The 576,716-nt window shown below is 43.0% G+C and overlaps 4 protein-coding genes, 3 long non-coding RNA genes and 2 pseudogenes across 15 annotated transcripts; 7 read left to right on the top strand and 2 right to left on the bottom strand.

The window, feature by feature from the left end:
* Positions 1-17,833: 17,833 nt before the first annotated feature.
* On the bottom strand, positions 17,834-55,356 carry TMEM192 (transmembrane protein 192). Of its 2 annotated transcripts, XR_011995001.1 has the most exons (7): positions 55,221-55,337; positions 48,520-48,666; positions 42,381-42,645; positions 36,922-37,056; positions 29,297-29,399; positions 26,762-28,970; positions 17,834-18,843 (listed from the first exon to the last, which is right to left on the bottom strand). XR_011995001.1 is itself a non-coding variant. In XM_026008091.2 (6 exons), the coding sequence occupies exons 1-6, from the start codon at positions 55,245-55,247 to the stop codon at positions 28,835-28,837; spliced, it is 813 nt and encodes a 270-aa protein (XP_025863876.1). In that variant the 5' UTR covers positions 55,248-55,356; the 3' UTR covers positions 26,625-28,834. The 2 variants fall into 2 exon arrangements, 1 of the variants encoding a protein (XP_025863876.1); XM_026008091.2 differs by lacking the exon at positions 17,834-18,843 and having other exon boundaries at positions 26,625-28,970; positions 55,221-55,356.
* Positions 55,357-102,165: 46,809 nt separating this feature from the next.
* On the top strand, positions 102,166-102,289 carry LOC112926964 (small nucleolar RNA SNORA70; annotated as a pseudogene).
* A 2,176-nt stretch (positions 102,290-104,465) lies between these two features.
* On the top strand, positions 104,466-109,379 carry LOC112912877 (protein S100-A6 pseudogene; annotated as a pseudogene).
* Positions 109,380-131,166: 21,787 nt separating this feature from the next.
* KLHL2 (kelch like family member 2) lies at positions 131,167-230,229 on the top strand. The gene is made up of 15 exons (XM_072724990.1): positions 131,167-131,411; positions 145,239-145,364; positions 157,020-157,126; positions 165,219-165,340; positions 187,708-187,870; positions 206,386-206,495; positions 210,777-210,893; positions 212,330-212,479; positions 217,541-217,658; positions 221,681-221,878; positions 222,498-222,599; positions 224,075-224,203; positions 224,819-224,959; positions 227,826-227,969; positions 229,100-230,229. Exons 1-15 carry the CDS (start codon positions 131,386-131,388, stop codon positions 229,126-229,128), a joined length of 1,782 nt encoding a protein of 593 aa, XP_072581091.1. The 5' UTR covers positions 131,167-131,385; the 3' UTR covers positions 229,129-230,229.
* Positions 217,049-222,142, bottom strand: LOC140594258 (uncharacterized). The gene is made up of 2 exons (XR_011995002.1): positions 218,230-222,142; positions 217,049-218,031 (listed from the first exon to the last, which is right to left on the bottom strand). It is a non-coding gene; the product is annotated as an uncharacterized lncRNA (long non-coding RNA).
* Positions 230,230-235,263: 5,034 nt separating the features above from the next.
* MSMO1 (methylsterol monooxygenase 1) lies at positions 235,264-249,024 on the top strand. Of its 5 annotated transcripts, none has more exons than XM_072724992.1 (6): positions 235,264-235,392; positions 240,138-240,423; positions 243,880-244,028; positions 245,266-245,392; positions 246,310-246,464; positions 248,004-249,024. In XM_072724992.1, the coding sequence occupies exons 2-6, from the start codon at positions 240,169-240,171 to the stop codon at positions 248,197-248,199; spliced, it is 882 nt and encodes a 293-aa protein (XP_072581093.1). In that variant the 5' UTR covers positions 235,264-235,392; positions 240,138-240,168; the 3' UTR covers positions 248,200-249,024. The 5 variants fall into 5 exon arrangements, with proteins under 5 accessions (XP_072581093.1, XP_072581097.1, XP_072581096.1 ...); XM_072724995.1 differs by lacking the exon at positions 235,264-235,392 and adding an exon at positions 235,943-236,041; XM_072724993.1 differs by lacking the exon at positions 235,264-235,392 and adding an exon at positions 235,958-238,084.
* Positions 249,025-250,549: 1,525 nt separating this feature from the next.
* Positions 250,550-264,198, top strand: LOC140594259 (uncharacterized). Its single transcript, XR_011995003.1, has 3 exons — positions 250,550-250,923; positions 259,572-259,783; positions 263,568-264,198. It is a non-coding gene; the product is annotated as an uncharacterized lncRNA (long non-coding RNA).
* A 2,247-nt stretch (positions 264,199-266,445) lies between these two features.
* On the top strand, positions 266,446-368,470 carry CPE (carboxypeptidase E). Its single transcript, XM_072724997.1, has 9 exons — positions 266,446-266,852; positions 341,835-342,031; positions 343,904-344,071; positions 352,583-352,700; positions 353,753-353,935; positions 359,542-359,681; positions 365,378-365,477; positions 365,942-366,060; positions 367,654-368,470. Exons 1-9 carry the CDS (start codon positions 266,546-266,548, stop codon positions 367,750-367,752), a joined length of 1,431 nt encoding a protein of 476 aa, XP_072581098.1. The 5' UTR covers positions 266,446-266,545; the 3' UTR covers positions 367,753-368,470.
* A 41,228-nt stretch (positions 368,471-409,698) lies between these two features.
* LOC112926936 (uncharacterized) lies at positions 409,699-462,919 on the top strand. Of its 4 annotated transcripts, XR_011995005.1 has the most exons (5): positions 409,699-409,856; positions 439,975-440,144; positions 456,121-456,297; positions 457,451-457,581; positions 461,368-462,919. It is a non-coding gene; the product is annotated as an uncharacterized lncRNA (long non-coding RNA). The 4 variants fall into 4 exon arrangements; XR_011995006.1 differs by lacking the exon at positions 456,121-456,297 and having other exon boundaries at positions 439,975-440,172; XR_011995004.1 differs by lacking the exon at positions 456,121-456,297.
* Positions 462,920-576,716: the final 113,797 nt, after the last annotated feature.

Consider the following 576,716-nt stretch of genomic DNA (forward strand, 5'->3'; position numbering starts at 1 on the left):
CTCTGAGTGCAGTTTTTGGAACAGAGTATCCATGCCAGTAATTTCTTTTTCTTCTTTTTCTTTCTTTCTTTCTTTCTTTCTTTCTTTCTTTCTTTCTTTCTTTCTTTCTTTCTTCTTTCTTTCTTTCTTCTTTCTTTCTTTCATTCTTTCTTTCTTTCTCTTTCTTTCTTTCTTTCTTTCTTTCTTTCTTTCTTTCTTTCTTTCTTCTTTCTTTCTTTCTTTCTTTCTTCTTTCTTCTTTCTTTCAAGACTTTATTTATTTACTCACGAGAGATGCAGAGAGAGAAGCAGAGACACAGGCAGAGGGAGAAGCAGGCTCCCTGCAGGGAGCTGGATGTGGGACTCGATCCCAGGACCCCAGGATCACGACCTGAGCCAACGGCAGATGCTGCTGAACCACTAAGCCACCCAGGTACCCGGTGCTGATAGTTTCTGTATTTCTCACCATACAGAAAAAAAATGTCTGGATATACATATTTCAGAACATGATTATTTCTGGATAATGGAATTATTGTTTCATTCTGTATGTCTGTGTTTAGGTATTTTTAAACCATTGTAGCAATAATAATGTTCCAAATAATTTCTTTTTATTTATGAAGCTCCTTACATATATCCTTATTTTTCCCATGCTTACTTAATTTTTTAACTATAAGAAATTTCAAATATATACATAAGCAAAGAAAATGGGATAATAAAATCCCATAAATCCCTCATTCTCAATAGTCACCCACATGTGGCCAATCTTATTTTATCTGCCGACTCTCGTCCCACCTCTCCCCTCTTCACTTAGATTATTTTAAAATAATATATCATTTGAAGACATGATATCACTTCATCTGAATGAACTTTAATATCTATCTCTAAAAGATGAAGAGTCCTGGGGTGCCTGGCTGGCTCAGTCAATGGACAGTACAACTCTTGATCTCAGGACTGTAGGTTTGACCCTCACGTAGGGTGTAGAGATTACTGTAAAACATTTTTTTTAAGAAGAGGATTTTTTTGAAGATTTTATTTATTTATTCATGAGAAACACAGAGAGAGGCAGAGACACAGGCAGAGGGAGAAGCAGGCTAGGGAGCCCGATGTGGGACTCCAACCCAGAACCCCGGGATCAAGCCCCGAGCTGAAGACAGACGCTCAACCACTGAGCCACCCAGGCATCCCAAGGAATCTTTTTTAAAAATAATAATGCCACATTCACCCTTTAAAAAGTTTATTTATTTATTTTTAAAGTAATTTCTATGCCCAAGATGGGGCTTAAACTCATGACCCCAAAATCAAGAGTCACATGCTCTATGGACTGAGCCAGCCAGGCACTTCCACTCTTAAAAAATTAACTGTAATTCTAAGATCAGCAAATATCCCTCTATGTTCAGATTTCCCATGGTGTCTCATAGGTTTTAATTTTTACAGTTGGTTTGTTCAATACAGGGTCCAAACAAGATCTATTCATTGATGTATTCTTTACTTAATACTCATAAGTAATTCTAGGGAGAACTGTGATCAAATATAGATGCCTATTTTCATAAGACAGATAAGAAGAACAAGATTGAAGGAGGTTGTAAGAAACTTTTCCATACCTTATGTATTAATATTTCACAAGACATGATTGGAATCATATAGAATCAGAAAAAATTAGCTACCTGTAATGAAACATGGTTTAGGGGATGTTGAACCCAGAGGACTGTAAGTCCCTGGAGGGGGTAGGACTGTGACCTCAAAAGATGACCAAATAGACTCTATATTCTTCGATGCTCATCACTTGCCATTTCTCTCCACTTATTTGTTTCTCCTCCAGAAAATATTAAATATTGAACATGTCATACTTTATTAGAATCCCCACATTTATTATATTGTATCTTTATTAGAGTTCATAGAATTGAAGACATTCAAGTTGTTTCTTAAAATCGGAAGCTTCGCCTTATCTCTGATCATTTTCCTCTATCTACAGGTTGGGCCAAAAACTAAATGGAATTAGCCAACAGGTTAATAATCCAACAGGATGGGGCAGTATTGGGATACAATTACCTTCCATCAGAGGTGCCAATTAATCCCACAAATCTACTTTTTTTTTTAAGATTTTATTTATTGATTGATTTGACAGAGAGAGAGAGCACAAGCAGGGGGAGCAGCAGAGGGAGAAGGAGAAGCAGGCTCCCCACTGAGTGATGACATGGGGCTCCATCTCAGGACCTCAGGATCATGACCTGAGCCAAAGGCAGATATTTAACCAACTGAGCCACTCAGGTGCACCCCCCACCCCAAATCTATCTTTACATTTTGTTTTTCTGCTCTAGGCTAATTATCATTCAGGATTATAATCCACATTTCTCTTTTATATCTCTCTAGGTTCCCCCTTCCCCTCTTCTACTGAAATTGCTCCCACCAATCCATGAGTGACCTGGCTTCCCAGTCCACTGAATACTTTCTCAGGGCCTTTGGTGTCTTGATCCCCCAGACACAGGACAATGCTGACTGTTTCTCCATCTGCTTGGCAAACAGCTCTTCCTCTGCCGGCCTTTAGAACTTGTTTCCTAAGATTCTGCTCCTGGCTGGTGGTCTCCACTTTTCTTCCTTCACGGGACCCACAGAAAGCCCAAATCCCCAAAGTCACATCCCCTGTGACCACACTGCAGTTCTGAAAGAATGTGGGGATATAAGGTAATAGTCAGGTTGGGGCAGGAGCACCCTGGTGTTCCCCAGGGGCATGTACAAAATTTAGAGATATATTCCCAAGGGAGGACAACAGGAATTGCTGATGGGTTGGGTGGGAATAAAGGAATGAGAGAAATCAGATGCCTGCTAGGTGTCTGCCTCTGCTATTAGGAGAACAGAAGTTCCCTAGATTTGAGATGGAGAGTCCTGGTGGGGGCAGGTTCTGGGCAGTGATGGTTGGAGAGAAATCAAGATTTCTATTTTGAGCCCATGAATCTGGAGATGCAAGTGAGAAATCCAAGTGAATGATTCCATTGGACGGTTGCATTCGGAAAATGCTGGTCTAGAAAGACACCAGCTGGAGGAAAATTTTGAGCCCTTAGCATAAAGGAGTCTTAGATAGTGCTAAGAAAAATTAAAGAGAAAGAAGATCCTACAGAGAATTCCTAAAAGTAATACAAATTAACAAATTCTCTCTTTTTTTTAAGGATTTATTTATTTAAGAGAGAGAGAGCAGAGTGGAGGGACAGAGGGAAACAACCTCAAGCAGACTACCCATTGAGCATGGAGCTTGATCTCATGACCCTGAGATCATGACCTGAGCCAAAATCAAGAGTTGGCCACTTCATCAATTGAGCTACCCAGGGGCCCCAAATTAACAAATTCTCAAATTCACTAGTAATCAGAGAAAAGAGCATTAAATTGAGATATATTTTCCCCATTAGATTAACAAAAGTTAAAATGACCCTTAATAACCAGTTGACAAGGATAGTGAGGGGAATGATGTACTATTGGAGTAACAGATACGTCTGTTAATAGATACAGACTTTGTCTTTACACTTTAAAAACAACTGAGGCATAGTAAGAGGATGAAATAAACTTGCTTTTTTTTAAATGGCATATTTCAATTTTATAAGTAAGAGTTGTTCAAATATATCATTTTGTGTGCATATAGTGTTGCTACAGAGAGAATTCATTTTTTTCTTTTTGAGAAACTGGATTTATTAATATTTTAAAATATTTTATTTATTTATTTGAGAGAGAACACGCATGCATGGGTGGGGGAGCGGCACAAGCACAGGTGCAGGTGGAGGGCAGAGGGAGAAACGCACTCCTGCTCTGAGGGAGTTCCAGGTGGGAGGAACTGTCCTCAGTCAGACCATATGATCATCATTTTATGCAAGACCACACGTTTGTTTTTTAAAAATATCCCCTCTCATTGATTCCCACTCCTGTTCTCTCTTCCTCCATTGAGCACCTACTTGAAGGTGATTCATTTGTCTTTAAGACTGGACATATTCTTGTAGATATAAAGTATTGCTTTGTGTGCCTAAGTCTGTATAATTTAGCCTTAATTTACCGCTATGTTCATTTGATCTGTATACACTGTATATGAACTCATTTAAATCATGTTGGGCTTTGCTTTTTAGTTCTGGTATTCACTTAAAAACAGCATTGGTATTTGCTTTTACAGTGCCACTCATGAATGGTATTAATACTGTATTCTTGCCTGCAATCTTTCACTGTTCACCAATAATAATAGTTTTTTTAAACTGATTTATTTTTTATCAGGTTAGCTGAAGAATATCATATACGTAGAGTATTATTTCCTACAGGGTTCCATTATACATTATACCAGATTCACATGAATACAAAAAAATGTTTTCAGCTGTAAAACCTTTTTATCCTTAGTAAAATCTTTTTTAAAAATTGCTATAAAAATTTGAAACTATACAAAGAGAATAAGAAACGAACCTCCATCCAACCATCCCCAAAGTTATTATCTTTTTCTTTTTAAGATTTTATTTATTTATTCATGAGACACACACACACACACACAGAGGCAGAGGCCCAGGCAGAGGAAGAAGCAGGCTCCATGCAGGGAGTCCGATACGGGACTCATCTCGGGTCTCCAGGATCAGGCCCTGGGGTGAAAGTGGCACTAAACCACTGAGCCACCCAGGCTGCCCCCAAAGTTATTATCAATGTTATAAGAATCATGTCAGAATCATGTTTTATTTATTTATATATAACTATATAAAAATATATAGTTTTATATTAAATAAAATAAGTAATTTAATTATTTTGTATCTTGTCTATATATTTATGTTATATATATATATATATATATATATATATATATATATATCAGATAAAAAGGACTTAGATTATTTCTCAGTAATTTTCTCATAAAATCAGTTTGTGTGGGCAGCCTAGGTGGCTCAGCGGTTTAGCACCGCCGCCTTCAGCCCAGGGTGTGATCCTGGAGACCAGGGATCAAGCCCCGGGCTCCCTGCATGGAGCCTGACTCTCCCTCTGCCTGGGTCTCTGCCTCTCTGTCTGTGTGTCTCTCATGAATAAATAAATAAAATATTAAAAAAAAATCAGTGTGTACCTGTGAACAGTGCTTGTTTCATATTGGCACCCTCAATGGTTGTTGTTTTGTTTGTTTTTAAGATTTTATTTATTTACTCATGAGAGACACACAGAGACAGGCAGAGACAGAGGCAGAGGGAGAAGCAGGCTCCCCGCAGGGCCCCGGGATCACACCCTGAGCCACGCAGGTGCCCTCAGTGTTAATCTTCTGTAAGGAGGATCCTTTTCAATGGGTAACCCAACTGGCAGGCTCTGGGTTGAAATCTCTTTTATTCTTTCTCAACCTCTCCTGGTTTGCTCAACTAAAAAATGCAAATAATAGAAACTGCCCTGGGTGCCTGGCTCATGATTCATGACTCTTGATCTTGGGGTTGAGTTCAAGCCCCACATTGGGGGAAGACCTTTTAAAAAAAATTTATTTAAATTCAATTAATTAACATATAGTGAATGATTCGTTTCAGAGGTAGAGTTCAGTGATTTATCAGTTGTACATAACACCCAGTGCTCACTACATCATGTGCCCTCCCTAATGCCCATCACCCAGTTACCTCTCCCCACCCACCTCCTCTCCAGCAACCCTCAGTTTTCCTATAATTAAGAGTCTCTTAGGATTTGTCTTCCTCTCTGATTTTGTCTTATTTATTTTTCTCTTCCTTCCCTTATGATCCTCTGTTTTGTTTCTTAAATTCCACATATGAATGAGATCATATAATTGACTTTCTCTGGTTGACTTATTTTGCCTAGCATAATACCTTCTAGTTCCATTCACGTCATTGCAAATGGCAAAATTTCATTTCCTGATGGCTGAATAGTATTCCATTATACATACGTGTGTACACGTGTGCGTGTGTGTATGTACATATGTATACATAGACACATACCACGTCTTCTTTATCTGTTCATCTGTCCCTGCACATCTGGGCTCTCTCCATGGTTTGGCTATTGTGGACATTGCTGCTATAGACATTGCGGGGCAGGTGCCCCTTCAAATCACGATGTTTGTATCCTTTGAGGTAAATACCTAGTAGTGCAATAGCTGGGTTGTATGGCAGCTCTATTTTTTAACTCTTTGAGGAACCTCCACACTGTTTTCCCGAGTGGCTGTACCAGTTCACATTCCCACCAATGGTGTAAGAGGGCTCCCTTTCCTCTATATCCTCATCAATATTTGTTTTTTCCTGACTGGTGTGAGGTGGTATTTTAGCCCTTCTGACTGGTGTGAGGTGGGAATCTCTTTTTTTTTTTTTTTTAAGATTTATTTATTTATTTATTCATGATAGACATAGAGAGAAAGAGAGAGAGAGAGGCAGAGACACAGGAGGAGGGAGAAGCAGGCTCCATGCAGGGAGCCCGACGTGGGTCTCAATCCCAGGACTCCAGGATTGTGCCGTGGGCCAAAGGCAGGTGCTAAACCGCTGAGCCACCCAGGGATCCCAGTGAGGTGGTATCTCATTGTGGTTTTGGTTTGTATTTCCCTGATGCCAGTGATGTTGAGCATTTTTCATATGTGTGTTGGTTCTTTATATGAAGAAGACCTTACTTTTAAAAATGAATGAATAGAGGGGGCACCTGGGTGGCTAGTCAGTTAAGGGTCTGGCTTTGGCTCAGGTCACAAGGATCCTGGAGTCGCTGGATGGAACTCCTCATTGAGCTCCCTGCTCAGCAGGGAGTCTGCTTTTCCCTCTGCCCCACCCCCTCCTGTTCTCTCTCTCTTGTTCACTGTCTCAGAAATAAATAAATAAATAGGATGAGTGGGGTGCTTGGGTGGTTCGGTTAAGCCTGGGACTCTTTTGCTCAGGTCATATCTCAGGGTTCTGCAATGGAGCCCTGTGGCTCTCTGGTTCCAGCAGGAGCAGGGAGTCTGCATGAGAGATCCCCTCTCCCTCTGCCCCTCCCCTCCCCTCTCTAAATAAATACAGACAAACAGACAGACAGACATAAATACATAAAAATGAATGAATGAACGAATGAATGAAACTGCCCCACATGGTTATTATGAGGAAGATTCTATGGCTCTTAGGCCAAAGACAGTTGAGTGCTCACTCTAATTACAGGACCCCCCCCACCCTTCCCTTCCACCCTTCCCTGGCCCATGCCCCTCCCACTATAGGAGGGACCCTGTGTGCTGGGTGGAGGCCTGTCAGCTGCTCCCTCCTCTATCTGTGCGGCTTTCGCTGTGTGAGCCTCTCTGCGCTGCTAAAGGAGCCCTAGCAGAGGCTGCTCTTCAGGTAAGCCCCGGGATGGGGGATGGGGGGTGCAGATTCGAGAGGCTGGGGTGGTGAGGCCCGTGGCCCCCTGAGTTCAGTACTCAGGGCCCTGGAGAGAGCCGGCCTGCAGAGCCCACCTCATCAGGACCTACAAGCTGGGCTTTGGCTCATTTCACAACACGTCTCTCGTGTCATGGTTCCCTGGCCCTCAAACAACCTTGCTCACGGTCACCTGAAATGTTTGCTACAGATACCTAGGTCCCACCGGCCCTAAAGGGGAATTAATATCTGTGTGATGAAGCCCCCAGAGGGTGGGTCTGACATTGACGTGGAATCTCCTCAGAGGATGTCTCAGTGAGAAGTGGTTTGTGGTGGGGAGAGGGGAGGGCAGAGAGCCAGGGGCCCCTGTACCCCTGACTCTCAGGCCCTGCATGGCCTTGGGCTTCCTTAATTTAACCAATCAGCTTTCTTACAGAGGGCAGATTAAGTCTCAGAGAGGTTAAGTAGTTTACCCAAGGTCCCAGAGCTTGTAAGGGAGCACCAGGGATCTAATTCAACAAATATTTAATGAGTTCCTGACCTGGTTGCTTAAGGATCAATTAGGAAAAATAAGGATACTGTCTTGATGGTTAGTGTGGAAAACAGCTTGATCTCAAAGAAAACCACAACAGTGATTCGGGTTCACAGAGGGGAGTGTCTGGTGTCTGATCCTGAGCCTTGAACTAGGATACTGAGGCCAGAGGGGATGTGTGAGATCAGAGGGAAGAAGAGGAACTAAGGAAGGAGACTGATGGGTGGGCCAGAGCTTGCCCGACTCCAGGTGGGCAGTATGCCAACGTGCTGGGGCCAAAGTTCATCATTCTGGAGCAAGTGAAGGAAGAACTGGGACTGAGGCCAGCTTGGGGGAGGTGGGGCGGTAGATAAAGGGTCAGACCTCGAGGGGTCCTGTGGGCCCAGTGAAGGATTTGGGGCAACTGAGCACTTTGCAAATCCTGCATCTGTGTAAACAGAGGCAGGAATGGCCGGCCCTGGTCGACTCAGGCTCCAGGTCATGTGGTCATCCTGAAGCGCCCACGGGTCTGAAACTCAAACAGCTGTAAAACAAGTTTGTGATAAATTTGGTGCAAAAGGTATTTGGCAAAACTTCACCGGGCAGGAAGTTGTTTATAAGCCATAAAGGATAAGCCATAAAGGATAGTTTTAATTATCTTACTTGGTTTGGAAACCTCGGCGTTCTCCATAAACATCACTGTGTTTGATGAGGAAGTGTTTTCTCCGACTCTTCTGGGGATGTTGACCCAGTACGTGATGTATGTACCATATTCTTTTTCTAGAATACAAAATTCTGAGTATACTAGTCCAGTGGTCGGGGAGCGGGGAAGAGAGAATTCCTGGGACTAGAGTGGTGAGAGTGAGAAGTTACCTTTTTCATTCTACAATGTATTGTTTGCATCTTTCTCGTCCCTACGTTGAGTACTGACGAGCACATCTTTTTAAAGAAAGAAAGTACATCTTTCTTTAAAATCTGCTTGTTATTCTCTTATAAAGAATGTGCATAACGCATATGTGACATCGTCGATTCAACCTGTACTGAGATTTCTAATGTTTCTACTTGAAGTTCAAACCAAAGCTGAAGAGAATAGCTTTGTATATATTTGAATATTTGTTCAAATTATATGTGTGTGGGGCAGCCCCAGTGGCTCAGTGGTTTAGTGCCACCTTCGGCCCAGGGTGTGATCCTGGAGATCCGGGATCAAGTCCCAAGTCATGCTCCCAGCATGGAGCCCGCTTCTCCCTCTGCCTGTCTCTCTCTCTCTGTGTCTCTAATAAATAAATAAATAATCTAAAAAAAAAAATGTGTGTTTTAAGAAAGACTCAAATGAGTAAATTTTATTTTAAAATTTATTTATTTATTTATTTATTTATTTATTTATTTATTAATGAAACACCACAAGCCAGGGCGAGGGGCAGAGGAAGGCAGGGGTGAGGGGGGGCGGGGTGGGGAATCTCAAGTGACTGTGCTGCGTGCAGGGCCCGATGAGGCACCCTGAGATCGTGACCTGAGCCAAAACCAAGAGTCGATGCTCAACAGACTGAGCCTCCCAGGTGCCCCTCAGATGAATACATTTTAATGACCTACTCCAGTCTAACAGAAAAGAGCTCTCAGGCGCTGTACAAAGTGAAAGGGTTATAGGCAGAAGGGAGCGGGAACCAGGAAATTCTACCGGCCAACAAGTGGGTTGGTCATCACAAGCTTACTTTCCTTTAGGGGGTAGCGAGGGACCCTCAGGTAGATTAACTGGGTGATTCCTGATGGACAGACTCCATTCCTGAAGCCAGAACTAGTTAAGTCTTGGTGACTGGGCCTTACACCATTTGGAGCCTATTTTCTCATTTTTCTTTTATTTTTTTATTTTATTTTTATTTTTTTCTATTTTCTCATTTTTAACATGTGACTTTGGAATTAGGATAGGTGGCATTAATAAGGGAAAGTTTAAAAAAATTTTGATATTTCAGCATTGCTAAAAATAAAGTATTTCTACTTCACTTGTCTACAGTATTGGAATCTCTACCTCCTAAAGCCAAAATGGTATTTTTCAAAAATCTTACCAATAAAGTAAGCACTTAAAGGGGGGAGAACTTATTTTTCAATTTATAATTCTTTAAATGATTAAGTTTCTGTGTTTCCATTAACTGCCATTTGTATGCTTCTTTTTCTCCACTGGGAGTTCAGGTTTTTTAACTTATTTTGTAGGTAATCTTTGTTTAGAGGTAGTATATTGAAAATATTTTTCTGCGTTTGTTGTTGTTTAAATTTGCATGTCCTGATGTTACTGACTGACGGGATCCCACTGGGATCCCACTGCTCGACAAGCTAAAGAGGAGCCATCCATTGGGAATTTGCCATCCCAAAATAAGCTCTTCCGCAGCCTAAGGATTATTTCAAGCTAATTATTTGTGAAAGGCAGCAAATGCAGGAGAATCTTTGATAATAGAAATGGAAGTTGTCCTTTTGTGAGGGAAATTTACAGTCCTCAGAGAAATATGCATTTGTTAGGGTTTCTTGCTGTCTGTACCCCGAAGAAGGGCATGGCTAAATTTCTAGAAACCCTGATCTTTGAAGAAGGCCAGGACACAAATCTGCACAACAACCCAGCCTTTGTTTCCTGTGCTTTCCCTGCTAAACCTCCCCACCCCACCCCCACCATCTTTCTTTTGTCTTCAGCTGCAGGAGATGGTATTTAAGGTGGTGGTTTGCGCCCCAACCCGTGGGGGAGTCCCTCAGTTTCCCTGAGTCCTATCTCCTTGTAGACAGATGTACACATACCGTAAACATATTTGTTTTTCTCTGTTAATGCTTTTTTATTATAGGGGAGTCTCAGCCAAGAACTAGGAGGACGGAGGGAAAATTTCCTCCCCTATCTATACCTTAGGACCCAGGATGAAAAAAGCAGACCGGATTGGGTGTATGTGAACTCTGAGCCATCAGGAACACCATGGTTCAAGCTTCAAAGTTGAGGTTTCCTTACGTTCTGTGGTAGACAAAGGTCTACATGGATGTTATAGTCCTTATTTACCTGACGCTAAGAATTTGGGATTGGAGGGGAGGAAAAATGTTCCTTCTGTCCTTTTAGGCTCAGTGACTAGTCTAAGAATTAAATTGAGGTGGAATAACAGGGAAAAGATCTGGTTCCATATTTGTGCCCCGGAGTGTCACAGAGATAGACTCAAGGGCCACCAGCCGACTGCGACTTCCACAGCACCCCCACCTCAAAAGGGCAGGAGCCCGGGGCTTCCCCGCTGGGAGAGGCAGGTCCTGGGAAGGTGAGTGGGAAAAACCTGGCCAACAAGGTCGCCCTGTTGGGCGGAGAAGCCTTGTGAGGGGGACACGTTCCCTCTGCTGGTAGCTCTCCCGGCCCCACTATGCCGTGAGCGCGATGGGGCTCGTGGAGGCCCTTAGGACGGGGAGGCCTAAAAGTCAGGCTTTTCCTGACTGCCGAGTCTCCACTGCCTTCATCTCACAGGAAGTCACGTACCAGTGGCATATTTTTGGGTGGCATGTGGCTTTTTTTTTTTTTTTTTTTTTTAAGATTCTATTTATTCCTGAGAGACACAGGCCGAGGGAGAAGCGCAGCGCGGGCCTCGATCCCGGGACCCCGGAGTCACGCCCTGAGACCCCCAGCGTCCCTCCCCGGGGGCAGGCTCCGAGTCCCTCCGAGTGGCGGGGCTGGTGACCAGGCCGTGGGCCCGGCGGGGTGGTGCAGGCGGCGCCGTGGGTGGGCGGCAGGGCGGGCCGGCCGCTGAGGGCCTGGGGTCAGATGGGCCGCAGGGGGCGGCTCGCGGGCGGGCGGCTCTGCGCTGGGGGTAGCGCTGCCCTCCAACGTGCTGGACGGAGCTTGGCCGGCCCGGCGCTCGGCTCCCACGGGCTGGAGACGGTCCCGCCGCTGCCGACCGGCGCCTTCTCCACGGAGGCGGGTCCCTGGCAGGTACTGTCAGGCCTGGGGCTGCGGGGACTGCATGCCCGCGGCTCCGTGAGGCCTGAGGAGGCACTAGGAGGCCTGAGGAGGCACCGTGAGGCCTGAGGAGGCTCCGTGAGGCCCGAGGCTCCGTGAGGCCCGAGGCTCCATGAGGCCTGAGGAGGCTCCGTGAGGCCTGAGGAGGCTCCGTGAGGCCCGAGGCTCCGTGAGGCCCGAGGCTCCATGAGGCCTGAGGAGGCTCCGTGAGGCCTGAGGCACCGTGAGGCCTGAGGAGGCACTGGGAGGCCTGAGGAGGCACCGTGAGGCCTGAGGAGGCACTGGGAGGCCTGAGGAGGCACCGTGAGGCCTGAGGAGGCTCCGTGAGGCCCGAGGCTCCATGAGGCCTGAGGAGGCTCCGTGAGGCCCGCGGCTCCGGGAGGCCCGAGGTACCGCCGGGCCCTGTTGTGCCCAAGATCATGAATCCCAGAAACCACCGAGGAGCCGACACCGATGCAAGCGCACGAGGGTTTATTCCGAAGCTCGAGCCGGGGTCCAAGTGCACCGACACGGCGGGGCAGGGACTTGGGCCCCGAGACTCCGAGGCGCAGCAGCTTCAGAGCGGCCAGCGGCCCCTGGACCGTAACACACGCAGGAGGCTGCCGCCCTGTGGGTCCGCCCACCTTACCCTGTGGCATCCACGTGGGCTGGCCTGTGGCTGAGCCGATTTCCGATGAGGGTGGGCCCCGGCTTGGCTAGGGCGGGCCGTGCCCGAAGCCGGGCGGCACCAAGTGGAGTCCGTCCTGCTCCGCTCGTCCAGGGGGAGGGGACTTTGTCGAATTTCCTGGGTCCCACAGCCCGACGCGCCGTGAGGCCCGGCCCGCGGCTCCGGGAGGCCCGCGGCTGTGGGCGGCCTGTCCTCCCCGGGGGGCGCTCCTGAGGAGGGGCCCGGGGCCGGGTCACCGCCCGGCGGCACAGCTCCCGCCGGAGTCCTGGGCGGCCTGGCGGCGGCTTCCCCGCGGTGTCCGCCCGCGGCCGGGAGGGTGACGGCGGCGGGGTGGGGGCCCGGGCGCTCCCCCTCCGGCTGCTCCGCGCGCCCGGGCACCGGGGCGGCCGCCTCCCGGCACAGGCGGGGACTCCGGCCTCGGCGTCCGCCCGCACCGCCCCGGGCCGCGCGCGCACCCTCACCCGCACCCTCGCGCGCACCCTCACCCGCACCCTTGCGCGCACCCTCACCCGCACCCTCACCCGCACCCTCGCGCGCACCCTCACCCGCACCCTCGCGCGCCTCCTGGGCCTCATTCCCACGTCGCGGCGAACGAAGACCCCCGGGCCGTCCTCAAGCTGTTGGTTGGCTTTTGCTTTCGTTTATTTTTAATTTTTTAAATATTTTATTTATTTATTCACGAGACACACACAGCGAGGGAGGCAGAGACCCAGGCCCCACGCGGGAGCCGCCGCGGACTCGAGCCCGGGCCCGGGGCCACGCCCTGGGCCGAAGGCGGCGCCGTTGGCTCGTTTTAGGCGCTGAGCGCAGGCGTGTCCCCGAGCAGTTCCCAGGCGGGCTCTGTGCTGGCGTCACACGCTTCACCGCAATATGGAATAAAAGACGCTTCCCCTCCTGCCCGTTACCTGGTTTGAGGTACATGAATCACGAACCTACCTTTTGCCCTGCAGAAAGGGCCCATGGGCCCCCCTTGGCCGAATACTGACAGGCCCATCAGGTGACCCACCTCAAAAGACCCATAAGCTGGGGACCCCTGGGTGGCTCGGCGGTTTGGCGCCTGCCTTTGGCCCAGGGCGCGATCCTGGGGTCCCGGGATCGAATCCCACGTCGGGCTCCCGGTGCATGGAGCCTGCTTCTCCCTCTGCCTGTGTCTCTGCCTCTGCCTCTCTCTCTCTCTCTCTCTCTCTCTCTCTGTGACTATCATAAATTAAAAAAAAAAAAAAAAAAAAAAAAAGAACCTGAAGCACTGGGGGTAGATAAGAAAACTTAGAGAAGAATATAGAGTGAAAAATCACAAAATTCATAGGGCTGGCTGAGAAGCTGCCAGAACACTGAGGAGCAGGGACTAGCTAGGAAGGAGGATGGAGACTATTTTTCCTCCCCTACAAGTGTGGAGGGGTCCGGAAATGCAAAATTGAGAACCACTGTCTTAAAGCTTAGAAGGAAAGAGAATGGAGTACAGACCACAAGAGGAATATTTGGTCTTTGACCTAGACAGGTGATTCCTTAACTTAAAAAGAAGGTAAAGAGGATGCATGGTGTGGTGTCTAGCGGTTGCCTCTCCATCCATCGATTGGGTGGTGGGAGGTGAAAGTTCAACAGAGGCAGAATGAAGGAGAGAGAACTTTCTTAAATACACCACAGGGGAGCGGTGAGCAGGACCCCAGAGGAGAGGCCGAATGCAACAAGCCAGTGGGTGGGGGCTGTATGTAAAGGGGAGGATGAGGAAGCATGGCGACCCAGGGAATCTTCCAGTTTTTGGTGACTGCCCAAACAGTAAGTAAGCCCATTGTAAGTAAGCCCATTGCTCAGTTAGGCTTATGGATTTTTTTTTTTTTTAAGATTGATTGATTTATGATAGACAGTGAGAGAGAGAGAGAGAGAGAGAGGCAGAGACACAGGAGGAGGGAGAAGCAGGCTCCCTTGCAGGGAGCCCGACGTGGGACTCGGTCCCGGGACTCCAGGATTGGGCCCTGGGCCAAAGGCAGGCGCTAAACCGCTGAGCCACCCAGAAATCCCCAGCTTATGGATCTTTTGAGGTGGGTCATCTGATGGGCCTGTCAGTATTCGGCCAAGGGGGGACCCATGGGCCCTTTCTGCATGCCACCCCTCAAGCCTATTTGCCCACAAGTGGCCTCTACAGATGGGATGAGATTTGGGGCTTCTAAACTTGTGAGAGGTTGAGGGATTTCCTATCTGATAGACTATATTTTAAACTACATAGTTACATTTTTATCTACATATTCACTACAATGTTTTTCTTGATATAATTACTGTAAGACATTTAAAATTTTATGGGTTCTGCGTTTCAAGTCATGGTTAGTCATGGATGTGCCAAGATTATAAAAATGGTAGTCAATTAAAAAAAATTTATGTATTTTTTTGAGAGAGAGCACGAGCAGTGTTGGGGCAGAGGGAGGAGAGGGAGAAGCAGACTTCTGCTGAGCAGGGAGCCAGACTCCCAGGACCCTGAGAGATCATGACCTGAGCTGAAAGCAGCCACTTAACAGACTGAGCCACCCAGGTGCCCCTCTGATATTTTCTTAACATTTTTATATTAAGGTTAAGGTTATATGTCAACCTGATTGGACATGGGGTGCCCAGATTAAACGTTTCTGGGTGTGACTGTGAGGGTGTTTCTAGGGGAGATTAGCATTTGAATCAGTGGATACAAGAGGATTGCCCTCCCTTATGTGGGTGGCCTTCATCCCACCTGTTGAGGGCTTGAATAGAATAAAAAAGGCAGAGGACAAAGGAATTCACTTTTTTTTTTTTTTCCTGCCTACTTGAACTATATCTCTCATTTACCTTTGGATTCACCACTGGCTTTCTTAGATTTCTGTTTGTAAACAGCTGATCACCAGACATCTCAGCTGCCATGATCACCAGCCAGTTCCTCATAATATGTGTGCCTTCTGTATTTATATATAGGTATCTCTTTTCTCTCTCTATAGATAATATATATTGATAATATATACTGTTCTGTTTTTAAAAGTATAAAGTATATTAGTCAGGGATCTTCAGAGGGACAAAGATAGATATCTTCTGTTCCCTAATAGATCTATAATATGTTAGATCTAAAGTAGATCTAAAGTAGAACACTATCATAAATATAAGCTCCTTAAGAAAATTCAAATATTATAGGAATATATAATTTAGAAGATGAAAGACTGGGGCGCCTGGGTGGCTCAGCGGTTGAGCCTCTGCCTTTGGCTGAGGTCATGACCCCGGGGTCGAGTCTCACGGCGGGCTCCCTGCATGGAGCCTGCCTCTCCCTCTGCCTGTGTCTCTGCCTTTCTTTCTCTCTGCATCTCTCATTAATAAATAAAATTTTAAAAAGAAAAAAAAAAGACTAAGTCCACAAAAGAACCCCTGTAATCATCTAACAGAATTGGCATGTATCCTCCACTGTTTTTATTATATAAAAGTTACACATGTGTATACTTCAAAGCCAAAAAGTTCTACACAACTTATAAAAAACTGCATTCTCTAGCCTTCTTGACTCCTCTCTTCTCACAGATAACTACTTCCAGCTCTTCAGAGCATCTTTTGGTATTTATCTCCATATTTCTTAATAACATTCTTCTATTACTACTTGTTTTCTCAGGTTTACCCACTGTCTACCAACCTCTACCTCTCCATCCCAACGACACAAGTGCCGTCTTTTTTCTCCAAACCTCCCATTTAGTTTTACTTTGTTTTTTGTTAACTGAATATTCAGTTTAAGTTATGAGAGTGAATGTTCTGGTGACTTTTTTTTTCTCTGATCGCTTTTCCTTTTCTACTCACGTTACTTTTTCTCAAGTTAATCTTCCTCCCTTGAGCTTAGTGTTCTCTGTATTATTTATTACTACTTGTTAGTGTACATTCAAACTGATTCTCTGTGTCTCTCAAACACCAAGGAGGACATGAATTTTTTGCCCTGAACACAGGCAAGTATGGTCTTGCCATTTACTGAAATGGGGAAGATGGGTGGAGCAGGCTTGGGGTAGGGAAGATCAGGAGTTCAGTTCTGAACATATTAATTTTGAACTGTCTGTAAGCTATCCAAGTGTCAGCCATACAATTGGACCAGCAGTTCTGGGAGTTGAGGAGAAAGTCTGGCAATATAGTATTGGGGAATTATGTAGGCAATGATGCTGGATGGAATCAGAAAGGTGTGCAAACAGATGAGAAGAGGGCCCAGGACTGAACCCCAAGGCTCTCTGAACCTTCAAAATTAAGGAAGTTAGAAACTGGGTTTCAACCAGAATGCCAGCCATAGCTTATCTCTCCAGATTTCAATTAAAAACCTGGAAAAAATACAAATGCAATTATCTGAGTCCTCCAAAAAGTAAATACTGGCAGACAGGCTGGGTGGGGAAGTTATACCTGAAGAGCGACTGGTAAGGTGGTAGTGACTTTCCTGGGACTTTTCCCTTTTTATCTCCCAGCGGTAATGTGAGTGAGATAATGAATCAAAGACAGTAGAAACTCGGGGAGCAGTGCATCTTGTGAGAGGACCAAGAAAAAGACCCCAGAGAATGTGATTTCTTTTTCTTTTTCCTTCTCTCCCAGTTCTGCCCAGAAGCCAGACCTAACTCTAATTGGAGATCTGCACTCCCAGGCAGTGGGAACCAGGAAAAGGTACCATTCCTTGCAAGGCGTGGTGGAGGATCTCCCTGTTATTTTCTCCCTTGCTGCTTTGTCCATAGTGTAGGCCCATTTGTTCAGAATGGCACAATTACACAGGAGGTTAAATTTGCTAGAAAACCCCAGCTATCTGGCCACAGGTAATTGGAAAAGGGAGTCAGAGTGGGGAGGAAAGGAGACAACTGGAGAAGGAAATTCCCTTTCTGTGACTATTTCCAGCCTCACCCTACAGAGCTGAGCATAAGGGAACAACCCAAAGAAGCAAAGCAAATGCTTTGAGAAATGGGACTATGGCGTAAACCCCTACGAAGTCCCAGAGGACTCCTGAGTGGCTCACACAAGGGGCAGATAAATATAAAAAGAACTCTTAAAAACCAGCACTAAAAAAGCAGGCAACCTGGTAAAAAAGGGATAAATTATTAGAACAGGCATTTTATCAAATAACACAAACTGATGGCAAATAAGCACATGAAAAGATGCTCAAGATCGTATGTTCGCCACTGGTTACATGAAAATAAAGAACACAATAAGTTACTACTATACACCTAGTAAGAAGAGCTAAAATTTTTCAAAAGTGATAATTCAAGGACTGGCAGAGAAACTGGAATTTTTATTGTACTGCTGGTAGGAATGCAAAATGGTCCATTTATTTTGGAAAATAATTTGGCAATTTCTTATAAAGCTAAAGGTATACCTACTATATCACTCAGCAATCTCTCCCACAGGTATTTACCCAAATGAAATGAAAACATCAGTTAAATGAAGTTCACACAAAAACGTTAATGCAAATGTTTCCAGCAGATTTATTCATAGGGAGCTTCAAACGGGGAGCAACCCAAACACAACAGATAAACTGTGGTATGCCCTGGGAACACCACTTGGCAAGAAAAAGGAACGAACTACTGATAATCATAACATACATGGGTCCCAGATGCATTACACTAAGTGAAAGCAGACGGACCTAAGGGCCACGCACTCTGTGGTTCCATTTACACGACATTCTGGAAAAGACAAGACTAGGCAGATGACAAACAGGTCAGTCTTCGTCAGTGGTTATTAATCAGGGAAGGGTTTAATTCCAAAGGGACCATAGAATTTGATATTTTGGGGGCAAGCGCTGATGAAGTTATTTATCTTGATTATTGTAATGCCTTCCTATTGCTGCTGTAACAAATCACTCACACATTTGTGGCTAGCACCCCCCACCTTCCCCTCATCTCAGCCTCCCCTGTCAACCTATTACTCTTGTGGTATTGGTCATACAACTCTCGCTGCACTTTTTTCAAAAGTCACAGAGCTTCACACCAACAGTGAATTTGGCTGTATATAAATGCTAAAACTGGGTCTAGAAAACGGGAAACCAGCAGAGGAGACTGAGAAGCAATTACCAGGAAGGTGAGAAGGAGCCAAACGTTCGTGGTGCCCTGGAAGCCAGGTAAAGAAAGTGCGTTAGGGAGGGCATGACTCGGATGTGACTGTCGAGATCCAGGATGGGGAGGGGTGCGTACTGAGCAACACGGAAGCCTCCAGTCAACTACCTGACAGCAGGAGTTTCTGGGGAGCAGTGGAAGCAAAAGCCAGAGAGGTGTGTGGGTTCAAGAGAGAACTGAAGAAATAAAGACAGTTAACAAAGACCAGTGCCACTCAAGTAGCCAGTCCTTGAACCATTACCGGAGAGTTACTGGTCCTGTAGGAGATCAGGAAAACACGCGGGGTTTAAGCTAACAACCTGGACGCCTGGGGGGCTCAGGGGTTGAGCATCTGCCTTCTGCTCAGGGGGTGACCCCGGGGTCCTGGGGTGGAGCCTCATGTCCCTCCAGCTCTCTGCTCAGTGCAGAGTCTGCTTCTGTCCCTCTGCTCCACGCCCCCCGCCCAAGTTCAATCTCTCGCAAATAAATACAATCTTTTAAAAAAAGCAAATGAAGTAAACTTTCCCTCGTGTAACTTTTCACATATGAATATTTTTGTAGGAAAGATGATCGGGGTCAAAATTATTGGGTCAAGTTACCACTAAGAATGCTTTTCCCCGTATTTGCCCATTATTGGTATATCCATTTGTGCACACTCCTGCCCTGCCAAGATTGGATATAAACAATCTCTATTCTTGTTACTCTGGCTTGCAAATATACCGTTTATTTTTTAAATTTAAATTAACATTAATGTATTATCAGTTTCAGAGGTGGAGGTCAGTGATTCATGAGTCTTATATAACACCCAGGGCTCGTTACATCACACGCCCTCCTTAATGCCCATCACCCAGTTACCCCATCCCCCACCGGCTCCCCTCCAGTGACCCTCAGTCTGTTTCCTCTGGTTAAGAGTCTCTTACGGTGGTTTGTCTCCTATTTCCCTGATCGGTGGACTGTTTTTTCACATGTTTTTTGGGCACTATGCTTCATCTGTGAGCTGCGTGTTCTTTGCTTTGCCTTTTAAAATCTTAAATGTAGGGGCACCTGGGTGGCTCAGTTCAGTCAAGCGACCTATCCTTGGTTTTGGTTCAGGTCCTAATCTCAGGGTCATTAGATCAAGCCCCCCCCCCCTCATCGAGGCCCCCCACTTTGGGCTCTACACTCAGTGTGGAGTCTGCTTGTCCCTCTCCCTCTGCTCCTTCCCCCATTCTCAAATAAATAAATAATTTAAAAATCTTAAATATAATATTTGTTTTAAAAATATTTTTTTATTTATTCATGAGAGACACAGAGAGAGACAGAGGCAGAGACACAGGCAGAGGGAGAGGCAAGCTCCATGCAGGGAGCCTGATGAGGGACTCGATCCCGGATCCTGGGATCACACCCTGGGCTGAAGGCAGATGCTCAACTGCCGAGCCACCCAGGCGCTCCTAAATGTAATACCTGAATAGGTATAAAAGCCAAGTTTCAAAATTCAAAAGGTAAAAAGGTATTGTACAATGAAATCTCGCTCCCACTCATCTCCTAGTTGCCCAGTTTCACCCACCACAGGTTGGCAGAGGTGGACTGTGAGTTCCAACTCTAATAAGTCACATGGCTGGTCTTGCAGGCAACCAGCTCCTCTCTTTAGGGGATTTCCAAAAGTCACCTCAATAACAAACTCAAGTATCACTGAAAGGGGCTTGTTATGAACAAGACACTCCTTTCACTTTTGCAGCTCTCCAACTATTCATAAACCCACTGAAAGACCAACAGAAGATGTTCCTAGTGCTCTTAGGAAATTTCAAGGCTTTTAGAAGCTCTATGCCAAATAAATACTTCCTTTTATAAATCACAAATCGCAGACAATGACGTTAATTGTAAATATTTTTTTTTTAAATTTTTTTTATTTATTTATGATAGTCACAGAGAGAGAGAGAGAGGCAGAGACATAGGCAGAGGGAGAAGCAGGCTCCATGCACCGGGAGCCTGATGTGGGATTCGATCCTGGGTCTCCAAGATCGCGCCCTGGGCCAAAGGCAAGCGCCAAACCACTGCGCCACCCAGGGATCCCTGTAAATATTTTTTAACCCAGTTTTCTATTTGTCTTTTAACTTTTGGTATATGCATCTCATAACCATTTTTGCCAAGGGGAAATTTAAATTTTTATGTAGTCAAATATATCAGGTTTTTCCTTTGTGGCTTCTGCACCAGTCTTAGAAAAAGTTACTTCATTCTGAAATGATTTTAAAAACCTCTCCCCCCCCCAAAAAAAAATTAATAAAATAAATAAAAACCTCTCCCATTATTTATAGAACCTTTATAGTTTTATTTTAAACAGTGAAATCTTTGAATCAGCTAGAATTTATTAGATATGAATTTTAAGGTGGAGATATAATAATCTGTTAACCTAAAGAAAGAGGTAAACTGAAGCAAGCTCAAATTATCAGAAATTGAGTGTCTCTGGGAATAGCAGAGGAGTTGCAATTCAGGAAATGCATGCTCTAGGGGATCCCTGGGTGGCTCAGTGGTTTAGCACCTGCCTTTGACCTAGGGCGTGATCCTGGAGTCCCAGGATCGAGTCCCACATCGGGCTCCCCGCATGGAGCCTGCTTTCTCTCCCTGCCTGTGTCTCTGCCTCTCTCTGTCTCTCATGAATAAATAAATAAATAAAAATCTTATTAAAAAAAAAAAAAGGAAATGCATGCTCTAGCAAGCTACAGGTGAATTTGTTAAGGATTTGGGGCGGGCTGTATTCATGGGCAAGGAGTAGGGGTGTGCGTCCAGCTGGAGTTCAAACTAAGTTCATTGGCATAAGGATGGGGAGAGATTCTTGGTGGATGTTCATTGGTCAGGAGCTAAGTCTATCCTCTGTAAATCAGGCATTTATGGAAAACCAGTCTCAGTTCTTAAGTTCCATGCTTCTAAAAGGCACGTGAGGTTCTCTGTTTCATGTCTTCCAGTTTCATTTTAGATGGAAATCCTTCCACAAACCCGTTTTTTCCCTTATTGGTTTTCCTAGTTGTTTCAACACTATTTACTGAATGAGCTAACTTTTTGGTGGTGATTATAGTGTCACCTTTATATCCTAAACTCCCATCTACACTTTGGTCTATTTCTACATTTCTTTTTTTGACACAGTGATTATTTGCAGACAGTATCTCACTGTTTTAATTATACTGTTATAATATCTCTGATATCTTAGCACTAGTCCTCATACATAGCTTAACAAGGGAGAACTGCCATGTTTACAATGTCAAGTCTCTGAGGATGTGTCAAGCCTTTTTTTTTTTTTTTTTAAAGATTTTATTTATGAGAGAGAGAGAGAGACAGAGAGAGAGACAGCATAAGTGGCAGTGGGGGGTGGGGGTGGGGGGGTGGGGGGGAGAGGGAGAAGCAGGCTCCCTGCTGAATGTGGAGCTGAAAGTGGGGGGGCTCGACAAGGAGGGTGGATCGATAGGGTAGGGAGGAGGCTTAATTTCACAACCTTGAGATCACAACCTGACCTGAAGGGGATGCTTAACCAACTGAGCCACCCAGGTGTGCCCATATCATGCCTTTTCATGTCTTATATCTTTTAGTTATGTTTTCAAGTTTTCTTCAAAAAAAAAAAATCTGGATATTTAATCTTTTTTTTTTGTGGTTATTATTATAAATGGGGCCTTTTTTTGAATTACATCTCCTAGTTAGTAGTTGCTTATAAAAAGCAATAGACTTTTACATATTAATTTTGCTGCCAGCCACCTTATTGAATTATTTTATTTCTGTATATTTTGTAATAGCTTTCCCAATAGGTCCTTTGGAGTTTTCTGTATCTTCAATCATACCATCTGCAAATAATGGTAATTTTATCACTTCCTTTTCAAATTTTATAGTTCTATGTATTCTTTTTCTTACATACATATTTTGTTAGAACCTCCAGAATAAGAAGTGTGGATGTTCTTGTCTTATTTCTGATGTTACTCCACACGTCTATTTCCTGCTTTGTTTTCTGTTGCATTCTTTTCAAATGAAAATCTTATGTAGGATAATTATTTTATCTTTTATTTTAAATCTTTGCTATATCTGAAATTGATAGGATGACATTCTAGTCAGGAGAGAGAAACAAAGTGAATGGGTAAATTATGTAATATTTTAGGTGGTAAGTACACTGGGAAACAACTCAAACAGGGTGCAGGGGAAGAAAAAATTTCCCTCTTCCCTTCTGGATTCCTTGGTTGGTCTAATAATAAAATAGACCTAAGACATATTGACAAGAGAAAAACTAATTTAATTTCATACATACAAGAGCTGCATTAAAAGGGTGACTCAAAGAAGTGACCAAAGCAGGAAGCCTTTAAACCTTTTAGACAAAGAAGCAATACATTTATAAAAAAATTGACAAGACAAAGGGGTTTGAGCTTGGGGGTAGTGAATAGGTAAAGAAGTAAAAAGGTTTGTTTATATAGTCTATAGCCCTAAATCCCATCTCTGGTCATACGGATGTCTTCTAACCTCCTAGTATAGGGAGGACACCTTTCACGTGGGAGATTTATAATCTCCTTTCAGAGGGACAGAGAAGGGTCAGAGTGTTCTTGCATTTGCTGTTTGTTTCTCAAGAATCTTTATTTCAAAATATTCAATAAGTCAAAGTGGCATACTTTGGGGTAAAAGAGTATAAACCCCTATAAGGGTAAGGGGCTAGAAAGTGCTGAGTGTGGGAAAGGCTGTAATTTTAAATAGTGGGCCAGAGCAGGCCTCACTGAGAAAGTAACACTAACAAAAGACTTGAAGGATGAAGGGTATATGGGAATTAATCATTCCAAGTAGACAGAACAGTAACTGCGAGGGTTTGAGGTGGGGATGGACTTCACAATAGAAAAACCACAATATAACTGAAACAGAGTACATAAAGGAAGAGTAGGAAGAGATGAGTTAAGGGTGGGAGGAGGAGCAGATTTTCTACAGCCCTGGAAGTCACCGTCAGGCTTTGGTTTTACTGAGATAGGGAACCATTAAACCATTAGAGTAACATGATCTGATGGATATTTTATTTTATTTTTATTTTTATTTTTTTTTAATTTTTTTTATTTATTTATGATAGTCACAGAGAGAGAGAGAGGCAGAGACACAGGCGGAGGGAGAAGCAGGCTCCATGCACCGGGAGCCCGACATGGGATTCGATCCCGGGTCTCCAGGATCGCGCCCTGGGCCAAAGGCAGGCGCCAAACCGCTGCGCCACCCAGGGATCCCTCTGATGGATATTTTAGAAGAATCTCTTTGCTACTGTATTAAATACAGATGTTTTGGGAGTGTGGGGGGAGGGGATTGTGGCGATTAGAAGCTAAAACACCACTTAAGAGACTATTACAAAAATCCATGTAAAGATGATGGATTCTGGATCTGTTTTAAAGGAAAAGCCAGCAGGATTTGCTGAGAGACTGTGGGATGTGAGGGGTAGAGGAACCATCACTGTAGAGACAGAGAAGGCTGTGAAGGACATCCCAGCTTTGGATATGTTATGTTTGTGAGATGTCTTGGACATTAATTAGAGCTCTAGATGAGGCAGCTAGGTATATGAGTCTAGAGTTCAAGAAGGTACACATTTGGGAGTTGCCAGCTTGTAGACTGTACTAAAGCCACAAGATTACCAAGAGAGTGAGTACTGATGGAGAAGAAAGAGACCCAGGGATTGAGCTGTGGTGTACAATAAGAAAAGGAACCTGCAAAGGACACAGAACAAGGAGCCAATGAGTTCGGAAAACAAGTACGAGTTTGCTGTGTCTTGAAAGCCAAAATGAAGAAGATGAATCCTGGAAGAGTGCTCAGCTGAGTCTACTAGCACCTGCTGACAGGCTTAAGAAGAGGAGACCTATGCATCCATTCCTAGCTCAAGCCACAGAGAAGGGTGTTTTTGGTAACCTTGAGAACAGTTTCAGTGTAGTAATAGGGTGAAAAGTGAGACTGGATTAAAAATGCAGAGAGAATTAGAGACAGCCTTCCTTGGTTTACAAATGAAACTATTTTCCTTTGGAAACCTAGGGCGTGTTTAGAGATTTTTGTGATTTGTGATTGTCATTTATTTAATGTCTGTTTCCTTAAAAATGTAAGACCTATGAAACCATCTCTGATCAAGTTGTGAAGTCCCTAAAGTAAGTCTTTTCTGTAAAAAGGATGGGGAAAGAACATAAAGTTCATTTCATTTGCCATTTGGTTTTCTGGATGGTGCAGTACACAGAAGTTAAATTTTCTCCGTAAGTCATATTAATGTAAGAATGCTCCATGAGGTCTAATTTACAGAATAATCAAACTTATCAAACCCAATGGTCAGTTTCCTTGTCTGTGTTCACTTTGATCTTCTTCCCTCTACTCCCACCTCCCACACTATCATTAGAATGTAGACTCCACAAGAACAGGAACCCTCTCTGTCTTATTGATTCCTGAACTCCCAGGACCTAGAATACGCTCTGGCACATGGTCAGTTCTCAATGAAATGCTAAGTGTTCAATGAAATGAAACACATGGTATGGAGACATTTTTAGCTGTAACAGCTGGGGGTGCGCAGGGGCATCCAAGAGCCAGAAATACCAATTAAACTTCCTAAAATTCACAGGACAGCTCCTCACAGCAAAGATAATCCAACCTGAAATGTCCATAGTGCCGAGGTTGGGGAATGCTGCCTTAGAGGAAAAAGAAGTTGCTTGATTCATTTATGACTTGGGTTTGAGTCCCTGGAAGAAGAGCAGGGCCTGCAGCAGAAGCCTGGGTATATTAAAATTCACTCACGACACTGCTGGCTCTCACACAAGAATGCATCAGGCGTGGTTTTTAGAGATTCAGTTCTGTGAACTCAAAGCAATGAAAGATTTCCAAGAAACATAAACTGAGGACTATCCTTATATCGAAAGGATATAAGAATATTTAAGAAAAAGAATATCCCAGTAGAATAATAAGAAAAAGGCCTGATCTATACATATCACAAAAGACAGATAAAAGGCCAAGGAATATGGAGGAAAATGCTCAACTTCATTAATATTTAAGGAAATGCAGTGTGCAACAATGATGTATTTTTTAATCTATCAGATGGGCTAGACTTGAACAGACTGATAACAGCCACAACGGGTGAGAGTAGGGGGACGATAAGCACTGTTGGTACAAGTCCTTGGTAGCAGGATTTCAAATTATTTTTCTCCTTATGTTTTTCAATATTGCTCTATTTAAAAAGTGAGCTTTTAGCTTATAAGTCACGATGCTATTGTCATCTGAAACAAAATCCCCAAATTATAGAAATATATGTATTCCACGTATATACATATATACTCTTTTTAAAAAAAGGATTTTATTTATCTATTAGAGAGAGAGATAGGGCAGGGGCAGAGGGAGAAGCAGGCTCCCCACTGAGCAGGGAGCTGGCTGCGGGGCTCCATCCTAGGACCGCGGGATCATGACCTGAGCTGAAGGCAGATGATTAGCCGACTGAGCCCCCCAGGCGCCCCCCACACACATACTCTCAAAAAAATGTAGCTATACCTCCTAGTTCAGGGCCAAATCTTTCTGCCACCGAGCCTTCCTCCACATTGTACTATAATCTGATCCTCTTGAAAATAACACTGACCCTGTCACTTCCTTGCTTGGCACTCGCCGGTGGACCATGTTCCAGGGCAGGCCCCTCAGCGAGACCGAATGGGGCCCCTCCCCGACCGGATGGTCTTCTGTCCCCATGTCCTCCCTCACACTTTGGGTTCAAACTTTACTACCCAGTGCTGCTCATGGCCTTTGTCCCTGCCTTCTTTACTCCTTAGTCTGCCTGGAACCCCTGCAGCCCCTTCCTGGGGGGGGCACCCTGACCCAGAGTGCCTAAGGCCCCGGGCTTCCAGCCCTTATTTCACCCGGAGCTTAGCCATCCTAGTGCTCTTCCTCCTTCCACACCAGGGTCTCCTTAGTTTTCGTACCTGCTGTGCTTGCTCACCGAGAGCCTGGTGAATAGAACGCTTGACATTTAAAGGGCTTTGCTCATGACCCGGTCTTCCTAGTTCTGATACTTTGTTTCACTTTTCTTACTGTTTGATATGTGCATTATTGACTTTGGGAAAGTCTGTGGTCATACAGACATGGTACATCAGAATCTGAGTATCCTAACTTTATAAACTCTTTCTGTAAACCAAAGTTCATCCTATAAACCTTAGAAATTGACTATAGATCCTGAGTTTATTTTTTAAAAGATTTTATTTATTCATGAGAGACACAGAGAGAGAGGGAGAGAGACAGGCAGAGGGAGAAGCAGGCTCCCCGCAGGGAGCCCGATGCAGGACCCCATCCAGGACCCCGGGGTCATGCCCTGAGCCCAAGGCAGATGTTCAACCACTGAGCCCCCCAAGTGTCCCTCAACTGAATTTAAAACTAAGTAAGAATCATCTACCACTGGTGTTTTCCTTTTGAAAAGGAACATAGCTGAAGGCTATTTGGAGGACTGGGCCCTCAGAGGCTGGTCCCCCTCCCCTGTCCTTGGAGGCTGTGTTCTGCTCCCTACGGTCACCGGGGAGCTGAGGTCACCGGGGAGCTGAGGAAAGGTAGTTGGGAGAGCGATGTGCCCTGGGGGCTCTGGACCGCACAGGTGACGGAACCCAGTGCAGGCCTCTATAGAGATCTGCCCGCCCGCAGCCACCCCACACAGGCCCTGGCTCGAGGTTCCCGTGTGTATTAGGCCTGCGGCCTACAGGCCTGGGGAGTCTGGCCCTTTCTCGGGTCTGCCCCAGCCCTCCAGGTACAGGGGCCAGTTTGAGATGACACCCAGGAAGCTCCTGCGGAGGCCGCAGATGCAGTTTATAGCCTCTTCCACAACACAGAGATAGATTTCCAGAGAAGGCAATAGTTTTGAGATAATACTTAGTAAAAAGGAAGGTGAGGGGAGAAAAAAAAAAAAAAGAAGGGAGGGAGGATAAGTCAGGAAACTTGAATACAATCTGAATTTTAAAAATACAATTTTGCGTTTAGTTGTGAGTGTCGTCATTTTGGGGCCTCAAGGGGATTGTCTGCGGAGGACGCGCCATTACTTTTACCTTAGAAGACAACTTGTAGAAGGTCCCAGCAATGGCTAGATCTGAAGGTAACTGGTGTTCACCCTCCTAAGGACCCGGATGGGACCGAATGACTGCATCCCCTGAGAAATACCTGTGTATACCTAGGGTTTTCAGATGATATCTTGATTATTCAGTTAATGACCCACATACATAATCAAAAATGTCCCCTCCCCTCCTATGAAGCTTCCTAGGGCAGTAACAGAGGTGCTAACACAAATGGATAAAGGGGCAGACTGGGAAAACTGAGGAAATGATGCCCTTTACTTACAAAAATGCTTCATTCCACCTGGAGAATTAGATATAATTAATATCTCTATGTAAGTTTATATGACAATTTATTTTCATAATTTGAAAGTATACTCCGGGGGCGGGTGGCTGGCTCGGCTAGAAGGGCACGTGACTCTTGATCCCTGGGTCAAGTTTGAGCCCTACATTGGGCATAGAGATTACTTAAATAAATAAAACTTAAAGAAGTATAATTTTTCCTCTTTAGACCCGCTTAGAGCCACTGAACCTACCTTTCTTGATCTAATCAAGGGATAGTCAATACTGAAGCACATGGCAACTCCTTGAAGAAGGATTAAAATAAAGGGAAAGTTCTCAGGTTTTCTCTCGGGTATTTCTGTTGCCAATGGAAGGTGCTGCTGATAGAACGAGCAGCATTGGTCAGTCTGACCCTGGTCCGAGCGATCTTGATTCTTTTATTTGTGGAGAATGAAAAGCTGTAGGAGTTTGCATAGTAAATCACCTAGTGAGACGGGCCCTACGGGGAGGAAATTCTTCATAAAAGCTACAGGGCCAAGCTGTAATCCCACAGCACACAAGCAGGTCGGGTACGTGGTGAGGCTCCGCAGGGCAAAGAAAACATTAATTAACCACAAAAAATAATGACTCCTCCCATCAGTTTAAGAGTGGAAAGAACTTATTTGATCAAACCCTTGTTTAAAACAGATGATCCCGTCAGTCTCCTCCATATCAGCAGCCAAGTCATTCCAGGGTTCTACAGCCTGCAGATGCAGCGCTGTGCGAGACCAGGCTTAATCATACCTCTGATCCTCGGATGAGCCAGACGGCAAAGGACTTCAAAATGTGCAAAAAGAGACGTCCTCCGGGAGCATCGGAGCATCCAGGCTCTGTGAAGCACCTTTCAGGTGACCCACGAGTCCCACCTGCTCAACAGCCCCACAGGGAGAACACAATTCAGGTTTCAAATAAGAACCGTCAGTGGCATCCAGTGGCATCCAGTGGCATCCAGCCCAAACTGCCACCCGCTGGGCCGGCTTGTCAGGTGGTCAGTGGGCCCCACTCCCTCTGCAGCCGCTGGCCTGGCCAGGCCCTCACGCTCTACTGGGCGGAGAGTCCCCGGAGGAAGTGAATGTCAGCAACCGCTTACTCAGCAGGGCGTTGTGTCGCTTCAGGTGCGCGATGACGTCTCCCTGCTTTTCGACGATGTCTTCCAGGCTTGAGCCGGTCCTGCACAGAATCAACACGGTGACGGGTGGCACCTGCTAACCAGTGCTCAGTAGTCTCCGCAAAGGGGTCCCTCCCAGCTTGCAGAGCACGGTGCTGTATTTGGGACCTTTTCCTTGACGTCATAAGCTAAGGGAAATACTCCAAACTGAGATCCTTTCATTAGACTTTATCACAGCTGAATGGGAGTAAGCAGGTCAAACTGAATTCGAAAGGCACATCTGCGCAACTATAAACTAGCAGTGGAATGTTTTCTAGATTTCCGGGGGCGGGGTGGGGAGCCCTACAATTCTTTTTTTCTAGTCTTTCATTCCCCACTCAAAGCTTACCTGAATCCAGTCTCCGAGGTGATATTGCTGGGGTAAGCATAGATTTTTTCCTCTTCAAGTACATCCGGCTGTGGTTTGGCTTTATTAAATTTTCGAATTTTCACTAAAATAATAAAGTCATCATTGTCAGGTTATCTAATCACGAAAAACATTTTTTGCTTCCGTTTATTCAAATTACATTAATTGGCCATGCTTTTCAAGTAAGTTAATATGGACAAAAATGCTTCATAAGGTGAATACACAGGTTTGTTTATGGATGTACTCAAACCTCTGAAAGTCCATGTGCCAGGCCTGTACTAAACACTGGGAATACGGACAGTATCATTATTGTTAATAATAATAACAGCTATGATTTTTTTTTTTTTTTTTTTTTTTTTGGTGAATTTAAAACACAGAAGGCACAGGTGAACTATTGTGCATAGTTTGCCTCATTCAGTTCTCAGAACTACCCCCTGAAGTGGATGCCCTTGTCGCTCCGGCTTTATAAAATACAATGAAGCCCAGGAAAGGAAAGGTAAGTAAGTAGCCACATTTCTTTCTCTTTTCTTTTCTTTTCTTTTCTTTTTCTTTTCTTTTCTTTTCTTTCTTTTCTCTTTTCTTTTCTTTCCTTTTCTTTCTTTTCTTTCTTTCTTTCTTTCTTTCTCTTTCTTTTCTTTCTTTTTCTTTCTTTCTTTCTTTCTTTCTTTCTTTCTTTCTTTCTTTCTTTCTTTCTTTCTTCTCTCTCTCTCTCTCTCTCTCTTTCTTTGTAAGATTTTATTTACTCATCCATGAGAGACACAGGCAGAGGGAGAAACAGGCTCCCTGCAAGGAGCCCAATATGGAACTCGACCCCGGACCCCAGGGTCATGCCCTGAGCCGAAGGCAGATGCAGCTGCTGCATCTGGGACACCCAGGCGTCCCAGTAGCCAAGATTCTAATCCAGGAATCAGGACTTTGAAGCCTCCAATGTTGACACTACGCTATAAAAAGAGCGACTAGTCCAGGATAAAATACAGATGATACGTCTACAATTCAAGACAGTATGAAAAGAACCAAAATCAAAGCTTGCACAAGGAGCTGCGATATCTTGGAAAGCAGCCCCTTAACTCAGCAGGAGTGGGAAGGGAGGGCAGGTCATGGAGGAGGAGGATGGTAGGGCTTGAGTCCAGCCTTGAGGGAAACGTGAGAACTAACTGCACAGACTAGGGAGGTAGAGAGGAAGGATGCTTTTAGTGTGAGAAGAGCCTGAGCAAATACTTAGGACCTCGAGAAGGTGTGTGTGTGTGTAGGGTGGAAAGGTAGGCAGGGAAGACCTGAGGGGCTGGTGCCAGGCCGAAGCACTGAGATTATGTCCCGAGAGTAAATGGGAGTCACTGAAAGGAGCTCACCACCCCTCACCACCAAGGGCAGAGATGAGTAGGGCCAGCTCATGGAGAGCCTTTTGTTTCAGATTTTTCCTCCCTAGACATTTAGAAAACTCTGAACGGGTAAGTTGTTCACGATCAGAGTTACCTATGAATCCAATTACACTGGGAAGAGAAGGAATGCAGACTAAGAAGATGAAGGGAGGCGAGTAGTGTGCCTACTGGACTCATCCCCGCGGGATGTGATGAGCGTGGCCGTGGCAGGGACAGAGGAGAGGAGATGGATGGGGAGGCAGGCCAACTGATGGGACATGTAGGGTGGAAGGAAGAGCCCGGGACGACAAAAAGGTCTCTGAGTTAGCAAGAGGTGGGGCTGGCACAGCTGGCTGAGACGGGGAGGATGGACAGGATGGTGGAACGTTTGGAAGAAGAGAAAGGTGTTCCAGTCACTTCTGTCTTGCTGTGGCCTGGAACACTTGGAAAGTATCACTTAGCAGGTGAACATAAAGCTTAGGGTGGCTCTGCTCACCTGGGGGCTGCCCACGAGGGTGCAGATGGTCATTTTTAGTAGCAAAATGAGAAAGGACGAGGGGACACAGGAACCCACCGGTAATAAAGAGGTGGGGAACCATCTGCTAAAAGGGAATGAAGGGGGATCTCTGGGTGGCTCTGCGGTTTAGTGCCTGCCTTTGGCCCAGGGTGCAATCCTGGAGTCCCGGGATCGAGTCCCACGTCGGGCTCCTGGCATGGAGCCTGCTTCTCCCTCCTCCTATTTCTCTGCCTCTATGTCTATCATAAATAAAAAAATCTTAAAAAATAAATAAATAAAAGGGAATGAAAATCAGTCTCCACAGTGGCAGGGCCCTAATGGGGCTTTTTCTCCAGGAAAGCGCCGTTAGGGCCCCGCGCCGGGAAGCTGACGACCCACAGAGGACCGCAGTGCGGCCATTCAGAGGCCACCGACCAGCTGGGCGGTTTGTGGGGATACATGATGCAATGGACCGAACCGCGCTCCCCCAAAGTGACACGTGCCAGCCCTCGCCCCCAGTGTGACTGACTGGGACCAGGGCCTTTAGTGAGGTAACTAGTGTCACAAGAAGCAACAAGGGTGGGGCCCTGCTGTGATGGGAGGGGCCAGGATGCGCTTGCACAGGCGAAGGTCCCGGGAGGATACAGCCAGAGGGATACAGCTCCGGAGGAGAGGCCTCGGGACCCTGGACGGTGCCCGACCGGCAGGTGCGCCCACAGACCGCGCGTCGGGATAGCCGTCCACGGCCCGGGCCCTGCCCCGCCTGGGTGAGGACTCTGGCACCTGCCGGGACGAGCCGTCTCCGGAGAGGAGGCTCCACGGGGACAGGAGGCCAGGGCTGCGGCGGCGGCTGCAGTGTCCACTGTCCATGCAGCACGAGTGAGCGAGCGTGTGCCACGCGGGGGCCGGGGGGCCGGGCCGATCCCTGCTGCACAGGTGTTCAAAGCTCCACATGCCGTTCTTCCCTTTTGCACACCAGCTTTCCGGGTGACACGTGCCCCGCATTCGTCCACGTAAAGCGCGAGTGCCGTGGTTCAGCGTAGGATCGGGTTGTGCAACCACCTCCAGCCACTTTCAGAGCATCTTCTTCACTCCAGGAAGCGAGCCGGCACCCACTGGCCGTCCTTCCCCATCTGCCCCCTGCGCCCCGGCTCCAGGCAACCCCCGTCTTACTTCCTGTCCCCACGCTGCCCGTTCTGGGGGTTTCATATCCAAGGCCTCGCACCACACAGTCCTCGTGAGGGCTGCTCGCCCGCAGCGCCCGTCTCCAAGGGCCATGCGTGTTGGGCACACAGCAGCACGTCACTCCGGGTACCTGCTCCTTTCGAGGACCGGATAACATTGTACCGTATGGACCCAGCACGTTGTGCTGATCTAGCCCTAATACCTCCTAACACTAGACCGTTTCCACTTTGGGCCATTATGGACACTTCTTTGAACAACTGTATGGTTTTGTGGAGATGCGGACATTTCCGGTGTCTTGGGTTTATCCGCAGGAATGCGATGGCTGAGTCACGTGATACGCACCTTGTGTGGCACGGCCAGGCTCACCTACGATTCTAATGTGCACGCTCAGCTGACTCCTAGGCTCAAGAAGTTTAAGAAGAGGTTAAAAGTGAGAAATTTGGGAGATTTGCGGAGGGTCCGTTAGGAAGGACTGGGAAGAAGCAGGCCGTACGATGCCGTATGATACCAAGAGACGTGGTGTGCACCCTGCCGAGATGCCCTTGCCTTCTGGGTACGGCAGGGACGTTGGAGACGAGGAGCTCCTCGTGGCTTCCCGTGGCCCAGACACAACACTTGAGGTGCTACGGCTCCGGGGTTAGGGGAGATGGACGGAGGCCTGGGGCTCCCTCCAACGGGTCAGGGAGGGCACGGAGGGAAGGCGGCTATGGGGCCCCGGGGGGCAGGCAGGAAACCGGGAAAGCCCGAGGCCCAGAGCAAGAGGGGTACGAGGCCCAGAGCAAGAGGGGTACGTTTCCAGGAGGTCAGTTGTGTCAGATGCCATCTGGGGAAGATGAAGGCCGAGAATCGACCGGCTCGTGGCGGCCGCCGGGGAATGGGAGCTTTCCTGTTCACATCCTAGCTGGCTCTCTCAAATGGCCTCTTCGCATCAGAATTCCTGAACAAAGGAAGGAGCCTGGAACACGCGTAAGCTTCTTGAAGTGGGGGACAGGGAAGACAGCTCTACGGTATTCAGGTGCAAGCCAGGGGACAGAGATCAGAGACGCATCACAGTCTGACAAAATAAAAAGGTCTCTGTGGCCTTTAAAATAGGTTGGATTGAACACATTCAGCGTTTTCTCGATCAAAAGTCAGGCAACATCACCAATTCAAACCACTCTTTCCATCGTAAGCCAAGGAAAGCAGGCATGCTGGGACGTCATGACACGGAAAAGGGCAGGTGCGCTGGTCACCGCTTCCATTCTAGCCCGAATCTCTCACAGCTTCAGAGCAGTTGTACCGGCTGCTGGAAGGCTGATAACTGGGTGGCGTTAATTAAATCATCTTTTATTTACTTTTTTTTTTTTTGAGATTTTACTTATCCATTTCAGAGGGTGGGGAGAGGGAGAGCGAGTTGGAGGAGGGGCAGAGGGAAAAGTGCTCCCCCCCATGAGCAGCGAGCCCGTGGGCTAGACCCAGGGTCCTGGGATCATGGCCTAGCCGTCGGCAGACACCCAACTGACTGAGCCACCCAGGCATCCCTTTGGCTTACTTTTAAATGAACAGAGCTAATCGAATTTAGTAGGTCAAAACTGTTTCAAGTTTTATTTTCCTAGTTTTCCCCTGTAGAGGTAGTAAAGCAAATTAGTGCCCAAGGAGAAGGGTCCATCTTGTTTTCTAGAGGTTAACTACTTAAAATGCAAATACGCTAGTCAAGGTCAGGTTATAATTAGTATATCAAAGAGTCATGTCCTGAAGAATCACTTTCAATGTTATCAAAACTCATTATCTTTTCAAATCATTTCAGTATGGAGAAACAAGAAGAGTCCATACATCGGGGCCCAAGCTTATATTTTCTACGACATTGAACAAAAGCAACGTTTGTCTCTAGAAGCTACTCCCTAAATCTCTCCTGTCAAAACCTGCAATACATTTAAAGGAACATTATAGAATTTAAAAAGTTAAGCCTACTCTTAAGGATGTGGAGGTAAAACAGTCATACTTCGATCTTCCAAAGAAATTCAATATTTGTGGCAACCCTAAATTTATTAATTATATTATAAACCCTTCCTATGTAAACCATCCATGTATTTTGAAAGTCGGAATTAGCAATTATCAGGTTTTCTTACAGTAGGGAAACATTCACTTAAGATTTAATGGTGTTTTTATTCAGATATAAATTTTAATATTAATGAAATATGTTACTAAGTCTTTGCGTATAGAATAAAGCAATTTTTAAAAAAAACTTTATTTCTTTGACACACACAGAGAGAGAGAACAAGCATAAGTAGGGGGAGCAGCAAACAGATGGAGAAGCAGGCTCTCCACTGAGCAGGGAGCACGATGGGGGTTTGATCTCAGACCCTGGGATCTTGCCCTGAGCCCAAGGCAGATTCTTAACTGACTGAGCCACCCAGGTGCCCCAATTTCCCCTTACTCACATGGTCTTTGGAATGTTCCTAAGTCCGGCTGCGTCATAGAGCATTCGATAGGTACTACAGAAAATACCTCACTACCAGAAGGCTTGCACCCTTTCTAATAAATAAAAGTAGGGGATCCCTGGGTGGCTCAGCGGTTTAGCGCCTGCCTTTGGCCCAGGGCGCTATCCTGGAATCTCGGGATTGAGTCCCATCTTGGGCTCCCGGCATGGAGCCTGCTTCTCCCTCTGCCTGTGTCTCTGCCTCTCTCTCTCTCTCCATGTCTATCATAAATAAAAGTAGTAGAGCTACCGTAAAATAACATGGTAAGTGAATGCTATATTCAGAGCTAAACTATCTCTTCATTTACAGCATTTGACCGAAGTGTTGTAGAATGGAACTGACCTCAATCAACAAAGTAATTTAAAATTCGTTTGTCACATGGTAGCAAGCTATTTCTTATATGCAGAAAAATTAACCTTTAAAACTAAAGTCTTGGGCAGCCCAGGTGGCTCAGCGGTTTAGCACCGCCTTCGGCCCAGGACGTGATCCTGGAGACCCAGGATCGAGGTCCACGTCGGGCTCCCTGCATGGAGCCTGCTTCTCCCTCTGCCTGTGTCTCTGCCTCTCTCTCTCTCTCTCTGTGTCTCTCATGAATAAATAAATAAAATCTTAAAAATAAATAAATCTTAAAAAAAAAACCCAAAGTCTCATTCTTTTCTAGGAAGTTTAGTGGGTGATATACATTTTTTTTTAAGTGAGGTGCAGAATGCAATCTTCTCCATAATTTGGCTCATTGTTAGGTAATAACTACAGAAAAGTTTATAAAGGTCAATCAATAATGTGACATTCACATTTATAAACTAGTTACCCCATTCATATTCTAAATGCTCTTCTATAGGCCTCAGGAGATGCACCAAAAAAAAAAAAAAAATCAGTAAAATGAAACATGAGTTGAGATCCACAGGACTTTGTCTTTCATAACTAGAGAAATGACTTTCTTTTTTTATTTTATTTTCTTTATTATTATTTTTTTAATGACTCTCTTTCAAAATGCATAGAGGAGATATTTTATTGTCACAAAATAACTGTTATGCAGCAGCAAAAAATAAGCTAGTATTTTGGACAGATTGACTATATGCCAATATTGCAGCAGGAATGAAATCTAGATTTTTCTAGATTGAATTCTTGAATTCTTTTGAATTCTTTGAATTCTTGAATTCTTTTCTGTCAAAAGTATCCCTCCATCTATTTTTCATGTTTATATATCTAAAGCTTACTTTATTTTTTTTTTTAAAGATTATTTATCTTAGAGAATGTGTGCAGGGGGAAGGGCAGAGGAAGAGAAAGAATCTTCAAGCCCACTCCCTGCTGAGCTGAGCATGGACCCCGATAGGGCTCATCCAGGACCCTGAGATCAGAACCTGAGCTGAAATGAAAAGCTGGCCACTTAACCAACTGAGCCACTCAGGCGCCCCGGTAAAGCTTACTAGAATCTTACCACTGGGGTGCCTGGGTGGCTCAGGTGATGACCCCAGGGCCCTGGGATAGGCCCACACCAGGCTCTGGGCTCAGCAGGGGGTCTGCTTCTCCCTCTGCCCCTCCCATTCTCTCTCTCAAATAAATAAATAAACCTTAAAAAAATTTTTATGGGGCAGCCCGGGTGGCTCAGCGGCTTAGCACTGCCTTCAGCCCAGGGAGTGATCCTGGAAACCCGGGATTGAGTCCCATGTCAGGCTCCCTGTATGGAGCCTGCTTCTCCCTCTGCCTGGGTCTCTGCCCCTCCAGCCCCCTCTGTGTCTCTCGTGAATTAAAAAAAAAAAAAAAAATCTTAAAAAAAAAAATTTATCACTGAGAGTTCTGAGACAGAGACAGAGAGAGACAAACAGACCGGCCCTCAGACAGCCCTAAATTTAGAAAATAAGTTCCTAAATGGTTTGTCTTAGAGCAAGTCTGGGCTAAATGCAGTTTGCATGCATCTTTATTTACTTAATCTGTATTTCGTCATTTCGAATTTAAGTGCCAGGCTTACATCTCAGTTGCCTTTGATAAACCAAACGTTTGTGGATCTTTTTTTTGTTGTGTTTATTTTTCGGATACAAGGTGTCACTTGACAAAAATTTGTTGACACAAATTCAGAAACAGGACTCACTGGTATTTTGTGATTCTCACCTGTGTAGATGAGCAGACAGGTCAGGGAACAGAGCAGTTCCAGGGCCAGGATGGCCAGGACGAGGTAAAGATACAGCCGGGCGGGCGCGGGGAAGGAGTGCTGCACGCTCAGCACCAGGAGGAGAGCCGTGCTGCCTGCGGACGAGAGAGAGGCGAGGTCAGCAGCGGCCGGCAGGTGCACCCCCCGCCCCTCCCCCCCCCCCACCCAGCGGAGCCCATGGCAGGTGCACGCCCCCACCCGCCCCCTGGCAGAACCCAGGCAGGTGCACGCCCCCCCCCCCCCCCCCCCGCGGAGCCCGCGGCAGGTGCATGCCCCCCCTACGTGAGCCCGCGGCAGGTGCACACTCCCCCACGTGAGCCTTCAGCAGGTGCACGCCCCCCCCCCACGTGAGCCCGCGGCAGGTGCACGCCCCCCCCACGTGAGCCCACGGCAAGTGCACGCTCCCCCCCCCCCCCCCCCGCAGAGCCCGCAGCAGGTGCACGCTCCCCCCCCATGAGCCCGTGGCAGGTGCATGCCCCCCCCACGTGAGCCCACGGCAAGTGCACGCTCCCCCACGTGAGCCTGCGGCAGGTGCACGCCCCCCCCCCCACGTGAGCCCGCGGCAGGTGCACGCTCCCCCCACCCCCCGCGGAGCCCGCGGCAGGTGCACGCCCCCCCCCCCACGTGAGCCCGCGGCAGGTGCATGCCCCCCCCCACGTGAGCCCGCGGCAGGTGCACGCCCCCCCCCCACGTGAGCCTGCGGCAGGTGCATGCCCCCCCCCACGTGAGCCCACGGCAAGTGCACGCTCCCCCACGTGAGCCTGCGGCAGGTGCACGCCCCCCACCACGTGAGCCCAAGGCAGGTGCACGCTCCCCCCACCCCCCGCGGAGCCCGCGGCAGGTGCACGCCCCCCCCCCCCACGTGAGCCCGCGGCAGGTGCACGCCCCCCCCCCACGTGAGCCCACGGCAGGTGCACACTCCCCCCCCCCCAGAGCCCGCAGCAGGTGCACGACCCCCCCACGTGCCGAGCCCCCCCCAGCGCAATCGGCCAAGGCCGCTCCTTGAGGACGAAGCCCACACGGCCCGCAGTTGACGACGCCCCACGAGACAATCACATAAGACGCCGGATTTTCTTAAAGAAATGATTATTGTTACTATTTTCTGCTTTATAAAATAATTGACGGCCTGGCGGGCAGGGCGCGGCGGGCGCTGGGGGGCAGGGACCGCGGCCCCGGCGCACGGACAGTGTCGGGTGCGGTGTCCCTGGGAACCCCGGTCCCCCCCTTGCCCCCCCCCCGGCACCCTGGGCCCGCCTGCGCCCAACCTCGGGTCCGCAGGGCGGCGTCACCGGGCGACACCGGGCGGCCTGGCTCGGGTCTGCCCCGCGGGCTCCCGCCCCCCCCCGCCCCCGCCCCCGAGGGCCCCGCGGCTTCCGAGGACCCCTGGCCTCCATCCCCGGACTTGGGGGCAGCGGCGCAGGAGGAAAGGAAGGGCCCGAGCGGGGCGGCTGGTGGGGCTGTGGCTGCGAGGGCCCGGGGAACTGCCTGGAGGAGGCGGGTCCACGACGGGCCAACAGTGAACTGGGTCACAGCTGCGAGGGCCCCGGGGGACTGCCTGCAGGAGGTGGGTCCACAACGGGCCAACAGTGAACTGGGTCACAGCTGCGAAGGCCCGGGGAACTGCCTGGAGGAGGCGGCGTCCACGACCGGCCAACAGTGAACTGGGTCACAGCTGCGAGGGCCCCGGGGGACTGCCTGGAGGAGGCGGGTCCACAACGGGCCAACAGTGAACTGGGTCACAGCTGCAAGGGCCCCGGGGGACTGCCTGGAGGAGGCGGGTCCACGACGGGCCAACAGTGAACTGGGTCACAGCTGCGAGGGCCCGGGGGACTGCCTGGGGGAGGCGGGTCCACAACGGGCCAACAGTGAACTGGGTCACAGCTGCGAGGGCCCGGGGGACTGCCTGGGGGAGGCGGGTCCACAACGGGCCAACAGTGAACTGGGTCACAGCTGCAAGGGCCCGGGGGACTGCCTGGAGGAGGCGGGTCCACGACAGGCCAACAGTGAACTGGGTCACAGCTGCGAGGGCCCGAGGGACTGCCTGGAGGAGGCGGGTCCACGACAGGCCAACAGTGAACTGGGTCACAGCTGCGAGGGCCCGGGGAACTGCCTGGAGGAGGCGGGTCCACGACGGGCCAACAGTGAACTGGGTCACAGCTGCGAGGGCCCCGGGGACTGCCTGGGGGAGGCGGCGTCCACGACGGGCCAACAGTGAACTGGGTCACAGCTGCGAGGGCCCGAGGGACTGCCTGGGGGAGGCGGCGTCCACGATGGGCCAACAGTGAACTGGGTCACAGCTGCGAGGGCCCGAGGGACTGCCTGGGGGAGGCGGCGTCCACGACGGTCCAACAGTGAACTGGGTCACAGCTGCAAGGGCCTGGGGGACTGCCTGGAGGAGGCAGGTCCATGACGGGCCAACAGTGAACTGGGTCACAGCTGCGAGGGCCCGGGGGACTGCCTGGAGGAGGCGGCGTCCACGAAGGGCCAACAGTGAACTGGGTCACAGCTGCGAGGGCCTGGGGGACTGCCTGGAACCGGGCCATGGCTGCAAGGGCCCGGGGGGCCGCCTGGAGGAGGCGGCGTCCACGACAGCCCCACGGCAGAACCGGGCCACAGCCAGCTGCTGGCGGCCACCACGGGTGTGGACACAGCGCGACCCCCCCACAGCGGGTGGGCATCAGGACGGGGCTGGTCACCCCGGGACACCGCCCCAGGCTGCAGCCATGACGGTGCCAGGTGCCCGGGCCCCGCGACTCTCAGATGCGAGGCCCAGACCCCGGGCAAGTGGAAGCTCAGGGCGCATGGCCCCAGGTCCCTGATTCCCCGGATCCTGGTCTGAGCGACATGAACGTGATGCCATCTGGGGCTGAAGCCAGGGTCCAGTTGCTCGGTGACACGAGGGGTCCCGGCAGCTAGACCTCGGGCGTCGGGGATCCCAGCTCCAGGGCGGCCCGACAACCAGCTTACACCCAGCTTCCCCGCTCACAAGGCATCACAAGGCATCGAGGCCTTTAAGGTAAAAAGGCGTTTCTGCTGTGCCCTTTGTGGGAGGAAAGGTTCCAGCGGCACCTGCTGGCCGCCGCCTAGTCGAGCTCCCGGGGCCGGGAAGGGGAGCCAGGCCCCAAGATGCTCCCTCCTCTGCTGCAGCCGGCCCGCGGCCCCCACTGACAGCGCCCGGCCTCGAGAGCCTGCCCCGAGCAGATGTATTAACAGCGCACAGAGGAAAAATAAACCTTAAATTCCGTAGAGCCGTTTTTCTCGGGGGCGGGGTGGGGAATTAATTTTGATTTCCAATCTGGTTTCAAAACGTCTAAGTGTTTATTCTGGACTCAAACCAAAAAAGAGGGTCTTTTAAAAAGGTAGAGATTTCTAGCACCACGGCAAAAATACCCGAAGAAGCTCAATGTAATTCCATCCAGCCTGTAAAATGTCTGCGACAACAGGGACACCTTGGGGGGCTCGGTCAGTTATATGTCTGCCTGCCGCGGGCTCAGCTCAGGATCCCGGGGTCCTGGGTCGCAGCCCTGCGTGCGGCCCCCTGCTCAGCAGGGGACTCTGCTTCTCCCCCTCCCCGCGCCCCTGCTCGAGCTCTTTCTCACTGTCTCTCAAATGAATAAATAAAATCTTCAAAAGTAAACATTAAGGAAACGTTTGCAAAGATAAACAAAAGAGGCACAAATGCAGCTAAGTCCTGTATGGACTTTCTGATCTCGCCTTCATAAAGTTTTTCAAGTTTTCCATTTTGCATAATGCACCTTATTTTCTAACAGGCTCTGTCACTGCAAGAAAAATACTGCACCTCATGAAAGTGAAGCAAAGCCGTCCTCTTACCCTACAAGTACCAAAGAGCAGCAGCTCTGCAGCTTCTCGAGATGAAGCAGGCTGCTCCCGTGGAAAGGGCACGGAGTCTGCGTTAGACACGGAGATCCGCGTGATGTGGGGACCAAAACGGAAGAAAAATGATTAAATTTCCTTACTACTTACAGCCCATTGACAAGTCCTTGACACAGGCAGAGTGACCTCCCTCTAGGGACGCAGCTGCCTCGATGTTAACACTTTGCTGGCGGCGATGGGTAGTCTTAGCCCGACGCCCAGGGGCCTGTAAGCGACTTTAACAGGAAGGTTCCTTAGGAGACTCCCTTAGGCTCCGGCCTCCAAGACAGATGCTAGCAACCGTCCCCCAAGCACGTGGCCTGCCGATATGCATCTGAGGGTCTCATGACTGAGTTTTTACTAAACAGCAATAAATGACCTTTCTTCCTTTAAAAAAAAAATTACTTATTTATTCATGAGAGACCCAGAGAGAGAGGCAGAGACACAGGCAGAGGGAGAAGCAGGCTCCATGCAGGGAGCCCGATGCGGGACTCGATCCCAGGATCCCGGGGTCACGCCCTGAGCTGAAGGCAGAGGCTCAACCGCTGAGCCAGCCAGGAGTCCAATAAATGACCTTTCCTAACAATAGCCAGCCCCCTCAGGATCCTGGGAACCCCACTTTCAAGATTCCTCAGAGACTTCCGCTCTCCCTAACCCCTCCAACGCAAACGTACATAATGCCCATGGGTCCTGTCCCCCGCTGCTTTAATAAAACCACCTTTTTGCACCAAAGATGTCTCAAGAATTCTTTCTCAGCCATCCACTTTGAACCCTAATGTCTTTCCTACATCACACGGACCCCGTGTTCATAATGATGGGGGGCAGGTGGCAGACAATGCTACCCCAAAATATGCTTTTTCTGCAAAAGGATTATTTTAAGCTGATTATTTTAAGCAGGTGAAGCTCTGAAAGCCGAGTAGAAGTGAAAAGATCTCTTTTGTAAGAGACACTGACAGGGGAAAACTACATTTTGTAAGCATGTCCCCCTCTCTGTACCGGGGAGAGAAGGAGGACTTTAAATTTCTAGAAACTATTACCGACTGAGAATGCAGTAAATCTGCACAACAATCTTACCCTTGTGGACAGCGCTTTTCCTGGCAACCTCGCAAAACTCCTCCAACCTCCCCACCCGAGGTGGTGTTTAAGGTGGTGACTTGGCCCATTTTGGAGAGTTGCTTAGTCTTCTTGGTTCTCTCCCACGCACACAGGAGGTGCGCAGGCTAGTAAACTCCTGGTCGTTTTCCTCTTGTGATACTGTCTTTTATTACAGTGTCTTTTATTATCAGCCAAAAATCTACCTAGAAGGATAGAGGGACATTCTTTTCCCTCCCCTCCCCTATGATCACAAGCACAGATGTCAATGGAAAATTAAGACTAAATATATTTATTAAAAAAGCTTCAAGACATTAAGGTGATCCGAATTTTAGTGGCCACAACACACATCATTCTCACAAAACTGAGAGCGTATATTTGATTATAAAGTCAACCGTCACGTTTGCTTTCTGCTGGAATTTCTGCCGCGCAAGCAAGCCACAGACAGACTCACCGGTGGAGTGGATCAGCAGCGCGAGTCCTTTCAGGTGCCTGGTCGACAGGTAGATCATGGTGTAGCCCCGGTTTCTCACTTTGTTGTGGTGATACTGGATGTAGCGCTCAAGAAGGAAATGCAGAATCCACAAGATAACCTTCCCAAGGATTATGACTGTCTGAACTTTCAGTGGGTTGGTATAGTTTCCTGGGCACTTGTCCTCAATTGGATTAGGGTAAGAACAAAGTATACCTGTTAAAAATGCTAAAATGACAAATACAACCTGTGGAAAGGAAAGCAGTCGGATTAAAATTCAGTAATTGGAATTAAGAAATGATTATCACCATCCCAGCACATACTCCTATCTATGACTTTTGCTATCCTATTTTTATAAATGAATTTTATTTATTTTTTAAAAAAAGATTTTATTTATTCATGAGAGACTCAGAGAGAGAGAGAGAGAGAGAGGCAGAGACACAGGCAGAGGGAGAAGCAGGCTCCATGCAGGGAACCTGATGTGGGACTCGATCCCAGGTCTCCAGGATTACGCCCTGGGCCAAAGGCAGCGCTAAACCGCTGAGCCACCCGGGCTGCCCTATAAATGAATTTTAAAACAACTTCTTCTTAAAACCAATTTACAAACGTTTTAAACAAAATTTGGAGAAAAATTTGCAGAAATTTTGGAAACAAATCATAAATAAGAAAAGCTTCCCCTGGGCAGCCCCAGTGGCGCAGCGGTTTAGCGCCACCTTCAGCCCAGGGCATGATCCTAGAGACCTGGGATCGAGTACTGCATCGGGTTCCCTGCATGGAGCCTGCTTCTCCCTCTGCCTGTGTCTCTGCCTCTCTCTCTCTGTTTCTCATGAATAAATAAAATCTTTAAAAAAAGAAAAGCTACCCCCAAACCCATCAAACAGTTCATGTTGCACAATTTCTTTCCCACTTCTCTTTTATTGAAAAGAGTAAAAACAGTTAATTTAGTGCGTCAAAGGTAATTAAAATCAGGGTTTAAAAAGCTTTACTTCTAGTTTCGGTTTTAAGAGAACAAAAATAGCTATCCAATTAGTCTGACAAAAATCTGAGATCGGTGTCAAAATAGAGGCAAATGGACTTTCTCATATATTGCTGACTGGTCTGGGAATAGATGTGGAAAAAGAATTTGGAAGCAGCTTGACACAATACTCCTGTCCTAAGGACTCGACCCATCAGAAGTAAAACCATCAGGACAGAAGGTTCTATGGCTACAAATATTTACTGCAATATTCTCTGTATTTGCAAAAACCTTCAAAGTGCCCAAGGATGCATGTTCATCCACAGCAGGATGCTTCATAAATTAAGATACATCTACTCCTATAGCAGAATGTTTTTCAGCTATGAAAGAATTGACTAGTTTCCCTGTATTAATTTGGATGGATGTCTGTATGTTGAGATTAAAAAAAAAAAGCTGTCGAGTAGTAGTTCAAGGTGTGGTGCACAGACCAGCACAATCGGCATCACAGGGGACTCGTCAAAAATGCAAATTCTCAGATCCCACCCCAACCAGCAGAATCAAAATCTCTGGGAGCATCCACCAAACAATCTAGTTTAACAAGCCTGCCAGGGAATCTGTCACATGCTCAGGTTTGGGAAACCCCACTGCAGAGTAATAAATACTGTATTATCCACCTGGGGATGGGTGGAAGAAATGGGAGAAATCCTTACATATGTGCTAATCTGTGTGTATTTTAAGTAGTCTCCATGCCCAGCGCAGAGCCCCATCAACACGAGGCTGAACACAGGACCCTGAGATCAAGACCTGAGCTGCGATCAAGAGTTGGTCACTTAACCAACGGAGCCACCCAGGCAGCCCGTCTTTTGGTATATATTTGTATGATTTTAAAAAAAAAAGCAGTAAGATACATTCATTCATTAACTCAGGGAGAAAGGCTACAGTAGCGAAAAGGGAAGATAGGATTTTATCTTTGTTTGCTTTGGTAATGTTTCACTTGTTACAGTAAGGAAGTTTTTTGGGGCAGTTTCCATAATTTGGCAGTTACAGATAACGCTTCTATAAATATTGGGGTGCTTGTATCCCTTTGAATTAGTGTTTTGGTATTCTTTGGGTAAATCCCCAGCAGTGCAACTGCTGGGTCATAGGGCAGCTCTATTTTTAACTTCTTGAGGAACCTCCAGTTTTCTGGAGCAGCTGCACCAGTTCCCATTCCCACTAACGTTGTAAGAGGGTTCCCTTTCTCCGCATCCTCTCCAACACCTGCTGTTTTCTTGTGTTGATTTTAGCCAATCTGACAGGTGTGAGGTGGTATCTCATTGTGGTTTTGATCTGCATATCCCTGACGGATCAGTGATGTTGAGCATCTTTTCACCTGCCTGTTGGCCGGCCGTGTGTGTGTCTTCTTGGGAGAAATATCTGTTTGTGTCCTCTGCCCATTTCTTGATTGGATTATTTGTTTTTTGGGTGTTTGAGATGTACAAGTTCTTTATATATTTTGTATACTAACCCTTAATTGGGTATGTCACATTTACAAACATCTTCTTCCATCCCATAGGTTGTCTTTTAGTTTCCTTTGCTGTGCAGAAGGTTTTTTTTTTTTAAGATTTTATTTATTTATTCATGAGAGACACAGAGAGAGAGGCAGAAACACAGGCAGAGGGAAAAGCAGGCTCCCTGCAGGGAGCCCGATGTGGGACTCGAACCCAAGATCCTGGATCACACCCTGAGCTGAAGGCAGATGCTCAACCACTGAGCCACCCAGGCGTCCCCAGAAGCTTTTTATTTTGATGTAGTCTCAATATATGTATGTTTTTGCTTTTATGTTTCTGGCCTCAGGAGACATATCTAGAAAAGTGTTGCTATGGTCGATGTCAGAGAAATGGTCTGTGCTCTTTTCTAGGAGGTCTATTGTTTCTGGGCTCACATTTAGGTCTTTAATCCATTTTGAGTCTATTTTTGTGTATGGTGTAAGAAAGTGGTCCAGTTTCATTCTTTTGCGCAGAGCTGACCAGTTTTCCCAACATCATGTGTTGAAGAGACTGTCTTTTCCCCATTGGATATTCTTTCCTGTTTTGTCAAAGATTAATTGATCATATAATTCACTTCTTGGCTCTCTATTCCATTCCACTGATCTATGTGTCTATTTTTGTGCCAGTACCATACTGTTTTGGTCACTACAGCTTTGTAATAGAACTTGAAGTCTGGAGTTGTGATGCCTCCAACTTTGTTTTTCCTTTTCAAGGCTGCTCTGGCTCTTTGGGGGTCTTTTGTGGCTCCATACAAATTTTAGGATTGTTTGTTCTAGCTCTGTGAAAAATGCTGTTGGTGTTCTGATAGGGATTGCATCAAATATGTAGATTGTTTGGGGTAGTACAGACATTTTAACAATATTTGTTCTTCCAATCCATGAGCATGGAATGTCTCTCCATTTCTCTAAGTCATTTTCAATTTCTCATCAGTGTTTTATAGTTTTCAGAGTATAAGTTTTTCATCCCTTTGGTTAGGTTTATTTCTGGGTATCTTATGGTTTGTGGTGCAATTGTAAAGGGGATAGATTCCTTGATTTCTCTTTCTGCTGCTCCACTATTGGTGTATAGAAATGCAACAGATTTCTGCACACTGATTTTGTATCCTGTGACGACTGAATTCATTTATCACTTTTAGCAGTTTTCTGGTGGAGTCTTTCAGGTTTTCTATATATAGTATCATGTCGTGTGCAAATAATAAAAGTTTGACTTCTTCCTTGCCAATCTGGATGCCTCTTCTTTCTTTTTGTTGTCTGACAGCTGAGGCTAAGACTTCATTAGTATTAGCTAGTATTACATTAAATAGAAGTGGTGAGAGTGGACATCCCTGTCTTGTTTTTGACTGTAAAGAAGCTTAGTTTTTTTCCCCATTTAGGATGTTAGCTGTGGGTTTTTCATAGATGGACTCTACTATATTGAGGTATGTTCCTTCTAAACTGATTTTGTTGAGGATTTTTATCATGAATGGATGTTGTACTTTGTCCAATGTTTTTTTCTGTATCTATTGAAATGATTATGTGGTTCTCATCCTTTTAAAAAAATTAATGTGATGTATCATGATTTGCAAATATTGGACCATCCTTGCAACCCAGGAATAAATCCCTCAATTGTGGTGAATTATATAATGTATCGTTGGATTTGGTTTGCTAGTATTTTTTTGAGGATTTTTGCATCTACGTTCATCAGAGGTATTGGCCTGTAGCTCTCTTTTTTGGTGGTGTCTTTATCTGCTTTTGGTGTCTGGGTAATGCTGGTATTTTTCTTGTTTTTTTTTTTTTAACACAAGATTTTCTTAGTCCTAAAATTAGGGAAATTAATCCCATAGTATCATAGACAGTTTAATATAAAAAGGTTTTTCAAAGTGATATGTGTGTATGTTTGTGTGTGTGTATGTTCGGGGAATATATATACAAAGAGCGTGTTGCACAAGTTAAAGAGTATGTTATAAAAAAAAGGAAGAAGAAAAACAGGCCACAATCCAGGGACCAGGAGGCCACATCTGCACGTGGTGGCACCAGGAAGGAAGTGCTTCAGTTGCTAATCTGGGGATCAGGAAGCCATAGCAGAAGCACACCACACTTAATAGATCTGCACAGGGAAGAAGGATGCACCTCTCTCCTCGGGGTATTCAGCTCTGAGTACAAGTCTACACAGTGTGCGTCACTGGACCAGCATCTGAACAAGTCAATGAACCACATTCATTCTCCTCATAAACACTTGGGATTGCTAAGAATTTGCCCTCTTGATTTTTCACATTGTAGCAAAGAACACATCCTCTAGTGCTTCAGATCTCAACAACCAAAATGGAGATAATTAACAGACTAGATGCAGAGCCATCAATAAGCCTACAAGACCATTTGCACATACAGGGTTTTTTGTTTGTTTTACTCTCTAGGGGTTTCTTTTTGTGTCTATGTGATTACCTACTAGTTACGTACTAGTTGCAATACATGTGTTTTTAAAAATCCCCAGATATTTGGGGCACCAGGGTGGCTTACTCGGGCATCCGACTCTTGATTTCAGCTCAGGTCATGGTCTCAGGGTTGTGGGGTCAAGCCCCGTTTTGGGCTACATGCTGAGCATGGAGTCTGCTTAGGAGTCTCTCTTTCCCTCTCTCGCTGCCTGCCTCCCCACCATTCATGCTCTCTTCCCAAGGAAAAAAACAAAAACAAAAACCTCAGACATTTGTAATTTTATCATTGCTTAAAATATGGGGCAACACTACTTATTGTTCTGCTGCAACCTGATATCCCTGCTTAACATTATTTCCTAAGTGTAGATAAATTGATAAATTTCTGTGTCAACATAGATTTATCTACATCTTTTTTTAATAACTGAAAAAGTAATATATGCATATGGTTAAAAAAAAAACCTTCAAATAGTACAAAATGAAAATACTAAAATATATCAGGTGCCTTCTACAAGGCTCTCAGTCCTCCACCTCAGTAGCAACTAGTGTTAAAAGGATCTTGCGGGGGATCCCTGGGTGACTCAGCGGTTTCGCGCCTGCCTTTGGCCCAGGGCGCGATCCTGGAGTCCCAGGATGGAGTCCTGCGTCGGGCTCCTGGCATGGAGCCTGCTTCTCCCTCTCCTCTGCCTGTGTCTCTGCCTCTCTCTCTCTCTATGTCTATCATAAATAAATAAAAATAAGTTAAAAAAAAAAAAAGGATCTTGCGAATGGTTCTAGAAATTTTCTGTTTATATATGGAATATACGTGCACACCAGCCCTCTCAATTATCTTTTAAAACGTGCAAATAGGAACGCTCTGTGCACACTGCCGTAAATCTGTGTTTGTAGACACTCAACAATGTAAGTGTGAAGGCTAGTCTAATTAACATATACACGTCCACCCTGTTTCTTTTTCAAATGTTGCAGAGCGCTCCTTCATAAGGATGGGTCATACAAAGTGTCCTCTGAATGGTGATAGTTGCAATATCTTGATATTACAGACAACATGATTAAAATATTCTTACACATATGGAAATATATCTATAAATTCTTTGAAGTAGAAAGATAAGTAAAAAAGGATGCACACTTTAAATGTTGCAGATGTAGCCAAGCTGCCCTCTGAAGAGCGTATATACATATATATTTAAGAACATCACCTCTGTATGGATTACTTCATCCCAGTCAACTTACATGTATTAATAAGAGAAGATTTGCTATGATGACCGTAGGAAGAGGATGGAATCTGGGTCTAAAATGAGCATGTAATGAAAGATGTGGGAGATGGTGGGTGTCCAGAAGGGGGTCATCTTCAATACTCTGGGTGAGATCCAAGGAACCCTGAGGTACAGAAAAACAGAAGCAAAATATAATCACCACTTTCTAGATTATGTTTCCAAGACAAATCTACTAAACTATAAAGCTTTAAAAACCATTACACAAGTTAGAGGCAAGAAAAATATGCTCCCTATTTAAAGCCCAATTTAAAAATATCATAAACTTGTAGATAACTACTAAATGTAAATTGGTAAAAACAAGTATTCCAATGGGTAGAGGAAATCTTACTTCAATATCTTCAAATGAGCTAATACGTCACGAGATCAAACAAACCATTTTTCTTTAAGTCCTGAAAACTTAGATGTTGATTTATCCAACAGTACTTACATTATTGATGAAACAATTACCTGTGGTTGCAATTCTTAAACTACATCTTTATGTTCCACAAAATTTTGAAAAGTTGGTGGAGGCTTTATTGGACTTTCAGTTATGATAGAAATATTTTATTTATTTTAGTTTTAGAAAAGATTTTATTTGGTTATTTAATGGAGAAAGAGAGAGAGAAAGAGAGTCACATGAGCGGGCGGAGTGGCAGGCAGAGGGGTTGGGAGAAGCAGGTTCCTCCTGGAGGAGGGAGCCCAACATGGGGCTAATCCCAGGATCTTGGGATCATGACCTGAGCCGAAGGCAGACGCCTCACGGACTGAGCCACCCAGGCGCCCTAGAGAAATACCTTAGAGAAGGAAACAGATCGCCCTCCTAGATCCTTGGGAGCCTTCAGTTTATAGATAGCAGATTCTCAATGAAAACAACTAGCTGCAAAGTCACGGAGGTAGCTGATGGGTTGAGCTGCAACCCAAAAATTCAGTTTGTCTCATTTAAAGGTAATGTCCAGGCAAGAATAGTACTAACAGGTCTCTGGTGCATATAACAATCTCTTAATCTCAGAGCCTTGCTGAAAACTATTATATATAAGGTACCATAAGATAAAAAAAATAATATAAAACCGAATCCTTGTCCAAAAGATTACATTTTCATTGGGGAGGCTACGGATAAAGGCATACAGGATGAAATAATGTACGTGAGCTAATTGGACTGAAATAAGGTGGAAATAGAGATTTCATCGGAAGAAGGGAAGCCTGAGAAGAGCATGTGCAAACAGAGGATACGGCTCCTTGGAAAGGGTAGAATGAGACACACGTTCTGTGGTTGGCTTCTGGACACCACAGTTCAAAGATGAAAATAATCATCTGGAGCCTGGGGCACCTGGGTGGCCCAGTCCGTTAAGCGGCTGCCTTGGGCTCAGGTCATGACCCCGGGGTCCTGAGATCGAGTCCCGCATCGGGCTCCCTGCTCAGGGGAGAGTCTGCTCCTCCCTCTGCCTCTGCCCCTCCTCTGGCTCATGCGCTTGCTCTCACTCTCTCTCTCTCAAATAAATAAAATCTTAAAAAAAATAATCCGGATCCTAACTCAGGGCTGAGGCGGGCGTCTCCATGTCCAAACTCAGGCATCTAACGCTGCAATTTATTTTTCATTCCGTGGCTACACAGCTTCCTGCTTGGTCTGCCCCACCTGCGGCACGATTCGGATTATTTGTGCTCTTTTCAAGAGGCCTCCGCCTCCAGCTCCTGCTCAGCCAGCAGGCGCCCTGCGTGCACCGGGCTCCCTCGGCTGACATCTGGGCCTCCTCCCCGCGCCCCGGGCCACCTCACAGCGCCCTGGGTGGCGGGGAGCTCCTGGGTGGCCGCACTCGGGTCCTCCCGCACTCGCGCTCACTCCCCCCACGCTGTCCCGGCCGGCTGCCTGCCCACCTGCCGCCCCGGCCGACGCCACCAGACCCACAGCCCCGGCCTGTCCTCGTCACCCCCCAACGGCGAGGGGGGCTGGCACCCAGGGAGCATCTGAGGAGAGACTGTTTCAAACCCATCTGCGCCACGTTCCTGACCCAGTTAGGAACCCAGTTAGGGTCGCGGTGGGAGGGTTCTGCAGGAGGGGTTCTGGGGAGCCTGGGGGTACCAGGGCCCGGGCAGGAAGTGCATGCTTAAGGCACGCTCCCAAGGGCTCTAACTGCTCCCAGGGCTCTAACCGCCAGGCCCTACCGCTTCTCCTCTCCTCGCGCTGAGCCCGGTCCCTTCACCTCTCTCTGCGGGTCTCCCCCCTCGGAAAACAGAGCTCTAAGGGCACCTGCACCCCCACTTTGGCAGGGAGAGGACAGGAGACGGTGTGCCCGGCGATAAGGCCTCTGCGGGCTGCACAGCCCCCGTCCCATGGCCCCCGCCCAGGCCAGGCCCGCATCCCCCTGGCCTTGCCCCCCCCCCCCCCAGCCTCCAGACCCGAGCCAGCTCTAGCTGCATTCACGTCTCCTAAAACCAACATTCACGTCTCTCTCCCCCAAACCGGAGTCCCTCCCGGTCACCCTCAGACCCGAGGGGGACTGCCAGTCTGGCTCTCACAGCCCTTCCCAGCTCCTGCCGGGACCCCCTCCCACCCCCACCCCCCATCTCCCCCCCTGGGTTCCCAGGCCCCCCAGGCCCCCGAGGGCCGGGCCTGCCTTCCTTGGCCCCCGTCAGTCCGTCTTAGCAAAACCCCCGCTTCTCCCCGCGTCCCCGCGCTTCCTACTGCCCGTTTCGCCCAGCAGGTGCCTTTCCCGTCCCCAGGGTGCACTGGGCCTCCTCGGATCTGCCGCACGGGTTTTGCCCTTCTGAACAGGTGGAAGGGTCCTAAGAGCGTGTTAACGCTCCTGCTTGCTGCTTCTAGCACGTTCTTTCCCAATCAGTTTCAACGGACCTCCAGGTCAGACTTCCCTGCCTTTTGCAACGCTTGACGACTTTTTCCAACTGGACTGGAACAGAGTCGACGCTGGGGATCCTGGCAGGCTCAGCGGTCAGGCGCTGCCTGCGGCCCAGGGCGCCAGGGGCACGCGGGGCTCCCCGACTGGTCTGGGGGCGCCGCTTTGTGTCCCTCTCAGTGGTCGAGCTTTCCCTCCCCTGGAGCGCAGCTCAGTGACTGGGAAACACGTTCTCGGTCTTGCTTTTACGATTTGTGATGAGGCGAGGCCTTTGCCAGGGCTCCGCCCGCGAGGGAGCCCCGCGTGAGCCCCCGATGCCCCGAGTGCTCGGGCTTTCGGTCTGACCGAGGCCTCGCCCGACGCCGGCCCTGGGTGGGCACCAAGCGCCACTCTCCCCAGTCATCCCGGGCGGCTCCTTTCCAGGCCACAGGGGCATCCTCACGGGCACGTACCAAGCAGGCCTCTGCGGGCCCCCTGGGGGGGACTCTACGCATTTCAGTTCCCCCCTGTGCACCTCTCTCCTACCACCACGTGAACTCTGGCTGCCTCAGTGTCCCCAGACTGTCGGCCCCATCTCCACAGCTCAGAGAGCCAGCCAACCCCTGCCGGGCCTGCACTCTCCCACGGTGGCCAGCTGGGGCCCTCCTCCCGGACAGCACTGTCCCTCACTGCCTGACGCTCACCATCTCGAAAAGTGTTGTTTCACATACCACATAGTTTTTTTGGTCATTTCAGGCAGAAGGATGAATCCAATCCCCGCTACCGTGTGGCGCCTAGGAACAGAAGTCCCTGCTGCACGCCTGCACACGCTCACACACTTACACCACCAACTACAAGGCATTAAAGTTGTTGGAAGAGTGCGCTTCACCAGGGCAGAGGCTCTGTACTGCACATTCTCCGTACCTTTAGCACCCACCACGGTAGGTGCTCAATACGTGTGTGCGGCCAACGAGAGGCTGCCCAACTTCTCCTCGAACCCTTGGGGCCTGAGAACTTACACACAGCTAGCCTGGAGACTAACGGTTAGACTAGCGTCCACGTATCTCCCACTGCCCTCCCTTTCACGCACCTCCTCCCCTAGCATAAATGAGCTTTCTGGAGCACCCCACAAATATCGTCTCTTATTTTTTCAGAATCCAGCTCATCTTTCAAGACTTCTCCATAAAACCTGTCCTGCTGGGGCGCCTCAGTGACTCAGCTGGTTAAGCGTCTGACTCTTGGTTTCCACTCAGGTCATGATCTCAAGGTCGAGATCAAGCCCCACGCTGGGCTCCGTGTGAGTGCTGGGCCTGCTTAAGATTCTCCTCTCCCTCAAAACCAAAACCAAAACCAACCTGTCCTGCCAATTGTTTCCTTTCCACTATAAAACTGTTATAAAATGTACTGCTCATAATAATAATTTGGAGTGTTTCTTACGCTGTCTTGTATTACGTCCTTTTTAACGTATGTAGCTTTTGTCTCACCGGCCTACACCGAGGAGGTTGGAGACTATGATATAGTTTCTTCTCTATGTCACTTATTAGATGTTCAGTAAACACCCTGTATTTGGTGGCTATACCCAACACTCTGTGGATTCTACAGGAAATGTTGTAACCTGACCAAAAACACCTCATCACTCTCAGACGGCAACCCACCATCTCCATGTGGAAGGTAAAGCGAAGACAATTCCTGAAACCAAATAATGTCTTCACTTACACTATTAATAACTACATCTTGAGCTGTACAAAATATCTGTTTTGCCCACGTGGATCTCTTTCCTCTTCTTTTGTGACCATAACTCGATTTCCTCGGGGGATCCACTGTCTACCTCTGCATTAAGTCTCAGTGGGAACATCCTTCAGTACTATTCACCCTCCTCGGCCCAGGTGGAGCTTCTGGCTCCTGGTGGAACCTAAGAGCGCTGGGCCATCCGTTGTTTCTGTGAGCAACGTATCAAAGGGAGAGCACGGTGGGGCAGGTTCATTCCATGGCAGATTCTGAAGGAGTCTTAGATCCCACAGCCACCCCTGTTTGGAGTCAGCACTGTTCATTCCCCCCTGGATCATTTCAAAGAAATTCCTTTCTTCTTTAAAGTGGCCAGAGTTGGTTTCACAGCTTGCAAACAAACAATGAACCTTAACTGAAAAGCCTTTGCCTCTGTTAACTCTTTTAAGGGTCTAGGCCTACCGCACACACCATAGTTTTAGCTTTTTACTGAATGGTAGGAATCATATCCACAAAGTTCCCAAAACAGGCAACCTGCTCGGATCTGAAGTGATTTAGGTGTGTAACCGTTTGGTGAAACAGATTTCTAGGATTGTACTCATCCTACAGCTAAAAGCTACAGATCCAAGGACCTGGGGTAACTTAGCATCAACCAAGAACCATCTACTGCACACATTTTTCTAAGGGTCTCTCATTTTCCTCAGATTTTCTCCCATACATTGTCAGCTTATGAATCCCACCCTTAAAAATTCAGAAACAATGATTTTTTTTCTTTAAATATAGATGAATGTCAAATGTACTTTCGTGTTTCACAGTTAGTTTTCCATCTTCTCAACTGAAAAGAAAAATTCAGTTTTAGTTTTATCATTAAAAATTGTTTGGGGCAGCCCGGGGGGGTGGCTCAGCGGTTTAGTGCCGCCTGCAGCCCAGGGCGTGATCCTGGAGACCCGGGATGGAGTCCCACGTCGTCGGGCTCCCTGGGTGGAGCCTGCTTCTCCCTCTGCCTGTGTTTCTGTGCCTCTCTCTCTCTCTGTGTCTCATGAAAGGATAAATAGAATCTTTTAAAAACAAAAATAAAAAAATAAAATATTGTTTTGATTCCTAGTTAAGAGACTTTTTTAAAAAGATTTATCTATTTAAGAGAGAGAGCACGTGCCCCTGCAGGGGGAGAGTAGGAGCAGGGGCAAAGGAAGGCTCCCCGCTGAGCAGGGAGCCCCATGGGGGTCTTGACCCCCAAGACCCTGGGATCATGACCTGAGCTAAGGCAGGAGCCAAACCCACGGGGCCACCCAGGCGCCCCTGGTTAAGATACTTGAACTGTGGTCGCTATTTACATGAGGGTCTAAGCTCTTATAGGGCTGCAGCTGTTAGGTGTCCTGCTGACACCCCTAAATCAGTGACAGGATCACAGTAATATTCCTATTAATGTATTAACCCGAATCAGTGCCTTAAGGTAATGTCAACTTTGCGTTTCTCAAGGGCAACAGTTTTATTACCTTACCTGTCAATGAGGCAACCAGTTAATGCCGGGTACAATGCCATGTTTCGTCTAAAAATGTCTTAATATACTTGGGCCAAGATTTCGCTCCGTACTATGCAGACTGTACACCGGGCCTCGGTTTTGTCAGCGCCCCGGCTGGACCCACCAGGTGGGGCGACTTAACACTGCACTCACGCCTGTCGCGCTGGCGTTCAAGTCACCGCCCTGTGGCCTCCAGCGCGGGTTTCTGGGCGGGGGGGGGGGAGGCGCAGGCCGGGACGCGCGCCGGAGGCCCCGCAGGACCCCCCCACCCCGCAGCGCCCCGGAGGGCGGAGGGCGGAGGGCCGGGCCCGCAGCGTGGGGCTCCCAGTTCCGGGCCGAAGGCGCGCGGCCCCGCGCTGGGCGCCCCGGGGACCCACGTCCGCGCACCCCCGCCCCGGGCACCACCGGCCTCCGCCCGGGAGCTGCGCGCCCCGTGCACCACCGGCCTCCCGGGCGACCCGTCGCAGGACCCCGCGCCCCGGGCCCGCCCTGCGTGGGAAGCGCCGCCTCCAAGCGCGGCTTCGCCCGCAGTCCCCGCCCCGCGCACCCAGCCGGGGAAGAAAGGGGGCCCGGGCCAGCCTCCCTCCACTTCCGCGCACTCACGTCCTCCATCCTGCCCCGCGCAGCCATTCCCGAAGCCCGCGGCCCAAGCCGGGCCCGGCCTGGCCTCTCCACCTGCGTGCGCGCCCTCCGCGGGGCACAGCGCCACCTCCCGGGCCTCCGCGCCTCGCTGCGGACACGCCCCGCCTGCTCCGGCCCGGGCCCCGCCCCCAGCCCCGCCCCGCCCTGCTCCCCAGCCCCGCCCCTTGCCCCCTCGCCCCGCCTCCAGCCCCGCCCCCAGCCCCGCCCCTTGCCCCTTGCCCCTCGCCCCGCTTCCAGCCCCGCCCCCAATCCAGTCCCGAGCCCCCCAGCCCCGCCCCCAGTCCAGTCCCGAGCCCCCCTCCAGCCCCGCCCCGAGCCCCCCGCCCCCACCCCGCCTCCAGCCCCGCCCCCAGCCCCGCCCCCAGTCCATTCCCGAGCCCCCAGCCCCGCCCCCAGTCCAGTCCCGAGCCCTCCCAGCCCCCAGTCCAGCCCCGAGCCCCAGCCCCACCCCCTCCCCGCCAGCCCCGCCCCTCCCCGCCAGCCCCGCCCCTCTCCCCGCCCCGAGCCCCGCCCCCAGCCCCCGATTGGCCGAGATGCAGGGGGCGTGTCCCGCCTTGAAACCCCCGCGGGGGCCGCGGCCGGGCCGACCTCAGGCTCCCGGGGCTCCCGCAGTCCCCGCCCCGCTCCCGGCCGAGGCTCGCGCGGGAAGGGTCGCGCCCCGAATCCGAGAGGTTAGCTCTTCTCGCCGCCACTTGCTTCTCTTTAAAACATTAACTCCTTCCGTCTTCCTTAGCTCCTGCCCGCGGGCACGGCTCCCCGCCGAGGGAGAACCCGCTGCGGAATACGCCGCTGCCCTCGCAGCTCACCCTGGATCGCACCAACGCGACACGAGGCCGTTCCGAGGTTTTAGGGCTTTTGTTTCTTTTTTAAAGGAATAAGTTAAAGCGGGGCACCCGAGTGGCTCAGTGCGTTAGCGCTGCCCTCGGCCCGGGGCCTCCTCCTCTCTCCGTCTCTTAGGAATAAATAAATCTTAAAAATAAACAAAACACCAGAATAAGTAAATAAAACAACTTTTCCGAAAATCTATTTTAATTGTAAAAATGTAAAGAAAGTAAAAAATGTTTTGCTAATATCACTTCCCCGATGTAACCCCACTAGGGAGGCTACACACACTTGCACACTTTCTAGAGCTTATCTGTGCATTGTGTATGGAGTCATCCTGTTTATGCCACTGGTGAAATAAAATTATTCAAATATCAGCCAACGGAAAAAAAAAATCAGCCAACGGAAAGATGATATAAGACTACACCTGATTTTTTTTTTTAAATTTTTATTTATTTATGATAGTCACAGAGAGAGAGAGAGAGGCAGAGACATAGGGAGAGGGAGAAGCAGGCTCCATGCACTGGGAGCCCGATGTGGGATTCGATCCCGGGTCTCCAGGATCGCGCCCTGGGCCAAAGGCAGGCGCCAAACCGCTGAGCCACCCAGGGATCCCTACACCTGATCTTTAAAATCTCAGGAAATTATAAGGTTTCCTGAGAGTCTATGAACTATTTTATTTATTTTATTTTATTTTATTTTATTTTATTTTATTTTATTTTATTTATTTTATTTTAATTTTATTTTTTTTATTCATGAGAGACACAGAGAGAGGCAGAGACACAGGCAGAGGGAGAAGCAGGCTCCATCCTGGGAGCCCTGGGATCATGCCCTGGGCCTAAGGCGGATGCTCAACTGCTGAGCCCCCCCAGGTGTCCCTAATTATTTTTCGAGAGCCTTCTTTTGGCATTCATTTTCCTTTCGTGTTTTGTTTTGAGAATTTTTAAACCTAGGGAGATGAAAGACTAGTACAGTGAACATCCATGTGTCTCCCACATGGATTCATCAGTTGTTCCTATTATGCTGCAGTTGCTGTCTGTGCATCTGCACGTGCACGCAAGTGTTCACACACTTTTTTTTTAAGTGAGCCATTTGAAAGTAAGTACAGGACGTGATGAAACTTCATTTCAAATACTTCATTGACTGAAAATAAGGACATTTTTCTATTTAACACAGTATCATTATCACAACTAAGAAAGCCAATAGTTCTGTGTTTTCTAATAACCAATCCAGGGCAAAAATTTTTCAAAATTTCCCACTTTACCACTTTAATTTTTTAATCTTTTTGTTAAAGCTTTTATTTATTTATTCATGATAGAGTCAGAGACGCAGGCAGAGGGAGAAGCAGGCTCCCTGTGGGGAGCCTGATGCAGGACTAGGTCCCAGCACCCTGGGATCATGCCCTGAGCCGGAGGCAGATGCTCAACTGCTGAGCCACCCAGGCATCCCTAACTTTTCAATCTTTTGTAAAGACTTATTTATTTTAGAGAATGCATGAGTACAGTAGGAGGAGGGGCAGAAAGAGAGGGAGAGAGAGAGAGAGAGAATCTCAAGGAGATTCCCCTCGCCTCCCCTCCTGTGGCTCAAAATTAGGAGGCCAAGATCACATCTTCCCCTGAAACCAAGAATGGGAAGCTCAACCAACTGAGCCACCCAGGTGCTCCTCAAAATATCTTTTTCAGTGGTTTTTTTCTTCATCATCCAAAATCCAATCAAGGATCACGCATTGAATTTAGTTATTATGTCAGGAGGTGTACTCTCATAAGCACATTATGCTGTTTAAGTAAGACCAAGGCTCTGGAATTAGTCATGAAGGTTTGAATTCTGCGTCTTACTATGGGTATGATCTTGGGCACGTTAGCTAAATTCTCTAGGAGTCAGTTTCCTCACCTGTAAAAATAGAAATGTTACTAGATCCAATTTTGGAGAAATTTTTTATTAAATGAAATAATGTATGTAATGTTCTTGGCAGTGTTGTCTCTAAGCACTCAAAATGTTAGTTGCTTTTTTTTCTAAGTCAGGTTTATGGAAGTATTATTAGCATATATGGTCACTGTTTTAGTAATACATTAAAATGTTACAGTATTCAAATAGTTCAGTAAGTCTTTTTTTCTGGAGGTTGAAAGTTTTCAAAATAAAAACACTTGGGGGGAAAAAAGATGATGGTGCACTTGGTAGGCTAAGAGTCTTTAGGGTAGGAATGATCTGTGATTACCCTGTATAAACCAGAAGGGAGCAATGGTGTTAGGAAATAGAATTCTGAATTTTGCAAGATTTTATAGGAGCAGGTTGGTGGAGGAGTGAGGTTCTCAGGCTGGGAGCTGTGCTGCAGTAGGAGGCTGTGACTTCCAGGGATTAGAAAGAGTGGGAGAAAAGGATGCTCTGTGGAAAGGCAAGGGTGAATATTTAGAAGGAAGAAGAAGATTTATATTTAACCGTTTTCTTTAGGCCTAGCCATGTAAGCATAGTTATATTTACTATGTCCAGGTCAAAAATTAGAAGCAAAGAAAAATATGTACTTGCTACTAAAAGTCATTGATATTCATAGTCAGGGACTATAAACAGAAATGATGGGTTAGGTGCAGGAATACAGTTCTTTGGAACTCTCTCCAAAAATTCTGAAAGGAATTTTTATAGTTCTCAGGCACAGATGATATGTATAAGGAATCGAAACTTCATCATCATCAGGAAAGATTATTAAAATCTTATGTCCATATAATGTTCTAGTGTTGATTAAAGCAACTTAAACAAGCAAAACCCTATAAAGAAATTATATTTATAAAGGTATGTGAGATTTCCATTGTTCCATGATTGAAACATTTTTAGTGAAAATTCTTGCATTTGTTTACCTTGAGGAATAAGAATACTGCTTTACTGCCAAACAGTTCACCTTTAGATTTGGGTCTGAAGCTCCATCTTTCCTATAAGTTGTCACCATTAACATTCTTTTGAGCACAGTGCTTAGTGTCATCACAGATATTCAAGTATTAATAATAACTCATTTTTTAAACATCGATATAAAATGTATCCTTAGTTCACTTTATAATGTTACTAATACAACTTCTGTTATTCATCCTCCATAGTGTCATGTAAACAATAGTTTCTTATTAATATTTATTATTGATTTTGAAGTAGGATCTCATTAGCTACAAATACTGATTTTAACCTGGCTTATTAATCAAATTTTAGATAGAGTCAATCCTCGCTAGACTTTTCTACAATTCTCTTAAGTTTCCCTGTGCCTGTCAGGAATGCCCTTATTCCAAACCCTGGCTTTGGGTAATGCTTTGTAGCTAAGTCTCTCTTAGATACCCAGAGAGATGCTGCTGACAATTTCCCTTTCAATGAACACACAGAAAAGTAAGTCAACAGTTATTTTAGTGTATCAAATTATTTTTGGCTTATATACTTCTAGAAATCTTTTTCTAGAAAGACATTTAAGGATATTGTGAGCAATCGGAAATATTCTGCAGTTTCCATTTATTTTTTCCATAAATATTTGGGCCTTTGAAAGCACCAGGTCCCACAAATAGAATCCAATTGTAACCAAACACTGCAAATTTGGATGAAAAAAGTGTATTAGAGGTCCTCAAAACCTATGAAATTTCAGACTTGTTATCCAGCACCTCCTCCCGTATTATTGGTTTGTATTCTCCTAAAGTTCTTGTGCTGACATTTAAAAACACATTTGTTTCTGAAGGCAGAAAAATTTATTTTAGTTTCACTGACTAATTCGGGAGTGGGAGAACAAATTTGCTAAAACTTCCAAAAATAATTTATCTCCGGATAGATATCAAATATATGAAGGTTTAGACCAAAAAAAAAAAAAATTTGTTTTCTTTTAAAGTTCTAGGAAAACAGGGGCACCCAGGTGGCTAGTCAGTTAAGCATCTGCCTTTGGCTCAGGTCGTGATCCCGGGATCTTGGGATCAAGCCCCACGTGGGGCTCCGTGCTCAGCGGAGAGTCTGCTTCTCCCCCTCCCTCTGCCCTTCTCTCCCACATGCACTCTTTTGATCTTTCAAATGAATGAATAAATAAATAAATAAATAAATAAATAAATAAATAAATAAAATCTTTTTTAAAAATAAGGTTCTAGAAAAACATTTATAGAAATTTAGGATGAAAATGAATTTTGTAACCTTCTTGAAAATCAAGGCTACTACTTAGTAATTCTAGAGCTAATCTCATTTGATCTCTGGTCCCTTCTGATTCTACTCTAATGCTAGGTGCCAGGCTCTATAATCCAGCCAAATGCATTTTCAGTGTTTTCATAGGAGGATTTCCTTATTTCAAAATAATCAGAAGATGGAGCATTAAGCTTTTGGTATTGATGTCTCATTTAATTATGTTCTAGACATGTAAGAAGTAAAATTTTTGTTTTAAAATACAATTCATAATTCTGCATGCTGAAGTTTGAAGCACATTTGAAAATGTCCCCCAATAGCTTATAAAATAATTATATTGATTTTCCAATATTTAGAAAACCTTATAACTTCCAAGTCTCTGAGTTGTTTGAACCAAGGTGAAATAAGCTAGGAGATGCAACGATTTGTTGTTTACATCACTTTTGTTAATGTAGGACATGGATTTATTCTTTAAAGTAAATGAAAATTAAGTTACTTAGAATGTTAAAAAGGAGACAAAACAAAAGACAAAAACAAATAATATGTAAATTTGTACATGGGTGTATGTATGCCCTGCCTTTCTTTAAAAAGGATCCTAGGTGCGGTGTTTATGTGGGCGTGACAATTTACAAAATCCTACAAAAATTTTCAAATTTACATTTGAAAACAACATACTATTTTCATCCTTATAACAGTCCTCAGAACGGAGTTGTGTAATATTATTACTTGCATTTTACAGTTGAGAAAATTGGTAAAAGAATTTAAATGACTTGCCCAGGGTCACTTGTTAATAGTAGAGAAAATTGGAGTTTGATTGTATGTTCCATATTCATTTATTCGTTCAATCAATAAACACTTACTAAAGTCCTCCAATATGAGACATTGGAGGCCCCATAGGAAACTAAAAAAATCAATAGGTCCTATGTTTCCTTTGTCTGTTCCTTGCTTCCTGGCTGGTCTTTGTAAATGCTGATCTCTGATTTGCCTAGACTCTTGTCTTTAGAATGAGCCTCTGCATGGACTGAGTAAACTACACTCACAAACTCCCATCGGGCCTTAGCTTTCTCCTAATCATGCTCTATTACTATGTTCTGGGGTCCAGCATCAGCCCCATTCTCTGGTATCTCCTGTCAACACTTTCCCATTTTCATCTTTCTATTCTTAGAGCCAATAGTTGAAAAGGATTCTTGGACATTCTGATGTGTGTTTGAAGTGGAGCAGGAGTAAAAACAAACTTTTGGAGAATGAGGAAATAATTTCATTATAGATGAAGTGGCAACTGAATTGAGTTTCACAGAGAAAAATAGGAAAGGAGGGATACTTGGGCTAAAGGGCATAAGTAAAGAACCCAGATTAGAAGCTATAATCCTGCACACTGAGCTGAGCGGGAGCTCCCTAATTTAGCTTTTATTCAGTTCTGAAAGATAAGTAGTCTTCACTCTTTCAGGAGACTTACTCTCAGTGTCTGTCTTTGCCTGTATAACCCTTCGTGGGAGTAAAAAAGTCCTTCTCCTTTTTCAACTTGAACTTTACATTTCTTTTCTTTTTTTTTTAATTTTAAGATTTTATTTATTTGGGAGAGAGAGAGAGAGAGAGAGAGACCACAGCCGGGGATGGGAGGCAGAGAGAGAGCGAGAAGCAGACTCCGCAATGAGCAAGGAGCCTGACTTGGTGCTCAAGCCCAGGACCCTGGGATCATGACCTGAGCCTAAGGCAGACACTTAACTGACTGAGCCACATAGGCGCCCCAAACTTTATACTTCTTTTATAAGTACTCCCCAGTTGATGGATTATTTAGTGAATGATATTGGAGAAGGCAGCTAGCCATTTGGAAGAAAATAAAGCTGGATAACCCCCATATTTCTTAAGCCAAAATAAATTCCTAATAGTTCAAAGCTTTAAGCATAAAATAAATTAACAAAAGTTCTAGAGAAAAACACATTGTAACATAGTCTAAGAGAAAAGAAAGACTTTTCATGCATGACCCCAAATCCAGAAGCACTAAAGGGAAGAGTGCAATAAATTTGACTACATAAAAAGTTTTAAACTTCTGCACGGGAAAGAAGAAGACAACTTAATATATAAATGCTAAAAGCCAAGTAATTGGAAACAGCCCAAATATTTATTGCTTGTGGAATAGTTAAGTAAATTATGTATCCATACTTAGAATATTATCCAACAATTTTTAAAATGAGATAGATCTATATATGTTGGCCAAAAGAGGCTCTAGAAATGTGTCATAAAGGTAGGTTGCAAAATAATAGTCATGCCATCTTTATTTTTTAATGAAAAAAGTATACACATATAATGCAAAAAAATAAATATTTTGATATGCAAATACATGCTATGAAAGCGTATAGACATAGAGAAATTAGGCAAGAAAAAGAAATAAAAGGCATTTAAACTGGAAAAAAATTAAAACTATATTCATAGAAGACATGATGTTATATCTTGAAAACTTTAAAGAATCCACAAAAATAGTATTAGAATTAATAAGCAAATTCACCAAACTTTCAGGATACAGAATCAACTCAAAAAATGAGTTGCATTTCTATACACTAGCAACAAACACTACAAAAATAAGAAGTCAAGAAAATAAATCCATTTATAATAACATCAGAAAGAATAAGCACTTAACAATAAATTCAACAAAGGAGGTCCAAGACTTGTACGCTGAAAACTAAGAAATATTACTAAAAAAATTAAAGACCTAAATAAATGGAAAGACATTCTGTGTTTGTGGATTACAAGAATTAATATTGTTAAGATCACAATACTGTCCAGGGTGGTATATGGATTCAATGTAATCGCTAGGAAAGTCTTAACAATATTTTTTCAGAAATGGAATCCTTTTTAAAAATCACATGGAATTTCAAGGGACCCAGCATAACCAAAATAATATTGAAAAAGAGGAGAAATTGGAAGACTAATACTTCCTGATTTCAAAATGTCCTACAGAGCTCTAGTAATCAAAACAGTCTGGTACAGGCATAAAGTTAGATACCTAGACCAGTGGAGTAGAACCGATATCCTATAAATAAACCCATATATATGTGGTCAATTGATTTTAAACAAGGATGCCCAGATCATTCACGGAGAAAATGGTCTCTTCAATACAGTGTGCTGGAAAAACTGATTATCCACACCATATACAAAAATTACACAAAATGGATTAAAGGTATAAATTTAAGACCTAAAAGTCTAAAACTTTTAAAATATAAAGGCAATTTTGCATGACCTCAGTTGGATTTAGCAATTTTTAAAAAAAAATTACACCAAAATTAAAATAATTGGACTCTATTGAAATTAAAAACTTCTGTGTATTGAAAAATACTATCAAGAAAGTGAAAAGACCATCCACAGGATAAGAAAATATTTGGGAATCATATATCTGAGAAGGGTTTAATATCCAAAATATAGAAAGAACTCTTACAACTCAAAAACAGTAACAACAAAAGTACCACCAATAATAATAACAAAGACCAAACTACCCAAGTAAAAAATGAGCAAAGAGCTTGAAGAGGCCTTTTTCCAAGTAAGATATCTAAATGGCCAATAAGTACATGAAAAGAATCTCAACTCTTTGGTTATTAGGGAAATGCAAATCAAACTACAGTGAAATAATCCTTCATACCTACTAGAATGTGACTATACTTAGAAAAATGGAAGATATCAAACGTCGGCAATGATGCAGAAAAATTGGAACTCTTGGACATTGCTGGTGGGAATTAAGTGATGCAGCCAAAACAGTTTGGCAGTTCTTCAAATGCTAACCATAAAGTTACCATAAAAGAATGTCACTCCTGGGATGCCTGGGTGGCTCAGAGGTTGAGTGTCTACCTTTGGCTCAGGGTGTGATCCCAGGATCCGGGATCGAGTCAGGCATTGGGCTCCCTGCATGGGGCCTGCTTCTCCCTCTGCCTGTGTCTCTGCCTCTCTCTCTCTCTCTCTCTCTCGTGTCTGTCATGAATAAATAAATTAAAAAACAAAACAAAAAAAGAATGTCAGTCCTAGGTGTAAAGCCAAAAAAATTGAAAGCAGGCACTCCCACAGGTACTTGTACATCAATGTGCATTACAGCATCGTTCACAATAGCCAGAAGGTGGGAATAACCTGAGTGTCCATCAACAGATGAATGGATAAACAAAAATGAAGTATTATACACACAATGAAATATTATCTAGCCATAAAGAGGAATGAAGTTCTGATACTTGTTACAATGTGGGTGAACCTTGAAGAGATTATGCTAAGTGAAATAAGTGAGATCCCAAAGGACAAATATTATATGATTCCACTTCTATGAAATATGCAGAAGAAGCAGAAGGTAGATTAGAGGTTACCAGGAGCTGGGGAAAGGAGGGAATGGGAATTGTTCTGTAATGGGTAAAGATTTCTGTTTGGGGTGATGAAAATTTTTGGAAATAGTGGTGATGGCGCCATAACATTATAAATGTAATTAATGCCACTGAATTGTACACTTGAAAATGGTTAACATGGCATATGGTATCTTATAAATATTTTACCACAACAAAAGTAATAGTTTTTTAAAAGCCTAGAAGATACACACAAAATTACTTACTGTATGATTACGAATCAGTGCATGATCCTAACTGTAACTCACATGATAAAGAGCTAATTTTTTGTCATACAAAAAGCACTTCAAGTTTATGTCAAACAAAAAGGTTTAAAAAAATGACAAATGATTATTAGAACAAGGCGTGCACAGAAATGAAAATGCAAACAGCGGGCAGCCCAGGTGGCCCAGCGGTTGAGCGCCACCTTCAGCCCAGGGCGTGATCCTGGAGACCCGGGATAGAGTCCCACCTCGGGCTCCCTGCATGGAGCCTACCTCTCCCTCTGCCTGTGTCTCTGCCTCTCTCTCTGTCTCTCATGAATAAATAAATAAAATCTTTAAAAAAAATGCAAACAGCAAAAGTATGTCCAACTCCACTCATAATTTTAAAAATGCATATTAAAACAACAGAAAACAAAAATGCCACCTTATTTATCAGATCGACAATGATGAAAAGTATTGGTGACAATGTGGGAAACATTTGCACACTGTTGTTAGAAACTGTGAATTACTGAAACATTTTGAGGACAATTTGGCCAAGTCTGTTGAACTAACCAAATCAACACTTACCCAAGTTCTAAATATTTATCCAAGTTTAAATATTTATCTTAGAAATGATTAAAACTAAAATAAACATTTATCCGTTGACTGTAATTAAACTTTTCCTGCAGTCACACTAGAAAAAGTAAGAAAGATATTTGTTTATGGACATTTGTTGCAAAATTATTTCTGAAATATTCTCTATTAAAAACTGACAATCTAGAGATCCATCAATAGAGGACTAAATAAAACACTGTGCTGATGAAACTTGACATCAAAAAGCATAGGCATAGATCCGTGTGCATTCATAAATATATACTGCAGAATGATATACTAGGTAAAAAAGATTCGATTTGCAATTATATACACATATTTCCACTGGAGGCAAAATAGCTATTCATATATTTGCTTTTGTATACTAATGAAAACGTTCCTTAAGAATATACAAGAATCATTCGTGGTTACCTTTATTGAGGAGGACGGAGGTTGTAGAGAAATGTTTTTTCCACTTTAAATTTGTCTGTGCTCTGAAACGTTTACTCCATACAACCTTTTAAAAACTTAATTTTTAAATCTTTAATTAAACAGGTCATTCATGACTACACATGAGCATCTTTGTGTGTGTATTTCTCCAGATGTTTTTCTGTATACTCTTACAGCATATATTTGCTTATTAAAACATTTGTTTTTTGGGGCGCCTGGGTGGCTTAGTTGGTTAAGCATCTGACTCTTGATCTCACCTCAAGTCTTAATCTCAGGGTTATGAATTCAAGCCTGGTGTTGGACTCCATGCTGGGCGTGGAGCCTACTTAAAACAAAACAACAACAATAATGAGACCGCATACACACTCACACAAAACACATTTGGTTTTTCTAGTCCACAAACATTTTTCCATGAATAAAATAGTATTTTGACTATTTTTTCCCTACATTGTAGAACAGGGTTGTTGTGACTGTCTTTATAACATATACAGATCTATTTCATTTTTTAGAATCACTGAAGTGTTTTCATTATAAAAACCATAGTCTATTAACCAGTCCTTAAATGGTGGATATTTAGTTTGCTTTTAGTTATTTGTTATTTCAAACAATGCTGTAAATGAACATTCTTCTACTTCTTTTTTTAAGTATACCCGTGCCTCTTGGTACATACGTAGAAATATTTTTCTAAAACCGGTATGATATTTTTACAATTAAAAATAGCTTAGAAAAGGACCATGCTTCAGAAAATTAGTAGAAAAAAATTCTTTTAGGCAAAAATATCCAGGAATAGAAACAGAATTTATATTCAAAAGATGAAGGTGTATCTTTATGTGTCATTGGAAAGTAGCCAAGAGAAATAAAATGGGAGAAAAATGACTTACAAACCCCCTGCATAGGCTGTATGTAACAGTGTTGGTTTTTAAATTTTATATATATATTTAATATTTTAATTTATTAATTTTAATTTATTTTATATTTTAATTATATATATTTAATTATATATTATATATATTTATATATATAATATATATATTTAATTTTATATATATATTTTAAGATTGATTTATTTGAGAGAGCGTGCAGGGCATGTCAGTGGGGGGAGGGGCAGGGGCAGAGAATCTGACGGCAGACTCCCTGCTGAGCACAGGGACCCAGTGAAGGGGCTGGGCCTGGGTCTCGGGACCCATGAGATCATGACCTGAGCTGAAGCCAAAACTCAGAGAGCCGAACTGACTGAGCCACCCAGGCACACCTTGAATTATAGGGAATTGGAACAGAAGAAATAAAGGATATAAAAGGGGAAGGGAAGGGGAGGGGAGGGGAGGGGAGGGGAGGGGAGGGGAGGGGAGGGGAGGGGAGGGGAGGGAAGGGAAGGGAAGGGAAGGGAAGGGAAGAAGGAAGAAGGAAGAAGAAAGAGAAAGAAAGAAAGAAAGAAAGAAAGAAAGAAAGAAAGAAAGAAAGAAAGAGAAAGAAAGAAAGAAAGAAGCGAACAGAAATGTGGGGAGGAGCGCCCCAGGACTGCAGGCCAGGGGAGGCTGAGTCCGGGTCTGGCCCCACAGGGGAGGCTGCTCCCTCCAGGTTGCACCTGCTCCTCAGACATAACGCCCATCCACTCATCACAGTCCCTAGACGCGGGGACACGGCGCTCCCTCTTCTTTCCCTAATGCGACCTTTCTCCAGCCACTTGAAAATAATAACTCTGAATTTTTATTTTATTTTATTTTATTTTATTTTATTTTATTTTATTTTTAAGATTTTATTTATCCATGAGAGACGCAGAGCCACAGGCGGAGGGACAGGCAGGTTCCTGCTGAGCAGGACCCCGGGGTCACGGCCTGAGCAAAGGGAGACGCTCAACCGCTGGGCCCCCCAGGTAACCCTAACCCTGAATTTTTTAAAAGAAAAAAATCATTTTCCTTCTTTTCACATTTTTAATGGACCTCTATCCTTTAGTGAGTGAGAAATGGAGCAGGGTCAGCCGGGTCTTCAGAGCTTAGGGGGCTCAGGAAAGCCCCCCCTTTCTCCTGCTCGCGCACACCGGGTCGGGGCTGACTCTTGGCGGGACTGATAACAGGCACGGGGGGGGGGGGGGGGGGGGGGGTAAGACTAAGATGTGCAGGGGTGCAGGGAGGGGGAGGCACGGGCTGCAGGGAGGGGCCCAGCCGGGGGTCCCCCGCGCTCTGCACTGCTCAGGCGAACATCTGGGCGCCCGCGTGGGCGAAGCACGCAGAGGGCTGTTGCCCCCCCCCCCCCCCCCCCGGCAGGCCCAGCAGGATGCGCCCCAACACGGCTCGGACATCGCGGGCCAGGCTCCGGGGGGCGCCCGGCCGGGGCGGGGCGCGGGGTGCGACCTCGGCCCCTCGGCCCCGGGCAGTCACCAGCGCGGTGCAACCTTAACCCCTCGGGCCTGGTCCGAACCTCTTAAATGGCCCGCTGGGGGGTGGGGGTGGGGGAGGGGGTGGGGAGGTGGGGGAGAAGGCGGTGGGAGAGGGGGATGGGAGGGGTGAGAGAGGGGAATGGGGGAGGGGCATAGGGTAATGGGGGGTGGTGAGGGTGGGGGAAGGGGGTAGTGAGTGGGGGAGGGGGTGGGACAGAGGGGGGATGGGAGAAGGCAGGGGGAGAAGCGGTGGGGAGGGGCGGCGGCGGCGGGGCCTTGGGCGGGGCGGGTCCCCTGCGGCCTCCAGGACCGGGGATCTCACGCCCCGAGGTGCCGGGGTCGGGCGCACGGGAACCCCTGAGATGCCCCCCGGGGTGCGCACCCAGCCCAGCACCGCAGCAAGCAGTGCTTCAGCCACGCCCTGAGTCCGTCCCGCCGCGTTAGGGCGGGTGAGGCCCTGTGACCTTGGCGGGAGCCCAGACGCACCGAGGTCGCGGGGGTGGGGGGGCGGCCGCGGTCACCGCCCCCACCCTTGGGGTCAGAGGTGCGGCTCCCAGAAGGAAGACGGCGCCCCCGGGGTCTCCCCGGCCTCTGGCCTCCCGGGGTCCGCAGGGCCCCACCTCGGGGCAGGTGCCCACCCCGCGGCGGGTGCCCACGGAGCCCCCTGGAGGCCGAGGATGCGCGGGAGCGAGGGCGTCGGGCTGAGCCGCCTTCCCGGCCCCTTCCGCGCTGCCTCCTCCTGCAGGAGCACCAACAAGCCCGCGTCTTGCGTCGTGCATTTCCGCTTAGCTTCGTGGCTGGGGCCGAGCAGGACGTGGGTGCCCGGCCCTCCGCCCCGCACCCATCACGCAGGTCCTCCCCGACCAGCTTAGCGCCGCGGCCGGGCCGCCTCTGCGCCGCCAACCCCAGCGGTGTCCGCGCGGTGCCCGCCGAGCGCCCCACGCTGCTCGGGGCTGCTCGGGGCTCGAGGCGGCTCGGGGCTGTTCGGGACTGCTCGGGGCTCGAAGCTGCTCTGGGCTCGGGGCTGCTCTGGGCTGTTCGGGGCTGCTCGGGACTCCTCGGGGCTGCTCTGGGCTGCTCGGGGCTGCTCTGGGCTGTTCGGGGCTGCTCGGGACTCCTCGGGGCTGCTCTGGGCTGCTCGGGGCTGCTCGGGGCTGTTCGGGGCTGCTCGGGGCTCTGGGCTGCTCTGGGCTGCTCGGGGCTGTTCGGGGCTGCTAGGGGCTCCTCGGGACTGCTCGGGGCTGTTCGGGGCTGTTCGGGGCTGCTCGGGTCTCCTCGGGGCTGCTCGGGGCTGTTCGGGACTCCTCGGGGCGGCTCGGGGCTGCTCGGGACCGCTCGGGGCTGCTCGGGGCTGCTCGGGTCTCCTCGGGGCTGCTCGGGGCTCCTCGGGTCTCCTCGGGGCTGCTCGGGGCTCCTCGGGGCGGCTCGGGGCTGCTCGGGACCGCTCGGGGCTGCTCGGATCTCCTCGGGGCTGCTCGGGGCTCCTCGGGGCTCCTCGGGGCTCGGGGCTCCTCGCGTCTCCTCGGGGCTCCTCGGGGCTCCTCGAGGCGGCTCGGGGCTCGGGGCTCCTCGGGGCTCCTCGGGGCTCCTCGGGGCTGCTCGGGGCTGCTCGGGGGCTCGGGTCTCCTCGGGGCGGCTCGGGGCGGCTCCCCAGAAACTCCCGAACCGCCTGGCTCCGCCGCGGCCGGACGACGGCGCGGCTCTCCCCGCCTGCGCTTAGGGGCGCGGTGCTCCCGCAGGCCGCGGGGCGGCGCTGGCCCGTGGGTAACGCGCTCCTCCGCCTGGTCGGGACGGCGCCGGGGCCGGGATGGAGCCCGGCTTGGGGCCTCCGGCTCGCTCTCTTTCTGGCGAATGAATGAATAAATCTGAGCAAATAAAATCTCATATAAAAAAAGAAGGAAAGCGGAGAAAGGAGAGACACGTCTGTTAAATGTCCCCTGCAGAAGAGGCTGTACGTGGCTGTTCTGCAAATGTGTCCTTAAACCTAAGTGCCCGCACTTCACGGGAAGGGAAACCGAGGCCCAGGTGGGCGGGGCCTCGCCCAAGTCGCGCGGCTGCACCGGGGTGTGCAGGGTCTGCGGCGTCCTGGGGGGGAGGGGGGGTACCCCGAAGACACGGAGGCAGGGCGGGCCGGGGCCCGCGCCCGAGGATGCTCACGCAGCGATGTCGCAGCAGCCGCCCCGGGGGGGGGGGGGCGGGGAGCCTCGGGGTCCAGGGGCAGGTGATGCGCGGGGAGGCTGGGGTCCGCGTCGGCCGTGGGACATCCCTCAGCCACTGGAACGACGAGCACCCACCGTGAGCTTCCACGTGGAGGGACCTGGAGGGATGGTGCTGAGTGAAGTAGGTCAGGGGGGGAAGGACACACATTAGGTGGCCTCATCATTTGGGGAATATAAATAATAGTGACAGGGAATAAAGGGGAAAGGAGAGAAAATGGGTGGGAAATATCAGAAAGGGAGACAGACCATGAGAGACTCCAACTCTGGGAAACCAACTAGGGGTGATGGAAAGGGAGGAGGGCAGGGGTGGGGGGGACTGGGTGATGGGCCCTGAGGGGGGCCCTTGACGGGATGAGCCCTGGGGGTTACGTGTATGTTGCAAATTGAACACCAATAAAAAAAGTATATGCAGCATCAAAGTCTTGGTTTTCAGGATAAACACGCTACCCAGACACCCACAGCGACACCAAAGGGAAGGCAGGTGTTTCCAAGGAGAGACAAGGTTTTCAGTTTCCTGAAATTATTTTAAAATTGCCATTTTAGGAAGTAATAATAAGGTTGCTGTGTTGTCTAGAAATCAATGTCGCACACTGATTCCTTTTTTTTTTTTTTTAAGACCATTTTCTTCACTGCTGCCTTTATCTAAATCTTAGATGGTTGAGGATTTTTTTTTTTTTTTTGGTTGAGGATTTTAAACTGAATGCAAAGCAATATGAAATGGGTTCACTGTGGGGCGCTTGGGTGGCTCAGTTGGTTGGGCTTCCAACGCTTGCTTTCAGCTCAGGTCATGATCTCAGGGTGGTGAGGCTGAGCCCTGCTGGGGCTCTGGGGTCAGCATGGAACCTGCTGGAGATTCTCTCTGCCCCCCACAGTCCACACTCGCGTGTGATTGCTCTCTCTCTCTCGAATAAATTTATAAATAAAATCTTTAAAGAGATCCGTTTCATTGCAGATTTTGAGTTCCCATTCATCCTTGTAATTTTGCAGCAGCTATTATGTTCAAATGGACTCTGTAAATTTTAGGAATCCTCATTTTTTTTTTTTTTTTGCTTGAGAGAAAGATTTGAAAACTTTTAAATACTAACACAGCCGCATACTAAAGATAGAAGAATCATTTTATTTGATTCTCTGCTTTGGGTTGCCTTAGCCCATCAAGAGAAAGTTAAGGAGGGAAGGAAGTTGCTTCCTAGCAATAGAATCTGTTGGAATATTTATCTCCACCTCCCTCCACACAGAGGCACATTTCCATGCTACTCCTGGGTACGTCAAGGACTTGAAGGTATCTTTCTTTTCTTTTATTTATGATAGTCACAGAGAGAGAGAGAGGCAGAGACACAGGCAGAGGGAGAAGCAGGCTCCATGCACCGGGAGCCCGACATGGGATTCGATCCCGGGTCTCCAGGATCGTGCTCTGGGCCAAAGGCAGGCGCCAAACCGCTGCGCCACCCAGGGATCCCAACTTGAAGGTATCCGATGACTGCTGCAGGAACCCTAGCGCTTGTGGTGGCTTTTCCAAGTACACACCCCCATTAGCTAAATAACAGCGATGAAGTCACTCAAAAGCAAAATTGCTTGGAATATGGGCATTGTAAATACTCTCTTTTGCTTCAGCTGTTTATAAACAACTTTCAAGGTTTCCTGCCTTCTGTTTCCGAAAGGGGAAGAAGAGGGAAGTGATTTTCCAGTATTTGAAACTTGGTGTTTAGATTTAGATGTTGGTTTAATCTCATGTTTCTGTAGTGTCTCTGGTCTCGAAAAGAAGGTTTAGCTCATTACTCCAGCTCATCTCCAACTCCTCTAATAGGATTGGAGAAAATGGGATGATTTGTTTTCATGAAACAAACATTTCTGAGCTTTTGTGTTTGCAAGGCATGTTGCTAGATCCTACACAAGGAAGTGTATTAATCCGCTGACAAAGTATAGACTGGGTGGTTTAAGCAATAGAAACACTGTCTCACAGTTCTGGAGAAATCCATGGTGTTGGCAGAGTTGATACCTCTGAGGCCTTTCTTCTTGGTGTAGACGGCTTAGATGGCTCTCTTCTCCCCGGTCCTCACACGATCTTCCTTCTGTGCACATATGTCTCTGTGTCCAAATTTCCTCATCTTATAAGGATCCCAGTTATACTGGATTAATTACCTTTTTCTTTTGTTTTGTTTTTTAAAGAACGTATCTTTAAATACAACTACATTCCGAGGTATTGAGAATTAGGACTTCAGCATATGTATTTTGGGGGGCACAGTCCATCACGGGAAGAGCGTGAGAAAGAAAAGTACTCACAGAATTTCCAATCTTGTGAGATGCAAAGAAATAAACAGGAGATGATGATTCAGGGTGATACATACTATGACGGTGGTTTGGAAGGGAGGCTTCTAGTGGAAAGTGATATCCAAACTAACACTCGAGGATGAGTAAGGGCTGGCCAGGCAAAGGGTAGTCAGGGGATGGTGGTGGTAGAGGGGGAGGTTGTGAAGGAGAATGGGAGGATGTGGGGGGAAGGAGAATATTCTAGGCCGAGGGAACAGCCCACAAATGGCTCAGAACGAAGGGAAAGAATAAGCAGCTTCAAGAACTAAAAGCAGTCGTGTGGCTGGAGACAAATAAGAAAAGCTCCAGGGTTACGTATTTGGTATATGTAGGCACGATGCCAAGGAGTCTGCACACTTTACCTCGGTTTATTCTCACGACAGCTTTGTGAAGGAGATGCCCCTTCTGTTCTGATGTTACAGATAAGAAAGTAAAGCACACAGAGGTCACGTAAAGTGCTCAGGGTCACACCTCCGAGGGATAGAACAGCCAATTCGTCTAACCTCGGAGAGAGCACGTTGGATTTCCAGCGCCGGGGTGAGTGAGGTTGTGTCATGGGAAAAGCAGCAGCGGGAAAATGAGTGAAGGGAGAAGATTTGAGGGGAAGTTGAAGAGAACTAGAGAGAAAAAAAGGAGCTTAGAGCAGTAGGTGCCACATCAGTAAGGACCTTGTCACCTTACTAGGAGTTGAGATTTTATTCTACAGGTGTTGGGGACCCCTTGAGGGATTTAAAACAAGTGAATAAACTTCATAATAGAAAGATCATTCTGGATTCTCTGTGATAAACAGCTTTCGTATATGTGTGTCTGGGGGACTGGGATGCGCGTGCGGCCTGCAGGAAGCCTGACGGTATATTCAGGGACGTCAGATACGAGTCTGGCAGAAATGCACACAGGATCATTGGTGGTTGATCTACTTGGAGCTGGAGCGCTATCGGTTGGAGAGGAGTGGGAGCAGGTAAAAGGGAGGCAAAAGGATACTCAGGCGTCTGACTGGGGTCGCTGAAGGTATTGGTCGCGAAGAGAGAGGTCACAAGAAGAGAGATGGTTTTGGGGAGAGTTGGGATGACTTTATCCCCATGAGATGTGGGATAAGCAAGCAGGAATGTTGAGTAGGTAATTGGATGCATATTTCTGAAGCCAAGGGAGAGAGATCTGGGCCAAAGATTTAGGTTCAGGAGGTGTCAGCATATAGGTGGTAATTAAAGGCCCTGAAAAGGATGAGATGACAAGATAGAATGTTTAGAGTGAAAAAGAAGAGAGCGCAAGATAAGACCTTAGGGATGACAACACTTCAAAAATGGGCGTGTAATAAATGGAGCAGCAAGGAGCTGTGCTGTCGAGGTAAAGGTAGCTGAGTCCAGGTGAGAGTGTTTCAAGGAGGTAAGCAATGTTCCCACGTTGCTCACTGCTGATGAGAGTTAACTCAAAGAACCAAGCCACATCCATTATATTTAGCAACAAAAGGGTGTGAGCGATCCTGGCAAGAGCAATGCGACGCAGCTGTGTGAGTGAAGCCGCATCATCGACATCTACGGTATGAAATAACCACAGGACGGAGAACTGGAAACAGGTGACTGGGACAACTGGTTTAAGAAGCTGGACTGTGAGGGGTAACAGAGAGATAGGGTACTAGGTTAAAGACGAGTTCTGGGTTATTTTAAGAGGAAGATGTGGAGATCATCTACATACCGATGGAAAGAATCAAGGGGGGGGGGGTGAGGATACAGGAAACAGAGGAACACATGATAGAGAAGGGTCCTTGAGGCAAAGAGCGTGGGGAGAAGCAAGCTCTAACTTGGTGGTAGAAAGATGCCTGAGAGACTACGGTGGACGATTACACTGGTGGCCTCAGTGGGCCCTGCGGTTCTTGCGTAATCCTTTCCCACACGGACTCTTAGCTTAGATATGTGACTTGTTTGGGCCAATTGTACATTAACAAGTGTGATGCAAACAGAGGCTCTGTAAATATTTGTATATTGGGGCTTGTGCTCTTGGAATGCTTCCATTTGAAACATTAAGCCACAACATAAAGAGGCCCAACTATCTTGCTCGGAGGAAAGCAAAAAGAGAGCCATCTGATCAGCCCCCAAGCTGTTCCAGCCATTCCATCTGAGGTGTCAGGCATGTGAGTGGAGCTATTTTGGATTTTCAGCCCCATTCAAGCCTCCAGATGGCTGCATCCAACACTGCATGGAGAAGAACCACCCAGTTAAGTCCAGCCCAAGTTGCAGAATTGTGAGCAAATAATTGTTTTATTTTAAGCCACCGAATTTTGGGTTGATGCAACAGATAACTGAAATGGAGATCTATATGGGGAATTATGCTTCTAATCTGGCATAGCCAACTAACAGATCGAACTTCCTGCAGACAACAATTATAAACTACAGAAAAAATAGAAAAACAACTACCTGTAACAAGTGGACAAGAGCAGCAGGTTTTAGCGTGAGTTGAAACCTGAAGGAAGAGACTATGACAGCATGAGTTTCCTATTTATTTGCAGCTTTTCCCTGAGTTCAGGCCACAGTCATTTGAGGGCACATGGCAGCTGAAACACCAGTGGAAAGCTAGCGTATTTCTGATATGAAGAACAAGTTTGGGGCAAATAGGGGGCACAGAGAACGTGAGGAAGAATCTCGGAAAGGCAAGAGCCAGAGGAGGGAGCCCAAAATTTTGTGCATAAATTTTGCCCAAGATAACCAGGCTGACTCCCAAACTATGCCTGGTGTCAGACTGCAAGGGGGGCAGCTAACGATGAAAGAACAGAGGTGAGACTTGAGCTGCCAGCTGCCACAGGGGAGACAAAATCTGCAGTTTGAGTCAACCAAATTCATTACCTGCTAAAACAAAACTGGCAACACTGTTAAGAGAAATATAATAAAATCCAGAGTCTCTATAACATCTGTAATCTCCAGGACACAATCTAAAATTACTTGACATACAAAGAACCAGAAAAATGTCAGTCACTCTCAAGGGAAAGGCAAACAGTAGAGGTCATCTATGAGATGACTCAGGTGTTGGAATTAAAAGGACTTTAAAGCAGCCGCTACCTAGATCTGCGTGGGAGTTGCAAGGTTGAAGAAGGAAATTGGGGAGAAAGAGGGACAAATGGCCTGGACAGGCAAGCTCTTCCCTTGCTCTGCTAGGCTCACAGAAAACATCTGATTGTTCTTTCACTCTGGGTAGGGTAAGTATCTTGGCAAGGGCAGGTGTACTTTCTTGAAAAGGCCTCTATTAATAGAAAAGTTCCTGCTTCAAGGAAAAGGAAAATGGATGAAATTTGAATGGCAATTGTGCTTTGGGAGGAGAAATCTAGAGCAGCAGCATGATAAGGATCCGAAGAACCAAACTGCAGCCTAATTTAAAACCATCAATTGATTGTATAATCTTAGGCAGATCATTTCGCCTTTTCTGAGCCTCAGATTTTGTCACCTGCAAAATGGGGATATTAATAACACTTGCTCCAAAAGATTGTTGTGCAGATCAATTAGATAAATACAGCGTATGTTTAAGTGTATTTTGTAAAGTATTGTGTTTAGTTATGTTAGTTAAACGCAGCACCCCAAAATCAGTGCAAGATATAATAAGGGTTTTTATTCGGAAGAACGTTTGGGAATAACGATCAATAACATAAAAATAAAATGACAAAAATAAAACATAAAATAAATAAAAATAAAATGATAAGGGGTGTCTGGGTGGCTCAGCCAGTTATGCATCCGACTCTTGGTGTCGGCCCAGGTCATGACCTCAGGGGGGCATGAGATGGAGGCCTGCATCAGGCTCTGCATTCAGCACAGAGTAGTCTTCCTGAGAATCTTCCCCCCTCTGCTCCTCCCCTTGTTCGTGCTCTCTCTTTTTCTCTCTCTCAAATGAACAAATAAAATCTTTAAAATAAATAAAATAAAATAACTGTTTTTGGCAATGTTTTCTGATGGAGCGTTTTAGAGACTGTTCTTTTCTTTCCAGCTATAAATCCAATTACAGAAATAAAATTTAGGTATGGAGAAACACAGTTAACTTTAAGTGTATTTTATAAAGGAAATTCAGGTCTTAAAGTCTAAGACATCTCCTGTACACTGTATTTTTTCACACATTCTGATATGATGCTGTGATTTTAATGTTTTCTTGTATTTCCTGATAAAATTTCAGCTTGTGAACACATTACCTACCTGTCCCTCTTCATCCATATTTAAAAATCATTCAAAAGGAAGCAAAGGGAAGTGAATTTATCTTAAGCACAATTTTACCAACTACCCGCTTAATCTAAGAACATTCAATCCAAGAGATTTCTTTTGCAAAGTGGTAAAATGTCAATACTCACTGACATTTCTATATGTGTGTCTGCTGCTCAAACACTGAGACTATTATAGGAGTGACTATAAAGTATTATAAACACCCACTTCTGTGGTACGACCCAGGCAGCACTTACACGCCCTTTTTATTCACCTCAGATTGGAGTAGTATGAATGTCTGAAATTTTGCCACCAGAAAATGGCATAACACTTTGTCCCTTATTGAAATGAAGCTCTTTCTAAAAGGAGAATGTGTAAAATTTCCATCTTAATTTGTAGCTTGATATGAGTGAGATCTTTGCCTGAGAACATGGTGGGAGGAGGAAGAAAAAAAACAAAGGTACTTCTCTTCTGCAGCACAGACCCGTGTATTTAAAAGCCTATTAAATACTGTCAGTTGAATGTCTAAAGGGCACCTCACACTTAAAATATCCAAAAAAGGAATTCTTAATTTTCTATCCTTCTCCATGGATTTCTCCATGTTATTGAATAGGAAGACTCTTTTCAATCAGTTTTTAAGGCCAATAAACTTGGAGATAGATAGCCCATGATTAAGCCATGAGCAAATCCTATGGCTTTATATTTAAAATATATTTAAAAATCTATTTCCCATTATCTTCTCTACCCCTCCCTTATCTAGACCATAATTACTTCTCACCTGGACTATTTCAATGGCTTTCTAATTACTTTCTCTGTTTCGATCCTTGTCCTCATCCCAATCTATTTTCTACATATCCAGCCAGAGTGATCTCTGAAAAACAAAAATAAAATCATGACACTCCTCTGCTCGAATGCTCACATGGCTTGCCATCTCACTCTGAATGAAGCCAGAAGTCCTTACCGCTGCTTTTAGGTACTTCAGTCGAGGAGGTTCTAGATTTACACCCACAAATTTCGTACAGAATCATGACAGTCCTAGGGGATTTGGGCAAGGCATTTAAGGTCACATACCACAGAATTGACATATGAGACAAAACCCAGAACCTCCAAATTTTAACATTAGAAGGAGAATTTCTAGGGAAAGGGTAGATAGAACTAACCAAACCCGCTTGCCTTCTTTAATTTGACTTTAATTTCGGAATCTCCCTGCAACTTATTTTACTCCTCTCACCACCAGGCTGGTACCTTCATTTCCCATTTTTTAAAAAATGTATTTTAAGATTAAAATAAGTAATAAGTAATTTAATAAGTAATTAGAAATTCTAACTAAGAATACTTAGTTAACATAAGTGTTCTATTAGTTTTGGGTGGACAGTATAGTGCTGCAGCACTTCCGTACAACACCCACTGCTCATCCCAGGGCACTCCTCAATCCCCGTCACCTATTTCACCCATCTCCCCCCCCCCCGCCCCCCACTTTCTGGTAACCATCAGTTTGTTCATCTATAGTTTCTTGGTTGGACTCTCTCCTTTTTTCTCCCTCTGCTTGTTTTGTTTTTAAAATTCCACATATGAGTGAAATCATATGATATTTGTCTTTCTCTGAGTTATTTTGCTTAGCGCTCCACTCTAGCTCCATTGATGTCATTGCAAATGGCAAGATTTCATTCTTTTCATGGCTGAATAACACTCATATATATATATATACACACACACAATAATATATATATGCATACACACCTCTTCTTTATCCATTTGTCTATCAATGAACACTTGGGCTGTTTCCATAATTTGGCTATTGTAAGTAATGCTGCTGTAAACATCAGGGTGCATGTATCCCTTTAAATTAGTGGTTTTGTATTTTTTTGGATAAATGCCCAGTAATGCGATTGCTGGGTCATAGGGTAGCTCTATTTTTAACTTTTTGGGGAACCTCCACACTGTTTTCCACAGTGGTTGCAGCAGTTTGCATCCCCACCAACAGTGCAACAGGGTTCCTTTAACTCCACATCCTTGCCAACACCCGTCGTTTCTTGTGTTGTTGATTTTAGCCATTTAGCCATTCTGATTTTCGCCATTCTGTGGTGATATCTCATTGCAGTTTTGATCTGCATGCATGTCCCTGGTGATCAGTGATTTTGAGTATCTTTTCATTTGTCTGTTGGCTAGCTGGATTTTTTTCCTTTGGAGAAATGTCTGTTCATGTCTTCTGCCCATTTTTTACTTGCATTATTTGGGGGGTTTTTTGGTGTTAAGTGTATAAGTTCTCTATATATTTTGGATACTAGCCCTTTATCTGATATGTCATTTGCAAATATTTTCTCCCACTTTGCAGGTTGCCTTTTAGTTTTGTTGATTGTTTCCTTCACTGTGCAGAAGCTTTTTATTATGATGTAGCCCTACTAGTTTATTTTTGCTTTTGTTTCCCTTGCCTCAGGAGACCTGTCAAGAAAAATGTTGCTACGGCCAATGTCAAAGACATTGTGCTCTCTTCTAGGATTTTTATGGTTTCAGATCTCACATTTAGATCTTTAATCCATTTGAGTTTATTTTTGCATATGGTACAAGAAAGCGGTCTAGTTTCATCCATTGCGTGTTGCTGTCCAGTTTTCCCAGCTCTGTTTATTTAATAGACTTTTTCCCATTGGATATTCTTTCCTACTTTGTTGAAGATTAGTTGGCCATATAATTATGGGTTTATTTCTGGGTTTTCTGTTCTGTTGCATTGATCTTTGTGTCTATTTTTGTGCCAGTACCACGCTGTTCTGACTACTACAGCTTTGTAATGTAACTTGAAGTCTGGAATTATGATGCCTCCAACTTTGCTCTTCTTTTTAAAAATAGCTTTGGCTATTCGGGGTCTTTTGTGGTTCCGTCTAAATTGTGGGATCATTTGTTCCAGTTCTGTGAAAAATGTTCTTTGTATTTTGGTAGGGATCGCCTTAAATCTGTAGGTTGCCTCGGGTAGTATAGACATTTTAACAATATTTATTCTTCTGATCCTTGAGCATGGATTGTGTTTCTATTTCTTTGTGTCATCTTCGATTTCTTTCATCAGTGTTTTATAGTTTTCAGAGTAGGTTTTTGACCTCTTTGATTAAGTTTATTCCTATGTATCTTATTATTTTGGGTACAACTGTAAATAGGATTGTTTTCTTAATTTCTCTGTTTGTTGCTTCATGATTTGTGTATAGAAATGCAACAGATTTCTGCACTTTAGGTCTGTATTCTGCAACTTTATTGAATTCATTTGATGGGTTCCAGCAGTCTTTCGGTGGAGTCTTTAGGATTTTTTCTAAAGACTATCATGTCATCTGCAAATAGTGAAAGTTTTGCTTCTTCTCTACCAATCTGGATGCCTGTTTTTGTTGTTGTCTAATTGCTGTGGTGAGGACTTCCAGTGCCATGTAGAATAAAAGTAGTGAGAGTGGACATCATTGTCTTGTTCCTGACTTTAGAGGGAAAACTCTCAGCTTTTCCTTGTTTCCTAATTTTGTAAGTGGAGATGATAATACTGACTATCTGATAGGGTTGTGGTAAACTTATAGTGAGTTAGTATATGTAAAATACTTAGAACAAATCCTGGTTCATAGTCAGTACTCAGTGAAGTTTAGCTCTTACTACTGGAACAGTTCTATCTTAGTACCTAACCGTACATAACCACTGTGTTCATTGGTCTTCTCTCAAGCAGTTGCTAATTCCACTTACTTATCCATGGCTCATAGGCATTTGTTTACACGGACAAAGATAAAGTCTAGGTCACATTTATCCCAAAATATTTTGATGAGAAAGTAACATTACCTAAACTCTCCATGTACGTATTGGGTTAAAAGTCATTACTTAATCCTCTACCTGTAAGTTCACTCTAGTTTTGGATGGGAACATTGATACAATTTTAATTATTTTTCTTAAAGATTAGTTAATACTATTTCTAAAGAATTCATTTTCGTGGTGTTTTCGGAAGAGTCTTTGTTTGGAATAGAAACAGACTTGGTGAAAACTTAGTACTTGGCTGCCTGTGGATCTCCGGCTTAGCCATCACACCTCACTGAGGACACGCCATCCTGTCATTTGGTGATATGGCGAGAATTTAGAAAGTTCATGTACCACTTGCAGAACAAAGAGAAATGTAAGCCGTGTGATCAGCAGTTAGCAAGCAAAGAACAAGTGTGTTGTCAGAGAGATAAAAAGGCCATTTTGTTCTAAGGACCATTAATAATTTAGTTTTGTTCTAAGATTTGTCTTCGCGATTTCCATGGAAAGCTCAGGATTCTAGAAGGATGATAATAGGCTGGATCCACTCTGGGGCAATTATAAGGGAGATCAAGTCTGGGTTCTTTCTTACCCCCCTGAGGACTTCTGTTCTTTTTGACACTCCTCTGTCTTCTTTCTTTTCCCTACTCCAGTCTGACCCCCTACTGTTCTATCTAGACCCCAAACTCTTACACTACCGTCTGGCTGTCCAGGACCTCTCATGATATATCGTGCATTCTCTGACCACTGCCCACTTTCTCCCCACTATGCCTTCCCCCATCAACTGTCCACATTGAAAGGCACCTATACTTTCCCATCGTATTTTCTTTCTTCACATCCTTGTAAGCAATTGCTGCTCACCAGCTAAGCTAACTAAAAGAGTGAAAGGCCAATAGTGGTTTTTATACAACCTTGAAGTTTTTATTTGCTATTAATGGGAGTTTCCAGGCATGGCAATGCTTTAAGTAAAGGACCAATTTTTCCAGTAAAAGAGTTAAAGAGACATTCTGGGATGGCAGATTCTTGGTGACAGATTTCCTTTTTCTGTGTTATATCATCAATACATTTAATTTTATTACATCATGATCTAATTTAAATATGTATTACTCACTATGGATGGATTTTTGTTGGTGTCTTTTGGTTTTGGTTTTATTAATTTTTATTTGATTTAATTTACATGCCATGAAATTCACCATTTAAAATATACAATTCTGTGATTTCTTACCAGGTTGTACAACCATCACCACTATCTGAGTTCAGACTGTTTTCATTCATTATCACAAAAGGGGAAATATTTTTGAATAGGAAAATCTTTCAATAGCATGCCTCAAAACATGCCTATTTTACTATGTAAGACTGTGCCTAGAAAAATAAGTGATTGGAACACCCTTTAGAAGATTTAGAATTGGGGATCCCTGGGTGGCGCAGCGGTTTAGCGCCTGCCTTTGGCCCAGGGCGCGATCCTGGAGACCCGGGATCGAATCCCACGTCGGGCTCCCGGTGCATGGAGCCTGCTTCTCCCTCTGCCTATGTCTCTGCCTCTCTCTCTATCCCTCTCTCTCTCTCTCTCTCTCTCTCTCTGTGTGTGTGTGTGTGTGACTATCATAAATAAATAAAAATTAAAAAAAAAAAAGAAGATTTAGAATTGAGTAAGAGGACTATTTAAGGCAATGACAAAATAATGTCTTCCTACAATTGGGTGGATAACACTAATTGAATTGATCACATTTACAATTGAATTGATTACATTCACGAGAACATGACAATGCATGGTTTGCAAGTATTTTGCTCTGCTAGAGACAAGAAAGCAGAAGGCATCGAGGCTGTAGGGGAGAAGATGGATCCTTTCCTTATCAGTTTAAAATAACCAGCATTTGTTTACTTACAGGTAGGGTCACAGGAAAAGGGATTTGGGTGATTGTATTGTTTAGAATTCTCTTGTCGCAGTAGTGGAAACCAACCCTAGCCAGAGCTAAAAAGGTAGATAAACAGAGACTGATTTTGAGAGAATTTATTATAAAGATACAGCCAGAGACTCATGCCAGAGGACTGGAACTAGAACCTGCAGCAGCATAATGAACCAAGGAAGTATTTTGTACTATTTCTCATCTACTACCTTTTTTCTACTTGCTGACCAACTTTCTCTGTTTCCTAAGGCACAAGGCAAAAAACCTACCTGCCGACATGTCCAGGATTTTTATTGGCCTACAGCTCCAACCCCTGGTGAGGAAATTTTCCAGTTTCCAAGGGTTGAGGCTGGCGTCCTTTCTGACAGTTGTCCACAGCAGAATCAACCTGTTGGGGGTCATTTAGATAAACTTCAGGGGTAAGAAGAGGAAGAATGAGTTCCCAGAATCAGAGAAATGTAGGCAATCAGATTTCACTGTAGTGATCTTGGTGGTCTCTTCCATCAAACTGAATGATGGCTCAGTGGTTGAGTGTCTGCCTTCAGCCCAGGTCCTGGTCCTAGGGTCCTGGGATCAAGTCCCACGACGGGCTCCCTGCATGGAGCCTGCTTCTCCCTCTGCCTGTGTCTCTGCCTCTCTGTCTCTGTGTCTCTCATGAATAAATAAATAAAATCTTAAAAAAAAAAAGTCTTGCAGTTCACCACCCTTACCATCACCAGCCATGAGAAAAGAAATGCACCCACTGCCTTGTTTGACAGTTAATTCCAGTCACACTTCCATTGTCCAGTGTCTTACGTCGAACTTGAAGAGAATGGTGGAGCTTAATTATACAGGACAGAAAGATATACCTCAGGGGGTCTACCCAACCTGCCCTTCAATGCACCGCAGCGAAGTCTGACGGGGAACTAGCGCCGAGAAGATAACACAGGCTCTGTTACTGACATAGTCTCAGATATCCTCTAGAGTTTTCCATCCCCTCCTTTAAATAATGAAGAGCTATTGGGATTTGAAGCCAAATGTTTCTGTTTCCAGCTATAAGGCTGCAGAAAACAGAACAAAGCTCTTTGTAAACTGTGCAAAAAAGCATTATTCCTGACGTTCTAGTAATGGTACTTAAAAATAGGCTCTGGTGGTTGTTATACTTTGCCTTAAGAAGGGTTTTAAGAAGGATTCTATGAAAAACAAATGGCCAATAAAAATTTATGAGTGCAACCTTTTGTTAATAAAACAATAAAGGAAAAATAAAGCAAAAATCATTGGTCAGTAAGTTGGCAATAAATCTAGGAAAACAGTCATTGCTCATTATTGATGCACATGTGTTGATATGGGCGCTGTCAGGTTCCACGGATGGGGGAAAATTGACAAACTTTTAGAGGTAAATTTGGCTCTCTGGATCAATGTTTGGGTTTTTTTTTTTTAAGTTTTTTTTAAAAAGGAATTTATCTCCACACACACACACAAATATGTACAAGCATGTTCATTATGAAATTGTTTCAATAACAAAGATCAAAAAGAAAGAAAAAAATTAAAATGTCAAGTAGGAGAGGATTCAGTGGTAAGTAAATTAAGACTTAGTAACACAACAGGGTACCGTGTAACTGTTCTAGATGATGCAAAGATGGGGAACCTGGGTGGCTCAGTGGTTGAGCACCTGCCTTTGGCTCAGGGCCTGATCCCGGGGTTCTGGGATCGAGTCCCGCATCGGGATCCCCGGGAGGAGCCTGCGTCTCCCTCTGCTTATGTCCCTGTGTCTGCCATGAATAAATAAATACAATCTTTAAAAAAATAAATAAATAATGCAAAGATATTCATTTTGCTCCAGGACTTATATACAGAAAATGGAAAACTCGCAAATGTTCAATAGTAAACAAGTTGATAAATGAAGTGTGGTATGCCCATAAGATGAAATATGGAGAAAAGCTAGGAAATGATGTTAAGTGAAAAAAATAAGATTCAGTCTGTTACCCCAAATGCACATATATATATATATATATATGCATCTCTCTCTCTCTCTATATATATATATATAGAGAGAGAGAGAACAAAACTAAGGAATTGCTCTATCATTTTAATAGTAGTTATCTCCCACGCATCGAATTATATAACTTTTTAAACTCACTTTTAATACTTTCTGGATTTCCTATGTAGATCCTTTTGTATATAGATCATATGTATTGGCTTAATAATAAATAATAAAATAATAAATACATTAAAAATGGAAGTGCTATTCCATTGGCTCTAAGCGTAGGGCACTGCCCGTGATAGCACCACTGATGGTATCTTTTAGAAACTATCAAAGATGATCTCCCAGCCCTCTCTCCTGAGTGAAAGCTGAGCTCTGAGGTCTCTTCATTCCTGCTTCCCTTACTCGTTCCCCTGAGAACCACAGAGACTTGGTGTCCAGATGGAATCCAGCTTTGTACCGCCACACCTGGTTTCTACCCTGTGCTTCATGTTCGTATAATATTGGCAATGTATTAAGTACTTACAGAATGTCAGGCACTTGCTTTCACAGGCATTAACTCACATACCTTTTTTTAGAGATTTATTTATTCATTTGAGAGAGTGAGAGTGGGCGTGCAACCAAGGGGAGGAGCAGAGGCAGAGAAGCGCAAGTAGACTCCCTGCTAAGCAGGGAGCTTGGCGTGGGGCTTGGTCTCATGACCCTGAGATCACCACCTGAGCCAAAATCATGAGTTGGATGCCTCGCTAACTGAGCCCCCCAGGTGCCCCATCTCATGCACTTTTTGCAATAACACTATGGGATGGCTGGGATGGCTATTTCTAAAGGAGAAATTAGAGCTCCAAAGGGTCGAGTGATTTCCCTAAGGTCCTATAATGAGAGGGTGATAGGACCAGATTTAGAATCCACATCTGCTTGTGCCACTCTCGACCACCTGGCCTGTCCCTGCCACTTGACCTCGGCTCGCACGTCTTGCAGACCCTGCACCCTCACCTCCCTGCCCCCCACTTCAGCCTTATATTTAGCCACAACCTAACTGGAGTTGCCAATCTTGTGCTTGATCAGCAATTACCAGTTCTCTTTTGAGGCCAAACTACCTGCAGTTTTCCTCTGCTCCTGCTTTTCATTTACTCCAGCTCATTGTCCACGTCACTGCCACCACACCTGAGCAGCCAGCTGATAGATTCTTACTCCTTCTGGTTCTTTCTGTTAACCTTTTGGGGACCACCATGCTCATCTATCTTTCCTACCCCTTACTTTCCTTTGTTTCTTCTTAAAGGATTTTTTTTTTTTGCACCTAACATGATGCTGTGCATATATAATACATGTCCCTTCAATGCTTTTTTGATTAGGGAGCCTGGGTGGCTCAGTGGGTTCAGCTTCAAACTCTTGGTTTCAGCTCAGGTCCTGAGCTCAGGGTTGTGAAATCAAGCCCCACGTCAGTCTCTGTGCTTAGTGCAGAGTCTACTTAACACTCTCTCCGTCTCCGTCTTCCCCTCTCCCCAGTGCTCTTTCTTTCTCGAATATAAATACATAAATAAATAAATAAATAAATAAATAAATAAATAAAATCTTTAAAAAAATTACTTCTTCAATTAAATTCAATCTTGTTTGCCTAACGATCGTCATTCCATTATTTTGCTGTGTCATGGAGTTGTTCTTTCCCTTTACTAACCACCATCTCTTTTTAGCAATATACTCTGTCTTCACATCTTCACTAAAATTTTCCTTTCTCACAGTTTCTGGGTACCTCAGGTGGTTAGACTCTTGATTTCAGCTCAGGGCATGTTTTCAGCCCCTCATTGGGCTCTGAGTTCAGCAAGCAACCTGCTTGAGACTCTCTCTCTCCCTCGCCTTTTGCCCCTTGCCCCACCCTCTCTCTCTAAAATAAATAAATAAAGATTTTTAAAAATTACCCTTTTTTTAAAAAAAAGATTTTATTTATTTATCCATGGGAGATACAGAGAGAGAGAGATAGAGAGAGGCAGAGACACAGGCAAAGGGAGAAGCAGGCTCCATGCAGGGAGCCCGACATGGGACTCGATCCCAGGTCTCCAGGATCAGGCCCTGGGCCGAAGGTGGCACTAGACTGCTGAGCTATCTGGGCTGCCCAAAACTACCGTTTCTTATCACCTATGGTTTCCTGATTATCAAATAAAAAGGTTTATTTATTTATTTATTTATTTATTTATTTATTTGTATGTTCTTGTCCTTTTTGATCATTTTGCTACATTTAACAGCACTTCTATCTTTCTGCTCTACCTTGGCCTACGATCGGAGATACTATTATTTTCACCTTTCTTCTCCTCTTTCTCCTTTATAAACATTTCCCCTGTTCTTTCGTGACGGGCTCTCTCTTAAACACGGGCTTTGGCTTTGCTGCCTTTTATAGTCACATTTAGAATAATGTAGTTCCAACACCCTGCCATTCTCCAACCATCTTTTCGTAGCCGTATGAGTGCGTTTAAGCCTAGAATTGCCTCCATTCAATAAGAAGTCAGCAAAAGCAAGGAGGATGCGTGCTGGAAAACCGAAGCTTACCAGGCATGGTCCACGAGGCTGTATTTGCAAACTTGCAGATCTTATTGGGTGGATTAGTGATTCCTCTTTCCTCTTCCTACGTTGGCTGATGCTCTGCTTTGCTGAGACCTTTGCTATCTCCTTGATTTCTCCCGCCTGGCTGGAGTTCCCCTTCCGGCTGCTCCTGGGTAGACCTCCCCAGTGTTTTTCACGCAAGGGCAATTCTCAATTCTCCTCATTGTCATGATCACCAACTAAAGAAATGGCTTTCAGACATAAAGTTCTAGCAGTCGCTTCTTACTTGTCTCCAGGTTTATACCACCGACTCCTCATAAGAAGTTCCACTTGATCATTGACACCTGAAGTCTTACGTAGCAGCAGCTGGCTGGGTCACCTTTAGCCGCCCCCCAGCATTTCGGCGGTTAGGGGCCCTGCTACCAGTCTGGCACACTTGATAGGAGCTGTGGGCTGGTAGCTTCTGATTCCTTCTTCACCCGCGGTCCGACTGGTTCTTTCCAGGGTCTTGAGAACCTTCCAGTGCTTGCTACTTCTGATGTTCACCATCTTTTCCGTCCAGCCCCACTCCCCTTCATCCCAATACGCTCATTTTCCATTTCTGCTGATGCTGAATTCTTCAAATAGCCTCCCTTCAGCACAGTTTTCATCATGCCGTTTCCCTTTCCAGAGCTCTGCAGTGGCATTTGGTGGGCCCGATCACCGCAGATACAAAACCCTGCAGCCAAACCGAGACTGCTCATTCACTTCCTCTTCTACGAGCTTCCCCAAGCTTATTTCATGTTCTTTCTTGTTTCGGTTCTGCTCCATCCTAAACCATCTACTTGCCTTCGCTCGTACTACCACGCAAATATTGATTTTAGGAAAGATCAAGCCCATGCATGATCTCTGCCCGAGTGATCCTGGTGGGCAACCCTGGAGTCGGCTGTCACAGATCCGTGTCCCGGCTGTGCCATTCGCTAAGGTGATCTTGGTTGGAGCTACCCCCGTTAAGCGCATAAGATAAGATCAACAGTACCAGTGTTAGATTAGTTGTGAGAACCCCCCACCCCCACCCAAAGTAATGCATGTGAGAAAGTGTTTTTTAAACTGCTAGGCAATGTGCAAGAATAAGGAGAGCTGGGGGACATGGGCACCGAAGTACCCAGAGAGCTGCTGGGGGCTCCCCTTTGATGTGATCTGACTTCCACTGGAGAAGCATATATCAATCAATTTTCTAATCTAAAAATTAAAAAGCAAACTCTTGAATAAAAACATCTGACTTGCAGATGTCACTCTGCTTGGTCCCTGCCTTTTACTTGAGAATCTGTTCTTTGCTCAGCATCTTGGTTCATCATGACAAGTAAATCTTGGCTTCTTAAGCGTTGGCAAGCAAAACTCTCGTCTCTGAGGATATTTAAATCTTTCTTGGCTCATGATCATTTCCTCTTGGGTGTTGAAACGAAATGATGCCTTCCAGCCTTTCTGAAATAGAGCTGTAAGAGAGACTCGTGATGCTCTCATTTTGACAAAATGGTCTTCATAAATCACAGATGTAATGGGCTGTGGTCATACTTAAGAGCTCTTCAAGACCTCTCGAATCTCCGGCTTTAGGTTTAGAGTCTAACTATTTGGCTTGTTTTTCTACCTCTTTTTTTTCTTTCTTAGTATCAATTAACTGAGGATACTTCCCTGATTTTTTTTTTCCTCTGTTATTTTCCCAGTGCTTGCATTTTTTCCTGGTAGTTTTGACAGACCATCTGTCAAAATTTTGCTGGTTTCACAGCAGTTTCATGCTGTTTCTCTCTCTCTCTCTTTTTTTTAAATTGCACAAATAATACACAAATAAATTCTCATTGCAAATGGTTTGAACAATACATAAGTTTATAGAGTAACATATTCAGGTTCCTATTCACCTCAATCCCATTCCTCATTCCCTCCCTAGAGGTAACCACCACTGTTATATTTTGATGGATATCTGTATTAGTCATGGTTCTCCAGAGAAACAGAACTGATAGGATAGATGTAGATATAGATATAAGAGATTTATTATAGGAATTGGTTCACACGGTTAGGGAGGCCAAGATGTCCCACAATCTGCCATCTGCAAGCTGGAGAACCAAAAAGCTGGTGGTATAATTCAGTCCAAGTCCAAAGGCCTAAGAACGGGGAGTGAGGACCAATGGCATAATTGCCAGTCTGAGTCCAGAACCCCAAGAACCAGGACCACTGATGTCTGAGGGCAGGAGAAGATGAATGTCTCAGCCTAAGCAGAGAGGCCAAATTTACCCTTCCTCTACCTGTGTGTTGTATTCACATCCTTTCTGAGTTGGATGATGCCCGCCTGCCCTGGTGAGGGTGATCTGCTTCACTCAGCCTACTGAGTAAATGCTCATCGCCTCCAGAGACACCCTCACAGGCACACCCAGAAATAATGTTTTCCCAGCTCTCTGGGCATGCCTTAGCCCCATCCAGCTGACGCACAAAATTCACCATGACAGTATCCTTCCTTTGTCTTTCTATACATGTATATACATCATGGACATACATGTTATGTAAAAATGTACAGAACGTATATCATGGAATACATACTATTTAAAAGATATTTTTAAAGTATTTTTTACATAATGCATCTATGATGCACTTTTTAAAAATTTAATAATCTTAAAGAAATTTTCATATCAGTACACGGGTATTTACCTCATTCTTCTAATAGTTGCACAGTGGTCTATATGTGAATAGGCCATTATTCCCTTGTCACTCATCGGCTTTTGAGTATTGTACAATGCAGAAAACTGTCACAATAAAAATCCCTGAACCTACATGCATTTAAGCATACATATCTGTAGAATAAATTCCTAGAAGCAGAAGTGGGAGATTGATATATTAGAATGTAAACTTGATTGTCATCAGAGATTTTTTTTAAATACATATTTTGTTCAATACCGAACGCTGAGAGTCTAAATTACAGTGTAGCATATAGTAAACACTACAAAAACACCTGTTGAATTGAGTTGAAATAGAATCTGCATTCTTAATATAATGAGAGTCATTGTATTAAGAAATTAGGGAGAAAATCATTGTTACCTTCACAAATGGTGAAAAAGCATTCATAAAATGTAACACACATTTCTGATTTCAAGGCAAGTAGTAAAACAAAACCTTAATATAGTGGGAATAAGAGAAAACTTCTTAGTTTGATAAAAAGAATATATCAGAAAGCCATAACCAATACCATATTTCATGACAAAATAGAAGTATTCTTTTTAAGGTCAGAAACCAAAGTGGAGGGGCACCCGGGTGGCTCAGTTGGTTAATGGTTTGCCTTCAGCTCAGGTCACGATCCTGGAGTCCTGGGATCAAACCCCAGCGCAGGCTCCTTGCTCAGAGGGGAGCATACTTGCCCCTCCTGCTCCTTCTCTCTGGCTCACTCTTTCAAATAAAATAAATAAAATCTTTTAAAAAAGTGAACCAAAGTGGGCCCTGGTAAGCACTTGCACCATTCCACATTGTATTAGATAGTCCAGACAATTCAATAATGCACGAAGTTAGGTGGGATTATTAGAAAGGAAGAGATAAACCTGTTATTTTCCAGAAAGATGATTGTCTCCCTGGACAATTCAAAAGAGAAATCTCTTTTGAGATCTAAGACATCTAAGACATCTCTAATGATCTTTTCCTCTACTTGATTCCCAGCAACCACTTTCCATGGTCACAACCAAGACATCCATCTCAAGAACTATGTCCACTTCGGAAGCTTTGCTTTCAGACACTCATTCTTCAAACACTACTTACTATTTTTTCAGCTCAGTTGCTCAAGTAACCTCCACCCTTCACCCTTTTATAGGCTCCCAGTCACAGCCTCAAGTCTCTCTCATCCCACCTCTCTCCTTGCTGGTCTAGAGTCCACGGCCTTGCATTTTACTAGCTCACTTGTAGACAGTCTTACCCACTTGCCGCTCTCCCCACCCTCGGCATTCACCTGCGGTGGGGAGAGAGAGTGTCGGAATAATTCTGATTGGGTTTTCTTTTGCCACCTTGGGCATTTTTGGACCACACAATCCGGGTAAACACTTACACTTTAAACTCATGTTCACAGACCTCATAGACACTTGGTTCTGCCTATCAGTCCCTCTGTGTTCCCTACTGGCCATGTTTCCACTCCTTGAGATGATTCGGTTGTATCTCCTACTCTGTGTTCAAACTTTCTGCATTCCTTCCTGGTTATTCATTCTTTTTTTTTTTTTTAAGGTTTTATTTATTCACTTGAGAGAGAGAGAGAGAGAGACAGACAGACAGACAGAGCGAGCATAAGCAGGGCAGGCAGACAGAGAGAGGGAGGAGCAGACTCCTGGCTGAGCTGGGAGCCCGATGTGGGGCTCAATCCCTGCACCCTGGGATGGTGACCTGAGCTGAAGGCAGATGCTCAGCCATCTGAGCCATCCAGGCGCCCCACCTGGGTACTCATTCTTGAGACGATGCTCTCCCTGGCACTTCATTGTGAAAATAAATTCATTGAGAAAATAGAAACCGTCAGATTTCAAGCTTTTCATCTTTATGACACCTAAACTACAAACCTGCCTATTTAGACTCACATTTTTTTTTTCTTCCATCTGGTTCCAATGGAGTAAAACTCTCTCCCTCTATCATACAAAAAAAAAAAAAAAAAAAAAAAAAAAAAGATTGACATGTGTGGTACAATAAAACTGAGGAAGTTGATACTTCTTAGTTGTGAGATTATCTATGCTTCTAATTGAAATGGAAACTATCCTTTCCTTTCCTTTTCTTTTTCTTTAAAAAATATTTAGTGTAATAGGGTTACTTGAATTATTTATTTCTGTGGCGATTAGATAATTCTCATTGACTGCAGTATTGAGTATAGGCATGGAAAGTTTTAATCCTTTGTGAACTTGGATATATCGCAATAACATTTTTTTAAAAAAAAAGATGTATTATTTATTTATTTGAGAGAGAGAGCAAGCAGGGGGAGGGTTAGAGGGAGGGAAACTAAGTAGATTCCCCACTGAGTGCAGAGTCTAGGGGGGCAGCTGGATCCCACAAACCTGACATCATGACCTGAGCTGCAATCAAGGGTTGGACACTCAGCTGACCGAGGCACCCAGGTGCCTTGCAGTAAAACTTTTCATAGTTATAACTTAATGGGTTAAAAGAATCCTTGTCCTACAGGTCTCTGTAGATGGGCCAAGTGTCTGGGAATTGCATGTAATGTTATTGGGAGACTATCTAGATGTAATTTGACTATGGAAACATGATATAATTCAATTGGGCTTTGTCTTTTACAGATTCGTTTTTATGGAATATAGCAGAATCAGCAAGAAATAAAACAGAAGTTATTCAAAATAAACCCTAGGGACGCCTGAGGGGCTCAGCGGTTGAGCATCTGCCTTCGGCCCAGGGCGTCACCCTGGGTCCTGGGATGGAGACCCACATCGGGTTCCCTGCATGGAGCCTGCTCCTCCCTCTGCCTGGGTCTCTGCCTCTCTCTCTGTGTGTCTCATGAATAAATAAATCTCTAAAAAATAAATAAATAAACTTTCTAGGAAGAGAATTTTGTATTCCATTTAACGTAATTTTCCAATGATTCTAGCTATAATTTAGTTTTGTTTTCAGATTATCTTTTGCCTGGTTTGGATCTCTGGGGTTGAACAACACTGAGATAACAGTTATGTGTCCAAGGACTTCTGAAATTGGAGTTCGGCTCTAAGACAGCCTTAAAATACAGGAATATACAAACGAACAAACAATGGTATGAGCATAGGAAAAAAAAAAAGGAAAATTCAATTCAAAAGGAGAAGGTTAGAAAAGCATTACCAAAGAACAAACTTGGACAACTAATAACTTGCCCATTGGATATTATTATCTTCAATGAAGTGTCCACTGATTCAGCTAATCAGACTGGGTCAGATTTGTGGTTGTGTGCCTGAGGGAGGATGGGATTTCTTGATCTATTGAAGAGAGTTGGGGTTTCTGGTGATACTGAGAAGGGGCAGAGAGAACTCTTGCATACATTGGAGGCAATTCCAGATACCTGGGTTGAGAATCCAGAAAAGAAATGAGAATTCAAAGAATTTGACATTTTATGGGACAACACAATAATTAAGACACAGAGTTCAGTGTGACAAGCTACACTATGGCGTGTTGAGGTTAATGTAAAACAGAAAAACTTCATTAACTGAAGTGGAAAAATAAGCTCTCCTAACAGGCAATACAGAAGGGACTTAATTTAACTAGAGATAAATTGAAAACATTAACACGAATCCATTGTTCTTTTTAAGGGATCATTGCTGTTATTTTAGAGAGTGTCTCCTCTGATGTCATCCTACCTCCTTGCAACAGTCGTGTAAGACAATCATTAGATGTCTAGATTCATTTTTATGCGCGATTTTGTCTTTTTTATCCTCTAATGTTGTTTTCTGTTTAAAAGAACCAGAGCTTTTCAAAATCTGATCCAGTGTCCTGGGGCGGAAAAAACTCAAGGCGAGCCTAGAACTTTTTTTTTTCCCCAGAAAGCAGATAGTTTCAGAGGCATCTGGGTGTTAAATAGATAAAGAGGCCAGTCCGAAGAGAGGACTTTTAGAGACACCTGGAGGAGCAAGGATGGAAGCAACCATTGCATCAGTTACTATGGTTTTAAATACCACCTTGTTCTTAAAGATTTTGAATTCTTACATTTATTTTATTTTATGTTTTAATCTTCAGCTCAGGCATTCTGGAATTGCCTCCAAGAGATGCAGGTCCAGGGGAGCCTTCCTCAGGAAAAAAAAAATCCCACAAATCCAACTGCCAGTATGATGAGCAGAATCAATAGACAATTGAAGATAATAATATGGGATAAGCAAATCATTGTTCCCAAGGTTTTACTTTTAAAACAATGCTTCTCTAACCCTCTCCTTTTAAAGTGATTTTTCCTTATAAATATGCGACTATTTGCATATTCATCTATTTTAAGGCAGGTTTAAGACTGAATTCCAATTTCATAAGCCAAGTTTGGTAGAGGAATCTCGACGCTCTGTTGATAGTTAAAAAGATGAAGGTAACGCAAAGCATACCCAAAGATCACTGTAGTACAGTCATATTGCCAATATTGTCTATAAAAAACGCTGAGGATTGAGCCATTCAGATCATGTAAGTTTTGTTTCATTTTTAAAGATTTTGTTTATTTATTCATGAGAGACACGGAGAGAGAAGCAGACACAGGCAGAGGGAGAAGAAGGCTCCCTGCGGGAGCCCGATGTGGGACTCGATCCCAGGACCTTGGGGTCATGACCTGGGCTAGAGGCAGACGCTCAACCACTGAGCCCCCCACACCTCCCACTAAAATATATTCTTAAAACCAGTGTAAGTTAACCACCATCGTGGATTTTAGAAAGTATATGTTTTCCTCCAAATTATTCGGGGCCTTTGATTCACCTGGTTAACGTCCCAAGGCCTAGGCCCCTGCGTACAGATTCGTGGTCTGAGGCAGATTTTTGAAAGCGCAGGTGAAGCGTGAATTTCAGCGCAATTAGCCGGCTCTGTTCGCAGAAGGAAGGCGAGCCAGGCATGATTGCTCCAGTTCTCTGGTCTCTGGCTAGATGTCTTGCATAAAAAATAATAACAGAAGGCAATTAAACACATGAACAGACTGAGTAAAATTGTGGTGTGCTCACCCTGGAAGAGAACACACCTAAAGGCCGTTCTTGTGATGGTGCCGTTCCACAACGTGTCGCCTCCCAAAAGGTGTTGCAGATGTGTGTCTCGAGGAAGACTGCTTGAATTTCATAAACATACATGAGTTATCTGGGTATATAAAAATTTATTTTTCCTTTTGTGTTATTCTTGGTTGTTGTTCAGGTAAACTCAACCGAGATTTTGCTGTTTATAATCATTACATAAGCAATTCACTTGGTTTTAGTTATTTTTTTAAGGTTTATTTCTATTTATTTGAGAGAGAGAGCTTGTGTGCCTGTGGGTCATGCAGCAGGGAGGGGCAGAGGGAGAGGGAGGGAGCGTCTCAAGCAGACTCTCCACTGAGCACAGAGTCCCACACAGGCCTCGATCTCACAACCCTGAGCTGAAACCAAGAGTCAGTCGCTCAGCCAACTGTACCACCCAGGCACCCCCAACTTGGCTTTAAAAGCCAGGCAAATAAGAGTTGTAGACCAGTCTCACGTTCATGTATATATTTTTAAAATTTTATTTAAATTCAATTAATTAACATATAATGTGTTATCGGTTTCAGAGGTAGAGGCCAGTGATTCATCAGTATTTTTTTTAAAGATTTTATTTATTTATTCATGACAGACAGAGAGAGAGAGAGAGAGAGAGAGGCAGTGGGGATGCAAACTAGTGCAGCCACTGTGGAAAACAGGATGGAGGCTCCTCAAGAAGTTAAAAATAGAGCTACCCTATGACCCAGCAATTGCACTGCTGAGGATATACCCCAAAGATCCAGATGCAGTGAAAGACCGAGACACCTGCACCCCAATGTTTATAGCAGCAATGTCCACAATAGCCACACTGTGGAAGGAGCCTTGATGCCCATTGACAGATGAACGGATAAAGATGTGGAGATATATATATATATGGAATATATATGAAATATATATATATATAATGGAATACTACTCGGCCTTTTGTTGTTGTTGTTGTTGTTTCCTTTGCTGTGCAAACAAAAGCTTTAAATCTTGATGAATCTTTGTTTCTCTTGCCTTTGGAGGTGTGTCTAGCAAGAAGTTTCTGTGGCAAGGTCAAACAGGTTGCTAGCTGTGTTCTCTGGATTTTGGTGGATTCCAGTCTCACAGCGAGGTCTTTCATCCATTTGAGTTTGTTTTTGTGTCTGGTGTAAGGAAACGGTCCAGTTCCATTCTTCTGCACTTGGCGGTCCAGTTTTCCCAACACCATTTATTGAAGAGACTGTCTTTTTTCCATCGATATCCTTTCCTACTTTGTCAAAGATCAGTTGACCATAGAGTTGAGGGCCCATTTCTGGGTTGATCTATGTGTCTGTTTTTGTGCCAGGACCATACTGTCTTGATGATTATAGCTTTGTAATAGAGCTTGAAGTCAGGTTCATGTATATTTTAACAACAAAGTACCTGAACTCTAGCTTGTTGTGTGAAAGTTAAGAGGCTCGGGATGTTGAAGGCTCAGAAGGACACAGACCAAGTCCAAGTATGGTTGGATAACTGGGCAGAAGCCAGATACCTATGCTTTCCAGTGTATCCATGAACTCTACGTCTGCGTACCCCAGCCCACCTAGCTCTGTGCATATTCATTTCTTGACCCACCTAGACTCTTTTGAACTTTGTTTCTCTTAAAATGTAAGAATGGTGACTAAATTTCTTACTTTTCCAGTACATCTGTAAAATGGGACTAAAGACAAATACAATGAATGGAACATATTTTTAATCTTTCGGCTCTTACGAGGAAGACTCACACATAATTATGTGTTACATATTTCAATTTTAAATGCTGTAAACAGGCAAGTCTATCATTTTATATTTTGATACAAAATTAAAATACACTTACATATGCCCACCACTGGTCTACTTTATATGGGTTTCCTTTTATAAAACTGCTTTATTGAACTGGTATAAATTGTCAACACACCAATAAAGATCCTAAAACCCATGTTTTACTTTGGTCATTCGTAGGGTAACCATGTGCTTCAGTGGGACTATCAAGACTGAAATAAATCTAGTCTCTGAAAAGTAGTGGATTCTCTGTATGTTTACGACAGCTCTCTTTCCAGACAACATATAGAGGAATTAAGAGGTAAGAATAATAAGGGGGTAATGAGGTGTTCTACGTTTGGAAATACAATTTTTTTCTTTCAAAATAGAGTTTTGAGAAAGTGTATTGTTTCAGAAAGTGAACAAAGATCAACTGGAATTTGAAGAGCTGCTATGAAGAGATTACCTAGAGTTGCTTCGTTTGCCAAGTTGATGTGATTTCTCTCTCTTGGGCTCGTTTCATCCCAATTCTTTACTTTTTCTTTTTGGCAAAAGTAGATTTTCTTCTTCAGTCACTAAAACACTCAGTCCTTATTTTGAACTATCAGAGATTTGCTTCATAGGGATAATAATTCAAACATTTTTATGAAGACTTTTTTGGTGGGCAATGTTGCCCAAACACATGATTAAAACCAGGTATTTTCAATGGATAAAACATATTTTTTTTTATGATGTAAATAGTTGATATTTCTACTCCCTGGATTCTGAGCAAGTAAAAACATATTGGGAATGCCTAGACTTAAGCATGTGTAGTTATTAATTATTAGCATATTTATGGTAACCATCACTCCATTTACAGAGATCTAGGTTTTACCACCCATTTGTATCATGATGCAAATCCATCAGCTCTAACTAGCCTGTCTAAGGCAGACTCAGAACCATTGGAAATTGAATTTGGCCAACCTAAGTCTTAAAAAGTACTGTTTTTCTAAAAAATCTAGGTTACTTAATGGTTTTCTTAATGACCCTATGGTCACTAAATCTGCATCTTTTTACTGCAGCTCATCTAAAGCTGTTTGTTAGAGGTGGTTATAGTTTCTCTGAGGATTTAAAATGAGATTAAACACCTCTGACTCCTTTTAACACCACTGCATCCTCCTTTTCCTCCCCAGGCTCACCATCACACTTCATTTCATATTTGCTTAACATTTATGATATGCCAAGAACTATAAAAAAGACACAATTTCTTCCCTTGAGATAGCAACTTAAAGTATCACCTTACTTTTATTGTGAGTGTTGGGGGAGCATTTTCCCCCATCACTTGTATATGTATTAGCAGGAAATATAGGCACTGGTACCCTTTTGAGCATGGGAAATTTTTATTTTATTTATTTATTCATGAGAGACACGGAGAGAGGCAGAGACACAGAGGGAGAAGCAGGCCCCATGCAGGGAGCCCCATGTGGGACTCGAGCCTGGGTCTCTAGGATCACACCCTGGGCTAAGGGCGGATGCTCAACCACTGAGCCACCTGGGCATCCCAGGAAATTTTATGCAAATGTTAGACAAACTGATTGCTGAACTTGAACCTGGTAAGACAAAATTTTGCCTATTTAGGCAAAAATGGGGCAAGGGAGAGTGACGGGACCACGGAAAAAGGGGGAAGCAGGACGAACAACCAATGTTCAAGAAGATCAAAAAGAAAAACCAACCCTTAATAGCTGGGAGCTGGCCTGGTACTGCCAACTGGGCCTTAGAGTCGATGGCACCCACAGCCAGGCCAAGATGTTTTCCTGTTGAGTATAAACAATGTCTTAGAGCACCGGTGTTGGGTGAGGTCACTCTGTCTTAGCAATGAAGTGAAACTAAAACAAGACCACCGTGTAGTTTGGTCTGACCTTAAGAAAAAGCAAGGTCACTGTGAAATCATAAAAACGATCAAATGTCCTCTTTCCCAACAGAGTGACTCCTGGTTCTTTACCAATTGTAGCTTGAGCCTCTCTTCACTTGTCCCGTCTTCTAGATAAAAATGATTGAGATACCCAGTTGTGGAATTGGGTATCTCAACAGCACCCAATCCATGACAAATGCTTGCTTTTTGGACTCTCCCCCAAAATGTCTAGCACAAGCCAAATTCCCATAGGAAGCTCCTTCTGACTCTTTCTCACCATGATGACCCCCCCCCCCCCACCTTTCTACCATGATGTGTGGTCTCCGTGGTTGCAATGAGCCCAGCCAATAAACCTAATTTGTTTGACTGACTTATGTGTTACTTGTCGTCTTTGGCTGCAGTGCCTCGACAAGAGGCAGGCCCAGACTTAGAACCGCTATATATTTTCTTTTTTTTCCAGCTGTCAGAATCTTCTGAGCCTGCTTTAAAAATGGAGATGCCTGGATTCAGTCCTCGATCACCTGAACCTCTTCAGAGGCCCGGGATCTGCACTTTAATAAGCTTCCCAAGGGTGACTCTTACGTGCATGTAAATAACTGCTTGCTTTGTCTTCCACGTGTGCTAAAGAAATGTCTATCCGAGGGAAGCCAGTGTGAGGTTTTGCACCTGATATAAATCTGTATCCACTTTGTTGGGAGGTTACCTCCAAAACGTGGCCAAGTTTAAAAATACATTTTAGTAAATATAGTCCATCCCCATTTTTACAGATTCTGTATGTGTGAACTCACCTACTTGCTAAAATTTGTTTGTAATCCCCAAATCAATATGCTCGGTACTCTCATGGTCACGCGCGGGTATGTGCAGAACCCGGAGAATTTGGGGTAGCCTGATGCACGTGCTCCCAGCTGAGGATGAAGAAGTCACCTCTGCCTCGTTTTCGCCCTCACAGAGGACAGGAGGGTGGAGAAGGTAGGGGGAGGGCAGGGCAGAAGCACCTGCTCTGGGGCCAGCTGGCTGCGGTTTGATCCCAATTCTGGCATCTGTTAGGAAGGCGGCAAGTGGCTGAGCCCTTGTGAACCTTCTGCTCATGCACTCTTTTTCTCTTTGTTATGGCAAAATAGGCATCACATAAAATTTACTGTTTCAGCCATTCAGTGGTATCAGGTGCATTCACGATGTTCTGCAGCCATGACCACTATCCATTTCCGGAACTTTTTCATCCCAAACAGAAGCTCCGTATCCATTAAGCAATAACACTCCATCCCCTTCTGGTCCCAGCCCCTGGCAACCCCTATTCTACTTTCTGTTTCTAGGAACTTGTCTATTCTAAGTGGGATTATAAAATAGTTGTCCTTTTGGCCAAATCGTGTCTGGCTTATTTCACTTAGCTCAGTATTTTCAAGTTTTAACCATGTCGTAGCATGCATCAGAGTTTCATGCCTCGGTATAGGTGAGTAATATTCCATTGTAGGTATGTACCACATTTTGTTCATCCATTCGCATGGACATTTGGATTATTTCCATTTTTTGAAAGATTTTATTTATTTATTCATGAGACACACACACACACACACACACACACACAGAAGCAGACACAGGCAGAGGGAGGAGCAGCCTCCATGCAGGGAGCCCGACGCAGGACTCGATCCCGGGACTCCAGGATCACCTCCTGGGCCAAAGGCAGCGCTAAACTGCTGAGCCACCCGGGCTGCCCTATTTCCATCTTTTGCGTAATGTGACACTACTATGAACATTTGTTCACACGTACGTGTTTGAGTCCCTGTTTTCAATTCTTTGGGGTATTTATCTAGAATTGTTAAGTTACATGGCACTTTTGGTGAGGGATGGAAGCAGAAAAATGTTCACTTTCAGGCCAGAAGGCTGACCTATATAGGCTGCATAGTTCTGATAAGAATCAAATATGTGTTGGTTGCCACCACTCCACTCTCCTTTTTTTTTTTTTTAAGATTTTACTTTAAGTGATCCCTAAACCCAACGCGGGCTCAAACTCACAACCCCAAGATCAAGAGTCACATGCTCTACCAACTGAGCCAGCCAGGTGCCCCTGGTGGCCCCATCCTAAAGGGTCTCATGACTGCCTGCAAATCTCACCAATAGTTAATATCCGACTGAATGATAAGCGCCAGAGAAATCTTTTAAGAAGTCAAACCACTTGCAGGTAGTAGTTTTATAAGTAGAAATTCCGGGCGCCTGGGTGGCTCAGCCGGGTAAGCACCTGCTTTTGGCTCAGGTCATGATCTCAGCGTCCTGGGATCGAGCCCCTGCATCAGGCTCCCTGCTCATTGGAGAGTCTGCTTCTCCCTCCCTAGGCTCACATTCTGTCTCAAATAAATAAATAAAAAATTTAAAAAACAAGTAGAAATTCAAGGAAGACCATTACGATGTAATCCTCCCTGCACATCCCCTCCGGTTGAACACTAAGCACATAGGCAGCAGCTTCCTACGCCGATGGTTCCGCAGTCCCTGTGCGGCTTAAAGAAGCTACTGAGTTGCACCATATTGTGTCTCAAGACTTCTTTCCCGACTGTTGCCCTCCCTGACCCCGCAACACTCCTAGGCTTGACTTTTTGAGGAACTGCCAAACTGTTCCACAGCAGTTGCAACATTTGCACATTGGCACCCGCAGTGCACAGGGCTCCAGTTTCTCTCTACCGTTTCACCAATACTTGTGATTTTCCTTTCTAAAAAAAAAAAAAAAGGCCATCCTAATGGGTACAGAGTGACATTTTCTTTCTTTGTAAAATCTAAAAAGTAGAATCTACCAGAATGAGTTGCTTTCAGACTTGAAGATTCTAGTTGACGTGATAGACAAGCATCCCCCTGCCTCTTGAAAGTTCACCTTATGCCGTTTCACTCTTAGGAAAGACCCACGTCGGTACCTGTCTGGTTAATGAAAGAAATGCAAAGAGGATTTCTGCTTTTACACAAGGGGCAAAAAGTGAAGACCGTGGTGAGGGTTTGTTTCGTGGATCGTGGGGCGAGTGGCCCCACCAGGCTTCTTCCCTGGGAGCCACGCTCAGCGTCCCCGCATCCAGCTCCCACAGCTTTGAACTGCTCCTGCACATCTGTGCTTTATCTTGATTTTTTTTTGCATGCATCTGTCAGCAAGATGCGTCCTAAAGCATCAGGGAAGCTTAAAAGAGGTGCTTTTGGGGGGTCTGGGAATGCTAAAAAATGTTCTATATAAATTAATAGTGACTGCCTCTCTGCTTTACACCCTTTTGGCTTCTACCACCGTTGGCACTGCGGTGAAAGGAGTGACACCGGCCCTTCCCGGGGGGTGGGGGGGACGTCTTTAGGGCGCTCCCCTGGCACGGAGACCCACGGCCCCGGGGTGCACACGCACGTGCCCTGAGGAGTGCCATCGGACTGCTCCTTGGAGGGCCTGGGCCATGACCTTTTTTTTTTTTTTAAGGCTTCAAAACTTTAATGAATCACATTATAATGACAAAATATGAGGCAATAGGGTAAATAGTTTTCTGTGGAAGAACATTGACATGGATACCTCAAATCATGTAAAGTAGTATAAGCATCTACATGTCTCCCTTTTATGTATGTCACACAGGGGCCACTGGTTGTGAGAGTTACAGCCTAACTCAGAGTGTGAGTGACTCAGGATAAATTATTTCCAAAAGTGAAAATTACTCAAAGTATAGGTGTCATATTTTATAGGGCGCCAGCACCTCCAGGCCTACAGCCTCTCAGGCTGCAAGAAAGGAAGCTCGGAGTTTCTGAGTCTTGCCTTTCCATTTCCCTAACTTATGTCTTTTAAAGATCAAAAGGTCTGCAGCCGATGGAGGCGACTGTGCTCTTCGACCCAGTGTGCCAGGGCCGTAGACAGTAGCCTCCCTGGCAGCGAGTGCAGCCTGTTGATGGTATGGGTGCCCCCCCCCACCTCGGGCACAGCCCCTCATGGTGCACTTTGAGGTCTGGCCTCCTGCTCTCTCCCATCGAGGCTGCAGACAGGTGTGCGAGGTGCCTCTGGGAAGCCCCAGGGCACAGTAGCCAGGGCACACGTCGGCCAAGTCCTCACGTCCATCCACACCGAGCTGCGGAACAAGAGCAGGTGACCGAGGCCCCACGCAGGGTTCAGGTTCCCCGGCCGCCAGCAGGTCCGCGTCTCCAAGAAGTGGGGCTTTACGAAGTTGAATGCGGACAAGTTTGAAGATATGGTGGCTGAAAAGCGGCTCATCCCAGTTGGCTGTGGGGTCAAATACATCCCTAATCGTGGCCCCTTGGACAAATGGAGGGCTCTGCACTCATGAGAACCTTGCGCCACCCGAACCCTATTCATGCCCACCAATAAATCCTGCTTCCTGTAAAAATAAAATAAAATAAAATATAATAAAATAAAATAAAGATCAAAAGGTTTTAAAATGATGAATCCAATGTATCATTTTTCTTCTTTTAGGGTTTTTGCTTTGACCTTGCCTAACCCAAGATCACGAAGATCTTCTCCTATGTTTTCTTCCAGAAATTTGGGCTTTTGTATTAATTCGATTTAATATTTGTTTATAGTGTCTATGGTTCACTTTTTTTCCATATGAAAGCCCAATTCCAATGTTTGTTGAAAAGACTACTCTTACTCAATTAATTGGCCTTGATGTCTCTTGATAGTCACTTGGCCACATATGTGTGCATCTATTTCCAGGCTTTTTATTCTATCCCATTAATCTGTATCAGGTCTCTCCTTATTTTAATACCACACTCTCTTGATTACTGCTACATAAGTAGAACTGGTAATTAGGTAATTTGTGAAATAGGCTCTCTTCTCTCTTACATGAGCCTCCTACCTGAGCCCGTGCTCGTCCCTGCCCCTGGGCTCCACTGGGTTCAGTGACATCAGGATGTGTGAGGGAAGGGATGGTGGAGCGGATGTTCGTTGCTTGACCCAACCTGGACCGTAGTCCCGACTTTCCCAGCCAATCTCCCCCCTGTACAGGTGTGCATGAGGCCCACTTCTGGTTAGTGAGACATGGTACTTCAGCGGCCACATCTGTCACACTTCTCATATTTATCTTATGAGAAAATCTTGGCACGAAAGTGATGATAGGTCAGTACAAATTCATCAACATTATAGAAAAAGTTTAATATTTTTGCTCACTCATAGTGGGTAGGTAGTGACATCTTCATCCCTGAAGACACATTTCATGACAGTTTCCTCCTCTGGGATGTTTGAGATCCTAATGAATGCTCCAGGTACCCTTTATCCGTATGATTACCAGAAACCCTGACCCTCTTTGTTGTTCAAATAATAGATTCCAAGTATATCGGACAAGGACCCTACATAATTATTATCATTCTGCTACTACTGGTAGTGGAAAGGCAAGCAGTGTGTACCATGGTGTTTATAAAAAGACCCAGACATTTCCGCATGGCTATTGTTTCTTGAAGCATGTCTGTAACACAGATACCCAGTCCTAACCACTATCAGATAATAAAATGCTTTAAAACGGCATTTCAAAAATTAAGTCTAAGTTGCTCAAACACATATGGCTGCACCCCAGTGATCGCAGGTGAGGGCAAACACTGAGGTAGAATTTTTCCTGCGCGAGAATTGAAATCCGCACTACTGCACCCTACAGTACTGTAATTTCCACATTAGTCAGTGTTCATTAGCATACGCTGCTGACCTGGGAATTAAGTATTAAACACAGACTTGATTACATTTTCTTAAAAGATCCCTAGACCAGACTCCGAGTGACTGACTGCATGAAGCAACACTACCCGTTGGACAACAGCAACAGCAAAAGGATAACTGGGGTCTTGTCTGGTGACTCGCCTGAGGTCAGATGGTCCTGGGGGTTTGCAGTGAGGACCAGGTCCTCAGGATGGTTCTCAGGTGTGGTGGTAGGAACTGCAGCCTTCCCAAGAAGGGCAGAGAGCCTGGAGAGCAGGGGCGCCTGGGGGCTCAGCGGGTGAGCGTCTGCCTTCGGCCCAGGGTGTGACCCCAGGGTCCTGGGATCGAGTCCCACATCGGGCTCCCTGCATGGAGCCTGCTTCTCCCTCAGCCTGTGTCTCTGCCTCTTTGTGTGTCTCTCATGAATAAATAAAATCTTAAAAAAAAAAAATAACATGGAGAACATGTTGGTGGATGAGAGTGCAAACACGTCTCGGTTCTGCTACCCTCCTCCCTCCGTAGATCCCTCCTACCTGCTTGTCTACCTGCCAACCCGTTCGCAGCAGATTCATCGTTCCCCTGTGGTAGGAGCAGAAGACACAGCAAGTCAGCTGGATTTGTGTAAATGTATTTTACATCCATGTCTTTTAAATGTAAAGCCCTTTGTGAGTAAAATGTTTCAGGCCAGGGAAATTAAACTATTGTTCCCTACTGCAGGTCTATGACTGGTTGTTGGGAACCTTATAAGTTTCTCAGTCTGTGTGAGTCAAGAGATTTAGGGTGTTTTTTGTTCCCCCGCAGCAAAGCTTCAGTTCTTAAGAGGTTTTCAATCTCTAAAGCTAGTACTTTGAAAGAGAAAAAAGAAAGAAGTGAATAATTGCTTCCCATGTATGGCTTCCATATTTTTTTCCTCATAAGATTAAAACAAATTTTTTTACTTATTTTTTTATTTTTTAGAGAGGAAGAGGGAGTATGTACAGGTGGGGAGAGGGGCAAAGGAAGAGGGAGAGAGGGAATCTTAAGCAGTCTCCAAGCCCAGCACGGAGCCCGTCGTGGGGCTCGATCTCGTGACTCTGAGATCATGACCTGAGTAGACATCAAGAGTCGGATGCTTAACTGACTGAGCCACCCAGGCGCCCTTCATATGGTCTAAAAAATAATAAGAACTTTATTGAGATAAAATTCACATACAATGAAGTTCAGCCTTTTAACGTGTATAATTCAGTGACATTTGGCGCGTACACAAAATTGCAGATTATCTCCACCACCTTATCTTAGAACATCCCCATCACCCTAAAAAGGTCATATTCATTAGTAGTCACTCCACCTTTCCCACTGCCCCCCGCCTCTGGGAACCACGACTCCACTTTCTGTACCTTTGGATTTGCCTATTATGGACACTTCTATATATGGAATCATACATTGTGTGGCTTTTTTCACTTAGCAAAATGTTTTTAAGATTTTCATCTATGTTGTAGCATGTATCAGTACTTCATGCCTTTTCATCACTGAAAAATATTTCATGTGGCTATACCACCTTTTGTTTATTCAGTTGTCCACTGGTGGACGTTTGAGTTTTTCCCAGTTTTTGGCTATTATGAATAATGTTATGGGCATTTGTGTACACATTTTTGTGGGCCATATGCATAACTAATCTTGGGCATACACCTGCAAGTTAAAAATTGTAGTATAATTAGACTATTGCCTAAGAATATTCATGTAGATGAATTCATTTTACTCTCTAGGGTGGAATTCACATATGATCCAATTCCATTTTTTAATTAATTAATTAATACATTTTATTGTATTTATTTTATTTTTAAAACTTCCAGTATAAATTAACATGGTGTTATATTAATTTCAGGTGTTATGATAAAGAGTTTCAACAATTCTATACATTACTCAGTGCTCATTATGATAAGTCTTAATCCCCATCCCTTATTTTACCTATCCCACCCACCCACCTCCCCTGTGGTAACCACCAGTGTGTCCTCTACATTTAAGAGTCTGTTTTTTTTTTTTTTTTGTCTCTTTTCTTTCTTCATTTGTTTCGGTTCTTAAATTTATAATAGGAGTAAAATCATATGGTATTTGTCTTTCTCCGATTTATTTCACTTAGCATTATACTCTTTAGATCCATCCATGTTGTTGCAAATGGCAAGATTTCATTCATTTTTTGTGGCTGAGTACTTTCATTCTTTCAAAAGAATGGAATCTTGCCATTTGCAACAACATGGATGGATCTAGAGGGTACAATATGTGTATCATGTCTTCTTTATCCACTCGTCCACCAGTGGACCCTGGGGCTGCTTCCATATCCTGGCTATTGTAAATAATGCTACTACAAACTTAGGAGTGCATATATCATTTCAAATTTTACTGTTTCCCTCTAAATCTACTTTGTTCAGGACTTTTATCACGAATGGATGCCATCCTTTGTCAAATCTTTTGTATCTATTGAAATGACTACATGATTTTTATTCTTTCTCTTGTTAATGTGATGTATCATGTTGATTTACATATATAGAACCATTTGCATCCCAGGAATAAATCCCACTTGATTGTGGTGAGTGATTTTTTAAATGCATTTTAAATGCATAAATGTTTGCTAATACTTTGTTAAGGATTTTTGTATCTAGGTTCATCAGAGATATTGGCCTGTCATTTTCTTTTTTGTGGTGTCTTTATCTGGTTTTGGTATCAGGGTAATGCTGGCCTGAACAGAATGAATTTGGAAGTCTTCCTTTTTCTATTTTTTGAAATAGTTTGAGAACAGGTAATAACCATTCTTTTTTTAAGACTTTATTATTTTTTTAAGGTTGTTTATTTATTAGAGAGAGAGAGAAAGAGAGCAGGAGTGGGGAGGAGGAGCAGGAGAGGGAGAACCAGACTCCCTGATAAGGAGGCAGCCTGATGTGGGGCTCCATCCCAGGACCCTGAGATCATGACCAGAGCCAAAGGCAGATATTTAACTGACTGAGCCACCCAGGTACCCCATTGTTAACTCTGCTTTAAATGTTTGGTGGAATTCACTTGTGGAGGAGCCATCTAGTCCTGGGCTTTTGTTCGCTGGGAGTTTTTTCATCACTAATTCAATTTCATTGCTGATAATCATTCTGTCCAAATTTTCTATTTCTTCCTGATTCTATTTTGGGAGGATGTTTCTCAGAACTTATCTATTTCTCCTATATAATTTTTCATCATACATCTTTATAATCCTTTGTATTTCTATGGTTTCTCCTTTCATTTCTGAGTTTGTTTAGTAGTTCCATTTTATAAACCATAATATTTTATTTTATTTTGAGTTTATTTAACTCATTAATCTGTGTACCCAAAGTGGGGCTTGAACTCATGACCCTAAGATCAAGAGTTGGTGTTCTTCCAATTGAGCCAGCCAGGCACCCAAAACATAGTATTTTAAATTAATTGACCTTGAAGTTAGTACTTGAAGTAGCACAAAAAAATGGTGGGACTGTTAGGATACCTTATTTACAGTCAAATTATAAATGTGAAGATAATCTTGTGTATCTTGAATAGAATGCAGAAGTATATTAAAAGACTGATAGTCCATGACCAAGTGGGATTCATTCCAGAAATGCAAATGTTTATAACTTTTAAAAATACTAATATAATTTACCATATTAATAAGTCAAGGAGAAAAACTGTATGATCATTTTGATTGATGCCAAAAATGCATTTAATAAAATTTAATATCCATTTCCAATGAAAACATTCAGCAAAGTAGAATTAGATGAATATTTCCTTAACTCAGTAATGTCCGGAGCAAAACAGAGGTGCCACTAATATATTAAAACAAGGAGTCCAATAAGAACTGAAATGGAAGCAGCAAAACTGTCATTTTTGGAGGTTATTTTAAACTACATGTACAAAGGTAATAGTTGGCTTATATACAAAAATGCCTAGTCATAAAATATAGTGGCAGACAACACATCAATTTCAATAGCCACAAAAATTTAAATAACATAAGAAAACTTTAACAAGAAGCATTATATGAAGAAAATGATCAAACCTCATTGAGATCTGTTTGACTCCAAGTACAATGGTGATCACTGTGCCAGATGAATATATATTAACCTATAGATCAAAGTAGCATTTCAGATAGGTGGTAAGCAAATGCCATTTGGTGAGGGTTTGGGACAATAGGTTCAACAGCAACAAAAAAAAGACCAAGATTTTACTCCTTACAGAGTAAATATCTTCTAGATGGATCACATATGTAAGTGTGATAGATGACTCAGAAGTACTAGAGGGAAAAAATGGATAAATATATTTCCCTTTGAAATAGAGCAGACTTTTTAAAACCATGTCACAAAAATTCAGAAACCAAAAAGGATAAGATTGATATCTTTGACTTTTTATACTTTTGTGTTGCAGACAACCAAGTGAAAAATGAACTCACAATTCACACTATAAAAAAAGGAGAGAGACAGGTGACAAATCAGGACGATGTTTCATAACATGATGCATAACAAAGTACTAAAAATAAAAATAAATATGTATACACATATGGTGGGGAAACAAAAGAAAAGTGACTGAAGAATGTGAACAGGAAATTCATAAAAAGAAGGACTCAAAAAAAAAAAAAAAGGAAGGAATCCAAATAAACAGTAAGCTTACAGGATGTTTAATCTTATCAGGAATTAAATCCTAGCTAAGTAGAGTATCAATGAAATAGCAATTTTTGGTTCTCAACAAATATTGAAAAAGTTAATAACATTCAGAGTTGGATTTGGCTTCAAAAAATGCATACTTTCGTGTCCTATTGGTGGGAATGTAAATTGATACAATATTTCTAGAGGATAGTTTGGCAACATACATAAAAAGACCCAAAACCCCACAAAAAGGAATTTATCCAAAAGAAATACATGAGTAAGTGAGAATAGCTGTAACCACAGGATACTCACGTGGCTCTGTTGATAATGGTAGAAATTCAGAAGCAGCCTAGAGGAGTTGTGTCAAGGTGACACATGGATTCAGTAGAACACACTGCAACCTGTAGGCTAAGAGGCCCACTGGCCACTACGTGGGTCCCTCCACACTCTCCCAGTGCTGTGTGCTCTGAGCCTAGTGCCCAACCACCATGTGCCCCCCGGGGAACAGTCCATCCGCCTCCTCGTGGTCAATTTCTGCAAGTCCTTGGGCGGGGAGGGCGACAAGAAGGCCCTGGGCAAGAAGGGGCTGACAAAGCTGATCCAGAAAGAGCTCACCATTGGCCTAAAGCTGCAGGATGCTGAAATTGCAAAGCTGATGGACAATTTGGATCAGAACAGGGGCCAGGTCAGGTGGTGAACTTCCAGGAATATGTCACCTTCCTGGGGCCCTTGACTTCGATCTACAGTGATGCTCTCAAGGGCTGAAAAAATAAATCAGAAAGGTGGAGAGCCTCTATAGGGTCTGCTTAAGTCAAATCCAGGGATGGGTAACTGTTCAATAAGTGCCCTTTTTTTGGTAAGAAAAAAAATAATACACTGCATCCTTCAAAATAAGAAAGTAGTTCTTTATTGATGGATATGGAAAGATTTCAGGGACAAATGATTGACTCAAAAGAAGCATGTTTCAGAATAGTGTATATATAGTATGTGATTTCACTTATGTAAAATTGCATTAATCTACAAATGGGTAGATATGCATAGAGAAATGTCTGGAGGATGTTCACCACGCTATCAGATGTTTTCTCTGGTGGGTGATGCAATTTTAGGCGTATTTTTACTTTCTTCTTTGTACTTTTCTGTCATGTCAGAATTTTGTTCACAGTGAGCATATACCATATTCTAAAAACAGCAAGCTAGTTTTAAAAACTGACCCTATCCACGTGGGTGGCTTCGTTGACTGAGCTTCTGACTCTTGGTTTCTGCTCAGGTCATGAACTCATGGGTCGTGAGATTGAGCCCCAAAGAGAGCTCTGCACTCAGCTCAGAGTCTGCTTGAGATTTTCTCTGTCTCCCTCTGCCCCTCCTGCTCATGCTCTATCTCTCTCTAAATGAATAAATAAACAAAATCTTTAAAAATAAATAAATAAAATAGAAATTGACTCTATCAAAAAAATGGAAAAAAATTGATCCCAAATACAGCTCCTTTCAGCACGACAATGCATGTGTTAGCAGGGTGGCACATACACGGGAGTAGTGATCATGTCAAGGACATTTCTTCCTTAAAACACCCTCAGTCCTAAAGAAAAATGTAAAAAAAGCTCAGTAACTAGAGGAGATATTGAGAAGTATCTAGTACATTAGAAATAAGATGGTTCCTATAGAGTTGGATAACTCCACACCCAACCATGCGGCTTCAAAGAGTTCACATTGTATCCAGGGATCCTTTTAAAACATTTTACCACAAAAATATTACACTTCTACTCAACAGTGGCATTCATTATTCAGAAACTTAAATCTCTTGAATTTGCACACATTCCTATGGCGAAATAGATAAAAATGATGTATCACAAGGCTAGGGAAAGCATCACCATAAAGCACTATTGACTTCCATGAAGGAAACATTGGTAGGTAGAGGCCAAAAAATAATATCAGGGTAAGGCTAAGTATATTGCACACCATTGCCAGAAACATATTTCTGGCAAAGAAACAAGATTGGTAATTGAACTCTCAAATATATTTCAAGAGGGTATTATGTTCCAGGAGAATGGAATGGATTTAGGAATGGATTTAGTCTTCCCTTCCCTGACCTAAAGCACTTCCAACACCAGCAATTATTAGGCAAGATCTCTATAATATTGAAAGCAACAAATATAGGCTTTATGTAATTTTTTAAAGTTTTCACTTTAATTCTGGTATCGTTCACACACACCTGAAATGTTAGTTTCAGGTGTACAATATATTTGACAATTCCACACGAAACCTGGTGCTCGTCATAAGCGCACTCCTTCCCCCCACCACCTGTTTTACCACCTCCCCTCTGGTCAATCAGTCCTATAGAATTAAGAGACTGTTCCTTGATTTGCCTCTCTTTTTTCCCCTTTTGCTCTATTGCTTTGTTTCTTAAATGCCGCATATGAGTAAAATCATACGGTATTTGTCTTTCTCTCATTGACTTATTTTATTCAGTCATCAGTCAATGGACACTTGGGCTGTTTCCATAATCTGGCTCTTATAGACAATGCCACCATAAACATAGGGGTGCATGTATCCCTTTGAATTAGTGTTTTTGTAGTCTTTGGGTAAATACCCAATAGTGCAATTGCTGGGTCATAGGATAGCTCTATTTTTAACTTTTAACCTCCATGCTGTTTTCCAGAGTGGCTACATCAGTTTGCATTCCCACCAAGAGTGCAAGAGGGGTCCCCTTTCTCCACATCTTTGCCAACACCTGTTGTTTCTTGTGTTGTTGATTTTAGCCTTTTTGACAATGACAGACTACTCATTGTAGTCTTAAAAAATATTTTATTTATTTATTTGAGAGAGAGAGCATGAGCAGAGGGGAGGAGCAAAGAGAAGGGAGAAGCAGGCTCCCCTCTGAGCAGGGAGCCCAATGAGGGGCTCAAACCCAAGAGGATCATGACCTGAGCTGAAGGCAGACGCTTAACTGGCTGAGCCACCCAGGCACCCCCTCTCATTGTAGTTTTGATTTGTATTTCCCTGATGATCAGTGATGTTGAGCATCTTTTCATTTTCTTTAGTATCTTCATCATTTTCAGTCTGTTGGCTGTCTGCATGTCTTCTTTGGAGAAATGTCTTCATGTATTCTGCCCACTTTTTAATTGGACTCATTGTTTTTTGGGTGTTGAGTTTATAAGTTCTTTATATATTTTGGATGCTAACTTCTCATCAAATATATCATGTGCAAATATCTTCTCCATTTCCATAGGTTGCCTTTTAGTTTTGTTTATTGTTTTCTTCACTGTCAGAAGCTTTTTATTTCGATGAAGTCCTGATAGTTTATTTTTGCTTTTGTTTCCCTTGCCTCTGGAGTCAGGTCTAGAAAGAAGTTGCTACACCAGTGTCAAAGAAGTTGCTGCCTGTGTTCTCTCTAGGATTTTTGTGGTTTCATGTCTCACATTTAGGTCTTTAATCCATTTTGAGTTTATTTTTGTGTACGGTGTAGAAAGCAGTCCAGTTCTTTTGCATGTTGCTGTCCAGTATGCTTTCCCAATTCCTTGTGTTGAAGAGACTGTTTTTCCCATTGGATGTTCTTTCCTGCTTTGTTGAAGATTAATTGACCATATAGTTGTGGGTTTATTTCTGGGTTTTCTCTGTTCTATTTATTGATCTGTGTCCATTTCTGTGCCCTAATGACATACCAACAGCATTTTTCACAGAGCTAGAACAAAGAATCCTAAAATTTGTATGGAACCACAAAAGACTGAAAAAGACCCCAAAGCAACACTGAAAAAGAAAAGTACAGCTGGAGGCATCACAATTCTGGACTTTAAGCTATGTTGCAAAGCTGTAGTGATTAAAACAGTGTGGTACTGGCACAAAAATAGACACAGAGATCAACAGAACAGAACGGGCTTATATTTATTAAAAATTTCCAAATATACTTATCTAGGGTTTTGTTTTTTTTTTCAGGTAATGATGTCAATCGGCACCCCCTAAATAAACTTATTGTCTTAAATAAGCTTCCTTGACACTGTATATATTAAGTCAAGTTTTTGTATTCTTACTGCTACTTGATTGAGAATTGTTAGACCCTGATGTCTTGAATCCCATTTCTAGTATTAGGAGTGTCACGCTGTTTAGTTTGGACAAAAGTGCTTATTTCTAGCAGATTTGGTCAGTCCAATTTAGAGACAGAAAGAGAACATCGCCTTATGCCACAGGGGGGCAGTAAGGTTTAATGAGATAATATTGATAAACCATTTTTAGGAAAAGGGAACAATGCTATGGATGTGCTTATTGCACAGGGACAACTAAAAGGGGTAAGTGAAAGCATATGTAAACTTTAGTATCTTCAGTGTTTCACATTCATAAATTCTTCCTTAGTGCCTTGCCAAGGAAAACAAACAAACACCAAAAAAACCCTTCAGTTTTAGAAACCAAAGTTCCCAAGGTGAGAGAAATGCTAACAGAAGACAAGCTTACCACACTGTTTCAGTGTTGTTCATCCTTATCTATTTGTTAATCATTAACTTCTGGATCTCTCTCTCTTTTTTTTTAAGGAATGTGCATTAGCCTTTTCAGTATAAAAACTGAAATTCAGAACCACGTATGTTGGAAAAGGGAGTGAAAATAGAGGACTCATTCAGATTAGTCAAACAGCTCTCTCCGTTCTATTTAGTAAAACAAGGGTTACCGTGGGATGCAGGGCTCAATTGGTCGCAAAATCTCTAAAGTCAATGCAAGGTTCTAGTACCAGCTGTAGAATTTTATAGAAACCTGAATGTTTCTCCCAGGGACCAATTCATTCATTGTTTATAGCCCTAACTTTGAGTTGAATGCAATTTGGAATATCTGCAACAAGAATGACTTATTCTTTAGAATTTCTTTTTCAGCTTTGGCAGATTTACAAACCAAGCTCCCAGGAGCAGCACAGTCAGAGCAGTGATTCTTAGAGAGGGAGTGTCCAGAGTCAACCCCCGCCCCTCTGCTCCTCACTCAGGGATGGGTGAGAACCTCCAGTGTATGGGAGGGGGAAAGAATTCAATATTATAATTCTGGCAGAAACACTGATTTTGTAATAAAACCACATAAGGGAAAACTCTGGGAAAAAATGCGGTGTATAGGTCAACCAAGCTGGAGAAGCCCCGATAAATAAATACTGAAAACCATTGTGAAGGAAGGAGGGTTGAAAAGAGCTGGTCATTTAGCTTGGAGCTTAAGAAAATTTTCTTGGCAAAAGAGGTGACAGAGGGATGGGAGGCTCATGCGGTACTGAATGTTCCATTGTCCTCCCCCATCCCAGGCTCCTCTAGTTCACGAGCAAGCTGTGAATTTGGAAGGCTTAATCTGTGGCTTGATTAGTTTGAAAAAAGGCTGGGTTCAGTTCAAATCATTGGTCCTGCATTTCTGAAATGAAACAGATAAAATTAATCCTTGCCAAACGTCAATTCCAAAAGGTTAAAGTATGTGATTGGGTCTAAAGATGGTTGAGAAAGTAAACAGGGCAAGATTTGGTAGCAAGAAAGGGAGAGAGAGAGCGAGAGAGGAGAATGAGGGAGAGAGAACGAGGGAGTATGCATGAGCACACTTGGGAAGAAAAGTCGGAGAGAGAAAACTAAGAGTTTATGTGATTTTTAAGTTTATAAAGAAACACAGGGTCACTAACAATAAATGATCACAAACTTGAATGTATAGTATTTAAAAATGCTACTTTCTACAATACACAGGGATTAAGCATTTTAAGGTAACAAGTCTATTACTGCCAGAAACTAGAATTACAAATAATAATCAAAAGCATATGTCATTTGGAGGCAAATAGCGTAGCAGACGTGCACACACTTCGGTACGTGTACCGTTCCCTGCATAATAATCACACTGAATTGTTAGAGCAAGGCATTCCCTGGAGAACAAACAGGCACGTTCCACCTGTATCCCTTGGAAGAAGACTTATTTTAAGATGGAAACAGAGAGTAATACTCATATATATTTTTTTGTGCTTCCCATGACCTTTCTCTTCAGGCTGTTGTGGTACTGTTGGGTTTGGGTCCCCGTGTGGTATAGTTGGGTCAATGAGGGTTGTCTGGGCTGACTTATTTGGGTTAAAATATCCAAAGTAATTCTCCATTTGCCATCCTTCCTAAAATGCTTTGTGAAGTCATCAGTAGGTGGGTATAACTGCTTAACATGGGAAAAATTGTAATTCAGAAAACGTATCTAAAAGATTCAAGTGAATTAAAGTCTGATTTATAAAGTTCTTTTTGAGATCTACAAGTTTGTATTTTAAAGCTCTCCTAGGATGTGGGCTAAATCCCACAAAACTTCCAACAAGAGGTTCTTTTAAACCTGTTTTAACAAACAGATAAAAAAATCATTTTTAATTTGTTCATCATTCATATGCAAAGAAACACTGCCACAGAATTTCAAGAATGCTTGAGTTGACTTTCTGAGTAAGGCTAATGGTTCCCTCTGGACTGCTTTTCATTAATAATTTACTTAGTAAACACTCTCTTCAGAAAAAAGTACAAAAGTTGTGGTCTTGCCTCATTAGAACTATCTCATCTTCTTTTTTCTTTCTTTCTTTCTTTCTTTCTTTCTTTCTTTCTTTCTCTCTTTCTTTCTTTCTTTCTTTCTTTCTTTCTTTCTTCTTTCTTTTTTTTTTTTTTTAAGATTTTCTTTACTTATTTGAGACAGAGAGAGAGAGAGAGAGAGGGAGGGAGAAGAGGAAAGAATCTGAAGCAAACTCCATGCCAAAAGCAGAGACTGACCATGAGGTCAAGACCTTAGCCAAAACCAGGAGTAGGACCCTTAAACCAGCTGAGCCACCCAGACACCCTGAACTATCTCATCTTCTTAAATACTAGGTTTATTTAGTGAGATATTACTTGAATCCTCATTATTAGTTTTAACCTAGAAGAATGGTAATTGTGTCATTGTGGAAAACAGTCCAGAAGGCAGTTCCTTCTGGTTTGGTCTTAGCTATTTCTAGAACACTCATTTCAACATTAAACACGATTTTGGAAAATTTTGTGAGTTTTTTGTTGTTGTTGTTGACTTCGCTAATGAATATTTATCTGTAACTTTTTCCACATAAGTAAGGTGTTGGGAGATGGTGTAGACAACGGCGAGAATACAAACCATTATATGGAAGCGATAATAAGAATAAACTAGAGTCTACTAAGGTTGGAAGGTGAGGGAGAACTTTCCAGAAAAGTCCGGGCTAGAGCAGCTACTCCAGAGATCTGATGAGTGTGGATTTAATGTCATAGGCCACTAAACCAAAGGGTAGTTTATATGTAGCACAATCATGGCAATGGCTAACAAATACACTTGTTTATATAAACTATGATAGTTTCATTATCAACTTAGGATAAATGGGAGGAAATGGAGAAAGACGACAGTTAGCATAAGAGAAGTTGTGTGGGAAAGATCTTCACCAAGCCCCACGCAATGTAATTGCTATGAATTGCATGCTAGAACAGGAGATGAGCTGGGAGAAAGCTTTCCAGATGCTCCAACCCTCGTCGTAGAGAGGAAGCCATGGGATCTCAGGGCGGTGGAGTCACACTGTGGCGGAAGCAGGTTGTTGTCTTCATCTCTGAAGACATCATCTCTGATGATGTCTGAAGTCTGATGTCTGATGCCACGGAAGTCCTACTCGTCCTTCAAGCCACCCCCTCTGTTATCCCTTCCTTGTTTCCCAAACTAAAAATGGGCTCTTCCTGGGTGCCTGGGTGGCTCGGTTGGATTAGCGCCCAACTCTTGATTTGAGCTCAGGGTCCTCAGACCGCGCCTCGAGTAGGGCTCTGCACGGGGTGTGGGGCCTACTTAGGATCCTCTCTCTCCCTCTCCCTTTGCCCTTCCTTCCTGCTCCCCATGCTCTCTCTTTCTCTTACAGGAAAAAAAGTAAATAAAATAATAATAAAAATGGGCTCTTTCACCTCCAAATTCCTGTAGATTCCTGAACTCTAGTTGAATTTAAAAACCCAACAGTTTTGTGTGTGTGTGTGTGTGTGTGTGTGTGTGTGTTTTGTTGTTGTTTCTTTGTCCTGCTCACTACCCTTTCCTGTCCCAGGCTGCTTCTCAGCAAAAGCCTACCTGAGCTTGTGGGGAGAGAGCTTTCCCCAGAAGGACACCACTGACATACATGCAGGCTGGGAAGGATGTTCTCTCACTCAAGGGAAAGGAACAGAAAGAACAAAAAGAAGAAAAAAAGCAGAAGAATGAAATGTGCCCCAGCCTCATCCCCTTTTCCTTCTTTTCAATAAATGAACTTCATAAATTCTACTTGTCTTATTTCTCCCTGTTCCTGTGAATGTAGGCACTGGATTGTTATTATTATTATTATTATTATTATTGGCACTGGATTATTTAAGGTCTCTCCTCAGAGCCTTCTGTGAGCGCCATGCTAGGATTCAGAAAGAGAAGTGAGCAAACGAGCAAAATCAGTTCTGGGGCCTGTGGTTGCAGAAGCCCGAAGACCAACCTGGCCCCGGTTGGTCAGAGTCACAGGTACCCCTGGAGCCGGTAGTGGGGCTGCCGGGGGTCACCGAGCCGGACAAAGGAGTCAGATGTGGGGTATGTAGTCGATGAGGCAAAAGTCAGAGAGGACGGATCTACGACTGCTGCCGTTGTCATTATGCTCCAAGAGAACTAACTCATCATGAAACTCTGTCAAAAGACAGGAGGGCTTACACCTAACGCAGGAATTAACAGCTCGGAGCAAGATGTTTTCTCCTGTCACCCAGCTCTTGTGAGTTAGGAACCCAGAGGAGTGAGTCACTGGAAAACATCCCAACAGATAACATATTGTTCATCTGTCTTTCCTTCTCCCAGGAAATCGGAGGTGAGAGACTTGAACTAAAAAAGCAAAAAAAAGTCCACCAGCCGTCAAACATCTGGGGACACTAGTGGGAGGAAACAGTAGGGGACCAGAACGAAATAAAGCCAATAGGCAGATCCAATTCCAAGAAACAGGGAGAGTGTGTTTTAGTTGCTATAAAGTCCTAGAGAGCCATGGGGATGTTCTGTCCTCCCGTCCCTGAGGGCGGAGGCCGGGTTTTATGCCCTCATGGGTTCCCTGGAGCACCCAGGCCCGGAGACGAGGTGCTCGTGAACGTCTGTTTCATGAAACCCGTTGGGGCGCACTCGGTGGGGAGCAGGCGAGCACGTGTTGGGTCCTGGCTCGTGCTCCGGGTCTCTGCCAGTCTTTGCTGTTCTTTGCACCTCCCCGAACTGGTGACGGGAGAGCAGATGCCCTCAGTCTTTTGTACTGTTTGTTCTAAGCCTGAGTCTCACAGTAGTTTCTTTTCTTTCTTTCTTCCTTCTTTTTTCTGGGGAGTGAAAAAGTGATGTCTCCTCTGGTAAACAAGGTATGTCTCCACTGCTCCAAAGATAACGAATCAAAAGGTCCCTATTTTTCATGCCAAGAGACTACTATTGGTTGCAATTTGGTCCTAGAGTTGAAGGATTTCCTCCCCGGGTCTTTGGGGGCTTGGAGCACTGGGGGAGTGAGCACCCCTCCGACCTACGTGCCTGTGCCTCCTACTCCCCAAAAGTTCTCTCTGTGTGTCACACTATAGAGAGCCAGACAGTTCTGTTGAGGGATCCTGTTAGTTGTTGTTCTTTTTTTAATTAAGTTTTTCTTGACCATAAAAGCAATACACACTTTGTTGAAAGTGATGGTGCAGAACTGAATGGAGTAAAAAGGAGGAGTTCCCACCCTTTGCCATCTTATCCTTGATCCATCCACCTGAGGTCGCAACGGATATGTCTTGACCTTAAGAGATTCAGACAGATTATGTGAGTACCAATGTTGGAAAAAAGGAAAAATCGTGCATTCAGAATGAACCTGGCTACAAGCTTTCCAGACATTCATTTTATAGTTTTGATAAAACCCTGGTCAGGTCCGATAAAGGATTTTCAGAATCATTACACCCAGCACACCCCTGTGCGGCGCAGACTGCCAAATGTACACCTTGTATTATTCTTCATACATCCTGGTTCCTGGGGAGAGGGTGTATAATGTGGGCGTGTTTCGTGTGCTTGATATCTATAAATACACTCAGAGGCTGCTCAAAGCTGCTCACTGTTATTTCAGCACATCCACTATTCCCGGTTTTTACATACACCCGCACCCTCATGAAAAAGGAGTAAAACTGAATTTATTTCTGCCATGATGAGCATGACTCCAGACAAATTGTCACATAAGTAGATACCATTTTCCAGGGGTGTCTCACCCTAGGGGTGCAGAATCAACTTCTGTTTCTGTCCTGTTTTCACTCCATTCTCCTGACCTTCTCCAGTGGTGACTTCTAGATGCTGACATCTACTTAGTCATCCAGCGCCGCCACCTGCCTTCTGCGGTTTGCTCCACGGTTCATAGACTCCCAGCTTGTGACTCTGTTTCTTGGTTAACACTTTTCTCTCTTCTTTTTTTCAGGAATCCCAACCCACAAGTCCTCTACCTGCTGCTGCCTATACCAGCTGTTGCAGTCTGCATGGACCTAGAGAATGGGACCTTGACCATGTTCAAGACCCATCACCGTCTGTGCCAGGTCACCCTCTGGCCTTCCCTCCATGGCTTTTCCTCATGTCGGCAAAACAGTGGTTAGGAGCACGGTCCCTGAAATCAGACTTGGCTCACACTTGAAATCTTAACCTTGCCTCATAGTAGGTATGGGCTACTTAACACGTTTCTTTAAAAAATTTATTTACTTATTCTGAGAGAGAGAGAGAGAGAGAGAGAGAGCACACGAGAGCATGCTAGCAGGTGGAGGAGCAGAGGGAGACAATCTCACGCAGACTCTCCTCTGACCACGGATCCCAGTGCCGGTCTAGATCCCATAAGCCTGAGACCATAACCTGAGCCAAAACCTAGAGTCAGATGTTCAACCCACTAAGGCATCCAGATGCCCCTGGGTTATTTAACATCTTGTTAGGCTTCAGTTTCCTCATCTAAAAAAGTGAGGACAGTAATAGTACCTACCGTACGGAGTTTTCATGAAGACTGTGGTGGACTGTTGAAGTAATGGCAAACCCAATAAGTCAGGTACCGCCAAACCCAGGCTCTTGTGCTCTTGTGAAGTGTCCTCTCATATTAATTTTGGGCTTGGCCACGTGGCCTGCTTTGGCTCGTGGCAGGAGCAGAGGCTTGATGAGGCTTGCACACTGAGTTTTTGCACTGTCTCGTTGGCTGCTTTTTTGAACCCAGCCATCACCTGAAGAAGCTTGAGCCAGCCCACTGGTGGTGACAGAGGCGTCCCAGTGGCCCCACCCCAACAGTCAACTGTTAGACCTGTGAATGAGGCCATTTGGTACTCGCCAGGCTGGCAGACTTGCCAAATGATTGCAAACACATGAGTGATCCCAGCTGACATGCACGGAGCAGAGATCAACTCCCCCGGCTAAATCCAAATTGCCAATGCACAGAATCTGGGCAAATGGTGATGGGGTCATTACAGTCGGGGGGCGGGGGAGTGGTTTGTTCCATTGCTAGAATCTGATACAAAGACAAATGATTTCTTATGTAGTATAAGGCCTTGGCTTGTGCAACCGTGGGGGCTAGCTACGCGAGTCCCAAATCAGGGCAGGCTGTCAGGAAGGACAGGCCAGAACTTGCAACGTGAGTTAAGTTGCAGTCCACAGGCAGACTTTCTCATTGTGTAGAGAAACCTCAGTTCTGTGCTTAAGGTCATTCAACTGATGGAATCGGGCCTGCCCAGATTATCCAGGATAACCTCCACAGCAACACCTAGGTCGGTGTTTGATCGAATAACTGAGGGTCATAGCCTAACCACACGGCACATAAAATTGACCATTGTGCCATCTAACACATTATTTAATTCTCTAATTTTTGTCTCCTCCAGCAAAATCTAAGTCCCGTGAGGCCTAGAGGTCTCTGCTTTGCTCATCGATATATTCAATACATATTTGTTGAATTAAATCACTTGTTGAATTAAACAGCAACACATCCTCAGAAGGTCTCCTCTGACTACCTGCTCTGCTGTCCCCACAACAGACGCCCACGTCCAAGTCAGGTGGTGCTCTTCTTCTCACCTACCTCCTTAGTGAGCTAAATCCACCCACCCAGATCAACCTAATCTCCTTACGGGAGACAAAACCAAGCAGCAGAAATAACCAAACAACTAATGATGTATTTACTTAATTATTTGCTTGCATTCATCTTTTATTTTGCATCTATTTCTTTAGCTTTCTTCTACTGCTTTCCCCTACTCTCCTTTGACTGGTTGGGAAAAATAAAAGGAAGGATTGTCAAAATTAAGTGTCCGTATATAAAAAACTCTATGCAGAGGCAGTCTTGAGTTGTTTGACATCTTCACGTATGGAAATAGTCTTTTTTTTAAATTAAGATTTTATTTATTTATTCATGAGAGGGGCAGAGACATAGGCAGAGGGAGGAGCAGGCTCCTGGCGGGGACCCTGATGTGGGACTCGATCCCAGGACCCCGGGATCACGACCTGATCAACCACTGAGCCACCCAGGCAGCCCAACAGTCTTTCCTTAGCAGAGCGCATCTATCATTTTACCAGCGCTTATTAGGCACCAAATATGTCAGACATTGTGTCAACTGTTAAGACCACCGAGATAAAGTCAAGGTCTCTGCCTTCAAGCTGTTTATAGTCTAGGGCAGGACTATGAAGTGAGGTCCTGGGGCCTGAGTCTAGCCTCATCATTAGTTCACATCACACATTGTTGGTCTACGTTGCATTTGATATTTAAATCAGTTGTCAATATTGGAAAATCAGAACATTTCACATAAAAATCAAGAATTCTGACGTTCCTTGAATTGGCCTATGGTCTCCGTGGTACAAGTATCTGGTAACATGGCCTATGTTTCTCCATGGCACAAGTGGCTCAGGTCTGGGGGGTAACCGCGCCATCTTTCACTGGGCATGAGCTCTCCATCTCTAGTCGCCATCACCTCTACTGCGATGTATCGCTTCCCCAATGTTAGGGTCAGATGCAGTTCCTATCTATCCCCTTACATCTTAAATGATGCAATCATTTAGGTTACCTTCCTGGCCTCCTATAGACACCGGGTTTTGGCTTTCTAGTCTAGAGGGTTGTATTTCATAATACACTACTAAAAACACTTTTCAACTCTGCAAAGTAATTCTGCTCCTGTGATATAATTTGATGTGCCTAATAAATCTAAGATGTAGGTAGGCCAAGTGTTATTAGTTCCATTTTTCACATGAGGTAATGAAAAACTGGAGTGGTTAATTTACTAGTTTGAGACATAGAGGTGATTCTAGAATGCAAATTTCCTGATTAGCCCTCCGCAGTCTAAAGAGTATTGCTGAGGAATCTCATTCCCACTCCAACTCTTCCCTCTGCAAGATTTCAGACTGAAGTAGTCAGAGACTGAGGAGGGAAGAAAAAGTAGCACAAAGCGAGGTTTGGAATTTTGATGATTAAGACTGAGTTGTGGTTTTTTAGGACTATAACTGGCGGAAGAACCTTGTGTTATCTAAAAGATTCTCTTCCACTCTTTACCTTAGGGCAGGAACACCAGTGAACACATACTTCAGAGGACAATGGAAGATAAAAACTGCATTTTCTATCCAATCGAGAGGTGTCCTGTTTGCTCAACTTACTAGTTACACACAGAGATGCTCTCTCACTCTCGCTCTGTCACATATGCACAGTTTGTTTCCCTTTTACCTACACAAGATCATACTATACCCAGATTTTTGTGACTATTTTCCGGTCAACAGTATGTCATTTTTTTATGACATTAAGTAGTCTTATAATGTATCGGTTTCAATGGCCCCATCACGGGCCACTATCTGGTGGTATTATAATAATATTTGGCCACTCACCGATTGGTCAGTTTAAGTTTCTAATTCATTGTTATAGAAATAAACTGCATGAAATATTCTGGTAGCTGACTCACCTGCATGTATGATAACTCCTTTAGGATAAATTCCTAGATGTGGAACTATTGTGTCACAGGACAAAGGTAATTTTTAGACCTTTTGATGCAAATGTAAGGCCTCCTTAATCAACGCCCCTTCTGAAACCTCCCAACCCCCAACTTGGTCTTTCCATTTCGGCGAGATAAATCTCAGTAAAGTAATGCTCGCATATTTTATTCACTTATTAAAAAGCCTCAGTCTTCTAGCTTATTAGACCAATTTATAGACCACCCCACACCCAGGCCTTGGTAGGGGGGGGCTCCCCTGGGAAAACATCTTGTTTTACGTGTCAAATCTCACCTATTATTTTTCAACTCCAGTTAGGGTAGACCTATAATTTTTGACAGGTCCACCATTTGTTTTTTGTTTTTTCCTTCCCTCTGTGAGGAAACTTCCCTTTTCTTCTCTATTGATGTAGATCTTACAGGTTCCCCAAAGCCCAAATCAAATTGTACTTCCCAAAAAGTGTTTCTAGGATAATCCAACCCATATTATCTTTACACTCATGAATCATATTCCCCTATAATTTTAGGTATGTATATCTCATTTCCTCAGGGTAGACAAGCTGTTCCCAGGCAGGTTATTTTTTGAATCTGTCTCCAAAGTAAACACAGTGCTAGGTACTAAATCTTGAAAAGAACTGTAAAAGTGTGGAATGAATTATTGGAGAAGGTTCTGAAGTGTACCCTGAATGCCTATAGAATTGGTCATACTCCCGTATAAAATTGGGTGAATGGCCTGGATGGGTCATCAAAGTGGCTTCTGCCATACTTCCTAATACTATGATTATAATTAGTTACTGATAAAATACAAGTAATTTTCAGCTAGTGTTTTGAAAGAAACATGCCTCCCCTTACCTGCAAAAATTATCTTGTATGGAATCCAGCATAAGAAAAAAAAATGCTGCGATGATAATTTAATCACAGTGGCCAAAGTAGTTAGAGGTGGCCAATGGTATGGATTTTGAAAACAACATTAGTGAGACTTCACTGCTTAAAGATATTTTTATTCAAGGCTTATAATATAAAATAGAACCAACGAATTTAAAAATTACCCTAGATACCGAACATTCAAAAAAAAAAAAAAAACACAAAACTTCAGTTCATTTAAAAATACTGAAATTATTTTCATTCCACCCCCCCAAAGTATGGTACTTCACTTTCCAAAAATATTACACATTCAAATAAACTGTAATTATGAACATATATAGCTTCCCACAGTTAGAACTTTAAAAATGGATTGTGCTAAATAAAATGCATGTTGCTGCAATATTTAAATATGCTTTAAAGTAAATCATTATAAGTAGGCATGTAATTACTATGGTTTTAGGAAGATTTAACCAAGAACAAAAACACAAGAGAATGAAATTTGAAATTTCAGCAGTTTTTGACCAACATAAAATGAGCAAATATCCACCATAACTCAGCTCTTCTAGATCTTCCTTATGCCTGAGTTTTAAAGAGAAAGTGTTTTTGCAAGCAGTAACTGGAATGAAAAATTACGGAGAGAAAATATAGAGAATCTAGAAATACTAAGATTTCCGGTAATGTAAATCCAAATAAGAGTGGATTTTTTTTTTTTTTTACTGGAGAAGTAGTGACTTGGATCTTGTTCCTTAAAGCTTAGAGTAAAAACAGCATTTCCAAAAGTGTGTGCATTTTGGTGAGAGGAGAGGGAAAAATCGTCTGTCATCCTGAGACCCCATGGAGTATCTACCCCACAAGATACTATTTAATCTAATGTAATGCATTAGCCAACCTTCTGATGTTCAGAATTTCCCCTGAAATCAGTACCAGTTAAAATCTTGGATGTACTGGCAACTGGCAGCCGCTTTCCTGCCTGGGTTCCCCACAGCTACAGCAAGTTGGCAGAAAGACTTCCTTAGCAGCTGCTAATGGGCTGATGGTACCATACAGCATGATTCCACTTATGTAAAACAAATACAAACACATGTGTTTCTATATGCACCACATATGTACGTAACTGCGGGAAAAAAATGTTTGAAAGGACATTCGTCAAGTGGTTAACATGGGTCACCTCTGGGAAGGGGTTGGGGAGAGGTCAGTGGGAAGTTTCACTTCACGGTCTGAATTTTTACAGTAAGAAGGTAATCATGTATTATTTGCCTAACCAAAAAAAAAAAAAAATTAACAATTAAGAAATTAACGAGTTACAACACAGGGACGTCAACCTAGGCATAGCAAACTGTGGAGGGCAGGCAGGAGAGTTTACATCTGGTAACAGCGTAGCTCACCCCAGAAAGTTGCATTACCTGTTTGTTCAGGGTACAATAGCTCTCCGAGTGATCCTATCTTTGTACCGAGGGGCCTTGTCTTGGCTTATCTACAACTTCCTGCTGGACGTTTCACTTGGATGTCTTGCCATCACTGCAAACTCTGTAGGCCTAAAACCATACCCATTATCATTTGTCCCATGTGATTTTCTTCTTATCAATTCTATCACCATAGTCTCACATTCAGAACCCCCAGAAATTTGACTACTTCGTCTTCCTTTGCCTCCGTATCAAATTAGTCAACAAGTCATGCTTATTCCATCTTTTCCCTTTGGCCTTTCCTTTTCATTATAGCCCAGTACTCTACTTTGAGTTTTACCATCTCACGCATGAACGCTCACGATTAAGACAGTTTCCAAAAGGATTCTCTTGCTTTCAGTCTCTTCCATCTGTTATTAATTTTGCACATCAATGCCGGATTAAAATTCTTCCAGTAGAGTTTGTAATCTACTATCTGGCCAAACATACACACACAGACAGACAGACAGACATGCTCCTCTAATGCTTATCTCCTTCATATAAAGCCGAAAGTTTATTCAAGGATCTCTAGAATCTGACCTTCACATTAACATCTCGGCTTTATTTCTTATTACCCTGGTCTTCGAATCATTTGTTGTTTAAAGTCTTTCTTTACTGTCCAGGAACACACTCTGTTTTCTTACTGGTGCCTTCTTAAGTGCTTGAGTCAATACTCATCTTATTTGCGAAGACCTCGTTGTCTGGTACTTCTGTTTGATTTGATTTAATATAGTGGATGTATTTCTTGTGTCTGGAGTTAATTACAAGTTTCTCCGAGGCAGAATTCTTGCCTTAAGCTTTTTCTTATTTCTACCTCTGCCCCCTAGCTCCCAACCTATCACATTATATTCATCAAATAAGTCATTCAATAAATGTTGGCCGGTTGACTGACTGAAATCAAAGTAAGTTTCTCTGTGCCTTCCTTATTCCTGGGGAGCATTAATTTTATCCTTCCAAAAGTAAAAGGGAAGAAAAACTAATATGTATTGTATAAAGGTGTTAAAATGCACATCGCATGAATCTTGAGTTAGAATATACATTCCTGGAGGCAAATGTGTTGGTTGGCAGCTACAGCAAATCATGCCAACTTGTTCATTCAATTGTACTTGTTGCATGCATACTACGTGCCAGAACTTTTCTAATCCTGCACACGGCAGGGACCCAACAGGCTAAAATCTAGGTCTTCACGGAGCTTACATGTCAAGGGACAAGACAGACAATACATGAAATAACTCTGTAAAACACATAGTTTGTTAAACTGTGATTTACCAGTAAGTGCTTTGGGGAAAAATAAATCCGAAAAGGAGTTTAGGGAGTTTCAAGAGTACAAATGCAACTTAAAATAGGGTGCTCAGTGTTTTCCCTATCTGGCATAAAATAATTGATACGATACCTAAGTATAATACAATTAAGATTTGCTTGGATCAGTTTGCCTCAGGAAATATGACGAGGAATATTTTTCTTATGATTTAATTTTAGTTGGCTTTTAACAAAGACTTCAAAATGGCAGTTTAGGTTCATTTTTAGTTCAGTGAAGAATAGTTCTCATACATATGCAGCCTGGATTCAATTCTCTTTCTTGGGTTGGATTATTACCAAGATCTTAACAGGGAAAAATGAAGAAATATGGATGCTTCAGGAATTGACTAACCACTTATAGCCTGCATTAAACATGCTTTTCTGCATCCAGAAGCTGACTAGAACCAGATTAAGAACTAGAAAGGATTTCTTGGGAAAGGATCCTTACTTGCAAAAATAATTCCGAGACTTGGGCTGAGCTCAAATTTTTGGATTTATGTGGAAATTCAAGACTTATCTTTTCATATTACCATGTGAACAATTTGAGTAAATAACACAAATTCCCAGAGGTTTTGGTTTCAAAAAGTCTAGAGTTCAAGAATATTTTTCATCTATCAGCATTGTCCTTAAGTAAAGCTTTCCTTTCACAGTGTTATACAGTCATACCCCCATTAATGAAAAAGGTACATTTCAACATCACACTTTGTTATAAAAAATGCTGTGATTGAAATAATATAGAAGACACTGAAACACATTCAGGGAGAAAGGAGAGTGGGGAATAGGGTGTGAAGATATTCTTTGGCTGAAATAATACCAAAATGAAGTTACCCCATTATAGTAAAGCTATTGTATTAGAGTGTAATCCACTAATGAGCCATTCGGTTAACTGACATTAGATAATTTCTAAGTTTTATTAGAGTTTTATTGGAGACCTGTAGCTGGGGAGGGCCTGAGGTGATAGATGTATTGATGCCAAAAGGAAAAAAAAAAAAAAAGGAACAGAATGGGGAAAATGAGAATGCCAACAACAGACTATTTCACAATTTGGCTTAGGGTCTATGCTATTAACAGGCAGCTGTGATAGACCAAGTGTGGGTAGAAGTTGAGGTGCGTGTGCATGTGCGTGCGCATGGATAACTTGAGGTGAACGACGACGTGCTAGTAATGCTTCCTGTAATTTGTCAAGAATTTTTACTTGCTCTTTCTTTCCCCCAGATTTGCTGACTGTGTAGAGAGACGTTTAGTCTTGGATAAATCTCTAATGAGGTATTACGTCACCAGATTACATAAATAGATAGCATAAAACTACATGCAAGTAAAAATAGATTAAGTAGATTTCCTTTTCCTAAAACAGCACAGAGAAACTGCTTATCTGATATACATTAAGGTGAAGTCTATTTTTGGATACTTCCTGTACCAATTCCAACAGATTTCCAATTAAACTCTAGCAAACAATTTGCTTTTGTTTTCCCAGAAACCTCTGGTACAGGATAATGGACAGGTGTGCTGTGCTGGAAGTAGGGTTGGTATCTTAAAGTCTACGAAAACAAGGGAGCATTTGCAGAGTAAACTGGAGTACTAAAAATGAAGGATTCCTTCAATTAAGGATTTTCTACTGGTCTGGAGCAGAAGACTCACATCACCCCATTTAACACCACAGAGCGTGTAATAAATACCTTTAATGTATCGACAAATCCATTTGCTAAATAGCAAAATCTTGCAAGGATATTTTGAAATGCTTCATAATATATTATGTACACTCAGCTGCTTCCAAATCAAAAGAATAAAAGCGAAACTGATTTAAAATTAGAAAACAAATTAGAAAACAACTCAAGTAAATGCATTTTAGGATTGAAAAGAAGACTCTTTAGAAGGTCTCCGTCTTCTTGAAAACTGTATTTTTGAGTAAGTGATGCTTTTCATACTTGCTATCTTTACACTGAAAGGAATTACAAGAACAGGATCCTATAGCTTTATACTCTTTGGTGAAATTAGGTCTTTTCTTTACACGAACTATTCTCAGTTCCCAGATTCTTGCCAGGTGATACGTTTGTGCCTGTCACGTCGTGTCATGACTCCACTGCAGCATCTGATTTCAACTCAATCTAAATAGTTAACATTTTCAAATTGCTTCAATATTCTTAGATGAGAGGTTGAATTGTGGGTTTAGCTCTTCCCCTTCTTTGCAAGGAATGGGCTCCGGGGCGGTGATTTGGATCAGAAACATGGACTGCCTTCGATCTACCTGGCGGCCACCACACGAGGCACTGATATGTGACTCTCAGGAAGGTTGGGCGGTATGACGGTAAGAAGTACTCCTTCCCAGGCCATTTGTAAAGTCTAGACATTTAGAAATAGATATGAAAAAAAAAAAAAGATTTGGCTAGACACTTAGCATTCTAGGTGACCTGGATCCCTTAAGGAGCAGAGAATTATAATAGATACAAGTAGTCCAGGGGAGGAGGTGAAAGGAGCTCTGGCTTGGAGTTGTGTGCCTTCTCAGACGGACACATCCTCCGCTGGGTGGGAATATACACAAGCAATAGATTTTTTTTGTTTGTTTTTTTCTTGGAAGAGTTCCTGACATGGCTGATGAAACAGCCCTGCTCACTCAGCTTGCATGCAGAAGTCAGGCCAAAGTTTTGGTCAAACCTAAGTCAGGGTGTATCTCTTGGGTCTAGCACTCAATCTCAATTCCTAGCTCAGCCATATATGACTGATAGTCATGGAAATGTGTAGAAGAATAATAATGACCATTTGTTAGTGCTTCCATTTTACGCCTAGTGTCATACGCTTTACAGAGACTATTTCATTTAATTCTTATAATGACCTGATAAAGTAGGAAGTTCTTTTTGGAATCTAGGGGAAAAAAAAGACATCAACGAGAGAAATAACTTATTGTTTATGTCCTATTCATGGTGGATCAATAACGCCCACCGTGCCATGGAGAGGTTAGCGTGCGCTAGGGCATATTAAAGTGCTGACTTTTTCTGGAACACTTCAGTAGGCCGCCAAGGCGCTTCTGGTCCTCCTCCTACCCCACCCACCGCTCCTCCTCTGTCTCCCTTGCTGATTTCTCTTCATCTTATTATCTTAATGTTGCAGCGCCCCAGGGATCATTTCTTGGTCCTGTGCTGTAGCTACACCATCTAGGTGAGCTCAGCCAGTTCCAGGACTTTAAATGACACCTGTATGCTGACAAACTCTCCAGTTGCGTCCGCTCCAGATACATAAACCTAATTGTCTACACCTATCGCCACATGGGTGTTTAATCGACACTTCAAACCTAAGCATGTCTCAATCAGTTTACGGATACTTTCCTCCCTTGACCAAATCGGTTTCTGTCTCTACAATCTCAGCAAACGTGAAGTCCATTCTCCCAAGGGCCCAGATCAAAACCTTGGGGATCATCTTTGACTCTATCCTTTCTCTTCTACTCATATCGAACCTGTCAGCAATTCCTGTTTGCTTTACCTTCTAAACAGGATCCGAATCTGACTTTGCTCCGTCACTCTGACTTTAGTCCAGGCCACCCTTATTTTTCCTTGCAGCGGGGCTAATCTCCTTACTTGCTCTTACTTCCCTACCTATACTGCTTATATAGCAACCAGCCCCATCTCCTGAAAAAAAAATAACTTTTTAAAAACCTCGGACCTTTAAAAACATACACATAGATACAAATGAATGATGACCACCGTCATACATCCATAGCTCAGCATCAAAAATCAACATCTGCCAATCTTTTCCCATCTATTCTCTACCCTCTTTTTTTTGGGAGGGGCTGTGTTTTATTTTATTTATTTATTTATTTGTAAGGGTTTTATTTATTAATTTGAGAGCAAGCGAGCACAGAGGGGGGGGGGGAAGCAGACTCCCTGCTGAGCAGAGAGCCAGATGTGGGCTCGACCCCAGCCCCGGGGGTCATGACCTGAGCCAAAGGCAGCCCCTTAACCCGGGAGCCCCCCAGGCGCCCCTCGGTGGAGTATTTTAAGACAGATGCCAGCAAAGGCGTCCTTCTCAGTACCAGACTAAGCCGCTTCTGTGGCTGGTAGCAGCCAAGTGCTCTCGGACCCGCCCGCCCCCCCTGTGGCTGTGCGGCAGGTGCACCTGCAGGGCTGCGCCCCCAGGGCCGCGGCGTGGGCGTGGGAGTGGGCGAGGGCCCCGGCAGGCGGCAGCTGCGGTCCGGGCGCCCCTGGACGGCACCTGCCCCCCCCCCCCCCCGGGGGCTGTGCTCGGGGGCGTCTCCGCGGGCTCCGGCCCGGTCCTGGGGCCTCCGGGCGGCTGCGGCGACAGCTGCGGGCGCGTCCGCTCGGCCTCGGGGCAGGCGTCGCCCGCCGCTCTCCTACCGTCTAGACCGCCGGCGCCCGGGCAGGCCGACCCGGCTTTGCGCGCGCTCCCCGCACCGAGCCTCGTCCCGGGGCGCCCCCCCCCGGACCCGGGCTCCCGCCGGGACGACGCCCTCCCGGTTCTCCAGCTCCGCCGCCCCGTGACCCGCCCGCCCGCCCCGGCCCCGGCCCCGGCCCCGGCAGCAGCCTCCGCGGCGGCGGCACCGGCTGCACCGGCGGCACCAGCAGCACCAGCGGCGGCGACACCAGCACCGGCACCGGCAGCACCAGCACCACCTGCACCAGCGGCGACACCAGCACCGGCACCGGCAGCACCAGCACCAGCTGCACCAGCGGCGACACCAGCACCGGCACCGGGTGCACCAGCGGCGGGTGCACCGGCTGCACCAGCAGCACCGGCTGCACGAGCGGCGACACCAGCACCGGCACCGGCTGCACCGGCGGCGACACCAGCACCGGCGGCGGCTGCACGAGCGGCGGCTGCACCGGCTGCACCAGCCCCGGCGGCGGCGGCGGCGGGAGGAAGGGGAGGCGCCGGGGGAGGGTCCCGGGCCCGCGGGAGGCCGCGGCGCGTCCCGTCACGGCGTCGGCGCGGCCGGGCGAACCCGGAAGTGGCCGAGCCCGCCCGCCCGCCCGCCCCGCCCCTCCCGCCCCGCCCCGCCCCGCCCCTCCCCGCCCCTCCCCTCCCGCCGCCCGCAGTCGGAGCGCGGGGGCCGCGCAGCACACGGAGCGCGGGGCCGACGGGCCATGGCCGCGGGGGCCGCCGCAGGTGGTGGCGCGCGGTGAGGCGAGCGCGGCGCCCCCTCCGGGGCGGATGGACGGCGGCTGGGCGGGCGGGCGGAGCCGGCGTCCGCGGCTGGAATGGTGCTGGCGGCGGCGGTCGGTGCCTGCGTGCTGAAGCCCGAGAGGAGCCACCATGGAGACGCCGCCGCTGCCGCCCGCGTGAGTGAGCGGCCGGGCGGGAGGGCGGGAGGGCGGGAGGGCTCGGCGCTGCGGACAGGCGCGCCGCTGCGGCGCTGCTCGGGGCCGGGGCCGGGGCCGGGGCCGGCGGGGGCGGGGGCTGCAGGAGCCGGGGGCCGGGAGCTGGGGATTGCAGGAGCCGGGGCTGGGAGCTGGGAGCTGGGAGCTGGGGCTGCAGGAGCCGGGGCTGGGAGCTGGGAGCTGGGAGCTCCGGGGGCTGCAGGAACCGGGGCTGGGAGCTCCGGGAGCTGCAGGAGCCGGGGCTGGGAGCTGGGGGCCGGGAGCTGGGGGCTGCAGGGCCGGGGCTGGGAGGTGGGAGCTGGGAGCTCCGGGAGCTGGGAGCCGGGAGCTGGGGAGTGCAGGAACCGGGGCTGGGAGCTGAAGGAACCGGGGCTGCAGGAGTCGGACCTGGGAGCTGGGAGCTGGGAGCTGGAGGCGCCGGGGCTGCAGGAGCCGGGGGCCGGGAGCTGGGAGCTGGGAGCTCCGGGAGCTGGGAGCCGGGAGCTGGGGAGTGCAGGAACCGGGGGCCGGGAGCTGGAGGCTGCAGGAGCCGGGGCTGGGAGCTGGGAGCTCCGGGAGCTGGAGGAGCCGGGGCTGGGAGCTGGGGGCTCCGGGAGCTGGAGGAGCCGGGGCTGCAGGAGCCGGGGCTGGGAGCCGGGAGCTCCGGGAGCTGGGGGGCTGCAGGAATGGGGGGCCGGGAGCTGGGAGCCCGGAGTCGGGAGCTGGGGGAGCCGGGGGCTGCGAGCCGGGAGCTCCGGGAACTGGGATCCCGGACCCGGGAGCTGGGGGCTGCAGGAACCAGGAACCGGGGGCCGGGAGCTGGGGGCTCCGGGAGCTGGGGGAGCTGGGGGCTGCGAGCCGGGAGCTGGGAGCTCCGGGATCTGGGGTCCGGGAGGTGGGGGCTGCAGGAACCGGGAGCCCAGAGCTGGGAGCCCGGAGCCGGGAGCCCGGAGCCGCGAGCCGCGGGGCGTGACGAGGCGCGGAGCCGACTGTCCGCGGGGCCCGGGCGCCCGGGGAGGGGTGCGGCGGGGAGGGGGCTGCGCCCGGAGCCCGGAGGAGGAGGAGGACGAGGAGGAGGAGGAGGACCCCGGGGGTCCCGGGCGGACCGGCCGCGGTTGCCCCTTCCCGGGTGTGCAGCGCATTGAGTACCGAGGAGCCTGGACCTCGCCCCGGCCGGGCCTCGGCGGCTCAGGCTCAGGCTCAGGCTCGGCCCCTGCCCCGGGCGCTGCAGGACGCCGCGTGGGCCTGGGCGGGCTCCGGGGCCGCCGCGACCTGCCAGGTGCAGGGTCCCTCCGCTTGGCACCACGGACTCGGGACACCTGCAGCACAAGCGCCTCCCGGAAATAAGAAGCTTGAGCTATTCTCGTGCAACATGTTGAAGGTTTGCGCTGTTCGGCCCAGTGCTGGGTTTTTTTGTTTGAAAGTGTTTGGTGAAAGTGCACTGTGAATCCCCAGGAGTTTTGAAAAGCTCAATTTTGACTTGCCTTCCTCGGTTTGACCAGTAAAGGAGCAAGAGCCCTCTGGGGGGGACTTCTCAGGCTGCAAGCAAACCTCATGCTTCAGGGCTGGGTCTGGGGCTCATGGGTTTTCACGTGGGTCTGGCAGCCTCACTCCGGGGCACTGGAACCGCACCAGCCTCTCCTGGGTATCTGGCAGACTTCCAGCCAGAATATGGGTATCTGGCTTGGGCCGAATAATTTTTTTGATGTCGAGTCCTTTCAGGAGAGCTCATAGGATCCCGGAACTACAATTTCTAAAAGTGCCTTCCTTATAGGATTTTTAGCTTGAGTGGAACAGGTCCCGGGGATCTGAGGAGCAGACGGCGAGGCCGATGAGCTGACCCTCCCGGGCTGGAGGAGGCAAGGCTCAGCTGCTTGCCCATCACTGTGGCTTTGAGGGCTTTGTCCTCCGGTCATGGTTTGCGGCAGCTTGGGGAGAGCTCCTGAACCCCCAGGAAGCCTGATGGTGGATTGTTAGCATCAGCAGCGTGACTCCAGCACCAGCACATGGGTTCTGAGCTCAGAGGCCATGAAGGCAGGAAACGCTACCTGTAGACAGACAACACCTGACACACAGAGTGTGCCTACCACCTAGGCACGTTATCTGTAGTAAAGCTGTCCCCTTAATAGCCATTTCCTGCAGTCCCGATTTACTTTTGGAGCAGAGGGAACTACAGGAAAGAAGAGCAGGCGCTCTTGGAATGCAGGTGAAAAAAAGGGTGTGGACATTCGGCAGGCTCTGGAGGAAGAAGTAGAGACCTAAAACGTGATTTAAATAGACATCGTTGAAAATGAAACAGAGGTGTGCCTGCAGATATTGATAAACTGAATCTAGGACAGATCAGTTGATCCTCGTTTTGGCACCTGGCGCAATTCTTTGATATCGAGACTCCATCCATAATGCTGGAACAATGACAGGCTGAGATGTAAAGGAAAGCTAGGAATGCCAGCAGGGAGGAAAGAAATGTGAAAACTTCTTGTAATCATGGATGGCTAATGTTGGTAAGACTTCTTCAGGTTTATGTTCACTTAATCCTAAGGACAAATAGGGTTTATTGTCATTTGGTCTGTAGAGGACTAACCCTCAGTCCAGAGTTTGTTAGAATCAGAAATAGTTCTCCTTCCTACCCCTTGGCCTATTTGCCTTCACTCCCATCAGCTCACTTTTCCCTTCCACACTGAATCATGGGTGCTGTGTTTGAGAATTGTGAGGCAGGGTCCTTGGGAAGGAGCTTTATTGGGTGCCGCTGGGCTAGGGCCTGGTACATGGAGGCAGTGGAAGTTATTGGGAGGTCTCAGCTTTTCATAAGGTTAGATTTTTAGTCTGAGCTTTAAGGCAAAGAACGATGTTTGGTGTGGACTTAATATGCCTTGGGTGTTGTGGTTTAGAAGCAGGGACTCAGATCCTCTTTGGGCGAGTGTCCGTTATTTCATTAATTCTGCAAATATTTGAATGCCTGTCTCTACCTGGCGCTGTGTAGGAGCTTATGCTCATTCTGGTTTTGTAACAGCCAGTTTTATATTGTTTTCAAATCCCACCTTGCTGCCCTTTGACCTGTTAACACATTGTCTTAGAGGAGTAGAGGTGCCCCAGTTCCTTTGGGATAGACTTGTTGAAATGAGGTTTTGATCTCTTGTACTGTTTCCACACTCTTTGCCTCCTAGTTCTCCTCATCTTTTTTGATTATCGTATTGTCATTGGGCTTCATATCTCTGCGTATTGTTTTTTTGCATCCTACATGTGGCATTTAGATTCTCTTGCATGTTGGAGCCTGAGTGATATGAAGATGATGGGACATTTGCCTCTGATCAAACCTGAAGGTGTGTGACTAAAAATTAGATGTAGGCTAGTACAGGGAATTTAGGTGGAAAACTGAGCTGTGCAGCCCTAACCTCAGGAATGTTTCCCACTTTCTAGCTTTTACGGTTATTTTTGCAGAGGGTTTTTGTAATTATTAAGGGAAGACGGAGGTCTAGGGTGGAGTGCATCCCTTTGACCACCCCTCACTGAATAGTTGTTTCTTAGCCCTCGTTTTCTTACTGGTTCCTTTTTCACAAGTTGGCTTTCTCTCTACAAGCCTTACATTTTGCTTTTCCTTCACAGAACTAAGCAAACACGCCTCAGATACAACCATATCTTGGATCACTGATTCCACATCACTAGAGACTCTTGGCATCAGAGTTGTTCAAGCGTAGGCAGACAAACATCTTGTTGACTGTGTTCTAAGGGATTTAGACAGCAGGAGATGGGTTGAATTAGAGCAGAGGTTTTCAGAATTTTGGATTTCACTGACCTGTGAAGTTAAAAGAAAAAAACCTGAGGTCCAACACAGAAATGCTAAGTTTTCTGTTTTGCCTAGTAGAAAGAAAAGTATCGATAAAATAATTATCAACTATCACCGTCTTTTGGTAAAAGAAAGGACATTTTGGTGTCTCTTCCCCAATACAGAGAAGGACATTATCTCAGACTAAAAGACAGTCCTTAAAATGAATTAGTTTAGTTTTATGAAAACTTACTACACTTTCTGTATTTTGTCACAGACCAGTAAAAAGTTCACTGAAGTCTGACGTTTGTGATCCACTGGACCGGATGACCTTTAATGTTCTTTCTAATTTTTAAGATTCAATTACTGTGAATTTGGAACCTTGACATGGGTTACCCCAATATTCACTGGTCTGTCTTTTATAGCACATTGGAATGTATTCTTGTTTTTGTTTAAATAGACCGGACTGTAAATTGAGTTGCTGTCAGATCACAGGTGAATCTCCTCAGTGACAAAGATGTCTAAAATATTTAGGAGCAATGATGACTGACAAGGTAATGTTGAGAGAAGACATGGATCAATGTGTGTTGAAGGAAGTTTTATGTAAGGAAAATTGTGGAGTGTATATGGGAGCTTGAGAGGTGGATTCTGGAAATAGGTAAGATTTCTGCAGTAGTCTTAAAATTTTCTGATGCTGGGAAATCACTCATCCCCCTCCCACCAAATAGCCCCAAACCTTGTTTGTGATCTGTACTTCCTAAGGCACACAGAGGCACTCAGTAATATCAGGAAGTGTGCTTTCGTGAAGGCGACTTTAAGTTTACTCATCTGGGGCTGTAATGGAACTGCATCAGGAGTGTTTATGAAAATAATTAAGATCAAACGGCGTGTTGTTTAAATAGGCAGGGATGTGAGACAGAGAATGAAAATTGCTTTTCAGATGCTCATCTGTAGAATTATTCCGAATTCTAAATGTATTTACTGTGTGTAATAAGGTTGTGCAGGTTGTTCCTTTAAAATCGTTGGTTGCTTACTATGACCAGGCTTTGGGGATATCTCAGAAAACAAAGTCCTTTTCCTTGGGGTGGACACTGATAGCGAATGAATTGTAGTGCGTGGGTCAATATAGTTTTGTGTGTCGTGTGCTTTACTGTTTTACGCTTCAGACTATTGACATTTGCTCAGGTATTTTTCTGACCAGTTCTTTTCTCTGATCCTGCCTTGAAAAACAAGCCCTCGCTTTCCATGGCACCACTTTTTTCTTGGTTTCCTCCTGTAGTTTTTAGGTTGCTAAATGCGATTTACCTTTATCTCATTTACTCTTGTCAACACCCTTATAGTGTAGATCTCTGTTATCTTTTTTCAGGTGGTGAATTACTTTTCACAGGTCATCAAGTGGAGGCCAAGTTGGGACCCTCCTCTCGTTGATCACTTCTTTCTGTCTCACATGGCTTCTCTTCTGTTACTCTTTGTTGGCAGTGGCTGCTGCTCACAGATCCAGGTCTTGGCCAGTTCTTTTTAATCAACTATGAATCCCTAAATTGTGGCTCCATCTATATCCTATGCTTGGGCTCTGGATCTGTGCTTCGGTCTTAAGATTTTCAGCTTCTCACAGAACATCTACTCTTAGCTTGTATCTCGGATCCAGCTGGTCTGAAACTGAGTTCTCAGACTGACTTCCGTTTATAACGTCTGCATGTATTCGATGGAATAATCATTCTTCTGGTCCCAGGTACCCAAAGCCTTGGAATGGTCTTTGATTCCCCTCTCTCGTCATCCCCCGCAGCTTATCAGCTCCCAGGAACAGGAGAGTCCTGGTTTCAAGTGTCCATTCTGACTACTACTATTCTGATGAGCAGATTTCATCTCTTGATACCTGCATTTTTTTCCCCTCCTACCTTTTCTCCTATTAACCTCTATGTGTTCTTTCCTCACCTTTCAGTCCCTCTACTATTTTGACCCCAACAGTCACATCAAATGACTTACCAAACCAGTTATCTCAACCAGATGATCCGAACCACCTGTCATTTTGGCCAAATCTTATAGGACGTTCAAAATCAGTCTGTGCTTTTGACCTCCTAAACTGCCCTATCACAAGGCCAGAGTCTCCAGCCTTTCCTGTCGCACCCCCAAGTTAAAACAACTTGGAGGGATCCCTGGGTGGCGCAGCGGTTTGGCGCCTGCCTTTGGCCCAGGGCGCGATCCTGGAGACCCGGGATCGAATCCCACATCGGTCTCCTGGTGGATGGAGCCTGCTTCTCCCTCCTCCTATGTCTCTGCCTCTCTCTCTCTCTCTCTCTCTCTCTCTGTGACTATCATAAATAAATAAAAATTAAAAAAAAAGGAACCATATACAGTTTAAAAAAAATAAAAATAAAAATAAAACAACTTGGAATTCTTCCAAGGCCCACTGGGAACCCTCTTCCTTCACAAAAGTCTTCCCTCTTTACTCCAGTTCATTCCAGCTGCTCTTTGCATTCCCGCAGTATCCGTAACCCATAATCTTGCACTTGTGTACTGACTTGTGCCATTCCCTGGTGGTTTCAGATGTGCCTCCCTGGTTAGATGGTAACGGGAGAGGTTCCCTGCGCTCAGCCTCCTTTACATCCGTCGCTGCTTACGTTCGGGCGCGCGGCCGGCGTCCAGGCAGCGCTTACCTACTTGATTTATTAACAGTGGTGGTTGTCTGGAGTGTTGCTAATAACTTTTGATTGAATGTTGCAATTAAAAATGAGGAAGGCCAATCAATAAAATCCATAAAAATCTATCTCTATATTCAGTTTAGCTCCTAACCTCAACATTTTTCTTCTTAGCTCTGTATTTTCCTTCATACGGTATTTAGTGCATGTACAAGCTTCCTGAGGCAAGTGGGTGACGTGTTATTGTCTTTGGCTTTTCTGTTGCATTTCGTATTAGGCATATTTGTGGAATAACAAAACCTTGCTTTATAAGTTAACAGTCTGAAGCCCAGAGAGGCCAAGGGCCTATACCCAAGGTCACTTGGTTAGAGTTTGGCAGGGGCAGAGCCGCAGCTCAGGTCTTCCAGCTGATTCTGGTCCTCTCCGAGTGCCTTTTCACTCAGGTGTTAGAAAATGTAGCCTAGTCAACGGAATTGTTGGATCAAATTGCTGCACCGATTACTAGCTAAGTGCTGGTAACACTAGGAAAAGTGGCCAAGGAAAGGCCAGAAAAATGAGTTGATAAGAGACATGGAAGTGTTTGAGATGGGTCCTCAAGCTCCTTCTCCCTGTTTTAGCACATCGTGAGTGCCCCGGGCCACGGCGCTGGGCTAACTGCTGATGGCATCTTCTTTAAACTGAGATTGATCTTGCATAAGGCTTACTTTTACCCTGGTCCCTTTCCTGGGAAGAGTCACTGCCAGGGACAAAAAGTGCCTGATTGTGCTGTTTGTCATGTAGGTGGGAGGGAGAGAGGGAGAGAGAGCCGAGTGGAACTGAAGCAGAGCTTTTTGCAGCTCTATTGTTCTACTATCAGAGAGCAATTATATTCCGGCTTCCATCAGCCTCTCGCCTCAGACATCCCGCCACCTCCTCCTGCCAGCGCTTCCCCAGCTTAGCATAAAGCCGCAAGACTGGATCCCAGGGGAAGGGGGGGGTTACCTCCCCTGTCCTCCAGGAGGTTCAGTGCTGTGCTCTCATTGCTGATCCATTTTGGGAAAACTGGGCGTTTCCAGCTTTTCCGGCTCCGAGAAATCTGAAACAACTTGTGGCAACACACGTACTCACCTGATGTATGCGGTGGCGTTCCTTTCTGTTGTCATCAGGCAAGGTCACTACAGTATCGCGGGCTGTATTCTCTGTGCCGTACGTCCTACCCTCGTGACTTATAACTGGAAGTCATGAGCGTGTGTTCCTTTTGTTGTTTGTTTGTTTAGATTCCGTGTGTAGGTGAAATCGGACGGCATCTGTCTCCATCCGGCCTTTTTCGCTCAGCGCGATCCTTTTTAGGTTCACCCGTGTCATTGCAGGTGGCAGGATTCCCCTGGCCTTGCGGTGACGTCGTGTAAGCGGCCCCTGCCCTGGGGTTGGGGTGGTTTTGGGCAGAGGCTCCCCGGTAGGCTCCCCGAGGCCTTCGCCGGCGTGATCCACACACGCCGTACCGTACCGAGGGCGGACGGCAGCACTTGGTGACGCTCTGTTTATTTGGCAACGTGGCCGTGGGCTCGGGGCGATGGCCTGTGTGCTCGGGGCAATGGCCTGCGGGCCGCACCGAATCCGAGTCCAGGTTCCAGACCCTTGAAGAGAATTTGCAGACCGCGCCTCGGCCTGGAGCCAACTGCGGGAACGGACGGAGCCCCCTCTCTCTAGGGCCTCTGACTCCTGGGGCGGTTGTCGGGGGAGGCAAGGATGGAGGGCACCTTGTTGGGAACCTGGAGGGGGACGTAAGGGCCGAGGTTGGTAGGTGGCCTTGCGAGGGAGTCGGGGGAGCGTGGCAGCCTGCTTCTGGGTGCCAGCCCGGTGCTGGGTGCCAGCTTGCTGCTGGGTGCCCACCGGTTGCTGGGTGCCCACCGACTGCTAGGTGCCTACCGGTTGCTGGGTGCCCACCTGCTGCTGGATGCTGGCCCACTGCTGGGCACCCACCTGCTGCTGGGTGCCGCTGGCTGCTGGGTGCCCGCTGGCTGCTGGGTGCCCGCCGGCTGCTGGTTGCCCGCCCGCTGCTGGGTGCCCGCCCGCTGCTGGGTGCCCACCTGCTGCTGGGTGCCCACCTGCTGCTGGTGCCCACCAACTGCTAGGTGCCCACCTGCTACTGGGTGCCCGCCGGCTGCTGGGTGCCCACCGACTGCTAGGTGCCCACCGGTTGCTGGGTGCCCACCTGCTGCTGGGTGCTGGCCCACTGCTGGATGCCGGCCCACTGCTGGACACCCACCTGCTGCTGGGTGCCGGCCCGCTGCTGGGTGCTGGCCCACTGCTGGGTGCCCACTGGGTGCTGGGTGCCCGCTGGCTGCTGGGTGCCCGCCCGCTGCTGGTTGCCCACCCGCTGCTGGGTGCCCGTCCGCTGCTGGGTGCCCACCCGCTGCTGGGTGCCCACCTGCTGCTGGTTGCCCGCCGGCTGCTGGTTGCCCGCCGGCTGCTGGGTGCCCGCCCGCTGCTGGGTGTCCACCGACTCCTGGGTGCCCACCGACTGCTGGGTGCCCACCTGCTGCTGGTTGCCCACCTGCTGCTGGTTGCCCGCCGGCTGCTGGGTGTCCACCTGCTGCTGGGTGCCCACCTGCTGCTGGGTGCCCACTGGCTGCTGGGTGCCCGCCTGCTGCTCGGTGACCGCCCGCTGCTGGGTGCGCACCTGCTGCTGGGCACTGGCCTGCGGGGAAGCCCGCAGAGAATGGGCATGGGCCCACGGCCACTCCGGACACCACAGCTGCCGAGCACCCTTGGTGGGTCCGGCGAGCCCTGTGGGGGGCCTCCCTGCCCGCAGGGGAGTCTTGTGGCTTTTGAGGTGACGGGGCTGGGGGGCGCAGACGGTGGCCCGGGGCGGAGCATGTGAGCACACCTGGGCCCCAGGTGCATCTGCGGCTGCATCCTTCACACGAGGGTAGCGTGGATTCCCCCGGGAGCACCCCTGGCCCCCCAACAACCCAAACCTCGTAAAGTGCTCGTTCTCAGTCCGAGATGGTTGGCCCTGGGGGGGTGGGGCATAGCACTCGCCTGTTCTGTGTCTTTGGGATCCTCCGTAGCTGCCTTCCACCCCCTCCTGGGCCCCGTCACGCTGTCGTGGCCCCGTAAAGGGCTCTCCTGAGTCTTGGGGTGAAGGGAAGCTGCGTCGCCTTGAGAGGGCATCGCGTGGGCCCTTTGGCTCCCGCCCCTGCGCAGGGCACCACCGCCCCAGAGCAAGCACTAGGCCTGGAGCAACCGTCGTCCTTTCTGAGGTCGCGTCCCCACGAGGACCCTGACCCTGGCGGGAGAGCCCGGGAGCAGCAGCCTCCGCATTCGCTGGTCTCCGGAGCTCGCTGGCCGCCAGCGGGGGTGGGGGCCGGATCGGAGGGGCCCCCTGGCCTGCAGCCTGTTAGCCCGCCCAGCTGTGGATGGGGGCCAGACCCCTGGAACCCTCACCCACTTGAGAGTGTGTTTTGGTGACGACAGGCTCTTAGCACAGTTTTAAGCCTGCTTGGGCAGAGCGTGCGGGTGGGGAAGGTTCACGAATGCAAGAACCTGAAAAGTGTCTCCTCCGGACAATTTGAGGAACTCGGTCCTCCTGGTCCTCCTGGTCCTCCTGGTCCTCCCAGTCCTCCTGGTCCTCCCGGTCCTCCCGGTCCTCCCGGTCCTCGCGGCCGCCCAGGGGCTTCTCTGGAGCAGGTGCTCCCGCCTCGGCGGGGAGCCGGGCCCGGTGGGGCGGCCCTTCACCTGCCACCTGCCTGCAGCGCCGCTCGCTTCACACCGGGCCCCAGGCACGGGCTTCCCGTCACTCGGTTCTGCTTCTGGAGAGACCCTGACACGAAGGCCGCGGGACGGGGCATCACGGGGAGGGCGTCCGGGCTGCAGCCGCAGCCCTGTGCGCCGGGCACTGTATTTCTAAGCAGCTCTCCGTACAGAGAACACTTAAAAAAAAAAAAAAATCAGTGTTATTTCTCACTTATTCCTTTAAGCCTTTGAATAAAGTCTTTTCTCGTAGAGTTTTGGAGCACATCAGAGAAAGCAGGAGCCGAAAATAGCCTTAAGAACGCACCAGCGTAGATCCCGGTGGTTATAGTGCGGTCTTAAAGTTACTTAATCCTATAATGCAGGAAATTTTAATTCATAATTTCTTAAGCAAATATAAACCCTCTTGACTCTTAAATGATGTCATTCTTTCTCGGGCTGAGTCGCTTTCGCTCCCATTCTGAGCCCTGAGAAGCCTTCTGTGATGGCTTTGCCAGTCCTCAGTCTTCTGCTTCTCCTCTCTTGTGCGCTCTGAAGTTACTAAACTGGAAGCAGACGTAAACCCTGACTGGCTGTACGTGTACATGTGGGCATTCAGCGTTGTGTGGTCAGCAAGTTTGCATAGTTTTTTTTTTTTTTTTAAGAATTTATTTATTAAGGAGAGACAGAGAGAGAGAGGCAGAGACACAGGCAGAGGGAGAAGCAGGCTCCCTGCAGGGAGCCCGATGTGGGGCTTGATCCTAGGACTATGGGACCAAGACCCCTGAGCCAAAGGCAGACGCTCAACCAGCGAGCCACCCAGGCGCCCGAAAGCTTGCATAGGTTGCGTGTATCTGCATGATTTCCTTTCCCCTACTGTTTTCTCTGTGAAAGAATGGTGGGGAAATAGCATTATGAGGTTGTCTTCTACTGTGAAATATTTCCCAGTCTCCTCGTCAGATCTCAATATTCTTTCATCCTTGGCTCCTAGACGTGCTCTTCTTCTCAGGCCAGGTATGGCTCATCCCTCTCTTCACGCACATACACACGTGCACACAAACACACAGGCCACGGGTGCACCATCTTGCTCTCCCAGTCCAGCTGTGGGCTCACCCCCTGGAGGCCGTGTCTTGTACTCATTTATTTGTAAAGCCCCTTTAAAAACTCTCAGAACTCTCCAGGGGATGGGGACAATGCAAATCCTCTAAGAATCGGATGCCTAGGGGATCCCTGGGTGGCGCAGCGGTTTAGCGCCTGCCTTTGGCCCAGGGCGCGATCCTGGAGACCCGGGATCGAATCCCACATCAGGCTCCCGGTGCATGGAGCCTGCTTCTCCCTCTGCCTGTGTCTCTGCCTCTCTCTCTCTCTCTCACTGTGTGCCTATCATAAATAAATAAAAAAATTAAAAAAAAAAAAGAATCGGATGCCTAGTCAACCACTGTTGAGTCTTGGGACGCAGAGAAATAAGCAAGGACAGCATCTACGGTTGAGGGTGGGGGTTACAGCAAGGTTTGAGCGCCCGAGTTTCATTGCTTCATGTACTTTCTATGTAATCAATGATCCCCACATTTCCATCCAGCTAAAGTTCTCTCTCCAACTCTAGACTCTGATATGCCAGTGTGATATCTTTACTTGGATGTCTGATAAGCAACATGTATGAAGCCTAAGCCCTTGATCTTCCTACCCCCAAATCGGTTCCACCTGCAGCCTCAGCCGTCTCAGTGAATGGAGACTCAGTCCTTCCAGTTACTCAACTCAAGAAATTGTTCGGATTTTCTTTGACATGGTACATGTAGCCTGTCAACGAAGCTTGTTGGCACTACCTTTAAAATAAGCCAGAACCCAACCGTTTCTCATCACTGCTCCTACTGCCACTGCTACTCCCGTGCCCTGAGCCCCGTCATCCCCTACTGCGTTGCTCTCCTAAGTAGTTAGCCCTCTTTCATCTTTGCCCACATGGTCTATTCTCAACCAACAGCAAAGTGATCCTTTGAAAACGTCGGTTGGATTGTATCAGTCTTCTGCAATGCCTCCCTCTTCCACTCGGGGTAAAAGCCAAAGTCCTTATAGCATCCTACAGGCCCTACATGATCTGCGCTTCTTTCTGCGCCCCCCCCCCCCCCCGCCCCCAGCCCCAGCCATGGTCTCAGAGTTCCCGGGACACACCAAGCACGTACAGGCCTGTGCTATAGCTCTTCATTCCTTCTGGACGTTCTCTCCCCTAGTCCTCGTTCTAATCATACTTCTCATTTGGGCTCTTGATGACCTGATGACCCTATTGACTAGTGCAAGATGCAGCACTCCATACTCTTGCTGTCTGTACCCTGCTGTTTTTCTTGTATTCATCACCCTTATTTTCTGATGTGCTTCCTGCTTCACTGGTGGGTTGTCTCCTCCCTGTCTCCCCTCTCCCCTGCTAGACTCCAAGCTCTTTGAGAATAGGCGTCTTTTTTTGTTCATTGTTCACATATATTCCAAGTGCCTAGAACAGTGCTTGGTACATAGTTGGCACTCAGATATTTGCTGAATGAATTTGTGAGAGGTAATATTTTAAAAATGAATGATCCTTTCAAAATGGGCCAGGAAAGGAAGAAGTGGGAGGAGAAACGCATCAATAAATAATGCTTGCCTATTTTTTGTGAGATATATACCGTATGATTTCTTTAGGCTTGATTTGGCATCCTGACTTTTTTTTTTAATCTAATAGTTCTATTGAGATATAATTTACATGCCCTAAATCCACCTATTAGAATTGTACAAGTCAGTGATTTTTAGTACATTTCTGGAGTTGCGCAGCCGTCTCCTCAAAAAGTTAGCAGTTAATTCCCCTTCCCAGCCGTGGCACCCTGATTTTATTTGTTAATTTTTTTTTTTGCCTCCGAGACTCAAAAGAATAATTTATACAGCAATACAGATCTAGCTCATGCTTTTAAAAAATTTAAATATGAAGTTAAGTATCATTGCTTAATGTAGGAAATGGTATTGGATATTAGTAAAAAGAATGAGCTCAAAGACTCAGGGTGACTCGAGTCTTACCCAGCTCTGCTATTTAGTTAACCAAATTATTTTTTTTTGCCTTCACCTTTTTATCTATTAAATGGGTATCATAATAGTAATGAGTTCACAGAGCTGTTGTGAAGATTAAGCAAATAATGCAAGTAAATGACTTAGCGCTGTTGCCACCGTTTAGCAAATACTCAATAAACTCTAACATGATTAATTGTTGCAAAAGCAGGTCTGACATATGTGGGGTAAATAACCTGGGCAGTGGAGAGCGAAACTCAAATCAGATTCTGAGGCTTTGAAGTTGGTGTAAAATATGATCCTGTCCCTGTCTTGTAAAATGCTTGTAAATAATATATGACTACAACGGATTGTTAAAAGCAGGTTAATTTCTAAGACAGAGGATCATTTTTCAGCATTTTTACTTCAAGTTGTCTGTTGAACCACTTCTACTGAATTTTCTGAGCTTTGACACTGTGGAAGTGATTACCCGCTTTTTTTGGTTAAAATCCTAGTGACCATCAGAAAATGTTCTGAATTTTTGTGTGTTAATCTTACATTGGGATATGCTGTATGAGTGTGGGAGACTCATTGTTATCTCTTGTAGGCTGATAAGCCTGGACTAAATTATCTGTAATAAGGCCTTTTCTGTTTATTTTTGTTTGTTTGTTTTGTTCTTTTTATGTACAGATGCACAAAGCAGGGTCATCAGAAGCCTCTCGATTCAAAAGATGATAATACTGAAAAACACTGCCCAGTGACAGTGAATCCTTGGCACATGAAGAAAGCTTTTAAAGTCATGAACGAATTAAGAAGGTATTGTTGCATTCATATACATGTAACCATGGGTCTCTTCCCTTTATTTTTCAGTTGTTTATAGTGAATATACTCTTTGTGCCTCATTGTTGCTTTGTGTGATACAGAGAAAATTAAAAGCTTTTTCGGCAGGTGTTTTTTTTTATTTTTATTTTTATTTTTTATGAGAAGCAGGGGTGGTATAAGACTTCTGTGTCCCATATGGTAGCCATTAGCCATGTGTGGCTCGTCTGAATGGAGATGTTCTGTAAGTGGAAAATATATAATGGATTTCCAAGATTTAGTACAAAAAAAGAATGTAAAATGTGTTTTTAATATGTTTTAAGAATATCAATCGCATTTTGAAATGATAATATATGGGATATTTTGGGTTAAATAGATTATTGAAATTATTTTCACTTGTTTCTTTTTTTAATATGATTGCTACAAGATTTTGACATTCCATTATGTTTTATATGACACATGTATCCCATGTGTCTCTTCTGGACAGCATTGGTCTAGGGTTTCTAACTTACCACCAAGAATATGGAAAGAAAACGTGACTTAGGTGGTGGTGGTCGTAGTGGTAGTAATTTTGAGGACCGGTACCTTCCCGTGGCTAAGGTAATTCTCAAGTATGTTGAGAATCATAATTTTGAGAATCACTGATACGAAAGAAGCGACTTTAAACGTTGATTGAGAGGCACTTGGGTGGCTCAGTCAGGTAACCGTTTGACTCCTGATTCGGGCCCAGGTCGTGATATCAGGGTTGTGAGATGGAGCTCCGCCCTGTGCTGGTGGTGGAGCTTGCTTAAGATTCTCTCCTCCTTTCTCTGCCCCCCCCCAAAAAAAAAGTTGATGGGTGCATGAGTAGTTTTTTAATTAAAAGACTAATGTATGTAGTAATAGTCTTGGTTTAGTTTTCTTAGCTGTTTGTGAAAGACATCCCCCCCCCCCCCGCCCATATATTTGAAAGCTTGGACTACAAAGAAGGGAATGACTTATACTTTTCCTTCAATCTGTCTGTGCTATGTCTTTCCTAAAAGCCCACGCTTCGGGTCCATCGTTTGTTTCTTCTTTACTTAAAGATTTAGCGAATATTTATCTTTTGGGTGCCGGAGATAGAATGGTGAGCAAAAACAGACATGTAGCTAATGCTTGAATGCAGGAAGCAGGCATTAATCAGAGAATTACACACATAATTTACTGTACATTTTAATGGTAGTGCTACAAAGGAGGGCCGCCTGGTGCTGTGAAGGTGGATAACAGCGGTCAGAACGGGCTTCCTTGGGAAAGTAGAAATAGTTGTGCTGAGATCCAAAGCAAAATAGAGGTAGAGAAATGAAGCCAGAATGGGGGGGCGGGAAAGATTAGGGAACAGGGTTCCAGGCACGGGGAATGGCAGGCCCCAAGCCTGGTGGTAGGCGGGAGCTGGCCTCGTGGGAGGAACTGAGGGGCAGCTGGAGTGCAGACGGCCGGGTCGGGGAGGTTGGGGGGCCTCAGGCAAGAGAGAAGCCTGAGTGGGCAGGTGGGGCCCAGCAGACTTAGGGCCTTATACATTTTGGTCTTTATCAGGAGTTGTCATGGGAGGAAGCCACTGGAGACTTTTAAGCAGGGTAATGACATGATTAGATTTTCATTTTGAAAAGAACAGGGGCACCTGTGGCTCAGTGGTTGAGCATCTGCCTTCAGCCCAGGATGTGATCCCAGGGCCCTGGGATCAGGTCCCGCATCAGGCTTCCAGGGAGCCTACTTCTCCCTCTGCCTGTGTCTCTGCCTCTCTCTCTCTCTCTCTCTGTGTGTGTGTGTGTGTCTCATGGATAAATAAATAAAATATATATTTTTTTTAAAAAAAGAAAACATTTGCTACCAGGTGGAAAGTGGTTTGGAGAGAGATTCGACTGTTACATATTTGACTTGCTTCCTAGTCCTGCTCTGATAGTATTTTTGTTTTTATTTTTATTTATTTATTTTGCTAAAGACTTTGAGAGCGAGGACTCGTGCAAGAGGAAGGGCGGGGAGCAGCAGAGGGGTAGGATAGGGACAAGCAGACTGTCGGCTAAGCGCAGGAGCTAAGCTCAGAGAGTGAGGAAGGCCTTTCCCAGGACCATGAAATCACGACCTGAGCTGAAACCAAGTCTGATCTTTATCTGACTGTGCTACCCAAGTGCCCCATTTTTTATTTTGATTTTTAATACTAATTATTTTCCCCCCAATTTTTGTTTAAATTCTAGTTAACATACAGTGTAATGATGGCATTTTTAATAAACGTATTTTCATTTTAGTCTTTGGGCAAATGCAGATAGATAGTTGGGGTAATCCAGCAGGCCTGGCTGTGCTGTTTCAGTTTTTTAATTCCATTGTAACAGTAGTTATTAGAAAGTAAACTGCAGCGGTTCCTAAATGCAACAGAAAGAAACGTAAGAAAACAGTCTGGTCATATGAAGACTGTGGTTTTTAATGGCTTCTTTTTTTCTTTGAAAAGTCTTGAAAGACTGGCTCTTTCTGGTCCTGTCCACATTTCCTCCCCCTCCCATGGGGCGCGGTCGCTGTGACCTTCCGCTGGTGGGTAGGTCTCTGTTGACCCAGGCCTGACTCACTAAACTTCAGGGAAGGCGACACCTTCTCCTGAGGTGGGTGACCCAGGTTTGGGGACAAACTCTTTGGCCTTGGGCCAGCTCTTTTACTTCCCTGAGCCTTAGCTGTAAAATGAGGGGCGTGGGCGGGATGGAGCGTCAGGTTGCTTCTCCAGCATTCTCTGGGCCTGTGAGGTGCTCTCCTGCTGACCTGCGCAGCGTGAGGGCCTTGCCTCATCCTGGCATTGTGCAGCGCCAGCCTCCCTGCACCTATTTGTCCCGTTTTGGGTGTGGACTGTATGGCTGTGAAACAGTACCTCCTCCTTTGTGTTGCACCCTGCACCCGTTTCGGGAGCTAATGTGTCACAGGCTGGTAGTTGATGCTGATGTGCAGAACAAAGAGCGACCTTTGAAAGGCCAGAGGGTGTTGGCTCCCAGCCCTCTGACCGGGATTGTTTTAATACAGTCACTGACCGGTGGTGTTTTAAAAAATAAGCTCTCTTTGGAGTTCATCAGAACCCTTTTGTTTGTTTTTAACGTCATTCACTTCTCTCTTACCCCTTCTGGCCCATTTGAGTAATTAAAAAAAAAAAATCTCTGATGAGGCCTCCTCCTTAAACAGCTGGAAATCTTTGATTTCCTGTCATTGCATCAACTTCCTGCCGCCAGGAAGGGGTAGCTGAGAGTGGTTTCCTGACTCCTGGGAAGGGGGAACTTCCTTGTTCTTACCACTCTGCCCTTGGGCCCTCACGTCTACCTCGTAGCATTGCAGCCAAATGAGAATGAGAGAGAGAGAGAGAGAGTTTATGAACCTGAACCTGATGGAAGTAATAGATTTTTGGTTTTGTTTCTTTTTTAGACAAGAGGCCCAGATAGAGCTCCCTGTCCTGGCCCAGTATGAGCTTGCATAACGTAAAATTACTTGGTTTGCGAGCCCTGCAGTCACTCCTGAACAGTGTATTCCACAAGTGTCTGAGCAGCTGGCTCTCCTCTGAGACCAGCAAGCAGGCCCCGGAAGGCGGAGCGGGGCCCCTGGACTTGGCCGGTCCCCGCGGGCGTCTGGATCCCCGCCTGAGCCGTCTGGGGCGGGGGGTGGGGTGGTGGAGGGTTGTGAGCCCAAGAGGGTGTGCACAGGAGAACTCTAAGCAGCCACAGACGTGGTTTCTGCTGGGCCTGCTGGAGCATAGGATTAGCAGAGGAGAGGCGGTTCCTGGCCTGGGTTCCTGGCCTGGGTCAGGGCATGAGCTAGGGAGCGGGTAAGCAGAACTTGCTGGATAAAGCGAATCAAGAGTTCATGCTGCGGAGTCTGTGCAGAACAGGCTAGGAAGCAGGAGAAGGACAGAATCGTGCAGCTTAAGTGCCGTGGTGCGTTTGGACTCCATCCTGTGGGCAACGGAAATCGGGGAAGCTTTTGAAAAAGGGAGCAGCACTGTAAGATTAATGATGTTGGAGGAGCAACCTGGCAGCGTAGTGAAAGGACGGGTCTTTTTAGCAACACACTCTGGCAGGAAATTCAGCTCTTTAAATTTCCCAAGCGTGAATTGGCGGGGGTTGGAGTTTTTCTGAACACTCACATCTTCAGAATCAAATCAGTAGATCTTTACAGGGTGCTCGTTATGTGCAACGGCTGTGCTGGGTCTGTGGAGAAGACAAGCAGACGAAATCTCGGACGTATGTTTTTTTTGAGAACGTCATGCTGTGGGCTTTTTGAGATGACCAAAGAAAGGAAATGTCAAGAGGTAGCATTTCGCCTTCAAAAAATTTTAAACCGAAAAACTTCATTTTGTGGGTTATGGGATAAGACTGTATTTGAGCTTGAAAAATTTCAAGGGCTCTTAGTCGGGGCCCCACTGTCACTGGTTCAGAAGGAAGAGAATTTGATCCTTAAGTTCGGTTTAGGAGTTGAAGGTTTTCAGTAAGGATGAGTCGTGGGAAGCAATTCAAACTCGCCCCTATTCATCACATATAAGCCATAAATACTTACCGATTCAGTTATAGCAGCAGTTTTTACATTTGCAAAGATAATTTAAACAAAAAAGCCTGAGGTTCTGTCTTAAAGGAGTGTTTATTGTAGTTTTTTTCCTCGGGGACTTCTAGACCTTGCGGATCCAGACCGCTAGTCGGATTGTGTTATCTGTTGTGCATCTGTGAAAAGTTTGAGTTGTGGCTCTTCAGTTATTTGTATTCTGTTGCTTAGATGGCAGGTGAATTAAAGAACAAACTTAAGTGAGTCTGCCTTTCTCTTCATAGCTTTATATCTCTGTTTGTAAAAGAGATTTTTAAAAAATTTATTTATTTATTTATGATAGTCACACACAGAGAGAGAGAGAGAGAGAGGCAGAGACACAGGCAGAGGGAGAAGCAGGCTCCATGCACCGGGAGCCCGATGTGGGATTAGATCCCGGGTCTCCAGGATCGCGCCCTGGGCCAAAGGCAGATGCCAAACCGCTGCGCCACCCAGGGATCCCTGTAAAAGAGATTTTAAATCACATAACGATGTGAATTTTTCTTTTCCGATGTGAATTTTTTATTACTCTAATATTTATTGTTTTTCCGATGTGAATTTTTTATTACTCTAATCAATATTTATTTTTTCCTGTGAAGAACTTCAGGTAGTGAGGTTCTTTTGCTTTCATGTTGTAGTAGAGTAGACTCTAAAACATTCTTGGAAGGACAGAGCAGTTGGGAAGAGCCCCCAAGTCAAACAGACTCGTTTATTTAGAAAAATTTAAGGTGTAGTTTGAAGCTTCTTGTCTCATTTTAACTGGTAATCTTCCACAGTGTTTCTTAAGCACATGTGATTGGTCTCTTTTTTTTTTTAATATTTTATTTATTTATTCATGAGAGAGACAGAGAGAAAGAGAGAGGCAGAGACACAGGGAGAGGGAGAAGCAGGCTCCATGTAAGGAACCCGACATGGGACTTGATCCCAGGTCTCCAGGATCACACCCTGGGCTGAAGGCGGCGCCAAACCGCTGAGCCACCCGGGGTTGCCCTGATTGGTCTCTTTTTAAGGGGTGTTTATGGAGCATGGGTAGACTCATTGCACATTTCAAACATCATGAATAACGGGTAGTAGTGAGGTAGTTTACTAACCTGACTTTGTGTCTTTTCCCTTTTTCTGCGTTGTTGAACACCTGCCACATGCGAGATGGTGCTCTGTTTCAGAGCTCTTAAATTAGAAAATCAGAAGATCTCACTCTGGCTTTTTTCTTTAAATTGTCATAGCCTAGCGTACCTCATGATTTAGCTCTCCAGTTAAAAAGAATATTTTATTTTATTTTATTTTATTATTAAGATTTTATTTATTTATTCGTGAGAGACACAGAAAGAGAGAGAGAGGGAGAGAGAGAGAGAGGGGCAGAGACACAGGCAGAGGGAGAAGCAGGCTCCATGCACCAGGAGCCTGATGTGGGACTCGATCCCGGGTCTCCAGGATCAGGCCCTGAGCCAAAGGCAGGTGCTAAACCACTGAGCCACCCAGGCTGCCCCTAAAAAGAACCTTTTAATGAGGAGGTTCCCTTTGTATACATCCTACATTTCTACCCCATAGTCAGGCTTTCGTTCGCATATTCAGAAATTCATCTCTGCATTACTCTTTCCCCCCTGAAATCCCGCGCCTGCCTCATTTCTCTTTTCTCCCTCCCCACCAGCTTTCCTCTGTCCCTAATATCATCTTTCACTTTATTTCTAATCATCCTTTCCGTCTTCTGCTCTCAACTGTGACCACGTGTGCTTGTAGGTCGTCAGATCTGGAGATGTCTCCTTCCCTTCTCTGAGGTATTCGGTGACACGCTTTCCCCCACGTCTTCCTGTAGCTCCGTCTTGTCATGTTTCACGTCATCCTGCTGTCTCGATTCTATTTGAGAAGAATAATACCCTCTATTCTGGGACCTTTTCGTAGTTCCAGGCCGTTTCCAAGTCCCTGTAGTAGGTTTTCCTACCTTTCCAACCTGACGGCCACCACTTCCTGCTTCCTGTTTGAAAATCTCAGCAGGTGCAAGTCTGTTGAGGGGGCCGTGCTATTTTTTAGGACTTTTACTGTGATGGTGAATCTTACTAAGCCCAACATCTAAGTCTTTTTCCCTGTGCCTAACTGCCACGGAAATCCAAATTCATATCCAAATCAAACTGTCACGGTTTTAAGAAGGAAAAGGAGACAGTTGGTGACACTCGGCACGGAGTTCTGTTGCTCTTCGGAGAGCATTGACATTACAGCCAGATTGCATCTCCCTTGTCTGCTAAATGAAACTGTCAGTTATAGGAGGTTTGGTTAAATATGACTAAGTCAGCAGCCGGGAAGCCTTTCACCGTTAAATCAGCTCATCCCCGGGCCCACCCCCCTCCGTGATGCAGCCGTGCGCCCAGCAGCACCCACGTCTGGCTCACCCTCTGGTTCCTGCCCAGTTCTCAGTTTCCTTAGCTTCTCTCCTTCTTGCCTTGATTTCTGACCCTTGCCTCGTTTCTTTTTATGTTTTGCTGTTGTTCCTTTATCCTAACAGCCGATGCTGTTCAGAGATGGCTTCGGGCACGTTCCTGGCTGTGGGCTGTGGTTTGCCGACAGCTCACCTCACCCGCCCGGTGCTTCGGCCGTTACCCTGACTCCACTCCATGTGGCAGGAGCTCCTCCAAGTTTTCCCTGGCACCTGGGGAAGGAAGGTGGACGGGTGCCATGTGATCGCCTCACCTCCCCCACTTCCAGGAGAAAGTAAATTCTTGTTTCATGTGACTACTAATTATTTTTGACCTCTCAGAGCCGGTTGACATATTTTATTTTGAGAAGATATCACAACGGTGATAGGTTTTTCCAGTCTTAGGAATTTGGGCACTTTATATCAGAAAACTAAAGGCTGTCTTGGTATGTTTGGGCAGGTTTCATTAATTTTGTTTTTATTGGAGTTCAATTTGCCAACATATAGCATAACACCCAGTGCTCATCCCATTAAGTGCCCTCCTCATTTTCAAAGCCGTCTCTTTCCTGAGAAGGACCAGTTTGCATGATGTTGTTTCATTTAGGAGGTAGAGTGCCTTTCATTTTTCTGGGCAATTTGAGTTTTACATAAGGCCGGTATTTGCTCTTCTCCACGTTTGAGCTTAGAGACAACTTCTTTGCAAAGCGTCCTTCAGGTTGGACTTGGCCTCTCTTGTGCGTTCTCAGACACCCCACACCTGCCCCATCTTAAAAGCTATAGATTCCTTTTGCAGTTAGCCACTAGCTTCTCTGTTTCTCCCCACTCAACTGTAAACTCCGTGCTTTCACGGACATTATCTTGTTATTGTAAATGCACATAGTGCTTGGTGCACCAGTAGCCACTCTGGATATTTGATGAATGAGAGAATAAATGCGAAATTTGCTAAGTAGCAAGTTTATTTGTCTGATTATTCTGGAAGAGTTTTTCCTTCTGTTCATTCCCTCATTAGGTCTCAAGTAATAGGATTACAAACTCGGAAACGCACCATGTAGTCTCTGGGTATGGGCTGCTATACAAATTGCTCTTATTTTTAGGTAAGGTAAAAATTGCCAGACTTTTCATTTATAGCTCACTCCTCCTCACCCAAAAGTTATTCTACTTCTTATGAATGTGCACATTTGGAAAGAGGTAAGGGCCAGACTCAGACGCACTGATTGGAAGATCAGAAGTTTGGCCAGATCTCTCTTATCTCTGAGTGCTCTTTTAAAATATGTTATTGCTGGAGACAAAGAGGTAAAAACTGAAGCACTAGCACTAAATATGTTACTGTTTTGGAATGTTTAGATTGTGTGTGACTTAACCCAGGGTTTGGCTGCATACTAACTTGGCAGCGTTTTTACCTTGTTCGTTAGCTAACATCAGTTAATAAGCCGGAAGGCCAAGCTAATTATGTGACAACCGGCAGGTGTTATGCTAGATGGTTTCGATCAATGAGTAATTGAAAGTGAAGCTAGATGTAATTAATTATGTGATTTGGGGGTGTTCAAGTGTAATTCCACTTAAGTTCCATCTTGAAACTAGAGCACTAAGAAGGATTTCCTACACAGAAGGAAAATAGGCATCAAGACGTATTCGACTCACCTTTGAGGGGTGTCCTCATGCTCTGATCCTTATAGAAAGCCTAGATGGCCCCATCCTCCTCCTCCTCCTCTTTTTCTTTTTCTTTTTTTTTCTTCCTCTTCTTAAGAGAGAAAGAATGAGAGGCAGGCGGAGACAGAGGGAGAAGCAGGCTTTCTGAGGAGCAGGGAGTCTGATGTAGGACTGGATCCCAGGACCCCAGGATCATGATCTGAGCTGAAGGCAGATGCTTAGTTGACTGAGCCACATGGACGCTCTGGAAGCCCCATGCTTGAGAGACTGTGTGCAACTCTGCTGACCCTCAACCCATCCTTCTCCTGCTCTTTGCTCGCTCTTCTCTCTCTCTCTGTCTGCCTTTCTTCTGGTAGCTGCAGGAAGTCTCTTCTGACCCCTAATCTGATTTAAATGCTCCCCTATTCCCATAGCACCTTTTTGATGTTTTCCACTTTATCCTATAATCTTGGCATTGTCAGTCCTTTCTGCTAGACTCCTTAAGAGCAGAGATGATCTTGCAGTGCTTTGTTGAATTTTATTTTATTTTTTTAACTGTTCTTGTAGAGTTAGTGCTAAAACCCCACTAAAATTATATGTAGAACTTCAAAAAATTTCTTTTGGTATATAGTATGTCAACTAATACATTGGTGTTACTTGACGTATACTTTTTATTCCCTATTTTATTTGAGCTTTCACAGGTCTTGAAGCCACACAGCTTTAGGAGATTTTGTGTGGTGGTTAAAGGCTTTGGAGCCAGACTCCATGGATTTGAATCCTGGCATTGCCACTAGTTGGGACTTAAGGCTGATTGTTCATCTTTTTTTTTTTTTAAAGATTTTATTTATTTATGAGACACACACACACACACACACACACACACACACACACACACACACACAGAGGCAGAGACACAGGTAGAGGGAGAAGCAAGCTCCATGCAGAGAGCCTGACGTGGGAGTCGATCCGGGGTCTCCAGGATCACGCCCTGGGCCGAAGGCAGCGCTAAACTGCTGAGCCACCCAGGCTGCCCTGAGATTGTTCATCTTTAATCTTACTTCCCCAGCAACACATTTGGGGGTAAAAATTGTAAGAATACCAACCTTATAAGATTGTGGTGGGGTCTAAATGAGATAATACACGCAGATAAAGCTCTTGCATGGTATTCTCCTAAAAACACCACTGACTTTTCCCACTCTGGTTACTTGTGAGCCCATGGAATTCATGAAATTACAGAGTGGATTTATATTCTCCAAGCAGACAGTAGACTTTGTCAGTTTTTCACAGTGGAGGAATCACAAATGGGTGACCTTATGCCACCTTTGATGACTAATGTGGGACCTGCCCGGTCTCTCATACAGCATTGTGAGCCATACTTCAGTCTAAAGGGTCCCAGCAAGCTCATTAGCCATGAGGCCTGGAATGCAGTTATTCCCCGTGCAGTGGGACTTCTTTTTTTTAATTTTTTCCTCAACTGGAGGGAAAGTAGGGTCTCCAAAAACTTTTGAACTTTACAGAAACAAGTTTGTAAGCAGTGTGGAAAACCGGAGAACTTCAAGGACTTGGTAAAGCGCACGTGAAAATGTTGCTTGGGGGCTCCTAGGAAACTACAGAAGCAGACGGTCCACCCTTGTAGGAGGTAGAATAGTGGAGGAGGGGGCCAGGTGTGACCTGTGTGTGCTATACGTATAAATTCAGTGCTTGGGCATTTGAGGCGTGGAAAGGACTTTTGGGTTCACCACACCTGTGTTAGTTATTAATGACACAACTTGGGGATCCCTGGGTGGCTCAGTGGTTTAGCGTCTGCCTTCGGCCCAGGGCGTGACCCTGGAGTCCCAGGATTGAGTCCCACGTCGGGCTCCATGCACAGAGCCTGCTTCTCCCTCTGCCTATGTCTCTGCCTCTCTCTCTCTCTCTCATGAATAAATAAATAAAATCTTAAAAAAAAAATGACACAACTACCAGTAAGGTCGATTTTAGAGGTAGATCCTTCCTGCTTGTTCTGGAAGAAGCATCAGCACCACTTTTTGCCAAAAAGATACTCTGTGACATTCTTATTTAGCTGGAGAGTCTCATCCAGCAGCTTGTGTAGAATGTGAAAAATGTTCACCACATGGTTTTGAATGACTTAAAATGGATATTTCAGAATTGGAGGTATAATTATGTTTGCTGAATAATGGTTTGTTTTAAGGTAACAAAATGCTTTTTAATTTTGTATATGGTAATGTTTTTTTTTTTTTTTTTTTTTTTTAGCCGTGAGGAATGAGATAGTTTGCACTGGTAAAATGTTCTGATTAAGTGAAGCCTCGAATGTCTTCTATGCCTTTTAAATAGCAGGTGTAATTGAATATAATTTTACCTTTGCTTGATGACCCAGCATCATTTTAAGTATCTTTTTTTTTTTTGGTACTTTGACCCAATTTGGTTTTCTGCATATGTTTTATTTTGTCTTCATCCTAATGTCAGACTGCCATCTGCTACTTCTGCTGATGTTCTTAATTCAAACGACCTCCCCTTTTATGATCCATTGATGGTTTGCTGCCAGTAATTTATTTTAGGTTGAGAAATCAATGATCAAATTGGGAAGGATTTCTCTATTAAACAAAGGCAAGATTCTGAGTGACGGCCCGATGCATGTCAGGCATCTGTCATGACTGTTTTCTATGTGCTTCATGTTTAGGAATTCTGTTTTAAAGGACGGCAGTTTTGTTTATTTTTTAAAAAAAGATTTCAGAGAGACAGAATGCACAGGAGTAGGAGGGGCAGAGGGAGAGAGAGAGAGAGAGAGAGAGAGAGAGAGAGAGAGAATCTGAAGCAGACCCTGCTGAGTGCAGTGCCCGAAGTGGGGGATTGATCCCAGGACCCTGAGATCACGACCTGAGCCGAAACCAAGAGTCAGCCGCTTAACCAGCTGTGCCACCCACGTGCCCCAAAGGATGGCAGTTTTAAAAGTTAGCCTCAGCTTCGAAGGAGTGGGCTTTTACTGTAATGCAAAGGACGTTCGATACATTGATTATTGGTATAATTAAATTGTTTTTCTCTCTCTGCTTTGTAAACAGTCAGAATTTGCTGTGTGATGTCACAATTGTGGCCGAAGACATGGAAATCTCTGCACATAGAGTGGTGCTGGCTGCCTGTAGTCCTTACTTTCATGCCATGTTTACAGGTATGAAATGTCTTAGTTATGAGTGTTTTTAAAATATATACAGATCTGGGCTTTTCTTCCCACATTTTGTTTTCTTATTAACATTTTACTGTTAGGAAATTAAGTATCATAATGGAAGTAAGTGCTCTTCCTTTGTTTCAAATTCTTTTTCCTCATTGTTTTCCGTTTTTATAATCATGTTGTGTGTATGTGTACATTACGTTCACATAGTCACGATTTTATTCTCAGTTTTCCCCTTTATATTTATATTTACATATATTGGCTTAGTTTCCTTTCCTGCTATTTATAACAACTTTTGGCACTTTATTATTTTGGCAAAAGAAAAGCGTTTTTACTGTTTCCATTTTTAAAAATGCTTTTCACATATTCATGTATTCTTTATGAATAAAGAGATGTTTATTTAATATCCTTTGACTTGGATATATATAAAAAAAATAGGGTGAACACTTAGGTAACTGTAAAAATACATAGAATGATTTCAGTACTTCTGGGGAAAAAGTAGTTTATGCCCATAACACTTAAAGTCCTTAACCTCATTCTTCTTTTCTTTTTTTTTTTTAAAGATTTTATTTATTTTAGAGCTAGAGAAAGAGAGTGAGCGCACGAGCAGGAGGAGGAGCAGAGGCAGAGGGAGGACTAGCCTCCTCCCTGAACAGGTGCCTGACGTGGGGCTTGACCCCACATGTCAGATCATGGCCTGAGCTGAAGTCAGACATGTAACTGACTGAGCCATCTAGGTTCTCCCTTAACCTCATTCTTAAAAAAAAAAAAAAAAAAAAAATTTAAACATGTATTGCGTTTAAATAAGAAATGAAGTCATTATATGTTCCAACAGTGAGCTTATAATCTTAAGAACATTGATAGGACAAACAAAATACTTCTAAATACAAATGTAGTTATATAAAAAAGCACAAATACAAAGCTATTCATACTTTAGAAGTCATGACGTATTTCTTGTGCCTAAGATTTTGCTCAGATACTTCAAGGAATACAGAACAGTGTAAGCGTGCTTCCTGCCCCAGTAATGATATGCACACTTTAAATATGTAGTAGCATATGGACGATGTGGGTGCCCAAAGCATTGATGCTGCTGGTAAAGGCTGTGACGGGCAGCCCTGAGAGAAGGGGATCTGACATTTCCTGAAACCTGATGGGATTAAAGGCTTCACACAGATGAAGAGAAGTGCAGCAGGCCATGTAAGGAGGATGAGCTTAGTGTTTTAGGAGTAGAGGGGTGCCTGGAGGCCCCTCACTATTCAGCCTGTTGCAGCCTTGCTGGTCCTGAACGGAGTTAAATAATCAAGAATGTGGGAAGGATAGCAGAGGGGCTCTGAGCCAAGCTGAAAGGGGCCCTTAGCTGCGGCCGATTTGAAAAGTCGATACCGATGAAGTGGGACTAGTCAAATTTTTATGTCCTAGGATTCGTTTCCGTCTCATGGTTCACGTCTTATTTATTTCTCCTGGACAGTTTTCTCAACAGAGTCTCTAGGCTTGTGAGACGAGGCTTTGAGCTGGAATGTGTTGGCCTAATTTAGGAAGTCCCTAGTGGAGTGCTGTCCCCTGTAAGTGGCATTCTCTCACATGACACTGCGGTTGCTACCTCCTTGTTAGAAACTGTGGGAAACTCATGTCATCACTTAATGTTTCAGTTTCCCTGTCTGGAGAAGAGGGATGATCGTATTACTCACTTCCTAGGATTTTGGTAAAAATTAAATTAGATCATACGTGTGAATTTCCTAGCATTTTACTTGGCACATAGAAAATACAGAATTAATTTTTGGCAGTAATTATGGTTGTTTTTATTATTATTTTAATTGAAGAATAGCAGACACACAGTGTTACATTAGTTTTAGGTATACAACATGGTGATTCAGCATTTCTGAATATTCCCTATGCTGTGACTTTTAGCCCTGTAACTTATTCATTCACTGACTAGAAGCCTGTATCCTCAACTTCCCTTCACCCATTTTGCCCATCCTGCCACTCTCTCTGCTGTGGTAACACGTTCTCTGTGTTTATGGGTCTGTTTCTGCTTCTTTTGTGTTTTTGATTCCATGTATAAGTACAATCTTATGGTATATGCCTTTGTCTGACTTATTTCACTAGCATGATATACTCTAGGTGCATCTATGATGGCTCAGATGCTGATCTCATTCATTTTTTTATAGTTGAATAATATTTTATATATGTACCAGATTCTTATTTTTTCCGTTCATCTCTTGATGGCCATTTGAGTTGCTTTCATATCTTGGCTATTATAAATAATGCTGCAAAAAACATAAAGGTAGATATATATTTTTCTAATTAATGTTTTAGATTTTATTGGGTAAATCCAAAATATATAAAGGACTTCTACAACTCAATACTAAAAAAAAACCAAATAATTCTTTTTTTTTTTAAAGATTTTATTTATTTATTCATGAGAGACACAGAGAGAGGCAGAGACACAGGCAGAGGGAGAAGCAGGCTCCATGCAGGGAGCCTGATGTGGGACTCGATCCTGGGACTCCAGGATCATGCCCTGGGCTGAAGGTGGTGCTAAACCGTTGAGCCACCCGGGCTGCCCAAAACCAAATAATTCAATTAAAAAATGGACAGGGGACCTAAACAGACATTTTTCCAAAGAAGACCAGTGATGGCCAATAAACACATGAAATGTGATGGCCAGTAAATACGTGAAATTGTACTCAACATCATTAATCATCAAGGAAATGCAAATCACACCTGTCCAAGTGGCTGGAATCAAAAAGACAAGAAATAACAAGTGTTGGCAAAGATGTAGTGAAAAAAAAAAAAAAGAGCTTTTGTGCACTGCCGGTGGGAATGTAATTTGGTGTAGCCACTGTGGAAACCAGTATGGAAGTCCCTCAACAAGTTACAAATAAGCATACCATATGATCCATCATTTTTCTTATACTTGAAATTTCTAAATGTCTTTATATTCTATAAGAGTAGAATACTGAGGAAGCCTTAGACTATTTTTTTTGATGACTGTTTGATTTTCCACAGAGTTACAGAAATATAGTGGTGAACTTAAAACTGCAACAGCAAAGTTAGTTTCCTTTCCCTTCAAAAGGTGGCACTTAGAGTCTCCAGTTTCCTTGAGCCTTAGATATCTAGAAACATGAATGTTGGATAGAGATGGTACATCTTGTTACACCTTTTCTTTCTTTTCTGTTTACTTTGTGATGTAAACCACATTTCATTTGCACTTTTTTTTGTGGTCTGACAGTTCCCAACTCTTCATGTTTTAGCTGATACCCAATTTATGAATATGAAGGCTTTGCTTAATGATGGTAATGAGAGTCCCTGAGGATATTCTGATTCTATAAATATTCCTAGTTGTATCTCAGTTACCTGGTGGGTGGGTACTTGCAGTCCTACCTGTTTCTGACTGAGGATATACCTTCTATATGTAGTCAAATTTCAGATTGTAATGTATGAAGGTAGATGCAAAATAAGGATACTATATTAATTTCTGATATATATAAAATGAATACCTCAATTGTGTTTTTTTTTTCACAACGTTTTTGAGACATATTTTACATATTATAAAATTTACCCATTTCAGGTGTAGTGGTCGGTGACTTCTAGTAAATGTACTGAGTGGTAAATCATTGGAACCTTTTTATTCCCACATGACTGATCTTGAAGTTCATCCATGTCGTAGTCTGCATCATAAATTTGTTCTTTTTAATTGCTAGATAGATACAATTCTATGGATATACCATATCTTGATTGTCCATTCACCAGTTGATGGACATTGGGTTGTTTCCAACTTTTAGCTATTAGGAATAGTGCTGCTGTGAATTTCCATGAACAGTTGGTTGTGTGGACATTTATTTTCATTTCTCATGGGAGTAGATACATACGAGTGGAATTGCTGGGTCCTATGGTAAATTTCTGTTTGACCTAAAAAGGATTGCTATGCTGTTTTCTAAAGTGCACCATTTTACATTCCTACCACTAATGTATGAGGGTTCCTTCCCATTTCTCCACATCCTTGTCAACACTTTTTTTAACTTGTTGTCATTCTGATGGGTGTAAAATAGCATCTCTTGTAGTTTTAATTTGCACTTCCCTAATGACTGATGAAGTTGAGCATCTTTTCATATGCTTATTAGGCTTGACTTTTATGGTTCTGTAGCAATAGGTACTATTCACCTTTCTGGCAATTTTTGAAACCACTGAGTAGTACATCATTTGTCAGGTAAGGAAGATTAGGAGATTTGGTCTAGGGGTTTAGTGTACATACTTTTTTTTTTTACGATTTGCTAGAATATGAGTCCATTATTTCTTTCTCTGGTCTTCTTTTTTTCGATCTGAAGCTCTGTTAAACTTTAATATAAAAAATATAGTGAGGCCAACCAGTAGACCTTTCCATGCTTGCATTGCATCATACATTATGTATATATATTTTCTCCTGCTTAGTGGATAATCAGAAGTATTTGCAGTGGCATGGGGCATTACCCTACTCTTCTTTTGTTTTCCTGTGACTCACCTATTAAGAAGTGGGGAATATGCAGATGTTCTTTTTTGGCTCTTGTTTTTAATTTCCCATAAATTGTAGGGGAATTTTTCATTCAGATTTTGTCACTTAAAAAAAGAATTCTGTTACTCAGCGTAATTCCAAGTATTTGGGTAGAGAAGGGAGGTGAAAAGTAATTCTGTGATATATTCACAGGTTTTTACTCTGTGAAGTATGGGCCTATTTAGAGCAAGGCCAGGTGGTTTAACTGTTACTTGAGAAAGTGTATGTCAGATTGGGTTCTTATGTTTTAAATTACTTGTTACAAATGCGGTGTTTAAAATGCTTTTTTCTCTTACAAATACATTTGAGGCTTATTTAGTGCCACAGGCTAAAATATCTATCTGATATCTAGCGGGAGATACTGAATTTTTAGTTTTACTCCTTTGTTTTGTGCTTTTTGATGATTTCTTTGTCATACTGAACATGATTCGGTAAGTTGGAATACGAAACAGTAGACCATCATTTCACTCATCAAAGTGCTTTCTCTTTCACTCATCAAAGAATATTTATTGAGCATGTTTTTTGTGGTAGGCATTATCTGGACTTTAGAGATGAACAAGACAGATGAGTCCCTGTTCTCATGATTCTCCTTGGAAGAAGAGGAGAGGGTAGAGAGTAAATGCAAAGAAAGAGTAATTTCTGATATTGCTGACTGCTGTGAAGAAAATGAAGTAGGGTCTTGTGCATAAAGAGCCTAAGTTACGCTGTTGTAGGCTGCACATGACAGAAACCCCCTGGTTTAAATGGTAAGGACATGTATTCTCTCGTAACTGGGACGTCGGCTGGACACCAGGCATAGTCAGATCTGCAGCTTGAGAATTTCATCAGGGATCTCACTTCCTTCTGTGTCTCTGTCCTTCCATTGGCAGTAAAAATGTTATCCCGAGGTTGCTTCCCCTTGTGAATGCCAGATGTCTATTAGAGTGGACCCAACATCTCAAGGAAGGACAGGGAGGGAGTGCTATTTCTTTTTTTCTCCCTTTGAGGGTCTAGTAGACCTTTTCTTTTCTTTTCTTTTCCTTTTTTAAAGATTTTATTTATTTATTCATGAGAGTGCGCGTGAGAGAGAGGCAGAGACATAGGCAGAGGGAGAAGCAGGCTCCATGCAGGGAGCCCGACGTGGGACTCGATCCTGGGTCTCCAGGATCATGCCCTGGGCTGAAGGCAGGCGCTAAACTGCTGCGCCACCCAGGAATCCCTAGTAGACCTTTTCTAGAAGTGACTCAAACTCGACCAAAACTGGTGGAGGAACGCAGCTACCATGTTTGTCTCAGATTAGTAATAGAGTTGAGGAGTTACGTGCCATGACCATCACAGACGGTGGCTGGCAGGGGCATCCAGGTCCGCTTGCCAAGATGAAAATACCGGTATGTCAGTAGCTTCTTTGTAACCCAGAACTAATGACAGACAAAAGGACGATAATGATTAGATCACATGTGAACTTGAAGAGTAATGGAATAAAATTTGTTTACTAAATGTAACTGTAGGGATGCCTGGGTGGCTCAGCGGTAGAGCATCTGCCTTCAGCTCAGGACACGGTCCCTGAGTTCCGGGATCAAGTCCCACATCGGGCTCCTGCAGGGAGTCTGCTTCTCCTCCCTCTGCCTATGTCTCTGCCTCTCTCTCTGTCTCTCTTATAAATAAATAAAATCTTAAAAACCTGTAATAGTAAAAGGTGCTTGGCATAGGACTAATTTTTCAGTCATATATGTATAAATTAAAATCTAAGCTAGGTCACGGCTGGGTCCTGAGAAGTGAGTTCACTTCTGGAGAGCTCAGTACCTGGCTTTATCCATGTGTGGCCTCAGGCCCTGCAGGGCTTTACACATCACTGGAGCCCTACAGGTGAATTAGCTGTGGCCTTTGTCTACAGTCCAAGTGGGAATTACCAGTGTCTTCACTTTTGACACAAAAGAGCTTCCAGATGATGCAAATCCCATCTGTGTACAAGATCCAGAGAGAGTAGAATAGGGACATGTGTTGTATTGCAGATGAAGAACTACATATTGTATTTCTCAACCCTTCTTTTTTCCTCCCTTTTTTTAGAGGGAAAAAAATGTGCTGAGGCAGCAGACACGTAATCCAGGCCCTTGTCTTCCTGCCGTATAGGCCTGTATACCTTTCTCTCATTACCTGTCTCCCTTGCCTTCTGGTCCCGGGGGATGGCCCCTCCTGACCTTCCCCGGGAAGTGGCCGGATACTTTTGAGATATTTTCGCTCTTAGGAGAACAGCTTCTTTCTGAGAGCTTGTCAGAGATGATCTCCAGGGAAGCATGCAGTTAAATGTCCATCGCTGTTATTATTTCTGTCCTCCCAGGGTTTGGGTTTACCGAGGAATTTTGTGTAATTAGGATTCCCGTAGGCTTTTGTAATAGCTTATGGTCACAGACAGTGTACCATGGCTAAAAAAGAAGTGAACTTTCAAGAAATCCTGAGGCTGTTCTGTTGTTTTTCCAACAGGAGATGCTGGATTAAGGTGAAGGTGAGCGGGGGCAGCATGGTTTTGCTGCCGCTGCTTTTATCTTTGAAACCTAATGGCACCAGAGCTTTTCCGTAGGCGTCTCAGAGCACTCGACATCACTTGTAGACTGTCCTCGTCCTTTTACATTGAAGTTTTCTTTCCCCGCCAACATCTTGGGTCTTTTTATATTTATTGTCCACGTGTGTGTGCTCACCTGCTGCCTGCTTTCTCTCCCTAAGCTCCCCTCTCTTTTCTGCTTCCCTGTTTCCACAAGAGGGGATCTTATTTATGATCCTTGCACGTTCAGTTAGCTCAGTGAGTAAGGGAGTGAGGAGGGTCCTACAGCACTTTCTAGCAGTCAGTGACATAGCAGAGTGTCTGGCTTCAGTAAGAAGTGCTGGTGTGGATGGGATCTACCGTTTGTGGATGAAGTTACCGCAGATGACAAACAGGAACAGAACTTGGGCTAGAAGAGCCCTGTAATAAGCCCTTGTCCTTGACTAACCCTTTTATGATCCCTCTTTTGTCTTGCGTTCCCTCACCGCCTTCTGTAGTTTATGTTCTGGTTGTTTCCTGCATGAGGGTGGTGCTGTCTCGGAGGTCAGAGCCTCTGTGTCCAGGGTAGGCCACTCGTGCCCGTGGCAGGCACTGCTGTGCTTGTGGGGTGAACGCTGCTAACCAAGTGAGTCCTCCTCAGCAAGTGCTCATTGCTGTTAGCCCGAGGGGGTAACATTGTGACTCTTCTAGTCATGAGTAGAAAGCCAAAAAGAAGAGCTGCTCAAAAGCATGGACCAAAAAACCCAAACTGCTCAAGAGCATGGACGGCGTGAGATGCTGAACCGACAGTGCCACAGGTGCTAGAGTTGGGCACATGGCAAGCTCACTGCTGAGATGTGATTTCCAGGTACAGGTGACTAACAAAAGTACATTTCGTCATTTGCTCATCATTAGCTTCCAGGGGGAGGTGATGGGATGCTTTAGGCCTGCAAAAAGCGACTGATCGTGTCGCCTACAAAATATAGTGAGTGGCAAGGAAATGGCATTGGTGTTTTCACAACAGCGTCTTGCCGTAGCGTCACTCTTCCTCCTTTGTGTTTTAGGTGAGATGAGTGAGAGCCGAGCAAAGAGAGTTCGCATAAAAGAGGTAGATGGCTGGACCCTGAGGATGTTAATTGATTATGTTTACACTGCGGAAATTCAGGTTACAGAAGAAAATGTACAGGTAAGAGTCAACCCCTCATATCGTGTAGCTGCTTATACATGCCAGTTTTTAAATCACAGGAGCATCCCCACACCATAGTATACCTTCTGTACCAAAGTGATGGAATTCATTGTTAAAACTGAATTTCTAAGGGACGTTTGGAACGATGACACCTTTTTAATGATGTTTCTGATTTCAAAATCTTCTATAGTCTCAATGTTCCAATCTTTCAGTTCTCTGAATGATGCTTGCTTGTTTGTGAAGACGCTGTCATATTCGTTTGTAACTACTGATTGATGATTGATGCTGCCCACCTTTCTCTGTTCGTGAGATTAAAATGTACAAAGGATGTTTTTGACTATCAACAGTCTTTACTTTTTCTTTTTACAATTGCAACATCTTTTTTTTTAAATTTTTTTTTTATTATTTATTTATGATAGTCACACAGAGAGAGAGAGAGGCAGAGACACAGGCAGAGGGAGAAGCAGGCTCCATGCATTGGGAGCCCAACGTGGGACTCGATCCCGGGTCTCCAGGATCATGCCCTGGGCCAAAGGCAGGCGCTAAACCGCTGCGCCACCCAGGGATCCCTGCAACATCTTTTTTTTTTTTTTTTTTAATTTTTATTTATTTATGATAGTCACAGAGAGAGAGAGAGGCAGAGACACAGGCAGAGGGAGAAGCGGGCTCCATGCACCGGGAGCCCGATGTGGGATTCGATCCCGGGTCTCCAGGATCGCGCCCTGGGCCAAAGGCAGGCGCCAAACCGCTGCGCCACCCAGGGATCCCCGCTGCAACATCTTTTATAAGTGATTCTAGAATTTAGCTAAAACTTAACATTGCGTTTTCTTAATTTTCTATAAAGAACAGATGTTTTATGTATATAAATGATATAAATGAATAATACAGATGTATATAGTGTAGAAAGGGTAAGTGCCTCTTTTAAACTGCCCTTCCTTTCTCACGCTCCCCAACCCACACACGTTGATCTACTCTCCTTCCCCAGAGGGTAGCTTTTGCTATCTGCTTGGTGTGAATCTTTTCAGACCATTTTCTATGCAGTTATATCTACCCATTCACTCATACCTATGCCCATGAAACCTATGTTTCACACCTATGCTCACACCTATGCACAGTTTTCCTCACATAAGTGTATTTTTACTCTACCTGTTATTCTGAAACTTGCTTTTTTCACTGTACAAAGTATCTTTTTTTTTTTTTTTTTTAAGAATTTACTTATTTATTCATGAGAGACACAGAGAGAGAGAGTCAGAGACACAGGCAGAGGGAGAAGCAGGCTCCATGCAGGGAGCCCGATGTGAGACTCGATCCCAGGACCCTGGGGTCACGCCCTGAGCCAAAGGCAGACGGTCAACCATTGAGCCACCCAGGCGTCCCTGTACATAGTATCTTGAAGTTCTTTACACGTCAATACGTGTGGACCCAGCTCCTTCTTTTGAATGGCATCCCATATATTAATCAGCATATGTGATTTTTCCACCTTTATAAAGTAGTGCAGTGAATACACATTTTTATATTTATATCCCAAACTTCGTGGAATAGATTTCTCAGATGTAATTGGTGGATCAAAGGGTACATGCATATTTTAATTTTTGATTGGTATGCCAAATCGCCGTCTGCAAGTTTATACTTATTTATACTCCTTCCAACCAGGTAAACTGTGTTTTGAAGGTAACAAAAAGAATTAGGACTAACTTCTTAAGAAATAATCTCTGAATTCTACTTGCTCAAATAGGAAAATGTGGGCTTCATATTTTTGTCCCTTATAATTAGTTGAAATATGATACAAACTTTTTGAATTCGGAGACTGAAATCTTTGGACATTAACTTGTTAAGACATGCTGTTGTTAAATCTGAAATATTGGCAGTGGTGAAGCCTTCTGGTGATCTTTCCCAAGTGGCCTCATTTGCCTTTGTTTGGAAATCCAGTTCATGAGGTAAGGCATTTGAAACAACCTTGGTTGATACTAAAGTTGTGTATAAAGGTGTGAATCAACTGCTATGTGGACTTTTTTTTTTAATCTGTAGGAAAGTGTTTGGTACATGTCATGAGGTAACAGTACCAACATGTCATCACAATCTGATTTTTTTCTCCGTGGTTATGCTAGTTGCTGGATTTCGGGGTATTGTTGCCAACAAGACATTGTCTTGGTTTTTCTTTTTGCTCCTTTTTAAAAATTCCTTAGAATTCATGGGGCTCATTGTGCCCTGTATCTGACCTTCAGCGAATGAATTGCTGATTGTCATAATATGTGACTTGGAGGAAATTCGCAAAAGATGATTTAGGCCTAAGAGAGTCGACTGTGTGAATTCAGCTCTGAATGCTGTTTGTAGTAGTTCTTGCGATGGAGACGTTGGCCTATGAGGAACTGGGAAAACGCCTCTCATGTTTCTTTTAATAACTATCACGTTCCAGTCCTGAAATATTAGTCATCACAGCCTTTCAGAAAACCTCTTGCCATGCTGATTTGCCTTTTGTGTATATGTTCAGCTCCTACAGGAATACATTCAAAGAGTTGTATTTGGCAGACTTACTAAATGCTTAATATATATATTTTTTGGGGGAGGGGGGGAGATGGGGGAAGAGAGCATGGGGTACCTTGGTATGCATAGCCTTATTTATATTCCATTGAAAAAAATAACTTATTTTAGTAAAGGCAATTTGCAAATAAAGTTAATTAAAATAAGTTGCCTTTTCCGTGGCAAGTGTCTTTTGGTGAAATACAAAATAAGAGTTTACCTATCAAGCTACCCCAAACTGCTCTTTCTCCTGTTTATTTTTGTCTGTGTACACTTTGTTAGATCTTTCTTGTAAGTGCTGTTCACCTTAGGGGAAGGAGTGGTATGGTGGAGATTTTTGGTGTTCTTGTTAATGTTAAGCTAAAATTGTAAATGGCCCCAACTGGGACCCTGCTCTGAGTAGACCTGTTTTGAGAGAATTGACAGTGGGGATAGAACTTTCTGAAATTCAAGTTTGTTGTTGTAGGTATATTTTCTTATAGACCTAGAATCAAATCTGTGGTCAGGTATCCTCTCTTTTATGGAGTTTCTGTTTAGTAATAAAAAATAAAATACAATTTTAGGGTAGCAAGTAACTTAGTGCTTTACTTTGGATCGCATGTTTTGATGTAGAATCATGGTGCCGTGGAATGTTGTGGTCCAGCCGTCATAGTCAGTGGGTGTCCCTGATTCCTAGTTTAGGGCCCTTTCTGTGATGCCATTTAGTCTCCTATTTATAAAAATTAAAAAATATATATAACGACTGTTTGAAGTGAAGGTGGTTAACTTTGAGTCAGAATAAGGGAATGAATTTATTTGAAGAATTAACTCCAAAAAAGAAATGTTATTGTGTTATATATGGATAATAGGACTTTAATTCTTGACTCTTTGGAGTTTCCCAGATTTTTTTTTTTTTTTTTGTTATTGCTGTTTTTTTTTGTTGTTGTTGTTTAGATTTTTAAACTTTGGTTTTGAATTTAGATATTTGCTTTTATTTATGGCAAGATTAGGGAATAGTTTGAGCCAAATGAATTTGTTTGTGTACTTTTTTAAAGGAGAAATAAAAGGAGAATATATATCTTGCCACGATCATGCTTTTAATTGAACTTTTTTGTTGTTGCTATTGAGTAATTTAAACTTAACTCGTTCCTTGAGTTTCCGGTCAAATTTTATAAACATTATATATCTGGGAACAGAGAAAATACAGTCAAAGGCTATTAAAAAGTAGTTTTTAAAATTTGGAGGCATCATGGGGCTCCTAAGTGATTCAGTCGGTTAAGCATCCAACTCTTGATTTTGGCTCCGGTCATGATCTTAGGGTTGTGAGATCAAATCCCACATCGGGCTCTGTACCTGGTGTGGAGCCTGCTTAAGATTCTCTCTCTCTGTCTCTGTCTCCCTCTCTCCCTCCCTCCCTCTCCACCCCCTGTTTACTTGCTCTCTTTTAGAACACACACACACAAACAAGAACTGTTTAAATTTGGGGCATCATGGATTCTTTTGAGAATGATGAAAAACTGTGGACCCTTTCCCAAGTAAAGTGCACATAGCCATTTATGCACAGTTTTATATACACTTTAGAGAATTCATATGCTTTATCTCTCCCCTTCATTCTCCTGCTGTTAAGAATACTAAGCTGTGTGTGTGTGTGTGTGTGTGTGTGTGTGTGTGAAGGGTTTTTACATGAGTTTATTTTCAGCTGTGTGCTAGGCATTTTACATATGTCTCATTTGATAGTCATCATCTTATTAGGTAGGTATTACTACATTTTGCAATTAAGGAAGCTCAAGAAGGTTAAGTAATTAGTTCAGTATCACACAGCAGCTGTTAAGTTGTCATCAACTAGTGTTGCTTAAAAAGAGAGTTCATAAATTTGAAAATAAAAATACCTTTATAACTAAAACTACTTTTTTCATTACCTAATATTATTGGAGGTTTAACTCTTCTTCATTTGATGTGTTGGTCAACATTTTTGGAGACTCCTAAAGCAACTTGAATTTTTTAAAAACATTTACCTCATTGCTAAATTTATGGTTTGTTACATACATTTTGATTTCTCAGCTTTTGGGTATTTGTTTTGGCTTGCCAAAAGTAGCTAAGAGTTTTTTTCACCTGATGTAAGTGTGAAAAACGAAGGTGAGGATGTTAGTAGACAGTGCCAATGTAAGTAAATACTCTTATTCCCAAATTAATATTATGAACGTTTATCTACAAGTTCTGTCTGTAAGAACTTGTATCATTTCAGAAGAATTTAAGAAGCATCGGATAATTGTGAATGGATAGATTTTAAACAGTTTAGAAAATTTTTATGTTGCATAAATTGAAATGTTTTCAGATAGAAAATCTCATCCTTTTAGAAAAGGAACAGAATTTAAATGAGAATTTTTCAAGAGACAGTTAAAATTAATTTTTGGCAATAAACACACCAGTGTGCCACACAATCACAGCACAGTAGAAAATTCAACATAGTGTGTCCATTTTGTTGGTGGTGTAGGGGAGGTTATTTTTTGTTTGTTTCAGACTGGAAGTGCAGACAGTATATTGTACAACGTTTTACCAGTGAGGTGTTCCTAAAAAGAAGATAGTAGAGGTCGGGGCATCCACAGACCTGTTGACATGGTTGACCACTTAATCAACAGAAACCATCAAAAAAAGAATGCATGTATACCCCAAATATTTTATTGTAACCTACAACATGCAACTGCACAATTTATGCCAGTCTTTTGTTGTAAAACAAGTATGGTTACCTCCTTGGAGAGCCATCTGCTTTTTTGCACGTATGACATCATAATGGTGGGTCAACTCTAATCTTCTAGTTTTTAAAAAAGTGCAGCAAGAATTAAGACACTTGAAATCTCAGTGCAAAGTCATCTTTGAATTATACAATTTCCCCTTCTTTTCCCCTACGTGTAATTTAAGAAACTTTTTTTTTTTTTTTTTTGCAGTAACACATTGGTCAAGTCATTCTAAAGCAATTAACTTAGTTTTCATAGCAACAACTTTCTTTTTACAGTTACATCTCATTGGATTACATGTTTATTTGAATTACATAATTTCAGTAACAAGTGCAAGTAAAATGCAACTCAGCTGGAGGGGCAGAAGTGTGCAAGCATGTTGGAGAGGACAAAGGGCATGGGACACTTAGGTGAGAGGTCAAGGAGGTTGGTAAACCAATGCTTTTGCTGTGTGTATTCCTGCATTGTGTAGATAGACACTGAATTGCGATTTCTGTTAGATGGATATTTATTTTAAAATGGGTATGGAAGATCCTCTATCGTTAAGCAAACTGATGGAGTATCTGCTAAGTCTTTAGTCCTGCACTAGGTGTGATGCTATAAAAAATGAATAAGGAGCAAAGCATAGTAAATAGAGTATAGATATCAGCTTTGCTAATTGAAATACAATGTGACTTTGTCCAAAGTCCTCAACTTCTCTGAGCTTCGTTTTTTTGTCTGAAATAGGGGGTGAATTCTGTTGTTCTTACATAAGAGCTTGTGAAACATCACTCATTGGATAACTGGCTTATGTAGAGGTGAGACATGCTGGGACCTCACTAAAAGCATCATAGGGATTGAGGCTTGGGGCCAAGAATAGGGGCACCTCTCTGGGAGAGCAAGCACTTAAGTATTTTTTTTTTTTGTTTTTTAGATTGAGGGCAGCCTGTAATCCAAATGAAAGTTCTCAAGGATGAGTGACAAATTCAGGTCTGAATGAGGTGCTGCAGGAGGCATGGCAGCAGGAAGTCTCATGGTGGTGGCCGTAGGAGTGTAGTACCTGCTGTTAGGCAGTGTCTCTGATCCAGGGAGGGTGGCCCAGAATGAATAGTGAATCAGGTCTACAACCCCAAGCTCGCTTGTCTGAAAGAGACTTGGTAAACTCTAGGCAATTGCAATATCATAGCTATAAAGTTGGGATTATGGAGAAAATATATTCCTGTTAGGAAATGGGATGGCCAGCCCAGGATCTGGGGCATGCTCAGTCCTGTAGGACGTTAGGGTTCACAGTGCGTGAGGATGCTTGGGGAAGCCAATCACATTTAAGCAAGCAAGATTATGACAGACTAGAAGTACTGGTTGGGCACCTAATAAACTTCACAGTCTTGGTCAGGATTAGTTTAGGACTGAATTGGACTGAACTTGAAGATCTAAGGCTTTTAACATCTTCAGCTAGATGAGGATAGATCATGTAAGGATTGATAACTATTTCATGGCTTCTTGGCTGCCTGGGTGCCTCAGGTCATGGTCTCAGGGTCCTGGGATCGAGTCCCACGTCGGGCTCCCTGTTCAGTGGGGAGTCTGCTTCTCCCTCTGTGCCTCCCCCTGCTTGTGTTCTCTCTCTCTCTCTCTCTCAAATAAATAAAATCTTAAAAAGAAAAAAATTCATTGCTTCTTTATACATGGCTTGCTCTTTCCTTTTCTTACTTCTAAGATATTGAGCTTTCCCATTTTTCCATTGCCGGCCAGTGTTGCTCCTTATGAATTCCAGTTTTCAGTAGTAGTTCATTAAAAATTTATGGGGCACCTGGGATCCCTGGGTGGCGCAGCGGTTTGGCGCCTGCCTTTGGCCCAGGGCGCGATCCTGGAGACCCGGGATCGAATCCCACGTCGGGCTCCCGGTGCATGGAGCCTGCTTCTCCCTCTGCCTATGTCTCTGCCTTTCTCTCTCTCTCTCTCTCTCTCTCTCTCTCTCTCTCTGTGTGACTATCATAAATAAATTAAAAAAAATAAAAATAAAAATAAAAATAAAAATTTATGGGGCATCCATCTTATGCCAGGCAGTGTTCCTTCCATCTATTGGTGATACAATATCAACTAAGACAGACAAGGGCTTTGTTCTAAGAGCCTTTGTAGCTTCTTACTTTACAGGGTAATAGGTGTTTCTGGTGACTGTATATATGTCTAGGTTATCCACTGGGCATCATTCCCAGGACCTAGGTCTTTAAGTAATGGATTTCTAATCAGAGGATTATTTGGTGAGCATGAAATCATAGAGAATGGAGATTACTTCAAGTGGATTAAGGAGGGCTTTAATGAACTATCATTTTACTACAAAACACGTCTCTAGTAACCAGGAGATAGACTGAGTACTGTCAGATCCATTGCCTCTCCCGTGCATGGTAAGGAAAACTGACAAATAATTTCTCTTCAGATAACCCATTTCTGAATATTTTATTATCCAGTAGTTGTCTTTTCTACCTCTAAGCATGCTTAGATGCTGTAAGGAACTCTACCAGCCGTAATAGCTTATTGAGGCCAGGATTTTTTAGAGGGTAAGGCGCCAGTATTTTGAATGCTCATCTGTCTCCATATAGAGATTAAATAAAAGAAATGATTTTGGACTTATGTTAAAAATGATTTCTTCTGACAGAGGCTCTAACTATACACTTGGTTATGCTTTTTTAAATTTATTTTTTATTTTTTTATGCTTAAAAAAAAAGATTTTATTTATTTATTCATGAGAGACGCAGAGGGAGAAGCAAGCTTCCTGTGGGGAACCCGATCCAGGACTTGATCCCAGGACCTGGGATCAAGCCCTGAGCCAAAGGCAGAGGCTCAACCGCTGAGCCACCCAAGTGTCCCTTGGTTATGCTTTAACTGTAATTGCAGTCACATTCCAGGTCTGTCCTCTGGTTATTTTGATTGAATGACCATTTTCCATTCTTAGCCACACAACTAGAAGTTGCCCAATGTACCAAAGGAGTTGAGGAGAAGGCTTAACTTCAGAGTGAGCAAAAATGTCTACTGAGAAGCTTTCTAGATGTTTTTGGTTTAAATAAAATCATTTTGATTAAATATATAACACCGTATATTTAAGTTACTGTTGAACAACTCAGAAAATAATAAGGAGTCCCCCTAGATTGGCTCTCTGCTAGAAAACATTCGTGGGCTAGTAGACTCCAGCTAATTATTGTATTAGAATTCAGAGCTCAAATCTTGAATTTAACCACTGACTTCAAGAATGGTGTTAAGACATTAATCTTTCTGGTTTTTATTAATTATAAATAAAGCTAATAATACTTTGACACCTCACAGAAATGCTGTGATACATAAAATTATACCAGTTAAAGCTTATAAAAATATTGAAATGATCTATAATTGTTGAGCAGAAATAAAAAGTGGGGCATCAACAAAAAGTCTTGTGACCACAAGGAAGAAGAACCACAAAGAGGAAGATTGTTTGGGATTATTGGGTAAAAAAAAAGAAAAAAATGGCTCAGTAACCTTTCCCTCATTTTTTATATTCTGCACTGGATATATTTTTGTGACCAAAAAAAAAAATACTGATTTGCTGTAGATTTCTCTCCATACAACAAGACTTGTATATTTGGGTTAGTCTGTGGAGACAGTACTCTGGGGTGATTCTCCTGGAGCATCTGCTACCTATACTATGTGCTTGAGGATTCCCTAGTTAGACATCTCCAGCTCACATCTCTAACTTCACTTCTGAATTTCTAACAGCCTATTGATCAGAGATGCAAACTTGCAGGCATATTTTGTGCAGTACCAATAACACCTTTTTCCATTGGTTTGACATGTAACTCAAGAAAAGGTGATATTTTTCCTATCAGAGTTTATGGAAGCCTTATTATTTTTCCATTCATGTTCTGTTTCTTTTATGAGATAGAAAGTAAGTTCTTTATGATTAAAAGGGTTTGGCAGATGGTGTGCTTAAAACACCAGCCAAGACTTTAAAAAAAAGTACTTAAAAATGTGTTGAATCAAACTTTCAGTGGTTGTTTATGGGATAGCACTGGGAAATCCTGTCATTGAAGTGAATTTATCTGACAGTCTAATGCCCAGAAAACTGGTAACCTGATATTTTATCACTTTACCAGAATAGTGATAATTTTAGTTTGTTATTTTCCAAATTCACAAAATGATGCATTTCATTTATGTTAGTAATTACTATAAATTTTTAAATTATTTACAATTGAGTTTTGGTATTAATTGCATTTTATTGTATTTAAGTATTGTATCATATTGTATTTTAAATCCTCATGATTTTAATCAAAATACTTGACCAGCTAGAACATGACTGTTCTCCAGTCATGCCAGTTAAATTATATTTTATTCTGAATAAGTTGAAAGTATAGAAAAAGTGAAAGCTTATTATTTAAAATTTAGTATGGAAGAAGCCATTGAAGGTCAGCTAGTTTGAGAAAAATCTAGAAGGTTGATCATAAGAACATATAAAACTAGATGGACATCGAACTTGAAGTTTTTCAAGTTTTTATTTACAGGAAAGCTAGGTACTCAGGAAATATTAATAACTAAGGTACTTGTGGCTTTAAATTATTAAAATATATAATCTTTTTAAAATTTTAATTTAATGTTTTATTCCAGGGAGAGAGGGAGGGAGAGTGAGCTGGGGAGGAGCAGAGGGAGAGGGACACGCAGACTGCACTGAGCATGGAGCCCGATGCAGGACTCAGGACCCTGACTGAGATCGTGACCTAGGCCGGGATGCTTAACCCACTGAGCCACCCACATGATGACTTTTATGATTTATCATTATAAAATATATAGTCTTTGAAAGATGTCCACGGTTGAGTCATTTTGTGATTTGTATTTTAATTAGCTTTATGTGGTATATAAGAGGGATTTATCTTGATGAGCAAAAAATGACTCCATCTTGATTATGACCTAACATCTTAGAGCAGTGTCCTAATTTGAGCAGAGAAAAGTTTGATAAAAATCAAAATCCTTTCAGGTGGATTTTTTTCATCTTTGATCTGTGCCTCATATTGTTGAAGTGTGGCCCTACGTGGGGCATAGCACATCTGTGTCCGTGTTCAGGGTCCTTCTCTCCAAACCAGTTTAGATGGTGAGAGCCCTAGAGTTGTTGAATTTTCTGTGGTTCTGTCAGATTTGGTTTGAAATAAGCCAGAAGTTTTATAAATCCTAGCATTATTGACATGGAGCTTTAAAAAATATTATTACCTTTTGGATCTCGATGTCTTAATTCCATTGTCAGGTCAGTAAAATTAATGTGCTTTTCATCATCTAGTTTAAGTGTCTTTCCCCAGGTTATAGAACTTATGAAAACTTCATTTTTTGGTGAAAATAGAATATAGCTGTATCACTGAGATGTATTCAAAAGCTATTGTTTTAAATTAATTTTGTGAATACTAGTATAGAAATTTGGTCATGTAAATATATTTGACATACATTTATTTTCTTATTTAGGGTTCTACTAGATAGGATTGTTATTTTCCATTTAAAAAATTTGTTCAGGGATCCCTGGGTGGCGCAGCGATTTGGCGCCTGCCTTTGGCCCAGGGCGCGATCCTGGAGACCTGGGATCGAATCCCACATCAGGCTCCCGGTGCATGGAGCCTGCTTCTCCCTCTGCCTGTGTCTCTGCCTCTCTCTCTCTCTCTCTGTGACTATCATAAATAAATAAAAAATAATTAAAAAAAATAATAAAAAATTTGTTCATAATATATACATGCCTTCCACTGACTTCTGGTTAATCTTAGTGTGGGACCAAAAGACTCATTTTTAAAATTTTTTCCTCTGGTGGGCTGTTGTTTACATACCATGGATCTTAACTGCTCAGTTTGCTAAGTTTCAACAAATGCATACACCCATGAACCCACACCCTAATCAGGATACTGAGCATTTATAACCTCAAGCCTTTTTCCAATCCCTTACCTCTGATTCCAGGCAACCACTGATATGATTTCTGTTATAACAGATTAGTTTTGCCTGTTATTGAACTTTATATAAGTAGAATCATACAGGATGTATTTTTTTGAGGCTGATGTCTTTGGCATAACGGAACATTCGTGAGATTTATCTGTGTTGTTACATGTTCCAGTAGTTAGTTCCTTTTTGTAAATGCTGAGTATTGTATTTGTATGGATTTATTGCAGTTTAGCATGATGATGGATATGTCTGTCTGTCTGTATTTATTTTTTAAATTTTATTTATTTATTCATGAGAGACACAGAGAGAGAGAGAGGCAGAGACACAGGCAGAGGGAGAAGCAGGCTCCCTGCAGGGAGCCCGATGTGGGACTCGATCCCGGGGCCCCAGGATCACACCCTGGGCTGAAGGCAGGCGCTAAACCGCTGAGCCACCCGGGGATCCCGATGGATATGTATTTAAAGTTTTGGACTGTTATGAATAAGACTTACTCACTTTGATAGAGAATGTTGAGAAACATTTACTCTATAATTAAGGTCTAGTTGGGGTCAGGGAGAGGCTAATCAGTAAGATGGATAAAGTTATTTAATTGCCTATTAGCAGACCGTGTTAGAAGGTGGGAATACAAAATCACGCAACAGAAAAAGAGTTGTCTAAGAAGTAAGAGCGTATTATGTATGTGAGTGTTGATGTGTGTGTGCGCGTGCACACGAGTGTGGGCATGCACAGGTGTCTGTGTTTTGATGTACCATTGTATTTGTGAAAACAACAAAAAAAATCTTTAAAAAGTATTAGCAGTCTCTGGTCTTGAGAAAATTCCACTGGAATCCACTTGGTAATCGGCGGGGTAAGGGAGGATCTGAACAGTAACCCCCTCTCCAGTTATTCATGGCATTCTGAGGTTGTGGAAGGGAAGAACCCTGGAGAATACGGGGGGGGGGGGTACAGGGAAAATTTTGACCTCTAGTGGAGTGAAATGCATGATTGGTGAGTCAAGAGACTAGTAAACATTTTTTTTTTTTTTTTGAGGTGATTTTAGAGAGGAAGCACTAAAGGAGAGGAAGTTAAAGTGGATTAATGCCGATAAATAATAGCAGAAAGAGAATAAAATACTCATTTTGGAGGAAGGGGCTGCCTACCTTCCATGTTCTGGTCAATTTGCTAAGTGCTGATATAGTTTTTTACAACATCCTGGACAGAGAGTTGTCGTTGTTGTTGTTTTAAAGATTTTATTTATTTATGAGAGACAGAGAGATTGAGAGAGGCAGTGACACAGGCAGAGGGGGAAGCAGGCTCCATGCAGGGAGCCCGACGTGGGACTCGATCCCGGGTCTCCAGGATCACGCCCTGGGTCGAAGGCGGGCGCTAAACCGCTGAGCCACCCAGAGATCCCCAGAGAGTTGTTTTTTGTTTGTTTGTTTTACAGTTTAGGGAATTGCAGCTCAGGGAGGTTAAGCGATTTTCTGGGGTCACACAGTTAATACGGCACACGTCCAAGCATTCAAGCCCAGAGTTCTCACTCTTGAGAAGCGAGAACTCTCTATGAACACTCTATGGTGTCCGTTCTCCATTCTTTTCATATGAACTCCATTCTGCCCCTGAGGCTTTATAGGAATTCAGAGGCAGATTGGGGATTAAAAATCTATGGCTCTCAAATCCTCAGGTGCCTCTGGACTTTAGACTCTGAGATCCAAAGACCACTTTGAATGGCAGGAGTGCCGGGGTGCTGGAAATCACACATGCCCCTACTAAATGTAAGCACTACCTGTTAGAATCCAAGCTCTAGGATGGCTGGTATATTTATCCATTTTGTTCACTGCCGCATCCCTACAACCTAGACTAGTGATTGGACCCTAGACTAGATACTCAATAAATATTTGTTAAGTGAATAATGGCATGTTTGATGAATAGGTGCTGTTTGATGAATAGAAGCTGAGCCAGACAGGAGGTCCTGTGAGAACAAGAGGAAGGGAGCCTGGAAACAAGCACTGTGGGCTGGGATGCAGGGGCAGGATTTCAGCCTCTGGGAGAACTGGTCCACACAGTAAAGTTAAGGCCAAATTACTGATGCCCACTAGGGAAGGATCCTGGTTAGAGGCAGGTGGGCTGGAGCTGGGTCTGGGGGAAAGAAAACATCAAAGTGTCCAAGGTCGTGTTAGCAGTGACATCAAATTGACCAGGTTGAGCTGCTTATGGTTGGAGCCGAGCTGTTCTCTCTGATTAGAAATCGGATTGGATCCAGATCCAGTGCTGCCAGCTGTAGAACGACAGATGCAGGGGCAGGGAGCCAAGCTGTCGTTTTCAAGACCCGCGTACCACTTTCTTTACTTATGTCCATTATGTGGTAGAAAAACTAAATCGTGTGGAAATGTTCAGTTGTTTGTTTTTTCCTGTCTCTGTCAACATTGTTTTACTGACCCAGGTTCCTTGAGATCAAAGGAACTTGACGTCCAGTAAGTCTTTCTAAACCACAGGCTGGAGCTAGCTCTCTGTCCATTTGATTTGGTAATACTGTAGGTTATTGCAAATATTTGAGAAATACTAGTTTTTTAAAACCCTTATTAGTCTTCATTGTCATTGATTATACTATTTCATCATGTGAATTTGGCATAATTCACGTAATTGTGGCTATATTGCTAAATCTATAGTTGTTTCTGTTTTTTTCCCCCCTACTTTTATAAATAATCCTGAAGTAAAAATTCATGGATATAGCCTGTTCTAGTTCTTGCACTATTTTCTTGGAGTAGAGTTTCAGGAACATACTTCCATCATCAAAGACTTTAAATCTTTATATTGTTTGGTAGCTCTTGATGAATATCGCCTAAGAGAGTTGACTAGTTTACAATGAAAGCAAAAACGTGATAGCGGCCAAGGCTTACTGTCCCTTGGCCTGAATATAGGTGGTTGGAAATATCAATAATCATAAAATTCTGTCTCCTTATTTTAATTTATTTTATAGCTACTATGGTGTCAAATATATTTCCCATTTTCACATACTATGTTCTTTTCCAAAGTGTCCCCGATTATATCTTTTACTCTGGGAATGCTTGATCAAAAAAGGAAGCAACCTTATGCTTGTCGTAAATGATGTGGCATGGATCATCATCTCGTGAGGGAGAAGGGAAATCTGACATCCTGTTGTCATGGGGTTGAACGTTCTATTCAATCCAAGAAGAAATGCCTTGAATTAGAGCCAGTGTGCTCCTCTACCATGTGCCAGACACTGGAGTGGTGGACCAAATCAGTGCTTTCAACAACTCTACGACGCGTTGTTATACATTTGAGCCACTGTCGAATAACTTAAGAGATTTTAGAGAAAACGTAGGTTTAAAAGAATGGAAAAAGCATCTGTGAAAAGGAGAGGAGAGGAGGGGTGGTTTTCAGCCTGTGGGAAAACCACATAGCCCACATAGTTCTTTTCTATCCTTTTTTTTTTTTTTTAAGATTTTTATTTATTTATTCATGAGAGACACAGAGAGGCAGAGACATAGGCAGAGGGAGCCCGATACGGGACTCGATCCCAGGACCCCGGGATCCCGCCCTGAGCTGAAGGTAGATGCTCGACCACTGAGCCATCCAGGCGTCCCCACATAGTTCCTCTTTCTGTACTCCTTTTGCTTTTTTTGCTTCATTTATTGTATCATTGGAAATGACCTCAATTACAGATGTATTCTGCTTAAGAGTCAGCCTCTCTTAAAACTTTAAGTATCTCTGGACGGGATTTGTCCTGGAAGGTGATGCATTATTAACCATTAGTATGAATTAATTTTGACTGTGCTGCTAGTAGCTATCCCGAGGGATGGAGCTTGGGTTGGGGGGTGTTGGGAGGAGGAGGGAGGTGAGGTAAATATATTTAGAGGATGAAACACTTAGCGATCAGGAGAGGCAGATCTGTGTGGAGAATCATAGCTGGGTGCACAGAATAGAGGCTGGCTTCTGGTGACTGAACTTTAGGGTTTTGAGATACAGAAGTGTGAATGAGGTTGCAGGATGCCAAGGGCAAAACACTTCCTATTTCAAAACCCTGCACCCAGCGGGGCCTACATCTCAGAAAGAGGAAGGAAGCTTCATCCCCCTCTCCTGCACCCAGTGCCCTGTAAGGTCACAGCAGTCAAGTAGTAATATTATATTCATTGATACTGTGGTTCGTAACTGTTTTTAATACAGTTTCTATGACTAAATGAGTATCAAGAAGCCAATTGAAAATAAAAAAAAACTTGTGGAATAGGACTTATTTATAATTTGGAGACTAAATGCAGATTTTAGAAGGTGTATAGTCCTGAAAGTTGTACAGAAGCTTTTTAGTTTGATGCAGTCCCTTTGTTATTTCTTTGGTTGCCTGTATCTTTGTGGTCATGTCCAAAAAGCCATTGGAGCATGGTCGGGGGGCTTACCGCCTATGTTTCCTTCTAATAGTTTTATGGTTTCAGGTCTTACATTTCTTACATTTAAGTTTCTAATCCATTTTGAGTTGAATCTTGTGTAGAGATTGAGAGGAGGGTCCAATTTCATTCTCCTACATCGCATCACTCTCCTTTGAATACAGTTTTTGTATCATCTCCATCCTATTTTTTCCCCTTCAGTTATCTTCACTTTGAATAGGTGGGTTTCTTTACCCTTGCAGAATTGAACAGTAAGATCAGATGCTCCAAATTCAGTGAATTAGAAATGCAAAGTAATTCCCTGTCTATAATCACCTCTCAGCTATTGCTTGCTATAGGTTAGAAATGGCCTTTTCCTGAAAGGCATATGCAGTAGAACAAATAAATTCCCTTTCGTTAGAGAAAAAAAAAAAAAAAAAAAAGCTTACGTTTCATAATGAGGGTTTTTTTTTTTTTTTTTTTTTTGATCCAACAACATATATAGCTTAAGTTTGGGAATAATTTCTTCCCTCTCCTCGTGCCCTTTGAACAGTTGTTTCCCTGTTTGTTTTCAGGTCATTCCTGACACATGAGGCGCTTGCTCTGTATTTTATTTTTATTTATTTATTTATTTATTTATTTATTTAATTTTTTTTATAATTTTTTTTTAATGATAGTCACACACACACACACACACACACACACAGAGGCAGAGACACAGGCAGAGGGAGAAGCAGGCTCCATGCACCGGGAGCCCGACGTGGGATTCAATTCCGGGTCTCCAGGATCGCGCCCTGGGCCAAAGGCAGGCGCCAAACCGCTGCGCCACCCAGGGATCCCTGTATTTTATTTTTAAAAGATTTATTTATCTTTTAAATAAAGAGAAAAGAAAAGGAGTGGGGGCAGGGTAAGAGAGAGAATCTCAAGCTGCCTCGCCACTGAGTGCAGAGCCTGATGCAGGATTCCATCCCACAGCCCTGAGATCACGCCTGAGCTGAAAGCAAGAGTTGGATATCTAACTGAATTAGCCACTCAGGTGCCCCCCTTGCTCTTTAAATGAATATGGATATAAAATGGCTGGAAATTAATAAAAACTTGCTTTTTAGCTGTGCACTTACTGTAAAGTTAATAGTGACTGAGCTGTTTTCATAGACATCTGGAAATCTTGTGTCTGGAGCAGTCAGACCCCTTGATAGTCTTCTCTAATAAACACACTGCTAATGGCTGAGGATTTGAAAGACTCACTACATAAATTATTTCCCCCTATGGAGTAAATGCCCAAGCTGAAAATAAATTGCAGATCCTAATAGCCAAGCAGAAGGAGTGTACTTGTCTAAGCGAAACATCTTATGTGTAATTTGGCTTGTCAAACAAAGTGAAGTAGGATGAAAGCGTCTTACTTTAAAATGTGCAGCTGGTGTAAGAGTGTCACACGGGTGCTAATTGTTTGTCTCGGGTGCCTTCCATGTCTAATGTTCCACTTGTCTTCTCTAATCAGTGGTGGCTTCCCCCCTGCTTCTTTGTTCATTTCAGAAAACGACTCCAAGGGTAAAATGTTTAGGGTTTTATTGTCTCCATATTTTGGAAATCAGCACATCTTGGTGAAAATACATTTTTCATGTTTACCAAAATGATAGACTTGAAGTTGTTTATTTAATTACCCAGTCATATTCTTTTGCTTCATGTTTTTCTTAGTGCTTAAAGATACTGCTTTTCACAAGAAGAGTAATGTGTAGGGCCTGCGTAAAATTCTACAAAACGCTAGTTTGATGATCATAGGCCTTTGACACTCATGGTACTCAGAGGACAGGCCAAACCGAAGCAGTGTCTGGTGAGTGGTAGGTGATAATCACTGAAAAAACAGCTGCCTTTATCATTGCTATCTTGGCTAGGATTCCAAGGACCAGAAAAGCATTTAACTTTTCCTGGCTTTTCACCAGAACCATCTGAGGAGACTTAACGAAATGTGTCTCAGAACTATCTGCTTGGGAGAAGAGAGGGGAAGCATTTAGCTCTCATCTTTCTTTGGACCGTTCTCCATCAGTCAGAGCTGGGCCCACAAGCGTTTGTTTGAAAGCAAACTCTGTGCTTCTAGATGGTGCAGGTGTGAGTCCCCAGTGCATTCCCTGGCTTGGAAGCCAGAGAGAGGTATGGTAGGAGGTGGGGGTGACGCACTGTTGAGTTACCTTTTCACGGAGGTGATCATAGTCTACTTGGACCTGGTTGCTGCCCTGGTGGCTTGAGCAAGAAATGGGGCTGAGAAGGTTTGCATTAGGACATAAGTGTCCCATATAGACACGTTCTAGAAATAAGATTTTGTATTTCTGGGTCAAAGGACAGCCAAAATTGTATCTCTTTTAAAATACAAATGCCCATGGGAGTACATTCAGGTTGATTCATTTATTATGCATCTAGATATTCTTCTAGTACCTGAGGCTGCAATGGGGATAAGACTGATGTGACACCCCCCCCCCCCCCCCCCACCGCCCCGTCCCAGGGCATGCATTCTTCTGCAGAGGGACAGGCAGGAAACGAACATGGGAGCAGATACGTAACCTCACTTCTGACAGTGGTAGGTGTTACAAAGCAGATGAAGCCCGTGTGAAGCTGTTAGTGGTGAGCTGAGAGGGCCTGAGAGATCGTGGTGAGGACACCAGCTTGTGAGTGGAGCGCTCAGGGCTGGTAGAAGAGAACTAACGGGGAATGAGGACGAGGCTGCTGGAAGGAGAGGTGAGGCCTGGACCCCAAGACCCACTGCCAGCTTTATGTATTTCTTAGGCCTCGACATAATCGAGAGAAGTATTTCAGTTTCTGGAGTGTGGCCCTCCCCTGGTATATATACTCTGTGGGAATTAATCACTTTTCGATTCTTAGACTATATCATTAACATTTGTATTATATAACAAACATAATTGCTTTCTCTTTGATGTTTTGGAATATCCTTTAGATCGTAGAGTGCCTTAGGGTTATTTTCATCAATCTCAGCGTTGATGTGGAAAATGGAGCAAATGGAAATTTTCCGTTAGGTCATAACGCTATGTGGCTGGAGGTTTATTGTGTCAATATAATTCCACTTCATGTAAGAAGCAGCACGATTCAACTGTACCTTTGCTCTAGGGAGCTCAGAAAAATTAGTTTTAAAGGCATAAATTTATTCTTCAGACCTCTTAATTACAATGCCCAAGATATTTTTGTGACCTAAATAGCAAATTAAGAAACCACCTCTTTACATTGGTAGGTGTTTTCCACATTTGTTACTAATAGTAGAGTTTATCCACTCTGTAGAAAATATGCCATGGGGTTGTGATGGCTCCGGATTTAAAGCACATGCTCCCTTTCCAGTGACACACAAAAGCCATAAGAACCAGAACGATATCGCATGTTGAAGGATTAGAGTACTAAATGTGATCTCCCAAACCAGAGGTTTTTAAAGTTTAGTAATTTGTGTGTCACCTTCATATGATTTTACCGTATTCTCTACTGCTGACGCTATTAAATGTTTAATGTTTTTCCCTACGTTGACTCAATTCTTGCTTTAAATAAGTGAACTTAAGAGTTATGTATTATTGGAATAAATAATTTGAAAAACCTACTCCTATTGACATAAGAATGTTCACGTGGGTGCCATCCAAAAGCATCATACTCACTGTAGTTAAGACTGCTCTCGTGCCGACTTGACCTGTCCCACACCAGGTGTGTGACCTTGGGCAAGTTACCCAGCTTCTCCAAGCTCTGTATTCATTTGCATATAATGGGGATAATGAGATATTATTGCCTGCCAATTGCTTAGCACAGTGCCTGATGGAGTAATTACTCAGTAAGTAGAAGCAATTGCAGGAATGTATTGTTGAAGTGATTGTCATCTTTATTACTCTTGCTGAAAAGAGAAGCATTGGATACTTAGAAATTGGACAAACACTTCCAGTCTGCACCTACAGAGAGGGCTCAAGGTAGAGGAAAGAATTGTAGACCAAAGGCTGGCAAAGTTGATCATATTCTTAGCTTTCTACTACTGACCAGCTGTACCACGTGGTCCCGTCTTTTGGCCTCTTCTAGGATTTGGTTTCTTTATCAGATGAATTAGGGTTTGATTTGATTTGACCCCAAGGCTCTTAGGTTGCCAGTGGTTTGAGTGGTGCAGGTTGTGGGATATGGTTCGTCTGAAATTAGGAGCACTTTTTATTTTGTCTTGTTTTTGCTGGCTATCTAATAAATAAAGTAATCTAGAAAGTTGATGTGCCCCTGGCTGCTTTCCTGTTTTCATCATGAGTAACTGATGGTCACCGTGGGTCATGTTAGTAAGCCTGGGCCAATTATTCATTGTTTTTGAAGCTGTGTGTAATTAATAATTATGAGCTATTGAAATTTAGTCCTAGTAAAATTACATCATAAAACTGAGGCATTTTTAAAGGATTTACAGACAGAAGGATATTATGAATAAACTTGTTTTATACATTTGACTAACACTTAAGGTGTATTTCGTCATATTATTTGCCAAGCATGGGACCGCTTGACTCATCATTGCCATCAATTAAAAATTACACGTGAATTTCTAGCTACATGGCCTACAATTGAAATGACTTTTCTGTCGCTGGCATACTTACTCTACGGTTCATGAATTTCAGTCTCCTTATAAGGTAGATCTGGGCTTGGTAGTGATGAAGTCGAAGGTGAGGAAGCAAAATAAAAATTTTAAACGCCTGCTGTAGCTGCTCTTTTAGATAGATGTGTGTGTAAGTGAGGATGTATATGTGTATGTTAGCATAGTCTGAATCAATCACTGGTTTTTTTCACTTAGGAATATATCTTAGAAACTGTCTCATTCATACAGTTTCCTCATTGTTTTGAATGACTGCAGAGTATTCTGTTGAATGGAGGATACAAGCGTTTCATCAGTCTCCTTGCAGTGGACATGTAGGCTTTTTCCTAACTTCCGCTGTTAACCCACAGTGGTGTTCAGTGAATGTCTTGTGCACGTGAGATTTTTGTGCATTTGTTAGTGTATGTGTACATGAAATTGCTGGGTTGGAGGATACATGCGTTTGTAATTCTGATTGAAATGGGCAAATTGGGTTTCAAGAACACTGAGCCAGTATACACTCCTACCAACAGTGAATGAGTGAGCCCGTATCTGCTCGCTGATTTTTTTTCCCCCCAGGGCTCCTGTCTTTCTGGATTACCACCGGGTTCAATACTGCTTTCCCACACTGTATTGTCTCTGGGAAAATGCTGATTAGATGGGTGATCGTTACTATTTATGCAAATTTCACAGAGATTAAATCTTACACTGAAGACCACTTTCTTAACTATATGTGTTTGCTGAATTAAATGGCAGCACTGTTAAGCATCTTGGAATGTACTTTATGTTGCTTCAGAGCACAATTATACCAGCGTAGAAAAACCTCCAATTTGCAAATTATCAACAACTAAAGGTTTCCATGGAGATGATTCTCATAACATAATGAAACGCTCTATACATATTATACAAAAGGTTTGGCTCTAAACAGCTTTATTTGCACTTTATTTTTCTTAAATTCAGAAGGAAAAGGTCGCTAGATGCTGCTGTATTTTTAGAGAAAACTAATATTAGTTGGTGAAGTTGCACTAAAATACATGAAATTATTCTCTTCAGTCCTTAATTCCTGACCATTTGATTGTGTACATGTGGGTTAACACACATGCAGCCTCCAGATCTGGAAGGTAAAACTTCTTTGGTTCCTTTAAAAAAATAGACTAGATTGTGTTACAGAAAGACGTGAACACACTCTTTCTTTTCTGCATTTAAGATTTATTACATAGAGATAGAAAATTTATAAAAGGTATCCCAAACTACTGTTTCTTTTCTCTCTTTTTCTTTGGACTACAGCTTGGCATATATGAGAGTCAATTCCTGAAGGAACTTAGGTTTTATTTATCTTTTTATGCTAATGCGATCTTTTCTAAAATTGACCATTGTTCTAATAGCTGAGGTTTATTTTTTTCTTTTGGCTTTTATAAAAGAGCAGCAGATGTTCAAGAACTTTTTCTTTTAAATGAAGTTTTCCTATTTAATTTGACTTTCAAATGTGGTACTTAACATAGCTTCACACTAATTCACTTACAAGAAAAAAATGTTTCCATTATTGACCTATTTTGAAAAGCAGTTGTAGTATTGGATGTAGTGTTGATAGTGAAGATACTGGTTAAATCCTACAGAAAAACTTATAATTAATACAAAATCTCTTGGAGTTATTCGAATACAAATTAAAAAGTTAGTATTAGGTAATTGCATTTTGTGTTTTCCTTTTTAGCACATTTATTACATTTTAGAGAAAGTGCTTGTACTGAGACTGTTGAATTTAAAATTGTACTGTCCTCTAAGGAAAGCAGTTTATTGTGCTATTCAGACAGTGGGAGAGCAAAATGAGGCTTTGTTGTGGTATGTATTACTTTGGGCTCAGGCCTTCCCCACAAATCACTGAAGCTCATGACTTCTTGAATTGAGGGTCAAAAACGACCATTTCCACTGAACCATAGCACCCCCTAGCATGCTAATAATTTATGTTTTTAAATTCAAAGGTACATTTTGTTTGTGCTTATAAAAAAGAACCATTAACCTAATATGACCTGGGTATTTCTTAGGTTCAAAGACCAAGACAGGATCTTTGACAGATATTCTGTAGAAATTTTGGGGAACGTGGGGCATCACCCTTTTTGCAAACGTTGCGTTCCTTTCCATGGAGCGTTTGGATCTGTGGACTATTTGGGTCTGGATGCAGATCGCAAGTTATGGCTGCATGTATTGTGATCTGTAGAGCAGTGCTAAATAGTGAGTGTTCCCCCATCCACCTGCCTAACCGGACTTAATTGCATGTTGCAGGTACTTCTCCCCGCAGCTGGTCTGTTACAGTTACAGGATGTGAAGAAGACTTGCTGTGAATTTTTGGAATCTCAGCTTCACCCTGTCAACTGCTTAGGAATTCGGGCTTTTGCTGATATGCATGCATGCACAGACCTCCTGAACAAAGCCAACACCTATGCAGGCAAGTGGAATAGACTTCGGCTGACTTTGAGACGGAGGAGTCTAGAACTCCTCTGAGTTCTGATGTAATTCTGTAGTGATTTCTGGAAAGTTCTATCATGTTTCTGGATCTGGAGTTTATAAAAATACATTTAAAAACTTATAATGTGTCACTACCTAACTGAAGCATGTTTATAAAATTCTGAACTTAAAAAAAACTCTAGAAATTGGTATTGGGCCTAAAGAATAGAATAGCTAGTTTTATGCGAGTACTGCATCCCCATGTCTTTATCTTTCAAATTGTCAAATTAACAGACATATGAGGAAATGTTTGCATATGAAATTAAATCGTTTTATCCCTGTAGCTGTGTACACCCTTTTCTTGAAGCCACAGTTTTGTGGCCTAAAAATTTTCAAGGCGATGAAGTCTAGTTGCCTTTGGGCAGAGTGGAAAACTGGATCCAGAATATAGGCATCTTTCTTCTTTGACACTAGTTCCCAGGCCCTCCCGTGGCAGAGGGCAGCCCATTGCTGTTATCAAGGAAGCCATCACTCTGGCTGCTGTATAGGACCCTCTGATCTCCCATCTCTCCAGTCCAGGCAGAGAGTTGCTTGTTAAACTTTTGGATGTAGCTGAAGTACAAAAAAGTAACCCTTAATTTATTTTGCTCTGAGTTTATAAGCATTTAGAAGATACATATTAAAAGTGATTATTAGGAAATTTCTAATTTTTTAACCATCTATGGGAAGATAAACCTGGTGGAAGTTATAACCCACCATCTCTGTCCTGTATTTGTGAGCCCCAATAAGAACAGTTACTATAGAACCTACCATGACCACTGCCCCTTAATATGCATTAGAACTTCAACTTCCTCCAGCCTTCAAGTGCAAGAGCCCCTTGTCTCAGCTCCGCTTCACGGTGCTTACTCGGACGAGTAGGGGACACTGTGGCACGTAGACCTGGATAAGGGTGTGTGCATGTGTGCACGTGTATGTATACACGTGCATGCACAAAGCATTGAAGAGGAATGATGCTAGAATCTCTATGGTATTTGCCAAAGAAATAATGGTAGGGTGTTAGAGAAAAAGAAAACCCACTGTGCTGTGGTGAGACATAGTGGGTCCAGGAAATTTGAACTTTATAGATTTCTTTGGGGTGGCCTTGTTGGCCTGACTACCTTTTATAAAATTCTTTCAGTGGGAAAATGTGATCTGAATTTCAGAAAGCTTGTTTACAGATGAACTTTCAGCACACAACTCTTCTGTAAGTTGGGGAATGCCTGTAAAATGTAATGATATTCATGTAATCCTTTTGAGTAGGATGAGGCATTTTAAGAAAAACCCAAGACAAATTTGGATTCACTGATGTGTTCCAGTGTTCTTCAGCTGTTCTTCAGCTAAATAGAAAATTTTCTCTCTAAATCTGCAGGATCCATTAACTCTAGACATAACGTGCCCGTTATAAGTGATTTCTATTGGGAAAATGAAGGAGGCTTGTATATTTTTTTTTGATAATTTTTTTGGTCATGAAACAATCACTGTTTAACATATCTTTCCTGGGCAGCTAGTTGTCTCACGTGACTTGATACACATTACTGACTTTTAAGAGAAAGGGAAAGGGACTGGGGACAGAATGAGTAAACAGGATTCATGCAAAAGATGTCCACACATAATTCACGTGATGTACTGGAACTCTTGGTTCTGCTTCTCTCAGAACCAACTCATGTGCCGTGTGTTTAGGAGATTTTTATCACATTTAATTATTTCTTTCTGTTATTTAAAATCTTTTTTTTGTTGTTGTTATTTAAAATCTTAAATGTATTGTAGCACACTACAGAATGTGAAGAGTTATCCACCAGAATTTAAACCCCTCTGTGTCTTAGTTTGTAGAGTCCTTCATAGTTACGCAAAGAATTTTTTGTGGACAGTTTATGTCCTTTTCAATAAAATTATAAAGAAAAACTAATTCTTAATTTTTTGAAAAAGATTTATTTATTTATTAGAGAGAGTGTGTGCAGGGTTGGGGAGGGGCAGTGGGAGGAGAAAAGCAGGCTCCCCACTAAGCACAGAACGCTATTTGGGGCTCGATACCATGACCCATGAGATCATGACCTGAGTTGCAAACCAAGAAAGAGTTGGATGCTCAACTGACTGAGCCAGCCGGATACTCTTAATTCTTACTGTTTAATGCACTATATTTTATTTTGTGTATTTATTTCTAAAGATTTATTTTAGAGAAAGGGAGAGGGGCAGAGGGAGAAGGAGAGAGAATTTCAAGCAGATGCTGCTGAGTGTGGAGCCCAACACTCGGGGCTGAATCTCATGACTCTGAGATCATGACTGGAGTGGAGACCACGAGTCAGACGCTTACCTGACTAAGCGCCCCCATCAAAGCCTAGTCGTAAAGGATATACTGCTTTTATACCACGCTTTTGAATCTTACATTTGCTCGAGTTTATAAGTAACATTTAACGACATCTTCTATTATGAAAAATTGCAACACGTGAAAATAGCACAGTACTCATCATCAAACATTACGAGTTGTCAATTCATGGAAAGTCTTGTTTCAACTGTATACCCCTCTGTTATTAACTATCCCCTTCCTCTGTTATTATTTTTTCCATGTAAACTTTTTAATGAAATCTGAGCGGCAAGTCTACATCTTGATGAATTTTTGCATCCTCTTGTGTTATTTGACGCAATTCTGTCATTATTTCATCTATTTCATTCTTATAATTTATTTTTTTAAAAGGTTTTATTTATTTGAGAGAGAGAGAGAGAGAGAGCATGAGCTCTGGGGAGGGGCAGAAGAGAGAAAGAGAAGCAGACTCCTCGCTGAGCAGGAAGCCCTACTTGGGGCTGGATCCCAGGACTCTAGAGATCATGACCTGAGTGAGCTGAGGGCAGACCCTCAATCGACTGAGCCACCCAGGTGCCCCATCCTTATAATTTTAGAGAAATAAAATCCCAGTGACCAACTTCTCATAGAGAATCTATTTCCATATACTTTGGTATATTAATAACAAACTTTCTAACGTAAATAATTCAGAATAATACTAAAAAACAGTTCTTTCTAGTGAAAATATCTGGTTGTTTATATTTTAAAGCAATAGGAGGTGGGGAGGTAAGGAGTCCGCACAGAAGGAGAACTGTTTGTTTTCCTGCTGAGTACAAATAATTGTTTTTTAGCCCTTCTTCCCTCCCTTTCTTTTTACAATTCAAGCACTTTGTGCATCCAGAAGATCTACTCAAACTCCTAAATTACTTTCAAATTCAAATCACAGAGCATGTCTAAGTATCTGAGAGAGTGAAGCGGGACAGTGGCATTTGAGAAAGTTAACACCTTTTTTAATTTTTCTGTCCTAGATGGTGGGCTCAGTAGGGCCTGTGACAGGCAAGAAAGAAAAAGAGAAAGGAAGGAATACAGAGCAATAGAAGGGGTTCAGACAGACAAACAGACCGACGTGCAAAGAAGGAAGGAGAGAAGGGAGCCGATAGAGAGAGAGGATGGGGAAGGAAAGAGGGCTCGCTTCACCTTAGGGTACTTTCGGATCCCAAGCATCCCTGTACTTCAGAGGCTGGAGCACTCCTGTCCTTTGGAAACTCACAGAGATTCTGGACATAAGATCTGCCCCATTGGTTTCTCCTGCAGAATGGAAATGAGTTCTCTGGTGTTAATTAGAATAAATTAAATTGTACAGGTGTGATGAAAGAATTAAGGTGTTCCATGGAGATCTCTTCTATGAACTCATGCTTATTTTTCATAATATCACATTTTTTAAAAAGATTTTATTTATTCATTCATTAGAGACACAGAGAGAGAGAGAGACAGAGACCCAGGCAGAGGGAGAAGCAGGCTCCATGAGGGGAGCCTGACACAGGACTCGATCCCAGGACTCCAGGATTACGCCCTGGGCTGAAGGCCACCCGGGCTGCCCTAATACCACATTTCTAAAGAAAGTAAAAATGTGAGAAACTAGTGGGCAGGGTAGAAAGTCTGAGCAGGGAGGGTGTAAATCCTTGCTGCTTGCCCTGCTACACTCCGTGGCTTCAGCAGCTGATGCTGGCGGTCACAGCCTGCCACGCCGGCCCTCGCCGGCCCACGCCGGCCCACGCCACTTCATCGGGGCATGTAGCAATATGTTCTCCAAATGGGAGGCAGTTGAGGGTGACAGACCAGCCAGGTTAAATGATCTGCGTGTTGAGGCATGGTGTTCTGGACTGATCAGCCTTTGTAATGCTCTTGAATGAGCATTTTCTTAGCTAAAAAGGAATATGAGATTATTTTTGCTTCATGCCTACAGAAGAAAAATTTCACACCTAATTCCAAGTTGTATAGACTTGTTTGGCTAATGCCGGCTCGTGGGTGCTTTTACTTCCCATGTGTTTTGAGTGGTGCCTGTATTTTAACAGTTTCCCAAATCACAAATACCTTTGTTTTTAGCATTTTCTCCCGGATAAAAATATAGAGGAGTTAAAAACTGAACCTACTAGTTTCAATGTCCCAGACTGTTCTGGAAGTTAGATTTTAATTTTAACTTGAAATAAGAATTTTATTTAGCCTTCTGTGGTGACGAAAGTTGCCGGTTGTAGAACTGTAAGAATTTCAAACAGATGTAAGGAAACAATAGATTTAGATTTTTCATCATTCCTTCATCTCACCTCTCCCCACACTAAAAATTTGCGAAGCTCCTTGCATCAGTTCTTGGTGATCTCTGGGGAGATTTGCAGTACGATTTTCAAGCCAGTGTTCCAGCTGAAATTCTGGGATCGGCGAACACTCCGCGTTCCTCAGTAAAGGAAAACCTGCAAAGAAGTCTTCTCCAGTCACTGACATACTTTGAGTTTCTTTTTCGCCCTCCTCTTGCTCTTAACCCTGTTGTCTATTTGCACCTTGGCCTGCGTGGCCCTCCTTTTAGCCTTTCCACAATCCTGGCACAATGACCATACTTTTTTATATGCCCAGTTGTTTTCACGTTTCACGTGAGTCCCCTCTCCCTAGGTCTTAAGTGAAATGTTGCTTTCCCCTGACACCTGCATGTTGGGGGCAAACTTCCTCAGGGGCCTACTCCCCCAACCCCCTGGGATGGTTCAGATGGTCATTCTGTCCCTGTCACCATCCTTGGCTCTATGCCGACTGGCTGGCGGCCTGCAGCCTGTTTTCTCTCTAGGCCTCCACGTCTACTTGTGTCTTCAACACCTATATTGCCTCTTCCCTCTCTTCTTCCTTTCTTCTGCCGTCAGCAGTCTCAGAATCTATACTCTTGGCTTCCTTGAGACTTCCTGCTGAAACTTGCTTGTGACCACCATCGTTCCTCCATACACCCACCTGCCACCTTGGAACGCAGGTCTAGGGCATGTTGAACCTTGTTGGTATTTAGAACACCTGGTTGGTGTTTGAAACAGCTTTGTGCTGACGTCTTCCTGCCTCCTCATGCTCTTGTGTTTCTTCATAAATCTGCTCTCTGATGCCAGTTACCCAGCAATCTCTTGGCCGTTCAGCCTAGACTCAATGGTCTGTCCTTTCAGAGCCTCCTTGTTTATGTGCCTGCCTTTACCCCGGCCGCTGTGGGTGGTAAGAGTCTCAGTGCGATTTAACCCCCGCTTACAAGGAGTTTATAAGCCAATAATATTCCACTTACACTCAGATTCACTGTGTCTAGATTATGCCTTATTCTCTGTAAAAGTAGTTCCCATAACATTTTATTTATTTATTTATTTATTCTGCAATCAGTCTGCTTCAATCATTTGCCCATCATTCTGTAACTTATTAGGCCAGGAATCACTGCCTCGGGTGAACATCTGTCAAATTAAGCCATGATTTTGAAAGCTGCCCTTTTGAAATAACCTTGTGTTGAGAAAGTGGTTTTAATAGTAGTATTATTGGCCTTGACTGTGTGATATGCATACTAAGGAATAGGTGCTGATTATCTGAGGATCTGTTGAAATGTTAATCTACTGATCCAGAAGATTCTTCCTTTGGAGAACTGTGAAAGCATTTGATGTACAGCAGTTCTTGATGAATCCATGCGGACTTAATTGATGCTTCTTGCAGGAATTAATCATTTTTACATTTTTACATTCATTATGGTTCTCATTTGTGTCCTAGTCAGCGACATGCAATCTCTCTGCTCTGCTTTGGGTTGATAGTTTTTCTCATTCAGATGACTTAGCTGTTTCTAGGTTTCACCAAAACTGTCTGTTAACGGAGCTGCTGGAGATATATATGTAATTTTTTCCCCTAGAGATTAGTAGTATTCAGAATGAAAGAATCACAGAGTATTTGCACTTGCAGGGACCATACCAGTTATCTAGTCTAAAACTTATTTTATTAATTAGGTTACTGAAAACCAGGGAGATTTTTATTTTCCCAAAAACACTCTGTCTCTCAGGGATGAGCTGTTTGTGGGTCTAAAGTGCTGTTGTTATCCAGGTACTTACCCTCGTTTCTCAGATGGAATTCTGTACTACATGGAATATAGAGGAATTATAGGAATCTTCATGGCACTTAATTTTGATCAAAAAGGTATTGGGTGTTGAGAAATCAAACAAAAAGGGTACTTTGTAGCTTATCACTAGGTGTAAAACTGAAAAGGCAAAACTTTAGACTTTTATTATTGATTCCATTGGACTTAATTTAGGATGAGGGACCAGAGCCCAGTAGACCTGGTGTGACCAATCCTTAGGAAAAAAGGAGAGACAGTCCTTTCATTTTTTGATAATCTTATTTTAGTTGCAGAAGGGAAGCAAACAGGAAAGCTCAGCTGTCCTAAAGAGTGAAGAGAATCCTTATATATAGGGAAGAATATATGTGTACATCATATAGGTTCAATATATGTGTAATATATTAACATATATTGTCACAATATAAGTGTTTAGGGACGCCTGGGTGGCTCAGTGGTTGAGCACCTGCCTTTGGCTTAGGGCGTGATCCTGGGATTCAAGATCGAGTCCCACATGAGTCTCCCCATGAGGAGCCTGCCCCTCCCTCTGCCTGTGTCTCTGCCTCTCTCTCTGTGTCTCTCATGAATAAATAAATAGATCTTTTTAAAATATACATATATGTGTTTAATATGTATTGCACATTCATGATATAGTCTCTACTACTGGGAATTATGCCCTACTTCAGTTATGGGATTTGTTCAGAGAAAAGGAACTGATTATTGAATGCCAGCATAACCAGGTTAGCTTTGCTCAGCAGCAGTGGTAAACTAGTAAAGGCAAGTTACTGAAGTCACAGTGAAAACTCTGTGCCATAAACAGAACAATCTGTCAACGTGCGAATGAAAGGATTAGAAACCATAGTTGAGGTTATTAGCAGAGAGCCAAGGTAATGAAGGTAAAGAGGAGGTGATTGAAGCCAGACTGGGGATATGGGAAGTAACCCCGGGTATGAGTAGAGGAAACAGACTGAACTCTGACATGATCTGCTCTTTAGCATTACATTTTGAGTAAATATGTTGTAAGTGCATTTGGTGTGTGCGTGTTGTTTTTTTTTTTTAAGTTTTTTTTTTTTTTTTTTAATTCATGAGAGAGACAGAGAGAGAAGCAGAGACATAGGCAGAGGGAGAAGCAGGCTCCATGCGGGGAGCCTGATGTGGGACTCGATCCTGGGACCCCAGGATCATGCCCTGGGCTGAAGGCAGGCACTAAACCGCTGAGCCACTTGGGGATCCCCTTGTGTGTGTTTTTACTGCCAGTGTGCAGTAGCTGTTAATTTGTTCTGTACCTTCCTGAGGTGCAGTAAACTGAATAGGAAATCACTCAGTAAAAAGGAAGAATTTCTTATCTTGGCTTTGTGACAGGTATCAGGCTTGTATTAGTCAAACCAATCCAAAGATCTTAGAGTCTTAGCTGATAGTGTACTCAAGAACAATATCGTAACTGTGTCTAGAAAGATGTGATTATCTCATTCTGTTCTTCCTGGGTCAGACTAGATCTGTGAAATCGAGTTCATTTTCAGGTTACGTGTTTTGGGAGAGACTGACAAATGGAAGCCCTGAATTTGGAGATAGGATGATGGTGAAGACATGAAACGATATTATACAAGGAATGGTCAGAAGACTTAGGAATTTATAAACTATAGGAAGAAAATTTAGGAGAATACAAAGCTCTGTAAAAGCTTGAAGGAACTTCATGCATGGAGAGAGATTAATCTGGGCAGAGGTGGCATCAGTGTTACAAAATAAGAGGGAGGAAGGTTTTAGTGCAACATAAAGCAGAACTTCCACTTATAGTAAGTGTTCAGGAATGGTGTGACTGCCTTGCTGCCTGTTGATGTGCACAAAATGTACCAGATAGCCATTGAATATGAAAATTTTAGAAGTTACTCTGACATAAAAGCTGTGTCAGGGGACCTTTCAGATCCCTTATACCACTAAATCTTATGATTTCCTCTGGCATTACAGAAAAAAAATCCACAGGATTTGTGAAAGAATTTATTTTAGGGTTTAAGGAGAGGAAGGAATGTAGGAGGGGGAAAAGGGGAGTTCTATAATGAGTATGGAGTTTCGCATTTGCAAGATGAAGTAGTTCTGGAGATTGCTTTCACAGCAATGTGAGTTTGCTTAAAACTTCTGAACTGTATACTTCAAAAAGGTAAAGATGGTAAATTTTATGTTATGTGTTTTACCGCAAAAAAAAGGAGAGGAAAGGGAATAAGGAATCGACTGAGGTTTCACTTAGCCTTGGAATGTGGATACTAGAGCCATTAAGACACCAAAGGACAGGAGGGCAAGCAGGTGTCCAGAGAAAGGTACTAACGCTCTTTGAGGTGTAGGTGGGTCTCAGTCTTGATTGCTTGAAGGAGAATGAGCAGTGGAGTACACTATCAATTTTAGAAGTTCTCCAACTGGGCAAGTTTATTAGCAGTAGGCAAAGACAGCAGGCCATTGGAAGACCTTGATTTATTTTGAGGAGATAATCAGACTCAGCCAGATAATCTTTGCCAAGCATGCAGGCAAGGAGTGGGAAAATTCACAATGAAGAAAAATTCAGATAGTAGAGCCAAGGTAAGTGGCCTAAAGTGGTGAATCATGTGAAGGTTTTAAAGGACTGCTTGTATGTGTTGCTGGGTGTGTGGTTGCGGGTGGGTCTGTCTGTTTGAAAGAGCCATGATGGTTAACCAGGTCATGTGGAGACTAAGAGCTGAAGATTCATATATTGAGATTTGGGAGAGAGGTTGAATCTGGGAGCATCCATATGGGGTGCTAGTTAAATATAACTGGGGACACACAAATGGGATGGAATGCTTCAGGGAGAACAAGCAGAAAATGAAAAGAGGGCTCAGGGCAGGCAGGACCATAGATAATGCCCAATTTTAGAGAGCTAATGGAGACAGACTGGTTAAAAAGATTATAAGGGTGCCTCCCTGGCTCAGTTGGTACAGCATGTACTCTTGATCTCGGGGTTGTAAGTCTGAGCCCCACTTTGGGTGTAAAGATTACTTAAAAAACATAAAAGCTTAAAAAATAAAGTTTAGAAAAAAGTATTCTAGAATCCAAACTGGGAGAGACTGCAACACTATGCAGGGCTTAAGAAGTTTTAATCCCAAGAAAAGGACTTCCAAAGAACAAAACAGGGGAAGGGTGGGCCAGAGGCTGTGTTGCAACAGATAAATATGTGATGTGCATCAAAATGCAGAGGCTTCTGTATTAAGATCTGCCCTAAAGAAGTTTGGTATGAAGGCCAGCAGCGGAGGGCAGTGACCTAAGCCAGAGAGGGTAAACCATTTTTTTTTTCTTACTTAGGACAGCATTTGTCCACTGAACTCAAAACAATAAAATGAATTGATTGTCTATAGCAACACTTTTCTTTCTAATTGGGGAAATATTTGTTTTTAATCATGGTAGCATAAGACATTCCTCATTTTTGCCCCACCATCTCCAACAAGTATTGTGTATCCATCCATGAACAGAGTGCCTTTTGTGGGACCTGTGGGATCCAGTACTGTACACCAAGGGATCCGGAGGGAGTCTTGCCCACTTGTGCATTCCATAATAGGCAGACAGACCTCTGTCCTGGCTTTGACTCTAAAGTAACCCATGAGCCAGTTCTAGCCTTTCTTGACTGCAGTCAAGGAGCCGCTGGAGAACATTGACCTAGACAGTCACCTGTGGACAAAAGAGCCTTTGAAGTCCAGGTCTCCAGAGGAGAACAGCCAGTACTTATCAGAGGAAAAAAAAGGTTTGGATACATTAGAGTGGATCAGAACAGTTTGACTTTACCCACATCACCCCTTCCCTAAGGCAGTACAGCACAGGGCCAAGAGAGTTTCCTCAGTCTGCGATTCTTTTAGTGCAGAAAAGAGAGTGTGTGTGAGTGAGCACCCAGATTCCCCAGCTGTGTAAATGCTGCTGAAAGTGACCATTTCTTTCTGGCCCTATTCAGAGTACTAAATCTGGAGATCCAGACTAGGAGGCAGAAAGTCTGGGAAAGTGGTACATAGCACTTTCTGAGGACATACATGGGACATAGTTCCTACTAACTGTGTGGTAGATTTTCATCAAGAAGCCTGCCCAGTAGCTGCTGGGAAAGCCTCTCTCTTGGATCCTCTCAGTAGGCCTATGGGCACCTCCATCCCCTGTGTGCTGTGCCCCCCACCCTCACAGTGTGGCCAGTTTTCTGTTTCTGCTTTTGTAGGAAGTGTCAAGAGTGAGTTTTGGAAGATGACAAATAAGCATGTGCAGCAGGTCCAAATCCGTGGGCCAGGGAGAGGCCACAAACTTCAGCTGTAGCACCACCTTTGAGAAAACAAAAGAGAGGCTGTCAGCACTCACCTTGGTGTGTTGCAGGATAAAGACTGGCATACAAGCTTAAGATTTCTTCTATAGAAGGGAATAAGAAGCTTAGAGCAGATGTATCCATAGAAAGTCTAAGAAATCCTCAGAATCTCGAGCAGGGCTGAAAGAAGGTATTACTTCCCTGAAGACAGTAAAGACTGAAGGAGATGACCGCTGCTTCAAATGCAGAGACAGCAGCACACAACTCCAAGAAACATGAAAAATCAAGGTAACTTGGCACCACTAAAAGATCACAGTAATTTTCCCATAACCAAACCCCAAAACATCAAGATGCGCTTAAGTTTCCTGATACAGAATTCAAAATAGCTATTTTAAGAAAACTCAATGAGCTACAAGAAAACAGCAATAATTTGGTGATTTCAGGAAGACAATACATGAATAAAATGAGAAGTTTAACACAGAGAAATCATAGAAAAGAACCAAACAAATTTTGGAGATGAAAAATCCAATGAAAGAAATGAAAAATGCAGTGGAGAGGATCAACAACAGACTTGATCACGCAGAAGAAAGAATCAGGGAGGTTGAAGACAGGAAGTTTAGAACTGTCTGAAGAGAACAGGAGAAAAAAGAATGAAAAAGAGTGAAGGAAAGCTTTGTGAACTAGGAGGTACCATCAAAAGGACCAACTGGTGAATTACTGGAGTTCTAGAAGAAGAAAGGAAGAAGGGGACAGAAAGCTTATTTAAAAAGATAAGAGCTGAGAACTACCCAATCTGGGTGAAGATTTGGATATCTACGTTCATGAAGCTTGTATAGGCCACTAAACAAAATCAACTTAAAAGAAATTTTCTCTAAGACACATTATAATAAAACAGTAAAAAATTCAAGACAAAGAGATAATCTTAGAAGCAACAAGAGAGGGGAGAAAAGCTTGTAACTTAGAAGGGAGCTCCCATAAGACTATCCAGGGGATTTCTCAGCAGAAATCTTACAGGCTAAGAGATATCTCGTGGGTTTCAAGGTGCCGAGAGAGAGAGAAGGAGAGAGAGCGAGAGACCCGCCAACCAAGAATACTTAATTTAACAAAGCTGTCCTTCAGAAATAAAGGAGAGATACTTTCTCAGACAAAAAAAGCTAAGGGAATTCATCATCACTAGACCTGCCTTAGAAATGCTAAGAGGAGTTCTTCTGGCTGAAATGAAATGATGCTAATTATTAGTAATGAAATATAGTTTTCATATGAAAATATTCAACACATTGGTAAAGACAAGTATATAGTCATATTAAGAATACCCTAGAGGCACCTGAGTGGCTCGTTTGGTTAAGCATCTGACTCTTGGTTTGGGCTCAGGTCATGATCTCAGGGTCATGAGATCAAGCCCTGCATTGGGCTCCACACTCAGTAGGGAGTTTGCTTCCTCCTCACCCCTTCCCTCTCCTTCTACCCCCTACTCAAATGCATACTCTTGCACACTCTTTCTGAGTTAATAAATAAATACATACATATTTACATATGTACATACATACATAGAATACTCATGCTGTAATATGGTGTTGTGTTAACGCTTGCATAAGATTAAAGGACAATAGTAAAAATAACCATAGCTACAATAATTTGTTAGTGAATACACAATATAAAAAGAGAGGCTTTTGGAGACTCAAAGATGATAAAAAGGCGAATTATGACCTCAAAACCATAAACTGTTGGAGTAGAAGGTAGAGTTTTTGTATGAGATTAAACTTTAATACTTATCAATGTAAAATAGACTGTTATATCTATGAGACATTTTATGTGAGTCTCATGGTAACCACAAAACAAAAACCTACAGTATTAGAAAAGGTAAAGAGAAGAGAATAAAGCCTACAACTATGGAAGTTACCAATTCACAAAGAAAGAAGCAAGAGAGGGAGAAAGGAACAAAGGACATGCAAAACAGCCAGAAAACAATTAATACATGGAATTAGTAAGGTTTTACCAATAGTGACTCTAAATGTAAATGAATTGAATTCTCTAGTCAAAAGGCATATGTGGCTGGCTGGATTAAAAAAAAACGACCAAACTATATGGTGCCTACCAGAGATTCACTTTAGCTTTAAGGACTCAGAGTGAAGGGACGGAAAAAGATATTCCATGCAAGTAGAAACCAGAAGAGAGCAAGTATAGCTATATTGATAGCATACAAACGATGTTGAGCCAAAAATGAGAAGTAGAGACAGAGAATGTTATTACATAATGATAAAAAATTCATTATTACATAATGATGAAAGGTTCAATTCATCAAGAAGATGTAACAATTATAAATACATATTACCCAACATTGGAGCATCTGAAAATATTAAGAAATACTAACAGACATTGAAAGAGAATTAGACAACAGTTATTTAATTTAATTATTTAATAGTGGGAGACTTCAGTATCCACTTTCAACAATGGATAGATCATTTAGACAGAATATCAACGAGGAAACATTGGACTTGAACCATACTTTAGACCAGATAGACCTGATATAGAGCATTCCATCCAACAAGAGCAGAATACATATTCTCCACAAGCACACACAGAATGCTCTCCAGGATAGATCATAAATCACAAAAGAAGTCTTCATTTTGGGTATCTTTTCTGAGCACAGTGGTATGAAGCTAGAAATCAGTAACAGGAGAAACTAAAAAATTCACAAGTGTGAGGAAATTAAACAATACACTTCTGAACTGCCAGTGGGTCAAAGAAGAAATCAAAAGGGAAATAAATATCTTGAAGAGAAATATACCACACCAAAATCTATGGGATGATGCAAAGGCAATTCTAAGAGGAAAGTTTACAGTGATAAAGGCCTGTTAAGAAAAAAGATCCAAAATAAGCAACCTAATTTTACACCTCAAGGCACTAGAGAAAGAACAAACTAAACCCAGTGTTAGCAGAAGGAAGGGAATGACAAAGGTCAGAATAGCAATAAGTGAAATAGAGACCAGAAAGACAATAGAAAAGGTCAGTAAAATTAAGAGCTTGTTTTTTGGAGTTTTTTTTTGTTTTTGTTTGTTGTTGTTTTTGCAAAGGTAAAATTGAGAAACCTTTAGCTAGATTAAAAACTGGAGACTCAAGTAAATAAAATCAGAAATGAAAAATGAGACATTACAGTTTATACCACAGAAATATAAAGATCATAAGAGTAGTCTCTTGTAAGTGCACTTATATGTTAATATAACCAGAAGAAATGGATAAATTTCTAGAAAGATGCAGCCTGCCAACACTGAATCATGCAGTAACAGAAAATCTGAACGGAACAATAGCAAGTGAGGAGATTGAATTAGTAATCCAAAAGGTTCCCAAAAGAAATATCCAGGACAAGAGGCTTCACTGATGAATTCTATCAAACATTTAAAGAATTAACACTAATCCTCCCACTCTTCCAAAACATAGAAAAGGAAAGAATACTCCCAAACTTATTTCGTGAGGCCAGAGTTAAAACTGATACCAAAGCCAGATAAGGACATTATAAGAAAAGAAGATTACAGTCCAGTATTGCTGATGAATATGGATGCAAGAATTCGTATCCAAATATTAGCGAACTGGGTTCAGCAGCACATAGAAGAATCCTACACCATGATCAAGTGGGATTTATCCAGAGGATTCAAGGATAGTTCAACATCTGTGAATCAGTAAATGTGGTACAACACATAAATACAATGAAAGATAAATACTGTGTGATCATCTCAGATGCTGAAAAAGCATTTGGCAAAATACAGCATCCTTCCACAAGAAACTCTCAACAAATCAGGTATGGAAGAAACATACATTAATATATTAAACCTTAGTTTAGTAAAGGTCATCTATGACAAACCCATAGTTGACTTCATACTCAGCTGTGAAAAGCTGAAAAGTTTTAAGTTCAGGAACAAGACAAGGATGCCCACTCTCACCCCTCCCATTCAACATAGTCCTGGAAGTCCTGGCTGAGCAGTCAGGCAAGAGAAAGAAGTAAAAGGCATTCAATCAGAAAGGAAGAAGTAAAATTGTCTTTGCAGATGATATGATTTCAAATATATGGAAAATCCTAAGATCCCATAAAAAAAAAAACCTAGTAGAACTAATCAGCAAATTCAGTAAAGTTCTAGGATGTGAAATTAACATGCAAACTTGAGTTCTACACACTAACAATGAAATATCTGAAAAACAAAACAATCCCATTTATAATAGCATCAAAAATAATAACGTACTTAAGGAATAATCTGAACCAAGGAGGCAAACAATCTAGACACTGAAAACTACAAGACTTAGATGAAAGAAATTGAAAAAGATACAAATAAACCATATCCTGTGCTCATGAATCAGAAGAATCACTATTGTTAAACTGTCCATGCTGCTCAAAGCCATCTATAGACTCTGTGTAATGTCTATCAAAATCTCAGTGGTATTTTGTTCAACAAATAGAAAAAAAAAATAAAAATTTTATGGAATCATGAAAGACCGCAAAGAGGCAAAGCGATCCTAAGAGAACAAAAATGAAGGCATTACACTTTCTGATTTCAAACTGTATTACAGAAGTATAATAATAAAAAGAGGGTGGAACTGGGATAAAAATTGACACATGGACCACTGAACAGAGTTGAGAGCCCATGAATGGTATGGTCGGTTAAACTCACAAAGGAGGTGAGAATATACATGGGGAAGAGATAGTTCCTTCGATAAATGATGCTGGGAAACTGGACAGTACATGCAAAAGACTGAAACTGGACCATTTCATTATACATGCACAAAAGTAAACTCAAAATGGATTAAAGACCTAAATGTAAGGCCTGAAACCATTAAACTCCTAAAAGAAAACATAACCAATATTTTCTTCGACAACAGCTTTCACAGCATTTTTCTGGATATGTCTCCTTGGGCAAGGGGCAACAAAAGCAAAAGTGAACAACTGGAACTACATCAAACTATAAAAACTTTTAAACCATGAGAGAAGCCCTAAAACAAAAAATGAAAAGACAATGTACTAAATGGGAGAAGATACTGACGCATAATGTATCCTATAAGGGATTAACATCCAAAATATAAAAAGAACTCCTACAGCTCAACACCAAAAAAACAATTTGATTAAAAAATGGACAAAGGGCCTGATTAGGCATTTTTTCCAAAGACGGTATAGGGGCCCCGGGCAGCCACAGGTACATGAAAAGATGCTCAACGTCACTAATCATCAGGGAAGTCAAAGCCATAATGAGGTATCATCTCACACCAGTCACAATGGCTAGTATCAAAAAGACAAGAAATAAAGGACAAGTGTTAGCAAGGACAGGGAGGAAAGGGATCTTGGGTGCACTCTTGGTGGGTGTGTAAGGTGGTGCAGACACTATAGAAAACACTGGGGAGGGTTCTCAAAAAGTTAAAGATAGGGCGATCCCTGGGTGGCTCAGGGCGTGATCCTGGAGACCCGGGATCGAGTCCCGCATCGGGCTCCCTGCATGGAGCCTGCTCTCCCTCTGCCTGTGTCTGCCTCTCTCTGTGTCTCTCATGAATAAATGAAATCTTAAAAAAAAAAAAAAAAGGTAAAGATAGAAATAGTATATAATCCATTAATTCCACTGCGGGGATTCTAAAAGAGACCAAAACTAGTAATTCGGAAAGACACATGCACCCTGTGTTTATCGTACGTTGTTTACAGTAGTCAAGATGCAGAGGCGGCCCAAGTACCCATCAACAGGTGACTCGGTGAGGAGCCGTGGTGTGTGGATGCGGCAGTGTCAGCCACGGAAAGGCAGGCAGTCCTGCCGTCCGCAGCGACACGTTTGGGCCTTTCTCAGGGAAGACAAATACCACAGGATTTCGCTTATATACGGAACCTGTAACACAAACACACACACACACACACACACACACACACACACACACACACTCAGCTGGAAGCCGTCTCTTAATACGGAGAACAAACTGGTGGTGGTGGTGGTGGGGGGGTGAGATAGGTGAAGAGGATTAAGAGGAACAGACTTGTCGCTGTGAAATAAATCAGCCGCACGGATGAGAAGTACAGGTAAGGAGCGGAGCCAGTGACAGGGTGGGACGTCCGGCAGATGGTAACTGCTCGTACCTTGGTGTGTCCTGCGGACCGTGCACGCTTGCTGAGCCACGGTCATACGCTAGAGGAGACGGACATGAACAGGCCAGCTACCCCTCCGTAAAAAAATAATAGGAAAAAACATTTCCAACAGACAAAAATTGTGTCAGTTGGATTTTTGTAAGTCCACATCACTTTATCATGATCCTAGGGCTGCTTATCACTTTTAAAGCCATTTTGTGATGAACCTTTTGTTAAAGTGAATCCTTAGGGGATTTATGTAAATGCAGATTTTGCAGTGTTTCTCCAGGGGAAGCCAGCTGATCCTTTCTTTCTTTCTTTTTTTTTTTTTCTTGAGCTGATCCTTTCTATGGTACCTTGAAACACATTTGAAGTGAGTCTTTACCTCGTCTTTTAATAGATGACTGTTAGAATATGGTTAATTGGGAAGACCTAGAAAATATCTAGGTTTCCCGGCAAATTTTTGCTTTAGGACTTAGGGATAACTGTACAGGAAGAGCTAGATTATTGAGTCCTTACTCTCTACCATGCACAGTTCTAGGTGCTTTATAGACTTGTAGTTTTTTAATCCTCACAGTGGTCTTATTAGGTAAGGTGTTATTATTCCCGTTTTATAGATGAGGAAACCAAAGCTCAGACAAATGACATAATTTGCCCAAGGTTTTACAGGAGCTGGGATTGGACTCTGTGCGTCTGACTCCGAAGCCTGAACACATTTCCCTGTGAACTCACACTTTATAAGTGGCAGCTGGATTTGCAGGAAAGGTTACTTTGTAAATGATTCATTTTTAAAGTTGTGAAGTCATTGATTATTTGAATAGTTCCCCTCCCAACCCCCGTTTGGAGTTGTGGGTATATGTGTGAGATCAAAAAAAAGGCTTTCTGTAGTATTTTAAGAATTACTGGTTTTACCAGTTTCTGGAAAGGAGTTGAGGGTGTAAAATGGTATGATTTGGTCCCCGGGTAAACTGCCAGAGAATTGAGGGCTATCTATATTATAAATCAACTTTGTTTTTTTAAAATAATGGTCATATGTTCAGACTGAGCAGCATTTAACATTTCTTTGTTTAGTTTTCAAATAAAGCAGGTTTCCCTCCTTATTCCATTAGGTTTAGAAGTGTTTTACGTTCAGGGGTGTGATTCCATAACACCATGTACTTGATTTATGTCATCAATAGGTTTTACGTATTTCAATACTGAAAATCTTATTACCATATAAGGAATACAATGTTAACTCAGGAGCCCCACCGTGTAATACAGAGGCGGGGCAGCTGTCGGATACCCCGCTCTCCTACCTGTGCCTCTACTTTCTTATTTATTTATTTATTTATTTATTTATTTATTTATTTATTTATTTATTTATGATAGTCACAGAGAGAGAGAGAGAGAGAGAGAGAGGGGCAGAGACACAGGCAGAGGGAGAAGCAGGCTCCATGCACCGGGAGCCCGAGTGGGATTCGATCCCGGGTCTCCAGGATCGCGCCCTGGGCCAAAGGCAGGCGCCAAACCGCTGCGCCACCCAGGGATCCCCTCTACTTTCTTATTGAAGTAGAGACCACTTCCCCTGAGGAGCTGGTTTGGGTTTTGTTGGTTCTTGCCTGGAGGAAATACAGTTGTTTTTCCTCAGTCTTAGGTTAGATTAAGAAAAACCTCCTCCTTTTGAAGCAGTTTGAAGCTGGATAACACAATGTCGGTGTTAATGGATTTTATTTTTAACCTCCCAACAGAGCAGCATTTTGCAGATGTTGTACTTAGTGAGGAATTTCTCAATCTCGGCATCGAACAAGTGTGCAGCTTAATCTCAAGTGACAAACTTACCATTTCCTCGGAGGAGAAGGTAAGTACATTTTTCTTTCTGGTATATAGTGATGGAGTACTTTTCCTTTTTTTTTTTTTTTTTAAGATTTTATTTATTTTATTCACAAGAGACACACACAGAGAGGCAGAGACACAGGCAGAGGGAGAAGCAGGCTCCCTGTGGGGAGCCCGATGCAGAACTCGATCCCAGGACCCTGAGATCACACCCTGAACCGAAGGTAGAGAGGCTCAACCCACTGAGCCACCCAGGCGTCCCTACTTTTCCTTTCTTTATTTCACTTTGTTTTGTAACTTTGTGACCCTCTGTGTGTAGCAACAGCCAGTGATCTTTGATCTGGAAGTTATTACAGACTCAACTAGTTGACTTGTTGATTGTGCAGATTAGTTTCTTCAGGCCACAGGAAATGCCCTGAATTGCTAGATACACCAAGAACCAGCACACCTTAAACTGAGCCAAGTCCTTTTGGGTGCTGGGTTTCTTCCCACAGTTAGATGCCTCTAAAAATTACGACCTAAATGCCATATTTCTCAAACCAGAGTAGTTTCACCATTATGTGAGTGGGAAGAAATTATCGGGGATAACAAAGTAATAGCTTGTTCTAGACTGAGCATTCCTTTTTCTTTTTTTTTTTTAAGATTTTATTTATTTGAGAGAGTGTACAGCAGTAGGGGAGGGGCAGAGGAAGAGGGGGAAGCAGACTCCCCACTGAGCAGGGAGCCCGATGCGAGCGGGGCCTCCGTCCCAGGACACCACGATCGCGACCTGAGCCAGAATGAGGACTTGGCTGCTTAACCGACTGGGCCACTCAGACACCCCACCTGTACCTTTCATATTGGTGGAGAAAGAATCTTCTGTTAGTGACTTTTATTCTTTGGGTGGGTGTTATATTCAGGAATTGGGGCACACAAGCTTGTGAACACACTGAGTTTGGAGAAAGTGAAACTGTTTTTTTTCTTTGTGTGCTTTGCGTTTAAGGTTGTATGACCTATAGCTTTATTCCTCAAAGTTATCCATCCTGCCTGGGCATAAAAAGACACATTTACTATTATATTTACCATGTGAAAAAAAAAAAGATGTGAAGAGTGGTTGTTAGATGTGTCATCTAGTGCTTGAGAAATATAGAGAGGGGGAAGACATTGCTTTGCTATTCATATTTAACAGACACGTATTGAGTCCCTAATGTGGACCAGACGCTGTCACAGAGTCACAGCTACGGAAATGTTAACAAAATAGAAATCTTTACGCCATAGGTTGAAGGGACAACCATTGGGATGAATAAATGATTAACGGAATGCTGCAGAGGGTATCGTAGGAACATTTCATCATTCCTGGGTTGGGGATGCTGTTAGCCTGGCTCAAGTTCTAAAAAAGTATATGAGTTTGCCGGGGAAGTCAGGATGAGTGGGCGTGGGAAGGGCATGCCAGGTAGGGGTAGAGTATGTGAATGTAAAAAGGGTGTGAAAGAATAATTGCATTAAGTTGGTTCAATATGTTTAGAGTCTAGAATATATATGTTTGACAGAGCGGTAGGAGATAGATGGGAAGATGGCGTAAAATGTCTTCTCAGCTGTCTTAGAGAACCTTGACTTCATCCTCGTGATGAAGAAGAGCCTTTAAAGGGTTTTAAGTGGTAGGAGAATGCTGTGGTAATACCCACATAATAGAAATGGCATAAAAGCTGTCCGGATTTCCTACTGCTGCCCAACAAGCCACCCCAAAGTGTATATAGTGACACAAAACATTAGCCACTTTATTATACTCACCATTCCGTGGGCAGAATTCACTCAGGGCACGTTGGGACAGCCTGTCTCTGCTCTGTAGTGTCTGGGCTTCAGCTGGCTTGGCTTGAATGTCCAGAAAGACCAGCAGCGTCTAGAGAGACCAACTGGTCTAGAGAGACCAGCACATTGGGACAGCTTATCTCTGCTCTGTAGCATCTGGGCTTCAGCTGGGTTGCCTTGAATGTCCAGATTAGCCATACTGGAACTTCAGTCGGTCTGCACATGGTATCTTGTGGGTCCAGAAAATCCACATTGGCTCCCTTCATTCACTTGTCCAGCTCCTGGGCTGCAGATTGGTTGGTATCTCTTTCCACTTCTGTCCTCTAACCCTCTCCCCTTCCCTGCCCTCCCTCTTTGGGGCTAGTTTGGGCTCCTCATAACATGGTGATCTCAAGTAATCAGACTTCTTGCGTGACATCCCTCTTCCCCCAGATGAGCATTGTAAGAGACCCGACTGAAAACTGAAAGGCTTCTTATCAACCCAGCTTCGGAAGTCACGCAGCACTGCTTCTGCTGCATTTTTTTTTTTTTTTTTGTGACACAGGGCCAACTTAGAGTCCCTGTGGCGGGTTCACTGCATAAGGTGTGGATACTCAGAGATGTGGTTTATTAAGGGACCATTTTGGAGACCAGCCGTCACGGTGGTAGTGTGCTGATTGAACCCAAAGTGGGGCAAGGGTCAGATAGAGGAGGATGTTGAGGTCATACCAGTGAGCAGTAGGGCCTGACCTAGGATGGTGGAGACAGGTGGAGAAGAGAGAGTAGAGCTGAGAAATAGTAGACAGAATTGACAGGATCCTTTCTATTTCTAGCACCCAACACATACAGGTACTTTGTAGATACTTGCTGACTGAATGAATTAAAGAGGCATGTTAATTATAATGTAGATTATTTTTTTACTTTCATGCTCTATCCCGGCATCAACAGAAATATTTTTTTGTTCCTAATAATCCAACTACCTATTATCAGGCACTTTCTACAAGCCTTTAAAAATTATTGGATTATGTATTCATCAGTCAGGAAGGAAATTATATAGTCACGTACTGTCTTCATATTAGCTCATTAACGTTTTCATAGGTGTATGTTGTTAAGTTGTAATGCCCTTATTATTTTGTTTTTAATCTACTATTCAAAAATAGTATATTTTAATATATTTCATTGTGAGAAAAGAGAGTTCATCTATTCTGCAGACAATTAATTAATTAATTAATTTTTTCTGCAGACACTTAATTTAGAAGTGTATGGCTGACATTTCTTTTTAAACCTAAAGAAAAAGCCCAAAATAGTTGTTTATGAGGGTATGTGATATTCATTCAACAGTATCACTTTGCTTTATTATTTTGGGCCCTTTATTCCAAAGAGACTTGAGACTTAAATCTTGGTAAGCAGAACCATCTTAGGAAGGTTATCAACAGTGAATTAGATCATGTATTGTCAGATTATCACAGCTACCACTTAAATTCAAGGAGATTAGATAATATATTTGGTGAAATGCTTAGTAAAATACCAAATGAAGAACACTTAATACATAAAAGTGCTGAAGGTACTTGCTAAATTAAAAATAGAACTACCATATGATCCAGCAGTTCCACTTCTGGATATATTCTTCAAGAGACGTCTGCGCTCCCATGTGCATTAACCAATGCAGCATTCACAATAAACCAATTCAAAGATTTCTAAATCTTTGATTTCTAAATCAAGATTTCTAAATCGTGGCTATTGTGAATATACACGATTTAGAAACAACCTAGTGTCCATCAGTGGATGAATGGATAACAAAAATATGATACACACACACATACATACACATACACACACAGGAATATTATTCAACCATGAAAAAAGAGAAAAATAACTGCCATTTGTGACATCATAGGTGTGCCTTGAAGGCATTATGCTAAGTGAAGTAAGTCCGGGAAAGACCAGTGCTGTATGAGGTCACTTATATGTGGAATCTAAACCGAACTCCTAGAAACAGAGTACAGTGGTGGTTACATGGGGTTCAGGATGGAAGAAGAGGGGAGATGTTGGTGAAAGGCTGCAGACTTCTAAAGAGTAAGTTCTGGGGAATGTACAGTACAGTGATTATATTTAACAAAACTGTATTATATACGTGAAAGTGGCTAAGAGAGTAGATCTTAAATGTTCTCACCACGGGAAAGAAGCGGTAATTATGTGACGTGACGACGGTATTAGCTAAAGCTAGGATGGTCATCATTTTGCAATATATAAATATATCAAATGAGCACCTTAAACTTACACAGTGTTATCAGTCAATTATATTTCAGCCAAGCTGGGAAAAAAAAATACTTTACTAAATACCGAATTAAAAGAAAGAAATGGACTGAATAGCTTTTTAAGTACAGCACGGGTCAGGATTTTGGAAAATTTGAGCCGTGTATTAAACTTGGATGTCTTAGCAAGAATTGTGTAGAAAATGTAATCTCATCATCCTTCATTCAGATGCCTTGGTACATAACTCATTACTTATTTTTCTTTTCCCCATATTTTCTGCAAGGTATTTGAAGCAGTAATAGCTTGGGTAAACCATGACAAGGATGTAAGGCAAGAATTTATGGCTCGGCTGATGGAACACGTGCGGTTACCTTTGCTTCCTCGGGAATATTTAGTTCAGGTAAAAGCATATGCAAAACCTGTGAATCCCGTAGCACTTTGTCACTGGGCTGACAGCATGACAGTGGTGAGACCTACGGAATGAGATGCCCAGGGCACGGGACGGAGGACCTTAGAGGCGCCTGTGGCCCTTGGCAGCTGCTCCTTCTTTGGCCACTCCTCTTTCTTAGAAATTTGCTTCCCCCTATGTTTGATGTGGGCAAGCAAATTCTAGAGCTTCTGTAGGCAGGACTTATGGTCACTTACACATAAATAAATGCACCTGTGACTCTGTGTCCCTGCTCTGCATCGTCTTTGCTTTCCTGTTGATAGCGTCTTCTGATTGCCCTGCAGAAATGGAATTTTGACATTTGACGCAAATACTATTTAATTGTACTTCATAGTTTTACTGTTACATGCATTTGGTTTCTGTCTTTATTTCTAATCTGAGGGAAACCAGGTTATTTGAAGTAAGTAGAAATAAATGGATTTTAGCAGTCTGTGAACAATTTTGAATTTATTTTTTTTATTAGCATCCTGCCAGGAACATTTCAACATTCTTATAATTGAAACTATTTAAGGAGACATTTTATTTTTAAAGATTTTATCTATTGAGAGAGGCAGAGACACAGGCAGAGGGAGAAGTAGGTTCCCTGCGGGGAGCTCAATGCAGGACTCGATCCCGGGACCCCAGCACCATGACCCAAGCCGAAGGCAGATGCTCAACCACTGAGCCACCCAGGAATCCCAAGGAAACATTCTTTATTAAGAGATTCAATCTGAGCATTTTAGGATTTCTTGAAGCCTCATTATTTGTTGTGATCTGCATAATCATTGGCACTCCGCTGTTAAGAAAATGAACAAAAAAACCTGTCCTGCATTTGAGGTCGGGAATAGCAGGGACAAGATTTATTTGTGGTGTAGGCATGTTATAAAGCACTTTGAATCCCTCTCCTGGATATTTTATTTGCCTTTTTGCGTTTGAAAAGTGACTTTAATTTATTAGTATTGCCTACTCCACCTGAAGGACTCATTATCTAAATTTTTTTTCTTACTCTTTGGCTTGATATTTTAAGACAAGAAATAGGTGAATATACCAGAAAGAGAGAGAGAGAGAGACAGAGAGAGAGAGAGAGAAAAATAGGTGAATATGTGTATTATCTAAAGATTATTCTATAGCTGATGTTAAGGTATTTAATTTTGATTGCAGCTCTTCTCTTGATTACTTACATATATTTTTCTCTGCAGACCAGATATTTGAGCATGTTTTTTTTTTTTTTTGGCTTCATTTATTTTTCTTTTAGTGATATTTATAAGCTTTCCTTTGTAAGGAAAACAACTGAGCCAGACCGGATGATTTTTGTTTTGTTTTTCCCTCTTCTTTACTTCTGTTTCTTTGCCAGTTTTATCATGAAATAGTTGTCCCTGTCATGGGGTATGTCTTATTTCTCCCTGCAGAGGGTTGAAGAGGAAGCATTGGTCAAGAATAGCAGCGCTTGCAAAGATTACCTCATTGAAGCTATGAAGTATCATTTGCTGCCAACGGAGCAGCGTATATTAATGAAGAGTGTCCGGACCCGACTGAGGACACCCATGAACCTTCCCAAAGTAGGATCTATTGTTCACACTTGTTATTACTTCATCTGAAAGGCCCATAGAGAGGCTGTTGATATTTTTACTCATCTGAATTTCCATGTGCCTGAGAATTCATTGTAGTGTATATAATTCAACTTCTCTATTGGGCCTGTGTGTGGCAAGGGCGGGGGGGGGGGGGGGTTGCTCGGTTCATTTAACCTTTATAAACTGCATGTTGTCACTGTTCTGGAACAGAAAGCAACTGATTTTTGTCCTTTCTGGGTCCTATTAGCTTTAGTTCTAGTAGAAAGGAAAATCTGAGTACGTTACAGAGAAAGATTTCTCTGTAAGCTGTGTGTTTAGACAATAATTGAAAACCGAGTGTTTTCACAGAATTACCTGTTGGGTTAAGGTTGGCGAACAGCTCATTTGGCTCACTTCCGCCCTGTCCCCTGTTGTATACTGCGAGACAGTTGACGCACACATCATTGGTAGTCAGGTCAGGGTAGCTCTCCCCTCTGTCGTCCCAGATTGCCAGCATTCCCATTGCCCTTGTGTGAAAGTTCATACTCTACTTTTATCTTTTTAGTTGAAGCCATTGATGTTTTACTGATTTCATTTTCCTTACAGAATAACCCCACATTTCCATCTCTGTTTGCAATTTCTTGTGCTCTTTTTCCATCTTCCCGGTACCAGAAGACCAGCGCGTTATGCATCATTTTGTATATGGTCTAATCAGAATGATCCATAATATAATGCTTTTATTTATGGATGTGTTTTTAGCTCTTGTATGCGTGTGGGGCAATGATGGATTAAGAAATAAGAATTAATCTGTTATCCATTGTTTTCTTACGTCATCTTTGGTTGCCACTCTGTCCTTTCTATTAAATTATGTCTTTTAAATTCTTTCACTTAATGCTTTTACTTAGTGTTTTTTTTTTTTTTCAAGTTTTATTTTTGGAGTGTACATTTTTAATTGCTTCAGATCTATATTGGTATTGTTTTTCTGTTCTGCCCAGTGTTAATACCAGTTCTCAATTTAGACCCAACTGTGTATTTTGCCGAGTATGCTATTTACTCCTTTTTCTAGATCATTAGTAAATATTTTAATTTAGAATGGACCTCAGCACTCTTCCTGGTGACCTTGCTAGAAATACCCACTCGCTGACATAGTCCATTTGTGGAAAATTTCAGTCCATAAGATTATGTTTATTATCTAAGCCAAAAATAAGTAATTTGGCCTGTAACATCCTGTGAGATTCAGGATCGAATAGATTCAAATTTGGTATGACTTTTTTTTAACATCTCTCTGCGTGTTACTCATCATTTTGTCGTCTCCTAGAGGTTCAGATGCTTTTCCCAAAATATTCTAAATTTTTACTCAGAATTATTATCACTTAAAAGGTATTTACAAGGCATTCACTTCCTACCCTGTTTTGAAAATTGGTATTTGCCGTTTTTAAATTTTCTGATCTCTCCTCAGTTCTCCAAGATTTTTCAAAAATAATTGTAAGTGGCTCAGTAAGTACATTAGCTAGTTCCCTTAACACCTTAGTATGCATGCCATCTGGGTCTGCTGATTTTATAAATGTTTACATTTCCAAATACCCTTTTACCTGCTTTTATAAATAGTCATCTTTTTAAGTCTACATCACTTCATATTTGTCCATATTATTTGGTGTCAGTTTTTGTTCTTTTAAAAGAAAATTTATAAAAAGTGTTCATAGTCTTAGCCCATTTAAATTACCATTTCTTTTTCTGCTAGTTTTTTCAGCATCCTTCTAACTAGTTTGTTTTAATACTTTTTTAAACGTTCCATATTTGTAAAAGTACTCTTCTTATATATTCCCTCTTCTGACATCTTTAGCTTTGCTGTCTTTATGCTGCAAAGACCTTTAGAGTGAAAACTTAACTTTCTTCCAATATCTGGAATAAACATGTCACTTTTGGAAATTTTCTTAAGAGTTCTTGGTAAAATCCTACAAGTATTTTATTTTTTCTGGAGTTGTGCTCATCTGTTCAGTTATATTGTTTCTGGGCTTTTCTGGTTGTGGCTTTGGAGGGGCCCTTCCAACTCTATACTTCAGGATTTCTCAATTCTTCAGATTTTATTTTGTGGTGGGTATACTATACGTGAAGGTTCTCATTCATTCTACTCTCTCAGGTGGCCAGGGAGGGGAGCAGGAGACATGGCAGGGGGCACTGAGCTCCACTGTTGCTTTGACTGTGCATTTGCATGATCCCTTCTCAAAATTTATTTACCTATATATATTTTTGAAAAAATGCTTGCATTGGATGCTCTTTCAGCAGCACTGTGTGTCATCTTAGAGGGGTTATATTCAAGATTAATTCTGAGTAGGTAGGTAAGAATGGAGCAAAGATTAATTTCTCCTGGTTATATATTTCATAGTAACGATCCATTTTATCATAGTAATGATAAGTCAAATCAGACAAAATGTGGTAGCAGCGCTAAAGAAACTTTTGTAATGTCTCAGTAATATTTCTGCCACGACAGTGACTTAGTACTTTTTATATTAGGCTCTGATTCTGTGGACTCACACAGATTTGCATGAATGATTCTTTTTATACCTCGGATGTTAGTTTTGCATTTCCAGTAAGCAATATTGGGTTGTGTAAGGCATTCTTGGATCTGGACATCATAATGAGAAGCTTTGTTTGCTTACTCTACTTTGTTGCTTCTTTTTCACTTTGGGATGTGTTTTTGTTTCTGTTTTTTTTTTTTTTTTTTTAACAAATGCTATCATATTATTCCCGTGTATGTATTCTTTTATATTTTACACTATCCGTTGAGATTTCCAATTGGAAAATTATAAAACTTGATTTTTCAGGAGACATTTTCTAACTAATATTTAATAGGTGAGGAAAACGAAAAAACAAGGTTTAATCTACATTTTAGGATGGTTACTTGAATTTGTTTAACTCCCTACCCCTTGTCTTCCTTAAATATGTCACATTTAACTTTTCCATACAAAAAAAAATTGTTTCTGTTTTCTGTTCCTTTACATTAGTTTAAGTAGTTTGGTGTTTTCAGATGAGATCACATGTCTTTTACAAATCACTGGGGTGTCAGAGCCATGATCACCCCTTTTGTTGGTTAGTAGCACAGTGATTTTTAGTGCAGTCTCTTGATCTCATATAAATATCCCATTATCCATCCTTTGTCTCTCTTCTCTCGGATTCCCAAATCCTCACCCCATTCTACTGTTCTTGGGTGAGTATAGGACAGATAATAGCATTGTTCTCTGTATTCGGTAGTGCATTCCCTTCCAAGCTCATTTTGATGTGCGGAAGGGAACTACTCCATGGAAAGCATGAAATTCAGTTTGAGACTCATGGAATGTAATAAATCAGTATTATTTCTCAAGGATTTTTTGAAAAGTATTCCCTTCAGAGACTTGTTCCTCAAGTGATCTTCAGAGATGTTAACCAAGCCTCTGTTAACTGTTGCTTAACTGCCGGGCAGTGTTTAGACGTTAAAACGCTGATCTATCATGTATAAACACCTGGATACGGGGTTGATCGTTCTGTTGATCCTACCTCTGTGGTTTTACAATCTTGCCCTCTTTCCCCTTTGGGTGGTAGGGGGGAGAGTATTCCAGATTTTCTTCGTTAATTCTTCCTTTTACTTATTTTCACCAACATTATCTGAAAAGAATCATGTTATTGGTCTCTGTTCAGTCTTCTTGTTAAGACCGTTAAAATACCTTCTACTCTCCAGTTAAAAAAAAAAAAAACACACACTAAATTAGGCTTCTTTTTGGAAACTTGGGATTTACTCTGATTCGGGAATCATGTCTTCTCCATACTCCTCTCTTTCTGTAGTTCTGAGTACAGGTAGGTCATTGCTCAGTCAAGGTTGCAAACCTCCCCTTTCTGTATGTATGAGTCATTCCATCTTCTTTTGTTTTGATTTGTTTCCTTTGAACATCTGTTTTCTCCTGTCATCACATCATCTTTCCCGCAAGGTCCTTGCCTTTCTTTAAAGTTTTCCATACGTGGTATCATTGACTTTTATGTTCTTCCGGTTTGATGGCTGTAGTTTCAGTGTTGCCAAAGAGCGCCCCTCTGTACTCCGTAAAAGACAAACCAGTGACAGCTAAACTCCATCTGTCTCTCGAGGTTCCACCCCCTTCAGGAAGCTTTCACTAAATTATGGCAGCGTTCCATTTTCTGATCAGCATTAGCGATTAATGTCTACGCTAATCGTATACCTTTTTGGTCATACATAATTGTATATTGTTCTTGAATTACTTCGTGGGTCTTGTCTCCTTAGTGAGATCTATAAGCTCTTGGGAGGTAGAGACTATGTCTTATATTTCTTATGTGTATGACACCTAGCACAGTTCTGGACAAATACAGATGATGGGAATTTAGTAAATAGTTGTGGGATTGAGTTGAATTGAAGAAACTTGTAGACCTTGTTTATTCTCAGCACTAGCCTATTGTACATTCATTCATTCATTGTGGTTTCTAGTATCTCCAATATCTGTCCTTTAGGTTGGTTTATTTGTGTGGCATCAAAAGAGGTCTCTACTTGAGATCTAGGAATGTGTGCTCTCTTGTGAACTCTAATTCAGTTACTTTCCCTTTTTCTATAGTTTTTTTTCCCCCTTTATCCATGTTTCTTTTAATACCTTCCTGTCCTTTTCATCTCACCTACCCACTATCATGAATTTCACTCCTATCTGTTCTCCTGGATTGTGGAGACCTAATCCCTGGTCCTGAAAGCCAGGGTCTAGTTTATAGCAAGTCCTATGACATATTGCAGCCTTGCCAGTGCTGACTGCCTGCTGTTTTTTGGCTTTAATACTGCTTTTGCTTGAAGGATCAGAAACTTATTCCAGTTTCTGAAATCCTTATTTTTGACTAAATGTGCTAGATAATAGAATTGTAGTTCTAACATGTGCCCCGTTTGTTGATGTTTCTTAAGTGTTGATTAGGTGGTTGTTTTTCCCCAGCTCACCCTACCATCTTCATCCTAACACTCTCCACATCAAAGTCTTTGTAAGACATTTTAAATCCCTCCATATGCCATAGTTGTTTATTCAAGTGCTTACATTTCTACCCTTACAGTTGATGGTGGTAGTTGGGGGCCAAGCACCAAAGGCTATCCGAAGCGTGGAATGCTATGACTTTAAAGAAGAGCGATGGCACCAAGTAGCAGAACTACCTTCCAGGAGATGTAGGGCAGGTAAGCGTGATTGCGTTGTGGTCCTTTCTCTGCTGCTGGATCGCTGGGAGCTTCCAGTTCAGGTCTTATTAATTAGAAGAATCTTTATTAGAAAAGCTTTGATTAAAATCCATGTGTCATTCATGACCCCAAGACATCATTAGGCATAGTCACTCAGTCTTCATCTTTACATACCTTTCTGGTTCTCTAGTTAGTATGAGGTGGCATAGCTAGCAATTTGCTGGATATTTTCCTGGTTACCTTTACTGAAGTGCTGAGAAATGATTCTTTTAGGTTGGGGCCCTTCATGCTAAGAGATTCCTGACTTAGCTATAATTCACGGTTAGTTGCCTTCTTCCAGGCATGCATTTTATAAATATTTGTTGAAATAGACCTTATTTTTTTTTAAATTTTTATTTATTTATGATAGTCACACAGAGAGAGAGAGAGAGGCAGAGACACAGGCAGAGGGAGAAGCAGGCTCCATGCACCGGGAGCCTGACGTGGGATTCGATCCCGGGTCTCCAGGATCGCGCCCTGGGCCAAAGGCAGGCGCCAAACCGCTGCTCCACCCAGGGATCCCGAAATAGACCTTATTTAGCCAACACTTCAATCAGAAAGGCGGTTGTAAACTCTGAGGGTTCTTCCTGGAACTTAAACATGGGTTCATAATTCATAGCTCCCGTAGCAAAGTGGAAGGTAGTACTTGGGCAGTGTGTCTTGGTGATTGTTACATGTCAGCATCGAGGTACCTCACTGGTTAAGAGCTGTTTAATATTTTGGGGCCGGGGACTGGATGTAGTGTAGCTTTTGCTAATTATGATTTAGACATTAAAATTGTTTTTGATCTTACGTTCTAAACAGTGCTGCGGGGAATCCCTTTATGCATACATCGTTATGTACATGTGCCAATATATTTTAGTGGGATAAAACTCTAGAACTTAATTCCTGATTCAAAGGGTATCTTAAGAGGAAACCCCAATTATTGCTACCACTAATAGTAAAATATGAAGGTGCCTGTTTCCCTGCATTCCCAACAACGCCTCGTGATTAAATGTTTTGACTTTTGCCAATCTGGTAGGTGGAAAATGTTATCTCCTCTTACTTTGTACTTTTATTATGAGGAAGGTTCAGTGTCTTTCTGAATTGTTAGTTTATGATTTTTGCCATTTTTTATTATTTTATTGATTTGACAGATACATAGTAAGGAAAATAGCATTTTGTCTATCATTTGTGGTGTGAATATTTATTTGTATTAATCTTTTCTCTTTTGATTTTACTTGTGTTATTTTCACCGTGTAAAATATTTGCCATTTTATGAGGTCCCTGTACATCAGAGTTTTGCCTTTGGACTTAAGGGTTTGTTTCTTCTATAGAAAAGTCTTACTCTAAAGCTATTTGTGTGTGTGTGTGTGTGTGTGTGTGTACATACACATATGTTTCTTATTTTTTAAGTTAAAAGATTATTTTTGAACTTTTTATGTTGAAATAGTTTTGCAGTTAAAGAAGAATTGCAAAGTTATTACAAAGGTTTCTGATAGTCATTCCTTAATAACATCTTACACACCTATGATACAGCTATCAAAATTAAGAAGTTAGTATTGATATACTACTATTAGCTAAACTACGGACTTCATATTTTATGAGTGTTTTTCACTGAAGTCCTTACTCTGTTTCAGAATCCCCCATTGCATTTGCCATATATTCTTAGTCTCTCAGCTCTTTACAAGAGCGTCATAGTCTTTCCTTGTCTTTCATGCCCTTGATTCTTTGGTCAGGTCTTCTGAAGAACGTCTCTCAGTTTTGGGCGTGATGTTTCCTCATGATTAGATGGAGGTTATTATGACTATTTCTGGTGATGTCAACCTCAGTCAATCACCTGGTTAAGATGGTATCTGCTAGGTTTCTCCCCTGAAACAACATTATATTTTTAACATATGAATTTTTCTAGTACTTTGTTTTACTTTTTATATTTGTATCAGAAACATCTAGGGGATCCCTGGGTGGCTCAGTGGTTTAGTGCCAGCCTTCAGCCCAGAGCGTGATCCCAGGGTCCTGGGATCGAGTCTCGCATCGGGCTCCCTGCATGGAGCCTGCTTCGCCCTCTGCCTGTGTCTCTGCCTCTCTCTGTGTCTCTCATGAGTAAATAAATTTTAAAAATCTTAAAAAAAAAGAAACACATCTAGACTTTATTTTGATGTAAGAAGTAAGATGTGGAATTTGTTTTTTCAATGGTAGCCAGTTGTCTGAAGACTATATGGGCTAATCCAGCTGTTTCCATTCATTTGAAATGCTGCCTTTATCATACACTAAATTTCTACATTTACTTGATTTTATTCTAAATATTCTACTTAGGCATCAACACAGGGCAATTATCATTATAATTACCGTGTTTTATGATTTAAGATGTGTTGGGACTAGTTACATGACTGGTGATGGGACTTGCTTCTTTCTTCAGTAGATTTTTAACATTTTCTTGATACGCTCCTGTATGTCTCTTGGCAGGTTTATTCTTAGGTATTTTATCTTTGTTGTTACTGTTGGAGCCTTCCATGATATTTATAATTAGTTTACTTCATATCTGATTCCTGATCCAGTTTCCTTTTCATTGCACCATAAGTCATTAGGCTGGGTCCATTCTGAAGTGCACCTTTTATGAGTAAGCTTGACCTTCATCGTGCCCTCATGAAAGCACAGTATGCCTCCCCACCCACTTCAGATTAGAGTTGATGCCCTTTAACTATGGAATTTGGCCAAATTATTCAAACTTCTTTGTGCTTCCAGGTAACTTTGGGGAGTATCTGCTCTTTTAGTTCACTCCTTCTCTACCCAGAGTGTTTGGACTCATAGCTTGAGTCATTTTTCGTTTTCTTCCTTGTCGCCTGAACTACCCTAGCACACTACATATCTCTAAGATACGATAGATTTTTGTTTTGTTGTAGAGAAAAGAAAATGAACATTGCAGTGGCCCAAATTTCCACAGGGAACACTCCCCACTGTTCCTTGTGATTCGGGATATAGGACATTTTCCTGCTGAAGCATACTGCCTGCGGTGTCCACTGCTCACTGGCCACCCAGGCCTTCCCCGGAGATCTACCACATTTCCTCCATCCAGGGCACTCAGGAAGGCCAGGGGTTACTCTTCATCATTCATTAATTCTCTGCCTACTTGAATTGTCTGTTGCCCACAGCTCTCCTCCGACACTTGAGATCTACCAAGAAGTAGCTTGAGTATTCATTTCCTCATTGAGTCCCTGGACTGGAAAGTCTTTCCTTTCTGTGATAGAAAGCTGCCAACACGGGCAGGCTTCATGTCACACGAAGGACTGCGCATCCGTACATGTTTTGGGAGCTGGGGTATAAAGCACCAGGGGGCGAGACAGTGAGCGGTCGTGGTACATGCTTCGTCTGATGACATCATATGAAACATCGAGCTGTTCAGCACTTAGGACTGGTGATTCCTGATCTCCCAGCTGGATTCAGAGGACTCTGAGGCACAGCGCCTGCCCCCAAGCCGAGCAGTGACATAAGCACTACAGAATTTAAGAACGATAAAACTTTGAACACTTTAAAGTGATGATAATGATGCAGACTGCGGATGAATTACTGACCCCAAATATACTGTCTAGCTACTATTTGCCCTCGAGGCTTCAGGAGCTACAGGCAGGCCCTCCAGGCTAGGGTGGTGCGAGGAATGTAGAACTTTCACCGGGAGCAGAGGATCAGAGGGGCTTCTCAGATCAGGGCAACCGCGGAGAAAGCTTGGAAAAGTGAGAAGGTGATTAAAACCCAGAGGCTCGCGGGTTGCTTCTCCATCCAGGGATTGCCTAACCTCTTCACTAGCTCAGGGTCTGCAGACTTCTTCAAGGACCGGAGAGTAAGTATTTTAGGCTTTGTGGGTTGTACGCTCTCCGTCCCAAGTCAGGTGCCACCGTAGTACGAAAGCAGGCACCTGAGCAGCTCAGCGCTGACCAGCCGTGGCCTCCCCGGAGCACAGCCTCTAGGTTGCACGTTCGTCCCTAACTGCTGCCTGTCTTTTGCAGGGATGGTCTACATGGCCGGGCTGGTTTTTGCTGTCGGTGGCTTTAACGGCTCCTTGAGAGTCCGCACCGTGGATTCCTATGACCCTGTGAAAGATCAGTGGACCAGCGTCGCGAACATGCGAGACCGCAGAAGCACTCTGGGGGCCGCCGTATTGAACGGGCTGTTATACGCCGTGGGAGGCTTTGATGGCAGTACAGGTGACTTCCTTCTGGTCTTTTCTGTCTTACATTAGAATTAACGTAGAGTCCCGTTTGGGGAACAAACTGTGACAAAATTCAGGAGACAGAGGATCCCTGGGTGGCTCAGCAGTTGAGTGTCTGCCTTCGGCCCGGGGCCTGATCCTGGAGCCCCAGGATTGAGTCCCACGTCGGGCTCTCTGCATGGAGCCTGCTTCTCCCTCTGCCTGTGCCTCTGCCTCTCTCTCTCTCTCGAATGAATAAATAAAATCTTAAAAAAAAAAATCAGGAGACATTTGAGTGTTTTAACAGGTATTGTAAGGATAAGTTTAAAAACTCCATCAAAACTTCTGTTGACTAGTGTTGAGAATACGAAGTATGTAACTTTGCTTCTCTATGCGTCACTGTCACTCCTCTTACCGCTTTTAAAAAGCGAAGTGCCAGCTGGGTGGGAGCCCTGCGGCAAAGAGGCTAATCCTGTTTGTCATGTAATTGATATGTTTACATTCCATCATTTTCCTCTTTTACTTTAGCCCCATTTAACAGACCTGAAGTGTTTCTCCCTGATACTACACAGAAAAGAACGCTTACCTCACATTCTTTGGGAGGAGGAAATGAAGAGCACTGTGCTTTATTTCAGGTTTATCATCCGTGGAAGCTTATAATATAAAGTCTAATGAGTGGTTTCACGTGGCTCCAATGAACACGAGGAGGAGCAGCGTGGGCGTCGGCGTTGTCGGAGGTGGGTGCTGACACTTGTTTCAGGTGAACATTTCCAGGCACGTGTAGCCTCTTGATTGGTAGGAGTGATCCTTCCAATCCTCTGAATACCAGTTTTCCAAATGGGCAAGGAAATGATCATCTAAAAAAGAAAAGGAATAGCCGTTGTAAATTTTATTTATTTCTTAAAAATTAGCTGGTCTGTATAAACTAATGTATGTGAAGCCCTCGTTCCCCCCCCCCCCCCGCCCCCCGCTTCTGTCATCCTCCTCTCCCTCTGTCCTCTTCTTCACCCCTTTCTTTTCTCTGTCTGTCTTCATGACCCATATAAAACTGTTAACTGATCTTAAAACCATTGTTTAGGGAACAAATCAAATGACACGTGCAGAATTTTACTTCTGGAGAAGCTGTTTCACATTTCAGAGGATGGGTTACCATCCATGGGTTACTTATTTATATCCTGCTTTGTCCACCAATGGAGCTTAAGAAAGGCATTAACAATTGTTTTTTAAAGGTGTGGGTTTTTTTTTTCTTAATTTCTTTGGCAGATTTGTGGGTTCTCACTCCCTCCCCACTATGGGTATAATTCTTTGACTAACTTTTCTTTTTAAACAGCTTTATGGCGATATAATTTACATGCCGTGCAATTCACCCATTTAAAGTGTACAATTCAGTGTGCACCCATCACCACAATTCATTTTAGAACAAGAAGCAGCCCTACTCTCCTTGGCTGTCCTCTCCATCCTCCCCAGACCTCTCAGTAGCCACTACTTTACTTTCTGTCTATATAAATTTCCCATTTTTGGACATTTCATATTAATGAAATCATACGGTATGTGATCTTTTGTGACTGATTTCTCTAATTTAAAATAATGTTTTCAGGGATCCCTGGGTGGCGCAGCGGTTTAGCGCCTGCCTTTGGCCCAGGGCGTGATCCTGGAGACCTGAGATTGAATCCCACGTCGGACTCCCGGTGCATGGAGCCTGCTTCTCCCTCTGCCTATGTCTCTGCCTCTCTCTCTGTGACTATCATAAATAAATAAAAGATTTAAAAAAAAAAATAATGTTTTCAGGGTTCACCTGTGTTAGAGCCTTCACTGCTACCTCATTTCCTTTTATCGCCAAATAATATTCCACGATATACTGGTACTACTAGGTCTTGATTTAACTATTTTTCCCCGACTTACTAAGATTACCAACATACTCAATTCTGTTTCCCACGATGTTGTTCACTTACCAAATAGTGTTATCCAAGGATGCAATGAGTGTACTTCCTATTTCATCATTCAGATTTATTGATGAAAATGTTAAATTAATTTCATACACACCCTGCAGACCTTCATAATATGGTCTGATAGCTCCTCCGATCACCATTAGGCAAGATCTTCATAGTTTATAAAAATCAATAACAAAAGGGAAATTGCTGCTGTGGATGAAAATATGATGTAAAAAGATGGCTTCTTATGAACCTGGCTTTCTTTGTGATTCCATGTTTAGGTTTGCTCTATGCTGTAGGGGGGTATGATGGAGCTTCGCGTCAATGTCTTAGCACAGTGGAATGCTATAATGCTACAACAAACGAGTGGACCTATATAGCAGAAATGAGCACCAGACGGAGTGGAGCCGGTATGTGGGAAACTCATTTAAGCAATTGGAGCACGGAAATGATGGAAAAGAATTAAACAAGTGAAATGACTCATTGGCTTCTCTTCATATTACCAGAAAACATATTATATATACACTGATCTTAATGAGACTGTTAAGTGTTTTTTTGAATTATGCAGGTAGTGGTAGATATATTTAAATATCACTTTGTAAAATGCCTAAGTGCAATATTAAAGGCCACTTGTATCACTTAATTATTTATATTGTTTGGCATTCCTTTTAGTTTTTGTGCTTAGTCCTTATTGAACTTAATAATCGAGTCTCTTCGTGTCCATGCCTTACCAGTTTTGTGCTTTCATACTGGTTTGCTTTTACCATGAAAGTTTTCAAAGGATTATGTTAAAGGACTTTCCCTCTCTGTGTTTCACCCTCATAGTATTTTTATTTTATTGGACATACCTTTTTCAGAATAATAGTTCTTATTGAGAATCTCATTTGCCAATTCTATTCATTTCCATTTCTTAGACTGTAAGCCTTAATATTGACTTCCTTTTACAAGTCATTCAAATAAACCCTAGTGTGTCATAAATTCCTTGTCGCTTTTACTATAGTTTCTTTTTTTTCTGTGTTTTATAGGTGTTGGTGTGTTAAACAATTTATTGTATGCTGTTGGGGGTCATGATGGTCCTTTAGTACGAAAAAGCGTTGAAGTGTATGATCCCACCACCAACACATGGAGACAGGTTGCAGATATGAACATGTGCAGAAGAAATGCAGGTATCTGTCTATCTTACGATTATGAAATTTATACTGATTTGTATTCTGCGTTTTACTGGTATTGCCGTATATGTTCATTCTTCTTTTACTGATTTGGACTTTCTAATAGATTAGCTCTTTAAAGACTGAAATTTATGTAGTAATCCTATATAGTGAATGCCTGGCATAATGGCTACTTTTTGTGATAATATAGAGACTAAATTAGAGGAAGAGCCCTCTATATTTGATGTTTAAATTCATTCATTCTTATCACAAATATTTGTGAGTGCATATCATGTACCATGTACTAGAGGTCCAATTCTCAGGAAATTTAGTCTAGTTGAGTAAATATTTATGCCAGGTTAAAAGCTAGTTGTTTATCTGAATCTGAAGCTTGAAGCTTACCCTAATTTAATATAGTTCATGATTTCTAAAATTGGAAAAGCTAAAATAGCAACATCAACAAGTAATTTTTTAAAAAGACTTCTTTATTTTAGAGAGAGAACACGAGCAGTGGGAGGGGCAGAGAGAGAGAGAGAAACCCTCAAGCAGACTCTCCGCTGAGTGCAGAGCCCGACATGGGGCTCAATTCTAAGACCCTGAGATCATGACCTGCGCCAAAACCAGGAGTTAGATGCTTATTCGACTGAGTCACCCAGGTGCTGTTGAAAGCAATTTTAAGAAAGCTGAGGTTTTCAAGATTAGGGAACTAACTGCTTAAAAAGAAGATCCATGGAAGAGAAATAAAAACAGAAAATACATTCAGGATAGCTAAATAGTCTTTTCAGGAAATGCTAGTCATCTTTAAAATGCCACTATCTTGGGCACATGGGTGGCTCAGTCAGTTAAGTAAGTGCCTTCAGCTCAGGTTATGATCCCAGGGTCCTGGGATTGAGCTCTGCATGGGGCTCCCTGCTCAGTGCGGGGTCTGCTTCTCCCTCTCCCTCTGGCCCTCAATCTCCAGTTCCCCTGTCCCTGCTCATGCTCTCTCTCACTCACTGCCTCTCTTTCTCAAATAAATAAAATCCATAAAATAAAATAAAAAATAAAATAAAATGCCATTATTCCCATAGTCCAAAATAAGTTCCTCATGATTCTCAAACTCACTGTCTACTACTGTATGATGTACGATGCACTCTCCATCCCTCTCAAAATGCTCTTCGTAATTTCTCTTTATTTTAAAAAATATTTCTAATTAAGTTAATGTGATTATGAAGGGAGACTAAGTATGTAGGACTGCAAGGACCTTTCCCCTCATCCAATCAATTATATTTGGTGAGGTAAAAAAATCTCTTGGCTATAGATAGTCTCATGGTAAAACCCACAAATCTGGGCCCTAAATAGAATAAGTGCTTGACCCCAGTATATATTAGGTTAGATAAGCCACAGTAACATGTTCATGTGCCTTGCTGGGTTATGAAATTTATTTGCATTTTGAGCTTTCATTATTTTCCTAAAGATTGGAATAGTCTGAATTTTTTCCTCTACCTATGTTTTATTGTTTTCAAATCAAAATGAGCTCTTTTCTTCTAGCTAAAAGAATAAGGTGGTAATTTGTAGAACTGTCATCTTGCTATTGCTTTTTAAGCAGTTGAACTACATTAAAATGGTATGTTTGCTTCTTGTCAAGAGACTAGAATAGTAACACAGTTGAGTTTGAGTATAGAGAAGATCCATTGCATTAGCACAGAAGATACTATTGCTAGTGCACTTTTAAATGTTGGATTGAGATTTGGACCCATTACTTTGTTATGTTAAAAATCTACAAGCATCTATTAGTTATGTTAGCAAGACCATTTACAAAACTACAGAGACCCGTATGTGGGCAGTATCCTTCTAGATGTTTTGATGCACTCTGGTACCGGTTAGCTCTGAACCTTGTTTAAATCATTGAAAAAATATATAGATATGCTTTTAAAGTACACATTAAAATAAAGAGCTTTTACAAGGTGTTTATTGTTTGATTCAAATTTCTTTGTAAAAATTTATGTTTAAAAAATAGTTGCATAAGTCTACAAAAAATATGTGAGAGATTCTTGTTCATTGCAACATCATTGATAAGAAAAAAAATGAAAATGACTTAATATCAGCAAAAGGCAAATTATGGTATTATAGATGGACTTACTAGCAGCCATTAATCATTACGTAGATCTGTATTTATTAACTTCAGGAAATGTCCAAGGTATATTGTTTGGGAGTGGGTGAGTAATAAAGTATTATATGTAGTACGAGCAACCTTAAGGTTAAAAAAGAAGTATCTGAGTATATATGCATAGATAAGAGTCAGCAAGAGTAGAGATGAGAATTTTGATAGTCATTTTTCTAAGTAGTATAGAATTAGAGGTGATCTTTTTTTATAAATACTTTCCTAGATGTTTTGAATTTTTACAAAAAAATGAGTTATTCTAGTAATAATTAATAAATAATGCTTTTCTCTCCTTTTACAAGATATAAAAATACCTAACCGTTCAGTATCCTTTCAGAATTCAGAATTGTTTTTTACCTTTTACCAATATATATTTTTTCTTTAGGATTCCATAAGAAGCTACTTTGGGATAGTTAAACCTTTTGACCTTTAACTTTTTTCTTTTTGACAAAATAAAAATTAAAATAGTTTCTGACCTATAAAGTAAGGTTATTCTGAAGATTAATTGAAACAATGCCCATATAAAACTCCTGCATAAATGGAACGAGCGGGAGCTCAGAAGTGGTATTAGACTCTCAAACATAAAGGGAATTGTTTTCATGTTCACCGTCTTCTCTTCTTGCCTCTTTTCAAGGAAGTAAGTGTCTCTGGATCACCTCACCAAGTACACATAGGGATATTTATGTTTACCCAAATTTTTTAAATAATTGTTTTCTCTCCGCCTTATTTTTTTTTTTAAAGGAGTTTGTGCAGTTAATGGTCTGTTATATGTAGTTGGCGGAGATGATGGTTCCTGTAACTTGGCATCAGTAGAATATTATAATCCAACGACTGATAAATGGACGGTTGTGTCATCTTGTATGAGCACAGGGAGAAGTTACGCAGGTAATTGTCTAACTTTCTTACAATCTTCTAGTAGATGATGAAAAAAATTATCATGATTTTTGTATTAAGAATGTTCTAAGAAGAATTTTCGCAAAGTATGTTTCTTATTCTCAAAATAATACTGGACGTGTATATTCTAAAATAAAGCACTGGTATTGTTTTATTATTCTACAGTCATTTGATTAAAAAATTCCAAACCTTTCCAGTGCAGAATCATATTATAAAATTTAATATGGCTAAAATCTGTATATAGTCGAGTGGAGTTTACTGTGTGGCAAGGCTTTCATTACTCAGATGTCCAAGAAATATGACTACTTCAGTATCTGCCCTAGCAGGTGCCATATGATAGTACATAGTGAGACCGTGGAGTAATTGTTTTAGTTAAGCATAGCACTGGGTGGATTATAAAATACCATTTTTGGTCCATTCGCTTGAGAAGAGAAATAAAAGGTAATAAGCTTTATAAATGTAATGATGAGTCTTTAAAATTGTATGTTGCGTATTATTCTGATGATTATTCTGTTGCTTTAAATTCTAATATTCATTCTAATATTGGCCCAGGAGTGGAGAGAAAAGAGTTTTAGATTAATTAACCATCACCGTTGTTTATGTATCATGCAAAACAACACCTAGTGGAAGAACTATAAATAGCAGGCTCCCAGAATAACATGGCTCAAACTCAGGTGAAATTTTTTTGATGGCTTTATTGAGATAGAACTGACATAGAATGAATAATGTATATTTAAAGTGTATGATTTTATTACTTTTGACATTTGTATATACCCATGAACCCATCATCACAATCAAGATAATGAAAATACCCATCCCCCACAAAAGGTTCGTGTCCCTTTGAATATTAGGTGGATTTTGATATTTCCTGATTAAAAACACAGCTCCTTAAAGACGAGTTCTGGATTTAAGGAGTCTGATGCAGTTCTGGTCCATAATGAGCAGAGGTTTCTGTGTCATTTCGGTTAAAATGACAGTAGTATTCAAATTGAAGAAAGAGATCTTGAAACACCATGATTCATTCAGTCCCTCTTGTTCCAATAATAGAGAACATAGTCTTTTCTCAGAGGTACAGGATGTTGCCTGTGACTTCTATTGTATTTCTTCGTTTCTCTGCTCAGGGGTCACAGTTATTGATAAACCATTATGAGCCGGAAGGACATTTTTGGCATATTTATACATGAGAAGCAGGCTTCACCACGTATTTCTGAAGCGACTCAGAGTCTAGCACTTCTCCACTTGTGGCTGCTCTTTAAGTCTCAGCAGAAGATCAGATCGGCTGCCTTAATAGGCCTCAGATACTGAAGATTATTTTTGGTAGAAGCACTGCGTAGGCTTTTTCTGCAATGAGCAGCAGCTGACTGAATTTTAATAAGAAACCGGGACTGCGGTACTTACTCTGTAGTCTTTAGACAACAGCTGCTTTCTTAAAGACTAGTTCTTACCAACCTTGAGTGACTATGGATTACTTTGTGAAGGAAGATAAAGTAATGTGTGTTCTTGTAAAATTAAATTTTATCTTTATTCCTTCTCCTGAAAAATCTGTATGCACAGGAACTGAAAATCTTTGAACAGGTATTAAAATCTATGTAAGTATACAAACTAGCTGAGGGATAAAACTGTTTGCTTTTATAAAATATCTTTGATTACATGAGTATAACAAATTGTGTGCATATAAATGTGTGTCTATACGCTTTCCTTTAAATATGTTTGAAAAGATGTTTGAAACTTGATTATACTATTTATAATTGGCACAGTACTTTGAATTATGCCAGTACTACATTGTAAAACAGAGTTGTATTTTTTGATATTTAACAATGCTTAACACTTTAAAATGCCACTTCTGAGGAATGAACACGGTGTAACACACTTGAATATGTGTGATGCCAAACTTTTTTAAATAAAATATAAATTATGCTTATTTATTATTTTCTTTAGTTTAATCTTGGTCATGTTTTGGTGTGTATCTTTAATTTTTTTCTTAACGTAACACTTTGGCATGAACATTATTGCAGGTTTTTGATGAATATAATGAATGTATGGAATTCAACTGAATTTGCATGGTCTTAAGAATTTTTTCTGTGTGTATAAATTTAGCTGCTATTAACAGAAGAGAGAACTTTCTGTGCGTAGCCATGTGTGTTGATCAAATACAGTTTTTCTGAGATCTTCAATTAATCTCACTTTAAAATGACCAAAACATGTCTTTCTTGAATATCTTTGAATAAAAGTTTGTATATTATTTGTTTCACATTGTCCATGATTTTTATCTATTTAGTTTCGTATTAAGAAAGTTGCCTGTTTTGTTTTTCTGTTCTTTTTTAAGATTTGTGTTTTCTAACTTCACAAATCAATTTTTTTAAAGATTTTATTTATTTATTCATGAGAGACACACAGAGAGAGGCAGAGACACAACAGGCAGAGGGAGAAGCAGGCTCCCTGCAGGGAGCCCGATGTGGGACTCGATCCCAGGACCCCGGGATCACACCCTGAGCCGAACGAAGGTAGACGCTCAACTGCTGAGCCACCCGAGTGCCCCACAAATCAGTATTTTTAACTCGTTGTCAGGAACCTATAAGGCAAGTCTGTTATCAGTAACTGAAGTCATTGAAAATTGTGATCCAAGAAAACGTTATCTCAACCATCAGGGAAAAGTCTCCCAAGTATTGGTGAAATTTAAAGTTTTTATATTCCTCTGTTCCTAATATGAGCACAAGGTGACAATAAAACAAATAGCAAAGGATCAAAAAGTAAGTCAAAGAAAAAAATACCTATTCCAGAGCAACTGAGAAAAAATTTGTGGTTTTGATACTAAATCAAAGGAATTGAGGGAATGGGAGTGAGGGAGTGGGATGGACAGCTGAGGTGCCGGAGCCCTGAGAGAGTACAGAGGGGAGGGAGGGGAGGAGAAGGAGAAGGACAAAGAGTGAAGGATATAAGGATATGCTGACTGTGCCTCAGAAGAAGAATTTAAGAGGTTGGCGTGAACAGAAGGTTATCCAGAACAGTCCATAATCAAGATTTATACCTGTGATAAAATTTCCATTTAGTTTAATATAGACTACTGAAATTTAAACATAAAACCATATTTACTACTTACCTGAACTTTTAGTTTAAATGGAAATATAAGGCATTTAATCAGAAAAAGAAAAGAAACCTCTGCTTACCTTCTGAAAAAATGAATTTCTGCATTAATGTGGCTCCAGGCACATCCATCGTCAACACACCTGGTGAAGGTCTAGTGAACGTGGCTGTGGCACCAAGGAAAACGTGTGCCGTTATCTTTCCTGCTCACTTCTAAGCACTGATGCGCCATGAAACCTCTGTGAATAAAAAAATAACCTCTAAACCTCTAAAAAATACATTTTTAAGCCTTTCTTGAAATGCAATCTATTAAGGTGACAAAGTCTTAGATACTTAGCATGTCAAGGACATCTTTGTCTTTACTTCTTCAAAGCTTTAATAGCTGTACTGTAAGGGAGTTTACCAGGGGTTGTCAATAGGTAGATTGTGAACTATGTCTTTCGTGGCTTTTTTTTTTTAAAGATTTTATTTATTCATGAGAGACACAGAGAGAGAGAGAGAGAGGAGGAGGAGGGAGAAGCAGGCTCCATGCTGGGAGCCCGAAGTGGAACTCGATCCCGGGGCTCGAGGATCACGCCCTGGGCCAAAGGCAGGTGCTCACCGCTGAGCCACCCAGGGATCCCCCTTTCGTGGCTTTGGGTCTCCCTGCTTCCCCGTGCCCCTCTGTCTTTCCAGGTTGGAACATCTGCCTTTTAAAAAAGGCATGGGAAGGCATTCCTGGCACCTTCTATTGTACGAGAAAGACTGGGAATTGAGACGCAGGGGGTTTTAGAGACCCTCCCAGGGACACGGCACTGGGTGTGAGCAGGGTTCGAGGCCAGGCCGTGTCCTGCCTTGTGAAGTGACCGCTGCCTGCCTTGCTTGGACCTGGGCCGTGTCGGCCCAAAGCGCTGCTGCTGCGGTGAAGGGGGACGATGTGTGCGGCCGGGGGACTTTGGCTCCTCTTCCTCTTCCCGTGGACTCTGCCACATGGCTGCTGGTTTTTATTATGATCCCTTATCCCTTGAGGACCTACGTGGTCATCCTCCCGGCTGCTGAGGACTTGCGGGACTCCACGGGATCCACGGGTGGCGCACCCCACGCCGTGATGGGCTAAACAAGGCGCCTCTGGTTGCATTTTGCTCTGGAGCAGTTGCCTCCTACGCCCTTGTATGGCTGCCAATGCCTCATGTCGGAGATGAGGTGACTTGGGGCAGTGGGATCACACCTCGAATCGAGACTCGGGTCCCCACCCTGGCTTTGTGACTCTACAGGAAAACCAGCAGTGTGTGTTCTGGAAAATCCAAGGGCACAAGAGCTAGAGGCTCTGGATTTGCATCCCCCTCGATTAGCTGCCAGCTGGGACTTTAAACGTGTCGCGTGACCTCCGACCCTTATTTTGTCGGCTCTAAAGTGGTGACACTAGCGTCTGTGTCACAAGGTTATTCTGGGATATGAGAGAAATGAGGTCTGTGAATATGCCTGGAACGCAGAAGGCCTTCCATAAGTTACCTCCGTTACTGTTCCCTGAACCTCGCCGCGGGAAGGGGCGCCCAGCTGTCCTACCTGTTTCCTCTCAGCCCTACATGTCCAGGATTTAAATAGTCATTCGCCCCCCCCCTCCCCAATACACCTGCTCTCACCCAGGAAACAGGCCCACTGTGGTAGGGCTCGAGGTCTGGACCGCTCAGCGACCTGGACCGAGCCCTTCCCGCACCGCAGACACTGTGCAGGTGGCCTTACGTGCGCCCTGGGACTTGGGATCCCAGCAAACAGGTGCACCTCAGGACTTAGGATCCCAGCAAACAGGTGCGCCCTAGGACTCAGGATCCCAGCAAACAGGTGCACCTTAGGACTTGGGATCCCAGCAAACAGGTGTGCCCTGGGACTTGGGATCCCAGCAAACAGGTGCACCTTAGGACTTGGGATCCCAGCAAACAGGTGCGCCCTAGGACTCAGGATCCCAGCAAACAGGTGCGCCCTAGGACTTGGGATCCCAGCAAACAGGTGAGCTCTAGGACTTGGGGTCCCAGCAAACAGGTGCCTGACAAGACAGAGGTGGCCACGCACAGCTAACAGGCCTGGTGAGTGTGACCCCGTGGTGCATGTCCGGCACAGGATGGGGGACAGCACAGCGGGTTGGGGCAGCCAGAAAAGTGGGCTGCAGTCCCACCCACCACCTGGGCCAGGGAGAGGGGGCCCTGGGGCGGGCTGGCCAAGTGGTCCCGAAGGAGGCCACGGGGCAGGCCTTTGCAGCCCTGCTCTTGGTCGCCCCCGGAGGGTGCCCAGGCCCAAGGGGTCATTGCCTGCACCTGCCTCAGGCCTGAGGATGGGCCCGACGGGAGCGCTCGGCGCCCCAACCACAGGGCCCCGACCGCCCAGGGGGCACGGCCCGTTGCTTGTCATTGTACATGGCCTGTCCCGGTATTTTTCGGAGAGGCCGTTGTTGGACGTGGGGCCTTAGACGGGAGCAGAGGCCGTGGAGCCTGATGACACCTCTCGGGAGGATGTGCTCAAGCAGAGGGTCCCCGAGCGGACGGTGATGGGTGGCGCAGCAGGTGGCGCAGCAGGTGGCCAGCGCTTCAGGGACAAGGCCAGGCTGAGCGGAGCCCTGACAGGAACAACACCTCCGCTCCCTGGAACTACCGACTAGGAAGTGCCCTCGGCCACCCGGGAACCCCCCTCTGCAAACCTGTAGGGAGCGCTCTGACCTTAAATCCCTACATTCACCCCTGGACTCGAGGCTACTGCTGTTCCCCGCAGACAAGTGTTGGAGGTGGACAAGGACTCAGGTGAGGGCAGGGCCGTGGGCAGGTTCCGTGTGTCACGTCCTCGGGGTCACCCGCACTCTGGACCTTCTGGTGCTCCCCGGCCCGGGATTCCAGCCCCTGGGGCAGTGTCCCGGTGCTCCCCATCCCACCCGCCATCCCAGCCCCTGGGGCAGTGTCCTGGTCCTTCCCCTCCACCCCCCGGATTCCAGCCCCTGGGGAGTGTCCCGGTGCTCCCCGTCCCCCCCATCCCAGCCCCTGGGGCAGTGTCCTGGTGCTCCCCGTCCCCCCCCATCCCAGCCCCTGGGGAGTGTCCTGGTCCTCACCGCCCCCCCATCCCAGCCCCTGGGGCAGTGTCCTGGTGCTCCCCGTCCCCCCCATCCCAGCCCCTGGGGAGTGTCCCGGTGCTCCCCGTCGCCCCCCCATCCCAGCCCCTGGGGCAGTGTCCCGGTGCTCCCCGTCCCCCCCATCCCAGCCCCTGGGGCAGTGTCCCGGTGCTCCCCGTCCCCCCCATCCCAGCCCCTGGGCAGTGTCCCGGTGCTCCCCGTCCCCCCCATTCCAGCCCCTGGGCAGTGTCCCGGTGCTCCCCGCCCCCCCATCCCAGCCCCTGGGGCAGTGTCCCGGTGCTCCCAGTCCCACCCCCCATCCCAGCCCCTGGGGCAGTGTCCCGGTGCTCCCCGTCCCACCCCCCATCCCAGCCCCTGGGGCAGTGTCTCGGTGCTCCCCGTCCCCCCCATCCCAGCCCCTGGGGCAGTGTCCCGGTGCTCCCCGCCCCCCCCATCCCAGCCCCTGGGGCAGTGTCCCGGTGCTCCCCGCCCCCCCCATCCCAGCCCCTGGGGCAGTGTCCCGGTGCTCCCCGTCCCCCCCATCCCAGCCCCTGGGGCAGTGTCCCGGTGCTCCCCGTCCCCCCATCCCAGCCCCTGGGGCAGTGTCCCGGTGCTCCCCGCCCCCCCCATCCCAGCCCCTGGGGCAGTGTCCCGGTGCTCCCCGTCCCCCCCCATCCCAGCCCCGATGACAGGGGATACTCCGCGCGCGCATCCTCGGCGCGCATCCCGGTGCTGCAGGTGCATCGGGGTCACAGAGGTCCCGCCCGATGCAGCCGGGAACGACGTCGGGGTCGCGGCGAGGCCCCGGAGCCCCCGAGCCCCGGAGGTGCGCAAAGCGCATCCCCACGACGTCTCCCAGGTGGCGTCGCGGCTGCTGCCCAGGGGCGCGGGGTCACGGCCGGGCGGGGGGCTCCCGGGGCCGCGCCGGCTGGGCCGGAAGTACGGCGGCGCGCGGTTGCCCGGGCAACGCCCCGCCCCGCCCCGCCCCCGGGCCGGCCCCGGCTGCGCGCCGCGGTCTCACTATCCTCACTCCATCCGCCCGGCCAATGGCTGCGGCCGCCGGGGCTGCGCTCACGCGGGTCACGCCAGGCCGGCGAGCGCGGGGACCAATCGCAGCGCCGGGGGGGCGGGGCGGGAGCCCTGGGCAGCCAATGGCGGCCGCAGACGCCGGCCTCGCGCTCCTGGCCCCGCCCCCGGCGCGCAGAGGCACCTGGCGGCGGCCGGAGCCCGCGGCTCGCGTTCCCGCCGCTCGGCCAGGTGAGGCCCGGGACGGAGGCTGCGGGCCGGGGCCCCCGAGCTCGCCGGGCGGGGGGCGGCGCTGGGGCGCGCGGCTTGGCCTGCGGGAGCGTCGGGGCCGGCGGCGGGCGGGCGGGCGGAGGGCGTCTGGGGCGAGGCCCCTGCGGGGTGAATAGGAGTTGGGTCGGGCGGCGCGGCGGCCGGGGAGGGCCGGGCGGTGGCCTGGGACGTGCGCTCCGGCCGCGGGCAGTGGGGGCTCGGGGGGCGGAGGGGCCCGGCGCATCCCCGCGCATCCCCGCGCATCCCCGCGCATCCCCGCGCATCCCGAGGCCGGGCCCGGGTCCCGGGCGGCGCCCCCTGGGGACGTGCGGCAGGACGCGGCCCGACTGCCCTGCCTGGAGCCTCCTGTGGTCGCCGCGGTCGCGGGGGCAAGCTGAGCCGCTGGGCAGGCCCGGCGGAGGAGGGGCCCCGTGCACCCCGGGCTCCGCGGGATGGAGCAGGCGCCGGGCCTCGCGCGAGCCTGGGAGAAGGGGAGGGAGGGGTCCTCCGCCCCGCGAGGCCTGCTTGTTGCTCCGGTTCGTGCGGCGGAGGTGGCCGCCTCCCTGCCCGTGTGCGGCGGGCGGGCGGGCTCCCGGAGGGAGGCCCAGAAGCCCAGCGTCTGCAAGAGAGGGTGAAGAGGGGTGAAGGCTGAAGGGGGGCGGCGGGGACAGGGCCGACCCGGAACATCGCCCTGCAAGGTGATGTTCACTCAGCAGGTGATGGTGCAGTTGGGCAGGTTAGAGGTCAGGGAAGGTAGAGTCGGAGGGCTGCGGGGCAGGTGCAGGGCTCTGCGGGGCGGAGGAGCCGGCGGACGAGCTGGCGGGTGGAGCCCCAGCCCATCAGAGCCTGACCTGGGAAGGGGGGGGGGGCGGCAGCCCACCTTAAAACAGGAAGCGGGACGGTCACTGGCTCCTCCGGGACAGAAGAAAGGCAGGCACTGGGGATCCGGCCTCCATTCCCAGGCCGCCCTTTCTCAAAAGCTGTAGCACGGACCGACTCATCAGCCGGTGCTGTCTTCGTTCTCCTCTCCTGCTGGAGTCTTTGCATCTGATGGGCCCTCCAGTCACAACACTCCCTGTTCCTCCCCCCGCCCCCCATTGTAGGCCTTTCATCCTTTCATCAGATCCCCCTTACGCTCCAAGTCTCAGCTTAGATGGCATCTTTCTTTTTATGTGTGTGTGTGTTTATAAAGATTTTATTTATTTGTTCCTGAGAGGCAGAGACACAGGCAGGGGGAGAGGCAAGCTCCCTGCAGAAAGCCGGATGGGGGACTCCATCCCGGGACCCCAGGGTCACGCCCTGAGCTGAAGGCAGATGCTCAAGTGCTGAGCCACCGAGGCATCCGGAGATGGCATCTTTCTTCAAGGACTTCCCTGGCCCTCTGTTCGGGCACTCTCGATTTCCAACCTGTTACTGTTCTTATCACCCAACTTTGTGATAGTCTAGTTATTGCTGTATGTTCCTCATCAGAGTTTATGTCTTGCAGTCAGGGGTGAGGGCGGCAGCTGGCACAGGAGCTGCACATAGTGAGTACATGTGAATCCCAAGAACCAAGGGAGGAGAGTATTTTAGGCTTCAAACTGGTCAGATCAACCCTAAAGAGTGTTGGATTTGGCAGCTAGGAGATCCTCGGTGATGGTGTTAGTAAGAACAAATTCACTGCAGTGACAAAAAGAGGAAGCAGGTTGTAACAGCTGGAGAGTAAATGGGAAATGTGAAAATGAAGACCGCCTGAATAGAATATCTTTAGGGAGCCTTGGGAAAGCTGTAGGAATTACTCCTTTCTTACTGTAATATTTATTGTGTTACTTTATTATTTCTGGATTACAGTAGAGCATAAGGGGTGAGTACACAGGCTCCCCCATTTAGTGTTTTTGTAAGTGGGGTTAGGAAAGTTGTTTATTCTTTCTAAACCTCAGTTTTTCATTTGTAAAATAGAGATAATAAAATTACCTACCTCATGAAGGTGCAGTAAGGGTTAAAGTGGTTAATGTAGAGAGAACATGCGGCAGGTAAAATTGTAAGATATTTGACGTCGACATTGTGGTGGTTTAATATATGTATACATGATGAAACGATCCCCACCATCTATTACTTACTATTGTTTTCCTGTACATTTTGCAGATGATAAAACAGGCTCTGAGAGGTTGTATAACTTGCTGCAGGTCACACAGCTAGTAAGGGGTTGGTTCAGCAGTGAGCTCATGAAAAATGAGGATTAGAATGACTTTTACCTTGCAAGTTAGGAGATTGAAGATACCTTGGTGTGGATGGGACCTCGATTGCAAGTCCTTGAGTGAGTTGTGAGGGTGAGAGCAAGACAAAGGGAGGCTCTTTGTTGATTTCTCCCTAGAGAGAGGAGTTGGTTCAAAGGAAAAGAAGAGGGACAGGGGCTTGGGGAAGAAGGGACAAACTTGAGGGGATGGACTTCACTAGAGGGAAAGACGAAAGATGAGAAAGGGTAAGTGATGGGCAAGTTCTCAGGTAGATAAGAACAGAAGACTAGTCCGTGTCCGGGAGCATGAGTGGGAAATGCTGATGTTGGGACGGCACCGCCTGTAATGGGGCCTCCCTAGTAGAAGTCCGTTGAGGACGCGTAGGACATATCATAAGGATATGAACTGAAGTCAGAGACCGAGGAAGGCAGCTTCCCGCTATCCTCCGTGAGGAACCGGTAAGAGGTCGGGTATGGGAAGTGGGGCATCTTAAGCGCTATTAAGAGTGCTTCTGAGCCTTAAAATAATTTTGTTTTCAAAGTAGTCCATCATAATTTGTAAATTAGGAACAACAGTGAACATTTTTAGGAAAGTGACATTGTTTATAGACTTTTCTGATCTGGTGACCTGTCATGCTTATTTATTATATAGGTAAAGCATACTCATGACAAAATTATAATTGTAAGAAAGTATAAAATGGAAAGTACAGATTTTCTCCTCTCCTCCATGACCCCCCCCCCCCACACACACACTGGATGCACACATATGCAATGCACACATCTTCTTCCCCTTAATCTCTTTTCCCTAAAGGTCATCACTCTAAAGTGTTCCTTACACGCATGTCCTCTGTGTGTGTGTGTGTGTGTCTGTCCATAGGCATGAAAGTGCACAAATGTATAACCTTTTCACAAAAATATGAGAGGGGCACCTTGTTATGTGTATTATTGTGCAGCTTGCTCTTTGGTTTAACATCTTGTCTTGGACGTCTTTCTGTCCCAGAGCATATACAGTTTCCTGTTCTTTTTTTTTTTTTTTAAGATTTTATTTATTTATTCATGAGAGACAAAGAGAGAGAGAGAGGCAGAGGGAGAAGCAGGCTCCATGCAGGGAGCCCGATGTGGGACTCGATCCAGGGTCTCCAGGATCATGCCCTGGGCCAAAGGCAGAAGCTCAACCGCTGAGCCACCAGGGCGTCCCAGTTTCCTGTTCTCTTAAGTGGCTGTGTAATCCTCTGTGGAAGGACTTAGGATTTATTTAATTCCTTTCTTGTTGGTGGACATCGGTCTGTTGTTTTCTCCTTGTTTTTTGCTGCTATGCAAAATATGCTTAGCATATGCTAAGCAATGTTTCCTTCAGTCTCAGGGTGCCTGGGTGAGAAAATTGCTGGGTCAAAGGGTATATTTATTTTGAATTGTGGCACATATTGTGAATTTTTCTTCAAAGGCCTGCTAATCCCTCCATCAACAGTGTATAATGATGCCTGTTTCTCCAAATTGTTGCCCTTAGCAATTCTAGGTCCCAAACACTGAAACTTTTAAAGATTTTTGTTTCAGGGTGTATTTCTTTATTTGAGTCGAACTGAGCTGCTTATTTGTCTAGTGAACATTTGTATTATATTTATTTTTCCATGAACCCCTTGGGGATGGTCTTTGTCATTTTTCTGTTGGATTTTTAGTCTTTTCCCAAAGCATACTTTGCAGCCTTTTGTCTTACGTGTTGGAAATATTTTTTCCAGTTTGTCATTTGATCTCTGACTTTATTTATAATTGTCTGTTCCCCAATCAGAAGTATTTTTTGTGTGTGTGTAGTCTTATTTGGCAAACTTTTATAGGGTTTTTTTTTTTTTTTTTTTTTTTTTTGGTTTTTGTTTGGTTTTGAGTGACACTGGAACTCCTCTATTGCTAATTTAAATTACAAGTTTTCCCATGTAGCCCACATCGAGAAGTCTCTTTAAAGATAGTCTGAAATTCTTTGTTTACTGTTCTTTAGATCCCTCTCTTGAAAGTTAACATGTGGCTTTTATTTTTTAGAGATACTTATTTATATATATATATATAGAGAGAGAGAGAGAGAGCAGGTGTGAGAGAGAGCACGGACACTTAGGAGCCCACATGCCCTTGAAATGAGGGGGAGTAGTGGAGGGGAGAGTGCAGGAGAGGGACGGAGAAAGAATCTCAAACTGACTTTGCCCTGCGGGTAGAGAGCAGAGGCCAGGTTGGAGCTCCTTCCTTGAGCCAAAACCAAGAGGCTGGTGTTTAACTCACTGACCCACGCAGGTGCCCCAGCATGCGGCTTTTCAATCAGTGCCTACACATAACCATGGTGATGACATCACCTCCCATAGACTTTTTTTTTAAATCTCACGTTTAGGACCCGAGAACTGGTACTTTAGTATTAGTTGTTTTAAAAATTATCAGAAGATGAATTTTAAAAAATTATTTTCTTTGAATTTTATTGTTTGGCTGGCTGGCTTGCTTGCTTATTTATTTATTTATTTATTTGCTTTTACAGAATTCTAAGGCTTTCTGCAGAGATTTGAAAAATGGCAACAAATGAAAGTATCAGCATCTTTAGTTCAGCATCCTTGGCTGTGGAGTATGTAGATTCACTTTTACCTGAGAACCCTCTACAAGAACCATTTAAAAATGCTTGGAACTATATGTTGAATAATTATACAAAGTTCCAGATTGCAACATGGGGATCCTTGATAGTTCACGAAGTTCTTTATTTCTTGTTCTGTTTACCTGGATTTTTGTTTCAATTTATACCTTTCATGAAAAAGTACAAAATTCAAAAGGTGAGTGTGATGGACTTGGAGTGGAATGTTATCATTCATCTTGAATATTTTAAAAGTAAATATAACTTCGTTTTGAGAGAACCTACATTAGGGCTGTTCAGTAGAAATACAAAGAAGGATCATTTTCTTATAAAATACATAAAAAGATATAAAGAAATAGGGAAATTAATTTTAATGTTATGTTTTATTTAACACAATAAATCAAAACTATTATTATTTCAACAAGTAATCAGAATTTAGAAGTACCTAATGAAATACTTCATGTTCATATTCTCACAATGTCTCTGAAATCGGGTGTAACTCTAAGCAGCCAGTGGGGGGGGGGAAAGAAATCAAGTGTGTATTTTACATTAATTTTAGCCCGTCTCAATTTAGACTAGCCATAATTAAAGTGGTCAGTAGCCACATATTTCTAGTTCCTGCCACATTGGACAGTACAGCCCTAGATCATTATTGATAATATTTCAAGAATAATTTAATTTCGCTTTCAGTAGATGCAACATTTATCTAATATGGGTTTATAAGTTTCAATCTTTAAACCAGCTGGAAAGAGAAGTTAGAGATTTGTAGGTAATTGGCAACTCATTCCAACCCCTGATGTCTCAGCCACTTAAGTGTATGTTTAATATTGTAAGATCTTGATCAGAGCTATTGAAAGTCATGTTTTTTTACTTAAATATATGCTGGGGGTCCTGCAGGATCCATGTTATCCCAAATGAGGAAGCCCTGATGCTCTGAGGTTCTAGGTATTTGCTTCGGTGCACTAAATTCCCCAAGATTGCCTCTGTGTGTGACAACGTGTTGCGATAGACCTAGTGCCTCTTCTCATGTTAGGCACGGGGCAAGTGGTGAGCTCTGCCCGTGTGTAGACTGGAGCTCGACGGGGTGCCTAGACCAGAATCTGGACTAGCTTACTGGAGACGATTTATCAGCGCTTGGCAAACTCTAAGGTGCTATAGTAGTGTCTAATAGTTGCTGTTTACTCTTCTAAAAAGTCACGCAAACTCAGACTCAGAGGTGCATGGTCTTGGTAGAAAGTGGACACTTTGAGGGCATTCATCGGGTGGTTGGCCTCATGCATGTCCTCTCCTGTCCGTCTATTGGCCCGTTGCCTCTCCCAGTGAATCTCACATTGGGTGCTGACTCACGTGCTCTCATGGATTCTCTCTGGGGATAGTGCAGGGGTCAGGCCACTTGACTCTAAGCCAAAGGGGGGAGGAAATAAAAAGGGACGTGTCCAAAGAGGAGTATCCTGTCGCCCTAAATTAAGGACAGAAGTTTCAAAATGCTTTGTGTAACGGGGCCTGCTTTTAAAGGCAGAGTTCAGTTTGGATGTCTGAGTTCTCACGTGTGTTGGGGCGATTCTGGCTCCAGTGTGTCGCCCCTGCATTTGCTTATAGAGCTGATTCGTGGTGTGTCTGGCCAGGCCAGAGTGTCTTTGGCCTCCCGCCCTCTGCCGTTCTCTCACCGGTCAGAGGTGGTAACTTTTACAGAGCCAGGAAGACCTTTTTAAGTCAGGGTTTTTATGCATGACTTTCAGCTTTGGCAAAAGACAGTACACGTAGTTGTCTAGTTGGTCGCAGGTAGTTGTCTATCAACAGAAATAGAAAGCCTGGGTGGTGTGGTTTCACAGTGCCTTGTCTTCTTTGAGTTTCACAACCCTGAAAACCCCTGCTTTGAGCTTTTTTGATACAAACATGAATTGTGATGGTAAATCAATGTGAGTGTTTCATTGTTCACTGTCTTCTAAACTAATTTGCGTAGACTTTAAACAGTAAAATATGTGGTTTTGTAGTTAGAATTGATTACTTTCTGTGTTAATTTCTGCAGCTAAATGAGTATCAGAATCAAGCTATGATATTAGGTCTGCTAAGCACAGTTTCTAGGCAGAAATTGCCCAAGCTAGACTATTTTATCCTCAGTCACAGACTGGAGGTTTGCGTAGTGAGGTCAGATAATCTCAGAGAAGAGATAGCCAGTGACAAATTATCTTGCCTAATCCCCTCTTTTACTGTTGAGGAGACTGAGTTGTGAGCATCACAGAGCTAGAAAACTAGTTAGTGAAGGCCCTGTGATTGGAGGCTTACTTATGCTCTAGATTGGTTATCAATTGAATGCTTTTTCCTTTTTGGGGGGGGGGGGGGGGAAACAACAAAAAAGAAAAGTTTAAAGTCCTAGAATTAAGTTAGTCTAGGAGACCTAGATTAGAGTTAGTCCTGGTTCTAATAACTACTTATTTGATCTGGACAAGGTAGTCGACCTCTGTGGGCTTCTGCTGATGAGCAGTAGTTTCCATACTTGGGATACTGTGGTCTAGTTAAGAGTTTCACCAGTAGTTGTCTGAATGTTTAAGTAAGGACATTTAAAACAAAGCAATAACTATTATTTATTATCACCATTTGTTAGTAAAACCAAAAGTACTTTTTCTTATCAAATTGCAGCCTTTTAAAGATTTTGTTTGAGAGCGAGCAAGCATGCGTGCACACGTGAGAAGGGGGAAGAGCAGAGGGAGAGGGAGAAGCAGACTGAGCAGGGAGCCCAGTGGGGATCGCCATGCGGGGCTGGATCCCAGGACCCCGGGATCATGACCTGAGCTGAAGGTGGACACTTAACCCAACTCAACCACCTAGGCGCCCCTAACTGCAGCCCTTTATTTTATTATTAATTATTATTATTATTATTATTATTATTATTATTATTACAGCCCTTTAAATTGAATAAATTGAGTTGTTTTTATATGGCTTGCTATGCAAGTTGATACCCTGATGAGGGTTTTTTGCATGTTTACTACGTTGATCTTACTTTTCTTGTTCTGACTTTCATCTCTGAATGTCGTTATCGGTGGGCAGTAGCTCTTCATTTTTGGGGAAACACTGGACACATTTCTGAAGTTCTTGCAGCTCAGAGAGTTTGTAATTCTGCTATCGTATGTGAACCAAAATATGCTCGCTTCTGGGAATGAGCACCGCAGAGCGGCTGGCAGCACCGATTTCCCTGTGTGACCAAGCCTTCCGGTGCTACGTGGACGGCTGCTGCGGCAGTCGGGAGAACTCCCCTGTCATCGTGCTGTGCCACTTTTCCTCTCTGAAATTCCTGGGTGACAGAAGAGAATCATCCGTGGGCAGCACGGACTGGACAGTTACTCTTTAGTGTTTCTTTGGTTTGTTTGCGACCATTACACCTGGGTTTGTGCATTATCAGTTTCTTCTCCTATTCAAACTAGTGATCATAGTTGTCAAGAGTCTAGAAGGGGGGGAGGAGGCTGTCATTTGTGGGCCTCAGTTACTGCAACATAGTAACCATAATACGGAATTCTCATCATAAGATTAACTAAATAACATAAAATAAGGTCACTTAGAAACATTACAGAAATAGGAATTTACTCTAAGATTCAAGTCAAACACTTGATAGCAGAGGCTAATAATAAATATTGTGATTTTTTTTTTTTCTCCATAGGATAAACCAGAAACCTGGGAAAACCAATGGAAATGTTTTAAAGTACTTCTCTTTAATCACTTTTGTATCCAGCTTCCTTTGATCTGTGGAACTTATTATTTTACAGAGTATTTTAATATACCTTATGATTGGGAAAGAATGCCAAGATGGTATGTAGATAAACATTTGATTTTGATACCCAGTCTTGGTTTATGATCTAGTTGAAATATCCGTCATGTTTATCTTCCTTCTTCATTTGTTTGTTCTAAACTTTAAAAGTAAATAAAATGTAGGAACGTCAACTAGAGCAGAAACTTAAAAAATGTTCCCATTTTTCTTTCTATATATATATATATATTTTTTTAATATTTATTTATTTATTCATGAGAGACACTGAGAGAGAGGCAGAGACACAGGCAGAGGGAGAAGCAGGCTCCATGCAAGGAGCCTGACGTGGGACTCGATCCCGGGACCTCAGGATCACACCCTGGGCTGAATGAAGGCAGATGCTCAGCCACTGAGCCACCTGTGCTGCCCATTCTTTCTATGTTTTAATGTAATATTTTATTAGAAATGATTTCTTACATCAGAAGTTTCAGTAGCATCCTTTATATGGTTTTATACAGATAAGCACACTTCTGTCAAAACTGTATTACATTTTAAGTCTAAATGAGTAAAAAGAGAGTAATGATGAGGTTTATAAGAATTGTGTCCGTATAGACACAAGTGTAGATTACCTGAGCACTGGTAGTTGTGTTCAAATAATATTTGTATTCAGCTGTCTGCTCCTGACATAACCCAAATATAGCTAGACCAACATACAGGTTTATGCTTATTCTTTGTAATATATGTAATATAAGAGTTTTTGTGTATGTGTTCATTTGTATATAAAATATATCTTGCCCATTGCACCTCTGTCCCTCTCTCTCGTGGAAAAAAGTGATGATTTTACTATTGATAATCTCTGCTCAAGTCTTTCATCAAATTACTCTTTTCCTAGAAGTTTTGGATCTTGTTTCTTAACTTCGATTTTAAACATGTGAAATTTTTTTCAGTTTTGTTTTTTCTAAGTTGGCTCCACTCCCAACGTGGGGCTCAAACTCATGACCCTGAGGTAAAGAGTTGCATGTCCACCTACTGAGCTATCCAGGTGCCCCATACATGTGAGTTTTTAAAAAACAAATTAGGATTGGAATAGAGGTCAATCTCTAACCCTTCTTGAGGTGGTATTATATAGCCACCTTGTACGTAGCAATTTTGAGTTTATTGATCAGTGTATCCAGTTAGGTCAAGCTGGTTAGTGGGTATTTGGTTTCATGTAATTCCTCAAGCAGTGATCCCAAGTAAAAGTTCAGATTGTTTAAGTAAACATTACTTTATACTCATTACAGTATTGTCATCTTAAAGGTATATGCTTTTGGCAAGATGCTTTGGCTGTGCGGTGATTGAGGACACCTGGCACTATTTCCTGCATAGGCTCTTGCATCACAAAAGAATATATAAATATATTCATAAAGTTCATCATGAGTTTCAGGTATGTTAGAATTATTTTTAATACTTTTTTTCTATTAGAGGCTAAATGCTTTTTAAAAATCTTCTGAGGTTGTAAAAAAAATGGTCAGTGATGTTTGTATGTCTTTCTTTCTGGCATGAACATGTTAACATAACACACACACACGTACACATATAGCCAGTTCTATAAATCTTGAAGAAAAGTGCTATATGAAATAGTTCTGTCTCTCATTTTTGGGGCCAGACCATTATCCTGCTGGTACGTGGCAGATTTATAAAACTATATGCATAAATAAGTTAGAATATATGTATTTATTATGGTTCTCCAAACAAAATTAATAGGAGATACACACACACACACACAGATTTTTTTTTTTTTAAAGATTTTATTTTATTCATGATAGTCACACAGAGAGAGACAGAGAGGCAGAGACACAGGCAGAGGGAGAAGCAGGCTCCATGCAGGGAGCCCGACGTGGGATTTGATCCCGGGTCTCCAGGATCGCGCCCCGGGCCAAAGGCAGGCGCCAAACCGCTGCGCCACCCCGGGATCCCCACACAGAGATTATTTTAAGGAACTGGCTTATGTGCGTGTGGGGCCTGGCAAGTCTGAAATGCATAGGGCGGACCACAGGCTGGACATTCGAGCAGGGTTTCTATACTGCACTGGAGAGAATTCTTTCTTCCTCATGAAACCTCAGTCTTGGCTTTTAAGGCCTTCAGCTGGTTGGATAAAGCCCACTTGCATTATGGAGGGTCATCTCCTTGACTCAAAGTCCACTGATTTAAATATTGGTCACATTTACAAAATACTTTCACAGCAGTGTCCAGACTGATGTCTGACCAACCAAACAGTTGGGCATCTAGCAAAATAGCCTAGCCAAGCTGACGTGTAAAGTTAACAGTCATAATATATTAAGGAATTTGTATCTATTTTAGGCTCCATTTGGAATGGAAGCTGAATATGCACATCCTTTGGAAACTCTGATTCTTGGAACTGGGTTTTTCATTGGAATCATGCTTTTATGTGATCATGTCATTCTCCTTTGGGCATGGGTGACCATTCGTTTGATAGAAACTATTGATGTCCATAGGTGAGTTATGGTCTCTATCAGGTATATCAAAGTATAAAATCTTTGTTTCCATGGTCATAAGACGATCTTTATTTCTAAGCAGACTAATAGGACAGATTAATTTTGTCAATATCATAATCTTTGTAAGAGAGCAAAAGAGTTTTCAGTGTTGTGATCAGCATTTCTCCAGGGACTCATGAGGCTGAGCATCTGTGTGTGCTCATTGACCAACATATTTTTGTCTTCTTTGAATGACTCTTATATCCTTTGCCCATTTTTCTGTTAGGTTATATGTCTCATAACCTTTGGGTTCATGTTGCCTTTATTTATTACATTTGTTTAAACATTTTCTCCCCATCTATCATTGGCATTTTAACTCTCGGTGGTCCTTTGTAGTACTCGAGTTTTTAATTTCCATGTGGCAAAATCTGTCAGGCAAAAAAAAAAAAGAACTGTCAGGCATTCTCTTTCAGGGTTTTGGGTTTCATGTCTCACTTAGGCCTTCCTGAAACATTGTTCAAATGGAAATATTTTTGTGGTTTTTCTTAAAAATGTAGTTAAATACCGTAATTCAGGACCAACACTTTTTTTTTTTTTTTTTAATGAACCCAAACCTAACTCTTACTTGAGAATAATACTGAAACACAGCCCTCGCTGAGTATTCCTGGTTCCTACCCAACAGAGATGAAAACACTGCTTGTAACATGTGCATATTTCACGTGCTTCCTTCTTGTTGGTGGGAAGCTATTTCGTGGTAAATTATTTCTTTTTGCTGCCTTTTAAAATGCCTAATACCCTAATTTCTCACTGTTTCACGATTATTATATATTCATTGCATTTCGACTTGGGACTTCATTGCTTTACCTGTGAAAGCAGAATATCAAATTCTAAGAATATTTTTAAACCACAAAGGTAGCAAAATTAACACCTGCAGTCCTAGGCAGGGGATATTCTTCTGCAGGTAAGTTGTAAAAGTTGTCTACTTCCCTCATGTCCTTCCGCTGGTCCCTTCAGCTCCTGAGGAAAGAAGAGGGTGGGTGATTCAGAGCTGTAGAGTTATGGCTGTCAGCTTCTAGATTTGATATTGGAAATAAGGGAAGATCCTCTAAAGAGTTGCTACATAGTGATTCGCAGATTCAACCTTCTTGGTGCTTGATACTTGTTTCGTTCAACCTTTCCCAAAGGACATCATGGGCATACTGTTATGGGCATTACAAACTGTGGTGAGAAAGCTCCTCTAAAATGAAAAGAAAAATAATTCTTGAAATTCCGTGTCTAAAGATTGATTACTGTAAACACCCTCTGTTTCATCCCCAGTTGTATAATAATTAAGTTCTATAGATTTTTCAAGGTTTTTATTTTAATCTCTTAAAATGGTTTCTAGAATATGTACCATTCTTGTGTGAGTTTTTTGGCTTATGTAAACACGTCAGAAATAAAGGGACTTAGGTAAAGTGGAATGTTACTTGAATTCGTTAACAGGCATGTTGCTACCAATGGAATCGTCAGTTGTTTGAAGTCTATTCATTTCCTTAACAATCTTCCTCATTTTCATTTCAGTGGCTATGACATTCCCCTGAACCCTTTAAATCTGATCCCTTTCTATGCTGGTTCTCGGCATCATGATTTCCACCACATGAACTTCATCGGAAACTATGCTTCCACGTTTACATGGTGGGATAGAATTTTTGGAACAGACTCTCAATTTACTGCCTATAATGAAAAGATGAAGAAGATTGAGAAAAAGATGCAATAAATATCTCCTCTCCACCATCCTGAAAGCACACACCTCCCTGAATTGAAGCGAATAGCTAACCTTGCTTCTGCGGAGCAGAAATAAACCTGTGTCTTGGCTGCTAAGTGATACAAAGATCATTAACAACCTTTAATTATCTTCCTAGCGGGAACTTTTTCTACTTTACATAAAAGTTCTGTATATGTAGAAATAAGTAAATCTATAACGAAGTATGATTTTCGCGAGGAGGTTTTAAAGGCCGTGTTGCTAACCTTACAGAAAGGTTCTAAGTAATGGAAGAAGTATCAGTCTGTCTTTCCCCTGTAACACCAGAGGCCTGAAGCTAAGATGGGTCTTTAAAATCTTGTAAATATAGTGGCCATTTCAGTATCTCTTAGCAGGGTGTTGGCCTCATATTGAACTTTAAACATTTTCTAGAATTTGCCTAAACATCCAAGTATCATGGGTTGAACCGTATGGATCGACAGTGAGAGTGAGGCGGCCAAATCCGGAATAGCCCGCCCCAAGAACTTCCACTCTGGTCCCGAGCTGACTGGTTTGGGGTGATTCTCCTTCTTTGAGAAGCCCTTTCGGATGGCAATGTGCTACTGGTATCTATAAATTAAGGCGTTTCCGAATTGTCATAAATGGGATATTTTAGTCTAAAGGTTTTCGGGTTACTTGAATTTTTTTTTTTAAAAAATTGAGCTTTATTTCTGCTATTTACCCTTTCATTTTTGTATATCAAGTTTTCATTATACTTAAAACTGTATCTTGAAACATTGTGAACTTACTTGCTGTATTTGCACTTTGAACAATTGAAATAAATGTGATTTTTTTGTCTGATTATCTGGTTTCTGATTTTGAACATCAGTGGTGATTTTTTTTTACATATCTTATTCTTATAAGGAAAAGTACAGAAGTCCTTAAATCACTAAGTTTTGTAATAAAAGGAATAATTCTGCTTTTTAAAAAAGTGCCTCATTTGCCTAACTTTTTTGGCAGTTTCAACATGTGTTTATCAGGCAGTGATTGTGGGGAATTCCGCGGAGAGCTCTTTTTTGCGGTTGGATGTGTGCTGGCTGTGCAGACGGGAGAATGCAGGAAGCTGGACTTGAGGACTGGCTCAAAGAGTTTCCAGCTCAAAGAGCTGATAACCCCAACCGAGGGTTCGGTGGTACCAAATTGTAATTGATAGCATGGAGCCATCTTCTCCTTTCTTCTTTTGAAAACACACAGTGAAGAGATGCAAATAAGGATCCAGAAGGTTAAACTGAGAATATTCTTTTTCGTTTTTTAAGGTCTTATTTATTCATAAGAAACAGGCAGAGACCCAGGCAGAGGGAGAAGCAGGCTCCCTGCAGGGAGCCCGACGTGGGCCCATCCCCGGACCCCGGTCACGGCCGAGCCGAAGGCAGGCGCCCAACCACGGAGTCCCCAGGGGCCCCTAAACAATATTCTGCTGGACCATGTTTTGGACCTTGGCCTGACCCTATGACCCCTGCCCCCTCCTGCGGGTGTGGGGTGCATCTGAACTCCCGGGCGGGGGCCTGGGCTGTGCTGTTCCGCGGCAAGGGCAAGGTGGGCGGGGCAAGGTGAGCGGGGCAAGGTGGGCGGGGCAAGGTGGGCGGCGCTTGTCCACCTCCTGTGGGGCCGCACAGGCGCCTCCGTGCCGGGCGGAGGGTGACCCCTACCGTTGGAAACGGCGCTAGACCGCTTGGTCGCCCGATTCATTTTTTTTTTTAAGATTTTATTTATTCCTGAGACACGGAATGGCAGAGACGCAGGCCCCTGCAGGGAGCCCGAGGCGGGCTGGACCCCGGCCGCACGCGCCGCCTAAGCCATTGCTCCGCCCGGGTAGTTCACTGTGTGTCCCGCACCGCGCCCTGAGCGCCCTGAGCGGCCGTTTTTCTTCTAGGATCGCGTGTCTTAGAGCTGCGGGAGCAGGGCCGAGCTCGTGGCCTGAGCCAGGCAGGGAGCGCCTAACCGCCGCGCCCCCCGCGCCCCCCGCCCGGCCCCTCTGCCACCAGCTTTAGAGAAAAAAACGTAAAATCCAGGGATCCCGGGGGGCTCAGCGGTTGAGCGTCGCCTTCGGCCCAGGGCGTGACCCGGGGGCCGGGGTCGAGTCCCGCGTCGGGCTCTCCGCGTGGAGCCTGCTCCTCCCTCGGCCTGGGTCTCGGCCTCCCTCTCTGGGTCTCAGGAATAAATAAATAAAATCTTAAAAAAAAAAAAAAAAAAACCCAGCGAATTCGCGCAGAGCGCATGGTGGGTTCCGAGGCAGCCGCCAGGACGCGTGGGGTGGGGTGTGGGCCCAGCGCCCGCCCCGCCCGCCCCGCCTGCCCCGCCCCCGCCTGCCCGCGGCTGCCGGGCCTGGACCGCGGCCTCGCCGGGCGGGGGCGGGGGAGCTGCGGGGGTCGGAGCCCGGGGGGGGGCCTGGTCCGACCTCAGGGCCCGCGGAGGCCGCGTGCTCGCCCCCGGCCACGTGCAGCGCCGCAGGAGCCTCGCGGCCGCGTCCTCGTCCTCGTCCTCGTCCTCGTCCTCGTCCTCGCCTCGCGCGCTGTGGGCAGGAGGCCGCCCTCGGGGGAGGCGGCGGGCGCCGCGGTCCACGGCGACGTCGCGCCCCACGCGTCAGGGAGCCGCGGCCTGAGCGTCCCTAGAGCACCGGGCGCGCCTCCGACTCTGCGACCCGGTGACCCCGGCCCGAGGGCGACCTCGGCGGACGCGGCTCTGCCCCTCTGCCCTCCGGTGCGGGTCCTGCGGGACTGAGAGGCCAAGGTCGGGGGGGGAGGGGGAGGGCTCCCTGCGCGGCCCCCACCCGGGCCTCACCTGGGCCGCGACGCGGGAGTAGCTCTGGGGCCGGCGGATTCCGCGCAGGCGGCGGGGGCGGGGGCACCTCAGGGGCGGGGGCACCTCAGGGGCGGGGGCACCTCAGGGGCTGGGGACCTCAGGGGCTGGGACACCTCAGGGGCGGGGACACCTCAGGGGGCGGGGGACCTCAGGGGCGGGGACACCTCAGGGGCGGGGGGACACCTCAGGGGCGGGGGCACCTCAGGGGGCGGGGGACCTCAGGGGCGGGGACACCTCAGGGGCGGGGGGACACCTCAGGGGCGGGGGCACCTCGGGGGGGGGGGACACCTCAGGGGCGGGGGCACCTCGGGGGCTGGGGCACCTCAGGGGCGGGGGGACACCTCAGGGGCGGGGCACCTCAGGGGGCGGGGGGACACCTCAGGGGCGGGGACACCTCGGGAGCTGGGGCACCTCAGGGGCGGGGACACCTCAGGGGCGGGGGGACACCTCAGGGGCGGGGCACCTCAGGGGGCGGGGGGACACCTCAGGGGCGGGGACACCTCGGGAGCTGGGGCACCTCAGGGGCGGGGACACCTCAGGGGCGGGGGGACACCTCAGGGGCGGGGGCACCTCAGGGGGCGGGGGACCTCAGGGGCGGGGACACCTCGGGGGCTGGGACACCTCAGGGGCTGGGACACCTCAGGGGCGGGGGCACCTCAGGGGGCGGGGGACCTCAGGGGCGGGGACACCTCGGGGGCGGGGACACCTCAGGGGCGGGGGCACCTGGGGGGGGGGGACACCTCAGGGGCGGGGGCACCTCGGGGGCTGGGACACCTCAGGGGCTGGGACACCTCGGGGGCTGGGACACCTCAGGGGCTGGGACACCTCAGGGGCGGGGACACCTCAGGGGCGGGGGCACCTCAGGGGGCGGGGGACCTCAGGGGCGGGGACACCTCAGGGGCGGGGGGACACCTCAGGGGCGGGGGCACCTGGGGGGGGGGACACCTCAGGGGCGGGGGCACCTCGGGGGCTGGGGCACCTCAGGGGCGGGGGCACCTCAGGGGCGGGGGCACCTCGGGGGCTGGGGCACCTCAGGGGCAGGGGGACACCTCAGGACACCTCAGGGGCGGGGGCACCTCAGGGGGCGGGGGACCTCAGGGGCGGGGACACCTCAGGGGCGGGGGGACACCTCAGGGGCGGGGGCACCTCGGGGGGGGGGGGGACACCTCAGGGGCGGGGGCACCTCGGGGGCTGGGGCACCTCAGGGGCGGGGGGACACCTCAGGGGCGGGGCACCTCAGGGGGCGGGGGGACACCTCAGGGGCGGGGACACCTCGGGGGCTGGGGCACCTCAGGGGCGGGGACACCTCAGGGGCGGGGGGACACCTCAGGGGCGGGGGCACCTCAGGGGGCGGGGGACCTCAGGGGCGGGGACACCTCGGGGGCTGGGACACCTCAGGGGCTGGGACACCTCAGGGGCGGGGGCACCTCAGGGGGCGGGGGACCTCAGGGGCGGGGACACCTCGGGGGCGGGGACACCTCAGGGGCGGGGGCACCTGGGGGGGGGGGGACACCTCAGGGGCGGGGGCACCTCGGGGGCTGGGACACCTCAGGGGCTGGGACACCTCGGGGGCTGGGACACCTCAGGGGCTGGGACACCTCAGGGGCGGGGACACCTCAGGGGCGGGGGCACCTCAGGGGGCGGGGGACCTCAGGGGCGGGGACACCTCGGGGGCGGGGACACCTCGGGGGCGGGGGCACCTGGGGGGGGGGGGACACCTCAGGGGCGGGGGCACCTCGGGGGCTGGGACACCTCAGGGGCTGGGACACCTCGGGGGCTGGGACACCTCAGGGGCTGGGACACCTCAGGGGCGGGGACACCTCAGGGGCGGGGGCACCTCAGGGGGCGGGGGACCTCAGGGGCGGGGACACCTCAGGGGCGGGGGGACACCTCAGGGGCGGGGGCACCTGGGGGGGGGGACACCTCAGGGGCGGGGGCACCTCGGGGGCTGGGGCACCTCAGGGGCGGGGGCACCTCAGGGGCGGGGACACCTCAGGGGCGGGGGGACACCTCAGGGGCGGGGGCACCTCAGGGGGCGGGGGACCTCAGGGGCGGGGACACCTCGGGGGCTGGGACACCTCAGGGGCGGGGACACCTCAGGGGCGGGGGGACACCTCAGGGGCGGGGGCACCTCAGGGGGCGGGGGGACACCTCAGGGGCGGGGACACCTCAGGGGCGGGGGGACACCTCAGGGGCGGGGGCACCTCAGGGGGCGGGGGACCTCAGGGGCGGGGACACCTCGGGGGCTGGGACACCTCAGGGGCTGGGACACCTCAGGGGCGGGGGCACCTCAGGGGGCGGGGGACCTCAGGGGCGGGGACACCTCAGGGGCTGGGACACCTCAGGGGCGGGGACACCTCAGGGGCGGGGGGACACCTCAGGGGCGGGGGCACCTGGGGGGGGGGACACCTCAGGGGCGGGGGCACCTCGGGGGCTGGGGCACCTCAGGGGCGGGGGCACCTCAGGGGCGGGGACACCTCAGGGGCGGGGGGACACCTCAGGGGCGGGGGCACCTCAGGGGGCGGGGGGACACCTCAGGGGCGGGGACACCTCGGGGGCTGGGGCACCTCAGGGGCGGGGACACCTCAGGGGCGGGGGGACACCTCAGGGGCGGGGGACCTCAGGGGGCGGGGGACCTCAGGGGCGGGGACACCTCAGGGGCTGGGACACCTCAGGGGCGGGGGGACACCTCAGGGGCGGGGGGACACCTCAGGGGCGGGGGCACCTCAGGGGGCGGGGGACCTCAGGGGCGGGGACACCTCAGGGGCGGGGGCACCTCGGGGGCTGGGGCACCTCAGGGGCGGGGGCACCTCAGGGGCGGGGACACCTCAGGGGCGGGGGGACACCTCAGGGGCGGGGGCACCTCAGGGGGCGGGGGGACACCTCAGGGGCGGGGACACCTCGGGGGCTGGGGCACCTCAGGGGCGGGGACACCTCAGGGGCGGGGGGACACCTCAGGGGCGGGGGCACCTCAGGGGGCGGGGGACCTCAGGGGCGGGGACACCTCAGGGGCTGGGACACCTCAGGGGCGGGGACACCTCAGGGGCGGGGGGACACCTCAGGGGCGGGGGCACCTCAGGGGGCGGGGGACCTCAGGGGCGGGGACACCTCGGGGGCTGGGACACCTCAGGGGCGGGGACACCTCAGGGGCGGGGGGACACCTCAGGGGCGGGGGCACCTCAGAGGGGGGGGGACACCTCAGGGGCGGGGGCACCTCAGGGGGCGGGGGACCTCAGGGGCGGGGACACCTCGGGGGCTGGGACACCTCAGGGGCTGGGACACCTCAGGGGCGGGGGCACCTCAGGGGGCGGGGGACCTCAGGGGCGGGGACACCTCGGGGGCTGGGACACCTCAGGGGCGGGGACACCTCAGGGGCGGGGACACCTCAGGGGCCGGGGCACCTGGGGGGGGGGGACACCTCAGGGGCGGGGGCACCTCGGGGGCTGGGACACCTCAGGGGCTGGGACACCTCGGGGGCTGGGACACCTCAGGGGCTGGGACACCTCAGGGGCGGGGACACCTCAGGGGCGGGGGCACCTCAGGGGGCGGGGGACCTCAGGGGCGGGGACACCTCAGGGGCGGGGGGACACCTCAGGGGCGGGGGCACCTCAGGGGGCGGGGGACCTCAGGGGCGGGGACACCTCAGGGGCGGGGGGACACCTCAGGGGCGGGGGCACCTCGGGGGGGGGGGGGGACACCTCAGGGGCGGGGGCACCTCACGGGGCGGGGGACCTCAGGGGCGGGGACACCTCGGGGGCTGGGACACCTCAGGGGCTGGGACACCTCAGGGGCGGGGACACCTCAGGGGCGGGGGCACCTCAGGGGGCGGGGACACCTCAGGGGCGGGGGCACCTCAGAGGCGGGGGCACCTCAGAGGGGGGGGCACCTCGGGGGCGGGGGCACCTCAGGGGCGGGGACACCTCAGGGGCGGGGGGCCTCAGGGGCGGGGGCACCTCAGGGGGCGGGGACACCTCAGGGGCGGGGGCACCTCAGAGGCGGGGGCACCTCAGGGGCGGGGACACCTCAGGGGCGGGGGCACCTCAGGGGGGGGCACCTCAGGGGGCGGGGACACCTCAGGGGCGGGGGCACCTCAGGGGCGGGGACACCTTAGGGGCGGGGGCACCTCAGGGGCGGGGACACCTTGGGGGCGGGGGCACCTCGGGGGCGGGGGCGCCTCGGGGGCGGGGGCGCCTCAGGGGCACGGGGGCACCTCAGGGGGCGGGGGCACCTCAGGGGGGGGGCACCTCAGGGGCGGGGGCACCTCAGGGGCGGGGGCACCTCAGGGGCGGGGGCACCTCAGAGGCGGGGGCACCTCAGGGGCGGGGGCACCTCAGGGGGCGGGGACACCTCAGGGGGCGGGGACACCTCGGGGGCGAGGGCACCTCAGGGGCGGGGACACCTCAGGGGCGGGGACACCTCAGGGGCGGGGGGCCTCAGAGGCGGGGGCACCTCAGGGGGCGGGGGCACCTCAGGGGGCGGGGACACCTCAGGGGCGGGGGCACCTCGGGGGGGGGGCACCTCGGGGGGGGGCACCTCGGGGGCTGGGGCACCTCGGGGGCTGGGGGACCTCAGGGGGGGGCACCTCAGGGGCGGGGGGACCTCAGGGGCGGGGGGACCTCAGGGGCTGGGGGACCTCAGGAGTTGGGGGGACCTCAGGAGTTGGGGGCACCTCAGGGGGGGGCACCTCGGGGGCGGGGGGACCTCGGGGGCTGGGGCACCTCGGGGGCGGGGACACCTCGGGGGCGGGGGCACCTCGGGGGCTGGGGGACCTCAGGGGGGGGCACCTCAGGGGCGGGGGGACCTCAGGGGCTGGGGGACCTCAGGAGTTGGGGGCACCTCAGGGGGGGCACCTCAGGGGCGGGGGCACCTCGGGGGCTGGGGCACCTCGGGGGCGGGGACACCTCGGGGGCGGGGGCACCTCAGGGGCGGGGACACCTTGGCCGCGGCGCTGCTCCAACTGCCCTGTGGTCCCTAAGGGCCGGCCTAAGCCTCACCCACCACCTCCACCTTCTTATTCCTCTAAGGTCTTTTTTTTTTTTTTTTTTTTTTAAGATTTTATTTATTTATTCCTGAGAGACCCAGAGAGAGGCAGAGACCCAGGCAGAGGGAGAGCAGGCTCCCTGCGGGGAGCCCGTCGCGGGACTGGACCCCAGGACCCTGGGGTCACGCCCTGGGCCAAAGGCAGGCGCTCAACCGCTGAGCCCCCCAGGGATCCCCTTTTCTAAGATTTTAATGGTCGTTGCTGCCGTGGAGCCGACAGGCTCCGAGGTTCACGAAGGTGCGTCGGGGCGGCAGGTCGCCTTCTCACCTCGGTGCCACGTTTCCCGCGGCCCAGGCCTCAGGTCGCTGTGGCCCCCTCGCTTAGCTCTGCGTCTGCCTCCCTTGCCTCTGGAGCGAGAGCACAAGGACGCCGCGCCCTCTAGGCCAGGGAGCTCACTACCTACGCTTTCCTCTACGGATTTTACGGTTTCAGATCTTACGTTCACGCCTTTCATCTGTTTTTTAAGTCTTAATTTCTTTAAGTCTTTACCTTTTGCCTGTGGTATAAAACAGTGACCCAGCCTCAGTCTTGCGCACGTGGCTGTCCACCTTTCCAATGACCCTCACTGAAGAGACTGTCCTTTCTCTGTTGTACATTCGGGGCTCCTTTGTCATCTGTCAATTGTCGGTGGATGCGCGTGGGTTCTCCACTCTGCTCCGCTGATCTGTGTCTGTTTTTACGTCACTACCACAGTGTTTTGATTCCGACAGCTTCGTGTGGCTTGAAATCGGGGAGACTGGCGGGTCTAGCTTTGTTCTTCTTTCTTAAGATTGGTTTGCCTCTTGGTTTGGATCTTTTGTAGTTCGAAGCAAATTTTAGAATTTGTTCCCATTCTGTGAGGTCTGCCGTTGAAATCTGACTTAGGCAACGTGGACATTTTTAACCATTCCGATTCTTCTAATCCCCATGCACAGAATGTCGTTCCATTTATTTGTGTCTTCTTCAGTGTCCTTCGTCGGTGTCTTATAATTTTCTCCGCACAAGTCTTTCATAGTTGACTACGATGTTAGCTCTCGGACTCTACTACGTGATCTTTATTATGTTGAGGTATATTCTCACTGTCTCCACTTTGCTGGGAGTTTTCATCATGAACGGGTGTTGACTTTGTCAAATGCTTTATCTGCATCTATTGAGACAATTATTTTGTTTTGTTTTGTTTTGTTTTGTTGATGTGATATGTTATGTTGATTGATTTGCATCCTTGCATCCCTGGAATAAATCCCATTTGACTGTGGTATATAAGCCTTCTAACGTACGGTTGGATTCAGTTTGCTAACATTTTGTCGAGGATTTTCTCAGGTGTATTCATCAGGTTTATTGGCCTGTAATTTTCTTTTTGTTGTTGTTGTATCCTTGTCTGGTTTTGGTACGAGGGTAATGCTGGCCATGTAAAATGTGTTTGTAAGCTCTCCCTTATCTTTAATCTTTTTTGGAAGAGTTTGAGAAAGATGAGTATTAACTCTTCTTTAAATATTTGGTAAAATTCAACTGTGAAGCAATTTTTTTTTTCTGGATATGTCTCCCCAAGCAAGGGAAACGAAAGCAAAAATAAGCAAATGGGACTACAGCAAACTAAAAAGATTTTGTGCAGTAAAGGAAGCCATCAACAAAAGGCAACCTAATGTATGGGAGAAGATGTTCTCAGATGATATCTCCAATGACTGGGTAACATTCAAATTATATAGAGAACTCAGGGATCCCTGGGTGGCTCAGCGGTTTGGCACCTGCCTTCGGCCCGGGACATGATCCTGGAGTCCCGGGATCGAGTCCTGCATCGGGCTCCCTGCATGGAGCCTGCTCCTCCCTCTGCCTGTGTCTCTGCCTCTGCCTCTATCTGTGACTCTCGTGAATAAATGAATAAAATCTAAAAAAAAACACAAATTATATAGAGAACTCCTACAACTTAACGCCAAAAAACTAGTAGTCCAATTAAAAAATGGGCAGAGGACCTGAATAGACATCTTTCCAACGAAGACATACAGGTGGCCAATCGGCACATGGAAAGATGCTCAGCATCGCTAACTACCAGGCAAATGCAAATCAAAACCACCACGAGATATCGCCTCACATATGTCAGAATGGCTGTTATTACAAAAAAGAGGGGCACCTGGGTGGCTCCGTTTGTTAAGCATCTGCCTCTTGATTTCAGTGCAGGTCGTGATCTCAGGGCCCTGGGATCAAGCCCAGTGTTGGGCTGCAGGCTTACTGGGGAGTCTGCTTGAGGATTTCTCTCCCTCTCTCTCTGCCCTCCCCGCTCTTGTGTGCTCTCTCTTCCTCTAAAATAAATACACAAGTCTTAAGAAAGAAAAGAGATAACTAGTGTTGGAGGATGTGGAGACAAGAAAACCCTCGTGCACAGGTGTAGCCACTATGGAAAGCAGCATAAAAATTCCTCAATAAGTTAAAAGCAGAACACGATCCAGCAATTTTACTGGTAGGCATTTATCTGAAGAAAATGAAAACACCAATTCAGAAGGACACATGCACGCTTACGTTTATGGCATTATTTACAATAGCCTAGATCTAGAAACAACCTAAGTATCAATCAGATGAAACTTTGCTGTTTGCAACAACCTTGGAGACATTATGCTGAGTGAAATAAGTCAGAGAAGGACAAATACTGTATCATCTCACTCATTTGTGGCATCTTAAAAACAAACAAACCAGCATGGAAACAGACTCATAAAAAATAGAGAACAAACTGATGGTTGCCAGAGGCAGGGAAAGTGGAAGAAAGATGAAATAGGGGAAGGAGATTAAGAGGTACAATTTCCCAGTCATAAAATTGATAAGACAAGGGATGTCAGGTACAGCATAGAGCATGGTCAATAATACCATAAAAACTTTTTTATGGCAACAGATGGTAACTAGACATCCTTTGGTGACCGTTTCACAATGTATATAAATATTTAATCAGCATATTGTATACCTGATACGAATACAATCTTGTATGTCAATTATTCTCCAATAAAGAATCCCAGCATAGTATCTGAAGTCATCTGGAATAAAGGACAAATGAAGGAACCGATGAAGGAACGAATGATGTAGAGAATTGCATGGATGTCCCTTGTGTCGGGGTTTTGTGAAGCCCCAGCGCGTGGGCAAGGCAGCCGCTGGGACCTGCGGGCAGTCATCATGTGCGGAACCACATATTACTGCTCTTCCTTCTCTTTCTTGTCATTTGCTGAGAGACGCAGCTTTTCCGTCAGGGGAGAAGAATCAGGAAGGCAGAGATACACCAGCGCCCCCAAAGGCCATGTCCTTTTCTCCCCATCAGATTAGAGCACTAAGCATAGCACCTAGATGTGTGTCCAAGGATGGTGTTCAGATGCTAAAGCCTGTGGGGTTCCCCCGGCCCACCTTCCTGGAAGGCATCCAGGGGTTCACTGATGCACCCGGGGGGTTTGTTAAACATAAAAAAAATGATGCTTCTGTGTGATTCAGTAACCTTAAAAGTTGCTTAATTTGGTCATCTATCTAAACTTGAATCTCTTTTCTGTAATAGATAAGAGAAAAGGCTTCAGGCTGAGAGCCGTGAGAGCCACTTGACCGTCCTGCAGGAGCTCCCTTGCCAACTGCTGGGGGTACGGGGCCCGAGGCCGTGAGGCCCACGGAAAGGGCAGATGCACGGGGTCACTGCAGTTTGGAGGCAGACTCTGCAGGTCCCCTGTGATCTTGGACAGGTTGCTGGTGTGTCTGTGTCCTTGGCCATCAAATGTGAGTATTACTGCTTACCTTATAAGGTCTTAAGGATTAAACACATTTAGCTTCAAAAAAAAAAAAAAAAACCCACAAAAAACCAAAACCAAAAACAAAAACCCCAGCAAATTAATTGCCCAGCACAAAGTAGAAACAACAGCTGCACAAAGCTGAAAATTAAAGAAGACAAATGTGGTTTGATTTTCTGAATTAATTGACTAATATTTTTCAAGTGGACTGTCAGGGAAACAGAAAATTTGGAACCAGGACTTATCTTTTTCATTGGAAGCTATTATTTTCCCATATTTATGCCAATTGATATACACAGCTTTGACTGATATGTTTGTATAAAATGTGGAGGGTAGACACATTCAATAAATTAAACGGAGTCGGTATAAATACCAAATGCACACTTAAACTTCGAACGGTTATGAGTTCACTCTAACTTAGCAGATCCGTTAAGAATAAAAACTTAAAAATTTTGTTTTCAACCTGATGGGAAGTTTTATAGGAAAATTGTATTTATAAGCCATTTTATCAGTTTGTCTTATTTTGGCCCGAATGAATTGTGTATAACCTCACAGCACCTCTTACACCTCCCCAGGAAGGCCAGGGGTTGCCCGCCATGAGCAGTGCTGGGCTGGGTTGAGAGCACGAAGTAACCCGGCACCAGAGTCCAGGGCGCTGGGCCTCAGACGCTTTGGGGCGCCAAAGCAAGTGATGGCCTGGAGGCTTGCTCCTTCCCTCCCCGTGGACATCTCCCACGCGGAGCCCACAGCGGCCTGCAGCCTCCATCTGCCTCAAGGTTGGAGGGCTGAGAAGGCCACTTTCCTAAGGTACGGGCTGCGTGCAGCGAGGCCCCGTCGCCAGGCAGCAGAACCCTCGTGGGCCCCCCGAGTCTGCGGCCTCACTTCGCAACCAGACCCCCCTTTCCTGCCAGACTCTCTGCCAGCATCCCGGAGCTGGAATCGGACGGGGCCATCGCCAGGGTCTGGGGCTGGGACTCCTCGAGCTGTAGGACCCAGACCTTGGCGATGGTCCCCGTCCGATTCCCGCCCCAGGATGCTGGCAGAGAGTCTTCCAGGAATAAGGGTCAAGCTAGGAAAAAGTCACAAAATGATCTTGACTTTAACCTAATGAATATTATTTAAAGGTACCACTCCAGCGTCTAGTCAATGAGGTCTGTAAAGCCTGAAAATACAGATAATATCACTTTATGTTCATTATGGAGTGAATGTTTTTGATGACATAAGGTTTCTTTACCTGTGTTTCTAGTCTTTATAGATGCTGTGTTGGGGTTTCACTTGTTCTAGGCCTTTACTCATTCATTTTTTGGTAAGATTTGTTGCTTATTTATCCCTGAGAGAGAGGCAGAGACCCAGGCAGAGGGAGAGGCAGGCTCCTTGCAGGGAGCCCGAGGCGGGACTCGATCCCGAGGCCCCTGGGGTCATGCCCTGGGCCCAAGGCAGGTGCTCACCCACTGAGCCCCCAGGTGCCCCCATTCTAGGCTTTTAGATGAACAAGTTGTGGGTGCAACTTACTGTTAGGCCTATTTTTTTCTCGCCAGTGCTTAGCCTGAGAGCAGGCCCCTGGCCCAGGGTACAGGCTGCTGCACGTTTCCTCTGGACTTGCCATGCGGGCATGGACGGTGCTGACCATGTCTGGAGATCCCTGTGCAAACCCTTCTCACCGGACAGGATGAGGCTGACACGCAGGAGGCTGGCGGGACCCTGGTGGCCCGACAGCTGGGGGCAGATTGCTCGCTGGGGGCATCCCAGGAAGAGGCAGGGGAGGAGGCCGTTCTATCGGTGAATCACTTCTCCTCCTCCCGCTGCCCTTCCGTCCTACCTCCTTAGGCCATGTGGAGGTCACTTTATTCAGAAAGTCCTGACCCATTGAGCTCCCAGGACTGAAAGTCCATAGAGTTATAGGGCAGGGGCGCGGCTGCCTCCTGGAGCTCAGGACACGTCCCCAGGGCACTACATGCAGGCCACCAGCCGGTCCTGAGGTTTGGAGGCCCGTGCAGCCTACTGGGTGCAGGTTTTGAGCAAGGTATTTTGGATGTGGAGGCTCCACTTAAAGGGTGCAGTATCAGATCTCAACCGAGGAGCACAGCTTGCTCCTCCCTTCAATAATTCCCTGCTCATCTGGTCAATGAAGATTTGCTTAGTTTCAGTTGCGTATCAAACCCTTACTGGGTCCTGGAAGACACTAGGAGGGACTAGAAGGCACAAGACGCATGATTCCTGCCTTCACAAAATTTATAGAATAACGGAGATTAAGGTCGATTAGATAATTATTCAAAAATTCTGAGAATGGAGAGAGACCCTTTGGGGGAGTCGTGGGGTCCCCCTTGCCTGAAGGGAGCTGTTAGGGAAGGTGCCCCCTGTGGGATGTCTGACCTGAGCCCTGGGCGACCCGTGTCACCCAGAGAAGGGTCAGGCAGAAGGAAAGAGACAATCCAGGTAAAGTGAGCAACGTGCTGGGGTCTGGAGGCCACAGTGGGGTATTTGGGAGGTCCCACGCTGGGTGCCGGCGACGGGTGGCGGTGAGCGCGGCTGGGGAGACAGTCATAACCCTGAGGGGCTAGGGGCTTGGCCTGAAGGACTGCGACCAGAGCTCACCCTGCCCTGAGGATGCGGGGGGGCGCGGGGCCACAGGGGACTCGGTTCCACCTGCCCCTTCCTGTCCCGCAGGACCGCAGCAGGTGCGGCTCCCAGCGGCCTCTTCCCTGCAGGGCCCAGCAGGTGCGGCTCCCACCCAGTCCCTTCCCCGTGGGACTCCAGCAGTTGCGGCTCCCACCCAGTCCCTTCCTCGCAGGACCCCAGGGCCCAGGACCTCGGCACATGTGTCCCTCTCAGGCTGTCTGTGGAGGCTGGTGATGGGTCTCAGGACCAGGCGGCTCAGGGCCTCGGCCCGGCCGCCCCCTCTCAGGTGTCTGCTGGAGGTGTCCCCGGGGTCTCTGCTGGGTGAGCTCCTGTACGAGGGGCCCAGGACCGATGGCAGGGAAAGGGTGAGAGGGGGGAACAGAGGTGGAAGCTGAGCTCTTCATCGCCCCTGATGTTGGCAGGCGTTGCTCCTGCTGTGTCGTGCTCCTTAGACACGAGTCCCATAGTGTCGCCTACACCTTGCTGTCTGCAGTGAGGCTCCCGCTCCTGCGAGGCAGGAGGACGGAGGCCCTGTGTTCTGCCCGCCTCTCCTAGGGCCCACACCAAGGTCACCCCACTGGAAGGTCTGAACTCCGCTGCAGCCACCCTCCCCCCAGTGGCCTGGCCCTCCCTGGATCCGCGGTGCATCCCCAGTACAGCTGGCGGGGCCGGCCTCCAGGCCAGGTCCCACTCGCGGACCGGGTAGGAGCAGTCAGGCCGCGCGGGGCATCTCCTGCACCTGCCCCCGCAGCCACAGGCCCGTAACAGGTGCCCCAGGGAGGGCGCCCTCCCCCTAAAATAGCCCAGAAATTCAAAGCCCAAGTTTCTGGTCCTTGAAACCAATTTCTTGGTGTGCATGCTGTGCCCACAGATAAGCAAGGGGCTCTTTCATCTATCAGACGAGCAGGAATATTTTCCTAAAAAAAAAAAAAAAAAATCCGTGCAGAATGACCACGTTCTAGAGCTGGAGAAGACCTCAGGGAGCACAGGGTCAGCCCTTCCCTGGGGGCACCCGGAGCCTTGCTGATCCCCGAGCGCACCTTGGACCTCCGGAGTGATAGCGGCTGGCGAAGCCCACAGCTCACCGACCTCTAGATGCTTCTGCTGCACCCGAACGAGCCATCCCGTCAAAACCTTTTGTTTCATATCTAAAGGAAAGCACCTTCCAAGATGCAAAGGATTCCTCCTTCCATGAGTCTACACAACTAGGAAGATTCCATGCACAGAAGAAAAAGGAAAACCACCCATAAAAATCGAGATTGGGGAAAAAATAGAAAGCACACCCTCTGTTTAGAGAGATGGCTGAAGGGCCACACACGACCTCGATGGGTACCGTGGTGACCACGCGGCAGCTCCTCACCCCCGGGCCCTACCTCGCCGCCAGTTAGTGCGGTCACCTTAAATTGCTAACGCGAAAATCTTAACTTTTCCACATCTGAAGTTACTGGTTTTAGCTACTCTGTCTTTTTTTTTTCTAGGTTTCCAAGGTTGCTCTTTTTGGGCCTGATTTTAGAAATGTAATTATGATTCTGGTTTTATTCCTCTGGACTGTGTAATCAAACCCAGCCCGATCAGAGTGGAAAGTACACGATTGCTAGCTCTGCCTACACGGACAAGGAGCAAGGCTGGGTTCAAGTCTAACCGAGGGGCAGGTCTTCTGAGTTGCACTTCGCTCCCCCACAAAAAGCCAAAAAGGATGCTAGAGGCAATGTAGAAAGAGGGGTGTGGAGCCAGTTTTTCCAGAAACATTTTTCCTTTGCTCCAATAAAATCATTGAAATGTCCTTTTCCAGGAGAAAGTTTTTATTAAGTGTGGTGCATTGTTCGACTGGTGGAGAAAGAGCAAGGAAAAAAAAAAAAAGCCTAATGTGAAAAATTACTGGCACAGTGTCCAGTTTTTTTGCTTGGTTGGAAGACTCGATGGATCATTTATTTATTTAGATTCGTACTGTTCTTAAATCCAGATGGCAATCTCTTCAGAACAACATCTGTTTCAGAGTTGCTCCAGGAATATAAATCTGGTCTAAAGGCTGGGCATTTAAAGCTCTCTATGATCATATATTTTGACAAGAGCTTTCGGAGGGTTATGGAGACCTCATTTCTCATGATCAGAGGTTTTTTTTTTTTTTTTTTTCTTTCTTTCTATGACTGGATTTAATCTTTTTAAGTTTAAACTCTTTCTTGGATAAGGTTCTGCAGCCTCAGTCAAGCACTCAGAGGACTGCAGTCCTGGCCAACATCCTGGTTACCGTCTAGTAAGAAGCTCCAAGCCAGAACTACCCAGATAAATTGCTCCTGGAGGATTCAATCCTAATACCGGGCTAAATCCTCTGTCCAGCGCGCACAGCCGGGGTTGGCACAGGCACTGCCAAACGACCGCCCATCTGTTTTTTTTTTCCTGAAAGAATCCAGGAATGTGCGTTTAATACCGTGAAGGAGTATCCTCAAAGCGACACGCTGCATTTTTATTCCCTGATTTAAGCCTGTAAATCAAAGTGCAAGCCAGGCCTTGCGATAAACGAAAAGCCAAGTGCTGGGTGTGTGTTTGGGGCATCAATACAGTCATTAAAGACGCGCCACGCGGAGGAGGCAAGGGGCTGCCAATACTTCGGGTTTTTTTTTTTTTTCCGGAATATTCTCTAATTATTGGTACATGAAGATGGAAACCGCAGTCGGCTCTGAGCAGACATCGCTCTAGCAGTCCGGGAGTACTGTTCCACGCGCCACGTCCTGGCTCTCAACGACAGCGACCCTCCCGCCGCGGCCCTTGGTTGTCCCTTCACCTGCGTGTCCCCGCGCCGCCCCCGGCTCAGAGAAGTCCCGCACCCCCCGCCCCGCATCCCGCGGGCTCCGCCCCCTGAGCTGTGGTCCCGCCTCCCCCCCTCCCCCCTACACCTTGCATCCCGCCCTCCACCCCCGCGCGCAGTGGTCCTCCCTCCCCTTTCCCCCCCTCCCGCATCCCGCGGGCTCCGCCCCGCAACCCGGGCCCCGCATCCCGCGGGCTCCGCCCCCCTGCGCTCATCCCACTGCCCGCCTCCCCCTCCCCCTCCCCCTTGCATTCCGCCCTCCGCCCCCGCGCGCAGTGGTCCCCCCTCCCCTCCCGCATCCCGCCGGCTCCGCCCCCGCGCGCAGTGGTCCCGCCCCCCCGGGGCCGCGCTCAGGCCCCGCAACCCGCCGGCTCCGCCCCCCGCACAGTGGTCCCCTCTCCCTCCGTCTCCCCCGTGCCTCCCGCCGGCTCCGCCCCCGAGCGCAGTCTCCCCTCCCCTTCCCCTCCGCGTGCCGCCAGCTCCGCCCCCAAGCAGTGGTCCGGCCTCCCCCCTCCCCCCTCCCCCGTGCATCCCGCCGGCTCCGCCCCCGCGCGCAGTGGTCCCCCTCTCTCCACCCCCTCCTACTCCCCCCATCCCGCCGGCTCCGCCCCCTCGCGCAGCGGTCCCCCCTCCCCATCCCCCTCCTCCCTCCCCATCCCCTCCCCACTCCCCCCATCCCGCCAGCTCCGCCCCCTCGCGCAGTGGTCTCCCTCTCTCCACCCCCTCCTACTCCCCCCCACTTCCCCCATCCCGCCGGCTCCGCCCCCTCGCGCAGCGGTCCCCCCTCCCCATCCCCCTTCTCCCTCCCCATCCCCTCCCCACTCCCCCCATCCCGCCAGCTCCGCCCCTGCGCGCAGCGGTCCCCCCTCCCCATCCCCCTCCTCCCTCCTCCATCCCCTCCCCACTCTCCCCCATCCCGCCGGCTCCACCCCCTCGCGCAGTGGTCTCCCTCTCTCCACCCCCTCCTACTCCCCCCCACTCCCCCCATCCCGCCGGCTCCACCCCCTCGCGCATCGGTCCCCCCTCCCCATCCCTCTCCTCCCTCCCCCATCCCCTCCCCACTCCCCCCATCCCGCCGGCTCCGCCCCCGCGCGCAGCGGTCCCTCCCCCCCCCCCCCCCGCCCGGGGCCCTTGGCACCGCCCTCCCTGCCTCCCTCCCTCCCTCCCTCCCGCCGCGCTCTCCTCCCGGGGCCCCGCGCGGCGCGCACCCGCTGTCCCTGGGCGGCGAGGCGGGAGGCGGGCGGCGGCGGCTGCGGACCCGGGCGGCCCGCGGACCGGGCGCGCAGACAAAGAGGCGGCGGCGCGGAGGCCCGGAGGGCGCGGGCGATGGCGGCGCGGGGCGGCCGGGCGCTGCTGGCGCTGTGCGGGGCGCTGGCCGCCTGCGGGTGGCTGCTGGGCGCCGGAGCCCTGGAGCCCGGGGCGCCCGCGGCGGGCGTGCGGCGGCGGCGGCGGCTGCAGCAGGAGGACGGCATCTCGTTCGAGTACCACCGCTACCCCGAGCTGCGGGAGGCGCTGGTGGCCGTGTGGCTGCAGTGCACGGCCGTCGCCCGGATCTACACGGTGGGGCGCAGCGTCGAGGGCCGGGAGCTGCTGGTCATCGAGCTGTCCGACCGCCCCGGGGTCCACGAGCCTGGTGAGGGCGCGGCGCCCGCGTGCTGGGGCCGCTGAGGGCGGGCGGGGAGGCCGGGGCTGCGGGCGGGAGAAGGGCGCGCGGGGCGGAAGGTGCCCGGGCGGGGGTGGGGGTGGAGATGCGCGGGGCGGAAGGTGCGGGGTGGGGGGTGGAGATGCGCGGGGCGGGGGGGGATGGAGATGCGCGGGGCGGAAGGTGCGGGGTGGGGGGTGGAGATGCGCGGGGCGGAAGGTGCGGGGTGGGGGGTGGAGATGCGCGGGGCGGAAGGTGCGGGGTGGGGGGGTGGAGATGCGCGGGGCGGAAGGTGCGGGGTGGGGGGTGGAGATGCGCGGGGCGGAAGGTGCGGGGGGGGTGGGGGTGGAGATGCGCGGGGCGGAAGGTGCGGGGTGGGGGGTGGAGATGCGCGGGGCGGAAGGTGCGGGGGGGTGGGGGTGGAGATGCGCGGGGCGGAAGGTGCGGGGTGGGGGGGTGGAGATGCGCGGGGCGGAAGGTGCGGGGTGGGGGGGTGGAGATGCGCGGGGCGGAAGGTGCGGGGGGGCGGGTGGAGATGCGCGGGGCGGAAGGTGCGGGGGGATGGAGATGCGCGGGGCGGGGGGGGGGGATGGAGATGCGCGGGGCGGAAGGTGCGGGGTGGGGGGTGGAGATGCGCGGGGCGGGGGGGATGGAGATGCGCGGGGCGGAGGGGGGGTGGAGATGCGCGGGGCGGAAGGTGCGGGGTGGGGTGGAGATGCGCGGGGCGGAAGGTGCGGGGGGATGGAGATGCGTGGGGCGGGGGGGGGGGATGGAGATGCGCGGGGCGGAAGGTGCGGGGGGTGGGATGGAGATGCGCGGGAACGTGACCTAGAGCGCTGCGGGGCGCCGGGTCTCACCTCTGCGGGGGAGCGCTGGCGGCAGAGGCTGGGGGGGGGGGGGCGTCGGGGCGCCGAGCAGAACCCGGCGGGCACCTTCACTTGGTCCTGCCAGAGACCCGAGGGTCCTCAGGGAGGCGGCCGGCCTTCCTCGCAGACCCGGCTAGAAGGACCAGGTGCAGCCATCAGGGACTCGAAGGAAACGGGGACCGGGGCTTGGAGGCCGCGCGCTGGGGCCGCAGCCCCGCAGCCCCGCAGCGCCGCAGCGCGGTTCCTTCTGTCCGTGCTACTGTGCGGGCTCTGGGGCTCCCCCCCACCATGTGCACAAGGGGCGGGAGCCGGGAGGACGCCCCAGCGCAGGATGTGCAGGTGCTGGGGCTGCCCCCCCCCCCCCATGTGCACGAGGGGCGGGAGCCGGGAGGACGCCCCAGCCCAGGATGTGCAGGTGCTGGGGCTGCCCCCCCCCCATGTGCACAAGGGGCCGGAGCCCGGAGGACCCAGCCTGGGGGGTGCGGTCTGGGGCTGCCCCCCCCCGGGTGTGCACGGGCCGCTGCCCGGGTTCCCGTCCCGGAACCCCTCGCGGCCTAAGGAGAAAGGAGTGTCCCTTGCGCTCAGCTTCAGCCAGTGCAGGTGCGCCGTCCGTCCGTGACCAGGTTCTCACTGCGGCTGGTAACCACGCAGCCATCTCATGCAGCTTCCTTCTGAGGATGTCAAGGCACATTTTATTTACCTTAGATGTGATTCATTTAGTATTAATAAAAGGATGTAAACATGTTTTTGGGGCTTTTTTCTATGGATCTGCTCTTTGGAAATGATGGGACTCTTGAAATGATATGAGGCCTGGTCTTTACCTGAATAGTAACGGTGCTGTTAAAATACTCTGGGCTAATAAAAATAGCAGAGGATGCCTGATGGTTTTTTTTTTTTTTTTGTTTAATGACACAGAAAGCTAAAAAATAGGCTAACAATTCTCAGTGTAGGGCCAGAATAGTTTTATAATGCTATTTTAGGAATCAGACTGAGAAAATATTAAAGTAAGTGATTAACAGAGACATTGTCATCTTCAAACGCAGAGTGTATGGGTTGATCAATAATAATTCTTCAAACAGGAAACATTTCTTACCTTCAACTAATGGGAGGGAAAAGGTATATATAAGCTTGCTGTCAAAATCCTAAAATGAGATCCTAGAAAACATTTCATGTATTGAGGTCCAGCAGGACTCAGCATGTAGATTTAGAAAGTTTAAAGATTAATTTCATACCGTTCTCTGAAGAAGAAAAATTAGAAATATGATGACTCGTTTTCAATTATTTCAAATAACCAAAGCCAAGAGATCCTGGGCATTTCAAATAACTAAAGCGACGACATCCTAGGCATAGATAAAGCTAATCTAAATATTTGTGATTCTCCTATTGCCTACTTACTTAGAACCTTTTGTGTTATTTTACTACTAGAGATTGCTCCTCAGAATGTGTTACACTGTTTCTTCAAGATTATATGAAAACTAACCTTAACCATTGTGTTGTTTTGTTTCAAGTTAAATAAGACTCTAAAGTTCATATTACTGCTAAAATGCAATATGCTTTTGAAGATGAAAACAATAGGTCTTGGGCAGCCCCGGTGGCGCACGGGTTTAGTGCCGCCTGCAGCCCTGGGCGTGATCCTGGAGACCCTAGATCGAGTCGCGCCTCAGGCTCTCTGTATGATGCCTGCTTCTCCCTCTGCCTGTGTCTCTGCCTCTCTCTCTCTGTCTCTATGAATAAATAAATAAAATCTTAAAAAAAAAGAGAAAACAATAGGTCTTTTATTTCAGTGCCTGGAATGTATGGTCTTTCAAGATTTGCAGACTTCTTTTTTGGATTGCAAACTGTATGAGGGGGGACTGTGCCTCCAGCACCTAGCCTGAATGAGGCACACAGCAGGCATGCAATACACACTATGGAAAAAATGAAATCAGTCATTAGCTGAATATAAGAGTTTTAAAATAAAATGTATTCCTCATAAAGACACACCCCAGATTTAATTCATTTTACAAAAGTGAACTCAGATGTTTTACATTATGTGCTTTATAGTTCCTTGTTAAAAGAAGGGAACTTTAAGTTCATGGTTACTTAATAATGAAATACAAATGTCTATCCATTGTTTTTTATTTATTTTTTATTATTATTTTTAAGTAGTGTCCATACCCACTGTGGGGCTTAAACTCATAACCTCTAGATCAAGAGTTACATGCTCCACTGACAGAGCCAGCCAGACACTGTGCCCATTGTTTGTTTTTTTACATTTTATTTATTTATTTGTGAGAGAGAGAACAAATGAGAGCATGAGTGGAGGGGCAGAGAGAGAGGGAGAAGCAGACTCCTGAGGAGAGAGCCTGATGTGGGGCCTGATTCCCGGACCCTGGGATCATGACCTGAGCTGAAGGCAGATGCTTATCTGACCGAGCCAGCCAGGTGCCCCTATCCGTTGTATTTTTAGAGGTAGAAATAAACTATTGTGCACCAACACTAAAAAGCCACAAGGGTGATTTTCTCTCCATCACTTTATAAGAGGAGATAAGTAGGTTAGAAATTTTCAGTGAACTAGTGTTAACAAACACAATTCAACTGAGTAAATTTTAAGGATCTTATTGGCTCTGTTTACGGATTCATGAATGGGTCGGCATCCAATTGAGCAGATAAAAAGGAACTCCACGGAGCTGCACAAAATGAAAGATTTTAATAGGCAGAAGGGAGCGGGATCAAAGAAGTTACACTAGGCAAAAAAGATTCATTATTGTAAGTTTGCTTTCCTTTAGGGGACGGCAGAGTTCTCTGAGGCAGGATCCCTAGCTAGCGCTCATCAGGTGATTCCTGATTGACTGGTTTAAGATTCCATTTCTGGGACTACGATTAACCTACGTCTTGGTTTGGTGATGTGGGGCTTAGCATAAGTGACTCCACTTTGGGCCCATCGTCTTATTTCTAACCCTAGTAAGCAGAGAGGTCTGATTAGTATATAAGTTTGATACTACTCTACGAATGAATTTTTTAGGATGTTGGAGAGTATTCACCATTCTTAAATGGTCCTTCTAGGGTAAAGTGTTTTAAGGAATGTAAGAGGCACATGCACACTTATTCTGAGATAGAAATGGATGCATACAGTGTGTTTTTGAGCACCGCACACTTAGGTGGGCAAGTTCAGTGGGCTGTGCAATGATTCGCAAGCCCGTCCTTGCCCTCTGGGGAATTAAGAAATGGGAGTTGAGCAGTATGGAGGCTGCAAGAACAGTGTGGGAGGACTGGAGAAAGGACACTGGGGACATTAGATTATTGATGACTGGATGACAAGAAGGCAGGAAATGTGCAATTCCTAGAATTTACCAGTTCCAGTGTAGCTCGTACAGATGTATGTTTTAGCAGAGGCCACTGCATCTAAGGGCAACGTCTTAACCATTTTCACCCTGTACGTATCTTTGTTTTGTTTGTCTGTTTGAAATACTATTTCTGAGCAAGCTAGTAGGAAATAATATTTGGCTTAACAAATTCATTTATTTGATGAAAACTTTGATCAACTTGCCCGTATTCATTTTATCTTCCAGTAAGAGAGAAGTGTCAAGTTCGTTAGTTTTCCTAATCAAAAATTCTTTTTCTGGGGCTCCTGGGTGGCTCAGTGGTTGAGCGCCTGCCTTCGGCTCAGGGCGTGACCCTGGGGTCCTGGGATCGAGTTCTGCATCGAGCTGTCTGCATGGAGTCTGCTTCTTCTCCCTCTGCCTGTGTCTCTGCCTTTCTCTGTGTCTCTCATGAATAAATATATAGAATCTTAAAAGAAAACTCTTTTTCTGAACTTTAAGAAAATGTAGCTAATGTCTAGGGATTTGGTTATTGTAATAGAAGAGCTCTCTCCAAACCAAACATCTCTACATAAAGCTTCCCCTGTGGTAGAACTGGGAAATGAGAGGTTTACTCGGTTAAATTAGCAGGTTATGGATCAAAGGTATCCATTCATACCACCCGCTCTCTTCCTGAACAGAAAGAAGTGCTCGTCACACTTGCTTGGTACTAGGTTGTGGCCTGAGCTGGAACTTATCTTCTGAAAATCATTCATCCTGTCAGACATTCTACATTTGAATTCCTCAAAAGGGAAAGCAAATTCCATTTTGAATTGGTCAGCAAGGGCTATCCATACCTATTCTATCGTGGCGCCATTGGAATCAACTTGATTCTTGACTAGTTGGATGTGGGGTCTCAGTTATTACTCTGTACCACGTGAAGCCTGTAAAACTGTGTTGGAAGAGTGTTGTGGGCACCCGCCACTCTCCACCAGAAGAACTGCAAGTGGTCTTGGAACCTGTCTCCTCTCCTCACACTTCAGGGGTCTGGACTCCAGATGCAGAAGTAGGACGAGGGCTGGGCTAAGACGAGTCTTTGTCAAACTGGGCTGTGGGCTGATTCTGGATGCTTGAATGTTTCCTTAGATATGATACTTGCCAGGCTTCATCATGTTCCTCATTTTTCTATCTGTTTGCTTATATCTTACGCTTTTAAACTATTCCTGTGCATAGGAACTCATGTTCTCAAACCCAAACATATGCTTTCCTAGGTGTGCATATCCATCATTACAGAAAATGATACAGGTTTCATGAAAGAAACCTATATTAATTTGTGTCTAAACAATGGAATCTGTTTTCCCAGACCACTCCTTCCAGAATTAAACAGGAGATAAGATTAGTCTATTTGAAATGTGAATTCTTTTACATGCAGTTTAACATTGCTCTTGGGAAGTAAATTTGATTTATAGCTAAAATGCTATCTTAGAAACATTCTTTAGAGCATAGTTTTTTTTTTTTGCTTTCAAAGGAATGATTATTTTGGACCTATTCCTTCCAAAATCTGTTAAAACTTAAAGTGTATGAATGCCAGTATGTATTTGCCAAATATTGTGATGGAACATTTAATGTTGGCAAAATTTCTATACAAATAAAAAAAGTGAGGGTTTTGATCATTTTGTATGACCTTTTTCATACCAGATTAGTATGTATTAGTGGGAAATCCTTATAACTGAGTAACACCTTATGGTTGGTGAACAGAGATGTTAGATTCTGGAGAAGGATCTAGACGTGTACCACATATGGTCACGAGTTATTTTTAGACCTGAGTGAGTCATTGCAGCTCTTGCCAGAAATTGTGTATTTGATTGACTTGTGATTGGCTTATGGAAGAGAGGCAATGGGACTGACCTCTAACATTATATCCTTTGCTCAAAGTACCAGCTTTCTCTGGAAACCGATTTGAGAGATGGCAAAGGAATCATTTGCAGCATCTCCTTTATTGGCATAGCATGGGGGTGGAATCCTCACCTTTCCAGTGACTTCCTTTGGGAAAGATATTTTTGACAAATACAAGAATAGCCCCTATTGGGATGACATATAACCCCGGACTTTCCTAAAGTATATTCAATGGAACATTAGTTCAACTTGGCTTGAGAAATATTCGATAAACAAAAATAAATAGGTTTGTATATTGCACACCTAATCAGAGCCCTTAAATAAGCTAACCTGTATTTTATTTTTTTATTACTATTTTTTTTTTTTGCTAACCTGTATTTTAAATCTCCAAGTTAGATATATATTCTACAGTATTTTTCAAACTTTTTTTCCCCATGGAACTGATTTTGGAACTAGTATTTCATTAGTTTGAGAAACAGAGCATTACCACATTATCATTCATTAACATATTAGTCAGGGTTAATTTGGCAATTCTGTAGCAGAGGGACACACACGAGGAGAGCATATCCCTGCCCCCCACCCCAAACCCTCAAACAACTAGCTTTAGAGATTTGTGTAAAATCTTAAGATATGCTCATTGGATTGAGAACGTGGTCCTGAGGCCATCAGGCAGGGGACAGATAATTTTGACAGGAAAGGTTAAAGTAGCAAGTGCATTCCAGTTCCTTTATTGATAAGTGGCTTTAGGCTTTTAGCTTCTGTTCACCTGCTTTTCTTACCGGTGAAATAGGAAGACAGAGAGACAGCCCCTTGCAGGGCTGCCTTGAGGCCAGAGCAGCATGGCTCGCAGAAAATAATTTCATCGAGCTGTTGACATCGAGTCATAGAGAAGACGGGCGAGTTTGTTGGAATTTTTCTGCCCTTGCAGTACACCTGGCCAGTGTACTCCACGGGCTGTGCGCCCTGGGCCCGCCCATCCTGGTGGCCCCCAAGCCCCAGGGGCCCCCCTCACTGTTCCTGCCTCACCGATGGTTGCTTTCCATCCATTCTTAAAGTGGGAGGCAGTCCCGCTTCTCCTCAGTTTGACCTCTTACTTCAGTCGGAACAGTGGGTGCCCTTCGGTGTTGAGGGTGTCTTCCTTTCCGGTCCCTTCTCCTCCAAGGAGCTAAATAAGCCCAGGGCAATCCCCAAATTGACTTTGGCAGACTAACTTACTTTTCCAAAAACTTCATGCTCAGGCCCTGACTTTCTTTTTTTACAGACTGGCGCTAAGTGAGAGCTTTGTAGAACCTCCTTCCTCTCCCTCATTTTCTTACTCCCATTTTTGTTTGTTTGTTTGTTTGTTTGTTTTCCAGAATTCTTTGCAGAGCTGATGCAGAAAGGTTTATACTACCTGCATCCACGGCGGGGGGCTTTTGTTTCTGTTTTTAACTAATTACTCTCAGGCAAATTACTTAACTGCTCTTTCAGTCTTAAACTCACCACTAAGAACTGACAATAACCCGATGATTCAGTAAAGTAGTAAGCATAAAGCCCTCAGTGCAACAGGTGTTGACAATTACTATGGCCTCTTTTTTTTTTTTTTAAGATTTTGTTTATTTATGAGAGACACACACACACACACACAGAGAGAGAGAGAGAGAGAGAGAGGCAGAGACACAGGCAGAGGGAGAAGCAGGCTCCCTGCAGGGAGCCTGATGTGGGACTCTATGTGGGACTCCATGTGGGACTCCAGGATCACGCCCTGGGCTGAAGGCAGCGCTAAACCGCTGAGCCACCTGGGCTGCCCATACTATGGCCTCTATGATGGTCTTTCTCAAAGCCCCACAGGCTGTGAGCTTCCTTTGGTCAGGGATTGTCTTTATCCCAAAGTTTAGTGCTCCGGATAGGACCTAGTGGCCACTCAGCGGATGTTTGTGGTGTGAATGGAGTTTCTCAAACAGACCAAAAATGTGCATGACGACCCAAGGCTGTATTGAAGCCCAGTGCTGATTTTATGCCTATTGGCACACCGGAAGGGTGATAACAAGAAAGGATAGAGTTGGTATTTCTTATATGTATACTTTCGTTTTGTTGTGATGTGTCCAGTTTGGCACGATGCAGGGCAATCCACCGACTGCACATTTCAGGGACGGCTTGTTGTGTTCGTTGCCGTTAACTGGATTCTTCCTCTTGAGACATTTTAGAAAATTGGGTGGCTTTTTAAACATTAAGTAAAAGTTCTTTTTTTTTTAAAAAAAAGATTTTATATATTTTTGAGAAAGAGAGAGTGTGTGGGAGCATGAGTAGGGGAAGGGCAGAGGGAGAAGGGGGCTCCCCGCTGTGCAGGGAGCCGGACCCTGGGCTCCATCCCAGGCCCCCCCAGACCATGACCTGAGCCCAAGGCAGATGCTTAACCAAATTTGCCACCCAAGCACCCCTTGATAAAAGCTCTAAAGATAACCAGTAAAAATGTACTTAGTAAAAATTTTGACCTTTAAAAAAACCTACATGAGCCCTTTGTGTTGTGTACTAAGAACTGTGAGCTCTTTTGCACGTAGAAGACGTGCATCCCAGGTTTCAATTCCCCCTCCCTCATGAAATGGCATTCAAGTCACGCCTCTGAAAATGCCACAGAGGAGGAGGTTTATCTGAAAGCCAGCTGATGGGTCAAATCAACTCAAAATTGAAATATGTTTAAATTTACTCTTTCCTTCCCTTCTTGTTTATTACTGGAATTGCTGCCAGTCCGTTCCCCTGAACGTTTCAATTTCTTTCAAAATGCAGGATACGGTGTTTTGTGGACAATCCAGCAGCCAGCTCTTTCTGATAACATGTGGCTGAAGAGCAGATCTTGTCTGTATTACCAGTGCCTTTTATTATTTTCAAATGATTACCTACATCTTTAAATGTCTTCAAATCGTAATCCTTGAAGGTTAAGGTGGCTTTTGTGAGGGTGTTAGCTGATTCTTAAACAGGAAATAAATGAATTACTATAGTAAGCTCAGCAACCACTTTCCACTGCCAGTAAATATTTTGTGTTTTTTAATAGAAATCTGTTTACTACAGAGTCACTGCTGAGCATCATAGTTCTCTCAAATAATGACAACAATTATACCTCTTGTTGTTAAGACATTTGCTTTCAAATGAAGACGGATTATTTAAAAACCGGAGGCAGATCACTCATTTTAAAAAAATGAGACTAAATATAACCTTTAACTTAAATCCAGGTTCCCAAAAGAATCCCATGCTGTGGTTATGTGTGTTCAGGGAGTTGGGAGAAACAACCACCATCTCATGTATTTGCCCATGTAGGCGACTGCTCGGATGCTCCCATCCCAGAGTGGTGCTGTCTGATTGGACCTACCCAGTTTCTCTTACTACATTAAATTATTAAAACCCAGGAAATCGCTTTACTATGCAGCTGCTATCCACTGCCATTGTCCATCTCCTTCCACCCCCCGCCCCCAAGAAATATTGTTTCTAGAGCTCAGTTAAACAACTTGCACAAATCATAAGCTTGACCATGGGCTTGGGGTAGGAATGGCTTGATAGAAATGTTGGGCTGTTACCTCCCTGGCCAAAATTCTGAATACCTTTTCCCTTTCCTTTCTCTTAGTCAAGAAATAGTCTTAAAAATGGCCTTTTCTCATAACCATTAGGAAAAAATTGCTAGGTAACATTCCAAGGTAAAGGCATCTTTTCAAGATGAAAAGAAAATGCAGGCTTTTGTCAGCGTAGCTGATATTTTTAATACAATTCAGAGAATATGGACTGTGAATACCCAGTATGTATATACTATTTTATTTTTATTTTCCAGTCACCCTTCCAGGCAGTGCCTTTGCATATCTTAAAATGAGTTATTTAGTTTCATGGCTTGAATTCACTTTTTAAAAGAAGATTTTAATTATTTATTTGAAAGAGAGAGAGACACACACACACACACACACACACGAAGAGACATGCGCTTGCACACACACACACACACACACACACACACACACACACTGTGTGGAGGGGCAGACGGAGGGGAAAAGAAAGAAGCAGATTCCCTGCAGCTCTCCCGGGGGCTCGATCCCATGATCCTGAGATCTTGACCTGAGCCCAGATCAAAAGCTGGACACGTAACGGGCTGACCCACGCATGTGGCCCTTGGGTTCACTCTTTCCCATGTGTTGAGCTTAATTTACATGCCATACAACCAGCGGTCGTGTTACTCTGTTCTGTAAAATGTGCGCTGCATAGAAATGCAAGGGGCGCAGAGCATCCTGTGCTGTTCCTCAGGCAGCAAGCATAGAAACGGGAGGGGGGGGGGGGGTGTTGGCTGGAAATGTCAGGCATTTGCAAAATAAAATGGCTTCTGTCCTCTTTTGTGTTTCAGGTGCAGTGTGGGACATATATTTTAAAGTACAAACAGTCTTATTGAAATAGTTTCATTTCTCTTAAACTGTGACAGATACTTTTTTTTTTTTTTGAAGTTTACTAGAAGAAACCAGTCTCATTCATTGTGGGAACTCAGGAAATGTTAAGCCAGCTTCTTCTCATAATCAGCTTTATGGGAATTAAGTTAATGGACTTTTGGGAAACTGCACTAACTCTGCACGGTCAACGGGACCTTTATAGTGCTCACATGAAAAGAAATCTGCTTATTAGATGTATTTTTCTCAAGGGTCAGTTTTAGTCTTTGGAAAATGCTAAAGCAATACAAAATATATTCTCAGATGAATATTATATGGATATATAGTGAATGGTACCATATAGACAAATAGGCTAAAATACTATATGGATACATAGGTTTTGTCTAGATGATGGCATGATAATCATGAGTGGAGCAATCGTTTTAAATTATTTTGAATTTCCCATCGGTTTATTTATATTTGCAGATTTCAGTTGCATCTGTAAAATAGCCTTCATTTTCCTTGTTTTTACTCCTACCCATAGCTATTTTCAGAAAATAAAGAATCTTCTCTTGTGTAAGTGGCCTACTAAAGAACAAGCCTTGGGGAGGTTCGCTGGCTCCGTCAGCAGAGCTTGCAACGGTTGAGTTTGGGCCTCATGTGTGGGGGGAGAGATAACTTAACCATGAAATCTTAAACAGTCTTTTCTCATAAGCTCTCTTCTTTCAGGAAGTTTTCCTGAGTTATTGCTGCTTTCTCTATATCTGGTCAGATACTCCACCAGGGTTTTAAATAGTTGGCCAAAGTTGCCTTTACGTTTATGAGGAGTCTAGCGAGGTGTGGAGAACCTCACCAGTAAATGGGGTCCCTCATTTTCTCCTCTTCCGCCTTTGGCTTTTCCTTTCTTTGGATACATCTGAGTAACAGTTGAGAGGCTTTTGTCTGTTAACTTTGGGTTGTAAACACATGCGGACGTGTCCAGGCTCATGTACTGCCGAGCACTTATTCCACAGCTCTGTATCTCTTTGTAAACACCCTCCAACTTGGTCCTACCTGACCCGGTTTTCCAACCTGCCACAGGTGGGTATTGAAGAATATTTATCTTTATGGGAACTTAAAGATGCAGAAAGAATCTGCCTATTGTTGGGAAAAAAGGCCCTTAAAAGGAAAATTTAAAAAAATAAATTTTTTTTTAAGCTCTCATCACAAGGGACCTTAATTAATCCCCTGTATAATGCACATAAATTGCTGTTATTTGTGGATGAGGAAAGATTCACTTAGTGAATACATTAAGAATAGTTACACTGTAAAAAGGACAGGAAACCTGAGGAGTTTATTTTTTAAGATGAAGACCCTCAGGAGTCACATGCTCTACTGACTGAGCCAGCCAGGCACTCCTCAAGGGGGTTATTTTATTTATTTTTAAAAAGGATTTTATTTATCTGTTTGACAGAGAGAGAGAGAGAGAGAGAGAGAGAGAGAGTATAAGCAGAGGGAGAGGGAGGCAGAGGGAGAAGCAGACTCCCCGCTGAGCAGGGAGCCCAACACGGGACTCGATCCCAGGACCCTGGGATCATGATCTGGGCTGAAGGCAGATGCCTAGCTGACTAGGCCACCCGGGCGCCCCATATCCTCCCCTTTTTAAAAGAAAGGCTTCCTAACCTGCCTGTTGTCTTGTGGAACCAGGCTGGCGACTGCACATTTCAGTGGGGACTGTCTGGTGTGTGTTGCGCCTGTAGAAGGTTCTCAGTGCAGTCTTGAGGATGACGAGCACTTCAGAGTGGACAACACACATTAGGCACAGTTGCACACCCTTTGCCAGACTATCGACTGTGGCCGTGGAGGAGGCACATCCTGTCTCCACCACAGGTAGAGGTCACGGCAGCGCAGAGTCGTGCCCCCCCCCCCCCCCCCCCCCGTGATCTTGGGGCATCTCTGGCAGGTTTCCTGCTGTATCTGGGGTGCCTGGCATCTGCATCTGACCACAAGCTGGGTCTGATGTTAACGCGCCGCGGCAGCCTCGTTGTCTCTTGTTCTGGTCCTTTCTATACAGAGCCTTGACTTTGTGTTGCCTCTTGATCTGCTTCTTGGTAAGATGCTGGTCTGTGTTGTGTTGAGTTGAAGCCACATCACTCTGGCTGCTTTTCCTGTATCAGAACCAAAGTTCTGAGTGCCAAGGGCCCTTAGTCATCAGAAGGATGATCCTGAAGTCGTGACCGAAAAATCAAAGAGAGCCATGAGCCATCATCAACGGGCAGTTGAATGCTATTTTGGTATTTGTAAGAGTTGTGTGGTTCTGTCAACGAGGGTGGTACTGAAAAGGAGGAAACTGTCTTTGAAACAGGATGGAAATTACTAAATTATTGTAAGAGCCAAGGAAATACAAAACCAAATTAGTGGTATGATCATCTGGGCGGGAATTAACAGCTCCAATTTATCTTGGAAATTAGGTGAAGATAGGTCATATAGCTAAGGGTAAGCTGTGGGTAAGTCTTCCTTGCTCTCTTCTCTAAGTTTTGCAGTTCATGAAATAGAAATGGTTACAGTGGGTCAACGTGGCAGTCGAGAGGGTGAGAAAAACTGCCCCAAGTACCTGCAGCTTTGGCTGTCCCATTTGACCAGAACTTCAGAGCACTGAGGTGGTAACCCCCAACACTGCCCACATTTCTTTGAGAAGGAACCTCAAAACTGTGTGGCTTGACATAGCTGCTTCCCTTTGGAGTAAGAATCTTAAACCTTAAGGAGCTTTAGAAATAATTTATATATCAATGGGATATTAAGTACTATTAAAACTTAAAATGTTTAATAGAATCCGGTAGATTCCGATGTCTAAAAGATTAACCTTGTAATTCCAGTAGGAAAATGTGTCAATTATGACTGTTAAGCTGAAATTTTAACCAGGTTGTAAACTGTATTAGAACATTAATAGAACCTAAGAATCACCATGCATGGGGGAGGGAGTAGGAGAAATAGGTGAACTGTTTTGTTTTGATAAAATTAAAAGAAAGAATGACCATGTACACTTAATGTATTAGACTTGCCATATCATTTAGGAAGTTAGGATTGTGTGTCAGCAGTCAAACAAGGAGCTTAAAAGAGAAATTGAATATATTAAATTTATTTTTATGGTTTGAAATTTTCAAGACAAGTTTACTGAAGTGACCAAATTTCCCTTTACGGTAAGATTATAGAAGCTGCTGGACTTGTAAATGCATCAATATGATTTGTAAACTGAACTTCAATACTTATGAAATAACTAAGATTTTGCACTTATGCTTCATAACTCGAATAAGTTGAATGTCGACGTTTAAAAAACAAATTGATTTCTAGATCTTTTCTATTCACCCAAGGCTCTCTCTAAGTCATCGAAAAGCTTGAATTTAACCGTAGTTCCAGCATACGGTGGCTCAGAGCTCAGTGTAGGGAGCCTTTCCCCTCGGAAAAGCTTCCAAATTCAGAAGCTGCAGGAGATTTTGGAGGTGCTGAACATTTGCAAAATAATCTGGTAAAATGCTTCCTCGTATGGTCGATGCATGGGAAGGATTCTATGAGTGCTCCTCAAATTGACTTTCTCCAAATCTCCCCAATATGCTTAACTGGTGTTTGGCTGATTTCCGTCTTCCACCATCCACTGTAGTGTCTGGGATGAAAAGAGTTTCATCATGTTTGTATACGTGTGAGTGCTACACGATCCTTCTGTACCTCTCAAATCCATGTCAACATCTAATTTTCTCTCCACTGGTCCCTGTGGATGGAACTGGAGAACCTTCACTAAAAGAGTGTAGCAGCTGCAGGCCCGTGTCTGCATTGGTGGTCTGTTTATTGAGGACAACTCTAAGCCTTGCACTAGCAATAAAAACCATGAACTATATGTCAATTATTTTTACTATTTCTGAGACCTTTTTCTTATTATTTTTAGACTTCTGGGTATGCTTTATTGTTGAGTCAGATTGATGGGTAGGTGGGAGTTGGGGGTACTTATTCTAATAAACATTTTTTCTTCTCTTTTGACTCTACTTCAGTTGACACAAACTGTATCTTAAAAAATTACATATAACTTTCAGGAGCATGAAGCATTTTTTTTTTCCTGAGTAGTTTTAAAACTCTTATCATTGGTGCTGTTGTTATTTTAACATTGAAGCTGAGCCATTGATTGCTGTAATTCAGTGACCTGGGTGTGCTGGGAGAGGGAATGAATGAGAGTGTGTTTCTTAAATGAATGTACAGAACGGTGAGGCTGGCTGGTATTTCCCCCAGAACTCATAGAGTAAGTAGAGTTAATGTATTTATGGACTCCATAAAGAGAGTAGCATAAGCAAAGCATTTATACCTCTGCCAACATTGCCGTGAGGCCAAGAAGGCTCGCAGTTATAAACCATACCACATTTTCCATGATCTCAGTTCCCAGACCGTGGTAACAAGAACACTTTATTATCAAAAAGGCCCTACTAATGACTTGCAGGTATAAATCACCCTAATTGGACAACCAAAGACATTCATTCACTAGGCATTCAGAAATGCCAGATACAAGTGCTTTTAAACCACTTCCCGATTGGAAGTCAGACTCCGGGTAGTAGAGGTCAGTAAATGAAGTGCCTCTTTTGTTACTGTTGTATTTTATCACATTTTAAAATCTCTGTTGTAGCTATTTAACAATAATAACCAAGTACTTGCTCTGTGACTGAGATTCTTGCAGAAGGGAGCAATGCACAGCAGTGTTTTACCAAGTACTTAACGTGAAGGTATCGACTCAAATTCTACGAGGAGTTGAGAGAGGCAATCCAGAAGGGCTTTCAGAAGGAGGGGGACTTGAGCAGGTCTTACAGTGAATCGAATCTGGAAAGTAGGAGAGAGGAATTCATTCTGTGCCAGTATTAGATGAGTCCTGTGTCTTTTCCTCCACTGCCCCTGTGAGTGGTGATGGGTAAGTATTCAGTAACTGCTGTGACAGTTAATTGCATTCCATTGACGTGAAATTTCCACTTTGTTAGAATATAATGTTTAGGGTGTTGTCCCTTGAGGTCGATTTCCCTCCTCAGGAGGATAAAACTAGTTGGGATGGAGATTATGTTAACATTCGGTATAATAACATAATGTGTGTGTATATAATACAGCCTACATATCATGTAACATGTATACATTTATATATATTATGTGTATATGTATAAATTAAGCATATAAAATGATGTAGTTAGATTAGATATCATACAATTATATTAAGCATATAATATATATTATATTGTAATAAGCAGCTGATTACCAGTATGTTTTCACCTCTATGTAGCTATTACTGGACACTCTTTAAAAGTTATGGAGTAAAAAGATGTTAAGTAATTTTGATTTAGTTTGACTAATCTCCCGTGGTTAGACATTGCTCAATTATATTTGACTATACATTTCAAAAACTGTCCTTAATAACAAAATGAAAACCAGCAACAGAAAAATGATGTAGTTTGATACTGAAAGAGAAGTCAGCCCATAGCTTTTCTCCATTCGTTGGCAGACATTCCAGAACTTTCATCCAGATGCATTTGTGTAGCATTTGAATAATGATCATGTAGTTTGTTGGATGCTTTTGGGAGAGAAATTCACTGTGCAGAAATATTTAGTATTTAATTTTTTCAAATTATAGGTTTTTGATTAGAGTAAAATTATTTTAAATTGCTCCTACTGTTAAACCCAATCTTTATTAGTGTTACATAGAATTGTGAAATGGAATCATATAATTTTTTCCTTCGATCTGGAAGGAACACTCTCATTTTATAGATGATTGCATTGGGCTCCCTGTGTAGCCTAGGAGGCCTAGAACCCATTTCCTGATAGACAGTTGAACCTTCTTTCTAGAGTATTTCCCATCGCAATGTATAAAGAAAGGGGAAGCAGCATAACTATTCCTTATGTGGCTGTTGAGGGTCATGAGCTAACTGCATGGGTTGCCGTCCAGAAAGGAGTTTACGGGAACATAATTTTTCAGAGTTTTCAATTCCTTAGAACAGAATTTCCTGCCCTATGTGCTGTAAATGGGTATGGGTGCGCCTGGGTGGATGGACAGGGCCTGGGGTGGCCAGAGAGTGTGTTAAGTGGCAAAATCAGGAAAGGACTGAAATAGGTCACTTTAGTGTACTCTAAGTATATATAGAAAATGTTAATTTCAGGGGACACTAGAATCCACTCTCTAGGGAGAAATAGGTTTTTGTTGGAAGACTGCTCTGATGAACTCTTTTGAAGCCTGGGCCTTCAGTGCTGAGGAATGGGCTAAACTGAATAAGAAGGAGGGGCACAGTTTCAGGGACTGTGTGACAGTCAGAGAGGGAGAGAAAGACTTAGTGGCTGGTGGCTTAAGAGAAACCTTGGGGAGGACAGAAATGTCGAATGGGGAGTCATCCCCATGGATGACTGTGTGGAGTACATTACTTTGGGAAATGAGCTGAGGTACTTAATCTTGCTTCAAGATGAGCACTGGCAAAACCAGAGATTGTCCAAGGAAGGGCAGTTAGATAGATGTTCAAATACACTTACGAGAATTTATTAACAAAGGTCAGATATGCACAGTGCTTCCTGGAATACGTAAGGCAGGGGTTGTGGGGGGGATGTAATCCAGACATCTCCCATCTCACTGACCATTTATAGTAAAGTTTTAGATTTCTGAGTTGTGTATTCTAAATTGGAATCCTAGTCCCTGGAGAAGGTAAACACTGGGGGAGGGTGCTCGAGAGGATAGGTTTGTGCGCCCCATGCAGAATGAATCATGTGTTGTTGGAGGTTAGGGGTACAGAATATAAGTAAGTAATACTGGGTGAGGTTTCCTTCTAAAAATAGTACTTGGGTTGGCCTGTTCATGTGTCTACATTAAATTTTGATGCGAAAAAAGTTACCTGTGCTAAAGAAGAGTACCTATTTTTTGAGAATTTTTTTCAAGCCAGAGTTTCTTAAAGAACTTTATTTCTGGTTGCACAGTCTTGTGAATATACTAAAAACCACTGAATTGTGCACTTTATTAAAGTGCACTTTATTTTTTTTTAAATTTATTTATTTATAATAGTCACATAGAGAGAGAGAGAGAGAGAGGCAGAGACACAGGCAGAGGGAGAAACAGGCTCCATGCACCGGAAGCCTGATGTGGGATTCGATCCCGGGTCTCCAGGATCGTGCCCCGGGCCAAAGGCAGGCGCCAAACCGCTGCGCCACCCAGGGATCCCTAAAGTGCACTTTATTAAAGTGCACAATTCTTAAAGAACTTTATATTTGTGAATGTTTTATAAAACATTACAATGGTAGAAGAATTATTGGTATTATATTGCATAGCTAATAAATAAGCTATCTTAAAAGAATAAATATGCATAGGAACTATACCTGGAAAAAAGTGCCCCTTTAAATTATTGTACAGAAAATAATGGCATGCATTGTTTTAAGGAGTTAAGAACGTATATGAAATCTATATGGGTGAAACTTCTGGTGTTGTTTTTTGCCATTTGTGAGACTCTACCAAGATGATTAGGTGATAGATTCTGTTGGTAATTTACAGGCAGCGTTTGGACAAGCAATAAAAATACCAGAATCTTCAGGACAATGCTTGAGTGAGAGGGTGTGTTCTCACGAACGGGAAATGGGCTAACAATGCAACGAGAAGACTGGAGATAATTTTGTAGTTAATTCAGGGTAAATACTTCCCTTTTGCTCATCGTATTGGTTCCGGTTAAAGTATTTGGTGTGATTTATTCGGACCTGTGCTGTAATTCCCCATCCGATCCCATGCATGGTCCCCGGGTGTCGATGAGAGTGGGAGCCCAGAGCCCAGTGGGCACCAGGCCAGGAAGAAGGGGCAGGAGGCGGTTCCGTGTGTCCCAGGTCGGTGAATAATACCCGCAATCATTTGCTCGGGCAGTTTTGTTAGCAGCTCTTTCTTTGCCAAACTAATAAAAAAGTGACTTTCTAGGTTCGTTTTCCAAGTTCCTCTATAACAATGGATTAGAATGAAGAGAGTGTGGACTAAATTCCACCTGCTGTGCAGACAGACAGGTATTTTTCAGAGAATGCTAACTGGGCACCTACTAGGCCCGTTGATGACGGAAGTGCTTCCGAAGCAGATTGGCTCAAAAACATTACAGTGAAGGGTTGGTGACAACCCCCTCTTGCAGGTATGGCTCAGGGACGGGGCTAATTCTAATAAAAAGAAGAGTCATCCCTTGTTTTTTTTTTTTTTTTAATTTTATTTATTTATGATAGTCACATGCAGAGAGAGAGAGAGAGAGAGGCAGAGACACAGGCAGAGGGAGAAGCAGGCTCCATGCACCGGGAGCCCGACGTGGGACTCGATCCCGGGTCTGCAGGATCGCGCCCTGGGCCAAAGGCAGGCGCCAAACCGCTGCGCCACCCAGGGATCCTGTCATCCCTTGTTTTAAGGAAATAACTGGGTTGACATTTTATCTGGTTAGTTCTTCTTCCTTTTTTTCTTTTTTAAGATTTTATTTATTTATTTGGAAGAGAGAGAGAACAAGATGGAGGAAGGGAGAGGGAGCAGCAGGCTCCCTGCTGAGTGTAGAGCCCAGCGTGGGACTCGATCCCAGGACCCTGAGATCAGGGCCCGAACTGAAGTCAGACACTTGACTGAACAGGTGACCCAGGCACCCGTTCAGTCAGTTATTCTAAGACCATTGCAAATATTTTCTTCTCAAAAAAAGGAAGAGCATTTTTTTTTTTTGGTTCATAAACAGGAGTTCCCCCACCGCCCCACCCCACCAAGGTTCAGTTTGCCCTCTCTCTTCTCCTCCCTTCAAAGGAAAGAAAATTGTGTATGTTTATATGTTTCTGTAGGTTGAAATGTTAAATTTAGTAGAGTTTTCAGGAAAAAGTAGTTATTTTTTTTAAAGATTTTATTTATTTTACAGAGGGAGAGAGCGAGCACAAGCAGGGGGAGCGGCAGGGGAGGGAGAGGGAGAAGTGGGGTTCCCCAGGCAGGAGCCCGACGTGGGGCTCAGCCCCAGGACCCCAGACCATGACCTGAGCCGCAGCAGACCCTTAGCTGCCACCCAAGTGCCCCCTTTCTTAGTTAATCAAATGTGTCCTTTGTACTCAGGCTTTTGGGTCCTGGGAGACAGAGTACATCCTGTGTCTGACTTAGTTTCTGGAGTCATCTTTAACTGGGCTGGGAACCTGTTAGCTGGGGTCAGCCTTATCGTAGTTTACAGTGGGGGGTCTCACTGCAGCCTGGCTTTGAGGTCACTCGGGGAAAGTGAGCCATCGAATGTTCCACGTGTCAGATAAGAAGATGGCAAAGAGGGTTGGAAAGGTTAAGACAGACGGAGACGTAGCATTTAAAATAAAAGAAGAAAAGGAAGCAAAGTCGAAAATAATAATAATAAAAAAAACAACCAATAAATGGCATAAAGAAGGTAGGATGAAATAGAACACGTAAGCGAAAATATTGAAATGGTGTGAAAAGAACAGGAGTTTATTTTCTATTTTTGCTCATACTCATGTAATGCTTAGAATGTGCCCAACGCTGTTTAGAGGCTTAACTCCCCTAATCCTGAACCTCTGTGGGATTGGTACTATTATTATCCCCGTTCTACAGACTCGGAAGCAGATGCACAGAGAGGTGACATTTAACATCCCAGGCTGGTGAGTGGCGAAATCAAGATTAGAATATACCCGCAAAAAAAAAAAAAAAATATATATATATATATATATATATATATATATGTATATATATATATATATCCGCAGATACAGCTACGTTGTTAAACAAATTCACAAAATCAATACATTAAGACACCGGTTTGCTTCATCCCCTTCCTTTCTTCTGGGACCAGTTCCTCTCTTCTTGCCTCTCTCTCTTTTCTTTTTGGAGAAATTCATGTCAGTGGAGCGGAAGCTGCTGCCGTGTTCTTCAACACCCCCTCTCCCTGCCTCCAAAGTCTCCTTGCTACCCCGCCACCGGATCTTGATTTTACCCTCTATTTCCAACCATTAGGTTCTCTGCATTTTCATCAGGTAAAACAAGATCATGTGCCTTGGGGCAGATTATCATTTCAACTTAAAAATGGAGCTATATTAAAAAATAAGATTTAACTGTAATTTTAACCATATAAGAATATCATTCTGGTCTTCTCTACATTTATTTCCTTGACTAATCTCTTTAATCAGACATAATATTAACAACAGACTCCTAAGAGGAGTATGTACCAGTGAAAATCTCCTAAGACATGAACACTTGTCATTATATTTAGGACTGCTAGCCTCCAAGTGTAGGCACGGACACATTTACACACACCTTTCAATGGAGTGTGTTTATCTAGGAGATCAAGGGCGTTAGAAACGGAGTATAGATCGGTATTTTAGAATAGAAGGGCGAATGACTTTTTGCTGGTAGACCTGATACGAGGCGACTCGAAGGCCTAGTCGGTCACTTTAGTGCATCTGATCATTGTAGCTTGAAACATCCTGGAGTTCTAAGAATGGGTGGCTCATTTCATTGGAAAATCCGATATTTTTTCTGAAGCAGGCGTTGCCATGGTGACAGAAGGGCTTAGCCACTGAAGACTGATTTCATTGGTTGAGTGTCTGCAGACTTGCTTGTTGAGTAACATTAATATGTTGCCACCTGCTGTTTTTTTATTGAGGAGACCATCTGGCATTAAGCCGTATTTAAAGGTACGGTTCCGGTAGACAGAGTACTGGGTGACGTACACACTGAAGTGCTAAAAATAGGTTTTGCAGGAATTGGCTCCTTTAACTAATGGGTGACTAAGAACTTCCACTTCAAATCACTGCGTTTTATAATCAATCATATTAATTCATAATTCTAGGCTTTGACAATAGGAATTAAAGGCTTTACTTTGGAGCTCACTTATGTTAGACAAATCTGGTGGCCTCAATATACACCTTTACATGAGCATATTAATTGGATGTGTCTAGAAATGGACCCACTTGATAAACTGTTCTCTCACATGGTCTCTCTATAAGCCACATAGTTAGTTATATTATAAAAATAATGATCACTGGAGATGTTTAACATATTAAAACTGGACAATTATCAGTTTTTAACATATTAAAACTGGAACAATTGTTAGTTTTTCTTTTGTATTTGAGAGTGATAATAGATTTTCAAGTATGAAGTGAAAAGGAGTCAAATGCATCTGTTATCTAAATGATAACTATCTATTCTAAATAATAAATATGTTATATATATATATTAAAAAACATACCCTCTTAGTTTTGTTGACCGTTTCCTTTGCTGTGGAAAAGTTTTCTATCTTGATGAAGTCCCAGTAGTTCTTTTTTGCTTTTATTTCCCTTGCCTTTGGAGACGTATCTAGTAAGAAGTTGCCGCAGCCAAGTTCAAAGAGGTTGCTGCCTGTGTTCGGGGGAAAAAAAGGAGACGTACCCTCTTTTTAAGAAGCTTCCAGTGTAGTAGGAGGGGATAAGATGCATATATATGATAATCAAGACAAAATACGGCAAGTACCTTAAGAGAAATGCAAAGTGAAGTTTGAGCTTAAAGAATGGAGGAGGATATATTCAATAAGGATACCTCTGTGGAGGAGTGGGGCCTGATTGGCCTAGATTCTAGCAAGCGTTGATGAAGAGAGGCTTCTAGAAGAAGCAGTAACACTCGTTAAAATGATAACCCCAAGCTCTCTAAGAGCGGGTTCCAAGGTAACTAATGTTCAGAGAACATTAGACTTTGTGTTCAACGCTTACTGCACACGTGAAAGAAGTAAAATCTTGACAGACTTTAGTTATATTAGGGTGTCCTTGAATAGAAAATATCTGAGCTGCCAATTTAAGCAAAAGGTAAAGTGTGCTTTTGACAGGTCTAGTGAGGTGTTGTGGACCAGCCCCCAGGAGAGAGGTGTATAGTCGTTAGTTTGAAACGACGTCCTGCATTTCAGGGGAGAGTTTGAGGACAAAGGAAGAGTTTTTGGAATCATCTGCGTGGCTGGTGAAAGTGAAAGTGGTGACTGTGGATGAGACCACTGAGGGAGAGGGAATAGACAGAGGAAAGAGGGTGTCCCGGGGAAGAACCCTAGGACATATCCACATTTTTAAGATTAGAGGAGGTAGACAGAACAGAAGAGCAGTCAGAGGAATAGAGACAGTCGATGAGATTCAGTGCCGTAGAAATCATGGGAAGAGAGTTACAGGGGCTGGGGGCAGAAGGCAGTGTCGGGGCTGCGGAAGTGGATGAAGCAGAGGTCTCCATAAAAGTCACTCCTGCCCTGGTTCCTGGTTGGAAATCCCTGTAATGTGTGTGTGGGGAGGTTCAGCAGAACTGAGAGGAAGGAGCCAGGCCAAGGAATAAGGAGTAAGTGGAGGGCCGATGCACCTCAAACACTAGCCTTTTCTAACTCATCCATCCAACCAAGGTTCTGGAAAGATGAATCTCTAACTCTTCATCACACTCATTCTGAAGTCGCAGCAGTGTGGCTTCTATGGCATCATGCTGTTGAAACTGTTCCCATGAAGAACACTTGTGATCCCATAGGGTGACCCTGTGTCCTGGGTTGCACTGGGGCCGTATTTGGTGCTCCTTGGGTATTGGTTAATAGAGCCCCTTTTCACTCTCAAAACTGTCCTGGTTTGGGTGGTAAGTTCTGAGTCACCCTGACTCTTAACCACTAATTCCACTGAGCAATTTTCAATCTTGATCATACTCGACCTTATTTATTTACATGTGCATTATGCAGTTGATCACATTCGTTTATTGTGACTTGCAGGCTCTTCTTTGACTTGTGTGGGTAAATCTCCCGGTTCTCCTTTTATCTTCTCACTCTTTTTTGAGGTCTCTTCCTCGGTCTACCCCTTGAGTGGTGGCATTGGCCAGACTTCTGTTTTTGGTTTCTTCTCATCTCCTTACACACCTTCTCCTTGGACAAGCTCATTCACAGATATAGGGGCAGCTAAACTACAAGCCAATGACTACAAAACATAGCTCTGGTTTCTCCCCCTGGACTTCAGGTTTGCATATCCAGCTGCCTCATGAACATCTTTACTGTAAGGGACACTCAACATCTGGGCAAGGATTTGAGCATTGGAGTAGGATGCAGGAGGGTTGCTGCCTCTGCCGTGCAGTAGTTTAGAGAACTTGAAGAAGATATTTAATCTTTCTGTGGCTCAATTTTCATTCTGTGGAATCAGAAAACCTATCACACAGGATTTAGGTGGGGATAAAATGAGATAGCACACGTGAAGTGCTTTACATAGCTCATAGCACACAGTGTGTGTTTTATAAATAATAGGGATTGTTTTTATTCCCTGAGCCTTATTCTTCTTCCGTATTTCCTGTTTGATGAAATGTGGAACCCCTATTTGAGTGGAAGAGGACCCATGTTTGGGGGAACACAAAATATTTTTGAAAAGATTGGGTGGTATGTCAATATGGGAGACCCTAAAAGCTGGACAGAGGAGTTTAGATGTAACCAGGGCTTCTGGAAGCTTTGAAGCATATGGTGAATCTAAGAAAAGTGGTGTGTTTGTAAAATTAGTTATTTTAATATTAAGCCAGATGTCTTAAAAGTGGGGGTGGGGGAGGGAGGCTGGCCAGGAGGCTGTTGAAGTAAGAGTGGGATAATTTGAGAAGGAAAATATAGGTAAGGAAATATCTACAGATTATTTCTTCCTATTAGCTCTTTAGAAGACTAGAACTTTATTTCCATCATTTGAATGGATTTTGTGAAGCACTGGTCCCATTTGTGCTACGTTTATTATTCTCATAGTTACAGAGTCTGCTGGTGATGCATAGCTCACTCTTGGAGGATGTTTGTACTTTAAGTGATTCCGGCCCATTGCATGACATCAAGTGAATTAAAATATAAACTTTTATATGTGTCACAGGAAGATTACTCTCCACTGAAGAAGAAAGAGTCAATGTGAAAACCTCAGAAATTTGACAAGGTGAAAAATGGAAAGGGAAAAATACCCATGTCTTTAAAAATATTTATGAATTTCTTTCTTTCTTTCTTTTCTTTCCTTCTTTTCTTTCTTTCTTTCTTTCTTTCTTTCTTTCTTTCTTTCTTTCTTTCTTTCTTTCTTTCTTTTTCTTTCTTTCTTTCTTTCTTTCTTTCTTTCTTTCTTTCTTTTTTCTTTCTTTCTTTCTTCCTTCCTTCCTTCCTTCCTTCCTTTCCTTTCCTTTCCTTTCCTTTCCTTTCCTTTCCTTTCTCTCTCTCTTCCTTCCTTCCTTCCTTCCTTCCTTCCTTCCTTCCTTCCTTTCTCCCCCCCCTTTTTTTTGAGTAATTGCTGCTTTGAAATCTGGAAGGTAAAATGGCAGACTTTTCCTCTCCTTTTCAGGATTTGAGAGAACCAAATGCTGGGAAATATTTGATTCTGAACTTAAGAGCAGACAGCCCAAATTGGAGCTCAGATTTAAAAAGTACTACTCAGAAACTACTAAAAATTGATGGTGATTATGAAGAGTATTTAGATGGCTACTTGATTCTTTTAGCTCTGTATAACTGTCCAGACAAGGTGTTAAAAGGAAAAATTTGAACAGTGGATGGTTTATGATACATTTATATTACAAAGGAAACCATTGCAATGAAGGCTCTAGTCAAGTGTGGAAGAAGACAGTGAAGAAATTTAAGATAAAAAAAATTCTAGGGGCACTTGGGTGGCTCAGTCAGTTGGGTGTCTAACTGTTGGTTTCGGCTTGGGTCATGATCTCAGGGTTGTGGGATCCAGCGCTGCATCGGGCTCCAGCTCAGGGGGGAGTCTGCTGGAGATTCTCTCTCTCCCTCTATCCCTCCCCCCATTCACACACACTCTTTCTCTCTAAAATTAATCTAAAAAAACCCCAAAAAACAAAAACAACTACATTCTTGGGGTCATGAAACCTATGTTCCAGAAGGCAGTTTATTAAACTGCATGAAATAGAAACTACTGTTTGCGTACTGGTGGGGAAGAAATGTGAACTGGAATGGAAAATGTTAGAGAAGTCTACTTTCGTAAAATTTGGGAGCTGGAATGGACAAGCACTAGAGCCTCAGCTCTAAAATCCTGCCACCACTGTTAAATGTGACAGAGATTTCATTGTTAAAATGCAAGTTACCACATATGCCACCAATATGTGTTTTCTGGCTTGCTAGTAATATAAGAAGAGGATGTCAAGGATGTCTTATAATTCATATTTTTAATCTTATTTTCATCTTTTCTTCATATTTCTTTTGATACATTATAACAAGGAGACTATAATTGAACTGACTTCACAGTTTTTTCTTGAGATTTCAGAATCATACTGCTCTCAAACTCTGTCCTAAAACTTAACCTCTTTTCATGGCTGAAAGTCCTTGCTGATATGCTTTTTATTAGAGATCTATTGAGATCTCATACACTGAACGATTCACACAGTTAAAGGATAAAATTCAGTGGGTTTTAGTGTATTTAGGGGGTTTGCAGCCACCACCACCTTTAATTTTAGAACGTTTTCATTCCTTGGAAAAGAAACCCCTTGCCCGTCAGCAGGTCACTTTCCATTTCCCCATTTCCTCCCCATACTTCCCCACCAGCCCTAGGTAATCTTTTTCTTTTGGTGACAGAAAGAGAGAGACAGAGAGAGAGAGAGAGAGAGGAAGAGAGAGAGAGAAGGAGAGAACGTGCCACGTGAGCTGAGTGGGGAAGGGCAGAGGGATAGGGAGAGAGTCTCAAGCAGGCCCCACACCTAGCATGGAGCTGGACATGGGCTCCATCTGATGACCCCCGAGATCATGACCTGAACTGACATTGTCAGATGCTTAACCGCCGGAGCCACCCAGGCGCCCCTCCCCAGCATAGCATCAACGCTCTAGTGTATCTAGGGTGTGTGCTCACCCGGTAACCTTCATATTGCTGAATTAACGTGATTGTAGAATAAGGTGACATTAATGGGATGTGCATAATCTCGGGATTGTGTAACAGTTGTTCTTCTTCCTGAAGGAGTTTTGTCTGTTAACTATACAAGACTTTTAAATTAGTTAATTAAAAAAAATCAGAGTCAGTTTTGCACTTGATCTTAGCCAAAAGGCCAAGAAGTGATAGTGGGTCAGTTTTGAACAGTATGAACAATTCACTCAGGAGAACGACTTCAATTTATAAAGGGTCAAAAAAAAAAATCACTGAAACCTAGTGCTTTGAACTGATCTCTTTTTGAAGCATCCCGATTAGTAATGGACCTATTCACAGCTGTGCCCAAAGTAGAACTCACCCCCGAGCTGGGTGAGTAAATGAAAGGGACCAGGGACTCTCTCAGCTGCTAAAGACCCAGCTATTAATGGAGATTTATTTTTATTGCACATTTGGAATCTTGTCATCCCAGAGGGTGCTGAAATAGAATCTCAGTACTAACTTGATTTAAGAGGCAGAGGTTTTATACGTGCAGTTACTAAAAAAAAAAGGGGGAGGGGAGGGGACCATATTTGTCTTTGCATTTGTTCCTTTCCTATAATAGAAGGTGGGATAATTCCTTACAGAGTATTTTAAAGGCCTAACAGAAAACCTGGGATTAGTTTACAGGATGGGAAAATCTTGCACAGAATGGATTTTCTTTTCACCTGTGGTGTTGCTATGTCTTATGTATGTGTGTGTGTGTGTGTGTGTGTGTGCGCCTGTGTAGGAGTATGTGTTGGGGTTTCTGTGGATGCTGTAGGGTCCGAGGCTACCGGACACTAATGCTGCAGAAAGCCTGGTTTTGGGGGGTGTCCACGGTCCTCTCCTGGCAGCTCTGGTGGAGGAATCTAGAACCAGAGAAAGTGGTGAATGTAGAATGTTCTATAGTCTTTCCAGGCTTCTCTGAAATAGGGAAGTAATTCTTCCAATATCTCACGGGATTTTGATCCCCGTATCACTTAAGATCAAAATCTAGCTCATTATTTCTGAGAGTTGATCTCTTTCTCCTCTCCAGAGGGAATATTTTCCCCCTCTTATCTCCTCTATGGAGAGAAATTATTAAAACAAAAAGACACTATTGGAAAAGGAGTTTCTTTCTTTTCCTTCCTTCCTTCCTTCCTTCCTTCCTTCCTTCCTTCCTTCCTTCCTTCCTTCCTTCCTTCCTTCCTTTTTCTTTCTTTCTTTCTTTCTTTCTTTCTTTCTTTTTTCTTTCTTTCTTTCTTTCTTTCTTTCTTTCTTTCTTTCTTTCTTTCTTTCTTTCTTTCTTTCTTTCTCTCATATAAGAGAGGTGCTATCGTTTTTGTTTACTTAAAACTGGATTTTTTTACAACTTTTTTTTTTTTTTTAAGATTTTATGTACTTATTCATGAGAGACAGAGAGAGAGAGGCAGAGGCACAGGTCGAGGGAGGGAGAAGCAGGCTCCCTGCGGGGAGCCGGATGGGGAACTTGATTCTGGGACCCCGGGGTCACGCCCTGGGCCAAAGGCTGAGCCACCCAGGTGTTCCTTGGACAACCTTTTATCTTTCATCCTTCCCTTCTTCCCTTTCTTTGTTCCCTCCTCTCCCACTCCTTCCCCTCTCTGTCCAATTCTTCCTTCCACTCCTTTCCCTTCCAACTTCCCTTGATTCCTCGTTTTACTTGGTTTATCTCATTCTGCGGAACTCACAGTCCATTGGGTAGAGTATACTTGACATTCCACACAGTTGATAACTGAGAGTCATATGCTTGCTCAGTCATTGGCCAAGCACAGACTCGATCAATGAATGCACTTCCGCTCCTCGTTCTCTGTTGAATGAAGATGGAAACCAGCTTTCTCCTCTTTTGGAGGGGGGTATGGCCATTTGAATTCTAATTCTTTATAGTACACAATGGAAACCTTGTGATATGCTGACAGTGATCTTCTCACGAGTATCCAGATACCTGAAGAGTGTAGGCTACATGGCATATTCAGTTTATTTGGTCAAACGATGACTGCAATAATTTTATTCAAAATGAAGAGTGTGCAGTCATTATAGTATATGGTAAATTGTTCAGTGGATTCGGGCCTGCTAGTTGAAACTCTGCATTTGTTGCTGATGATTTGAGAAGCAGACCTTTCTTTACCAGAAGTGAGGAGAAGAGCAGTGTGGGGAAGAGATGGGGCCCAAGTGTCTCTTAGGATGAAGTCCATGAGGATGAAATCATCTCTTTAAATATGAAAGCTTTTTCTGAACACAAGGGAACTGTCTTTTTTGTAATCAGTTACTTTTAGTACAGCAAATTGCTACTCAACAGGTCTCATTGGCTGAGCTAATTAATATGGCTTTTAAAGGTGTTGACCATCCACCCAAGGGACAGCTTTTTCAGTGGAACAGCATCTGTCTACATGCAGTACAGACTTAGGTGATCTTAGAGGGCACTTGGGTCCTTGCCAGCCCGAAAGCTAGGGTTCACAAACTCATTCAACAGAAGAAGTTTTGTTTGAAAGAGTAAAGTCTGATATGGAAAGCTTAAGAAAGAAACGAAAGAGAAGAATGTAAACTGACTTTTAGGTTTAAAAGAACAGATGTGTGGCTAATGGAGAGACTGTGGATTTTTAAAAATATAGTTTGGAGGTGGGAAAATTTTAGGCAATTATATTTTACAGTTATGGTGACACCTTACAATGACATAGTTCTTTATGCTTTTCAAATAATTACTAATATTAGTAAGCATACTTGCTTACAAACAGAATTTAAGATGCTAGAGATAAGACAAGAAATAAAACAGGCATTGTTCTATGAAATCCTCTCAACAAACCCTACGAGTTGGGTTCCATTGTTACCTCTCCTTTATGTGTTAGGAAACCGAGTCACAGAAGGGTTACGTGACTTGCCCAAAGCTTCAGTTAGGAAGTAGAGGACTGAGGATGAAGGCCACACTCTTGTACTCCAGTGCCCATGTTCTTCACCACCAAACTCTCCCATCTCATGCCGTCAGCTCTGTCACTGTGCACTTAATCTTAAAAGTAACCCTAGTGAGGGAGGCTGTTTTTCTTCACACTTAAGAAAATGCAAAAAAAAAAAAAAAAAAAAATTAAATAGCTTGCTTAAAGTTATACACCAGGAAGAAGTGGTCAAGTCTTCTTCATCTCTTGCCTTGATCAATACCTGTCCTCTCTTTGGCGTCCCAGCCTCTCCTCAGTCACATCCCTCCAATCCCCTTCCTCCCATTTGTAGCAGAGTGATTTTTCTCAAACACAAGATCCATGTTTTGCTCTTTGCTTAAAACCATCCAATGATTTACTTGTACTCTTAGGAACAAACCATACTTCTTGCCATGCTTGCTCTCTGTCTCTCTCTTAAAAAATTGAGGTATAACTGGCAGGTAATGTCGAGTAAGTTTAGGCTGTACAACATGGCAATTTAGTACATTTACTTTTTGCAGTGGGGTTACCACGGTATCATTAGCTACCACTTCACGTAATTGTCATCTCTATTTTTTGTGGTGAGAATAACTAAGATCTAGTTTCTTAGCAGCTCTGAAGTTTAGGATGCAGTCCTGTGGAGACTTCCTGATGGGTCCCTGTCAACCTCTGCAGCTTCATCACTTGTCACTCCCTGTTCCCGTTCTGAGCTCTAGCCCTACTAGGCTTATTTTAACAAGACATTCTCTTTCTTGCCCCTTCCACCTACCGTATGCTGTTTCCTCTGTCTCAAGCATCTTATCTTCCTTTCTTTCCTCTTCCTCTACCTTTCTTTTAAAAGTGACTAAATCCTATTTCCTTTTCAATTTCCACCTAGAAGCCACCTCTCCACCATGTGTTGTATGCTCATCACTTCCTTACCTGGCCTGGAAACCCCATGACAATGGGGCCCAAGTGCAAGGTGGGGGGATGGGGGGTGGGAATTTGTTCAAATAGTTCTCTCTAACACAGAATGTGATGTGTTAATACACTTAACCAGTGAGTGGACTTCTTTTGAGCACCAGCTTGGCAGGTACGGGGCTAGATGTTGAGCAGCGGTGTACTATCATGGAGATCGAGGGACTCTGGAATCAGGTAGGTCTTATTGAATTCTAGTTTTATCACTTGCTACTTTTGGGATGTTAAACCAATTACTTAACCGTTCTGTGCTTGTTTTCTCAAATATAAAACAAGGATCACTAAAATGGCTTGGAAACTTTGGGCAACTGACTTGTCCATAGGTAATGATGGCACATGCTATGCGTTAGGCACAGGCACAGTCCTGTGAGAATGCAGAGTAGGGGCAGCGAGCACAGCTCAAGGGGTCAGGGAAGATACCTTTGCAGCCTTTCCTTTGTCTTCCTCAGAGCTTCCACCATAGACGTGCCTTGAGATACCTGAAAGTTGGCAAGCTGTTCATCTTTATGAAAAAGTGTCACCCAAGGTCTTTTTGAGCATTGGGATAGAGCAAGTGATCTTCCATTCATGCATATTTATGATTCTATTCTAAGTTAAATTATTAATAGCATTTGGGGAAATATTCTATTTTTAGTATGGACAAGAAGAATGTTCACTTTGAAACATTTACTGAGCTTGCTTATAGCATACTGAGAAAAAAAATCTTAGCTTTATTTTTTATCTCAAGATATTCATATATTTTTCCTGCAATATAATAGCAAAAAATAAAATCCACAAAAGATTTAGAATATTTAAAGCTTATATAATTCATATTTTAAGGTTTTATTGTTTTAGTAGTTTTCCTAAAATAACTTGAGGGTTTACTACTGGAAGAGAGTCTTCATCTATCAAACTGACCAGATGAATGTATCTTGAAAATTGTTCTGTGTGTTCGGATACAATCTGTTTTATTCTAAAGAAAGTTTATTTTTCCATGACGAATAAAAGCAAAGCTATAAATTTTTAAGAATCTTATGATGAACAGGATGGTCTGTTTTAAAGACGGGTGAATTTAAATAATCTTAGTGTATTTGTATGCAATTTAAAGCCAGATGTTCTTACTTGAAAAACAAAATTTGTTATGCTTCTAAGAATAGTTTTTATGTAAGAAAAATGAAAATGGTGATGCAATCAGGAAGCTAAGACCATTTTCTTAAAAAAAAAAAGAGAATATTTTCTTAAATAAACTGTGTGTATGTGTTAATGTCCTGAACAGTGTTCCGTTGTAGGCTACCTGGCTCCATCATCACCGTATTTGGTGAAAATCAACTGGTTTACACAGTTTGTCCCAAGAAATGTTGGACAAACACACATACACACACAGAGTAAATTAATTCAGAAGAATGCATCCAGAAATAAAACTGAGCTCGAAATAAATAAATAAATAAATAAATAAATAAATAAATAAATAAAACTGAGCTCGGAAAGTACCACCTCACATGAGGGAGGGTGAGCTGGTTATTCGCTTAGGATAATATTTGCATTTTGAAGTGAACTCTAGTGACTTCAAAGCGCTAGACTGGGAGACAGGAGGCCAATTATTTTTAAACAAAATATAAATAACACTAGAAGACTGAGTTTTCCTATAACCACCTAATTTTTATAAATGAATTCCAAGTGAATATGTTGATTGAGACATTGGTTTGGAGTCTTTATTTCATTCTTAGCCCTTCGACTCACAAACTATAAACAGGTAATGAGTAGATATGTCAATGGGGCCAAACCTGAAACTACCCGTGGGCCATTGATCTTCTGATTTGAGGAAAAGCCTTCAAAGAAGGAGTCTTGCAGGTTTCCACAGCAGGGAGCTAATCCACTCTCCCTCTATGGGGAGAAGCAGACGGAGTGTATTTCTTCCTCTGTTACTTTGTGGGATTCTGTTGTGCTCTGGGGAGCTCTTGTGTTCTCTGGGGAGCTCTTGTGTAAGCGCTGACTTGAATGATCTTTTAGAGCTACTGCTACCTGGAGGGTAATGTTAACGAATTCTTTCATTGGGGCACCTGGGGGTGGCTCCGTTGGTTAAGCAGCTGCTGTAGGCTCAGGTCATGATCCAGGGGTCCTGGGATCCAGCCCTGCATCGGGCTCCCTGCTCAACGGGGAGTCTGCTTCTCCCTCTGCCCCTCACCCCGCTCATGTGCTCTCTCTGTCTCAAATAAATAAATTCTTTTATCATGTGGATTAAATAGTCAAACAAAACCAGCATTATTCAAAGTAACTGTCACCACAATCTTTCATATTTCCTCAGTATTATTTTCCATGAAAGTATGTTTGGGGGCAATTAACCATGAACTTATATTTAAATTTTTGCCACGAGTATGAGCTCATTGGTGCATGTTTGTATTCTGTGTCTCTTGTCCCCTATCGTCGTCTAATTATTTTATAAATTGAGAGTGTGTCATTTCTATTATGTAGCATGTATAGATCAAAATTAACATGAATACATTTAGTTGGTGACATGTGACATGTTATCTTCGTCACACATAGGCCTTCGTCTGCTTTGCAAGTAAGGACTGGACAGAGTAGGACGGGAAGATGGACTAAGCACTCTTGCACCATTATGTACACTCTTCGGAGGGGTGGATCTCTTCGGTTGGTTTTCTAGTTCTGTTTAGGATTGAGACCCACCAGAGGGGAACACTCAGTGCAAACTGAAGATTTGGAACTCGGCTTTGGTCCTGCAGCCCTAGGCATGGCATTCGTGGGGGCTTTGGGAGACGCAGGTGTGGAACTCCCCCCGCAGTTGAGCCACCATCACACCTGTGCCAGCTTGCCCGTCACTTTCAATGGGACCAAATTAGTGCCCTCGGGTGGGGAAGCTGCCAGGAGACTCCCCGCTTCCCTAATCGAGCTGAGCTGGGTGCCACAGGGAAGGTGCACAGGCAGGACTTAGCCCAGCCTCTGGCCCGACTCTGCCCCCCACTCACCCGCCGTGCACCCCGCTAGGTGCCACTGCGCTCCCTGATGTGCGACCCCAAGTGGGGACATAGGTTCTGGCAGGGTGAGGGTTTGTATGAGAAGGAGCCGGGGGCTTTGCAGTAACCATGGAAGCCAGCGAGGGGGGAAGATGCAGGAGGCAGTGTGGACCTTCCATGGAACTGCAGGTGTTTGGGTGATGTACCCCACTCTCCAGGCTGGGCTTTGGGGCCTTGGCTCCCTCATTGCCCCGGGGTGCGGCCCCACATCCTCTCACCTCCACAGGTGTGCGGTCCCACATCCTCTCACCTCCATAGGTGTGCGGCTCTGCATCCTCGCATCTGCATGGGGGCGGCTCTGCATCCTAGCACCTCCACAGGTGTGTGGCCCTGCATCCTCGCTTGGCGCACAGTGACACTCAACATGTATTTTTGAACGAGTCAGTAAATGAATGTTCAGGATCTCAGAGAAAAAGAGTCAGTTCTCTGACACCTACCTTCCCTTCACCCTGCGGGGTGCTTCCCTTATGTAGCCCTGCAGGACTGGGGTTGGGTTTTATGTAGAAAAACGGTGGGTTTCCTTCCAAAAAGTACAAGTCAACCACTGAATTTGAGAGAGAGAGACAAGGCCATTTTCTTTTCCTTCATCTTAAAAAAAAAAAAATTGAGATCGAATGGCCATAGAACATGGTACTGGTTTCAGGTGCACAACGTGATGATGTGATATTTGTATTTGAGGCAGAATGACCAGTCGTGACTCCAGTTGATGTGCATCACACACTAGTTACACGCTGTTTTATCTTCTAATGAGAAGAAAATTTACTCTCTTAGCAACTTTCAAATATACAGCACAGTATTATTAACTATAGTCACCATGCTGGATATCACATCCGCATGAGTTAATTTATGTTTTAACTGGAAGTTTGTGCCTTTGGCCGCTTCGCCTGTTCTGTTCACCCGTCCCCCACCCTGCCTCTGGCAACTACCAATCTGTGCTCTGTGTCTATGAGTTTGATTTGTTTGTTCTAGGTTCTACGTATGAGTGAGATCATATGGCATTTGTCTTTCTCTGTCTGACTTATCTCATTTAGCATAATAGGCCCATTGTCTCAAACTAGAAAATAATATGGATGGAGAAGGGGTGGGGAATCAGTAGCAGGTGGGGTGTTGACGGTTATGGGAATCAGGAAACTGTCCAATTCTCCCTAGTTGCAACTTTTTTTTTTTAATGAATGAATTTCCTAAAAGCCAGATGTAGCCCTATAAAAATATTTGGACTAAGTATGACTCCCTTGATATTATTAATATCTGATTTAGAGACAGAGCCACTATTAAGCAGTGTCTACAGGCCAGACCTTCATATGGATTACCTCCTTTAATACAGCAATCTGATGAAGTGGAAGCTGTACTTTCATTTTATAGATAAGGAAACAGGTTCAAGGGGGTTAATTAACTTTACAGTCATAAAACAAACAGTAGAGCTGGAGCTTTCATTTATTCGTCCATTCATAAACAAATATTTATTGGCAGTAAATGTTTTTCGTCATTGGTTTTGTCTCTTCCGATGGTAACAATTGCCTTTCACTTCGAACCATGATTTTAATCCAGAGAGAGTTCTATAAACACGATACATGAAATTAAATAGATCACATCAGTATAACTGTGAAACTGTGCCTGGGACGTGGTGGGTACTTAGCAAATGATTGATAGTGGATGAGAGAAGTCAGGGCCGTAAATCATTTTCTGTTCAGTACTAACAAAGTCTGGCATATTTTGGTTTAGAACCTGTGTTTTGGTTTGGTCCCTCATGAGGAGCATTTCACCAAGTGTACACTAATTATGAAGGACTTCAGGGATCAAATTCATGTGCCACAGTTACACTCACATTGGAATTGAATTCTGGGGGGACATGAGCATTTCTTGTCTTTTAAGCATTTACCTTAAGGCACATGACACCAACGTAGGTCGTCATGAAGAATAGCAGATTCAAGAATATAATAAATGTGTTGGTTTAAAATACAAATATCATCAGCCAGCAGTGAGGCAAACAGACTTTGTGTGAATGAGAACTTAGCCCACTGATTGACATTCAAGGCCTATTGGAAAAATCAGGAAACACGAGAGTGGAAAGAGCCCAGAGTCAATCAGATTGAAAATCACAGAAGGCCAGAAGGTGGTGAGAAAAATGCCAGACAACAGACTGTGGAGAAAAATAAACAAGCCAAGAAATGTCCTATTTGGCCTTAAAAGAGGCAGATGGTGACAGGAAGTATTCAGTGAGCGGTGATTGTGCTAAAAATCACAAAGACTGTAAAATTATCCATCTGTAGTTTGAGGTTTCGGGGAAAAACGAAAACTCTTTGCTAGTATTACAAGAAAGGATGATTGGTACAGAAACAGAATATTAAGTAAGTGCGTATTTGTGTCAGGATAATAGAAATGTGAGATGCATTATTCCATTAGAACAGAAGTTTTATTTATTTAGAGATTGTGACCAAAATTATAAAATGTATTTTGTTCTGCATAAAAAGAGTTGGAATTTTATTAAATCTGTGCCTTTCACATTTCTGATGTAAGAAAGAATTCTCCTAAGAATATTAATGGGTTACTAAGGTAGCAAAATAATTTTCTGACTGAAAGAGTACACAAAACATTCTCTCTCTGTCTCTCTTTTTTTCTTAGAAAGATCTTTGGAATGGGATATAGGAAATAAGAAATAACAATGTTGAGGTTTAAAGTGAAGAATATTAATTGGAAAGTTGAGACTGTAGCAGAGAAAGTTGATGCTTTGAAATGGTATTGAGAGAATGGATAAAAAAATTCATTGCCATTGTTTTGGAATAGCTGTGGTTGAACATTTAGAATCAGGGATAGTTTTTACATAAAGGACATAGGTTTCTCTGCTTAAATCTTAATTGAGAACTACTTATTCCATTTTCTTATAGCAGCATCCAACTTAAGGAGTCAGGTGAGCTTGGGTTTTTACGACCCTCTTCTGGATCACTGAAGCATTTCTGCTAGGTGCTGGAATAAGTCTTTGATTTTGTGCATCAGACATATTAGAAGCTTCGTTTTCCTTCTTTAGAAGAAGTGATTAATAATGAAATAGATTGTATTCTTGTCTTTCATTGTTTTGGTCTTGGTTTTTAACCATCCCTACCTAAGAGTAAGTCTTGTATTTTAAGTTGGAATGAATCAAGTTCAGGACTGGGAAGTGGATTACATGATGATATTTCTGGCCTTTTCTTTGAGAACCCAAAGCAAAGAATTGAATATACTATGAAAGTTTGTTTTACTTTTAAAAACACGGTTTTCAGAGAAACAAGCTTATGTATTTAAAAGTATACTTTTAAATGAACTAGAATGATGAAACCTAGACACTTTCCAGAAGCTATTTAATCTTCAAAGTAACATGTGAACATAGGTATTAGCATCCTCATTTTATCATTGGGGAATCAGAGGATCATATAAACCAAGTCAGTGTCCTAAGGTCACATACCTACTAAGTAATGGAGTGGATTTGAACTCAGTTCTGTATGTCTTCTGACTCTTTCCATTAGGTCAGTGCTTCTTAACAAGGGAAGGGTATTGCACATCACATTACTTAATTACATTGTCCAGTAGACTACTCGTCTTTTGCACCTGTCCAAGGGTAGTGCCTAGGCATATGCATATTGAAAAAATTTCAGAGACGGTTCCGATTCCAACCTTTAGTTGGCAACTGCTGTATGCAAAGTTTCAAAAATCAGCCAAACCAACCAAACCCTCCAACCAACCAACCTACCCACAGTCTCTACTGTATGGTGGTAGGTGAAGATCTAAACATTGTTTTTTACAAGTTGTTAGCCAATTGATCCAGCCTCCTTCACTGAATAATATTTTTTAACTTTAGATTTAGAATGTCTTTGCCAGTGATTAAGAAATATAGCAGGTTATTTCTGGGAGCTATATATATGTATACTACAAATAATTGTTTTTCTCTTCTTGTGCTTATACGTGAAGTTTTCACTTTTATGGCTTTATATGCATGGGTGCCTCTTAACATCTCAAAGGATTAGTGCTATCCTCGTCCTCATTCTCAGATCTCTTTAATGATTTTCTTTGTTATTTTCGCCATTTTTGTTTTTTAAGAGGTCTGAAAAATCATTTTATCATATAACAAAAATATCCTCTTATATTTTGACTAAAAATACATCAAAATATGAATCTGGGAAAAATGAAAATATTTTACGTCTTTTTTCAGAAAATTCTAGCACTTTTACTAGCATTTGTAATATACTTCTCATTAGAGTCATTGCTTATGCAGACTATTTTTCTTGCTACTGTGGATAAATTCTCTTTCGTTATATTTGTAACTTACTATTTCTGAAGTGATAGAACTATTGATTTTTCATATCTCTCTCTATAAATATACATACATATCTATATACATATATACATATATATTCTTTTGGACATCACTTAGCTTTCTATTCTCGTGGTTGTCCAGTGATTCCTTTCAGTTTTTCTGAGTATACTATATAGTTCGTATACAATGTTTATTTGTCAAAGTTTATATACCCCAGTTTATTCACACACTCATATTAAAAGTACAGAATTTGTAGCACATTGTTACATGACAACACCAATAGTTATCTTTCCCTTGGGCCTTTCTTGGGAATGGTCGGCTCTTCTGCTTACTTTTAGCATATAAATGTCTATGCTTCTTTCGTTGCAGATTAAATACATTACATCTTTGCAATAATTAGTTTTATCAAATGTCATTTTGATTTGAAATAAATTTTTATTTAAGGGATACTAGGAATAAACTGATTTGGGTAGATTATTCTTTTAATGTATTTCTACTTTCTGATGTTTTATTTAGATGTTAGTATCTACATCCATAAAGGAGATTGGCTGTACTTTTTTGCTTTATATAACTTTTCTGAGATTTGGAGTTAGAGTTATAATTTATTTTGAGAAAATTATTTCATTGAGGCCTACCTATTTATTAACGTAATAAGGAGTGAGTGACTGGCTCTATTTAGGCCTGCATCATACAGGAAAATTACAGTTCTTAACATTCTGCCAGAGTATTAGTTACTTCCCTCTAACAGCCTAGGAGTGGTTGAATTAAGCATTCTCCTTAGGCAGAAACTTGCTGGGTGTGCAGTAGTAAGGTTAGAGAATATTTTATAGGCCCCCTCGGATTTGGAGACCTTTCATTGCAGTGCTCTGCAGGATAGAAAACAACAGATGTATTGAGAAGTGTACTTTCAGGACCTACGTGCCTGGCTATAGCAACTTGTCCTCCAGTGGGCAGAGAATGTACTGAATCTTAATTTTGATGTCCCTTGTATGGTTGGGCACCAAATCACCTCTGCCTCTACACCACCTTTTAGACTTGGAAGTTTACAGCACGGGTCCTGTGTCTACCCATCAAGAGATAGGGTTCAGTCCCAGATTGCTGGGTTTCTTGTTCTTCTCCAAGTATGCCCAGAGGACTCAACATTTGTCTTTCCTTCCTTCTTTTACAAGGGACCCTTGAAGTTCCTTTTCTTCCCTCAATACTAACAGCTTTCCACCCAGGAAAGGATAATTCATGTTGTAGTTATAAAATGCTTACTTAATGTTTGATTTAAGCTAATATTTTGGGCTTAGATTTTTCATCCATTTCATAATTTTAGTTAAAATCATATCTTGCTTTAGAGCACAAGTTATATAAACTAGGAGGCATATCTTGACAGTGAATGATTTCTTAAATCATGTTCTCTCATTTTAGTGTGTAATTGTGCATAGGATTCCATTTAACACATTATTTCCATTTTATTGTTTCCAATCTAACTATTTCTACTTTTTTTTCCTTACTAGTTTTGCTAGAGTTTTGTCTAGTTCAGCATTTTGCAAAAGTCTTCTCAGAATACTAAACAATGGCAAGTGAGCTTGGGAAATTGTACTAAATACCCCTCTTGAGGATTCAAAGTACATATTAACATAAGAAAAGATCTGAGAAGTTTTAAAGTAAAAAAGAAAACTTGTGAAGTCTGTTTAATGTTTTAAAGAACTTAAAAATAAAGAACTTATTTGTGTAGAAGAAGACTTTTTCTTGGCACAGTTAGTGATTTTTTTCTTAACACCAATTTGAGAAGTGCTAGCCTATTCCATTATTATTATTATCACTTCAAATAAGGAGTTTGGAATTTGTTTATTCAATTCATTGTTTTTCTTTCTCATTATTCTTTACTTATTTTTAATTACTTTTTACTTCTTAAAGTAATTTTCCCATCTTTTTACAACTTAAAAATAGTCTTGTTCATTTATTTAAATTTTTAAACATGAATAAAAATTAAACTTATGACACTGTCTCTGAGTATGCATTTGACTCATTGTGTAGGTTTTGATATTTGGCAACTTATTTTATAAATACACTTTTTATTTTTTAATTTTCTATTTTCATCTCATTTTTAAAGAAGTTTAATGATTTCTAATTGTATGCCTCTTTTCAAATTTTTATTAATTTCCAGTTTCTTTGTATGGTTATTGGAGAATGTGATCTGTAGTCTTATTTGTAAAATTTTGCTTTTTAAAATGTATTAAATATTTCTCTATGGCCAGTTATGTAATTAGCCATTATGTTTCATGTGTGCGTTAAAAAGTAATTTCTAGATTATTAGGTTGGATATTTTTTGGTTAACTTTATCTGTCTCTTAAAAATCTCCACTATCTTTCTTTTTTTCTACTTGACCTGCTGTAAACTGGTGAAGGCATGTTGGTCTCTTATGTAATCGTGCTTTGACTATTTTCTGCTTGTATTTCCAAGGGTTTTTGTTGCATATGCTTTTCTCAATGCATTATTCAGAGTTACATGCTCAGTAGATATTGTAACTTTACAAAATACTGCTTACTTTTTTTTTTTAAAGTTAAAGTCAACTTGCATAAGCAGTTAGCTTTTCTTGTTTTTTTATTTTTGGGTTTGCTTGCTATGATGTTCGTATTTTCTGTTTTTGTGTTTTAGCCTTTCCATGTAATTTATTTTAGGTATATTTATCAGAAGTTGTAGGATCAGTTATTTTCTCATCATGTCTTAGACTTCTTTTCCTTTTGACAGTAAAATATAAAAGGTTTCTATTAATTGCCATAATTACTACTTTGATCCTATCATTATTTCTATCCTTTTATTTTTATTACTGTTTGCTTTTTATTTTGCATCCTCCAATGAATGCCATCTTCTTTCCTTTCAGTTTCTGTAATGATTTAAAAAGTAGAAACCTTTTTTAAATTCCACTGTGGCTTACCATAAAGATAGCATAAGATTTATATTTTCATAATAATAGATTATAAATCTATATTATTTATTTTTTAACATTTGTTGGTCTCTGTGTTTAACTCAGGAGTTTTTACTCTGATTTTTAAGTCTATATTTTTATCTTGCTAAAAAAACACTATAGGTCCTTCTTTATTACTTCTTCTAGTTCTTAATTTATTGAGTCTAAGGAATTTATGGACTCTGCTGAAGTAATATTTTAGATCAATGTTCCCTTTCTGTACCTACAGATAGAAGATAGGGTGAAAAGTTTGCCTACTTTCTATTTGGGAAAATAGAAAATTCCCCCTGCCTATTTATTAGTTGGATAAAGATGAGCAAGAAGTAAAAAATAATCTGCCAGAGTTAATACTATATTGACAATGCAGTCAAATCATACAAAGATTGTTTAAGGTCAGATCTGTTTAAAAACAAAATATTTCTCCTAAACATCACTTAATACCAGTAAAGTCCAAGTAGATGTTTTAGATAGTGGTTCTCGATGAGGGAGATTTTGCTCCTCAGGGAACCTCTGGCAATGTATGGAGACATTTTTGGTTGTCCTAACTCATGGAGAGGTGTTTCTGGCATCGTTGGTTAGAGTCCATAGATGCTGCTAAACATTCTATAATGCTTGGGGCAACCTCTCCCAACAAAGAGTGTTCTGGTCCCAAAGGTCAATAATGCTCCAGTTATACCTGCTTCAGCTTAAGTGACACCTTTGATTAAATGATTATGTACAATAGTGAATATAGATTTTTATAATATTGATGTGCATCGTAAGACAGAATATCTTTTCTTAGTTTTAAATTTAAATTTAATTAGCCAACACATCAGGTGTGTAGTTTTCAATAATTTGTTTGTTGCATATAACACCCAGTGCTCATCACATCATGTGCCCTCCTTAACAGAAGGTCTTTTGTAAGACAGAAGCAGACATAAATATCTATAAGTGCCTGAAAGAATGACCCGAAGACTTCAGTAATAAACTATTCTGTACTATTCTCTGCATTTTGGATTTCAGGGCTCTCACTAGCAATGATCTAGGATCTTCAGCCAAATCGAAATAGGTGATAATTTTCCACACTCAAGATTTTATTTATTTATTTGAGTGAGAGAGAGAGGGTGAACATAAGCAGGGGTAGGAGAAGGAGAAGCAGACTCTCCACTGAGCAGGGAGCTGAGGTGGGAATGGATCCCAGGACCCTAGATCATGACCTGAGCTGAAGGCAGATGCTTAACTTACTGAGCCCCCCAGGTGCCCTTGTTTTATACTTTTCAAAAAAAGTAAAATCGAAGGCCAAGTTATTGGAGCATTTCTTTTTTACTGAATTACAGTTTAAGGTTACCTTTGTTATATATAGTGACGTAGTCTGTTTAAACAGCTGGGGAACATGCTAAATCCAGTCCCATTATCATGATCAAGTCATCTCAGGTGCTCCATGCCATCTGCTCCCTGTTTCCTTTCTTGTTGCTTAGAATGTGGTGCCCACCTGTGTCCCTTCTATCAATGGTATCACCAACACATAGGTCTTGCTCAAAATGCAGGCTCTTGGGACCCAACTCATTGAATCAGAATCTTCAAGTAAACAAGGTCCCCAGGTGATTAATATGCATGGCAAAGTTTGAGACGCACTTGTTTTGTTGGCCTTGGTTTTATTTTCCATTTCAGTCGTCTAGTTTTGATATAATGTTAAATTGTGTAAGCTGCCTCAAATTCATTTAGAGGCAAGAAGTAGTAAAACTTTTTTGTTTCTGAGGTGGACCATTTCTGGTTTATAAAAGAAACACACAGAGACACACACATATTTGGGAAAACTAAAAGGGTCAATAGATTAGCTGTAGCAATCCTTTGGCATTGCTCTCTTTTTGTCTCTTTCTATGTATTTGTGTATGCATATATTATAATTTTGTTCTGCCTTTTAAAAATATTGTATCATAAACATTTTCTTAACTATTTTCTAGTTATTTGGAAGACCTATTAATGGTTGCATTATATTTTATTCTGTTGATGCAGCATAATTTAGTCATTTTGTGGAGGATAATTCCTAAATGAAAGGAAAAAAATAACATAGGCATTGGGTAAGAATCTACAAAAATTTTCAATTATTTCTTTATGAATATTAAAGGAGACCCTGTTCTCTATAGGATGTATGGAACTCATCTGTGATGCTTTATTTCTACACAGCTGTATCAGAAGTATCCCATTGTGCTAGTCTGATGAAATAGAAGTGGATGTAGTACTTCCCAATATTTTCCATGGAATTTCCTCTAGCGATAGGGTATAGAATAGTGATTTAGACCTTCCCTCAACGTCAGGGTGTAGTCCAAAGCACCTATATTTCACACATTTGATATTTATTTATTTATTTATTTATTTATTTATTTATTTATTTATTTATATTTTAGATATAATTATCTTCTTGAAAAAATTCATATGAATTTGTATTTCATTCTACAAATACAAAAATAATGTTCTTTTTTGCTTTCTAGTGAAATGAGAACTTCCCTTAAATTTTCCTTAAGATTATACATTTTATGCTGTATTTCTTTTCTTAAAGTAGGTTCCACTCCCAGCGTGGAGCCCAATGTGGGGCTTGAAATCAGGAGATTAAGAGTCAGATGCTTAACTGATCAAGCCACTCAGGCGCCCCTATGCTGTATTTTCTTAAACTCCTTGGCAAGATTTAAATATTCCAATGTGAAAATACCCAAACAGTTCTACTGCTCAAAGAAAAAGACTTGTCTATAGTGGGAGGTAATTTTTCCCTTGACATCACAACATAAAGACTACCTTGTTTCTCATATGCTTGCATTACCCATTGTATTAGTTTCCTGTGAGTTCTATAACAAATCACCAAAAACCTCGTGCTTTAGAACAACAGAAATTTATTCAGTGTGGTTTTAGAGGCCAGAATTTCAAAATTAGTATTGCTGGGGTGAAATCAAGGTGTGGGCAGGCCACAGCTCCCTTCCTTTCCTAGTTTCCCATTCTTGGCTTGTAGTAGAATTGCCTTCTCCTCTTCTGAATGGGAAGTATCCCTTTTATAAGGACATGTATGATTGCACTTCGGACTCACCCAGATAACCCAGCATAATGTTCCCTTCTCAAGATTCTTAATGTAATCACATCTGCAATGACAAGACAACATTCATAGGCTCCAGGATTAGGACATGGGTATCTGTTGAGGAACCATTTTTCAGCCTACCACACTGTTAAAAACAAGACAACACGCCCCAAATGGAGTTGCTTGTGCTAAGCCTCATGTCACCAAACCTGAGATTTAATTATAGCTTCACCATTCCCAGAAATCAAATCTTAAACCAGTCTATCAGGAGTCACCAGATCAGCACTAGTTAGGTAATCTGCTTGATAGACCCCTGCTATCCCCTAAAGGAAAGTAACCTTTCAGTAACCAGTCTGCTTGCTCTTTTCTTTTCTTTTTTGCCTAGTATAGCTTCTTTGCTCCCACTCCCTTCTGCCTATAAGTCTTTCATTTTGTACAGCTCCTTGGAGTTCCTCTCCTTCACTAGATTGGATGCTGCCCGATTCAAATTGATTTTTGCTCAAATGAACTCTTAAAATATTTAATGTGCCTCAGTTTATCTTTTAACAACACCAATCTTTACTCTTTTAACCAATCCTGTCATTCTTCTGTCTTATATTAGCTAACTATTGTTACATTACAAACCACACCTAAAACTCAGAGGCTTAAAAACAATCCTTTGCCTTTTTCATAAATCTGTGGGTCAGCAATTTTAGCTGGGCTCAGCTGAGTAGTTCTGCTGGTTTGCTGTAGTTTACTTAGAAGCTGGCTGGTTCAAATGGCTTCAATTATACCTGCCTGTGCAGGTTCTGGATATCTAGCAGTCAGAGGAGACTCTACATGGGTGTCGGCTCAGGGAGTTGTAGCTCTGAGGACCATTAATTTAACAATTTCTAATTCCCTGCAACTCTTGTTTCTAATGCTTTTAAAAATTAAAATTTGAAAAAAAAATCCAAGTCTCTACAAAAGAGTTCCCAGAATTAGTGGGAAGATTCTTTGTTCTTTAAACACATTTTATTTTATTTTTTTAAAGTTTGTGTTTAAATTCTAGTTAACATGCAGTGTAATATAAGTTTCAGGTATACCAGGTAGTGATTGGACACTTCCATACAGCACCTAGTGCTCATCACAGCAAGTGCTCTCTTGAACACCCATCACCTATTTAACCTACCCCCCACCCACCTCCCTCTGGTAACCATCAGTTTGTTCTCTATAGTTAAGAGTCCTTTACATTCACTTTAAAGATGATTAAGCTCTGTCATGTTAATAACACTTCAAATGTATAAGAAAAATCAAATATACATACACACATGCACACACATATATACATACATATACATGATATAAAAGCAATAATAAGCAACCTGGATAAACCATAAGTATTTATTACAAGTGCTTGTTTATGCTCTGCTTATGCTTTTGGGTTGTTTTTTCATGCTGTGTATATTACTCCTAGTTAGGTAAGAAAAATTTTATGCTTAACATCTAATCCCTAGATAAGTCATAACCTCAGTTGACGTGAGGCCAGCCATGACTATTTTGGGAGTCATTCTTCAGGTAATTTTCATATATCTGGAAAATCTAATTGTTTGAAAACTGAGTGGAAATACCAAAGAAAACTAGAAATAATGTTATTATTATTGCTACTATGCTTTTTAAAATGGATTGAGTCTAGTCTTTTTATTTTTCTACCAGTTTTTAATAGCTACAGAAATCACATAGCCTAGAGGTAGTTTTCATTAAAAAAAAAAATTTACTGCTTGCAAGTAACCATATGTGACCAAATTGATTGCATGTGTTGACTCAATTTTTGGAAGAAGTACTCCTAGCCATACTTACTACAAGACCTCCTTGTTCTCTGAAGAAAATGTCACTTTGGGAAGTTTGCATAAGAATTTTAAAAAGTAGTGCAAAACAACATGTGACAAAAATAACATTAAAAATATTTTTTTTGGCCTGATTACAAACTTAAGTACTTGTGTGGGATTTCAGAGTGATGTTTATAGATATGTTCTGCAGGATCCCATTTTAGTGACATTTTGAAGGAAACAGACTGGAAGTGTTGTCAGTTAATATTCAAACTTCATCATTTCTAGCACAAATCCCCAAAGGAAGGTAAGGACTTTTGCACAGTATGATTGATGGTTGCAAGTGGATGGTAGTAAAATATATAATTTTCACTCTCTGTTGAAGTTTGAAAAAAATATAGGTCTATATGAAAGTGATTTTTATTTATATCTAATATATGGCTCACAGAAGAAATATTTAAAAAGTTGTTAAAAGAAAAAGGATATATATTTCCAGGCCTACTAAGAGAATGGCATTTGGAGTGAGGAAGTTATATTTCAGAAAAAGCAAAAAGAACAATCAGAAAATGATTTGAGGGACGCCTGGGTGGCTCAGCAGTTGAGCATCTGCCTTTGGCTCAGGGTGTGATCCGGGGGTCCCAGGATCAAGTCCCACATCAGGCTCTCTATGCTTCTCCCTCTACCTGTATCTCTGCCTCTCTCTGTGTCTCTCATGAATAAGTAAATAAAATCTTAAAAAAAAAAAAAGAAAATGATTCGAGTTAAATATTTGGATGCCCAAGTTGAAGAACGCTGGCACAGCGCAGAGGAAACCAAGGACCGAATGCAACCACGGCTAAGGCGTAATGGCACTACAACTGTAGCCCCTTTGCCTGATTAGAAAAAAGTCTGGCCTTCACGGTCGCTCATGATCAGCTCTGTCTTTGGTCTTTTCCAATGAACTTGCCTCACCTGAGTGGAGACTTTGTGATCATTGCAAAGACGGTTCTTCAGCACCTGCTCCAGTTCCCTGCTGAGACGCCTCGGTCTGGAATGGAGCCTGCGCCCTATTCCTGGTGTTTCCAATGTGTGCCCTGCCTTTTCCCAGCCTCCTGGCTTCCTTACCTTGGATGTCCTTATGTTGAGCTATGAGTCATATTTCTACTAAGCTCTAAGAATTGTGGTGTTGGGTTGTCTCCATATTTCTCACTTCCTTCTCTGGTGGGATGTCTCTGTCCTCATGTGGTAGGACTGTTCTCCACTGTTCACACTTACGTTATGCCGCCTGGGTTAGCTTCGGGATCTGCTCTTGTATCTGTTTCATCCTATAGTTTAGGCATGTCGGGGCTACAAAATCACCCTTGCAAAAAAGGGGGAAGGGCTAGCAGAACTGACTTTCTGTATCAGAGAGGGAAAGAGAAAGGGAGGGAGGGAGGAAAGTGTGTTGAGGGCGCTAGGCCAGGTACTTTCCATATATAATCTCCATGTTTAGCTCCCATAGTTCTCTAGGAAGAGGTGTTCATATCCCCAGTAAGTAAGAGCACAGAGTGAATAATAGGGGGGATTTTTCTGATGAAGACCAAGCTTTTTTTCTTTTTTCTTTTTCTTTTTTGTTTCTTTTCTTTTCTTTCTCTTCTTCTTCTTCTTCTTCTTCTTCTTCTTCTTCTTCTTCTTCTTCTTTTTTGCTGCTTCCTCACAAGTTAGAAACCTCTGAAGTGGAAAGATGCTGCTTTCTCTGTATACCATCCAAGGGCAGTGAGTGGAATTAAGTACTAAGGAGCTTGGCACTTGGAGCAGAGATAGGTGACAACTGGTTAGATTTCTGTTTGAGCCTGAGAACACTAAGGTATGGGGAGGGTGATGAAGGTCCCAGAGAGTAGTAAGAATGTTTAAATATGTGAGAAGAGCTGTGAAGGGAGGGGAGCACGCTGAAGGCTTTCCAGTGTGAGGCGGGCGCCCCTGCCCGCTGGGGTGGCTAATGGGAACACGGGCAGCAAAGGCAGGGGAGGTGAATATAATAGCTAGAAACATGAAACAAAAAGCCTCACCTTTCTCTCCTCTTTACACATCACCCCCCTCAAGAAAAAAAAGAAACAATCAGGATGATGCCAGAGAGGAGGGTCGGGGAAGACAATGTACTTCCCAAACCTTTAGGTGCTTCAAAAGTGAGAAGCTGATTGGTGTAGACAGATTGGTCTGTGTCTGCCTTCGATCGTGCTGGGCACAGGGGACACATTGGCCAGTCACACGTTCTAGATGGATAATTCGTATTTACAGCTATAGTTCAAAGCCATTTCCTGATGCCCCACCCCCCTTCAACTCAGTTTATTCTTCGTTTCCTCATTGCATAAGTGGCACCGGCTTGCCGCCAGCTGCTCCTACAAGAGGTCTGGGGGTTACTCTGGATGCTTCCCTCACCTCTCCTAGGGCATCGCCAAGCCCAGCCAGTGCTACTGCTTAATCATCCTCCATTCTGTCCATGAATGTCCATGCTCTCCGTGACCCCGCCACTATCCTAGTCCAAGCCAGTAGCATCCCCACAGTGTCTCCTGTCTCCTTTCCTTGTCACCTTCTCTGTCTTTCCAATTCATCATCCACACCAGAGGTTGGCAAAGTTTTTCTGTAAAGGGCCGGGTCATAAATATTTCTGGCTTTGTTGGCCATAAAGTAAGTAAGTTAGCTTCTTTCTTCTCTTTTCTCTCCTCTTCTCTTCTCTCTTCTCTCTCTTCTCTTCTCTTCTCTTCTCTTCTCTTCTCTTCTCTTCTCTTCTCTCTCTTCTTTCTTTCTTTCTTTCTTTCTTTCTTTCTTTCTTTCTTTCTTTCTTCTTTCTCTTTCTTTCTTCTTCAGTTTTTTTCAAAACTTCAAACACCCAGTGCCCATCTGTACAGCTTCTGTGTGAACTGCTCCATCTGAAGGGGAAGTGGCCAGAGACAGTACATAAGCCAATGGTAGTGGTCGCCCAGGAAAACTTTATTTACCAACCAGATAGCAGTAGGGTTGGTGTTCTAGACACAGGTTGCCGAGGATCTCTGCTCTACAGGGTGGCTAGTAATCCTTCTTAAATACGAGCTGAATGGCATCAGACCCTTGCTTGAAGCTATTTAATTACTTCACTGCTCGGGGGAAACATTTGGCAGCATCTTGCTCCTTTATTCTGCTTATTTTGAGCCCCTTCCTTCTTGATCGTTTTGAGCCAGTCTTATTGGCCCGATTTCATTCAGATCCATGAAAGCTTCGAGTTCCTTCCTGACTTGGGGCCTTTACACAAGCTGTTTTCCTCTCCCTAGAAAACTTCACTTTTCTGACTCCCACTCAGCCTTCTGTTCTCAGCTTGAGTGGTTTCAGGGAAACCTTCCCTATGTTCTCAGACTAACTTAGATGCTTCCTGCTACCTCCATACTTACCTCATAACTTCTATCTCAATTTTAATTAAATGAATATTCGTGTGATTGCTTGACTTTTGCTCCTTGCTAGATTATGAAGTCTGTGGGTCAGGGAACATGTCTGAGGTTTCGACTGTGAAGTCTCAGCATCAGATCTCGTGCCTTGGACAGTAGGCAACTAGTTGCTGAATGAGTACATCTCAAACTATAATGTCTATCTGCGATGTGAAAGTCAATATTAAAGAAGCTGTTGCCCGCTGGAGAATCAAAGTGAAACAGAGGTGCTGTGGCATTTGATTAACAGCTCTGGAGGGCACAGGTTTTGCAAGAAAAACTTTTGGGCCTAACCACATGTTAGGCCTGTGTTTGACTATTCTTGGACTACAGAAAAGGCAATTTCATGTGCCTCAACCTAATGCTAAATATTTGATGTACCCTCTTTCTTAGAGCTACTTACTTCCAGCACCTGAGAGACTTAATGAAACCCATGAATGCCAGCCTGGGGTCATAGTTCCCACTTGGCTTGTGTTGCATGGAACATTGTATTTCATAAGCTCTTGATGAAGATGAGGTCCTGAGAGTAAGAGTGAGGGAATCTGCCAATAGGGTGTAAGCAAGAAGACCTACAGCAGCACCTGGGCATTGAGTTCATGGTGACAACTTGGTTAAAACTGTAGGAAAAAAAAGATGAGATAACTATGTCTCAAATAATTTATACAGATTCCATGAAATGAAAAGGGACCGTGATTTTACATGTATGACTTTCCAGGAGAATTGAGATGCTAATCGTTTCCAGGCTACAGGAGAAATCATCCCTGGAAAATCATCCAGAGAAACAAAAGAAGAAAGGATGAAAGCTTGAGTCTGTGCTTCTAAAGAACAGCTAATAATTAATTGGCTAGCCAATTAGTGAACATGTTATGGGTTAACAATAGTAAATAATTATAAATGTGATGTAAAATATTAAAAATCCCTGAAAGTTTTGGGAATTCGAAGACTATAACCTCTCGTTAGGTTTTATGATTCAGAAAAAGTGTAGAAGGGGAGCAAAAAGAATAATAAATTTGAACATATTTTATACATATGTGACATGATGTGTGTTGACATTTATTCACTTTGATATCATCATGTTCCTTACAAATTTTAAATAGCAGTCTGTGCCATTTTACTGCAAAACTTTTGTCTGGCAACCTTTGCTCTCCTTGCTGGTTTGAATAAATTCCAATTCTGCTCTTGTTCTTACAACTCCATTGAAGGTTACTGAGGGTTACCATCTCCATCCCTGTGGAGATCAGCAGTGCCATGCCGCTAAGTGTAAGAGTAATTGGATTAGCAGTTGACTTCATTGATCATTCCTTTAAAAAAATTATTTATTCATGAGAGACACACACAGAGAGAGAGAGAGAGAGAGAGAGGCAGAGACACAGGCAGAGGGAGAAGCAGGCTCCATGGAGGGAGCCTGATGTGGGACTCGATCCCGGGACCCCAGGGTCACGCCCTGAGCCAAAGGCAGATGCTCAACCACTGAGACTCCCAGGTGTCCCCTGATCATTACTTTCTTTGTAAAAAAACAAACACTTTTTGACTTGGTTTCATACCGCTCCTCTTCCCCCCTTGGCTGGTTCTTCTCTACCCTTTTTATAGTTTCCTCTCTACTTTCCAAACTCAAATATTTAGAATATTCTAGGACTTTGTCCTTGATCTCTTCTTTGTGCACATTTCCTAAGTCAATGACTTTCAAACTTATTTTCATCCGTATGCGGTAAGAAACACATTTTAGAACGTTGCTGGGTACATGCACACATATACACACTGAATCGAAGTCCTCACAAAACATTTTGATATATTCTTTTCTCTAATCTTTTATATTTCATTAAAAAGTCCTCTTCACACCCACTAACTTGATTTCACTACCCACTCGATGAGTCACACAACTTACAGTTGAAAAGACATTTTTCTAAGTAGGTCTCATATAGTCTCATGATTTTGGATGCCACTTTTATGCAGACAGTGTTGTAACACATAAGCAGTTTTCACTGTGCATAGGAGTGTAGGATCACGAAAATGACTGTGCCAACTGAAAGCTTGTCAAGCTATCCTCATGGTCAAGGGGACAAGTCACAGTCTTTGAAATTTCTCATTAAAACATGAAACACTCTTCTGATGGTAAATATATAGGGAAATGGAAAATAGTAAGCTTAATATTATTCAGTACACTGTAACTGAAAATTACAGAAATATTGAGAATTAGTGTGTGGGGTTTTTTTTTTTTTTTTTTTTTTTTGTGAAACGTGGATCAAGAGTAGTTTGAACTGTGCTTGCTTGCTTCTTTTTCTTGTATAAGTTACCTTACAGAATGAACATCTTTTCAATGTCTTGGTAAATCATAGCACTGTCACTGCTTTCTGATTTTGGATCAGCTTCCAACATTTTATTCTTTGCACTTTCAGTGTAAAATGTCTCCAGAACTTCCTTTAAAGTTGTTTTTTGCCAGCATCACTTCCTCTGGGATATCTTTATCCTTTTTCCTCACAACCACTTTACTCATTTATGTCGATAAGTTCCCCTTCACTAAGTTCCTCGGGCCACATATCTAGAGTCTCTCAGATGATAGCAGTGTCAATATTCCTATTCACCTATACTTGTACTACCTCAAAGCCGTTGAGGGGTGCCTGGATGGCTCAGTCAGTTGAGTGTCCAACTTTTGATTTTGGCTCAGGTCATGATCTCAGGGTCATGAGATTGAGCCCTGCATCAGGTTCCACGGTCAGCTCAGTCTGCTTCTCTCTCTCCCTCTGCCCCGCCCCTGCTTGTGCTCTTTCTCTAAAATAAATTTAAAATAAATTAAAAAAAATAAAGACCTTTAGTGGCATTCAGTTTGAATTTTACTTCCTGCGTTATTCCTTTCCATGTCTTTGGTGCAGTTTCATCTTTGTTGACCGGTTCCCTCTTTTAATTATCTAATTTGTGAAAAGTCATATGTTCTAATACTGAGAGACAAGAAGGCAACACAACTACAAGCTTTGCTGCCTGGGGATAAAACAGAATGACAGATCAATCATCAACAGACTTACAAAGAAGTGACATGATTGGTCAGTCATCGTGATGCACATCTGTCATTTTAAGGAGTGATTTGTGGACAGAGGGTTAGTAGTGACCTTTGTACTTTATGCAAACACTCACACCTCATATGCCATGGTAACTGAAATGTGAACCCTGTTGCTGGGGACGTGGTGTTAATTAGCTACATGGTGGTGGCTGATATTCATGCATATTGGATCCATCCAACAGGCATTTCTCTCTGAACTCCAGTGTAATATAGTGTTACTTTAATTTCTTATAGGTCATTTAAACTCAATTTGTCCAAAACAGAATCTCGGAGGAACAGAGATTGGCCAGTCCGTCCTAAAGAGTGGTGGCTAATATTCACTTTGGGTCACTTTCATTCCTCTGACGGTCTCAGTTGCCTTTTCTTCTAAAGGACCAGATAATAATTATTTTTGGCTTTGAGGTAGTGCAAAAGCAATCATAGACAATATATAAGTGAATAGGTGTGGCTTTTTTCCCCCATAAAACTTTATTTACTTGGGCAGCCTGGGTGGCTCAGCAGTTTAGCGCCGCCTTTGGCCCAGGGCCTGATCCTAGAGACCCAGGATCGAGTCCCGCGTCAGGCTCCTTGCAGGGAGCCTGCTTCTCCCCCTGCCTGTGTCTCTGCCGCTCTCTCTGTGTCTCTCATGAATAAATAAATAAAATCTTAAAAAAAAAAACTTTATTTACCAAAAACAAGTGGCCAGATCATGGACTTTGGTTTGCTAAGCCCTGAACTAGACTGTTCCAAAGATTTTTTGGCAGAATCATTCTTGAATCATCTTAGACATAGAAAATATGTTTTTGAATTAATCTTTGAACCAAGGAAAGAGCTTTCATAATTCTTTTCAGAATGTCCACCCTGGTTTTACCAGCCCTATGATTATCTACATTTCTCACACCTATCTTACAGGTGCAGCAGAAGCCCATTTCTTTTCACCCCCTTATGGTGGACATAGAAAAGATCTAGTTATTGACTTTTGCTCAATATTTCCTCACATTATGATGGGTATTATTAAGTCAGACTCCTGGCTTTTGTCCTGAAGGAAAACAATTGTGTTCTTTTAGTATGACACTCTTTTTTTCCAAACTAAAATATGCTTTGTGACTTTTTCTGATTTTAAATTCCTGCAGTGTTCTTTGATTTTGTAACCTTGATTATGTAGCAATTGAAATGGTGATAATTTCTGCATATCATGGATGAAAGGGGTGCTCTTGTATAGAGCCAGAACAAATGCTTTTTAGTTGTGTGGACACTTGGTATTTTTCAGAGTAACAGCATGGCTTGGTATGGTGAAGATATCTACTTTTGGGATAGGAGGGTACAAATCCTTCTAGTATTGCAACTTGCTGGCACAGCAATCTTGAGCAAGTCACTTTACTCAGTTTCTGCTTTCTCACCTATTGAGTGAGATTATTAACACCAGCTCTGCCCAACCTTAGAGACTTGTAGTAAGGTAGAGTGATGATCAAATATAACAATAATGTATTAAAAAAAAAACACTCCATAACTTGAAGAGCACTATTTGAATTTAATGAGTTTTTTTTCCTACTTGCTTCTTTTAATCTATGTGTGCTATAGGCTTGATGTACAAAAATTGCTATTTCTGATTTTTCTGCAGTTCACCAATATTCTGACTAACAACTGCCAAGTTGTATTCTGAGTAAAACCAATTCAACTACTTTGTTTAGTGTGAACCAGTTTGGGAGGGGTGTGCCTTCTACTATTGTCTGTGTTCAGTCCTATGTGCCAAGTTGGATGGCATGGTCACCACATAAGGCTGATGCTGTGTCTGAGCTTTTGCATGTCCCAACGGCTCACCCTCCACTGGGGTCCTCTCTCGTGCTGCTCCCTCAATACCACACTGTCTCCCCTTCATGTCTGTTCTCTAGTTGGGGATGGCTGCCCCTGCTGCAGATGAGAACCTTAGGATAGTTCATCTTCTTAAGGTGAGGGTGAGAAGCCCACTCTACTCCCAGCCCAGACCCCTGCCCATCTGGATGGAGGTCAGAGATGGCCCTTAAGCCAGTGGCCTCTAAAGACCCTGCCACCAAAGGTGCCTCTGATTCTTGGCATCATGAAAGACTTCACCTTGTATCTGGAAGTTTTGTATCATTATATAACTTTACCTTTAAAACTCTGCCATCAAACAGTTTTTTCTTGAGGTTTGTGTATGATGCTTTTGCTCTGCTTAAAATGCCCCTAGACGTTTAGTCTGTTTCCTATCAAAACACATTTAAAGAATAACATTACGTTATTATTGGGCCCGAGTTTTCCAAAGACCAGCCAATTTCTTATTTAGTCTATTTTAGAGACAGTCCAATATAAAACAGATTTTAATGATTTATTTAATGGTCCTTTTTTTTTTTTTTTTGTATCTTGACTAAAGTGTTTTATAGAGAAATTCAGGTACTTAAAAAAAACCCTTGATTTTGACATATAGATGAATTTTAATCTTCACTTGTTACTATTCTTTGTTACTTTTTGTATTCAAAATTAGTCTGGTTATGTAACTTTGATATCTCAAGTGGTTATTTAAGTTGGACACTGTATAGAAATTCTCATAGTGCATGACAGACAGCCCAACTGCAGGGGAAAAGAGAATATATTGGTCTATGGAAATGACAACCTCTAGGATAGATTTGGCTTCATGCATGGTTGGGTCAGAGAGAAAGTGAGATTTCAAGCACTTGGTTAGGGGGAATGCTCTTCTCTGTATTGCCTCCTTTTTCAGAAAGACACTTTTCTTAGAAAGATAAGTTCCCACAATTCTTAATTGAATCTTACTGGTCTGGCTTGTGTCACATGTTCAGATCTGAAACAGTTGTTGTAGTCAGAGGAAGTATGCTGATTGGCTAGTCTGGTTCCTCTGAATTGAAAGTGGAGGAAATCATGTTGCTATTACTCAACAAAGGGGATTGATTTCTAGAGCAGCAAAAGCATCAGATGCTCATTTTAGATACCATTTCAGTTGTATTTTCAGGAATCTTTATTGAGGGGCTGAATCCTGAATGAATCAGCTCTTTTCTTTCAGCCTCTTTGCTCGTGAGTTTATTGTTTTCTAAGGGCCAGAAGATGGGGTGGGGGGAGTATTAAAGTGAAACCCTGTTGGTCAGTACTTGTTAGGGAATAACTCAAGCAGCCAGCTAGATCCTGAAGATATAGAGAAGGCACTGATGTGGCTCTAGAAATTATGTCTAATAAAAGACACTTAAACATATGAATTCAAGACAATGTAAGACTTACTATGATGTCATCATGCATTGGGTATCATGGGAGGCAGGGCATACAGCCAGTCTGGAAGCAGAGCGTGGATAACGGAAGGAATTTAGGCAAGGTTTTCTGGAGGAGCTAACATCTGAGCTGAATCCTGTAGTCTGAGTAAGAGCTTTTGGATAAGAAAGTGGGGAATGAGGTATCTGGGCAGATGGAACATAATGTACACCCATATGGAGATGTGATAGAGCGAAGTGAATGTGATGAGCTACAAATGACTTACTGTTACCTGAGGGTGAAGTGTGAGTCAGAGAGAGGCTGGAAGGGGTGGGTGAGGGCCAGGTGTTGGGCACCAACATAAGCTGCCTGGAGTTTAGGTTAAGTTCAAGTACAACATAATTTGAACTTTATCCTGTGAGGGTTAAGGAGATTTTAAAGGAGCTCAGTGAGGGGAAGGATGGTGCGACGTGCATTTCAGATCATTGTGTGGAGGATGGATGAGGGCAGGGTCAGTTCTGGTGGGAAGTCACCTTAGGAGACTATTTTAACAAATTTAGTGAGAGATGATGAGGGTAGTGAACGGAAGAGTATTCAGAAGGGAAGGGATATAAGTTCGGTAATTGGATCTATGTAGCAGGGGGGTGGTTGCTTTACAGTACATGTCTCCTCCAGATACTAGTCCTCAGGTCAGGGAGGTCATTTTAGTCTAGACAAAGCATCAGGTATATTTGGAGGTACAAACAAGCCTGTGAGGAAGGAGTAGGGGAAGTAATTGGGCATCTGTTCTTCCTTATTTGAGGCACAGTTATGCTGCATCACGTTCCCCCCTCTATTGATCATTTCATCAACATGTATCCATTGGACATTCTCTTTTATGCTGGTCACCGTGCTGGGATCCTAGTAGTGAGCCCAACAGTCACAGTCCCTGCTTCTATGCACCCTATAGCCTGTTGTGGAAGACAAACGGATAATTTGAACAGGAAATCTTAAACATTAGTGTTACAAAGTCACTAAAATAAATCCGGTTTTAAAAAGATAAAATAAAAAAAATAAATAAAAAAGATAAAATAGATCTAATGCAGTGAAAGGGTCCATTCTGGCTTTAAGGCTACTGTGTATTAAGAACTGTAAAGGTTCATGCCAGTGGCTGCAATGGGGGTAATGTATGGACCTGATTTTGGGTTTCTTGAAACTCATGGAAGGCAGATTCCTAATAGAGTTTCAAGGAGTGCTTGCTGAAAGGATGAGCACCTCCAGCCAAAAACAGAGGTGGAGAACCTTAGACTGAGCTGTGGTGTGAAGACCTGGCCCTTTCACACTAGGCAGATTTTGTGCAGGGCTCTCCTGATGAATATGTGTCCTGGAATTTTAAAGGAGTGTGTGTAGTTTTCCAAGATGTCTGACTGGTGGTCAGGAAGAGGCTTCAACCTCGGAGAATCTGGCTCCTGTAATTCTGACTTAGACGAAAGGGAATAATGAGGAACATGTCACTTGCCTGGTTCATGAAAGGTGTTTTTGGATAAATAGTTAGCTTTATGTTTGAAAAAACTAACCAGTCATCCAACCAACCCAATATGAACAACAACAAAAACAACCCTGCCCAAACCCCAAACAAAAGCCCCAACCCCAAGTAACACCATAAATACCAGTTGTCTGGTAATTGCCAGAAGGAAGCCTTGGGTGGAGGCAACTTTGAAATTCACGCAGCAAAACACGTGAAAAGGAAAGTGGATAAGGTGTGAGACGAGGAGGGAAAAACCCACGGAATTAGCTGAGGGAAGGTAGTAGACCACGGCTTTGGTGTTCATCATTCTGTTGTACAAGTCAAGAGGAATTCATTTCCTAGTTAAATTGTTAGAAATAAATTATTCATGGAGGAGCCATCTGTGTTCTCTGTTGCCAGTTTATTCACACAGAAGGAACAGTATGTGGTGGAAGAAATCTGCTGAAGCGGTTGTTTTACGTGACTCATAACACTTTGAAGTCTTCAGTTTCTAACTTTTATCTTCTATCTCAGGGTGACAGGAGGTTCATGCTATATTTTTCATTCTTACGAAAAATTCAGAGACTACCAGCAGAGGATGCTGTTGCTAATGAGGATATGTCTTTATAGCAGCTGCTAGAACTTTCCATATACCAACAAACTGGCGCAGCCATCCGATTAGAAAAGGGGAGTAGCTTTCTTAAGTTGTACACACCAGTGTTCCAGATAAAAGAGCGTGGGGGGTGCCCAGGGGGGCAGTGGGGTAAGCCTCCGACTGTTGGTTTTGGCTGGGGTCATGACCTCAGGGCCCTGAGATGGAGCCCCCCATCTGGCTCGCACTTAGCCGGGTGTCTACCTGACATTCTCTCTCTCTCTCCCTTCACCCCTTCTGCTTTGTTCTCTCTCTCTAAAATGAACAAATGAAGTCCTAAAAAAAAAAAAAGTGTTGAAGTGATGGCCCCGGTGGATAATGAGAGCCGAATCAGTCCTTCAGTTGGCTTGTAGCTCGACGAAGGAGCAAAGTGCAGTTGGTTTGTTGAATTTATTTCTCTGCTTTCTAGAATCGTCTTAGCTCTTGATCCCTTAGCTCCGAGCGGATGAGCGCGCTGGGGACTCAGGTTGGGCCACAGCCTCGTGCCCATCGTGCAGCTTCGCCTCCACCCCGCGGCCACCTGTCCCGTTTCCTTCGGGGGTTCCTGCTAAAATACTGTGTGCAGGTGTCGATTTCTCTGTTTTCACTCCCCGTGTGTCCTTCCAGATTCTCCACAGGCCTCTCATGCGGTAACGTCTTTAGCCAGAAAGGCCCAGTGTTTTCGTGGGGGCCGAATCTCTGGGAGGCAGGAGGAGTGGCGGTGTTAAGGTGAACTTTTGTCATTCTAGAAAACAACCTTGCCTTCCTTGCAGAAGTCAGATCACTTGCCATCATATACATGTGGGCACCCGGAAGGTCGCCAGGTACTCATTCGTAGCAGAAATGAGGTGAACGTTTGTTCCCGGATTGCCAGCCACCACCATCCCCTCCCGAGCGCAGGTTCTGGAGCAGTAGGGGGGACTGGCAAGCAGCGCTGAGTTCCTGATTCACGGGAGCACGAGGCCAGAAACAAGAGTAAATTCCCGTAATTTAGATATTTAAGCCTTCTCCACTTATGAGATACTCCCTCCTGCCCTCCCAGTTGCGTTCCCTTGGGGCCACGACGACCCACAGGCCTCACCGTGCTGGGAGCGTTGCAGGGCATGTGCCTGAGGCTACCACCTCGACCCCCGTTCTCAGATGGGGAAGTATTTGCCTGAGGGACTTTGTCCCATGAGCCCTTAAGAAGCACTGGCTAATTATTGCTTGAAAATGTCCTCGGAGATTGGGACCTCTTGGTTCCCAGGGAGGCTCCTTACCTCCTGGACAGCATCAGCGAATGTCAGTGTGACATGAATTCTTAGAATGCAGCCCTGGCAACCTAATCTCAACAATGCAAAAAAAGAATGTAAACTACTGTTACATTAAAGGGCCTGCAGGATACCTCTGGATGGAAAACTCATCAGTTCAGAGACACATCCCAAGGGAAAGAAAGTAGGGGAGATGCACTTGCTGAAACATGTTCTGGCTGCAGACCTGGGGCCTTCGTGCCAGTTCCCAGGATTGCCAGGGTGACCGCACGACCTGGCTTGTTCACAGTGTCCCAGTTTAGGACAGTTTTCCTGGAGTAATTAAATGCTGAGATCCCTTGCTCTCAAGAGTCCTCTGATGTGGTTGGTGATCTGATGAATATTGACATGATTTTTATTGGTTCAAAGGGCATAAGGAAACTTAGGAGTATTGGGTATTTGGAGAATTGAAGCAACTTGGAGAAGAGGTGGCTCCCATACATCCTGAGCCCCTCACGAGGCCTGATTGGCAGCACTTGGTGGACCTTTCCCGTGACACAGGACATCACGATGCCTCAGCCCCATTTTGCTAAAGAACGATGCCATCGTTTGAATGACCTGTCAATGCCTGCCTCTGGAGCAGACCACTGTGGCCCGTGAGTTTTCAGGGCACTCTCTAGACTCGCCCACCTGTTTTCCAAGTAGCAGTCTAGAGCCAATAATTATAACTTCCGGGGTGGGCATTTTCCATGAGATCCTGGTTTCAGTTACTCCCAGTCACTAAACCCATCATATTTGCACTTCCTTGACAGATCTTTCTAATTTTCTTTTGGCTCGGAGTCCACTCAAAATTTTGGGTTTGCCTTTCATCCCTGGCTGGAGGCTGTGGGTCATGGTTGAGGACCCATTGGCATTCTGATGAAACCAAAATGACCACCATTGCTTCAGTTCTCTTGCTGTTGCCTCAGGTTGCGTGTGCAGAAGATTCAAAGTGACTTTTGTACGTGGTTCTAATCATGACCAACCATGTCTTCTGCTATAAAAGGGCAGTAAGGAATGCATTCCCCATTTTTTTAAAAAAAATAAAATACAACATTCTTTTTGTAACTTACTATTTAAATCACGTTTCTGGTTTGGCAGGACCTTCTAAAATTTTCCCACTTAGGAAAGTTTGTTTTCCTATAGCAAAACAATGAGTTTTTATTCCAAAATAGAACCATTTTATTCCAAAACAGAATCGTACTGGTGGTCCATAGTACTGCTTCCGAACTTCCTTCTGATACTCTTCGAACTTGTCTTCTTGCCATGTAAATAAACTTAGCGTACAGGGGATTCATACCAAAAGAGCCAAATTAGGTCTCAGGATTGTAACAGAGGAAAAAAAAAAAAAGAATTTAGTCCTGTGCTGTTCAACGTGGTAGCCACATACAGCTACTGAAGTATGATTGCAATTGAGGATAATTAAAAATCCAGGTCTCCGCGGCACCACACTGCGTGTCAAGTGCTCTCCGGCAGTTATGGGGAGGAGGAGGTGAGGGTCGTTGGAAAAGTCTTCTGTGTAGAAGTCAGAACAGAGAACAGAGCAAAGAGGATTTTTGGAGTAGTTCTTTTCCTTCTCTGCCTTTTCTATCCTCTTCCCTCACCATCACTGTCATCACGATCAAGTAGTTGTTTTTGACATTTATGACACACAGGCCACCAATCTACGTGCCTTTAATAGATTTTAAAAATTTAATCCTCCCAATAATCCTGTGAGGTAGGTCTTATGGTCACACCCACATCTGAGTTGAAGAATTCGAGGTAGAGAGGATTAATAACTCGACTATACCTGACAGCTGGTAAATGATGGCACACGTGCAGCTAGACATCCAGCCTCGCTTCAGAGCTTGCATGCTTACGAGGGAGAGGTACTGCATCTCCTTAAGTTAGCGACCCATCTGGGTTTGGAACTAATTAGAAGAAGAAATAGCTGCTAGTTGAGGTGGCTTATGGCGGGTGATGACTGCCAAGTGGGGAAGACGAGGCACAGCTATTGTTGCCACTGGTTTCGGTACTTTGTTGTACTTGCCAACTCTTCATTCCCACAGAGTTCCTGGTACCCCAGCCGTAGTCTCTCCTCCCACCCTCCTTGCATTTCCCCCAGTTTTAGTGAGTAGAGGGATTCACGTCGGGCTGTTCCAGTGTTCAGTTGCACCATCCACATGAATTACAGGATGGCTGTAGCAAGTGAAGAACAAGATCTTTGATATTGAAAATTGGGGGTGGGGGTTGGGGGCTCAGTTGGTTAAGTGTCTGCCGTCAGTCAGCTCAGGTCATGATCCTGGAGTCTTGGGATGGAGCCCCAGGTCGGTCTCCCTACTCCGTGGGGAGTCTGCTTTTCTCTCTCCCTCTGCCCCTCCCCCACCATGCTCACTCTCTCTCTCTCAAATAAAATCTTGCAAAAAAAATTGGGTGACATTCTTTAGTTACTTTGCTTTTTTTCTTTATCATTGTAAGAATGTGACATGCGATCTATCCTCTTAACAGATTTTTAAGTGTACAATATTGTTAACTACCGGTATGATGCTGTGCAGTAGATCTCTAGAATTCACTCATTTTGCATAATTGAAATTTAATACACATTGGTAAGCAGCTCCTCATTTCTCCTACCCCAGCCCTGGCAACCGCAGTCCTCTTTGCTTCTCCTGAATTAGAGCATTTTGGAGACAACATGCTCCAACGAAGCTCAAGATGTGTCCTTCTGAGACTGGCTTACTTCACTTAGCATAACGTCTTCAAGGTTTGTCCATGTTGGCACGTATTGCAGGATTTCCTTCCTCCTGAAGGCCGAATAATGTTCCATTGTATGTGTACATCACATTTTCTTTACCCATTCATCTGTCAGTGTTCATTTACCTTGTTTCCCCCTCTTGGCTATGGTGAATAGTGCTGCAGTGAACATGGGAGTGCAAATATCTCTGATAGGCCATCCTGTAGCTACATCTGATGTGTGGGACAGGCAATCCCTTATTTCTGTCTAGCAAAGGGAGCCATAAAAAGGAGAGAGTGGTGGCTCAGGCCCTCGTTGGAACTAATAAAAAATAAAGCAAAAGACCCAACCTTGTGTATTACTGGGTGCGCTATCACCATTTCTAACCGACTCCTTTGCTCTAACACACCTATACCAGTAGGCTGCCACATTAAGACACTTGTGATCTTTCATCCACCGTCCGCTGGATTATTGCATATTGGTAAACTAGAATTTGGATATTCAGGGCAAAGCAGAATGAGATATCAAAACTTGATTGAGGCAGGCAGCAGGGTAGTTGAATAATTTGGCTGTGGTGGTAGGTCATGGGTGTTGGATCCGTGTATCGCTATTAGTAACTTGTGTGGTATTGAGGACATCATTTAGATTCCCAACACCCTTGTTTTCTTCATCTGTAAAACGGATGAAAATAGTTCCTACGTCATAGGGTGTGTGTGTGTGTGTGTGTGTCTGTGTAATTAATAAACAGAAAGCCCTTAGTACATGCAGGCCATTGCTAATATCACCAACTCTTAGATTCTAGGTCTAATTAGATGATGTAGTTGTGACATGATTACCAATGTCATAACGAAATAGAGGTTAGTAAACATTTGAACACTGCCATGTATGTTAACGTGTTCACAAATGACACCAGAAATGTTGAGTTGCCATTTTGCTTTCAAGAACACCAGTTTAGGGGTGCCTGGGGGATGCAGTTGGTTAAGCAACTGACTCTTGGTTTTGACTCAGGTTGTGACCATAGGGTTGTGAGATTGAGCCCCCAGTTGGGCTACATGTTTAGCACAGAGTCCTCTTAAGATTCTCTCTCCCTCTTTTTCTGCCCCTCCCACTCATGCTGTCTCTAAAACAAATAAGTCTTTATATATTAAAAAAAGAATACTAGTTTATTTAAGGAGGGATCTAATTGTTTTTGATTTCTTTTCATGACTGCCCTTGTTGCTCTGTTGCTCTGTTGCTCTATGTCTTTTCATATTTTACATATTGTGGGGATGAGACATCCAGAGATTAGAGAAGTGAGTGTGAAGATAGCAAAGTGATTGGTGAGTGATAAAAAGAGAGTACCAGATATATGAAGAAAATAACTATATTTTCTACTTTTAAGTTGAGATCGGTGATGAAACTATGTGGATGGGGCTATAAAGGGTTTTGTTTGTTTGTTTGTTTTGGTGTCATACAATTTCACGTTGTTGTTATTTAATTATCTTACCAAGAAGAAATTCTCCTCCTGCTGGGCTTGGGATACAGTTATTTATCTTTTTTTTTTTTTTGAGCTGTTAAACAGAAAGTATTTTTAAACGGCAAATTTTGATAAACATGATGAGTTTTACCCTTAAACTTGAAAACAGGTAGCTATTTATTTTGCTCACAAATAAATGTTTTGATAAGAATGTTTTGGACAAAGGGCTCCTGGGTGGCTCAGTCGGTTAAGCATCTGACTCTTGATTTTGGCTCAGGTCATAATCTCAGGGTCATGAGCCTAGGCCTCACGTAGGGCTCTGTGCTCAGCATGGAGTCTGCTTGAGATTCTTTCCCCCTCAGCCCCTTCACCCTCTCACTCTCTCTCTCAATAAATAATTTTTTTTAAAAAAGTTTGTTTTGGACAAGATATCTCAAACCATCCAAATACAGAGCCTTAAATAATTTAAAAAGAATCATCAACTTACTAGTAAGAAAAATGACAGGGTTCGATATAAAATTTTGTATTGATGTTTTGAGATTGTGATATCATGTACTTGGGGTCGTGTGAAATTAAAGATGATAAATGCTTAGTGACTGTCTAGTTTTTTTTTTTTAAGATTTTATTTATTTATTTGAGAGAGAGAGAGAGAATGAGCACAAACAGAGGGAGCTACAGAGGCAGAGGGAAAAGCCAGCTCCCCACTGAGCAGGGAGCCTGATGTGGGGCTAGATCTTAGGATCCCAGGAACATGACCTGAGTGAGCTGAAGGCAGACACTTAACCAGCTGAGCCACCCAGGTGCCTCTGTAACTGTCTAGTTTTTCATTGAGCCAGGTGGTTTTGTTTTATTTAGCAAAATTTTTCAATGTTATTTTTACTTTTGAATGCCGGCAGAGTATTTATTTACATTAACGTTAAGGAATCCCTAAGTGAAGGGTCAGGTGACATACTAATACAATTAATCAGATGTATTCTAAGATCAGAAATCTTGGGGATGCCAATGCCTGGGTGGCTCAGTCAGGCAAGGATCTGCCTTGGGCTCAGGTCATGATTTGCATGTCCCGGCTGGAGCCCCACATTCATCTCTCTGCTCAATGGGGAGTCTGCTTCTCTCTCTCCCTCTGTCGCTGATCCCCCTGCTTGTGCTCATGTTCTATCTCTCTCTCTGTCAAATAAATAAATAAAGTAAAATAAAAAAGAGCAGAAAGTGAAATGAGTCAGTTGGAGAAAGACAATTGTCATATGATTTTACTCATACGTGGAATATAAGAAATAGTGAAAGGGACCATGAGGGAAGGAGGGAAACTGAGTGGGGAAAAATTAGAGAGGGAGACAAACCATGAGAGACTCTTAACTCTGGGAAACAAAAAAGGGCTGCAGAGGGGGTGGTGGGTGATGGGCACTGAGGAGGGCACATGATGAGATGAGCACTGGGTATTGCACTATATGTTGGCAAATTGAATTTTAATGCAGGTTTTTTTTTTTTTAAAGCAGAAATCTCTAGTCTTTTTGGGGGGCTGTGTGTATCTCTTTAGTTGCTTACTTTTCCTTGTATGAGATTTTTCCCCTCATTGTACTACCCTCTTCTCTTCATTGAAAAAAAAAATTCCCTAAATTTCATATTTTAGTCCCCAAAGAAGTAAATAAAAGACTAGCAGAAGATGGGTGAGATGGAGGGGGAGATAAAATTAGAGTAGTTGTAGTGAGTAAAAATCTTGAAAGTTCTTTAATGAGAGAATTACAAGCAAAATATGGTAATACATAGCCGGTAAGTATCCATGGGTATTCATAATTTATTCATAACTACATTAAATATAAGACTGTGCATAATTATTTAACATACTTTTAAAATTTAAATATTTAATTTAAAACTGAGAAGAGAGATATACTTTCCTGTAATCTGAATAGTTCTGGAGCTTTCTAGGGATGTATCAATAAGCCCTATGACAGTCTCCCATGCTCTTGCATCTGACATTGGGTTCAATATACATTAGCAGATACTTTGTTGTTCATGCAGGTTAGCATTTATAGTGCATCTCAGGCCTGAGGCCATGTAGCAGCCTCCAGAATTATGCTGGGTGCCTTTGGGAGAATGGGCACTCAAGGTGGTTGGAGCAAGCCAACATTAAGAAAAAGCACTTAAGTTTCTGAAGTCTTTTTTATTATTTCGAAATCAGTCTCTTTCTCTTTCTCTCTGTCCCCCAATCTTGATTTTGGAGTCTTTCTACACTCCAGTGGCCCACAGATAGGCACCAGTTATCCCCTGGGGGCTCATTCGAGTTTTAGGCTCTCAGGCCCCACTCCAGACCCTCTGAGTTGGAAATTGCATTGAATAGGATCTTCAGGTGATTCAGTTGCACATCCAAGTCTGAGGAGCCTGCCGTATGGCATAGGTCAACTCTAGGCTGATATCTGTATCTGTACTCCTAGAGGGATCGGTTAATTTTCCAAACTCACTTAAGTTGCACAGCTCTTTGAAGGATCTCAGGATCACCTCATACATAATACTGTTGGAAGCTTCTAGCTTCTATGTTTCCAATATGGAAGATTGTTCGTACTGTGTTAATAACATGAGTCATGGGCAACGATTTATTGGTTACCAACTAGTTGTTGGGTTTGGCACAGAATGTCTCATTTGGATACTTTCTCCTTTAATCTTCTAAGCAACTCAACAAAAGAGGCTTTAGTGAGCCAATTTAGAGAAAAGAATCCTGAGGCTTGGGGAAGAGGTTATTGGCAAAAGGTTAGATATACCATGTTAGAGCTGAAATCCAAACCAAGTGTGTGTTATCTAAGCCCATGTTCCCCACCTCCTGTAAACAGTGCTCTATTGCTGCCATGCTGCTGTGCTCCATTTGCAGTGAGGAAGGGCATGTAATAGTCCGTTTGTCTGGATCAGGAAACAAGCTTATGTAGAAATGTATGTAGATATTTCTGGTGGCTGTGATTTCTCTCTTTCCAGATTCCGACTTCCAATGTCTAGTATAAGAAGGTTCCTTAAGTTTGTAAGATCTTTGCATACTTTTGTGGCTTTTCTTTTGCAAATGTGAGGGAAGAGAATTCATACATTTCCTTAAATCAAATTCTCAAAGCCAGTGATCCATAAATTAAGAACTATCACCCTTCTCATCTGTATCCCATTGACTCTCAGCCATTGGAATTCCCAGCTGTCTGCTGGCCTCATTGGACTCCCCATCACTGCGCTGGACTTTCCATGTACCAACTCCCAAATGATTCATTCTCAATCCCAGAAGGGCATCAGAATCACCTCTCGATCTTTGAATAAAATACAGATTCAGGCCCCTTCTTAGAGCTTTTGAAGTATGATCTTTGGGAACAGAGCTCAGTACCCTGCATTTGCAAGAAGCCCACAGTAAGATCCTGACCTAGAGAGCAGTAAGTGAGCACAATTTCCTTCAAGAACTTTGCACAAAAGAGGCTACTTCATGATTGGCCCAGTGTGGAACAATCTCCTGGCGGGAGACCTAGCGTGGACCCAGTCCTCCCACAGGGAATCCTCACCAGCTCATGTGGGCTGGAATTTCTAAGGTACTGCAGCAGGCAGAAAGACCTGGGGGCTCCATTTCGCCCTTTACCCTCGTGGAAAAGATTCTATTGTGTAGCTCACTGCTTCTGAGACTGGGGCACCTTCAGCGCTGCCAGTCGTTAGTTACGATGTTGAGAGAATGACATCCTGAAGATGTTTTGACAAATGGGCTTGACTTTTGAGTTATCGTCTTCCTGGGAAAATTAAAAAGAAAGCTTCCAGGTTGTTTCTGGGAAGAGATTGTTAGACTAAGTTTTGACATTGCTGATGGAGTTTTAGGTCGTTGGTATTGCTCCCACTTCACCTGCCTATTAGTAAACTGAAGTTTTTCTCCATTCATTTGTGTCTGCTAGAGATACTTGACATTTTCCACCCACGTAGGTTCTGATGTCATCACTTTGCTCATCCTCTGTTCACCTTTGGCATGAGATGGGCTGTTCTTTCTTGAGCGTACAGAGTGGTGATTGGGGGATAGGGACTTGGGGTTTTTCATTACTTTTTGTAACCAGGCCTTACTTCATATGATGATCTACCATTTTCTCTTTGTTCCAGAGAACTGTCAGCTAACATTTATTGAGAGCTATGATTTGTATAGGGCAAGTTTAGAAGCTTGAATACCAATAGTTTGTCAAAGAAAAGCTATCAGGCTCTGTTTCTCTGGATGCTAGGAGGTGTGAGGTCATCCACAGCACCTACAGCATGGCTTCGAGATGCCTCTGGGCCTTTGAGGGGTGTTGATGACTTCACAACGGCCGTTCTGGCTTTCAGCAGCTTTCCCGGAGAGAGAGATTGTTCTTCAGCTGTGCTAAGTGCTCTCTCTGGATCTTCTAGTTAGGATTCCAGTTTTGTCCTCTGGAGTTTTACAGAATTAGCCAAACCCTTAACCACACGACCGCCCCTGGGAGGCTCATGCTACACCTAAAAGCCTCTTTCCAAGCTACAACATAACTCCTCATGGGCATTATTTTCCAAAACTGACCTACCAGTCACAACCAAATATGGTAACGAGAGAGCCGGCAAAGACCGAACCATAATCACTTGTCAGAAACCTGGTCCATTCATACTTTCGTTTCTCCTCTTCTGGTGCCAATTTGTTTAACTCTGTTCTGTTTTGGCCTCTTAGATATATTTATCTTCATGTTTTATTTTATATTATCAAAATGCTGGTGAAAGACAACAGAGTCTTCTAAGAGAATCATCTAAAATAAAATTGGCACGTTTATTTATTGATTTATTTAAATTGATACTTTCAAAAGATAAAGTCCCAAATCCATCTTCAGTAAATACTTGCACAAAGGCATTCTGGTAACCATTGGATGTGATCTGTAACTATTAGAGTACTTTAAAAATAATTCTGTCTTTCCTGGTGATTAATATCTACAGAATTGGGCTCCCTGCTCGGTGGGGAGTCTGCTTCTCCTTTTGCCTCTTCACCCCCCGCTCATGCTGTCCCTCTCTCAGATAAATAAAATCTTAAAAACTATATCTACAGAGAGATTTCACCTCATGAAACTACATCATTAAAACAATCTCTGCCTTACCTGATTTGTGTTAAAATTTACTCTGTGTTCATGTCATGATGCTCTTAAATAAGTCAACGATTTTTTTCTGGTTTTGTCCTCTGGAGTTTTACAGAATTAGCCAAACTCTTAGCCACATGGCAAGCCAAACTCTTGCCTGTATGGCTTTTTGCAGGCAGCCTCTCCTTGGATAATAGCTATAAAGTGTTTCATGTTACTAATTTCAAATGACCAATTTCTGTGATTTTTAAACTGTGAATTTCTGGGAGTGGGCACAGAAATTATACTGTTTTTTTTTCATGTCGAAGATAGCCTTGTAGGTCAAGACTGTAGGAAGAACAGAAGGAATTTTGAATACCTAGAATGATAAATATTTTAGAAAAACTACTTATTAGGTCAAAGTAAGATTTTTTTTCATTGATTATTATGATTAGGTATAGAGCAAAGAGTAACATAATCCAGTCCATTGGTAACTGCTAGAGTAATTCATGAAGCCAAAGTAAAACCCCCTACTCCTTTCTTCTTTTCCTTCCCCCTAGAATAGATGGATACTGGTGTGGTGCTTTAGAAAACAGCTCCATCTCGATACAAGAATAAAACCCCCAAACAAACCTCTTTTAATTCTTACTACATAAAATGAAACATAAAGAAAGGCAGTATGGTAGAGGCTAGCCTGATTCTACTTTTCGTTATGTGTTTGAAAATCCTTCAGATTTCTTAGACTTCAGATTCACCTTCTGGAGAACCCGTGAAGAAACCGGAAGTTACATATTTCAAATAATTGCTCTCCATGTGCAGTGGGGTGTCGGAGTAGGGCTGTACTGGTTTATGAGACCTAGTTTTAATTTTCCGGAACTGTGTGAGCCGACTGACCTCACGTTGGTAACTTCAGATTGTCCATAGGGAGTGCGTTTGTACCATGAGCCAGCAGCTCGGAGCTGGTTGTTCAACACTGGAGTGCTCATCATCGTACGTGGATATTTGTAAAAAGTTTCTAAGATACTTGTGTAAAGACAAATATTTTAACTAAAAAAAATTAAAGGCATTTGTTGATATTGGAACTCTGACATTTTTATAGACTTGCAAGGTTAGCAGTATCTTCTGCTCTTCTGTTTATCCCTCTTTCTTCAATTAGGATCTTTCTAGATATACACTGGATGTCATTTGTACGAGAACTTTGAGAGGATATGTGTGGCTAATGCATAATTAATATTTGAAAAAGAATTCTGGAATGCATCTCTGCAGAATAGTTCTGTGATGTGTTCTGTGTTGGCTGCCCATTAAAAAATCAGATGAAGTGAGAAATTACTTTCAAGATGTGGTGTAAATTTAGTTATTTTAAAATATGACGATGAAGGCGGAAGCAAGGAGAAGTAATCTTTTACACTCCATATTGTCTTCTGCAACTGTTTTTTATTCTTTTGCCTTTCTTTTTTTCTCCCCTTCTTTATTTTCTTTTCATCTACTCTGCTAGAAGGAGGCTCTATTTTCGTATCCATACCCACTCTCTTCTATTATTTATTTGGCCCTCGGAGATTTGGATTTCTTTTAGGAATACACTGAGCATTTTAGGCTGCTAAAATATCCTAAAACACGAGCCAATTAATGACGTATTCATTGACAAGTGTTCGGAAACTTGTAGGGTTCATTCTGCAAGAGTGATTTAAAAGCTGTAATAGGTTAGAACGTCAAACAAGTGGAAACAATTAGTAGCACTAATGTCTTAACCCCCAGTTTACCACTGAGAGAGGGAGATCCTTGATGGGAAGGCCCATCTGTTCCAGAGATGTCTCCAACTTGCAAAGCCATTTGTAAATCAAATCATTCAGTGACTGTGCTGCTTGTGTAGCTACTTATAGGTCTGTTTCTCAAAATCATTGGTGAGGTGCACGTTTTACCATGATATTTTTGAGAAATAGGGCTTTATTTTTGGATATTCTGGTTATTCAGCCATGTGTTTAGTATATTACGTGTACCGGGAACATGTACTTTGACATTGTCACCAGCTCTAGGAATTGTGAAATCAGTGAGTTAAGTACACCTTCCGAGTGAGTTAGTGGACTTATATTTTTGCAGTAATTTGATGTTGGAGGAAGAAGAGATTCATCTCAGTATGAGTTTCCTCTCTATTTACAGAAAGGAAGATGGAAGAGTTCTGTTACTATAATCAAGTTCTTTCTTAAAATACCCTTCGCTTACTTACTTTTTTCTAAATAATGATGCTATACTTCTTACATCGAGTTTCACAATTTACAGCCTATTTTCACATTTATCTCATTTTTCATTAGATATTTGACCTCTGCTCTTTTCTTCTCATATAGAGGTCATGGAATAATTGACTCTAAGATTTGGAAGGGCCTTCCAAGTCATCTGATCAAGCCCTCTACTGAATGGTCCGCCTGTCAGCTATTTCCAAGAGCAGAAATATTAGACACAGATAGGCTGACCATTAGGTCAAATAACGCAGTGAAAGTAAAATTTCCTTTTTGTGAAAAAGGCTGAGTATTATTATATATATATTTTTTACCCCTTTATTTGATTTTTTTTTCTTTTTCTTTTCAAGGCTTAGCCTACTGGGCCTGTGAACTTCTGCTTTAGGGTCTCTCTAGTCACTTTAACGCCGTTGATTCCTACCATGTGGGAGCTTTGCTAGACTGTTGTTAGCTTCCGACTTTACCCACATGCTAAGCCTAAGGGATATGTGTTTCTGGGGGTGCAAAATACTTCTGTTTTATTCTGAAGCAATAGATCTGTACATTTTTTTCATTTTATGATTTGGTTATTTCAAATCACATTAATAAACAATTGGAACAAATGAGGAGTTATAAGTACGGAACTTAAAATCACTTGCCTGCTCCAGTTATTATTTATTTATTTATTTATTTATTTATTTATTTATTTATTTATTTCAGTAAGGCTTTGGATCTTATTTTAAAACACCCATCAGTTATTCTTATATTGTTCTGATGAGAGTACAAGTCCAATCAGGTACATTGGTTGTTCCGTGACACAGATGAGTACGAAGGAAACTCGGCCCAGCCAGGCTGGATTTGGTCGTCAGGTGATCATCTTCTAACGGTGGCTTGATTGCTGATTGTGCGCCGCACGGAGCACCCAGGACAGAGGGTTATGTGATCTTGCAGAAAAGCTGGTGCAGCAGGGGAGCTGGACTTCCCGAGCCAGGCCATCGGCAGTGCGGCACCTTGACACCCTGCGAACAGACTCCTCCGGGGGATCAGGGACTCAGGAACCGCCGGGTGAAAAGGCAAAAGAACTAACTGGCGGGTGCAGAGCTAAGAGGAATGCGAACCGAGCAGCCCCCAGGGGCTGGAGCGGGGTCCTTCCTGGCTGGGAGGTGGATGGGCTGAGCCTGGGGGCGTGCTGCCGGCCGTCCCTGGGAATGGGCACCTGCTGACCCCAGGCTCTGTCCCCAGCAGCTGCAGACAGGTGTCCCCACCGGGCTGTGTCTCCAGCGGCTCGCACACAGATGTACCCGCCAGGCTCTGTCCCCAGAAGCCCGCACATAGGTGTCCCTGCCATCCTCCGTCCCCAGCAGCCTGCACACAGGTGTCCCTGCCATCCTCCGTCCCCAGCAGCCTGCATACAGGTGTCCCCACCATCCTCTGTCCCCTGCAGCCCGCACACAGGTGTCCCCGCCACCTACATCCCCTGCAGCCCGCACACAGGTGTCCCCGCCATCCTCTGTCCCCAGAGGCCGCACACAGGGGTGCCTGGGTCATCCGCGGACTGTACCCTCCGGGTCGGTGAGCTGACACACGGGCTTATTCAAAGGCCAACGGCTTCGATTTTATTCTCCTTCCTTCTAAATTAAAGGTCCGGAGGGCAGAATGTCTCCTGAGCTCCTTGTTTAGACTTTCGGACACAGCCAGCCTCGGGAGTCCTTGCCTGGAGGTTTTGGGGCGTCTTGTGACCACGGAGATTGCTGTCTTCCTGGGACATCGGCTGCTCACAGTGGGGGTGGGGCGCCCAGTAGCCCCGAGGTCCCTAAGTGTTGCCCCCAGGGTGCCGACCCCCTACCCGCCCGGCCCGTCCAGCTCCTGGCTGGTGCTCCCCGCGCAGCTGCACCTGCACCCCAAGGGCTCGCGGGGCCCTCAGCCACCCGGGGGGCGCTTACTCGTTCCCTCGGGAGCTCGTTGGCTGTGGGCCATGTGGGCACTGTGGGCAGGAGCCTGTCCCCGAGCTCTGGCCGCCCGCGCGGCCTGGGGGACGGTCACCCGGGGCAGGTGTGTACTCACACTCAGGTACTGGAGAGAACAAAAGGGCTGGACGCAGACCTCAGGTGGCCCAGGAAGCGGTGGCTCTCCAGATGAGGGAAGGACAGGGCAAAACGTGTGGGTGACCGGGAGGGCAGCCTCGGTGGGCCAGAGCCCCGCGGCCCAGGGACAGGTGAGCAGGTCCTCAGGGGACTGGGAGGTGGGCCAGGCCACACCCGGGGGAGCTACAGCTCTTGTAGAAGATTCCGGCTTTTACGGTGAAAGCAGATGGGAGGCTCCTTAGCTGACGGGTTTTGGGTAGAGGGGACCCAGTGGGGTGGGTGGTAAAGAGGGGAGGGCAAAGGGCTGGAGAAGGTGATGGGACTCTTCCACTTGAGAACCTTGCAGCTGGTTGGTCATGTGCCCAACGTCCCCCCATCATTGCCCCACCGCTGAACCCCGCGTGCGTGCCTGTGTCGTCCTCCGGAGTCCACATTCCCTGAGCTTAAGGTGCTGCTCTGCTGGCCTGCGGGTCTCCCGTGGCGTCGTCGAACGGCAGGGTGGACACGTGTACCTCCTCGCACCTCACAAGACGCGTCCGTAGGCTTAGCGCAGCTCTTCTGGATTCTGGTGACAGCGTATCTAGCAATGTAACTCGTTCTGCGAGTCAGAGGAGGATGCAAATACACTTGCCTTTTCTTTCGCCAAGTCATACGTGCCTTGAATTTTATTTCCATACATTGTCTTCTATAAAATGACCTTTACGGTTCTATCTTGGCGTCGGACGGGAGCATTGCTGTTGTTACTCTTACTGCTGTCTCCTCACAAATGTGGCAGACGTTGTGGGGCAGATTTGCTTTCGAGAGCAATTTCCTACAGAGCTGAAGAAACAAAGCCACCCTGGGAATTTTCTCACTTTGAAAATCAGGCGTTGGGGCAATAGGGAGTGGTGTGGCTTGTGGCAGAACCGGGAGCGCATTCAGATTCAGACACGTGCACTGACCGCCAGACACACCCTGGGGGAGCCTGAGAGGGTATGACGTTGCTACGTCTCCCTTAAATGATGAAATATATAAATATATATCTTTTTTTTTTTTTGAATTGGGAGAAGAAATACAAAATCTCAGTGAGCTCATCTCCTCTTACGGGTTATGGGCCAAGCTCCTTTGAGTGACTGAGGCCTCAGACAGCGCTGGGTGGGGTAACGGGCAGGGTCCCCTGCCTCCCACAGTGGAATCTTCTCTCAATACCTTTGCAAGATAGGCTTGTAATGCTCCTCTGGCCACTTGATCTCCATTTCCTTTTGTAACGGGCTGCTACCCTCCCTTCTGTGCCTCGATCAAATTAATATCCAGTCAGGGGAAGGAGTAAAGCACATGAGTTGGACAGAAAGGAGGAAGGTCATTATGACTTTTGAAATCAGAAGCAAAGAAAACGTCTCTTCTCGTGCATTATGCGGGTACGTGCCCAGGCATAGTGTTACCAGCGCCTCTCCCTCAAAGTAAGAAAATGAGGGGCATATAAATAGCCCTGATCCTGCTCCGGCCTGATCCTTAGATTAAGATTAACTCAGATGCAGGCCGAGAGGTCACACAAGGACGTGGTTTTCTGTGGTTAGCAGTCATTTAAGTCACACCATCAGGAATCTCACGCAAAGGATATTTAGATGACGTTTTTCCAGGAGAAAAATAATTCCAGTTTTTCTTTTACCCGGGGGGTGGGGGGGGGAGGTGAGCAGTCCTAGTGGTTTTGTAGGTGGAAAAATCCTTTCCACTGCAGAGGTTGGGCCTGGGGGATGGATGAAGCAGAGGGAGCCAAACAACAGGATTAATTTGGATCATTTGCTGCTATGCCTTGCAATTTAATTACTCCTAAACGCAGTGGAGAACAGCAGAAACAGGCAATAGTGACTTCAGTCTGAATTCTGAGCCCTTCAGCAAAACATATTCTCTTGGGGCTGCATTTGTACAATAATGACAATAAAAATGTCTGTCTCCCTATTTTAGTGGGCTGTTATAAAGAGAAAATTAGATTATACGTGGTAAAGCGTGTCACGCCGATATTATGACACCGTCATCTTCATCACAATAATAATAATTATAGCAAACACTTAGCACTTGTTATTTGCCAGGCACTGTTCTACGCATTCATATTTATTCTTTCACTTAGTTCTTACCATAATCTTACGGGTAGGATCTGTTCTCTTATTTTAGGGGTGGGAAAAGAGAGCCACAGAGAGCCGAAGTAACTTGCTCAAGGCCAACCCTTAAGAGTTGGTGCGAGGGTTTGAAGCCATGCAGTCTGGCTCCAGAAGTTCATGCTTTTAATCACTAAGGATTAAAAAAAAGGAAAAAAAAAAAAAAGAAAGAAAAAGAAAAAGCATAGGCTTTCCACTAAATGCGAAGATCAGCATTTATGGATCCGGGCTTCATGGGCTATGTTACCGCGGTCAGGCCTCTTCAGCAGCCTGAACTTCACTTTGCTCATTATAAAATAATACTGACTTTTAGATGTTTGGTGAGAACTAAATAAAAAATGCAAAAGTCCGTGTTTAGCCAGCAGAAGGCATGCGATGAATTATTGTTATTATTATTATTTATTGCGGGTGGGATGGTATATTTGTTGGCTCAGGCTGCCCTAACAAAACACCACAGACTGGGGGACTTTAGCAGCAGAAATTAATTTTCTGACAGTTCTGAAAGCTCAAAGTCCAAGGTCAAGGTACCAGTAAGGTGGTTTTCTGAGACCCTGTCCTCGTTTGCAGGTGCTCTCCTCCCCGTACGTGTCCTCACGTGGCCTTTCCTCCACGCACCCCGGGGGAGAGGGGAGCCAGCGCTGGTGTCTCTTCCTCCTCTTGTACGGATTAAGGTCCCGCCCTCATGATCTTATTTAATTTTAATTATCTCCGTATAGGTCCTGTCTCCAAATATAGTCACATTGGAGGTTAGGGCTTCACCTCCAATGAATTTGGGGAATTTGGGGAAGACACAGTTCAGTCCTTGGGGAGACAGACTTAGAAGGACAGAAGTGTTAGGAATATTTTGACATTTCAAGTAGATTTGTCTTAGGTATCAATTCTGAAAGAGAAGAAGCCGTCAGCTATGTGTAGTAAGTCACTACTTACTTACTAAGTACTGTACTTAGTACTGTACAGACTAAGTACTGTACTAAGTACTGTACAGCCACAACGTACTCCTAGCCGTGTGCCGTCTGTCTTCTATTTGGAGCTGTAGAAAGTGTCCTCATGTCATTGGTTTTTGGTCTTTTAGGTGAGCCTGAATTTAAATACATTGGGAATATGCACGGGAACGAGGCTGTGGGACGGGAACTGCTCATCTTCCTGGCCCAGTACCTGTGCAACGAGTACCAGAAGGGCAACGAGACGATCGTTAAGCTGATCCACAGCACCCGGATCCACATCATGCCTTCCCTCAACCCGGACGGCTTCGAGAAGGCCGCATCGCAGGTGAGTTCCCGCCAGCCCAGAGCAGGGCATGCTTCCTTTCCTGCTGTTCATAGGTGTGTGCTCCTCTGTAGTAGCACACACACGTGAATCTTACAGGTAGGACGTGGAGGTGATGGAAGTGATAGATGCTCCCCTGCCTCCCCGGGGAGAAGACATTTCAGAAGATAAGGCCTGGCCGGTGAGAGTGGCTTCAGCAGGGATTGGGAGTGAGAGGTTTTGTTAATAAGTCAGCATTACATTTTGCTGGTAAATAACCATATTTATTCACTCATGTTTGTGACTAAATTTCCTTTCCTCTAAAAAGCTGCAAGCCTGACTACCGCCAAGGTTGGGGCCCTAACACAGTGGAGGTCTCTGAATGAGGTGATGTCCTAGCGCCCTCTGCTGACATCAAGGAAGAAAAAGTGAGGCCGGATCAGTGTTTCCCTGGTGTTTAATTCTGGTACATATGGTGAGGGAAGTAAAACAAACAAAAAAACCCACCACCACCATCAACAACAACCCCTTCTGCCTTTAAAATTAAATTATAATACAATTTTAACTGTTAGAGACGCCGGAAAGTAAGACATCTTAAGAGAAGATAAATGGCCTGTGTTCCCTTTTTGTTTGCACAGGCATGGAGGACATGAGTTGTTTTCCACAGTTTGAAGCAATTTCCTTATTTTATGGGAGTATTAGTATTTTACTTATAGTTAGGAAGTCAGTTTGTACCTTAAAAACAAAACATCCAGTGACCTGACAGTTTGACATTGTAAGAAACCTAGAGAATTTCTGGAAATAACATTGATATAATTTCTAAAGTCATAAAAGAAAAATTATAACAACATAGAGAATTAAGTTGTATACTATTTTAAAGGTGGTATTTGGAGCTGTAAGAACTGGCAAAAGATTATCATTGTTATTTTCTGGTACAGATTCTTATTCTTTGGAGTCTAAGGTATCTGAGCTTATATAACTTCAAGATATGGGAATTAGCTCTATATCATAGATAATGTGTAACTTAATAGTAAAATAAGAACATATGCATTGTGGAATATGGCTAAATGTCTTGAAAATTCCTTAAATTTCTAGATTATACCAATACTGAAATGTACGATTTGAAATTGAACAGACATTTCTCAACTTACAAAGCTCTTGATCTTTGTTCTAGGGCTCATTTTTTTCCCATGAAAACTGTAAAAGAGAGTATCTAATATGTACATAGTTCATGTTAAACTCATTTTAAACCTTTAGTCTTCTTTAGTAATTTGTTCTTTTGAATATTTAAAAAATAGATTGCTCTGATTTACAGAGCCAATGAATATTTTACTTAAAATCAAATACGGACTGGCATGCTTTGAAAGGCATCATCTATTACTAACGTATATAGATTTTTTTTGCAGTTTGATTATAAACACCATTTAAATGTGATTGTTACTAATATTTAAGGTATTATTCATTGAAAATATTTTCAAAATAATCATAACAAATACTTTATTTATTTATTTTTTATTTTTATTTTTTATTTATTTATGATAGTCACAGAGAGAGAGAGAGAGGCAGAGACATAGGCAGAGGGAGAAGCAGGCTCCGTGCACCGGGAGCCTGACGTGGGATTCGATCGCGGGTTTCCAGGATCGCGCCCTGGGCCAAAGGCAGGCGCCAAACCGCTGCGCCACCCAGGGATCCCCCATAACAAATACTTTAAACCTGATACATTCATGGATTTGTCAGCAAGAGTGAAAATACAGTTTGAGAGGGTATTGTTGAAATAAATAACTGATCCTAGTAAATTACTTTAAAAATTATTAATGAAGACCTTAACTAGATAATAACAATAATAATAAATAACTTATTATGTTTCCTTTTGATTTTTTTTTTTTTTTTTTTTAGCCTGGTGAGCTCAAGGACTGGTTTGTGGGTCGAAGCAATGCCCAGGGAATAGATCTGAACCGGAACTTTCCAGACCTGGATAGGATAGTTTATGTTAATGAGAAAGAAGGTGGTCCGAATAATCATCTGTTGAAAAATCTGAAGAAGATTGTGGATCAGAACACAAAGGTAGAGAACATGTATCGTTGTCTTGGGTTCGGTCTTCTAGCCTAAGGAAGTATGTTCTAGTATCTTCATCATAATGGAGGCTGGAGCAGTAATGTCACAGCTTGTGTGGGATAGTTAGCCAGCTCTGAGAAAGTCACGGTCGGAGCCCCTGGAATTGGGCAGGGGGTCGGGGAAAAGGACATGGGGGAGGGGACAGGTGGAAGGAACCCATTGTGGGTGTCTTGAACGTCGTCATGGCCCTTTCAGTGGCCCTGTATCAGCACATCACAGCATTCCACACTGTTAATCTTTTTCTTCTTTTCTAGAACCTTCTCCCTCTTTGCTTTGTACAACTCTGCTTTCTCCTGCCCCTTCTACTGCTGTTCCAATTCCCGCTCAGCTTCTTTCCCCGTGTCCCCTACTTGGCTAAGTGCTGGCCTTTGGGGTGCCATCTGCTACCTTTATCTCTTTCCCTATAGATCCATCTCCTGTGGTGTTCTCTTTCTCCATTTTACTTGCTCACTGAGTCCCTTATCTGATGACACCCAGAACCTCAAAACCAAACATTTTCCATAAGAAAACAGTGTTTTCTCCTTTATCCTGTCATCAGAGCCTTGATTTTTTCCATCACTGTCACCACCCACCAGCAATCAGTTGGCAGATCTCAGTGATGTGCGAGCCCTAACACTTGTTCAGGCTCCCCTCTTCTGCAGACTCATTCCACTGTTCGGTTTGGGCCACCATTGTCTCCTGCTCTGATGAGCACAGTCGCCCCCTGTTCTTGTTTTGGGTTCTGCCTCTCCCAACTCTGTTCAGTCTTCTTGAATTCCTCCTGGGTGATCTTCATACACAAATGATTGCCCCATTGCTTAAAAAACCTTGCCAGCTCTCCACCATCCAGAGGATAAAGCAAAAGCTCAGTATGTCAGAATCGTGTGATGGTTTAGTCTGGAGACTCTGGGGGCAACCACGTTGGTTCAAATCCCGACTCCCTATTGCTGCATGCATTTTGGAAAATTATATTTAACCACTATGTGCTTCTGCTTCTTCATCTGCAATAGGGAGATGATAATGGTATCTCCCCCCAGGGGGGTTATAAGGTTTGAGTGAGTTAAGATTTATCAAGTGCTTCAAGTCAGGCCCTACCTACAACTTTTATTACCGTTTCAGCCTAATTTCTCCGTACTCTGTGTTATGTCCCCCAGAGTTAGATGGACGCATTGAACACGTTCACTGAACATCTGATGCTCCTTCAAACCAGTATTGTTTGAACATTGTTGTCAACTGCTTGGAGAGGCAGGGCCCACCGTGGAGGGAAGGTGGCGAACTGCTGTTGGCAGCTCTCAGTTCCGCTTCTGTTTTTCCAGGCAGTTCTGCTCTGGCTCATCAACCCCAGTTTGTACCTTTCCTAAGTGAGAACGTAGGATACAATTTCTCCATTTGATCACAGTGCCCTTGGCCCCTGGCAGCTGCTGGCTCACTCGTCCTTAATCGGGCTCTGGTATTCCATGTACTCGAGGCCACCGACTCCATTTTGCTCTCTAAACAAACCGTTTTCTAATAATTTTATGTCTTTGTATATGTTGCTCCAACTGCCTGGAATGCTCTTCCGTTTCCTTCTGCGTCACCTCCTCTGTGAAGCCCTCCGCTCTTCCAGACAGACCCTGTTAAGCTTCCCTTACATCCTTTAAAAATACATCCAGCACGGTGCTTGTGGCTGGGTAGAGCTTTGTATTTCTTATAATTATTTATGTAGCTCTTTTCCCTTTTAATTCTAGATTTCAGTCTTTTGGTTGCAAGAATCATAGTTTATATTTGAGTCTGACACACAGTAGCTTGAAAACCTGTTATGAACGAATGCAATGCAGCCTGGCAAGCAAATCCCAGTATCTAAAAATCCACGGCTGGAGTTCCAGACAAGCACTCATCATGCACTTGGGCACTAGACAGAGGAACCAGGACATAGGGAGGGTCCTGGATTATTGGTGTAAAGTTCTTAAAACTTTCCTGCCTATATTTAGGATTCACTCCAGAAAACTTAGGCGAGGCCTACAAGTGGAAACTGGTCTCGGGAAAGGGCTGCCAGGGCCTGAGGATTCTAGTAGAACCTGATAAGTGAGGGACTTAAATGTTCCTGCGTCTGAGTCACAGATACATCTTTCTTGGCTGAAGGGAAAGCTGGAAAGACAGAGGACTGTCTTTTTTTTTTTTTTCCCAGAGGTAAAAAGAGGGCAGTCCTATGTGATAAGCTATGAGGATGGGGCAGAAATGAAAACGCGTGGTGGAAGCTGTGCCCTGATGTCCGCCTGCAGACTCTCCCCACTGCCCTCGGGCCTGTGCTGTCTTTAGTGAGTCCGAGCGGTGGGAAGGTGATGCCTGCCACCTTCCGTAGAAGAATCTCTGAAATAAACCCATGTCCGCGGGATATCCGATTGGCAGCCTCCATGCAGGGCTGTAGGCTTTCCATCAGCCTTCCCCAGCACAGCCCATGCGGTATTTGCATGATTGCTGTTAGGTCTTTTCTTATTTCTAGTTTAAGCAATAATTTTTAAGGAGATGTATGCTCATGGCACTTTAAAAAGAATTAGGATTTTTAAAAAGATTGATTTATTAATTTTGGAGAGAGAGCACGGACACGTGCACATGCAAGTGGGCAGGGGGAGGGCAGAGGGAGAGGGGGAGAGAGTCTCAAGCAGATTCCCTGCTGAGCATGGAGCCTGATGGCAGGCTCCATCCCATGACCCTGAGATCATGCCCTGAGTGGAAATCAAGAGTCTGTTACTTAACTGACTGAGCCATGGCAGGTGCCCCCCCAAAACTAGAGTTTGAATTTTTATTTAAAAAATTAAAAACCTTATCTTTTCTGAGTAAAGGTAAGTTAAAGAGAAATAGGTAAAAATTAAAATTTAGTCTCTTCTGGAACAGAAACAAGATTTATTTGCATTGGACTGAATCTTCAGTAAACCTGGGATGATATTATTCATATTATTCATCTCCTCTTTTTTTCCATCTTTGTCATTAAGATCGAGACCGTGTTAAGACGCTGCCTGGTAGGAGACACGTAGTGGACATTTCGTTAGTGTCAGGACACATCTGGCCTTTTCTTGCTCCCTCTTCTCAGTTTCTCTATCCCTTACAGTAGCTTCTATGTTTGTTTTATTTTTATTGAGATGTAGTTGACGTAACATACTATTAGTTTCAGATGTGCAGCAAGACGATTTGGTATTTGTACAGATCGTGAAATGATCACCACCGTAAGTCTAGTTACCATCAGTCACCATACATGGTTGTGACTTTTGTCTTGTGGTAGAGCATTTAGGATCTACTCTCTTAAAACTTCAAATATAGAATACAGTGTCACCATGTTGTACATGACTTCCCCATGACCTCTTTTATAACTGGATGTTTGTACCTTCTGACCACCTTTACCCGTTTCCTTCCCCATTCCCCCAATGCTGTCTCTGGCCTCCATCAATCTGCCCTTATAATGTTTTCTTTTTTTTAAATTTATGTATGTATTTATTTTTTGTTGGAGTTCAATTTGCCAACATATAGCATAACACCCAGTGCTCATCCCGCCAAGTGCCCCTCAGTGCCCATCACCCAGTCACCACCCCCCCCACCTCCCTTTCCACCACTCCTTGTTCGTTTCCCAGAGTTGGAGTCTCTCATGATCTGTCTCCTTCTCTGATATTTCCCACTCATTTTCTCTCCTTTCCCCTTTATTCCCTTTCACTATTTTTTATATTCCCCAAATGAATGAGACCATATAATGTTTGTCCTTCTCTGATTGACTTATTTCACTCAGCATTTCAAGCTTTGTACAAATTTGAGGTTAAAAATGCAGGCTTTTACGAATGCTGATTTGGGGAGTTCTGGGGTGTGTATGCTGTGGGAATGGGTGATGAAAAGGAATCAGAATTTTCACCACATGTTCCAGATGCTTTCCTTGTTCCTCTGAACCTCTGAATAAAAGCTCTCTCTTGCTGTCCTGGAGTTCTCCTTGCTGTTTTTCCTCATCTGTTCTTGAGCTCTTTGGCCAGGTCACCTCCACTGTTATCTGGGCTCAGGACATGAGCCTGGGCCTGGATTGCTTGAAAACAGAGTGGATTAAAATAAATCAAACAATTTTATTAAATTTACACGTGTCTCTAATGGCTAGAGTTGTGAAGAAAAGGAAATAAATATAGCTTTAATATATTTTAAGAGCCAAAGCCATCTAATTATAGAGCATAACATTTAAGCTATATTGACAGTCTTTAAATGGAAATTTTAAAGATAGGTCATAATTGGTTCTAGATTCTCCTGGGGCTCAATCTTAGAGATATTCCAGAGGCTTCTTTATGGGTTACTTAAATACATAATCACAGTACCCCAGGGATCACAGCATTTAATCAGCCTAAAAAATTCTGTTAGTAGCCAGAGACAAACTGAATTTAATTTGTCAAATTGTGGAATTTACTCACTTGCTTTTGAACACATTGGAAGCATGTATATTAGCAATAGGGTATGTATAAGAATTAGCAATAGGCTGAACCTAATCGCCGGCTGTGACTTCATCTATTCAGGACTGTGTGTTATATTTGTTCCAAAAAAGTTTCTTAAAAAAATGTTGTATTACAAAATTAGTAAATGTAAATGAGGAGAAAAAATAACCCATTACCCTATAGTCTTAGATGACCAGCATCCACATCTCGGTATGTATCCTTTAGAATTATGTTTTATGCGTGTACCAATCTATAAATATATGGAAGCATACCATGCACACTGTTTTGAACACTTTCAGGTGAATAATAGAGAAGTGTAGTCTCCCACAGTATGGCTTTGCCTCCTGAACTCCCACTCAAACCAGTCCTTGCATCCCCCACTGTACTGTCTTCCTTTCAGTTTTTACTACTCTTTTCCTCCTATCCAAAGCCTGTCTTCTTTTCCCCCAAGGCATTGTGGAATTCCACCTCCTTCCTAAAGTCTTCAATGATTCTCCAAACCACAGAGATGTCTCTTCTGAACTCATAGAAATACTTGTTGGTACCATTCACTGGGGAGAGCAAATAGGAGGAATGAAAGAGATGTATAAGGGAGAGGGCTGAAAAGAAATTCAGCACTGCAAGGAAAACTTTGAACATAATATAAAAGAATGTGTTAAACTTCTACATATAATATTATTGCCATTTTTTTGAGCAGTTGAGCCTAATAAACCATAAATTCATTGCAAAGAAAAGCATGGCTATTTTTTAGATTAAAGATTTTTTTTGAGTCCATGTTCTGTATCAGTTATTTTAATGTTGATTTAAATGAAAACTTGAACTGGGTTTAATTTAAATTAATTTGAATTCCAAAAACAAATTTAAGTACGTATAAGAATTCAGCATATAGCAAGGGAGTTTTTCAGACCACTGTGGAAAGGAAGGATAATTCAATAAATGAAATTGAGAGGAATCCATCTCACAAATTCAGCACAGATCAACATAAAATCTATATTAAAAGTATGAACCTAGAAAAAGAAAATTTTGGTAAGTATATAATTTTTAGAAGGGGATAGAATTTTCTAAATCCCTTATATAGAAGAATTGGCATATGGTGACCATTTAATAGTTATTGAATGAATAAAATGCAGAAGTAGAGACCATAAAGAAAAGATCAGTAGATTTGACAACATAAATATCTTGATATTTTGTATTTTAATTATTATCATTAAATTTGAAAAAAATGAATTGGAAAGACCAATAAAAAACTCAGAAAATATCCATAATATAAAGGGTTAGTGTTTTTACTAGATAAATAACTCTTGCAAGAGAGTCTTAGCGAGAGATCAGCATTTCAGTAAAAAATCAGTTAAACCATGTACAAATATGTCACCAAAGAATAAACATAAGTGGCTACTAAACATGTAAAAATGGTTCTAGTTTTATTAGTTAATCAAAGAATGCACATTTAAAAGAATTCTAACTTGTCATGTATCAAAGTGACATATTTTAAAAAACCACATGTCCCATGTTGGTAAGAGTGATAAGAAGTGGCAAACTTAACATGCTACTGCTGTATTTTATAGACAGGCAACGTGCGATACATTTTATAAAATTAAAAACTATGCTTAGCTTTTGGTTAAGTCGTTCCATCTCTAGGAAAATTTCCCAAAGGAAAGTACAGATCTGCACAAAGAGTAGCTACAATTCTACTGTTCTCGTAGAATATTTTTTCTATAGTAAACAACTCAGTACCCAACAGTTGGAGAACTATCCCTCAGCTCTACTGAAGTATAATCGCCAAATAAAAAATTGTATAGATGTAAGGTGTAAGATGTGATGATCTGACGGAGCAGACGTTATGAGCTGATTATCACAGTCAAGCAAATTAACATATCCATCACCTCACATAGTCACTTTAGTTTTCTTTTGTGGTGCAAATGCTTATGATCTACTCTTTTGGCAAATTTCAAGTATGCAACACAGTGTTATGAAGTCACCATGCTGTGTGTTAGATCCCCAGAGCTCATTCGTCTTATAACTGAAAGTGTGTACCCTCAGACCAATATGTTCCCCTTCTCCCCAACCCCTCTCAGCAACTGGAGGTGGTTAGCGCTCTGGAGCTTGAGTCCAGGTTGCGCTGGAGTCCAGGCTCTGCCAATCAGAACCGACTGGTCTCATGCTATAGCCTGACTTCTCTGTGCCTCAGTTTACGCATCTGCAAAATAGGAGTACGTGTCATCCCTATCTCACAGGGTGGATGTGAGACTTCAATGTGTCACACAGAAAGTCTATAGTAAATATTAGCTATTGCTCTGTTCATGTTTAAGAATGTTATATCCATATACTGGATACTCCTCAGCTATTAGCATAGTAACTAAGAAGGCTATTCAAGGACATGCAGAAGTATTTGTTACTTGTTGTCAAACAAAAAAGGCCACGTATCAAATTTTACATAAATTGTCACATTGAAAGAATTATATAAGAGTGTTGGAAAAAGACTGAGAAAGATACATGTAAAAGCAGTTTGTATCTCTAGATGGTAAAATTATGGGTCATTATAATCTTCTTTCTTTGTGTTTGTCTCCTTTACATTTTTTGCAATAGACATTTTTTTTGTAGGCAGAATGAGATAAACCAAGCAAATAAATAATTAAAACAACACCCCATTCTAAGTCACACTTTTTCATGATTATTAGTTGCCTACGTGAAAAATAGGTTAGTTTTGTTACATGAAAGTTGCTATACTGACAAAGACGTAGTCTTTATAGTTTTGTAGACCGGATTTGAATTCTTAGCTGTGTGAACTTGGACATATTAGTAACATGCTCAGCCCCTAGGTTCTTCCCGTGAGAGGGGGATGACTATCTTTGCTTCTCAACCGGGGATGCTGTGAAGCTCATTCATAAACTGAACAGCGATACAGAAATATAAGATCTTGTAACCATCGAACCCTACTGAGGCTGTTAGAGTTTCTGTCCCAAAGAACAGTATGGATCACACCTCCAGGAATTTTTTTTTTTTTTTTAATCAATGAGGTATTTGGGAGTTTGAGAGTCTTTCTTGTTGCTATTAAAAACTCACCATATGAATCAAGCATCTGGCTCCAAATTAATTCTTGGTATAAATTTCTTTCCTCTTTTCTTTTGCTATCAGGATATGAGGGGCTGTGAGTCATTAAAAGACAACATGAGAGACTCCTGACTCTGGGACACAAAGGGTTGTAGAGGTGGAAGAGCATAAGGGGATGAGGTGACTTGGCGACGGGCACTAAGGAGGACACCTGATGAGATGAGCACTGGGTTTTATACTGTATGTTGGCAAATTGAATTTACGTAAAAAAAATAAAAATAAAAATAAAAAATAAAAAAAACATGAATTTTTGAAACTTCTGCCTTTAGGATGGTTTTCCCAAAGTAAGCTGATATTTTACAGTGAGTTTTCAAAGAGACCGAGTTGACATTTTTTTATAGGGGTGATGTTAGAGGTACTTGGAGGAAATCGGAAAAATAGTAAGCAATAAAATAAAATAATAAATAATAATTAGTAATAATAAAGGAAATAAAATCTACCATATATTTCTAGCGTTTAACTATCATAGAGAACCTTGTTGTCTTCAGTCCCACTATTTTCTTTTCTTCTTGTCTTGTTCTTAGCTTTTATTAACCAAGATCAGATGGAAGTGTTGCAGAATTTGCAGGATGGTTTTCAAGTTTCAAAGAGAAAAAAGCTAAACGAAAACACAAAGAGGAAAAATAGCTGGTGGCTCACAAAAGTACGACTTTTAAGGAAATTCAAACAGCATTGAAATATGTTTTATTATAAATGAGAAAGATAGAGATGGAAACGGTCTTGCTGGAATCTTTTTTATTTTTATGACAACCACCACAAAGCGCTTGAAATGTGACCTATGTGACCAGCTTTCGATTATTGATTTTGTTTTTCCTTCTCTATGTCTTTCCTGTCAAGTGATTCCACCAACGATAACCAAATTTATTTTTTTATTTTTATTTATTTTTTTTGATAACCAAATTTATAAGCCTCTCATCTCTAACTTTTCATACAGCTTGCTCCTGAGACCAAGGCAGTCATTCATTGGATTATGGATATTCCTTTCGTGCTCTCTGCCAATCTCCACGGAGGAGACCTTGTGGCCAACTACCCCTATGATGAGACCCGGAGTGGTAGGTGTTCCTCCTGCTTCTCAAACGGCTCAAGGGTTACAACTGCCTCATGAGGTTTTATAGGACGATTTCTATAATATTCTTTCAAGGAACAGGCCATTCAGTGATTTTACCTGTAGAAGTATGTATGTTTATTTCATGTGGCATTGGCATAAATATTTGGCAGAAAAGGACTAACTTTTTAATAAGTTTAGTTGAAGAGAAATGTGATCTTGACGGAATACAACAGACGTCATGAGCTTGGGTCACTCTTGAACCCTGGATGAATCGAGAGAAACGGAAATTACATAGGTTTGTGTGCAAGATGGCTTACAAATGGAAGTGGCCTTTTTTTGGAGCTTGATCAGGGCCCAGGTGGATCTCTCCATGTCTTTCCACGCATTCATGCTTTGCATTCAGAACTGTTTGTAGTGGTGCCAGGGAGGCGAAGTGGCGCTCTGACTTGGTCCAGCTAGTTTTAGTTAAATTTCAGGCCCAGCAAGCTTTAGCCAGATAGTGGTTTTCAACGTGCTCTTTGTTGCTCCAAGAAACTTCCTGCTTTGTAGGGATCTCCCGGGGCCTCTGAGGAATTCGTTCTTTGTAGGCACACCATGGTGATTTTAGATATTGGAAACTTGGAGCCCCGAAGAAAGTCTTCTTGGTGAGACATCGTTACAATTGAGAGATTTTGTAGTTCCTCGATAGCTGGGAAATTTAAAAGCCTGGCATATTTGATCAGATATAAAGAAGAACACAGTGTATCAAAATATATATTATTTAGTTCCATATTACCCATAGGGGATTTTTTTTTAGACTTTAAACTCAAATCCTGAAAATTATGTGTGAGAATGCTTCATGGTGGCTATGAGGTTACCTTTATGTTGTTGTTATTGTTGTTTTGAGGTTACCTTTTATAAATTAAAAAAAATTTTTTTTTTAATTAAAAATTTTAACAATGGAAATCTCCTGTTTACTCAGGTCTAGTTTACTGTAAGTTTATCACCTTTTCTCATGAAACTTTCAAGGCATAAGTAGAATGTACATTTCTTTAATCTTGTGGGTTTATTTTCCAGGTAGTGCCCATGAATATAGCTCCTGCCCGGATGATGCCATTTTCCAAAGCTTGGCTCGGGCGTACTCCTCTTTTAACCCACCCATGTCTGACCCCAACCGGCCCCCGTGTCGCAAGAATGATGACGACAGCAGCTTCATAGATGGAACAACCAACGGTGCTGCTTGGTATAGTGTACCTGGCGGTGAGTCGGGCAGAAGTTTCCAGTGTGATGTAGTCCTGCTTGTTTCTTTTTCCTTTTTTTGCTTGTGTTTTGTTGCCATATCCAAAAAGCTGTTGCCAAGACCAATGACCAGGTTTTTCCCTATGTTTTCTTCTAGTGGCTTTACGATTTCTGATCTTACATTTACTTTTTCAATCCATTTTGAGTTAATTTTTGTGTATGTATGAGATAAAATTCCAATGTCTTTCATTTGCATGTGGATATCCAGTTTTCCCAGCAGCTTTTATTAAAGAGATGAGCCTTTCTCCATTAAGTGTTCTTGGTTTCCTTGTCAAATATTAGTTAACTGTGTCAAATATTATTAACTGTTAATATTTATGTATCAGGATTTATCTCTGGGCTCCTGGTTCTGTATCTCTGATTTATGTGTCTGTTTTTATGCCAGTATCATACCATTTTGATTACTGTAGCTTTGTGAGTATAGATTGAAATCACAAAGTATGTCTCCAGTTTTATTCTTCTATCTCAAGATTGGTTTGGCTCTTTGGTGCCTTTCGTGGTTCCATACAATCTTTAGGATTTTTTTCTCTGTCTGTAAAAGAATGCCATTGGAATTTTGATAGGGATTGCATTGAATCTGTAGACGGTTTTGAGTAGTATGGGCATTTTAATAATATTAATTCTGATCTGTGAACACAGGATGTCTTTCCATTTATTTGTGTCTTCTTCAGTTTTTTTCATTAGTGTCATAGTGTTCAGTTTATAGATCTTTCACCTCCTTGGTTAAATTTATTTCTGAGTATTTGGTTTTTGATACTATTGTAAGTGGGAGTGTTTTCTTTGTTTTTTTTTTTTTTTTTGAATAGTTCACTGTTAGTTATAGAAATGAAACCAATTTTTGTGTTGATTTTGAGGCCTGCAACTTTAATGATTTTGTTTAATCAGTTCCAAGAGTTTTTTTTAGTACAATCTTTAGGACTTTCTACGTTTAAGATCGTATCATCCGCAGACAGTTTTACCTCATTTTTTTTTTTTTCCAATTTGGATGTCTTATTTCTTTTTCTTGCCTGATTGTTTTGAGTAAGACTTCTAATACTATACTGAATAGGAGTGGTGAAAATGGGCATCTTTTTCTTGTTCCTGATCTTCGAGAAAAGCTTTCAGCCTTTCACTATTAAATATGATGTTAGCTGTGGACTCGTCATAATCAACCTTTATTATGTTGAGGTACGGTCCTTTTACATTCAGTTTGTTGAGAGCTTTTATCATGAAAAGGTGTTGAATCTTGTCAAAATCTTTCTATGCAATCTTTGAGATGATCATGGTTCTTATCTGTCCTTCTATTAATGTGATGCGTCCCATTTGTTGATTTGCGTATGTTGAACCATCCTTGCATCCCAAATGTAAACTCCGCTTGCTCATTCTGTATGGTCCTTTCAATGTGCTGTTGAACTCAGTTGGCTAGTATTTTGTTGAGAATTTTTGCAACCGTATTCATCAGGGTTATTGGCTTGTAGTTTCCTTTTCTTATAATGTCCTTTTCTGGCTTTGGTATCCAGGTAATGCTGACTTGTAAAATGAGTTTGAGAGGGTTTCCTCCTCTTTTTTTAAGGAAGAGTTTTGGAAGGATTGGTGTTAATTCTTCTTTAAATGTTTGGTAGAATTCATCAGTGAAACCATATTGTCTTGGGCTTTTCTTCATTGGGAAAATTTTGATTGCTGGTTTAGTCTTCCTGCTCGTAATTGATTTTCTGCTTCTTCATAATTCACAATTCAGTGTTGGGAGGCTGCATGTCTCTAGAAATTTACTCATTTCTTCTAAGTCATTCAATTGTTGGTAATAATCCTTCATAGTGGTCTCTTAAGATCCTTTGTATTTCTGTTGTATCAATTGTAGTGTCTCCACTTCCATTTCTGATTATTTTTGGGGTTTTCTCTCTCAGTTCTTACTCTAGTTAAATGTTTGTCAGTTTTGTTTATCTTAAAAAAAAAACAGCCTGGCTGTTAGATTTTTTGATCTTTCCTTTTTTCTTGTCTGTATTTCATTTGTTTCTGCTCAGATCTTTGTTTTTTCTGTCTTTCTGCTAACTTTGGACTTAGTTTATTCTTCTTTTTTCTAGTTCCTTGATGTATCCAGTTAGATTGTTTATTCAAGATCCTTCTTTTTCTCAATGCAGCCATTTATTGTAATAAACTTTCCTCTTAGAACTGCTTTTACCTCATCCCACGAGTTTTTGTATGCTGTATTTCTTTCTTTCTTTCTCTCTTTCTTTCTCCCTTTCTTTCTTTCTTTCTTTCTTTCTTTCTTTCTTTCTTTCTTTCTTTCTTTTTTTGTTTCATGATATTTGGTTTCCCGTTTGATTTCCTTTTTGACCCATTGGTTGTCCAGAAGGGCATTGTTTTAATTTTCTACATAATTGTGAATCTATCCTGGATAATATTCCACGTGGGCTTGAGAAGAATGTGTAATTCTGCTATTGGATGGAGTGTGCCACGTATGTCTATTAGGTACCTTTGGTCTGACATATGGTTCAAGGGCAATTGTTTCCTTATTGATTTCCAACTGGATAATCTATTCATTGTTGAAACTGGGATTTTGAAGTCTCCTATTATTATTATATTGTCTATTTTTCCCTTCAGATCTGTTAGTATTTGCTTAATATATGTAAATGATCCTATGTTGAGTGCATATATAATTTTAAAGAGTTATGTCCTCTGATTAATTTCCCCTTCTATCATTTTATAATGACCATCTTTGTCTCTTGTTATAGCTTTTTGGCTTAAAGTGTATTTTGTCTGATAAAAGTATAACCACCTCTACTCTTTTTAGGTTTCCACTTGCATGGGATATTTTTTTTTTTTTTCATTCCTTCGCTATGAGCTTTTATTACCCTTAAAGATGGAGAGCCTCTGAGGCTCTGGTCGGCACCATATAGTTGGGTCTTGTTTTTTTCTTTTATTTATTTTTTTCTAAATCTGGTCAGACTCTCTATGTCTTTGTGGAGAATTTAAAGCATTAACATTTAAAGGACATATTAATACCATCTTATTGTTTTCTGGCAGTTTTGTAGTTCCCTTGTTCCTTTCTTCCTCTCTTTCTGACCTTTTTTGTGAATTGATGATTTCCTTAATGATATGCTTTGGTGCTTATACCTTTATCTTTTGTGACTCTACTGTAAGTTTTGCTTTGTGGTTAGCATGAGGTTTACATCTTATAGACATAATAATCCATTTTAAGCTGGTAGCTTAATTTTGATCAGTTGCAAAAGCCCTTTCTATGCTGTTCCCGACCAATATTTTGTTTTGATGTCACAGTTTACATTTTTTTCTTGTTGTGTATCAACAAATTATTGTGGACATAGTTATTTTTAATGCTTTTGTCCTTTTATTTTCATTCTAGAGTTGAGTGATTAACACACTACCATAACACAGTATTATGGACTTGGATTTGACCCTATACCTACCTTTACCAGTGTGTTGCATATTTTTGTATGTTTCCATGTTACAAATTAGTATCCTTTCATTTCAGCTTCAAGTGAACACCTTTCAGCGTATCTTGTAAGGCAGTTCTAATGTGATGAACTCCTTCAGCTTTTATCTGGGAAACTCTGTCTCCTTTATTTCTGAAGGACAAGTTTGCTCAGTAAAGTTTTCCTGGTTAACAGTTTCTTTCTTTCACTTTGAACATATCATCCCACTGTTTCCTGGCCTGTAAGGTTTCTGCTGAGAAATCTACTGATAGCCTCATGGGTGGTGCGGGGGTGGGGTGGAAGGGTGGAATTTCCTATTGTAGGTCATAAGCTTTTTTTTTTTTTTCCCTTTTTTAGCTCCTTTTAAGATCATCTCTTTGTCTTTGATTTTTTTTTTTTTTGACTGCTTTATTCTAATATGTCCTGGAGAAGATCTTTTTGAATTGAAATATTTGGGAGACCTATGAACTTGGATGTCCAAATTTCTTCCTGGATTTAGGAAGTTCTCAGCCATTATTTCTTGATGTTAGCCTTCTTTCTTTTCTCTCTGTCTTTGCCGTCTGGGACTCTAGTGATATGTAGATTTTTTTCTTATGATATCCCCTAGTCATGTAGGCTTTCTTCACTCTTTTTCATTCTTTTTTCTTTGTTTTCATATGATTGGATAATTTCAAATGACCTATTTCTGCCTACTGATTCTTCTCCTTGATCCAGTCTGCTGTTAATACTATCTGTTCCATTTTTCCCCCTTCTAATTCCATATATATAATACATATACATATATTTTTAGCTCCAGGATTTTTTTTTAGCTCTTGTTATGATTTCTATCTTTCTGTGAAACTTCTCATTTTGCTCATAAATTGTTTTCCTGATTTCATGAATTGTTTCTGTTTTTTTTTCTCATAGGTCACGGAGTTTCCTTAAAACAACTATTTTGAATTTTTTTATTGGGAAAATCATAGATCTCTGTTTCTTTGGGGTTGGTTACTAGAAAATTATTGTGTTCCTTTGGTGGGATCATGATTCCTTGATTTTTCATGTTCCTTGAAGTCTCGTTTACTGCCCTCCCATTTGAAGATGCAGTCACCTCTTTCTGCCTTTACCAACTGGTTTTGGTAGAGTAATAACTTCTCACAGTCCTGTTAGGGATTCTGAGGCTTTCCCAGACCTTTTCTATGATATACCTCCTCCATACTTCTTAAGGAGAGAATTCTTAAGACTTTATGGCTTCTTTTGATCTGACAAGGTCAGGCCTATTGCTGATAGCTTCCTGTTTGCTTTCCTTAGGGCAGCGCTGAATATTCCGATTTGTGTCCTTTCTCTCAGCCCTGCAGAGTTGGGCCAGCTTGCTGTGCACACTCATTAGGCATCTGCAAAGGCTCCCCTTGCTACTGTCAGTGGTTCGCAGGTGGAGCTGTTAGGGGAGCTGTGGGCCGGTTGAGGGGTCTCCAGGCGAGGTGTCCCCAGCGGTGAACAGGCAGGCTTCCTGATGGCGTCTGTAGCATGGTTAGTAAGGCCCACATCCCTTTGCTACACTCTGCAAATCTTGGTTACTGTTCCCCCAGCCATTCCCTGCCCTGGTCATGGGCCTCCTCTAGTTTTCTGATGGGGTGAGAGAGAAGTGGTGTCCGGTACGGCTCACCCACACATTCTCACCTTCCCTCATGGGAGAGATCATGGACCTAAAGGCTCTCTTGGCACTGAGCTGTGCCTCCTCAGGGAAGGGGGGCTGCAAGTGAAGCCAGACCATTCCTCGCACTTCTCCAGGGCGTCCAGTCTGGGTGTATACCCTCCTGTGGCGCCCCGGGACTGCTGCATTGTCGCCCAGCCTTCCACGAGGGCACTCTGCTCCACGGGACACTGTCCCAATGGGGTGCTGTCTTAGGGGGGCAGGAGATGCCCCCTCTGTCATCCTTCTGTCCCTGTTCGCATTGCCCATTCCAGGGCCGCGGGCTGCCCGAGTGAGGGCTTGGGAGCCCATGAGGGTGCTCGAGGGCAGGGACAGCCACCCGGTTAGTGGTGTGTCCTGGGGGGCTGCCTGGAGCCCACTGGTGGGCCCTGAGCCTGGCCCTCGGCGCAGCAGGCCGCTCGGTGCTGGGGCAGGGGGCGGGGGGAGCCGCAGGTGTCTCCTGACTTCTCCGCTTGGTGCTTTGGCAGGAATGCAGGACTTCAACTACCTCAGCAGCAACTGCTTCGAGATCACCGTGGAGCTGAGCTGTGAAAAGTTCCCACCTGAAGAGAGCCTGAGGAGCTACTGGGAGGATAACAAGAACTCCCTGGTCCGCTACCTCGAGCAGGTAAGCAGCCTCGGGCGCAGACTGGGGCTTCCCAGGGGAGCCCAGCCCGGGGCCACTGACCTGGCCTGGCAAGCCCGTCGGGGAGGTGGCGGCAGGTGCTGGGCTACTGCAGGCCTGGCGGCTCCTGTCCTGACTATTCACCAGGAACCACTGAACGGGGTCTGTGGGAGGGCGAGGGCACAGCCTGTGCAGGTCCTGTTGTCGCCCGGTCCTCCTGCCCCCCATCTCGGGCCTGTGGGGCACCCTGGGTGGGAGCAGCACACCTGCGCTGGTCCTGTTGCCCCGGGCTCTCCTGCCCCCCATCTCGGGCCTGTGGGGTGCCTCGGGCGATGGCAGCACAGCGTGTGTGTGTGTGTGTGTGTGTGTGTGTGTGTGTGTTGTGTTGCCCCGGCCCCTCCTGCCTCCCATCTCAGGCCTGTCAGGCACCCCAGGAGGGAGCTGCATGGCCTGCGCTCATCCTGTTGCCCCAGACCCTCCTGCACCCCATCTCGGGCCTGTCGGGCACCCCCGGGTGGGAGCAGCTTAGCCTGCGCTCCTCCTGCTGCCCTGGCCCCTCCTGTCCCCCATCTTGGGCCTGTCACGCGCCCCGGGTGGTGGCAGCACAGCCTGTGTGTGTCGTGTTGCCCCAGCCCCTCCTGCCCCCCATCTCGGGCCTGTCAGGTGCCCCCCCGCGGGAGCAGGGCGAGGGCAGGGGAACGAGGCCCCTGGGCTCCAGGCCTTAGGAGGCGCTCGTCGCCGGGGCCTGTGGGTAGAGGGTCCCCCCAGGTGCGAGCGCCTTCTCCAACGCTGTGCCCCACGTGCCCCACTTGTCTCCCCGTCGACTCAGCGGGACCCGAGGCAGTCATCATGATGCCAGCTGACCATTCCTGGCCGTTCCAGGTTCCCAGACACTGTTCTGAGTGCCTTGTGATCATTAAGGCATTTAATCTTCACAACAGACCCTATGAGGGAAGTTGTACTGTCATCATCGTCATCATCCTCATCATCGTTCTCATCCCCGAATTAAAAATGAGGGATCGGAGACGCAGACAAAGCAAACAGCTTGCCTGAAGTCACTCGGGCAGAATTTGAACCTGGACTGTCTCATTCCAGAATGACTGTGCCGTGTTGTCTCTGACGGCACAAGCCTAGCTCTGTGCTGGAGAGGCGCTTACGTAGCCATTCGGGTGGGATCTGTACAGAATTTGGGGGGAATCTCACCATCTGCTGGAGCGAGACATCTCACCTACTGAGACCCAACCCAGGCCAGTCCCCTGGCCACCCCACGTCTCTGTAGTGTGCTGACATTGGCACCAGACCTAAAGACTCCGTTCCTCGCCTGCAGGGCCTTGACAGTCTGCAAGTTCCAGTCCATGTGTGGCTGTTTACACCCAAAGTCAGGTAGAGTGGTGTCTGTTTCATGTGCCAGCAGAGAGTCCAGACTAATTTAAAAACGAATTTGATATGAACAAATGCTGTTAAGTAAACATGACACTATTTGCATATATGTGGACAACATATGCATAGGAAACTGATGCATTTTAAGACATGTAAAAGTATTCTACACATGTCAGATATCCACATAAAACCTTACTGAAAGTGAGTCTCAGGGAATATATCCACTAATTACAATAATTAAAAATTACTCATTACACAAGATTTTTTCAATCAGAGGAATCCTGCTGCATGTTAATAGAAAAAGGCATTTTTACCAACAAAAGCCAAGGATAATTAGCTATGTGGACCCTAGAACAACTTTAATAAGAGCTCCCGAATAGGATCTCCTTTGAGGAGAGTTATAAAAATGCTTTTTGGGCAGAGGAAGTAAGATGGGGTTATTTGGTGTGTCCTCCACTTACACATTAAATGATGCCTCCTCTATATAGTGCTTTTCATTATATTTACATAGCTTTTTTATTTTTTTAAGATTTCATTTATCCATTTGAGAGAAAGAGAGAGAGAGAGAAAGAAAGAGAACAAGTAGGGGGAGTAGCAGGTGAGGGGGAGGGTGAAGCAGGCTCCCCATGGAGCAGGGAGCCCTATGTGGGGCTCCATCCTAGAACCCTGATATCATGACCTGAGCTGATGGCAGATGCTCAACTGACCGAGGCACCCAGGTACCCCTTTGTGGTTCTTTCAACAAAAATGTATTCAGCTCCTCTAGGGTCTTAGGCACATCGTTAAGCACTGGGGGTAGTTAGTGACTGCCCTCAGGAAGTCTTCCTATTAGTGGAGTTCAGAATTTAGGTCAATTAGATTAGGTCAGAAATTAGATTGGGTCAATACCTAACCATAAGAGAGGATGGTAAATTCTAAAATAAAGGTCAATTACAAAGAGTAATGGCAGCACTCTGGGTCCCTAACTCAGTCCTGGGGGTTCAGAAAAGTCTTCTTGGAACTTTAAGAACTTGCAAGATTTACGATAGTTGACGCCGATAAGATTATTACTCTGATCATCAATTGAAAAACAGGTTCAGCTGCTGCTGAAGTCTCAGTTCTTTCTTTTTTTTTTTTAAACTTTTATTTATTTATGATAGTCACACACACAGAGAGAGAGAGAGAGAGAGAGAGAGAGAGAGAGAGAGGCAGAGACATAGGCAGAGGGAGAAGCAGGCTCCATGCACCGGGAGCCTGATGTGGGATTCGATCCCGGGTCTCCAGGATCACGCCCTGGGCCAAAGGCAGGCGCCAAACCGCTGCACCACCCAGGGATCCCTGAAGTCTCAGTTCTTAAGGAAAAACTCAATACAAAACAAACCCCACGGGTGTGTACCATCAGGAGGAAGGAGAATATGTGTGATATTTGTGGTAGCGAGTAGGCTTGTGTCAGTTCTTCAGTTTATATAGAAATAAGCCGAAAAGAAGAGGGAGCTGGCTGGCCATACAGACCTGTCTTACGCCACTTGGAATGAGAACTTGCACACCCACGCGCTCCACCCCGGGGAACGGCCGTGTTACCGTGCAGGCCGTGGAGACGCAGTTCGTCTACACCGAACTCCCCCAGCTTGCTTCATGGGCCACTTAGTCCCGGGCGTCAAGGGCTGATGACAGATCAGTGGACAGCCGGACATCTGTGTTGGAGTTATTTTATCGACAGTGGGACAGAGTACGATGGGGCTTCGTAATTGAACACCTGGACCCAAAGTCCGAGTGTGGACTAGCTGACAGCTCGTGGAAAATAGATTAGGAGATCTAATCTGTAATCTCTAATTCTGTAATTGGTTGAGAGGAAATCTCCTGCAGAGTTTTATGTTTTTATTTTATTTTATTATTTTTTTATTTTTTTATTTATGATAGTCACACACACAGAGATAGAGAGAGAGAGAGAGATAGAGAGAGAGGCAGAGGGAGAAGCAGGCTCCACGCACAGGGAGCCCGACGTGGGATTCGATCCCGGGTCTCCAGGATCGCGCCCCGGGGCCAAAGGCAGGCGCCAAACCGCTGCGCCACCCAGGAATCCCCTCCTGCAGAGTTTTAAAGGGATGTTTGCAGCAACTGGAATTGTAAAGTGAATTAGGGTAAATAGTTTGAGCCTCTCACTCGGTAGCTCTGGAACAGTCCAGTTCCCAAAACTCCCAAAGAAATCCATGAAGACTGGTTCATGGGCACCTGCATCAGAATCGCCTAGGTTCTCGTTAAAAATGAGCTTCCGGTCCCACCAATGAGCCCCACTCCCTGCATCGCAGGACCTCAGAGTCTCCGTCCCAGCAAGCGCTCTGGGTGGCCCTTGGGCATGGGAGGGCCTAAGGGTTACTGACACGAACAGTTCCACTAACAGTGGAGAATCTTCTGGATGGGGTTTCGGTTTCTTTTTTTTCCCAGTCTTTGTTGATTGATGTCCTGGAATCTGAGGAGAGAGAATTATAGGAGGCACAAATAGAGTAAATAGCTTCTTCAAGCGCGAGTGCAATTTGAATTTCTGTGATTTCCTTTGCAGAAGCCATAGAATGGCCGCAGCTCCCGATCTGCATTCGCGTGGAGTTACGAGACCCCGTAACATTTCCACTGAGATTTACGGCTACAGTGGCATTTTTTTCAGAGATGTTTGCTCCAAAATTGCCATCTCACAGATAGATATCTACCTATTTCACTACTTCTTAAACTGCATACTCTAAGTTTGGGGTGGCAGAGGCAGAAAAATGTAAAGACATGAATATTAACTGGGTATATTTGTGCCTAATGCAGACAATATGACTTATTGTCCAATGGCAAGGAAATTTAAAACTTTCATTTCCCTAAGGTTTCCCTAAGGTTTCCTTAACCTGATCATAATATTGATCATAATATTGATCAGGTTTATTCATAATATTAAATATTTATGATAATATTGATCATACCAGGATTATAGTGTCTCAAGATGCATAAAGTACATGTGGGTAAATTATTGCTTGTTTGTAAGCTTTCTAAATTTCTTTGAAGAACCCTCATATTAAGAAATTAAAATTTGTATGTTTTCTCTGATTTTCTGTTCTCTGTGTACCTCTCTTCCTTTTCCCTAAAAATTAAAAAAAAAATTCTTTTAAAAGATTTATTTATTTATTTATTCATGATAGACACAGAGAGAGAGAGAGGCAGAGACACAGGAGGAGGGAGAAGCAGGCTCCATGCACCGGGAGCCCAACGTGGGACTCGATCCCGGGACTCCAGGATCGTGCCCTGGGCCAAAGGCAGGCGCTAAACCGCTGAGCCACCCAGGGATCCCCCCTAAAAATTTTCTGATCCCCAAATTGCCTTTAGGGAAAGGGAGTACATGTTATTTTTATAGAGTTTTAGAAGTTCTGCTTTTTTTTTTAATAGCAAATGCAAAAAGATTTGCTGATTGGTAATCAGGGGCATCTCTTTGATAAAACTTTGTGCTACTGTCAGATTTATTCTGATGACAAAGGCAAACCCAAGACTTAATCAACCTCCTGTAGGAAATATTCCAGTCAGTAGCCTCAGTAGCAAAAGAAAATCCACTTTTGAGGGTGAGACTGAGTGAGGAGCGAGCTGAGGCTTTGGGAAGTGGGGCCTCTTCTGTTAAGGAATTGAGCTTAATGAATCACCATTTGGTATTCCAGAAGCAGCACTTTCTCAGGAACCTGAAGTGACCTCGGTCACTTGAAACACCTATGGATTTAGTTGAGTTCTGCTTAAAATGAAGGAAAAAGCCGCTCTTGTAGTTTGCGTTGCCTTAGTTGACTGCAGCGTGGTTCGGGGGCGGTATTCTCCACGGCGTCTCTTCTGCTTGCCTTTCCAAATCTCGTCTTCAGTCTTGAAGTCCAAATCTCGTCTTTCATGTCACTTATTTTCAACCGGAATCATGTCGTCACTGGGTGTATCGCAGGGGCGGCCACAGTGTGTGTCTATTCAGCAGGAGCGAGGATTCGAGGGCCAAACGTCAGAAGGAGAAAGTACTGAAATCTGCCAAGCCCCGCGCTGCGTCCGGTGGGACACACTTGGTTTGGAGGTTTTGGTGGTTGGGAGGGTACTTCGCTGGCTTCCTGTGGCTCAGAACGAGATGTCAGTTTCCGGGGGATCACCTCTCGTTTGTCCACTCGAGGAAAGATCAGTGTAAAGAGCGTTCAAGATAATTTAGCGGCTTTTTGAGCCTCTTCCGATCCTTAGGCAAGGGGGATCTAACAGGACTTTTCTAGGAAATGTGGACATTCTTGACGCAAAATGTATTCCTGGATCATTTCTAATTTGCCGTTTTTGGTTGTTCTTGACCTTGACAGATACACCGGGGAGTTAAAGGCTTTGTGCGCGACCTTCAGGGGAACCCGATCGCCAACGCAACCATCTCGGTGGAAGGAATAGACCACGACGTCACATCTGGTGGGTGCTTTTGCCGTGGCCTGGAGGCCCCAGGGGGTGCACGGAGCATGAGTCCTTGTTGTGGCCACCGGGGTTCTCTGCTCTTGGGGGCCTCCTGTGTCCCTCCCTCGCTCCCGCCCTGCTGCCTCTGCCTCCTTCCGGTCCTGGCCTTGGGCGCCCTGCTCAGCGAGGAGCCTGCTTCTCCCTCTCCCTCCTCCCCTCCTCTTCTGCTGGTGCGCACTCTCTCTCTCTCTCTCTCTCTCTCTCTCTCTCTCTCTCTCGCAAGTGAACAAATAAAAACAAAATCTTAAAAAAAAAGAAATTTCTAACTTTTTCTAAGAGAGTGTAACACTCATTTCAGTGGAGCTTTATCACATTCCATAAACAGCTGCTTTAAAAATAGGGAATCAAAGAAGTTGAACTGAGGTATGCTGGGTTTCCTAAAATGGCCTAAATCTGTGACTTGGTATTTTGTTTCCCTACAGCAAAGGATGGTGATTACTGGCGATTGCTTGTACCTGGAAACTATAAGCTCACAGCCTCAGCTCCAGGCTATCTGGCAACAACAAAGAAAGTAGCAGTTCCTTACAGCCCTGCTGTTGGGGTAAGAAGTCATAATTTCTAAGATCTATGGAGCGCTCTGTATGTGTCCGACATATTCAAGTCATTTCTATTTAGTCTTCATAATAACCCTGTGAGGTAGGTACCGCTGTTACCCCATTTAGCAGGTGAGAAAACTGAGGCCTAGTGAAGTCAAGTAACTTGACCAAGGGCTCCTTGGTTGATTTTATACTACTCAGTGTGAAGCTCCCTTATCACTTCTCGGTTTTTGAAGACATCCGCAAGAAAATCGAATACAACTTAAAAAAAAAAAAAAGAAGGTTTTATTTGCCACCTTGATTGCAATCTAAAATGACATTTCTGTTCCATTTATCTTTTTTATTTCTAGCATCCAGTACAATACTCAGTGAGTATTTGGAAAAGTTAATTATGCCTGCCAGGTGATCTTGGGCATTAACCAAACATTTGTTAAGCACATACTATGAGAAAGACCCTAAGAGCTATCAAAAAGTGCATCTTATTTAAGTAGGTGCCATTTATTTAGTTAGGAAGGTGATGGTGAGGAGACCAAAGCTGCTCTCAGAGCAGGATTCTACTGCTATCTTGGCGTCACCTTTTTGCAACCAGGGAATGGCCTGCAGGATTTCCAGTTGCAAGGCTTCCTTAAAAACAATTTATTGCGTTTTTGTGCTTGAATCCAAAGTTTTAAGTCTAAAGTGCTTGGTTATGCAAACAGAGCATCTTGAGTTTTTAACTGGTGCTTTGGTTTTCGTCGTGTGTATGTGTACATTAGGCTGCATATGTAGTAAAGTGAGGAGATAAATTTGGGCGGGTGGAACCTGGGAAAAAGGAGCTCCAGGACCAGGTTGTTAAATATTCAGTTATTTGGATCTTAGCCTGCCCCGTGTGATTTCAAGGAGGTAGTGAGTGTTATCAGATTCCTAACTGACTAGGGGCTCAAGCGGCCAGACCAAGGAACCCTCGCTTCTACTTGCAGTGAGAGCAGGGGAACGTAGGGGCCGGAGGAGGACTGAGGCTGGACGTACAGATTTTGAATATGCAGGAGTGCACGGACCTGCAGACACCTGCTGGGAACTCCCAGTCCACCCAGAGAGTTGAGTTCCTGGGCCACTGGTCCCTGTGGCGGTTTGGAGATGTGTGTGTCTCCCTCAGTCCCAGCAGATTCAAGATTCTGGAAAGCAGAACCTGTGGTTTAGGACACGAGGAAACTGAGCTACATTCTTCCATGTATCCCCAGCTATTAGGAGAAAATTCAAAGTTTATGGAATCTCAGTGAATACTCAAAGGCAGAAAATTAATTATAAATTATACCTTCTTGAGGAGAGGGGAAGATTGCCCTTAAATAGACTGCCTTTACACAGTCTGCTTTTAAATAATCCTACAAGGCTATAAGGTCAAGGCACATTTCAAACATAATGGCCTCTGATGGTTTTTTTTTTTCCCCCCTGAAAGTATCTTTTATTTATCACAAGAGATTTTTAGGATATCCTTTAATTCAGGTGGCTATACTGAACTTAGTCTATAAGCTCTAGAACTGCGCTAAATTTTAAAAATCTCAGCTTTTAAAAATATACCTGCAGTTTGGTAACAATATATTCTTGATTTTCTCCTTTAGGTTGATTTTGAACTGGAGTCATTTTCTGAAAGGAAAGAAGAGGAAAAGGAAGAATTGATGGAATGGTGGAAAATGATGTCAGAAACTTTAAATTTCTAAAGAAGCTTCTAATTAGCTGCTTTTAATCAATCTATACTATATAGTATGATGTAACGTGGCCATTTTCTTTTAGATTTTGTGCAATATTTAACATTGATTTATTTTGTAATCATTTAAATATTAATAGATACTACTTAAAAACAATTAGACTTTTAGGTAAAATGTAAGAACTTGGTCTGTTTCTTCTCATATAACATTGATTTTCCTACGTATATTAATCATGGAGGACTGTAGAAAAAAAGTTTAAGCGATCTTGCCGTTTTAGACTTAAATGCAATATTTCACATGCTATTTACAATACAGAGATTTTTTTGAGTAATTCTAGCTTTTAAAAATGAACGAAGTCCTTCTTCTAATGTTAATTGGTGACGATGCCACATAGTGAGTGCCACTGAGAAGGTCAACAGCTGCAGCTTGGAGTTGTGGGCACCATATACTGCAAGACTTTGATACTTCAGTATAAATTGTCACTTGTGCTGACTCGCTACACGAGCATGATCTTGTTAATGCCTTTTTTGGATGGGAAGGAAACGTAAATGTTTAGGAAGAGGCTTTATGATAAGGATGGAAAGCGACTTCTTGCTTGTACATACGGGGGCTATACTGCTATATTATTTAGCCTGTTAACACTGTTTAAAAGTTTAAGGATTTTCTCTTGGTTGTAGATTGGTCTAGAATTGCATTCTGAATGAATAAAAGTTAAAAAAAAAAAAAAAAAGAATCCCTGTGGTTTTCTTTTTAATTCTCTATGGGTTTTGGCCTAGAGTTGTCTTGTGATAAAAAGTGTATTTCCTTGATAACGGCCTCTCACTTGTTAAACCTCGCCATTTTTAATTAATTAATTATGATTTTATTTATTTATTTGAAAGAGAGAGAGAGAGAACATGGATGGGTGGAGGTGGAGGTACAGAGGGAGAGGGAGAAGCAGACTCCCAGCTGAGAAGGGCGCCTGACACCAGAGGAGCATGGAGGAGCACGGAGGGGCACAGAGGGGCACGGAGGAGCACAGGGGGGCACAGAGGAAGCACGGGGGGCACGGAGGAGCATGGGGGGCACGGAGGGAGCATGGCGAAGCATGGGGGACACGGAGGGAGCACGGAGGGAGTACGAAGGAGCATGGGAGGCACGGAGGGAGCACGGGGGCATGAAGGAGCATGGGGGGCACGGAGGGAGCATGGAGGGAGCATGAAGGAACATGGAGGCACAGAGGGAGCACGGGGAACATGGAGGGAGCACGGAGGAGCATGGGGGCATGGCGGGAGCACGGGGGGCATGGAGGGAGCATGGAGGAGCATGGGGGGCATGGAGGGAACACGAAGGAGCACAGAGGAGCATGGAGGGAGCACGGGGGCATGGAGGGAGCACGAAGGAGCACGGAGGAGCATGGGGGGGCACGGAGGGAGCACAAGGGGGCACGGAGGAGCACGGGGGGCACGGAGGGAGCACAGAGGGAGCACGGAGGAGCATGGGCACGGAGGGAGCACAGAGGGAGCACGGAGGAGCATAGGGGGGCACGGAGGGAGCACCGAGGGAGCACGGAGGAGCACGGGGCCACGGAGGAGCACGGAGGAGCATGGGGGCCATGGAGGGAGCACTGATGGAGCATGAAGGAGCATGGGGGCATGGAGGGGGCATGGAGGGAGCATGGAGGAGCACGGGGGCCACGGAGGGAGCACAGGGGGGCACGGGGGAGCACGGGGGAGCACGGGGGCACGGAGGGAGCACAGGGGGGCACGGAGGAGCACGGGGGCACGGAGGGAGCACAGGGGAGCACGGAGGAGCACGGGGGCACGGAGGGAGCACCGAGGGAGCACGGAGGAGCATGGGGCCACGGAGGAGCACGGAGGAGCATGGGGGCCATGGAGGGAGCACAGGGGGGCACGGAGGAGCATGGGGGCCATGGAGGGAGCACAGGGGGGCACGGAGGGAGCACAGGGGGGCACGGAGGAGCACGGGGGGCACGGAGGGAGCACAGGGGGGCATGGAGGGAGCACAGGGGAGCATGGAGGAGCACGGGGGCACGGAGGAGCACGGGGGCACGGAGGGAGCACAGGGGGGCACGGAGGAGCACGGGGGCACGGAGGGAGCACAGGGGAGCATGGAGGAGCACGGGGGCACAGAGGGAGCACAGGGGAGCACGGAGGAGCACGGGGGCACGGAGGGAGCACTGATGGAGCATGAAGGAGCATGGGGGCATGGAGGGGGCATGGAGGGAGCACGGAGGAGCACGGGGGCCACGGAGGGAGCATAGGGAGGCACGGGGGAGCACGGGGGAGCACGGGGGCACGGAGGGAGCACAGGGGGGCACGGAGGAGCACGGGGCCGCGGGGGAGCACAGGGGAGCACGGAGGAGCACGGGGGCACGGAGGGAGCACAGGGGAGCACGGAGGAGCACGGGGGCACGGAGGGAGCACTGATGGAGCATGAAGGAGCATGGGGGCATGGAGGGGGCATGGAGGGAGCACGGGGGAGCACGGGGGCACGGAGGGAGCACAGGGGGGCACGGAGGAGCACGGGGCCGCGGGGGAGCACAGGGGAGCACGGAGGAGCACGGGGGCACGGGGGAGCACAGGGGAGCACAGAGGAGCACGGGGCCGCAGGGGAGCACGGGGGAGCACGGAGGAGCACGGGGGCACGGAGGGAGCACTGATGGAGCATGAAGGAGCATGGGGGCATGGAGGGGGCATGGAGGGAGCACGGAGGAGCACGGGGGCACGGAGGGAGCCCAGGGGGGCACGGAGGAGCACAGGGCCGCGGGGGAGCACGTCGTCGGTGCCGCCAGGCTGCAGGGGCCCAGGTGGCCGCGCACCGGGCCGTGGGCAGGCGGTGGCGATCCCGGGGCGCGGCCCTCGTACCCGGTGTCGTGATCCGGGCTCCCAGGCGTCCCCACTGTCCTGGTTCTGCCCTCGACTCGCTCTGATTTTATCAAGCGAAGGGGCTGGAGTCGAGGGCGGCTCGGGGGAGATTCCCTTGGTCGGTCTCCGCTCGGCGACCCCTGAGCATCACCGCGGGCCCCGGTCCCCGCCCCCCCCCCCCCCCCGAAGCCGGGCCCGACCCGGGTGACGCCAGGTGAGCTGAGGGATGCGCGGAGCAGGTGCCCCAGGACCGCGGGGCGGGGGCAGCTCCAGGCTCTCCCCAGGTGGGCGGGGGGGGGGGGGGGGGGGGGCTCAGAGGCCGGGCTCGGCCTGCAGCAGGCAGCACTTCATGCCTTACCTGTTGTCTGGTTTTTTGTTTTTTTCCCAAGAGTCAAGTGGGATCCGTCTTTCCTGTTGAACATCGCGGCCGCCTAACACAACCTAAGAAGGACTGACACTCTTTGGAGGTCCTAGGTCACCCTGTGGCCTCACCTGGCATAAACGAGAACTCTGCATTACAGTTTTTGATTCGGTTTGAAGTTAAATGCTACAGCGGGCAGGACTGCGGGGGGCTGAGGCTGACACAGGGCTGGGTCACAACAGCGGGGCTAAACTGTTGTAGGTGACAAAAATCCTAAAGGGGGGGGGCACCGCGGAGTTGGATTTCATGAGATAAGGAGCACATTTGAAACTGTGCTTTCTCCCCCAGACACGTTATTCTGGAAGCTGATCCCCGCTCACATTTGGATTCTCAGTGCGGTGCATAAACAAAGATCAACATTACTGGCAGAAAGGGGACCGTGACCTTTGATATTCACATTTTATTTACACAAGCTCTGGAATCTTTCCATGGTTTGGTGGTGTGGGAGGCTCAAAAGTCATCAGTTGTCCCAACAGATGACTCGACTTCTCTTTTCACATTTCTCAAGAGGATTTCTTCTGTGGATAGAACTGGCCAGCATTTGGAGTTTCTGCCTCAGAAATGTCACGACAGGACGGACTCCCCTATAAGCACACTCCATCCGGGTTTTGCTGTTCTTGGGTAAATGTCATTCTAGGTACTTACAGATGTTCTGATTCTTCACTCTCTGTCTCTTCTACGAGACCGTCAGCCAGTGAATCAGTTCGCTTACAGCCTGGATTTCTGGCGTCGTACAGAACTTTAGTCTTACGTGATTAATTTAAATCATGGCAAAATTCCCTGAGAATCAGTGTTTTTAAAAGCAGGGCCGAATGTGGCTTACCTGGGTTAAGAGTCATCAGTGAATCTGGCCTGAAATGGCTCAGAAAAGAAAAATCAACTTACTATAAATTTTCAGGACGCCACGGGCCACAAGGCTAATTTTGTAGGTTGCTGCTGTTTCTTCGGCTCCTTCCAATATTTGAGCTATCTTAGGCTCTTTTGGACCCTTTACCCTTCTTTTCCTTTCTCTGTTCTTTCCCTTTGAAGATTCACTCTTCATTCATACTAAATGCGCATCCGAGATCTCGACCGCAGATGAGAGTATCGCACCTCGACGGCGTCTGGCCGCGGCCAGTTCCACGGCGGTCATCACCACTATCAAGCGTGTGTCTTGCGCCAAACTTTCTCCTGGGCCTTGGGGTGAACTGCGGTATTTGGAACCCCCCACCATGAAGCTGTACGACAGGGCGCGTCGCAGCGTTCCTGCCTACGAGGAAGAAACGGCTTCCGGAGTTCAGCTCAATTTCTGACCTCTCAGAGCTAAGAGTAAGTGGCAGGCCGGGATCAGAGCTCCTGTTTGCTGGCCCCAAGTCTATCTTTCCTTCTGACCTTACTCACCTCCTGGGGCTGACCCCGAAAGGGCTGTATTCTTGGTTAAACAAGCACATCTTTATTTTCTATTCCTTTGACGACTTCACATTTGCCCATCACTATACTTGGGGGTTCTGGGCAGGCTTTATTATCTACTCTTTACAGACAATCTTAAAACATTTCGTAAGTGCATACAACAAGCTCCTGTTTTATAGCTTCTTGCTCTGTGGGATTACTGTGAGTCCAGCTGGTGTGATCCAGTGCCCAGGGGGCCTGGTGATGTCTGGCACAGGTGTTGTGCTTGACCCCAACATTAATGCTGTAAAGGGACACCTTGCAGGACTTACCAGGCCATGGGCGGCAGCAGGGCAGTGAAGAGAGGAGGATGTGGCATTATTACTGCCTCCTTGCCCCTCGCTTTCTCAACGGGACCACAGAATTCCTGGGAAGCTGACTAGCTGCAGGTTCTGGCTGCAGAAGTTCTGTCCTGGAGTTGTGGTCAAGGGGGCCATAGCGAGGTGGCATGGGAGGGTAAAAGGGAAGCATTAGGGTCCCTGAAATCAGAAAGTCGATGAAGACAATGCTTTAGTAAACGAGTAAATTAAGAGACACAGGCTCTTAGCTTCAATGAGGCTCTCCGTGCGGAGTGAGGCTTCTGCTCCTGGACCTGGGTTCCTGGTCAGCTTAGGGTCCGGTCTATGATCCTGGCAAGAAGGGGCCGTGGTGCACGTAGCAGATTAATTCATATATATAAAGCACTTAGAAAACTGCCTGGCATGTAGCAAGTGCTCAAAAATGTAATTACTATTATTCGACAATACATTATGATTGTTCAAAAACGTGTGGTTAGGGGCACCTAGGTGGCTCCTTTGGTTGAGCATCCGACTCTCGGGTTCGGCTCAGGTCATGATCTCATGGGTTGAGGGATCCAGCCCCATGTTGGGCTCCAAGCTCGGTAGAGTCTGCTTGAAAGATTCTCCCCCTCTCCGCCTTTCCCCACCCTCCCACTCACATAAATAAATCTTAAAAAAAAATGTGTGGTTATTTTTATTACTATTACTATTGTTAATAGTTATAGCAACTGGCCGGGCCTCCTGGAGGAGGGTATTCTTTAGCAATAACGTTAGTATTAATTCTAGTTGTGTTTGACCGACTTAAAAATGATTAAAATAATTATTTATACGGTTTCCACTCAGTGTTGTGATTAATCAGCACTATGAAGGTCAGATGATAAAATAAAAACAGGTCAAACCATAATGAATTTAAACTTAAGGATTTAAAAAAAAAATAAAATAAACTTAAGGATTTGCGAGATTAGCGTCCACCCTGCATTGTGAAAACTTAAGTGTTTCTGGAACGTCATCACCTGCGTGTCCATCCGGTGGTGACGGCGACCGGAGATGGAGAGACTCCCCGGAAATTCCGGGTGATGGGATGTGTGTGTCTGTCTGCAGGTACTTGTCGGCGCGGCTGACTCATGTTCAGGGAGGAGGGAGCCGGGGCAGGTGAGTGGATATACCTGACTGGGGTGCTCCAGCACCGACCTACACATAAACCCGGACCTTGTCAATAGCAGAGGATCCGACTCAGAAGTGTAGCAGGAAGGAAACACGCCGTGAAGCCATCAAGGCCACCCTGCGCCTTTACTCCGTAAACTTCGGAAACACACATTTACCCACCGCAATTGCTACAAAACAGGAGGAAATACGGTTTTTTTTTTTCTCATACCTTTTTCTATACAGTTTTTCAAACTCGACCTTACTGGCTCCGTGTCTTCGAACTGCCGTGGTGGGAATCCTCTTCGCAGACTTAAGAAACCTGACCCATCAATAGGATATTCAATGGATGACTGAGCCCAGTTGACTGTTGTAAGAGGAGCCGTAACACGTCATAGAGCCTGTAAACCGGGGAAGGGTCCAATGGCTTTTTTGAGGAGCTGAATCAGCACTTGATCAGCCACGTTTCAGGGGTTTGAATATCATAATAACACGTTCTTCTGGTTGTCTTGATTACATGACTCACAATTTTTTCAGTGGACCCTCTGGCTAAAACTGCCATTTCTTCTTACCCACATTTACACTAATATTTATTCTAGAAATTCCTTAAAAAGAAGAAAAACATCAGCCCTGACACTCCCAGGCACCCTTCCATTCCCTGCCCTTGCAGTTGAAACGGTCTCCAAGCAGCTGCCACAGTCGCTTGCCTACAGCGACCCTTTGCTCCAGCTACTTCCCTGCAGCTTTCCCTCTGTGCTTAAACCTTTTACATTGGGAGAGCAGGACGGTGGGAAACAGCGCTGAGTCCAGCCAGAGCTTCAGCAGTTCCTTGCCGCGGCTTATCTGGCTGCAAGGGCCCTGGCTGGGGGATCTGGGGGATCTGGGGGATCTGGGGGATTTGGGGCCTGGTTGGGGAAGAGGAGAGCGGTGGGCGGTGGAGCGTTCTTCGCCTTAAACCTAAAATATGTTTTCTAACGCATTAAATGCATGGACGTGTTTCAAAGGCAAGTGTGTGTGTGATTGAAGTAAGAAAATGCCAAAATGCCACCCTCCGTGCGCCCCTGGGGACCCGCCGCCGCACGTGCTGCTCCCCGGAGAGGAGGGATGGGCTGGGGGGGTCTGGGCCGGTCCCTGGGGCGGCTGCTCGCTGCTCCCTCCCGCTGCCCGGCGTGTCGCCTCTCTGGGCCTCAGGAATACATGAAGGATCTTGAACATAAAAGGGCGGGGGCGATGGTTTTCTCCCCTGGGGGTCACGTTCCAACCCCGGCTCAGCTGAGGGTCCTGTGGGTCCTGTGGGTCCTGTGGGTCCTGGGGTCCTGGGGTCCTGGGGTCCTGGGGTCCTGGGGGTCCTGGGGTCCTCGGGGTCCTCCACCCGTTGCTCCCCCTCCCCCAGCCCCTCCCCGACAGCCCCTCCCCCTCCCCCTGCGGCCTCCGTCCAGGTTCCTGGACCCTCCCCCCCTCCGCTCCCCCGCGCCCCAGGCCCGTCCTCCCCGACCGGGGCAGCGCGGTCGCGGTCGCCTCCCTCAGCACCGGCAAACGGGAACCTGAGCCGCCGCGGGGGGCGCACGGAGCCGGGGGCAGGGGGCTGGGGGGGGGCTCGGGGGGCACCGGAGGGGGTGGCTGCTGGCTCCTCGGTAGCCCCCGGCCTGCCCCGCGGGGTCACAGGGCCCAGCCCCGCGTGGTGGGTGCAGCGGCTCCGGGGCCGCAGGTGGGCGCCACCGCCTCCCCCCACCTGGGGGCTCGGGGCTCGGGGCGGAGGGGGGGGGTCCTGGGGGGAGGGGGCTGGGGGGAGGGGGGAAGGGAGCGGGGCGACGGCGAGCGGGGTCGTAGCCTTCCGATTCGGGACACACGGCCCCCACCCCCCTTCCACCCGCCTCCTCCTCCCCGCCTCCCCCCTTCCTTACCCCCTCCCCCCTCCTCCTCTCCCCTCATTCCTCTCCTCCCCCTCCTCCCCTCCTCCCCTCCCCCTTCTCCCCCCTTTTTCCCCTCCGCTCCTCCCCTCCCTCCTCCTGTACCCTCCTCCCCTCCCCTTCCCCCTCCTCCCCCCTCCTTCCCCTCCTCCCCCTCCTCCCCCTCCTCCCCTCCCCCCTCCTCCTGTCCCCTCCTCCCCTCTCCTCCCCTCCTCCCCTCTCCTCCCCTCCTCCCCCCTCCTCCCCTCCTCCCCCCTCCTCCCCTCCTCCCCTCCCCTCCCTCCTCCTTCCCTCCTCCCCCTCCTCCCCCTCCTCCCCCTCCTCCCCTCCCTTCCTCCTCCCCTCCCTTCCTCCTCCCCCCTCCTCCCCTCCCTCCCCTCCTCCCCCTCCCCTGCTTCTGGAGAACCCGAGTCCTTTTGCTCCAACAGGCACTTCCCTCCGAGCCCAGCAGCCCCGGGCTGAAGAGCAGGTGCAAGAAACGAGGTGCCTGTGACTTCGGGGGCGGAGACCTGTGGGTCTGCTGGGCTGGCGGGGCCTGGGGTGTCCGAGTCGGCTTGCAAGGCTGCGGGACAGAGACCGCGCGCTCAGGAGGTGGCTCTGACTGCAGAGGCCCCGTGGGAACACAGGCGGTGGGCGCCCCCTCCGCAGCTGCCCCTCCCAGGGCCCTGCGCTGACCTCGGTGTCTGTCTCCACCACGAGGGCGCCCGGGGTGCAGGCTCCGGTGGGGAGCACCATGGGTCCAGGGAAGAGTGCAGGCTTTGGAGCAGGACACCTCTGGGTCCAAATCCGGGCTCGGATCCCTGCAAACTGTGTGCCTCTGGCCAGTTATTTAATTGCTCAGAGACTTAGTTTCATAAGCCCCCAGACACCGATAAGAACATGTCCTTTGCCTGGTTTTTATGGGAATTACTTGCGATAAAGTAGGCAACACCTCTGCCAATCGAGAGCGATCAATGTCTTTTTCCTGGACAAATTCAGGATCAGGGGGGGGTGGGGGTGGAGCAATGATCTGCCTTTTTAAAAGAACTGTGAAAAGTAGAAATAAAGAAGTATATTTACAGAACCATGTGACTATCCTAATTTACATAAAATAACAGAAACACTTCTTAGACGCATAACTGAGTAGCGTAAAAGCCAGAATGATTCGGGCGAACCAAGAAAGAAACAAGCACAGAGTAGGGGTTTTTCCTCTTTTTATTTACAAAATAAGGAAATGGTGAGTCTGTCTTGATAATGATGCGCAGTAGTTCAAGGAAAGTGAGATTTCCCGTCTAGCATCTAGCGGCAGTTAGAGATGTTTCTGTGGAGTCGGATTTGGGCTTGACTTTAGGATTTTGGCCAAAGATCAGCAGGTCATTTCTCCAGAGTCAGGTGGTGTCAGAGCCGAGACCGCTCAGACGCGAGATGGGCAAAGTGGTGGAGGGCTGTGGCCCAGGACCCTGGTGGCCGCGACCCTGTAACAGCGCACCCTCCCCATGTCCCCCCCCCCCCCCTGGGGATCTAGGTGCTGAGCTGGGTCCCCGCTGCTCCGGCAGCACAGCCAAGGAACCGTTGCACCCGAGGCCAGCGGTGAGGGACAGGCCGGGTGAAGCCTGTATTCCTGGTCACGGGTCACAGGCGGGCGGCCCTCTGGCATCTCGGACACGTGTCCTCCTAAACCTCCCGCTAACTCTCCTCGGGAGGTTGACGTGGGGCTTGTTCATCGTTTCTGTCGGTCCAAACCGTCTGCCCCCTTCACAGTCTGGAATGTTCCTCCAGATGAGGGCTTCCCAGCCTCGATACCCCTGACATGGCAGTGGCCGGTCCGGGCCCTGCAGATGCTGAGCAGCATCCCTGGCCCTGCGCCCGCTGCAGGCGCACCCCCAGGGACGATGACCAGGGACGTCCCCCAACAGGCCAGGTGGCTCTAGGAGAATCACAAAAGGCCACCTTCGGGTAGTTCTAGGAGCATCCACCACCCAGGGACCAGATTTCGGGAACAGTGACCAGCGCCCAGGTCACGCAAGCGGTCACGGCATTCGTGGGTGCCCGTGGACCCCAGCGGCACTGCCCTCCTCGACCGGTTACTGTGGGGACAGGTTGTCGTCTGTGCAGGAGCCCACGTGGGCGGCCTGCGGGCTTGCTGCTCCCCCAGGGCTGCTGGTCCCCACGGACCGCGCGCTCCAAGCCGCGGGTACTTGCTGTCACAGACCCGAGGACTGGAAGTGCTCGCTGGGGGGCAGAGCCCGAGGGGGGGTCCGTCCTGGGGTGGCGGGCAATCCGAGGCATTGGGTCCCTCACCTTGTGAGCCCTGAGGGTCCTCCCCGGGCCGGCCGGGATCTCCCCTCTTGCCGGGACACCAGCCACCGCCCCGGGGCCTGCCCTAAGCCGGGACCACCTCCTGGTGACCCGTGACTCCTGCCCGGGCGGCGGCAGCGGCTGGTGTCGGGCCTGAACCTCTTCCTGGGGGACCCGCCAGTACAGCCTCCCGGAGCCCCCGGCTAGCGGGTTCTGCCCCCTGTGCCCGCGCCGGCCTCCGCCTTCGTGCCCGGCCTGGCCTGCGGACTTGTCAGTAGGTGACACCAGTGGGAGACGTCAGGGCCCGAGGTCTGAGGAACGTGCCTGGCACCAGGCTCCGCGGCCCGGCAGGTGGCCCTCGCCGTGCAGCTGCCCTCGCCCGGCCCGTCCCCTTGCCCTGGGTCCTGGCCCCGCCGCCTTGGCTCCCGCGCAGTGGCTGTCCCCCCGGCCCCGGGGCGCCCGCGCTGGTGTCCCCGGCCCCGACGGGGGCTGGACCTTGCGGTAACCGGCTTAGGGATGCCGTCCAGGCCTGCCTCTAAGTTACAGCAAAACCGTGTCCCCAATTCACATTTCTTTCTGCCTCCTCTAGGAGCACATGAAGTTCCTGACAGGTGCTCCTAGAGGACATGCTGGGCCGCCTCGGATGAAGACGTGCAGTCTCCTCTGCGGAGCCTTCTAGAACAATGTGGTAAAGCGGCACAGGCCTTGAAGGGGAGCAGTCCTCCCTCTCAGGAAGAGCTCATCGTTTGCATCTGTCCCCTCTTTTTATTCGGGAAGTCTCACGTGTGCGTGGCTGTGGGAGAGCACAGGTGGGGAAAATCGGTCTGCTTGGAGTTCGGCAGCAAGACTTCGTCACAACGGAAAGCCCGTGGATTTCTGGATTGGCCCGTGGCAACCCGAGCCAAGCTGGGTGCCCTGAAGCCGCTGTGCATGGAGGGCCGCTCGCCGTGAGAGCCGGGGCCTGTGGCTGCCCCCTCCCTCTCTGTGCGTGGACCTTGCGCACGGACGTCCGTCCCTCTGTGGATGGGCCAGGTCTGGGCCACGTGTGACCGTGCTCACTGGAGGCTTCAGAAGTGCCGGCGAGCAGGAGAGAATGTCACCTTGCCGGTAAAGGCAGCACATGATAAATATTCACTTTCCCTTTTCTTCCCTTTCCCCTCATTTTCCCCGATTTTAAAGGCAAGTGGAAGAACGGAGCTGGGCAGAGCTGGAAGGGGGGAAAGAGGAGAGAAAAGGTCGTGGGTCGTGGAGGCACAGGGGGCGTGGCAGGGCTGGGGAGCTCGGCTGAAGCTTCGTCGGCTGCGGAAAGTTTGTTCATAGACTTTTGCTTGAGAGTGTCTGGAGGACCTTTGGGTGCAGCCCCCACCCCTTCTCCCGTCTGTTAGGCTCTGTGCTCGTGGCAGGTGCTGGACCGGGCCTGAGGGTGGCTGCTAAGGCTCTAGGGGCCCCTCCTCTCCTGGTCGCCCAGCCAGCTCAGCAGGGCCGGGAAGGAAGTGGATGGAGCCCGAGGACCCTGTGCGCTGGCTGGAGCTGGGCTCTGTCCCCGGGCTCTGTCCCCGGGCTCCAGGCAGCCAGGGAGGGGGGACCAAGCCTAGCATCGGGGGTCGTGCATAAAGGGACCTCAGAGTTCCTGAAAGGACAGAAAGTTATGAGGGGGATGGAATCCACCCTTATCCGTTAAAGTAATATATATCGTAAAAAAAAGGTCTTTGAAGCTTTTACAGTCTGGTTGGGTATTTATGACGGGACAGGTGCTAAGGAGAGAGTGTAGGAAATAAAATATCTCAAATGCTACTTAATCAAGAAATGAAGAACATATTACAAGTTCTGTGGGGGAGATGGAGGAGAAGATTCAGCAACCCATTTGCAAACTGTTTTATTTATTTGGAAGTGACCTAAAGGACACTTCATACTGGCACATCAGCCACTTTATTCAGCCTTTTAGGTCTAAACTCCTGGAGGTTAGAAGTTCTAGCCTCCGAGGGGTCGACTTCACCAATAAAGTTTGCGTAACAAGCGTTTTCAGATATATGAGTTCATTTTATTTTACAACAACCCTGTAGGATAGACCACACAGGTCTGACATCTCCATTTTCTAAAATTTTATTTTATTTTTTTAGAGAGGGAGGGAAGGGTTCTGAGCGAGAGGGAGAGAGAGAGAGAATCTTAAGCAGGCTCCATGCCCGGCGCGGAGCCCAAGGTGGGGCTCGATCTCACAACACTGAGATCATGACCTGAGCTGGAATCAAGAGTTGGACACTTAACCAACCGAGCCACGCAGGTGCCCTGACACCTCCAGTTTTAGATGACGATATTGAGACTTAGAGCAGTTAAATCATATAGCTAACGAGTGCTTGAGCCAGGCTCTTCTCCGCCGGGGCTTGAACCAGTGCACTTCCCACCGTGATGTACTATTTCTCCTGACAACAGAGAGAACATGAGCTCCTGAGGACATTGTACGATCAGAATTACCAAAGATCGTTTTTGAAAGGAGGGTTCAAAGGCAGGAGCTATTTGACAATATTTGAACCAGACCCAGAGCAGTGACTCCCGTTGAGCAGAAAACTCAAGGATTCTTCCGTCAGGTAGGGGTTTTGAATCTAGAGAACGGTCGCATTTTTTTTTTTTTTTGGTTTGAATTAAAGCTTAAAAATCATGGGGCAGACATCTTTGTTCTCATTTTATAGGTGAGAAAACCGGCTCTCGGAGATGTTAAGTCTGTGCAGTAAAGACTTTGGCCTTGCCCACAGAGCGGTCTGGCCTTTGCCCTTGACTTCTAGGAGATAAGCTATGTCATACGTGATAAAATATCTTTGTTTAGGGTAGAGGCTGACCACTCCCGACAGTCTTAGAGTGGTGGCTGGCCCTCCCCTAGGGACCAACCATGTGATTTAGGGTGGAGGTTATGGGGTCACAAAGTATCAGTCAGCCTGGAGGCTGAGTACCAGCAGCGGTAATCAGAGCATCTAGAAAGTGGGAGGGAATATGGAGAAGCCAGTCCACCAGGTGGATAAGGCAAGCGGCACCAAGAGGAGGTGATTGGGAGATCTTGAGTTGGATCAGTTGGCATGTGGCACGAAGCAGGGTGAAGGCTCACGAGTCCTAAGCTTACACACTTACGGGCAACCCCTTAGGTGTGCCGAGGTAGTGCTCCCATCCATCCGAAGTGGAGGCGGCTGAGCCCTCTTTAGCCTTTCATGCAAGAGCCCTTAGGACAAGAGAGGGAAGATGGGGAAGTCAGAGAGCAGCCGTGGATTTTAATACCCATTTCTGTAGGCTCTGGCCTACACGAAACCGGAACGATAAATTATGAGATTAAGGTATCACCATACTTTTTCTCTATGGACCACAATTGTTGCTGCTTTCTTCCCGAAACTTCAGTGTTCCAGGAAAGGGGCACAGCTGCAAGACCAAGAGCCCCTCCCTTGGAGCTAGTGTAGGATTTACACAGTGAGGCAATGACGTTTCCCTTCATCGTAAACATCCTCAGTAAAATCTGCTGTAAAGTTCTGTTTAAGTTTCAGGTGGTCTGATAACGCTATCAGTTTAATCAATCGTCGGACCAAACTGGAAGAGACAATCTGGTCCAACAGTCTGGCTCTACTAAAAGCAAAACATTTGAATGAGGTACTTGAGTGTGTTCTCAAGTAAAGAGAGAGTCTTAACACTATCAAGGTGGCTGAGTACGTAGTCGGGGGATTAGGGCGACGGAGGAAATTGGATCCCTGGATGCCCGCATTGTACCAGCCACTTTTCCTACTTGATTCATCCTCACATCAACCTGCTACGGAGGTATGAGTACCCCTGTTTGACAGACGACAAATCGAGGCTCGAGGACTTAAGCGACTTGCCAAAGGTTGTAAAAAGATGGTGGAGGCAGCCCTGAAGCACAGACCTTCTGCCACCAAATCTTGACCGTCTCATCATTCTACACTGTCTGCCTGTTAGAAATATAATCCAGAAATGTATTAGACCCTCAGGGCATCCCAGGGAATTATTGACTTTGGAGTCTAAGTAAGAAATTCTGAGGGATGCTCCAAGTTGACCTCTGATTTATGATGTGTGCGTGTATCTTTTCCCCTAATCTTGCCCAAATGTGTAGCATTCAAGTAAGCTCAACGTCTACTTACTAAATACAACTTATCCAACCATTCGTTCTCCTTTTTTGGGAAAGATCCAATTCCAGTTTATATCAATATATTCACTTATATTTCCTTTGTACGCTGCACAGCTTACACCCAGAGGCGCTGTCTCTGGGATGCGCATAGAAGATGCTCAGGGTCCCCCTTTGTGATATTTGCGTCATAGAGTAGTTGACGATCCAATTCTCTGGACTCTGGCGGCCGTGCTGTGCGTAGTTTTACGCCTGGTTTTGACACCACCGTTACCCTCAACAGAGAACCCTGAAGCCTAGGACTGTCCAGTTTCGCGACTTGCAACGGCGAGAAAGAAGAATTCAAAGGAGCGATTTCTCCTCCACGGGGAGGTAGCCACGTAGGGGCTTACGTGCATTTAAGATTTACCCCTGCGGTTCCCATGAAGACTTCGGTACCTACTGCGCGCTAGATGTCAGCAGGCCACAAGTCGAAGAGCAAATCGGTTGGGCCTGATGTTGCTGCTTAGACTAGAATTCTCTTTGGAAACGACTCTTCTCTAGTTACCGGAGTTAGCACTTGGCATTACACACACACGCACACGCACACGCACACACACGCACACGATGTCTGTTGCTTTAACTTTTTACTGAATCAGACATATGAACTGGGCATCCAGAGGGAGTTGGTGTGCAGATCCCTGACGCCGAAGGCAAATCTCTGCAGAGCTGCAGATTTCAAAGAGAGAAAGCTGAAGCCTCCGGGACAGCTTCATAAACCACCACCAATTTGTTTTCGCATATATCCGTGCTCTGCTAATATTATTAAGAAACAGAACAATCTCTTTAAAATTGCTGTTGGCAAATTTACAAATAATCAACAGGAGAGATGAAGTGAGCACAGGTATGTTTTCTCCTACTGACGCGACCTTAGAATCTCTCACTGTCCTTTCATTCAGTTTGGAGGCTGTTAGCAGATCATTATCGACTTTATCACACCATCTGTTTCTAAACATTTTAATTGAAGAAACACTCTGTCTTAACTTGCCTAAAAAATTTACGAATCAAAAAAGGAACCGGGGCAACATATCCCACGTTTTTCTGGTGAAGATCGCCCACACAGATGTTCAGGTAAAGGAAATTTGGCCGCTATCAAACGGCCGTGGGCGAGACACACCCGAATTTCCAGCGCAGCTTGGAATTTGCAACTTTTCCATGGATTGACACGGGGGTTGACCACCCGCTCCTCTACCTTGTGCGGGTTATAAACTAATGGTTTTATTGTATAAGCCCAGACTGTGAGGTGTGAACGTACCTGTGTAGTTTGGTCAAATGAAACTCGTGACAAAAATGTCATGTTAATGATATTTAACTAAACTGTGTGATAATTAAGCCAACTGGTAACCAGTTTCCATACATGATGGAATGTGTGTTAATTTCCTGAGACATCTCCATTTCTACTTTTTCTACTCATTTTAAAAGATCTGCTCTGTTAATAATTATTCTCATATTTCCTCTTTGCTCCAATATATATAATATTTTGGCATCAGTATCTTTTTTTTCCTTTTTTAAATTTTATTTTATTGGAGTTCAATTTGCCAACATACAGCATAACACCCAGTGCTCATCCTGCCAAGTGCCCCCCTCAGTGCCCACCACCCAGTCACCCCCGCCCCCCGCCCACCTCTCTTTCTACTACCCCTTGTTCGTTTCCCAGAGTTGGGGGCTCTCGTGGTCTGTCTCCGTCTCTGATATTTCCCACTCATTTTCTCTCCTTTCCCCTTTATTCCCTTTCACTAATTTTTATATTCCCCAAATGAATGAGACCATATGTTTGTCCTTCTCCGATTGACTTACTTCACTCAGCATCATACCCTCCAGGTCCATTCACGTCGAAGCACATGGTGGGTATTTGTGTTTCTAATGGCTGAGGAATATCCCACTGTAGACACAGACCACAGCTTCTCTATCCATCATCTGTTCATGGACACCGAGGCTGCTCCCACAGTTTGGCTATTGTGGACATTGCTGCTGTGAACATCGGGGTGCAGGTGTCCCGACGTTTCACTGCATCTGTACCTTTGGGGTAACGCCCCAGCAGTAGCATCAGTATCTTACACTGTTCATCATCAGCAAAACACGTAACCGACACACATGGAAAGAGAAATAATCTGGACTTTCTGTCGGGGAAAGCAGGGGGAATTGGTTGGTGTTCCACAGAGGGGACAGGGAGGACGCTCTGGAACTCAGGTGACTCTCTGGGTGTCTCTTAGTATTTCCACGTTCATTTATAAAAGTTAATGGAAAAGCTACAAGAACTAAAGCAGGATACCAAGGATTCAGACCTTTCACACGTGGAGGTTTGGTCGCCCTATCAGTTAAGAACCCCAAGGAGCTGAGGTCCTGATTGAGGGCAAAAAAGAAAATCGTGGAATTTGAAATGAAAGAAGGACGTCGTGAACATCAGCTGCAGGGTCCCTCCCCCAGGTCTCTAACTTTGAGTAATTTCCGCCTTTTCCCTTCAGTCCTGCGGAGGGTAATCGCCCCCTGCGGTTACTACCTCCATGACGTGTCTCTTCACCCTTCCAGGTACCTGGTCAACAGCTCCTCCGTCTCGTGAACTGTTCTGGTATTTAATGGCCTCAGCTCCCACACTCGGCGGCGTCTGCCTTCTGGCGGCCCGGCCTGGAGGCAGCTCCCCTGTGCGGTGCTCCCTGAAGGCCACTCCCCGCGCTTCCCTCTGACAATTCCTTCCTTTTCTTCAAAGGCGTTGGGCAGTGGACTCTAGTCATCTTCCTAGTCATCCTCCTAGACCCCTTCCGAGGTCTCCTGGCACGGTTCAGGGGTCACGCTGTCCTCCTCATTGCCCTAAATATCAGACTATAGGACTTGGGAGCTACTGAGGGCCCTCAAGGGGTGTGAGGTGGGGAACGCTGAGGGGACAGGTGAGGGGCCGGGTGCGACCTCGTCAGGTGGCCCGGTGGCGGTGGGCTGCAGGTGCGCTCGGTGGGGTCACCGTCTGTCCGGGTCGCCCCCGGTGGCCATCCTAATGAGGGCAGCGAGGGGTGGTGTCTGTGGCCGGGGACCTAGGCAAGGGGACCTGGGCCGGCCTGGGCGCCACACGAGCCGACGACCCGGGCTGGCACGTGGAGCTGTCCCGACTGGTTGGGGGGGGGGGACAGCCACACCTCGAGAGCCAAGCGCCTCCACTGGCGTCGCAAAGTAATTTCTGGTACCTCAGCCTGTGGCAGGGGCAGCGCAGCAACGTGCAGGGCCGCAGGGGGAAGTCAGCTGGGAAGCAAGCGCTGGGATGGGGCAGGTGTGAGGAGCCGGGCCGCAGGCTCAGGCTGGGGACAGGCGCGTGAAGGCGCTTCACGAGGACGGGGCCAGGGCCCGCGGCGTCCACGAGTGCTCGTGACCGTGGCTCCTTCCCCTTCCGTACCTCAGGGAGTCCCAGCTCCAGGGAGCCTTCCAGCATATGTCTCGTATGGCAGCTTGCGTGTCCCGGTCCAGAGCTGAGCGCCCGGCCCGGCGTGCCCGTGTGTCTGTGCCCTGCAAGCTTCATTACGCCTTCGCCATAAATGCAGGACAAGGGGGGCAAAACTGACCTTTAACTGCATGTTTTGTGGGAAAATTGTTGGCCGTTCTCTTCTCAAATGCTGCTACCATGATTTCCTCTCTTCCTTTTCTGAGACTCCAGTCACCCGTTTCTCCGAGATCGTTTAATATTGTTTCACAAACCTTAGCAGCCCATTTCCTTTTAACTGTCTCTTTTTCTTCATTTTGTTCCAGTTTGGATCATTTTTACTGACCCATCTTCAGGTGCGTTGTCCTTTCCTCTGTTGTATCAAGCCTACTGAAGGGATCGTTCATCCTTGGAACGATGGTTTTCACTCACACATTTCCACTGAGCTCTTTTTTTTTTTTCCTTGAGTTTCCATCACTCTGTTGAAATTTCTCATCTGTTTACACATATTCTCCACCTTTTCCACTAGATCATGTAAAATTTTAATAACAGTTATTTTAAAGTCTCAGTCTGATACTGTCAGCAGCCTAGGCCATTTTTGGGTTGGGTCTGATTCTGTTGGCTTTTTAACCTCTTGACAATGTCACTATTTTATATTTTGACAATGGATTTTTTTTTCTCTTTTGGATGTTGTATGATTTTGTTATTGAATGTTGGGAATTATGTGTAAAAGAGCAATAGAGATGGAGGTAAATCATTTCCTGCCCTGTAATGGATGACTCTTCTTCTGTAAAGCCATTAGTGTGTATGTGTGGGGGAGAAAACAAGTCAGTGTAGGATAGTTGAGCTGGGGTTGGGTTTATAGGTGCTTTTGTGCATCAGCGTCTTTAAGTTCCTTTTTGGGGTACTGCTGCTGCCTTGTGCTTAGGATGAGACCTGGAGGCCAGGGCTCCTCTCAGTATCTTTGTTCCAGCCTCAGATTCCAGCAGCTCTGGCATGACTGTGCCATGGAGAGGATCTCTCTCCGTGCTTCCTGCTGATAGTAGGTGATTATGCTTCGGTGTGTGGTGTCAGACTTGTAGTCATGACAGGAAGGTTTTTAGGATTTCCTGTTCCCGGTCTCAGTCTTAAGGAGGCCCTGTGTGGCTGATCTGAGGGATAGGACTTTTTCAAAATTCCTGATCCTCCCCAGTGGCACAAATCCCCTGCCTCCCTACTTGATACTGGGTCTGGAGTAGAGTCGTCTCTTCGTGGGGCCTGCCATGAGTGCAGGGTTTTGGATAAGTGGTTTTCTTGCCTATATCTCCCCGCCAACAGCAGCAGATGGCTTCTGTCTGCTGTCATGGAAGGATCTGGGACAGGTGGGTTTCCTGCTCTTCCTTCACTGACACACAGTTCCTGCTGGGGATAATAATGGCACTTTGTAGTTTCAAATTGTTGCTCTTTCCAGAGATATGTGTGTTCCACCCCAAAAGTTCCCCAAAGAAAAAAACTTGAGATTTGAGTGCTGGCTTTAAACTTGCGGAAAGCAGATAGTTCATCTAAAATTTCCCCACAGTCCTTGAAAACTAGATTCTCCTTGTAGGTTAATTACAGTTTATTTCATCTTTAGTTCTCACTGATCTGGTTTATCTTCTTGCCCCTTGCCGCGTCGTAGATGAGTAAAGCCGTGTTAATGAGCTTTTAGATTAATTAAATATAATACTTAGTAATTCCGAGAAAGTCAGGTGCATGAGGATAAAAAAATTTTTTGTGCTTCTTGGAAGAGCAATGGCAGCCCTTTTAGTCACTGGGGACGATATATGGAAACTGCATCTGATGTGCAGTTGCATCTGATGTACACACATTCCCACCTGCAGATTTCTGGGGCTTCCAGGGTTAGGATTTGAAGATCTCTTAAGATTCTAACTGATCTTTTAGAATATTGACTTCTGGTCTATGCCTTCTCTCTTGTGGGATGGACATAAAAAAGTGGATGTGTGTACATATGTCTGACATATATTACATGTATGATCATATGTGTATGGTAGTCAGGTGTGTTCTCCGTCTTTCTCCGAGGTTCTTGCTTCTATGGCCTGGATCACACCTCTTCTAGGTCACAGACTTGTGAAAGGAGGGTGTATAATCTTAGACTTAAAGAATGAAAAAGTTTTATCTATCTTTTCAATCAGTTTTTCTTTGAAATCTCAGTTTTATTTATTTATTTTTATCTAAAAATGTATTTAAATTCGATTTAGTTAACATATAGTGCATTATTAGCCTCAGGGGTAGAATTTGGTGATTCATCAGTTGCATTTACATCTCGGTGATAAAACTTTTGTGATAAACACCCTGTGTGAGAAATAAGAATATATCATTCTGAAGAAATAATAAATCCCGAGTCTAAAGTATTTCTAAGGTAGCAATATCTTCAAAACTCCTCATCCTGGTCTCTGTATGTCCCACGCTTACTTTATTCAGGGGAGTCCATTATTCTAAACACAGGGTAAATTCACAGGCAACAATTTCAAAGTGATTATCTGCATATTTTAAGTTGTATTCATTTACTTTTTTCTTACTTCACTTAAAATCATAAATGATACAGAGAGAGAGAGACAGCATGCTTTTTAAAAAATAAAATGAATGTGCCCTGAAAACTTTAGAGATTCATATAAAGGCAGTTATGATGCTTGATTTGCACAGCCCCGGGGGGCTTCACTCTGGCGTCCCCCGGGCTCCCAAAAGAACTGCTGCCCAGCTTGGCCTTTGAGTTGGTGTTGAGAGATCCTGAGCGTTCTCTCTGCAAGGCTACGGCACGCTTGGGTTTTGTCGAACATGTGTGTTTACGAGGATGTGTACTCCCCGTGCGTGTGCACGCGCATGAGTACCCCATAGCCAAGTCCTCCTCCCCTCCTCTTTCTGAATGACTCAAAATTTTCGTATTCTCATAATACAACTCTCTCATTGAATGTACCACAGTTCATTAGGTTTTGATTTACATTCTTATTTGGGATGGCCCAGACGACTCCCTGCTTTGCTGGTCTCCTTTGATGGCTTATATGCTTGAAGTTATTAGTAGAGTTTACATTGGGTGAGTTCTCTGAGTCATGAATCTGGTTCAATAATGTCATCTTTTATATTAGCTTGCCTCCTCACGGAATTCTTGTGAGGATTAAATGATTTAACATATGTCAAGTACTTAGTGTAACACCTTGTATATATTAAGTGCTTAAGAGGTTTACTATTCAAGAAAACAAGCTTTCTATTGCTATCAGCAATACTTAGTGATAGCAGCAGGAAGGTAGAGGTAGTAGGAGTTGCAGGGGTGGTGGCAATGGCAACAGATCCGTGGGCTGAAGTGACCAATGGTTCTTTACACCACATGTACATATAAATCTGTTTTACTATCTACAAAAAATAGCTTCTGGATGTAACTTTGTTTCCAACAGCTCAAATCTATAATAAAACATTTTGCGGTTCAACTATTATTTATGAAATGCTTGTGATATATCAGACACTCTTTTAAGCTCTAGAGACCGTGTAATATAGAGGGAAGAAAGAAAATTATAAAAGGAACATACATCATTTCAGGCGGTGATAGGTGGTAGGAAGAAAATAAGACAAAGTGTGAATATAGAAGATAACAAGGGGAGAGTTTGCAGTGAGAGATTGTGTGATCCTAGGGGCGGGTTAAAAAGATTGCTCTCGTTGTATTTTATATTTTATTCTCCATAATAATCGTATTTCAGTGTCTTTCTTTTTTTTTCTTTTTTTTCTTTTCTTTTTTTTTTCAGCGTCCTTCTATCTCGAATCCTTCCCACATCTTACCATTTAGCAGTCAGTAAAGGATCCTAAAGCCACCTCTGCTTTTTATTTTTAGCTTTATTAAAATACAATTGACAAATAAAATTGTAAGATATTTAATGTGTACAGCGGGATATTTGATACACATATGCACTGTCAAGAATCCCCTAGTCTAGTTAATTAACACATCTATTGCCTCACTTATTTTTTCTTTTCTTTTCTTTTTTTTTTGTGAGAACATTTAAGTTCTGCTCTCTTAGCAAATAGCAGTTCTACAATACAGCATTATCAATCGTCATCATCATGCTCTATATTAGATCCTCAGTTTCTGTCTATTTGACTTGTCTTCATTTTTGGTTTCCACATATACGTGATACCAAGATTTGGTACATGAGCCAAGATTTGGCTCTTTGGGCTGTTTCAGTTAGCATCATGTCCTTAAGACCCAACCATGTTGTTGCAAATGGAAGGATTGCCTCCTTTCTCGTGGCTGAGGAACACTCCAGTGTGTGTACACACATCTCACATCTTTATCCTCTGGATATAGATCCAGAGATCAGATTGAGAAATCATACGGTCGTTCTCATTTTAATTTTTTGAGGAGCCTCCATACTCTTTTCTATAGTGGTTGCTTCAATTTACATCGTCATCAACAGTGCCCGAGGTTCCGTTTTCTTGACATCCTTTGCAACACTCGTTATCACTTGTCTTTTGATGACAGCCGTTCTAATAGGTGTGATTAGATCATTGTGGTTTGATTTACATTTCCCTGATTATTACCTTTTCATGTGCCCGTTGGCCATCTGTATGTTTTCTTTGAAAAACTGCCCATTCAAATCCTCAGCCCTCTTTTAAATCATATTATTTTGTTTTGCCATTGAGGTGTATGAGTTCTTTATATATTTTGGATATTAACCCCTGATCACATTTGTGACTTGCAAATATTTTCTCCCATTCAGTAGGTTGCCTTTTGTTGATGGCTTCTTTTGCTGTGCAGAAGCTTTTTAGTTTGATGTAGTCCCACTTGTTTATTTTTGTTTTTGTTGCCTTTTGAGTTTGATATCAAATGCAAAAGATAATTGCCAAGACTGATGTCAAGGACATGACCCCGTGTTTTATTCCAGGGGTTTTATGATTTTGGGTTTTAGACCCAAGTGTTTAATCCATTTTGGGTTAATATTTGTGTGTGGTGTAAGATATTTGTCCAATTCCCTGTGGCTCTTCAGTTTTCCCATTACCTTTTATTGAAGAGACTGTCTTTTCCCCATTGGATACTCTTGGCTCCTTTGTCATAAATTACTTGACTTGGGTTTTATTTGGGGGTTCTCTATTCCGTTCCATGATCTATGTGTCTGTTTTTATGTCAATAATATACTGCCAGTTACTATAGCTTTGTGATACAGTTTGAAAGTACAGAGCACGATGCCTCCAGTTTTGTTCTTTCTCAAGATTGCTTTGACTGTTTGGGGTCTTCTATGGTTCCACAAAAATTTTAAGATTGTTCTATTTCTGTGAGAAATGCCACTAGAATTTTGATAGGAATTGCATTGAATCTATAGATTGCTTTGGGTAGTACGGACCACTTAACGATATCATTTCTTCCAATCTGTGAACATGGAATGTCTTCTTATTTATTTGCCTTTTTCAATTTCTTTCATCAGTGTCTTACAGTTTTCAGTGTACAGACCTTCACCCGCTTGGTTAAATTTATTCCCATGTATTCTTTTTGATATAATTGTAAATGGGATTATTTTCTTATTTCTCTTTCTTATAGTTCTGATATTTCATTGTTAGTGAATAGAAACACAACAGATTTTTTTGTTGAAGTATAATTAACATAAGTGTTATATTAGTTTCAGGTGTACATTATAATGATTCATCAATTCAATACCTTACTCATTGTTCACCAGGTAAGTGTATTCACCATCTGTTGCTAAACAGCATTATTACAATATTATTGACTCTATTCTTATTCTGTACTTTATATCTCTGTGACTTATTTATTTTTTAGTGGGAAGTTTGTGCCTCTTAATCCTCTTATCTACTTCAACAGTCTCCCCACCCACCTCCCCTGTGGCAACCACCAGTTTCTTCTTTGTATTTAAGAGTCATTTGTTTGTTTCCTTGATTTTTGTTTCTTCATTTGTTTGTTGTTTAGATTCCACATATAAGTGCAATCATGGTGTTTGTCTTTCTCTGACTTATTTCATTTAAAATAATATTCTCTAGGTCCATCTAAGTCATTGCAAATGGCAAGATCTTATTCTTTTTTATGAACGAGTAATACTCCATTGAATATATGTATACTCGCTCTTCTTTATCCATTCACTTATTGATGGGTACTTAGGTTGCTTCTGTATCTTGGTGATTGTAAATGATGTGAAACACAACTGATCTTTGTATATTGATTTGTATCCTGAAATTTTACCGAATTTGTTAATTTGTTCTACCAGTTTTTTTTGGTTGTGTGTTTATGGTTTTATATATATATAAGATCATGTCATGCCTAAAAAGAGACAATTTGACTCCTTTATTGCCAATTTGGAAGCCCTTTCTTTCTTTTTGTTGTCTAATTGCTCTGACTAGAACTTCCAATACTATGTTGAATAAAAGTGGCAGGATGGGGGTGTCTTTCTCTTGTTCTTGATCTTAGAGGAAAAGCTTTACACTTTTCACCATTGCCAATGATGTTAGCTATGCGTTTGTCATATGTGGCCTTTATTATGTAGAGATATGTTCCCTCTGTGCCCAATTTGTGGAGAGGGTTTTTTTTTTCTTTTTAAATCGTGAACGGATGTTGAACTTTATCAAGTGCTTTTTCTGCATCTACTGAGATGATCGTGATTTTTACCCTTCATTTTGTTAACGGGGTGTATCACATTGATTGATTTGTGCATGTTGAGCCATCCCTACATGTTTGGAATAAATCCCACTTGCTCATGGTGTGTGATCTTTTAAATGTATTGTTGAATTTGGTTTGCTATTTTGTTGAGGATTTTTACATCTATGCTTGTCAGGGATATTGGCCTATAGTTTTCTTTTTTGTAGTGTCCTTGCCTGGTATCAGGGTAATGTTGGCCTTGAAAAAATGAATTTTTAAATACTCCACCCTCTTTTATTTTTCGGAAGAATTTGAGAAGAGTTGTTATGAATTTTTTTTTTTTTTTTTGGGAGGGTAATTCTTCTGTTTCGTGGCATTCACCTATGAAGCCATCCGTTCACGGACTTTTGCTTGTTGGGAGGTTTTTGATTTGATTCCATCTCCTTACTTGTCACTGGTCTGTTCATATTTTCTACTTCTTCATGATTCAGTCTTGGTAGGTTGTCTGTTTTTGGGAATTGATCCATTTCTTCTAGGTTGTCCTATTGGGTGATAATTTGGTGTATAATTGTCCTTGGGCATCTCTTATGATCTTTTATGTTAGTGTGGTAGCAGTTGCAATGTCTCCTCTTTCATTTATTTATTTTCATTTATTTCATTTATTTTATTCATTTGAATCCTCTCCTTTTTCTTGGTGAGTCTAAAGATTTGTCTATTGTGTTTATCTTTTCAAAAAAGCACAGCTTTTAGTTTATGAATCTTTTCTATCATTTTTTTACTCTAGTTTCATCTTGCTTCTCCTTGGATTTTTGTTATTTCCTTCTTTCTCCCAACTTTGGGCTCAGTTTGTGCTGCTTTTTCTAGTTCCATAAGGTATAAGGTTAGGTTTCTAGCCACCTATTTTTACCCATAAGTTAAATAATACTCTGTAAACCTTATTTTCAAGGTAGCTCAATGACAGCATTTCAAGCCCTTTGTTGTTACTGTTTTTTTTTCTGATATACGCAGGGGAGAAACTGCTGCTAAAATTAAACAGTACATGCACATCTTCTGCTGTATTCTGTTTTGGTGGAAAAGGCTCATTCCATCCAACCTTTCCTCAGTCTGTTTTCTTGGTTTAAGAATCAGGCTTCCTATTTCACGATTTTACCATCGCACTAGGACAGCATCTATTTCTGTTTTAACAGTCTTCTGTCTTGGAAAGATCCCCCTGATGTGAAAACTGAGTCATTCCAGTTTGATTTCAGCAGCCTGAATGAACTGAGATAGTAAGCAGTGTCTATAATTCTAATGATCTTTTTCGTGGGAAACATGCATTTCACCCCCTTGAATAAAAACGAGAAGTCCTTGCTTCTTTGATGGCGATGGATTGCTAGGTTATAAGGTTTGCTCTACCATTCTCTGTTCCATCTTGTAAATGTGCTTCCATTTTTTTTTTTCTGTAGAGGTTTCCCTTGGCAGTTGAAAGTTGGAGGCCTCCGCTTTTTCTAGATATATCCATGCCACATGTTAGCCAGACGGGATGATCTTACCAGTGCACACCAATTCCTTTTTGTTTATATGAAAATTAAGTAAGTGAACATATTCCAACTTTTGTGTCATTTGTCTTTTTTCTAAGTTATCTTTAGAAATCGATGTGGAGACTGTTGAGAAAAAGATAAAGCCAATCAAATGACAAGTCACCTTTATTAGACAAAGTAAATGTGGTGAGAAATGAATGGCAGACAAACCACAGCCTGGGCTTATTTGGCAGATGGAGAATAGTTCTCTAAAGATTTTATGGTCTTGGGAGTGTGCTACAGTACATTGTAATCCTGAAGGCTGGTTTTTTTTTTTTTTCAATCCACAAAAGCCAAATTGTCATTTCCAGAGACTATTAGTGTCAGTTGAGTGCAATAATATATATTTTTAAGGAAATAAATAATTTTTACAGAGCTCAGGCATTTTATGATTATAATTGCTGCCAGAAATATATGCAGAAATATTTGTGTTCACGTGTATCTAGCTAGAAAGAGGCTGCCTTAAGCCCGTCTTTTACCGCAACGGTCTCATAGCTTCTCCATATTGAAGTGCTTAGGAAAGTGTTTGAGGTTCACCTGATCTGAAACGTCCCCCGATTGCTGTGAAGTCAGAAGTGGAAGGGACACGAATGAATTCTAGCCCCCAAATTGGGCGTTTCCTTCCTGAGTCCAATGCAAGTGATTTATAAAGGATGTAAAAGTTGCCTATTTGGAACACAGAAGGTAATAAACATAAAACAATCATTTTCATGCTGCGACATGCCAAGGGCAAGTGTTAGTCTAGAGGGGAGCTCCGATGCAGCGGGTTGTCGGGACGGGGGTGCCTAATGGAAAGGGATCTCGGCAGCTGGGTCTGCTCCCAGGTGAAGTGCCTTGGGCGGCTGTAGAGCCTCAGCTGTACAGGTGGGGCATACATTTTGTGGCCACTAGATGACAGTATAACACCAATTAAAAAACAGCTAAAAGTAAATTTTTCTACCTTCAAAGCAAGTCGAATTATTTTTATACTAGGCTAGTTTAAAGAAAATTCTCAGTAGAGAGGCAATAGTGTACAAAAGGTCTAAAATGTGCAAACTGTTTTTAAAAAATATAAGTGCAAATCTTAAGAGTGAAAAGTCATTTTATCTCTCCTCGTTTAGCCCTCAAACAATTCAGGTTTGTAACTTGGTTTTCCTATGAAATAACCTGAAAAAATCTTGTAGAGTTCTTCTTTCTTATTCCCAGAAGTCTTGAGACCTCCCAGACGCAAGTGTTTGAAGAATGATGATACTGCTTTGATTACAAAGAAAAAAAGAAAAAAAAACACCCTATATCCCAACCCTAACAACCCGCTCCACATAACACTGCTGGATCGTACGTGGGCATAACCACCTGCATGCCCATAACCACCTTACGTGCCTTCTCACCTACTGAGTCTCTTCCTCCCGTACATACAAACCCTCTGTTGTCTCATCAGGGCACTTCTTGGAGCAGATGATCTGTTTGTAACACTGTTCAGGAGCATAAAGCCTGCACAGAACGTAATGCTAACGGCTGCCCAGTCCAGGTCATTAATTCAACAAATATTAGTAAGCGTCGGCTAAGTAATGGGCACGGGGACACAGTCTCAGACCTCATCTTACTTCTGATCGAGGAGAGAGACAGTGAGTAGACAGTTGTCAAAAGCAATTATAACTACGAGAAAGGTTCCAGAAGGTTCAGTGCTAAGTGATCGTATAATGGGTGGTCTGATTTGATTCATTCAACAAACGCGTGTTGGCTGCTTACTCTGTGCCCGGCACTGTTCTAGCCGTTAGGGACTCATGAGGAGCCAAACGGAAAGAGATTCCTGTCCACGTGGCAATTTCTTTTGCTGTGTTGTTGGGGGACACAGACAACAAACAGAATCAGGGAACCTCACAGTACATTGACGGTAAGTGCTATGGAGAAATCCACAGCAGGGAAGAAAAACAAGCAGCATCGAGGAGGAATCTACCAATTTGAATAGTGCAGCCATAGAGAGCCCAGCTAAAAGGCAACAGATGCTGAAAGCTTGAAAGAAATGAAGGAAAGAGCTGTAGGCAGGGAGTGGCAAGTGCAAAGGCCCTGGGACGGGAACACAGTTGGTGAGTTCACGGAACTGCGCGGAGGCTAACTGGCCGGCAGGGAGCCTACGGTGGTTTGGAGGACTTGGTCGGGGGTGATGAACAGAAGATCACGGAGGATCTTGTAGAAGCGCATACGTTGACCTGGACTGATCCAGGGAGCAACGGAGGGGTTTTAGCAGATATCAAACATCATCTGATTTGTGTTCTCATAAATCATCCTGGCTGTTGCATTAAATAAACTTTTTAGGGGTTGGCGAACAGGGAAGGCAGGAGACCAGCCATCCAGGAGACGGTAATAGTCGGCTGGGCCTGGATTTCCTGAGGGACTGGATGAGATTTACAGAGGTAGGGACAGGACTGGTGGATGACCGCCAGGCGCTTGGCCCGACCGGCTAAAGGGTAGCGGAGCCGCCGACTGAGCTGGGTAAGGCTGAGGGCTAGCAGCTGCTCAGGCGAAGCCCAGGAGGTCAGGTTGGGGCGTGTGGAGCTCGGGGGGTGTGGCAGGCCTCTGAGGATGAACGTCTAGTTTCGTCTGGGCTGGGCTGGAGGTCTACGTCTGGAACTGGCCTTTAGATGGTGCCAAGAGCTGCAAGTCCTGATCAACGAACGGGGGACTTAGGGGTGTGTGGGGTGTTCCCTGGAGGAGTGCCGTTGCAGTGGGGACCTGAGGGACGGGTAAGGTAGCTCGTGGCCCGCGGGGGAAGAGCTCTCTGGCTCGGTGGTGCCACTGATGCACTAATGCACCGATGCAGTGAAAGATGGAGGAGCGGTCTCATTGTGGAGATTCTTTTTTTTTTTTTTTTTTTTTAAGATTTTATTGATTTGTCCATGAAAGACCCGGAGAGAGAGGCAGAGACACAGGCGGAGGGAGAAGCAGGCTCCATGCAGGGAGCCCAATGTGGGACTCGAACCCGGGACCCCAGGAGACGCCCTTGGCCCAAGGTGGACGCCCAACCGCTGAGCCCCCAGGCGCCCCAAGAGGACCTCTTGTAATATTATTATGCTTCAGGAAGGTCGGCCTGGGATGCGATCTGTGTAGGTCCAGTGCATGTCGATATTCCTATTTTCTACGAATGCTACTGGCTCCTGGTGGAAGCGGCCCAAACCCCGTCTTTGAGGCCTCCCGCACTGCGGGGACCTGGCTGGGCTGGTGTCTCCCCAACCGGACTGAGAGTAGCTGCTTCTCCGGTTCGCTGCTGCCCACTGCCTGAGGTGAGCAGGGTTGGCCGAGACTCCATGAGGTTGTTTGGGGGAGCATCTGGGTTTCGATGTAAAGACAACACGTCCAGGTGCTTATTGCTTGTGGGATGAGGGGTTCTGGGGGGGCGCCTGCTGGTTAGCTCTGTGCTCCCCAGACGGGCCGAGGCAACGGTTCTAGGGCGGGGGGAGCGCCGCTCACATTTGTCTTCCGGAAGTGCACATTTTGGGGTCCGACAGGCACATTTTGGAGCGCATCTAAATGACATGCACATGCTCCGTTCTTGACCACAGTTCCTCCGACACAAGTCAAATTTAGAAGCTTCCTATAGTTCCAGATGGTCAGCACCCGCACATCCCTAATTGTCATTTCCCGCTGGAATTGGGGCCAACGGGGGGGCCTGGCTTTGGCCTGGATGGCCTTGCCCTTCTCCCTGGAAAGTTCTGGCTCCTGCATCTTGCCTGTGGCCGCTCACGGCATTGAAACGACAGCATTCAGTTTGTTCACCGAGTTCCTGTCCTCACCGAGTTTGCAGCATCCAAGGAAGAAGCGGAGAAGGTTCCCTAGATTTACGTTGTTCAGGACCAGGGAGTCTTCAGGAAGGGACGACGCACCCAAGTCCTTCAGGTCCGTGTCTGGTATTTCTGAGGCTGCCCCCCGCCCCCCGATTCTGAATTAGGTCAAGTCAGATTCTGAACCTGCGCCATGAGACGGGCTCGCACGGGGAGGGACTCGGCCCGCGTGCATTCAGCGTGCACGTGTCCACTGCACTTTGTCAGCTATTGTGACAGAGACAAAAACGGCCAAGACGTGGTCTGCTGTCTAGGAACTCGTGACTTGGGACAACAGCAGATGCCGCCAGAGTGGAGCACACCCCCCCCCCCCGGGTCTGCGCGCCCAGGAACGCAGCCAGGCCGCCCAGCTCCAGTGCGCCTTGGCCTCGCTGGTTACAAGTGACCCAAAGAAGGCATCTCAGAAAACAGATGTCCCTATGCCATAAGGCAAAAGGTCATGTGTTTTCATAGAATTTCAGACAAAATACGCAGGGAGAGCAGAGAGAGAGGAGTCAATTCCACCTGGGAGCAACCGGGTGGTCTTCCTGGAGGCAGCGGCCTCTGAACCGGCTCGATGGGCAGAAAGCACAGTGCATGTGGGGAAGCTGAAGGTGCACCGGGGGCAGGAGCAGGGTTTGAAGTTGGGCCAGGAGCTGAGTGGGTGAAAGCAACGGAAGCCGCGGTGGCAGGCGGGCAGAGCTTGGTGACGGGAGCCCTGTGCCATCAGCGAAGGAGCTCGGCGGCTGGTGTTCGCTAGGTCAGCAGTCCCCGCGGCCAGGTCTGCAAAGAACTGCTGCCATGAGATGTGCCCAGTGGGAGGCTTCATTATGGGCGTTAGAATATTCAGGGATCTAACGAGGATTCCTGCTTTGCTTCATTTAACCTGGCATTTTCTAAAGGCTTTTAGGATCCTTTAAAATAATAATAATAATAATAATAATAATAATAATAATAATAATAATAAAAGGAAAGAAGTACCCTGGGTTCACACAGTTAACACTAGCATAAGATCTGCTAGGCCCTTACGTGCGTGTCACCTGCATTTGCTCATTTAGTCTTTATAACACTTTGTGAGCTAGGGGCAGCTATTGTCCTCATTTCATCTATGTGGAAACTGAGGCACACGGAGATTAAGAAATGCATCGCAAGCTAATCGGTAGTGACCCCAGGACTTGAACCCAAGCGGTCCGACTGCGGGTCTGTTTTTAATTAGTGGAAGCACAGCCCTGGCAGTGCAGTGAGGTGAACGGGAGCTCCTGAACGTTTGAGCAGGACAATGACACGCTCACCGTCAGGTTTCAAGGAGCCACGGGAGGGGATCTAGTCAATGACACCGCCCGGGGGTGGCACGGTGACAGATGGTAGCCACCCCGGTGGGGACACAGCAGAGGGCGAGGTTGCCTCCCTCTGTTGAACACCTGAAACTGATGTAACATGGTGCATCAACTACACTCAAAAAAAAAAAAAAAAAAAAAAAGACGATGCGACTGGCTCGCAGAGACGTAGAGGATGAATAGGGTAAATCCGTTAGGCGGTTATTTTTCCTTATTTGACCGCGAAAATCCTCAGACACAGAAGTTGAGAGAGCCGCGCGGTGAAAACCCGTACACGTAGCCTCGAGATTCAGTTAACATTTCACCGTGTTTGTTTCACGTATTTTCCCCCCAAACCATTTGAAGGAGGCCTCGTGACTGTCCCCTTCCGAATATTTCAACACATGAATCCTCAGAATAAGAACATGCCAGGAGGTGATGTTCAAGTCCAGGTGAGGGGCAGTGAGCTCCTAAGTTAGGGTGAAAAAAAGCAAATAAGAGTGAAGTAAGGGAGTCCACTTGCTGGACGATTGCCCCCAGGAGATACTCAACCTGCGGTGGCCGTCCCCATACCCGGGCGAGGCTCCGATACTTTTTGCCTCATCTTGGTCGCTGTGGACCTCCGGAGGGCGAGTTACTGTTCTAATGGGCTTAAGCCAAATATAACTTGGGGGACGAGGTCAGTGTCAGGATATCATCCGTGTAATCAGTTCCAGTATCTGATATAACCTCGTCGATTCGTACTATCGATGCTTCTTTTTATTAACAAGAATAATTTTGTTACTGGGCACGCACAGTTGTGAACGTTGTTTGAGCGTGTTATGCACGGTATGGGGTGAAAATAAAGGGAATTCACTGTTGATTTTATTTCTTCAGAAATTTGGGCCAGAATCATTGCCTTCTTTTATTAAATTATGAAATTGGTTGATATCCTCGTGGACTTCTGTCTTCATACCAGACTCTTCCTCAGTGCGAACACACCTAGTGCCCATGACCCAGCGAAATGAATTAGGGCTCCTCGGCGAAGTGTCTGACTCGTGATTCTACTGAATCAGAACATTAGACATGATGATTTTTATTTTTCCACAGTAAAAATGACATTATATATGGCAGTCATCGGGAGAAAATATTTTTTTCCATCCACTTTTCGTGCCTCTTGTCCTCCTACACTTCGTTATCATTCCAGGAAGTGAAAATTCTGCTTTGATTTGTTAGCTTTGTCCCTCGTGTGGAATTTAGCTCTGAGGACTCAGACTCACCCTACTTCCCGGCAGTGATGAGGATGTGGTAGAGACCGCGGGCTTAGATTTCTAGGATACACTTTCTTTAGGGACTCTTCTTTGATTAATATACAAAATGACAGCGAGGGATCTTGAGAGGGCCTCGCTCCTTGTTATCCCCTGCAGCTGCGAGAGTGGGTTCCAAGAGGCCAATGAAGAGATGCGATAAAATACATGGCACATTCCTTATGGTTCCGGGGAAGACTTGAAAGGTCTCTGGAACGGGTAGGAGAGAAATACCTCGAGACTTTTTACATGCGTGTCTGCTAAAGCCATCATGTTAGTGCCTTTTACTGCACTTTGTCTCCTTTCGTTGACGGGTTTTGGCAGCCTTACAAAGGCAGTCACGCATTTTGAACTTGCTTGGGGTGCTTGCAAGGGGTGTCGTTGGGTGCCTTTCATACAAGAAAAGATGGTAGACAGGAGAAGAAATGGGGGGGGGGTGTTATTTTCTCATGAATTTTATTTCTCCAAACCGAAGATGAAACTCAACTCACAGCTTTACAGTTGTCCTAGATCTTGTGAAAGACTGACTGGGAGGTTATAGGATTTCATTAAACAATTGCTGGATGAGGGAGGAGATGTGGCATGATGGGATTCTTTGTGAAATGGACTTTTTATATTCGAATACCAGGTACAAATGAGAGGCCTTAACTGAGTACCTGCTATGTGCTTCCTTTTAATCCCAGAATTTGGCCTTACTTTACTGCCTTTTCTCCATCAAGAGTACTTTAATGACTCTATCTTGACCCTTTAAATGTTGCTTTAAAGGGAGAATGTCTGACTTTTATTACTGAGTTTAAGAAGTATTTAGGGGATTGCAATTCTGAATAGGTCTTCGCTTTCAGGTTTTTTTCTCCCTAAGAACAATGACACAGCAGATTGACGATTAATGGTTCAGAGGGTGCCGGGTTACACAGATTGTTTTGAGGTCATTGAACAAATACATCCACTTGAGTATCCACCATGTACCAGGCACTGTGCCAGTGCAGGTAAAAACACAAGGGACGGCATTATGCAGAGACTGCCAGTGGCACATGAACATGTGCTGGGAGGAGCTTGGCTGTTTCCTGCTCTGATGGTCTTCATGGACTGACATTACTATCCCCCCCCTCTTTTTTTTAATAACATTAAATCCATGGACAAAGGAGCTCTAACCAATCTCTTCCTAGACTATTCCATTTTTGTTTCACACTATTTATTTGGGGAAATGAGTTCCACATGTTTAGTAAAGTTGTTCCAGAACTACCTCCTTGCTGGCTCAATTTTAGTATTTTGGGATTTGGTGGTTTGTGTTTATGGTCAACAAATGCATGCTCTTCATGACTTGAACGTCTTTTTTAACACACATCATCCCTTCAACTATTCTGTTTTTCAGATGTGAAAATCTTTGCCTTCTTAGTCCATGATAATTTTCTCTTTACACATGTGTGAAAGGGGTTGACAATTCTGAATACCATTAGCTTTCCATCCCAATCCTGTTTTCTATGGAAAAGAAAGTGCAAACTTCCATTAGGAAGCAAGTGAGAGAAACTTTTTTTTCCTTTGGATAAAATGCATAAATACTTAGAATTAGGCTAAGCAAAGTTCTAGATCAATCACCCAGGGCTAATGCATCACTTATGGAGATGGGCTAGTGGCATTTTCATGAGTGATCATCTGTGATTACAGAGCTGTGGCCATCCCAGGATTTTGCTCACCCTGTGGGATTCAGCATCATTGATCGTGTTAGTCTTTTACATCAGCCATGCTCAGAAAGGTCTCAATGGGGTAGCACGCAAACCGCATTCTCATTGAATTTCTTTTTCCATTATCAATGACCCAAGGTTATTTGAATATTTTTAATCATTTATTACACAATTTAATGCACTTTATGGGAACATAATTTATCTTTCATTGAGAAATTGTTTTGGAAAAAGAAGTTAGACTTTATTTTGAGCCATTCAACTGAGACTGACTCAGGCAATGGGTGAGGCTTTCAGTTTTCTTTGCCAGCCATATTTCAAATCTTATTTCCTTCTTGTTTCGTTCCTTCAAATCTTTATTTGAAGCCAACTATCTGACAATATGTATGTATGGATTTAAAAACTTATTTGTTTTTCCACTTAGCATACTTTAATTTTGATGTTACTTTCTGTTCTTTACTATCATTTAAAAGCATGTCATTCTACTCAATAAGTGTGCCGCCACTTAATCCCATGGAACTGGACATTTCTTTTCATTGTTCAATATTGTAATAGTGTTGAAATGCTTTTGTAGCTAGAACTTTCAACATATTCATGATAACTTCCTTAAGGTATGTTCTTGAATATGAAATTATTATACCAAAAGTAGAAATATCGTTAAGGCTTCTTATACTTGTTGTCAAGCGTTATTATGTGAAAGTACACATTTCCTCTGATCTACAAAACTGGGTGTTATAAAAAAAAATCTCTATTTGGGGCACCTGGGTGGCTTAGTCAATTAAGCGTCTGATTCGTGGTTTTGGCTCAGGTCATGATCTCAGGGTCCTGAGATTGAGTCCGGTGAGGATGCTTAGCAGGGAACTGGCTTGAAATTTCTCTCCCTTTGCCCCTAACCCCATTTGCACGTGACTGCATACATGCTCTCTCTCTCTTTCTAAAAAAAAAAAAATCTGTTTGAGATGTATCAAAATGAAATCTTGTTTTTTATATTTGTATTTTTGATTATTATAAGTTCAAAATTTTTCATAGATTCTTGGTTTCTATTATTTTATCTTGAAAAATACCCAGTACAATGAAAGTACCAGAACTTGAAATGCTGTAATTTATAAACTTGCTTGTTGGTGTCCAAAGAATACTGCTTTCCAGTGTACAGAATTTTAAGGAAATAAGATATTCAAATACATCCTTGCTAGGAGCACAGTAATTTCTGTCTCCCTCCCAGAGTGAGACTGATCGATTCGCCGAAGTTGATACCGATATACACATCTATTTAAACCCATTCCCTGATTTGTTTGAATTTTCCTCTTACATTTGATGTCAAATAAACATATCATCTAAGTATCGATGAATGGGGAATATGATGGCTACTCAAAGTTAATGTAGAAATTGGTCATTTAGTGTCTAGTATAGACCACTGGATCGTTGGATTATACTAGACCACTCCTAGCAGGCAATTATCAGTTGACCTTTTACAAGGGTCTAGTGGCAAAAGTGTGTCCCTTTCAGCTTCTCATATGTGAACCATGTGATCTGCTCACAGGAACACTGACTGATCTTCTTATCATCTTTCTTTCTTCTTTCTTTTCTTTCTTTCTTTCTTTCTTTCTTTCTTTCTTTCTTTCTTTCTTTCTTTCTTTCTTTTTTCTTTCTTTCTTCTTTCTTTCTTTTCCTTTCCCTTCCCTTCCCTTCCCTTCCCTTCCCTTCCCTTCCCTTCCCTTCCCTTCCCTTTTCCTTTCTTCCATATCATTTTATCTTCACCTCTTTCATTTCTACTCTTTCCCTCCTACCTTATCTATTTTTTTCTCTTCTCCCACATTTCCTTCTTCTGTGATAATATAATTGTTCAAAACTATTAACTAATCTTCCCTCCATGTTTTTCTTTTTGTTTTTCCTCTATCCCCCTTTATGGACCAGGTCATTCTGACTCACTTTAGTTGGGAAGGGATGTGGTGAGAAAGGAGTCTCCTCGTGGCTTTGAGTTTCAAATAAGTGCTAAGGAGAAATCTTGCTTAAATCTGAGATAAAAGTAGATGAGTAGCAGGAAAGCATATTCAACCATCACGTAGAGAGTGCATGTGTGTATATACGTAGAGATTACATATGTATAGATTAAATATAGAAGTTTAAAGAATTACAATAAAATGAATGTATATGTATAGATTAAATATATGTATATGTGTAGATTAAATATAGAAGTTTAGATTAAAGAATTACAATAAAATGAATGAAAACATAGCCATCACTCAGCTTAAGAAATGAGAGAATTCCAGTAATTTTGAAACTATCAAAATATGCCCCCTTCTACTTCACCTAGAGGAAAAATATCATGTGACTCATTCTCGTGTATACTTTTAATGATATATTTATATATTTGAGAGAGAGAGGGAGAGAGAACAAGTGGAGGGAGAGGTAGAGGGAGAGAGAGAATCTCAAGTAGATTCCCTGTTGAGCTCAGAGCCTTACTCCGGGCTCGATCTCACAACCCTGAGGTTATGACCTGAGCTGAAACCAAGGGTTGGAATTTAACTGACTGGGCCACCCAGATGCCCCTTGTCCTCCATATATTTCTTCATATAATAAGCGTGTATATGGGTATCCCCAAATGCAGTGCTTGGTAATGCCAATTTTTGAACATACATAGCTACACTCCATGGACTATTCATATTCGCCAAGCTTGAAATCCTGCTTCACTTCACTGGGTAGCTGGGTCAACTTGAGCAAATTATTTTATCCTTCTGAATGCAGTTTTGTCATCTGTAAAATGAGAACAATAATTGTACATAGCTCACAGCATTCTTGCAGGGTTAAGTTTTACAGGCATACCTCATGTTACTGTGCTTCACAGATACTGCTTTTTATTTCCCCCACAAATTGCAGGTTTGTGGCAACTGTGCCTTGACCAACTCTTTTGTCTCTATTTTCCCAATAGCATTTGCTCATCTTGTGTCTCTTGTGTCACATTGTGGTAATTCTAGCAATATTTCAAACTTCGTCATTATTATATTTGTTATGGTCATCTGTGATCAGTGATCTTTCATGTTACTATTATGATGCCCATATAAGATGCAAATTTAATTGATAAATTTTGTATATTTTCTGACCACTCCATTGACTGGCTGGTTCCCCAGTCTGTATGCCTTTCCCCAGGCCTCCCTATTCCCTGGAACACAACAATATTGAAATTAGGCCAATTAGGAACCCTATAATGGTGTCTACATATTCAGGTAAAAGGAAGAGTTACACATCTCTAAATTGAAAGTTAGAAATGATTGAGCTTAGTGAAGAAGGCATGTTGAAAGTCAAGATAGGCTGAAAGCTAGGCCTCTTGCACCAAACAGCCACGTTATGGATGCCAAGGAAAAGTTCTTGAAAGGAGTTAAGACAGCTTCTCCAGTGAACATGCAAACAATAGAAAAGCAGAACAGTCTTACTGCTGATGTGGAGAAAGTCTGAGTGGTCTGGATAGAAGATCAAACCAGCCACAACATTCCCTTAAGCCAAAGCTTAATCCAGAGCAAGGCCCTACCTCTCTTTAATTCTCTGAAGGCTGGGAGAAGTGAGGAAGCTGCAGAAGAAAAGCTAGAAGCTAGCACAGATTGCTTCATGAGGTTTAAGGAAAGAAGCTGTCCCCGTTAACGGAAGGGTGCCAGGCGAAGCAGCAAGTCCTGGTGTGGAAGCTGTAGCAAGTTATTCAGAAGATCTAGCTCAGAGAGTTAATGAAGGCGGCTGCACTAAACAACAGAGTTTCAACGTAGATGAAAAAGCCTTCTATTGGAAGGTTTGCATAACTAGAGAGAAAGTCAATTCCCGGTTTCAAAGCTTTAAAAGACAAATTGACCCTCTTGTTAGGGGCTAATGCAGCTGGTGACTTGAAGTTGAAGCCAACACTCATTTACCATTCCCCAAATCCTAGGGCCCTTAAGAATTATGCTGTATCCTTTGCTTATGCTCTTATCAGTGGAATAGCAAAGACTGGATGATAACATCTGTTTATAGCATGTTTGCTGAATATTTCTGGCCCACTGTTGAGATCTACTGCCCAGAAAAAAAGATTCCTTTCACCATATCACTGGTCATTGACAGTGCACCTAGTAACCCAAGGACTCTGATGGAGGTGGACAATGAGATCAATGTTTTCATGCCTGCTAAGCCAATATCCATTCTGCAGCCCATGGGCCAAGGAGTCACTTTTATTTCCCAATCTTATTATTTAAGATATACATTTCATAAGGCTGTAGCTGCTGTAGTTAGGTTGACTCCTCTGATGGACCTGGGAAAAGTAAATTGAAAAACTTCTGGAAGAAATTCACCATCCTAGATGCCATTACGAGCATTCAAAACTCATGAGAAGAGGTCAAACTGTCAACATTAACAGGAGTTTGGAAGAAGTAGATTCCAACCCTCATGGATACTTTGAGGGTTCAGAACTTCAGTGGAAGAAGTAACTACAGATGTGGGAATAGCAAGAGAACTAGAATTAGAAGCCGAGCCCGAGAATTGCTGCAATATTATGATCCAACTTGAACTGATGAGAAGTCGCTTATTATGGCTGCACAAAGAAAGTGGTTCCTTGAGATGGAATCTCCTCCTGATGAAGATGCTGTGAAGATTGTTGAACTGACAACAAAGGAACATAAACTTAGTGGATGAAGCACAGCAGGGATTGAGGGGATTAACTCCAGCCTGGAAAGAAGTTCTACTGCGGGTAAAATGCTATCGAACAGCACTGCACACTATAGAGAAATCATTTGTGGAAGGAAAAGTCAAGTAATGTGGCAAATTTCATTGTCTTATTTTAAGTAGTTGCCACAGCCACCCCAGCCTTCGGCAACCACCACCCTGAGGCGTCAGCAGCCATTGATCTGGAGGCAATACCCTCCACCAGCATACAGATTGCGACCTACTGAAACTTCGCATGATTGTTAGCACTTTTTCAGCGGTAAAGTATTTTTTAATGAAGATAGATACATTGTTTTTTAGACATACGGCTAGTGCACACTTAACAGCCGGCAGTAGAGTGTAAGCATGACTTTTATATGCTCTGAAAACCAAAAAATTCATTTGACTCACTTCATTGTAATATTTGCTTTACTGCGGTGGTCTGGAACCAAACCTATATCTCTTAGGTATGCCTATCTAAATGGCACTTAGAGAAAAACTTGGTAATAATAAAGAGCTTCTATATTAGCCATTATCATCATTTTTAATTTTTAAAGATTTTGTTTATTTGACAGAGAGATAGAGAGAGCCAGAGAGCATAAGCAGAAGGAATGGCAGGGGGAGAGGGAGAAGCAGGCTCCCATCCCAGAACTCCTGGGATCATGACCTGAGCCAAAGGCAGACGCTTAAACAACTGAGCCACCCAAGTGCCCCTGCTGTTTTCATCTTTATTACTATTGTTATTATATTCTTCATGGACTCAATGCCCATGTAACAGTGATGCATGTAGCTGCAGTTTATTTATTGCCACTGACATATAGTATTCCACTATATATATATACACACATGTACATATATACATATATATATGTGTATATATAGTAATTATTGTGTTCATTTTAATGCTGATGGACATTGGGAAGCAATCTGTTTGCAGATTTTAGCTAACCCATTTTTAGCACACCCATTACCAGTAATGGGTATTACTGGTAGGACTACTTCTGTACAGGTCCTATTGCATAAGAGCAAGAGTTGTTCTAGGATTTTAGGGTATATTCCCAAGAGAATTGCTAGGTCATAGGCTATGTGCACATTCAGCTTTACTAGATAATGTGAAATAATTTTCAGAAGTGATTATAGCAAATTACCCTCCCACTAGAGTGGGTATGAGTTGCTTCATATCTTTACTGATACTTGACATTGTTTTGTCAATCCCTGGTGTGAAATGCTATCTCTTTTTGGTTTTCATTTCATTGCCTTGATTATAAGTGAGATTGATTCATAGGAGCTGTTTACACATTCTGGATAGTAATCCTTATGTGTCACTTATGTTGCAATTGTCCTTTCCTAATTTGTGGCTTGTTTCTCAGATTGTTTGTGATATCTTTTTGATGAGCAGAAGTTCTTAATTTTAATGTGGCTGAATTTATTAAGTTTTGCTTTGCGGTTACGTGATGGTGATTTTATATGTCAACTTGACTGGGCCATGGGATGTCCCAATACAGAATTTCCTACCAAAAGTGGTTCTAGAAGAATGGAATTTTAAGGATGAGTTTCCTGAATTGGTTCTGGTAAAAATTCAAGTTTTCTTAAATTGGTTTCTAGAACTGGCTCTCTAATCCCATTAGATTTAAAGATGATAATGGCTCTATTTCTAGCAGTAAAGAGAGTACTGGTAGTTCATGGCATAATCTGTCAATATAGATCTCAAAATAGCCCCATTGGATGCTCCTAATCAAACACTTGTAAAAAGCAAGAAGCTGAGTGACTGTTTATATAAAGCTTTCAAACATTTTTGTCAAACTAATGAATAGGACAAGATTGGCTCATTGTCCCTAATGTCACCAGATAAAGTAGTGAAAAAAAAAATGAGCTCAGAGATTTGAAGTCTCAGTTCAAGAAGCACATAAATTGCTTGAAGGCTTCTATGTGTGCCTTGAAAGAGACCCTTATTTCCTGTAGCCACAAAGCTGGGGCTGCTATACCTATACCTATAATCTCATTTTGTAGCTGGCTGAATTATAACACAGGATGAAATCCCAGCTTTATAGAGAGTTCACTGTTAAAATGGGGGCAAGTTTCACAAGAAGGCTGTATGCCCTGCATCAGCACCCAACGCATGACATTTTTCTCTTACAGCCAGGATTCATAGGTCCAGGGATGGTGAAAATCAGAGTGGCACCCCTTATTGTTATCCCTAGTGACCTATTTCCGTGACTTTATTGGCCCATATGGCCTCTATATGGCCTTCCATGCTCTGTTGGCCTATAGGATGAGTATGTCTGGAATACAGAGATTCCCTAGAGTAACTCTTTGTATTATCTTGCCCTGTGATTAAGGTCAATGGAAAGGTACCACAACCCAATCTAGGTGTGACTACTCATGGCCCAGACCCTTCTGGGATAAAGGTTTGAGTCACCCCATCAGGTAAAGAACCATACCCAGTTGAGATGTTTGCTCTGAGGTCAAAGGGAATATGGGATGAGTAGTGGAAGAAAGTTGCTGTAAATACCAGCTACAACCATGTGTCCATTTACAGAAACAAAGACTGTAAGAGTATTCTCTCCTTATTTTCTTATGAAAATGTTTGTTTGTGTACTACATATGAGATATATATATATATATATATATATATATATATATATGTATAATTTTTGTTTTTGTTCCCTGTCTTATTCCCTCATCATGTAACATAATATATATTGACTCTTTATCATAGTATTTAAGCACTGTTAATTTTATATCATAATATTTAAGTCCTAGAGTATCAAGAAGAGTAAACATCTCTCACAGACTTTATCTCCTCTTCTGGGGAAGGGGTTAGTGTATTGTTGGTTGTAGGCAGGCCAGTTGAATTATGTTAAGTTGAATCATAACCTTGTTATTGTCTTTATTTGGAGATTAAGTACCATTTAAGGAGATGCGTATGGGTGCCAGACAAGGGGTGGACTTGTAACAGATGAGTTTATGTATCAGTTTGACTGGCAAAGGGGTGCCCAAATATTTGGCTGAGGATTACTCTGGGATGTTTTTGGACGGCATGAACATTTGAATAAGTAGACTGAGTAGATTGCCCTCCCTAATGTTAATGGAATTTATCTAATTAGTTGAAGGTTTGAATGGAACAGAAGGTTGGCGCTCACATACGAAGGAACTTCTGGCTATTGCCTTGAGGTGGCACATTGGTTCTTTCCTGCCCATCAACTTGAACTGAAACACTAGCTCTTTCTGGGTCTCAAGCAGACTGACATTCAGACTGGAACTTACATGAGCAGTTCTCCTGGGTATCCAGTTTGCTGATTGCAGATCTTGGAACTAGTTGGCCTTAATTAGGTGAGCCAATTCCTTATAATAAATCTCTCTCTCTCTTTGTATACATACATCCTATTGGTTCTGTTTCTCTGGAGAACACTGGCTAATGCAGTTAACCTTTGTTTTGTTTCAAGAAATTATTTGTTCTCTCAAGGTCTTGCAGAGAGTTTTCTATATTGTCTTCTAACAGTTTATAGTTTTTCCTTTAAAAAAAACAAAAGATGTTAATCTGGCTCAAATAAATTTTGGTGAATGGTGGGAAGTATAGATCAAATTTCATTCTTTTCCATGTGATAACCAGTTTATCTAGAATCTCTATTGAAGAGTTGATCCTTTCTGCACTAATCTGCAAAGTATGCTCTTCGTGAATTAAATTTACTTCTAGTTGTTGGGACTGCTTCTGCATCCTATAACCCTTACTTTGGTCAGTTTGCCTATCTTGATTACTACGGTATTATTATTATTATTATTTTTTTATTTTTTTATTTTTTTTTTTATTATTTTTTTTTTTACTACGGTATTAGAGTAGAACTGATAACTGCTTGGTTTTCCTTCCCTTTTATTTCTTCCATTAAGTACATTACATATTTTATTATTTATTTTTTAATTGTTTATCTCTTTTCATTAGAATTTAAGCTCAATGAGGAGATCCCTGGGTGACTCAGCGGTTTAGTGCCTGCCTTCAGCCCGGGGCATGATCCTGGAGTCCCTGGATCAAGTCCCACATTGGGCTCCCTGCATGGAGCCTGCTTCTCCCTCTGCCTGTGTCTCTGCCTCTCTCTCTGTGAGTCTGCCATGAATAAATAAGTAAAATCATGAATAAATAAGTAAAATATTAAAAAAAAAGAATTTAAGCTCAACGAGGGCAAATACTTCCTATGCTTTATTAAGCTTTATATCCCCATAGTCTAGAAGAGTGTCTGAAACATAATAGGGACTCAATAATTGTTTGTTGACTGACTGATGTCAAAATTGTGCTAAAGGTTTGACATACATTTCATCATTAATTTTCTGAATAGTGCTTTGTTTATCCAATTAATATTGATTAAGTATTTATTGTTATATCCATCTCTCAGGTGGGAAAATTGAGGATTAAAGATGTTAAATGATTTACCTACAATCAAGATGTTAGTGAGCAACAAAACTATTTGATTATATCTTATACCAGAGTGTTATTAAATATTTGACTTTTATTGTCATTTCATGGAAGTAATTCAGTATTAGGATTCATTTATAAGACTTCACCCAAATTTACCAGAATGATCTGATCTCTAAAAGTTATGCATAATATGTCTTTAGAAACTATCCAATTATTTGAAGAAAGCTAGCTTACCAGAGCACAGCCTGAATATGACCAGAGAAACATAAACTATAAGAGCTGGGAAAAGTCTAAGGTATCTTATAGTCTAACAACCATTGGTCAACTTCTAAATTTGTTCTGACATAAGAAGGGGCCACTTGTATAGCACACATTCTTCCACGTAGATTTATATCCATAGAAAGTGTAGGAAAGAGTAAAGAAGTATGAAGAGTAAGCCATTGGTGAAAAATAATAGACTGTGATAATGACCAAAAGAAACAGAGGAATGTTCCCATAACCAATGGTGGACTAGTAGCTGAGTATGGTAAATGGCAAATGCAAATAAAGTATTACTGAGGCTGAGAGGAGCATAATATTCATTCTGGTTGAAGGGGTTAGAAGAGGCACGGTGACTGGCAAGTCACAAAAGAAGTGAACAGTCCAAACACACATAAGGAAAAGGTTTTGACTATTGATGATGAATTCAAATGAGATGCCATTGTCCATTTATCAAAATGCCAACTATTTTACCAGATGAAGAAAGTAATGGGTCGGTAAGAGCATAGAGGAATGGACATTATTCTTCATGGCTGGTAGGGTTTAAATTATTATAACCTTTCAGAAAGAAAATTTGCTATCATCAAAAGCTATAAAAATGCTTTTCCCTTTTAGCCTCATAGTTTCACTTCTCAGAATTCACTGTAAGGAATCAGCTGATATATTTATATCTATGGGTATTTATGATGGGATTATATATAATAGCAAAATATTTGAAATAATCTAAGATAGGAAACTAGATGAATAAATTACTGTATATACGTATGAGAGAACCTTAGTCATTAGAAATGTAGAAGATTACAAACAATTTTGCTGTTACCCAATATATACATTTCTGAATCACCTGTATTTTACAATACCTCTCACAAAATAAGAGGGCCTGGAAAAGGTAGCAGTAGAGCAGACTGTTCAAAACCTATTGTGTCAGCTGGGGTCAGATCCGAAATACAGAAACCACACCAGCTATTTTGCAGAAAGAATTTATTATGAGCAATTGCTTAAACAAGTATTAGAGAACTGGAAAAGTAAAAAAGGGGAAATTGGGATGACACAAAACAATAACAGAAAGACAGTGCTCTGACTCTAGTTTTGGGGGAACAAGAGAGGAAAATGGGCTCATCAGAAATGAGAAGGGACCGAGTGAGGTCAGTACAAAGCCTTGGAGTTGCAGCGCTAGCCCACCCACGGTGGGGTCTCGGGAGCTCGGAGCTGTCCCGTGGAACAGGGTTTCAGATCTCTGAGGGGATACAGTGAGGTGGTTTTTGCTGCAACACTGAAGACTGAACCCAGTTGCTGCCCCAGAGGAGAAGGCTGTGGCCGGGGCGATGCTGACGGGAACAGCGAGCAAACAAGGAAGAATAAGACCTTTCTCTTCCGCAGCCTTTCCGTCCCTTCCTGCCCTCACTGTCAGAAACTAAGAGGCCCAGATGGCAGGGGGACGTGTGGTTTGCAGAGCTTCAGCTCCGGCATCAGAAAGCAGAGCACAGAAGGATCCTTCTGCACGACCCGCAGAGTTGTGAGCTGGGCTCGGGGGGTGGGCTGCAGGTGTGGCAGGACCTGGGAATGTCATGGGACAGTGGCCCCTGCACTGGGTTATGCTATATGGCAAGTAGTGATGGGATATAGGCCCTCCTCGGAGTGCGGTGCAGCTGTACAGACTCTGTCGTGGCCAACTGGAGAGGGACTAGAGATCAGAGAGGTGCCCCCGTGGGCCCAGAAGAAGGAAGCATCCATGGGGTGAGCTGCCTACAGGGACCACGTAGCAAGGACCTGGGGGCAGCCTACAGGACCTGAGACTGGCCAACAGCTAGAAAAAACACAAGGGCCTCAGTTTCTCAAAGGCAACCTGACAACACCTTGAATGAACTTAGAAGAAGAGACTCTGAGCTCCCGATGAGAACCACAGCGGGGCTGACACCTTGATAACAGCCTTGCAAGATCCTGAGCAGAAGGTCTAGTTCCACCCAGGCGCTGGGCACGTGAGTCCTAAATGAGTGGCATTCTAAGGCACTGAGCTGGCTGTTAGGGAACAGATGCAGGTGGGTCTGGGGCTGAAAGACAATAATGTAACCCGCAGGCCTCTCTAATGTGTAACCAAAGAATGAACAACCACCCCAGAAAATGATCTCAGATGATAACCTGAGCAGAGCTGGCTGACTCAGGGTGACTGGGAGCTGCTTGGGGACACTCAGAAGGTAAAAACCGGTGAAAGGTAAACACTTGCTTATGATGCCAAGATACTAGCGATGGAAGTGGAGTTTCGCAGAGCAGGGCTGCCCAGGAGGAAGGGTAAATCCGCCCAAGTGTGGGGTGCAGAGATGGTGTGAGGCTCCCTGACCGGGCAACTCGGAGGATAACTGCTCATTTTAAGGTTTCTTACGGTAGAGCTGGAAAGGACGGTAAACACTAGCAGAGCGGGTGACTCTTTCTTTTCCAGTTGAAGCTTATCCAATCTCTCAGGAAAAAATTGCGTACGAATCCCCACAACGTCCGAGTTATATTAACATCAATGCCCGATTTACCAAATGCTTCTGAGCTCACTGATGTGATAGGATGAAGGGGAGAGGAAGTGGAAAGAACAGGAGAGGACGTCTTTGGGCCACCATGCTGATGTGACACCTGTGACAAGAGGAAGGAAGGAAGAAGGTTGGGGCAGGTGGCGTTGCAGGCTGCAGGGTGGCTCTCAGTGTTAGCTGGGCTGCTGGGCAGCTCCCGAGCAGACACTGTCTGTCAGGGGAGTCCTGAGTTGTAAAGACCCAACTCTATTGTCCCAGCTATGATCAGTCATTGGCTGATAGCAGCCTGAGGAGAAGGTGGCTTCAGGTGACAATTCCAGCTGATTGGAAGATGTGGAAGCTGGAGCTTGTCTGCCCAATTACCTCCATCCCGGCAGGTTCTCTTGAAGGGACGTCAGAGCAGAAGGCTTCCATGGCTAACACAAATACCATTTGTATCTTTGTGAAAATAATTTAACACCCAGGTTCCTTCCCATGGGAGGTCTAAGATAGCTGGTGACAGAGTTCCTAATGGAACTGATGCCCATGATTTGGGACAAAAACGATCCTCTAGAAGGGAAACACACATCTGACTTTGACTAGTGGACTTTTCTGGAAAGAAGGGCATGTTAGGTTCCATATTGATGATTCAGACCACACAGTGGGGGGTAGCAGAGCAAGGGTCTTAACCCATCTGGTAAGAACTGAATTAAAAATTAGAGCCAAGAGCAAATGTCTATTTTTAGTTCAGTCAAATAAATAGAATTCGCTCTTGATATTGCTTGGGTTTCTAATAAGCTGAAGCAGAAAAGCCTGCTGACGCAATAAATTTTCACCACCAAGCTAAAATGCAGCTGCCCTGAGACCAGAGTGATCAGTCCTTTCTGACCTTAAGAAAAGAAGTAAGTCATGATCCTGTTCTCAGACTGGTGAGCCAATCTGGAGGAAAATTAAGTGAACAGCTGTGGCTTTAAGTGACACACTGCAAATCTCAGAAAATGAAAAAAATTACCATTTCTCCAGTTTTACTTTTACCAAAAAATCATTTTCCAGGGATTCTATAGCTATCCAGAGTGCTTAAAATAATCTTTTCTTTCTGATTCTTTCAAATAGGTGTTTCTCCTTAATTGTTCTACTTTGATTTACTCCATATGGTACTTTAATTTGTGCGTGTGTGCATTGGTGCGTGTGTAGGTACAGCTTATCAAATTAAATACAATAGTACCGAAGCTTTTCTTTAATATTTTAACCTCACACAACATAGAGGTGTACAAGCTAAAGCTTTTAAAGCTTCCTTCTCATGCCCAACGTCTAATACTTTTCAAGACATGTGGCGTTTAAAACAAGTAAAAACAAAACTCTTAAAAACAAAAATCTATGTATATACTTACAGCTTTAAAACTGGTTCTATGTTTAGTTTGTGAAACAAAGGTAAAAATTTTTAAAAAGTCATCAATTATATAATTTTAAAATAAAGCATTCCATTTTCATTAAATAATGGTTGGGGCGCCTGGCTGGCTCAGTCAGTGGAGCATGCAGCTCTTGATCTTGGGATTGTGAGGTAGAGGCCTACATTGGGCATGGAGCTTACTTTAAAAAATCAAGTAATGGTTATCTGCATATATGCTTTAACTCACATTAATGTTATTCCCATGTGATTGTACACCAGTCTGGGAACCGACCAGAAACTGGGGTGCCATAATTTGTATGGTAAAAGCTATAGAATGAGCTAATGTGTTCAAGATATGGGGAGGAGGCCAGCGTGGTTGGATGGAATGAACAAGGAGGTGAGTGTAGGAGACAGCATCACAACGGTGAAGAGGGTTTAAACTCTACAGGAAATTATCATGATTTGAACCACTGGATCAGGATTCTCCTAAAGGCAGAACTACCTCTGGAGCATTACTTGAACATCTTGGCTCTAAAACTAGGCATTATTCCTCTGTTTCATAGAAAAGACAACTGTGGGGCAAAAGAGAGGCATAACATAGATGCAAAAGAAAGAAAGATGGGTTAATTATAAAAGAGAATATATAAAACAGTTATTAAAACATTTGGAAGGAATATGCAAAATGCTGTTGTGACATTTTACTCTGAATTAAAGAAGTCAATGCAGCACAAATCTGAGGAAGGCAAACTGTTATGTATTTACTCATTTTTTAAAAAACATCAAACTTTTTGCTTCCATATTTTGGGATAGCAGCAATGAAAAGGGGCTACTGATAAATCTTTGCAATTCTTATGTTGTTCGAGTTGCCGAATCTAACCATCATTCCTAATAGAGTTTGTCAAGTTTGTATCTTAAAAAGCATTGGCTTGAATAGCTCACATGATGACTCAGGGTCATAAGTAATCTTTGCCTAAGAAAAACAGGATAAATAAAAAGCTATTTTCTTTTCCCTTTAAGTTATCTTAATTTCCTGAAATGAAGAATAAAGTCTCACGTGTCTGTCTTCTAGTTAAACATGGTGAGCTTTATGCACTTATTTTCTTCCCTTCTCTTGTTAGGCAAAGAATTAGAGAAACGGTACAGAGATACCAGCCAACCCTTGACTTCCCCCTGCCCCTCCAGGCCTGAGATTAGGTAATTTCCTGGAAGGACTCAACTGGCCTAAGGGAAAAGTCTTGGTGGTACTAATATTTGGGAGCCCCCTACTAAGAGAGGGATTTTAGCCTGAAAACCCTTCAGTGACAGCTACCTGTTAACAAGCAAAGAGCTTCTATTTGACTTTTAGCATCTCACTGTTAAATGTAAATTCTCACTAGACTGTCAGTGGTACCAGGGATCCGAGAAAAGGCTCTTACAGAAAGAGGAACCAAAACAACTAGGAAAAAACAGGGCTTTCAGAAACGGGAGATAATGCAAGTAACAGAACAGAACTAAAACAGAGAAAAAAAAAAAAAAACCAACAAAAAAACCCCCAAACCAAACCAACCAAACAAAAAACAATCACAAAACACAAAAGCTGTTCTCAGAGAGATAAAAGAATGTAGCTTTCATGACTGAGAACAGAACAATAAATAGCAAGTTTAGAAGCAGAACTTGAGGAAATCTTGTACAATATGGACAGAGTTGAAAACAGGAGGGAAAAGATAAGAATATTCAAGAATCAGTCCATGAGGTCGAATATTTAAAATGGAGCCAAAATGAAAAGGAGAAAACGGAAGGGAGAAAATCATCAAAGAAGTAATATAAGAAAATTCCCTAGGACCTAATAATATATATATTTTTCCATTCTGAAAGGGTGCATGGGGTGCCATTTCAAAGAAAGCCCACATAAAATGACATCGTTCTAAAATTTTTGAGCCTGGGGAAAAAAGACAATGTCCTAAAAGCTTTCAGAGGGAGAGAAAAAGACCCAGAGAGAAAGGTCAAATATGAAGGACCAAGAGTCAGAATGACGTTGGTTTTCTCAACAGCAATATTGGATGCTCACCAACCATGAAGACCTATATTACACAGTAGGAAACCAGTTGATAAGGCCAAGAAAAGAAAACAATAATAGTGCAGCATTAGAAATAGAGAAGTTAGCAATGCAGAAGCCCAGTTGCCAGTGGCTGCCTGAGATCGTAGACGCAGAGGCAAGGAGAAAAGGCAGCTCTGAGAACTGTCTCGTTATAACATTGGTCACAACTATAGCTATGTGCTACTGTGCTAAATATTAACCTATAAAAAAGAATAATCTGAGATATTTCTTCCCCAATTAGTTCCTTTTAAATAAACATTTTATTTCATTAAGCTTTTAGACACATTCAAAATATTTTCTTCGGTGATCCCTTCCTTTATCAAACATCACATCATCTGTCTGGCCATCTAGCTGAATGCTGGGAGATTACTGTGTAATCATTTGGATAAAGAGTTAGTTTCCTTTCTCAGAAATTGTGTCTTTCTTTTTTAAGAATATTTTAGTATAGTGGTTAAGTGGGGGCTGGAGACCGGCTACGTTAGATTCCCACCATGCCAAATACTAGCTGTGTTACTTGAGAAGAGACCTGAACTCCTGTGCTTCCATCCCTTCATCTTTAAAGATTTGGAGGGCAGCTAACGTATAGAGTTGTTGTAATACACTGAGCTAATATATGCAGAGTTTTATTAGAATAGTCCCTGGCATGGAGTGCGCTCTCTGTAAATGCTAATTTTGATTGTTATTACAGGCTACTTTTTGATTCAAACTTAGTAGTGATTTCGGGGTCTCTAAGAAACATAGGTATACATTTATTCTTTATTTTTTTCATAGGTGTACATTTAAAGCAGGAATGCTAATCGCACACACACATACACGCACATACGCAGGATGGGATGTATCTAGCAGGAGTACAATGCGGTTTTCTTGGCATATCCAAGTCTTTGCTTAGGTAATATGGATGTTCAAGCTTTTCATTTTTACGATCGGATTTCAATAGTGTTTGTAACACAGGCAAGATTCTGTATGCTTCATTACAAATTCTGTTAGTTTGGCTTTGAGATCTAGGGTTGAAATATCTGAAATAGTTCTGGTCATCATTTTGGTTTAAAAACTATCGTATTTTTTGCTGAGATACAAAATGAAGGTGTGAAGAAATCTGTTATTCTCGAAGCTGTTCTGTCCTTCCTGGCTGGAAAGCTTATTTCCAGCTTTGGGCTCTGAATAAAACCCATTATAGTTATATCGTATGTCTTTTCAATCAACAGCATTCATTTGTTACTTGTTTTTAAGAAATTTTATTATGCCCACGAGGAATACAAAGACATTTAAGAGGAGCGCCTAACTCTTACTGAATTCATGGTCAAAGAGAAGAAAAGCAAATGTATCAAGTTAAAAGCAATTACAGAAATGCCACTAGAAAGAGTATGCTTAATTTCCAGTTGAGAAGGTGGCCGGTAATGAGACAGTCGTTTCATTTTGTAATGTGGATTTATAATTATGTCAGAGGAAAAAGCAGTGGAGAGCATATCTTAAGATGGAGGATTAAGAAAAAAGTTTGGTATTTTGCTTAAACTGTAAGGTGTCTGGATTTTGGTTCTAGGTTAACAATTTTCTAAAAATCTGGAAATCTTATGTGTGAGTAGGGAGGGGGAGGTTTGGGCAGGGGAAGGTGATATACTAGAGCCTGCTGAGAATTCATTGCTTTAGAGACTGGAATTCAGTTTAACCAAGGTCTCCTGTGTGGTCCAAAGACCTAAAAAGACACGTTTCTCCAACAGAGCCCCCATGTATTTGGCCAATATAGTTAGTGGACTTTTTTGGAGGAACTTGTGTGAGAACCATGGAGCTCCCCAGGCTCAAAACACAATCTGGCTTCTAGGAATTGCGTGGGCTGTCTCTTTTCCCTGAAATTTTCACCTTCACAGTCCTCTTGACCTTCTGGTCTTGAGATAGACATCACTTCTTTTAAAGAGCCTTTGCTAACCTTTTCCACTCCCCGACCATAATCCTTGTAGCAACTGTTGCTTGGTTTATTAGGACATTTAATTGTTCTTTTTAAGTTGCCTCTTGCCCTAGCTTGTATGTTCCCTCCAGACACATCTATTCAGGTAGCATGTCTTGTTGAGACGTTTTGATATATTTGGGAAACTTTATCTAAATAACAAAGGACCGGTCTTTCATAGAGTGGTTTACCAAACAGGCTCTATAACAATTTTTAAGCTCTGTATATGCATTTTAAATTTATAGACTGTGTTTGAGAAATATTCAGAATCTTTTCATTTTCTTCTTTCTTTGCTATACCTCCTCACAAACAGCACAGTGGAGACCTTGAGTTTGTGGCATATTAGTCATGTCTGTGTAGAAGATCTATTATTACCTTGACTCAAAGTTCTGAGAGGATAGAAAGTCAACTGGCAATGCTCACAAGTTGGAGACGTGCGTAGTAAGAAAAAATTAGTGGTTAGCAATCTTTAGATGTTCTTTGGAATTCTACTCTCTGAGTTGGTTACGTTTAGTACTCTCAAAACCTAAATAGTTATGTTGGACGTGCTGAATTAACTTAATGGGTTGGTTGCGAGTCCAGGCACAAACCTCCAGGGACCCCATGTCTGGTTGACCATGGCCACTCTCCTCTTTCCTGGCTCACAACCAGCACAATGCAATCATGCTGTCATCAGGTAAAAGGGCCTTGCAACTGATTTCTCCCAATCCTTATAGCTTTTTAGAGACATAGGTTAAAAAAAAAAAGAAAAGAAAAGAAAAAGGAGTCTAAGTGTCTCAATGGTCCTTGGTAAGTTGTCTATGAATGTGCCTGCAGGACATTTGCAGCCTCTGAGTCATGTCTGAGGACCCAGAAATGTCTGACTGTATCATCCATGCAGCAAGAAGTAAACTCAGCAATTTACCAGTTGAGCTTTATTAGCTGGCTGACTAACCTACTGTTTTTCCTAGAACAGTCTGGCATGCAAGTTGTAACAGGGCCTGATTAAAATATGATTAATTAAGTTTTGGTGGAAAATGCTCACGATGTTCTGTTCAAAAAGTGAAATGACTCAAAGATGACTTTTTAGTGTGGATAAAATCAGGGACATTGCCCTAGTAATGTACTCAACCAGTGGTGGACTTACAGCCACAGCTTTATCAAGCTATTAAGAGTTGAAGCCTGGAATCAGTGACAGCAGCATGATCTATGATTAGCTTCAAGATGACGTGTTTCAGAGTCCATGTTCCAAGACAGGGTAACATTATTTATAGGTATGTGCAAGAGTGAAATTTTAAGAGCATGGGGAAAAAGATCAACAGCTATTGTCAAAGTTAATGAAACATAAACCCATTGCACATAAAACTAGCTTTGGCACACATGTATGGCTCACATAAAATAAGGACAATGGTAGCTATGGCTGCTGAAGGGAATGGTCAGTTTTTCCCAATTAGGAGTCACTAAAGGCAATAAACAATTCTGAAATAAACTGTCAAAAACAATGATTGACTTTCCATTGAATTCCCTGTTATCAGTAAATGTAATTCTTCATGTTTTTTTTTCTGCATCCAAATACATTGAAGAAGTATTGTTGATATTATTTGAAAAATAAGGAAAAACCATTAACAGAGCTGGTGTGTATCACTTAATTTTGTTCTCCAAAGTATATTGTAAACTTCTTAAAGTCAGTATAGTACATTTTGCTTGGTTTTGTGTCCCTCTACCTCATTGTTCTATCTCTTATATTTACCACAATGTGTGGTATAATGTAAACACTTTACTCATTAATTTTTTAATAAGCTGTTATTGAACACCTACTACGTGCAAGAGTGATGGTAAGTGCTAATGACTCACTGGTCAATGAGATATTGCCTTAGATGAGTTTGGAGGGGGCAGACAGGCAAAATAAAGAGGCATTTCAAAAGCATGCATTTAGGGTCCTAATAGAACCAATAATGGGTGCTGTGAGAATTATGGTTGGAGTATGGTAGAGATTAGGAAAGAAGACTGCAGACAAAGGGGACAGCCATAGGATGCCTAGGTGCCTGGAAGACCACATTTTGAGCCTGGTGAGCTCCATGTTGAGGACAGTGTGAACTAGGACTTGAGATTAACTTATTGGATTTCTTTTCACTTACAAGAGATGCTAAAATTGATGTGACATAAAGGAAAACATCGTTCAACCCTTAAGATACTATAATTTGAATGCATGTTTGATGTACTCAAAGATCTTTATTCATATAGGTGGGATGAAATTTTTAGTGATGATAGGATTAATTTTATCTTGATGACATTTATTATTTTTCTACTTAAACCTCCAAATAGGTATGTGACTAAATCTCAGTATTCTTGAAAGGGTGCAGTATGGCCAAGACATAAGGCATATCAGATTACTCTACTCTCCTGGAGGAGATTAGTCATGAAGAATTGGGCTGGAGAGTTAGACAGGGTTGAAATAGTGGCAGGTGTTACTCCAAGGAGTTCACACTTAACTTAGGAAAGCTATTGGATTATTTTGTTGTCGTTGCTGTTGTTTTAGCAAGGTCACTCTTATAGCAGTTGGTAAATGGAGAGAAGGGGGAAAGATTGGTGATAGTGCAAAAGAGTAAGAGATTATAATGTATACAAAATGAGGAGAGTCTAAATTAAGGATGTGGAAGAGCAAATGAAGAGGAGAGAAAGAATATGGGATACATAACGGAAGTAAAATTGAACATGTGAGGTGAGCAAACAAGAGTAAAAACACCAGGGATTTTGGCTTGGGAGATAAGGTGAATGTCAGAGACACTAAGGTCAGGAATAGGCGGTTGTAGCCAGAGCGAAGATGTGAATTCTGTTTTGGACAGTGTTTGAAGTGCTAGGGCAGCTCTGTCCCAGATGTGGATACACAGCTGTGTCCTCAGAAGAGAGATGGAACTTGATATAGTGGATTGAGCATGCAGGAGAAAGGACACAATCGGGCTGCCGGCTACTACCGAGCCTGTAGCTGACCAACGGGGAACATTGCTCTTCCCCTGCAGAGTTTGATACCCATATGGAGTCAAACACAGGGGTCAGACAGACAGCGATGGAAATACTACCTTGATTGCTGATAAAGTTGGTTAGAGAACATGGCTGTTTCTGAGGCCAAAGCTTTGTGAATATTTCGCCCAGCAGTTAGACATGGTTGCTTACCCTGGCTTTTGAAAGGAGAGTGAATCAGAACATTGGCTATATACATGCAGGCAGATTAGATAAAAGGTGGGTTCCTCTCTCCCAAGCTCATCATCAAGTAAGCCACCCAATTTTTTATTTTTATTTTTTTAATGGGAAAGAGTGAAGACAGGCTGAAAAGAACTGGAAATGTTAACTCTAGGTGACGTTCCTTGACATGAAAACTTGGGGTCAGGATACATGGCCTAATTTGAGAGGAGATCATGGCATGATGATGATGATGACTATATGAACATGTATTGAGTAGTTACCATTTTTCAGGCCTGGTTCCAAGTTCTTTATAAGCATTGACTTCTTAAATCTTTACAATAACTGTGAGATATAGGTAAGGAAATGGAAACTCAAGTAAGTGGCAGATCTGGGATTTGAATCCAGGCAGCATGATTCACAAATTGGTCTCTGGAGAAATAATATTCCTAGAAAGTGGAGGAGGAGGAGAATAACAAACAGAAGAGTGGCATGGTGTGATCCAAGACAGGAGGAGGTCACGTGGTCAGCATCAAGTGCAGTCGGAGATGTAGCTGCAGAGCTTCAGCTCCATGCTGTGACTTGTTCACTGTTGACGTGATGAGCTTCAAAATATAAGGAAACAAAGCAGAACAAAACAATTGTTTATCCTAAGACTGCAACATGGAGAGAGCAAATTGATGGGAGCATTAAGGTAAATACATTAAGATCTTGAATCAATCAATTTCCTATATTCTAGTGTTGATGTTGTTGTTGTTTTTTTAATTAAGTCTAAGTGCAATGGTTTCCTTTGTGTAGACAGGGCCTTTAACACTCAATTTGACCTGGATGGTGTTAAATGGATATTCAAGTTAAAATAAATCTAATTTGGTTGCCTACAAAGATCAAATGAATCATTTTCCATTGCGCTTTGTACAACCCAATGTGAGAATGTGGGTTGATACTGAGTTATCAAGAGATTGGGATTTGGCTCCTGCCTTTGCCTTAAAGAATTAAAATAGCATTTGTAACCCCAGTTCTTCTCTCTCATGGGGTGACTAACGTATACATCCCCCACAGTACCCTGCAGTGCTATTAGAAGGATGCAACGGATCATGAACCTTTGAACTAGGTTTGGAGGCTCCCTGAGTTTCATCTTTGCTGTCATTGTCAGTTGGGGACGCCAGTAAAAACACCATCTTGTGAATGAGATTTCTTGGATCTCTGTGCTGTGAAAAATTGGGAAATCAGTCAGACGTCCCTATTACTTTTGTGAAATATCTGTTTTGAAGAACCCTGTGGCTTAAATTGTAGGGCTTCAGTGTGAGATCTAGACATCTTCACATTGAACTGCGTGCTAAGGCAAACATGTTGAAATCTCTTGACTTATTGAAAACACAGTTCTAAATTATACTCAGTGAGGTAATAGTTTCCTTCATTGCGATGCAGCGTGCACTGCTCTTAGGATGCTGCACCTGGGCCATCTGTCTGCAGTTTCTTCTGTTAATCTCATTTGGAGATTTCAAGATGGTGTGTATCTCCTTAATTGTATCTTGATAGAGAAGTTAAGAATACCGCAGCAGGCCCTGGTCTCCCAGAACAAGTAAAAACGGTCTTGTAGGCTTTTGTAATTTACAGCATTCTGCACCTCTGAAGATCTTTGATATCAATATCTGTAAATTTTGAAATTTCTGTCATTTCTCTTACCTGCCAGATTTTAATTCACAGGCAGTTGGTGCTTCTGACTGTATAGAAAATTAGCAATGGTGTGCCATCTAGGTTCTTAAGAATATGCTTGAGAAAGTGCTGATGGCTCTGGTAGCGAAATCAAGAGTGAAAACCTGCTTACTCATCCATTTAATGTACTCTCTCCCACTCTGTTCTCCCAGGTAGACACAACAGAGCACTTAGCTAGCATTTGGTTTGCTATTAAATATGTAATACCATTAAGCATTCATTCACTAGTCAACACAATCTACATGCAACAGGCCTCTTGCATAGCGATAGTGCTCAACCACATAATGTTTACAAAAAAAGGTTGTTTCTGAATATGAAGACCTCTTAAGAAATAATAGCAAGTTTTAAACTACCCAATATAAGAAAAATACTATCCTCATGGTGATGATGAGCCTTCTTTGGGCTCCCAAGTCCCAGAAGATACTTCTATGTATGCATATATCCCCCACCTTACACTCCCACACAGTCTACCACCATGGTCATCTAAGTCGGCCCAGAAGCATACTTCCTGGATAAAAATCCGGAGGAAGGGGTGCCTGGGTGGCTCAGTCAGTTAAGCACATGACTCAGGTCATGATCCCAGGGTTCTGAGATTGAGCCCCTTTGGCTGTGTGTGTGTGTGTGTGTGTCCCTGCTCAGTGGGAAGTCTGCTTCTTCCTCCCCTCCTCCCCCTCCTGCTCATGCTTTTCTCTCTCTCAAATAAATAAAACCTTAAAAAAATCCAGAGGTCACAGAGCTTTGTCCCTCTCCCACACTCAGCAATAACATAGTTCATGCTTCTCCTGAAGAAGAATGAGGAGGGGCTGGAGAGACTGAAAGTGTTGCTCTAGGTGGAGTTCCTTCACTTGAAATCTTGAAGATGGGGTAAGTATGCGTTCCAAAGACCAATGTTTAAGAGCAAGGCAGAAAAAGAAAAGGAACATTCATATGATGATGTGCTCTGTAGGTAGCTTGTCCAAAGTAAGGAACAATCAAGATTTTCCCCCAAGTTCCTTTATCCTCTTCTTCCTGAGCTCTGCCTTAGTGCAGTTGGAGGGGGAGCAGTCTCCTCTCATATATTCTGGTATGAGAATCATAAACCTATCTTGGTGTTTCTAACATCTTTTGGAAATTTCAAACCCAATCTGGAGGAAGGGAACAGGCTCTGTACTAATGTCTCAACTCTCTCTAGCTTCTCTTCCGCATCTTTCTCTAATCCAAGAAGGGTCTTTTCTCCTTCTAGTGGGGGGTAAAAGGCTATTTTGTACTATCCTGCATTCTTTCATGTGCTCTGGTTAACTTTTTAAATCTCAGTGTTCTAGTCTTCCATCTTGGTTCCTCGGGTTACACAAATTCTTTTTGGAGCAAAGCTTAGCTTTCTCAAGTGAAAGCCTTGTCTCTACATTGGGCTTTTAGAGCTTGCTTTGTAAATCCAAAAGATGAACACATCCTCAGGTGCTATTTTGTAGTGTATGAATGATAGGACTGTGTAAAACACAACATTCCCCTCCCTCACACTCCCCATACAGAAAGTATTAAGTCTGTTACCTTCTAGATCACGTCACTGCATCATGACTTCCTTCCTGATCTCACTCCCATTCTAGCCCCTATCAAGTAGCCTTGATGATGTGATATGTATTTGTCTCAGAACTAAGCAGCTCCAGGGCAAAAATACTTCCTTGTCCTACATGCTGAACTGAAGCAAGGTCAGGATCTCCAAGCCTAGAGGGAATTTCTGTTCTGGCTCCTCTATCTCAACTTTGTCATGTATGCAAGACTCTTGAAACACTTTTAGAAGGATAAAGACTCTTTCTTTCTTTCTTTCTTTCTTTCTTTCTTTCTTTCTTTCTTTCTTTCTTCTTTCTTTCTTTCTTTCTTTCTTTCTTTCTTTTATTTATTTATTTTTTCCTTTTTTCTTTCTTTATTAGGCCCATGTCCTGTGCCCACTGGGAGTAAACCCAAGACCAGGCCTCTTAGCAAGACCTGAATGCTCAGTAATAAAATTACTGAAGATGAAGCTCCCTAATTCAGGGAAAGCTTTAGAGAATGTTTGATTTTCAGAAGCTTCTGAGATCACATCCTGGCTATGTGACCAGCACTTACTAGCATAATTAATTCTTCTGGCAAGGAGTTAGTGTAAGTGGTGATTTTACATCTGAAATTTGCATTAAGGAAAGAGTTTTAAGAGTGAAGCATGTAAAATATCACGCAGAACAGGCCTTCCTTTGCCCTTCTGGACACACACCTGTCAGCTGGAAGCCTGGGCTCTGTTCCAATTTTAAATGCTGGATCACAGATCCACTGGGTCCAGACAGGGACATTCCAAACCCAAAGGCCACTCCTCCTTCTTCTGCTCAACCTCTCTGAGGAGCTGAAGAGGCAAAAGCTATTTCTGTTTGGTCGTAAACTAGGATTTAATCTCTATAGATGGCATTTCTGTTCCTAACATACCTATTTGCTTTTGAGGCATCCATTTCTTTATAATCATTCTCCAGGACCCTCAGAATACATGCTCCAGCTAGGCGCTGTTGTATCGCCATGTGTGTGTCTTCAAAGTGTGTGGTTATTTGTAAGTGCTTGTCTCATGCCTGTCTTCACCTTTGGGCCTTGAACTTCATGAAGAGTCACCTTAACATCTCCAGTCCTTAGCTCAGAGCCTGGCACCAGCAGACGGGGCTGAGAAGATAGTGGGATTTTTTTTTTCACTTACCCTTCATAACACTCTTTTGAAATAGCCCGTGTCACCACTCACAAACATCGGATATTAAAACTTCATCTGTCTACCTGACTAGATATGACCTTAGGTTGGCATTTAGCCTTTGTTTCTTAACCCATCAGAACATTTAAGATACTTGTTGGCTATGAAAGGTTAATAGTCTAAACATCGAACAGGTCCTTCCATATATTACAATATTGGCCAACTGGGACTTGTTCTCCAGTGAGTTTAATAGGGCAAAAACATGTTTCTTTTCATATTCCCTGAGAAGGAAATAAATGAATGTCCCCTGTAGTACTTATGCCCTCAGGAAACAAAAGAAGTGATGATTTTACCCTTGGGCTCAGCAGTTTATAATTATCAATAATGTTAATGACTAAATGACTACAGAACACTCTCCAAAGTCCATTAGTAAAGGATTTTCTTTTAGATATCTCTTGACTGGCATCTCTGAAAATTATCCTTTCAATCATAGAGTGTGGATCTTATTTTCCTGAATTTCTCCCTACATAGTTATTATATTTTCTTGTCTTTATCTCCTTTTCCTTTCCTTTCCTTTCCTTTCCTTTCCTTTCCTTTCCTTTCCTTTCCTTTCCTTTCCTTTCCTTTCCCTTTCTCCTTTCTTTTTCCTTCTTCTCCTCCTATTATTGTTATATCTGAAGGCCCTTTTTCCCTTTACTCATTGCAAAATCACACTGTAGTTACTTTTTGGCATACCTGTACACCACACTCCTGGGCTGCCTGCAGCCTTGCTAATGTTTCCATTTTTTCCCTTGTAAGCATAAATATCCCTTGTCCTTTACAGAGGGCTTCACTGCCTGCAGAAACCTCATCCCCGTAATTCTAGGAGCCTTTTACTTCCCTGGGTATTTCTGACCTGAATTTTGGCCAACTGTGTCTTACAAAGTCAGCAGGTTTTCCCCAAATATTATCATTCAGTGTTTCCTATGTGAAATCCTGTCCTTTCGAGTGTACTTGCAAGAAGGAAATAGAAAAAAAACAATGTGAGTATTTATATAGGATCTTTTCTCCTTACAGCCAACTGCTTGTGAATCCTTAGACAATTTCAGTGAAAGTAAAGTAAACTACTGATAGGGGCTGGACAAACAGAAGTTAAGATGGTTGAAGTCTTTTCTAGTGTTCCATAGGGAGTGATCGGGGTTGTGTGAGCTCCAGACAGCTGCTTGAGGTAATTCCCTTGATGTCAGGGAATCTGAATAAATTTCTAGAATTCAAGGCATTGCTATGCCCTGTGCACAGAGGAAAAGTACAAAGCATGCAGATTGCCCCCAAGGTCTTTAGGCAAGGATCCAGTAAGTTCTGTAGAGTAATTTAGTCCTGGGAAGGGCTGAGGTGGGAATGGAAACTGACAATTGACACCTACTTTTCAAGCAGTAGGTATCTGAAAGGGGAGGGTGGGCCAGTTCCTGGAGATGGAACAATAATTTTTCAGAGGTTATTATGGTGGGTGAGGAAAGGGTCAGGAAAGATTTGAAAAGACACATTGGACTCAAGGTATTATTAGAGAAAAGAAATGTTGAATATGGGAAAGAAAGTATTATTGAGTCCTGTTGAAACCTAATCCTTAAAAAACTGAAGAAAAAAATCTTTGGGTTCATTACATTTCCATGAAAATATAAGATACGTTTCTATTTCTCAAAATTTTAACTTAATTAGTCGAGAGGACATATTTCTTAAGGAATATTTATTACATAATTTTTTTGGCTTTCTCTCTGAAATTCTGTTCACATTTGAAATAATTTTGAAAATCATTGACTTACTTGACTTTTTCTTTTTTTTTTTTTTTTAAATTAATTTTTATTGGTGTTCAATTTACCAACATACAAAAAAACACCCAGTGCTCATCCCGTCAAGTGTCCACCTCAGTGCCCGTCACCCATTCCCCTCCAACACCCGCCCTCCTCCCCCCTTCCACCACCCCTAGTTCGTTTCCCCGAGTTAGGAGTCTTTATGTTCTGTCTCCCTTCCTGATATTGACTTTTTCTATTCTGAGTACTGATTTTTGCCCTAATTGTCTTCAGATATCTATCTATTCACTTAAGGGGATTTATGATGGGAGAAATGTAAATAGGATGAATGTGAGATCATTAAGCTTTTGACATGCAAAATAACATGCTGCAAGATAATGTCCTTTCCAATCAGATCATTTTCTTGAATATTTTGAAACTCTTTATTTTTCCCTTTAAAATATCAACATCTAATCCTTGAAGAATAATCTCACTGAGTTCTTCAACTGTACAGAGAAAATACCCTTATAAGCCAAGAGATTGGATTCAATAAGAGGAGAATATAATGGAGGGGAAAGTCCATCCCTTCTAGGTCCGGGCATGGTGAAAATGGAGGAGAAGAGAAAAGAATGTACAGTGTTTAGGTTTGTGTGTCCTAATTTTTCTCCCCATGTTTAGTGTGTTATGAGAGATTCCAAGGGGATGGAGATACTGTGGGATAGTCACTTACAACTTGGTTCTTGGGTGACATAATGGATCTTAGATACAGCTGAGGGATGTGGATGGGGAAAGAGGGTTCCCCCTCTTTCTGGGGGGAAGTAGCTACTATATATAAGTTAGGGCTGCAGAGTAGACTGCCTTGGTGTGGTCTGAATGCAAGGCTTGGCCCTTAGAGAGACCTCATGAATTAGTGGGAGTCAAGATGTGTCTTAGTGCAGGAGCTCGTCAAGAGCATTTCATGAACAAAATGAGCGGATCATGTGATCTCCATGACTGGAGGCCGGAATGGTATCTGGCAGCTTTAGACACTAACACCCAATCTTCTCCATCACACCAGGAGGTTATGTGAACTGTACCCCTCCTGTTTATACACTCAGACACTGGCTACTTGGGATTCTGTGTGTATGTGGATGCACGTGTGGTTTTCTAAGAGATCATGAGCACTACTAAGGGGTCTGTTAAAATTACTAGGTTGGTCTAAGTTTCAACTATATTGGATCTTTCTTTCTTTCTCTTTTTTTTTTTTCTTCCTTCCTTCCTACAATTAACAGGTGGTAGGAGCTTTGGAGGAAGGCCACATTTATTTTTTGCATCTCTGATTTCCCTTTTCTGGGTTAGTACTCCCACTTTTTCTTTTTTTTTTAGGTATGAACCAACCCTCTCTTAAGATATCCTGTTGCCAACTGTATGCCTTCTGTCTTATGAAAACATCTGATAAACGAGACAGCAGTAAAGTGTCTAACACTTTAGTGTCACTAAAGTGACTAACAAAATTTCACTTCCTTCAGAAATATTTACATTTAAAATAAATTCAGGAAGGGTTCAGTGCTAAAATCAAAGAAAAAGGAGGAAAGAGCAAACTTTCAGGCTTCTTGGGTCAATAGAGCAAAGAATTTAGGCAAGGATTTTTCTATCAAAGCTCAGTGCATATGTGTATGCTGAGATGGGGGAACGAAGTACCTACAAAATGACTGTTATCTATTCCAGACCACAGGAACCCCTATTATTGCAAAAGTTTTCTTTCTCCATAAAATGGAAGGTGTTTGTATAGGCAGTTGTACTCAGGAGCAGCTCGGTGTTAGCCAACTGTCTGGGAACAGGTGCCAAGTGCGAAGCAGGGAAGGAAAGGACCTGATCGGAAGAGACAGAACTGGCCCTGGCCTTCACCACAGGGGTTCGTAGTGCATCTCATATGAGGTGTCAGCAACATTGTCTATTGTTGCTTCCCCGCTGAGAAGCAGCAATCAGTGTCATCAATCTGGGGTTGGCTGAAGGGAGGTGAGGGAGTCGGAATATTTCTGGGACACAGCTTTAGATATCTTTAGCTATTTCCCAAATAAAGTCTGGAGAAACTTATAATGTAAATCACAGTTCAGTGTCACAAAGTGCAGGTCCGTGTCTGTTGTTTGGCCTTGGCTGGCTGTGAGAGATGGACCTCAGCCTCAATTAATAGAATGGCAAGTACGAGCATCATTGGCACAGTAGAAAGAATAAAGCAGGTTGTTAAGGTAAATAAAAATTTGTTGTGTTGAAGGTGTAAACAGTTGGTCTGTCTAGAATGGATGGTATTTCCAGGTTATAATTACAGAGGATTACATATTATGGAAAAAGGACAAAGAGGTGCATTACAGGCCATCTATGAAAGCAGGTATAGGCAAAATAACCTTTGCATGGATGTTATTTGTTACATGATTAACACAGTTTTAGGACAATATGACCTAGAAAAGTGATTTTTGTCTGTGAGCTTTGGTGTCAGAAAGTCCTGGGCTGAAGCTGTGGCTCAGCCTCCTTTATTGGTGGAGTGACCTTAGGCACGTCACTTAAAGTTTCTGTGACACAGTCTCATCTGCAAAAATCGTGGTAACAATTATTATTACAAACTATTCCTTAGACTTCTAGATTAACTAGGTCATTGACTAGGGAATTATGAGAGACTCAGAAGTAAATCTCTCACTCTACTCTGCTTGCATTCAGATGAGAGAACTGGATCCAGTGTGGTCTGTTCCTTTCTCACATACATGTGCACACACAGCCATGCACACACATACACACACATGCACAGACGTAAAGGAGTTGAGGAAATTCCAGAGAAGTGAATTCAGAGATGACTCAAGTTGGTAAGTGCTATGGAGAAAAATAGGGCAGAAAAGAGGAGTAGGGAGTATTGTGGGGGATAAGAGGCTACAATTTTAAATAGCATTTGAAAAAATCCTGAAGAAGATAAAGGATTGAACCATGTGAATAGTTGGGGAAAGAATGAGGTAGGGAGGGAATAGCATGTACATGTACAAAGATCCTGTGGTGCTTGGCTTGTTTCAGAAACAAGGGAGCCATGCATTGGAATGGAGTGAACAAGGCAAGACTTTGGACGTAGCAGCATGTGAGATCAGAGCACTAATAGGGACACATCACCTAAGACCTTGCAGGCCATTCTATGGGTTTTGGTTTTCCCTATTACTGAAATGGGATGCTATTAGAGAGTTTGCTGGGACCTCTGATATTTTATTTTAACAGGGCTATGTTGGCTGCTGCATTGAGGAAAGACCATAAAGGGGCAAAGATAAAGACAAAAAGACCCAAAAAAGATGCTATTACAGTAATCCGTACAAGAGATGATAGTAGGTTGTAGAGAAAGAGGAAGCCTGGCAGTTTGTACTCAGGTGGTAGCAGCATGGCGCGCTGAGAGAGAGTGTGTGGTGTAAGAGAGAGAAAGACGGTAGCCTAGGGCCCTGGAAGGATGAAGCTGATGTGTACTGAGATGCGGAAGTCTTTTGAGAAGAAGGTTTAAGAGGGAAGATCAAGAGCGCAGGTTGGGACATGTTAAGCTTTAAATGCCTATCGGACGTCTAAGTGAAGCTATCGAGTAGGTGTGCTTGGGTATGTGAGTCTGGAGATCAGAGATGTCCTGCCCAAGGTTATAAACCTGAGAACTATCAGTATAGAGATGATGTGTAAGGCCCTGAAGCCACATGGGATCGTTGCAGCAAGTGTCAGAGAGAGAGATGGTCCCGGGGCTCAGCCCTAGAGTACATCAATATGAGTAGATTGGAGAGAGGAGGAGGAGCAGGTAAGGGAGATGGAGGAAGAAGAGGAGCAGCAGGTGGGTGTGGCTTGCCAGACATTAACTAAATTGAGTGTTAATGAGGGGATAAGTAAAACTGCCTCAAATACTGCTGAAGTCAGGTGAAAGCGGAGAACTGAGCAGTGAATCTTCATAGCTTAGAGGTAAGTTGGGAATGAGGTTAAGAGCCTCATTTTTTTTAGGGGGATGGTAGTTGTAAATAATCGGGAAAATATGTGTGGGTCTCTGCCCCTGGCTCCCGGCACAGAGCTAAGCACTTTGTAATTTCCTACGTTAGAAGAGCACTAGGTCTGATATTTGGCCTTCAACCCGGGTTCCTGACACAGAGCCCTTAAATCCCATAGGATTTTTTTGGGTGATAGGAGTGTCTCTTGTTCTCAGGAGGTGACTCTGGGTGGCGTCCTGAATAGTTAGCTCTGAAAAGAGCAGGTCATGACTAGACGCTTGGAACTTTCGGCTATTCCTCACCCCTGCCTCATTTCCTTCAAGAAGGGGCAAAGGGCTTATGATCAATGATGCCTAAGTGAGAAAGCCTCCACAAAAATCCCCAAAGCATGGGGTTCAGAGAGTCTCTGGGCTGGTGAAAATTTTTCAATGCTGCGAAGATAACAGATCCCAGCTCCATGAGAACAAAAGCTTCTATACTTGGGACCTTTCCAGACCTTGTCCTGTGTAGCTCTTCATTTGGCCGCGCAGCTGTATCTTTTATCATATCCTTTAATAAGCTGGTAAATCTAAGGAAGTATTTCCTTGAGTTCTGTGGGCCATTCAAGCAAGTAATGGAACCCAAAGAGCGGGTTATGGGAATGCCAAATTATAGGTGGTTGTCAGAGATACAGGTGACAACTGGAGACCTGTGGTTGGTATCTGGAGAGGGGGCAGACAGTCTTGTGGGACTGAGTCCTTAACCTGTGGGATCTAATGTTATCTCCAGGTAGACAGTGTCAGAAATGATTTAAATTGTAGGACATTCAGCTGCTGCTGGGGGATATCTTGGGAATAAAACCCCACACATCTGATGTCAGAGTGTTGTGAATGTGGTGGTTGTCTGAGAGCGAGAGAAGCACACAGAAAGAGTGTGTTTCCCCTACTCAGTAGCTGCTGACCAGAGTGGGCTCAAAGATTGAAAAGAGGAATATTGAAGACTGAACTCTTTTGAGGTATTTTGTTGTAAAGAGAAGAGAAGTAGAGCAGTAACTGGAGGAGCATGCTAGAGCAAACAGATTTTTTTTTTGTTTGAGATGGAGGAAAATAATTATACGTTTATGTGTTATTGGAAAAGATCCAGCACAGAAGGAAAATATGATGGTCCTGGAAAGAAGTGGGAGAGACATGAAGCAATGTTTTTGAGTAGATCAGAGGAAATGGGATCTAATGCATAAATAAAGAGTTGGCTTGCTTTGCTGAAATCATGGACAATTTATCCAACGTTATTAGAAGAGACAATTTATGGGCATAGATACAGGTAGCTCGGTGGATATAATGGTGGAAGGTTATGAAGATTTTCTGATTGCTTCTATTTTCTCAGAGAAATAGGACTCTTGGGTCTTATTTGAGAGATTGGAGGAGTGGAAAAGGGAAAGGGCCAAAGGCACACAGCAGGGTTGCCAGGCGGCGCTAACAGCCTTCCTAATGCTAGAGGAATCATGGGTTTGGGCAGGTGCTTTTCTTTGGTCCCATTTGCTTTGTGTGGATGCAGACAAGGTAAAACAGTTGAGTCAGACGTAACCCAGAGTAGAAGGTTGCCAGGTAAATATGAAGTAGGAGAGAAGGAATTTGAAAGTATACGCAGAAAACTGATGGTAATTACTGGTCAAAGGTTTCAAGCTGGTCAGAGGAGTGAACGAGGAGATGAGAGGGGAAGGACAGTGAATGACACTGAGATCTCTGTCGACCATGGTGGGTCCAAAATTAGCAGAGCTGGGAACCAGAGGGAGTTAGCCAGAAACAGCGGTAGGTAGTGGTGGTTTAAACACTTGCGGTAGCTATCAAGATAAGGATCTTAAATTTTGTTGTTAAATGGAGAGAAGAGGTGTGGTGGGATCTGATTTACTCTTCTTTTCTTTTCTCCTTTTCTTTTTTCTTTTTAACTCACTCTAGCTGCCCTGTCGAGAAGTGTGTAGGTGCAGCTGGAGAACATGAGCAATGGTAGGGGGTGATGAGAACCAGAGAGACCTGGGATGTGTGATAGAAATGAAGTTAACTTCGTAATGAATTGGGTGTGGAGGGGAGCAAGAAGAGAGAATCAGCTATTATTCCTAAACTGTTTGGTCAATTGGGTGACAGTTGGTGCTGTAATATTGGGGTGAAAAGAAGCATTTCCTTCAGGAGGGAAGCAAGGCTTCTCGAAGTTACTCAGTTTGAGATGCTTATTAGATATCCAAGGAATGTCAAATAGAGTCTAAAGCTCAAGAGAGGGGTCGGGGCTGCAATCTGAGGGTAAACAAGAGGATGGTGCTCAAATTAGTGGGTGTGCATGAGCTCACTCAGGGAGTGAGACTCGAAGAGGAAAAAAGTACTGTGTGCTTATGAGTGAGCACATGGAGGAGTTTCTTTAAATAAATAAAAAGCAGAGCTAATAAGCAATGAATTTGACTTATAAAAAAGACAAGCTCCTCTTTAATTCCCTTGTGAAGAGAAAACAAAACCACGTTCTGGGATTTGGGGCAACTCAGGAGCTGGGCATTTGGGAAAAATGACCTTTCTGCCTCTATACGTTCCTCTAGTCTTCTATGCAACACCCGCTTTACCCGGGACAGACCGTTATCAGAATCACTAAGGAAGCTATTCCGCCCCCCTTCCTCTATTATTATGGTAATAGAACAGTTACTGAATGGTCTCAGCATATTCTGGTATTTGATGGATCGACTACCATGTTTTTTCATATCGACGAGCTTAATATTTTGACTAGCCGTATAGAACCATGAAGACAAAGGTCAAAGTTGTATGTCAATTAAAAAAAAAAAAGCGAGTCTCTAAATGCAGCCTCGACTTAAGCAGAGGGAGTTCCACAAGGATATGAAGACCAGGAGGGGGGTTGTGGGGGCCTCTCTGAGGCTGCCTACCACAATGACTTGTGCATAGGGTTACACCATGAAACCATCGCCGCAATCAAGATAATTGCCCTTTCCATCACCCTCCCAAAGTTTTATTATGTCCCTTTATAATTAATTCCCCCTTCTACCTCGAATCTCTGGGGAGTACTGTTCCACTTTTTTCTGTCACCATAGATTGATTTGAATTTTCTTGAATACCGTTGACTGGAATTATACGGTGTATATTCTTTCTTTCTTTGGCTTTTCGTTCAGCATAATGATCTTGAGATTCATCCATAGTGCTTATATCAATAGTTTGTTCTCGTTATTACTGAGCAGTATTTCACTGTATGACTCTACCACAATCTACCCGTTCACCGACTGGTGGATATTTGGGGTTGTTTCCAGTTTGGAATTACTATGAATGAAGCTGATGTGAACATTTGTGGAGAAGTTTTTGTGGGAGATGATTATTAATTCTGTGTGTCCACTTGGCCTGGCTGTGGTGACCGGAGGTGTGGTCAAACAGCAGTTCTAGGTGTCACTGTGAAGGTACTTTTTAGCCGTGATTAACATTTAAATCAGTAGACTTTAAGCAAAGCAGATTGCATTTGTTGTGTGGGTGGGCCTCATCCAATCACTCGAAGGCTTTAAGAGCAAAGACAAGTCCCTGAAGAAGGGATTTGTCTCAAAACTGCAATCTAGAAGCCTCGGCTGAGTTTCCAGCCCTTTGCCTTATGGGATTCAGAGTCAAGACTGCAACATCAACTCTTGCGTGCCTGCCAGCCTGCCGTACGGATTTCCCGCTTGCTAGCTCCACAATTATATGAGACAATTCCTTAAAATAAATCTCTTTCTCTCTATTTTGGTACAGAGAGTGGTTCTAGAGAAGCAGAATCTTAAGGACGAATTCTCTGAATTGGTTCTTAGGCTTCTGGAATTGATTCTCTACTTCTATTAGATTTAAAGGCACCAATGATCCTATTTCCAGCAATAAAGGGAACATCGCTAGTCCATGGCATGATCTAGACACAAATCACCATTGATGCTGCTACTCAAATACTTATAATAGACAAGGTTCTGGGTGACTATGTATTTGAAACTTAGCATAATTAGGTGGGGCTGGCATAGTGAAATACCATAGACTGGTGCCTTAAGGAACAGAAATGTATTTCTCACAGCTCTGGCGACCGGAAGTCCAAGATCAAACTGCCAGCAGGTTTGGTGTCTAGTGAGAGCTCTCTGCTTGGGTTGCAGATGGCTGCCCTCTTGCTGTGTCCTCACGTGCCCTTTCTTTGGTGCATGTAGGGGAGGAGAGAGAGAGAACGAGCTTGCTGATGTTTCTTCTTATGAGAGCACTAATCCCATCAGACCAGACTCCTGCTCAAATGACCTCAACTAACCCTAATTACTTCCCGGAGACCCCATCCCCAAACATCATTAAGTAGTTATAGGATCCTGGGCCAGCTAATCAGAGTCATACAGGGTTAGGGCTTCAGTCTATGGATTTCGGGGCATGTGGGTGGGACACAAACATTCAATCCATAGCCACTTCAGAGCACTTTTGTCAAACTAAATAGTCTAATAATATTGTATGAAGATTGCATGGTTGTTCTTAATTATGCTACCTGCATAAAAAGTCTTAAGGGTCTTTAAATGTTATTAGAAATATTTTTTTATTATCTTTTCCTGCTGGCGTGGTATATATATATATACAGTACATATATATATGTACTTGGTTGTCTTCATTATCAGGCAGTGTCTTCTCCGCGCTGGCAAAGGGAACCCCCTGCAGCCAAGGCTTGCTTGGTACCGCCATATGTCATTTTTAAAAGAAAAAATGGCTCTTCTTGCTACTCACAGTTAAACAATATTCTGGGGAGGATTTTGATTGGCCGGGCCTGGATCCCAAGCCCATCCCCAGGTTAATCACTGGAGGAGGTATTATTCCGATTGGCTGGCCCAGGGTCCTGTAACTACCTTGGAGCTGGCGAGCTTGGTCAATCTCACCAAACCCTGTGGAGTGGAGTGATTCTGCAAAAGCAGAAGAATTCAATTAACACTAAAAAAGAGACAGTGGGTCCACGGCAATTTCTATAACTCTCCCGGGTTCCCTCTGTTTCCTTCTCCTCTCTTGTAAGTGGTACATCCTTAATGAAAGTCATTATTGCATTTTAATTGTGTGTTAGTCCTATCTGATTCTTCCTGTGATTATAGAGCCTGTGTGGGCAGAAACTATTTATTTTCTTCTTCATATCTCCATTGCTTAGCATAGTTTTCGGTTCATAATAGAGCTTAACAAATATTCATTACTGGATTATATCTATTTAATTTTATCTAGTTGACTGCTCTCTCGCTGGAGCCTTCATTGTCCTTGAACACTAGGTTTTCCCATCAGGTAAATCCTTCTCAGGTGTCCTTTTTGAGAGACAAAGCCTTGTGAGAAAAGAAAAAAAAATTCATTATTTACCTCTTACCGGAGAATCTTTTTCCTTTTTTATTTCAAGTTTCTTGAACTGGGAGTAAAGACTTTCTGCCTCCCCTCTTCCTGCCACCCAGTGATTAAACACTTATTTTTCTCTCCATTGTTACCAGTTACCTTCTTGCTGTAAAATCCACTGGCCATTTTCCAGCCTTTCTGGAAAGGTCTTTCTTTACCAGGCCGTGGCACCTGGCATGGATCGCCCTTTGGCTTTCATTGTTCTGTGGGTGTTCCCGATTCATTTCCTAAATCTTTGCTTATTACAAAACAGTTAGTGTCTTTATAGAATGTGCTAGGTGCCATGGAGATAAAGAGGACAGATCTTACCATCAGAAGCTTTTAAGCTAGTTGTTCACGTCTCATTTCCAATACAGTGTATACCCACCTGGCTAGGATATTCTGCTCACTGAATTTTGTAGCCCTGGAGGTGTGCACCAGTCCATTCAAAACACTGCTGAGACGGTCTTGCTGAAGTCACTCCTGTGCTCAGGTGCCTCCCCTGGCTCCTCCTTTGCCTCTAACTTTCCTGCTCCACTGGCGAGGCCAAGGTCTCCTTTGTTAGGCCCCAGCCCCCCGGACGGTCCGCTCTCTTCTGCTTGCTTCACAGAGTACCGTCTTCGAGGCGACCTTAATTTTCTTTTTCAAAGATTTTATTTATTTATTCCTGAGAGACCCAGACAGAGAGGCAGAGACACAGGCAGAGGGAGACGCAGGCTCCATGCACGGAGCCTGATGTCGGACTCGATCCCGGGACCCCGGGGTTATGACTTGGGCCGAAGGCAGATGCTTAACGGCTGGGCCACCCAGGGGTCCTGGAGGCGACCTTAGGCTCCTGCCTAAACATTTGCTTTCCCCACGTGGCCCTTCGGATTATTCGGCCCCCCCGCCCCGTAACAGGCAGGCCTTAGTTTGTCTGACATCTCAGCCTTTTGAGGGGCGTCCCCCCAACTCCACGTCTGGTTCTCCCACGAGGCCTTGGTGGGCCTTCCACGGCAGAGGCGCTTGCCCCCTCTGGGTGTCGGGAGGACTCTGGTGGCGCTGATGGTTAGTGTCACGCTGATGGTTAGGGACCCGGGGGGCCTGCTCCGTGGCCTCCAGGTGCTGGGGGCGGGTGAGCGAGCTCTGGGGCAGTGTCCAGGGTGCTGCCGATTGCCCAAGGCCCTGTGCTCTCCGGGTCACAGGAGCGGGGCCAAGGTCAGGATGGACGCGGCCGAGACCAGGGCGCTCTGGCAGGAGGGGGCAGGAAGGGGCTGGCCCGTCTCTGGGCCAGAGAATCCCTTGCCTTCCACAGAAGGGGGATCACCGGGTCACCGGGTGGGACCAGAGGCTGCCGGCCAGCCGTCAGATCTGGGGCGCTGGTTGCTCAGCCACCTGACCTTTGACCCCGACCACTAGGCAGGGGCAGCCGTCCTGGCCTGGCCTTGCTCCCCGCGCGGCCGAGGGCTCCCACTCCGCCTGCCCAGTGAAGGGGACCTTAAGTGATCCTTGAACCCAAGGGGGCGCCTTGCCAAGAACCAGAATAATCAGCCTGACTTGGTTTCACCCGAATCTAAGAACAAATGAGAAGCGTGTCCTAGGGGCGGCGGTTTGGTGTTAGATGGTCGGTCCCATCTCCCGGGGAACCTCTGGCAGGTCCCGGCTCCTACTTTCCAGGCCGCTCTGGGGCCCGCGCACCTCCTCGGGCCGGGCTGGCTCTCAGGGCCCTTCCGCACAGCTCTGCTGTCTGCGGCGCTCCCAGCCGTCCCCTGCCCCGTCCCTGCTTCTGGCTGATGTTTCTGCTTGGGAGCGCTCCCTCCCCTGCGCCCCAGGAGTCTCCCCGCTTCCCCTCCTCCCAGGCCGAAGGCCGCCCCCTCCAAGCTTTGCCCCACCCGCCGTCTGGTCTTTCCATTTTCTCCTTCGCTTTCCAGTTCCTGCAAATAACTGTCTTCCTGGTGCTGCTGCTGTTGGCTCCGAGGAGCCCCACCTAGTTTACACTGACGGCCTTGGTCCTGAAGCTGCACGCTGCCCATCCCGTCACCCTGCTGTTGGCTCACGACCCGCTGGGTGACAAGAGCTACCTCTTTCCTGCCCCCCACCCCGAGGAAACCCTGTATTTTGGAAGCAAGACTGGTATTTGACAGAAGAGCTCACAAGGCCCGAGCCCCCAGGAGCCACGCACGCAGGCACGCGAGGCAAGGCACAGACCCCACAGGCGTTCCTCTGGGTGGCATTTTAAGTCTCTTCTCTTCCTTTATTTGGCAGCATCCCAAGGTTGCAACAGAACCATCGTCAACCTACAGAACCACAAAGATGTGGCCCTTCTTCTTCCGGGGATGCAGAGCTCCCTTTAGGCTCTCCACGCGGCTTCTGAAAGAACTTTGCGATGACATCACAGTCCAGCAAAGTGGTGCCCGGTGCTTGTCACATCTCACGTGCGTACGCAGCTCTGCTGTGCGTAGTGTAGGTGATGCTTGTTCCTCAGTTAGGTTTTTACATGCAGCCAACTTCTTTGGTCTTCGACAGACCATTCACCTGTGAAGTCTTATATTAAAACTCGTCAATTTAGAGTCCGTGCGAATCAGGCCAACGGCTTTAAAACATTTATGGGGAAAAAATCGTCCCCTTTCATGAACAGCATGAAGCGTTCAGACAGATCCCTCGAACTCAAACGCCACAGGAAACTGTTCTAAGGTATAGGGAATAAATGAATAAATGAGTAAATGCTAATATGCATGGAGTAGGGCTGCCCGTGCATTTCATTCTGATCTTTGGGGTGATTTAAAACCTGCTCCCCCCCTTTCTTTCTTTTTGCAAAAGACTGTCCATCAAGTTCAAATATACAATGGTTAACGTGGATAAAAGACCATCAGGCATTTATATGAAACTACAAGACATCTTTTCAGCAGCCAGCTCAATTTGGGATTTAAATCCAAGCCCTTCAAAAGAAATAAAAAAAAAAAGACCTATTAACACATTACACATTCTTTAAAGAAGAAAATCAGTATTTTACTTTTTTGACAGTTGAATGAAAGGATTTAGACATATTTCAAATGGAGGGAAAAAAGGCTTTAGCCCCTTTGTGGAATAGGAAGACAGACGTACTATACGGGGAAGACTGCGCAGAGACCCGCCAGGGAAACCGCGGAGCACGTGTCCTCAGCCCCATCAGATGAGAACACGGTGGCAGCTTGTCTGTTGATTTCTTTTCTCTCGGCCCGAGTCACCTCCCACGAGCTTTACGAGCGCGGGGAATCTAAAACCAGCCTCTGAGCGCCTCTTCCTTCAGACATGTGCTAATTTATTAGAGATGATTTTGCAGTTAGCACATGGAGGCGAGGATGTATCGCTTTAAGCAGATTGCAAAACTGCAACACAACAGTGAGCCTCACGTTAGTTAAATAAATAAGGGGGCGGCAAGCAGACGGGGGCATGGGGCTCGGAGAAGAGTCACTTTTTGTCACGTACGATGGACCACGTCGTGCCTGCTGTTCGGATACGAAATGAATATATATTTTAACAAATGCCCGGAATATAGTAGGCACTCAACTAGTGGTTGAATGAAAATACCATATATTATGTATGTATTATGTAATATTGCACGAATACATCATGTAGAAAGAAAAATTTGGTTTAATGTCATCAGCCACAGAGCTTATCAGCCAGCACTTTAGATGTTTTGAGCCAGATGAATCTTTGTCATTGGGGGTTAGCTGTGTACTGTAGGGTGGTTAGCAGCATCCTTGGCCTCTAGGCCCACTAGATGCCAGAGGCAATCCCCCCTGTCGTGAGAACCAAAAATGTTGCCAGATATTGGCAAATGTCTCCTGGATGGCGTGTCTCCTCTGGTTGCAAACCACCGATGAGAATGGAAGCTACAATGAACGCATTTGGGTTTTATCTACATGGCTCTCCCTTCTTTCTCTTTTCAAGGCCAGTTTGTGGTTGAGTAGGAAGGATGGGTTCATTTTAATTGTTATGTTAATCTCCAAATAAGGCCACATTCTGAGGTACTGGGAGTGGGACTCCAATATACCTTTTTTAGGGCAGATGCGGTTCAAGTCCTAACAGTAGGATTCCAACTATTGTGCATTTAGTGCCAGAAACTACTCTCTGGCATTTCTGCACTAACTGCCTCAACTTCTACTCTCTGGTTGACATGTTTGTCACATCTCCGCTTCCTGGGGAATGAAAACGGTATGATGTCTTTTGTGTGAATTTTCATGGCACCCAGAAGAGTGCGTGGCAAGGTTTTGCTTGAATGGAGGAGAAATGCTCCTTTCTGCAGAAGGGGAGGTGGTTTGTCACATTAGTTCTAACTGATGTCGATTCACATCAATGGACTTGTCTATTCTCTTCTTAAATCTAACCGGTTGGCACAGGGCTCCTGTTGAGTATTTATGATTTTTCTACTTTTGTTTTCATTTTTAATTGAAAAAAAATTAAATGCACAAACATTTGTAAAATGAATAGAACACATTCAAATAGGACAAAAGGATGCATAATCAATGATCTCTTCAATTCTCTGGTCTTCCCCAAAGGTGACGATTGTTGACAGTTTCTTATATATTCTCCCAGAATATTCCCATATCTAGAAAATATGCTGACATTATTTTCCATGTCATCTGATTGATCCCTCTTCAAGTCTAAGCCTGAACTGCCCAGACTGCCCCCTCTTACTCCCTCCCCTCCCACATGCACACTAGAAAAATGGCAAGAAACTAGAAAGCACATCCTCAAAGACCAAGGTTCAAGCCTGTGATCTGTATAGGTGTGAAATAAAAGCCACAGAGAGAGGATATGGATAAAACCAAACATTTGCTAAGAGCAGTCTAAAGGCGCTTTCTGGATCTGCCGTGAGCCAGAGCCACAGACGGTACAGAATGCGGAGAATGCAGTGGGAGCCGTGAGACTGGCTGCAGAGATCCTCAGGAGGCCTGGATACGAGCGGATGCTGCTTGAGAACCTGGACACTGTTGAGAAGTTCTTGAAGAGCCAAGAACAGTGCCAGCAGGGCAGGCTCTTCTGAGCGCCAGCATCATCTCTGGCTCATGTGTCCCCATAGAACACATTGCCTGGAATGAGATACTTTACGGTGAAAGATCCCATGGTGCAGCAAGAACCTCCCAAATCCAAGCGGAGGAGGGGGAAAAACTGCCAAAATTCTTAGTTCTGACTGAATTGGCACAAGTTGCACAAACTAGAAACCTGTAGCATCTGATTTGAATGAAGAGAAACCTGTAGCATCTGATTTAAGGTTCAAATATGAATATGGTGCCTCATTTTCAAAGACGAAGACACTGCTCTGATATCTATTGAACAGAGGCATGGAGTTATTTCTTGGTAATACAGAGTGGATTTGTGCTAAATCCGCCTCTTCTTACCATGTTCCTGTGGTACCACTACCATGTAGTGGTTGGCATGGATTGGCAGTTGGCAGCAAGAGACTTAGGGTCTATAACCCCGGGAAGGCCGATACACCTGGCAGCAATCGACCTCAGGATCTAGGGAGACAGCATTAGCTCGCTGTCTTCATCGACTTAGCTAGCGCTATCAAAACCATACATATTTAAGGCTCAAAACACAAGTACTATGGGCAAAAAAATGTCTTTTAATCTAGTAAGATTTGTGGAAAGTTTTTTCTAATAACTAGAAAAAAATCAAACAGAAGTAATGCTACATTTTACTTAATGGGAAGTTAAACATTGCAAATAGGATATGTTTTCCTGGCACATTTTTATTAATTTTTATCCGCGTATGCAACCACAGACCGAGTAATTGTAAGCTTTGCTAGCCTGCATTTTTAGAACTCTAACGAGGAAGACTTATTATTTTGCTTTCATTCAAACATCATAATTTTTCAGGCTAAACTTAAAATTTTATGGAAAAAGGTTTATAGTAGGCTATTGATACTTCATGCCCAAAGCAGCCTTAAAAGCACTAGACTATTTGAAAGTCTATCATCTGAATTTTCTCCCCAAAGCTTGTCTAGAATTATCAGCACAAAGAATCCCCCATGTTCAAAAGCTTTAAGATGAAAATACTTAGTACCCATTTATAAGTCATTGAGGGGCGCCTTGGTGGTTCAGTCGATTAAGCATCTGCCTTTGGCTCAGGTCATGATCCCAGGGTCCTGGGGTTGAGCCCCACATCGGGCTCCCTGATCATCGGGGCGTCTGCTTCCCCCTCTCCCTCTGCTCATGCTCTCTCTCATTGTCTCCCTCTTTCAAACAAATAAAAACTTTAAAAAGTAAGTGATTGAATTTTCTTTATCTTGTAGACTTCTGGAATGGTGATAGAACTTGTGGACAACAGTTAGTTAGCCTCTCACAGGCAGTTGAACATCCTGCTGGGGTCCCAGTATTGGGAAAATGCCCACTGACAACAGCAATTGCTGCGTTCGTGACTTGTCTAACTCAACTAATTGTCCTCTGGGTTAAGCTTGGAAAAAATCAATTGGTTGTCCTCTGGGATAACCTTGGAAAAAATGCACGATCTGTCCAAACCATTTTGGTAGATGGAATTCTAAAGTGGGCTCTGAGACACGTCCTCCCTGCTCTCCTCCAACAGGTGGACATTTCCTATACAATCTCTTCTGCTTGATGGTGGGCGGCACCTGTGAATATGATGGGCTAGTCACTTCCATCATTCTTTTATGCTACGTAAGACCTTGTGTTAGAAGTCTGGAGGGAGAGATGGAAAGCCAGAAAGGCTCTGTCCTACTGGCCTCGAAGATGCAATCTGCCACAATGTAGGGAAGGCCGTATGGCAGCGAACCATGGGTAGCCTCCAGGAGCTGAGAATGGGCCTCAGGTAGAAGTCAGAAATCAAAAGAGTACCTCAGTCCTGTAACCACAAGGAGCTGAACTCGGCCAACAACCAAGAAGCTTAGAACACCCTCGACCTCAGATGAAATCCCAATCTGGCTGACAGTTTGCAGTTTTGTGAGATCATAAACAGAGGGCCAAACAGAAATGTGCTGGAGTCCTGACCCTAGGAAATTCTGTTAAAAAAGGGGTCTTCTGTTAAGCTGCTAAATTTGTGAAAATTTGTTACGCAGCAATGGAAAACGAATACAAATCATTCTTACCTAGAAATCCAAATTCTATCATGTATTCTGAAAGTTTTCAGGTTACATATGGCATATTACAGGGCACCGTCAGATAGGCTACCTAAGATGAAATCTCGTTTAAACAAAATATTATTGGATGCTAGTCATCATGTTATCTAAGGAAATAGGAGGTTGAATACCTAAGGCAGAACAATATGAGCATGGCACGGCATTTCGTAGAGCAGGACACTGACAATCTCCATCGATTTGAGAGCTCTCTGAGTGAAATACTTTATTTTGGACTTTGTTGCAAGTTATTTTTTAATGGAAAAGAGAGAAGTGGAGATTTAGAAGGGGAAGACCTCCTCATGTCGAGGATGAAATAATAGGAAAGATGTGCCTTTCAAGCAACTCTAAAGAAGATGATGATTCTCATGCACAAAGACCTGGGCCAGGCTGGATGCTTGAGTTCTAGAGAGGGAGGCTTGGCGAATGTGGCCTCAGTTTTTTTTTTTTTTTTTTTTTTTTTTTTTTTTTTTTGTGTGTGTGTGTGTGTGTTTAATCATTCTCTGGTCTGGGCTCTGGGAAGGAGTTAAACCTTTATAAACATCTGTGCTCAGATGGGGAGGAGACCAGAGGAAAATCAGGAATGTGTTCACCTAAAATACATTCACAAGATGTTATCCAACAGTTTCTGTCTTGAACACATCAATGTTCCTTTCATGAGTGCAGTGAGTCACCACCACCTGCAGCGTATGAACGCTTGTCTAGTCTACTACCATCTTAGGTAATTAACTATCTTGTCAAGGCCTCAGTTTTCCTTCCTGTGAGGTATGGAATGACCATGCTTACTTATGCTGCTCCCACAGATAATAGAGCCAACAGTGAAGGAATGGGTGGTGAGTAGATAGGAAAAGAGTTGATCTGATTGATGGCCAGTGAGAAGTTAAAGGAAGCACCCACGATGCAGAAGTTGAACTTTGTATTTTGGCTGAGGAAACCATAAAGAGTCGAATGAGCAGACAACACTTTTTGTAGGGTATAGTGCAAATAGAAAACAAGTGTTGGGTGATGATAGCAGAGTAGTGGCAAGATGTGACTCAGCAAATTGCAGACAGGAAATGGGTTTCCTCCAGGTGACAATGTCTTTATCTGATGGTAGATAGTGTTGGCAGAGGGGAAGAAGGCTCACTGGGGACATGAGGAAGGAATTGCTGCCATCAGTAAATATTTTGGTGACAGGGTCCTGTGGATACTTGTAAGGAAGGAAAGGTGAAGAAGCCGGGGCCACAGTCCAGTCATTAGAGAAGTACTCATTGTTTGGAAAAAAGAAAATGGTAATAATAAGTGGAGATCTGCAAAGAGGACTAGAAACATGGAAAAAATATGCTGTGATAATACAAGTTTGAGTCCCTAGTGCTGGACCTATTTTCCAATGAGAAGATGGAGGTAATCTCAGGAGAAAATCAGCAGGGTAAATGAAAAGAATTTGGTCAGTGTGGAAGGTTGCTTAATTAGTATTTGCTAGCTGACTTTCCGAAGGACAAAGAATGTGGGTACGGCTTTTATAAGCAGTTCCGAAGGCAGGGCACGGTTGTGCTGAAGACAGGCGATGTGGCCAACTCTGCACACTTGGTCTTCCTCTACTGCTGGCTGCTTGCCTTTTTGGTAGGTAGATAAGACCTCAAAGCCCAATTATTTTGCGAGTCATAGAAACTCATATAAAAGTCTTGTTGAAGAGGAGGTCATAATGTTAAAAATGAGGCTTGTGGATAGAATTCATCCATGTCAGTATCATCCTCCATCATCGTCATTGGAAATTAGCTCTACTCTCTTTAGTAAGGAAGATATACAGAAAAAGTCAAACCAGACTGCGCTACACATATCAGATATAAAGGATGTTACACAATACCCAGTTTTGGTCATTTCGACAACATTTTCTTGACTCCCGAATAGGAGATAAAGAGAATCTTCCAAATACAGATTCATTAAAAAGTAGAATGAAAAGTTATGACATTCCAAAAAAGAGTGGGATTTTAGAGACAATTTTAGTCGAGTGCAAGTATTTAAAGTACTTTGAAAGCCAGGGATGATTTTTTTTTTAAAGAGGTGAGGCAAGGAATGGAGACTATACATTACATATATCCATGAATGTAAACAGTTGCAGGGCATATTTCAAATTCCTGTAAGATATTGTGTTGTTGAACAAACTTATTCATTTACTCTGTCACATTTCTTTGAGTTTGACCAACCATTCGTCCTTATCCCAAGAAGTACTCTCATGACCAGAACACCACCTTCATGACTATCTTAAAATGTCATGGCCTCCATTTTGACCAGCCTCAGGCCTGGGCCAGTCACGCCATGTGCTTTCCCTTCTCTCCCTCCTGTCCCATAGAACATAGTGGAGAAAGACTCCAATCTGTGAGATGCTAGATGACTAATTCCATGTCCCTAGATGGGCTCTTCATGGATGCACAATGTCCTCTTTTTAAAGTTACTTTAAAGTTCCCTAGCTCCCGTCTGAGAAAGGCTATTCTCAAACTCTCCATGTAGCTCAGGTCCTCAGCCCCACCTCCATATCTCCAATATCAGCAGAAGACTTGGGTTCCTTACAGGTGTCATGTACTAACTAGATGGACGTTGGCTGTTAATTTCAAAGCTGTCAGGAAGTTTGAACACCGTCTTGTCTAGCTCCTCAATTTACAGATAAAGAAACTGTGGGTTAATTCCCTAGGTAACATGGAACCCTATTCCAACAGGTTATAGGAATTTATAGTATTCCATCAAAGAGCTGTTGTCTTGACCTGGTCATTAACTTTCTGTACCACCCCTTAAATAGAGAAAATAGCAATAGACCAGATTTCTTCCCTGCTCCCTAATTTTTTTCCTAAAAAAAAAAATCACAATGTTATCTCTGATATCTTGAGTCCCAAGTCCTGCTTCTCAAATTTACTTTGCCGGTTGGTTGCTTCGAGGTGATTAAATTGCATTCTAAAAATCATCCTCTTGAAAATGCTTTCTACTGCCATGTACTATAATTCTGAAAGGAAAGAGTTTAAAAGTGTTTTTGGGGTGCCTGGGTGGCTCAGTCGATTAAGAGTCCAACTCTTGTCTTGCTCAGCCATGATCTCAGAGTGGTGAGATTGAGTTGGCATCTGGCTCTGTGCTCCGCAGGGAGTCTGCTTGAGGTTCTCTCTCTCCCTCTGCTCCTTTTCCACTCTCTCTCTTTTTCTCTTGCTCTCTAAAATAAATAAATAAGTCCTAAAAAAAAAATAGAAAAGTGCTTTTAAATATCTGAATATTGGCTATTAGGTAGAGGAATGTTTGCTCTCATCTGATTCCAAAAAGCAGAACTTGGGTCAATGGGTAAAAGATACAGGGATGCCCATTTATGCTCAATATTCAATCAATTGGCAACTATTTCTGGCGCCTACTATATACCAGGCATTATTCTAGAAGCTGGGAATACAGAGGTAATAATATACAGTCTCTTTTTTCTTGGGGCTTATTTTCTGTGCTGCATCAGATAATCAATGAAAACCCACGTCGACCTGTATCTTAATGCCGAGTGACAAGAAGCAATAAGAAGAAAAATAAAGGTGGGTAGGTGAGGAGAGTGTGACTGGCAAGCCTCTCCGACAAGGTGACATTCAAGCAGATACCTCAGTGTAGTTAGGGAGCAGGTCATGCAAAGGCCTGCAGGGATGTTGTTCCCGTCAAGCACTGGGAGGGGCAAGTAATCTTAATTTGGGAACACAAGAAATTGGCTCCTTTGTGATTTTGTGGATCCACCATCCTAGAATTGTTTAGTGTCTGGATTACCTTCCAGGGAGTTTAAGAAGATACTCCCACATTAGTAGGTGATGGAAACTAGTCAACCTTGAGACTTTTTTTCCAGCCTTCAGATTCTCTATGTTTACCTGATAAAACCATATGGCTTAGAACTTAAAATAAGAAAAATTTAGGAGAAGAAAAGATGCAAAAATGTCTTTGGGAGATGTGAACAATAAAACTATAGGTTGGAGACTATTTATGTATGCCCTTGCTCCTTGTTGACATTCACATTTGGGGATCAAATACAGCTAAATATAAAATAGGATGGGGGCGTGATGAATCAGAAGTTAAAGTAATTTAGGTCATTCAGTTACGCACAGATGCATAACTACTCGCCAAATGATTCAGAAGTCATAGGAAATGACTTATAAGGGCTGATACTGAGCTTTGTATGGGAAGTAATTTTATAAGAAACAATTGTTTATAACTCCTGCATGATGCATCATTTTAAATTAGAAAACCAGAAATGGTTGAAGAAGTATTTATAAATTTCTTTGAGCTCTTCTAAGGCAAGCGTTGCCACAGATTTTCATTTTTATCTCAAATTTTTCCTTTAATTTTTTAAAAGCCAGGCAGCACATAAAGATACTTAGAATCACAATTTATTTATACCGTTGGAGCCTAAAAAAAAACGGACTGATTTATGTTTTTGTGTGTGAGCCTGAGTAAAAGAAATATATTTTAAAAATTAAATTGAAGAATGTTGATTATTTCCTAGAAAACTTCTAGAATTGTAACATTTTATCTTTTGGAGTAGAAAGTGCATGCCATAAGTGATAGGTAAAAATGTGAGCATATTTCAGCATCAGAACTTGGCATTAAAAATAGTCTTACATGGACAATATTTGTACCTCATGTCTGAACTTGAATCGAGTAGTTTTGCAAACCAGCAGGAGCTCCATTGTTTTATGCAGATGTACCATCTTTCTCCCTCCAAATCGAACACCCATCAAAATCAGTGAGAACTATACATAGAATTAGGAAGTGCACACAGTGGGAGGGAGAATAGAGACCAGTAGACATTACAGAGGAGGAAAATTGAGGGCCAAAAGTGTAAAATATTTGTGAAGCATCACATTGTCAGTCAAAAGAAAGTGCCAGGAATTGAACACACAAGTTTCTCGTCTCTGGGCCAACTCCAAGCTAATTCTCCCCCTAAACTGACATTTATGGAGAACAGATGTGGTGCCACTGTAGTGTATGTGAAATTAGTTCTGCTTACTTCTTTTCTGAACACATATGTGTATTACACATGTATATTTAGCTAAAGAAGGACCATATCTTGCCAAGTTCTCATCCAACATATTTTTCTAGTAGCTTAGGGGATGACTAGAAGAACTTGGGAATGAGGCCAAGGGATGATAAATGAGAGGGGTCAGGCCAAAATGGAGGTGGGGAGATGTCATGCTTTTAACACGCATGGTTGATGGCATTGTTCCTGCTCTGCCTTTGTGTTTTCAAATGAGGGTATTGCCAGGGAGACCAATGAACCTGAATTGTATGAAATGTAAAAGATTACAGAAGAGAAACAGCTGCTCAAAGCCAAGTTTGCTTTCAGGGCATGTCTTTCATGGAGACCACAGGCCTTCCATCTAATGAAGAGTGAGAATAATTTGAACAGTGAGTGAAATCAAACAATTAACAGAGCCACATGGGGCCTGGCATTACGGTTTAGGGAAGCATCCTGTACTTAGGGTTAGCAGTTCACAAAATGATACGTATGCCATCCCACGCCTCGTTTGTGTAGGCTTGTGTCTTGTGTCCTAAAGCTGGCATGGGTATAGGAGGGGAAGACTCATGTTGAGAATCCATCTCAAATTCATCCACAGTACATGGCACTTAGATACCATTGGCAGATTGAAGCTGTGGGTAATCTGAAGAATGTTTGTCATGTTTGCAAGGAATTTCTGACCTCCTAGCATTTGCACAGGCTGTTCCCTCTGGGAAGAAAACTTGTGCATTCAACCTACATTGGCAAGCCCTTGGTTCCTTTAGATGCTGCTCTGGACATTTCTCCTAGAAAGCCTTCTCTGGGCCCCACACCGGGTCAAGGGTCCTGTGCTTGTCTGTATGCAGCTCTTACTGTACTTACTGCAGTTCTTGTTGATGTCCTTGAAGACAGGAATGACTGTAACCTGACATGCTGGAGGTTTTGTGGCCTCCAAACCTGGACGTCTTCAGATTTGCTGGAGCTCAGGGTCAAGGGGAGGAGGGGGGAACAATGAAAGTTATTGGAAGGGGTCAGATTACGGAGGATCTCAAAAAACTCACATAAGGACTTTGGTTATCGTCCAAACATCTACTCAGTGTAAAGTAGAGCTCATCAACATCCTAAAGCATGTAGTAATTTAGCCGAAGCAGAAATACAAAAAAAAAAAAAATCAATTGATTAAAAATATATTTCATGGCAGATATCAGAAACTCATGGGGCCCCATTTAGTTCTACTGGCACTTTATCTTTCCAGGCATATGCTTTGACATTTTATGGGACAGGAGCCAGCTGTTGTTCCTTCTCATAAAATGGACCCTTCGGTGCTTGAGAGATGGAGACTGTGGTGCTGAGGTGTGTACTCGCTCTGCAGAGCAACCCGTCCTGTCATTTTGTTCTTCTCTGTGTGTTCCGGGAGCAGAGGACCCCGAGGCAGGGGGCACTGTTTCCCTTAGGGGTTCCCTTGGCCTCGCCCCTGCCAGCACCTTCTTCTGGACTCAACCATCTGCACTCGGAGGCTCACTTCGCTGAATGCTGACAACTCTCCCTGTTCTCGGACAATATGAAAAATCGCAACTGAAAGGTGGTGCTTCTCTGCTTTAGGTTCGCCTATGAGAGTGACCATATGATTACCTTCTGGAAACTTTATGTTCATGGTTCCGTTTTAAAGAACAAAGACTTTTCTTTGTTTCTCTGACTTCGGGAATTCTCAGCTGGGTGGATCTCTTTTGTTTATAGCAATCTCAAATGGTAAGCAGTGCCACTTTGGTTTTAATTTTCGTAGGCCTTGTCATCTGGTCGGGTAGGTTTTGTAGGCAGCCAATTATGGCCAGCTCTATAATTTCCTTCTTGCTACTGTGGCTTAGGACCATTGAATTAGCCATAAATCTTAACATGCCCTTTAGATGACAACGTAAAGCAACAGTACAGTTGGTGGGAACAATAGCCCATAAAGGGTAAGTAATACTGGAACCCTGCTGGCCTTGACATTCTGACAGAGCAGGATACCCTGAGGAAGCCCCAGTGGAGCCAACCTTTATTGGTCCGTGGGCGGGAAAAGAATGGAAGAATGGCAAAGTCTGGAGGAGCCATTTCATACATGACAAGATACATTAGGGAGGAATAAATAAAGTCACTCTTGACTTCAACTTGCAAAGTGACAGTCGAGATCACTTCATCTATGGCAAGTGTAGGGTGGAACTTACGCTTCGTTCTTTGATGATTTTGAAGAGAAGATAAAGTACCCTATATGTAAATTAAAAAAAAAAGCAGTTTGATCATCACATCTTGTAAAGCGTGAAGGCCAACTTGAGACTAACATACATAGTATTTTGAAAAAGGTTATTTCATAAAGTCTGCTTAACTTTGAACTTTAAGATAACTTTTTAAATTAGCTTTGACTTCAAAGAATATTTAAATGGGAGAACACATAAAATAGAGGTGGATAAAGATACCTTCTTTGCATTTTATTGAACTAACTTTTTTCCCCAATTAAGACTCTTAGGAGAAGAATTAATTTTTTTAGCACCATCGTTACACACTATGTATAATCGATTCAGTACTGTGTCAAATTGAGGTCCCAGCAGTAAGGGGAATACGTCTGTCTGCCTGTAGGTTAAACTTCCGTCAGTGGACTTAGGCCCCGAAGTGGATCATGTCCCTTGTGTTAGTTTCTTGTGACTGCTGTAACAAATTGTCACAAACATAACAGGAATTTATTCTCTCAGTTCTGGAGGCCAGAAGTCTGAAAGTAGGGCATTGGCAGAGCCAGTGGGGAGGACTCTTTCCTCGCCTCTCCAGCTGGTGGTGGCTCCTGGCATTCCTTAGCTTGCGGCAGCGTAACTAACCTCCGTCTTCGATCACATGACCTTTCCCTCTGCCTGTCTGGGTCCTTTTCTGACTTTTGCAAGGACATTTTCCCTGGGTTTAGGGTTAACCTTAATCTGGTATGATTTCATCTTGATCCTTAACTAATGATGTCTGCAGAGATCCCATTTCCAAGTAACGGTACAGTATGAGGTTCTGGGTGGGCAAGAATTTTGAGGGTGATAGTGTTCAGCCCATCATAATAATCATGAATTAAATCTGTCAAAAGGTAAATTAGAATCATTTGGCGTGCTCTAGACTTACAGGACTTTAGGTCGTTGCCTAATAAATGTTTATCCCGTCACACTTGAGGGGTTCTCGGGATAAGGAGGAAAATCAATGTTGGAGTGCAAATATTAAAAACATTAGAAAGTAATAGATACCTCACATTTCTAAAATTAGACCCGAACTTATTCATAAAGAGATCACATTCACCTATTTTTCTTTTCTATTGACTTTTTGGTGGATCCTCATGTGAATTCTTTAATTCTGATCTTACCAAAAATTTGGAGCAGATATCTGAGGTCTTTTTCTGTACTAAAGTAGATATAGTAGAAGAATGACCTGGTGCAGATTTGAGCTTATACTTATGTCTGACTATCTGAATGTTTTTCAACACAATTATCAGAGTAGATATAGCTCTTTCTACAGTTCTTAAATACTATATTTTATTCGTTAATACAGTTGGAATAGCGCACTAGTATTTTCTAACGTTGACATTTAAAAAGCATTTTGTAATTCTTTCTTATAAGTGTGCTACACAATGTACAAAGTCATGAGTATATTTTCTAAGGATGGATGTTGGTAATTTCAAATTGCCCCGTAGTTTGTTGGTGCAGTCTGTGTGCGTCATTGAGATCCTTATGAAGTCAAGAACGTGTGATCTGAGAGTTTCCTTTCTTACTCATTTTTATCTCTTCACTCACCTGTTGTTCTCAGTTGGTTCCATTGAATTAGAACTGATCCACATGGGTGGTCTTGAGATAATTGATAACTGTGCAGTTAACGAAACAGAACATCGTTTCCAGTTCTATTCTGGTGAATTGTAGTAGACTGTGTGCGAATGTGTGTAAGGATGGGTCATTGTCTATACTGTATTTCTCACAGTGTCAGAATATTTCTCAGACATCAGAACTGAATACATTAATTATTACTAGATACTGAGTTTAGGTACAGGCCTGTACCTAAAATAAATGTCCGTATTTCTATAAAACTGTCAAACTGCTTTGCTCCGTATCTATGAATGGAAGGGGGTGGTGAGCTCTGTGTGCCTCGTGCATATTCTGGTATCCTCTACAGTGCAGAGCATAAGACCTTTGTGACAAATGTACATTCTTTCAGTACTTGATGAATGAAAATCAGAAACGTCATTTTAGATAGAGCAAGCACACACAGACATCAATGCGTAGTGATGACTTTGAAATCTCCAAGAAACGGAGCCTCTCATTCAGTCTCCTAAATTTAAGCAGTGAGGAAAAAAGTCAGTGGTTGGCTCAGAGCTCTGTTTTAGGAATACAATTACCAGGACTTGCATCCAGCTGCAGGACAGCATTTTGGACTCCCAGAAAAAGCATCTAGTGTCTGCAAGTGGGCGATTTCTGGTCCCGGGTGCACTTTCTCTTGACATTTTCTCGGGGGGAGAAAGACCACTGCAGAGGCCGAGCCCCCACTCCTGCTGTGGGTCTTGGAGGGCAGCCCTGCTGTGCTGAGGACTTCAGCACCTTGCGTCCCGCCCCCCCAGCAGTCCTCCCCAGTGCAGCCCAAGGGGGTCTACTCGGGGCAGCCAGCTCTGTGAGGCCAGGTGCCAACCGGGGTCCGTCCCAGTGGCGAGACCTTTGTGTTTAGGAGCTGGGTCCTAGGTCGCCAGGGCACATCCGGAGGCTGGGGAGGCTGTGGTGTGGCACGGAGGGGCCCGAATCCAGGCGGCCTATCTCCCCGCCGGTGCCAGAGATCTTAGGGAAGACCAGTTTGGTATGGTGGGTTGTGCTGTCAGAAGCCCTGGCCAGGGAGTTAGAACAGGGGGGCAGCGACCCCTCGGGTCCTTCTCTTTAGTAGCAGTGATTGCTCTAGACTTCGGGTTCGGGTCCTGAAGGTCAGAGCCTGCGGCCAAGGGAGGTAGAGTCCGCGTTTCGGCGATGCTACATTTGCCTTGTGACAGGCCCTGGGTTGCCTCACAAGAGGTGGATCCACCACCTGGAAGGAGGAGCTGGTTCCTGCTTCACGGTGGAGCTCCTCGTGTAACAGAAACAGGGACACACTTCACTTAAATTGCGTTTTCTCTGCAGCGGGCCTGTTTGCCTGACCTGACGGCAGGATGTAGACGCCGCCGTCGGTGGCCGATCGGCACTGGAAGGGGGTCCAGAGCACCCACCTCTTTGCCCCACTTGGCTCCCTTTGACCCCCTTTGTCTCCGGATCCCTTGGCTGCCGGTGTCCCAGCTGCGGGGGGGGGGGGGGCGGGCCTCTGCACTTGGTCAGCGTGGCCCCTGCTGCCGCTGAGCCTGGGCTGTTCACACCCGTGCGGGCCTCGGCCCACTCTGAGCCCACTCAGGCGCGCTCTTCTTTCGGGTTTTATCATCAGTGTATTGGAAGATCATAGGCAGTAAGGACCACCGAAAGTCGAACTCTCTAGACACTGTGATGCTAAGAGGCAAACAGGCTCTAACCTCACCATTTCTAATAGTATGGGAGCTTGGCTTTATTTAGTAACATGTTTCCTTCATTACAACATTTATTTGTAATTTTTTAAAACCTTTTTTTAAATATTTTACTTTTTAAAAAATATTTGTATTTATTTATGATAGTCATACAGAGAGAGAGAGAGAGGCAGAGACACAGGCAGAGGGAGAAGCAGGCTCCATGCACCGGGAGCCCGACGTGGGATTCAATCCCGGGTCTCCAGGATCACGCCCTGGGCCAAAGGCAGGCGCTAAACCACTGCACCACCCAGGGATCCCCTATTTTACTTATTTATGAGAGATGGAGATGGAGACAGACAGGGAGAAACCCAAGCAGCCTCCCCCTCCCGAGCGGAGAGCCTGATGCAGGCTCTATCCTGGGACTCGAGGATCATGACCTGAGCTGAAGGCAGATGCTTACCTGACTGAGCCACCCGGGGCCCCATGACATTTGTTTTTATATAGTGAGTATCCCTCACTTTTCAAAAGATCGCATTAGGCCACTTTGCTTTTATGAAAGATGTACATTGGTACCTGTTTTCATTAACTGAAAAAAAACCTGAAGAGGATTTTTTGCTTTTATGAAAAAGGCCCAGAGTGAAAGCAGCACTCGGCAATGGATCCCCGGGGAGCCCTGATGGAGGCAGCAAGTGCCCCGGTGGCAGTGAGTGTGGCCCTGCTCCCCTGGGAATTAGGCTCAGCCTCCAGCTGCCAATTGTGTCTGCGAGCATCTGGGCTCTGCCTCCGCTGATTTTGTGCATCCCTTCGCAGGAGTTCTCCTAAGGTGTCAGAAGAGCTTAAGACGGGTTATACTTTTTGAATCTGGCAACACTCAAAACATTCTCTGCCTTTCCTTCTTTGCTTCCTGTCGTTTTGGTTTATGAGGGCCTTCCCTGGAGCACTCTACCCCCGGAGAGGGGCAGAAACCAGCGTTAGGCCAATGCCAGGGTAAGCCACGCGGTTTCATCTTGTGCGCTCGATGTGGATATCATTGTTACTAAAATAACGTATTAATTGAATTTAACATTGTTGTGTTTGTAAATGTTCTTTGGGCCTTTGTACCAGTTCGGGATAAGGGGGAAATGCTGAAGATGGGGCCTCATAGTGACCCTGAGAGTGGGTTGGTGACTGCAGCAGTCACTGCCGAGATAGATAACATCGGCGTGTGGACAAAGGGCAAATGAAAATCGAGAGAGAAAGAGAGAGAGAGAGAGAAAACCAATCACAGGAAGGAAGAAATATTTATGCAGAAATATTTAGAAATCAGAGGACTATGTTATATTGAAATAAACTTGTATCTTAACCTCAAGAAAATTTAAAATAATGTGACAAATTTCCTTGTGATCCATACACAGTCACATTACTAAGCTCATATAACAGGGTTAAGCAAAAATACCTAAAAACCTGGAAAAGACCATCTAATCACAGGTTATCTGCGATCAAATCCCTGTCCACTCATGATCCCGCATAATTCAGGAAAGACTTATTCCCTATCACATACAACAGCTGGAAAGGGTGATACAGATTAAGGAAATCATTGCGGATGCCAGAAGATTCACACTTTGAAGATAAAATGAGCAAAAAATGCCTCAAATACTAAGCAGAGCATCATAAGCACACAAGACACACAAATACAATTTTCCTTAACTTCCAAGTAAGATTAAGTCAGTTCTGGTTAGGGATCAAAAAGGACTTCGTGATGGGCCATAGCTCCCCTCACCACCACCACGTTCAGACACAGATAAGTAATTATTGCCGAGAAACACACGGAAACATATTTAACCTCACTAATAACCGAAGGAATATGAGTTAAATGCAGTGGGAAGAATTTGTTTTAAATTCCCAAGTTTATCTCTCCCTCTGTCAGGCTTGTGTCTCAGTAAGGCCCACCTTGGCCACCTATAGAAGATCGGAGCCCACATCACTCTCTTTTCCCTGCCTCAACTTACTTTCTTCATAGCCCTAACACAGTAGGGAATTGTCCCTACACAGACCACGTATTACATCCTACACTACATGTACACTATATGTATTTTAAATATATAGTATTTTACATGATTGAATACAAAATACATAAAATACAATTTTGTTTGTTCCACAGATAAAACACGTAAACCAGGAAATGACAAATGTCGACCTCATCTGTGAAATGTGAGCTCGAGAAAGGGAAGGAGTCCGGTGTACTCCTGTTCACTGCCGTATCCTCAGCTCCCAGAGCAAACCTAGTAGAAGGTAGGTGCTTAATAAATTTCTGGAATGAACGAAAAAAAAAAAAAAAAACAAAAACAAGTGGCTTAAAGCAAGTCTTCCATTTTTTCCGTCCACACAAAGAGCCAAGAGATCATAAGATCTCCAGATTAGAAATCCAATTAGTGGGGAATGGATTCGTGCTTAGGTCTCCGGCATTTTCTATGCCCTAATTCTCAGAACAAGAGCACGGAGGGTTCTTGGGCAGTGAGAAGTAATAAAATGATCCTTGCTTCTCTCTCAGTATTCCTCCTTAAGCACATGTCACCTCAGAAACCTTACAGTGAGGAAGCGCTGCCCACAGAAGGGCTTCGGGCCTTCCCAGTGCCCCCAAGACCCCAGTGCAGCTGGGAAAGCCTCCACCCCTGACAACAGTAGGTACCTTGCTCAACATCAAACTGGCTACGGTTAACAAGGCCTGAGCATGAACCCACAGACAGCTAGTGGGAGTGACTTGGCCTGGAGTTTTAAATCGTTTTATGACATTTAACCAATGTCAGTATTTTTCGTTTTGGAAATTCCTTTTTGGGGAATGTGTACTTGTCAGTAGCCTGAGACGGCCGTGTGCAAAGTGGTTATAGGCATAGACTTTGTAGGTCAGAGCAGTCGAGGCCACACCCTGCCTTCTGCACGTACCCGTTGGCGTTGGGCAAGTGACCTGCCCCCCTCTAGGCTGTTCCTGCCTCCCGTATGGAACACGTATGGAATGGGCCTCACGAGAGTGAGGGTTCAGGGAGGTGATGCAGGTATTTAACACTGTGACTGGCACGGAGTAAGCAGTGAGTAAATGATGGCAAGTATGATTGTTAGACATGCACAGAGAGATTAATTTCAGCATTATTTGTCGTTGTGGAAAATTGGAATCAAACTGAATATCAAGAAATAGGGAACAGGGTAAATACCTTTTGTCATTCATGCTATGCACAACTATAGAGCAGTTAATAAGAATATATATATGTTTAAAAGATTTTATTTATTTATTCATGAGAGACGCAGAGAGAGAGGCAGAGACAGAGGCAGAGGGAGAAGCAGGCTCCATGCAGGGAGCCCGATGCGGGACTTGATCCCGGGACCCTAGGGTCATGACCTGAGCCAAAGGCAGACACTCAACTGCTGAGCCACCCAGTGCCCCTAATTATTTTAAAAATCCTTTTGTATTTTCCAAATTTTAGGCACTAGGTATATATTAATTTTGATAAAAGAAAAATATGAATAGGTCAAAGTAATAAAAAAAAAAGCCTTTTTAAAGGAGGTGGTGTGGAGAGACTGATAGGAATGAACATGGAAAACCCAGAAAAGTTGGGAATCCCAGGTGTGTCTGGCCAATCAGAGGAGTCTTGTGTGACTCAAGCAGCATGTAAGTAGAGGCAAAGTGGCTTTGAGTTTCTAGATCAAGTTTATGCACAAACAGCTCAGTTGGCAAATATTTTCAAGGAGAAGAGTACATTTCTCTGAGGTTCATCTGACACAGGATAAAGAGATACGACTTTCACTTTGTCTGTCCTGGGTTTGAGGTGTCAGGATGACATAGATAACATTTATAAGGAAAGTGGAACTATGGGGACGGTAGCTTTTGCTAACGAGGAACAACCGAAGCTACCGTGGAGATGCAGTGAGTGAGTACAATCTCTCCGAATGAAGGAGAAATGCAGTCTTGGTGAAAACATCAGCATTTAGGGGAAATGAAAAGGAAAATGAATCAGAGAAGGAAACCCAAAAATGTCTTTCACGGGAGCAAGAAAGATACTGTATTCCAGAAAATAAGGAAAACCTAATATGCTGTTGAGAGGCCAAGGAGGGCGAAGAGTGAGAAAAGGTAATTGGACTTGGTGCTAAGGATTTATCCACAATTTCAGAAAATCGGTGGCAGGAGAAGCCAGGTTGTGAACTGTGAAGAGTGTGTGGATGTGAATCAAGGTTAGGAGGAGACTACTTTCAAGAGGTTTCAAGACTACTTTTCAAGGATTGGGAAGGTGATTTCTATGGTGAAGGGATGAGGGTGTGAGCTACAGGGAAATAAATCAGCAGTAAAGAAGCGTATGAGAGAGAGAGGCAGAAAGGGCTGGAACAAATCCCAGGGCATGTTCAGAGTGGGGCCAAAAGCGAATAGCGTGAGTGAACTTTGGCAACGAGGAGAGGTATTACCTCTTCTCCCTCCGATGGCAAAGCCAACAAGAGGATCGCTGATACCCAGTGGGGATTTATAGACACAGCGCGAGATGGGGAAAGCCAGGGAGCTTGTTTCCTTGGGTCTCAGTTGTACTGCTCACAGAGGCAATGAGGTCACCTGCCTAGGATCAAAGATAACGGATGGGATTGGCTACCGAAGGATAGCAAAGGGCATGTGAAAATCACGTGGGAGAAGGATGGACATCGTTCCACCCAGGGAGATGACACGGTGTCCAGGTAGCAGCGTGCCCATGTGATCTTGGAGCACTTGGGTTTTTCCCACTGAGGTTTGTCAGTGTCTCTGGCAGTTTTTAGGGGCCTGGGACCATGATCAAGAAATGAGATTAAAAGGCAGCATGGGGGCGCCTGGGGGGCTCAGTGCTTGAGTGTCTGCCTTCGGCCCAGGTCATGACCCTGGGGTCCCAGGATCGAGTCCCACATCGGGCTCCCTGCATAGAGCCTGCTTCTCCCTCTGCCTGGGTCTCTGCCTCTCTCTGTGTCTCTCATCAATCAATAAATAAAATCTTTAAAAAAAATAGGCAGCATGCATGTAGTGACCTGCAGTTTATAAAGTGCATTTACACATGTTTCCTCACGTAGCGTAAACTGGTAGTTAGATTTCAATCAAGACTGGCACTGTGTGAAGTGGGAAATTTCCTGTCCTGCTAGCGATTTTAAATTGTTTCCCCCAAATGCACAGAGAGGCCAATGAAATGATGCCAGGGATGAGGAGACTAGGGATCATGATGAGATTAAACGGCATATTCTGTAGCAACAGCAGGAAGCGTGGGAAGTTAAGATTTTGTGGTCACAGAGAGTTGCATTTTGTTTTATGACATATATTACAGAAAAAAATCTCCCAAACTTATAGCTGGCTAACTCAAAGGAAAAAAAAAAGACTTCTTTCATTGATTTCTGCAGATATTTTATCATATAATAAATTTGTATGATTGGATTTATATTTAGGCTCTGAAATATTAAAATTTAAAATAAGATGTTAAAGTTTTTCTTTTATATAATAACCTAATATTTCTGGCTTCTCTTTGATCAAACAAATTAGATCTATAGCTATATCTTTATTTGAATACATCTATGTCTATAGTTATGTCAATGTCTCATCTCTATATACCTATTTTTAATTGTTTGATCTTACATTAAACCTATTAACATTACATTAAACATTAACTTAGCTGATTTTTTATTGTCTGTAGCATTCATATCCAGAAATAAATATGCATTCTTTACTTCTCCAAATTATAGAGAAAAATCCCTTAATATTTCAAATCATATGACTCATGTTTGATGTATGTTTTCTTAAAAATCTGGATATCTTATTCTTGAAATAATTCTAATAAATTGTTTTATTTTCGGGATCCCTGGGTGGCGCAGCGGTTTGGCGCCTGCCTTTGGCCCAGGGCGCGGTTCTGGAGACCCGGGATCGAATCCCATGTCGGGCTCCCGGGGCATGGAGCCTGCTTCTCCCTCTGCCTGTGTCTCTGCCTATCTCTCTCTCTCTCTGTGACTATCATAAATAAATAAAAATTAAAAAAAAATAAATTGTTTTATTTTCTTTTTAAAAAATATTTTATTTATTTATTTGAGAGAGAGAGAGCGTGAAAGGGAGGGAGGAGCAGAAGAACAGAGAGAACCGGACTCCCCACTGAGCAGGGAGCCCAACACGGGGCTCAATCCCAGGACCCTGAGATCATGACCTGAGCCAAAGGCAGATGGTTAACCAGCTGAGCCATCGAGGTGCCCCTCTAATAATTTGTTTTAGTTGATTTGGGAGGTTTTACAGATAAAATTATAATTAAAAATGATTGCTTTTCTCTCCGTATTTACAGTATTTCTGTTCATTTTCTTTTATAACCAGAACTTTCATTTGTTCATTGATTGCAAAACCAGAATTTTAAAGACGTGATTAATAAATTTAAGCTTCTATTTTTATTTAAAGGAAACACCTTTAAAATGCCATTTCAATATTTAACGTAGGTATTCTCTATCATGTTACTGAACATGGGGAATGATGTATTGGAATTTATCAGATAACTTTTCTGGCATAGTCCAGTATTTTTAGGAAGCCGCTTCTAGCCAAGAAAAGCCCACAAGACCACCTGAGAGGAGCAACCTGAGTGACCTAGGCCTGCGTTTGTAGATCTGGCTCCTGACTATCAGTCTGCTGGCCCTTACTCGGTTTCCACCATCCATCTCATCAACAGTGATTCTCATGTTCTCTTTCCTCTTGGTACCAACTTTCTTGAGCACAATCTGCTATTGGCCGTTATCCCAGCTCTAATCAGCTGCCTTTATTCCCAGACTCTGCTGCCGTTGTTTCCTCTTGCCTCCCCGCACTCAGAGACAAACACAGGCCAGCGACCTCTTCTCAAGGGCTCCTGGAACCCTCATGCCAGTCTTCTGCTCTCTGGGGCTTCTTGACGGGTCCTGGGCATGTCTCAGTCTGTTCCTAAATCTCTTCAGCATCTGCTAAATTTATTATATTACATTTTTTCTTGTTGAACTAAAATGCTACCTAAAACTGCTTCTTCCTATTGGGAAATTCTTGCATCTCTGAGATAACCACACTTAGTTAGTGTCGGTTGTTTTATGTCGTATAATTAAATTCTGTATATTAGTCTATCATTTTAAAAATAGATTTTTCACACCTATGTTCATAACTGAGATAGAGTGTTTTGGCGTTAAACAGATTTGAGTGTGAAAGACCACATTTGTTTTGTGAAATAAATTAAGTAATTTCAGGCTATTTTTTTTTCTTCTAGGCTTCTAAGTGGGAATTACAAGGAAATCATCAATTTGAAAGCCTGAATGAACGATTTTTCTACAGGGCTTGTCAGGTTTAACTGACTTCCTTCCCCAACTGTGGTTGGGAGCAATTCTTGGATGACTTTTTCACTTTGTCAATGAAATAGTTTTTTGTAAGGTTTCCAGCTTAATTCTGGAGATTTCATATTAAATTTTGTTAGAAATTTATCATTCTCATTTTGATTTCCCAGTTTATTATATTTTTATTCATATTCTTTAAATTTTAAACCACAAATTTTTTAGAACTTTAGTTGAATTGCCTATTAAACAGTAAGAGAATGTAAATTAAAAAATATTTTTTAATAAAAATTTTTAACTGCATTTATTGTATTTACATTCAGTGTTTTCATTTTTTTCTCAATTCTGGATTTTTCTTCAATTTAGTTACTTTATTAGGAAATACTTCTAAACATTTACAGATATCTTTCTTTTAATTTATAAATTGATATATTGTAGTCAATGTATTAAAAGTAAGAATTAATATACCCATATTTATAAAGATTTTATTTACTTATTAGGGCACACACGTGCATGCATGCACCTATGAGTGAGGGGCGGGTAGAGAGAGAGGAAGAAGCAGACTTCCCACTTAGCAGGGCGCCCAACAGTGGGCTCAGTCCCAGGATTTCAGGATCTTGACCTGAGCTGAAAGCAGACACTTGACAGACTAAGCCACCCAGGTGCCCCAATATACCCATATATTATATTTAGTTAACTTTTTTTGTGGTTTAGCAGATGGTTATATCATGAATATAGATATACACTTGAAAATAAAATGTATATTGTATATATATTACAATAATATAAATAAAACTATAAGTTGTTCTTTTATAAATATATAGAGTATATATTTAATAAAGTATAAAATAAAGTAGCCTTCATAATAACACCACACATTTTCTTCTTTGATGAGAATTGTTTAAAAATTGTATAAAATGTTATCAGACTTCCGGGGGTGTGGGACAAAAATCTGTAGCGGGACTGCAAATGGTGAACATGTCAATGTGTGAAGGCTCACGTTTTCTGCATCCTAACTATCAGTAATAAAATAACAAATATCCACGAACCACACACTGGAAAAAAGGCTAAATTTTCTTTCTCTTCTATGGAAATGATAGTAAAAAACTTTGCTATACTGGAAGGGTTCTTTGTCCAAGAAGTTGATCCATGAACACCTCCAGCAAAGAAAGCTTTGGACCTAGATGGCTTCAATGGTAAATTTTACCAAACTAAAAGAAGAAATAATATCATTCATACACAATCTCTTCTAGAAAACACAAAATTCAACTTATTTAATGAGCTTAGCATTACCCTGATTCCCAAACCAAAAAAAAAAAAAAAAAAAAAAGATATTCCAAAAAAAAAAAAAAAAGCTAAAGATCGTTACTGTTATGATCACAGATGCAAACTTCTTTAGCAAAATGCTAGCAAATCAAATTCAATAGTATACAATATAATGCAGCATGACTGATGGGTTTATCTTGAGAATGCAGGACTAGGTAAACATTAAAAAAATCAATGACTATAATTTACATCAACAAACTAAAGAAGAGAAATCATATAATCAGAAGAGCATTTAACAAAATTTGACATCCGTTCATGAAAAACCTCTCAGCAAACTAGGAATAGCAAGGAACTGCCTCAATCTGACGAAGGGCCTTGTTATAGGAAGAGGAAATTTGGATACATAGAGAAAAAGCCGTGAGAGGACACAATGACAAGGCAGCTATGTGCAAGCCGAGGAAAGAGGCCTCAGAAGTCAGACCTCGGACACCCTGTTCTTGGACTTCTACCCTTCGGAGCTGAGAGAAATACCCTCCTCTGGCTCGTGTCATCTAGACTGTGGTACTGTGTTACGGCAGCCTGAGCAAACTAATACAGGCATTCACACACACACACACACACACACACACACACACACACACACAAAAACCAAAACAAACAAACAAACCCCCCCCCAAAACCCAAAACAAAAAAACCAAAACAACAAACACAACAGCTAACGTCAGACTTAATGGTGAAAGACTGAATTACTAAAATTGAGAACAAAGCAAGGATGACTTCTTTCATTGCTACTGTTCAAAATCATAGTGAAAGTCCTAGGCAGAGCAATAATGTAAGAAAAATCAATAAGTAGTATATAAATTAGGAAGGGAGAAATGATACTCTCCTTATTTATACACTCCAGAATTATGTACATATTCCTAAGGAATCTGTAGAAAAGCCCTCATGACTAACAAGTGAGTTTAGAAAGGTCACAGGATACATGGTAAATGTACAAAAAAAATTATATTTCTATATATTAACGGTAACAATTGAAAACTGAATGAGAATGGTACCAAAAAACCTCCAAAAATATAATGCCAAAAAATAAAATCCTTTGGTATAAATCTATCAAAATACATACAGAATCTGTATGCTGGAAAACCACAAAAGACTGAAATAAAAAAAAAAGATTCAAATAAATAGAAATCTATGTTCCTGGATTAATTTCCTCAAGTGATCTATAGATCTGATGCACTTCCAATCAGAATCTGAAATAACGTTTCTTATGTACATAGTAGCAAAGTGATTCCAAAACTTATATGGGAAGGAAAAAGAACTAGAACAGCCGAAAGAGCTTTGAATGTGAAGAAAAATACTAGGAAAACTCAATTTTAAGACTTATTATAAAGTTACAGAAATCAAGAGTGTGTGGTACTAGGGTAGCACGTAGACCCCTAGGATAGGCACATTGGTCAACAGACCAGAATGGAGAGTCCAGAAACAGAACCACACTGATATGGTCAAGGGCTTTTAACAAAAGTGCAAAAGCAATTCGATGGAGAAGAGTCTTTTCAAGTGCTAAGATAATTAAGCATCCATGGGCAAAAAAACAAAAGCAAAAACAGAAAAACACAACACACACAATAACAGACCTGTGCCTTGCACTCTATACAAAAATTAACCTCAAACAGATCATAGACTTAAAGATGAAATCTCAAATTGTTAAGTTTCTAGGAGAAGACACGGGGGAAAGTCTCTGTGATCTTGGATTATTTAAAGAGCTCTTAGAATTGATTATTTGGTGTCTTTGTGATGACAGAAGCACAATTAAAAAATGCGTAAGTCGGGGATCCCTGGGTGGCTCAGCGATTTAGCGCCTGCCTTCGGCCCAGGGCGTGATCCTGGAGTCCCGGGATCGAGTCCTGCGTGGGGCTCCCGGCATGGAGCCAGCTTCTCCCTCCTCCTGTGTCTCTGCCTCTCCCTCTCTCTCTATGTCTATCATGAGTAAATAAATAAATCTTAAAAAAATGCATAAGTCAAACTTCATCAAAATTAAAGATTTCTTTGCAAAACTTATTTCCAAGAAAATGAAAAGACAAACCAAAGACAGGGTGAAAATATTTCAAATCTCACAAAGATGTAGTGAGTTTACATGAAAGCTCTTAAAAGTAATACTAAAAAAAGCAGACGCTCAATTAAAAATGGGTAAAAGATCAGATTAGACACTTCACCAAAGAGCACAGGCAGCTGACAGATAAATGCATAAAAAGGTTAGTCATTAGACAAATGCAGATTAAAATGGCAAGAGAGCACTACATACATATTAGGGTGGGAAAAGCAAACAGATGAACAAAAACCCCAGACAAGTGCTGGCGAGAAAATACAAGTGGAGCTCTCATATGCTGCCCGTGGAAATGCAAAAGGAGGGACAGACACTTCAGAAAATAATCGCGAAGTCCTGTGAGTGGTCAACACACACCTACTACGTGACCTGGAAACTATGCCCCAGTATTACACTCAGAAGAGATAGCGTGTGTTCCCACAAAAAACCTTACAGGTATTTTATTGATAATTCTCCCCGCTGGAAATAACCCAAATGTTCTTCAAAGGGGGAATTCATAAACACGTAGGGCACTTGCACACGTTGCGATGCCATCGAGCAATAGGAAGGAGAAAACTCCTGCCGGATGCAGCACCACGGGGTAGCCCCAAATGTGTTCAGCCGAATCAAAGTAGCCTCCAAGACACCAATTCCAATTCCAATTTCTGGAAAACGTAGAGTCATGGGAAGAGAGAGATGGGTTAGTGGCTTTGAGGGGCTGGTCATGGAGGGCATTCCTGGGGGGCAATGAAACTATTCTGTGCCTGGGTTTTGTAGTGTCGAACTCAGAACTGGTCCAGTTAATGTACGTACATGTTACGGTATGTGAATTAAAATGGATTAAATCAAAACAAAAAAATCATCTATGAAGAGATGATCAGGAATAACAGATATTTTAAGAAAGAATAGCAGATATAAAAGAGAAGTATTATAGAGATGGTAAGTAATTAGTAGAGTTGGTTTTTTTTTTTTTTGGTATTTTTAAAATGATTTTGGTGTTATTTTTTAAAATTTGTTACGCTACGATGTCCTTTTTTTCCACAAAAAGAAATTTGGGTCAACCTCTTGGTATTCAATTTATTCTTGTTTAAAAAAAAATAAAGATTGATCTACAGTGTAACACTTAATATTAACTTGTGATCCTTAAAAAAAACATTGTCAAAGATTTTGAATTCTTTGAATATCCCAATTTAATTTTACTTTTAAATTTTTTCCCGTGAAAACCTTCATAATCGAAGTATTTTCATTTCCCGGAACTTGATCCTGTCACCTAGGATCACACCCTGAGCCAAAGGTAGATGCTCAACCGCCGAGCCACCCAGGCGTCCCCAGCTATACTCTTTTATGACTTAATTTCAACACAAAAGGTTTAATAATGATATTTGTTAACAACATTTCTCCTCTGATCAATCTTCTCATCCTGCAGAGGTTCAATTGTCATTATATATCTGTGGTATAATAGTGTCTTCACACGTGTGTTCTTTTTTTGTTTTGTTTTTAAAGATTTTATTTATTTATTTATTTGTTTATTTATTTATTTATTTATTTATTTATTTATTTATTTATTTATTCATGAGACAGAGAGAGAGGGGCAGAGACCCAGGCAGAGTGAGAGGCAGGCTCCGTGCAGGGAGGCCCACTTGGGACTCGATCCCCAGACCCAGGGACCATACCCTGAGCCCACAGCAGCGGCTCAAGGCTGAGCCCTCAGCTGCCTCTTCACCTGTGTGTTCTTTCTTAAATGCAATCATTAGTCCTCTGGAATGCACATTCATGATTTTTTTTTTCACATTCATGATTTTTATAAAAAGTTATTTAATATTTTCCAAGGTTTTGCTAAACCTGAAAATATCTTTTTGTTGTGCAAACAGATGAATGATAGTTGGTCTATATTCAGTCAATATGGGTGATACGTTATCCCATATGAACAAATATGATTTTGTGCTTGAAACTGATATGAATTTGTTTTTTATTTAAATTCCTTATTTCTTCTAACATGCCTGATTTCCATGCTCTTAGTACTCAGTGATCTTATTAGTCCACCAGCGGTTGGTTTTATCTCATTCATTTGGATTTATTTGGGAATTTTTATTATTTATTGGCAATGTGACTGTGGCATAGTTGGGTCCCAGGCTGCGGGGGTCCTCAGCAGTGTCTCAAGGTCCAGGGGAGGGACCTGTCCAGGCAAGCAGTGGCCAGAGCCAGGGGTGTGCGCACAGTGTGTCTGCGGGCGGTGCAGGTGCCCGTGTGGGCGCAGACCCCAGGTAGGTAGCGGCGGGGCAGGACGCATGGGCAGGGCCGACGGTGGGCTCCCCGCAGCGCAGGTGTCTCTGCATCTGCATGGCCCTGCCCTCGGGGTCTGGGGGGCACCGGGGTCAGCGAGGGCAGCTGGCTGATCGGGGTCCGGAGGGGCAGGGGAGGCCTGGGTGTGTCCGGGGGCGTCCCCACTGTCGCAGGTCCCCCGGAGGGAGGCGATGGCGTGGGGGGCGCAGCCTGCACTAGTGGGGTGCTGGGCCTGGGCTGTGGCCAGGGCTGACCCCGGGCTCCAGCAGGGCTGTGGCAGGCCCTCAAAGTTCCCAGTGACCAGGGCAGGGCCGTACAGGTCCCCGGTGACCCAGGGCAGGGCTGTCGAGGTCCCCAGTGACCTAGGGGCAGGCAGTCGGGTCCCCGGGGGCCCAGGTCATGCTGCTGGCCGAGCCCGCAGGTGTCTGCAGTGGCCGCACTGCCGGCGGGGTCGTTGGTTGGGGCAGGTGCTGGATTTGTCCTTGGAGGGGGCACGGGAGCCCCGTCACTCCTGCTGAGCGGCTGCTCCGAGAAACCCCCGCTCTTCTTCCTGATTTCTAGCCGCCTCGACGCCTGGGCTCTGCCAGGAGCTGAGCGAGGCCTCAGCAGGCCCTTCACGCGGTGCCAGGACCGCTGCGGAAGCCCAGCCCGACGCTCGGGCCTCTCTTCTTTTCCAAGTGTGGGCTGCTTTCCTGGCTGGGAAGTTCCAGCTCTGAGCAAGTTGGGTGGGGTCAAGTTGGGGTGGGGGTCAAGTTGGGGTGGGGGGCAAGTTGGGGTGGGGGAAGTTGGGGTGGGGCAAGTTGGGGTGGGGGTCAAGTTGGGGTGGGCTTCAAGTTGGGGTGGGGGAAGTTGGAGTGGGGCAAGTTGGGGTGGGAGTCAAGTTGGGGTGGGGGTAAGTTGGTGTGGAGGTCAAGTTGGGGTGGGGGGCAAGTTGGGGTAGAGGGCAAGTTGGGGTGGGGGGCAAGTTGGGGTGGGGGGCAAGTTGGGGTGGGGGTCAAGTTGGGGTGGGGCAAGTTGGGGTGGGGGCCAAGTTGGGGTGGGGTCAAGTTGGGGTGGGGAGCAGGATGAATCAGGCCAAGGGAAGCTCTTTCCCTTCTCTTCCTGTTTGGTTATTGTCGGGCTCCTGGCTTCAATGAGCTGCGTAAGTTTCTGTTTTCTATGTTATCCATGAGAGTCGCAGGGAGAGGCAGAGGCGCAGGAGAGGGACACACAGGCTCCATGCGGGACGTGATCCGGGGACCCCGGGGTCGGGCCCTGAGCTGAAGGCAGCCGCTCAACCCCTGAGCCCCGGGCCGCAGCTGCAGTTTGTCCCCCGCCTGCCGGGCCCCCCAGGCCTGGTTTTGCCCGTGGGGAGCTCTCTGTTCATCTGGGGGAGAGCGGCTGGTCCCCTTGATGGGAGATGTCCCGCTGTCCCCCCCTCCCCACATCACAGACTGTATAAATCCAGTCTGTTGTCACCTGAAATTCCTATTATTTTTATTGCTTTTATTCCTAGGATTTCTACGGCTGAGGAATACTCACATAGGTCCATGCGTAGTTGGGGTCAATGTTATGTGTCTGAATATAATTTGTTCATCTTTTTAGTGATGGATATTTTCTTACTGAAATTATTTTACATGGATTTTTTGTCACTGCTACTCCTTCGGCCATCACTGCTAAAGCTTCAAAATCATTTATATTACATTTATTGATTTTTCTTGTGAGTGTAAAGTCAAATGTTAATCATGATGCCGAGCCAGAAAATAGCGACGATTTCAAGGCTTGATGATCCGCTGGCACTTCATAGAGGGCCAGAGGCTCGCACGCTTGTGCCAAGTGGCGCTTCTGTGTGTCGTTGGTGTGTTTTCTTGCCCTCGCTGTCCAGGTGCACCTTAGTGAGTCCTTGTCTCCTCTGAATAATGCATTCCTTCGGATATCGTGAGTTTCGTTTGTTAGGAACCAAGAACAAGTTAACCCAATTTATTATAAAAACGCCTAAAGTAAGAGCGATGGCTTCTGCGCGGGAACCCGAAGGCCTCTTCTAAGTGATGGGCACCGTGTGATATTGGCGCCGGCGGTCCGGAGCCTTATTTTCTAATGGACTATTATTGGCTTCTCTTTAGACGTTTGGGACCTCACGTACGTATAATGTTAGATAGTATTTTTTCTTTCTTTCTTTTTATAAATTTATTTTTTATTGGTGTTCAATTTGCCAACATATGGAATAACACCCAGTGCTCATCCCACCAAGTGCCCTCCTCAGTGCCCATCACCCAGTCACCCCCATCCCCCCCCACCTCCCCTTCCACCCCCTCTAGTTCGTTTCCCAGAATTCGGAGTCTCTCATGTTCCATCTCCCTTTCTGATATTCCCCCCGCCCCCAAATATATATATATATAGTATTTTTTCAAATGTGTCCTCTCAGGCCTCTCTGTGACCCCTCGGTTGATCTCACTACACAAAAAGACAAATCTCCCTCGACAGAGAGGCTGCATCTTCCATCTCACCTCTTGAAAGCTGAAGGGATAAGGAAGGTCACACTTACTGCTAATTCCTCCTGACAGTCTGACTCAACTCTTGGAGAGGAGCATCTCCCAGGGAGCAGGGCTCTGTGCCTCAGGAAATGTGCTGGGACTTCTGCAAGGTCGCCTCTCGTATCCACGTGACTCAGCTGCGTGTTTGTCATCTTCTGGATGAACAGCACAAGTCCCGCCACTTAGAACTGAAGAAGTTTTGTGTAAGGCCCGAAAGGAACTGATAGTGAATCACCAACTGATTTTTTAAGGGGAAAAAAAGAGTGAAAGACAGTCAAGGTCACTTAGGAAAGATTCCGGTGCCATCCAGAGTATCACAGAAGGTTTCTGCTAAGGGAGCACCTTCCTCTGCAGGCCTTTCCCCCCCTGGGCTGCATTTAGCATATGAAAAAGGTCCAGTTGCAAAAGAAGACACCAGTTGTTCTAGTAACTACTAGTTAGTAGTAGTAGAGGTCTTCAGGGATCAATGATGTGGTTTGTCTAAGACAAAATGAAAAGAAAAATATTAATGAATGAATATATTAATAAAGGAAAGATGACAGCCGGCTGTGCATCTTATATACCTTATCAGACCTAGTGTCATTAATCTCAACAATTTGAAGGAGTGGAAGGTGGGTAAGGGAAAAGAAGAGTGACAAGACCACTAGCTCAGCTAAGAGATTGGGGATGGTGAGAAAACACTAAGACACAAATGAAGTCGAGAACAGGAACTAATAGTCAAGAGATCCCCTTATAGGAACCAAGGACGATGAAAAGATTTGAACTGTTTGTATCAAATATATTATTAGCAAATTGATTTAACATGACATTTATGGATATGAGTTTTGGAAGCAGATAAAGTGGTATTTTAATCATAGATCTATGTATAGAGCACCTGGGTCGCTCAGTGGTTGAGCATCTGCTTTTGGCTGAGGTTGTTGTCCCAGAGTCCTGAGATCAAGTCCCACATCAGGCTCCCCACATGGAGCCTGCCTCTCCCTCTGCCTGGGTCTCTGCCTCTCTCTGTGTCTCTCATGAATAAATAAATAAATAAATAAATAAATAAATAAAATCTTTAAAAAAAATCATAGACCTACAACTTATAGGTTTTGTTATGTTAGGGTATTAGGGGTGTTGGGAGAATTAAATGGCATCTTTTTTTTTATATCAGTGAGGATTTAAAAAAATCTGTACACAGAAAATTCCATCATAAGTACATAAACATTAAGGAAAATTTTATATAACAAGAATATTGGAGACTAGATCATTCCAGGGTTGATTAATTCAGTGGCTTAACAGAATTATCAAATTTTCTGCTCTGCTTTTTGACTTATTTTCATAAACTGTCACTACAGTCCCAAGAGGCTACTGCAGATTTAAGAGTGAAATAAAGGTAAAATAATGTCCACATAAGGGAATAGTTCTTACTAAGCTCTTATTATCAGTGAGGAATATCTTTTCCAGAATCCCCGCAGCAGATCCCCTTTGATCTTATTGGTTAGGACTGTGTCAAATGCCACTTCCTGGCTGGGAGGACAAGAGGTTGCTTCAGTGAGCTGTGACCTGTCGTGACATTGCTCCTGTGCTTGGAGCGGAGTCAAGCACCATAAGCACAGGGTGATGGTGGGACACTATTCAAACGGGTCCTGTTCCTGTGGAAGCAAGTGACTGTCGGGTAGGCAGCCAAGTGCGTCCGTCAGAGTATATGACACTTTACCATATGATACGCTACTATGTGATGCTCTACTAAAATGCCTGGCATAATGAATGTGAAATAATTACTAGAAATTATTAGAACTTCGGAAAACATTTAAATGAATGTTTATTGCATTAAGAATATTCAACTCTGCTGTAGAGAATAAGAAAAATCAATCAGGAAGATAAATGAAACTCACTATTGATAATAAGTAAGGAAGTCATTTCTGAGGCATAACTAGACATAGAATAAACGAAAAGAGTTAATAAAGAGAGCATTTATATATGAGACATAGATACAATAAAAGGGGGAAGAACCCCAAAAAGTTACTGAACATTCGTGACTTTCAGGTGACATCACCACTGGGCATCCATTGGTGGCACCCATTCTGATCCTGTGTATCCTTTCCCAAAACAAACACATCGAAGCTATGGCTGCTCAGCGAGTTATTGGTGGGTTAGAGTTGTGGCAAGTACTTGTTTCTGATAGAAAAGGACTGTATTTATTCCAGACATCTTCCATCTGCCAAGCTCTGTTACTCAGTCTCAGTGTTGGTTATTTATGACCTTGCTGGCTGCTGAGAGGGGTTGGGGGGGAGAAGGAGAGGGAGTGAGGAGCGTACATACGGAACACTCAGGTAGTGTGGTCCTTCTACACCATTTGTACCCTGTCGTGTGTGTATGTGTGTGTTTATGTTTTATTGAGGTATAATATGTTCCCTTGAGGTATAATTGACATATAACATATTAGTCTCAAGTGTACAACATAACAATTCAGTATTTGTATATATTATAAAATGATCACCACAGTAGGGCTAGTTAACATCTGGTCCTGAGTGTTTTAACGTACCCCATATCTTTCTCTTGGTTCTCACTATATGTTTTAAATTGATTCAATAGGCTGTGATTTGAGCATTTTAATTTGGCCAATGACTCTTTCTGGTACAGTTTGCCTAGTAGTAATAAACTCAAAGGCTACCACAACGTCATGGTAATTGCCTGTTGACACAATAAGTCTATATGGAGACCAGGAGGGGTGGAGAGTCAGTAGGAATCACTTTCTTCAGGTTCAACATTTTATACCTTGGAGGATATGTAGCGGTGGACGGATTTTGAAATTTATGCCTACCTGCGTCAAAACATAAATCGTATGATAGTAATTCTAACTAATACTTCATTTTTTTTCACTGACATCAGTTCATTGTGAGTACAGAAAGGAGATAACTTTATATTACTTACTTTTAAAAATATTTCATTTAAATTCAGTTTGCTTAGAAATAGTATAACACACAGAGCTCATCCCACCAAGAGAGGAGGACACTTTAAAAAAAACTAAACTGATAGTGTTTTGAGGTTTAAAAACTTTTCAGTTACAATTCATATGCTGATTCTATTACTTTTATACAGAGGGTATTACTTTCTGGTCAGGGCACTCTTTGATGATTTATTATTTTTTTCTGATTCTTTTATAGAAGGCTTTTAGCCTATAAAATCAAAACTGCTTACTGTGCTTCATGTTTAAATTATGGGAACTTCAGAGAAAGAAGTCTGCTTGGTATATTCTGGTCAGGATGGCTCAGTGATTTTGTGTTTTTCTCCAAGTACATAGCAATTATAGATAAATTATAAAAGAGTTTGTCAAAAACTAGATAAATCTTACTGTGGACCAATGATGGAAGGGGCTGACCTATAGGGATTTAGATCCACAAGCATGTAATAGTAACTTTGAGTTCTATTCCTGCATTGCAAATAGCACTAACGGGTTCTTGGGGACAGTGATGAGAGCTTTGCACACTGTTGGGATTTGGCCAATAAGAGGGTGTTAAGGTACCTACAAAGATCATTGTGATCAGGACTGAATGAATGAAAATACCCATATGCTCTGTGTCTAGATTTGATAAATCACTGCCGCACAGGTGACCCAAAATACTTTTACAAGACCTGGTACTGAAAAGACAGCCCTTGGGCTGGGTAGGAGAAGCATAGAGGAAACAAAAATAACATCAAAGTAAATGAAATTCTCTGATTCACAATAATCTATTAATATAATTTTAAAAATGTATGGGGAAACCCAATATTAAGCAAGATAACAAAAATGCCGTAGTTTTTGTTTAAGCAAGTAAGCAAAATATACAGTCAATACATAGATTCATTCTAGATTACATTAATTTTAAGGAACATGTTTTACAATAAGTCTGTTTAAATGCTCTCTGTAGCAGGCTAATTGGCCCCAGACTAGATACCCATAAGTGATCATAAAACAGGGCAGATGATATGAAATTATTCTTTTCAGACTCTGGATAAAAGGTGCAGGAAGGCGATTCCAGTTGTAGGTAATACACAACAGGAACTGAATTACGGCCCTGACTCTCTGTTGGGAGATACTTTCTGATCTACTGTGCCAGTAGGGGAACCCAGTGGTCTTGCCGAGCTGGTGCATCAGAGATCAGGGTTTGGGATAATGCAGGAGCTGGTTTGTCTGAGGAAAGTTACCAGAATGAAGACACTACAAAGCAAAGGAGTTCATAAAACTTCAAGTTTCACGTGCTCCGGACAAAACTCCACAAGAATAGGCAATCAAAAAAACCATGATTGAGAATGAAAACTTCTGGGAAGCTGTGAAGGCAATGGTTTCTGCAGCTGGCAAACGGCTGGGAGATACCCAATTTCTGACTAATCAAAAAGAGGGGCGAGATCTCAGGGAACACTCAGAATCTCAGTAGAGTTCTTGGGCAGACCACCCTTTCGGAAGAGAGCCAATCTATCTCTAGTGCAAAGATGACTCGAATCCACCCTAACAAAGTTCACAAACAAGCCTTTTAAAAGATTTGGCAGAGTTACAAATAATTAACTGCCTGGCACAAAAAAACTTTAAAACTCAAGGAAGACAATAAAATTTAGACACGCAACGATGTACACCCATAATATCCAGCACACAATAAAAAATCACTATATACGTGAGGAAGCAAAGAAATGTGAGTGACCCACAGCTAGAAAAAAAATAGCAGAAGACCCCAACTAGATCCAGTGTCACAGAAATAATGTACTTAGCAGACAAGGCCTTTAAAATAGCTCTTACAAACATATTCAAGAAATTAAAGGCAAGGATGGATATAATCGGGGAATAAAAAGAAACAATAGAAAAATGGAAATTATAGTGAACCAAGCAGAATTGTTGAACTGAAAAATATAATACACAAAGTGAAAATACCATCATTTCTATAGCTATAAACTTCAGTGTCCTTTCAGTTCTAAAAACAATAGCAACAAAAACAAAAACAAAAACAAAAAAACCAACCAACCAACCGAACAAACAAAAAAACACAATCTCTTTTATGTGAGCTTAAAAATGAAAAGGAAATATAAGTATCCGGGAGTTAATCGTACCACAAAGGCCTTGGAATCAAGAATTAGAAAACCGTTAGAAACTAAGCAAGCTCTCCTCGCAGCCTCTCAAACTGTGATCTAATGGCCTTGTGTCTCTTTTTCCTCCTGTGTGTATCTTCAAAACTCACTCTGTGTGTAGCATGGTTTTCTCCACAAACATGGCTGTCCCATGCCACCCACGTTTAAATATTCAGTTCCATCTACAAACTAGGGAAACTATTTTCTCTCGGTCTCAATTCCAAATTCCTATGAGAGAGAATGTAAGTCAGATGTCTATCCCTGGCATAATCTTCTAGGGCTGTGGGAGCCAATTAGTGTTGCCTGAACAAACATGATCACCAAGGCCACCCCCAAAGGATTTTTCTGAGAGGAGGAACACTCAATAAATGAGCCTACCCCCCAAGCCAGTATTTTGTGCACATCAAATAGATTTTGGTAATTAGTTACAAGAAGTTAAGTGTGCATTTCACACCTTCTAAAATGACATTCAGTAAATGCCTATTATTAGCAAATTTTGAATTATGCATTTTATAAAGAACAAAGTAAAGTCTTTTAAAAAGTTTAAAAATCATTTATGCAATTGATAAAATCAATAACCAGTCTTTGGGTTAAGAAATTAGAGAGTGCCACCTTCTCTTTGGGATAATGACTATGTAAACCACTTACTACACCTTCATGTCAAATGATCCTGCTTTTTAGATTAACTAGAGAACTAAGGATCATAAAACTAAATCACAGTAGTCTGAAGCTAGGCAATTTTCTTGAACAGGCGTACCTGTCTACATTTTGTCTTTAGGGCAGGGAGCTGAAGTGCAACCCCCTGCTGTATGAGTTTTGAACTAATAGGAAGAGCCACTAAGCACCCTGTGTCTCAAGGTAAGAGTTATTCAGAAATATGGAGAAATAAAGGGGATATATTGCTGACTTCATAATTTTTCTCTTCTTGTTCCGTTGATTTGGAAAAAAAACTCTTCATGGCTGTAAAGCCATATAAGAGCAACTTGTAAAGAGAAATCATAAGAATCAGGGTTTAGGGGTAATATGTAGGTATTTATTAAAATATTTAAGATATTAAGTAATAACAGTAAGTAACTAACCATAGTAAGTAACTAATGGATTAAGTTAAGTGACACACAAATCCTCTAGGTGAGAAAGGAGCACATTCTTCAGATCTTCAGTTGTTGGAGGGATGTGTCATGATAGAATTAGAAGAGAATTAACCTGATTCAGTGGTTTTTGTGGGATCAGATGCTCAGATGAGTGAAGACTCAGGGCTACTATTTTAAAGGAGAGGTGAGATCCAGTCATTTGGGCCTCACCGTTTTGTCGTGCTTACCATGTGAGATCACTTCCCCGTTTTCAGTTTTGTTTTGCTGTGTTTCGCTTTGTTTGCATGTTCGGCAGCGTGTGCATCAGTGCTTCATTTGGCACTAACTATGACCATCAACTGTAAACTGAATATGACACTGTCCTTTTGTGAGTCGGTTTGAGCTGCCCTGGTTTTGCAAATAGAAAAAGAGTGTTGACTTCTAATAAAACTTAGGAAATCCTTAGCAAGGGCTTTATCGTCTCATTAAAACTCCAGTAATTAGGGAAATCGGTCAGCCATCATCTCACTTTTGTGTGTGTGCTCTCCCACTATGCCAATTTGTCCATTCACTCATGCATTTGACATGTTCACAGGAATTTCTGCCTAAAGCAGTGAGAAAGTTGAAGCATGGATTCTTATTAGACTGATAAAATTAGACAGGACAAACCACTTAGAAAAATTCATTAGGAAACCACACTAACTAAGAAAAAAATAGGTAGTTATTCTATAGTCATTCTGTTACTCTATAGAAAACTTAGCTGACTTGTTTAGGTGTCAAACCATTTATTTTCAAACAAATTATTTTCTCCAGCAAGTTAACTTATTCATATATTAAAGTGTAGCATGGCCATCATTTCAGAGCAAAGGATGATACTCAAGTTATACTATCATCTTTCTGGGGCTATTTCAATGATACACATGTTAATTTTTATTTATATACTTGTAAGTGATCTACAGTTTCAAAGCATTCTCAAATAACACAAATGGTTAATAATAAAAAATCAAAATTATGATTATCCAGTTAAAAATTATTTCTATTATTGATTGAAAAAATGCTTCTTGTGGAATTTTAATTAAAAATGAGTACAGCTAAAAAAATGAGTACAGCTAATATATAATTGGCATGATGCTAGCATAATATCAGCATCAAGCTAATTGTATAAATGAATACACTACTATCTTCTAGTTTCTGTGTGTATATTAATTTCTATCTGTATATATACTTATATAGTCTAGAAGGATATATATCAAAATGCTAAAGATTAGCTCTTAGTACAGTTTTTATTATATTTTTTATGCTTTTCTAACTTTTTCATTTCTTATAATCAACAAATATTTATTTTATACAGTGTTGCTTATCTAATTGTACTTGTCTAATTTAATGGTTGAAAAGAGTAAGGGAGTCTTGAGACATCTTCCACCAAGTCAAGAGAGTGGGTACCTGAGTAGGATGTATTTGAGCTAAGCAATAAAATACATGATGCTATTCAGACCCCGCACCGGTGGAGCACCAGAAGTGTGGAAAGTTTAAAGGCCTACTGTGGAAATTAAAAAAAAAAAAAAAAAACAACCAAAAAACCAACTAGATGATATCATTAAGATGGTGGCATAGGTCATTTCCAGTTTCAGTCCCAGAAGACCAACTAGCAAGTATTCATATACAAGACACCATTGTGAAAATCCCCAAACCCGAGAGCAAGGCTGAGGTACCCTCCTGGAACACAGAGATGGGAAAGGACCTCATTAGAAGAGCAAGAGTAACAATTTCACTTCCTCCCGCAGGCTGGCATAGCATTGCACTGAGAGGGCTGCCCTGGGTCTCTAGTTTCTCTGGTGCAAAAAGAGAGCCCAAAGTAGACATCCAGTTTCATAAACACTGGCACATGCTTCCTGGGATGACTGCTTAAATCTCACCTCACAGGGATCACAGGGGGAATCTTCAGGGCTCGACCACTGGGGATCAGATAGAGATGGAGAAGGGGAGCAGGGCTTTCAGCCACCAGCACTCAGATCTTGGTAGATTCAGTTCCTATTTACAACAGTGTCTGAGTAGAGATCCCAGCCAGTGTCTCAGGCTATCTGTAGAGCTGAGCTGGTCACCTTATTTAGCCAGAGAGCTCAGCTAGCAGTACTGCCTGACTTGGTCCCCAGCAAAAGGGCCACACTGCCATGGAGTCCATTTTATGGCCCCACACAGGCAGAGAACAAATTCGAAGCCGCACTCAACTTCCTTGAATAATGTCTAATCTTGCCCTCTGGGAAGTGTGGCCACAGATGCTCAGCATCATGGAGGACATCCTATAGCCTACCTGATTGCAAAGCCCAGTCTGCAGCCCTACACAACCTGTGGTCTGCCTAATTCCAGAGCACAATCTGAGCCCCCATCCAACCACTAAGCCCTGCCTGCACCCTGTCTGAACGTGGAGTGCAGCCACATACACTGTCTGGTTGGGGAACACAGGCTGAAGTCCCGCCCAGCCAGGAGTAACTGCAGAGCCCACCTGCAGTCCTGATGAATTGTGAAGTTCAACCAGTGGTACTATCCCGCCAGCGAAAAGAGCTTGGAAGACTCTCTCAGCCAGAGGTGATTTCAGAAAGAAACTGAAGAAGACACAAATAAGTGGAAAGATATCCTGTGTTCATGAATCAGAAATATTAATATTGTTAACACATTCATGCTACCCAAGGCAATCTATAGATTGAATGCAATCCCTATCAAAATTCCAATGGCATTTTTTTTACAGATATTGAAAAAAAATCATAAAATTCATAGGGAACCACAAAAGAGCCAAAATATTAAAGCAATTTTGAGAAAGAAGAACAAGGCTGGAGACATCACACTTCCTGATTCCAAACTATCTTACAAAGCCATAGTTATCAAAACAGTATGGTACTGACATAATGACAGACACACAGAGCGATGGAACAGATTGGAAAGCCCAGAAATAACCCCATGCATATATGGTCAACAAATATTTGACAAATATTTTCAATATTCAATGAAGATAGGATAGTGTTTTAGTACACAATTTGGGGAAATTGGATATGCACATGCAAATGAATGAAACTGGACCTCTTCTCTTATGCCACTCACAAAAGTTAGCTCAAGATGGATTAAAGACTTGAATATCAACCTGAAACCATAAAACTGTTAGAAGAAACCTCCCTGACATTGGTCTTGACAATGATTTTTTGGATATGGCACCTAAAGTATAGGCAACAAAAGCAAAAATATACAAATGTGACTACATTGAATTAAAAAGTTTCTGCACAGCTAAAAAAAAAATCAACAAAATGAAAATGCAACCCGTAGAATGGGAAAAGTCATTTGCAAATCATGTATCTCATAAAAGGTTAGTATCCAAAATATATAAGGTACTCATACAACTCAATAATATAAAAATAATCTGGTTAAAACTAAGTAGAGACCCGGGATGGACAGTTTTACAAAGAAGACATGCAAATGGCCAACAGTTACATGAAAAGGTATACAACATCATTCATCAGCAGGGATATGCAAATCAAAAGCATGATGAGATATCACCTGAGCTGACCTCTGTTTGAATGACTACAGACAAGAGGACAAGAGATAACAAATGCAGACAAGGATGTGAGGAAGGGGAATACTTGTGTGCTGTTGATGAGAATACGAACTGGTGCAGCCACTAAACAGTTAAAAAATAGAATTATCATATGATTCAGCAATTCCACTCCTTGGTATATATCCAAAGGAAATGAAGATCTTGACGAAACAGCTGCACTCCATGTTCCTTGCAGTATTATTTACAATAACCAAGATATGGAAACAACTTAAGGGACTACTGATGGATGACTGAACAAAGAAAATGTGAAATGTATACACAATGTTACCTTATTCGGCCAAAGAAGAAGAAAATCTTGCTATTTGCAACAAAATGGACAGACCTTGAGGATATTACGCTAAGTGAAATAAGTTAAACAGAGAAAGGCAAAAGCTAAGTGAAATAAGTTTTATGTGGAATCTAAAAAAACAAACTCACAGAAGCAGAGAATAGACAGGTGGCTACCGGGGGGTGGGGGGGTTGGGAGAAATGGTTGAAGGTGGTCAAGAGGTACAAACGTCCAGTTACAAGATGAATAGGTTCTGGGGATATACCGTGTAGGAAGGTTGCCCCAGTCAACACGCGTGTATTGTATGACCTAAAAACTGCTGGGAGAGCAGACCTTACAATTCTCAACACACACACACACACACACACACACACACACACACACACACACACATATTCACAGCAGGTAACTATAGTGTGATCATTTTGTAGTATAGATGTGTAGCAAACCGTTATGTTGTAAACCTGAAACCTATGCCATATTATATGTTGATTATATTTAAATAAAGCTGGAAAAAATAAGAAAGTCTTAGGAAAGATAAGCTGGATCCCAATGTTGATCTGTTGCTATGTGAGGGTTGCTCAGAACTCTGCCTCTGGTGCTTGGAACAAGTAGTCTCCTTTTTACTTTTCACTAATGATTTGCTCTTAAATTTAAGCCAATGTTGTCTAATTTGGATTTATCAAACGTAGAGCTCATTCTCCAACTGACTCATACCATGAGGACTGCTGGTTGTGAGAGTCATGGCTAATAGAAATTTGGAAGACATTACTCAGAATTCAATCAAATTCAATTTTATTTATAAAGTTCTCATTACCCTGGAAACAAGAATGATAAATTTGACTAGGAAGATATGGTAAACATTAAAACTGATTGTGCGGATGTTCTATAGCCTGAATTTGGAGTGTGAGATTGAGGCACCCCAGATTCCAGTTGGGATATGCAAGCATTTTACTGCCCAGCTGTGAAGTCCTTGCTCTCTTTCTCCCCCCCCCCACAACCCCCTCTGATCCTGGAAATTCTTTATCTAGTTAAGCTGATTTAGAAACAAGCTAAAGTGTTTTCTGGAGATATTCCAAATCAGAACTGTTAGGCTTATATTGTAAAAACCACAATATTATTTCTGAACAAACGAGACGCACTTCCAGTTCTATCTCCACTGCAGTCTGCAGAATTAAGAGGTTTCCCTCAGTTCATATCACTGTATTACTGTGCACTCAAGAGTGGCTCAAAGACAATTTAGTATTTGTAAAACATGAATTAAGTTCGACTATTCCAAAATCAAAATTATGATTTTCAAGAGACGTCTTCCAACATTTATTTGGAGTATTGACTAGTTCTATCAGGTTCACTCATTCCACTCTACGGGACTACGTCTGACAAATTGTAGGATTTACCAGGGGGATGCATTGCTTACAGTTAAATATTCTCTGAGTGCTTTAGTTAAACGTGTTCTTTATGGCCGTGGTGAGTGAGTGTAATAACTACTAACGTTGTATGTATATGGTTTTGTCCAGTGGAGAACACTTGGCCGTAACATCCCAACTAATTTTGTGAGAAATTGTCTTGGTCTCTCTTCAGATGGAGGTAAGGTTGTTTTACTTTTGGTTTGGCTTCTTAATTTTAGTAAGAAAATGTTCTTCAGTTGATCCTATAAGTAGAGGGAATTTCTCACAACTAGAAACATAAAATACCTGCCATCTAATTTTTTTTGGAGGTATAAGCTCACATTTCCTGCTGCCTAGTTTTTAAAGGTTTGATTCCAAGAAATAATATTGATGAAGCCTTGCTCAAAGGGTGCATACATAGATCTACAAATTCTCTAGATTAGCTCTTTTCAGGGAATGGTCTGAAGCTCTTGGAGTTTCCCGAGACACTTCCTGGAGGCCTGCGAAGTCAAACTGTTTCTATGACACTATGGTATTATTTGTCATTTTCCTCTCATTCCTTCATGAGTGTACCGTGAAGTTTTCCAGAGGCTACGTGGCATGTGAAGATATCGTCACTCTGATGTATTTTTGCATTTTAAAATTTTCTCAGTTTAATTTTCAATGCGTTTAATATTGGTATATATAACCATGGTACGCAAAAGCCTTTCGGGGCTACAGCGATTTTCAAAAACGTGAAGGGATTCTGAGACCCACGTATTTGAAATCTGCTGCTCGAGGTAAATGCACTTCTATGTGTTAACACCAGCCAATAAAGAGCTGTGTGCCTGCACCACACTGTTTTGGAGACACCAAAAAGTTGCTTCTATTAAACTGATTTGACTTTATGATCCTGTGTTGGCCTGTGCTAAGATTCAATACAATACATAGCCCTGGGAAATTTATCATCTTATGAATTCAAGGAGATAGTTGGGAGGATATTGGTGATTTTTATTTATATAGTGCACACGTTTTTTTAAGGCCCCACTAGACAAATTTCTCTATTTTAGTATCATCAAGAGTTTGGTCTCACCTTCGTCACTGTTTTGTTTTTGTGGATGGACATCAGGAATCCTGCGATTTCTCTCATTTTCTTGCCTTAACTTTGATGTCTTGAAATCTAACCATCTTTCTGCCAAATGTGAACTCCTTTCTTGCTACCATTTTTGCATCTGTTTTGGCGTGCATTTTCACTTGCCAATCTGCTGGCTTTTTCTGACTTTGGGACTCACGGTTTGTCTGAATTTCTACATTTTTATTGCCCACACATATACACAGCAATCCTTTCAATCCTATGTACATGCATATGCACACAGATGGATCTATCTAAACATAATGTTTTTCACTTGGTTTTTGGTGAGAGAAGTGTGGTTGGTGTCCTTGATTTGCTGATGAAGAAAACGATATACTGACTTATTTAATTAACCAAGGTCCCCTGGCTGGTAAAAATAGCTAGGGTTAGATTAGATTCTAGATTTTATGACTTCAATTCTACATTTTTGAAATGACCATACTAACTTTTTCTGCCACTGCTTTCCAAGGAACCATCCAATGAAGCCCCTTAACTTTTTAAGATGTAGCAAAAGCTTCTCTCTTGTAAAATGGACCCTACTGGCTTAACAGAGTTAATCTGGCTTCCTAAATTGCCAAAATTTTGAGGAATGAAAAATTCCAACATTTTATAGAATGAATCTATTCAGCATTAGAGAAATCCTAAATTTTACGTTTATTTTATAATTATATAAAAGATGGCATAAAAATTCTTAAAAATATTCATTGAAGACTATAATTCTCCAATAGCGTAGTTACTGTTACTGAAAGTAAATTGCTTTCATGATACCAGCATGTCCCCTATCAATTTATCACTTCCTATCTGGCAGATCGAAACACAGGGCCTAAGACATGTTTTCAAGACTAAAAAATGTAAGGTGGACTATTCATAGATTCTTTTATTTAGAATAAATAATTAGGTAAGGTAGATAAATCATTTTTTTCCAATTATTTTTTTCTTTGGCATGAGATAGCAGACCTGCTGCAAGGGTTTTTTTTTTCTTATTCTATAACTTATTGAACATGTAAACAATTTGTTGTAAATAATATTAAAACTCTTCTCTATTGGTAGCAAAAAGTGGAAAAAAAGAGAAGGGTGAGGTACTCTAAACTGAATTAGCAAAGAGAAGGAAAGTGAGCTGACTGCAGAAACCATGTGGTAGCTTTCCTACTACCATGTTGGGAAATGGTCTGATAGCTTTCCTGGAATAGTAATATATCATTATTTCCCCCAGAACTCCTGGGCCACATTCATTCAACAAACTGTGATTCATTTATTTATGTTGGTGGAGTTTGGACCATCTCAAACCTTCATAAAGAATTCATAATTCTTATCACAGAGCGCCCAGATGGTCCAGTTTGAATTCAATATATCACAGGTGGGTGGGAAGGCATACAAACCAAATGCCTTCCATTGACTGTGGATACCCATTAATAAATCTGTATCTGAGGAGTCAGCAAAATATATCAACGTCTGACTCTGTTGGGTTAAATTGGAGAAATCTTTCCCTAAAGTTTGGAAACCAATCACTAGATGGTCAGTTGGGGCTGCCCAGCACGTAACATTTTCCGTATTTGCATTGCTTTGGCTTTGTCACTTTCAATATTGGCATGGGAACCTGTTCTTTGTGGTTTACGGTTTTTTTTAGTTGCTTATTTCTCAACTTAAGTAATAATCCTCTTTTGCTGACAGCTCTTTAGTTACTGGAGAAATGATTGTGTTGTCATGAACACAGCGTTAGCATTTCAGGTTGAGGTGGGGGAGGATCAGAAGGGTGTTCAAAAAAAAGCTCATGTTTCCACTCAAACACACCCACCTAAGTACTTTCAGAAGGCTCAGGAAACAGAAGCAGAATTCTTTTCCCTGTTCCACTTTTCAAAGTTCCTTATGTGGAATCAGATGCTTTTAATACATGTTTCAAAAGAATATTCCATTTAACCTCCAAAAATAAACAAACCACAATTCTGCTCCCCATTTTTTTCCTCAACCTAATCATTTGTTCCAATTTTCCTACCTTTGAAATCAGATGATTCAGCTCTCCTTTCTGCCTTCAGAGTTTGGTTTGATTCAAGTTTCAGAAGCTAATGCTTGATTCTTCAATCTTCCTATTTTTCTGTCTTAATAGTCTTCATATGTTTTCTGTCGTTTAATTTCTCTTCTGATTTGGATCTTTTCTCTTTAAATTTCCACTAGGCCTATTCTCTATTTTGTCTGTTTTCCTGTTTGTGTCAGTTGCACTCTCCATTCTTGTTCTGAGAAAATGAACCTCCTCTCCCAGGAGTTCACCCTCCCGTTCTGCTTCACTGTCTGTGTTCCATTCTATTCTTCTAAGTCACTAAAGACATCTCATTTAGAGCATGGCTCAGATCTCATCTTTTAAAAGCAGTTCTCCCCCTAAGCTGGCTTCTAACTGACTCAATTCGAATGATCTCTCCTGTTCTTCCCATTCTAACCTACTTGCTTGGGTTGCTCACTTCTGCCTCTGATTTTTAGGGTTTCCTGATACAGTACTGACCAAAGAGAATGGGCCCTGGGTCGACACCTGGGTGGGTTTGATGCTCAGTTCTGCCTCAGTTGTATGACCCTGAACAAATTACTTGGCTTCCGAATTTCCTTCCCTGCCAGATGCGGATGATAACGACTATCACAAAATTTTTGGAATGATTAAATGAGAGTGTGCAGTATAGAATTAGATTCATCGTAAGTGTTCAATATTATAGTGTTTTCTTTCGGTTTTCAGAAAAATCTGGCATTGTTTTGCTAATAAAAAGATTACTAGGAAATCAGAGGGATGTGTATAAGTTGCCAGTTTCCAAGAGAAAATGCATTAAGAGTAACATGCTTTCTTCCTTTGTTTTACTTTTTCCCCTTGTCATGCACATATTCATTCATTTTTAAAATTAAACTTATGAAATATTTTTATATAAAAGTGTAACAATTTATGAAATAAATATATGCATATAGTCATCCGTACTTAGTTTGAACAAATCTTAGCATTTTGTTATAATTATATCAGATTTTTTTTTTTTTAAGAAGTTAAGTATCTTAGATTTGGTTAAAGCCCTCCCTGTGTCCCTTCTGTTATGTCCTTCAGCCCTTTCCAATCCTAGGAATAAGCCACGCTGAATTTTCTTGATTATTTTAACCTAAGTTTTCATAATTCTACTATATATATATAATATATATATATTATACTATATATTATATATATAGTATAGAATATGTGTATATTTTAAATGGCATATACATATACTGTATATATTCTGAAACTTGCCATTTTGTTCAATATTTTTTGTTGAATTTATCACATATGCCATATATTGTAGCTCTGTTCTTTTTATTTCTATTGCTATTTATACTATGCCTTCATATAAATGTGTAATATAGTAATAGTGCAATTGCAAAACTAAATGGAGTGGGTGATTCTCATCTTACCTGAGGATAAAATCTGATTCACTCCAATTGCTTGGATTGCTTGCTCTAGAGATACCTTGGGACCTCAAGGGAATTTAGGTCTCATCTCTAAGGAGGCACATTGCTTCAGCTAGGAACAACCTTGGCAGTCACATAAATCCTGTTATCTGACCTTTGGTCTATCAGTAAATCTGAAGTTCAAGGATGATACTTAGATCTCTTTAGGAACTTTCTCCTTAAGGGGGAGTAAAATAAGATGATACATGCAAAATAGTCTCTATCTGTTTAGAAAATCACAAATATCTCATAAATTAAAGAATTTTAAGATGAATCTTCCACAGGTCCCTATCTAATGGAAATGTATAAATGTAATTCTCTACATCATTTTTTTTTTTCACTATTTGCAGTAGATTAAGAGTAAAACACATGGGGTCACTGGGTGGATCCGTTGGTCAATGTCTGCATGTGGCCCAGGTCATGATCTGAGAGTCCAGGATCAGCCCCTAGTGGGGCTCTATGTGGAGTCCCCCGCCCCCCCCCCCCAGTAGGGCTTATTGCTTGGTTGGGGAGTCTACTTCTCCCTTTCCCTCTGCTCCTCCCCATATTCGTACTCTCTGTCTCTTTCTTTATAATAAACAAATAAAATCTCTTTTAAAAAAGAGTAAGACATGTTACCATGTTATGTTGCTTAACAGGTTATACAGCCCTTTTCGTATCTTTATTGGGCAAGTAGTAGTTGAAATTAAATGAGAGTTGAGACTAACTTGGATCCACATAGTAACTCTAGAGGTAGGATTTATTATCTTCATTTCAGAGTATTATATTCAATATAGGCAGTTAGTTATAAATGCAAAAAGCCTGAGATTAGTCTTTTAATTAGATCTCAACCAGGTTAGTAGAGCAGTTGAATAACTGGGAAAAATGGTGCAAACGCTTTCAGCAGAAGGTCTGTCCTGTTTGGAAGTTAGAACTGGATTTAGAGAGAATCTGAGGTATGATTGGTTGTTATTATGTTAAAAGACATACTTAGCATTTTGCCCTAAGAGTTTTTTCTCTACAGATTTGAACCAAACATAAGTAACTCTCTTATGGAATTAATGGGGAATGCTTTGAAGATTTTCATCTCTTGAGTGTAAAATGTTATTTAATAAGGATTTGTTCTTTTTAATTTAGATATAACTGACATATAACATTATATTAGTTTCAGGTATACAAATAATGATCATCACAAGTCTAGTTAACATCTGTCACCACACACAGTTACACTTTTTTTTTCTTATGAAGAAAATTTTTAAGATCTACTCCCTTAGCAACTTTCAAATATACAACGTGGTATTATTAACTGTAGTTCCTATGCTGTACATTATGTCCCCATGACTTGTTTATTTTATAGTTGGGAGTTTATAGTTTTTAACTCTTAAAATGTTATTCAATAAGGATTTGGTTTTGATTGAAATTCTTCAGATAAGTATGGAGTATTACTCTAGGTTCTTCTCCTTCTCCTTCTCCTTCTCCTTCCTTCTCCTTCTCCTTCTTCTCAAGATTTTATTTATTTATTCATGAGAGACGCAGAGAGAGAGGCAGAGACACAGGCAGAGGGAGAAGCAGGCTCCACGCAGGGAGCCCAATGTGGGACTCGATCCTGGGACCCCAGGATCACGCCCTGGGCTGAAGGCAGATACTTAACTGCTGAGCTATTCAGGCATCCCTAGTTAATTCACTTTAAGAGTAGTTTAATTATGAAGAATCTTCCAGAAGCTCTTTCATTTTTCCTGTTACAAGTGGGGATCAGAGAAAACCCTGGTAATGAAAGTTATGTCAACAATTATAGTAACACCATTAAATGACTGCTATTTAGTTACTAATTTAACCCAATTATTGACTTTATAAATGTATGGGTGACAGCTGTGGAGTATGGATGGCTATAGAAAGTGTTTAAGTTTTGGTTTTGGCAAGAGAAAACGTATGCAGCAATACAAAGTAATATTTTTAGGAATCTTACCGGGAAAGGAACTGTATTTTATGGAAGTGCTACCCTTGGCAAATTATCTCATCATGAGGTACTGTGCTTTATAAGTAAAATGTCCTGGATATTTATTTGTTGAAAGAGAGAGAAGGAAGAAAGGAAAGAAGGAAGAAAAGGAAGGAAACTTCTTGAGTTCCAAATTGGATAATAATATAAAATATAACAATTGAGAAACATATGCTTAATGCTCCCTATATGTGAGATTCTGTGCTAAGTGTCTAAGTGTTCTATGTATATGGGACTGCGATTTTCGTCTATGATCCTAAAATTCAAAAAGTTTTGTTTTAAGCTCAATTAGCAGCAATATCTGACATGGTCTGAACTAATTTGGTGGCAAGAACTATCCTGAGTGGGCAATTTTTAATTTATAATCTTTATCCTATCCAGGTATATATTACAGACTCTGCGGAAATACTGTGATTGATTATAGTGTCACCTAACACATGGCATATACTCTATGTTATCTCTCTAAAAGTTATAACTCTAAATTCTGAGACATACCCGTCCATGAGAATTTGTAGTCATATAGTAATTCATTTAATCTTTACAATGACCTTTTGAAGTTGGCACTATTTCTACCTCCATTTTATAAAGGAAGACTTTAAAACAAAGAGGTCAGTAAAGGACTATTTACCAATAGCGGCTGTTCTAAAGTCTGCGGTTTTCTGGTTATAAATTCTTTGAAAACAATTTTTTTTAAAGCATTATCGGTCTTCATGACACTTTTTTTTTAGAGTTACCAGAGGAAAAGGGGGATTACAGTGAATACTTACATGTTAAAACTTCTGGGATTTATAATATTACTGCTACTATTTCTAGGAAGTTCCAAGTAGGTTAGAAAAAAAGTTTAGAAATCTGTTTCTTTTGGGTGGTTCTACTACTAAACTATAATGGCTCTCTGCCATGTGGAGTTTCGTAATATAATAATAGAGAAATAGCAAGGGAAGAGATAGACAGACCCAGTGTGGGGATCATTTCACCGACATCTGGCTTTAGTTTTGCTTGTTGCATCTTCCAGACCCCACCCTCAGTCACTTTATGTGATATGCATCACCCGTACCTCACTACGCTGTGAAGAGGTTAAGAAGAATTGCTTTTGACAACTAATTAGTGTTTACTAAATGCACAGTGTAGTATCAGCATTTACTCAATGCATGAATACGGTACTAGTCCCATTTAAGGCTACGCATCCAGTAATTATTGTGGGCTCTTAAATATAAGTATTTACTGAGATTTAAGTTTAAATTGCAAGGTAGTCATGTTTTTATATCAATTTCAAACATCTTTCTACATGTGATGAATGCCGTATTTGACAGCTCTACCAGTTGCCTTCAGTTTGAAAGTTTGTGTTTAAATAAACATAAGCCAGTAATTAATCCCCCATACCCTCCCAGGATTTGTTGGTCTTGTGCACTGACACGTTTCATAGACGCTGGCAAGCGCCCTCGGAATTGTACTGGAGAGAAACTATCGATACCAAGTGATGTACTATGGCCCTCATCAGAGGTGTTGCCTTTGGCACTTTCGCTAATTGTGAATGCAACAGGATCCTGTCTCTGCTCTGCCTTCGGAGGATATCCATGCTGCAAAAGTTAATGCAAAACATCTCACCGATGGTTGGAGCCGAGGTAGTCTCAAATCACATTACTGCAGGGGAAGAAGCCAATTGTCCATTTGAAGGGTGATAGTGTTTATAATGCACATGGTTGCTGTTGTGATAAGCCTCCCAGGAATGTGTGGAGGAAGGAGGATGTAGTTTAATTCAGATTGCTTCGGAATGTTGCAATTTGCCCCTGGTTATCATTGTTATTTAACATGTTTTGATTCAATCACTTTAGATCCATCTGAAAACTCCCTGTGTTGGGAGACAATCTTTTGGCCTGCTGCGATTATTTGGCCCACACTTTGCATGTAGACTCCTCCCTTCTCCCTGCGGCCTACACTCATCCTATCGCCTTAACGTTGTCCTAAATTCACGTTCACATAAGGAATATAAGGAATAGAGGTATCCTTGTTCTCTCTTAATTCTCTCGTGGGCATGCACGCGTGTGGGTGTGCTCAAGCACATACACACGAACACACACTCTTAGGCATCTTCTTCGTAGGCATGCAGGATTCTCTCTAGTCAAATTAGATTATTTGAAAAAAAATTAGATTATTTGACACTTCTTATATTTTGTGAAGAATCATCATCTTTTAAAAATATTTTATTTTCAAGAGTCTCACTTGATGAAGAACATAAGTTGGCCAGAGGAAACCATGATCTCTTTGTGTTAGTTAGGGTTGTTGAAGTCTTAGAATAAAAAAAAAGAAAAAAAAAAAAAGAAAGAAATCTTAGAATATGCATTAAAACATATGAGGAAACCACATGTGAATGACAAGCTACTGGTGTGGTGAGGGATTATTAATTTAGAAATATCTTGATCAGCGAAGGAGACCGTTGAGATTTTTCAGTGAAGGGATATATTCAGAGTGAAGAAAATAAATCTACATCTGTTTCATCAGCTTTGCTCCTGGGGAAAAATAACTACTGTGACCTTTGCAGGACAAATGCAGCTTTTTCCTCGATAAATTATGATGGTCAGTTGAGATTCTCCTGTTGAAGAAGAAAGATGGTTAGAGGGATAGTGTCTGAGAGAACCACGGGCTTTCTTTGAAACCTCAAAGTAAAGTCAATTTCAAGTGTATTTACTTTTTGAACTTGAAGGAATGGTCAATTTAAGATCCAGCAGAGAATGAGAGTGTTAAATTGCTAGCTTTTAGTGCCATGTGACTAAATTGGGATGAGAGATTAGGTACAAAATCATTCCCTGGTTTCTGAACTATGTGCTCAGGGCTCCCAGGGTTGCATCAAACTCAGGGGAAGGCCATTGAGATATTTTAGAATTTCAAGGTAAAGATAGTTGATCACCACATGAATCTTGAGGTACTTCACAGTGTCAACACTGGATCATTTTACTTCCATTTGCTGATGTCATAACATCACGAAGCTGGGCTTTTAGTGATTCCTGACTAGATAAAACATGGAATTGTTAGTCATTTCTTTCGGCTTAGGGGTGCCATGGAAAAGTTACTGAAACACTAAGGATGCCTTGAATAGGGAAAGTTTGGGAACCTTTGCTCTCGACTCTGTATATGTATATACATAATAAATATATAATAACATATATATGATATACAACGTATATCATACAAATATATTACATTAATGGCAGTTAATATTTACACATTTATTCTAGTACATAGTTTTCTAGGACATTACTGTTAATTTGGAGTATTGGACTACATTTTCCTTGAATCCATAAATCATGTTTATAGAAAGCCCTTCTATTTAGATTTTAAGAACTTAGACTAAGCATTACCATTCACTTGGCGGCACGTTAACCAAAGCACGTGTCCAGTGCTTTAGATGAAAGTTGTAGAGCAGTCCCTACTGTCCTGGCTCAGAGGTAATCCTATACCTGTATTCCTTTTATTTTCTCATTCAGTTCTTGAGATCCAAAGAAGCTGAAACTTGTCCAACTGAGTAGAATTCTCTCTATTTTCAGGGAATCGTATTTAGGGGCTGCTCTACCTCTAGATCTTTTATTTTTATTCTCTCTATGAGGTAGATAAATGTTGTTAGTGAGTGGAGTATGAATCAAAGATGAACAGAGAGCCTGAAAGTGAGAGTTAGGAAGATCATAAAATTGTGTTTACTCAGGGTTTCAGTTTTTTAAAATTCTTTAAACAAAATTTATTATTGAAGTATTGTTAATACAATGTTACATTAGTTTCCGGTGTATGACATAGTGATTCAATAATTCTATACGTTACTTAATGCTCATGACTTATTTCCTTTAGTATAATACCCTTAAGGTTCATCCATGTTGTCACATATGACAAGATCTCATTCTTTTATACACAGACATACATATATGTATATGGAATATGTATAATGGAATACGTATATTATGTATGACATACACATTATAAATATAATATATCTAAACCACATCTTCTTTATCCATGATGCACATATATCCATTATATGTATGTATAATATACCACATCTTCTTTGTCCATTCATTTGTTAATTCACACCTGGGTTGCCTCCATTATCTTAGTTATCATAAATAATGCTGCAATAAACATAAGGGTGTATATATATATATATATATATATATATATATGTATCTTTTTAAATAAGCGTTTTCATTTTCTTTGGGTAAATATACAGTAATGGAATTGCTGGATCATATGGTATTTCTATTTTTATTTTTTTTGAGGAACCTCTATACTGTTTTACACAATCAGGGTATCAGTGTTGTAATTCTTTTCCAAAACTCTTGAGTTCCAGAGCTGGTCAGTGAGTGAATATTTTTATATATTGTAATATAAATAGAAGTATTTTTGTTTACTTCAAATTCCACCAGATATATCAATTCCTTCTTCTAAAAGGGAGAATTTGTATCCTAAATTCTAATCCTTGTTGCATTGCGGCCTTTGGACAACAGTCACCTTTTGCAGATCTGTCACAATGATAATAGTAATTTCAATCTCTGGATCGGAAGCATGTTTGAAACTCAATATACATCTACCAGTTTCACATCACTGTCAGTGGGAATCATCTCTTAGTACTTGCTCAGCTCTCCCTCTGTCTGCATGGCCCATTACCTTCTTCTCAGCACCCCCTTTGCTTACTCAATTATGACTGTCACATGTGATCTGAGCACTGCGGAAAGGCTGCAGCCTTTGCTCCATGTTGCCTATAAGAATCAGCGTCTGAAAAGCGAAAGATGGAATATTCCTCACAAGCCAGCAATAAGCACTAGGGTGACTGTGTCCTTGTATTGACACTGGTGGCATCTGTCTTCTATTGTTATTTCTCAGTGCTCTTGGCTTCTTTATTAGGACACTGGATGTGCCTAGATCTTCATTTCATCTCAAATAATGATCTCTTAAAGTTTCCTATACACAAGATTCACTTTACACTTCAAGCATCTGTCCCTTTGAACTTAAGACATCCACAGTTGACCCTTGAACAATATAGGAATTAGGGACACTGACTCCTTCTCCATGCAATTGAAAGCCCACATATAACTTGACTTCCCCAAAACTTAATTACTAATAGCCTATTACTGACTGGAAGCCTTACTGATAACATAAATGTTTGATTGACACATATTTTATATATTTTTTCTATTCTATACTATATTCTTACAATAATGTAAGGTACAGAAAAGAAGATGTTATTAAGAAAGAAGCAGGACAAACTACATTTTTAGTGCCATACTGTAAAAAATCTGTGTATAAGTATACCCATGCAATTCCAACCTTTGTTGTTCAAGGGTCAACAGTATACTATCTTGTGGCAAATAGGGCTAGATCCAACTTACCCAAAAAAATTTAGAGCAGTGATTTTCCAACCTTTCTGAGTAGAGTCTTATTTATTTATTTATTTATTTATTTATTTATTTATTTATTTAGGAAGAGAGTGGGAGGTGGGGAGGAGCAGAGGCAGAGGGAGAGGAAAGAATCTTAAGTAGGCTTCCTGGCCATAGCAGAGTCAAAGGTGGGTCTTGATCTCACAACTTTGAGATTGTACACAAATCAAAAGATGTACACTTAACTGACTGAGTAACCCAGGCACCCGAGTAGAGTCATTTTTAATGAGATTTTGCACAACTCAAATATATGAAGTAGACAAAAGCAGAATTGGTCAGTTTCAGAGCAGATCATGACCAATAATGCTCATTTTTTTTTTACCAAAATATCCTCTCCCCTTCTCAACTTTAGAAAACTAAGCATTAGAGGAGCACCTTTTGGAAAAAATACATTAAAACTTGTTATTGGTAAAGTTAGAAAGATAAGTCATATGATTCTAAGGAAAATGTTTCAATTTATTAAACATATAAACTACTCTTATTATCCTTTACAGCTTATATAGCAATTTAGAATTTGGCATAGAGACAGAGTTGACAAACTACAACCTGTGGGCCGAATCTGGCCCAGTACCTGATTTTGTAAATAAAGTTTTATTGGAACATACACATTTGTTTGTGAATTGTAATGTATGTTTTCATGATACATTGTAGAGTTTAGAAGAGATTGGATGCCCTCATAGTAAAGTATTTATTATCTGGCCATTTAAATAAAAAGTTTGTCAGAAAAGTATCCTTTTTGGAGTCCTATGCTTAGCATTCTATTAAGTGAACAGTATATATTAACGCACAACTTTTGAAATACAAATAACTAATTAAAGGTACTCTCAAGTAATTGGTATGGTTTAAATTCAGTTTTTCACTATTTATATTATAGAATATATTGACATTTAAAGTTGACATTTATTTTTATTTTCTTGAAATTAACTTTATTTTTATTTTATTCCTTTTTGTTCCGATTAAACTTTGTCTCCAAGTTTCCAGTTTACCTCAGAAAAGGTGAAATTTCTCCACTGACATTCTTGATTTAAAAAGGCCTTTGCAGATTTTCGAAGGTATTGATATGATATGAAAGTTCCTCTGTACCAAGGAAGGAAATTCTCTCTTCCCTAACCCAGTCTTTGAATGACTCCAGATCAATGTGTATACACAGTGTCCTTGCTTTTATCTAATATGAAGAAAGCCAGTGTGCTGATGCCTCTGAAAGGCTTTCCAAGTTGGCTCAAGATGAAATAAACTCTCCTTAAAGTGAAATAAATGGTATCCCACAATGCTATTGATACAATACATACCATCAACAATGTCTTTCCATTTTTAATAATACATCATAGCAGAGAGATGGAGGTTCATAGAAGAACCAGCTTTTACTACTGAAAAAGATCTAAAAGAGATTTTACTCTATTTCGCTTTTAAAGGAATGCTTCCCTTTGGCCCTATTCTTTAAGAAATGCCGGTAACAGATAATCTAAGAAAAGGTGAAATCGTTTGCTGGCAGCTTTCTTCAAAGAAAAGTGCTTATATAGTTGACATAGCATAATATTTCAAATTGATTTAGGGTTTGAACAAATGTTTGAGGTTGGTGGTTTTATTTTTGATCAATGATTATTTCCATTCTGTAAGCTTCAGTAGGTAAAAGTTGTCAAATCTCAAAATATTGTAAAGATTTGGATTCATTGGTATGGCCTAGAAGAAGCTGTATAGGACAATAAAAAATTAGAAGGGAAGAAAATAAAAGAATGCCAAAGGAGAAGTAAACAGGTTGCCTAATGGGTAGGTATTACTGGAGGAAATTCAAGCATTATATTATTGTTGGTCAGTCAGTTGTACTTGCTGGATACACAACTCTATGTAGTGCTCTTTGTTAAGCTACTTTAGGGCAAAACTCTGTGACCTGTGGGTGTGTGTGTGTGAGTGTGTGTGTGTGAATAGAGACGTTTAATGGATGATGGTCACATGTTTGACACACTTGAGAAATGCAGCCGCAGTCGTGCGATTGATTTAAGATTATTTGGAGGTTTACCTTTTCCCTGTTCAAGAAAATGTATCTAGAAAGTAGGAATAACGTTATAGTAATTACCTGAATATATTCTAGTGTATCATCCTAGTGTTAATAGTACTTTTATAGTTGCAGCTGATGAAAAGCCAACCCCAAATGGAATTTTATTACCTCCATGTAATGTAAAAGTAAAGGGTGAAGCTGGGCACTCTTTCCCTCCATCTCTCAGCTCTTTTTTTCCCTGTGTTGATTTATCTTAAGCAGATTTTTTCCCTTTGGTAGCAAAAAATGTTTCTGGTATCACCAAGCTGGCATAGTTTTTAGCAGCAATGATCCTGGCAGGAAAAGAAATCTTCCTTCAGTTCCCCAGTATTTTTTCAATCCTGAAAATGATTCTTGTTGAACTTGTTTAAATAATTGTCCATCCCTGGGCTAATAAATGTGTCCAGGAATTTGGAAGCTCTGAGCAACTCAAGTCATGTGCCCACTCCTAGGAGGGGAGAACAGCAGACCCAAGGAAACCATGAGGTAGTTTATAAAACAAAAAAGAGGGATCCTGCACTAGAAGAGTGAGAGGGGATGGTGGCAGGCAGAAAGCACAAATTGTTTCTCCAATGACGTGACCATGACATCAACTTGTCTTGACACTACTGCTGAGGACAGATATTATAGTGAGATTTAAAACAAGTGAAAGGTGGTTCTTGCCCATAAAAGAAATTGGTCAATTGTTGGGACGAATCTTTAGATTATTCACATGCTTCTCTGGTGATAAGAAATGTCAAGGAGGGAAGAGAATTTATCATACGCAGGATCTAGTAACTCTGGTGTTTTAGACTGCAATATTTAAATTCCAGGATGTCTTGTATGTAACTTGAGTGAATATTGACATTTTATGAGGGCTGGAGAAATCACTGAACTGGACTTTTTCCTTTGTCTATACTTTCTAAACTACTAAACTATATGGTTGGAGCATGGTTTTGTTAGAAGATATTTTGTTAGAGATGTGACTTGTTGGGAGCTTTTATGCAAGTATCATACTATTGAATTGTTTATTCTTGAGCATGTGAACCAAAATTAGTCTACAATGACCCAAAAGAAGTATCCCAAGATTTTTTATACAATTTATACCCATATTTGAATGGATATGAAATATATGCCATATAATTTATATTCATATAAAATTCAGATATCTGAAAACCATAAGCTTAGAGATATATGTTTTTACAAGAAAGAACTGCTTAAATTACTACAAATTTGAATAAATTAAGGGTCTCCAAAGTCTTCGGATCATGCATCTATATAAGTAAAAATATGTTTTTTTAAAGATTTATTTATTTATTCATGAGAGACACAGAGAGAGAGGCAGAGACACAGGCAGAGGGAGAAGCAGGGAGCTTCTGCAGGGAGCCCAATAGGAGACTTGATTCCAGATCCCAGGATCATGCCTGAGCTGAAGGCAGACGCTCAACCCCTGAGCCACTCAGGCATCCCTATAAGTAAAAACATTATGAGCATGTATCTCAATAAGCACATTTTCTACTTATAAGTTATAGAGACCCTAATCTATATTTTAAATGTAAGGAAAGCTTGATTTCTTTTAAGATGAAAAATAAATGTAAGTAGATGTTCCTTTTTACTCCACTTTCTGGTCTCCAATGGTGGAGACCATTGATGTGAATGACTAGGAAATGAAAAAAGAAATAGATGTTACAAACTCTATTCCACTTGAAATTCTATTAAATTGATCGTATAATACATTTTTTTTGACTTGTCAAATTGTAGATTGCCTTGGGCTGACTTGGTTTCAGGTTAATATGGCTGGTTTATGGAACTGACCTTCAAAGACTTGAATACAGAATATGACCCTGTGTGCACCTATATGTGCTTGTACTTTTTTGCTTTTTAAAAATCTTGCTTTTTCCTGATCTTAACCCTAAAATTTGAGAATTTTGTGAGATGATCTTTTGCATATCTGACCATCAGAAATACTTCTGAATACCCCAAATATTAGAGAGAAAGTTCCAAAGATGGACCTTGGAAATGCTGTCAGGTAGAAGTTATTTTCAATTTCTTACATTTTGACATCTCTCTTCTCTTCCTACTGTGTTTCTCATTTGAATCCTTTTAATCACTGGGTCTTTCAGTCAGTTTTTTTTTTTTTTTATTAAATAAAGTATTTAGGGGATAAAGTTACATGCTAAGCTGGCTCTAATCACAGCCTTGCACTTTAGATTTCTCTAAATAATATTTGTTACCTAAAGATATTATTCAAGCCCCCTAAATTTTCAAACTGTAGTACAAATAAAATTACTGGATTATTATTATAAAATACAGACTGTTGAGCTCTCCTGCTAGACTGGATCTAGCAGACTGTTCGTGGGTCTGATGGGAAGCTCGGAATTTGGCATTTACTTTTATTCTTTTTATCCACTCCCCTATAATTTTAATGTTAGGAATCCATGGGCCACACTTTGAAAAACATGCTCTATTCCAGCTTAGCTCATCAGATGGCAGTGAGCTCTAGTCAAACACCGAAGTATCCATGCTTTACGTTTCAATTTATAAGTCGAATCCCATTTTTCCTTCAACTGATTTCTATGAGAATAAGCCTATTGTTTTTCTGTGACCCTGAGAACCAAAGCCTACTTCTAAAGTTTTCAGGGCTTCTCAGCATTTTGTTCTGTTTGTCTGACAGTTTTGTTAATTTTTCCCCTCTTAGAGAGTTTTGTGAGGAGTGTGGGGATGCCCCTTCCCATTCCCAGCTCTTCCACGGGTCTCTCCTCATCTCTCCTGCATCTCCTTGTACTGGAGCATATGATTTCACTCTTCTAAGCAACCCATGGTCAGGATCTGGCATGAGAAAATCACAAATAATTTACCAAAGAAATATTAGGCATCTTTATGATTATTAACTCAAGGTTCAGCAATCAGAGTTGTTAAGCTATCATACCCAGAATTGTATTTACTTGTTCATTTTCAGTGTTCTAGTAACAATATGGATACTTCTGGCAAAAGCAGGTTCACAGATTCATTAGTATTTGGAGTTTCTTGACTCCTATTAGAAATCCGGAACTCTATTTTGATTTCCAATTTTTAGATGAAAATAATTTTTTTATTTAGATGCACTGGGACATATTGTTTCAGCTGGCTAACATCTGGATGCTTTCTCAGCACATGCCGAAGCCGGCGTTTCTAGCACTGGGTAGTTTGTCTCAGGAACACGAAGTGCTCATTATTTACCATTGTTATTTTCTCTGACTCTTGAGAAAAGTCAGTGCTACAAAAGTGCAAACTTAAAGGAAAAAATGAATTAAAGCTGATAGAGTTCAAAATGTTGATATTCAGATTGTTATCTCCTGGGTTCATCCTAAAATGATTCTTTCGTTTTTAGAAGAGCATAAAAAGACCAACTCAGATTAATTTTACTTCTTTTTGTGCAGACGATAGCCAGTCATTTATGATTCCAAATTTTCCACTTTATAAGAACCTCTTAGAATCACAGAATGCATCACTTGATCTTGCAGAGACGTTAAAGATTATGGAGTTATGCCTCCCACACAGTTCAGAAACATCCTCTGCCAAATCTTTGGCAAAGGGCACTTGTGGCTCTCTGTGGTTGAAAACCAGTCTTTTCACTGACTTAACTTGAAAATAGATTATTAAACATCATTAATAGGATAGAAAATAGACACAATTGATCATTCATTTATTCGTTAATTTGCTTCCCACTTGATACAAAAGAGATTTAGTGTACTTTATGATGGAAGTAGTATAGGGTGGTGGGCTCCGCGGCTAGACAGGTCTCAGCTAGATTCCTGACTCTTTCACAAATGTGTGTCATGGCATTAAGCTAGTTAGTTAGATTTCTAATACTAATTTTCTTCCTCTGTTACCAGGAACTTTAATAACAGCACCTACTTGATCGAGTTGTCGCAAGGTCTGAACATGTGTTGGGAAATTAGTAAATAACTCATGTTAATCACTATTACTAGTTTTTAATCACCTATTAGAGCAGGAAGAAAATTGTCAGATATTAACAATGCACAGGGATGGTAGCAAGGTTCATTTGCTTATTTAGGGGACCCTATTAAATTTCCTTCTTAGGGGGCACCTGGGTGGTGCAGTAGGTTAAGCTTCCAACGCTTGGTTTTGGCTCAATTGTGGTCTCAGGGTCGTGAGATGAGTTGGGCCTGTGTTGGGCTTCACACAAAGCGCCGAGTCTTGCTTAAGTTTCTCTTTCCCTCTGCCCCTTTCCCTTGCTCTCTCTCTCAAACAATCTTAGAAAAATTTTTCCTTTGTTCATATAAAGGAAGTCTGAGAGTCTGGTCCACTTTTTCTAAGAAAGTATATTTGAAAGAGTGAGGATGAGTGAGGGTTATGGCTTATATAACAGCCAGAGGTATTGAAGGGAAACCTGGTATAACAATTTGATGCAAGAGGGGAAAATCATTGAGAAGAAGCAAAGTAATTCCTTCCTCCTCTGACACATTAACTTTCTGGATTTTGTAAAAACATCCAGCAGCTACATTTATACTACAGCACGGAAAGGAAATGGTGATCCCAGAATAATGGAGAACATGAGAATATTAGAATTCATTGTTTTATATCAGGTACAAAATAGTAATTTATTCATCCAACAAATATTTATTGAGCTCCTATTCTGTCGTGGTTTCTGGAGATAGTTCAGAAAACAAAGATAAAAAAATGAAAGAAAATTCCTTTTTCTTAAAGTTTGCATCCTAGAGAGTAGGGGTGCTGGAATAGTAAATACATAAATACATCATAGGCAGGCAGTAAGCGCAGTGTCGGAGGATAGAGAGTGACAGAGTATGAGACAGAGTCTTTTTTGATAAGGAAGCAGGAACCTGAACACGGTAGGAGCGAGCTATGACATAAAGGGATGGTGCATTTTAGGCAAAAGGAAGAGTTAGTACACCAATCCTGAGGTAGGATTATGCTGGTGGGGCTGGAGTGAGCAAGGTGCTGGGTATGGAGGAAATGACTTCAGAGAGGCAGCCTGGGCAAGAAAGGGAAAAATGAGAATAGAAACAGAAGCTGAAGTCAGAGATGATGCTTTGTACATGATGGAGGTAACATTTTTTTAAAAGATTTTTAAAACTTATTTATTCATGAGAGACAGAGAGAGGGAGAGAGAGAGACAGAGACAGAGACAGAGACATAGGCAGAAGGAAAAGCAGGCTCTGTGCAGGGAGCCCGATGTGGGACTCGATCCGGGGTCTCCAGGGTCACACCCTGGGCCAAAGGCGCCTGAAGGTAACATTTAAATAAGCAGGTTGGACTCAAATCTATGAGGCTTCTCTCAGGAACTCGTGTGCAATAGATTCTACAGGTTAGACAATCAGGGTCAGCATTGGGGTGTCATCAGTGGGGATGAAGATGAGAATGGAAGTCTTGGTTGATTGGACCTAAGGGTGAAGGAGAGGGTGACCCAAAGACCATCTTAGAGTCTTGAGTCTTGCTGATTGGAAGAACTCTGTGGTGGAACTATTGAGAAGAAAGCTAACGGGCCACCAGAAGACAACAAGCAACATGTCCAATAAGCTTGGGGTGAGCTGGTAGCAGCATGTCCCAGTGGACATTTTCAATGAAAGCAAAGACCAGTAATTTAAAGAGTCTGGCAATGAAAGGAAGAGAGAAAGAGCCATCACTTAGGGAAGGCAGTGGGATTCAGCAAATATATTTCTCAGGTTGTGATGGAGTCAATACAGGATCGCAAAAAGGGTGTAGAGAAAGGAGCTATTGGAGATGAATAAATGCCGGAAAACATCTTTTGGAAATTGGGGAAAAATACAATCTAGGATTCTGTGCTGTGAGTGGGTGGGTTATAAGATTTTAAATAACATTAATTTCGCTTATAGGATCTGGGATTTCTAGATGTGTTCATTCTATTGAATAGTTGACAAACAGTAATCCAATACCAAAAATTCCTTTCGGTTTAATTTCAGGATCTCAGGATTGTAGGAACGAAGTTTGTCAATAATTAGCCACATCCAAGCAAATAGAGGACAAATAATTTTATAAAACCAAACCAAACCAAAAATGAGGTTGGTGAGAGGCTGGAGTAATACAGAGAAGACAGAGGAGATTGCCGGCTACACGGGGCTCTGTGAGTTTCTGAGATCCAAAGTTACTTATTTCTTTACTCAACAAATATTTGTTGATCACCCATAGTGTTATGGTCACTGTGCTGGTCCCGAGAATGGCGGAAAGATTCAGAGAAATATGATCCTGCTCTCATGAAGCTTCAGTCTAAAGAAGAAAGCAGATATTAAACAAATAGCTATATAATTGATTCTAAATATCTTAGCATTGTGATGAGTGGTATAAAGTAGAGCATAAAAGAGTGGCCATTAGCTTCAGTTTCATCCTCTCTTCTGCAGAGTGTGACAGTGATCTCAAGTGCATTGTCTGCTATAAAATTAAAGTAATTGTGTTATTTCTCATTCAAATCAATCCCCTGGTGTGAACAATTATGCTGGGATAACAGGCACAAAACAGGACCACTGGTCACTGTCTTAAAGGGGCACTTGGGAGACCATCCAAAGTAAAAAAAAAAAAAAAGTGATGTGAAGGAGAATGATAAATATGTCTGGTATGTGAACAGTGTTTTTCCTGTGATGAATCAAACGGTAAAGAGAAGAATTATTTAGAGAAGTCCAAGGGGGGTGTGATTAAGACTAGTAGCATAAAGGTAAACAAAGGAATAATTGAGCTAAGTAAAGTACCAGGAAAAATTTCTAATAGCTAAGACTGATTATGAAAGATACTCCTAGGGAAAGGTATTTTAGCCAATATGAGCTGAAATATTGAAAATTAAAGTGGGGAATATGTATGTGTATATATGAGAAGAAATAGGCCATTCACCAGGAAAAGATCATTGAACTGGGAAGTCTTTTCTACCTCTAGCTCTTAATATCTCAAAAAGTTCTGAACTTTTATTTTTTATTCATTTATTATTTATCTTTATCTTTATTTTATTTTATTTTTTTTAGGGCAAAGAGCCTGTCTTAGTGATTGTGGTCACTAAGCACACAAGAGGCACAGAAAATCCTGAGACCAAACATTGGCGCGGCTCTGATCATATCCCAGTTTTCATCTGTCCACTTTGTTTCTGACATAAAAAAAAAAAAAAAAGCAGAGACTGCGGCTTAAAGGCCCAAGAGTTCTTTTTTAACATATTAACTTACAAAAGACATAAATTAAATGAATGTCTTCATTGGGTGCCAGAAAAAGACCCATCTGAGCTGTCCTATCTCTAACTGTATACCTTAAAAAGCAAGGAAAACTGGTTCTCTCTGGGTTAGGAGGGGCAGGAAGGAAGAATTATATAATCCTCCTAATTTGGAAAGAATCGAAATTCATCTGGTGTTAGATCTTTGGATCCTCGTCTCAGTTACTCGGTTAGTAGAAAGCTGGCCTCCGCCGTGCTGGCAGGAGGTGGCCGCCAAACTAAGCGGTGCTGGCGGCTGGGTGTTAAGTGCTCTGTCCACTCTGGGGGACAGGGAGTAGAGGATGCTGAAGGCTGAAGTCCTGATGTCAGATGAAGCATCTGATCCTTCAAGACCCCCTGGCATTTGCTGTTTGAGTTGTCAGCTGGGTTTCAGTTCAGATAATTACATTTTGCTTGTCCAGTGCCCCTGGCCATTTCAAATAGAGGCTTCGTTTCCCATCAGAAATTGCTCCTCATGTGATGCTGAGCCTAATTACACAACTGCTGTGGTCGTCCACAGGTAGCCTGGCCTCGGTGGTCATGGAGGGATCCCTCTACAGGCCCACGCCAGCCACATTCAGCCCAGGCTTGAATTCTTTCCAAGAAGTTTCATCTAAGAGCCTCGGTAAAGAAAACAAGCCTATCTGTAAGAAAGAAAGATGAGTTTAGAAATGAAAGAAGCCACGTTGGGTTTTGGGTATTTGTTTTAGTCGGCTGGATTTCTAGACAGCTCTTCAGTGTGTATTCCAGTGGGCCAGTTTAGTCTGGGCTGTCTATGCTCGCTCCTTTTTATAAGAATCTTGGGATCGATTGGTTTGGGTAGAAAACGTGAGTGATGCGGAGGAGGTCTCAGATAACTCATTGACCTTCATTCTAAGGATTTGGCCAAATGTGGATGATTAAATGGTCAGAGAATCCTCAGACACATTTCCTTTATTTTACATTTACTGAAAATGTTCTCAGCTGAACACTTTAATTAGATGAAAGTAAGTTTTAGAATCCAGATGTAAGCTGTCCAAGGAAAGTACTGAACTAAAGGCCAATAGCTCATCTCAGAACTTTTATTATTCTTTGAAATGGATTCAGTTATGGGTTTTTCTATGGGCATAATTCTACCTTAGAAAATTTCTAATAAAAAAATAAAAGTCATTTTGGTCCTCTTTAAACTAGCATAATAAATAGAATGAATTCCTTTCAGGGGATATATTCTAGTCAATGCAATATATACATATTATTCAACAATATGTTAAAATGCCAACTTTATAAATTAAAGTTGCAGAGAGGATATTGTGATTGTCAAAAAAAAGTAGAACATTAAATTTTTGTGATTTTTACTTATTTAAAAAGATATAAAGGATATATATTAGGAGAAGGAGAAAAATCTGATAAATTTTGGAGCTTTTTCTGTACTGGTTCACATAGATATACTCACTATCCTTTAATGATTTTCATTGTAATATACTCTGTAGAGTATATTAAAAGAAAAAGCCTTTACTTGTTGGTAATTTGCACGGTCTTCTTTTATTGTAATGAGAACAATATTGGCATATTGCAATGTCATATTATTGATGATTTCAAAATATCAGATAATTACAAAATGCTATCATTGCTGAAATGGTCAGTAAATAAATTTTTTTTTTATACTGGAAAAATGGCCTTATTTTGGTTTTCTAGGGACTGCCAAAGGAAGAAGTGGAGCTTCTTTGTTTTGGAGTTTTCTGCAATTTTATTTAATTTGTTTAAAGAGAAGAGTAATGCAAGTGTTCATTTATATGCTAAGATATACTCCAATAAAAAGTTTTAGAGAGAAAAAAACCCAACCCGGTTCACCTGTTGTGCTCATTGAAGGGAAAACCTCACAAAATATCAGCAGCAACATGTTGTCTTGTCAGCTTTCCCTCATCCTCACCACTGATCTCCATTTCTATGTTTTCCAGACAGCTTCAGAAGAAAAGCTGGGTTAAAATGTACAATTTTCTCTTGAGATGGCAAAGCTCTTTTGTGATAAATTGGAGTCTTACCATCTGAGAAAGGAATCTTACCAACAACTTGTTAGTCTCTAAAAATATTTCTCATGTTGACACTTGTCAGTTATCCATATGTCAGTCATATGAAATAATTTTTTCATCTTTGGGTGATACCTTTTCTGTCATAGTATCTTTCACATTTCGAGATTCTTATCATCCCAGTTTTGTTTATGTGGTTTTTATACTTTTATCTCCTTTCCGTTCCAGAAAACCATTGATATAGCTATTATGGACACTGAAAATAAAACAAGATAAAATGAAAAACACATTATAGAAATGAAGACAATGGACTCAAAGAAAATGGGAATAGGAACAAAATGAAAATGTCAGGAAGATGTGACTGAGTAAATTCTTTTTTTTTTTTTTTCTCTCTGAGTAAGTTCTTAAAGGTTTTTTTTCACTGTTTCAAGAGGGCTATGAATTTGGCTGTGCATTTCTCAGTAGGTAATATAAGGATGTATTTATTATAATTCAATATATAATATTCCTATAATCCATATACTATCCATGTGGTATAAGGATATATTCATCAATATAATCATTTGCTTAGAAGAAACTCAATTAGTCCTGATGCTAAGACCAGCAGTGATATATGAGTTTTTATAAAGAAGAAATGGCAATTTAATGAGTAATGTTCTTGCAGCATCCTTATCTGCTATGGGCCAGAATATGATTATGGACTGGCTAGTTAGACCCAGAGTTGGATCCAGGCTCTGTACTTTAAGGATAGCTATGTGGCCTCAGGAAACTTATTTAATTTATTGAAGTTCCACATTTAGCATTTGCAAAGTGTGTCCACCTCGTAGCCTAAGGTGAGGAATAAATAAGACAATGCACATAAAATGCCCAGCACAACTGGCATGTGAAAAGTGGTCAATAAATTTTAGATCTTCCTAATCTGTTGTTACTTGGGGAATGCAAAGACACTTCAGTGTTAGGTCAGATAACTATGGTTACAAAGATAATTTGATGTAGGAATAAATGAAGCATAGTGGTCTTGAACGCATGTTTCAACACACGCGCACACATGCACACACACGCACACAGTTTAGACTTTTATCTGTTTCTTGGCTCCTTTCTATATGGTAATTTTAGCCTTAGCATCTGGCATATGTTGAAGCAAGTTTAGCATTTTGTCTTACAAACTCGCAGGTTGGTTATGAGAATGAAAATTTGCAAAATAGCTGGCTCTGTCGAGTGCGGAGAATGGACTCAAGGAGTTCCCAAAGTCAGCAAAGATGTGGATCAGGAGATAATTCAGACCAGCTAAGTAGACAATAAATGAATCCTTTTATTGTTTTTTTTCCCCTTTCTACAAATCATTTCCTCATTTTAAGTAAAGGAGGAAATAGAAGGCTGAGAACTTTGGCTGGAAATGGCTTTTTCAAAGCATTTCTCACAAGTGAGAAAAGGAACTGGGGGTTGCCAGCTTCTGTAGGAAGAGCTATGTATCCACTACCACACAGAGATGAAAGAGCCACATTTTCCTAAGTATTTTTCTGTGATTGGAGTTACAAAGAGTGATGAATTTAAAAGGTCAGCAGTTGATGCTTGTTTTTAGTGTAGTTCTGGCTGGGAAATGATACGCTCAGAGAATGGAACTCTGACAAGTGAATCCTACGTCTTCCAGAGAAATAACTTAAATCAGAGCAAAAAAAAAATATATTGGATGGATGGAAGAGATGATGGATCCATTGGGTTTACTGAACAATCAGTTAGATACATCACATTCTGCTAATCTATTATAATCAATCTCTCAAGTAGATTTTAACTTCTGAAACAGTGTAACAGGAGTAGTTGTCTTAATTTTCTTTCTTTTCTCAGAGCGAGAAATAATATAAAAACTGTTTCATGTATTTCTCTTCCCTTTATTTTGCTCATGTCAGATGTATTATTCCATATGCTATATGATATTTACTTTAGTCACATCCTTAGATCTTTCTACAGTTTTTTTTTAAAAAGATTTTATTTATTTACTCATGAGAGACACAGAGAGAGAGGCAGAGACACAGGCAGAGGGAGAAGCAGGCTCCCTGCAGGAGCCCGATGGGGGACTCGATCCCAGGACCCCCAGGATCACGCCCTGAGCCAAAGACAGACACTCAACTGCTGAGCCCCCCCAGGCGTCCCTCTTTTTACGGTTTAAAGAGCTTTTTGCTCCCAAAGGATCCTACCCCTTTTCCCGTTTTTCCTGTCTGAAGAAGAGAACATGACACAGTGAAGAGACCACTGTCTTGAATTAAGAGAACTTAAATCCTTCTTCTAGCTCTATAACTAGCTAATAACAGGATATTGCCAAGTAATGTATCTTCAGTTGACTGATATTTCCTCTTCTCAACAAAGTTAGTGATTATGCTTTTTAAACTATTTTTTTTATCAGTAGAAACATTTCTTGAAATAGAAAAATTTCTCACCAACCCAATATGTAAATTAGGTGAAAGCTGAATCCTCTTATTGAAATCAGATGTCTTCCTCTTCTTCCAGCCTCTCCTTCCTCTTGCCTTTTGGTGCGTTCCCTAAAGTATCTGCAATGAACCTCGAGGGCAGTGTTTCTCAAAGCACAGTCCACAGAACACTGGTGGTCTCTGATGGTTTATGGGTGATTCATAGGAGTTTAGGCAATTCAGAAGAAGAACATGAAATATTTGCTCGCATACATTTCATAAATTTGAAATAAAACAGTAATAATGATTTTCATAACAGAAATTTCTTTATGTTCTGAATAATCATTACGTTTTCTAGAATTGTATATGTGCCACAAGCAATGAATTAGTCTATTTAAATAACTTATATCACATCATTTGTATATTATTCTTTGCTTATTAATAATCCTATTATTTTTGTTGTTGAGACCATAGTGCTAAGTATATCCTGAATTCACAAGATGGATCAACAATTAAAATATACTTTGCTGAAGTATTAAATTAATGACAAGTATTTTTTTTTTTGAGAACCTAGTTTTATTCCCAGTTGAGACCCTGAATCTCTTCTCCCCATGTAGAAGGGTACAGCAGTGTCAGGGCACAATGAGGTCAGTATCTGCTCCTCACCAAACCACCCCCACCTGCTTCTCCCTCTGCCTGTGTCTCTGCCTCTCTCTCTGTGTCTCTCATGAATAAATAAATAAAAATCTTTTAAAAAGATTAATAACAAAATGATAGTACAATTGCTGTAATTAAAAATATTTTATGATCATTAACTACTTTATAATCATGAAATTACAGTTTCATCACGGAATGTGAATCTTTTGCTACTGGGACAAGTGAAATTACAATTATGATGATTTGTAAGGATAGCCAAAGAGCAAACTAATTAGGAGACCTGTTCATGAATATTTGAAGATCAGACTTCATTAGATCAATGGGCCTTTTGACCCTGGTCTCTTGTGTGTTATAGAACTTTTTCAAGTAGTGGAAAGAACCCACAGAGTTTTATAAAATTTTCAAAATTAGGCAGCAAAATCTCTGACCGGTGCATTATTTCTATAAAAAGGAAAAAATTAAAAAAATTGCATTGTCCCCCAAATAAATAATAGGCTAAAAGTGGATTTAAATTTTTAGTTCATATATTAAAAACATGTAAGTTATTTTCTAGCTGAAAAGATTGTGAAATCATTCTCAGACTTAGTAATAATATCATTCTTGGAGAGAAATCATAATAAACATTTCACAATACTATTTTTTTTTTCACAATACTATTTTATCACATAATGTCAGGGACATGCTCTGAAAGAGATATTAATACTAAATATATATTTATAAGAGGAGGCATTTGCTTTAAGTTGGATACCAGAATTAATATGCAGATTATGAATCAGTTTTGAGTATAGGCACATTTTGGAGATATTGCAGGTTTGTTTCCAGACCACCATAATAAAGTAAATATCCAATAAAGCGAGTCAAATAAATTTTTTGCTTTCCTGTATGTATAAAAGTTATTTTTATACTCTGCTATATCTATTAAGTGTGCAATAGCATATGTCTAACAAAAATGTACGTACCTTAATTAACAAACACTTTACTGCCAAAAAAAAGTGCTAACATCATCTGAGCTGTCAGCGAATTGTAATCTCTGCTGGTAGAGGATGTTGCTTCAATGTTGATGGCTGCTGACTCATCAGGATGGTGGTTGCTGAACATTGGGGTGGTTGTGACAACTTCTTCAAATAAGACAATAATGAAGTTTTTTGCATGGATTGGTTCTTCCTTTCTCTGTGGCCTGTGATGCTATTTGATAGCATTTTGCCCACAGTAGAATTTCTTACCAAATTGGAGTCAATCTTCTCCCCTACTGCTGCTTTATCAACTAAGCTTATGTAATATCCTGAATCCTTTGATGTCATTTCAACGATCTTTGCAGCATCTTCACCAGGAGTGGATTCCATCTCAAGAAACTACCTTTGTTGCTCATCCATAAGAGGCAGCTCCCCATTACTTCAAGTTTGATTATGAGATAGTAGCAATTCAGTCACATGTTAGGCTCTATTTCTAATTCTAGTTCTCTTACTATTTCTACGACATCTGTAGTTACTTTCTCCACTGAATTCTTGACCCTCTCAAAGTCATCCATGAGGATTGGAATCAACTTCTTCCATACTCCAGTTAATGCTGATATTTTGACCTTTTTCACAAATCACAAATATTCTAAATGACATCTGGAATGGTGAATCCTTTCCAGAAGGTTGTCAGTGGACTTTGCCCAGATCCATCAGAGGAATTACTATCTGTGGCAGCTCTAGCCTTACAAAATGCATTTCTTAAATAATAAGACTTGAAGGCCAAAATGACTCCTTGATCCATGGACGTTGTGTTAGCAGGCGTGAAAACATTAATTTCATTGTTCATCTCCATCAAGCTCTTGGGTGACCAGGTGCACTGTCAATGAACAATTATATTTTGAAAAGAATCTTCTTTTTTTTTTTAAGATTTTATGTATTTATTCATGAGATACACACACACACACACACACAGAGAGAGAGAGAGAGAGAAAGAGAGAAGCAGAGACACAGGCAGTGGGAGAAGCAGGCTCCAAGCAGGGAGCCCGATGTGGAACTTGATCCTGGGTCTCCAGGATCAGGCCCTGGGCTGAAGGCAGGCGCTAAACTGCTGAGCCACAGGGGCTGCCCAAGAATCTTCTTTTTTGAATAGTAGTTCTGAATAGTGGCCTTAAAATATTCAATAAACATGTTGTAAACAGATATGCTACCATCCAGGCTTTGCTGTTCCACTTATAGAGCACAAGTGGAATAGATTCCTCATAATTCTTAAAGGCCCTAGGATTTTCAGACTGGAAACTGAGCACTGTCTCCAATTTAAAGTCACCAGCCTCATTATCTTCTAAGAAGGGAGTCAACCTGACTCCCATTGGCTTCTCCTCTCTAGTGCAAGATGGCATCTTCTTCCAATAGAAGGCTTTGTGTGCATTGGAAATGTTTAGTGGAGCTACCTCCATTAATTATCTGAGCTAGATCTTCTGGATAAATTGCTGGAGCTTCCATACCAGCACTTGCTGCTTCACCCTGAACTTTGAGGTTAACTTCTTTCCTTAAATCTCATGAACCAACCTCTGCTTCCAACTTTTCTTCTGCAGCTTCCTCACCTGTCTCCGCCTTCACAGAATTAACAAGAGTGAGGCCTTGCTCTGCATCAGGCTGTGGTTTAAGGGAATGTTATTGTTGCTTTGCTTTGATCTTCTATCCAGACCCCTGAAACTTTCTCCATATCAGCACAAAGCTGTATCACTTTCTTATCATTTGTGTGTTCACGGGCATTGAAGTTTTAATTTCCTTCAAGAACTTTTCCTTGCATTCACAACTTGGCTGCCTGATGTAAGAGGCCTAGCTTTCAGCCTGTCTTGGCTTCTGACGTGCCTTTCTCCCTAACCTGAATTATGTTTAGCTCTTGATTTAAGGTGAGACGTGTGACTCTTCCTTTTACTTGAACACTTAGAAGCCATTGTAGGGTTATTAATTGGCCTGATATCAACATTATTGTGTCTCATGGAACAGGGAGGCTCAAGGAGAATGAGAGAGATGGGGGAAAGGCTTGTCACTGGACCAGTCACATTAAGTTCACCATCTTATGGCGGTCAGAGTTTGCGGAACCCCACAATTACAATAATAACACCACAGTTACAATTACAGTAGCAACATCAGAGACCATTGATCACAGATCAGTTTAACAAATATAATAATAATTAAAAAGTCTGAAATATTGTGAAAGTTACCAAAATGTGACACAGAAACATGAAATGAAATATATTGTTGGAAAAATGGCACTGATAGACCTATCTGATGCAGGGTTGCTACAAACCTTCAGTTTGTAAAAAAAAAAAAAAAAAAAAATGCTGTGTCTGTGACATGCGATAAAGTGAAGCACAATAAAATGAGGTTTGCCTGTATATATGTAGCATGTGTATGAGGGAGAAATGTTTGCTCATTTTTTTTTTTTTTAATCATTAAAACCTCTTCGTTAGGGTGAATTTTATGTGTCAACTTGATTAGACCACAAGGCGCCCAGCTACACAGTCATACATTATCACGGGCATGTTTGTGAGAGTGTTTCTGAGAAAATTAACATTGAGGTTGACAGAGTAGAGTCGATTGCCTTCCCGATGTGGGTGGACCACGTTTTATCAGTGGAAGGCCTGAAGAGATCAAAAAGGCTGACCCTTCCCTAAACAAGAGAGCACTCCTTCCGCCTGACTGCCTCCGAACTGGGAGAGAAGCCTTTTCCAGCCTTTAGACTCAGATTGAAACATCAACTCTTCCTGCACATGAAGCCTGCCAGCCTTCAGCCTGGAGCTGCGTCGCTGGCTTTTCTCCGGCTCCTGCTTGCCGATTCGCCCTACAGGTCTTGGGACTTGTGCCAGATTCCATAATTATGTGAGCCAATTTTCTATAATAAATCTCTTTCTCCCCCTTTCTAAGATAGATATATTTAATCTATATTATTTATATATATCATATATTTATAATAATAATATACATATATTTTATATGTATATACAATTAGTTCTGTTTCTGTAAAGAACCTTGACTACTATGGTTTTTGGTGCCAAGAGTGATTCTAGAGAAATAGAACTTTAAGGATGAGTTTTCTGAATTGGTTCTGGGGTTTTTGGGATTGGCTCTCTACTATGATTAATTATGACTCTATTTCTAGTAGTAAGGAGATCACTAATACTCTGGCATGATCTGGCAATAGAGATACACAAAATATTACCATTTGATACTGATAATCAATCACTGACCAGAAGCAAGTATCTGGGTGACTATGTGTATAATATTGTTGGCTATTTTTTGTCAAACAAATAAATATAATGAGGTTGGCTGATTGCTCCTCATGTCTCTGGAAAAAATGGTGAAAACAAAGGATGAGCTCAGAGATATAAATTCCCAGCTGAGGTGCATAAGTGACCTGCAAGTTTCGATGTATTCCTAGGAGGAGCCCCTTGTCTCCTTTAGCTGCAGGGTGAGATTGATGAATCCAACCCAGAACCTCACCCTGCAGCTGGCTGAACTGTAATACAAGTTGAAATCCCAGCCTTGCGATGTGTTCACTTGTAAAGTAAGAGCACTGGTGGAAGAAGGATGGGATCCGGAAAGTGAGAATGGGAATGTGTGGGAAGACTTTGACAAAACTGGGGACATTGAGCCCCTGAATTCTGATGAGTCTTCTTTGCTAGTTGAAGAGGCCGCCCCACCCTGACTGAGGGGATTAACTCTGCATCACCTGAAGAAGCAGTAGTGGCTTTCCCTAAGGGTAGTTGCCCTGCAAGACGATGCTGATTTTCCTTAGGACCCACTCCCACCAGCCGTCTTTGCTTCTAGACCCATAACTAGACTCAAGTCCCAGCAAGCCCCCCCCCCCTTTTTAAAAGATTTTATTTATTTATTCATGAGAGACAGAGAGAGACACAGAGAGAGGCAGAGACGTAGGCAGAGGGAGAAGCAGGCTCCATGCAGGGATCCCGATGTGGGACTCGATCCCGGGTCTCCAGAAGGCGCTAAACCGCTGAGCCACCCGGGCTGCCCCCCAGCCAGGCCCTTAAAGGTGAGGCACAAAGTGTGACTCACAGGGAGGTGTGCTGCACTTGACAATAACTGCTTGAGCGTTCTATTTGTACAGATAGAAATTTGGGGAACATTTGCAGGAATGGATACTTGGGATTGGGCTAACGGTAGAAGAACTGTTGAGTTGGATCAGGCTGCATTATTTGACAGGGGCTGACTGAGAAGACATTATGCATTTAATATGGTAGTTTCGGGGGTTCAAAGGGGTCAAACAGTTTGTTGCTGAGACATGGACCAAATGGTGGACTCAGTGAGTGAGTTAGAAATGCCCCTCCTGCCTTCGTTTAATGTAGAGGATTCAAGGGTTTAGGGAAATTATAACATTAGAATGGATTTGTCATTAAGACCCCCTCGCCCACTCTGGGAGGGCCCAGAAGTCCTGCTTTTCACCACTACTCTGAGAAATAAATTTGTGAGGGGAGCCCCAGCATCCTTGAAGAGCTCCGTGGCCACCCTTCTTTGTAGGACGGACCTCATGGTGGGAACTGAGGTCGCTGGATTGGGAAACCTAAATGCATGGCAGTAACTGGATGCCTGTGTGGTAGGAGTCAAGTTGCAGCACTTAACCACCAAAGGCAAGGTGGTTGTGGTCAGTGAATGGAGAGCGGAATGAAGGTGATCAGAATAACCCGATTCACACCGATCTCTGGTGTTGGCTAGTCGATCGTGATGCTCCTAGAAGTGAAACAGATAGGAAGCTACTGAATTCTTACCTGATACATAGGAGCAGAAGAGTTTTCGTTTAAGTGAACGAAGGTCTAAACTGACTCTTAAAAACAGAATATGGCCCCTCAGTAAATTCCCAGACTTGAGCCAGACCTCAAGCTCCTTGAATGAAGAGAAGACCAAGTCCCCCTGAGGAAGAATCCTGGAACACTGCCAAAAACGCTGCTAATCTTTCTCCAGCCTTCCCCAGAAGGACCTATAGCTTTCTTTCAGGGTAGCTGTATGCTGAGGAAAAGGAAGTAATCAGACATTTCAGGAACTACTAGATACTGATTCTGATTTGATTCCAAGAGACCCACAACATCACTGTGGTCTGGTGGTAGTGGCTTATGAAGGTCAGGTGCTGAATGGCATTTTAGCTCCTGTCCGTCCCACCGTGGGCCCAGTGGGTCCCCAAACTTCATCCTGTGGTTATCTCTCCTGTTCCACAATGCATCATTGGACCAGACAGACTTAGGTGATACAATCCGCACGCTGGTTCTCTGACTTGGGGAGTAAAGGCTATCCTGGTGGGAGAGCAAGGGGAACTGTCTCTATCAAGGAAAATAGTAAATCAAAAGCAACACTGCATCCCTGGAGGGATTACAGAGATTAGCCTATAATCAGGGACTTGAAAGATGCAGGAGTGGTGATTTCTATCACATCCTCATTCAACTAGCCTATTCGGCCTGCGCGGAAGACAATTGACTTTTGGAGACGGGCAGTGGATTTTCATAAGCTTAACCAGGTGGTGACTCCAATCGCAGCTGCTGTACCAGAGGTGGTTTCATTGCTTGAACAAATTAACACATCCTCTGGTACTGGAAATACAGCTATTGACCTGGCAAATGTTCCTGGTAAAGGTTCTCCATACCTATCCATGAGTTTGCCTTCAGCTGCCGAGGGCAACACTGCACCTTCACTTTCCTATATTGCGGGTGTATGAACACTCTAGCCCTATATTAGAATTTAGTTCACAAGGATCTTGATTGCCTTTTTCTTCCACAAGATATTATATTGTTCTATTACACTGATGACACTATGCTGCTTGGACTAGTGAACAAGAAGTAGCAATTAATCTAGACTTATTGGTAAGATATTTGCAGGTCAAAGTGTGGGAAATAAATCCCACAAAAATGCAGGGATCCTCTACCTCAGTGAAATTTCTAGGGATCCGGTGGTGTGAGGCGTGCTGAGATATACCTTTTAATAAGTTCAAGAATAGGTTGTTGCTTCTGGCCCCTTCCACGACAAGAAAAGATACCATGCCTGGTGGCCTTTTTGGGTTTCGGAAGCAACACAGTGCTCATTCGGGTCTGTTACTCTGGCTCATTATCTAGTGATCCAAAAAGGTGCTGGTTTTGAGTGAAGTACAGGACAAAGAAGGCTTTGCAACAGGTCCAGGCTACTGTACAAGCTGCTTTGCCACCTTAGCCATAGGATCCAGTAGATCCAATGGTGCTTGAAGTGGCAATGGCGGATAGAGATGCTGCTTGGAGCCCCTATAGGCGAATTGCAGCATAGGCCTTTAGGATTTTGGAGCAAGGCCCTGTCATCCATCACAGATAACTACTCTTCTTTTAGGAAACAGCTTTTAGACTGCTCTTAGAGATTGAATGCTTTTCTGCGGGTCACCGAGTTACCATGTGACCTGCCCACCATGAACTGCGTGTTACGATCCACCAAGCCATAGAGTTGTGTACACAGCAGCACTCCATTGCCCAATAGAAGTGATACATATATGATTATGATTGACCAAGCCCTGAAGACACAACCAAGTTACATGAAAGAGGTGGCTTAAATGCCTATGGTCCCCACTGCGACTATACTGCTTTCCTTCTCTTAGGCCTGTACCTTTGGCCTCATGAGGATTTCCCTGTGATCAGCTGAAGAGGAAGAGTGGACTTAGGTCTGGTTTGCGGATGGTTCAGTATGGTGTGCAGACACCACCTTCAGTGGACAGTTGTAACCCTACTGTCCCTTTCTGGGACATCCCTGAAGGTCAGCAGTGAAGGGAAATCCTCCCAGTAGGCAGAACTCCAAGTAGTGCACCTGGCTGTTCACTTTACGTGAAAGGAGAAACAGTTAGATGCATGATCACATACCAATCCGTGGGCTGTTGCCAATGGTTTAGTTGGATGGTCGGAGACTTGGAAGGAACGTGATTAGAAAATTTAGTGAGAAGGAAGCTTGGTAAAGAGATATGTGGATGGACTTCTCCGAAAGGGCAAAAAATGTGAGGGTATTTGTGTCCCATGGGGATGAGACCAAAGGATGACCTCGAGAGAGGAGAGTTTTAATAACCAAATGGACAGGATGACCCATGCTGTGGATGCTAGTCCCCCGCTTTCCCCCACCGTCCCTCTCATTACTACAGTTGCAGGGATGGAGATTATGCACGTGCTCAGCCACAGGGACTTCCACTCACCCAGGCTGACCCGGCTATAGCCACTGCTGAGTGCCCAATCTGACAACAGCTGGGATCAACACCACGTCCCCAGCATGGCACCATCGCTCGGGGTGATTATCCAGCTACCTGTGGCAGGTCGATTACATTACTCTGCTTTGTTCATGAAAAGGGCAGCGTTTTTGTTTTTTTAAAAAACTGGAATAGACACTCTGGATACAAATTTGCCTTCTTTGAGGGCAATGCTTCTGCCAAAATCACTATTCAGGGGTTTACAGAGTGCCTTATCTACTGCAGTTCCGCACCGCATTGCCTCTGATCAAGGAACTCGCTTCGTAGGAAGTGAAGTGGGCCTATGTTCATAAAATTCACTGGCCTTAGCATATTTCCCAACCTCCTCAAAGCAGCTCACTTGACAGAAGGTTGGAACGGCCATTGAGGAGGACTCAACTCTAGTGCCAGCTTGATGACAATACCTCACAGGGCTGGGGCAAGGCTTTCCAGAAGGCTGCATGCTCTCTGCATCAGTGTCCAATTTTTCTGTTTCTCAATAGCCAGGAGTCATGGGTCCAGGAATCAACGGGTGGAAATGGGAGTGGCATCATTCATCATTACTTCTAGTGATTCATAGCAAAAGTTTTGCTTCCTGTTCACACGCCCTTATGCTCTGCTGGCCTAGGGGTTCGAGTTCCAGAGGGAGGACTGCTTCCATCAGGGGACACGATGATTTCATCGAACTTAAAGTTAAGACTGAAGGCTGGCTATTTTGGGCGCCTCAGGCCTCTGAATCAATAGACAAAACAGAGTTACTGCGCTGACTGGAATGAATGATCCTGACCACCTTGAAGAAATCGCTTTATTACATCACAGTGGGGGTAAGGGAGAGTAGGTCTGGAATAGAGTTCCTTTAGGGCATTTCCTGATGTTACCGTGCCCTGTGGTTAAGGTCTATGAAAAACTACAACACAGTCCAGGCAGGACTACTACTGACCCAGACGCTTTAGGCATGAAATTCTGAGTTAGCTCATCAGGTAAAGAATCCCGACCAGCTGGGAGAGGCTTGATGAGGGCAAAAGAAATACAGAATGAATAATAGGAAAAGTAGCTCTAAAAACCAGTTATGACCATACGACCAGTTACAGAAATGAGGACTGTAATTCATGAATATAGTCTCCTTATTTTGTGAGTATATGTGTGTACATGCATTTACAAATAATGTATTCATGTGTATACACAAGAAAATTCACAAAAACAAAATATTCACAACAATATTCTTAATGAATGTCTTTGTTTTCTCTTACCCCTTTATCGTGTGAAATAAGATGCATTGCCTTAATATCATAGTATTTAAGTATTGTCGATTTATAGCATAATATTAAGTTACAAGAAGAGTAAACATCACTCAAGGACTTTACTTCTTCCTTTGGGGGAAGGGTTAGTGCATACCTGGTTGTATGCAGGATAGTTGATCACGTTAGATGGGATAATGACCTGTTATTATCTGCATTTGGAGATTAGGTATAGTTTAATCTCCAAATAATTTTGGAGATGTGTGTGAGGCCATGTTGACAAGGGGTGCGCTTGTGATGGTTAATTTTTTGTATCAACTTGACTGCTCCTGGAGTGCCTAGCTATTCGGTCAAACATTATTCTGGGTGTTTCTGTGAGACTGTTTTGGATAAGATTAGCGTGTAAATTGGCAGACGGAGTAAGCAGAGCGCCCTTCCTAATGTGATTGGGCTCTATCCAATCATTTCAAGGCCTGACTAGAACAAAAAGGCTGACACTCCCTAGAGTAAGAGAGGATTCTCTTCGCATGAACGCCTTTGAACTGGAATTTTGGCTTTTCTCCTGCCTTCAGACTTGAACTGAAACATCAGGCTCTTCCTGGGTCTCCAGCCCGCCAACTCATCCCGTAGATCTTGGAGTCTCAGACTCCGTGGTCATGTATACGTACATCCTATGGGCTCTGCTCCTCTGGAGAAGCCTAATATACTCTCACTGCACACATAAATACATATAATTTTTTTTAATCACTAGTTATTTTATGAGCTGCTTTCCAAATCCAGCATTTTCCAGCTGTAGGTCTCTTGACTCCTTCATTATCTTCCTAACACAGCAGTTAGAGAAGTCTGCTTAAAAGATAAGTCAGATCATGCACTCGCGCTCAAAACCTTCCAATGGCTCTCATTTCAAAATGCAGAAAGTCAAGTCCTTTGGCTACTCAGAAGGTCCTAGAGGTCCTCACCCTGGTTCTCACCCTGGCCTGCTTCCCCTCTCGCCACATCTCTTCCTACTCATGCCTTCTTCACTTTGCTCCAGACACACAGACTTGCCTCTTATTCCTTGAAATAGCTGGGCTTGCTTCCACCTCTGAAACTTTGCACTTGTTCTCTCCGATTAGAGTGATCTTCCCCCAACTGCATAGCTTCCTCTCCCCCCCCCTTTTTTTTAGTTTTTTTTTTACTCAAATGTCTTCTTCTTAGTAAACTCTTCCTTACTCTCCTATCTAAAATTGCAAAACCCGCCACCCCAAAACTCTTATGCTTTCCCTTCTCTGTTTCTCTCCTTATCGTGGATCATATCTAACAGACAACACATTCCTTTTGGTTTAGGGTCTATCTCCATGCGAGAATACAAGCTCCAGGAACTTGTGTCTCCCCCACCAAAATAACGACTGGCACTTTGACGATAAGCCATTAAAAAAAATGCTTTCAGATTTTAAGGAAGTTTTGTAATGTGTATTTCACTTTTATGTGTTAAACTCCGTGAGTTTTGGTCTCAAAGCCCTGCGACTGCTGTTTTGATTCTTGTGGCCAGTGGGTGAAACGGACTGGAGTTGGGAGGACGTTTCACATCAGTTTACACGACTTCTACACAGAGTGACGCTTACTGTTCCAGACGAGGAAATAAAATGTGTTTCGTGTATCCTTCAATGGAATAGCATTTAATACACATTTTAGTTTGACTATCTGATCTTTTTAAAATTCCACCCCATGAAAGTAGAATAATTAATATGAAATATCAGAAATTAAGCTAAATCGCTTATGCCTAATAGTGTTCTATGCTAAACAGAGGTTAGGGACAGCTTATCAGGCCAAGTGAAAGGAGCAGAAGAAGGCTGGAGGAAAAAGTGTAGTTTCCAAATGCGGTTAACCTATTTCTCATTTACATTTCAACAGCTGCATGTGTCATTACAGTCTTCCACACAAGGTCAAGCCAAAAATAATGTTATTCCCAGATAACAGAGTTTTTCTCTACTTGGGAAGTAATAGAAAAACATCACAAAGGTGCTACCTAGATCTCTGAACATAACATATTTTAAAAAACGGAAAACCTAAACTTACTTCATTATGTTACGATTAGCTAAACGGTACCATAGTAACAGATGAAGAAATATTAGTTTTCAAACCAAATCAAAATGACGAGTTCAATTTCTCAGGGCTTTTTTTGGGGCTATATTTTAATCTAGCCATTCCATTTCTGTTGTTTTTTGATAGCTTATTGCACTGGAATATAGTTACTTTTTTATTTTCTAATTCTTTATTTGAGGTAAGAATACTCGATAGCAGTAGTTTGAGTCATTATAGATTAAGAGAATAATGCAGCCTAGTTCGGTGTTTTCGTGTTAAATTTCAAGGTAGACCTTGGAACAATGAGGCTCGCACCTGATGGAGCTTCTCTTGCTACCTCCCGAGGTATTTCTCGGGGTGGTTATTATTTGAGTTGTTTGTAATGATCCAGAACTTGGCCCTCAGCTTTCCAGACTCAGCGGCCTGTTTTTTCAGCTCCCTGGAAGTGGCCTTGCCTCTCAGGGAGAAACTTATACTATGAACTGCAAACCCTGATGTATAAACAGAACGGCCAATTTATTAGCCTACAGTAATGTTTTAACTCCTTCCAAACAAGCTGCATGGAAAGCCAAACTCTACCCAAGAGTTTGTTCGTTGAGTAACTGTGGAGTTGGTTCCGTGATTTGAACGTTTCAAGATGCCCAACTGAGGAAGCCTGAGGTACCTCTCATCCATTGATTCAACAAGTTGAGGCCTTAAGGATGAATGTACCATCTTCTCAGCAAATGTTCCAGTAGGTTCTCACAACTTCTGTCTTTGAAAATATCCCTTTCTAAAAAAAAAAAAAAAAAAAAATGAAAAAAAAAAAAAAAAGAAAATATCCCTTTCTAATATTTTCTTTCTTGGATTGTGTTATTACATCTCTCTAAGTGACTCTGGTACTATTTCTGCTTTGGATCATTGTGGATTGAATTTACCATTTGTTTTCCACAGCACCGTATTATTTCCTTCATTTTTAAGTTCTTGTATGTAGGGGGTAGACAGCTGTAGGAACCAACATTTTTTATTTCTCTCTGTATATACATAAATGTGCCTGCCTATTAATTAACTTATGAGTCTGGTTTATTATCAGCCTAGTGGCCTGAAGGGTTTTAGAGATGTTGCCTTCTAGATACAGTTTGACACGAGCAGATTATTTTGCTTACGGCTCCTGAACGATCCCATTTTCTACTAACCTAGAGAGGCCCCTGCTATTTTAAGCTGTATTTTTATGGGCAGGTGGGCTGAGAGGAGATGCAGCCGTGTACTTTTAACGTGAGCTTTACTAACAGAGCCCCAGAAGAGCCACATACGCCCATCGTGCCCTCCTTCGGCTTGATGGGTGCTACCTGGGCTCACGACCCCGAAGCCCTACTCCCTGTCGTAGCCCAGAGCCAGCTGCCTGGCCCTCCTCAAGCCGCAGGGTTTGGAGGAACATGGTCCCTTGATATTTCAGTAAAAATGGCTTGAAGGCCCAGCGCGTCCCCCACAAATTGTTGGCGATTTCTCGTAGCCACGTTTTCCTCTCCCTTTTTCTCTTTGGCGTTTCTTTCTCCTCAGACTACCTGTGGCCTCCCTTCCTGAACCCCAGGCCTGTAGAGAGTAGGAGGCAGGCCCTAGGGATTTGTCAGGCATTGCACAGGCCGGAAAGCGTGGTTAGGCTGCGCCCTTGGTTGTGGCACTTGTACAGCACAGCCTAGTGCAAAGGAGCCCTTCACAGTGACTGTCAAACCTCCTTGTTCCTAAAATCCCGGCAGCCCTCCCTTTTCCCGGGCGCTGGTCAAGGATGGTTCTGTGCCCTGGAGTCGCAGGCGGGCCCTTGCCCTCTGGCTGGCCCGGGCTGCCCCCACTGCCCACTGCCCACGGGTGTCTGCCCTCCTCTCTACCTTTGCCCCCATCCCCTCCCTCTCTGCTGCTGTGGGAAACCCTCACTTATTTTGAGGTAGCAACATTTGATTTTTATTTTTTCTCTCTCTAACCATCCTGATGATGAGCTGAGGGCTGTCATTTTATAACCAAAGGCAGGTGTCAATCGATTTGCTTCTAGAAGTTAGTTCTTCTTCTGGGGAGTTCCATCAGATTTTATACTTTGCGCCCTTTCCGTGGCCCACCCCATACAGCGAGTGAAGTGGCATCACCGAAGCATGAGAGCAGGTGTGCTAACCCCACGTGGGGACCTTTTGCCACCTGGCAGCGTCTTGATTCTCAGGCTCTGGCACATCTGGGAGGCCTAGACCTGAATCAACTTACTCTCCCGGGGCAAAAAGAGTCGCTCTTGTGTCCTTTGCGGAGGAGGGCGGTCCAACAGCATGTTCTTCCTAAAGTATTACTTGGAACGTACATATTTATTTCAATGTTGTGGGGGCCCTGCAGGGCTTTTGACATGTTTGTAGGAACAGTGAAAAATTAGAGGACGGCTGAAAATAGCTGTTTGTTCATGTTCTTCCATGCTTCCGAGAACGATGATGTTGTCTTCTGCTTAGTTTTTGATCCTACTTTCTGCCGAAAAATAGAATAATTTGAGTAACAACAACAACAAAAAGCCTTAAGTATATAGGGATCACCGTTATTAGGTAGTGGAGCCAAATCTTTTCACATCCAAGGAACTAGAAACCCTTTCTAGTATGAGGAAAAAAGGAGAACTATTTCTTCACTAGTGTTCTATGGTGTGGTAAACTAGAAGAAAAAAAAAAAAGAAAAACAGGAAGGAAGAAAGAAAGAAAATGAGAAAACGCTGTTTCCTAAGGCCGGATGGTACCAGCTAGCAAACTACGCATTTACTAAACCTTGGCGGGGGGTTTGGGGGGTGGGGGGGTGGGGGTTGGGTTCCCCAGAATTCAGCAGGGGGTTCCTGGTTACCCAGAGGAGTTTAGATTCACTCTCTTCTCAAATTGCTGGGCGGTGAATAGTAAGGCCCAGGGGGGTAAGGGAACCCTCAAGGGTTAGGATAGCGGAACATGATTGGGGAAATAGACACCAAGTCAATTAGCCAGAGTTACGTCGAGACAGGTAAGCTTGCCCGTATTATAAAAATAAACAATACGATTCCTAGGAAGTAATCTGGGGAGAAATTAGGTTTTTACTTTGGGCAACTACAGTCTCAGGTCTGAAGGAAGCCTCCTTGGATTCAGATGTTTGCCTCAGGGAGCCCCTTAGACAGCAAGGGGGTTGGAACAGGAAGAGCAATTGCAGCATTGGCAACCGAAGGGAGTTATTTTTTTGTTTTTTGAGTTTTGGCTATAATTTGAGGGTGACTGAAGGGCTTCTATAATGAGTCAAATTATGAAACTTTTAGAGAAATGTTCACCAAATACTTTTTAGAAAAATTGAGATGTTCCTTTCCAAGAGAACATTTTCCCATAAGTTTCAATAATGTTCATTCGGTTCACTGGCATACCTTAGGCTAAATTACTACCAGTTTTTATTAAAAGCTAATTTTCAGATTTTTATCAAACCAGCATCTGGAACACTGGACATTTAAACTTGCATTTTTCTGTAGGTAGGTAACCCAATTGTAATAATTACATTATGGAAAATTTATTACCTTCTCTTTTGCTCCTTATAATTTATTTTACCTGCTTTTGTAGCTTAGGGTGAATTGTTGAAAGTCAGAGATCAGTAAGAAAGTATTTTCCAGTCACATTGCTGTGTGGGTACGTTATGCTTTAGAACATAAATTCTCATCCATTTCTTAATATATAGAGAATGAGCCAAGTTCCATAAAAGTATTTTTTAAATGACCAAAACCAAACCAAAATCAAACAAATAACAACAACAACAACAACAAAAAACCCAAGCCCATAATACTTGAAATGGAAAAATAAGAAAAGAAGCCTTTTTGGTGTCTATTGTTCCTTTCTGTTGGGATTCACTTGAGTGTCTCTATCTCAATTTAAAAGTAAGTTATTAATAAGACAAGAAAGCAAAAAAGAAAAAAAGAAAAAAAAAAAGAAAAAAAAAAGAAAAGAAAAGAAAAAGAAAAAAAAAACCCAGGGCATACACTCTATTCAGATATAAAATGTTCTAAGAAGGAAAGTGAAAGTTTACTACTCCCTAGGAATAAAAATTTGCCAGGGTTGTTGAACTGTGGAATGTTAAGTGTCCCCAGATGAATTCACAGCATTCAGGAACAGTGGATATACGATCTGGCTCATCTTCAAGAAAATGATTCTACTCTGTATTTTGAGATGCTTCATTCTATGAAATTAAATTAATTTAGGGGATTAGTCACAGTCGTGATGCTGAGAGGAAACACAAACTGTTGGAGGCAGCTCTAGGCTCAGTTTTATGATCACTCGAAAAGTTCTCTGAACACATAAAAATCCTCAGGCCTTAAAAACCCAAATGAACACCGAGTGACTCTTATTATTGAAGAGATGACTTAGGTTGCCTATCTCGGGTGTCCAGGAGCCTTTTACACTTTCCAAGGTCAAGAGCTCCTGACCGTTAACTGAGCATATCCTTTAGAAGTGTGGAAAAACCGAATTCAACCACGCAGCACCACAGAGCCTCGCAGGCTTGGGAGGGAAAGGATCATTCGCTCAGCTGGCAGGCACCAAGCACTGCATCATGTGATTCGCTGGTCGGTAATGGTTTTAGCCCTAAACACTAAACACCCCCCCTTTTTTTTTTTTGGATTGTTTGTGATTAATCCATTCAAACATCTGTCTCTATATTTGTTTTATTAATGTATATTAGACACCCTCTCCAGGTATCTATACCTATTGATTCTGTATTTCTATCCCAGGTCATCCTGTGTCTCTGTGTGGGAACACACAACGTGCACACATAAATATATGTACCTATACGTGTGTGTGTGTGTGTGTGACGGTGCTCCGTGGCCTCGCCCTTTAACATTTAACATATTTCACAAACTTACAGAACACTATTGAGTATGGATGAGAAAATTGCGTGATTCACAAGCTAAAGTTCATTTGAATAGTGTGAGGCCTGTAAGCTGTTCACTTCATTCTGAGCGTGATCGATTGATTCATACTCCGAATGGAGGCAGGGCAGGATGTTATGAGCTTCCTTGTCTCTTACTGAGCGATGATTTATACCTTCCTGACAAATTTATTTGAAAAATGATCGGATAATTTCATCCTATATTTAAGCGCTATTAGAGGCGATAAATCATACTTCGAAAGACGCATAGGGTACTGGAGAGCTTGTCTTCCCAAGGTGAGAAAATTCACTTTAAAGTGGCTTTATCCAGCACAGTGGTGGTCCTGAAGAAGGGACTAATCCCTACTCACTCATAGGGTTTTAATAGTGTGTGATCGCACCACTGGCCTCCCTTCCTATTTCAACACTCAGGTGCCAGCCAGGGATTTCTTGCAAAGGGCGTTCTAAAATGTTACCTGCTTCTCCCAACCTCCCATTCAGGAAGAGAGTGAAATATACCTAAAATCTGGCATCTCTGTTTCAGTGTTTTAAAATTATGGGCTACAGGCCATGGAGTCCATAAAAAATGTGCTGCATAGTTAAACGAAATGTTGCTTTACGTATAGAGGGTGGGAGAAACTTCTTAGCAGATCACAGGGGGAAAAGAACATTTACAAAAAGCAGAGTTTTTCCAACATCTACAAAAGGTTTAAGTGATGATCACTACTAAGAAATATTTGATCTTCACATTTTTTGGAGAGTAAAGGAAGTGCTGGGATTGAAGGGCAGGAACCCAGCCCACCGAACCCCTGCTGCCTTAGCGCCCGGGTTGGACATCTGTGCTGTTGGCCGTGGTAAGTGGGTAACGGCAGCGAGTGCTGGGAACAGAAAGGGACCTGGAATGGAGGTTCAAGCCGGACGTAATCCTGGCAAACGTGATTACTTCAAAGTGATTTTTGCGTTTCTTTCTTCACAGTAAGTGCCTACAGCACTCAGACGATGCGTTCCTTTTTGTTTTAATCTGAAAGTATGGTCTCTCAACAGGATAGAAAGGTCTTTGTTGAGAATAAAAATAGGCCAGTAACGGTCCCAGTCCTCTCCCCATGATTCCAAGGAAAGTCTGATTTATGGCTTCAGCTCTGCTGTTGGACAGAGGCCTCAGCCCATTGGAAATCTCCAGAGCTGTGGGAGAGGGGAGAGGCTGTGGTCCACCGCACTTGGGCAGTTCCAAGGCCTGGTTTGCTTTTGGCCAAATCCAAATGCTAACAGTTTGTTAGGGCCTTATTTACCAACTAGCCCTGGCTGGGCTAAGAAACTAAGTATGGATTCTAAATGGGGTCTCTATGACATAAGACTGGATAAACAATCAGACTTACTTTCACATTTATCAGTTATGTGGGACTGTTTCCTGGAAAAGAAGTTAATTGTAGCATTCCTCATTGTGCAGGGGCAAAAAAAAAAAAAAAAAAAAAAAAAAAAAAAAAGCAAGGCAAAGGAATTTTTTTCCCCTTTTACAATATCAATAGAAAATGGAGCATAATGCAAAGCCAAATTGATCAACTGTTATTTTTAGGTGAGATGAGTTTTTAAGACTTGATTTGGGCAAAACCGTTTCAGTCTACTCTGCTGTCTTGGCATAATTATTAATAGCGTCCCCCTTGAATCTTGAAAGTATGCAAATTCAGACAATAAATGCTATGGTCATCCTGCTTTTAAAAATATAAGTATGTTTTGATTTTTAGATAGGCATAATATGTTAAAATGGTGGTACACAGAAAATAGTTAGGATTGAAGAAGGTATAGAAATTAACTTTTGGAAAGTTCTCCCACCAAATTAAAAGCATCCCTAGGACCCCAGAGAAACTCATCTGGGAGCTTCCACAGTTCTAGGAACTAATTCATAACATAAAGAATATTTCAAAGAAACTCCTGTACTCCTACACTTAATACATCGTTTCAATGGAAATGTTATTTTTTTAAAATTTATTTTATTTTTTGTGCAAGAGCAAGTGATTTCTCCTCCTCTGCACATTTTTTCATCTGTATATACGAGGATACGAGAGTTTTCTGGAAGATGTGATTCTCAGTGAGAAATAAGAGGTTCTTTTCAACCTGGTGAAATACAGAGATAGCTAAAATATGGGAGGGGAGAACAGTCAGTACAAGAGGTGAGAATTCCCGTAACAGATCTGACCTGTAGGTGGGATCAGTTATTTTTGTCTCAGATCCAAAACCACTTTTCTTTTTTTTTTTCATTTAATATTCATGCAAAGTTGGTAGTATAGTTTTCAGATCACTGTTAATTTTTAGTTTAAAAGTAAATATAGCAATCGTGAGCTAGGATAGAGGTAACTTCAAAAATGAGTAGATTTGTAGGTACAGTGCGAGGGTGGCTGTACGTAACCCACTGCAATCCAACTTGATTAAGCTATACAATAGTTATACTCAACTTCTAAACTGTATAGACTAAAATCAAATAAAACTATATGCAAAAAAGGTAGATTTGTGTGTCTGGGGGGGGTCTATAGTGGGCATCTATGGTATTGTCTACGTGAGCTGCTGTCCTTCCGTCTCTGGGACCACCCCTAATGTCTTCCACATGGTTTGAGAGTGACCTGCTTCCTGTGCACCATCTCCTTTTTCTTACAGTTATTTAGTTCAAGTACAGATGTATGACCCCAAACTAAGCCAACCTGAGATTTTGCTTGGGACTTCTCATCCTGTAGTTGAGAGAGAATCAACATCTTCCAGGTGGAGAAATGTGTAAGATAGAAAGTGTGTGAGCTGCCACCGTCACGTGAAAGCAATTGTCTACAGTGTTAGAGACAGGGACAGAGAGAAAAACAAGGTGGTGGTGGGGAGGACAGCCACCGGGATTTTATCACTGGTTCCAGGTTTTCCTGAAGAACAATTATCTCCCTGTCCTTGTCACCTTCTATGATTTAGCTCTTTCTTGATCTCAGGAATCCAGCGATGTCCCTCTTTTTAACTAAACTAGCTTGAGTTAGAGTCCTGATGAATACAACACCCTTAGGATCTCAGTTGCGGTTTGCTCTATTTTAAAATTACCCCTAAAAATACCCAACCTTTAAGAGGGTTGACTTTTATTTCTTGTTTTTGTCACTTTAGGGGCTGGTAGCTACAGAATAGCCAAGTGTGCATTCTAGTGAAAAGTGGAAGGAGGAGAAATTAAGAGAGAAGGAAGGAAAACCCACAAAGATGGCTGCTTTGTCGCTTGGTGCCAAGAAGGCTCTTAAAATTGAATGGGGGGTAAATGGATTTGTCATGAAAAGTAGAAGGAATGTAAAGCATTAGGGAGAGAGGATTTTTTAAAAATTTGTTTTGAGTGAACTGAAGCACTCATCAAACATTTTTTAAAAAATAGTAATTGAAAGAAAAAGCTGTATTGTGGATATGTGAAGAATTGGAGCTCAGTTAGGTTTTGAAGAGTACAGAGAGGTTTCAGCCAGGGTGGGCTACGTTAGGCTACAGTAGGACACAATTAAAATATCTCAGCCTCCACACACTGAGTAATTCATTCTTGCTGTGGGTCCAGGCCAGCTGTAATCCATGGAATAACATCTTGCACTGGCAATTAAATGCTTTTGCCAGGATGTGACATCACTTCCACTCATTTCATTGGTCGAACTAGTTTCTATGGCCCTGTCAAGCTTTGCAAGGTGGATACAGAGTATGATCCTTTCACGTCCTTGAAAACGGTAAGATGGACGTATCTTTGCCTGGTAATAATATTTACCACAATAGGATTACGAGCAGAAAATCTGGATCCTAGGTTCACCAAAAGCCCAAAGTTCCCATTTCAGCTCAATCCACTGGACTTCCCACCAGGAAATGTTTCTGTTGACTTGGGAGTATCTTAATACCTCCCATGGTTTCATAAGTCTAGTTTCTTCATCTCCAGAAAGTTTATAATAATGCTCCCCAGATATTACTGTTGTGAGGATCAAATGTAAGCAATAGTATTTTATTTAAAAAAGGTTTGACAACCTGGCAGCCCTATTCAAATATAAAATATGTCGTAGTAGTCACATTTGGTCTTTTCCCCCCTAGTTTTTCATGAGACACTATTTTCCTATTGAATATTCATATGATACTACTTTTAAATGTGAAAATATCCTGTCATAAGAGAACATACATTAGGAAGTACTTATGATCCCTTACCTGTGGTTTATTGTTTCTCATTCAAGCGGCTTAAAATTGTGAGCTTCTTTGTAAACTTGGTTTTTAAATAGATCTCACTTCCATTGATTAAAATGCGTGAAATGTGTCATTAGAATTTCTGTGCCTTGAGTTACCTCTTCTAAATCCAACATTTCTTCTTTAACCCCAGTTTCTCAATAAGAGGGAGAATTTAGTTCCTTCTTTTAGAAAGATAATTTACCGGTTTTCTAAAGAAACGTGAGTACACATTCCTTAGCTTCACAAAAGAGAGAAGTACAAAAGCATTGCTTACCTAAAATATATTTTAATCCTGGACTGTTCCCTCGAAGTTTGTTTTAATTAGGATAGAGATATAAATGGGACAAACTATTATGTCTTCTTTCAATTCCCATTAGAAAACTTTTGCTTAGTTTCAGGTGGTTATATTTTGCTATGAATCATTAAGAAAATTTCCACTGATCTGTGACATAATATTTTAATCCCATGAGGCTTTACAACTGTAATTTATAATGTTGAGGTTAAAAGATTAATTTCAATACAGCATTAAAATTACATATAAATATTCTTTTAATTAAAACAAATAAGCAGCCAAATTTATAACAAGCACTTTGTGCATATGAGAGAAATTATGTAGCGGAAGTGGTCTTCCTGGAGATGATTTAGATATATCCAGAGAATTAGATAATGTGAATAATGGACTCAGAAAATATTTCTTTTCTACCTCCAGAGTATTTCTGTTTCTATCATTTCCACTTAAAAAAAATTACTTCTGACAATTAACTAAAGTGTGTTTCTTCTTGCCCCTATTCTTCTATTCACTAATTCCTATTACCCAGCTTACTGATCCTGCTTGTCTCCCCACTCCTGAGCTCTTATCCTGTACTCTTCTCCTCGGATACTGATATATTTATCTTCCTCCCTTAAAACGTTGTCAAAGGTAAATATCCTAAGGCATTTTTTTGAAAATTCAAGGAATTTCACTCTTAATAATTTTAAATTATATTACATAATGCATCCAGTCGCTTTATTTTTCTAGGCACCATGATCTTCTTAATGGTATTTCTATCTAAGTTGAATATAATTTATGGCATTTGTAACTGTTCATGTTGAGACGCCTGAAAAACACTGAGACAAAGTACACAGTTTTCATAATTCTGTTTGTTACCCGTTCCTTCAGTGCTGTCCGATAGAATTCTCTGCCGTGCTGGAACTCTTCTATATCTACTCTGTGCAATATGGTGGCCATTGGCCACATAGAGCTACTGAACTCTTGGAATTTAGCTAATGCAACTGAAGAGCTTAATTAATTTGAATATGAGTAGCCATCCGTGGCACACTGGACAGTGCACCTAGATGATGAGCAATGGCATGTGCTTTACTAGTTAAGCTTAATTATACCTCTATCAAGAAGGGTTGAGCATATTATCTAACATTGCACTATATTGGTGAAGACCATATTCTGCTTTTACTCACTTTAATATGAAGAGACCCCCAAAAAAGTCTGGAGAAGAATGCTAAAAAAGATTTGTCGGGGTGGGGGGCACCTGGGTGGCTCAGCCAGTTAAGCATGTGACTCATGAATATGGCTCAGGTCGTGATCTCAGAGTTGTGAGATCGGGCCTCACGTCAGGCTCTGTGCTGGGCCTGGAGCCTGCTTAAGATTCTCTCTCTCTCCTTCTCCCTCTGCCCTTTGCCCATCCCCCTCTCCCTCTCTCTCTCTCTCAAAAAAAAAAAAAAAAAAAAAAGCTTTATGAATAGGTCAACCAGTAAATTACCAAATTTAAAAAATGGCATCTCCTCCCTGAAGCCATCACTGACCTTTGCCAACTTCTCTTTCCTTGTCCATGCTTCAGTGGTCTCTTCCCTTTTTTAAAGTCCCACAGCAATTTATACCTCTTTCGTGGTTCTTGTCAGATTCTACTCTACATTCGTGTTAGTTATGCTCCTGTTTCATCTCCCCTTTGAGGGTAGGACTCAGAAGAAATCTGGTTGATCTTTGTGTTTCTCAGAGCACCCAGCTTATACAATCAATATGGCACTGGGGCTCGATGTATAAAATGTCTGTCTTCCTGTGGAGGCCAACGATCTGAAGGTGACCATCAGGTGGAGGCCTCCCAGAATCTCCACTATGAGGCCCGAGCTTGAGTAAGATGTGTGACCTCGGCCAGGAAAGGTTACCTTTGATTTCTGCTCACAAGTCGCTCTGGTGAACTCTGACTTCACACTCATTTGACATGGCCTTCCTCTGTAACCAGTTTGAATATTTCCTCTGCTTTGTTCTATTTCCTCCTTTTGCCATTTTTTGCCTCTAAAATTACTTTTGGTGGGATTACTTTTGGTGGGAGGGCTGTTGTCTTCAAATTTATATTTTTATTGAGTGTTACGGTAAACTAGTAGTGACTACTAGGACCCGTTAGAGGAAACCACATCATGTACTTCTTATTATTAAATCCTCAGCAAATTCCTTTCCAGGTGGATTCTTCAGTGTCTAGAAAGCAATCTGTGGCAGTTATAAATTAGTGAATTTGTGCTGTAATTAGAAAAACAAGCACACAGTGAACATAAATGTTGCAGGCCAGAACAAACAGGTGAACATACATTGTTTAATGGCTTCTCTGTTGTTAATGGCCACGGTGCGATGGGATTACAAATGCAATGATATTTCCACGCTGCTTTCTGAATTGTCTCTGTTGAACATCTGTGTGCTCAGAATTATCCGTGCTCTGTCCCTTTGACCTGTTTCATTTGAACTATTCTGGATGTGAATTTTTTTTTTTTAGCCATTAAATCTAAGTTCAGGGTGTGAATCACAGCTGGGCGATGATAGGTAATTGGACAGGGAATTTACCAGGGGCATGAGAGCATCAGAGATCCCATGTTCTCAAAGGAAAGAATTTTTTTCAGAAAAAGGAAAGTAATATTGGGAAGGGATATTTTTCCCCCCCTGGAGAGAGTTAAATAGATTTTTCAAAGAAATTCTGTTTCAAAATGGGCCAAATATTTTAACAAAGTGCTTAAGATTATGGAGCTAAATAGTAAATCTCAGTATTTTCTCAACACTTAAGTTAATGAATCTTTTCAAAAGCGCATGCTATGGAAATTGGGTATGTGAAGGAGATATCTGTCCTTCACCATGGGATACTTTGTCATGATGGAAATCACAGCACTTGGGAGCTAAGATGCTTTCATGCGTAATGACTCAATATGATATTAGAAAGTGAAAGTGGGAAACTGATATTTTCCAACGTCACAGCACATTCTTTTAGAACTGTTACTCTTAGGTTTACAAGTGTAATATACAATCTCTTTTGATTGTGAAAAGGTGATTTTTTGGGCCAATTACAGAAAAGAGTTTCTTTTCCCGTGTTTGCATTTAGAGAACAGAGCCAAAGTAAAATATATATATTTGTCTTACAAAGAGCACACTCCAAGAATGGTGAGATGTGAATGTTTTTTTGGTGTATTAGTGGGGTTTTAACACACATGGACAGAAAGTAGTCTCTTAGATTTATTCAACAATTCATTCAGCCTTGGCCCTGGTCTCAGTATAACAATGTTGAATCAAGTAAAATAAACAGTATATTAGTGAATGGAAGATAACAGAGTGCCTCACACATGCTTCAGTTTTATCCAGTAGACAATTAACAATTTTCAGTTAAAATTTCTTTTAAGGTTTATTCTAAAATTAGGTAATTTTAGTCCTATTCGCTATAGATTTGTAATACACGCTGTAATGTCAGAGCTCAAATTATCAAATACCATCTTACTCAATTTCATGATGTTGCCAAATGGAAATTGCCTTAAAAATGGGGAATTTCAAATGGAAATATATTTCTCTGAAATTTGTGAGTCTTGCTTACACTAGTTAATTTTTTCCCAGTCCTTAAATCTTTCTCATCAGTTTGTTACTAGGAGAAACATGTAGCATATGGTTTAAGAGCCGATAGTTTGGTAAATAATTGAGCTAAGGGTTTCCTTTGGCCCCAGGCTTAAAATGAGTCAACAGTGTGACACAGATGTTGAAAAAAATAAATCTTACATAGCATTAACGGAAGTATCATCTCCAGATGTTCTCACAATACTGTGGAAATACTGAAAGGACATTGACAAAATGATGAGTTTCCACAGGAGGGAAACTCAAGAGTGTGGGGGGATTTAGGAGCCTTACCATCTGAAGAATAGTTGATGGAATGGGGCGTATCCAACCCAGAAAAATATAAATTTAGGTGATTATAGGTATGTTCTTCAAATGTATACTTATATTATATGTCTATGTCTATACCTCCACCTCCACCAATATAATTATCTACATCTTATTAGTGGGAGGATAGACCTTCTCTGTATGGCTTCAACAGGTAGAAGGGGATCAATGGTCAGGGGATAGATGTTTCAGCTCCATTCACTGGGGTCTCTCTACACATCAGAGGTAATAAATGGAAAGGGGTCTTTCAAATAGAAGTGAATTGTTGTCAATGATGGTGCCCAGGAGGAAACTGAGGAATTACCTGTCAATGACATTATAGATAGTTTTCATATCTTAGGATGTAAAATAGATCACAGTTGATGGCCTCTGCTCTCCCACATCTCAGATTCTGTTAGATTCTTTAATAATCTTATATTTATCACTTATTTCAGATAACTCTCATTCCTTTTATTAAGCTAAGAAAAAGAAAAGAAAATGTAAGACAGAGATATCTTATAATAGTGGTGATGAAGACTTAGCCAAACAGAACAACTAGAAATATTTCTGAGTATGATTCTGGGAAAAAAGAAGGTAAATGCCAACCATACTTGTGTCCTTCACTGTCTTTAATTCAAATCATACCATTAAAAATTCACTTATAGGGTTACATTTTTATCTCTGAGCTGTTTTAGTTTTTTGTATCACAAACCTGGACAACTCTGGATTGGGGGTCTGGGTTAAGAAGTTAAAAATAAGAAAGCCGGATGTGGGCAAGGCAGAGGTCTTGACTGGGTGTCAAGTTAGGATCCCAGAAATATTCAGGAGCCAGGCAGGCGAGCAGGATGCTGAACAAAACCATTAGAGGGTAAGCACAAGGAGATAACCCCAGAGTCCTTGAATCATGAAGCAAGCCTTTGTCTCTGGAAGAAAGGTCCTTGTCGGGACCTACAAATGGAAGCAGAAAGTGCAAGAGCTGGGCGGCAGCCACCCTGGCAGCCACAGTCATATCACTGCTCCAGCTGTGCTGGCTGCCAGGTATTTGACAAATTGTTTAATACCAGGAACTCCTAGGACTGAGATTGTATTCAAACATTTCACAATACCCAAGTCCCGCTGAGACGGGTGTTCACGAGCAGCTCAGCATCATGTCTTCCGACGGTTTTCTAGGACATCTTTCAAGTGGCCCGTGTCACCATTGACAGCACGTCTTGAGCACAAGCACTCCAGGCAACTGGCGTGCCAGGGTGCCCAGTGAGGCAACTTAGACTCTTAAATACTCAAGTATTTGAGTATTAATTAATACTTAAAGACTCAAGTCTTGCACTTTGACTTGAACGTTGGGTAACTCCTCACGTTATGTTCGATCAGGATGCAGAACCAGACAGAAAACAGGAATCACGGGCTCTTTCTGAGCCTACGACTTCATTTGTCCCTTGTTACTTGCTTTCCTTCTTTGCTCCAACTTAGAAGTGACTGGTACGTTTTGTAGAGTCGGCGCTCTCTCTGGGTGAGTTCGGGGCTCCTTCCTCACTCTTCCCTGCTCAGTTATCCCTTACTCTATCACCAGAGTCCGCCTTTTAGAGGCCAGATGTAATTATGTAGCTCCGCTGCTAAAAATCATCTGTGGCTCCTCACTGTTTGGGATCGCAGTAGGCTTCTTAGCAAAGCAGCCAAGCATTTCTCTGCCACCGTCTTATGCTCTGTGTCCTCCGATTTTACTCATGTTACGTACACACAGCAGGTAGGCTAACACCTCTGTTTTTGTTTGTTTTGTTCATAGTGTTTTTTATTCTTGGAATGCCTTTTCCCTCTGGCCTTCTTCCCTGCATTTTCCCCCTCCACCGCTCTGCTGGAGGACACACAACCTACCCTTCACGACTAAACAAAAATCGACCTTCTCTGAAAAGCTGTACCTGACTTGGAAGAGATTCATCGCTACCTCCTTTGTGCTCCTATGCCCGCTCTTCTGTGGGTGAGAATGGTCATATTGTAATATAATTTTGTTCTGTGTGAATCTTTCTTCCTTCTAGACCGTGAGCTTCCTAAGAGTAGGGACAAGGACAATTTATTTTTGTCGTTTCAGGGTCCGGCATGTAACAGATATATACTAAGTAGCTTTTGAATCCTTATTGAATTGTATTTGCTCAATATTACCATTTCCTGGTCCCTTTTGACTCGAATTAATTTCCGTGGTTCTCATGGGTACGATGATGATAGAGATAGTACCATGCAGTTCAGATGGAGTGTACCACTGAACAAATGCTTATAAACTACAAGTTAAATTGCCTTGTGGCTTGCTAAATAGGAAAAGCCCAGTCTAGAAACTATGTGATTCTAGGTCAGCTTAACACCTTTTAGCTTTCCAAAGTCTATATGGCTTTTGGTGATTGAAAGGGACTCCTGGTCTTGTCCTTCTCTGTTGGATTCCGCTATAGTTTTTGTGGAGCTGCCGTGACAGGACTAGCCATGGGGGCATAGACAGAGATTGGGTATACATGTATTTTGTGAGACTTTTTCTCTGGCTGCCTCCCTACTACTAGTCTTGACCAAAACAGAGTTCAGGCATGAGAGGCATATGAGGTTATTTGTTCCCTCCAGCAAAATGAATTCCCCATGAGCGGATATAGTGTCACAATGATGTGAAATGAGTCTGGCCAATGTTTATAAACATCTGTGTGATGTTTTATTATTTCATACATTTATTATTTTAAGGAAAATTCTCAACGCTAGAATAGCTCTGGATAACAGCCTAGGAATGAAAGTCACCTTTAGAGTAAATATCCGAAAAAGATGATCTCGTGGCAGTTGTAATTAGCCAGGGAAAATAAGATCCATTCTGATAGCACATATACATCGGGTCTGAAAGACACAGGAATTTACTCTTTCCTCCATCCATGTTCCTTCAAAACAATGGCAAGCTCATATCTGACATCAAGTGTTTCCTCCTGGGTTTTGCCTCAGCTCCAACTTATTATTTCTGGCATCTGTCTCAACAGTGCCTAGCGGTTGCAGCAGCTGGATTTGGCCAATAATGGCTCTGGCCAATGGGTGTGACTGGAACTGAGGCACATTCAGAAGGATTCATCTGTTTATCATAGCAGCACCCAGTGGTGGGTCCGTTAGCATTTCCTTTCAAAACTGTCTTGCTGAGAGGTTTGGAGTTTGATCTTTTCAATTTTCTGCTGGCTTAAAATTCATCATCAGGGATATTTGGCTTTTTTTTATTAAAATCTAGGCTGGTCAGAAATTTCAGAAACACTGTTTGGTGAATAAATTCTTCACTGGTTTCCAGGGCAGCAGGGAGAGAAATAAGATCTACTCAGACTTCATATTTCTCTTTTGTGTGATTCAAATTATTAAGTGTATAAACATTTTGTCATTGTGTCACTTGGAGGGGATGACTGGTGACCTGAAGGAAAAGGTTGATTTTCTTAAAAATTTATACCAAAGCCACGCTGCTGGATAAGGGTTTTTAAATATACCCTTGTTTATAATCTTGACTATGTAACACTAAATTGACAACAGATCCATTCTATTGCCTAAGGACTGGGACTTTTAGGACCATTACTCTCATTGGTCTGAAAAAAGATTTATATCAATATTTCCCATTAAATACTACAGGAATTTGGCAGAGGCATCCTACTACACGAATATAACAGTAAATTCTGGTGTGTTCGTTTCCATCAAAGTTCACCAGTGTGGCTTCAATTCCACAAAGAGAGTATAAGATCCAAAAATAAGTAGCCTAGATTCCAGACATCTACCAAGGAGACTCTGAGCCTCTTTGAAGATTCTCCAAGTCCTCCTCTTTCTACCACCTTGTTTTTTGATAAGAATAGCCTACTTGTGCATGTCACTTGATAAAATGAAAAAGTTTCTAAAATAGTTAATTTAAATTAAGAAGCAAGGACTACCAATTATTGAGTACTTTCACATTCACGAAACGGCACTAGACATTTCCTTTTATTACTTTATTCTCATAGCAGCCCTGCAAGATGGGGATATTATCCACATTTGGCAAATAAGTAATGTGAGAGGCTCAGAAACTAGAGATATGATTCAAGGTCATAACGAGGCATATAAAAGCAGAGAGGCAATAAAATGAGGCACAAAAATCAGGATCTCAATGTGTTTAACTCCAAGTCCTGTGCTTTATCTTCTATAGCAAGAAGCCACCACATATTGAAATATTCCAGATGCACTAGAGAAATTGACCTTTTTAAGAAAGCCTACTCCAATTTTTTTTTTTTTTTGTGGATAATTACCAAAACTTTTTTTTTTTTGGTTGAAACATTGCTTATCTATTTTAATTCTTTGAGATGTTGTACACTATATATTCTGAGAGATGATCTGGCTGTAATATTCCTATTGTATTGCCAAAAGAATTTCTTGAGTGGGGCCCGTGGATGGGCTTCATGGAATCAACAACACCCTCTGCAGTTGAAGGCACATATTTGTGTATTTGCAAAAAAATGCATTTTTAAGGGGGTCAAATGTCCAGTCTTTCATCATATTCCTTGGGGGGGGGGAAGTTTAAGAATTATTGCTCTAAATAGTTGGAAAATTTACTGCTTAAAAATAAAGAGACATATTTCAAAAAGATTTCCACTACTTCAGATAACTTACAGCAACATTTTCCTATGCCTTTTCCTGTTGAAACAGATGGAAATTTGGGAAAGGAGGAAGGAAAAACTGGTGGAAGACATTGAAGAATTTTTAAGATTGCAGTAGGTATGGGGACCACCCAGTTTGACCTTTAAATCCTGCAAATTAGGCTTCATCTCTTTGGTCAATAGAGTTAAACTTGTGTATAATTGTTTGTTTATTAGAAAGGTAGTTCTCTAATTTATATGGAGCCAGACTGGGGTTAGCTGCTAACATTTAAGTGTAAAAATGCTGTGCACAACACCCAAGAAGTCATGGGAGAAATGAAGTTATTTGGGACGTCTGAAAAGAGAGAACTGAAAGGATGGATGACTCAGGCACACGTAGTCCTTGAGATCAAGTGGATTCTGGTTGCGTGATTGAACCCCCGCGAGGCTGCAGAGCCGCAGTCCTCAAAGTCCTGGATGTGTATGACGACTGTCACAGGGGCTGAGAGCTCATCAATAGTTTTATGGAAATCAATTTTTAAATCTTCAATTTTCATTAAAAATCATTCCTAATGTGGGCCGGTCTGAGACTTCACCTTAAAATTGGTTCTCCTTTCTCGCCTTTTTTTTTCCCAAAGGCACCTGTTTCATATTTTTTTTTTCTGTTTCATACTTTATCAAAAAAGGAAGAGGGGACATAATCCTCACCCCTTCCTACTCTCACTGGTGCATTGTCCAGAGTGGGAAACCCCCCCGAGGGAAATGAAGGAACAGTGCGAGTAGTGAGAGAGGGGAATGGCTGATTGTTATGGGCAAACCCTTGAAATGTGATGGTTTTCCAAGTATTTGCTCACAACACAACCGAAAGAGACCTAATCAAATGATCATGTTACATCAAAGAATTATTTCTTATAACCAGATTACCATGTAATTTTTGGCCTGTAACCGAGAAGAAATTTAGAGAATTGAGGAACATTACTGAATTATTTTTATTCCTATTTTTTAACATTTTTTTTTCCCTTTAGTGTTTTTTACTAAACAAGAAAAGGTGGTAGTAAAGCTTAGGCTATGGCTGTTTTCTGTGCTGCCGAAGCGAGCACATCTCTTTAGCAACTTTAATATTCATCCTTGAACACATGAAGTAATTTCAACAGCCCTGCCCATTTCATGACAAGATGCATCTCCAAAAAAATTGCTTTTTATAATTAGCAATCATTTATACATTATTAATATGTATGTGTTGTTTTAATCAATTGTCTACTACCACTAATAGTACTGATAACTCAATCCAGAAGTTTTCTGGATCATTTAAAACTTAGAGCTCATGATCAGAGAAAAGTTTAATAATCTCTCATCTCAATTTCCATACATAATCTGTAAGAGAAATGTGGTAGGATGAAAGTCTCTCAAGATGAAAAAAATTATATATAAATAAAATTTTCTAGTAGATGTGGAAAGCAAGTTCAGTAAGAAGATGGGATGATGTAAAATTTGGGTCTGCTAAAAAAGAGATAGTCCTGTGTTTTCCACATGCGTAATGGCTGTTGAGTACCCAGTACTGTTGGGGTTTGATTCAATTGGAAACAGTTAAGAGAGGAACGAAACGGTACTATATAAATGTGTATATTTATAACACATTATTCCTTACGTCCCCTAAAACCAGTGGGGGTGGATGATAAATTTGTATCGAGTAACCCTGGGGGGCAAATCCCCTGATTTGTAGCATTTCCTGATTTCCATGGTGTAAATATTTCCATCGTAGCTGATTTCAAGCTATCAACAGTTTAACAACCGAATGGCAAAGTTCCTGAAAACTTAACAAAGCTGTACAAGCCAGCTCCAACACATTGCTTATAACATAACGTTGAGTGCCAAAATAAAAATGTGTGAAGGCTATATCATTTTCAAATCCCTTCATTTGGAAGCACTTGTTGAAATTTTTACGACAAACTTATTTGAAATATAGGTGAATCTTCAGACCTCTGTGCACCCCAACCCCCTCCTTTAAAGACTTATGACAGTCTTGTCTTTTCCTCCTGTGATGATTCCCAAAATTATCTATACCTTAAAATTACCTATGGAACTTTGAAAAACAACTTAGATTCTAGGGCCCCACCTCGTACTTAAGCAAATGGGAATCCCTAGTGATGGGGTCCATCCATCTTTACATTGGCAAGTGCCACAGATGACCCTGAGGCAGCCCGCCCATCACTCCTGCTCCACTGGGAAGTACTGGTCTATAGGGTCAAAATAAGGAAACTAGGAATTGAGTTAGAAATCTTCTCTAACCCTTCCAATATAAAACGATTAGAAAAACCTCAGTAGGGCTGGTATGTGCTTCTCTAACTAGATGAGACGATTTTCTTCTATGCTAAATGGATAATTAATTCCCGAGTGAAGTTTTGAAGCCACCTTTGACCATGGATGGGGAAACAAGACAGGTCATTTTCTGAGATGTCTATAGAAAAGGATGGTGGTGACCCAGAAACCAAGGAAATGTCCCTGGGAAGCATCCCAGCCTCTGAAAATTCTGTGTCTGTACCATACCCTGGAACCTTTGTTTTTTCTTTTTTTTTTCCCCCACAGTGCACAGCCAACCATATTGGGAGGCTCTAAGAGTGAAATGAAATCACGTATTTGAAAGTGCTGTATAAAAGTCAAGGTTTGTATTTTACACAGAAAGCATTATTTCAAATCCAAACTGATAGAAAAGACCAGCAGCAAATGTCCTACCATAGATGTGTCTGTTGTGCGTTCCACACTTGGCTCTCTCTGGGACCTGCAATGTGATCACCCGCTAGCTAAGAGTAAAGCTGTTCTATGGGAATCAAGTTTTAAGATGAGAAACCATGAGGTCCTTGGGGTCCCTTCTCCATGGCTGCACGGAACCGCAGTTCTTTAACCAGATGTGCAGGTCTCATCTTGGGCTGTCCTGGGCTTCCCTGGGTGTGTTAGAACCCCATTCAGGGTGTGCCCCCTTCATTTAAGACCTCAGTTGTGTGTTCTTAGAGTTGTCTGTGTCTATGGATGACAGTGACTGTCACATTTACTATTAGTAGAAGAGAAATGTATCAAACCTCAAAGAAGAATCCCGCTGTCTCCCATCCCCACCTTCTTCACGGATCTCTAGTGCCTGGAATAGGTTTTTCAGTAAATGGCCCCATTAATTAATCCAAACACAGGACCGAGGATGGTCCGAATCCTTTGTGGGAGGGTGTGTACTCGCCCCCACTCCTGCTCAGGGTAGCAGATAGGCGGAGAGAGCTGGGGCCTGACAGTTGCATGGGGCTTTCCACTTGAATTTCCTTTGTTGCTCTCAGGGGGCCCTTGGAATATAAAGTGCTTACTCATAATCGTTATAGGAGGTTATATTCTCGTTCAGGGCATATTAAAGCATTGTGTGAGCAATTACTATTAGACATTTCCTGCTGAGACATTCCCAGGTGCTAGAGAAGTTGACTTGTTTGCTATGAGAAAACATATTACTCATTTTAATAAGTACAGCGTCTTTTGTCTTAATAGCTGAATTTCTAATTGAATGTTATAAACAGAGAAAAAGTACAGAGAATAATACAACTAACATGCCCTATGTTTAGAGATACAATAAAATACTACAGACTTAACGAAGGTCCTGAATTGCTCTTCCTGGTCCCATCTGCTCGCCTCTTACCCTTTCCGGAAGGGGCCTCTAGCCTGCGGTCGGTTTGCTTCTTTCTTATGCGTGATTTCACATTTTCACTACATACGTACATTTCCACAAATAATATGACACAGTGAGTGTTTTGACACTTTATATATGTGGAGGAAGATTGTCTCTGTATCAATCTGCATTTTTTCATGACGCTGTTGGAAACATTGATATGCTTAGTATATATTCATTTTTCTTTTTTCCCTATAGGTATAATATACTTAAATGTATTTATTTATTTTAACTTTTTTCCCAGTTTTGCACAATTGCAAGAACTTGGAAAATGAGCATTTTTGTACATGTCTCCTTGTGCATATGACTGCAAGTTCTTCCGGAATTTATTTTCCCGTCCAGTCAGTAGTACCCGATGAGAGCCTTTTCAATCTGAGTCCTATGCCTTTACTTAACCTAGAGAAATTTATTTTTCATTTATTTCAAACCTTGAAATGAAGTCGCTTGGTCAAAGCTCATCTTTATCCAGTTAGCTTTATTGCATCTCAGAGATCTTCCCATACGTTGCCCTCTAAAAGCTTTAATGTTCGCTTGGCATATTTTGGTTTTTCATCAATCTAAAATTAATTTTCTGTATTATTTGAGGCAAGGATCACTATTTTGTTCAACATGAAAAAGGCTTTGTCTTAGGGAAATTTATTGATTTTATCTTTCCCTCACTGATTTTATCCCACGTCTGTAGTATACCAAGCGTCCACATTCTGGGTTCTCTGTTCTGTTCCACTGGTCATCATCTACTTCTGTGCCAGTTTCAGACAGTCTTAGTCTTTCTAGTTATATAACAAGTTTTAATGGCTGATCAGCAACTTTAAAAAAATCATCTTAGTTATTCTTGGTCCTTTATTATTTTATATAAATTTTTAAAACATCTTTTGAAGTTTTGCACATACTCCTCTTAAAATTTTTATTGGATTTGCATTGAATTATAGATCAATTTCAGGAGAATCATTGCCTATCTATGTAGGAAATTTCCTATCTCTGTAGGACTACTTTTACATCTTTCAACATTATTTATTTTATGATATCTTGCACAGTAGGTTTTTGGATCTATTTTTGTGTACTTGAAGGTTATTTTGTTATTGCCGCAGCTTTTCTCCATCATCAGAATTTATTTTACTGTTCAGTAGTACTCGATGAGAGCCTTTTAAATCTGGGTCCTGTGCCTTTATGTAACCTAGAGAAATTTATTTTTTATTTTATTGTCTTGGTTCTATCTTTCTGCTGTTTCTTTAAACAGACATTGAACTTTTATTAATTCTCCATGTCCCTTAGTTCTTCAAGTTCTTTGTCTTTTTGCTCTCTGTTTTAGAATAATTACTTAAAATTATCTTTCAGATTATTAATCTATTCTTCAGGGATGTCTGTTCTAGGATTTGTCCCATGTACTAAAGGTTTCAACTTCAGTAATCATATATTTAATTTCTAAGAACTCCTCTGATTACTTTTTAAAAAAAATTAGTGAGTTTTTCTTCTTTTATGAATTAAATATTACCTTGTATCCCAGAGTTTGCTTTTACAAATATTTTAGTTCTCGTAGTCTCGTAGAGTTATTCTCTGTAGTCTTTCTTTTTCTTCAGGGTCAAGTATTCTATGTGTTGATCTTTGCTTTTTCTCTCTTTTTTTTGTTTTGTTTTGTTTTGTTTTTTTTAATTTTTTTTTATTTATTTATGATTGTCACACAGAGAGAGAGAGAGAGAGAGGCAGAGACACAGGCAGAGGGAGAAGCAGGCTCCATGCACCGGGAGCCCGACGTGGGACTCGATCCCCGGTCTCCAGGATTGCGCCCTGGGCCAAAGGCAGGCGCCAAACTGCTGCGCCACCCAGGGATCCCTGTTTTTATTTTTTTGCATGAAGCCTAGGCTAATTGGGATAGGTAGTGAGCATGAATTTTCTCAGCTGGTAGAGATGTATAACTGAACCAAACACCTCCTCATTCGGTTCTGGAATAAAAAGGTCCACATGGTACCGCATCTCATGTATTTTCCTTCTGGGTCTAGCTGTTTGGCCTTTTCCCCCTTTCTGTGGTTGCTATTGAGATCTGGAGTTGCCTCTGTCCAAACACACAGACCTCTGCAGCTCCCTGAGCTCGTACTGCGGCTCTACCGTGTGTTAGCTGTGTGACCTTGGGGAGGCCCCTTGATGTCTCTGCTTTTCCTTGAACGAGGCAAGATAAGATCTACCTTGTAGGGTTATTGTGAAGAATAAATGAGTTAATACACATTAACTGTTTCGAACAGGGCCTGGCACATAGTAGGTACTTTATTAGCACCAGTAGTTCTTGTTATATATGTTACTATTTCAATAATGACATAAATTGGTATTTATATTATCTCAATAAGGACATAAATTAAGCCCCATCATTCTTAAAACAAGACTTCCCTAAGAAGCTTACCTACTTGTTTGGAGAACAATTCTCACGTATTGGCCTGTGAATCAACAGTGCTGTGAGCTTAATGAAAGAGTGCAGAGGGACATTAGAGGCAAAGCTGTTCAACCACTGTTTTAATTTTTTGCTTTGAAGCATCCTTGACGCCTCTGTCACATTTCCGCTGTGTGGTGTTGTGGCCTCTGGTTCTCCATTCTTGCTCTCCCCGGAGCCTCTCCATTTGCTGTGAATCTTTGAGGAATTCCTCAAGTTTTCTGATTTACTTATGCCAAGCTTCCTCATTTCTGACTGAAGTGGTAACTTTATCCGAGATTCGAAGTCTTCTTGTCATCTCAAGAATCACGTTGTGGGAGACAAGAGAGAAAATTGCGTTTCTCCCATAAACTTGACCCAAATGTTCTCCTTTGGATTTTGCAACAAGGAAATCGTGAGTGATCTTGGTGGCAACACATTTACCGAAGTGGGGGAAGGAATGCAGGTTTTGGGGGGTGGGAGGGTGAGGAGTGGGTGTGGAAGGCGTGGCCGCAAGTACAGACCTGCACCTGTGCAATAGCAACACTTCCAAAGTAGGTGACAATATTCGACGTGAGGTGTGTACATCTCCCTAACGGGTGTATTAGAGGTATCCTGTAATATCTTGGGGGAACTGAGGATGTGGAGTGCAACACGTGCTCCCTGGCTGTGGGACTGGAGCTCTCTACAGAGCACGGGGCTCAAGGGGCTGGAGGCTCTAGTTCCAACTGCTGTTCAAGCACAGACCTGTTAAGTCACTTTGGGTAAAAGACTCAGTCTTGTCTATGGAATATTACTTCCCGTCCCCCTCCCACCTCAGCATGGCTCTGTGAGGATTCACGAGCAAGGTACTCGAGGGTTTTGGGGATATAGGTATATGTATATAGTCCACCAAGACTATACATTGATAGGACTATAATTACACATTTATCCTCTGAGAATATATCCTGGAAACCAGTGTTCTTGAGAGGCTCATGGCCCACCTACATTAAAACTACCTGGGTTTCGCTCTTGAAAAGATTCCTGAGCCACAGCCCAAACATACCAAGTCAGAATTTCTATGGATGGGCCTGATAATCAGCATTTTTACAGTTTTTTCTTTGAGTCCTACCCCGGCCAACGTTGGAGGACTCCTGCTGTAGGCCAGGGAGCTCACCATACCTTGCGACAAAAGAGCCGATTAATATTCCTGCCAAGTTACATTTATTTTTATGTCAGAGGACAACTGGAGTTTAAAATAGGAAAGTGGTTTTTAATTCAGCATAATTAGGATGCTCTTAAATGACAGCAGCTAAACTTTTTTTTTGTGTGTGTGTGGGGGGTTGGTTGGCTCTGTAGCATGCATCTATGGATGATAGTGCCAAAATGTGGGGGCCTGTCCTACATTTCTTTGACCTTCATTTTGGAATGTGCTGCTACCACATTGAATACAATTTTTTGAGGCAAAATGTGATCCTTTGAGAAGTCATTTGAATCTTCTCTTTCCCTCAGTTTGCCTCTGAAGCGGGGACTGAGTGAGAAGGAACTCAAGGCTCTAGACCCTTCCATCCTTCACTGTAAGCAAATGACAGAAAGGGGGAAACTATTCTGGCCAAACAAAGCTCGTAGGAGTCGCAGCCTTCGGAACCACCTTGGGACCTGCCAACCGTCCTAATGAGACATAGTGGTTTAAAAAACCTGGAGACTGGGGACAGTAGGGTACGGACACACAGAGGAAATCCTGCTCACTGTCACCAGGTCAGTCACTGACCCAGGGCTCCTTGTTGAGGGGGAGCTGCCCTGGTCTCCTCCTCCGCTGCTGCCACCCCCCTGCCTGGAGTCCCCCCGGAGCCTGCACCTTCCAGGCCAGGAGCGGTGCTAGACGCTCCTAGGTGCTCCTCTTCTCTGCCCCTGGCCCTGCCCCTGCCCCCAACTGGCGCGCCGGGACCCCCCAACCACTTGACCCACCCTGTGAGGATCCTTGAGTCTTCACATTAAAGAAAAAGCAGGAGATTGAGTATATACTTCATGTACTTCACAATTTTGGTTCTAACACAATTGATTCCATTATATCAAATGTCTAAAAAAAAAAAATCTCCCTCTCTCTTTCTTTACTGAATGAGAAGTTTCTTTGAAATGATTACATTCGATTTATTGTTTTTATGCTTTTGAAGCCTGCGCAGAATTTTCATTCCACTAATTGCAATGCTTATATTTTCTTTTACCAGAACTGCAATGCTTAAATGTTCTTTTTTTAATAGTCTTAAAAGCAAAACCTGAGTCAACTCTTTCCTCTTTAGCTTCCTGTCGGAATCTTACAGATATGCTAATGAGGTCATGGGTATTTTAAAAATCAGGATGTAATCCTGAACCGAAGGCCCAACAATACCATATATGATTATCATTATAACAGCAAATCATTACCACATATATTGAGCCGAGGAACACTGCAGGTCTTGTTGCTTGGAGGCTTCTACTACAGATAGAGGAGGAAATGCCGGAGCATGTTGAAAACACTTCAGTGAGTGATTGCTATTAGAGACAAAAGTCAAGTGCATGTTGTACTCATCTGGGAACTTCTTTATTTGGTCTTTTTCTGAGAACACATCTTTGGAACTTCATTAAGCGTGAGCTTGGATTTTGTTTAATAGTTGGGGCTAATATTATCTAATCGGAGACTTGATTTCAGCATTTTCCCAGGAATTATTCAGCAGTAGTAATGAAGAAAGCGGGTTATTTTCATTCAAAGTAAAGCAGAGAATTGAAGAGACCTAGCAATTCAGAAAGAATTGGTTATTTCAGTGATGAATACTAGTTTGTAATAATTAGCAAAATCTAACATCTGAGAATCAATCACATCTTTGTTTTCATCTTGCAGGGAAGGCAATGAGACCTTAATGAGTCTCTGTGTGTATAAATGAGGTAATTACTCAGATTTTTTTCCCCCAAGCCCTCACTCTTCTCTTCAACCTTTCAGGCAAGGTTTTGGGTTTCCCACTGCCTGTGTATAACTTCTATCAGATAACAGGCAACTGAGAAGGAATAGAGGCACAAACTCATTGGAGTTGTCAGGATGCTTGCTAAGTTCAGAAAATAAATGAATCTCCATCTGACTCTTCTGGTGACAAATTGCATCATATATTTGACAATAATACTCTTCACATTTTAATTCCATAATGATTCTATGGATTGTGAACTCCTTCAATGTACACATCAAATTATATGTTTCTCCAGGCTCTCCATGCAGATGTGCTTTCAGCCTGCAGATGGAAATTGTTCCATAAACAGTTGCAGGTTAAATGGAGTTTTGCTGCACCTTGTTTTGTGACCCATTCCGGTGCACAGAGTTAGGTACTGCTGAAGAGAGTGGTTGTAGCCCTTGAGGAGCAAACATTTGAAAGCAAACTTTCAATACAGTGTCCATGACCTGAGGTCCTGGGGAACAGGGAACATCACCTTCGAATGCTTTGGCGTGCTAAGGAGAAAAGAGAGAAGATTTGTGATCCAAAGAACCTATAGACCTCAGGTTGAGGACCGGGAGCCAGCGGGCTGGAGAGATGCGATGCACAGATAACAGATATGCTTTTCTTGAACAAGAAAATATTCTGATAATAGGGAAATTTCACACACAAAAGCCTTCTGGAGTTTGACTTCTCTTGAATTTTGGTAGATTGGGCAACGCTTGACAATAATCCTTTGGAGCCAAAGAGTGGCCTCTCTCTTACTGCAGTTTCTGTCCTCCAGTCTGATATGTTTCTGTCAATCTGTATTGTTTTGCTTGATATCTTTAGATATTTATGGGTTTTTAAATTTTATGTATTTATTTCTGAGAGACAGAGAGAGAGAGAGAGAGAGAGAGAGGCAGAGACAAGGGCAGACGGAAAAGCAGGCTCCATGCAGGGAGCCCGATGCGGGACTCGATCCCCAGACCCTGGGATCACAACCTGGGCTGAAGGCGGCGCTAAACTGCTGAGCTGCCCTAGATGTTTGTGTTGTAACCCCTCCCCCATGAGAGAGGCTTGAAACAAAATTAACCAGGACAAATTGGATATATATATATATTGTTTTTGCATTTAAGAACTTTGCAGAGAGCTTGCATTGAATTAAGTTTGTACTTCCCTGGGACGCCCATCAGGAGCTGCAGGCTTCTTTGGAGGTCCCACTAGCATACTCATTCCCTATTACTTAAGAGCATCTAGTAAGTGGCCCTGATGGCAGCGAGTCCTGACGGTATCTGAAAAGGCCTGGGGTTCCATATTCTCATCATTCACAGCTTCAAGGATCTGCCCAGTGTCAACTGAGATCATGAGGAATATTGATGAAGCATGGTGGGGTGCTGGGTGACACTTCTCTTTGTCACTTGGACCCATAACCAAGACTTTGCCTGCCTTTATATTCCATATTGGGTAATTCTTCAAAAGTGGCAAAATTATTTTTATGTTTATTTTCATTGTGGATTTAACATTTTGACATTGTTTGTGAGTGATCCTAAGGACCCATGGAACATCGTGATTTATAATTGTGTCGAGTCTAGGCTTTGAAGATTGGTAATCAGGACATTAATCACTTCACTATTTAGTGAGTCTTTCAGGCCAAACGTACTGTCCCATTTTAATTTACATGCATATATTTTAGGGTGGTATATATATCACACTATTGTCTCACCATAGCAAAATGTCACTCTAAAAAAAGTAAACAATTTACGTAGACCCTCAGTTTACCTCAAGTGGAGATTTAAAATATTTTTTCCAGATTTGGGAACTATTTCCAGTAATAAATCATATGGTGTGTTGGCAGAAACATCTCTCTAGGCTCTATCTGTCTTTAATTTTGGATGTTGCTAGTATACTTATTTCACTCCTTCACAGGCCTGCTTCTCTAAAACCTAGGAGGTTAGTAATAATTTTATGCAGAGTCACAAGAGCCCTATGCCATTCATCCCAGTAATGTGCATGAGCTGAGAAGTTGGCTTGTCTCACAAGTGCTAAGAAAAATGCTTCATGCCAAACTTCTTAACAGTGGTCTCTTCTCAGAGAATAAATCATGCTATGTTTTCTTTAAGATTCATTGCCAAAGTTTAAATATTTATAACTAGAGATGAAGCGAGAATCATGGTTTTGAAGTCTTGAAGCATAAGCTAAAATCTTAAGCTCTATAATTAATAATAAACTACATGTTTGTACAGATACAACAGGTGTGTGGAAGATCTTTGTTACCTATTTGACAAGGAGAAGTGAAATTAAATGTTTAACATGCAGGCCTATGTTTCCATTAGTCAAAGGGGGCTCTTTTATCAATTTAATCTCACCATGTAGAGATATGGGTGGCAATGATTTAAGGGGGAAAATAAAGAGGCAGGCCAAGAAAAGCAGAGGAGACCAAACGTGAGTGTCAGAGCAGAACTAGTTCAATGGCCTGGTAAGTAACCAAGTCCAAGAAGTCACGGACGGAGATAGCTGCGCAAGACCCAAGGTCCGAAGTCCCTGCAGGATGGTTTCCCATCGCGGTGTTCGCAGGAGTGGAGAGAGCCAGGGCAAACAGCTCAATGAAAGAACATGCGTATGGTGCCAAAAGTAGGACAAACAACTTGAGACAATTCATCTTCCCAGCCTCAACTGCTTTTTCTCATTCTCTCTGGTTACTGTCAATTCCAATATAATTTGAGAATAGGAATACAGGTGAAGCTAACTGAAAACAACTGGGGGAGAGTGCGGGCAGGGGTCGGGGGAAAGTCACTGTTCTCTGAGGCCCTTCTCTAACAATTCCAAGAAGGAAGCACAAACTGAGTGTCATTCTTGAATTTCTCCCTTAGGTCAGGTTTATTTCCAGTGTAGGAGGTAATGTGTTTCTGTGCTTCGTGGCCAATAGCCAAGAATCTTTCTTTCACGTATAAAGGAACTTCCATGAGGATGCAGAATGGGAATCAAAGAGAAAATAAACAGTGAAAAATGCGGAACCGGAGGCCACTCGTCGCCCCTGCCTGTCTGGTCCCAAAGTTGTACCCTACTCCCGAAGAGCAACTTGCCCTGGGCCCAGATCCTGAAGGACTGCCACCCTCCCATGAGGCCGGGCCTTCGGGAAGAACTACCTCCTCCTCTTTCACACAACTCTGGTTATAATCCAATCATCTCTACTGCTCCTCTCACTCTCTACATGTTCAGCTTGCTCTGCGAGCTTCCTCAAACACAACTGAAGCTTGGGGTCCTCATTCTTAAAGGATCGCTGTTGGTCCTTCACAAAAATAGCATGAAGAAGGATTTGGGTCTTCTCCATTAACTCAATCCAGATCCGTCATCTGATATTGCCCGGAGAGACTCGTAGAAGTTACATGTGCTGATTTTAACGCTGTGTCTGGTCCAAAGCCAGATTGAGTTCCAAAGATTTAAAGCAAATGTCTCTACTATTCAGGAAGAATCACTGCCTGCAGAGGGGCTCTTGGCACAGTCTGGTGAGTACTCTCCTACCCCCCACTATCTCGTCAGTAAACAGCTGTCAAATGGTTAATTTCCCTCGGACTGTGACATGCTAATGTAGACCAGTGCTGTCTAACAGAAATATAATGGGAGGCACACACATAATTTTAAATTTTCTTCTAGCCACATTTTTAAGAAGTAAATAAACCAAAAACAACAAAAAAGGTGAAATTAATTTTAATAAATTAAATAATTTTATTTAACCCAATGCATCTAAAATAGTATCATTACAATGTATAATCAATATAAAATTATTAATGAAATATCTTACGTTCTTCTTTGATACCAAGTTCTTGGAATCCGTGGTGTGTTTTATACTCACAGCACATGCCTATTTGGACCTGCTGTATTCCAGGAGCTTAATAATCACCGTGGCTAGTGACTACTGCATTGGACTGATTGCTCAAGACTTAAGTAGAAGGCCCGGGGGTGAGAACTGTTCTTCCTCAGATCTACTGGGATTGCTTTGAGCTGTGAAGTTCCCCAAAACAGAATGATTTCCTAAATCCTATACCATTTTTCTTCATGACTTAAAATATGCGCTGAAGTACTTTTGCACACTTTTCCATTGGTTGTGCTTCTGATTGGTTCGAACGCCTTGCTTTTTGCCAAGGAGGTGACTGTCTTTAGATCTCTACCCTATTCAATACCACCCCCCCCCCCCACACCCAGTTCCCACTCCCACTCCTGTACAGAGGGGAATTTTCCATGAATTTAAAGGGCCACGCGTTTTTACCATGATGCCATGATTTGCTCCGGACAACTCATGAGGCTTTTCCTCAACTTACGATACAGAGAGGTGAGAAAGGATAGATTGTGTTCTTTCTGTTTTACGAATCTTGCTAGTATAGTGGTGAGTGGGTGTGTCCTGATTTTTGGCTTCAATACCAGTTATACTATTAATCAGGTGGTAGACAATCTGTATCTATTGTCACTTAAAAAAAAATGTTTGCTGAGACTACATGACATGTTTACCGATTTCCCATGAAGGTGTCCACTTCCATCCTAAGGTTGCTCTGGTTTAGCGGACTATTTGTCTCCGTTGCACACCCCATCTTTATTTGTGTTATGATCTCCTCCGTTAACATAAATTTAAAATTAAGCTGTTAGTTTACTTCAGTTATTGATTTATTCTTTCCTGATCTTAAATTTAGAGCAAACCGGTAATTCCCCACACAATTTTAATGCAGGTGAATACATATTTCTGAAGTACTTATTGATGATTGACTACTGTCTATTTTGTGGCATTTTGGAAGAAATGGGTTTTACTTCTGAGATATTTTTCTGGATTCTAGGTCCTGAGTGTGGTGCCTTAGCTCTAAGCATTGAGGTCTTCGCCATCTGGTAGACATGCTGGCACCTGGAGGGAAAAGTAATCCTTTAACGGGAGCCAACAGAAAGCTGTTGTGTGTGCAAATGCCCCAACTTTCATCAAACATCGTATAAAAGAACAAAACAGAGGGGATAAGCATCACTTGAACTACCATGCTTGTCTCTAAGCAGGAAATGTTTTATTCTAGAGAAATGCACTCTCCTTATGACTCTAACTGGCCAAGGTAGACGAATGTTCCACAGGGAGAGCTGCCCATTCTCTTCTCTGGTCAGGAGAAGCTCAGGTCCAGCTTACAGAGGTCTGGACCAAGCAGAGTGTTTTCAGGAGGGCCCTCCAGTGCGACACGGACAACACAAAAGGAATTTAAGAAGGACAGTGGGTGAACCTCTCTAAACCTCAGCAGATCCATTGGGAATGAATGCGGAAGACTCGAAACATCAGATTTCCTAATTTTACAGAGGAGAGTTAAACTGGCTTTATTTTAGATTGAGAAGATAGAGGATGATGGATCAGCCCTTTTTTATTCCCAGAAGAGGAAGACTAATGTAAACACAGTATGGGCGGAGAGGGTCAGTAAGAAATTTAGCTGTTAAACGTTACATAGGAGTTTCCCCGTTGAGAGCAACTGCTTCTACGGAGGCTGGTGTCGTTAGTCTTCTTTTCTTCTGGGTCTAGCCCAGTGCCTGGCACCTGCTGATGTCCTCAATAAATATTTATTGAATTAATACACGAAACATCCAGATTTCTAAATTTCTGTTGTCTGTAGTATGAGAATAGTGTTTTAGTTAATACAAGGCAGAGAAGGCACCGGTCCAGATAAATTATTAGCTGAACAACTGTTAAAATGATTGTGGTATTTTCAAAGTGCTGGTAAACAATCTCCTGTGACCCCATTGCCCCCATCACACAGAGCCCTCCGCCAAGGAAGGAAGGTCTGGTGCAGCAGGCTCTCCACACGGGCCGTCCCTTCTAATTGGGCAGATCCTGGCTGCCAGTGCCTGGGCTGAAATATTTTGAACATACTCAAGTGTGTATGGAACAAAACCCTTTGGTGAAGCATATGATGTGAAGTGTCTTGAGATATGTTTATTCTCAGTGAAAAACTTTCCTGAAAGGATCGTTTTAAGTTTTTGTGGTTGTTGTTGTTGTTTTTGTTATGTTTTCATAAGACTCTTATGACTACACTGTGAAAGAAACAAACTGAAAATAGGGACCCTTTTGTGAAAGCAAATTCCATTCTGATTGAGTATGTGCTCTTTAGAGCCCCATTTATCTCTCTTACAATTTGCCTTGGTGTGCTGTTAAAAGGTTTTGTGCGTGGAGCTGGCACTTGCTGGTAGTGTTTCCAATAGGACGGGAAAAACAAACTGTCCGAGTTCATCAGGGGTGGGGAATATTTACAAATCCTCAATTAAATTTGCAGTGGTCGGTCACGTGGAGACAAAAACATGAAAGAACACCTGAGAAAAATAGTTGAGAGAAAACTTAAAGCTGTTAGTCATGGACACTTGTGATGCATTTTCTGTAGGTGTAATTCCGTGTACTACACTGTGTTATTATTTACTTTGCAGTTCAAATCTTACCTTCTGTTTTGTGTTTGGGAAGGGGCAAATGCACCAGTTAGGAACAAGATGAATAAGTCAACAAAGAAGAGAGATCTTCAAAGCAATCTTGTCACCTGATTATGTGTTCTTGAGCTCTCTCTGAAGTTTCAATAGAACTAAACAAATCAGTGTTTTAAAATCCTATTTATACCACTGGCGAGAACATACTTGATTGCCCAGAGTATTCCTCTTACAGAATAAAACTTCAATTTGCGGCAGAATATTGAATTTTATTAGGTGACTAAGACCATAAAACAAACCATGAGGTTATTTTTAGAGAACTGAGTGATGGAGGTCTTGTGAAAGCTTTATTAGCGACTATCAGCTAAACTTGACCAATAATTTTGGTTAAGCATGGGAGGAAACTTGTCCATTTTGTCACAGTCAAAATGCTTTCAATAAAAGTCAGTGTTAAGGTGCAAGCAGACACATGTATACGACACTGCTTCGCCTTGGGGTAGGTCCGATCTTGGTGCGACCAGTCTCATGAATTGTAATCTTCCAAAATAAGTTTATTGAAAGACAAAAGACAAATAAAGAAATTGGGCCTCCAGTAAAAGCGTGGGAGCCTGTGAGGTCCTTATCCTGCAGAAGAAGAAGCAAGCATTAGGGGACTCAGACTTTACCGTTATAGACCTGGTTTTCTTCGTTCAGTCTGTGCTTTGTCAAACGTCTCCTCCATGTGCTTATACTTTTTCCAAATTTTGTTCTTTTCTCCTCTCTTCAAAATTTTTCTTAGACTCTTCCCTACAAAGTAGTATTTCTATTAATAATCAGTATCAATGATGAAAAAGATTTTAAAAGATAAAACAAAAAAAATTAAAAAAATAAAAGATAAAACATAAAAATTGAGTGTATTAAATGAATTCCAGTATTAAGATAATGTGATTGTCTTCTAGTTTTATTGGTACTCCCTGTGTTTCACCATATGAAGAGAGCATCATCTGAGAAATCTATTTTGAAGGTGATTACAGAACAAACTTCCATGTCATGGATGAAGACACACGCCAGTCAATTGATTTTCTTTATTTCAAAATCACTATGTATTGGACTATCAGATGAAATCCGCCTCTGAGAATCACAGTGGAATGGGAATTGGAAAAGATTTTAAAACCATTTAGTTTTGCTTTCCATTTTATAAATGAGGGAACCGGGGCCCAGAGGGATCAGTGACAGTTGCAAGGTTGGGCAGCTAGTTAATGGCAAAACCAAAACAGCTTCCGAGGATTCCTGTCCCCACTTCCAGCCCTGTGTACATTATACCATGCGGCCTCTTCTGTATCAGCAAAAAAAACCATGTATTGTTATGGGACAACATGTGGTTCTAAGAATAGAATGAGAGTACTGAGAGCAAACCTTAATTTTAATTAAAAAATAATTAATTAACAGCAATTAATAATGTGTAGTTTCTCAGTTAACTCCACTTTTCTCTAGGCTAGTCTCCATCTCGTCAGAAAAACATAAATGCTGTGAGGAAGTTCTTTTAAGGAAAAAAATCACTCTATGGTTAATGTTAGATAAATTTAAAAAGGAAAATAAAAGTTCGTCAATAAGTAAGGCACAACATAATAGTGGTGCCACACATGCACTGAGTGGTGTTCAATATTGGTTTGGATACGAGAGACCATCTTAAGAGATTGTGTGCAACCTTGTGCGTTGCTCATCCTTCGTCTCCTCCTTGCAGACCCCTCTGCAAATCCCACATGTTATGGCTTCGCAAAACTCAAATTATGCATGTTCATCCTTGAATATGACAGTAATATATACTTTATTTTCCAGATGGAGAAAGTCTTTTCCATAAAAATCAATAACTTTAAAATATATATATTAGTTAACAGTAACTGGGAAATGATTCAAAGGAAAAATAAAGCTATTTTCACCATTTGTAAATCCAAGTGAACCATAAAACTTTCAGTGGTGTTTGGATCCAAATATGGACTGCTCTCTTTTCAGTTCACTGAAGTCACATAGGAGTGTAAGACAACCTAATACGAAAGTTCTTAACATCTTTTATGTTTTTATTATGTATTGCCTTAGGTTTAAATTTCTAGATGGAACTAAAATGGTAAGACATGTTTATAAGTCTAACTACACAGTCAGAAAACTATTTCGTTCCCAATATCAAGAGCAAAGCGTGTTAATGTCAGAGAGCCCAAGCTCAAAAGCATTTGAAGCCTATTGAATTTTTCTGTTTAACTCTCATGTTAAGCTAATTTTTACTTAAATTAAGGTATTCTTATATTTTAGGTCACAATATCAGACTTCTTAAAATCTAAACAGAAAAATATTTTAGAACCTGATAGAAAGATTTCTGAGAAAGAATTTTAGTGGAAGTTAAAATATACTAAATATACTAAAATATACTAAAACTGAAACCATTCAGGTATACAGGAAAGGAGATTTCACTGCTTGTGTGAAATTCAGAGTTGTCTTTAATACATAAATATATTTTAAAGTCAACTCTTCATTGGATCAGAATATGGACTGCTCTCTTTTCAGTTCACTGATGTCACTTAGGAATGTTCTAGATAGAACTAAAATGGTAAGACATCTTTTTAAATCTAACTACACATTCAAAAAAACATTTTAACACATAAAATATATTTTCAGAATGTTACTCAGTTTAGGTACGTGTTTATAATAACATTGCTTTAAAAGTGAAATCAATTAATTGTTTCATTATTCAAACTGAGTAAAATACTAAAACACTAAAAAATAAGTCATGAAACAAAATATGTAGGTGGTGGCTGATTTATGTCTTTTTCAGTCTTAGCTCTTTCAGATGACTTGCAGTTTAATAATTTAGTTTAATAGCAACAATTAAACTCCTTCTCTTTGTATCCAATTTCTTTTTGACCATGCCACTTCCATGTGTTCTCTTAGATATGAGTTAACAAGATAAATGAGCACAGAAACTATGAGTAGGCTGCAAAAGGGAAAATGCTCCTGGAGAACATCTGTTTCGGGTAAAGCAATTTAATTACAAAGATCATGGTGGTATCATCAGGATTTATTTCAAGAGAAGAGCAAGAAGCAAAAGAAGGCAGTGGGAACCCTTGACACCCTCCTTCCTCACAGAATTTTATCATCAGCAATGAAGGGGCCAAGAAAAATCTGCCTTCTTTTGTTTTCCTTTGTATCAATTTCCTCCTCTGAAATAAAGAAGTCTAAACAAAGTAGTCTGGCTTTTGAAATAATACATATATTCCGTTTTGTGTAATATATACACACGTACATAACAAATACACACACGTAATAGATCCACATACACGCATATTCCAGTTTTAGGTGCATAGAGATGTGTTCTCTGAACAGTAAAGTCTTCCTTAGAGAGATTATAGAGACTGACAATTTTCCTGAGGTTTCGAAGCCTATTGTAACTCATAGAATAATTCAACATCCTTGTTAGGAACGTGTAGGCTCAGGATCAGTGGTTCACCTATGTACCTTCAAAACTAATGAAAAAAGCTTTCAAATAAAGCTTATGTTGGACAAAGACTGGTTTAGGAAGTAACATGAAGTAGACTATGATTTCTGGAGAAATGGTAGCCTGTATTAACAACAAAAATGATTATAGGAGAAATCAGCCACTGTACCATTTGTTTAGATACTGATTTTAGCATCATTAAAACTTTGATGGAATTGGGGTGCCCGGGTGGTCGGTTAAGTGTCGGACTCTTAGTTTTGGCTCAGGTCATGATCTCAGGGTTGTGAGGTCAAGCCCCACATCGGGCTCTGTGCTCAGGGTGGAGTGAGCTTGACATTCTCTCTCTCTCTCTCTCCCTCTCCACCTCCCCCACCATGCACGTTCTCTCTCTTTCTCAAATAAATCTTAAAAAAAAAAAAACATAGCTGGAATAATATTTGTGTGATTCATTAATGTATTTCATTAGCGGCAGTATTTAAGATTGTAAATATTCATAATTGAAGGCACTTGCCACACCTACTAGGACAAACAAGCAGGGGAAAAGAGTGAGGTCAAAGCCTTCAAGAGATTCACAGGAGTACCCATGTTGGTTCTTCTTGTTCTCTTTGGCTACCTTCGTTGCCTTCTTATATCCATGTATGAACCAACCTTTTGGTTGACTAGAAAGCAACCCTTTCTGATCATAAATGAAGAGAAGGAAGCAAGAGACAGCTTATGATGCCACACTGGGTGAAATGTGGGCTATACGACGTCAAGCACATACAAAACATGGATTAATAAATAGACTGAAGTCAGACATAGAGGATATCTCTCAACATCTATTTCAAGGCCCACCAGTGGGCTCTGTAAGCTCCTCTAAAGGACTTAACATGGCTCCAGATTTGTAAGTTCTTTCTTTTTGTTCTTACAGGTAAGTGGTCTGAAAGACCTTGGATTTCTAGTTTTCTTTGTATAATTAAGTGTTAATTATCGAACACGAAAACATTTCTGATAGTTGCTAACATAGTATGCGTGAACTAAAATTAGCATGATGGTAGTGGCCCCTGGGTTGCTCAGTCCGTTGAGGGTCTGACTCTTGAATTCAGTTCAAGTCATGATCTCAGGGTCCTAGCATCAAGCTCTATATTGAGCTCCATGCTCAGCAGGGAGTCTGCTTTTCTCTCTCCCTTTCCCTCTGTCCCTCCCCCCCACTTACACTTTCTCTTTCTCTAAAATAAATAAATACATCATTAAAGAATAAAATAAAATAAAATCAGTATGATAGTGCAGTCTGCTAAAGACTAATTTCATGACCTTAATAGAATTCCAGTGATTTAATGTGATAAAGCTCTTCCTATCCAGTGGAGCTAATGAGCGGTAAAAGTCAAGACTTGAAAATGTTTCTCACACTAGCAGGGTGCTCTTTACAGTTCATTCAGTTGAGTAATATATTGGATCACAGAACTAGGTTTCAATATCTCTCTAGTCTGGAACAGGATGCCAAATCCAAGAAGAGGAAATTTAATTAGGAGTAAAAAGTACATAGTTTTAGACTTCGTTTCGAAATACCACCTGCAAAATACAGGATTAGGGAGACCTTGCTTTGTGTAGACTCATGAGAAATAGTTTCAAACCTTAGGAGGGGCACTGATGATGAACTTGAGTTTTTGCAGGGAAGGGTGAACGGTCTGGAAACGTGCACGGTTAAGATAACTGGAAAGGTACAAGGCAGGGAGGAAGGGTTTAGAGTAAATGAAATAGGTGTCAGGTGGGTGGGGGATTCTTTATTCTACAGAGTTCTGTCTTCATTTGTGGAAATGCAGAGAGGAGACATGTTAGATAATGACACAAAAGAGGACACTTTCTTCTGCGTTTCAGTTTTCTGCTTTGAAAGAGGATAAGGAATAATAAAGAAACATCTAGGTAGCATATGAAATCTTTGGAGCGTGTGCTAGAGGATGTGATATACTTCCCAGTTCTCCCCTTTGGAACGAAGCACTACTTTTCCTAGCTGCTTGGCATGCTGCTAATGGGCAGCTCTCAGCTATTATGGGGTTGCAGGAATGGCACATCTGGGATCAGGCACCTGCAGGGCTGAGAGGGCACAGGTAAGCTGCACCAGCAGGAGGCCCAGTCCCTGGAAATCCCTTGTCCTGTACCACTGATGTCCCAGCGCTTCTTCCTTCATTCACTCCTACAGCCACATTGGGGGACCCGCTGTATAGCAAAGAAGTAAGACACTGGGCACATGAGATCTAGTGAATTTATCAATATACCGCACCATTGAGAAGCTGTTGGGCTGAGACAGTGATAAAATAACTTGTTGAAAGCACTTCATTCAGGACGTAGTACACACTCTAAAATCTACAGTTGTTCTATGATGGTGTGTTTCCGAGGGATAGAATTCAGGAGTTTGGGAACCATCACTCTCTGTTATCTTCTCGGCAAATTTATGTTCCTCTTCCCTCAACCTCTTGGATTCTCTGTGTTTAGAGGTCTCAGTTCTCAACAGGCTCCAGCAGGGGACATAGATGCATCCCATGCATTTGAGGATCCTCCAGCTAAAGGACCAGCAGGCAAGAAGAGGAGTTAACACCATGGCAGAGATCATTGACTGTGATAATGAGGGAGAAGGACAACTGTTGGTATGCCATAGGCCAACAAGAAAAGTGTCTGGGACTCACGTGATCAATTTGGTCATTCCTTGCTCAATGCTGATGATAAATGGATATGTGCTACCAGCTAGCCTGAGGAAAGCATGAGGACTCAGGCCTCAGACACTCAGGGATGCAGGTTGAAGTCACACCAACAGGTCAACCAGCCAGGTCAGCTGAAGTAATAGCTGAGAGTGAGAGGTACCTGGAAGAGACAGAAGGGGTAGGAGACAATGAATATCAATTGTAGCCTTGAGACCTGCAAAGGGGCTACAGTGGGTCCCATTAGCTTTCCTTTTTAAAGTTTTTCCCCAAAGAATTCCATCAGAATCATGGAGGAGCTGTTCTCAGAACTTCAATGTCTCCTCACACTCTAAAACCACCTCCTGGTCCAAGTAACTACCATTTTGCATCAAAAACAGTACCTATCTTGTCTCTTTGCTTCTACTCTTGAGTCCCACATCATCCTACGGCATTAACACCTAGTGTGAACTTTCGACAACAGAAATCCATCATGTAATATATCTGCTAGAAACACTTCAAAGGTTTCCCATTGTCCTCAGAATAAACTTACACTTCATGGCCTCAGGCTATACCTTATTTCCTCCTACCACTTCCTTCTTGCTCACTTTGGCCAGCCACATTGGATTTACTCTTTCTCGACCATTCAAACTCCTTCCCATATCAGAATGTTGCTTTACTCTATTGTCCTCTCTGCTTGGAAGGTCCTTTCTCCTGCTCTTCACGTGGCTGGTGGCTTCACTCCCTTCACGTCCATGTTCAGGTCCCTGGACAAATGTCACTTCCTCAGAAAGGTCTTTCCAGACCACTCTATCGAAGATACCCTCACACCATCCATTACAACCTACCCGTTTAGTTTGCTTTAATGTTTTCAATGCACATGCAACACTGTACATGTAACAATTTCTCCTGGGACAGTTATATAAGTATTAGCTTGTTATTTAGGTATTAATGGCTATTTACATAGGATTATCAGAATCCCCGCTCAGTGTAAGCCTCATGAGGATGAATCTTTCCTTTTTCTGTTTATAATTCTAGCACCGCTTAGCAAGTATTAAGGGCTCAGTAGTTATTTGTTGAATTAATGAGTGATGAAGACATTTATTAAATGTTGACCAACTGATGGTCTCAGTGAATCTGCTGCCTTTTTTTGCAGTGGATCTGGCTCCTTTTTCTATCTAAGAATAAACCAAATGGAAACATTCTTAAAGATATTGTGAATGAAAGATCATTATATTCATTCCTTTTAAAAGAAAAGGTATTTTTACATGGCTAGGTTATACAGTCTATTGTTATGAAGAAAATGTCTGCTCTTGAGCTTACTTTTCTGAGTGTTTGATATGCCTGGCCCAGATTTTAATTATAAACTTCCAGATGAGTCATTCTTTCTTTGGGAACATTTATCCTACCTGTTTCCACCACTTCCTCTGGAGAGGTTAATCTAAATTCTGATAATACCAAGAAGGACAGAACTTGAGTTTTCTTCTTTTTATTAACAAGTTTAAATGAGTTCTTTTGAAGGTTTTCTTTTATTTGAAACATATTAATTATGACTTTTAAAATTGAAGTCAGCCATTAATACATAACTCAAAAAACCAATGTTACTGTTCTCTTTCTCAATGGTACAAAGCACTTTGTAAAGTAAACCTTTGCCTATTGTTACAGTAAACTTCATGAGCCTTCAAATGTAATGTTTTTAAGATAATTTTTAAGTAGCTATAGACACTGAACAACCATTCATAAGCAGGAGAGCTTATTGATTTACATTTTAAACAAAAAGACTTAAACAAAAAGATTTGATGAAATGTCCAGCTAATCAACCTAAGAGTTCTTTGTGCTTTTGTTCTGTAAGAAGTCATGACTACTTTATATTCAATTTAGGTATTAAATGGTATTTTCAGAAAAATTAAGAAACAGAGAAAACTGCAAAATTAAAATTGGAAATTTTCTTGCTGATAGCCTTTGTCAGAGATTTTAGGGCATGGTGGTACTATCTTTAGGAGACTAAAGTGACCTGGGCCAAATGGCAGCATACCTTTTCTGCATCTTTCCTCCTCTGAGAGAGCAAGATACTCTCACAGACAGAGGAAAACCTGGCTAAAATTCAACTCAAGATAGACTATAAAGGACAATGTGGTAGATAGAATAATGGCCAATCAAGATGTCCATATCCTAATACCCTGAACTTGTGAATTATGTTAACTTATACGACAAAGGTACTTTGCAGATGTGATTAACATAAGAACCTTGAGATTAGGAGGTTATCCTTGATTGTCCAGGTAAGCTCAGTATAATCGTAAGGGTCCCGATAAAAAGGGTTCAGGGGAAGTCAGGGTCAGAAGAGAAGGCAATTTAGTAACACAACCAGAAGCAGGAGTGATGTGTCCATGAGCCGAAGTTTGTCAGCAGCTTCTAGAATCTAGAAAAGGCAATGAGCAGATATTTCTCCAAGGCTCCAGAAGTAACCAGCTTTTTGGACACATTGATTTTAGCCCCATAACACTCATTTTGGACTTTGAGCCTCCAGAGTTATAAGAGAATACATGTGTACTGTTTTAAGCTACTAGGTTTGTAGTAATTTGTCACAGCAGCAATAGGAAATTAATACACTACCAAAGCTAGATGAGACATGTATTTCAGTGTCCTAAAAAGTGTTGTGTCCATGTGAGTTGTGTGTTGAAGTTAAAGTGTCAGGTTTGTGAACAGGGATGATGTTAATTTATCTACTCAATGACAGATAGTTATTGAATACCTAGCATGCTGCAGAAATCATTTTAGATATGGGGGTTACTGCAGCAAAAAGACATCATAATGTCAAGGAGGCCTACTTGCTAAATATTTGCCTGCAACCCATCCTCTAAGTTTTGGCATGAAGAAACTTCAGACTATGGTTTTGAGGCAACATGGCACAGGTGAATGGAGATCCACTTAGTATATAAGTTTAATTTAGCCTAAGCATACTCTATATCTAAATTCTCTTCTTTATCTGTTCAAATCTACTCTGAATCTAGTGCAGTGATTCTTAAGCAAAATGCATTATCCTGTGGAAGGCATACCAAAATCTCAGAAGGTATGTGTGTGATTCATGTAAGGCCATTGCTTTGATTTTTGTTATATTATTTGATACATTTGGAATTTACGAATGAAATTAATGAGAACAATGAAATTTAAAGTGCAGAAACACCAATTTAGACTCACTGATTTACATACACTGAGACCTGTCAACTTTTTCTAGGAAATTCCTCTCATCTCTTATTTTTTTCTCTTTGTTATTACTGTGACAGCTTTGTATTGAACTGAATTTAGTACCTCAACTATGCCATTAATTCTTCCATTATGAGGACCACATCTTAGTCATCCGGGTACCCCACAACTAGTACAGTGCTTACCGTTTACTATATGCTCAAGGCATGCTTAATGAATTTGAATTCCAAGCCTGAGATTTTAAAGATTATTTGTCTAATATTTTTTTTAAATTTATGATAGTCACAGAGAGAGAGAGAGAGAGAGAGAGAGAGAGAGAGAGGCAGAGACACAGGCAGAGGGAGAAGCAGGCTCCATGCACCGGGAGCCTGAGGTGGGATTCGATCCCGGGTCTCCAGGATCGCGCCCTGGGCCAAAGGCAGGCGCCAAACTGCTGCACCACCCAGGAATCCCTATTTGTCTAATATTTTATAATTCCCAGAGTAGTCTTCACAATGCTGATGCCAGCTAAGACAGTACTTATCTGATCAACCAATTAGTTATTTGGTTAAATTACAGTTACAACCTTATATCCTGTGTCAATTTTATCTTTAGATTATTTAATTAGTCTTCATTGATTATTTTGATTAATTTTTTCTGTGATTCTAATTAGGGAGTCTTTTTAAAAATTACATTTTTATAAAATTAATTTGTCTTATTGGCTGGCTTATTAGGGCTCTTTTGTATTATGTGCTTCATAAATTATTGAATTCATGTGAAAATATTTATTTCTGTATTCTCTGACTTCTTTTTTACTCAAGTAGCGATTCTTTTTAAAAAATTTTTTTGAGGGATCCCTGGGTGGCACAGCGGTTTGGCGCCTGCCTTTGGCCCAGGGCACGATCCTGGAGACCCGGGATTGAATCCCACATCAGGCTCCCGGTGCATGGAGCCTGCTTCTTCCTCCGCCTGTGTCTCTGCCTCTCTCTCTCTCTGTGACTATCATAAATAAATAAATAAATAAATAAATAATTAAAAAAAAATTTTTTTATTTATAAATGACTCTTTTGTATTTATCTTATTTTATTTGTAAACTATTATGTTAATTTGAAACCTAGACTTTGCTAGTTAACATAATCACTTACAATCTTATTACTATCTCTGTTAAAAGATATTATGTTAATGATAAAATTTCAATCTAATTTGTCCAAGAACAGTAATTGCCTTTGAATTACTGATCCACCACCCACACTCCCACGGCCCCACTCCAGACAGGGCAGGAGCCAGGAACAGCTCTTTATCTCTTTCTTATGGATCTAAAAAAATAAAAGTTGAAAGCTTCACTGGGAGCGATTACTACTCCTATTAAATTTTTAACTCAAATGATTATAATTTAGAACAATCATATTGTGTGATTTCTTTACAGATGAAGTTCTACAGTTTTATAGGAAGATAAGTTACTCTGCGGGACTTTTATCCAAATCCCTATCACAGCTAATTATACCTGGAAATGCACTTACTTTTTAGAGTCCTAACTAACTTGATTATATAGAAAATTGTGTTGTTGCTTTCAAGAGATGTTTATTATTCTTATAATTAAGGTTCATGGCATATACAAACACAATAATTTTATCTCTTTCACTTATGAAATAACTAATGAATGGGAAAAGTCATGTCTACCAAAGGAAAAAAAAGGCAAGGAGAGAAAATTTCCAATAATTTTGTATAGGATGTCAGCAAGATGGCAGATTAGGAAGTCCCAGTCCTGGTTGCCCTGGAGAAACACTAATAAGGCAATAATAAGAAGTCCAGAATCTAGTCAATAATTGCAACATCCCAGGTGAGAGTGAAATAGAGAAAAAACACTTTGAAATGGTTAAGTAGAGCAGTTTCACTTTATTCATGCCAACCCCTCCCCCAACCTAGTATATAGCTCGGTGCTAAGAGAGAGATCCATCTCCCATCTCATAGGCAATTTCTTCCTTGGAGGAAGCAGTGATCTTGAAGGACAAAAGGAAGGGGGATGATCTATTCAAAGTACTGAAAGAAAAAACTGCCAATCAAAAATACTATTCCTGGCATAACTGTCCTTCAAAAATTAAGGAGAGAGAAAGACATTCCCAGGCAAATAAAGCTGAAGAAGTGCATCACCACTAGGTCCAATTTACAATAATGGCATGGGAGTTTTTCAAGCTGCAACGAAAGGATGCTAATTAGTAAGATGAAAAATGAAAGTATAAAGGTAAATATATAAACACATATAGAATATTGTAATAATGGTGTGTAAATTACTTTTAATTTTAGAATAGAATAGAAATTATAAAGACAAAAAAGAATATGACTATAAAAAATTGTTAATGGATTCAAAATATAAAAAGATGCAAATTGTGTTATCAATAACATAAAGTGTGTGTGTGGGAAGTGAAATGTAGATTTTTGGTATATGATTCAAATGAAATTATCAGTTTAGACTGTCATAACTAGAAGATATTTTATGTAATCCTTATGGTAACCATTATACTTCATGGTATAATTTATATATATATATATATATATGATACACCCACAAAAAAAGAGAGAAAGGAATCAAAGAACATTGTTACAAAAAAATCAACAAAATACAAAGGAAAACAAGAGAAGAAAATAGGTATAAAAGAACAACAAACCACACATAAAACAATGAACAAAACTGCCATAGTCATCTTTTCTTATAAATAATTACTTTAAAAATAAATGGACTAAACTCTCCAATCAAAAGACATAGAATGGATGAATGGATAATAAAACAAGGCCAAATTGTATGCTTCCTACAAAAGATTCACTTTTAGATTTAAGACACACAGAGGCTGAAAGTGAAGGGATGGAAAATGATAATCCATGCAAATGGTAACCAAAAAAGAGCAAGTGTGGCTATATTTATATTAGACAAAATAGATTTTAAGTCAAATACTGTCATATGGGACAAGAAAGGATATTATATAATAATAAAAGATATAAATGGTATATAAATATATATTCCAATTAATTAGGAAGATCCAACAATTATATATGCACCCAATGCCAGAGCACATAAAGATATAAAGCAAATATTAACAGAAGGACGAAATAGACAGCAGTACAAAAATAATAGATTACTTTAATATCATAATTTTAACAATGGATAGAACAACCAGACAAAAAAAATCAATAAGGAAACAGCAGACTTGAACAACACTATAGACCAAATAGACCTAACAGACTTATGCAGAACATTTCACTCAACAGCAGCAGAATGCACATTTTTCCCAAGCATACATGAGACATTTTTCAGGATAAGACCCCATGTCAGGCCACAAAAGATGTCTTAACAAATGTAAGAAGATTAATATTCCAAGTTTCTATACCATAGTGATATAAAACTAGAGATTAGCAATAGTAGAAAAATTGGAAGTTCCACAAATACATGGACATTAAATAACACAGTCCTAAACAATCAATGAACCCATGAAGAAAGCAAAAGGAAAATCAGACAATATCTTGAGACAAATGAAAATGAACACACAGTAGATCAAACTTGTGGGATGTGGCAAAGGCAGTACTAAGAGAGAAATTTTACGGCTACAAATGCCTACATTAAAAAAGAAAAAAAGATCTTAAATAAACAACCCAAACTTATACCTCAAGGAATTGGGAAAAGAACAAACTAAGCTGAAAGTTAGCAAAAGGAAATAATGAAGAGTAGAAATAAAACAAAGACTAGGAAAACATCAGAAAAGAAAGTCAATAAAACTAAGACTCAGTTTCTTTGGAAAGATAAAAAAGTCGACAAACTTTCAGCTAGACTAACTAAAAAAGGAGACAAAGTAATAAAATTAGAAATAAAACAGGAGACATTACAAATTATGCAAAAGAAATTAAAAGGGTCATAAGAGACTGCTATGAACAAATATAGGCCAACATATTGGATAATTTAGAAGAAATGGAAAAATTCCTAGATATGTACAACTTACCAAGAATCAATCATGAAGAAAAAGAAAACTTGAACAGATCAGTAATGCATATCAAAACCTCCTCACAAAGAAAAGCCAAGCCTAGATTTCACCTTCCCAAACTTTTCTAAATAATTGATGAAGAAGGAATACTTCCAAAGTTGTCTTATGAGGCCAGCATTACTCTGATGCCAATCTAGACTACAAAAATGAAAAAAAAAAAAAAACCCAAAACAAAAAAACTACAGGCAGTCTCCCTGATGTATACACACACACACACACACACACACACACACACACACACACATATATATACATACAAGAGTACTCAACAAAATACTAGCAAATTGACATCAACAGGACATACATTATGATTAATTGGGATACACCCCTAAGATGCAAAGATGGTTCAATACATACAAATTAATGTAGGTGATTCAGTACAAAACAGAATGATGGGGTGGGGGGGAATCATATGATCATCTCAACAGACGCAAAAGAGAAAAAAAAGCATTTGACAAAATGTAACATCTTTTCATGATAAAAGCTCTTAAATTGAATATAGAAGGAAGGTACCTCAACATAATAAAGGCCGTATATTACAAGTTCACAGCCGATGTCATACTCAATCACAAAAAAACTGAAAACTTTTCCTCTCAGATCAGGAACAAGGTAAAGGATGCCCACTCTTGTCACTTCTATTCAATATAATACTGGAAGTCCTTGCCAGAATAATTAGGCAAGAAATATTTTAAAAAGGCATTCAAGTCAGAAAGGAAGCAGTGAAATTATCTCTGTTTGTAGATGAAAAATCCTGTATGTAGAAAACCCTAAAGACACCACAAAAAAAACCAACAAATGTTAGAATTAATAAGCAAATTCAGTAAAGTTGTAGGATACAAATAATCAACATGCAACAGTCAGCTGTATTTTCATACACTAAGAATAAACCATCAGAAAAGATTAAGAAAATAATTCTATTGACAACAGCAGTGAACATAATAAAATACGTAGGAATAAACTTAACCAAGGAAAAGAAAGACTTGGACACTGAAAACTATAAAACATTGATGAAGGAAATTAATGGAGATACAAATAAAAAGAAGGTCATCCCTCATTCATGGATTGAAAGACTTACTACTGTTAACATGCTCATAATACAGATTCAGTTTTATCCCTATCAAACTCTACATGGCATTTTTAATAGAGAAATAGAAACAAATCTTAAAATGTATATGGAACCACAAAAAAAAATAGTCAAAACGATCTTGAAAAAGGAGAAAGCTGGAAACATCCAAATTCCAGATTTCGAAATACATTACAAAACTACAGAAGTGAAAACAGTATGGCACTTGCATAAAGACATTAAATATAGATCAGTGGAACAGAATGGACAGCCAAAAATCAATCCACACATGTACCATCAACTGATCTTTGACAAGGATGCCAAGAACACACAATGGGGAAGGACAGTCTCTTTAACAAATGGTCTGGGCAAAACTGAACATTCCCATGCAAAAGACCAAAATTGGATCATTACCTTACACTATACACAAAACTCAACTCCAAATTGATTAAAGACTTAAAGGTACCATCTGAAACTAAAACTGCCAAAAGAAAAGAGGGGAAAAGCTTTTTACATTGGTCTCAGAAACGATTTCTTGGATATGACGATAAAAGCGCAGGCAACAGAAGCAAAAATAGACAAGTGGGACTATATTAAACCCATAGAAGCAGAGAAATGGTGGTTGCCAGGGGGCAATGAGGTGTTGTTCAATGAGCACAGAGTTTAAATAATGGTAGATGAATAAATTCTAGACATCCACCACTTACACTTAACCATATAGTTTTGGGCACTTGAAAATGTGTTAAGAGAGTAGAAATAAAACAAAACAAAGGAGCTTAGGAAACTTTGGGCGGTGTCGGACAGATGTCTACCTTGATTGTGGTGGTGGTATCACAGGTGTTTGCATATGTCTAGACTCACCGAATTATGCACATTAAATATGTGCGGTTCTTTGTATATCAACTGTACCACAGTAAAGATGTTAAAAAAGAAAGTCTGTCTAAAATGAGGAAATACCCAACTGTGGAAATGTCTCTAAAAGTATTAGTGATGTTTCTTTAAATTTAATGCTGACCACAATGCTTTGTAACTTTCCTCTCAAAAACTGGATTTTCCCAGCATGACACCCAGTGCTGGCATTAGTAAGAGACACTTAAAAACACTCATGCCAAGGAGTTAACAGGAAATATCTTGGCAAATTCAGAGTCAAAAGGAAAGCACAAAATTGTCAGAACACATATCGTGTTTCTCAGAATTATCTGTATCATGTTGGAAGTTTTTATACGGAAGTGTGTGTTGACACAAATGATTAAGGCCAGGATTCCTACAATTGACAGGAAAATGACCTATAAATAATGACCTGTGATGGACTTGTCATACAGTCATTAAGTGAAATATTCTAGTACCAGTTTCCTCCCTTTGGTATCCCACTTTCCGGCTTCTGTGAAGTACTTTTCCTCTGCAAAGATCACTCATTTTATCTGAGACCATCAAGTTTTCTTTGGGCTTTATCAAATGATAATTTCATTCTCTCTCTTAGTAGATAACAATATCAAATAGAGTTTCACAAGCCCTTTTGGAACACATTTTGCTTGCACAGAAGTTTTCTCTGGAGACCTTATTTCTCTTTCTGTATAACAAGCAAAATAAAATGCTTGAAATGTTGAAAGTTTAGAAACAAGTTTAGGATAAAAGTTAATTTTTATAAATCAGTAAGCAATCAGTTTGCCTATTATCGTATGTAGAACAGAATCTATTTTTTTCTATTATATTCATAAAGTTCAGCCTAACTCCTTGATAAGTGGTATTTGGAAACGTGCAAATGAGCTAAATATTAAAATTATATCATTTTACCATAGATATATACGATGTAAATTTCTGCAAAATTATTTTATTAGCTATACACTAAATCAGAGTTTCTCCAGCTGAGGGACTCAATTCTCGAGGCTTACAGAAAATTAATAGTAGGGACAGTGAATACACGTATAGCATCTTTCAGTTTTGAGGGGCTCCAGCAGGGTTCTCTCCCCCCTTTGTCATTCCTTCTCCTCACCCTGCAAACACTCTGCAGACCAATGATCTACCTTTTTCCCTTCTTTTCTTCCTTTCTGTTCCCATGTTGACAGTTAGGGGATTATAGTGGAAGAGTAATACGTGAGAAGCACTATCTTCTAAATCCACAAGCAAGATGTGTGTTTTTAGGTGTTTAGAGGAAAAGATAATGGAAAATTTAAGACCATGTTACAATGATCATATTGTATTAAATCAATGTATGACATGAGAAAAGCTAACATGGAGGTAAGCTTAAGAAATGCTTACAAAAATCACCCCATCACCAAACAGAGAATCAATACCCTGTACATCCTATATTAAATGATTTACTATGTTGCTTTTTCTAAATGCTATTATTGGGATAACTTATCTTTTAGAACACAAAATGACCCCTTTTAAGACCCCTTTGTAAATCATCTTACATTTAATGATATCTCAGAAAGAAATAACACGTTGGTTTTGTACCAATATCCAGAGGTTCAGAGATAAAAAGGCACCTTAGAGTTATTTCATCTAAACTTTTCATTTTACGGACCATGAAAGTGAATTTGAGGGAGTTTAGGATAAATGTCACCTTCCTATGTTTACATGGCCAAAAGCAGAGCTGGTTTCTAAACAAGTGAGATTTTGACATAACATGATGTATGTCTGTAAGGCAATTTTAATTATGGGGCCAGGATTAATATTTCTCTGGAACTAGCAATTTCCATTTTCTCTCTGCCATCCTCCCATATTCTCTTTGGCTGCCTGGGATCACAATCCATGTTGCTGTGTGATTTACTCTACAGGTTGGCAAGTATGAAAAGAAAAGTCATAAGTCCCAACCCTGCCCTTAAAAAACAAACAAACAAACAAACAAACAAACAAACAAACAAACAAACAAAAAACCAACCCCTTTAATCACACAACAGAGAGACAGAACACGAACGTGTGGAAATAAGCACAGAAGTACAGGACTAATGGTAAGGTCCAGTTCCTTTCAGCCAAGTCCTAATTGGTATTTGTCTCTTCAATGTATTTACCCTTTGAACCACTCTCATCAAAGCTACATGAAAATGTTTTTACAGTACTTCCTTGACTCTACTCTTTCTCCACCTCGAATCATTCATGGGTGTCTTTTCAGAGAGACTCTAGAACTAATTAGTCAGGTAAGCAGCACCTGATACACTACAAAGCTCTACCCAACCTCTAAATTACTTTTCCAGCCTCAGATCTCATTATCTACCTAAAATGGGACTAATCTCCAGCCAAACTGCATGGCCCACTATTGCCTGAACGCTCCTATTTTTTATTATATATATATAATATATATATATATATATTATATATATATATATATTAACACTTCTATTTTTTTTTAATTACCTCTGTGCTCCTTGTCATGTCATGTTATATTCAATGCCCTGGCTTCACCCCATTCATCAGAATTCTATCATAACCCACAGCCCAGGTTGATTGCTGCATTTTCTATAAAGCTTTCCTTGTTCAGACAGCAGGGTTCTTCTAGTGCCTAGAACATCTTTACAAACATCCTTATACTGTTCCTGAGGCGCTTAGCACATTCGCTTTTGAACTATACTCTTATTTCTCCTAATATAGTGTATGTTCACTAAGAACTGATACTATCAACCTCTGATTTACTTATATTATTTAGGGAAATGACTAGTATGGCTTTTTTTTTTTTCATAGAAAATCTCAAGAACTAATAAAAAAGTACTAGTTAAGAAGGAATTTTACATTTATCTGGCTCAACTTCTCACTTAAAAAGGGAAAAGCAAAAGGTGAGCTGGCTTTATTTTTGAACAGTTATACTCACAGAAAATCTTTGCAGCATTAGGGCAAGTAAAGATTTCTGAGGACAAAAAAGCATGAACTACACAAGACAATTTTTTAAATTGGACTTAATTAAAGTAAAACATCTGCTCGGCAAAAGGTATTACTGAAAATGGGAAAGTCAAGCCACAGAGTGAAAGAAATATTCCTAACACATGTGTCTGATAAAGGATTTGAATCCAGAATATAGAAAGAATTCTCATAATTCAACAATAAGATGACCAGAAAAGGGGGATATTATGTGGACAAACACTTCATAGAAGCTCATACAAATGCCTAATAGACTCAGAAACAGATGTTGAACTTCATTAGTCATCAGGGAAATGCAAATTAAAAACCACCATTAGATACTACTACATCCCCTTAGACTAGCTGAAATGATTAAAAACAAACTAACAAGCATACATACACTGAAACAAAACCCTAATGATACCATTTGTGTCAAATATGGGTCCCACCCCAAACTCTGATATACTGTTAATGGGGTTATAAAAGGGTAAACCACTCTGGAAAATAGTTGGCAATTTCTCACAGTTATGTATACACTTTTTGTATGGACTCATTGATTGCACTCCTAGCTGTTTACCCCCCAGAAAATGAAAATATATTCCCACAAAAGGCTTGTACATGAATGTTTATGGCAAATTTACTTAAAATAGCCCCAATCTAAAAAGAGCCCTAATGTCCACCAACAGGTACACAGATACACAATGCATGGAATATTCATGTGCTGGACCACAATTCAACAGTAAAAAGAAACAAAATACTGATACATGAAGGAAGATGGGTGAATCCCAAGTCACTACCCTGTGAGGAAGAAAGTAGGCAGAAAAGAGTACATATTGTATGATTCCATCCTATTGTGACCAAATGGTTGGTCATGATGCCAGTGGAAAGGGGATTCACTGCAAAAGGACTTGAAGAGACTTGTTGTGATGGGAACGCCCTATATCCCGAGCGTTGAGCTCTTATGACTCCACAGTGTAAAAGTGAAAAAACCACATTGGCTTCTACAAAGGGTGGATGCCCTGTCTTGGAAGTCTGCTTATTCATATGTCAATAAATTAATTGTAAAATATATCCCACGCTTCAAGCTATTTTAAAATACATTGAGTTAGTGAAACTACTATATAAACTTAGGGTAACATTTATAGGATTGCAACAGAGCTGAACATGAAAGAGAAATGCATAGTTTGAAAGGTTATCCTTCCAAAACTCTTTGGGCTTGGCGTGTTTTGGTATTTAAACTGTTTGGATTTTAGAACAGTAATGTGATATATATGCCATATTTTACACACCAGCTCCAGCATCCCTTAATTAAAATATTAATATTTCTATGGCGAAACACATGAATATTCATCCAAAGTAAGTTCAAGGTTATATATAGCCTAATGTTAGTTCAGGGCATGTGTATAAGCCAAGTAAGTTCTAGAACCACACGTATCCAAAACTTTCAGGTTTTTTTTTTAAATAAAATTTTAATAATATATTTTTAATAACATTTATTTGTTTCAGAGAGAGAAAAAGCACAAGTGGGAGGGCAGAGGGAGAGGGAGAGAGAACCTCAAGCAGACTCCACACTGAGCACAGAGCCTGATGCCAGGCTTAATCTCAAGACCCTGAGATCACGACATGAGCTGAAACCAAGAGTCGGTCACCTAACCTACTGTGCCACCCAAGCACCTCCAAAACGTTCAGGTTTTAAAGAGTTGTGTATTTTGGAACTGCAGGTAAAGTACTGTCTGTAATTCAGTTTACCAGTAATTAAAATGGCTCAATAAAGAATATTTCTGCTGTATTTCAAAGTCATAGAAGTGGTTGTGATAAACTGCTTTCTTCTTCCTTTTTTAAAATTTTTTATTTATTCACCAGAGACACAGAGAGAGAGGCAGAAACACAGGCAGAGGGAGAAGCAGGCTCCATGCAGGGAGCCCGATGTGGGACTCGATCCCAGGACCCCGGGATCACGACCTGAGCCCAAGGCAGACGCTCAACCACTAAGCCACCCAGGTGCCCCAATAAACTGCTTTCTTCTATTAAGTTAGAAATCTTGGCCACCATTAATTAATTCATGGCACTGTTCTTTCAGTGGAAAACATACTTCCAGACAAAGATGAAGTTTCTGGTTTTAGTCAGTTAACTATGACGATGAAGCAACATTTTTTTACTTGAATGAAACATCTTTTTACTTCTTATTTTCATTTTAAAATTTGTGTCTATATTACAGAACTACATGAAACGAATGATCTTTCTATAGAAAACACAGTTTTCTTCATCAAAATGAACAACAATGAAAAAGCTCAACATGGACTTGAAGACAGAAAATTTAGATTTTTCACTGGAATCATTGCTTAGTTTTCATTCAACAGTGTCTGATTTCTTTTATGTCCCGGCCAGTGCTTATTGAGTATGCATGGGTGTGGACACTTTTGCCTCCATTCCAAAGGAAACACTGGTAACTCTGGTCTGCTATGGTGTGAAGGTAACGTGATATAGTGTAAAGAGCGTGGGGATGGGAGTTAGTAAGCCCGATCTTAAATATGAGGTGCTCTCTTAAAAATTTTGTGACTGCAGGCCATTTAATTTTTCTGAGACTGTTGAATCATCTTTAACTTGAGAGTTTTAAAGAAAAACTTTCTGGATTATTTTTAGGATAACATGAGATACTGTCAAGCATCCAATGCAGAGTAGGCGCTTCATAAGTGGTCATTTTAATAGTCAGTTTATTAAAGTATTATTAGAAATTCAACAGTGAAATCTATGATTTCTTAAAATGGGAAGGGTAACTGTGTCAGAGATCAGCTTAGAACCTCACCTTGTGAAAAGGTTATTCTGTTTCTCCCCACAGGACTATTACATATTTTCCCCACTGATGTTTGGCAAGAGCTATTTTGATAAGAGCTATATTTGATAATGTCTGATGAAACTGCACACTGGCTGCTGTTCTAAAACACCTCTGTGAAGCCTGTGCTCAAGAATTAAAATCTAACTAGTATAAAAAAAGATTCAGAATTCTAGAACAGGAGAAAAAACGTTTTCACTCAATAGGTAAGATGTAAATTATAACCAGGTATCACTAAAAAAATTAAGGCTCTGATAGGATTTTGTCATAGTGAATGAGATTTAACTCATTTTAAGAAAGTTTGGCTATATAATCTGATGATGCCAATGAGGGAGGGTGTTTTATTGTAAAATGTCAGCAACAAAGAATCAGCTAGAGTCCAGTAAGACATCTATTCTTGAATTTTTTTTTTTCAGATTGATTGTTTCAGCATTAAATGCAGTTAAGCAATTGACTTTGTCTTCTTTTATTTATTTATTTTTCACCACTCAGTTCTTATGGGAAATCCTATCTAGGTCATCATAACACAATTGAAAACAACTGATAATGAAAAGAATGCTAATTGGTTTCCTCCCTCTCTTATCACTGGTCTGTACACAAACTAATGCTTCCACATTCTTCCTCTTGTTTGTATCCAACTTCTCTATATAGCTAGGCTTTAATTTTTTTTTTTTTTACAGTGATCATGAACTAACAAAGCAATACACTGCGTTGGTAACCTATATTGATCATAGACAGTGCAATGAACTTGGACTAGAAATAGCGTGCTTAAAGCCATTGGATCAGATATTTATTGAACAGGCACTAAGCCAAGAGCTAGGGATAAAAAGACAGGACTCAGTTTTTGCCCTTTGGGGGCCCAGAGTTCAGCAGGGAAGGTTTGTAAATAAACACAGGCAACACAAAATGATACACGCAATAACAGATTGTAGTCAAAGAAACAAACATTTACAGATGAATAATAAACATACTAGGTTTACAAAGATGGGGCCGTGACACCGCTCAATCCATGTGTTCAGCTTGAAGACTCCTGTGGCCAAACCAACATTGCCTCAAGTTAGGTGAGCCAAGAACTATCTATCAACCCCTCAATTCTGGGACACCTGGGTGGCTCAGCGGTTGAGCATCTGCCTTTGGCCCAGGGCCTGATCCTGGAGACCTGGGATTGAGTCCCACATCAGGCTCCCTGTGTGGAGCCTGCTTCTCCTCTGTCTGCCTGTATCTCTGCCTCTCTCTCTCTGTGTCTCTCATGAGTAAATAAATTTTAAAAAGAAAAATGAAAATCCATAAGAGAAAATTATAAGAAAAAATATTTTAAAAAAATCCCTCAATTATACCTCCTTTAAAGAGACTGTCAGGACTAAACTCTTGAATTCCCAGGCACTTAATTCCTATTTAATTCAGCCAATATTCAAAGTCTCAGAGACCTCTTTAAAAAATTATATAATCTATTGCAAAAAAAAAAAAAAACCACACCATTTCCTACTGCATTATGCTGTTTATCTTCTTGAGACAATTTCTCCCACTCATGCAAAAGTTCCTCCTGAAAGATCTACTCCATATCATAAAAATCCTTCTATACCATCAACTTCTATTTAGAACATTCCTTCCACCTCCGCCTCAACTGGACCTGGCCCTGTCTTGAGAACCCAGTTTCACTGTAGGCCTCAAGACATGGCTTTTATTTTTCTGTCGCCTCCATATATTAGTCATTCAAGCTGTAATGTTAGCAGATTTCAGACATTTGCTTTCCCACTGTCCAATGCGGAGTCTCACTGCTGTGAGGCTTCCACTTAGGCATAGCACACACTTCCATACCTTATAGGTGACACCTACCAGCCACTCAGTAACTCCCCATCATTCACCAAACACCTTGACACCTAAGTCACAGATGGGCTAGGTGTCAACCCAAGATTTCTGCTATTATCCTATAAGATTTTCAGGTCCATGGCCAACCTATCTAGAACTCCAACTACTTGTTTCCAAAGTTCTCTTCTACTTCATTCTGTTGTTCATTCTTAAAGCCATAATCTGGACCTGGCCATAGCCTGAAGCTAATAAAATTCAAACCATCATTTGCCCATAAGTTTATTTTTCAGCTAAAATCTATGATGACCATTCATCAACTTTTTTTCAGGGTCTTCAGTTCTTTTACACTCTGCCCTACTGTTACTCTACCCCAACCCTAACTCTAACCATAACCATAACCATGACAATGACCAGAACCATAAACATAACTATAATCCTTCTTATCTTTACTGCTTTCCTGTTCAGTATAGATTCCATGGTCCATTATTTCAAGTATTCTTTTTTCTTTCTTGTCAACTCCAATTCTTTCTCCTTTTTCAATGCATTCATTCAACAAAACTAAATCTTAAAGGAAACAATATTCTGTATCTTAGGCAGTCAATGATACTGGAGGAGCTAACAGAGAGAACAGAGTAACACTATAAACCTATCGCCGACTTCATCTAGGTCATT

The sequence above is a fragment of the Vulpes vulpes genome, chromosome 10 (assembly GCF_048418805.1).
Source record: "Vulpes vulpes isolate BD-2025 chromosome 10, VulVul3, whole genome shotgun sequence".
Classification (NCBI taxonomy): domain Eukaryota; kingdom Metazoa; phylum Chordata; class Mammalia; order Carnivora; family Canidae; genus Vulpes; species Vulpes vulpes.

Coding starts and splice junctions, on each gene's coding strand:
- CPE (XM_072724997.1), top strand. CDS start 266,546: ATGGCGGCGCGGGGCGGCCGGGCGCTGCTGGCGCTGTGCGGGGCGCTG. Junction 344,072..352,582: donor TTGTGGATCAGAACACAAAG/GTAGAGAACATG, acceptor CTTTTCATACAG/CTTGCTCCTGAGACCAAGGC. Junction 365,478..365,941: donor AGACCACGACGTCACATCTG/GTGGGTGCTTTT, acceptor GTTTCCCTACAG/CAAAGGATGGTGATTACTGG.
- MSMO1 (XM_072724992.1), top strand. CDS start 240,169: ATGGCAACAAATGAAAGTATCAGCATCTTTAGTTCAGCATCCTTGGCT. Junction 240,424..243,879: donor AAAAGTACAAAATTCAAAAG/GTGAGTGTGATG, acceptor TTTTCTCCATAG/GATAAACCAGAAACCTGGGA. Junction 245,393..246,309: donor AAGTTCATCATGAGTTTCAG/GTATGTTAGAAT, acceptor TATCTATTTTAG/GCTCCATTTGGAATGGAAGC.
- KLHL2 (XM_072724990.1), top strand. CDS start 131,386: ATGGAGACGCCGCCGCTGCCGCCCGC. Junction 187,871..206,385: donor CAAAGCCAACACCTATGCAG/GCAAGTGGAATA, acceptor ACCTCCCAACAG/AGCAGCATTTTGCAGATGTT. Junction 217,659..221,680: donor TTCCAGGAGATGTAGGGCAG/GTAAGCGTGATT, acceptor TGTCTTTTGCAG/GGATGGTCTACATGGCCGGG.
- TMEM192 (XM_026008091.2), bottom strand. CDS start 55,247: ATGGCTGCGCGGGGCAGGATGGAGGAC. Junction 42,646..48,519: donor ATCTTCTCTTATTAATACAT/GTAAGTTGACTG, acceptor TCCTTTCCACAG/GTTGTATTTGTCATTTTAGC. Junction 29,400..36,921: donor CTGTCTGCTCATCTACACAG/GTGAGAATCACA, acceptor TTATTATTTTAG/TGAAAATTCGAAAATTTAAT.